The sequence below is a fragment of the Pongo abelii genome, chromosome 15 (assembly GCF_028885655.2).
Source record: "Pongo abelii isolate AG06213 chromosome 15, NHGRI_mPonAbe1-v2.0_pri, whole genome shotgun sequence".
In the NCBI taxonomy this organism is placed as follows: Eukaryota; Metazoa; Chordata; class Mammalia; order Primates; family Hominidae; genus Pongo; species Pongo abelii.
Window position 1 is genome coordinate 79,754,924 of NC_072000.2, and position 463,165 is coordinate 80,218,088.

Consider the following 463,165-nt stretch of genomic DNA (forward strand, 5'->3'; position numbering starts at 1 on the left):
TTATTGTGTATTTTATTGTATAATATTTTTATTGTGTAATTATAATATTTTTATTGTGTATTCTTCAGTGACAATCTACATAGTGAGGTTTGACCTGCAGACAAGCAAATGTAATCCTATGCTATTCAAACTGAGCTGCCTAAAGGGAACTGTTGCAAGATCAAATGTCAAATGGATTTTTTTTATTGTTACAATCTACCAATTGCTTAAAATTGTATTACATTTTGGTTTCTTCTTTTTCAAATTACAACGTTCTATATAGATTTTTACTGGAGTCACCTTTGTTTCATCTTGGTGACAAAATAACATAAACTTTTCCTACTATGATCATGTAGTGTTTTATCACCCATTTTTAAAATTTTTTGGGGAAAAAAGCAAATCAATCAAAAAGTTGCTATACTAGAACAGTGAGCCTCCATTCTATAATAGGTTCACCAGTTTTAAATACACACACACACACACACAGACACACACACTTACATATTTATTTGTAAGCCATTAGAAAATAACTTGTAGAGAACATGACCTATCAGTCTTAAGTACTTCAGTGTACATCTCCTAAAGACAAGGACGTAACCACAATGTCATTATCACACCTAAGGAATTTAACAATAATTTAATAATATCATCTAATATACTATCTGTATATAACTTGTAGATAACATGACACATCACTCTTAAATACTTCAGTGCGCATCTAAAATTAATTCATTCTGGCCAGGCACAGTGGCTCACACCTGTAATCCCAGCACTTTGGGAGGCTGAGGCTGGCGGGTCACTTGAGGTCAGGAGTTCAAGACCAGCCTGGCCAACATGGTGAAACCCTGTCTCTACTAAATATATAAAAATTAGCCAGGCGTGGTGGCAGGCACCTATAATCCCAGCTATTTCGGAGGCTGAGGCAGAAGAATCGCTTGAACCGGGAGGCGGAGGTTGCAGTGAGTCAAGATCTCACCACTACACTCCAGCCTGGGTGATAGAGCGAGACTCTGGCTCAGTAAATAAATAAATAAAAATAAAATTGATTAGTTCTGTTTCTAATAGAACTAATTGGCCACATTCAAGGGCTCAATACCCACATGTAGCTAGTGGCTATCATGTTGGATGGTGCAACTTGAGGCAGTACCCTAATGCCCACCTTCATTTCTGCTCCGTTTTCTACTCCAGTCTTGGCACTTGCACATTATTAGTTTTAGCCAAGGCTCTTTCCACCATGGTTTCTCTCTCACGATGGTTCTTTCATTTTCTCTTACCCAGAAATTATTCAGGCTGTCTCCTGGCCTGCTCACATTTCTCCCTCCCATTATTAAGCTTTGTTATGCATCTGTTCCTCTCTGCATGTCTCCTCTGTCATCTCAGTGGCACGTGAAGCACAAGGGCTTAGTAGTCTGTCTTGGATTAGAGATGTGAGAGGGTTTTAAGAGTAATCTTTAGATAATAACGGAATTAGAAAGCCCACCGGTGCATCTATTTTTTCAGCCCTTAACTTTTTTTTTTTTTTTGAGACAGAGTCTCTCTATTGTGCAGTGGCAGGATCTCAGCACACTGCAGCTTCTGCCTCCCAAGCTTGAGTGATCCTCCCACTTCAGCCTCCAGAGTAGCTGGGACTACAGGTGCACACCACCACTCCCAGCTAACTTTTTTTTCATTTCATTTCTTTTCTTTTCTTGTGTTTTCTTTTCTTTCTTTTTGGAGAGATAGGGTTTTGCCATGTTGCCCAGGCTGGTCTCAAACTCCTGAGCTCAAACAATCCACCTGCCTTTGCCTCCCAAAGTGCTGGGATTACAAGTATGAGCCACCATGCCCAGCCAGTCCTTAACTCCTTAATCCTACCATGTATCTACATGGATCCAAAAAAGCTATCCCAACCAGTAGAATGAGAGAGGAATAATAATCTTGTATCCTTCCAGATACATCCTTGAGGATAGTAGTGTGCATAGAGAGGCTGTTATATGCTTTATCCTGCCTACTTCCAGGGTGGCAATAAAAACAAAATGCCCCGTAAATCAATCCACAGCTATTTCAGTACCACAAGATTCTGTTTAGAAACACATTGCTCAGATATATTTCATTTACATGAATTCTATGTTCAAAAGGATGGCGGCTCACAGGGAAATCTCATCCTTTCATTCCTGAGTGGCAGTAAGTAAGGCTCCATGGGACTGGCCCCTTAGGTTGTCATTAAGATTCCCAAGGATGTTTATGTCTACCATGGGGGAGACTAGATTAAAGGAACGTTGGAAAGGCCACAAAGGGGAGAATGGACAATGTAGGAACATGTCCAAACATGGAAACCATATGGAGTTAAGACAAATCATGTTCTATTTGCTGAGGAACCAGATTGATTAAAGGCTTTCTTATGACATGAATTGGAAAATTTGACATATGTACACAGGAGGCTGATGGAGAAAAGGATGCTTAATCTTGCAAAAGTCTATCAATTTTATTGAGCTATACAAACCCCAATGTGTCCATACTACTGCCATTCCCCTCTAACAGCCACATTCTTAAAACTGCTTGGAGATATTCTAAAATCTGGTCTCCGGTAGGTATATAACAATTTACGGTCATTTCTATTATTACATTATATGTGTCTTAGTCCACTTTGTGCTGTTATAACAGAATACCTGATACTGGCTAGTTAATAATGAACAGAAATTTACTAGTATATAGTTCTGGAGGCTGGGAAGTCCAAGATCAAGGTGCTGGCATCTTTCCAGAACTTTCTTCCTGTGCCATCACATAGCAGAAGGCGAAAGGGCAAAAGTACAAGAGAGCAAACTTACTCTCTCAAACCCTTTTTATGATGGCATTAATCTATTTGTGAGGGCAGAGCCCTCATGACCTAAACACCTCCCATTAGGCCCCACTTACTGGCCCCAGTACTGTTGGATTGGGAATTAAGTTTCCAATACATGAATTCTGGGGCACACATTCAAACCATAGAAACTTGTTTGCTAGAGAAAACATGTATACTGTTTGTGTCATTGTTACCATTTTGATGTATAATCTGCCAATTAAATACATAGGTGTTTTCTTAATAAAAATATGAACATGCTAAATATATTGCTTTTTAACTTGCTTTTAAATTTAATATATTTATATTATTATTTAGTTATTATATATTGTATATCAATATATTAAATTTTAATTTTATATATTTATATCAATATATTAAATTATAATAATTTAATATATTGTGAACATCTTTGTACATTATTATTTTATCATTCTTTTGCAACATCATTTTTAGTTGCTGTATAGTTTTCTATTGTACTATTGTCTTTCTCTCTCTCTCTAGTCAGTCTCCTTTCATGTGCTAAACTGGATTTTTACTGATCGGCTAAAGAAGACACACTTCAGCCAGGCATGGTGGCTCATGCCTGTAATCCCAGCACTTTGGGAGGCCAAGGTGGGTGGATCTCTCGAGTCCATGAGTTCGAGACCAGCCTGGGCAACGTGGTGAAACCCCATCTCTACAAAAAGTTTTTAAAAAATTAGCCAGGTGTGGTGATGTGCACTTGCAGTTCCAGCTACTCAGGAGGCTGAGGTGGGAGGAACACGCAGAACTGAGTTGTGATCACGCCACTGCACTCCAGCCTGGGCAATAGAGCAAGACCTTGTCTCAAAAAATAAAAATAAAATAAAATAATATACGTTTCCAACTTTTTTTAGTCTTCTAGAAATATATCAGAATCTCTAGTCTGCTGATGCCCCTTACTTCCCTGATCAGTTTTATCCTGAGTCAACTCCTTACTGCACTTTTTTGCTGTCCTTTCAATGAGAATTGGAAAAGAGCGGGATATTTAGTGGTTTTCTCAGCCAGTCAACAATTCAATGTCAGGAGGCTTGCCTCTTTGTATATCAGTCTTTTTGTGTAATTATCTAATATTTTATTGCATATTGCTTTTTTCTTAAAATAGTAAAAACTAGAAAAGTGAAAGTGCTAATATTAATGATATGAAATGTAGATCTTTCAATCTTATAGCAACTGAGACAAAAAATGGGATTGATTGCATATGCTGAGAGCAGTAAGTTTTTACTCATTGGATGTAAGTCAGTTTTCTGGGTATTCCATTGTGAAAGGGAAAAGATAAAAATACATAAAGAATAGGATTGAAGTGCTAGGAACATATCAAGGATATGCCTAAAAACCCAAAATTTATTCAATAATTGAATAAACAAATAAATTATGGTACATTCATTCACTGGAATATCAACAGGAATCAGAAGGAATAAACTACGACTATACTCAGTAGAAAAAGGTACAGAGAAAACCAACAGAGCAAAGATAATCAATAAAATCAAAAGATGGTTCTTTTACAGTCAATTAAATCCATAAATAGAAAAATCTATAGAGACAGAGAGTAGATTAGTGGTTGCCTAGGGCTTGAGAGAATGGATAGATGAGATATTTGGGGGGTGATGGCTAAGGGGTGCAGGGTGTATTTTTGGAGCAGTGAAAACGTTTTAAAATTGATTGTTGTGATGAATGCGTAACTATGAATATGCTCAAGGCCATTATATTGTACACTTTAAATGGGTGAATTATATAGTATATGAATTATACTTTTATCTTTTAAATAAAGTAATTTAAAAATGAAGGCAAAATTGAGGCATTCTCAGATAAACAAAAGCTAAGAGAAATCATTACTAGAGCTGCCTTGTAAGAGACACTAAAAAGAGTCCTTCAGGCTGAAATGAAAGGACACTAGACAGTAACTTGAATCCACAAGAAGAAATGAGGAGCGCCAGTAAAGTTAACTACATGGGTAAATATACAAGACAATGTAAATGTATATTTTGTTTATAACTATTTTTATTTCCAATCTGACTTAAAAGATAACTGCAAAAAGTAATAACTATAAATATGTGTTGATGGACATATAGTAAATAAAGAAGTAATTTTATGATAATATTAGCACAAATGAAGAGGAGGAAAATGGAGTTATAAAGAAGCGAAGTTTTGTAATTATTAAAATTAATAATCTACAAACTTAAAATTAAAGTTTGTATTCACCTGAACTATATTATTCTAAGCTGTTAATTGTAATCCCCAGGGCATCCAGTAAAAAAAAAAAACTCAAAAAATGTGATAAAAGAAATGGCAAGTTAGTTAAAATAGTACACTAGAAAATATCTATGAGACACAAAAGCAGGCAGTAATGGAGGAATAAAGGCACAAAAAAGACATAAGACATGTAGAAAACAAGTAGCAAAATGGCTGATATAAATCTTACCCTATCAGTAATTATATTAAATATAAATAGATTAAACACTCCAATCAAAAAACAGAGACTGGCAGAAGGGATAAAAAAAATCCAACCAAATGCTGTTTATAAGAAACATATTTTAGATTCAAAGACATAAATAGGTTATATGTAAAAGGATGGAAAAAAACATAAATGATGCAAACAGTATTTAAAAGAAAGCTGAAGTAGCTATGTTAATATCAGACAAAAATCAACAAATGTTACTATGGCAAAGAAGGACACTTCACAATAATAAAAGGGTCAATCCATTAAGAAAACTTAACAATTATAAATATATATATGCAGCTAACAATACAGTCCTTAAAATAAATGAAGCAAAAACTCACAGAATTAAAGAGAGAAATAGACAATACAAGAATAATAGTTGAGGCCGGGTGCAGTGGCTCATGCCTGTAATCCTAGCACTTTGGGAAGCTGAGGTGCATGGATCACCTGAGGTCAGGCGCTCGAGATCAGCCTGGCCAACATGGCAAAACCCCATGCCTACTAAAAATACAAAAAACTAGCCTGGTCTGGTGGCAGGCACCTGTAATCCCAGCTACTCAGGAGGCTGAGGCAGAAGAATCCCTTGAACCTGGAGGGCAGAGGTTGCAGTGAGCCGAGATCGCACCACTTCACTCCAGCCTGGGCGAAAGAGTGAAACTCTATCTCAAAATAATAATAATAATAATAATAATAATAATAATAATAATAATAGTTGAAGACTCTAATACCCCACTTTCATTAATAGATGGAATGACAGAAGATCAACAAGGAAATAAAAAACTTGAACCTAAATCAGACATTAATAGAATATTCCACTCAACAACAGGAAAACACACATTCTTCTCAAGTGCATCATGAAATATTCTCCAGAAGAGACCATATGATAGTCTCAATAAAGTTATAAGGGCTGAAATCATACAAAGTATGTTCTCCAATCACAGTGGAATAAAATTAGAAATCAATAAGAGAAAATATGTGGGAAATTCAAAAGGATAGGGATATTTTAAAAGCACTCCTAAAGAACCAATAGGTCAAAGAAAAAATCACAATGGAAATTAGAAAATACTTTGAAATTAATGAAAACAAAACACAACATACCAAAACTTATGGGGTGAAGCCAAAGAATGGCTCAGAGGGAAATTAATCACTGCATACAAATATGTTAGAAAAGAAGAAACATCTCAAATCAATAACCTGATCTTCCACCTTAAGAAACTAGAAAAAGATCAAACTAACCCAAGGGAAGCAGAAAGAATGGAATAATAAAGATAAGAGCAGAAGTAAGTGAAATAGAGAATATAAAAGTAATAGAAAAAAATGAAATAAAAAGTTGGTCTTTGAAAAAATTAACAAGTATGAAAGACCTTTAGCTAGTCTGATGAGAGGTAGAAATAAGATTTGAATTACTAAAATAAAAAATAAAAGAAGGAAAATTACTGTTGACCTTACAGAAATAAAAAGAATTGTAAGTGAATACTATGAAAAGTTGTATGCAAATAAAGTGGATAATCTAGATAAGATAGACAAATTCCTAGAAAGACACAGCTACCAAAACTTAATCAAGAAGAAATAGAAAAATCTGAATAGACTGAAAATAAATAGACTGAATTAGTAATCAAAAAATTGTCACAAGGGAAAGCCTGGAAACAAATAGCTTCACTAGTGAAGTTTATCAAGTGTTTAAAGAAGAATTAACACCACTCCTTCTCAAACTCTTTCATAAAGTAGAAGTGGAGGGAACACTTTTCAATGTGTTCTATGCAGCCAGTATTACTCTGATACCAAAGCTAGGAAATAACACAAGAATACTACAGGCCAATGTCTCTTATGCATATAGATGCAAAATTCTGGACAAATTACTAGTAAATTGAATCCAACAACATATAAAAAGGAACATACATCATGATCAAGTGGGACTTAACTCAGAAAATAAGATCAATTCAACATATAAAAATCAATGTAAATATTGGTATTTACGTATCAATTTACATATTGATATTTACATATCAATATTACTATATTAATACAATAAAGGACAAAAATGACAGAATTATTTCAATATACACAGAAAGGCATTTGACAAAATCTAACTGCTTTTTATTAAAAACCACTTGAAAAACTATGAGTAGAAGGGAACTTTCTTAACAAAGAACATCTATGAAAAACCCACAACTAGCATTGTGCTTATTAGTGAAAGACTGATTAAAATCTTTCCCAGTAAGACCAAGAACAAGACGAGGATATCCTCTCATACACCACTTCTATTTAACATTGTACTAGAAGTCCCAGCCAGGAAAATCAGGCAAGAAAAAGAGAGAAAAGGCATCCATGTTGGAAAGAAAAAAGTAAAACTATCTCTATTTACAGATGAGATAATCTTGTATATAGAAAACCCTAAGAAATCCATCCCCCCCAAAAAATATATTTTTACATATTATTAGATCTATATGTATCTATTAGAGCTAATAACAAGTTCAACTAGGTTGTAAGATATAAGAGCAATATACAAAAACTAATTATATTTCTGTATACGGGCAATGAATAATACAAAAATGAAATTGAGAAAGCAATTCTATTTATAATCAAAACAATTTATATCAAAAAGAATAAAATATTTAGGATGAAATTTAACCAAAGAAGTGCAACCCTTATACATCAGAAATTGCAAAACAAAGAAGACTAAAAAAAGTGGGAAGATATCCCTTGTTCATTGATTGGAAAACTTAATATTGTTAAGAAGGCAATGTTTCCCAAATTGCTCTACAGAGTTGATGCAATCTGTATCATTTTCCAGCTGTCTTTTTGGCAGAAATTAGCAAGCTGATCTTATACAATTCATATAGAAATTCAAAGGTTCTGAGTAGCCTAAACAATCTTGAAAAAGAAGAACAAAGTCAAAGGACTCACACTTCACAATTTTAAAACTTACTACAAGACAGTGTGGAACCAGCATAGGTAGAGACACATATATCAATGGGAGAGATTTCAGAGCCTAAAAATAAACCTTCACATTTATGATCGATTGATTTTTGACAAGGGTGACAAAATTACTAATGAGGAAAGAATAGTCTTTTCAATAAATGGTGCGGGGACAACTGGATATCTACATGCAAAAGAATGAATTTTGACCCCTACCTCACACCATACAAAAATTAACTCAAAATAGATCAAAGACTTAAATGTAAAGTATAAAACTATAAAACTCTTAGAAGAAAGTCGATGTAAATCTTTGTAACCTTGGGTTAAGCAATGGCTCCTTAGATAAGCAACTAAAGAATAAAAATAGATAAGTTGGGCTTCATCAAAATTTAAAATGTTTTACAAATGATATTATCAAGAAAGTGGAAGACAACCACAGAAAATATTTGCAAATCATATACCTAACAAAGATCTAGTATCAAGAATATATAAACAACTCTTACAACAACATTTTTAAAAATCCATTTTTAAAATGTGCGAAGGATTTGAATAGACATTTCTCTATATATACTTGAATATATATTATGGGCAATAAGGATATGGAAAGAGTTTCAACATCATTAGTCATTAGGCAAATGCAAATCAAAACAACACTGAGATACAACTTCACAACCACTAGGTGATTATAATAAAAAAGATGAATCACAAGCATTAGTGAGAATGTGGAGAAACTGAAACCCTCAGATATTGCTGGTAGGAATGTAAAACAGGGCAACTGCTGTGGAAAACAGTCTGGTAGTTCCTCAACAGTTAAACATAGAGTGAAATATGACTTAAAAGAATTGAAAACATATATCCACATAAAAACTTGTACACAAACTTTGTAGTAGCCTCATTTGTAAGAGTCAAAATACAGAAACAAACCAGATATTCATCAACTGGTGACTGGACACAGTGCAGTATATCTATACAATGGAATATTATTGGGCCATTGAAAGGAATGGAGTACTGATACATGCTACAACACGATGAGCCTTAAAAGCATCATGTTAAATAAAAGAAGCCAGTCACAAAAGGCCACATATTACATTATTCTATTTATATAAAATAGCCAGAATGGGCAAATTCAGAGACAGAAAGTATATTACTGCTTTCCAAGAGCTGAGGGGGGAGAGGAATGGGGAATAATTGCAAACAGGAACAGAGGGGTTTTTTTAGGGTGATAAAAATATTCTGAAATTAGATAGTGGTAATGGTTTCACAACTCTGTGAAACTCTGTACACTGAATTGTGTACTTTAAAAAGTTAAATTTCATGGTTTGTGAATTGTATCTCAATTTTAAAATACACTAAAGAAGTATGAGCAAGTAGAGTGCATTCCAGGAATGCAAGGTTGGTTTAACATTCAAAAATCAGTTACTATAATTCATCATAATAATGGAATAAAGGAGAAAAACTATGAAATTATATCAATAGACTGAGAAAAGGCCTTTGTTATTTTGTTAAATGACAAAATTTAGCACATATTCAGGATAAAGGGTCCCAACACATTAGAAATAAAAGAATTTTCTTAACCTGACAAAAGAGCATCTACAAAAAAAACCTATAGCTTACATTATATTTAGTGATAAGAGACTGAATGCTTATCTCTTACAATCAGGAACAAGGCAAGGATGTGTATTCTCAAAACCTTTATTCAACATTAAACTCTACAAAAAGGCAAATGTGTCTGGGTGCAGTAGCTTATACCTATAATCCCAGCACTTTGGGAGGCCAAGGTGGGAGGGTCACTTGAGGCCAGGAGTTCAAGACCAGCCTGGGCAACACAGAGAGACTACATCTTTACAAACCATTATTTTAAAAATTAGCTGGGCATAGAGGCAGGCACCTGTAGTCCTAGCTACTCTGGAGGCTGAAGTAAGAGGATTGCTTGAGCCTGGGAGCTTGAGGCTGCGGTGAGCTATGATTCCACCACTGTGCTCCAGTGCCTGGGGAACACAGTGAGAACCTGTCACACACACCAAAAAAAGAGGCAGATAGGTTGGAAAGGAAAAAGTAAAACAGTCTTTATTCACAAACAACATAATCATCCAAGAAAATCCTAAGGAATCTACATAAAAGCAACTCAAACTAACAAATAAATATTGCAAGGTTGTAAGAAGTCCCTTCTAGGTATACACCCCCAAAAAGTGAAAGCATATGTCCCCCAAGAGACTTGACATGAATATTCAGTCACTTTATTCAGAACAATCAAAACCTGGAAACAATGCCGTTGTCCAGCAACAGGTGAACAGATAACAAATTGCCCCTGGAGGAAGCATCTTTGTTTGGGTCTTGTAGCTACAGAACCTTTACCCTGTGGAGCAGGAGACGGTGGAGACGCAGGTGTGGGAAAGGTAGGAGACACTAACCCTGGCCTGGAGATGTCCAGCTGAAGAACAGAGAACACTTGGTTGGGAGGTAGAGACTTGAGTTGCTCAGCAAAGTCGGAATAAAGGTAACAGGGCTGTGAGATTTGGGAGCAGTAACAGAGAAAGCCTCGGAAGGGAAGGGGTGGACAGGCACAGATGCCATGAGAAGGGTGACTTTCGAGGGAAAACTGTAGAGAGAGGATTTTTTGATTTTTTTTTTTTTTTTTGAGACAGAGTTTTGCTCTTGTTGTTCAGGCTGGAGTACAATGGCGCAGTCTCAGCTCACTGAAACCTCCGCCTCCTGGGTTCAAGTGATTCCCCTGCCTCAGCTTCCCTAGTAGCTGGAATTACAGGCGCCCGCCACCATGCCTGGCTAATTTTTGTATTTTTAGTAGAGACGGGGTTTCACCATGTTGGCCAGGCTGGGCTTGAACTCCTGACCTCAGGTGATCCACCCACCTCAGCCTCCCAAAGTGCTGGGATTACAAGCATGAGCCACGGTGCCTGTCCAGAAAAAGGATTTTTATAGAAAGTTGGTATGTGGTGTTATTCCTTTTTTCCCTTTTCTTTTTTTTTTTTTTGAAACAGGGTCTCTCTTGTTGCCCAGACAAGAGAGAGTGCAGCAGCATGATAACGGCTCACAGCAGCCTTGATCTCCCAGGCTCAAGCAATCCCCCCACCTCAATCTCCAGAGTAACTGGAACTACAGGTGTGCACCACCACACCCAGCTATTTTTAAAATTTTTTTAGAGGTGGTCTTGAACTCCTAAGCTCAAGTGATCCTCCTGACTCAGCCTCACAAAGTGCTGGGATCATAGGTGTGCACCACCCCACCCGGCCTTACTCTCTTTTTTCAATATTTCTACTGGATGAGACTCTATACTTGGATAAGCCCAGTTTTATATGGGTTACATAAAATAAATATAACGGCAGTAATAGCTAATAGGCACTATATGCTTACTAGGCACTAACCATTGCACTAAGCAATTTAAATACATTCAATGGTATGAGGTGGCACCATTATATAGATGAGGAAACTGAGGCACAGAGTTTTAAGTGATTGTCCAAGATCACATAGTTATGAAGCGACAGGGCCAGAACATGGGATTTCATATTGAAACCCAAAGCTAAGAAGCTGTTCTCCTGTTCCTGCTTTCTTCCTTGACCATGTCTCCCTCTGTATGCTGTCAGGGTTGGGTGAGTGAAGGAAGGATGCTGAAAAGTCAGTTGGTTCAGGCCCCACATTTTCAAAGCACTTAACTCCAGTGAGGCCATATATCCAGCCTGAGATGTTTAGCCAGGCCTGAGAGATGAGGAGATTCACTCCGCTTTTGAGTTACTTTCCATTTCTTGATGCTACCACCTCCAGAGACCCAGGAATTATATACTCATATAAATTCCATCATTTTCTGGTTGCAGTATAAGTACATTACTTTTAAAACATACCATGTTTTTTGTTAACCTTATTTTGATATATCTTCATTTTTAATCTGATGGGAAACTGAAAAATGGAGTGGCCTCTCTCTCAACTTTTGAGAGGCCTCACTCCCTTTCCTACTGTCTGAAAGGTGCAGGAAGAGGAGATCCTGCAGGAAGCAGCTCTGATGCCCACTCTGGCTGCTGCCAGTGGCTGGCTGGATGTGCTATCAGCACACAGGTTGAAGCAGGTCAACAACCTGGGGACCCAGAAGCTGCATGGTGCAAAGTGCATCTATCTGGAAATTTCCTGAGCTTCAAGGGGGTTTATAAGGCAGCCACCAGGCCCAGACTGACCTAGAGAACAGGAGCTTTGGATGCATGTTCTTTAACCCAGTGGTTCTCACCTGGGGCGATTTAGCATCTCCTCCCCGTAGGACATCTGGCAATTCTAGAGACATTTTTTTTATTTTCACAACTTGGGGTTCTACCAGCATCTAGTGGGTGGAGACCAGAGAAGCTGCTAAACATCTAACAATGCACAGGATGGCCCGACGCAACAAAGAATTATCCGCCCAAAATGTCAAGAGTGCCACAGTTGAGGAAACGTGTTCTAACCCTCTGGGCCTGGCCTTAATGAAGGGCAGCCACACCCCTCCTAAGACGCTTCCTCCAAGGCTGTAAAGCCGGAGAGGGCTGGACTGTAGGCCACTCCGCCGCGGGATTTCCCCTTCATCACCTGGCCACCCACTCTGGCCCCCTTACTGGAGGGCTCCGCCCTCAGGTAAATGTTTTCCCTACTTGTTTGGGAAACTTTGAGAAAAATCCCCTTTAGCCATCTTCTGAGCAGTGAAGATGTACCATGTGTGCTTTTTCCACCAAAAAAACATTAAAGCGGCTAGGGGATTTTTATTATTTTAGCTCAAATAACTAAATAGTGGCAGCCAACTCCTTTAAAGGCGACTGTCAGCCCTCAAAGGGGCGCTCAGATGGAACTCAGAAAAAATTTTAAAAAGAGTGAGTTTAGTATCAGTGGATCAGGGGAGTGGGGATAACCTGGGAATTCTGGTCTGGTGGGGCAGGCGACACAGATCGAAGGCCTCCCCCCACCCCCAGCCTCGAGCCCCCTCTGCGTGGGGCCCCTGGGGGCCTGGGGACATTTGCATGTACCCAGGAGATTCTCCTTTCTTCTTCCTGGGTTTCATCTTTAATAACTAGATGATGGGCTGTTGGGGAATGCAGGGCCAGCGCTCTAGGAAAGTGAAACTGCCTTGCAGAGGGAAAGCAACGCACTGTGGCCCCGAAAGACCCAGACCGCCAGCGGCCCCGGGCAGCCGCCGAGGGCACCGGCTCACACTTCCTGCCTCTCACAAGCTCTTGCTTGGCATGCATTGGTGACTTGAACTGGGGGGTTAACCCAAAAAGATCAAGTGCGAGCTCAAGGCGGATGATGAGAACAGATTCGGGGCTGGTTAACCTCAGAGAGCGGGAGTCCGTTGGTGCTAATGAGGCCAAGGGAGCCTGGCTCCTTTCTGCCCCCAGGCAGGTGAGAAAGAAAGAACGGAGACGAAAGAGGGCCCGCTGTGTCTACTCATTTTGGCCCGGAAGCCCAGCTCGACCCTGAGGCCACAAACTGCCCCCTACTGGAGAAATCGCTGCAGGATTTCTCCTCCATCAAATCGCTGTGTCAGAGCCAGTGGGGGGCTTTTAAAAGACGCCCACGCTCAGGCCCCCACCAGGCCACCTACATTGGAATATCTGAGGCTAAGTCCCAAGCTAGAATTTCCCATCTTCTTTCTGGCCTCGGGAGATTTTGCATCTCCTTCCAGGGAAGGAAGCCTGACTTCTGAAATGATTCTCACGAAGGAGAAGTGCTCCGTTCTGCAGTGAGCCTGACCAGGGGGGCCACACCACAGACTCCCAGGAGGCTTCTGCTCTGCGTGGTTCTTCTGCTCTCGTTTCCTTAACGATTAGGCCAGAGCATCTCTGCTCTTGTAAAATATCAGGCAATTAGATCTCGAAGTCTTTGAAGTGGGCAGATTCACCAGGCGTTGGACTGAAGTTTCTATTTGTCCTGGCACTGAGAATAGCAAAGGAACAGGGGGACTGAACTGGTAAGGATATAGCAGGTTTGTTGCACTTTTAAAAAATATGTTTTCAATTACCTTAAGAACCCATTTATGTGCAGTATATCCTGCTGCTGATTTTGAACAAGGATGATCCAATAGGCACTGGTATTAAAACGCTGAAATAGAGGTTGACAAGTAGCTGCTTCCCTAAATCCTTGGAGTTTCCTTCCTCCCTCCTTCCCCTCCTTTGGCACCAGCCCCCTTCCCACCTCCCCAAGATCCAGCAACTAAAAGGTTATTTGCTTGGCACAGCAGGGGGTAGGGGCTGTGCTGAATGGTGGGAACCCACGCTATATGGGTTGTCAGCTGTGTCACCCCTAATTAGACATCATTTCAATCTACTCATGAAAGCAGCTTGCTGCAGGACTCTGTGCTGGCCATATTTAATTAGAGCAGTATAAGTTTTTTTTGTTTGTTTGTTTTAAGTTAAAAACTCATATTGTGTTGCCCATGTACCAGAGACTAGTCTAAGAACTTTACAAACATTAACTCATTTGATCCTTATAACGACCCTATGATACTGGTGGTGTGATATCCTCCCGTTTTCTAGGTATGGAAAGAGGCATAGAGAGGTGAAGTACCTTGTTGATATCTTCTAGACCGGGCTGGCGGCAGGGTCTCTTGCTCTCAACCAGAGGAAGTAGAACCACGAAAGAATAAGGTAGGATTTTCTTCCTTCTGTCAAACTGAGATTCACAAAGTGGACTCTAGCATTCTTCCTCTCTGCCATTCCCTCCCATCAAATTTACACCTGGGGAAACAGTGGCCCAGAGAGGGAAGGAGACCTTCCTACAATCTCAGAGTCAATTGGGGGCAAAGCCAGGACCAGAATGCTGCCTCTCAACTCCCCCTCGACCTCATATCAGATTGCTTACATCCAGCTAAATGTCTCCTCAGAAATCAGTTGGGGAATATGGTGATTTTAAGTCCATAAATTCTTTATTTAATACTCCTCCCTCTAAGAGGTAGAGACTCATTAGCCTCCCCTCAAGTGTGGACTGGACTCAGTGCTCCCTTCTACTTTTTTTTTTTTTTTTTTAGGTCAACCTGTTGCCCAGGCTGGAGTGCAGTAGCTCAGTCTCAAATCACTGCATCCTCCGCCTCCTGGGCTTAAGTGATTCTTCCACCTCAGCTCTGCCCAGCTAATTTTTTGTAGAGACAAGGTCTCACCATGTTGCCCAGGCTGGTCTCAAATTCCTGGACTCAAGCAATCCTCCTGCCTCGGCCTCCCACAGTGCTAGAATTACAGGCATGAGCCATGCCACCTGGCCCCAAGAGTAGAACAAAGATGGAGGACTAGGTCATAAAAGGCACTGCAACTCCTCTCTTTCTTTCTCTCTCTCTCTTTCTTTATCTCTCTCTCTTGTTGTTCACTCTCCAGGAAGCCAGTTGCCATGTCATGGGGAGGACACTCAGGCAGCCCCGTGGGGAGACTCATGTGAGGAGGAACTGAGATGTCTTGCCAACAGCCATATGAGGGAGCCATCTTGGAAATCTTGGGACTTGGAATCTTCCAGTCCCAATCAAGTCTTCAGATGACCAGAGCCTCAGCTGATAACTTGGCTGCAGCCTCATGAGAGACCCTGAGCCAGAACCACTCAGCCAAGGTGTTCCTAGATTCCTGCCTCTCAAAAACTGTGTGAGATAATAGATGCTTATTGTTTAAAGTTGTTTAGGGTAATTCATTGTGTAGCAACAGATAACTGAAACAGGAGGCCCTGCATTTACTCTTTTTTTTTTTTTTTTGGAGACAGAGTCTTGCTGTGTCACCCAGGCTGGAGTGCAGTGGGGCGATCTCCACTCATTGCAACCTCCGCCTCCTGGTTCAAGCAATTCTCATGCCTTAGCTTCCCGGGTGGCTGGGACTACAGGAGTGTGCCACCATGCCCAGATAATTATTTTGTATTTTTAATAGAGACAGGGTTTCACCATGTTGGCCAGGCTGGTCTCAAACTCCTGACCTCAAGTGATCTGCCTGCCTTGGCCTCCCAAAGTGCTAGAATTACAGGCATGAGCCACCGCAGCCAGCCTACATTTACTCTTAAAATGCTATAAATGCACAGAGTGCTTTGAGGAGTCTTTTATCCCAATGTATTCCAACTATATTTCTTTTAAAAATTTAGGGCAATTCAGGCATTTTAATGCATGTGGCCCTCCCCCTCCTACATTCCCCCACCCTTCATTATTTCATACTGGAGTGGTCTTTTGAATTTTTTCCTGAACGTGTTTCTAGAAAGTTTATACCAAGTAAAACAGCTATATCCAAGTTCCTAGTAATTATTACAGCAATTACAAGGGTTCCAAGTCTAATAAAGTAATCTAAGGGCAGGAGGTTTGGAGGTATGGTTATTTCTTGGCATTCTTCTAATGACAGCCTGGAGCTGAGTAGCATCTTGGCAGTTGTCTACTCTGTTTGAATACGTTAGACTGCTCCTGACTCTGTCACTTGCTAACTGTGTGACCTTGGGCAAATGATCAAACTCTCTGTGCCTTAATTGCATATAAATTTTGGAATCTAATTATAATACCTGCTCTGTGGAATCCTGGGGAAGATTAAAATGAGAGGTGGTAGAGCATGGTGCTTATGAACATTGAACCAAATTGCCTGAGTTTGAGTCTTAGCTCCAGTGACTTTTCTAGCTGTATGATCTTGGGAATGTTACCTAATCTCCTTGTGCCTCAATATTCCACATACATAAAATGGGGTGAAGTGGGGAAATGGTGCTTACCTCCTATGACTGTCATGAGAATTAAATGGAGCCAATTCATATACTATTCCTGGTACACAGTAAGTAGCATATGGCAAGGATGCTAGGTATAGTTGTGCAGGTTGTTCGCTGTTCAAGGGCTCAGAACTGAGAGGTCAAGTGAGGGCTTGCCAGGCCATACACTTTGGTATGAGGTTGCCTACCTAGAGGTGGCGCTGTTTTCTAATTTGTACCAGGCCCTATATCAGCCAGCTGTCAGCATAAGGGTTTGTAGTATCCAGCAACCACTACCTTAGCACTATCTTTAGGCTTTAGGCTGATGTTCACTAAGCACATGCCAGTTTTATTATAACTGTTACTTGGTAGCTTCCTGGAGTTCTCCAGGATAACATCAGTGGGATGCCTATATCCCAAACCTTGCCATTACCATTCAGATACAATGCTGAAAATCAAATAAAAAATATTAGCAAGGTAAAAAGTTTAAAATCCCGCAGGACAATATTATATATTGCTTAGGCATACATACAGATTTGGTTCAAGTATAGAAAAATGCATAAGAATGATAAACCCCATATCTGGATTATGGGTTACCTGGGGTGGGGAGGAAGTGGAATTAGAAAGGGATGAAGGAAGCTTCGGCTCTATTCATAATTTATTTCTTCAGCTTAATGGTGGCTACATAGTGTTTATTATTTTTTAATCTTAAATATTTAAAAATAATGTATAATTAATACTATTAAATAAGACCCGTCTTTCTATGTAAAAACTAATTTTGCATTTCTCTCCTCATTAGTCTCTGTTAAATATTAAATCAGTACATTGATTGGGAATGACAGAATCAAGCAATCATTCATTCAACAAGTAAACACTTGTTGAATGATAGGATGTTCAAAGAGCTAAGAACTTCATCCATATGCTGTAATACTTAGAACGCTTGTAACATTTATAATAACCTGTTTGGTTATTTGACTACGTTTTCTTTTTTCTGTGAGAGCAGAGTCTCTGTCTTATTCATATTTAAGATTTCTGCTCCGTAATAGGTGATAAATAAATGTTAATTTAAACCGAATGAAACATAAATATGATTATTATTGTCCTGAAAGAGCTTTGAATACACTAGAATAATGCAGGTCATAAGTGCCATAAACGAAGAGCAAAGGGAATTCACTTACGCATTCATTCATTTGAAAACCATTTACTCGGCATCTGTTAGGCACTGAGCACATGACTATAAACAAGAGAAACACAGACTTTGGTTTTTACAGGGCCAACTTCTCACCACTTTCATCACTGTCTAACTGGCCTACGCTGCCAGCATCTTTTGTTTGGATGGTTGCAATAATCCAATACTGAAATCCTGACTCATCTCCCTGCTTCCACTTTGCTCCCCTATCGTAAAATCTCAACCGTGTCCAGAGAGATCCTCTAAAAACCTAAGTCAGATCATGTCACTCCTCTGCTCTGACACCTTCAATGGCTTCTCATCTGTAGGAGATTGCAGAAATTGCCATAATTATTTAAATTTTTCCTATCGAGAAGTGAAGTCTGTTTCTCAACTCATTGAGTCTGAGCTGGCCTTGTGACTTTCCTCGGCCAATAGAATGTGGCAGATTCTGAGTTCTGTGCTAGCTCTGAGCTTGGGTTCCATGGGGCTTCGAATGCTTCTGTTCCTACTCTTGGAATCCTGCCACTATCAAATAAACATACTCCGACCAGCCTGTTGGTGGATGAGAGACCATGTGGAGGAGAAATGCCCAAGGCGAGGCCAGGCCAGACCAGTCAATTATCAGCCAACCTACCAGCTGTCTGAGGACACATGACCGAGCCTAGCCGAGATCAGCCTAGCCCAGCCTATCCCCAAAGAACCTTTCAGATGACCCACAGACTCATGAGCTAAATAAATGGCTTGAGTCATTGAAGTTTCTGGTAGTTTTTTGGGCAGTGAACACTGATACACTATCTCATTTAGACAAAAAGTCAAGCTTCTTTTTACTAACTGTATCCCCAGTACTTAGTGCCTGGCACATGGTAGATGCACCATGAACATTTGTTGAATATATTAATAAAGGTGTAAATGGTTTTAACATTCTATTGAGGGAAACAGGAAAAAGATAAATCAGTAAACCAATAAAATAAGTATAAAATTGGGTAAGTACTATGGGAGAAATGAATAGTAGCTGAGGTAGAGGATAAGAATGAAGGTGGAAGGGGAAACCCTCCATGGGCTCACTGTGTCTTTCAAAATGAAAGCTAAAATCCTGATGGTGGCCTCTAAGGCCCTCCCTGACCGGGCCATTACCTCACTGACCTCATCGCCTGCCACTTTTGCTGCCTCTGATATCCAACTATCTGGCCCTTCTGCTGTTTTTCCAATACTCAAGCACACTTCCACCTCAGGTCCTGGAATGTCCTTCCCTGAGACACTCCCACCATTCACTCCCTCTCTTCCTTCGAATCTCTGCTCAGGTATCCCCTCTTTGGGCAAGGCCCTTCTGACCACCCAGAATTCCCTAACCTCCAACCCTGCTTTATTTTCCTCCATAGGAAAGGAATTTTGTCTTGCTTAGTTTAACCTTAGGGCAATATTGTCTTAGTCTAGAAATTCAGCTCATGGATACAAAAATCCTCTAGGAGCCGTAACTTCCTGTCCTAAAACTTAATAAGGCAAATGTTTGGCTTCAAGCCATACTGGGAATAAGGTAAGGCCTTTTGAAAAAGCCACGATGCCCAGGTGAGGGTTGAATTGATCACTGAGAACTCTACAAATGCACTCATGGCAAGGCTGGGAATACCCTACACTTACCCTCTCGGTCATTTACTTCAAAGTCTGCGGGGCATTCTAATCCATGTTGTCATTTGCTTTGTGCCATATTCCTAAGAGGTAGGCAGGGCAGGTTTTATCATCCTCTGTTTACAGATGAAGATAATGAAGGTCACTGAGCTCAAGTGAGCTACCCAGGGCCACACACATGTAAAGTGGTAGAACCAGAATTTAAATCTTGGTTGGTCTGACTCCAAGTGTAGTATTTGTTTCACTTTTTTTTTCTTTTTCTTTCTTTTTTATTTTTTTTTTAACTGTTTCTCCATTCTGGGTTCTGACCAGGTGACCTTGAATCATAAAGATTCAGGGCCTATCTTGAGCTGCTCAATATGGAAGGCATCTTTTCTCTAAAGAGTGTGAGCTCCCTGCCAAGCAGCACAGGCGCTTAATAGGCTTTCAGAGCAGCAATTCTAGAGCCTCCCTTGTGGCTTTCTGATCTCCCACAGCCCTTGTGTTTGATGGTCAGAAAAGGAAAGTACCCTTGGATCGTTTTATCTCCAGACCACCCCGAGGCTGGCTGGACTTAAGGGGTGAGTAAACACAAGATGGGTGAGCAGCTGCTTTCAGCTGAAAACCAGAAAGAAATCCCAGTCTCTTTGCTTTATTTTGGTTTAAAAATCAAGTCGTGTGACAATGGAAACATTTTCCTGGTTGTCCTCTCCTCTCTGCCCATGTTGACAGAAGACGGACTTGCTAATTCTGGCTGGGGTTTTTCCCTGCCTGGGCTGTTTTTCTCTTTTATCTTCATCAATTGAAGAGGGCTGCTGTGTCTTTCAAACTGTCGGAAGGTATCTGTATTTTTTTTTTCTTTCACATAATTCTTTAGGTCTTTTCCCAGATATGTATTTTTCTCTCTAACTTCTAACTTGTTGAAGTTTCCGCCCATGTGACTTCCAGCGTGAGTTACCAGAAACCACAAGAGAGAGAGAGAGAGCGTGCAAGCCCCAAAGCGAGCGACATGTCCCTTTGGGGAGCAGTCCCTCTGCACCCCAGAGTGAGGAGGACGCAGGGGTCAGAGGTGGCTACAGGGCAGGCAGAGGAGGCACCTGTAGGGGGTGGTGGGCTGGTGGCCCAGGAGAAGTCAGGAAGGGAGCCCAGCTGGTGACAAGAGAGCCCAGAGGTGCCTGGGGCTGAGTGTGAGAGCCCGGAAGATTTCAGCCATGCCTCACAGCTCCGACAGCAGTGACTCCAGCTTCAGCCGCTCTCCTCCCCCTGGCAAACAGGTAGAGTCCTCCTTTTCCTCTCTCCTACCTTCTGATTCTCCTGGGGGATGGAAAGAGAGCCAGGCTTCCTTGTCCTGCCCAGGGAGCTGAGGATGGAGGAAGTGGCTCGTGGCACGGGCACTCTGTTAGACTTAGGACATGGAATTGCTGTGCATATTGGCAGAGATCCTCATCCTTCCACCCTTTCTGTCAAAGCCCCTTTTTCTCTCCATTTTCCAAGGCTGCCTATCACCTCTGCCTCACTGGGGTTGCCACCCTAAAAAGCTTTCTAGGAAGCAAAGAGGAGGATGAACATCAAAGAACGCAGAAAAAATAGTCTACTGTTCTCCAAGGCTGTAGAAAAGTGAGAGGAGTTTTCAAGTGGGCTGCTGGCATGCACAGCTCAAATCCTAGATGTGTAGTTTCCCAGGAGACAGCCAATAGGGAAAGAGAGAAAAGGGGTCAGGAAAACGTTAAAAAAAAAAAAAAAAAAAAAAAAGAAGAAGAAGAAGAGGAAGAAGAAGGAGGAGGAGGAGGAGAAACCCAGGCTAGCATAGAAGGATCTCTCTAGTAGGGCACTGCCTCTGTTGCTAGCACAGCCAGCAAGGGGGGATGCTAGAGGTCCAGCCAATATCTCTTTGCCTGTGGCTTCTGGATAGGAGCAAGGAAATGAATGAGGAGGTGGCTCTAGAAATTTGTTGGAAGACATATGCTGGTAGCTCATCTTAGCTCTGGGGAAACCAGAGAGACTGAGATAGGGATTGTGGGAGCATTTGGAGTCTAGATTGTGACTTCCAAGTCCAAAGGTTTTAGCTTGAGGATTACCAAAAAAGGAGTGCCCTGCCCATCTCACAGCTTCTAGGGTTTTGTTCTGCACCACACTCTTGACATCCCTTGCTGTAGGAAGCCCTCTTCTTTCTCATCCGACATGTATCCATGGGTTAAAATTTTCTCAACCTTCATAGTTTAAAATCTGCATTCTTTCCTTAGCACAGATTTCCACAAGTGTTTTCAAAATGCTGCAGCCAAAATAAAAGTATATAAATATTGAACAGGGCATATATCCTAAGCCTCTAGTAACGGAGCAGCAGGCTGGGATGAGTCTGGGTGGAGACCTCTAGAAGGCACAGAATCCAGTCCGCTGCTCAACATGGTATCAGAGTGGCTCTGACTGCCTGGAAGTTTGTACTCTTCTTAGGAAGGAAATTACTCATGGCTTCCATGGTAACCTGGTGCCCCATCCCCCTTAGAGGAAGAGTACTTCCTTCCTATCTATGCCAATGACCTCCTACCACAATGGCCTGAAAGTATTGGACATGTTGGTGAGCCCAGTACTTAGTGATCCCAGAGCTTTGCCCTTGGATCTTTGCCCCTCTAGCCTGTGGGGGATGTGGAAGGGAACAGGGCATGAGTTGCCAAGACTCCTACACCTACGCTGCAGCATCTGGGGGAGAACTGGAGCTAACTTCTCTGCCCAGGCACAGGACATACCTGTCTCTGGGTGTAATTAGAGAACACCCAAAGATCCCCTTATCCTACCAAGCACCCGTCTACTACCCACCACAGCCAGATCACCTCCACCGTTAACGTTCTTTTTGGCATTGATGTGCCAGGCATTGTGCTGGGGCCATGGAGAATGTCACAGTGGCTGAGCACAATGGAGGGAAAGAGGAGGCAGATCTGGGATGCACCCTCAGCTCAGGAATGCAGCAGAAGACCACATGGGGTGCAGAGTAGCTAGCGCGGGGAGGGTCTTGGAAAGCCATTAGGCTCAGCACCAGAAGATATAGCACTCTCAGATGATCAGGAGTCCTTGGGCACACTCTTAGAGCCTCAGTTTCCTCACATATAAAATGGAAATGATGATATCAACTTCATAGCATTGGAGAATTAAACAAGAGCACCTCTGAAAGAACACTTGCACAGAGGTTGGCATATAGTAGGCACTCAACAAAGTCTGAAAAAAAGAAAACAGCTAAAAGAACAGCAAGAAGAGCCTAAAGGCCAAAAAGTGAGAGGGCGAGGGTGGAGCAGCCCCTACAGAGGAGAGGTGATAAAACACGCTTCATCGCCTTAACCATTTTTTTTTTTTTTTTTTTTTTGGCCAAATACAGGTCTATTGAGGCCTCAAGTTCTCTTGCCTTTTTCCTGTAGCTTTTGGTCAAAAAAGTCAGAGACCTGGGAATGTGTAACCAGGCATGGAGAAGAGCTCTTCTTCGGGTACATGCTTTTGGTAAATAGAGGGATGGAGGGTTCATGCAGAGACGAAGGCATGGAAGGATGGCTGGACGGATACCACACACCACCAGAGCCTGCTTTTGCTCAGAAGGGAAAAGCAGACCCGTGTAATCCTCCCCGTCTCTGCTTCCCAGGACTCATCTGATGATGTGAGAAGAGTTCAGAGGAGGGAGAAAAATCGTATTGCCGCCCAGAAGAGCCGACAGAGGCAGACACAGAAGGCCGACACCCTGCACCTGGTAAGTGTTCAGATCAGTCTTCATCCTCGTGAACTTTAGGCTTTGCCCTCCACCATCTGGGAACCCTTGGACCATAGCTTTGATTCTGCTTGCGTGGGGATCTGTATGTGGGGTGGGTTAGTGGAGGGTGAGGGCTGTGGGGTGAGGTAGGGAAGGGAAGCTCTCGTGGGAGTGCTTTAAGAAGGCTCTGTAGTCTGGGCGTGGTGGCTCACACCTGTAATCCTAGCATTTTGGGAGGCCAAGGCGGGTGGATCATCTGAGGTCAGGAGTTCAAGACCAGCCTGGCCTACATGGTGAAACCTTGTCTCTACTAAAAATACAAAAAATTAGCCAGGCGTGGTGGTGCATGCCTGTAGTCCCAGCTACTCGGGAGGCTGAGGCAGGAGAATCACTTGAACAGGCAGAGGTTGCAGTGAGCCGAGATCGCGCCATTGCATTCAAACCTGGGTGACAAGAGCAAAATTTCGTCTCAAAAAAAAAAAAAAAAAAAAAAAAAATAGAAGTCTCTGTAGCAGGCAATGGGCCAGGAGGCTGAACAGAGAAATGGGCCTTTCTACCCCAGGAGGGCTCAAGGGGTAGGTGAGTTGAGTGTGGGAAGCCTAGAGGCTGAGCTGAAGGCAGGACCACTTGCTCAGGGATGGGGCAGCCAGAGAGTGCGCCATCCTTCATGAGGCATTAAAAGGAGAAGGCAGAGCTGTACTGGGAAAGAATTTAGAAGGTGTCAAGTGCTTTGGGGACAGCCCATTATCTCGCAGTGCAAGGACTATACGTAGTCGCATCCCTTGGCAGAGACCCAAATGCCCCTGTATTTGACATAAGGAGGTTCACAGAGCGCTGCACCAGATTTCTCTTTTCAGAGCATTATTAAAGTCTTATTTTGAAATTTGTCTTTAATGGTATCCCAAAGGGTCTATGAAAGATGCAATTTCAAGTGCACTTATCTGGGATGATCACCAACCTAGTTGAGTTGCCTCTAGTCCCAAAGTTTTCTAGAGAAAGCTTTGACATCTGGCTTGAGTGGTCTAGGGGCCTTGAGCAGTGCTGAACTGCAGTTCCGCCAGTGGCCAAGGCCCTAGATGGTGTTTCTAGGTTCTGGCTGTGCCCCTCATAAAGTACTGCTTCCTCCTCATTGCTCATACCTTACCACCTTACCTCTCTTCACTCTGCCCCCAGTACAGTTCTTGTTCAACCAACTCTTCACTAGTTCCTTTCTCTCCATCCCCTCATCCCCTTCCCTAGCAACTCTACCTTCCTGCCCTTCCTCCAGAAACATTCCCTTACCTCTAATAGCCTAGCAATTCCTTTCCATGGAAAAAGTGCAGTTGGCACCAAAAATCAATAAGCTTGTATTTATTTGGAAGATTAGCATGATAATCAGCCAGTTAGAATGGCTGTGTTAACCGTATCAAGAATAAGTAAGTAAGATGTAGTTTTAGGGGAAATAATGCATCTTTTAGCTTTACAAGGAAACAGAGCAGACTGCACCAACAGCTCTGATTGGGTGCTTGGGTTTTATTTGAAATGTATTCAGCATACCCTCCATTGCACACTAACGTTAAATTCACAACTATTTGTTAACTTTTTGGAAAGAATGAATGAACAGAAAGTCTGTACTAACTGTGCTCAACAGTCTGAATGTCAAGTTGTTGGTGGTGCTGCTGCTTGTATGTTCTCCATGATTTCATTGTGTCCCCACATTCTGGTTTACCACCTTAAGCTTGAACATCTATGATCCTTACCTCTTTCTCTATCAGAGTCTGATTCTGATTCAGTATCCTCTAGAGCAAGCAAACAGACCAACAAAAATTTAAAAGGATAAAATCTTCCGTGTGTACAAGTAGACAATGTCCTCAGACTGGCAAACTGCTGTAAGCTTTATAAGTGTGTACCTGTTTTCTTAAGTGGAATGTAAGCATAGTTTGGCAGCTCAGCAGTCAGAACAGGGATTGAATCCCGGCCCTGCTGCCTACTATCTGTGTGACAGAGACGTTCTTGGCCTCCCTTGGGCTTGGTTTCCTTATCTAGAAAATGGAAAATGACAACAACTACCCTATACAGATCGTACATTTAAAGAGCCCAATACAATGCCTGTCATTCATAAATACTCAAAAATTTAAGTATAATAAGAGTAATAATAATTATTATAAGAAGCAAGATAATCACAAATTATACACACATTATATATATATATAAACATATATACATTTTATGTATATTTAATCACAGAAGCTCAGGGTTGAAAGGTTTCTTAAAGGCTAGAAAGTTTAGACATAAGTTTGATGCTTCAGACTTCTCTGCAACACCTCCAGCCAGTGGTTCCATTGTATGCCTGGTCACTTCTAGGGCTGGAGATCTTCCTTGCTCCTAATTTATGAACAGAAGAGTCTTCCCTATGTTAAGCTGCACCCCTGTCTCCCTGTAAATTCAACTCACTGGTCTGCATCCAACCTCTTGGGGACATATTAATGAGGGTGACACAGATGTCTCTTTGCTGCAGCAAGGCTTTCAACACTGACTCAGCTCTCTCCCTCTCCAAGACAAATGTCAGAGCCCAAAGAGCCAACTCATCTAATTATACAAGTCATGTGACATTAGGATAATCTCTAGAGCTTGAGGGTCCACAGAGCCCCAAGTCATGTAGTCAACATATCCATAGCCACACCCCAGCCTCAGTCTCTAGAATGTTCCAATCTTCCCCACATCTGAACACAGATTCCTCCTCCACTGCTTTCTTTTGAGCACCACAGCATCGTCTTTACTTTTTGCCCAATGAGTGGGTCACAGCAGAGTTGATGCAGCAAGCCTGCAGACTGCTGCCGCCAATGCAACTTATGTTTCTTGGCTTCAGGTAGAAGCTTTTGGCAGCAACGTGTTCAATCTGCCCCACATCAAATTAGCTGTGGTTTGACATCTTCCTTTCCTCCGAGATGACAATCACCCATCTTCTCCATCCATTATCCTCTTAATTATGTCTGAGATTCAGGTGAAAAGTCTTCTGGTTTACCACCAGTGTCAGGGCTCAGTGCGTGGTTTGCCCTTGACTCCTTTCCATGCTTGGCTCCACATGCTGGGGTTGTTCTCTGGCCCTCAGACATGGCCACAGGACTCGCCTACCAGTGCTTTACAGATGAGGGTTTGGGAGCTACTGAGAGTACCATATCAAAAAAGGACCACGTTCCTATTAGGGTTCTAGCCTCATATATACTGGGATATTTTCTTAGTTTCAACTGCTGTCACTATTATCAATCTTAAAATACTGAAACAATTATCTTGTTCCTCTAGTGAGAGTGTGGGATGCTTACTATTCGACATTTTCAGCATCTATCCTATAAATGGCTGGCACCAAGACATTGTACACTGATTGCTTTAAAAATTGACAGAGTAGGGAGAGAGCCTCTTTTTATGATTGTGTTCTAAATCCCTGGCCTTGACTATCTCTGACATAAAATGGATCAGGTGATTCCTTTCGTAATTGTGACATCACCAAACAATCTAATTCTGTTTTAATTCTCCTTTTGTTGAGCATCTCACACAAGCACCCTGCACACTTAGTTCCTTTTCTCCTGCAAACAACTGTAGGGTTCCTTGTATATAGTACAGATGTTGATTAAAAAAGAGAAAGGCATAACTTGACCAGTTAGTTTCTAAAAGATATCAATAGCTAATAAGTGGATCTAAGATAATCAGCAGAAAAATTATTTGAAATAATAAGAGAATGCAGTCAGCTTCTAAAATTAAAACAAAATGTAATAACATTCCTATATGCAAAACATAACCTATTAGGAAATTAATGGAAGGAAAGATCCTGTTTATAATACCAAAGACAACAATAAATGGAAGGAAGGAATAATTTAACAAAAATTATGAAGAGTATCCTAAATGATTTTTAAAAGATTCAGATAATTGGAAAGATATACCTTATGTAAAGTTAGCAATTTACCTTAAGTTAATTGATAAATTTAATGAGATCCCAATAAAAAACCCAATAGGGTTTTCTGGGATTTGGGCAAGAACTAGATTAGCTATTCTAAGTTTCCAGTGAAAAAAAATCATATGACAATTGCCAGGAAAATTCTAAAGAAGAAGTATAATGAAAAAAGATTAACTGACCAACATACTAAAGTGAAACACAAATACAGAAATCAAAACAATGTGGAAAAGACAGAACATCGAACAGGATAGAATACAGAAACAGATCCAAAAACAAATTCAGATTTTAAGACCCAAATACATATTTCAACTCCTAAGACACATGTATAAATACAAAATGGGCTGGGCACGGTGGTTCACGCCTGTAATCCCAGCACTTTGGGAGGCCGAGGTGGGCGGATCACTTGAAGTCAGGAGTTCGAGACCAGCCTGGCTAGCATGGTAAATGTTAAATTTTTTTTAAAAAGGAAGCTAAGGAAACTTGAAAAGACAAATAACCATTAAAAATTTATCTTGGAATGAAGAATTATTTTCTAAATAAAACATAAAACCCTGAAGCCATAAAGGAAAAGACTGATATACATTACTTTTATTCATAAAAAGTAAAAGTTTCTATATAGATCAAAATACTGTATGCAAAATCAAAGGCAAATGACAAACTGAGGAAAAATATCTGTAACACATATGACCAAAAAAGGTATGCTTACTTACTATATGAGAGAGCTCTTATGAATAGGAAATGATTAACAACCCAAAAGAAAAATGAACAATGGGCTGGGCACAGTGGCTCACGCCTTAATCCCAGCACTTTGGGAGGCCAAGGCGGGCGGATCACAAAGTCAGGAGACCGAGACCATCCTGGCTAACACGGTGAAACCCCATGTCTACTAAAAATACAAAAAGTTAGCTGGGCGTGGTGGCAGGGGCCTGTAGTCCCAGCTACTTGAGGGGCTGAAGCAGGAGAATGGCGTGAACCCCAGAGGCGAAGCTTGCAGTGAGCCAAGATCACGCCACTGCACTCCAGACTGGGAGAAAGAGCGAGACTCTGTCAAAAAAAAAAAAAAGTAGTAAAGAAAAATGAACAATGACTATGAATAGGCAATTTACAGAAAAGACAAATAAGTGGCAAATAAATGTGTGAAAAGATGGTAGATCTTATTTAGTTAGGAAAATGCCAATTAAAGCAGCAGTGAGGCTGGCAAAGATGAAACATGTTGTTGGTACACAATGTTGCCAAGGTAATGGAGAAGCAGGCACCATCACACACAGCTAGTAGTAGAGCCTGCATAACCCCAGTAGAGGGCAATTTGCCCACGTCCATCCAAATTATAGGTGCACATACCCTGCGACTCAGCAATTTGACATCCAGGAGTGTATTCACAAACAAATCCATACATCATTCAATTCTGTACATGTAAAGATAATCATTGCTGCATCGTTTCTTATAGGAAAGACTGAACATAAGCTAAAAAAAAATCCATCAATAAGGGATTCAATAATTTATTGTCCATTCTGTGGAATATTGTAGAGATGTTAAAATAATGAGTTACATCTGAATGTGCTAATCTGGAAGGATTATCATTTCTGTACTTTTAAGTTAAAAAGGTATAAATATAGTCCATAGTTTGCTACCATTAGTTTTTTAATTTAATGTTTTATTTATTTATTTATTTTTTATTTTTAGAGACAGGGTCTCGCTATGTTGCCCAGGCTGGTCTCGAACTCCTGAGCTCAAGTGATCTGCCCTGCCCGCCTTGGCCTCCCAAAGTGCTGGGATTACAGGCATGAGCCACAGCACCCAGCCCCTTCTGTGTTTTTAATAAAAAGAAAAAGGTACATATATGCAGAAGTATAAATGCAAATATTTTCAAATAGATTATAAAAAATTGTTAATGATATTTATTTCTGAAAAGTAGGACTAAAGATCTAAAGCAAGAGGGAGATACTTTGCATTCTTTATCTTTTATACAGTTTGGGATTTTTTATCACATGCTTTTATCTTTATAATATAGATACCAAATTCTCAACATTGATCATTACCACACATGCATTAGGAGGATTTCTTTTCTAATTTTGACATCAAGCATTGAATAATCTTCCATCATGACATGGAAGAGTATTCAATCTTGACGTTATCTTTTGAACATCATACATAAATATCTCAACCCTTGGGAGAACCAACTGTAGGCTGGGATTTGAGTGACTCTAAGGTCCACAGTACTATATGATAAAAGATGGCAAATCCGTTTCCTTTGTGTAGCCATCTTGGCTGGTTGGTCGTGGCTATCTGGTGCCATACAGCTGGAAGGATTTCAAGTCAAAGACCAGGATCAGTGGAAAAGAGAGCTGAGGTCAATTAAGAAACTTTATTCATGAAAAGGCTAAAATCAGTGGAGTTGCCGGGAGCAGTGGCAAATAGCAGTGTTAGCCCTGAGCCGAGCTGTTGACAAGTCATATCTGGCCTGGTGGATGGAGCTGAAAGCAAGTGAGAGTAACAGCCAAGTTTGAAAGCTTGAGATTTAGGTACTGTCTTAGATGGAAGTGGGCCAGGTGCTTGCCTGGGGCTGCCTCCTGAAGGAGTCTCACACCAGTTTAAGAAAAAAGAGAGGTTTACAGGTTCCAGGGATGTGCTTTGTCATATATGACAGAAAAGTCATGAGTATAAGTTATGCATTAAAGGAAGCTTTGAGCTAACACTGTGAGAAATACGGTATTTACAATTGGAGAAAAATCGAGTAATGGAGGAAAAGATGTTTGGGTAGCACTATTGTTCTTGGCCTTCTGAGGAGGCAGAGAAGGATGCTTACGGTCCTATTTCACTGCTGGAATTCTTTTGCTCTCTCTGGGAGACCATGCCATAATGTTTGTTGGCACAGATAAGTCACAGGTCAGGAATGTTCAGGCTAGTTCCACCCTTAGAAAGTTCAATGTAGAATCAGTGAACCATTTATGGAAAGAGATGCAACCCTTCTGTCTCCACTGCTATGAATTTCTTTTAAGAAAAAACCATGTTAATTGAACAAATGACTATGTATTAACCACTGTGCCTCAAGTGCTCTCCCTGCAGCATCTCATTTAATCTGCATAAAAGCTGTATTTTATAATTCCTTGCATTAAGTAACTTGATGGAGATGACACAGCTTGTGACTAGGTCTGTCTGACTTCAGAACCCATTTTCCTAACCATTAAGTTTTACTGCCTCTTTCTTCAAACTCTGATGAAGATGTATTCATCTTCCCTAACCTATATTTTCCTTGAATCTCTTAATGAATTAATTTTTTTGTTTTTTAAGCGACATTCTCCAAAATCTACACTATCCCCCATCATCAGGCCTGGTCAAGAAAGTAAAGACATGTTTACTTTCCATACAGTATATCAATTGTACAATTGATATAATATATGTCATATATATCATGATATCAATATATATAGATAGGTACTATATATAGATAGATACAATTGGTATATCAAATGATACGATATATCAATTGAAATCTTTTTTGAGAAGTCTGTGTAGCAATAAATGTTAACATCTTTCACAGGAATTACCTTTGACACAACAGAGTTTGAAGAAAAAATAATTTACAAAGATGCTTAGTTCATCATTATCTGTGAATAGTAAATACTTTATCAATGCTATAAAACTTGACAGGTGGCTTACAACAGAAGATGAAGCATATTATGATACATTCATACAATAAAAAAATTTATGCTGGTACTAAAAATGATTATGTAGATCTGTATTTATAAACATACAAAGATGTCAGTGATATAGCATTAGGTGAAAAAGGCAAATTACAAACAGCATGCAGAGTATAACCCTTTCACATAAAGTTTGTGGGTTTGGGGCACGGTTGCATGCATAAAGAGGTATCTGGAAGGATATTCTCCAAAATGCTAATAGCAGTTATGAGTGGTTGAGTTTGGGTAGTTCATCTTATTCTTGGTGCTTTTCTCTCTTTTTTATTATAATGAATGTGTGCCATTTTAAAAAGCAGAATCTTAAAAATTAGGCTATTTTCATTTGGGGAGGGAAAACACGTCAAGGCAATCCCCCACCCCAACTGCTCGTCTTATAGATGACGGGTCGGTGTGGCTACGTTTGGGAGGCATACTGGAAATTGGGAGTCCAGCTCCATGCTGGTCTTGATGCTGGAAAGAACGACTGTTTGGGAGGCCGAGGCGGGCGGATCATGAGGTCAGGAGATAGAGACCATCCTGGCCAACACGGTGAAACCCCGTCTCTACTAAAACCGCAAAAAATTAGCCAGGCATGATGGCGGGCGCCTGTAGTCCCAGCTACTCGGGAGGCTGAGGCAGGAGAATAGCATGAACCTGGGAGGCGGAGCTTGCAGTGAGCTGAGATCACACCATTGCACTCCAGCCTGGGCAACAGAGCGAGACTCTGTCTCAAAAAAAAAAAAAAAAAAAGAATGACTGTCTACATAGGATGATGGTCCTAGCTCACAAACTGACAGCTGCCTGTTCAGCAGACGTCTTGATGGAGCTATTCTCAGCAGCACCCAGACTTCCTTCTCTTGAGCAGAATGGGAGAGTCTCCCCAGAGTGTCCCTGCGCAAGCTTCTCAGAGGTTTTCTTAGTCTCCTCTGTTGAACTTAGTCTAGTCCCCTGCTTCCTGGGGGGGGTGTGTTGGCTCCACAAAACAAAGACCCCTTCAGATTGTGGGATATCTGTAGACGGTTCCACTATGGGTTCACATGATGGCTTGTGGGGGGAATAACAATCATAATAGTCATACTACCTTGTTGATAAAATTTCAGAATTAAGTGGGAACTCAGAGTTCTTCTAGGGTGACTTGCCATGTTTCCAATGAGGAAACTGATGACGCCCAAGAACCCAAACCTCTTGCCTTCCCACCAGTCTGTTTTTGTTTCATGCCACTTTGCTGAAAAGAGCTTTACTAGGCAGGTGTTTACATAAGGCCTATTGCAAAGGTGGGCCAAGAAGCAGGCCATTAACCAGAACACCTGAACTGCCTAGACACTCATCAGCTCCAGAACATACGGCTATACAACAAGAGACCAGAAAGAGAGTGAGTCCAAGCTTGACAGGGGCTGAAGTGTAAATGTTTCTTTGTTTAAAGAGATTTTAAAGTTGTAATCCAAAATTAGAAAGGGCAGTGACATATTGGGGAAAATATTTGCATCAAATTAAAGAAATGAAGGTTTAATATTTATGCCACAGAAAGAAACTCTTATAAAGCAAAACATCAGGACTCCAATAGACAAGTGGGCAGATGCAGTGAACAGAAAGCTTACATAATATTTTTCCTACCAAAATGAAAATACCCTAATTTCCTATTCTGATTATGAAAACGATACAGACTAAGGCAGGGTTTCTCAACCCCAGTGGAATTGACACTTCGAGTCCGATAATTCTTTGTTGTTGGGGATTGTCCTGTGCCTTGTAAAATGTAAAATTTACCCACAAGATGCCAGTAGAACAGCCCCTCACCCTGCTTAGTTTGACAACCAAAAATATTTCCAGAACTTGCTAAATGTCCCTGGAAAGGCAAAATCAGTCCTAGTTGAGAACGCTACACTAAGGAGACAGACACATGGAAAATTGTTCTTTCTCCTTGATACTTGACAACCTGTAACATTAACATGAAATTAAGAAGCCTTCATAAAGCTAATTGGCAACAAGTAAATTATTTAAAATTATAACACCTAAATGCCAGTGAGGTTGTAGTGAAATGGATAGAAGCATTCGCTAGTGGTGACATTATATATTTGACATGACCCTTTTTCAGTAATACCTCTCAGGACTGGGAAGATTGAATGCCTCCTTTGCCTCATTCATCTCATTCCTAGGAATTTCTCCAAGGAAATCATTGAACAGAGACAAAACCCAGTGTGCATCAAGATGTTCATCTCAGCATTATTTTTAATAGTGACAATTTGATAGCAACCAAGATGTCCAGCATTAGAAGACCACTTTAAGTAAATTGTGGATCATCAATTTGATGATGTAGTCATTAAAAATTATGTTGACTATGTAGATGTGACAAAGTTATGACAGAAAGCAAAATACAAATTGTATGTGTACTATGATTGAAATTTTGTAAAAATAAGTATGCATGTTTGTTCAAAAGGATGAGACAGCCAAGTGGGATGGTTCACGCCTGTTATCTCAACACATAGGGAGGCCAAGGCAGGAGGATGACTTGAGACCAAGCTGGGCAACGTAGTGAGATCCTGTCTCTACACAAAATAAAAATAAAAATAAAAATAATTAGCCAGGCATGGTAGCTTGCACCCAGCTACTCTGGAGGCTGAGGTGGGAAGATCGCTTGAGCCCAGGAGGTTGAGGCTTCGGTGAGTCCTGATTACATCACTGCACTCTGGACTGGGTGATAGAGTGAGACCCTGTGTCAGCAAAAAGGATGAGATCGCAATATGTGTAAATGAAAACAGCTGTATTAAGGGACTAGGATCATGGGTGTTTTTAACTTTTAAAAAATATCTTTAATGTAGTTATACTGTATTTTTTTATTTTTAAAGAAACAGAAGAAAATGGCCAAATAGAGAGCTGAAGGAACTCTGGAGGACATCAAGTACAAAGACAGAGAGGATATTACTGAGCCCGAATTTGGGGATCAGGTTTTGGTAGGAGACCTTATAATTTATACGCCAAACAGGAATACTTTGAGAGTGGAAGATGGAACTTGTAAATATTACACCAGGACAACAGGTGTCCCAGTAAATGTCTGGTCACCCTAGACAGGGAAACCAAGAAAGATGACATGGAGCTCTTATGAAAACTCAGAAGAAGTGATAAAGTTCAGAGTCAAGCAGAGGGGACTGTATTCCTATGACCAAAATGTGATTTCCTGCAACTGAGGACTCTGTAACTAAAATAGTGTACTCAGCTGGCATAAGAATATGTCTTATCATTAAGAGAGTAGGGTGACAGAGAAAATTATAAAAGCAAAGGCCATATTATCAGTACTAGAGCTGAGATCAGTGGAAGTGATTCATCTACTCAACAAATATTTATCAGCCAGGTACACTTCGTTCTAGGCACTGAGAATATTGCAGGGACAGGACAGACTGAGTCTCTGATTTCACGAACCTTACAGTCAGTTGGAAGTCAGGCTGGAAAACAAACAAATAAACACACTAATCACATGACATGTAAAGTGCTTCAAAGAAGATGAAATCATACAATGTGGAAAGTGTCTAAGGGACTGGATTGGGGCAGCGATCAGGGGAGGCCTTCCTGAGGCCCTGGCATTTGAGATCAAAGGTGAATCAAAGAGGAGACTGGAAAGATCTGGGGAGAGGGTGATCTCAGCCTAGAGAGCCTTGAGGCCAAGCTGCGAGGCCAGGCAAAGGTCAGAAAAGTGCCTAGTAAGGTGGAGACCAAGTTCAAGACCAGTGAGGGGGAACTCAGTAATAATGGCAATTGTGGGGCTGAGCACAGTGGCTCACACCTGTAATCCCAGCACTTTGGGAGGCCGAGTTGGTTGGATCATTTGAGGCCAGGAGTTCAAGACCAGTCTGAGCAACACAGCAAAACTCCATCTCTACAAAAAAAAATTTTTTTTAAATATCCAGACATGCACCTATGGTCCCACCTACTCGGGAGGCTGAGGCGGGAGGTTTGCTTAAGTCCAAGAGGTCGAGGTTGCAGTGAGTTGTGATAGCACCACTGCACTCCAGCCTAGGCAACAGGGCAAGATGTTGTCTTTAAAATAAAATAAAATAAAATAAAATAAAATAAAATAAAGGCAATTGTGCTGCTAGGAGCAGGAACTGGATGGGGCATGTGGTGGGGACCCAACTAATTCAAACCCTGCCTGGGGGAATTTCTCTGAACCTAAACTCTGATCATAAGTTGAGAAGCAATAGCACCTCACTGGGCCATTTGACAGTTTAATTGAGAGGGCAAATGTAAGAACAAAGCAATATTGTCATTTTTTGTTTTACACTGTTCCTTTGTTTAATGCAGAGAGCCTGGCCTTTTCCTAGAAATCAACCAGATATATTATCCTACATGAACACACACGTTCTTCTTTCTGGTTGCTTATAAACTCTTTAAGGATATCAATAGTTTCAGGGGCTTGGCCTTTCACAACTGGGCAAGTCTCCTTTGTTGGGTACGAAGGGGGAGAGGGTCAAATCTGAACTAGGGAAATGGCATGACAAAGTTCTTAAAGTGGTTGTAATTCTGCCACCCCCACCCTATTGGTTCAGTCTGGGGAATAAACAGAGGTTTGACCTAGGCCTTTTGAAAAAATGAATCTCTTGGATTCATTTGGAAGTATCCCAGATTTACAAAGTAGAAGCTGTTGAAGTGTTTGAGTGGTGTGTTAATCACTCTCTAGGAATTCTCATGGACATCACAGATTTACTCAGCTGACCCCTCTTCATAGGCACATCTCAGATTTTGGTAAATTATTCCAGATTATAAGTTGGCAGTCAAGCAACGTGATTTGATGAAACACTTACTCTATGGCAGGCACTGTCCTTGTCACTGAGAACAAAACAGTGAAGACAATAATAGCTCCTGCCCTCACAGAGCTCAACAATGTAAAGGTAAGGAAACGGTTCAAGTTATAATTAACGAAACATGAATAGATCCCTGAGCTCTTGCCTTTCCATTATATGAATGAACTGTGCTGGACTATTTAGAATTGTTTCCACCAATTTAAGAATATAATAGTAGTGTGCTTAAATGGACATTTTGTTTTAGAAATTTTTTTAACTAGAAATAGTCTCCCAACTCTTTAAATTTTTTAATATTATACTATAAATGATAAAATAAAATACATATTTAATAAAATGAAAATATGTAAAAATATGACACAAATTTAATAAAATCAAACACTATATACTTATGTTATATTTTTATTATTTTGAGATAAGCTTTCACTCTTTCCCCAGGCTGGAGTGCAGTGGTGCGATCATGGCTGACTGCAGCCTCCACCTCCCAGGCACAAATGATCCTCCCACCTTGGCCTCCCAAATAGCTGGGACTACAGGTGTGTGCCACCATGCCCGGCTAATTTTTAAATTTTTTGTAAAGATTGGGTATCACTATGTTGCCCAGGCTGGTCTCAAACTTCTAGGCTCAAATGACGCTCCTGCCAAAGAAACCTTCCAAAGTGCTAGGATTACAGCAACTGCACCTGGCCTTACGTTATTATTAAAAGGAATCCACTATGACCATGATTTGCTGCACATTCGGCTCTCTTAGGAAGCATTTTTAAAGTCTTGATGCCTGCAACCACTCCCGAACGATTAAATTGGAACCTCTGGGGGTCTGGCATCCAGGAATCCAGACTGTTTAAGGCTCTCCGGGTGCTGGCAGTGTGCACAGCCAGGGTTGAGAATCAGAAGCAGTACATTTGCAGCCTATCAGGTCTGTACCTGAATATGTGGAGTGAGTAGAATGTGTGGAGTGAGCAGAATGTGTGGCGTGAGTGTGGGGCAATTATGTGGGTAAGTACACAGATACTCTGTCACATACAGTGGCCTGATGGCTTAAAACAAAACAAACGGCCAGGTGCGGTGGCTCACGCCTGTAATCCCAGCACTTTGGGAGGCCGAGGCGGGTGGATCACGGGGTCAGGAGATCGAGACCATCCCGGCTAACATGGTGAAACCCCATCTCTACTAAAAATACAAAAAATTAGCCAGGCATGGTGGCGGGTGCCTGTAGTCCCAGCTACTCGGGAGGCTGAGGCAGGAGAATGGCATGAACCCGGGAGGCGGAGCTTGCAGTGAGCCAAGATCGCGCCAGTACACTCCAGCCTGGGCGACAGAGCGAGACTCGGTCTCAAAAAACAAACAAACAAACTATTCAAACCCTTACTTTGATGGCAGTTATTATTTGTTTTGTTGTTTGGTTTTGAACATTGATAATCTTGCTAGTGATAACCTTTGTAACTCGAAGCATCAGTATCAGCCAAGATTGCATGCATTCAGAGACAAGTGAGAGACCAGCCATCAAATAGAGGAAACAATAAATCATGGCCTACTTTTCTCATGTAACAAGAAGTTCAAAAGTGGACAGACCAGGCTAGAGCAAGGAAGAACCAAGCTCCTTCTCTCTAAGCAGCCATCCTCAGTATGAGGCTTTCATTCTCCAGGCTGTGAGATGGGTGCCAAGCCTCTCGGCATCAGTCTATGTTCAGAGAAGGAAGCCTTTGTCCTTATGAGCAGGCTGTGCCTTTTTGGTAGGAAGGGAAGCTCTGCCTCCACCTCCCTCCCACCCATCAGGTACTTCTGCTTACGTATCTTTGGTCAGAATTCTGTCACATGGCTACCCCTAGCTACAAGGTAAGGTAAGCTGGATTTTTTTTTTTTTTTTTTAGCAATTCTGTTCCCAGTCTTTCTAGAGGAAGGCAAGGGAGAAGGGGTTTGGGATGGATGCTGAATGAACCAACCTATAGTTTTTTCACATTTGAGGGCAATGAAATCATAGTCTTGAAAACCAAGGACCAGGCGATAGCCTTTTAACCCTGTGACTAGACAGATCCCTGAGGGCATGGCTGATGTGGCCAATCTTCTGTTAATGCAAAGGTGCTTATGGCCCTAGAGCTTCAGCTCTAAGACATGAAAGTGAAGGTTCCTCCAGAATCACACACGTGCATTATTCAGCGCAAAGATCTGTGGTTTGGTGATTCCTCTTCTCCTTTCATAAGGTGAGAGGCAGCAGTTGGGGTGAATTTCCCCAGGAATGGTGGGAGATGTGGGCCTAGATCCTCCCACTGCTTGGGAAGAGTCATACTTTTCAGTCGGAAGCCTGCTCCGGGAATGGCGGGCTCCACCCTCTGCATGTGACGTACAGGGGTTGGTAACTGATGGAGCCTGAACATATATCTGGGTGTGACGGATAAGCTTCGAACGCCACTTAAGTGTAGGTGGGAGCCAAAAGGTCACCCTGCCAATACATGATTACATGTCCTGTTGAGGAGAAAATACACAGGGACTATTTTCACCCTTCTGGAAATTGTGATTAGAAAATGCAAGAAGAAGGCCAAGACACTAAACTGGAGCTGGTAGGGAGGAAGCCTCAGCCCTGCTCAGAGTGCCTGGAGAGTCCCCACCAGGGCCCAGCTAGGAAATGCCAGCCTTGTCCTTGGACTTCGTCCCTAATGGCTCCTTGCGGGTGAGGGAACTGCCTGGGGATTCCCCATCGTTGAAGCGCTCTGTGAGTGACCCCCTCCTAAGCCCCTCCAGTAGGGGATTTCCCAGAATGTTCCCACGCCCCCAGGAAGCCTCTTCCTTAGCCACCCCCAAGCTGCTTGGGGTTCATGATAGAGGTAGGTGGCATCAAATGACCCCACAGGTGAGGGATTTGCCTGAGGTGGGAAAAGAGGGAAGATAAAATTGGAAAGCCAACCGGGCTGAGGAATTATCTCACAGGAGAGAACTGTCAAACAGTATAATGTTTAAACAGACTTTAAAGGCAAGAGAGGATGAAGGGCACAGACTCTGAAGCCAGAGTGCCTCAATTCAAGTACCGGTGCTGCAACTTCCAAGCTGTGTGACCTTGAGCCAGTGACTTAACTTCTCTGTTCCTCAGTTTTTCCTCTTCTGTAAAACGGAGATAATATTTTCTACCACACAAGTTTGTTGAAAATATCAAATGTAATGATAACCATAAAATACTTAAAAGAGTGATTGGCACACGGAAGTATTCAATAAATGTTAGTTATTGGCCTGGCAAGGATGGTTCACGCCTGAAATCCCAGAACTTTGGGAGGCTGAGGCAGGCGGATCACTTGAGGTCAGAAGTTCAAAACCAGCCTGGCCAACATGGTGAAACCCCATCTCTACTAGAAATACAAAAAGTTAGCCAAGTGTATTGGCGGGCACCTGTAACCCCAGCTACCCGGAAGGCTGAGGTGGAGAGAACTGCTTGAACCAGGGAGGCAGAGGTTGCGGTGAGCTGAGATTGCACCACTGCACTCCCAGTCTGGGCAACAGAGAAAGACTCTGTCTCAAAAATTAAATAAACAAATAAATGTTAGTTAAGTTAAGCTAGGCTATTTTTTAAAAAAATTTTGGTTTCTATCCACCTTTCTCGTATAAATTGAGCTAGGTTACACCTTAGACCTATTAAATCAGAATCAGGCATCAGGATTGCTAAAGCTCCCCAGGGGACCCCAGTGTGTGGATGAGGTTGAGAATCATTGTTTTGGTCCAGTCTTTCCATTTTAAAGTGAGGCAACTGGAGCTGAATAGGGAAATCGAGTCACTGAGGATTACCCAGCCAGGACCAGGGCCCAAGTTCCTATTCCCATTTACCGCTGATGGAGCTCACCGTGTCATGAGTTCAGGACCTGGCTCTGTGTCTGGAGGAAGGTCTGGCCTTGAGTCAGCCCTTGTCCAGAGTATCTGGCCAGGTGACCCTCTCTCCATGCAGCCCAGGAGGCAGACGGTCAGCTCTGTGATTGGAAGAATGTGAGCGACTCAGGGACCTTGTGTTGTGTTGTGTTGTGTTGTGTGTGGGTCACCAAAACCGAGACCCAGCTTTCTCCTGGGAGACCACAGGGTAGCCAAGGACTTGTTTTTTTTGTTTTGTTTTCTTTTGTTTTTTCTGAGACAGAGTCTTGCTCGGTTGCCCAGGCTGAACTGCAATGGTGCAATCTCGGCTCACTGCAACTTCTGCCTCCCAGGTTCAAGTGATGCTCCTGTCTCAGCCTTCGGAGTTGCTGGGACTACAGGCATGTGCCACCATGCCTGGCTAATTTTTGTATTTTTTGTAGAGACAGGGTTTCACCATGCTGGCCAGGCTGGTCTTGAATTCCTAACCTCAAGTGATCTGCCCACCTCAGCCTCCCAAAGTGCTGGGATTACAGGCGTGTACCACAGCACCTGGCCAACTTTCTCGTGTTCTCGGGAGACCTTTGCCCACTCAAGTCTCCAGTCTCTCGGGGGAAGCAGTCAGTGTGAGAGAAGGAACACAGGGCCCCGAGCCAAGCTCTGCTCTGCCCCTCCCTGGCGGGCAATGAGTCTTTGCATCAAACACTCAAAGTTTCTGAACTTCTGAGAAAACAAGTGTCTTGAGGTGAATCCTGTAGCACAGCTGTCACCAGCCTGTGGTCATTTTGGAGGGTATGTGGCGTAGGTTTGTACCAGGGTCTCAGTTGTCCTCATCTGTAGAGTGGGGATAATAACAGCTGACCTTCCCTGTCCCACACAGAGCATTATTGTGAGGAGTCTGATGGACCTGGATGAATTCTGAATAGGAGAAAGATGGGTACATGGATGCCCAAATGCAGGCTCACCCCCACCCCTCTCTGTAGCAGAAGACATGCATATGGGAGAAGCTGCATTTCCTCCCAGCCTCACTGTGCTCTTTGTGTCCAGCCCTCATTGTTAGGTGATGTCACTGTTGTGCCTCTGGATAAACAGCTGCTCTCATGCCACCTTTGCCAGTTGCCCCTTCAGCTGGGCGAGCCCTTTCCAGGGCATAACTGCCCCAAGGAGGGCCACAGGGGACTGGGCAATAGAGGGGACATGGAGGGACGAGGCCCCAGATCAGCCACTTCCTCCTGCAAGGGAAGTCAAACCCTTTCTCTCACAAGTGTCAGGCTGGCTGCACGGTCCCTGGGCTGGCAGGGCGGGTTTCTTGGGGGCCCTAGCAGGAAGCACTCTTGCTTCCCAAGGTAAAGACAAGTTTCTTATCACTGGTGGTGGTTTTCTGGTTAGAGGCGGCAGGCAGCGGTTACAAACTTTGCCTAGAGCTCTGGGATCTGCAAGCCAGGGAGGGGGAGGCAGACGAGAGAGCTAGAGTGAGCTCAGCAGAGCTTGCTTAGGGAGGAAGGACTCGCTGTCACTTCCCGAAAGCTGGGCCAGCCTCTAGGCGGGGAGAAGGTCAGAGCGGCCCTCCCTTCTGCCTTGGGGTTTGCCCAGGCTCTTCAGAGCACAGAATTTACAGTAAATGTTGTCACCAGTGGAAACTCTCAGAGGGGGCGAAGAAAAGGGCTAGAGGAAGGAGCCAGGACTCCCGGCCCCCAGTTCCCGTCTTACCAACACCCCCTAGTCTCATCGTGTTGCTTTATCTTACCTTTCGGTAAAGAGGGGATGCCCTCCTTCTGGGATGTGCCAGGAAATACCCAAATGGTAAAATGAATGAGCCAGCCACACCTTGCAGAAGGCAGGGCTGTGACTCCATCATCATGGTTCTTGGTAACTCCTCTGCCCCGTTTTAGAGGGGCTTCCTTTGTACTGACCTTGGCACACTTTCTAGCTCAGAGCCCCATTCAAGAAATGCCAGGCTGAGGCTGAGCATGCTTGTATCTGTCCTTCACAGATGATGGAACCTGGCTTGATGAGTAAGGCCATGGTTGGTATATGCTTCTCTGCCATTTAAAAAAGACCCCCCCCCCAGGATGTGGGGTTTAAGATGATTGACAGTATAACCGATTAACCTCATTAGCCTACAGCTCATGCCCCTGATGGATTCATTAGGGCAAATTTTATTTTATTATTTTATTTTATTTTTTGAGAGAGGACCTCGCTCCATCAGTGAGGCTGGAGTGCAGTGGCATGATCATGGCTCACTGCAGCCTCCAACCCCTGGTGCTCCGTAGCTAATTTTCTTTTATTTTTATTATTGTAGATACTGGGTCTCAATAATGTTGCACAGGCTGGTCTTAAACTCCTGGGCTCTCAGGAGGTAGAGGTTGCAGTGAGCTGAGATCACACCACTGCACTCCAGCCTGGGAGACAGAGCGAGACTGTCTCAAAAAAAAAACCAAAAAACCAAAAAACTGCTGGGCTCAAGCGATCCTCTCACCTCGGCCTCCCAAAGTGCTGGGCTTATAGGTGTGCGCCACTGCACCCAGCCTATTTAGGGCAAATTTTAAATGTCAAGTTATCTTACATCTGCTCACCACCCACCCTATTTTTGAGTTACCTTCTTCATTCCAGCAGATGATGTCATAAGTCTGTCAGTCAACAAACATCTGAGTTCATACTATGTGCCAAGCATTGAGCCAGGCATTAACAAATAGGCATTTAATAAGTGCTTGAATAATTAAAACAAATTTAAAATAATATTTAACTAGTGCTTTCCAACTTGCCTGATCATTAGAATGACCTGTGGCACTAGTTAAAAATCCAAATTTTGCTCCCTAGTAGTCTAGTGGCTAGGATTTAAAAAATAAAATTATTATTATTTTTTAAATTCAGATCTGCGGCCAGGCATGGTGGCTCACACCTGTAATCCCAGCACTTTGGGAGGCCGAGGTGGGCAGATCCCCTGAGGTCAGGAGTTCGAGACCAGCCTGGCCAACATGGTGAAACCCCGTCTCTACTAAAAATACAAAAACTAGCCAGGCATGGTGGTGCCTGCCTGTAATCCCAGCAACTCGGGAGGTTGAGGCAGGAGAATTGCTTGAACCTGGGAGGCAGAGGTTGCAGTGAGCCAAGATCACACTACTGCACTCCAGCCTGGATGACAGAGTGAGACTGTCTCAGAAAAAAAAAAAAAATTCAGATCTGCAGACTTCACTCCCCAAATCCCAAAACCACTGATTCACATTCCTAGATTTTAGGATGGGCCTGAAATTCTATTCTTAACAAGCTTCAAATTAATTCTCATGATATGGCAAGTTTGGGAAATACTGACCTAACCCAGATAGATTTAGAAAGGTAAGACCTGGTCTCCAAATGTCAGGTTGCCTTTTGAACTGAAATTTTTTTTTTTTTATTTGCATCTCCAGTGACATTTGCCTTTCCTCTGTGGTTACCAATGCTTAGCAGAGAAAGTCTGTTTAATTGAGTCGAATAACGTAAACCTTAAAATTATACCGGAATTGCGATCTCCTGGGATTTCTGAGGATGGGATTGCTTTTCAGTAAATGCTAATTACCAGATTGCAATTGTTGATTAATTAATGATGTGATCAGAAATCAGCACTTCTTAGCAGGCATTTTTCTGATTAGCATGTATTTGATGGTTCCCCCAAGCAACAGGGAAAAGAGTTTCCAGAAAAAAAGACAAGCTCACAGGCTTGGGACACCCCCAGAGTACTGTCAGAATGCTTTCTGGTAGGCCAGACAGGGTGGAACAGAACGTTGTAGCATACTTTGACCATTCAGTATTTATTTATTTTATTTTTATTTTTATTTTTATTTTTGAGATGGAGTCTTGCTTTGTCACCCAGGCTGGAGTGCAGTGGCATGATCTCAGCTCACTGCAGCCTCTGCCTCCCAGGTTCCAGCAATTCTCTTCCCTCAGCCTCCTGGGTAGCTGGGATTACAGGCGTGCACCACCACGCCCGGCTAATTTTTTTTTTTTTCTTTTGTATTTTTAGAGACAGGGTTTCACCATGTGGGCCAGGCTGGTCTCGAACTCCTGACTTCAGGTGATCCACCCACCTCCGCCTCCCAAAATGCTAGGATTACAGGCATGAGCCACTGCACCTGGCCCCATTTACTATTTATAAAGAGCCTGAGCATTCTAGAATCTGGGTGCAGTACACAAGTATCCAGTGACTTTATTTGTGAGACAAAATGCAGACACCGGGAGCTTTTGGAAAACACGTGGCATAACACAGTGGAAAAGAGTGAAACTGGTGTAAGACGTTCTCACAAACGACTTTCCATTTCCTTAGGCTCTGGCCTGCCAGCTGCTTTCCCTTGCTATATTCCCGCCACCTCCCACCTACACACCCTCACAGAGACCCCTACATGCATACACGCAGAGGAACACACTCACACACACCCCTCTATCAGGTTGAATCATGTGAAATTGCTTTTTTTTGGTGGGGAGAGATGGAGTCTTGCTGTGTTGCCCAGGCTGGAGTGCAGTGGCTCCATCTCGGCTCACTGCAACCTCTGCCTCCCTGGTTCAAGCAATTCTCCTGCTTCAGCCTCCTGAGTAGCTGGAATTACAGGCACATTGCCACACCCAGCTAATTTCTGTTTTTGTATTTTAGTAGAGACAGGGTTTCACCATGTTGCCCAGGCTGGTCTCAAACTCCCCAGCTCAGGCAATCCGCCCGCCTCGGCCTCCCGAAGGGCTAGGATTACAGGCGTGAGCCACCACGCCTGGCCTGAAATTGCTATTCTTATAGGTCACAACAGATAAATATCAGCAGCTTCACGTGGTTCAGCCTCATATCCATGTGTACACACGCACACCCACCCATGTGCTTACGTAAACGCGCCCATACACACCTACAAACATATATACACTTGTGCACACATTCACACGTGCAGGAAAATTCTCTGGTGCCCTTCTCCATGGCTGTGCTAGTGAACAACTAATCTGGCCCCTCCTGCGTCCCTCCGCACCCCACCCACCTTGCCACCTTCCCCGACACTAACCTCCGGTGCTGATCCCCACCCCTACAGGAGAGCGAAGACCTGGAGAAACAGAACGCGGCTCTACGCAAGGAGATCAAGCAGCTCACGGAGGAACTGAAGTACTTCACGTCGGTGCTGAACAGCCACGAGCCCCTGTGCTCGGTGCTGGCCGCCAGCACGCCCTCGCCCCCCGAGGTGGTGTACAGCGCCCATGCCTTCCACCAACCTCATGTCAGCTCCCCGCGCTTCCAGCCCTGAGCTTCCGATGCGGGGAGAGCAGAGCCTCGGGAGGGGCACACAGACTGTGGCAGAGCTGCGCCCATCCCGCAGAGGCCCCTGTCCACCTGGAGACCCGGAGACAGAGGCCTGGACAAGGAGTGAACACGGGAACTGTCACGACTGGAAGGGCGTGAGGCCTCCCAGCAGTGCCGCAGCGTTTCGGGGGGCGTGTGCTGGACCCCACCACTGTGGGTTGCAGGCCCAATGCAGAAGAGTATTAAGAAAGATGCTCAAGTCCCATGGCACAGAGCAAGGCGGGCAGGGAAGGGTTATTTTTCTAAATAAATGCTTTAAAAGAAACCAGTCTGACAAGGCAGTTTCTCTCTTTCACCCTGTCCCTTGACACTCTAAATTCTGCGATGTTGGGACCTTCTTTGTTTTTTGGACTCTAGTACCTTCAAAGAGCTCTAGGGACTCCACCAATAGCTCCTCTTTTCCATGGTTTGCTGATGCACTTGGGAAGCTTTCAATTCCTTCCTCTAGGTGTCTCCTTCTCCTCCTTGTCCTCCTCCTCCTCCTCCTCCTCCTCCTTTCTCCCCCTCCTCCTCCTCCTCCTTTCTCCCCCTCCTCCTCCTCCTTTCTCCCCCTCCTCCTCCTCCTCCTCTCTCCCCCTCCTCCTCCTCCTCCTCTGTCCCCCTCCTCCTCCTCCTCCTCCTCCTCTCTCCCCCTCCTCCTCCTTCTTGACAGAATTTCTCAGATCTTTGCTCAGGCTGGAGTGCAGTGGTACGATCTCTGCTCACGGCAACCTCCGACTCCCAGGTTCCAGAGACCCTCTTGCTTCAGCCTCCCTAGCAGCTGAGACTACAGGCACGCACCACTATGCCCAGCTATTTTTTTGTTTGTTTTTAGTAGAGACAAGGTTTCACCATGTTGGCCAGGCTGGTCTCAAACTCCTGACCTGAAGTGATTCACCCGCTTGGGCCTCCAAAGTGCTGGGATTACAGTCATGAGCCACCATGCCCAGCCTAGGTGTCTTCTGGATTGCCCTCCTATGCTCCTCTCACTGTGACCTCCCACCTTCCATTCTTCACTGCTTTCTAGACCATGAGCAGGTTGTCCCCTAGTCCGGGAGAAGACCCAGTGCAGGATGGCCTCACCTGGTGAGGTGGTAAGTCAGGTTGACCTTCTCATCTCCCACTCATGACTCCACTCACCTAGCCAACTGGCTCCATCCAGACAGCCAAGTCTCTGTGTGCTGCAACCAGGCCCTGTGCCAGGCTGCCCTTCACATGGAAGGCGGTGCCTTCCTAATGCTCTCAAGGGGCAACATGCAGCTTGGGTCCACAGGGACTTCTCTGCCAGTGGTCTAAGTGTCCTGCTGAAGACTCCACCTCTCTTAGAAGGCAGTGATACAGAGCACAGGACTTGTCCTGTCCCTGCAGGGCTCCGCAGGCTGCCATTTGAGCACTTTGAGGGCTCAGGGAACACAGGGTCATCTTCAGTTTGGCAGAGCCTGAAACCAGCATGCTCCAGCCCCCTGCTCTTCAGAGATCCCCAGGCTAAGTGCCCGCTGGCCTGCCTGACACAGCCTTACCCACACCACTGCCCACGAGCAAAGGCTGCAGCAGGGCCTGGCCACACACAACCCCTGCTGAGCCAGCTGGAGACAAAAGCAACAGAGATCATTGTGCCAGGCGCCCACCTGATTGAGCTCCTTCAGTAGCCACCCTCAGTCTCATCCATTTGTCCTTTAGAGGGACAGCCTCTGCCTGCTGCCTCCCCGGTGGCATCCCTCATGGGGTGACAGAAGGGAGGAGAAGTCCTGCTTCCCTGTGTCAGTGCCCCCTGAACCCGCTGGCCAACCACTCTGGCCGGTCTGAGGCCAACTTTTAACTCTAGACCTCGCCTGTGTGTGTCTCTCCTGCCCCTCTCAGATGATGCCAGTGTTGGGCTATTGTGATTATTAAATGCCATAGAAATTTGGAAGAGCTGCATCCCAGCAGGTGGTGGAGTTGCAGCCCCTTGGGAGGAGTCCAACCCAACAGCCTCTGATGGCACATTGCAATCTTTGGGGCTCTCACCAGAGAAGCTGGTGCCCATGGAAGCCTAGGGTGTGGACACTGGGCTGAGCCCCATAATTCAGAGCCTGGGAAGACAGCCCAGAAGACCTTCCCTGAGTGCTGGCATTTCTCCCAGCGCAGAATCTTGCATTGTAACCTTTGGTCTCCCAACAAAACGTGGCAAAACAGGCTCCCCTTTCAGTGCAGAGCCTCCATGTGGACTGGGCACATGTGTCATGAGGAGGAGCTTTCTCAATTTCCTTCGGAACCTGGGTGTTGGTAGCTAATGCTCTGCCTAGCTCTTTCCCACCCCTCTATTAATGAGAAGAGCAAAGAAGCCAATCTTCACTTCAGATGTTGCAGTCATAAAATATAATTCATTTTTCTTTCATAATTATTATTTTTTCTTTTTTTGAGACACGGTCTCACTCTGTCACCCAGGCTGGAGTGCAGTGGTGCAATCATGGCTCACTGCAGCCTTGACTGCCTAGACTCAAGCGATCCTCCCACCTCAGCTTCCCAAGGTGTTGGGATTACAGGCATGAGCCATTACACCCGGCCTTCTTTCACCATCTGAAGACATAGAACTTTGAGTCCAGCTTTCTTTGCCACTATCTCTGCCAGGGCCTGGCCTCTTGTGGGCAGGCTTTCTTCGAATCAGAGATTTTTCTCTCCACCCATGCTCTAGCACTGTGATTTTCCCCCAGAAACCCCCACAGAAGGCACATGACTTTTGCCGGCATCTTCTGAATGACATTCAGGGCCACAACTAGAAAAGCAGAGCTCACGTGCACGGTTCCCATCTCTCAGCAAGGACTTCTCTTCCCCTTTCATTCTCTACTTTCTACTGACCCCAGGCAGTTCCACTTCTCCTTTCTAGTCAGCCGGTAGAGGTAGCAGATAGCTGAGCCTGGGGCTGGTGCCAAGGCTGACCTCATGTCCATGCAGGGAAATTGGAGAGGCAGCCATGAATAGAAATTTGAACATCCGTAGCTTTAACCTTGGATGTTTCACCAATCAGGCTCTATCCCAGCCTTCTACCCATGACAGGGATGCCTCCCTCAGGTTGATGGGCTGCTTGACCCACACTCAAACGCCTTCTACCCAGGCAGGCACTGTGAAAGCATTGAACCCACTGGGTGTAGGGCAATTGGGAGTGGTGGAGAATGTGGCAAACTAAGGAGAGTGTGCAGCTGTCTGTCATTCAGTTCTCTCCCATGGTGCCATGTGGGAATTTAGGCCTGGGCTTGCCATGTCTTCCAGTTTGTCAAGAAAAGCCAAAATCAGAATTTCTACATGAAATCTCTCAATTCTTTTTTTCTTCCTTTCCCTTTCTTCCTCCCTCCCTCCCTCCTTTCTTCCCTTCCTCCCTCCCTCCCTTCTTTCTTTCTCTTTCTTTTCTTTCTTCCTTCCTTCCTTTTTTCCTTTCTTATTCCTTTCTTCCTTTCTTTCCTTTCTTTCTTTTTTTTTCTTTCTTTCTTTCTCTCTTTCTCTCTGCCTTTCTTCCTTTCTGTCTTTCTTTTCTGACAAGGTCTCGCTCTGTGGCCCAGGCTGGAGTGCAGAGCTGCTGTCATAGCTCACTGCAGCCTCGACCTCCTGGGCTCAAGCAATCCTTCCACCTCAGCCTCCCAAGTAGCTGGGACTACAGGTGCATGCCAACACACCCAGCTATTTTTTTATTTTTGTTTTTTCATTTTTTTGTAGCAAGGGGGTCTCATTATATTGCCCAGATTGATCTTGAACTCTTGGCCTCAAGCCATCCTCTCATTTCAGCCTCCCAAAATGTTGGGATTACAGGCATGAGCCACCACATCCAGCCCATGTGTCTAAATAAAATACTTAAAACGTTATAAATCAAGCTTACAAGCTGTTAACAAAACACATTCTTTTCTTCTTCCTTGACAAGGATACTTTCATCACCACCTAAAAGGCCAAGTTTGAACTCAGAATTCTTAGACACTTCAAAATTTTATATTAGCACAAGGGAGTGAGAAAGAAGCAGTACTCAGACTGCAGCTTGCCGCTTTCTTGCCCTCCCCTGGTTCTTCCTGTACCACAGCAGCTCCAGTTCATGCCAGCGGACATGCCAGCCTGGAAGACCAAATTACCCCCACAGGACCGATCATCCCTTGGGTCCAGAGATGCACATACCAGTGGTCTGGTCCACACTCGGGAAGAAGTATCCAGGGAAAAGGCTTCAGCTCCTGGAAGCCAGCCCACGGCCAGTTACTAAGGGGACTCTGGTGTCCTTGGAATGTTGGGCACAGTCTAAAGGGGGACACAGGGTTCTAGGTAGGTGTCTCCTTAGTTCTAAGGACTTTTTGCCCCAACAAAAGGAGCGTAGCAGGAGGAATGGCAGTGCTGGTCCCTATATTGTGGGGAGTTCAGAGCAGAGACGTCTTTTGTCCAGGTCTGAGTGTGGCACTGCAGAGACCTGCCCATTTGCAACTCTGATCTAGGTTAGCAATATCTCCTGGAAAAGCCCAGGCTACAGGAAGGCCCTGTGTAGCAAGAAATGGACACAAGACAGCGTCGTCAACATCTGTCACATTGAAATGCGGGTTCCCAGAGAATGTTAGTTTCCCCACCTGCCATCCTCTGCGTTTATCTCTTACTAGCAGTGTCATTCCCTGAGTGAGTGTCAGAGCAAATTACGAGAAAGCCAGATCTTCAGTCCTCAGGATGAGAAGTGTGGGTGGGGAGAGAAAGGGAGGCAAAGTCAACTCAAAGGTCACGAAGTTGCCGTCTGCTGGACCAAAACTTACCAGCAGTTTATTAATACCTCCAGCCGATGTTACAGTTGTGGCTTTACGGGGAAGGAGCTGCGACCACTTGATGCCCCACTTCTCTTGGGGACAGATAGACTATCTCTATTTCTCTTCCTTCTTCCCCACAGGTTCAGTGCTCCAAAGCTGCTTGGGAATTCTAAGCGGGAAAAAGGGCTAGTGAACTAAGATCAACACCAACGTAGTAAAGATTTAATACTCTTTTGTTTCTGCCAGAGGGGACTGTCATTTTAAGAGACACCTAGGAGCTCAAGGCTGTAGTGAGCTATGATTGTATCACTGCACTCCAACCTGGGCAACAAAGTGAGACACAAAACCCTGTCTCTAAAACAAAAAAGAGAGATGCCTAAGGAAAGTAACACTTGACCCAAAGGAAAGAGTTTTTGTGGTAGCATTTTAGGCTTTGTAGCAAGTGTGCAGGGGAGATATTTAATGGAATTCTTGCCATGGGAATGACATGTGACTGCATTGGTTTCATGTAGGTACCAGAGGAGTGGGAGATGGGGATGGGAGGGAAAGAGAGATGTAGCCCTTCTAAAACTCTTGTGGGTTTGTGGGTTTTTTTTTTTTTTTTGACTGAGTCCTGCTCTGTTGCCCAAGCTGGGGTGCAGTGGTGCGATCTTGGCTCACTGCAACCTCCACCTCCCAGATTCAAGCAATTCTCCTGTCTCAGCCTCCTGAGTTGCTGTGATTACAGGCACGCACCACCACGCCGGGATAATTTTTTGTTGTTGTTGTTGTTGTGGAGATGGGGTTTCACCATATTGGTTAGGCTGGCCTTGAAAAATCTTGTTTTTAACCACCTGATATGTGATTTAATTTAGTCACTTCCAAGAGGATAAAATAAAAACCTGATCCTCTCCCTCTCTCTCTCTCCCTCTCCCTCTCCCTCTCCCTCTCCCTCTCCCTCTCCCTCTCCCTCTCCCTCTCCCTCTCCCTCCCCCTCTCCCCTCCCCCTCCCCTCCCCCTCCCTCTCCCCCTCCCTCTCCCTCTCTCTCTCCCTCCTTCGGTCTCCCTCTCCTTTTTTCAGTCTCCCTCTGTTGCCGAAGCTGGACTGTACTGCGGTGATCTCGGCTCGCTGCAACCTCCCTGCCTCGGGCTCCTGTGATTCTCCTGCCTCGGCCTGCCGAGTGCCTGGGATTGCAGGCGCGTGCCGCCACGCCTGACTGGTTTTTGTATTTTTGGTGGAGACGGGGTTTCGCCGTGTTCACCGGGCTGGTCTCCAGCTCCTGGCCTCGAGTGATCTGCCCACCTCGGCCTCCCGAGGTGCTGGGATTGCAGACGGAGTCTCGCTCACTCCGTGCTCAATGTTGCTCAGGCTGGAGTGCAGTGGCGTGATCTCGGCTCGCTACAACCTCCACCTCCCAACCGCCTGCCTTGGCCTCCTAAAGTGCTAAGATTACAGCCTCTGCCCCACTGCCACCCCGTCTAGGAAGTGAGGAGCGTCTCTGCCTGGCCGCCCATCGTCTGGGATGTGAGGAGCCCCTCTGCCGGGCCGCCCCGTCTGGGAAGTGAGGAGCGCCTCTGCCCGGCCGCCATCCCGTATAGGAAGTGAGGAGCGTCTTTGCCCGGCCGCCCATCGTCTGGGATGTGAGGAGCGCCTCTGCCCGGCTGCCCCGTCTGGGAAGTGAGGAGCGCCTCTGCCTGGCTGCCACCCCGTCTGGGAGGAAGGGAGGAGCGCCTCTGCCGGGCCGCCCCGTCTGGGAGGTGAGGAGCGTCTCTGCCCGGCCGCCCCGTCTGGGAGGTGAGGAGCGCCTCTGCCCGGCCGCCCTGTCTGGGAAGTGAGGAGCGCCTCTGCCCGGCCGCCCTGTCTGGGAGGTGTACCCAACAGCTCCGAAGAGACAGCGACCATCGGGAGTCAGCCATAATGACGATGGCGGTTTTGTTGAAAAGTAGGGGGGGAAGTGTGGGAAAAAGAAAGGAGAGATCAGATGGTTGCTGTGTCTGTGTAGAAAGAGGTGGGCATAGGAGACTCCATTTTGTTCTGACTAGGAGAAATTCTTCTGCCTTGGGATGCTGTTGATCTATGGCCTTTCCCCCAGCCCCCTGCTCTCTGAAACATGTGCTGTGTCAACTCAGGGTTAAATGGATTAAGGGCTGTGCAAGATGTGCTTTGTTAAACAGATGCTTGAAGGCAGCATGCTCTTTAAGAGTCATCACCACTCCCTAATCTCAAGTACCCAGGGACACAAACACTGCAGAAGGCTGCAGGGACCTCTGCCTGGGAAAACCAGAGACCTTTGTTCATGTGTTTATCTCCTGACCTTCTCTCCACTATCATCCTATGACCCTCCCATATCCCCCTCTCCGAGAAACACCCAAGAATCATCAATAAATACTCAATTAAAAAAAAAAAAAGAAAGAAAACTAGTAAAGAGGAAAAGGTCCAATATTTGGAAAAACAGCAGGTTTAGAGGAAGTACATAGAATCTAAGAACAAATGATGTTTATTTTGTTAGACTCGCATGTAATTATTTTGTACTTCCCTGATTTTGCTTTATCTTTGTTAATGCTATAATTAAAAACACATTTGGGTTAAAAAAAAAAAGTATATAAAACAAACAAAAAAAATCTAACTCCTTCCTACACTACTGCCCCAGCCCACTTTGGTCTCACTGCTCAGAAGTAATAGCTATAAAGTGTTTTTAATTTCCTTCTACTAATTTAGGATATTAGTACTAGGAATAGTGATGATGACAATGACAATAATATGCCAGATGAATTTTAATGTTGACTAAAAATTGCCTATTCAAGAAATAAAACGTTATTGGATGTGTTTTACTCAGGAAAAACAAAAAAAACAAAAAAAAACAAAAAAAAAACCTGATCCTAGTTTGAACAATCTACTGGTAGGTAGAGATGAAGAGCCCCCTTTTAGAGGACTTCAATAGGAAAATTTGCACAAATACCTTTGCTACCTAGGAGGTTTCTTTGGCTTCCCCTGGAAGATTCCTATAGACAGATTGCTGAGTTTGTCATTGCACCTGGAAACCAAGGCTAGGAGGGGTAGCTGAGACTGATAATTGCCCTCCCAAAGCTATTCTTCCCTTTTTCCTTACTAGGGAACTCTTGTTTTGTCTAAGATGGCAATGTGCCTAGAGGAAAGATTACATTTCCCGGATTCCTTTGATGTTTGGGATGGCCATATGGCACAGTTCTGGCCAAAGAGATATGCAAGAATTTGCTAGGTAAGGCTTTTATGGGAAAGCTCTTCAAAAGGTGGGGCTGTCTCAGTTGGGACATGCCTTTCTCTCCTTTCTGTCTGGAAGGCAGATGTGATGTTAGAGGTGAAGCAACCACGTACACAAAGGAGGAAGAGATTCTGGGTCCCCAGTAATACTGCAGAAGTGTGAAGATGATAGAAGTTCCGGCTGGCCCACCTCTAGACTGCTTCTAAGTGAAAGTGGAAAAGAGTTTATTTGGTTACATCACCATGAATTGGGTTTTCTAAGTGCAGCTTAACTCAGTTCTGTCTAATGCAGGAGCCAATGGAACAACCAAATAAGGAATTTACACAATTCCCCTAGCTCAGTGGTTCCTAACTGGGGGTGATCCTCCCCATTCCCCAAGATATTTGACAATGTCTGGAGATATTTTTAGTTGTTACAGCTTGGGAGAGAAGTACAAGTAACATCTAGTGGGAAGAGGCCAGAAATGTTGTTGCTAAGCATGCTGTAATGCACAGGGCAGCCCCCAAAAAGAATAATCCAGCCCAAAACATCAGTAGTACAGAGGTGGAGCACCCCTGCAGCTGGCCCTAGTGCTTCTAGGGCACCAGCCCATCAGCCCACCAACCTACCCTGACACGCTTGTCCATCCCTCTCTCAGAAACAAACCCTGTGTATTGACCAGGCTGAAAAGGCCACGTCCTTCACCGTATCTGGCACTTTCCTCTCTCTAAGCCTTTGCTCATGCATCATTTCCTCTGCCTAGAATCTCCCTCTCATCTTTTCAGGTGGGGACCATGGCTCTTCATTTTTTTTTTTTTTTTTTTTTTTGAGATGGAGTCTTGCTCTTGTCACCCAGGCTGGAGTGCAGTGACGCAATCTCGGCTCTCAGCTCACTGCAACCTCCACCTCTGGGTTCAAGTAATTCTCCTGCCTCAGTCTCCTGAGTAGTTGGGACTACAAGCGTCTGCCACCACACCCAGCTTTGCTTTGTGTTGGGAACATTCAAAATCCTCTCTTCCAGCTATTTGAAAACATACAGTAAGTTATTGTTAACTGTAGTCACCCATCAGTGCTAAGACACTAGGACTTATTCCTCTCATTTAGCTGTAATTTGGTATTCTTTAACCATCCTCTCATTATTTTGCCCGCCTCTCTGCCCTGCCTTTCCAGCCTCTAGTAACCACTATTCCACACTCTCCTTCTACGAGATCAACTTCTTTAGCTTCTGCATATGAGTGAGAACATGTAGTGTTTATCTTTCTGTGTCTGGCTTATTTCACTTAACGTAATGTCCTCCAGGCTCATCTATATTGCTGCAAATTACAGGATTTCATTCTTTTTTATGGCTAAATAATATCGCATTGTGTATATGTACCACATTTTATCTGTTCATCTGTTGGTGGATGCTTGGGTTGATTCCATATAGTACTTTGCATTGTTGCTTTTTAACGTGCATAGAAGATAAGGAATACAGGAGTAAAAGAGTTTGGAGGCAAAAATTCAAACTGTGTTTTTCCTCTGCTCTCACACATCTCTGCAATCAACACAGATGACTTCTGTGACCAAATGTGGGGAGTTTTCCCCATACACCAAGCAAGCAATCAGTTCTGCAGCAGACACCAGCTGGGTATCCTCCAATTCAGTTCTGACACTGTCTGCCTGGAGATAGCATCAGCTTCTACAGGTTGAGAGCTCAATCCCACAAGACTCCAACCAACTTCAGATGCCAGTCGCAAGTCCAGGCATCCAGAACTTCTGGCCACTGGCTTCAAGTTAGGTTCCCACGACCCTCTCTTTGGATTGGACAAATGTGCTAGAGTGGCTCAAAGAACTCAGGGAAACACTTACATTTACTGGTTTATTATAAAGGATATTGCAAAGGATACAGATGAAATGCATAGGGTGAGGTACGGGGGAGGGGTGCCGAGCTTCCATTCCCTCCTTTGGTGTGTCATCCTCCAGGAATCTTCATGTGTTCAGCTATTCAGAAACTCCCCAAACCATGTCCTCTTGAGCCTTTTATGGAGACTTCATTGGAGAGCCATGATTGACAGTCATATAGAAATGCGACTGGGCAAAAAGGGTCCAATTACATGATCTAGTATTAGTCACATGATCTAATACTAACAGGCTAAGTGGAGAAACCCAGCAAGACCTGTCTGTGCAGATTCTTTTTGGCCTCTCTGTGTAGCATTCCTTCCTTCAGGGTATGCAGCAGGACTGCTTCTGAAATGAGGGTCTTATGACCACAATCAGAAAAGGGGAGGAAGATTAGAGTCCTGCTTTGCACTAGGGAAAGAAGGGCAGAGAAAAGTCAGAGGTAAATTTTGTTTTTTAAGGCCTGCCTCTGAGGACTAAAGTGCCCAACATTATTAAAAAAAAAAAAAAAGACTGTAACAAGGTGTTATATCACGGAGATAAATAAGACCTCTGTGTTATCCAAACCCAAGATTGGCTGTACTCTTCTTTTGCTTAAAAAAATATATATTTAAATTAATAAAGCTTGGCAAATATAGAGTATAGATACTGAAGTTTGGAGGCCTACAAGCATTCATGAAATTTCATCTTTTCATTTTCTCAATAAAGCATCTCTCTCAATCCATTTGTGTTGCTATAAGAAAATACCTGAGATTGGGCAATTTATACAAAAAAAAAGATTTATTTGGCTCTATGGTTCTGCTATCTGGAAAAAATCGGGCATCTGGTGAGGGCCTCAGGGTGCTTCCACTTGTGGTGGAGGTGAAGGGGAGCACATGTGTGCAGAGATCACACAGTGAGAGACGAAGCAAGAAAGAGCAAGATGGGAGGGGTTGGGCTCTTTTTAACAATCAACTCTTGTGGGAACTAATAGAGTGAGAACTCACTCAACCCCCACCCCAGGGAGAATATTAATCTATTCATGAGGGGTCTACCCCATGACCAAAACTCCTCCCATTAGCATCCCACCTCTGACTTTGGGATCAAATTTCAACGTGAGGTTTGGTAGGGTAAACATCCAAGCTATAGCAGCATCCATGTGTGGAAAGTTAAGAGCATCTTTTTTTTTTTTTGAGACATAGTCTTGTTCTGTCACCCAAGCTAGAGTGCATGGCTCACTGCAATCTCAATCTCCTGGGCTCAAGCAATCCTCCCACCTCAACCTCCTGAGTAGCTGGGACTACCAGTGAGTGCCACCATGCCCGGCTAATTTTGTGTGTGTGTGTGTGTGTGTGTGTGTGTGTGTGTGTATGTGTGTGTGTGTGTGTGTGTTTTAATAGAGACAGGGTTTCACCATGTTGCTCAGTCTTGTCTTGAACTCCTGGACTCAAGTGATCCACCTGCCTTGGCCTCCCAATGTGCTGGGATTATAGGTGTGAGTCACTGCACCCAGCCAAAAGCATCTTATCTTCTTTCTCTATCTTGTGGCATGTGAAGATACTGACACTAAACTTTGCCAATCATCTTGCAACTTGCAGCCATACACATAGGTACCCATTCCTAGGGATCAGCTCTTCATATCTGGGCCATGGGAGCAGTGAAATTAGATTGAGTCACATGAGCACCACGTCAATCCTCTCCACCCCAACCTCCATTAGCACATCTTCTCTAAGTGAAGTCAGCATTGTTCACATAAAATGTTATCCATTGACTACTGGTGCACAGTGTGATTGGGGTTTATGAGTTACTCAGGGTGATTATATGATGAAGACTCAATCCTTAGTGGGGGTGCTGGAGACCTTGCACCCTCTGTCCCCCAGCTCACTTCATATCACCCTCTTTTCCTCTGCACTGGCATCTGTCCATTCCCCAAATCTCTGCATGCTCCCTCCAGCCCAAGAGCCTTGCTCATTCTGCTCAGCCCTAACTGAAATGCTCTTACCCTTCTAGCTCATTTATTCCTACCTTTTTTCCAAATACCAGCTTGGGGAAATTTTGCTTGATTCCCAGGCTAGATCAGAACCGCAATTTCAAATAGTTTCATAGCACCTCTTGCCCTTCCTTTATACCCATTAACACAGACTGAAAATTTACATTTATCTATGTGGTTATTTGGTTAACATTTGTCTCTGTGACTGGACCATCCGTTCTATAATGTCAGGGATTGCCGCTGTTTTGCTCACCATTGTATTCTCAACCCCTTGCACAGTAGCAAAGAGCCTACCACAGAGTAGAAATTCAATAAATATTCATTGGCTGAATGAATAAATGGATGGATGGATGGAACATAGTGCCTGCCTTCTAGGAATATAAAATCCAAGCCAATTATTATTCTGACAATGGAATACAAGTGACAAAATAAATATTCAGTTAACATATAAAAAGAATCAATCAGATATTTTAAGAGCAGGAATCAAGGGAAGGGATGTATTCTTGTGAAGATGGTAGAGACTGGGGATAGAGTCCCAGGTGGGGCTGGAGGAGGCGAGGGCAGTGAACTGTGTCTCCTCAGTCACAGTGTTATCTAGCTTTTAGTCTGTGTCTAGCTGTCACCTATTAGACAGAGGGAAAGACCAGGATCAAAGTAAAAGCAAGCTGGTATCCTGCACAAGGCCCTGTAGAAATAGATTTGCCCCAGTCCACCCTCATAAGCCTATTTTCTATTACTCCAAGTCCTGCTTCCATGGTAATGGAAGCTGGTTGGCCTGCCTTACTGGTGGTTCATGCCTCTACACCCTACAAACATGAACACAACCTATGTGCTGCTGTAATTGAATACCACAGACTGAGTAATTTATAAAGAAATGAAATTTATTTCTCACAACTCTGGAGGCTGGCCAGTCCAAGAGCATGGCACCAGTATCTGGCCAGGGTCATCCCATGGCAGAAGGGTGGAAGGCAGAAGTGAGCACATGAGACAGAGAGGGAAGCAGACCAAACTCAACCTTTTTATCAGGAACCCACTCCTGCAACAACCAACTCATTCCTGTGATAATGGCATTAATCTATTCATGAGAGTGGAGCCCTCATGAGCTAATCACCTCTTAAAGGTCCTGCCTCTCAACACTGTTTCAATGGCAATTAAATTTCAGTATGAGTTTTTGAGGGCACATTCAAACCGAAGTGGCTCCAACCCCACATTTTCACTTGGCATTGCCCTAGTGGGGACTGTCTGAGGTGACTGTGCCCCTGAAGCAGATTTCTACTTGAGCTTCCAGGAGATCCATGACATCCTTTGAAATCTAAGCAGAGGAAGCCATGCTTCTATAGCCCTTGTATTTTGCATCCTTGCAGACTTAACACCAAATGTTTGCCATCAAGGCTTACCACCTATTCTTTCTGGAGCACCCAGGCTACTTGAGCCACAGCTGGAAGGGCTGAGAGGCACTGTGCTGAAATTCAGGGAGCAGAGACCTGAGGTGACTCTGAGCAGTGAGCCTCTGGAGGGAACCTCAGACCCATCCCTCTAAACCATTGTGTCCTCTTAGAGTTCTGGGCCTGTGATACGGAGGCAGATTTGAAGATCTCTAAAATGTCTTTGGGGTCACTCTTTCATTGTTTTGATGAATAGCTCCTGGCTCTTTTCTACCCATAATTAATATCCTTAGCAAACAGTGGCTTGGCCACACCCCTAGTGAACACACTTTCTCACTCTTTACATGGCCAGGCTGCAAATTTTCCAAATCTTTCTGCTTTGTTTCCATTTTAATTCTAAATTGTAACTTTAAGTTATTCATTTGTCTCCCATGTCACTATATGCTGTTAACAGTAGCCATGCAGCAGCCTAAATATTTTGCTGCTTAAATATCTCTTCTACCAGATATCCTAGTTCATTGCTTTTAAGTTCTACATTCCATGAAGCCCTTGGGCTGGGACCAATTCAGCCACAGTCTTTGCTATTTTATAACAAGGGTGGCCTTTACTCCAGTTTCCAATACCTTGTTTCTCATTTCCATCTGAGACCTCATCAGAATGGCCTTTAGAGTCCAGATTTCCACCAACAATCTAGTCATGAGCACTTAAGTAATCCATAAGAAGATTCTAACTTTCCACAGTTCTTGGATCTTCTTCTGAGTCCTCAACAGAATGTATCCTTAATGCCTCATTCTTGGCATTAAGGGTTTTTCTGGTCCATGGCAGGCTTTTTTCTAGTCTGCTCCTCCAAACTCTTCCAGCCTCTACTCAAAGCCGCTTTCAGGTATTTGTTGTAACAACGGCCCTAGCTCTCAGTACCAATTTTCTGTCTCAGTTCAATTCCTGCTACTATAACAATACCTGACACTGGGAATATATACATTAAATTTAGAGACAAGAGGGAATATACATACATGTATATAAGCATACATATGTACTCATATATATGTATATGAGCATACATATGCACTCATGTACTATGTACTGAGTATATATGTATATGAGTATGTATATGTACTCATATACATATATGTGTATGTGTATCTATATATGAGTATATATGTATGGGAATATATATGTATATATGTATAGGAATATACATATATATTCATATATGTATATTCATATATTCATATATACTCATATATATATTCCTATACTCACGTATACTCATGTTTATACATATATACTCAGTACATGTACTGAGTACATACACATATATGCTCATATACATATACATATATGAGTATATATGTATATTCCTATACTCATATCTATATGGAAGCTGGCTGGCCTGCCTTGCTGGTGGTTCATGCCTCCACACCCTACAAACACGAACACAACCTATGTGCTGCTATAACTGAATACCACAGACTGAGTAATTTATAAAGAAATTAAATTTATTTCTCACAACTCTGGAGGCTGGGAGGAATATGTATATTCCTGTATATATGTATATATGTGTATGTATATGAGTATATATGTATATGTACTCAGTACATGTACTGAGTATATATGTATATGAGTATGTATATGTATATGAGTATATATGTATATGAGTATACATATATATAATCTCCCTCTCTCTCTATATATAGATATAGATATAGATATAGATGTAGATATAAATATATATGGAGAGAGAGACAGAGTTTCACTTTGTCACCCAGCCTGGAGTGCAGTGGCATGATTATAGCTCACTGCAGCCTCGAACTCCTGGGCTCAAGGGATCCTCCTGCCTCAGCCTTCCAAGTAACTAGGTCTACAAGTGCATGCCACCACACTCAGCTAATTAATTTTTTTTTTTTTTAGAGATGAAGTTTCACTACATTGCCCAGGCTAGTGTTGAACTCCTAACCTCAAGTGATCCTCCGGCCTCAGCCTCCTGAGTTGCTGGGATTACAGGCGTGAATCACCATGCCCAGCTTGGGTAATTTATAAGGAAAAAAAATTATTTCTCATAGTTCTGGAGGCTGGGAAATCCAAGAGCATGGCACCAGCATCTGGCAAGCGTTGTCCCATGGCAGAAGGGTGGAAGGTGGAAGCAAGCACGTGAGACACAGAGGGAAGTGAGCCAAACTCGTCTTTTTTATTGGGAACCCACTCCTAAGATAAACCCGCTTCTGTGACAATGACATTAATTGAGGGACCCATTAATCCGTGAGGGCTCTGTCCTCATGACCGAATCTCTTCTTAAAGACCCCGCTTCTCAACTCTGTTACAATGGCAATTAAAATTCAACATGAGTTTTGGAGTAGACATTTAAACCACAGCAATCATTGAGAGAAGATGACAGAGACCAGATGTCTACTTACATCATGCCCAAAACCCCCAGTGTGACTCATGGTGGACAGTTTAATGGCTGTCCAGATAGGCCATTCACTAACCCATGAGTGAGGGCAGAGACTGTCTGTGCCTTGTTTACTGCTATATTCCTGGTGCCCAGCAGAGAAGATATGTATTATTTATAGGTTTGATAAATGAATTAATTAATCATAAATATAAATCATTCATTCATATATTCTCAAGCCTTGTCTACTTCAGGTTGAGAATTTTGAGTTTGGACTGTGACTAAAGTTACCTGTGGCTCCCTCAAAGGTTTGTGTCTCATTGTTTATCCCCGGGGGGTGGGGGAACAAGCCCATAAGAGCCCTAAATGCCCAGGAAGCAGGACTGACTGGGATGATCTGGTGGTCTCAGGAAGGTCACTGCACTACTATAATGGGGATCTAGTTCTGTCTGGGTCTAAAACCTGGGGCTGAAGGCAAGATGTCACTGAATTGTGACTTAGAGCTGAGATGCACCTGATTACAGTGACCCCCACACATTTTTTTTTTGCCACCCAGAATCCATTTCTTCTCCTTCTCCTTCTCCTCCTCCCCCTCCTCCTCCTCCTCCTCCTCCTCCTCTTTCTCCTTCTTTGAGATGGAGTCTCGCTCTTTCACCCAGGCTGGAGTGCAGTGGAGCAATCTCGGCTCACTGCAACCTCCACCTCCCGGGTTCAAGTGATTCTTCTGCCTCAGCCTCCTGAGTAGCTGGGATTACAGGCGCATGCCATCACGTCTGGCTAACTTTTATATTTTTAGTAGAGACGGGGTTTCACCATGTTGGCTAGGCTGGTCTTGAACTCCTGACTTCAAGTGATCCATCCGCCTAGGCCTTTCAAAGTGCTGGGATTATAAGCGTGAGCCACCGTGCCTCGGCTCTATTACTCCTTCTTCTGACAAAGCATCTGCGTTTCCTTTCTATGTGTAGAGCTGTCAATCAAGGTGTCTTCTCTGCCTTACCTGGCCAAGGTACAACCAAACACCCAGACTGGGCCAATCAGACTCCTAGGAATCTCGCCTTGGAGCAGAGCAAAGAAAAGACCCAGAAGATGTTTGGAGCCCCTCTACTCTAACTGTGAAGCCCTGGCCAGAGAGAGAATTCCTGTGGTGGAGAATTGTCCTAGCTCCTGCCTTGTTCTGGGCCTTGTTCTCTGGGCTTCTTTTGAATTCTGTGAGCCACATACATCCGTCCAATACATTCATTTACTGCTGATGTCAACCAGAGTAAGCTTCTATTGTGAAACCAAAAAAATGGTGACTCATTGTACCTGGGTTTCCCAGAGAGGGGGCGAGGGGGCAGGACACTGCATCCTAACTCTCAGGGGCTAACAGGAGTAGACTGCTTTCTGAGAGGGTTTGAGGATGTTCTGTGCTCCGCCAGAAACTGGGCATGCAGCCAGAACCACACCAGCCTCTGGATTGCCCAACCTGGATACTACCCATTACTGCTTCTGGAAGGAACCCCAGGCTCTAATTTGAAAATCATCACTGGGAGTTGCAACTCAGCCTCCAGGCTTCACTCCCCATCCTTTTCAGTCCATTCTATGTGGAGCTCAGCCCATCAGCTAAAGGGCAATATTCAAAATCCAGGCCAGGCACTGGCAGTCAGAATGGGGTCGGAGCTGGAGCAGGGTGAAGGCATGTGTCTGCGTTGTTGCATGGAGGGGCACCAGGGCAGGGGCTATCAATCAGCCAGATGGACATATTTTAATATTTCAACAGCCAGTTCAACTGCACTGGTGCGCACCATCTGGCTATCAGCTTAGCACCTACAGGACTGTGGGGGCCTTGGAGGGAGGGACTGTCCAGTGTGTCTTTGTAATTCTGCTCGCCTCTCCCTCTTCTTCCCCACCTGTCTCTGCCTTGCCAGGGGTTTGCACAGAGCAGATGGTTAACGTATATTTGTAAATAAAAATCCCAAGATAGAAGAAAGAAAATGAAGAGGAAGAGAATGAGTGCAAGGAGGGGAAGGAAGATTAAAAAGTTGGGTCTGTTCTACAAAAAAATCACACCATGGACCATTCCTCCTGCCTCCTCACTCCCCCACCCCAAAGTGTTCATCTACATATGCTCATTTAAAATAAGCCTTAGGGGCACCCTTGAAAGAAAAAAAAAGTGCAAAATAAGGGTGATGTATGAAAGAGTGAGGGGTCGCCTTGCTAGGGGCAGGGATGATAGTGGCTGCCATTTATGATCTCATTTTCTGTTCACTCTATTATTTTAGGAAAGATTATTATCCCCATTTTACAGATAAAGAAAGACTCCGAAGAGGCTAAATGGTTTGCCCAAGGTCACACAGCTAAACGTGGAGATGGGACTCAACCTCTCTTTGGCTGCTTGCAAAGTTGGAGCTATATATAGCCAGCGCAAGCGCACCTGGGGAACTCCCCAGATTCCCGGATTACAGCCAGGACCATCGGGACAGCCGTCCCGGGTTGGTGCTGCCACCTAGTGGCAGAGAATTGCAGAGCTCAACTTTCCTCCCTCTCCTCCGTCCTCCCTCCCTCCTGCATCCTCCTTTCCCAGCTTGAGAGAGTCCTGAACCATGTGAGATCTACCCCTGGCAGTCAACCATCACTTGTTTGGGCAGAAGCTTGAATACAGAGAACTGACCTCTAGATGCAAGTTGGCGCCTCATTCAGATTCCTCATTCTATCCCAGGGCATAGCTCTGAAGAGATGTTTGGGTGAGTGACCAGGAATGCAAATCTGCACAGATTTGGGCATCAACCTGGTTTCCAAACACAAGCTCTGCAGATATTTTGCTGTGAAGCTCCGGGTAGCCGTGAACAGGATGTTGACTACATCCTATTTTAGGGTGATAACTACGTTGTACCTGCACAGTCCCAATCACTGAATACCTGCTAGCTCCCCCCATAACATGTTAAACAGCAGCCTCTCATTTCCTTTTCGCCCTACCTTTTTTCCTTTTATTTTAGATTCAGGGGTACATGTGCAGACTTGTTACATAGGTAAATTGCATGTCACAGGGATTTGGTGTATAGATTATTTCATCACCCGGGTAATACACGTAGCACCTAATACCTGATAGGTAGTTTTTCAGTCTTCACCCTCCTCCCGCCCTCCACCCTCGAGTAGGCTCCAGTGTCTGTTGTCTTATCTTTGTGTCCTGAGCTCCCACTTACAAGTGAGAATATGCTGTATTTGTTTTTCCATTTCTGTGTTAGTTAGCTCAGGGTAATGGTCTCCAGCTCAATCCATGTTGCTGCAAAGGACATGATCTTGTTCCTTTTTATGGCAGCATAGTATTCCATGGTGTATATGTACCATATTTTCTTTATTCAGTCTATAGCTGATGGGAACTTAGATGGATTCCATCTCTTTGCTGTTGTGAATAGTGTCTAATTTCATTTGAAGCCCAAACACCAACACATGTTGCCCAAGCTCACTGAGCCAGGCCTTCAGCCCTGATCTTCAGACTCCAAGTGCAGTGCCCTTCCTATTCTGCTGCCCTGTGCTGTGCCCCGCTCCCCCGCAATTCAACTCACCCTGTGAAACCTTGTTTTTGTCAGCCTAGTCATCCAGACGTGATGACTCAAGGGTCGCTGTGGAACAGGCTGTCAAGGGAGGACCTGTGTCAGCATAGTGGCTTTCTTGACCTTTATGGCAGCAGGGAGTTACCTCAATCTAAAACGTGTGGCTGCCAAGTGGCTTCAGTCTCAACTGAAGCACGGACACGATCGATGGGCAGATAAGGAAAGCCATTCCCACTCCCTGAGCTTTCCACAACTCCTTCAGCATCTTCTCTCTTCTCCTAAGTCCAAGATCACCTGGAACATAGAAACCAGGGGTTAAAATTTTTCATTCAGACCTGGCTCTCAGAATCTTGTTGCAAATGGAGAATAAAGCGTCATCTCTAGAAGGCAAAGTGGTCTCACCAAATATGTGCCTCTCTGTGTCCACAATTAATCTAGTAACCTCTCTGTCTAGTCCTGCATAATTTGTGTCAGGAAATCCACTTTAGTTACCCATAGTGATGAAATAAACACAACAGTCAGCTCTGCACCTCGCACAGCGTATATAGTCAGGGCAGATACTAGGTGACAAGCTCGAAGTAGATTTTTAAACCTGAAATGTGTAGATTATCCACCTAAACCGTGATTTCTTTCATTTGGGGGTCATTGGGCTGCTTTGACGATCTGATGAAACTGTGGACTCCCCTGCCTCTCCCTTTATAAAACATGTTTCTTTTTTCTTTCTTTCTTTCTTTCTTTTTTTTTTTTTTTTTGAGACAGAGTTTCACTCTTGTTGCCCAGGCTGGAGCACAATGGCGTGATCTCAGCCCACTGCAACCTCCACCTCCTAGGTTCAAGTGATTCTCCTGCCTCAGCTTCCCAAGTAGCTGGGATTACAGGCATGCACCACCACGCCTGGCTAATTTAATTTGTATTTTTAGTAGAAACAGGGTTTCCCCGTGTTGGTTAGGCTGGTCTCAAACTCTTGACCTCAGGTGATCCACCCCCTTCAGCCTCCCAAAGTGCTGAGATTACAGGTGTCAGCCACCACGCCCAGCCAAAACACATGTGTATTAATCAGTTTGGATGATATGATTTCAGGGGTTTGCAGGATTCTGAAACCCATTCATAGACCCTTAGATAAAAACTCTTCATCAGTCAACACAGCAGTCATCCAAGACTCAAGAAACAGAGCTGCTGGTAGCAAGCATGGCCCAGGACATCGGCATTGGATTGGAGTGCAGAAGCTCCCGGGTCGCCACAGTGTGGTGAGCCAGGAGGGCCTCACACTCCCAGGAGAAAGCCTACTCCATGTGAGGCAGAATCTTTGACTCAGGGGCCGTTTCCATCTGTCCACTCTGACACAATGTGTCATCAATGGTGAGCAGGAAGGAGTGGAGATGAAGGATGCAAAGAGGTTCGGGAACTGGATGAAGATTTATGTTATGTACTTTACTTGATAACATTTTTTAAAAGGTTGAAAGCTTAATCGATTTTTTAAAATGATATACTCTAAAGATGTCCTTCTGATTATAGGTGCGGTTGCTCACACCTGTAATCCTAGCACTTTGGGAAGCCAAGGTGGGTGGATTGCTTGAGTTCAGGAATTGGAAACCAGCCTGGGCAACATAGTGAGACTCCATGTTTACAAGAAGAAAGTTAAAAAAATTCGCTGTATATGGTGCAGTCCTATAGTCCTAGCTACTCAGGAGGCTAAATTGGGAGGATCGCTTGAGCTCAGGAGTTCAAGGCTGCAGTGAGCTATGATGATACCACTGCACTCCAGCACAGGTGACAGAGCAAGACCCTGCCTCCTTAATAAATGCTTGAAACGCTTCAACAGCAAACAAATAAATAAAAATGTCTCTTTAATAAACGCTCTCATGCTAAAGTAGCCACGTGCCCTCTGAGGGCCAGCAAATGCAGGATTAGGCAAACCTGTGTGAGATGACTGGTGGCCAGGGAATATGATCCCCAGGACATATGAACCCTTCTGCCTGCTTTCCCAAAACAAATAACCTCTTTTATACCTTGACTGATGAGTGAAATCCTATTCTTAGAACTTTGTTCCTATGATGTAAGGTATTTATCACCCACCAGGTGCCTGCGAGTGCCTTGGTTTGGATTCTAAGTTGAAATGAGCCCTATTCCTTTGCAGCTGTTAGGAATCAGCTTGCCTCCCCTGATGCTTCTGTGGCACCTGCTGTCCATTCCATTTGCTTATTGATTCATTCATTCAACAAAATGTATTGAGCACTCACTTGTGTGAGACACTGCTAGGGAGTAACCAAGGGGGGAAGAAGAAAGCAGACTCAGCGCCTGCCCTCATGGAGCCTACAGTCTGCCCAGGGAAACAAACATCAAAGAACTAATTATTCTATTTTTATTTTTTAATTTATTGAAACAGAGTCTCACTCTGTCACCAGCCTGGAGTGCAGTGGTGCCATCTTGGCTTACTGCAACCTCCGTCTCTTGGGTTCAAGCAATTCTCCTGCCTCAGCCTCCTGAGTAGCTGGGATTACAGATGCGCACCACCATGCTCAGCTAATTTTTGTATTTTTAGTAAAGATGAGGTTTCACTATGTTAGCCAGGCTGGTCTTGAACTCCTGACCTCAAGTGATCCACCTGCCTCTGCCTCCCAAAGTGCTGGGATTACAGGTGTGAACCACTGCGCCCTGTCTAATTATCCTAATTAAATAATGACAATTGTGGTAAGTGCTATGCAAAAGAAGCATCAGGAGCACATACACCCAGAGCACGTGATTGATTTCAGGAAGGAAGTGACATTTCAACTGACCTTGAGGGAGGAGTAGAGTGAAGCAGATGAGGAAGGCAGGGAAGAGCATTCCAGGCAGACGGAAAGGCATGTGCCCGGGGTGGCCAGCATGAAGCATGGAGATTCTATCTCCTGGCCTGAGGAACCTAGTGAGGTCCCCAAGTAACTAGAAAGATGGTCCTACCTCTTCCTAACGTCACCACCTCCAAAAGTTCTGGTGCTGTGTCCTACTTCACAGAGGGATCCCCCATTTTTTCACAGCTGGTGACCCACTGCAATCATCTGGCACAGCCCTACCCGCCTACCTGCCAGCACCCCCAGGCCTTTCCTCCAGGCTTTGCCAGGAAACCACAACAGCCTCCTAACTGCCTCCTTGTCTACTCCACATAGCAGCCAGAGAGATTCCTTTATAGTGCAAGTCCACCACATCACTCCTCCGCTTAAAACTCCTTCAGGGCTTCTGGTTTCACTCAGTGTCCACATCCTCACCAGAGCCCACAAGACCCTACAAGATTTGACCTCCACTTACCTGTCTGAGCCCTCCTCCCACAAGCCCCCTGCTCTGTCTCTCTGCTCCAACCACACTGGCCTCCCCACTGTGTCTGGCCACACCAAGCACGTTCCTACCTCAGGGCCTTTGCACTTGCTGTTCCCTGTGCCTGGGACACTCTTGCCCCAGATATCCATTTCCTCCCTTCTGCTCAAATGTTCCTTCCCTAACCACTATCTCACTCTTCATTGTGCTACCTCACTTGATATTATGACACTTATTTATCCATAGACTGTCTTCTCCACAGGATTATAAACTTCAAGAGGCTCAGGACCTTGTCAAGATGTTCACCATTATTTCCCCTGTGCTTAGAGCAGCACTTTCACATAGGGCTAACAATACGTTTTTATTAACATTTATGTGTTTGTTTATTTTTGAGACAGGGGCTTGCTCTGTTGCTTAGGCTGGAGTGCAGTGGTGTGATCATGGCTCACTGCAGCCTCGACTTTCCAGGCTCAAGTGATCCTCCCATCTCAGCCTCCCAAGTAGCCAGGACCACAGGCATGCACCACCATGCCTGGCTAATTAACAATATGTTGAGTGAATCAATTAATGAATGGGTGTCACCACCCCCAACACCACCCCACCCCCACCCTGCCTCCTCCTCATCCCTCACTAACTTTAGCAAAGGGGATGGGAGGAAATGCATGATGTCAAGACCCCATAATTCTTTCTGTTGCCCCCAAACTTTCCCAACACATTGATCAGGAGCAGGTCTTCCTTCCTTCTTTCCCCTTCCTTCCTTCCTTCTCTCCTTTCTCTCTCTTTCTCTCTCTCTCTCTTTCTTCCTTTCTTTCTTCTTTCATTCTGCCTATCTTTTTCCTGCAGTGGGGAGCAGGCTTTTAATTGCCATGGGGATGGTGGGAACATGTCAGCTTCTAAAGGATGTGCATGTCTGGGACACAGAGGGAAACACCTCCTTGCTTGGTACTGGGGCCCAGGCACAGAGGTGACACTGAGTCCCAGCTTGTGTGTCACCAAGACTATGAAGAGATGGAAACAGGTTATGTAAGTACTTTTGTGTTTGTTGTGGTTATCTGATTCACAGGCAGAGCTGAGCCATACTAACAGATGACATTAGGTGACACACAGCCGTTGCCATCGCGTGAGCCCAGTGGCTGTTTTCTGTCTGGGGTTATACCCACTCCTCTAGCTCAGCATCACCACCCACAGGCTACCACCACTGCTTCTGCTGCATCTATAAACTGTACTGTTCTTTACTCAGCTTTTAAAATGGACTCGTTTTTATGACTTGAATACATGCATTTTAAAAGGAAACTAGGAGCTAAGGAAGACCAACAGACAGGTGTGACAAGCAGGACAAACCTGGCCCCCAAGAAAGGGCTGCGTGCAGAGGTCGAAGGCAGAGGCCTTAAGGGAGAGGAAGGCAGGAGCCGCCTGCTGGGTGAGGGAGTCCCGGTCCCAAGGGGCTGAGCAGAGGGAAGGAGGAAGGGGGAGTAGGTGAGGTCCTAGGACCCTGGGAATCTCATGAGACTTCCAGGCCTGGGGAGACTGGGAGTGGAGAGTGGGATGAGGGAGCTAATTGTGATGTGCTTTTGGTGCGTGTGGGGTTCAGGTGAGGTGAGGATGTGACTGAGACAGAGGGCAGAGCCTCAGGGCAGAGCCAGGGGAACCAGAGGAGGTGTGGGGGAACAAAAGTGGGATGCAGTTTAGGGAAGGAGTACTGAGGAGTTGGGTACAGCGAGAGCCACAGTGCAGAAGAGGTCCCTAAAGAGTGAAGCACAGCCAGACGCGGTGGCTCACGCCTGTAATCCCAGCACTTTGGGAGGGCGAGGCGGAAGGATCACGAGGTCAGGAGATCAAGACCATCCTGGCTAACACGGCGAAACCCCGTCCCTACTAAAAAAATACAAAAAATTAGCCGGGCATGGTGGCGGGCGCCTGTAGTACCAGCTACTCTGGAGGCTGAGGCAGGAGAATGGCGTGAACCTGGGAGGTGGAGCTTGCAGTGAGCCGAGATTGCGCCACGGCACTACTCCAGCCTGGGCGACAGAGCGAGACTCCGTCTCAAAAAAAAAAGAGTGAAGCACTTTGGAAGGCCGAGGCGGGAAGATCCCTTGAGCCCAGGAGTTCAAGACCAGCCTGAGGAACATAGTGACACCCCATCTCTACAAAAAATATTATAAAAATTAGCCTGGTGTGGTGACATGCTCCTATTGTCCCAGCTACTTAGGAGGCTGAGCTGGGAGGATTGCTTGAGCCTGAGAGGGGGAGGCTGCAGTGAGCCTGGATGGCTAACTACCAGCCTGGGCGACAGAGCAAGATTCTGTCTCAACAAGAGAAAAAAAAAAAGAGTGAAGGGGAGCAGGGCTGGGGGCAGGCCCATGACAAAGTGGAGACTCCGGTGGGTGAGGGTGTCAAGGAGGGACCGCACTGTGTGAGCCAGAAACGGGCTTGGAGGGAAAGGGAGTGAGGCAGGGAGTGGGTGCTGGTTGGGTGTCCCACCACCCCAGGCAGGGCTGGCTGGGGACTGGACAGTGAGTATGTTGGTCTCTGCTGGCAGCATCTCTGTCACCCACATGCCACCTGAAGTCATCTATGTATACACTCCTGCTCTAAAGCGAGGAACATCAGTCCACTTAGGACTTTGAAGGTCAGAAAGACAGAAACACATTATACTATCCTACTGGGGAGATAGAGTTCCTGGGAGCCTTGGTGACTAAGAAGCATGTTAAGGAATGAAAAAAAACTCAAGGAAGACCAGAAAGGTAAACTGTCATACAGAGATCTGTAAAAGCAAGAAATAACCGCGAAGACACAATGCTGGGTTTTGGATTTTAGAGTCATCTGCAGAATCACATCGATTATGGTGCACAAGAAATTGAATAGACACAGGAAGCCCTCGAAGGTGATGGTGCTCCCGAGTCACTACTCTGGCCAATGGGATGGGCCTTATTCAGATGGATGGGGCTTTCAAGCACTGAGAGGGTAGGGAGTTAGGTTCTCTGTTTCTAAAGGCACGTGGGGCAGGTGGAAGGCATTGATTGTTTATCTACCTGGTTAGTTGCCCCTCTCCTTCTGGGAACTGCCCCTCCTCCACTCCAATACGGATCCCCCTGGGGAGCTGCCCTGTTCTTATGTGGCCTTTGCCGCCACAGTCATGGTTGATGAGGCTGGGAATGGGCATCTGAGAGTTTGTATTTAAGACACAAAGGGCAGCTTCTCTCGGGCAGCTGAAGCTGTCATGAGGTGTAACGCCAGGGCTGCTGGTTGCCATGTTTTCTGACAAGTGGAGAAACTAGCCTTTAGGAAGAGAGAAAATGCAAGCTGGCCTGCAGGGAACATTGGAGAGGCCGAGCATCCTGAATGTGTTCCAGTCCTTGGTTCTCTCTGCTCTTCTGCTGCTTGACCGCCAACTCCTCTTGAGGTCTCTGAGAACCTCACCTCCCCCAGCCGCCGGTGTTCTTCAAACATACTATCTCTGAGCTTAGGCTGGTGAAAGTTCAGCATCTGTCATTTGCAATCAACTCAGCAGTGAAAATTAAAAAAAAAACCTGGGGGTACAGTCAGCACTTTCGGTTTTCTTATCTGAGACACTAGAACACACTTTCAGGGACTACTCGGGGCCCAGGGAGGCTGATGGCATCAGGGGGACTTCACACAACTACTGACTTAAGCTTAAAGGGAATCCCTAACTAGCTGGGTTTTATTTTGGAATTGTTTGTTTATTTCTAATTCTTCCGTTCACAGAATTCAGGGGAACCTGAGCCAAGTGTCCTGCCTGTAGCCTTGAGGAGGCACCATGCCAAGGAGTGATAGATGAGGTGAGGAATTCAGGACACCTTACTTACCGTAGAATTTGATGATTGGATTTTCATGGGAATTCACACTCTGAATTGGAAGTAGGTTCTCTGGCCTCTTGATCTTGCGGTGACAGAGGTCACCGTAGGGAAGGGGTGGAAGGAAGAATAAAGGGATGAGGAGGAAGAGAAGAGCAGGAGGCATGGGTACACAGTCACCTGTCCTTGACAGCCTCGCTTCCCTCTGTGGAAGATCTCGAGGTCGAAGCTGGGATTCTCCCTCCAGATGGCAGCTCCATCTGCCCAGCTGGTCGCATCTGAAACCCAGGCAGGGCATTCTCCTGACCCGCCTTCTCCATCCTCCTGCAATTCCAGTCTAGTCCACCCCCATCTACCCCTGCCCACTTCTCTCCACTGTCTTGCCATTGCCCTCGTTCAGTTCACAAATTCCATTCTCACCTGAGTGACCATAGCAGCCTCCTAAGAGGTCCATCCCCACCCAAACTGGATTTGCCACAAGCCCAGCTGGAGCAGTCTCTCCAGGAGACAAATCTGACAATGCCCTTCATCTGCTTAAAACCTCCCGGCCGGACACGGTGGCTCACGCCTGTAATTCCAGCACTTTGGGAGGCCGAGGCGGGTGGATCACGAGGTCAGGAGATCGAGGCCACGGTGAAACCCCATCTCTACTAAAAATACAAAAAAAAAAAAAATTAGCTGGGCGCGGTGGTGGGTGCCTGTAGTCCCAGCTACTCAGGAGGCTGAGGCAGGAGAATGGCGTGAACCCGGGAGGCGGAGCTTGCAGTGAGCCAAGATCGCGCCACTGCACTCCAGCCTGGGCAACAGAGCAAGACTCCGTCTCAAAAAAAAAAAAAACAAAAAACAAAAAACCTCCCAATGGCTCCCCTTTGCTCCCAGGATAAAGTTAACAAGCAAAAACAGAAAAGTCCTCAATAAGGCCCGCGCAATCTGGCTGCTGCCTCTGTCTCCAACCATGTTGGCTCTGCTTCTCACCCTTGCTCTGCTCCAGCCACATTGGCTTTGTGGCTTAAAAGGGCCCTGCTCCCACCTGGTTCAGGGCCTTGCACATTGTGTTCCCTCTTCCTGGAAAGCCCTTCCCCCCTCTTTCACCAAGTTAACTCTCACTTTTATTTTATTTTTATTTTTATTTTTTGAGATGGAGTCTCACTCTGTCACCCATGCTGGAGTGCAGTGGCACGCTCTTGGCTCACTGCAACCTCTTCCTCCCAGATTCAAGCAATCCTCCTGCCTCAGCCTCCCAAGTAGCTGGGAATACAGGCACCTGCCACCATACATGGCTAATTTTTTTTTGTATTTTTAGTAGAGACGGGGTTTCACCATGTTGGCCAGGCTGGTCTCGAACTCCCGGCCTCAGGTGATCCAGCCCCCTCGGCCTCCCAAAGTCCTGGGATTACAAGCATGAGCCATAAGTCTAACTTTTAAAAAAAATATTGCTTAAGATCCCACTCATCTGTTCCATCTTTATAAATTCTTACAAATAACCCTCATAGCACTTATAATTTTACTTATGTGTGTATGTAAGTGTTTGATTGATGTTTGTCCTCTCAAGGACATTGTAAGCTCCATGAAGGTAGGGAGGGACCACGTTTGTTTTGCTCACCCCCAGGATCCTCAGCACTTGCCACAGGGCCTAGCTAAGTCTTATCTATCCCTCAAGATCCCGACCTGACATCTCTCTGAGAAGCGCCCCCGTGACTCTAAGCTTTGGGAGTCCCGTGAACCAGCGTGGACCACATATTTATTGTACCACCTGGCAATGATCTGCTCACATAACTGTCTCACCACTACTTTGTGGATTCTTGGAGGGCAAGAACCTCATCTTTGTTGAATTTGTTTCCTTTACACCCAGCACAGTGCCTGGCCTACAGGAGATCAATGGTGGGTAAAAGAATGACTCTGTTAAGACAGTCCCCTGGGCCCAGGTATTATTATACCCTGTACATCAACGGGCTGGCTGAGATGACTTTGTGTGTCCTTTCTCTGTCATTGTGGCTCCAGCATTGCATAACCCTGCCCAGCCAGCACCCCTGTGCTTTGTCATGCCATGTGCCTTTAACTGTTGCCCTGGCAATCAACAAATCTTGCTGCTACCACCGTTTCTCTATTCCATTATGCAAAGGGAACCTCACACCTCTGGGCTTTCTATAGATTATGCAAAAAGAAAAGCCATGTTAATGTCTCCTTCCTCTTTGACTCATGTTTTTTAGTTAGGTCTTTCTCATATTTATGGGGCAACTTTTTTTTTTTGGTTTTCTAATTATTAAGAAGCATTTGAAATATAGACCAGGTATGAAGAATAACACAGTGGCCACCCATGATCACACCCAAGGACATGCAGCTGAGGATACAAAAGGTGACCCACGTACAGGGACCTTGTCTTTAGAGGAGGACTGATACCATCTGAGGCCTTTCCAGATGTACTCATGTACTTCCAGGGAACTGAAAAGTCTATTTCAAACCATGTGTCCCGGAGAGAGCCCAGCATCTACATGTCCAGCTAGGAGGCCTTTCTTCTAGACTCTCGTCTGAGAAAAATGGATCTTCTCTAAATCCTCAGCAGCCCCTGAGCGCATTCCCTTCTAGGACAGACTTGGAGACTCTGAGCTGGGAGGGCCCTGGAGGGGAAGAAATCTAGACTCCCCCATGGCACAGGAATGCCCTCCCAACTCTCCCACCCATGGGCTCTGTGAGGTGTGGCAGTGGGGCCCAGACACCACAGGGGACACATTCCAGAAAAGAGAAAGGAAGACACAATCAACCAAGGAGAACATGGGCATCCGGAACAAGCTGGACATGTTTTTATTTCTTGTGAGGCCACCTAGAAATAGGACTCATCTAGGAAATGCATCCAAAAAGTCAATGCAGTCAGGCCTTCATTTTCCTTCTGTGGGCCAGATGCGACACTAGAGGTTGGGATTTGAAGATGAATAGGCCATCATTTCTAAGCTTGAGGAGCGCACACTAAGTCGTTAACTTGAAGAAGTAAACAAACATTTATGAAACTGTGACAGGAGCCGCCACAAAGCTGCACATGCAGGGAACGAAAGAAACCTCTGAATCACACTTAGGGCATGGGGGAAGGCTTCCTGGAGGAGGGGACGCTTGCCCTGCATTGTGAAGCACACTTATGGGGAGCTGCAGGTGGCTCCGCCTGTCTGGAGCAAAAGGCGGGGAGTGGACAGTGGTGGGAGATGTGGCCAGAACAACATCACAAAGACCTTGTGTGCAGAGCTGAGGAGTTCTTGCCTCTCCTGGCAGATTCCTGGTTTCCTCAGTCTTAACCTCTTACCCTCTCTAGGTTTCCTTCCTTGTTTTGGTGGCCACTGGAGGGTTCAAGGCAAGGAGTGACCTGAAGAGAACTGGAAAATCCTGTGAGGCAACATCCGGCTAAACTGGAAGGAGTGAGAACAACGAGGAGGCAGCCGTGGGTTGGAGGTGAGAAGCCAGGAGAGGCTGCAGCAGGGTGGTGGCAGTGAGAAAGGACAGGAGGGAAGACTGTAAGGAAAGAAGCATCTGTGACACTGAGAGTGAGTGAAGGCGGATCTGGGGAATCCTTAGTCTTCAGGCTTGGCTCACTGGGAGCTAGTGGTGCGCTTCATCGACAGAGAGAGCTCCAGAGAAGTAGACCTTAGCACAGGACTTTGGATGATGGGACAGAAGTTGAGTTGTAAGTTGTAGGGATAAGACCCACAGAGTCTATAAGTATGAAAGATGTTAGAAGCAAAAAGAAGGCCAGGGAATGGTCAAACAAGACTAGGGTGTGGGGAATAGGTCCTCTGACCACACACACAATTTCTCTGAGGAGACGCCCTAATGGACTTTGGAGGACATAGCTTGGCTGAAGAGCCATCCCTGAGGTTCCAGGGTTGAAGTCTTGGGTGTCCATCATAGCACCAACAGTATAAACTCCAGGACAAGTTGACCACACTTTGAGACATCACCTATGGGCTCCAGTGAAGCAGCTGGAGCTCTGTTAAATTTGATTCCATTTTTTAATTTTAGGATTTTTTTTAAGTTCAAAAAAAATTAGTTGGCTGGGCACAGTGGTGCACGTCTATAATCCCAGCACTTTGGGAGGCTGAGGTAGGCAGGCAGATCACGAGGTCAGGAGATCAAGACCATCCTGGCTACCACGGTGAAACCCTGTCTCTACAACGAAATACAAAAAATTAGCCGGGCATGGTAGCACACGCCTGTAGTCTCAGCTACTCGAGAGGCTGAGGCAAGAGAATCGCTTGAACCTGGGAGGCGGAGGTTGCAATGAGCCGAGATCGCACCACTGCACTCCAGCCTGGGCAACAGAGCAAGACACCTTCTCAAAAAAAAAAAAAAAAAAAAGAAAAAAATTAGTTATACATAGTTCAAACAATAAAATAATCATGTATGAAACATATCAGTTGTGCACCCCCCTTTCCTGCGCTCCAGAGGCAAGTACTTCCAACTCTTCTCAATTCTTTTGGTACTAACCACCATAGCTGTAAGTGCCATGGGTTTACTGACACTTCCGGACTTTTTCCATGTTAGGCATTTACATGCCGTAGCCTTTTCTATATGGCAGACAAATATCGCATAATTGGAGTCTGGATTCCCTCCCCTCCGGGGTCTGCTCAGAGATTTTCCAAGTTTGTCCTTGAGGGGAATGTGCTCTAGGGAATGTGCTTCTGCCAAAACCCCAGGGAAGAAGACCAGCTCTCCTTGTTTTTAGTTTTTGGTTTTTGTTTCTGCTTTTGATAGAGACAGGGTCTAGCTATGTTCCCCAGCCTGGTCTCGAACTCCTGAGCTCAAGCAATCCACCAGCCTCAGCATCCCAAAGGGCTGGGATTACAGGTGTGAGCCACCATGCCCGGCCCCATTCTCCTTGTTTAACTGTTTTTCCCACCCTCATCTCAACCCTGCACAGGTGCCCGCTTCCCACTCCCCCATCCTGCTAACAGAGTTATATCATAGCTTTAGATACATCAACTTCCAGTGTTCAATTTATTAGGATTGTGTTCATGCTATGCAAATCAAATCACTTAGGGTATATCATGATTATTTTTTCCTTTTCCTCCATAGCTTTGTTTATTCCACTGGAGTTAATAATGCTTCATTTCCCTCATTTACTTAGTTATATTTATGGTACTTATCATTAGTCCAACCCCTAATCTTCCCCCTATTGTGTAAACCTCTCAATATTTTCAAACATGATTCTTTCAGTGTGACCTTCTTGAAGAACTCTTTCTTGGAGTCTTCGAAGCAGCTTCAACCTGAGTATGCTGCTTTCTTTTTTTTTTTTCTTTTTTTTGGGGGGACAAAGTCTCGCTCTTGTCCCCCCGGGTGGAGTGTGATGGCACGATCTCGGCTCACTGCAACCTCCGCCTCCCGGGTTCAAGTGATTCTCCTGCCTCAGCCCCGAGTAGCTGGGATTACAGGTGCCTGTCACCATGCCCGGCTAATTTTTGTATTTTTAGTAGAGATGGGGTTTCACCATGTTGGCCAGGCCGGTCTAGAACTCCTGACCTCAGGTGATCCACCCACCTCGGCCTCCCAAAGTGCTGGGATTACAGCACTCGGCCCGGCCGAGTACGCTGCTTTTTATGCCTGGTAGATAGCTGTCTACCCAGGAGTTTCCTTTAGCTGGGTGATTCCCATTGTTTGCCTCTCGTGGCAGATTCCCGGTTTCCCCAGCCTTAACCTCTTACCCTCTCTAGGTTTCCTTCCTTGTTTTGGTGGAGCACATCCTTCAGCAGCTTCCTGAGAGAGAAGATAAGGCAGTATCGTTTGTTGTTTCACTCTCTTCTCCAACTGATTTTTTGGTAGTTTGGATATAGCATTCTAGGTAAGAAATGGTTTTCCTTCAGAGGGCATTGTTCACTGACTTCAGTTTCTAGGCTTGAGGCAACTGTGTTGATATTTTGTACCTTTTTTTTTTTTTAACTTTTTCTGATTTTTTAAAATCTCTGAAATCCTGTTGGATCTCCTGCTGTTTGTCTCCAGTTTTGTAAAATTTCATGGTGATGTGCAGTACAACTCAATTCTACAGATACACATTGAGAGCATGTGTTACATAGTTCATCTCACTAAACACTCCAAGATATACAAAAATATCCACAAGTCCTGAGACAGCTAGAAATCTGAGGGAAGTGGGGGAGATAAGGCAAACAGAGTATTGATGAGCATGTAGTATTACACATATAAATTATGCATATAAGACTTGTAAGGGCAACATTTTCACAAATTCCAAGTGTTGGTATTTTTAAGAAAGAATAATGCAGGCTCCCAACCTGATTCATTCTGTTAGAAATTTGGCCTTCCCATGCACTCAACAAACTCCTTCCCTTTTAAATCTATAGCTCTGTTTGGCTAGTAGTAAGCTATAAATAAGAGGGTGATGTTTTGGCTTTGAATCCAGGAGTTGCTGATAGCCTCCAGTGGGCTGACTTAACTACCATTCTGCAGGAGGCCACACAAGCTTGAGTTCAATGCCAGAGGTTCGTTCCCTCAAGCTTCCTAAGGTGTCAGTTGGAATAGAGCCAGGAACCAGGAACCAGAGCCCCCTTTTAGGAAGCAATCCCTAAAATGTATTTCTCCTTACCCTTCAAAGTGTACCTATATGTACTGATAGATAGAACATCATAAAGATAGATATGCTACATAGTAAGCTGCTCAATACATGTTTTTTCAATGGGATGAATACAGAATATTTCTCTCTATGTAGTACCTACCTAATATTTATAGAGATGACCTCAACACCCTACCCCCCACATTAGGAATCAGCCAAGAGTCTTCCCTACCCTGGTAGCTCCCAGAATATCATTATTATTATTGAAAACAGTTTATGCATATTGGCTTGTTTAATTCTCACAGCAATTCTATGAGGCAGGTTTTTGTTTGTTTTGTTTTTTTGTTTTTGAGACAGAGTCTCGCTCTGTCTCTCAGGCTGGAATGCAGTAGTGCCATCTCAGCTCACTGCAGCCTCTGCCTCCCAGGTTCAAGTGATTCTCCTGCCTCAGCCTCCCAAGCAGCTGACATTACAGGCATGTGCCACCACACCTGGCTAATTTTTGTATTTTTAGTAGAGACGGGGTTTCACCATGTTGGCCAGGCTGGTCTTGAACTTCTGACCTCAAGTGATCCACCCATCTCGGCATCCCAAAGTGCTGAGATTACAAGTGTGAGCCACCGCGCCAGGCTGGAGGCAGGTATTTTTAATCCTTATTTGATAGACTCAGAAACTGAAGAATAGAGAGGTCAAGTGACTTGCTCTAGATCCCAAAGCTAAGAATGACAAAACAGAGCTTCAAGTCTAAGCAGACCCAACCCAGAGCTCACAACAGATCCAGCTCGTTCCACCACAAAAGCAATTCCAAATCTCACTTGAATCCCAGGTTAGACCCCTTGGACTCTCTCACCAAGCTGAAGGGCTGCCCCAGAAGAGCTCATGGGAAAGGCCACGTGGAAGGAGCACTCATTTTATTGCTGCTTGTTCTGATGCTATTTCGCTATAGGACGCTGAGTAACGCCCCCGCCTCTCCAGGCCTCAGTTTCCTTATCTGTAAAGTGAAGTTAAGAATATATTCTGAAGAGTTTTGGAAGAGGCCCATGATGACCGAGGGAAAAGAAGCAGTGAGAGGTCTCAGAAGGCCTTCTAAAAGAACAGAGTTCTGTGCTCCCTGGAGAATGATGGGAAACACAGGGGGAATAGTGACAACACGAGATGTTAAATTACTGTAGAAATTCTTAGATCTGAGTCTGAACTCCCTCTTCAAATATTTCATTATAATCCAAGACTCTATAGTTTCTACCAGAAAGTAGGTGTCTTCAAGCAGGGAGTGATCGTTTGAATCTAGTTCTCTCCTGGGAATCAGTGGTTCTAACTTGGCTGCACATTGGGATGACCAGCGGAGCTTGAGACATGCAGATGTTCAGGTGCACCCTCGGAGATCGCTATCTGGGGTGTTGCCCGAACACTTGGGATATTAAGTTTCTTCATATGATTCTAATGTGCGGACAAAATGGAGAGCCACTTCCCAGAGCTTCAAGTTATTCATCTTCTGGTCTGAAGTTTAACAAAGAAAAAAAATAAATAAAGAAGCAGTGATGCCCAGTAGCTCTCAAAATTTAATGTGCAAACAAATGAATCTCCTGGGCATCTTGTTAAAATGCAGCTTTCAATTCAGTGGGTCTAGGTTGGGCCTGGCAACCTTCTTGGTTGTTTTGTTGTTGTTGTTTTGTTTTTTAAGGCCTTAACACTGGAGGGGATTCTGGCCTTCTAAAAAGCTCCCACAGGTGCCCACGCTGCTATCCACAGACTGTGCTTGAATAGCTAGGCTACAGCTTGAATGATTACAGACTTGAACGAGAATTATGGCTCTTCTTACCAGCTGGGACCTTCAGGAAGAAGTTACTTCACTTCTCTGAGTCTCGGTTTTCTTACCTATAAAATGCAGGCCAGCAATAGTAACTTTATCACAGAATTCTTGTGATGCATAAATGAGCTAAAGGATTCAATTTGTTTAGCACTGTAAAGCAAATGTTGGCTTTTTGCTAGGATAGCCAGCACTCACGGAATGCTTACTACGTGGCAGGAATTTTCTAAGTGCATTCGTGTATTAATTCATTCAAGTCTCAGAACAACACGGTGAGGTAGTAGGCACTATTATTTCATCATTCCCATTTTACAGATCAAGAAACTGAAGCGCAGAGAGGTGGAATTCCTTGTTCTACAGCGACACCTCGTTGTAGCTAAGCTGGTGTTTGAACTCAGGGAGAATTTGGGCTCCTTACCAGGATCCCTCGCCAAGGATAGGATCAGTGCAAAGAGTCGAGGGTTTGCCCTTTGAAATGGGCTAGGACCGGCAGGTGGCAGACTAGGGCTGCTTGAGTTCAAAGACTGCTTCCAAGACCAAGCCGGGAGCCAGCTCTGTGCTAAGCGTTCCATCACACAACCGCGGACAGCTTCTTCAGCTTCTTCAAACTCCCCTTTCCCTCCCCTCCACCCTAGGGTCTTCGCCCAGAATCCATCAGGAAAAATAGCCCCACATAACAGGTTCAAATCTAACCTCCCTAAGACAAAACCACGTCCGTAGGGAAAGAAGCGAGTAAAGCGAGTTTTCTGCAGCTCCCCTTTAACCCAGGAGCGCAACCAGCCCGGGAAATCTACAAATCTCTCTTTAGTTCAGCAAAGGGCTGGGAGCTTAAGCCAAGGGGGAGAAAGTTGGGGAATCCCTCTTGAATTCCCCAGGACACTTAGGTGGCGCCGGGCTTTGGTGCACGCGCGCAGGGCATGCGGACAGGCACCGGGGACGCTCTATTTTGGGGATTACCTCGGAAAGGCGGATCTTCTTGCAGGGTCCGCTGATAGCGGGTGGCAAATGAATTTGAGGGGCAGTGCAAAGGGTGGGGGTTAACCGGGCGGTTTCCATGGCGCCCGGGGCGTGGGGGAGGAATGCATCCCGCAAGCTGTGGCGAAACAACTGCGCTGCCCGGAGGACCGGGCTCGAGAAGGCAAGAGGCACCGGGTGGGGGGTGGAGTGGTGGTGGGGGCGGGGGGGCGGAGGAAGCCAGCCAGGACGGGGGCGGGGCGGTCACGTGTGCCCGACGGGGCGAGGCCCCAAGCTGGCCCCGGAGAGGACTCTGAGGGCGAAGTGGCTGCGCAAGGAGAGAACTTTTCCTGCACAAGGAACGCCTCGTGGGGAGACCCAAGGCAGGAGCGGTCCGGAGCCGGCTGCGGCTTGTGCGGCCGGCCTTGGGCCAGCGATCGCCGCGGGTGGCAACAGAGAGCCCCAAGCAAAAGTGGGAGCAGGAGCTTGGGGGTGAGCACAGGAAGCCCCACTTGAGGCTTTTACGCAGCCTCGAGTCTCTGTTTCTTCTGGAATAGGCAAGTGTCCTTTACTCTAAGAGACCAGCGGAAGCCACTGTCCCTTAAGACTGCCGGAGTCCTCACCACTTCTCCAGGATTCCAGAGGAGACTGTGGCCATGGTGAATGAAGGTCCCAACAAGGAAGAGCGCGATGACACCCCTGCGCCGGAGTCCGCACTCCAAGCGGACCCCAGCGTCTCGGTCCATCCCAGCGTCTCGGTCCATCCCAGCGTCTCCATCAACCCCAGCGTCTCTGTCCACCCCAGCAGTTCGGCCCACCCCAGTGCCTTAGCCCAACCCAGTGGCTTGGCTCACCCCAGTAGCTCGGACCCCGAGGACCTCAGCGTGATCAAGGTGAGCAGGCGCCGTTGGGCCGTGGTCCTGGTGTTTAGCTGCTACTCCATGTGCAACGCCTTTCAGTGGATCCAGTACGGCTCCATCAATAACATCTTCATGCACTTCTACGGTGTCAGTGCCTTTGCCATTGACTGGCTGTCCATGTGCTACATGCTGACATACATCCCTCTGCTCCTGCCGGTGGCTTGGCTGCTGGAGAAGTTCGGCCTGCGCACCATTGCCCTCACCGGCTCGGCTCTCAACTGCCTGGGGGCCTGGGTGAAGCTGGGCAGCTTGAAGCCGCATCTCTTTCCGGTCACCGTGGTGGGCCAGCTGATCTGCTCTGTGGCCCAGGTTTTCATCCTGGGCATGCCCTCCCGCATCGCTTCCGTCTGGTTCGGGGCTAATGAGGTTTCAACAGCCTGCTCCGTGGCTGTCTTTGGCAATCAGGTAGGTAGAACAGTTTGTGAATGTTCCCAGGGGCGTGTGTTAGATTGCACCTAACTATTGGGTGTGGTAGGCTATAATTTGCTGATTGTCCGACAGTGTTTGTGACTCTGGGTGACAGTGACTGGGTGTGACAGGCAGTGATTGTGATGCTGTAAGAGAGGCAGGAAACAAAAGCAGGGGGACCTGCTCTTTCATCCACAGTTGCTCTTGCCCCAGCCAAAAGCATGCTTCTAGAACATACTATACCTTTGCTGTGTGGCTCTTGAATCTGTGTCAGCCCACCAACTTAGACCTGTAACTTCAGGAATGCTCTTCTCTGTCTGGCAGCAGCCCCTGGGCATCAGACTATTCTGGTGTCATCAGAACTTGGCAGTGTTTTCAGTTGGACCAACCAGCTTTCCTAGAGTGCAGTATCTGCTCTACTGCATAGAATTGCAAAGCCATGCCTGGTGGTGTTTGGCACTGTTTTTACCTTGTTTTATACACAGCTGAAGCCAGGACAGTGGGAAAAGTGCTTTGTGCCAAACTCCTTGCCTGGGATTTAGAGCCAAGTCCAGCAGGATGGAGTAGAAATCTCGCTCTGAGTTTCCAAGGCCTAGAAAGGGTAGTACATGTCTTAATCTTTTTCTCTTTCCTTCTTATTGGAAGGAGAAGCTCAAATTCTTTGCATCTCAATGTGGTTATGATCCAGAAATCTGGGCAGGATGTGAACCTGAATGCCGTCTCCAAATACTCGAAGCAAATATTTATGGGAATATTTAAAGCAAACGTCCTTTAGCCAGACCACTGCCTCCCAGTCTCGCATCTTTCCAAGCACGTACAGTCCTGGCTGTGTGTTTAACAAAGGATTGGTAATCCTGTCTCACACGTCCGTGTGAAGAGAGCACCAAACAGGCTTTGTGTGAGCAACAAGGCTGTTTATTTCACCTAGGTGCAGGAGGGCTGAGTCTGAAAAAGGAGTCAGCAAAGGGTGGTGGATTATCATTAGTTCTTATAGGTTTTGCGATAGGTGGTGGAGTTGGGAGCAATGTTTTTCGGACGGGGGTGGATCTCAAAGTACATTCTCAAGGATGGGGAGAATTACAAAGAACCTTCTTAAGGGTGGGGGAAATTACAAAGTACATTGATCAGTTAGGGTGGGGCACAAACAAATCACAATGGTGGAATGTCATCAGTTAAGGCTATTTTCACGTCTTCTGTGGATCTTCAGTTGCTTCAGGCAATCTGGATGTATACATGCAGGTCACAGGGGATATGATGGCTTAGCTTGGGCTCAGAGGCCTGACATTCCTGTCTTCTTATATTAATAAGAAAAGCAAAACAAAATAGTGAAGTGTTGGAGCAGCAAAAAATTTTGGGGGTGGTATGGAGAGATAATGGGAGATGTTTCTCAGGACTGCTTCGAGCGGGATTGGGGCAGCGTGGGAACCTACAGTGGGAGAGATTCAGCTGAAGAAAGGTTTTGGGGTAAGGGGTGATACTGTGGGGTTGTTAGAACAAACATTGGTCGTATAGAATGATTGGTGATGGCCTGGATGCGGTTTTGTATGAATTGAGAAACTAAATGGAAGACACAAGGTCTGAATGAGAGAAGGAGAAAAACAGGTATTAAAGGACTAAGAATTGGGAGGACCTAGGACATCTAATTAGAGAGTGTCCAAAGGGGTCCAAGGGGATTTAGCATAATTACTTGTTTGGTGAGTTTTTGGGCTTTATTGTTGACAGAGTCCTCTTTTTTAAGTTTGAAGCTGAGCTTGGTGAGGTGCATTTTTAAAAGACCGTTAGTCCATTCTACCTTTCCTGAAGATTGAGGACGGTAAGGGGTATGAAGGTTTTACTGAATACCAAGAGCCTGAGAAACTGCTTGGGTGATTCCACTAGTAAAGGCCGGTCCGTTATTGGACTATATAGAGGTAGGAAGGCCAAACCGAGGAATTATGTCTGACAGAAGGGAAGAAATGACCGCAGTGGCCTTCTCAGACCCTGTGAGAAAGGCCTCTACCCATCCAGTGAAAATGTCTACCCAGACCAAGAGGTATTTTAGTTTCCTGACTCGGGGCATGTGAGTAAAGTCAATGTGCCAATCCTGGGTGGGGGCAAATCCCCAAGCTTGATGTGTAGGGAAGGGAGGGGGCCTGAACAATCCCTGAGGAGTAGTAGAATAGCAGGTGGAACACTGAGAAGTGATTTCCTTGAGGATAGATTTCCATGATGGAAAGGAAATGAGAGGTTCTAAGAGGTGGGAACCTACATGGAAGAGGTTATGAAATGACAACAGAATAGAATGGGCCTGTGAGGCTGAAAGGAGATATTTTCCTTGGTCCAAGAACCATTTGCCTTGTGTGGGAAGAGATTGGTAGGTTGAAGTTTCAGTGGGAGAGTAAGTGGGAGTGACCAACGAGAAGGAGAAAAACTGGCCATGAGGGACAGAAGTTGTAATGCTAGCTGCTTCTTTAGCTACCTTATCAGCATAAGCATTGCCCTGAGTGATGGGATCTGATGCCTTTTGGTGGCCCTTGCAGTGTATGACTCCAGCTTCCTTTGGAAGTAAAGCGGCCTTGAGAAGAGTTTTTATTAAGGAGGCGTTAATGCTGGAGGACCCTTGCGTAGTGAGGAAACCTCTTTTAGTCCATATAACAGCATGGTGGTGTAGGATATGGAAGGCATATTTAGAGTCAGTATAAATATTGACGTGTAGTCCCTTTGCAAGAGTGAGGGCTCGAGTTAAGGCAATGAGTTTGGCTTGCTGAGAGGTAGTGGAGGGGGGCAGAAAGTATATGCATAAGGTGTGAGGAAGAAAATAGATTTTGGAAGTTATGAGAACTGTAGAGAGTGAGTTGAGCATAGTTTGTGATTTTGAGGGCCTCTAGAAGTATTAAGGTGGTGGCGGCCGCTGCCACACGGAGACATGATGGCCAGCCTAAAACAGTAAGGTCAAGTTGTTTGGACAGAAAGGCTACAGGGTGCGGTCCCGGCTCTTGTGTAAGAATTTTGACCTCACAGCCCTGTACTTTGGCTGTGTGTTATGAAAAGGGTTGGGATGAATTAGGGAGATCTTGTGTGGGGGCAGCTTCTAGGTCTGTTTTTAAGGAACGGAAAGAGGAGTGGCAAAAGGATTTAGGATCTATGGGGTCAGCTAGGTTTGCTTTTGTGAGGTTATATAATGGTTTAGTCAGGATGGTGAAACTAGGTATCCAAAGGCGGAAGTACCTAACCGTGCCTAGGAAGGAAAAGAAGTTGTTTTGTAGAAGGTGTTGGGGTTTGGGAGATTAGCTGGACACGATCAGCAGGGAGAGCATGTTGTTTTCATGAAGAATTATGCCGAGATAGGTAATGGATGAAGAAGAAATTTGAGCTTGATTGAAGTAATGGGGGCTGTCCCTGAAGCCTTGCAGCAGTACAGCCCAGGTAAGTTGCTGAGGCTGATGGGTGTCAGGGTCAGTCCAAGTGAAAGCAAAGAGAGGCTGGGAGGAAGGGTGCAAAGGAATAGTAAAGAAACCATGTTTGAGATCCAGAGCAGAATAATGGGTTACGGAGGGGTTGTGGAGGGAAGCATTGAGGATAGGAGAGTATATGGCTTTGGCACCATGGACTGGATAGACGAGACAATTTGGTTGATAAGGCACAGATCCTGAACCAACCTGTAAGGCTTGTCTGGTTTTTGGACAGGTAAAATGGGGGAATTATAAGGAGAGTTTATAGGCTTTAAATGGCCATGCTGTAACAAGTGAGTGATAACAGGCTTTAATCCTTTTAAAGCATGCTGTGGGATGGGATATTGGCGTTGAGTGGGTAAGAGTGATTAGGTTTTAATGGGATAGTAATGGGCGCGTGATCGGTTGCCAGGCAGAAAATAGAGGTATCCCATACTTGTGGGTTAAGGTGAGGGGATACGAGAGGAGGATGCGAAGGAGGCTTTGAACTGGGGAAAAGGTCAGGAATGAGGTGTGGCTGTAGCCTAGGAATAGTCAGGGAAGCAGATAATTTAGTTAAAATGCCTCGACCTAATAAGGGAACTGGGCAGGTGGGGATAACTAAAAAGGAGTGCATCAAAGAATGTTGTCCAAGTTGGCACCAGAGTTGGGGAGTTTTAAGAGGTTTAGAAGCCTGGCTGTCAATACCCACAACAGTTACGGAGGCAAGGGAAACAGGCCCTTGAAAAGAAGGTAATGTGGAGTTGGTAGCCTCTATATTGATTAAGAAGGGGACGGACTTACCCTCCACTGTAAGAGTTACCGGAAGCTCAGTGTCCGTGACGGTCCAGGGGGCTTCCGAGGCTATCGGGCAGCATCAGTCTTCAGCTGCTAAGCCGAGGAGATCTGGGAAGGAGTCGGCCAAGGAACGTTGGGTTTGGGCTCCAGGGGCTTTAGGAGCGGCGGCGATGTGAGTCGGACAGTCCGACCTCCACTGGGGGCCCGCACAGACTGCACGGCTTAGGAGGAATCCCAGGCTGCGGGCATTCTGAGGCCCAGTGGCCAGGTTTTGGCATTTGAAGCAAGGTCCACAAGGATGTTTTGAAGGTGCCCCTGGGAGCTGTGGCTTGGATGTTAGTTTTTGTATGCTGGAGACGTGGTTGTGGGCTGTCTTACAGCAGAGGCAAGTAGCTGTAACTCAGAAATGCGTTGCTGTCTGGCTACCTCCTCTCTATTACTGTACACCTTGAAGGCAAGGTTGATTAATTCCTGTTGTGGGGTTTGAGGGCCGGATTCCAATTTTTGAAGCTTTTTTCTAATAGCAGGAGCTGACTGGGTGATAAAATGCATATTAAGAATAAAGTGGCCTTCTGGCCCTAGGGCGGTAAAGCGTCTAAGGGTTGCTGCTAAGCAGGCCATGAACTGGGCTGGGTTTTCGTCTTTACCTTGGGTAGTTTCTTTAAGTTTGTCATAATTAACAGCTTTGTAAGCTGCCTTTTTAAGCCCTTCAACTAGGCAGGAAACCATGTAATCTCACCTAGCTATACCTGGGGAATCTGCCTGATAGTTCCATTGGGGATTTTCTCGGGAAACTGCTCTAATGCCTTCCTGGAGGTCTGGCTCATGAAGCCGGCCTTATCAGCATGAGATTGGGCTAGAGAAAAAACTCTTTCCCATTCATCTGGGGAGAGGGTAGAAGTTAAATTGTAGGACAGAGTTAGATATCGGAATTCCTGTATATATTTAGTGGGGTCTGACGAGAAAGAGCCTAAATGCTGGCTGATGTGGGAAAGGTCTGATAGGCACATGTACCCTGACTATGCCTTTAGCTCCAGCCACCTCTTTAAGAGGAAATTGTTGGGCAGGTGGGGGAGGGCTAGTCGCTGAACGAAACTGTAAGCCAGACCAGGTGTGAGGAGGGGAGGTGATAGAAAGATTACAGGGTGGGGGAGCAGAGGCTGAGGAAGAATTGGGGCCTGGCTCGGCCTGGCGAGGAGCAGCCTGGGGAGAAGGGGAGAGGTCAGATGAGTCTGTAGAAAAGGAGAATTCAAAGGACTCAGAGCTTGAGGTGGAGACTGAAGGAACAGACAGGAGAGAAAGAAGAAAGATGTGGGATGAGTTGCATGGGAGCAGAGACTAGGGAGGGACTAATGTGTAAAAGAATGCCTAGACGTCAGGCACCTCAGACCATTTGCCCATTTTTTGACAAAAATTATCTAGATCTTGTAGGATGGACAAATCGAAAGTGCCATTCTCTGGTCACTTGGAACTACTGTCGAGTTTGTATTGGGGCCAAGCGGTATTGCAGAAGAAAATAAGGCATTTAAGTTTTAGGTCACGTGTGAGTTGAAGAGGTTTTAAGTTATTGAGAACACAGGCTAAGGGAGAACGAGGAGGAATGGAGGGTGGAAGGTTGCCCATAGTGAAGGAGGCAAGTTTAAAGAGAAGGGTAGAGACACAGAGAAGGGGATGGGGAGCAGCCCTGGGCTGCAATGTGGGTGAGCAGCCAAAGCAGGCGTCCCCCCAATTGACTTGCCACCAAGGGAATGTGGGTGAATGACCAAGGCAGGCGTCCCCGCGGTGGTCAGACACCAATGGAGTGTGGGTGAATAATCAGGCAGGCGTCCCCGCAATGATTAAACACCAAGGGAAGGCTGCCTTCCTGAGTCCGTGACCAGCGCCAGAGTTTTGGGTCCACGGATAAAATGTGTCTCCTTTATCTCTACTAGAGAGGAAAAAGAACTGGAATTGGAAGGACAGGGAGATTTATGGGTAGCAAGAGAGGAAGATTGAAGGGTAGCGAGAGAGGCTGGAGAAGAGAGTGAAAAGACCGCTTACCCGATTGAAATTGGTGAGATGTTCCTTGGGCTGGTTGGTCTGAGGACCCGAGGTCGTAGGTGGATCTCTTCACGGAGTGAGGGTGAGGACAGCAGACTGGTCTCCTGAAGGAGTCCCTCTGACCTGGGTCTTTGGCACCAAATGTCTCATGCGTCCGTGTGAAGAGACCACCAAACAGGCTTTGTGTGAGCAACAAGGCTGTTTATTTCACCTGGGTACAGGTGGGCTGAGTCTGAAAAAGGAGTCAGCAAAGGGTGGTGGATTATCATTAGTTCTCACAGGTTTGGGGATAGGCGGTGGCATTAGGAGCAATGTTTTGCAGACAGTGGGTGGATCTCACAAAGTACATTCTCAAGGGTGGGGAGAATTACAAAGAACCTTCTTAAGGATGGGGGAGATTACAAAGTACATTGATCAGTTAGGGTGGGGCAGAAACAAATTACAATAGTGGAATGTCATCAGTTAAGGCTATTTTCACTTTTGTGGATCTTCAATTGCTTCAGACAATCTGGATGTATATGTGCAGGTCACAGAGGATATGATGGCTTAGCTTGGGCTCAGAGGCCTGACAAATCCCAGTTCTTCTCATTGGACTATTTTCTCCTATTAATTTCATTTAGAAAATGTAACCTTTAATTTAGAAATTTTTCATTTAAAACAGAAACTTTACAAAACTTCTCTAAAAGCAAATTTCTCTTCTGTTCATCTTTATTAGCAGGAAGGTAGTCACCTCACTTTGACCCTGACCACACAGATCACCATAACCCTTGTACTCCGGTAATTCTGACCTCTCTGTTCAAATGCTTCTTACGTACTCCACAGGAGCATTACCTTCTGCTTGCATTAAAATCCAACATTCTTCCTTTCGACAAGCATTTATCTAGTTTTTGCAAGACAGTGTGCTAGGGCTGCAAAGATAATCCTTGCCTTCGAAGAGATACTATACCAGGTTTTAAAAAATTGTGCCAGGAGCCAAGATTCACATTATATTAAAAAACAAACAAACACACAACAACTGAACAGATCATAGCATAGAGGATTTATTTTCAGCTAGAGGATTTATTTTCAGTTCTCCATGGGGTTTTTAGCATTTTCTTTACCTAATTGCTATGGGAAAGGCTGAAGAAGGTAGAGGAAGCTAATATCTATTAAACACCTACTATTATGCAAGGTACTTTTTCATCCATTATTTAACTTAATCCTTTCAGCAACTCTGTGAGGTAGGTGAAATTGTCCCCATTATTGCAGGAGAGGGAACTGAGATCCAGATAAATCTTGCAACTTTATCCAGAGTCCTATAACTACTGAGTAGTAAAAGAGAAATTTAAACCCAGTTCTACCTTCAAAGCCACTCTCAGTAGGCCAGTATTACTTGTGCATCAAGCATATATGTAAAAAAAAAAAAAGAAAAGGCAGATTCTGAGGATTTAATTTTTCCCCTGTCTCCAGGGTTATTGGTGATAGTTTCCAGCAGTTTTGTCTAGAGTTTGAGGGCCTAGCACTTGTCTTCTTTTTTGAAGTTGCTGCTAGAGGGCTGATTCTGCCTCTTCTAACCTAGCACAGTCATTGTATTGTCAAGAAGATGAGGGTGGAGTCTCTAGCAGGAAGAAACCAGTGAATCCAGAGCTGGGGAGAGGGAGGGAAGATGAGCCTAGAGAATACAACTGAGGCCCTTCCCTTTTCTTGGTATGCTCTGACCAGTTGCCCCCAGGTAGTAACAGCCTGGAATTTTTAGCAACACTTGTAGCATTGTTTCAAGGGGAAATGAGCTATGTGGGGTTTTAAGTGATATGCACACATTGTTATTGTGCAAGGGTCAAAAGAAAACCTTGTTTCCTTGGTGGTACTGGACGAGATAGATGCAGGATCTAAAAAAGATATTTGAGATCGGTCCTAACCCAGGTGAGAGTCCTATAGGATGGAGGTTGTGATGGGACTTCATCAGGACCTTTGGGTAGCTCATAGCACAGTGCAATGTAGAAATAGAATAGGAAAGAATCAGTTTGCTTTTAGAAGTGAATACAGTCACTTTACAGAACCAGTTCTATAGAAACCACAGCTGTCTGTCTAATATAGCACTGTCCAATAGAAATATAATGCAGACCACAAATGCAAGTCACATGTAACTAAATTTTCTAGTAGCCACATTAAAGATGTAAATTTTTTTTAAGTAAAAAGAAAAGGTGAAATTAGTTTTAGTAAATGCCTTAATTTGTTTTATGCTGCTGTCACAGAATACCACAGACTGGGTAATTTGTAATGAACAGAAATTTATTTAGCTTACAGTTTGAGAGGCTGGGCAGTCCAAGGCCAAGCGATCAGCATCTGGTGATGGCCTTCTTGCTGTGTCATAACATGGTGGATGGCATCTCATGTTCAAGAAAGAGTACAAGAGAGGGCCAAACTGACTTTTATGACAAACCCGCCCTCATTTTAATGACATTGATCCATTCATGAAGGTAGAGCCCTCATGACCTAATCACCTCTTAAAGGTCTTACGTCTCAGTAGTGTTACATTGGGAATTAGATTTCCAACACATGAACTTTTGTTGTTGTTATTGTTTTTGTTTTGAGACAGAGTCTCTTTCTATCCACCCAGGCTGGAGTTCACAGACAGGATCTTGGCTCACTGCAACCTCCGCTTCCCGATTCAAGCAATTCTGCCTCAGCCTCCAGAGTAGCTGGGATTACAGGCACCTGTCGCCATGCCCAGATAATTTTTGTATTTTTAGGAGAGATAGGGTTTCACCATGTTGGCCAGGATGGTCTTGAACTCCTGACCTCAAGTGATCCCCCCGCCTCAGCCTCCCAAAATGTTTGGATTACAGGCGTGAGCCACTGCACCTGGACCCCCCACACATGAACTTTAAGGGACACATTCATCGTATTCTCTCCATGGACCCCAGAATTTTATGTCCTTCTCATGGACAAAACACATTCATTCTATCCCTGAAAGTCTTAACTTGTTCTAGCATCAACTCAAATGCCCAAATTCTAGAGTCTCACCTAAATCACATATGAGGGAGACTCAAGGCACAGTTCATAATGAGACAAATTCCTCTCCATCTCTGAAGCTGTGAAATTAACAAGAACCAGCCTGGACAACATTTTTTTTTTTTAAAGAAGCTGTGCATGGTTGCACATGCCTGTAGTGCCAGCTACTTGGGAGGCTGAGGTACAAGAATCGCTTGAGCCCAGGAGGTTAAGACTGCAGTGAACCGTGAACATGCCACTGCACTCCAGCCTTGGTGACAGAGAGACAGACCCTGTTTCAAAAACACCCCCCCAAAACTAACAAGTTATATGCTTCCAAAATACAATGGTGGGACAGGGATAGGATAGACATTCACACATACCAAAAAGGAGAAATAGGCAAGAAGAAAAGGGTAACTGGTCCCAAAACTCAACAGGGAAAACAACATTAAGCCTTAAAGCTGGAGAACAATCTTCTTTGACTTTATGTCAAAGAAGGGCACACTGGAGAAGGGACTGGTCCCCCAAAGCCTCAGGCAGCCCTGCCCTTACAGCTTTGCTAGGCTCAGTCCACCCAGCAGCTCTCACAGTTGGAGTCTCTTGCCTGCAACTCTCTGAGGCCAGTGTTGCACACTGGTAGCTCTACAGTTCTGGGGTCTTGGTGATAGCCACACTTCCATGGCTCCACTAGGCATTACCCTTGTCGGGGCTCTCTGCAGTGGCTCTGCCCCTGACACAAGTCTCTGCCTGAGCCGCCAAGCTGTTCACGGCATTCTCTGAAATCTAGATGGAAGCCACCATGGCCCCATAGCTCTTGCATTATATGTGCCTGCAGATTAGCACCATGTGGATGCCACCAAAGTTTATAGTTTGTACTTTCTAGAGAAGCAGATCAAGCCACACCTGGGACCACTTGAGCCATGACTGGGGTAGCCAAGGAATGCTGTGCCAGAATGCAAGGAGCAGAGTTCCGAGGCAGCTCTGGACAGTGAATGCTGAGGTCCCATGGTGGCTATCTGGAAACCTTGCTGTCTTAGTCGATTTCGTGTTGCCATAATAATGCCTGAGACTGAATAACTAAGAAAAGAGATGTATTCAGCTCATGGTTCTGCAAAATGAAAAGTTCAAGGGCACGGCCCTGGCTTCTGGGAAGGGCTTCTGTGCTGTGTCCTAACATGCAGAGAAGGTTAAAGGGTAAGTGGATGCATGTGAAGAGGCATAACCTAGGGACATCCTAGCTTTATAACAACCCACTCTCTTAGGAACTAATCCATTCCCTTGAGAACAATCCAGTTTCATGAGGGTGACAACTCACTACTGTGAGATCAGCACCAAGCTGTTCATGGGGGATCTGCTCACATGACCCAAACACTTCCTACCAGGCACTACTGCCCAACACTGTTCTATTGAGAATCAAATTTCAACATGAGTTTTCATAGGTAGAGACTCAAATCATATCCAGACCATAGTATTCTGCTGTTAGCCCCCCAAAACTCATGTCCTTTCACAGACAAAATACAGTCATTCCATCTCTATAGTCCCAAGAGTCTTAACTTGCTGATATGGTTTGGGTCTGTGTCCCCACCAAATCTCATGTTGAATTGCAGTCCCCAGTATTGGAGGTGGGGCCTGGTGGGAGGTGATTGGCTCATGGGAGTAAAGTTCTCATGAATGGTTTAGCACTGTCTCCTTGGTGCTATTCTCATGACAGTGAGTTCTTATGAGATATAGTTGTTTAAAGAGTACAGGACCTCCTCCCTCTCTCTCTTGCTTCTACTCTGTCTGGGTGATGTGTGTGCTTCCCCTTTGCCTTCCGCCATGAGTGTAAGTTTCCTGAGGCCTCCCAGAACCCGAGCAGATGCCAGCATCATGCTTCCTATACAGCCTGCAGAACTGGGAGCAAATTAAACCTCTTTTCTTTATCAATTACCCAGTCTCCAATATTCCTTCATAGCAATGTGAGAATGGACTAATACACTTGTTTCAGCATCAACTCAAAAGTCCAAAGTCCAAAACTGCATCTGAAACTCAAGGCACATTCTTTCCAGGTACGAGCTTATAAACTCTAAAACAAGTTGTTTACTTCCAATATACAACGGTTGCACAGGCATTGGGTAAAATTACCATTCAAACATAGGGTCTTGCTCTTTCACCAAGGCTGGACTACTGTGGTGAGTTCTTGGCTCACTGCAATTTCTGCCACCTGGGCACAAGTGATCCTCCCACCTCAGCCTACCAAGTAGCTGGGACCACAGGCCATGCCACCACACCCAGCTAATTTTTGTGTTTTTTTGTAGAGACAGAGTTTCACCATGTTGCCCACAGCAGTCTCGAACTCCTGCACTCAAGTGATCCTACCACCTTGGCCTCTCAGACTGCCTGGATTACAGGCATGAGCCACACCAAGCCCTGGCCAGCAGACTTTAAATCTTAAACCTCCAGAATAATCTCCTTTGGATTGATGTTTTGCATCCTGGGCACACTGGTGCCAGGAATGGCTCCCCAATGCCTCAGGCAGCCCTTTCCCCATGGCTTTGCTGGACACAGCCCACATGGCTGTGCTCATAGGTTGGAATCAAATGCCTGAAGTTTAGCCAGGCTGAGGTCACATGCTGCCAGTGACTCTAACATTTTAGGGTCCTTGCAGTGGCCCTGCTCTTGTGGCTCCACTAGGCATTGTCCCAGTGAAGACTCTTTGCAGAAGAGTCCTCTGCTCTGGTCTCACATTTCTGCTGGGCATTGCCTTAGCAGAGGCTGTCTGTGGTGGCTTTGCCCCATGGCAGGTTTCTGCCTGGGTTCCCAGGCTCTCTTTTTTTCTTTATTCCTTTTTTTCTTTCTTTTTTTTTTTTTTTTTTTTTTCTTTTTTGACAAAGAGTCTCACTCTGTCACCCAGTCTGGAGTGCAGTGGTGTGATCACAGCTCACTGCAGCCTTGACCTCTGAGGCTCAATCAATCTTCCAGCCTCAGCCTCCCAAGTAGCTGGGACTATAGGCATGTACCACTGCACCTGGTTAATTTTGTTTTGTTTTTGTTTTTGTTTTGTAGAGATGAGGTCTTGCCATTTTGCCCAGGCTGCTCTTGAATTCCTGAACTCAAGTGATCCACCCACCTCAGCCTCCTAAAGAGTTGGGATTTCAGGCATGAGCCACTGTGCCTGGCCTGCTCCCAGGCTTTCTGATACATCATCTGAAATCTAGGTGGAAGCTGCCATGCCCACCACTCTTGAATTCCACATGCATGCACAATAGTACTATGTGGACATGGATGCCACCAAGACCCACAGCTTGCACTCTCCAGAGCAGTGGCCCAAGCTGTACCTGGGGCTATTGGGCCATGGCTGCTCTGGCCAGAGCAGCTAGGAGAAGCATCCTGAGGTGGCTCAGGGCAGTGGTATCCCACCATTCTGTCCTCCTAGGCCTCTGGGTCTGTGACAGGAGGAATGGCCTTAGACTTTTGAAATACTTTCAGGGCCTTTTTTCCATTGTTCTGTTAGTACCCGGCTCCCTTCTGTCAGAACTAATCTCTTTAGCAAAAGGTCCCTTGGCTGCACCCTTAGATTCCTCTTCTGAAAATGTTCTTTCATTCTCTACCACTTGGCCAGGCTGCAAATTTTCTAAATTTTAATGCTCTGCTTCTTACACATTTCACCTTTAGGTCACTCCTTTGCTGTGTGTAAGCTGTCAAAGTAACCACACTGTGTCTTGAGCATTTTGCTGCTTAGAAATTTCTTCTGCCTAGGCCGGGCATGGTGGCTCATGCCTGTAATCCCAGCACTTTGGGAGGCCGAGGTGGGCGGATCACCTGAGGTCAGGAGTTCGAGACTAGCCTGGCCAACATGGTGAAACCCCATCTTTAAAAAGAAAAAGAAAAGAAATTTCTCCTGCCAGATGCCCTAGGTTATCACTTTTAAGTTTGGTATTTTATAAAGCCCTAAGGCATGGACACGATGCAGCCAAGTTCTTTGCTATGGCATAACATGGGTGACCTTTGTTCTAGTTTCCAAATTAACACTACTCTCCTTCATCAGAATGGCCTTTACTGTCCATATTTCTATCAGCATTTTGGTCATAACCATCTAACCCATCTCTGAGAAGTTCCAAACGTTTCGTCATCTTTTTGTCTTTTTCTGAGCCCTCATCAAAATTACCCTTAATGCCCTGTTCACAGCAATTCAGGTGTTTTCTAGCCTATTTCTTCAAACTCCTCCAACCTCTGCCCATTACCCAGTTCCAAAGCTGCTTCTGCATTTTTAGGTATCTTTATGGCACAACCCCACTCCTTGGTACAAATTGTCTGTCTTAGATCATTTTGTGTTGTTATAACAGAATACCTGAAACTGGGTCATTTATAAAGAAAAGATTTATTTACCTCACTGTTCTATAGGCTGGGACATTCAAGGGCATGCCTGCAGCCTGCAGGGGGTTGTGGCTTTCATGCTACATTATAACATGACAGAGAAGGTCAAAGGGCAAGTGGACATGTGCAAAGAGGCAAACCCAAGGGATCTCTTGGCTTTAAAACAACCCACCATCATGGGAACTCACCCATTTCTACAGGAACTAATCTAGTCTTGCGAGAGTGAGAACCTGCTTCCATGAGATCAGCTCATGGGGGATCCTTCCTCATGATCCAAATGCCTCCCACTAAGCCTCACCTCCCAACACCACCCCACTGGGGATAAAATTTCAACATAAGTTTAAGAGGGGACAAACTCAGATTATATCCAAACCATAGCACTTGTCCTCAAGGCCCTAGCCTGTGCAGACAATCTCTGAAATGTCTTCAGGGCTTTTCTCCCATTGTCTTGATGAATAGGCCTGGTTGTCTTCTGTCTGTACTAAATTTTTAGCAAATGATTGGTTGGCCACACCCTTGGTTTTTCTCCTGCGGACACCTTTTCAGTCTACATGGCCAGCCTTCAGATTTCCCAAAGCTTTCTGCTCTGCTTTTTCATTACAAATTCCACCTTTTAGTTGTTTCTCTCCTCTCACGTTTTACTATATGTGCTTTAAAGTAGCAATACAGCTCCTTCAATATTTTGCTTAGAAATTTCTTTCACCAGATATCCTAGTTCATCACCCTTAAGTTCTGTCTTCCACAAATTTCTAAGACACTGACAGAATTCTGCCAAGTTCTTTGCAAGTAGATAACAAGAATGGCTTTTACTCCAGTTTCCAATACCTTGTTCCTCATTCCCATCTGACACCTCATCAGAATGGTCTTTACTGTCTATAACTGTCTATATTTCTACCAACATCCTGATTAGGACCACCTAAGTAATCCCTGAGAAGCTTTAGGCCCTTCTTAAAGTTCTTTCTTAATCTGAGCCCTCTCCAGAATTGCCCTTAATACTTTATTCATGGCAGACTTTTCTCTCCTGATCCTCCAAATTCTTCCACCTTCTACCCATTTCCAGTTCAAAAACCACTTCCACATTTTCAGGTATTTGTTATGGCATCAGACTACTTCATGGTATCAATTTTCTGTCTTAGTCAGTTTTATGCTACTATCACAGAATACCACAGACTGGGTAATTCGCATTGAACAGAAATTAATTTGGCTTATGGTTCTGGAGGCTGGGAAACCCATGATTGAGGGGCTGCATCTGGTGAGGGCCTTCTTGCTGCATCATAACATGGCAGGAGCGGTCACATGGGTGACAGAGAGAATGAGAGAGGACAAACTGACTTTTATAACAAACCCACCCTCATGATAATGAGTCCACTCCTGCAATAATCACATTATCACCTTTTTTTTTTTTTAAGAGACAAGGTCTCACTCTGTCACCAGCTTGGAGTACAGTAGCATGATCACAGCTCACCTCAGCCCCAACCTCCTGGGCTCGAGTGATCCCCTGCCTCAGGCTCCAGAGTAGCTGGGACTACAGGCACACACCACCACACCTGGCTAATTTTTTATTTTTTATAGAGATGGGGTTTTGCTATGTTGTCCAGGCTGGTCTTGAACTTCTGGGCTCAAGCATTCCTCCCACCTCAGCCTCCCAAACTGCTGAGTTTACAAGCATGAGCCACCATACCCAGCCACATTATCACCTCTTAAAGACTCTAGCTTTCAACACTGTTACACTGGGGATTAAGTCTTTAACACATGGATTCTGGGGGACACATTCAACCTGTAGTTATATGTACGATTATATTTTATTTAGCCCAATGTATCCAAAATGTTATTTCAATAAGTTGTCAATATAATAAAGTTAGTAATGTGCTATTTTACATTCATTACTAATTCTTTGGAAACTGATGTATATTTTATACTTATAGATGGCCACGTTTCCCAGTAAGCAATGGCCTCTAGGTTAACTAGTTGGATAAACATAACCAGTTGGATAGTCCAGGTCTAGAACAATGATAGTATTTCAGCAGTGGAAGTCAGATCCTAGCAGATAAAGAAAGGCTCTAGAAAGTGACTCCAGTCTTGAGGAGGTTGTGTTTGCTGGACAGGCTGATCATATGGTATCACCCAGAGAGGCTGAGAGTTTCTGAGGTTGACTTGGGAGTCACAGTCATAAAGTGTGTGGTCAGCCTAGTCTTGTTCCAAAGTCATGGCCACTTGGGTATGTTGCAGTCCAGGCTGTCATTTTGGATCTTGTAATGTCAGAGGTCTTTCAAGGTCTGAGGGAAGTTTGCGGAGGTGAAGGCAAACTCTTTTGTTCACGTCTATTGATTGTTATCGCTATTGACAGCAAACAGAGTGCTTGCTCACACAACTATCTACTTTTTGTTTGTTCGTTTTTGTTTTTTCACATGAAAGTTTTTAGTTTATTAATCTTCTAGTGAAAAATCCACAATGGCCACAGATAACACCATTGCAGCACCTTTACTCCTTCAGCTTTTTGCCAGCACCAACATTGGCCTTTGCAGTGCCCCTGACTTTCCTCATTCTGTTCTTGCATTCCTCTCATTGCTTTCTTGAGGTCTTTTTCTTCTCCTACAGGCCATGTCTTGCAAGTCTATGTTTGGGTTCATTTTTCTTTGCATAATCCAGGGAATCATAAATCATGCCAAAGCCAGTTGTCTTGCCACCACCAAAATGAGTTTTGAATCCAAATACAAAGATGACATCCAGTGTGGTCTTGTACATTTTGGCTAGTTTTTCCCAAATTTCTGTCTTAGGCACTGTTGCCTTCCCGGGGTGAAGGATATCAATGACTGTTTGTTTCCTCTGAAGTCGTCGGTTGATGATGAACTTTCTAGTGAGGATAGTTACCGTATCGTTGGTGATGGTGGTCTATCCTCAGACAGCCAGGGAGGAAAAGCATGACTGTTTACTTTCTAGCCTCCTATTGTTCATTAGAGGAGAGTAGACAAGGGCTGGGAGCAGAGAACAAGGCTAGTAGTGACTGAAGGTAGATGGGGTAGGTCTGAGACCACCCTCTGAAATGGTTATGGGGGCCAGCCAGGCCATATAAATGCTGAAGCAGGCCTAGTAAAAGTGACATTGGAGTGTGGTGAGGTCCCAGTGAACATGAGAGTTTGCATCCTTTCTAAAGGCAGCAGTTGCTTCAGGTCCCACCAATCATTGATATATACAAAGCATGACTCGGTGGTGTCAGATCTTCATTTTTTTTCCTTTGAAGAGAAATCAGAAATCTAGATTTTTATGTGAAATCTGTATTTTGTAATCATGATAAAATATAAATAATATTTACCATTTTAACCATTCATAAGTGTACAGTTCAGTGACATTAAATGCATTTGCAATGTTGTGTAACCCTTACCACTATTTATACCCAAAACTTTTTCATCATCGTCAATAAAAACTCTGTACTCATTAAGCAATAACTCCCTTTTCCCCCCGCCCACCCCCACATTCCCTGGTAACCTTTATTCTACTTTCTGGCCCTATGAATTTGCCTATTCTAGAATCCTCGTAAAAGTGGAATCATACTTGTCCTTCTGTATCTGGCTTATGAAATCTGTTTTTTAAATGCTGGTAACTAATTCATTTCATTTTTTAAAAATGTATTTTATGTCTTAAAACTGCATCAGATTAAATTGCCAGTTTGAAGGTCAGGCATGGTGGCATATGTCTGTAATCCCAGCACTTTGAGAGGCTGAGGCAGGAGGACTGCTTGAGCCCAGGAGTTTGAGACCAACCTGGGCAACATAGTGAGACCCTGTCTCCACAAAAACTACGAAATTAGCTGGGCATGGTAGAGCTCACCTGTAGTCCTAGCTACTCAGGAGGCTGAGGTGGGAGGATTGCTTGAGCCCAGGAGGTTGAGGCTGCAGTGGGCCATGATTGTGCCACTGCACTCCAATCTGAACTATAGAGCAAGACCCATCTCAAAAAAAAAAGAAGAAGAAGAAGAAGAAGCCAGTTTGAGACTTCTGGGAAAGGTTGCATGGAACTGAATTTCAGTTCTGCTCTCTCCTTCCTCGAAAAGCTCTCACCAAACATGTGGGCAGGTGGAAACAATGTCAGAGGCTGGTAACTCAACTCGGGGGATTAGCCCAGAACTTCCAAAAGTGGTTGGTGATTTGCCTAATCCGTGGGGCTAGATGAAAATACAGAGGTCTGCGGCCTCATACAGACTGTCTTAACCAAACTGTCTAGGAAAGGAGCCCAGCATTTTGTATTCCTTTTTTTTTTTTTGAGATAGAGTCTCACTTTGCCCCCCAGATTGGAGTGCAGTGGGGTGATCTCGGCTCACTGCAACCTCCACTTCCCAAGTTCAAGTCATTCTCATGCCTCAGCCTCCTGAGTAGCTGGGATTACAGGTGCCCACCACCACATCTGGCTAATTCTTCTATTTTTAGTAGAGATAGGGTTTCACCATGTTGGCCAGGCTGGTTTTGAACTCGTGACCTCAGGTGATCCGCCCATCTCAGCCTCCCAATGTGCTGGGATTGCAGGCGTGAGCCACCACGCCCAGCCAGCATTATATGTTTTCAACTGGCCTCCCAAATGAGGCTCGTGATCAGACATTTTTTGAAACCGCCAGGAGGAAAGAGCAGCATGCATGGGAAGAGACTGCCTGCTTGGAGCCATATTCTTGTCAGGGCTGATTTTTTTTTTTTCTTTTTCTTTCTTTGTAGAGATGAGGTCTCGCTTTGTTGCCTAAGCTGGTCTCGAACTCCTGGCCTCAAGTGATTCTCCCACCTCAGCCTCCCACAGTGCTGGCATTACAGGTGTGAGCCACTACACCCAGCTGGTCAGGGTTAATTTATGATATGTTTGCTGTATGTTGGGTTCAGTGGGAAGCAGTGGGAGCTTGGGCCACTCACCCTTCAGATTGAGGGTTAGAGGCTGGGCTGGGGCTCATGATTTTGATTCACCTAAGGTACTGAAAATGTCCTGAAAACCTTAGGGTTGGAGAGTTGAGGAGCCCTAATGGGATATGAGCTGAAACCATGCATATGCTCCACATCCTTTGGGTTCTTTGACATTCAATCCGATGCACTGGAAGAAGCTCAGATTGGCCTGGCCTGGCTTCTGCCTTGGCTTTTTATATTTTTTTCTCTATAACCTAATCTTGGAAGTGATTTTTCTTTTTTCTGTTTTTAGAGACAGAGTCTTGCTCTGTTGCTCAGGCTGGAATGCAGTGGCACAATCTCAGCTCACTGCAGCCTCGACCTCCTGGGCTTAAGCAATCCTTGCCTCAGCCTACAGAGTAGCTGGGACTACAGGTATGTGCCGCCGTGCCTGTCTAGTTATTTTATTTTTTGTAGAATCTGGGTCTCACTATTTTGCCCAGGCTGGTCTTGAACTCCTGGCCTCAAATAATCCTCCTGCCTCTGCCTCCCACAGGGCTGGGATTACAGGCATGAGCTATCACTCAGGGCATGCCTTGGCTTTGTTGCCTTGCCAGGCATTGTTACAGTTGCTTGTTAATTTCACGGAATTAAGTCTAAGTCTTCAGTTTCCAATTTCCAGACCTCTGCTCCCCGCCTTTTCCTATTTAACTTGTCTCTTGTTACCTCTCAGCCTTGGCTCTGCTCTGACCACTCTTGCTCCATACCATCTCCTTGGGATATACCCTTTGGGTCTAAGACTTAGGCAGTGGAGAGGAATGTCAGCAAGATGGTGGACTAGAAAGCCCCAAGCCCTCATTTTCCCACAGAAATGTTAAATAACCAACTAAGAAGTGGCTAAAATAACTTCTTCTGAGAAGCTTTGGAAGTCAAAGATCTATAGCAACCAAGCCCACCCAACCAAGAAAAAGACACATTCAAAGCCATAGGAAATTTCATGACTTTTTAATTTACCTTTGCCCCATTTCCTCCCCCATGCTGTGCCTCCAGTCCCCAGTTGTCCTCTGCAAACTGAATAGATGGAATTTGCAACATTTTAACCTGCTTTAACTCAACTTCATTTTTATACACTGACAATGTACAACACCTCCCTGCCAAAAAAAATTAAGAAACAATTCCATTTATAATAGGATTTAAAAAATAAAATACTTAGGAATAAACCAAGGATGTAAAAGTCAAGTATATTGGAAACTACAAAATGTTGCTGAAAGAAATTAAATAAGATGTAAATAAATGGAAAGACATCCTGTATTTATGGATTGGAAGACTTCATGTTAAGATGTCAAAACTATCTAAAGCAATATATAGATTTAATGTAATCCTGTCAAAATCCCAGTAATGGTTTTCATAGAAATAGAAAACTCCCTACCCTAAAATTCATATGGAATTTCAGGGAACTGTGAATAGCCACAACAATCTCGAAAAAGAAGAACAGCATCGGAGATCTCACACTTTCTGATGTCGGAACTTACTACAAAGCTACAGTAATGAAGACAATGTTGTATTTGGCATAAAGACAGGCATATAGACCAATGAAATAGAGAAGAGAGTCCAGATATAAACCCTTGTGTATATGGTCAAATGATTTTCAACAAGGGTGTCAAGACCATTCAATGAGGAAAAGACAGTCTTTTCAGTAAGGGGTGTTGGGAAAACTGGATAACCATATGAAATTAGACCCTTGCGTTGTCAGAGGCATTTGAACAAGAGCAACTCCATCTTGAATAGGGGCTGGGTAAAATGAGGCTGACACCTACTGGGCTGCATTCCCAGGCGGTTAGGCATTCTAAGTCACAGGATGAGATAGGAGGTTGGGGTATGGGTCACAAAGACCTTGCTTTGTGATAAAAGGATGCAGTAAAGAGGCCAGCCAAAACCCACCAAAGCCAAAATGGTGATGAAAGTGACCTCTGGTCATTCTCACTGCTCATTATATGCTAATTATAATGCATTAGCATGTTAAAAGACACTCCCACCAGCACCATGACAGTTTACAAATGCCATAAAAAATCAGGAAGTTACCCTATGTGGCCTAAAAAGGAAAGAAACCCTTAGTTCCTGGAATTGCCCGCCCCTTTCCCGGAAAACTCATGAATAATCCACATCTTGTTTAGCATATAATCAAGAAGTAACAATAAATATAAGCAGCTGAGTAGTCCATGCCACTGCTCTGCCTATGGAGTAGCCATTCTTTATTCCTTTACTTTCTTAATAAACTTGCTTTCACTTTATGGACTTCCCCCAAATTCTTTCTTGTGTAAGATCCAAGAAACCTCTATTGAGATCTGTATCAGAACCCCTTTCCAGTAACATCGTTATACCATATTCAAAAATTAACTCAAAAATGGATCAAAGACTTAAACATAAAAGCTGAAACCATAAGACTCTTAGAAGGAAACAGGGAAAATGCTTTATAATGTTAGTTCTGGCAAAGATTACTTGGGTCGGATATCAAAAGCAGAGGTACTAAAAGAAAATAAAAAATTAAACTACATCAATGTAAAACTTTAATGCATCAAAGGATGCTATTAACAGACTAAAAAAGTCACCCATATTTGGGAGAAAATATTTGCAAATCATATATCTGATAAGGAATTAATTTCTAGAATGTGTAAAGAACCCTTTACAACTCAACCGCAAAAAAAAAAACACCAAACAATCCAATTTAAAAATGAGCTAACAAACATACAAATGGTCAATTGCCAAGACCAGCTAGGTTGGGGAGACCCTAACCTAGCAGCGCTAGAGGAATTAAAGACACACACACAGAAATATAGAGGTGTGAAGTGGGAAATCAGGGGTCTCACAGCCTTCAGAGCTGAGAGCCCTGAACAAAGATTTACCCACGTATTTATTAATAGCAAACCAGTCATTAGCATTGCTTCTATAGATGTTAAATTAACTAAAAGTATCCCTTATGGGAAATGAAGGGATGGGCTGAATTAATTGCAGCAGGAACATGCCCTTAAGACACAGATCGCTCATGCTTTTGTTTGTGGCTTAAGAATGCCTTTAAGCGGTTTTCCGCCCTGGGCGGGCCAGGTGTTCCTTGCCCTCATTCCCGTAAATCCACAAGCTTCCACCTTGGGCATTAGGGCCATTATGGACATATCACAGTGCTGCAGAGATTTTGTTTATGGCCAGTTTTGGGGCCAGTTTATGGCCAGATATTGGGGGGCTTGCTCCCAACAGTCAATAGCACCTGAAAAGATGCTCAACATTAGGGAAATACAAATCAAAACCACTGTCAGATACCGCTCCACACCTATTTAGGATGGCTATTATTAAAAAAAAATAGTGTTGGTAAGGATATGAAGACATTTGAACTCTTTTGCATTGCTGGGAATGTAAAATGCAGCTGCTATGAAAACAACATGGAAGCACCTCAAAAAAATTAAAAATAAAATTACCATATGATCCAGCAATTCCACTTCTAGGTAAAAAATTGAAAGCAGGAACTTGAACAGTTATTTGTTTTTTTGTTTTTTTGTTTTTTGAGACGGAGTCTTGTTCTGTCGCCCAGGCTGGAGTGCAGTGGCGCGATCTCGGCTCACTGCAAGCTCCACCTCCTGGGTTCACGCCATTCTCCTGCCTCAGTCTCCCGAGTAGCTGGGACTACAGGCCCCCGCCACCACGCCTGGCTATTTTTTTTGTATTTTTTAGTAGAGACGGGGTTTCACCGTGTTAGCCAGGATGGTCTCTATCTCCTGACCTCGTGATCTGCCCACCTCGGCCTCCAAAGTGCTGGGATTACAGGCGTGAGCCACCGCGCCCAGCCTGAACAGATATTTGTATACTCATGTTTATAGCAGCATTATTCACAATAACTAAAACGTGGAAGCAACCCAAGTGTCTGTGCTTCCAGATGAATAAATAAAACGTAGTGTGTGTGTGTGTATGTATGTGTGTATATATATGTACAATGAAATATATACATATATGTTGTTATATACAATGAAATATATAAAAAACTTCTGGGCAACCAGCTGTGAATTGGGGGTTCCCATGACTCCTCTTCAGGTTTGATTTGCTATAACAGCTCACAGAACTCAGGAAAACATTTTACTCATATTTCCTAGTTTATTATACACTTTACTCACATTTTCTAGTTTATTATAAAGGATACAACTCAGGAACAGCCAAATGGAAGAGACACATAGGGCAGGAAATGGGGTTGGGGGTTGTGGAGCTTCCAAGCCCTATCCTGCCACCCTCTCAGTACCTGGATGTGCTCACCAACCAGAAGCTCTCTGAAATTCAACTGTTCAAGAGATTTTATCCAGCACAGTCTCTAGCCCCCTACCCTCCCCTACCCTCCCTGGAGTGGATAGGGGGATGGGGTTGTACATTTCCAAGTTCTAATCCATGATCTTTCTGGTTACCAGCCCCCTTCTGAGGCTACCTAGGAGTGCTACCTATGTTGCCTCATTAGCATAAACTCCCTGGAGGGGGTAGAGGGATGGGGTTGTACATTTCCAAGTTCTAATCCCTGGTCTTTCTGGTGACCAGTCCCCTCCTGAGGCTATCTAGGAGGGCTATCTATGTCACCTCATTAGCATAAACTCTGGTGTCTTGGAAAGGGGCCCCTTAGGAAATGATGAGATATTGCTATCACTCAGGAAATTCCAAGGATTTTTGTAGCTCTGTACCAAGAACAGAGGACAAAGACCAAATAATATTTTTATTATACCACAGTTACCTGGAGTAGAAACAGAAAGTAGAATGGTGATTGTCAGAATCTGAGGGAAGGAGAGAATGGGGAGTTACTGTTTAAGGGGTACAGAGTTTCAGATTGGGAAGATGAAAAAAGTTCTAGAAATGGATGGAGGTGATGTTTGCACAATAGTATGAATATACTTAACGCTGCTGAACTATACAGTTAAAAATTGCTTAAAAATCAACAATTGTGTGTATTTAACCACCACCAAGCAAACAAACAAAAGATACTCTGCTTTTGAGGTGTTCCCTTCTAGCTGGAACCCCTGCTCCCCTGCTGCCATCATCCACATCAGCCTTATGCTCTAAAGAATGCATTCCCAAGCCTGTGTACTTGCTGGGTTTGTTCTAACACTGGCCTTTGTTTTCTGGTGGTTTGTCTATTTCTCCTTCTTCCTTATCCCTTCTCTTGTCCATCTCCCCTCCATCTCCACATCTTCTTCCTACTAAATGGGGAAGTTCCCAGAGGGCCAGAACCTGGGCTGATGATAGGGACAGGAGGCAGAGAAATTCTAGGCAGAAAAGGGTGGGGTCCCTGGCCAGAGCCCCACCCTCAAGCCTGAAACCACAGCCCAAAGTGAGAACTTTACATCCGGTTTTCCTGCTGGAATGTTGCCTTTTCCAAAACCACCCCTGGCCAACCCCCATCCTATAGCCTTAAAACCCCTAGGCTCTACTGACAGAGAGCCGAAAAGGGGAGAAGCAGTAGCCAGACATCAGAGAGAAGCAGCGTTACTTTAGAGGGACGGCTGGACAGCAGGACTTCAGAGAAGAGTCTGGCCGGGGACAGCCAGACCTCAGGGGTGGAATACCTTCCCGCTCCATCTGCTTTCTAGCTCCCCTTCCCACTGAGAGCCACTTCTATCGGCAATAAAATCCTCTGCATTTGCTATCCTTCAATTCATTTGTGCTATCTGATTTTTTTCCTGGATGCCAGGCAAGAGCTCAGGTTACAGAAAGCTGTCACACTGGCTGTCTGCCCTCATGAAAAGGCAGAGGGTTTATTGAGCTGTTAAACACTTAAGCTAAAAGAGCGCAGTGTAACAAACACACTCTGGAGCTTCGGGGTCACAGATACTCCCCGCTTAGATGCTGCCACAGTACCCGCATGGAGTTTTTCTCCTGATGGTGCCCAAAAGCGATCACTCCAGCTCCTGTGCCCACTTGCCTGTGTGCTCCCACTCCCTCAAGGGGTTGAGAACTGAGGGCTAAGTGAGGCACCCCTGTCATGAAGCCCACAAAGGGGTCAAGGAAAATTTCCTGTTTCACTGACGCATCTGTCCTGTGTCTCAGAGCAAGGCCTTGGGCATAGCAGCTGCTTGCAGATGGATGGGCAAATTAACAGGTTTTCACTTCCTGAAAGAAATGAAGATGACCAGTCAGTTAACTGAGAGTTCAGGTGGTTGGAGGAGAAGATTCTCAAGCCTGGGTTGTCTTCTTGATGTGACTTATTCTTATTCCTTATGTGGAAAAAGCTACTGAATCCTTACTGTGTGCGCTGGACTGTGCCAGGCTGAGGGTATTGAGAATACTGTCGTCTACGGCCATACCACCCTGAACGCACCCGATCTTGTTTGATCTTGGAAGCTAAGCAGGGTCGGGCCTGGTTAGTACTTGGATGGGAGAATACTGCCGCTAGATCTGCTGTGTACCCTTTGACAAGTCTCATAACTTTCATAAGTTTGGGCTTCTTTGGTAAAATAGCATTCATACTGGCAACTGCAGAAGCTACAGGAAGGGATTCAATGAGACAATATGTGGACAGCATTTAGATAGTAGTTTCTCAGATAAGAAGTGCTAAATGAGGTCAGCTGTCATGGCACATGCCTGTAATCTCAGCACTTTGAGAGGCCAAGAGGGAGGATTGCTTACGCCTAAGAGTTCAAGATAGTAAGGCAACATAGTAAGATCAACATAGTAAGATAGTAAGGGCAACATAGTAAGATCCCTGTCTCTACTTAAAAAAAAAAAAAAGTACTAAATAAAGAACAGATGTTTTCAGTACCATCATCAGTAAAGGTAATCGCTTCTGTCTTCTGTTGGTTCTGGATCTAGAAAGAGAGGCCAATACTGAAGCCTCTCCTAATACTACCAGACATTGCCCCAGTGTGGGTGCAGCGTGGACAAGCAGGGCAGCTTCCTTAAGGCGAAAGTTGAGCTGATTCTTAATGGGTGAAGTGACCAGGAGTTGGTACATAGGGGAGGTTGGGCCATTCCAGGAAGTATCCTAGTAGTATCCTAATGGGGACTTGTGCCTCTTGGGAGGTACTTAAACTAAAAGCAATACAGGTGCAGGAAATTGGTGTAATATTCCGAGTGTGGTGATGAAGACTTTGGAGACTCTGGGGTGACACAGATACTCACTGGGTCAACCCCTATGCCTGTTCACGAGACTTTAGTCTCACAAACCTAAGACTGAAGGAAGCGGGTGGGGGTGGGGGGCCGGGGGGGCCCACGCTTATCAGGTGTTCACAGCTATTTTCCATCTCCTGGTTCTTGATCTTTTTCCAACAATGCTGTTAACAGGATGTCCTTCCCTTGACTTGAACTCCCCCCAGGCCTCAACATCAAACAGCCCTGTATGGATTGCAGGATGTAGGTTGGAGTGCTATCAAGGATGATTAAAACAACAACAACAACAACAACCACCACCACCACCATAGGGTTAAGGTGATATCTGGTGTTTCCTCTTCTTTCTTTCTTGACCTCCTGACTTCTACCTAGCACTATTCCCAAGTTAACCCAGTGGAATATCTCCCCTCCCTTCTACAGAGCTAAGGGCCTTTTTCTCTGGTGAGTCATTCATAGGTGCGAGGGCACACTGTAAGCTCTGGTGGCCCAGCCAGACACTTCTGCTTTCTGACTTGATTACAGGCATCTTTCCTTTTTCATGCTGTGCAAAAACTTGAGCTCAGCCTCTCACCCCAACACAATTCAAGACGCAGCCTTGTCCCAGCATGAGCACAGATAACAGCAGCACCATCTGTGTTTGTAGAAGCGTGAGATAGGAGGTGAGGATAGATCTTACTTCCTTCCCAACTTCTTTGGATTCAGCCGTGTGTCCGGAGCCTCAGGAGGGAGCAGTGTTTGCTTTGGCTCCCCTCCGATTGCTTCTCCAGAGAGGAGTTGAACACAAGTCTTTTTCAGTTCTGGGAGGCTGCTTTTGATTGCACAGCCCTGCCAGCTCCGGAAAAGAGGGACACAGAAGCTGGAGCAAGGTTGGGGGCTGGTTTTCTCCTTTTTTCTTCTTCTCTCCCCTGGAAATTCCTGATTTCTGCATACAATGACTGGGTTGACATGGCTAGGTCTCCTTTGGCGGCTCTAGAAGTAGCTGTCTGTATGCAAGTCTATTTGCTGTGTTCATCTACTGGAAAACATAGGAGGTGAGCAGGCATAAGGCATTCGTGGGCTTTTGTTTTGTTTTTTGAAACAGTGTCTCAGTCTGTCGCCCGGGCTGGGGTGCAGTGGCATGATCACGGCTCACTGTAGCCTCAACCTCCCTGGGCTCAGGTGATCCTCCCACCTCACCTCATCCTTTCGAGTAGCTGGAACTACAGGCTCATGCTACCATGCCTGGCCAATTTTTGTATTTTTTTGTAGAGATGGGGTTTTGCCACGTTGCCAGGGCTGGTCTTGAACTCCTGGGCTCAAGTGATCTGCCCTCCTTTGTCTCCCAAAGTGCTGGGATTACAGATGTGAGCCACCACCCTGGTGAGGCATCCATGTTAAAGCAGGGTTCATTCTCAAGGCTGTTCGTTTGGGGTAGTAGTTGCCTTTTGAGCAATCCAGGCCTCCTTAGACCTTTATCCTGGGCTTCCTGTTGGGTGCTGGACAGGTTTGTGGAGATACCCATTTGAGCACACCCAGGATTCATCCCTTCTCTGCTGAGAAGCTAGACAGGAACACATCTCTCTCCCACCATTCCTGCCTAGGATACGTAGGGGAAGCCAGCAGCTGTGAATTCTCTTGATTTCCTTCCTCAGAGTGGTGGAGATCAGTTGTTTCTAAAGTATGCTCCATGAGTCTAGCACCAGAACCACCTGGGTGTTCATTAAAAATGCAAATTCAGAGACTCACACCTATAATCCCAGCCTTTTGGGAGGCCAAGGCAGGAGGATTGCTCGAGTCCAGGAGTTGGAAACCAGCCTGGGCAACATGGAAAAACCCGTCTTTACAAAAAATTAGCCAGGCATGGTGGTGCATGCCTGTAGTACTAGCTACCCGGGAGGCTGAGGTGGGGGGATCACCTGAGCCCGGGAGGTGGAGGTTGCAGTGAGCCAAGATCATGCCACTTCACTCCAGCCTGAGGGACAGAGTGAGACCCTGTCTTAAGAAAAAAAAAAAAAATCAAATTCCTGGGCACCAGAGCAGACCCAAGGAATTAGCTCCTCTAGGTTGGGACCCAGGAATGTGTATTTTTGATTCTCCTTCTAGGGATTCTGATGCCCACTGAAGTTTGAAAACTCCTGGTATAGAAGCCATGGAAGCTGGACCCAGTAGCCAGGTTTGGGGCCTCCAGCAGGATACCTGTCCTCTTTGGGCCTCAGCTTTTTTTTTCTATAGCAAGAATGCCTGCCTCACAGGGTTGCCATGAAAGCTAATTGAGGCAATGTGTATGTGAAACAGCTCCTGGAACCAAGTAAGCCCTCTGTAAACATTTACTGAATCCACATCTATCTTTTCCCTCTCTACAAAACTCATGTTCTACAACATTCTAGTGTTAAAAAAGGTAAACGGAGGTGCAATTAAAAATTTTTTTAAGAGTTTATTTGAGCAAACAGTGATTCATGAATTGGCTGGCTCCAAACCAGAAGTGGTTCTGGATCATCCTGAGTCTCAGACCATGTCTTTTGGGGATATGATGCTGCTTGGTGCCTTTTTGAGACTCAGCAAGGTTCCATGGGAAGAGAGCAGGGCCGGGAATGGAACCTCAGAAGTCTCGATGTTGATGATTAGCTCTGTGACTTCAAGTTGCTTCAACTCAGTTACGAAGTAGAGAAGACAGTTTGGCCCTGACAGGACTCTGCTTCCTCGTCTGGACTTTGGGCATCCTGCTCTTGATCTCACTGGGTGGTTTTGAGGCTCTGGTAATATGTTGGATGTGTAGGTGCCTCGAAAATGGTGAAATATTTTGCCAGTGTTGACTTTTAGTGCCCTTTCTTGAACTAAAAAAAAAAAAGGGGGGCTGGGTGTGGTGGTTCACACCTGTAATCCTAGCACTTAGGGAGGTTGAGGTGGGAGAATCACTTGATGCCAGGAGTTTAAGGCCAGTCTTTGCAACATAGTGAGACTCCATCTTTACAAAAACAGTTAAAAAGTTGGTTGGGTGTGGTGGCACATGCCTGTAGTTCTAGCTACTTGGGAGCTAGAGAGGATCACTTGAGCCCAGGAGTTTGAGGTTACAGTGAGCAGTAATTGCACCACTGCACTCCAGCCTGGGAAACAGTGTGAGACCTCATCTAAAAAATTAAAAAATACTCTGGACTTGCCCTTTGACAGTAGAATAAAAAGGGCTTCTCTAGACACACATCGTGTCCTGCCTGGATTGGGGGCCATGCCCTCCATGTAGAGGGCTCAGCACTCCTGCCTTTACACTAGCTCATGGTTCAGGATAAGCTCCATCATCCTTACTGTAGGAGCCTCTCTCAGAGCTTCTGGGTTTCAAAGCATTCCTCTCATTGGCAAAGAAAGGAAGCTATACTTGCTGATTTGATCCTTTTGAGCTGAGCTCTTCGGCAGCTCCAGGAATCCTGTGGAGCATTCTGGTTCTTTTTCATTCCAGGAAACTGACCACTTGCTGCAGAAGGGCCTTTTGCCAAGGAGTGGCAAGATGCAATGTTTGAGTCTATATGTGCCTAGGATGGTTCCTCTCTTCAGTGTAGGAAAATGGCTGTGGTGGCATAGCACAGAACTGATTCGTCCCCACCCTCAGGAGATAGGCCTGGGAGTGAGAAGTTTTATCCTAAGGGCATGGTGGTCCTGGCCCTACCAAGTTTTGTTGCAGCCCCTCACAGTTAGCAAGTGGCACCAGGTTTTCTCGCAGCCCCTCACAGTTGGCAAGTGGCAGTGATCAATGGTAAAAAATGGGGATCGGTAGGGCTTGGACAGCCCTTGTGAAGGTGTTGGAACCCTTAGGAAGATGTTGCAGTTTCCCTTCGACAAGTTTCTCTCTCCAGAATTCTTCTATCTCTCCTTAGGGAGGAAGGTTCCTCATTGTTTTCCCTGGGTATGGCTGCCCCTGTATTCTCATGCTGCCCCACCAAAAGCCATGTCATTTATTAGTGTGCCCCCATCCTGGGCCAGACCTCTGTCCCTTGCAAATAACCCACACAGTCCCCTGGCTATCACATCTTTGTCTCTGTTCTACAACAAGTTCCTTGAATCCCGCTTGTCCTGAATTGCATCCCCTCCAGCCAGCTTCCCTATGTCTTTCCAGTTGACAGCAGGCAATGAGAGAAATGAAAGCCACTAAAGAAGGCTCTCCTCCCCTTGGCCTGTCATTTTTTTTTTTTTTAGACAATGCACCATAGCCTTTATTTTATTTATTGAACAAATATTATTGAGCATCTACTCTGTGCCAAACAACAAACATTTTCACAGCTGGGGATGCAGCAATGAATGGGAAGGGGAAGGTCCCTGTTGGCAACAGCCCTCTGTTCTTGTAGAGTTCACAATGAAGGGAAGAGAGATTAGACTATAAGCCAGTCACACCAGAGTGGCTAATGGTGCAAATGTCAGCCCAAGTAGGAGGGCAGGTGACTTCAGAGCAGGATATTAGGAGATGTTTTTAGCTAAGCAGGTCCCTGAGTAACTCCCTAAATAAGAGGGCCAGATCTAATGGTGCTGCAGTCTCTCTCTTTCTCTCTCTCAAGGCGTTATAGATATGAGTGACTAATAGTTTTTCTGGTGTAAGCTTTAGATTTCTTTTTCTTTCCAGCTGTCTGTCTGGGATCCTGAGGCAAGGTTAGTTAACTTATGAAGTTGGCTTCTTAGGAAAAAGCTACATGGGTCCCATCCTATCTATTTCTTGAAGTGCACGCTCCAGAGGAACTGGGTTTTGCCCATGGCAGTCCGTGAAGCAGCAACTCTTCCAGGGCCTGTCCATAAGTAATTGGCAGGGTTTTACCCCTGAAAAAATCAGAATAGGAGGGCTATTACCAGAAAGTCCATCCAGATTTAGAAGGAAACATGGGAGGATTAGAAACATTGGTTGTCGCGTGAGCATCCCTTTTAGGAATGCCAGCATGTTGCCTTGCAGACAAAGGAGAATTATTCTCCTTTGGCTGTTTTATCTGTCAAAGGTCAGGGAGTGGCACGTTTGAGTTGGGGGGATAGGTGGGGGGTTAGTGTTAAGGGAATGCAGAAGACCGTAGAATCCCTCTGTTGGCTGTTGATTGCTGGTGTCTGGGACAGAATTGGTGGGCATTCAGTGCCAAAGCATTTGAATGGCACTTTGCACATCGCCTACTTGAAATATGAAAACTCTGGAGTAAGATTTGCATGATGTGATCTGATGTGATCTCAGTTGGCTGGGTGGTTTGAAGGACACCCACTCATTTTTCCTCCTTCCTAGCCGAGTCATGGGACAGTTCTGCAACCACTGGCTTTCAGCACAGTCAGCTAGAGGGACATTAGTGTATTGAAGCAACAGTGATTTGTTCTCTCACTGAAAGAAAAGGCAGTGGATTCTTCACTTCTGCACCCAAAGTAGAACTAGGCTGGCCCTTTGTGGAGTTCACCATGAGGGCAACTTCAAGGGGGAACACCCAGCCCTTAAAAGGAGGAGTGTGTGTGCCAGGAAGCTCCTGAGTTCATGATGACGGAAAGCAAGCATAAATACTGGGCTTAGCTAAAAAAATAAAATAAGGTCTTTGTCAGTGTTCCTTTTTTTTTCTTTAATCAGAAAACTTTCCTTGTAAAACTCATTTTCTTCCCCTAAACTTAGCAACTTCTCTGTTTACAGCCTAGGGTATCTCTGCTCTTCAGCTAACTTGCACCCCCCACAAAGATGAGGAGGAAACCCAACACCAAGGCTGTAGGTCAAGGTATATTACATTATAAACTGGGTGAGAGTGAGCTCCTTGTGTTGCATCTTTCTCCTCCCTTCTGAGTAGGGTGCTCAGTATGCAGCAGGTGCTCAATAAATACTAAGTGTAGGTCTAAGGGTGAGAAGTTGATTGGTCTGCATTCGAATCCCCTCCATGCCTGATCTGGGGGCACCCCAAATGGGAGGTCTTCCCTGTTTGGGGGCTTCCTTAGGTCATTTCATCTGGCATCTACTTGCTTTGGGTGGTTAAACTCTTACAATGCAGCAAACTGCTACTGTGCCCAACTTGTTTACTGCAGAGCAGGCTGGAACGACTTGAGTGAGGTTTGAGCTGCACAGTTCTAAGAGTCATTTCTTCATTCAGAAAATATTTCCTGAGCGCTGTCTCTGTTCTTGTGATTGTGTCAGACGTGGTATGGGGAAGGGTCACACGAGCAAATGTGAGTCAATGTCCCTATCCTCAAGGTACTAACAGTCTAGTTTGGGAGACAACACACTACACAAAAAGAAACAAAACTAAGCGTGACATAAAAACAAGAAACCTGTAAAGTGTAACTGTGGCAAAGAAACCAAACTGTAGCTGGAGACACCTCTCACCCTTGCTTCCTCCAACAGCTACACATTTGGGGACATTTGAACTACAGAATGGAGCATATGAGACTGGAGGGAGTGTCGGGTGTTTGAGGGCAGTCACTTTTCTGTGGCATTCACCTTGTCCGTTGAGGGCTTTGGAATCAGATAGCCAAGGGTGTGAATCTCAGTTTTGCCAGGAGAAGCTGTTTTGACCTTGGGCAAATTATAGAGGCTTTCTCTTCTGTAAAAACCAAACCAGAGGCCAGGCGCGGTGGCTCATGCCTGTAATCCCAGCACTTTGGGAGGCCGAGGCAGGTGAATTGCTTGAGCCCAGGAGTTCGAGACCAGCCTGGGCAACATGGTGAAACCCCGTCTCTACTAAAAATACACAAAATTAGCCAGGTGTGGTGGTGCACGTCTGTGGTCGCAGCTACTTGGGAGGCTGAGGTGAGAGGATTGCTTGAGCCCGGGAAGTAGAGGCTTCAGTGAGCTGAGATCGCACTGCTGCACTAGCCTGGGCAACAGAGTGAGACCCTGTCTCACAAAAACAAAAAAACAACAAAAAAAAACCCACAAACAAAACCCAAACCAGAGATGATGGTGCCAACTTCAGGGGGTAGTTGTGAGGGCATAGATGAAATATCGTGTGAAAAAGCCTTTAGCATGCTGTCTAACACATAGCAGACACTCAGTACATATTCACCTCCTTCCTCCTGGTTTGCATAACATTTAAGACCAGCGCCTTTAACCTAATGGATAAGAGTACAGATTAGTACTGATGGCCAGAGCTTGAAGTTCAGCCTCATCGCTTACTGTTATGTGACCTTGGGCAAGCTACTTAAATGCCAATTTCCTTCACTTTGAAATAGAGATTAGGGGAGCACTCCTTCCATTTTATGGAGTGAAGTGTTGCCCCCCAAAAGAAAAAATTAACAATTAAAAAATAAAATGATTCAAAGAGTATATATATTTATAGAGTGCTTTGAGCACAGTGTATCAGCTCTCATCACTATTATTATCTTCCCCAGGGATCAATGATTGCAGGCTGTCCTAATTTCAGTAGCTGCTGCTTCCTGCATTTCCCTAACCTCTTTCCCCCAAAGAACTGAGGGAATCCAGGAGTCAGGGCAGTAAAAGCCACCAGCATAATCACAGCTTTCAGGACAAACCCTGTGACGGGGGTGGGAGCTCTAAGGAAATCTGGAGTTGGCCAGCTGTAACCCTACTCCCTAAGTTCTTAGAGATCTTAGCTTAGCCTTTAAATCCATAAACCGCCTTCATGAGTGATTTTCCACCAAATCAATGAGGTTGTTTTAATTGTCTTTGTCTCTGAAGGCCTGCCACCTCCTTGATCCCGAGTTGACCTTTTCAAAAGAAGCCTTGGATTTGGAGATTTCACAAATAACAGTCACATGAGCGGTCTTTGCCTGGACATTATCGGTTACCGTGGAGCTGCCTGGCATTCCTGGGTGCTGGGGGCTCATTCTCATGATTAAGCTCAAGCTCTGGGTTCTTAGTTTTGCAGTGTCTCGCAGCCCCAGCAGCCACCTTGGACTCTCCTTGCTTCTTTCTGGGGCATCCGCAGACTCAGTCCCAAGACCCCCTGCCGAACCTCGACCACATATCCCAAGGTAGCTTGCCTGGCAGAGTGCCTTCACTCTAGCCTGGTCTCTTCCACTTGAGGTCTTGGAGCCCTTGTTTATTCTCCATGTTGCTAGATCAGTTATTCACTAGCAGGTATAAGCAAACATCTAAATGATGCTGGCCAAGGGGTAGAGAGCAGTATTTATAGCAACAGAATTATGGACTGGAGTGTGCAGACTTGCCTAAATAGTACCAGATTTGTGGTGTTTCGATGCACACAGCACTGTGTGGGCATGGGCAATGAGTGTGGAAGTCACTTCCACATAATTCCCCAGGTGGACATGGTCCTGGGAGATGAAGCTTGTGTTAGTCCGTTTTGGATTGCTATAACGGAATATCTGAGGCTGGGTGATATATAAAGAAAAGAGGTTTAATTGGCTCACGGTTCTGCAGGCTGTACAGGAAGCATGGTGCCAGCATCTGCTTGACTTCTGGTGGGGCCTTAGGAAGCTTCCAATCATGGTGAAAGGCAATGATGGAGCTAGGGTGTCACATGGCAAGAGTAGGAGCAAGAGAGAGTGAGGGGGAAGATGCCACACAGATTTAAACAACCAGATCTTAGGAGAACTCATTATTGCAAGGAGAGCACCAAGGGAATAGCACTAAACCATTCATGAGAAATCTGCCGCCCTGACCCAATCACCTCCCACCAGGCCCCACCTCCAACACTGGAGATTACAATTCAACCTGAGACTTCTTTTTCTTTTTCTTTTTTCTTTTTTTGAGACGGAGTCTTGCTCTGTTGCCCAGGTTGGAGTGCAGTGGCACATCTTGGCTCACTGCAACCTCTGCCTCCCGGGTTCAAGCAATTCTCCTGCCTCAGCCTCTCAAGTAGCTGGGACTACAGGTGCACATCACCATGCCCAGCTAATTTTTGTATTTTTAGTAGAGGTAGGGTTTCACCAGGTTGCCCAGGCTGGTCTCAAACTCCTGACCTCAAGTGATCCACCCACCTTGGCCTCCCAAAGTGCTGGGATTATAGGCATGAGCCACCACACCCAGCCTCAACATGAGCTTTAGAGGGGACAACATCCAAACCTATCATGCCCCTTTACATAGTAACACTTTCTCACAAGTTGTCTGTGAAGCTGAAGTTTTCCTCAGCTGCCCTACTCTGTGAACTTAACTTCAGATTAATCTTTAGGCCATAAAATCATTGGTAGTGTGCATAGAGGTATGTAGATATACACATTCACCTAATCACTGTATCATGTAAAACATCCTTTCGCAAGGACAGCATCATACTGAATGCTTTAAAATTGCTCATTTGGGTTGATGGGCTTACAGTAATCCAATGTGTGGAAGTCTAGATTGAACCTCAATGTATCTTTTATGAGGCTCTTATTTTAAAAGGATCCTCAACCATGCTTTTTAAAGTAGCAAACTTCCTCTGAAACCTTGTCTAGACTTAAATTTCCAACCACATCTTTCCACAGTTCTGGGCTCACATGACAAATGTGCAGTGGCAATGGTGTTTCCTGACATGCCTGTTAACTGCAGCTCATTCTTTCAACAATCATGTATTGAGTAAGCACCAGACTAGCAAGTATTAGAAAAATGACTGACAACCCAAAGATTAGAGGAAGTTAGAGCAAGGCAATCACGCCTAGTGAGGATCGTCAAGGAAAGCTCTGTGAGAGAAGTCACATGGTGATGGGCTCTGAAAGATTAAAAAGGGGATAACTTGGGATAAAGGTATAGACGAGATGATGGGAAGGTTGGAATCATGACTTGTTCAATCTGGCTGGAATATAGGGGATTTATAGGGATACAGAAGAGAAGGGTCTGGAAAGGAAGGTTGAAACTAGCAAAGACGGCTGTATTAGTCTGTTTTCACGCTGTGATAAAGAACTGCTTGAGACTGGGTAATTTATAAAGAAAAGAGATTTAATTGACGCACTGTTCCAAATGGCTAGGGAGGCCTCAGGAAACTTACAGTCATGGTGGAAGGGGAAACAGGCACATCTTACATGGTGGTAGGCAAAAGAGCGAGAGAGAGAGCATCTGAAGGAGGAACTGTCAAACATTTCTCTAACCATCAGGTCTTGTGAGAACTCACTACCATGAGAATACCATGGGAGGAACTGCCCCCATGATCCAATCACCTCCCACCAGGCCCCTTCCTTGGCACGTGGGGATTACAATTAGAGATGAGATTTGGGTGGGGACACAGAGCCAAACCAAATAAATGGCTAAGAACAGTGGCTGAGGGGTTTGGACCTGCTTCCTTCCTCTGAGAGGGCTGACACCTTGAAGGTCTTTGAGCAGGGTTGGTGGGGTCAATGCAACGCCGAGGACCATGAATCTTAGTACATCGTGCAGGTCGGGCAGGGAAGAGATCACAGTTACCTGGGAGAAAGGCAGAAAGGGCCAAAGTGGGACAGGGCAGATTCAAAGAGGACTTTGCAGAAGGGTTTGGGAGGATCTGAGACAAAGTGCATATAAGAGGGCAGAGTCAAAGATGACTAAGATAATTGAGGAAGGACACGCAGATGGAGCCAGAGAAGGAAGTGAAGCAGAACTAGGGTAGGATGATGGTTTGTATGACTTCCCCAAATAAACCAAGTGCATCTTGGGAATCCCAGTGGCCTCTGCTGCCTGTCACCTCTGCTGTGTGAGTGTGTGGGAAAGAGCCAACCTTGCAGACAGGGAGTGAGCCTCAGCCTGATGAACTAGATGGTATTTTCTTCCTCTTGTGGATTAGGAAGCACATAGAGAGGTCAATTAACTTGCCAAGCTCTAGTAACTGGTAGGGCCAAGATTTGAATTGAGATCTTTCTGACCCCTGACCCTGAGGCCTTAACCACTATATTAGTATGATGATGTCTCTGAGGAATGTTGAAGCAGAAAGGAGAAGAAGTGGGAGAGACATTTAAAAAAAGCATAAGGCCGGCCGGGCACCGTGGCTCATGCCTATAATCCCAGCACTTTGGGAGACCAAGGCGGGCAGATCACGAAGTCAGGAGATTGAGACCATCCTGGCTAACACGTGAAACCCTGTCTCTACTAAAAATACAAAAAATAAAAATAAAAAATAAAAAAAATTAGCCGGGCGTGGTGGTGGGAACCTGTAATCCCCAGCTATTTGGGAAGCTGATGCATGAGAATGGCATGAACCCGGGAGGTGGAGCTTGCAGTGAGCCGAGATCACACCACTGCACTCCAGCCTGGGCGACAGAGTGAGACTCCATCTCAAAAAAAAAAAAAAAATTAGCATAAGGCCAGGTATGGTGGCTCATACTTGTAATCTCAATATTTTGGGAAGCTGAGATAGGAGGACCACTTGAGACCAGCCTAGGCAACATAGTGAGAGACCCCAATTCCACAAAAAATTGTAAAAAATCAGCCAGGCATGGTGTCATGATCCTGTAGTTCCAGCTACTTGGGAGGCTGAGGCGGGAGAATTGCTTGAACCCAGGAGGCGGAGGTTGCAGTGAGCTAAGACTGCGCCACTGCACTCCAGCCTGGCGACAGAGTGAGACTCCGTCTCAAAAAAAAATTTCTTTTTTTAAATTTAAAAAATAAAAATAGCATAGCATGGGCATGAGGCAAGCCCCAGATTAGGTCATAAAGAGACCAAAGATGATGGAAGCCTTCAGCCTCAGGGACTCTGGTGCAAAGAAAGCTGCTGGCTCAATAAAGGTATATATACATATATATTTTAATTGATACATGGAATTTTATATGTTTATGGAATATGGGACTTTTTTGACTCAGCACTAGGAAGATAGCTCCTGAGAGCCCTGAAATCTAAGGGAACATGTCCAGCCATACCCAGTGATTGTGCCCAAGGGAGAGGAATGAGCCAATTGGTTTGAGCAAATTGGGGCCCAGCCCTAGGGGTGAGGGTGGGCTTGCCTTTGTCTGAATAGCACGGCACATTGGGAGAGGAATGAGTTTCGGTAGGTGAGAACCTGTTTGTGGAGGTTGTTGTCTCCTAACAAGAGCAGGATCCACCTTGCCAGTAGCTTGGGTCAAGAGGATGAGGTGCCTGGGACCCAGCAAAAGGCTCAGATGGGGACTACTGGTTGTTTTCCTGTTCCATTTGGACTGAAGCCCTCACCACTGTGTGGACACAGAGCTCCTTGTCTTGCCTTTTGTGGGAGCTCTTGGATCCTCCCTGGATGGCCTGGCCATATTCTGGCCCCATGACTAGGAAGGATTTAGGAGGGCATCTGTGTGCTAGGGTTCTGATTCAATTGTGACTTAGGGCTTTGTGAATGGTGGGTGGGGACAGTGGATGGTGGAAAAGGATGGGAAACAGTGGTTCCGTGGATCTCAGAGCTGGCATAGCATGTGTGTTGTGTTGTGTAATGGGTTGGGTATGGAAATCTTACCCCGGATGCATCCTGATGATTTTCTGGTTTTATTCTTGCTCTGCCAAATGCATGAGCTAGAATCACAAGTGATGCATCATTCAAAGTATGGCTTCTCCCTGTCACCCAGGGCCCTCAGACTACATAGACATGTTTTTAACTGTGACATTTGCTCTGGAAATGCTCCTGATTACTGACATTGCAGTAGCATTTAGAGGTCATCTTTGAGTTTACAGAAAGGGCAAAAATAAAATAGAAAATGAAAATTAAATATCCCGGGCTGCCTCTCCATCCCTTCATTCATCACATTTTTTGTTAAATACCCTCTATTGGCATGAAGTAAACTATGGTTATAAAGCTTACCTAACTTTGGAACACTGTATGTTGAAAACTCCAGCTTTGCTACCTATAGCTGTGTGACCTTGAGCAAGTCAGTTAGCCTTCCTGCATCTCAGCTTCATCATCTATAAAATTGGGACGATGTTAGACCCCTCTTTCTGGGGTTGTTGTGAGGCTTGAGATACTCTACATAAAGCTCATATGTTTTACTATGATGAGTATTATCATGTGCCAGCCTCCAGAGATCAATGTGAGCCCTGTCCTCATGGAGCTTATAATCTGGTTGGGAAGACAGATGTTAATTCAATGATCATACAAATATAAAATTACCTATGCAGGAACCCGACCTCATGTAAGGGATTAGAGCAACCTTCCTGAGGAAGCAGGATTTGCACTCAGACCTGAAGGATATCTGCACTGACTAGCTGAAACAGGGCAGGGAGAGATTCTAGTCCAGGTAGAGGAGCTGGTGCAAACTCCCCGTGGTCACTTGAAAGACAGAAAGGAGCTCAGTGTAGCAAAGTCCTGAGGAACAAGTTGGTGACAAGGGTCAGACCATTAGACAGAGCCCATGTGCAGAAGCTTGTGGGCTGTGCTTAGGATTTTTACCTCTAATTTAAAGCAAGGAGAAGTCACTGCAGGGTGTTAAGCAGGAGAGGTACGTGATCTGATCATGTTTTCCAAAGATGGCTGGCTATCATGGAAAATAGCTAGGAGCAGAGCTGTATGGAAGCTATTAGGAGGCATGAGCCATACTTTTTCAGAGGCCAGTGTCTCCCCAACTCCCTTGATGAAGATGGGGATGCCTGCATATGAAAATACAGGTACTTAGGACCCACCTCAGACCTGAGGGATAACAACGGGGTTGGTACTGGTGACGTTTGTTATGGGACAAGTTTGGGAAATACTGCTATGGGATAGGTAAAAATGAAGAGAGCCTAATTTTTGAAAAGTAAGTTCCAGAAGAGCTAAGACTATGACTTGGTTTGACCATGAATTTTGTATTTTGCCCATGACTTTGTGTTTTGTTGAGAATGATAAAACTAGAACAAGTGCAGGGATGTAAGTCAACTCAAACCAGTTAGCAGTGACATTCATTCATTTGCCTTCCCAAGGTGGGTCTCCAGGAAAGGTGCCAAACGCTCCAGGTGCAGCTTTCTCCCACATTTTAAATTAATGTTTCACTGATTCAGGCCCCTCTCTGATTTGTATCCCAGAGGTTTCCTATCAAATGAATGACAACCCAAATGGGTGAAAATGTAGACTTCCATGTTGACTAGTATCACACCAACATTACATGGAAGGCAGCAAAGTGAGCCTAGGTTCTGACATCGGACAGAACTGGCTTAGGAGCCCAGCTCCTCTGCTAGCTGCCTGTGTGACCCTGGGCAGGATGCTGAGCAGCAAGGGGTTTTTTGTTTGTTTTTTTTTTTTGCTCTCTCTCTTTTTTGTTGTTACGAAGTTATTGGGGTTAGGCTGGGTGCAGTGGCTCACGCCTGTAATCCCAGCACTTTGGGAGGCCGAGGCGGGCAGATCACTTGAGGTCAGGAGTTTGAGACCAGCCTGGCCAACATGGTGAAACCCTGTCTCTACTAAAAATACAAAAATTAGCCAGGCATGGTGGTGGGTGCCTGTAATCCCAGTTACTTGGGAGGCTGAGGTAGGAGAATCACTTGAACCTGGGAAGCAGTGGAGATTGCAGTGAACTGAGATCATGCCACTGCACTCCAGCCTGGGTGACAGAGTGAGACCCCGTCTCAAAAAATAATAATAATTAATTAAAATAAATAAAGTTATTGGGGTTAAATTAAAAGATAAAGTGTATTACATATTCAGCACATAGTAGATGCTCAAGATACACTAGGGTATCCTACCCTCTCCTTGCTTTCCCATACACACTTTTTTTTCTTACCACTGTGAGTACAATGTAGAAAGAACCTGGACCTTAATAGAGAGATGTGTCATTCCTAGCTTTGTGTAGACAGGATTTTCCACCAATGTTCATCTGCTCATCCATCCATCCATCCATCCATCCATCATGACTATGGAACAGACTTATAAACTAGGAACTAGAAATAGACTCTCCCTAAACACTGCTCTTAAGAAGGAGGAAAAAAATATGTCTTGAAAAAACAAAAGAGGAAGCAGCTTACAGTCTAATCCTTATGTTTTGGTTTTCCACACTGGGCATAAATGTACCTCCATAGCCAATTTCCTCCTTGAGAAAGGTTACCATGAGACAGTGTTGCTGCCCAGCTGGGGTTACTGTAGGCCACTACTAGGGCCCACCCATCCACCCTGCTGCCTGGAGAAGGCTTAAAAGCTGGAGTTGGGGTGGAACAGCACTCACTCAAGCTTAGTGTATAGATGGAATGAACAGAGTCTGGCTGCCCCAGAGGAGTAGGGCATACAGTGTAGCACCAGCTGGGAGGATTTCTTTATTGGGGCAGAAGATTAATTGGGAATTAAGGTATCCTGTGTTGGGACCTCAGAGCTTTAATTTTCCTTTGGAAATGAAAGAGTCACAGAGCCTCAGATGATGTCTGTATCTTTCCTCACTCTTGCAAATGGGACCCTGGGAGACTCTACTTAACTTCCAGACCTCCAACTCCAAAGTGCTTAGAAGGCCATATATGAGCTGGAGTGGGCCGAGCTTCCCAGCTATGAAGAAGGTTGTATTTGCCCCTCTGCTTGTGGCTGGTTTCTACCTTCAATTAAAGTCTTGAAGATGAGCAGTAGGAAGCCTGACTCTGACAAACCAGTATGACCAAGGATCAGCTAAAGCTCTAAGGACACAAAAGAGGCCTCTGTTCTGCAGAAGCCTGCTTGCCTGGACCTTTCTCCAGGCTCTTAGCCTGGGATGCACTGGCCAGAGAAGACAGGAGATCTGCTTTCTCACCTCCACTCTGCTAGAACTCTGGGTGACCCTCAACAAGTCACAGAGCTCAATTAACCTCACTTGGCCTTTGTTTTCTCCTGTAATTATTGAGTTTGTAATTATAATAGAGGATTACAGACGAACTTTCAAACTGTAATGTTCTATCGTTTTAACCCATAAATATGGCCAGTTGTGTTGTCTGTTGTATTTTTGTTTTAACATTTTTCCTGCTAATAGATTATTAAGCTCCTTGAAAGCAGGAACTCTGTCTTATACCTCTTGGTATTTCCTAAAATATCTAGCAGAGTATGTTTTAAAGATGAATCTGATTAATTGCTTACATATTGGTATAAAGAACTCTACACAGAAACTATGAATGGTCACTTTTGTGAATATTCCGGAACTGAGAACCACTAGTAAACATCTTGAATGGCTATAATTGACAGATGGAAAAATGAATCAAGGGGGTCAGCAGATTGGCAGCTGATAGATGATGTCAAAGTGAGGAGCAAAAGTGAATTGTTTCTTTACCTGTAGCTCTTTCAAGTACAACAAAGGAAAAATGAGACCTCATGACAAAGGAATTACTTATCTTCCTTCACTCTTGGAATTTGAAGTTTGCCTGAGTTCACAAGCTATTTTCCCATTTCTGCCTCAATATTATGTGCAGCAGAAGGGCTTTTGGGAATTGTATCACAGCCAGTCAGTACTGAAGCCAAGCCTTTCTGACCTCGGAAACACCCAAGTCATGTTATCTGTCAGGTCACTGGAGTTTGGACTCCAACCCAGATAAGAAGTGGTTTAGCACTTTGGGAGGCCAAGGTGGGTGGATCACGAGGTCAAGAGATCAAGACCATCCTGGCCGACATGGTGAAACCCATCTCTACTAAAAATACAAAAATTAGCCAGGCATGTCGCACGCCTGTAGTCCCAGTTACTCAGGAGGCTGAGGCAGGAGAATTGCTTGAGCCCAGGAGGCGGAGGTTGCAGTGAGCCAAGATCGCGCCACTGCGCTCCAGCCAGGCGACACAGCAAGACTCCATTTAAAGAAAAAAAAGAAAGAAAGAAAAAAAAAAAGAAATGGTTTAATTTGTTGGGGGTGTGTGTGTGTTTATAGCCATTTTTTACGTGCCTGTCTCCTGTGTGTATAAATTTATGCAGTTATGTGTGACTTCACACTACAGATGCTTTAGAAGTTACTACGTTATTCACACAATAAACTGAAGCTTCCATGCTTGTAAATGTGGTAACAGCTTTAGCCTTCCAACTCTTACTGAATGCAAGTTCTTGGGCTTGCAGGGTATAGAATTTCTCCCCAGCTGGGCTCTCAGCTCTGGGTTAACAGATTCAGTGAAACTAAAAATTCGAGTAGCACAAGAAAATAATAATCAATGTTATTTTACTTTACTCCAGATATGGGAGTAGAGGAACCACTATTCATCAATTTGCAGCTAGAGAAGAGCCAGCCCGTACTGAGACCATCCACTACACATGCTTATAATAGTCATTGATAGTGAGGGTGGTCAGAAGGATGTATGAGCCAAAATGTCAGACAGAAGAAAGATTTCTCTGGTGTTTTGAGGTGAGAAATAATCCCTGCATGGGTGTTAGGAAGGATTGGAAGTTGGAAATTAAATTTCTTATTAGGAATCTCTTTACATTTGTGTTGTGACCTCTTGGCCATTGGTAACTGTGATTGGTTGTCTCTGTCTTCTATAGCTTGGAATTGCGATTGGGTTCTTGGTCCCTCCTGTTTTGGTACCCAACATCGAAGACCGGGACAAGCTTGCCTACCACATCAGCATCATGTTCTATATAATAGGAGGTGTGGCCACTCTCCTCCTCATCCTTGTCATCATTGGTAAGGTCATTAGTAAACAGATGGGGCAGCAAGGGGAAGGGGCAGGGAGATTCTGCTGACTTTGTTGGGACCCTTGTGAACATGCCCTGAAATACCATGGGTATTTACAGAAACTGGAGTCTGGGCTTCTTATAGTCTTCAAATATTTTAGCCTGGGCAGTCCGTCCCCACACAGTGCTAGCTGGTCCTATGCACTTTGTTAGTGGCTAAGGAAAGGTTTAATTGTCATTAACCAGTTCCCCAGTCCTACCTCATCGGAAGTAATGGGTAGACTGCTAGTCCGCTTGATGAAACACACGGAGCACTTAGGCCATCACAGGCACTGTACTGAGCATGCCTGATTTCATTTAGTTGTCAACAACCCTATCAGTGAGGTACCACTATCAGTCCTATTTAACAAAGAGAAAAATGAGACTTAAGGGAAGTTATATAAACTATTTGAGATTAGATAGCTAGTAAGTGGCAGAGATTGGATTCAAGTCTAAGCTTGTCTATGTCCCTATTTTAAATTTCTAAAAAAAAAAAAACTGAAATTGATCCATAAAGCTAATAATCTCATAGATTAACCTGACAGTACTTGGGGATCATAGTTCTTTAATGCCTTTTAAAAAAATTATAAGAGTAATATATGTTTATTATAGAAAGATCTAGAAAATACAAAAAAGCATAGAGAAAGGAATGACCATTAACTTGTCATTGTACAAGTTAATCCCAACCACGAACCTCAGATATCTACTGTTAATGTTTTATTTATTTATTTATTTATTTATTTATTTTTGGAGATGGAGTCTTGCTCTGTCACCCAGGTTGGAGTGCAGTGGCACAATCTCAGCTCACTGCAACCTCTGCCTCCTGGGTTCAAGCGATTCTCCTGCCTTAGTCTCTCAAGTAGCTGAGATTACAGGCGCCTGTCACCATGTCCGGTTAATTTTTGTATTTTTAGTAGAGGAGGGATTTCACCATGTTGGCCAGGCTGGTCTCGAGCTCCTGACCTCAAGTGATCTGCCCGCCTCAGCCTCCCGAAGTGCTGGGATTACAGGCATGAGCCACCACACCCAGCTACTACTGTTAATATTTTATATCCATGTACATTTAATGATTGAGGTATTTGGTAAGATAATTTTACATCCCTTTTTTTCAGCTGGGTGATATTATATGGGCTATGATAAATTTAGAACCAGCAAGACAGAGGTTTTTATTTTCAGTTAGTCACCTATCTAAAGGTTAACCAGCTTTCTTCCTAATACTTGAAAGTTCCACCTCACATGTTAAAGGTTTCATTCCTGCCTACTGACCACACCTCCAGAGTCAAGCAGTTCTATAATTGGGTACCTCATTCAACCGTTCTCATTGCGTTGTTCCCCGCCAAGAATCCAGGATGAGAAAGGCTGTCTAATGGATTTAAAAGCTGGCAGAATGTGTTAGACAGAGACCTTGGTGTTTCTGGTAAGATGAGAAGCAAGGGAGCTATGGATGAGAGCGCAGAAGAATGATACAGCCAGGGGCCTCTTAGCCAGACTTTGAGTTTCAAATTACATGTCCAGCTCCAAATTCTCAAGCAGATGAGGGCCTGGTCCTTTGCAGTTGAAAATCTGGAGGTAGGACATTTCTGTTTGGGCATTTTATTATCAAGCACAGATGGATCGTTGCTAATTGAGTAAAGACCTGAAAAATCTTATCTGAATTCTGATTTGTGGTTGCCAAATCCTTAAGCCAACACCTGCTGATGTAAAGATAAGCAAACTTTTTGCCTCGCATTCTTTCCCCTGATTGAAGGGAAGGTGAAGAGGCAAGATAATGGATGAGAGGCTCCCAACTATAATATCCAGGACTATTTCTAGAGAAGGAGGAAGCAGGACTCTGAAGTCTGCGCAAGGGCATTTGCTGGGTGGAGGGCCCCTTTGATCTGCCAGGAGAGTAAACTTCATTTCCATGGCTTCCTCTAAGTGACAACAATCTACTGACCTTTCAGGAGCATTCTTTTGGGATGTGGAGGAGGCCACAAGGTGCTTCTTTGGAAATTTTTCTCTTTCTTTTGATACAGAGTCTCACTCTGTAGCCCAGGCTGGAGTACAGTGGCGCAACCTTGGCGCACCGCAACCTCTGCCTCCCGGGTTCAAGTGATTCTCCTGCCTCAGCCTCCCAAGTAGCTGGGACTACAGGTGCATGCTACCACGCCTGGCTAATTTTTGTATTTTTAGTAGACACAGTGTTTTACCATGTCTATTTTTAGTAGACACGATGTTTCACCATGTTGGCCAGGCTAGTCTTGAACTCCTGACCTTAAGTGATCCACCTGCCTTGGCCTCCCAAAGTGCTGGGATTGCAGGCATGAGCCACCACTCCTGGCCACTTATTTGGATTTAACAGGGGAATCACTTTAGCCAAACAACTAATTAAACTGCTCTGCCCTCTAGAAAATGGACTGGCGATCAGTACAGCCAATGGAGAAGCATGTGTTAATCTTCTTGTTTCTATCAAGAGGCAGAGGTCTGATTCAGACTTTGAGAAACGAGGAATGGACCCTAGATTTTTTTTTTTTTTTTTTTTTGTCTGCAGAAAAAGACCCCTTTCACTTATTCAGGGAATATTTATCAGCTGCTGCATGCCGTGCTCTGTGCTAAGCATGGGCAACATAGTCCCTTTCCCCTTGGGAGGAGCTGTGGCGCTAAGCCATTAACTGGGCTCACCAATCCCAAAACTTTAGCTTTTGCTGCTTTTCCATCATGTGTTGCTAGTGTGTTTTTTCAGTTCTCTGTGGTATGTTATTTGCTGGTTATTATGAGTTTCCTTGATCTTTGAACACTTCCTGGGAGGACCAGTGATTTCAGACTTCCAGAGGTCATTAAAAAAATAATAATCAGGGCTGGGTGTGGTGGCTCATTCCTGTAATCCCAGCACTTTGGGAAGCAAAGGTGGGTGGATCACTTGAGGTCAGGAGTTCAAGACCAGCCTAGCCAAAATAGTGAAACCTCGTCTCTACTAAAAATACAAAAATTAGCCAGGCATTGGTGGTGTATGCCTGTGGTCCCAGCTACTCAGGAGGCTGAGGCACAAGAATCACTTGAACCCGGGAGGCGGAGGCTGCAGTGAGCGAAGATCACACCACTGCGCTCCAGCCTGGGCGACAGAGCGAGACTTTGTCTCAAAAAAAAAAAAACAAAAGAAAAGGAAAAAGTAATCAGGCCGGGTGCGGTGGCTCACGCCTGTAATCCCAGCACTTTGGGGGGCCGAGGCGTGCAAATTGCTTGAGCTCAGGAGTTTGAGACCAGCCTGGGCAACATGGTGAAAGCCCGTCTCTATGAAAAACACAAAAAATTAGCCAAGTGTGGTGGCATACGCCTGTAGTCCCAGCTACTCAGGAGGCTGAGATGGGAGAATTGCTTGAGCCCAGGAGGTGGAGGTTGTAGTGAGCCGAGATGGCGCCACTGCACTCCAGCCTGGGTAACAGAGTGAGACTCCATCTCAAAAAAAAAAAAGAAAAAAAGTGCCAAAGGACCATTCACTCAGCCCCAAACAATGAGAAGCAGCTTCAAGAGGGGGGCTGTTAAGGGTTTAATTGAAGAATTAATATTTCCTTTGGGAGTCTTAGCTCCTCTGAGATGATGGAGCAGCTTTCATGCATGTGGAACTAGCTCTTCTGGGGTGGGACCATGGGAATTTTCAGCCATCTCTGTTTTTTTCCTTTCAGTGTTCAAGGAGAAACCTAAATATCCCCCCAGCAGGGCCCAATCCCTGAGCTATGCCTTGACCTCTCCTGATGCCTCGTATTTAGGTTCCATCGCCCGGCTCTTCAAAAATCTCAACTTTGTGCTGCTTGTCATCACCTATGGTAAGGTGTCAATGTGTCTAGGAATGCATTCGAACTGGAAATGTTAGATGAGAGGCCTGATGTGTCTTCATATATTACTCTTTCTAAATCCCAAATGTGCATGTAAAGTTGTCGTCTAGGGTCAATCCAGAGGACTCAGCTATGCCCAAGGGCCTTTGCATGTGTTGTAAAGTCCACCTAGAAAATAATTTCTTCCCATGTCAGGTTATCTGACAAATGCCTGTTGGTCCTCCAAGTCTCATCTCAGTATCACTTTTGTAAAGCAGTAGTAGGTAACTTTCCCTCTCTTACCATGCTATTCCTTGTACATCTTAGCATCTGTCATTAAAAAAAAATTTTTTTTGCAAGTCTATTTCCCTCTTAGACTGAACTCTCTAAGAGTGTGAATTTATGTTTTTCATCTTTATAGTTCCTCAGCAGTGGCTGGCCTTGAGTGACTATTCCAGTAGTTACTGAATTAGTTAATTAATTAATGCATGCATGCGTATATGTGTCTTGCCACATGAGTCACTCCTCAACCAGTCCTCCCTCATCCTGTAATTGACTTCTATTTTATCTGAATGCACAACAACATCCCTCTTTCATTTCATTTGCTTGGCTCTTGGAAAGATAAATTGGAATCTTTATGCTAACGTGTTGGCTTTCTTTCCCAGCATGGTGTTTCTTTCCCAGCGTGGTGTTTTCTGTATCTTATTTCAAACCTGTAATAAGATTGTTGGATCGAACAAGGGCAAAGACAGAGCCTCATGGCATTCCACTAAAGAGTGTCCTCCAGATGAATGCCAGTCTATTAGTTAGTACCCTTAGTTCAAGCTGCTACATATCTACCCACCTTTATTGCTATTCAGCCTACATTTGGTCATTTAATCCACCAGTTAAAGTTTTATTAAAACTAAGAGTTAGCAAATCTGTGACATGTACAGTAACCATATGAAACAAAGAAATGAAATTGGTTTGACATGACTTATTCTTAGTGAATAACTAAGATAAATAACTAAGATAAATAGTTGGCCATGGCTTCATGTTGCCTGTAGACTCAAAAGCTATTGTTTTATAACAACAGTAGTGCTTACTATGTGCCAGGTGCTTTTCATATCTGATGTTATTTAACTTCCAGTACACCTGTGTGATGTTGGTACTAAAATTATCCCTATTTAATAGATGAGGAAACTAAACTCAAAGCGGCCAAATAACTAGCCCAAAGGTCACACAACTTTCAAGTGGCAGAGCCAGAGTTCAAATACAAGTTTGTCTAACTCCAAAGTCTCATTCTTTTTCTTTTTTTCTTTTTTTTGAGATAGAGTTTTCCTCTTTTTGTCCACGCTGGAGTGCAGTGGTGCGATCTGGGCTCACTGCAGCCTCCGCCTCCCTGGCTCAAGCAATTCTTCTGCCTCAGCCTTTTGAGTAGCTGGGATTACAGGCACGCGCAAACATGCCCAGCTAATTTTTGTATTTTTAGTAGAGCCGGGGTTTTGTCATGTTGGCCAGGCTGGTCTCAAACTCCTGGCCTCAGGTGATCTGCCCACCTTGGCCTCCCAAAGTGCTGGGATTACTGCACCCAGCCAAAATCTGCATTCTTAATGCCTGTTCTGTAATTGCTGATGTTCCTTCTTAGAATTGTGCCAGAGTTTCATTTCAGGCTCCTCAATACATTTTATCTCAACTAAAATGTTTATCTGCTGAGACACTAGATAAGAGGCGGCTTCATCCTGGTAGAGGGGCAATCCTGTTTTTCAGGCATACATAGAAATTAGGTGACCTTTCATCTGGAATAGCTGTAGATGACCAGGTTCATCTTCAAGATCTTTGTCCTCCATTCCTCATTTCCTCCAGTTTCTCAGTTCTCTGAGTATGTCTCCCCATTCATCCGCAAAATAAAGACAGAGTTTCCAATGCTTAGAGAAGTCCAACTAAGGAAGTTACAAGTTCCCCATCACTGGGAAATATTCGAGCATAGATGGGACTAACCACTTGGTGGGAATGTTGTAGGGGATCTCAGGCTAAAGATGGATAGTGAAACCAGATGACCTTTGGGGGCCCTTCTAGACTCAGGATTCCATGACTCTAAGAGCATTTACTTTCGCTAGAGTTGGACATTGTGAGTGCATTGACCTCTGACAACCATAAACCTTGTTGCATCTAACAAGAGGATATTTGAGGCCTACCTGGGATTCTAGGGCAGATGAGTGCTTCATAAAAATTTTTTTGGCTGAAAATGGTGACAGTGGTGATAACTGGGCAATGGTCCCATTCCAAAGGCTGTGGTCCTCAGTGCTGGAGGTTGTTGGTGTTAGGGCCAGGTCACTGACTCATGAGAACAAGAAATAGAGAGAAAATGTACCAGAAACATTGTTGCTCCCGGTCATCGAGGGGCTCAAGCCTAGGCCATGCTGTGGGGAGCAATACTGCTCCTCCCCCTTCCTCTCACATGGCTGGTTGCTTACATGGTCTTCAATCTGACAGAGTAGTTTTAATCCTGTACCTCTGGACACTTTTCCTTATCTATTTGATTAAATTATAACCTAGGAAATAAATAGGAAAGCACTTCTTGAATGGTGGAGTAAGGACCTTAGAAAATCCCCTCCTCTATAGAAACAAGAACAATGGCAAAAAATATCAAAATGAATTTTTTCAGAACTTTTAACAAATGGCTTGCAACAATCCAAGCAGCATTTATTCAAGAGAAATGGCTAAATATCTGTAAGAACAGTGGGCCTTGTGTTTTCGCTTGCCCTATTCCAATCCCCTTCTCCCAGGCTCTGCAGTAGCCTTGACTACTACAGCCTTGCAGCCATGGGGCTGTGACATCCAGCAGCCTCACAGCCATGGAGCTGTGAAAACCAACTGTCTCATAGCCATTGGAGGGAGCAAAATCGATTTGGAGCTCCATCCCTGAGAATTACTATTTGACCTACCTAGCAGGTCCCCGGAAAAGCCCTATTCATAGGACATGTTGTTATTTAACCTGACTTGGAGTTTGCTCATGGGAAAAGCCCTATTGCCAGGGCCTTTGTTGAAAATGATCAATGGCACTGCTTAACATTGTAGCTGCCTGCAGTGGGGATAACAGTTGGGGTGAACAAGAGGCTGGCTGAAAATGTTGAAAGGAAACTCTGGAGAATGTGATGTCCATGTGGGGTTCTTTGCCAAAAAGAAAATGATTCTTAGACTCAATCACAGATTTGAAAAAATTTTTGATGGAGGAATCATGTTAATTGCTTTACATGCATTATCTCATTTAATTTTTCAAAACAAACCCATGACATAAGCCCTTTGTTTCATTTTATACATGAGGAAACTGAGGCTCTAGAGTTTTAGCTTCTTGCCCGTAGGGCAAGAACTATAGGCATCTACTCCAACTGTTAATCTTCGCTTTCTTTTCCTACTGTGTTTGTTCCAAATTAAAACAAACAAAAACAAAAACAATTTTTTTTTTTAAAACAGAGTCTTACTCTGTCACCCAGGCTGGAGTGCAGTGGCATGATCTCAGCTCACTGCAATCTCTACCTTCCAGGTTTGAGCAATTCTCCTGCCTCAGCCTCCCGAGTAACTGGGATTACAGGTACCCGCCACCACACCCAGGGAATTTTTGTGTTTCTAGTAGAGACAGGGTTTCACCATGTTGACCAGGCTGGTCTTGAACTCCTGACCTCAGGTGATCTGCCCGCCTCAGCCTCACAACAAAAACAATTTTCTAAAATGCCCTCTATCAATTCAACTAGATGCTTTGAAATCCTCCAGAATTGCCCCAGTTCTCCTAATCCCCTTGCAGTTTCAGATTGGACTTTGAAGAACAAAATGGTTCATACTTTTTACATTGTACACGTAGTGTTCGTATTTAGCTCTGAATTATATGCATTTAAAGAGCATGTGGCTGGGAATTAAGCAGGCAACAGCATTTCACAGGCACATGTATTGGACATGGGTGGACATGTCTTGGGTTAAGAGCCTTGAGTGCTGGACTCAGAGTTGGCTCATAAGAAATGGGAGGTCTGAGTTTTGGCATCAGCTCTGCCAGATACTGAGTGTACCTCCTTCTTCCATCTGTGCTGCCCATCCTCCATCTCTTTAATACTCTCCACCCCCACTAGAAAACAGTAATGACACTTACTTCCCACTGGAGTGTTCTGAATGGAAGTGAAAGCTTTTAATGCAGTTGAGAATAAAGACATGGCATGCCTCCAGACTTCCAAGTCTGCCATTGCCAGACTGCAATGCTATTGCATTGGTAAACTTACTGATTTCCAGCGTTGCTTCTTTGGTCCAAACCAGATTTCACTAAGAGGAGGAGTAACTGTCCTGCAGCTGCTGGTATTGTATTTGTAGTGGCTTTTCAAGTGGTTCTCCCAGCTGATGAGTCAACTGCCCAGAACTGAGGTGCAGCAATAATTGAAGGCCTTGGAGGAAATCGAGGGTCCAAGTGTTGCTGGCTTTTCCCTAGACTTCTGGCTACACTCTTAGAGGTAGGGTTGAGAGATAAAATAAAGACCATCCACTTAATTTGAATTTCAGATAAACAACAAATACTTTTAATATAAATATGTCTTATGCAATATTTGTGGCATATTTATACTAAGAACTCTTATTTATTATAAATGTATTTATTTGCTATTTTTTTTCGAAATCTGGCAATTCAGTTTAGAGGGGGAGAGGTGCAGGGGTGGAGCTCGTGCTTGATGTTGCGGAAATATCATATCAGTAAGAAACTGCCAGTAAAACACCCTCCCTCTCTCCTTCAACTTTGGCAATGCGGGAAGACTCAGGGAACCAGAAATTCCACCTGTCTGCCAGTGTCTTTGGTGTGTTTCACAGTAGGGTAGGGTGGGATGGAGAAAGGAACCTTCCTCTGGCTACCTTCTCTTTGTGTCTCTGGGTCTTGCATTCACATGGCCTCCTCTAATGTCTTCTTATCAATGGCATAACAACTGCCCTGTTGAAAAGAATTGTTGAAAAGTCTTCTCTTCTAGAAAATGGCATACTCAAAAGGCATACTTTTTCCATAGTTATGCCCCAGCCTTGCTGCCAGCAAGATTATTCACGCTTCTGAATAAACTTCCAGTGCCTCTGGCATCTGAACTCAGAGCCTCAACTTGTGTATCCCAAGGTTCACCTTCCCTTGGGGCTCTCAGCACTTTATCATTATTCCACCTACATGGGCCTAGGGAGGGGGCTTCATGCCCCCTCTAAAATCCTGGCTGAGGAGTGGGCATAAAATCCTTTTCTGGATTCCCAGGAGCTTTGCTGAGGTCAAGCCGGCCCTTTAAAACAAGGACTAACGGGAAACACAGAATAACCAAAACCCAAAGATATGATCTGGGGTCAGTGCTTCCCAGACTTCCCTGAGGATAGGACCCCCTGGGGTGCTTGATTGAATGTGTGCATAGATTTCTGGAAATTCAGATTCAGAAAGTCTGGGTTGGGGCCTAGGAATCTGCCTTCTACCAGCATCCCAGAGAATTCTGACTTGCAGCAGAGTTGAGAACCTCTGAGGTAGCTGTGTGATGGGTCTTGAAGCCCCTTCCCATCCCAGCTGCCTCCATGTTAACCCCACCACCTGGGAGCCTGGGTCTGGTCCCTGATCCTTTGTACTTTGAAGGCCATGTATTCTCAAATTCCAGACATTTTAACAAGTGCATTGGGGTTTTATTGTTGTAGTTGCTAAAGATGCAGATTCCTGGGCCCCATTCCGAGAGATTCTGATTCAGTAGGTCTATGGTAGGGCCTCAAAATCTGCAGTTTTAAACTTTAAGGAATTCTAATGTCAGTAGTCACTGGAACACAGTTTGAATAAAATTGTTATTGGCTGGGCTTGATGGCTCACACCTGTAATCCCAGCACTTTGGGTGGCCAAAGTGGGAGGATCGTTTGAGGTCAGGAATTCAAGACCAGCCTGGTAAACATAGTGAGACCCCACCAAAATTTTTTACAAAGAAAAAAAATGTTTTTGACAAAGGCGAGAAAGAGACTCAGAATGATGACAGAGTCCTTTCTGCCTCTCTAAAGCCTGCCTCCTCAGTAAGTGGCACTACTCCCAGGTGACTGATTCCAGGAATGACCAGGCCTTTCAGGGAAGATCACATCTTCTCTTCCCTGGCCCAGCAGGCTCACCTTGCTGAGGATGATCAGACCTGAATAGAATGCAGTCATCTGTACTCCTGTAAGAGGTACTCACTCAGGAAGGAGCATGCATTTCATTCCCGCCCTTCTGTGTGGGATGCCCAACCCCTTTGTTTGGGCAGTAGAGTGGACTTACGCTGGTTAACCGTGTCTGGCAACCTTTGACAATATGGTGAGGGACATCTAGACCAAAGATGGATTCAGAAAACATACATAAGCTCCTGAATCCTCTAAGGTGGGGCTGCAGAAACAGTGGAACAGATTGGCAGCCTTCCAGGATGAACCCCTGCTCTTCCTTCCCTCCCGCCGCCCTTTAGCCCCAATTCAGTCTCCTGTCTGGCCTGGAGCAGGGATGGCTATTGTTTAACCACACTGCTCTAGGGAGCCAGTGCTTCCACCTGGAGCATGATCAGAATCACCTGGGAGGCTTGTTCAACTGCAGACTGCCGGGGGCCTCACTCCCAGAGTTTCTGCTGCAGTAGGTCTGGGATGGAACAGAGACCACACTTTGGAAACTATTTCGTTAAACCATTGAGCCCCAGAAAAACCACTCAGCTTCAGCAGTATGGGTCAACCTGTTCAGGACTCTGTTCCCCAGGCCTTTATCAGGACCAGTGAGCACTGGTGTATTTTTTTTGCTCCCAGTCCTTCTGGATAATTTCCTTTCTTTTTCTGTGGATTCTGCCCTCCTTGGCTCATCCCAGTTAGGAGAGCAGCTGTTCCCCTGAAGCTAAGCCTGAGTTGGAACATTCCTTGCCCTTTGCAGTGTCAGGCTAGGGCAGGCAAGAGGCTTAGAGAGGAGCGGGAGGAATGAATGGGAAGAGGGGAGGAGACTATTTTCTTTCTTCTCCTTCCCACACTCCGCCTCACTTGGCTTTTCAGGAATGTCTCCTTATGGGACCTCTTCACTTGGAAATGGACTTTCTAAGTGGCTGAGTATGTGCTATGAAGGTTAGATGGGAATGCTGCTTGAATGAGATGTTGCTGAGAGCCTCATGATCATTGCAATCATCAGCCTGTCAGTTGTAGTGACGTTTGGGGACATGTCTGGGTTTGTTGGCCCACTGTGGCTCTGTGCTGCTCAGGAGACTACATTGAGTCCAACCTTGTTGCATCCCTGGGGTGAACTGCTGGGAGAGGCTGGGACATGAGGAAATTGTTCATGATCTGAGCTGGGAAAATCTGATTCAATAATCAGCTTTGTGAGGATGTAAAGCAGAGTGATTAAGATCAAGAAATCTGGAGCCACAGGGCCTGAGTTCAAATCCAGCTCCATCACTTAATACCTGTGTGATTGCAAAGCAAATTATTTCCCGTTTTGCAAGATAATTTGACCTTGCTTAACTTTGTATCTTTTACCCCCTGGGAACCTGATAAAGGGAGTATGTCAACTACCTTTAGGCAACATTGCTTATGATAAAAATGTCCTCTGGTGATACAAATGGACAGAGAGACCTATTCATTCTTGTGGTAAGCCATTCTTTATGCTTCTCTGAGTACAATGACTCTTTTCACTGGCCTGTCACTTATGGGGCCCCTGGAAGCTACCCCTACGGAATTGTTACAAGTAATAGTGGCGCCTGTGAGCATTAAGCCAGGGTGGTTGCCATACCCACCTTCCCTTGCACCTTAGCCATCATCTGAAAGACAGTAGCTTCCGGAAGGCTATATGAACTGGGGTTCTATATAGATGGAATGGATATATATAGATGGATCTATATAGATGGAATGGGGTTCTAATCCAATGGAATGGATTGGTTCCATTGAAGAGGAATTCCTGAGGCTGCCCTGCCCACAAGCTATGTGTCCTGACTTACACCCTTCCAAGTAAATCTAATATGGAGTGTGCCGGTGGTAGTCTTGTGAGCCTCAATGTTTAGTTAAAGGTAGAAAGACCCCCGGTGGGCATTACGGAGTGGCTGTGCTTGTTATTTTAACTGTGTGTGCATCTTTATTATCTCTAAAATGGTGATGATAATACTACCTACTTTCCAGAGTTGTTATAAAGTGTCTAATCCATAGGTATGTGCAGCTGCCATTGTCATCATCATCATCACCATTGAAGGGAGGCCAGGAGGCCTTTTCTCCTTTGGGTCAGTTCCAGTCTCAGCTACTCACTTGCTGTATGGCTTTGGCCAAATGACCTTATTCGCTAAAGATACAGCCTTTCACAGCATATTCTAGGTGCTCCTTTGGTGAATGAATTGGTAAAGTAGGAGAGTCAACTGAATGCTCTTTAGGATCTCTTCTAGTTTCATGTAATAGATTTTGTGTGACATTGACTCAGCAAAGAAAGTTGGAGGAGGAATGGAGAAAGAGGAGAGAAATCACCTGCAGAGGGAGTGGTGTCAGAGGTCAGAGGTCTGGAGCAGCCTCAAGAAGGGGCAGGGTCATCAGGAGGGGGAGGGTGTCCAGGACTCCTACTGACCACCCCTTAGATCTACCCAACGCTTAAGAAAAATGTAGATGACTCTGCCCTGGGAGTAATACTCAACAGAGTCTATTTTCCAGGGCAAATTAAAGGGATCAGAGAGCAATAGGGTGTGGCTAATGGAAGGTTAAATGGTTACTTTTGGTTGTTTTGAAGTATTTCTTTGAGAAAACTGCAGAGTAGCCTCAGACCTGCCTGGAGTTTTCTTCTCTGAGGATACTGCTCAGAGTGGCAGTGAGATGAGGATTTCTGCCCACCCCCCAAATGCTGGGGGAGAAGTTAACAATGGCCCCAGAAGAAAGCTGACCCTAATGTTGTATTTCTCGCTCCCTCCTTCAGGTCTGAATGCTGGTGCTTTTTATGCCTTGTCCACTCTGCTGAATCGCATGGTGATCTGGCACTACCCGGTAAGGGAGTTCCCTAAGCATGTTGGGCCTCAAGATGATATAGTTTCTAAGTCTGTCTTGGCAGGACCTGGGATGACAGTTAAGTCTTCATTCCCCCCAGTTCTAGGTAGCGTGATATGGTGGTATGCTTATGGGATTTGGAGGGAGATGGCCCTAGATCTCAACCCTAGCTTTGGTGGTACTAAACTGTGTGATGGCTTGACCGTGTGACAAGCTAGTTAGTGTTTCTGAGATCTCATTTTTTTTTTTTTTTCTGCAAAAGAAGCATAATTACTTCTTGCAAGATTCTTTTTAGGATCAGAGAGTAAATAATGACACTTGTGTATGTATACATAATTATATATGATACATGTATTTATTATACAGCATAGTGCCTGGCAACACTGTTGGCAAATATATATATAAAATATTTCTGAATTTAAATGTTTCCAGAACCCACAAGGGCTGGGCTGGATGCTGGGAATGGAATACTGAGTGGCCTGGAGTCAGGAATACGGAGATCCAACCCTCTTTTGAAAGGACTAGGCTCTCACTCTTGCAGAAGTGATAGGCTATGTGGCTAAGTGTTCTAGTTTTGGAGTTCAAAGGCCTGAGTTCAGATCCAAGCTTTGAATTTAACATATGCCTTGTGACCTTGGGCTAGTAGGTTAATCTCATTGTGCCTGTTTCTTCATCTGCAAAATGGAGAAGACTGACTCCTAACCTTACGATGGGGAATGGCGAGGAGTAAATGAGATAATGATATAAAACCTTAGGCATGGTGCCTGGCTTATAGTAAGCACTCAAAAATATATAACGATTATCTTTCCATTCCTCTTGGCATTGATAGTTCAAAAAAACCTAAAAATAGAAATTTTAACATATATATTTTAAATTCCCCATCTGTGAAATGGAATTAATGACAGATAAGATAGAAGAGTTGCTGTGAGGTTTATGTTTTTTAAAAAATTTGCCTAAAAGTAGTTCTAAGAACAGATTTGGTTCATCCTTGTCACTCCAGCATCCAATATCATGCACACACAGTCAGGGTTATATTGTTGGGAGGAGTAGTTATTCTAGAATTTTCTCCTAGGCCATCTTCTTACAGGCCATCTTGTCCTGATACATCCTGAATATTGACTCTGATGGAGCCTGAGTTACCCGCCTTTGTTCCTTCACCCCATGGTGACTGTGCTCTGTCCCGGGTCTTGTCCCATCCCCGGGTGATCTTTGGGGCTATGGTTTCCCCAGGGGGAAGAAGTGAATGCTGGAAGAATTGGCCTGACGATCGTCATTGCAGGAATGCTTGGGGCTGTGATCTCAGGAATCTGGCTGGATAGGTCCAAAACCTACAAGTAAGTGACTCATCCTCTTGGACTGAGAATTGGGGACCTGTTTTTTGAAATGACATACTCATAAGCAATGTGACTCCAAGTCATTGTTTGGAGATCCTAGTGGCCAAGCACGTCATTCAAGTTTGACTTCTCTGAACCCAGTTTCCTCATTTATCAAATGAGGGAAGCTATACCCTTCTTAAGATCCCCACAGGATCTTAGAAAGATGAGAGCTACTGGACTTGAAGGCCTAGCATAGTCCTCTTCCCCATCCCCACTCTCTAAGTAGCTTTGTGAAAGCGGCAGAGGAGGGAGAAATGAAAATGAATGGGAAAAAAAATCTCAGCAGTGGAAAGTTTGTGGAAACCCCAAAGAGTGGAGATGAGGAGGAGGTGATTTCACTGCCCTGTTCTCATGGCACCTTGTGGACCCCATGGGGTTAACCAAGGTGCTCTGAGCTTTCTCCAGTTTGCAGTGTATATTATTTTGCAATTATTTATACCTTGTTGGTAAATATTGTAACGTACTTTGGATCTGAACGCCCAGTGCATTTCTAAGAGCCTGGAGCTATTTTAAAAGATTTTATCAGGCTGGGCGCAGTGACTCACATCTGTAATCCCAGCACTTTGGGAGGCCGAGGCAGGAGGATTGCTTGAGTCTAGGAGCTCAAAACCAGCCTGGGCAACATGGTGAAACCCCATCTCTACAAAAAATAGAAAAATTAGCTAGGCATAGTGGCACACACCTGAAGTCCCTGTTACCTGGGAGGCTGAGGTAGAAGGATCGCTTGACCCAGGAGGTGGAGGTTGCTGTGAACTGAGTTCACGCCACCGCACTCCAGCCTGGCTCAAGAAAAAAAAAGAAAAGAAAAAGTTTTATTGGTGTGCACATGGGTAAAAAAAATTAAAAGGTTTTAGTGAATGCCAGGCCACCACCCATCCCATGGATGCCAAATCAGCAGAAGAATCTGCATTTGTAGAAAGCAGCCTGGGTGCCTCCATTCAGCAGCTGGCCTTGGAGAAAATCCTCTGGCAAACAGCAGCCCAACATCCTTCCCTTGTGATTTTCCAGTGCTCCCCGTTCACTGGGTACTCAGTTAGCACTGGCTGGCAGGGAAGCTGCTGGGCTGTACTGTACTGGGGCAGAGCAGTGTCCCCGGCTGCTCTGTCAAGGCCTCCAAAGTTCCCAGTGTCTGCAGGCAACAGACAGTGGCAGACCTGTTCTCTGCCACACAAACCCGCTTCTGTGAGGCTCTGGTCAGACCAGGTCTCATTCTGGCTGCCCTAATCAAAGGCCAATTGAGACCATCCCTAGGGAGGTGGCGACGAGGAGCCTGGCTCGGCTTAATTACTGCTGGCAGGGCTTGGCCGCCATCTCATCGCTGCCATCTGTTAGTTGCTTGCTTCAGCCAGACACAAGAGCAGTGAGGACTGGTCATCCCCAAACCACTGAATAGTGGTGTCCCTTTTTCCAGGGCTTGCTCTGCAGCAGGAGGAGGGAGGGATTGGAATGCTGGCTGGGCTGGGACATGGGCAGCCAGATGATTCAGATGAATTAGAAAAGATAATGAGAGGACTGGGAAGGCCACTTTCGCAGCCCTCTTCAGAACCTAGATGTCACCAGTTCCTAGCGTCACGTGATGTCTAAATCCAGTGGTCAGCACAAGATATTTTTCTCCCTGTGCCACTACCCAGGCAGAGAAAAGGCAACTCCCAGTGGGACGAGAGCTCTGTGATCCCATGATTTTGGAGCCAGTCCTCGTCACGAGAGCTCTGTGATCCCATGATTTTGGAGCCAGTCCTCGTCACCCTAAGGCTCCCAGATTTGTCTAGTTTTGTTTGGAGGTTGGAAATTGGGTGGTGAGTCTGTTTATCTCGGACTGGGACTACAAATAGTTTTTCTAAACTGGTCAGTGGTTTAGGATGAAGCTATGGTTAAAGCTTCATCCTGGTGAGCTTGTGGGATCATCGGGCAAGACTGGCGTCCATGACGTTGCTTTCAGCAGAGTTGGTGAGAAGAGTGTGAGGGAGGAGCGTGAAGGGAGGAGGAAGCTCCTCTACCCTTAGCAACTGCTTTGAAGCACCAGGTGGGAGCAGCATCCTTTGGAGATTCTGATCTTGAGCTTTTCCAAAGATGCAACCGCATAGTGCATCGTTATTCCCGCATGCAGTAGCAGCCAAGGGACACTGGTTTCAAATCCAGCTCTGAGTTCACATCCCAGCTCTGCATTTATTCAGCTGGTGACTTTGGACAAGTAACTTGAGTGGCCTGAGCTTCAGTTTCTTCATTGGTAAAATGAGAAATCGTCAGTTATTTCTTACAGGATTTTTGTAAAGGTTGAATTGAAATAATAAATGCATATGAAGTGCTTCACAGAATCTGGCACTCAAGAGATGGAGGGTTTCATTTGACACAACCATAGTGTGCCGGTTGGTGCCTCCACCATGATTCTGGCTTCAGGGGTGATGTGTAAAGAAAAGCTTTAAAGATTTTGGCCAGGTACGGTGGCTCACGCCTGTAATCCCAGCACTTTGGGAGGCCAAGGCGGGCAGATTATGAGGTCAGGAGATCGAGACCATCCTGGCTAACACGGTGAAACCCTGTCTCTACTAAACAAACTACAAAAAACATTAGCCGGGCATGGTGGCGGGTGCCTGTAGTCCCAGCTCCTCGGGAGGCTGAGGCAGGAGAATGGCGAACCTGGGAGCAGAGCTTGCAGTGAGCCGAGATCGTGCCACTGCACTCCAGCCCGGGTGACAGAGCAAGACTCCATCTCAAAAAAAAAAAAAAAAGAAAGAAAGAAAGAAAAGAAAAGCTTTAAAGCTTTCATCATCTGAGTCCTGATGTTCATGGTAGGGGGGCAGAGGGATGTGCAGTGCCTGTGCCCTGCCTTAGGTAGTGCAGGGAAAAGAACGCAGGTCAAATTGCAGGAGTCAGGGCTGCAGCAGAGTCCTAGGTGTGCAACATGGGAAGAGAACTGCTGGAGGGGCACAGGAGGGGTGAGCCTGAAATAGAAACCAAGACTTGCTGATGGTACTCCTGAGGGGACCGACACAGGGAAATGTAACAGGGAGTGGGCGAAGATAGAGAAGGTTTCTCACATTGGCTTTGGAAGTCAAGCACTCAGTTCAGGCCGAGAGAATATTCTCTCTTAATTCCTGCTCTCTGGAGTGGAGTAGTTCAGACTCAACAGAAAAAGCTTTGCTGGGCCAGGCGCAGTGGCTCATGCCTCTAATTAGAACACTTTGGGAGGCTGAGGCGGGCAGATCACCTGAGGTCAGGAGTTCAAGACCAGCCTGGCCAACATGGCGAAACCCCATCTCTACTAGAAATACAAAAAATTAGCCAGGCATGGTGGCGCATGCCTGTAATCTCAGCTACTTGGGAGGCTGAGGCAGAAGAATCACTTGAACCCAGGAGGCGGAGGTTGCAGTGAGCTGAGATCACGCCACTGCACCCCAGCCTGTGTGACAAGAGCGAAACTCCATCTCAAAAAAAAGACAAAAGATAAAAAAGAAAAGAAAAAGCTTTGCTGGGTCTATTGGTCTGTTCAAGTAGGGACAGGAAGAACTTGTAGGTGACAGAGAGCATTGCCCAGCATTGTCATGGGTCTTGGGATAAAGCAGACAAGCAGAATTGGACAGCTTCTGGGGTAGTCCTGAACGTCGCCACCACCTCATCATGGCTGATGTTCATCCTGTTTTTTCTTTTTTCTGGTGAGGGATGGGAGAAGGAGAAAGGGCTTTGCCCTTCTTGTCTGTGGCTAGGACATGACAAGTCAAGGGGCAGCTTGATATTGTTGAGTGGGTTCTACAGAAAGGGAACAAAGATATCGTAAGATGGCTTCATACTTTACTAGTCTTACTCACCCTTTGTAGCATTGATCATGATATAATTAAATAATTTTTTTGTGTGATCATCGTCTGTCAGTGTCCATCACCCTCATGGAGAGAAAGTTCTATGAAAGAAAATGTCCAAGAACAAGGCCAGGCCTTGGCCTTGTAAGGCCTGTAATCCCAGCACTTTAGCAGGCCAAGGCAGGTGGAGCACTTGAGGTCAGGAGTTCGAGACCAGCCTGGCCAACATGGCAAAACACCATCTCTATGAAAAATACAAAAATTAGCCAGGCATGATGCGCACAACTGTCCCAGCTACTCAGCAGGCTGAGGCACAAGAATTGCTTGAGCCCAGGAGGTGGAGGTTTCAGCGAGCTGTGATCACGCCACTGCACTCCAGCCTGGGCAACAGAGCAAGACACTGTCTCTGAAAACAAAACAAAACAAAACTCCAAGAACATAGCAGAGGGCTTGACATGCAGCAGATACTTAATAGATGCTTGTGGAATAAATGAATGAATGAGCCTATTAAAGTCAGAAGTGTTTGATTCAATTTCTTTGCCTCTACTTGTAGAGAGACAACCCTGGTAGTCTATATCATGACACTGGTGGGCATGGTGGTGTACACATTTACCTTGAACCTGGGACACCTGTGGGTAGTGTTCATCACTGCTGGCACAATGGGGTAAGTTTCACCCTCTGGCTGATTTATTAGAAAACACCACGCCATGGCTCCCAGAGCTTCCAACATCCTAGAATGCAATATTGATGCCTTTGCTGCCTTCTCACTGACCTCAGGAGATATGGACATGGTGCCCAGGGGTCTTGGTAATACTTGTAGTACTTCCAAAGGCAGCCTGGGCTGTCTGTTCTTTTGAGATGGAATGAAGCATGAAGCACACCCTTTGTGACCTCTTGGAGGCTAGAACCTGTTTAGAGTCTTTTTCAGCTTTGCCTGGACAACATGGGATTATGGAAAGTACACAGGGCTTGGAACCAGAGACTGGGTCCTGGTCTCAGTTTTGCTGCCGCCTACCTGTTAGACCGTGGGCACAGCACTTAACCATTCTGAGCCTCAATTTCCTCATCTGTAAAGAAAGATAAGAGTGGCCTGCCTTGTCGAGTTGTTGGAAAGATTGAGAAAGATAATAGGTATGAAAGCATCAAGAAGCGTGGTGCAAATGTAAGAAATTAAAGTTGCCGGGTGCGGTGGCTTAATGCCTGTAATCCCAGCACTTTGGGAGGCCAAGGCAGGCAGATCACAAGGTCAGGAGTTTGAGACCAGCCTGGCCAATATGGTGATACCCCGTCTCTACTAAAAAACACAAGAATTAGCTAGGCACGGTGGCACACACCTGTAGTCCCAGCTACTTGGGAGGCTGAGGCAGGAGAATTGCTGGCACCTGAGAGGCGGAGGTTGCAGTGAGCCAAGATCGAGCCACTGCACTCCAGCCTGGGAGACAGAGTGAGACTCCGTCTCAAAAAAGAAAAAAAAAAGAGAAATTAAAGTTGGAATTTTCTAGACCTGTTGTATGAGAAAACATAGGAAACAATACCTCTTTCACAGGAGTCTTTGTTCAGCTCTGCTTCCCAGTTATAGGCAGTATATGAGAGAGATAGAGAGAGAGAGAGAGAGAGAGAGAGTGTGTGTGTGTGTGTGTGTGTGTGTGTATGTGCATGTGAAAGAGAGAAAGAGGGAGAGAGCTTGTGCTGGCACTCAGTCCTCAGCTGGCTCCTCTCTGGATGGAAATAAGGAGGACTCTAAGCTCCTCCTTCCAGGTCCCAGAGAGCCACGGAGATGCTGCTCAATATCCAGGAACTTCCCACTCCCAGCACAGGGCCTGTGTACCCAGGACATAGTCTGTCAGCTGAAGGTTGAACACACCAGGCATCCTTGCCCCTTCTGTAAATGCTGACTCTGGCTGTCACTGATGGCAAGATGGAGAAGCAGCAAGGGCTCCCAGAGGCCTGCTGAGCACAAGGTCTCCCTGTGAACTTCTTCCTGGCCTTCAGGGGTGCCTCTCTCCTTGGTATGACCACTTAGAGGATGCCCAGATCATTAGAGGGCCTAGTATGTCTTGGTGGCAAGAAACAAAACAGCAAAGGGAGTCCTAAGGGAGGAGGTGGGCTCCCCATCCTTCTTGTTCTGGAAGTTCTTCATCCTCTTGTTTCTCTGGTCTGGACTTCAGCTTCTTTATGACTGGCTATCTCCCGCTGGGATTTGAGTTTGCCGTGGAGCTCACATACCCAGAATCAGAAGGCATCTCCTCTGGCCTCCTCAACATATCTGCACAGGTAGAGCTCGTATTTCCTGTTTGTTTCCTGACTGGAAGGGCATTGCATCATGGCAGCTCAGTTCTTCCTCACGAGTTAGTTGACTGGGCCCTTGTTTCCTATCTTCTTTATGGCTTTCCAGGTATTTGGGATCATCTTTACCATCTCCCAGGGCCAGATTATTGACAACTATGGAACCAAGCCTGGGAACATCTTCCTGTGTGTGTTCCTTACTCTTGGAGCCGCCCTCACTGGTGAGTTGGAGCCTGAGGGCAAGATGAGGCTCAGGTTGGCAATTTGGGACCCTAGTGTCTCAATGGAGCAACAGATAGGGAGTACATACGTAGGGGGGCAGATGGAAGGGTTTGTTGGGGAATCTGTTTGGGAGGCAGCACATTGTTTTGGTAGAATGAGCATGGGTTTTGGAGCCAGAAGACTCATGTTGGAATCCCAGACTGTGACACTGACTTCCATAGCTATTGACCTTGGACAAGTGGACCAACCTCTGGGAACCTCAGTTTTTAATCTGTAAAATGAGGATTGTTGTGATGATTAGAGCAATGTGTGCAAAGTCCCTGATCCATAAGTGAAGGCCACTGTCATTGTTGGCTTCTGCCTGTCAGGGACGGCAGTGATCCTCGGGCTCTCTCAATTTGGCTGATGGTGCCCTCAGCCACCAGCTCTCTTGACTATCTGAAGTAAGTTTGGGATACCTGTGACCCTTAGGAAATGAAGGTTTCTTCTCTTGGATGAACGTGATAACTGTGTTTTTGTCTCTCTTCCTTCTCAATCTATCAACCTTAGCATTCATTAAGGCAGATCTCCGGAGACAGAAAGCAAACAAAGAAACTCCTGAGAATGTGAGTATGTGGGAGCTTTGTGGGGCTGAGATCAGGGTCCAAGGCTTTTGATGAGGATGTGGCAACATAGATAGGGCAGGGAGAACTCCCACAGGGACTGGTTTTGTCATAGCTGGGAGACCAGTTCATCACTTACACATGGTATCCTAAGACTTTCCTCAGTGGACGTTTTTGGCATTGCTTTCTTGCTACCCTTTCTTGGACTCTTCTCCCACTTCCTACCCTCTTCCTGGAGCCCCCGGCCTCATCCCCAGAGTGTGTCACTGTTGTCACAGTCTGCTGAACAGCACCCCTGACTGGATCTTGAGCCAAGTCCTGAGGCTCTGGCTCCACTGCTTTCAGCCTGGGTTCAGTGGCTGGGGAGGAAGGGGAAGCCTGGCTCCACCACTCTGTCATGGCAGTGGTGGCCCTAAGGCTGTGACTCTCCTGGAATGTGACAACTCCTTAGGCAGGGCCATGGGGACGGAGCCAAAGAGATGCCAGTAGGGCTCTGAAAGGACAAGTCAGGAAGCAGGAGCTGGCGAGGTAGGAGAGGAGAGGACCAGGAGTATGACCTAGAACAGAAAAGTGTTTTCCATCTGTTCTACCAGCCAGGAACCACTTTAAACAAAATGTTAGGTATCAAATCTGAGTGATGATTTGATAGGAAGGAATTTCAAATCTGAGAAAGAGTAAAGGTAAGATATTTCTTCAAAAATTAAAAAAACTTATAGAGGTAATACATGCTTTTTGTAGAATAAGTAAAAAATACAGAAAAGTGTACAAAATAAAAATCATACTGTAATTTCATCATTTAGAGATGAGATGCTTTTTTTTGCATTGATTGCTGCATGTCTGTATCCACTTATAATATATACATGGGTATATGAATGTGTGTATATAAATGCATATTTTTAAACAAAAATAAAACTGCTTTTTTCACTTATTGCAAGCACTTTATCGGGCAACTAGTCTCCTACAACATACTTTTTTTTTTTTTTTGAGACAGAGTCTTGCTCTGTCACCTAGGCTGGAGTGCAGTGGTGCAATCTCAGCTCACTGCAGCCTCTGCCTCCTGGGTTCAAGTGATTCTCATGCCTCAGTCTCCCAAGTAGCTGGGATTGCAGGTGCATGCCACTATGCCCAGCTAATGTTTGTATTTTTAGTAGAGACGGGGTTTCACCATGTTGGCCAGGCTGGTCTCAAACTCCTGACCTCAAATGACCCACCAGCCTTGGCCTTCCAAAGTGCTGGGATTACAGGAGTGAGCCACTGTACCCGGCCTACAACATACTTTTAATGCCTGCATAGTGTTCCTTTATATGGATAAGCCATGATTTATTTAGCAATTTTCCTGTCTGTGGACATTAAGGTTGTTTTGAACTGTTACAAATAATATTGTGATTAATATGTTGGAAGCCGAATCTTTGTGCATGTTCTCAAGTACCGTATTTCCTGGAGAAATGGATTAATGGTCATGCCCATTTCAAAGACTTTGGTATGTGTTGCTAAACCGTCCTCTAGAAAGGTACTTTGAGTACTAGCAATTTCTATTGCTAGGCAGTCATGTGAGTGTCAACACTGACTATTTTTCATTTTGAAAAATCTTCGCCAATTTTCTAAGGCAAGAGATATCTGTAAGGGATATTTTTAGTGTTTGAAGGATCTGTGTTGGCAGATAGATGATAATCTTTAGGTCTTTACTATTTGTCTTTTGCTATTACGTTCTAGAGTTGGCAGGCAGCAGCAGACAAGCATGTGGAAGAAGGAGCCTAGAACAGGAAATTCGCTGGGGAGACAGGGAAGGCCTTTCAGCAGGAATGACATTCTTTAGTTCTGTGTCAGGGCCATAGTATGGCCACCGTGGAGATGGATTTTTCACCCACACTGTGTACAAGGGGACATAATGATTTGGTACACTGGCCGGGCGCGGTGGCTCATGCCTGTAATCCCAGTACTTTGGGAGGCCAAGGTGGGCGGATCAGGAGTTTGAGACCAGCCTGGCCAACATGGTGAAATCCTATCTCTACTAAAAATACAAAAATTAGCCAGGCTGGTGTCGCAAGCTTGTAATCCCAGCTACTCGGGAGGTGGAGGTTGCAGTAAGCTGAGATCGTGCCACTGCACTCCAGCCTGGGTGACAGAGCAAGACTCCATCTCGAAAAAAAAAAAAAAAAGAGAGAGAGAGAAATGATTTGTTACACTTTGGTAAATATATGTACAGTGAGTCTGGGAAAAGGTGCCTAGTGAAAGGTTTCAGTTTGGAACGTGACGTATTATGTCAAGTGACATGAGATTTTGCTGTGTTGACTTTATAACCTGTGTTTATGTTGGCAGACATAGGCAAACAAAGAAAATAAAAATCACCTATAATCCTGCTTCCCAGAGATAACCTAGTAGCATTTCCAGTGTTGTAATCTATGGACATGCTTGTGTATATTTTGTTTTCTATCCTGCTTATTTACTTAGTATAGCTTGATAACATTTCTACACTATTACATTATACCACAACCTCATGTCTACTGTGTATTTCCATCTCACTCAATATTTCAGTTGTTCCACTATTTCATTATTCTTGCAGCCAGCTCTTTGTGCACATGGACCAGGTTTGTTAATCAAGGTTACAATTGTTGGCTCAGTCTCTTTTGAATGTGGGGTGCTGGAAATAGCGCTGAGTAGGAATAACAGCCTTAGGTTCCAACAAATGGTGCTCACCTGTCTTGTGTCCCTGGATAATTCACTATGTGTCTGTAGACCTCCCTGGCATCTGTAGCAGCATGGTATTATGGGGGGTCAAAGTCATGCTGGGACTGACACCAGCAAGGAAGCCAGGGCCATCACAGAGCAGCCCTCCTCTGGAGCCATGACATTACACACCCCATGACAGCCGGTGTAACTCGGAGACCTGCAGACAAATTCATTGTCAGAGTCAGGTGAAGACTGGGCACACAGCAGATCTGGCCAGACCTGCTCTTTCTAATCAGTGAGATGTATAGTTTAGGGAAAAAGAGATAGGACTTCTGGGACAGGGTAATGATTGACCTTGACTATGAACATCTTACTGGTTTGGGTTTCCATTTTTCTTCTAGCACGTAGACACTAGTTGCACTTCTGTCTCCACTAACTTGTTTCCCGTTTGTGATTGTGATTTAGAGGTGATGGCTTTGGAGGAGGCAGGCGTGGTGTGTGTGTGTGTGTGTGTGTCAGAGAGAGAGGGGAGACTAAGTGACTGAAATAGGCTGTTAGTTGCCTGAATGATGGCTCCTCATGGCTGAGGCTGACTTGATGCCAAGTGTTAGCAAGATTGAGAATGGGAAGGTTGGATTCTACAGCTGTCTCCATTGCCACAAACAGGCATTGAGACACTCCCTGGGGAAGAAAGCACCATTTGTCCACTTGAAATTGGCTTCTGTCTTAGCCCTGTGCATGTCCTCTAGGCCTTGAGTAGTGTTGGCTGTGTGGTGCTGCACCTGTGCCCAAGGCCTTCTTGTGAATCAGAAGAACCCTTGAGGTCACAGACAAAGTACTTCTTAAAACAGTAGACAAAGGCCCAGGTTGGCAGTATGTACGTAGGGGCCCCACAGGATAATTTCCAGGCCATGTTTACTTCCAAACTCACCTAAAAAGTGTGACTTAGAAGACTTTCCTGTAAATGAATCCTGTGCCATCCCTCCCCTAGAAAGCTAAAGCCATTGAGCTTACATATGCAATTATGCATGCTGCTTTGGCATCTACTGCATGTTCATTATGATAGTATTCCTCAGCTGGGTGCCGTGGGTCACGCCTGTAATCCCAGCACTTTGGGAGGCCAAGGTGAGTGGATCACCTGAGGTCAGGAGTTCGAGACCAGCCTGGCCAACATGGTGAAAACCTGTCTGTACTAAAAATACAAAAATTAGCTGGGCATGGTGGTGGGCACCTATAATCCCAGCTACTCGGGAGGCTGAGGCAGGAGAATCACTTGAACCTGGAGGCAGAAGTTGCAGTGAGCCGAGATCGCGCCATTGCACTCTAGCCTGGGCAGCAAAGTGAGACTCCATCTCAAAAAAAAAAAAAAAAAAAAAAAGTATTCCTCATCCTGGGGCTGCCTCCAAATGGGAGTTGTTGGAAATTCCGAGGGAATCACAGACCTGGCACTTTGGACAGTGATTTGATGGTTAGTTGAGGTGAGTTTTCAGAACGTGGAGGGAAAAGGGGCTTTGCTTCTGTTTCAGTCCTGAGAGTGAGCCTGGAAGAGTGGCACTCGGAGCTGGATCATTTGTGGTGGCCTTGGCATCATAGAAAGCTTGCCCTTTTTCCCTCTGATGACCTCATGATGTTGGGTGGTGTGTGTTTGTGGGTGCATTTATGGCAGGGGCTGGTTGCTTCTTTTCTTGTTCCCTTTCTTGGCTCTCTGGGATGCTGAGTGGCCCCTGGCTTTTGTATTCCCCACTGATTAGTCATGGCCAGGCAGCTGCTTCAGCCAGGGTGGAGTCCTGTGCCTTTACCCACAGCACTGCCTGTTTGCTTTGCTTTATAGAAACTCCAAGAGGAGGAGGAGGAGAGCAACACTAGCAAAGTGCCCACTGCTGTGTCAGAGGATCATCTCTGAGAGGAAGGTGGTGACAACTCAGGGAACATGAACACCCCACCTTTTCCTTCAGCACAGCTCTCACCGCCAGCACAAAGGGCTTCGCTAGAGATGTTTTTGGAGGGAATCAGTGGGACTATTTGTGGCGTGGATGGCCTATTCCTCCTAGAACCCACGTAAGAGCTTGGATGATTTAGTTGGAGAAAATTGCACCTATCACCAAATGCAAATTTGATTCCCACCTCCATCCCCTTTTAGGTTATGGGAGTTGGTGTTGGGACAGGCTGGCGGAGAGTCAATCCTAGCTTGGTCTCTTGCCTTCCCTCTTTTCCTCCATCCATCATGGACAATGCCTGCAAAATTTTCACAGGAAGAAAGCCTATTCAGGATATTAACTTGAAATTTCCAGTGTCCTAAGAGCCTCTCATGAAGCCCAGTTCTAAGAAGTGGCAAGCTGCTCTGCCGGGGTCATCTCCTGGGTCATCGGACTGACTGCTCAAGTTCTGCGGGAGAGGAAGCACCATTAGAACAACTCCATCGGAACAGCTCCACTGGGACTTGTGGGCCTAAATTTTCCTGGCCTAACGGGTCTGTCTCCAAACCCTCTTTCCTAAGAGCTGAGCAAACCAACCATCAATAAACTTGACAAAAGACTTTGTTGTGGCCATGACAGAGATACCTACTCGGGAGGGCTACCTACCTAGGTGTGATCGTGCTGGGGGCTACCTTCTGAGTATATTTGTGGAAGCCCATATTTGGGAACTCTGGTAGCTTGAGTTGGGAATGGGAAGGTTCTTTTTTACAGAAGTATTTCCCCAGGGACTTCTGTGTGTCAGTCACCTCTGATGCCTTTATCTTGATGTTGCATTGGGAATCTCAGCCATCAGCCCAAGTGCTTGTTTTATTCCAAGGCAGGGTAATCCCAGCCAACTTACTCTAACCTTTGCTGAAAACTAATCTTGATTCATTCCACTCTGACAAATCCAAAGCTGCTTCTGAGAGATAAGAGGGAAGGGGTAGAAGCAAAGGTGCCCCTTGAAATGGGAATTGAGTCTGTTAGAATTAAAAGCTTATCTCACCTCTGCTGGGGACAGCATTTGCACCACCAACCCCTCTCCTCACCTGCTTTGAGCGATAATCTCTATCAGATATTCTAAACTTAAAGGGATTCCCTTTAAACCAACTCAAGCTGACCTTTCCTATCTAGCCTGCTGTTTGGCTGTACTCATGGGCTTTGGTAATTTCTCCTATGCATTGGGCACCTGCAATCGTGACCACTGTGCTGTCTTGCTCCAGCCACTGCCCTGGCCTCAGTGTATCAGGGCAGCCTGTGCTGGCTGCAATACTGTGGTGCTTGGGCCACTGCCTGAGAGGAGCCAGGTTTGTGTGTGTCTGCCTGTGTGTGTGTGTTTGTACAGATTCAAGCAATGGATGCAAGGAACGTGCTGTATGTAATAGAAGAAAGAAGTCCACGTTTTCGGCAGTAGTGAGTCAGTGTGGAAGAGAGGTGAAGGTGTGCTTTACTTTTTGATAAAGAGAAAGATGTTTACTCATCAACCCTTCAAAAGGTATTAACAAAATGTTTACCAAACCTATTGCTTTATTTTAAAAACATAATTTGTGTTTTCTATTTGTAAGATCAGACGTTTCAAGGCAATAAAAACTTCTCGGAAAGTGGTCTGCCTTATCATTCGGTGGAGCAGAGATGGCTCTTAGAAGTCCCTGCGAGACTGTCACACATTCCTGAGGCTCCTGTCTCAGGTGTGGGGAAGGGCTGGGCTAGGGCGGGGGAATGTGAGGCTAGAGAAGTAGCAACTGTGGCCTTCCACAGGAGCATCTCACTGTTGCCAGCCCTTACCATCTGGGAGGGATATTTTTTAAAGACAAGGCTGTAAAGATTACTGTTTGCCTACATGGAGGGACTGCAACTCAATATCCAGCACATGACCCTGACCTCTTTCCATGCTGTGTACGCGCTGGAATGTGAGTGACTACTGATGAGAGAGTCCACTGTTGTTTCTGGCTCTGCCTCAAAGGGTGGTTGAAATGTTTGTTCTCTGATTACCTCAGCCATGCACCAGCTTGCCGTGGCTGGGGCCCATGGCTCAGTCCCAGCAGCTGCAGTCTTGCATTACCATTTTTCTTCCTAACTGTCCAACGTCCTGTTACTCATCCCTCCCCAGTTGTGATCACCTTGTGCATGTTACTTGAATATGCTGCTACTATCTGTGTTCTGTACATTCTTTCCATAGAGAGTTGTACCGTGCCTGTGGTATTCTAGCATCATATTTATTAGCAATTCTTAGCTGGGGAGGAACAATATTATGATTCTATTTTAAATGATCTAGGAAGGGACACAAGCCTGGGTTGTTAAGAAATCTAATATTCATAGTGTCTGCTAAATACTCTAACTATACATCTCTTTAGATCCTTTGGGACCCTGCCTTTACTAATTTGGAATCACTTTTTTTTTTTTTTTTTGAGATGGTGTCTTTTTCTGTCGCCAGGCTGGAGTGCAATGGCGCGATCTCGGCTCACCACAACCTCCGCCTTCCTGGTTCAAGCGATTCTCCTGTCTCAGCCTCCCAAGTAGCTGGGACTACAGGCACACGCCACCTCACCCAGCTAATTTGTGTACTTTTAGTAGAGACAGGGTTTCACCATGTTGGCCAGGATGGTCTCGATCTTTTGACCTCGTGATCTGCCCGCCTCGGCCTCCCAAAGTGCTGGGATTACAGGCGTGAGCCACCACACCCAGCCAGGGAATCACATTTCCATGACACATGCTCAGAGGACCTAAATCATCCAATGTTTTCATTCACTCCTTTCATAAGGTCTTCATGTGGATCTGTGTTCAAACATTAACTGTCATCACTGCTTTTTTACTGCCTCCTAACAATATAGCTGGCAAGTAAAGAAAAGATAGTTCTTACCATTGAGATATTTTTCTAGATACAGTGTTCTGGGCATATGAGGCCTGGAATTTCTGCAACCAGCTTTGGTACCATAAAAGAAGTCAGCTTGAGGATGCCAGCACACGTAGGTAGCGCTGAAAGAATTGTAAAGAAATGGAGCTGGAGTCTCGATCAAACCCTTCCTGAAGCGAATCTTGTAATTTTTCAGTTATATGAGCCAGCTATCTTTATTGTTTAAGCTAGTTTAAGGTAGGTTTTGTCCTTTTACCTGAAGAGACTTAACTGATAAGAGAATTCCCAATGTATTTAAGTGTAAACATCAAGCTTCTTATCACACCCTTATAAGCCCCTTGCCTCCTTTTCTGACCTTTTCTTTCACTTCCTAACTCTTCACCATGCTGTGATTACATAGTTCTTACTCCTTGAATAAGACTATTCTACCTTCCAGTTGCTGCTCCCTCCTAACGGCCTGCTCCATATCTTAAGACATTTAACTCCTGGGCATTCAAGTCTCAGCTCAAATCCCACCTCTTAGCCTGGACAACATAGTGAGACCCCATCTCTTCCCACCCCCCAAAATGTTAGCTGGGTGTGGTGGTACACACTTGTAGTCCCAGCTACTTGGGAAGCTGATGCAGGAGGATCACTTGAGCCCAGGAAGTTGAGGCTGCAGTGAGGTGTGATTGTGCCACTGCACTCCAGCCTGGGTGACAGAGTGAAACCCTGTCTCTAAAAAACAAAAAAAAATCCCATCTCCTCAGGGAGGACCTTCTGATGATCTAATTTATGTTCCCCACTGCTCACCTCACATTCCTTCATGACCAAAATACCTTGTGTTTGTTAGAGTTCTTATCCCTGTTTGAAGTTATTTATGTGTTTGTTAGAGTTCTTATCCCTATTTGAAGTTATTTATGTGTTGGCTTGTTGATTCTGTTACCTTGACTACAATATAAGGCCCACAGGGCAGGGGCATTGCCTGTGTCGTTCATTTCTCTTTCCCAAGTGTCTGGCATGGAGAAGTACTCAACAAATATTTGCTGAAATAGCAATGGCCTTTTGGATACACACACTGTGTATGACGGTCCAGCTGGAGGAGGCCTTCTGGGTAGGGTTTAAGAGCAACTGTCCATTCCAGTGCATTCTCCTCGGGGTTTAGTTGTCTTCTTCCCATGTCATGCAGTTGTTTCACCTATGCTGCCTAGTTCTATTTTTTTGTCTCTGCTCTCTCAAGAATCTGTTTCTTCTTTAGGAGGAAACAAGAAAGGGCACTTAGTGTTTAGTTGTGAACGCAGAATCTTGAAGGTGGGAAAAAAGATTTGACTTCAAGAATACAAGAGGAATGAGCAAATGACAATAAGGAGCTGGAGGCAGCCAGGCTGACCTCTGTCTTGAGCTGTCCCACTCACTATGGTGTATTCAATCAGGCATAAAGCTGTGATTCTCCTAGGGCTCAGAGAAGGCAGCCATGCTCTTGTCTTAGCAGAGGTCAAAGTACAAGGACTGATCAGAGCAGAGGGTTTTTCTATTTATTACAAAAGTTGTTACACAAATACAGCTGACCAGAAGGTCTAAAAACAGCCCAGACTCTTCCAACCCTCATGCATCTGTAGATAGAAGGAGAGCTGTGGTCTTGCTCACACACAGGGGAGCCCTTCTTAGAAGAACTGCCTGTCCCTTGGAAGGTTCAGAGTCTTGGGTCCAGCAGCAGAGAGGAGCCCAACCTGCGTGGACAACCCCTTGAGGCAGCCCTTGGTCACAGCTGCTCTGGGTGGGCAGCAGGTTTAAGTTTCATAGTTCACATGTTCCCACCACACAAGTCAAATCAAGGCATGAAAATAAAAGGGAAAAAGGGGAAGGCTGGAAAAGGGAGCCTGGAAGAGGTTGCAGGTAGGGGAAGGAGACACAGTGGGCTTCCGAGGAGCTGGCAATTTCTTGACTTGGATGGAGTTACATAGTATTCACTTTAAAATTATTCTTTAAATTGTACATACATGTTATATACTTTTCAGTATGCATATCTTTAAATTTTAAAAATTAAAAAAAAAAGAGGCTAAAAGTGAATAAAGGGGCGGATGATGGAACAGAAAAGAAGAAATTAAAGAGGAGAGACGACGAAGGAAGAAGATGGCCAAGGTGGAAGACGAGAAAGTCCTGGAGGTGGTAATGCTGGCCTCAGTTTCTCTTCTTCTGTCTGGATACTGGTTCTACTTCTAGGTACCGGAGCCCGACCAGCATACCCAGGATGGAGAAACCTTAAATACAGAGGAAAGACTAGTGACTAACATACATACGGCACCTTTCTTCTCTCTCTCTCCTGTGTCCACCCTCTGTACTAGCTCTAGAGCTGGGACAGCTCCTGTAGGAGGTCTAGGGTGGTTGGATGCTTACTTGCCACCATCAGGGGTGCCAGGACGCCAATCGTGGGAGCTGCAGTTCCATAGACAAACAACTCAGAGAGGAAATGCCCCAGGGCGAGGAGGAAGGTCCAGAGTGTGATGTGATAGAGCCTACAGGGAAGCAGACAGAAATGGGAACTAAACTTACTGTTTGTTCAGAACAGAGGAAAAGTATCAGACTTCATACAGACAAATAAGAACCCAGGATGTGATTAAGGTTTAAAAGAAAGGACACTTGTTCCTGAGGAAGAGCTGGTTATTTGATCACAACAATATTCTCATCTAGGGCAAAACTGAAGGTTTCAACTGCTAAACTTAGAGGAGAATGGTTTGGGCATCCAGAATGAATGTCCAAGTCTCAGCAAAGTGGTGAACTCAGCTGTAGCAAAGCAGAACCTGAATGATGACAATCGCAGGCAGTGTAGACAACTTTGGATCCAGCACGCTTACATATTCTATTTATCCAAATTGGTTGACTCTGCAGTCTAATCCCACCTAGCAGGCATCTGGCCACACACTTGTCGGTGTTTATACGATGGATGCCACAGAACGAAAGGCATCATGGTGAGTAAGGAGCAAGGACACCTCTGGGGCTTTTAGATGCTCTTGCAATATACGTTGGTCACTTTGTGTCTTAGCCTAGAAAAGTAGTCACATTGAGGAATGGTGACAACCTCATGGGAAGAGAACTTATTTTTCAGCTTTGACTACAAGGTAGAGAAGAGACAGGCTACTAGGTGACTGACCACTTTGTTTGCTGATATCTTTTTTTTAAGTATAAAATTTTTTAAAATTATGAAATACTTCAAACATACAAAAAATTTACTGAACACTATAATGAACACCAATGCAACCAACACTCTGCTCCCTCAGATCTTAACATCTTGACATTTTGTTTCAGACTCTTCTAATAAAAACTTACAGAGAAGAGTTAAATCATCCTGTGTATCCTTATCCTGCTCTAAGTCTGTTCTCCCTCATCCCCACAAGTAACTGGTATCTTACATTTGATTATTTGTATCTCTCCTGTGCATGTTTTTACACTTTTTTTTTTTAGACAGACTCTAGCTCTGTCTCTCAGGCTGGAGTGCAGTGGCACAATCTCAATTCACTGCAACCTCCGCCTCTTGGGTCAAGCGATTCTCCTGCCTCAGCCTCCTGGAGTAGCTGTGACTACAGGTGCACGCCACCACGCCCAACTAATTTTTGTATTTTTAGTAGAGATGGGGTTTTGCCATGTTGGACAGGCTGGTCTCGAACTCCTGATCTCAAGTGATCTGCCCACCTTGGCCTCCCAAAGTGCTGGGATTACAGGCGGAAGCCACCGTGCCTGGCCCATTGTGGAAACAATATGTATGTGTGTTGACTTTCAGTCTCTAGTTAGGGAGGGAATAGGATCAGAATGCACATCAGAAGTGTATGGATCAAAGTCCTAGGCTAGAAAGGGCTAGAAACAGGAGTCAGCGTTTGCAGCTGTCCTGTGTGAGGAGAGGGGAAAGTAAATGGTAACTGAGGTAAAGATAAGTCTGGATCAGGCCGGGCACAGTAGCTCAAGCCTGTAATCCCAGCACCTTGGGAGGCCAAGGTGGGCGGATCACAAGGTCAGGAGTTCGAGACCAGCCTGGCCAACATGGTGAGAACCTGTCTCTACTAAAAATACAAAAATTAGAGGGGCATGGTGGTGCGCACCTGTAATCCCAGCTACTGGGGAGGCTGAGGCAGGAGAATGGCTTGAACCCAGGAGGCGGAGGTGGAGGTTGCAGGGAGCTGAGATTGTGCCACTGCACTCCAGCTTGGGTGACAGAGCAAGACTCTGTCTCAAAAAAAAAAAAAAAAAAAAAAAAGAGATAAGTCTGGGTTGTCTTCGCTCACTTCAAAAGCACAACAAGCAAAAGATATATCCCTCATACTCATTAGCAATTCTTCACCGTGGTACAGGTCTTTAAAATGATTATTCAATCCTCCCTTCCTCTTAGTCACCCTGAGAGGTAGAACAGATATCTATTCTCATTTTATGGATGAAGAGGCCAAGGTGCAAGGAAGGTGAATAATGGACTTGCTACTGCAAAGCTAGTTACCAAAAGAACTGGGCCCAGAACTAAACACACTGCTTCCAAAAAAGTATGTGTCATTCTAGGACAAGTAAACTGCAGTTTCAAGTTTGAAAAAAAATTAAAAAAAAATAATAATAAGGTTGAAGAGATCAAACGGCTAATAGCCCTGCTTCAAATCTCACTTGAGTCAGTCTTTCTTTAAACTAACTGCATCTCTAATATTTAGATGTGCAAAATCAGGAATGAAAGTCATGACCTCCAGGGCTGCTAAGAAAAGACTTAATCAAGATCATGTAGATAAAAGCTCAGCATAATAAGAGGGGCTCAATAAATATTATCGCCTCCTGTTTTCCCCAGATGCCAAGAGCCTGGATAAGACAGAAAAACATTTTAATGTGAAGCTGGCATTCCGATAGCCTCCCTTGGTGACCTGAACCAACTGTTTCCACCTAGATTGTGATGATGACTGTCGCTGGGAAGAAAGCTTGAGCCCCCTCCAGTGGCCAGAGCTGGTTATGGCTTCTGATTGCCTGCAATTGTTCCACCCTGGTCTGTTTGAGTACCCAAGACAGGTAGAATTCAGGAGCCCTAGCTTCTCTTTCACCCTCACCTGCTGACGCTGCATACACATACAACAGTTTACTTGTGGGTTCCTCTTTTTTCATGGATTGTGATTTCTGTTCATTCCTGCTTCTTAAGGAGGAATGTGAGAAAGGTATGTGTGGGTGGCTACTCTAAAAAGAGCATACCACTCTACTTCTTTAGTAGAAGAAAAGCTGATTCTTTCATAAAGAAGTGGAGGGGCATGATGCAGGCCACTGGATAATGGCCTGCCAGTTTGCTATGTCAGTTCCAAAGAATTTTCAGACTTTAATGAAGACCTGTTAGGTCTATTATGTTTCCTAGGCTTGGAGGGGATGTAACCTATGAGTCTTTTATTATCCATATTCTAAGCTAATGCATTAAAATGATTAACAGTTCCCATTACTCAAGGTAACAGCTTTGCCTCGCATCTGATTTCCAACAAAAGGATGCTAAAGCTCTTCCTTCCCTTACATACGTCTTGTTGTGAATGTCAATGGCACAGAGGCAGCGAATCACTGATGAGAGCAGCGTCCAGATCCCAAAGGTCCGAGCTTGGAGGCCATTCACTGTGTAGCAGAAAAAAGCAAGAGTGTTCAGAAGGGGAGACTTGGGGTTCCTTCCAAACTCCTCCTATTTCACTGGTGGTTCGTGGGAGGTAGGGAGCTGGACCTGACCTCTCTGTGGCTGGGCAAGATGGAGGTCCTAGTGGCAACATGGGAACTAGAAGGAATAGAAGGAATTCCAGAATGAGAACTTCTCAGATTCTCTTCAAATGTCTACAGTTGGAAGGGAAGTTCCAAGAGTGGAAACCCACAAAGAGCCCAGTCAGGCAAATAACTCTTAGATATAGTAATTCACCCCTTTTGTCCTGGAAGCCTAGAGGGTCTGGATCAGGACAGGTTTTGGGGAATGTTGTAGAGACTGATCTGGAAATACAAGATGCCCAGGAGACCAGTAGACTTTCAAGGCTGATCCAGGAGAGAACTCAGAGATATTGGGGACCAATTTAGATGCCCACATATGGTCTTTAAGATATGTGAGTGCCTGGGTCTCTTCCTGCATCCAGATCTATGCTGTTGGATGAACCAATACCAGGCTGGTTTCCTGTGTGCATGGCAGTGGGACAAGGCACTGTTTTTTTGGTGTTTGCTGGGGGCACCCTGCTCTTGGTAGCTTTGTTCTGACATTGCTGTATTAAATATCTTGTCCTGAAAGTATGGGTCATATTCCACCATAACAGTGGTTCTTGACTCTGGGCATTTATTACAATCAACCGATGTAGTTTTATAAAATTACAAGGCCTGGGTACCAGACCAACTATATCATATTCTCTGGAGGAGGGCCCCAGGCATAAGTATTTTCTAGAAACTCCCTGCTTGGGTGATTTAAATGCAAAACCATTGAGCTAAGGCATCCAGTGGCTTGGGAATGCCAAAACAGTGAAAGCAAAGATACTTTCTTTGCTGGTCTACTACCTGCTGAGTAACATAAATTTTAAGGGACAAAATTGACAACTGAAAAGTCTACTAATGTTTACTTGGGCTTTAAGGATTTTTCCAGCCTTTGGAAAACCAGACAGCTCTCCCAAATTCACAATGCTGAAGACCATTAGATGGTAGTGAGAAAAAATTCCGCATGCCAACCAAATATCTAGCATTAGCCCTGGATAGCTACATTCTTTATAAACCAATTTGATAGCTTTTCTCATGAGAAGACTAAGGACTTTTCTCTAGTTAAGAGTACTCAACCAGCCCTAACCAGATTAGGTATGAGGTGAAATTCTGTGGGACACTTTAGAGCACTGCTACTTTCAGAAGAGTACCATGAAGTCCCCTAGATCACAAGGGAGATGGCAGCCTCAGCTTCCGTGCTGGCTGAACACACACACACACACACATAAAGTTCTGCTCAGCTATATGCCTTTAAGTCACATGACCTCTGGACCTCTTTGTCTCAACTTTAAACTCAAAGGTCTAGACCAGATGACCTCTAAAAACCTGTGAATCTATATAGGGTTCCATGACCACCTGAGGGCAGCATTTGAAGGTGAAAAGATGGAATTATTCTGCTCACTTTCCCAGGTTCTTTACTTTTATTATATTTGAGCTTTCTTAAAATGAGCCTTAGCCTACTTAATTTCATTTTATACTCAGACACTGCAGAAAAACGAGCTAGGTCAGAGCCTGAATCTGGGTTAGCTATAAATGTGACACAGAATTGTCATCTGCTGTGAAACAGTGCTGCAGCTTAAACTACCCCACACATCAGCGTGATGAAGTGCAAGCTGAAATGGACACTCTCAGTAGAGAGGCTCAGGAAGCCAGGAAAGGCTGCCATGGGCCTTCTTAAGTTTCATTTTGGGAGACCAACTTGAAGGGATTGTAAATATCTTCTCAGGGACTATGTCATGGAAGACCTTGAATTAATAACTCTCCATCTGTAACATGGAATATGAGTCATGTAAGCCCCACCTTGATTCTGAAGAGGGCTTTGAGACATATGTAAAGCTTCTTTATGGCTTTCTTGTCAGGCATCACAGAGTCACCAAGTAAGTCTATTTCCTCACTTGCCCTTATAACGGTTTTTTTTTTTTTTTTTTAATACATGAATTGCCCAGGGCAGTGTAAAATGAATGAAAAGTATTCAGAGAAGCTTGGGGGAAAAAGGGTCAGGTGCTCACCACAAAGTCTATTACTCCAGTAGCTGCCAAAGGCTAGCTAAGGCAGCATCAGAATCATCTGGGAAGTTTTTTAGCAACTGGATTCCTGAGCTCCACCCAGGTTCAATAAATAGGTTTGGTGAGGGAAATGGGTACCTGTGTTTGTTGAAGTTTCCTAGGTTATTCTGATGTACAGCCTGGTTTGGGAACCACAGCATAGGGCCAGTCCCATAAGTCCTATAAAGGATGCAGAAATTCTTTGATTTCTTACCAAGGTTTGGCTTGCCAGTGTAGAGCTTTTCATAGAGAAAAGTGTGGTCTCGGAAGCTCTGCAGCGTGTTCCCCATGGCTATGATGGACACCATAACCAGCCAACTTCTTAACACATTCAGGAAACGGCTCATGACTCCCCTCAAACGTGGGAGGACTTTTTGCCTTGGAAACAAAGGCAGAGGACATGAGACAACGAGGGCCAGTCTATGTTAACCATAAGCAGGAAGGGAGGAAGAATGAAGCAGGCCAAAAGGAGATATTCAGTCACACTAATAGTGGTGAATGAACAGTATACTTTGCAATAAGTGGCACAGTACTTATCCTTGTCTAAGCAATTTCTCCAAAATGTTACCCTAAATCAGAACTCCTTTTTCTGGGTTGGAATCAGTCCTCTATCTTTACTTCTATACCTTCACGTTTTCATGCTATTCCTTCGTAATGCAAATAGCTCAAAGGCGATTATAACTATACTCACAGACACCTGCCTGGCTATTGATGACGGATTCTTCCAAGCCTATGGAACTTTATAAATTTGAGTGGGACTTATGGTGTGAGGTCACTATTTACATCCCTAGGTTTTCTGGACTCTGGTTCTCAGGTATACCATGCTCCATAAACTGGAAGAACAATCTAAAAGTTAAAAATAAACTGCTGTGTGTCAACTCAAAATCCTAAGCCCACCACGGACTGAACAGAGCCCCTCTTGGCCTAGGGGACCCCAGAAAAATCCTAAAACTGAGCTCCCGGCCATGACGAGATGGGAGGTCTGACATGCCCTGTTATATTCCTTCTGTTTTCAGGTTTAGAGACAGACACTTACCAGCATTAAAGTTAAAATAGAGATCATAAGAATGACAGAACAGATTCTTTGTGCAATAAGATACCAAATTATAAACAAGACCTAAGGCCATGCCAGGCAAGGGTTAAGTCACACACTCCTACATTTAAAGAATAAAACTTATATTCTGCCACAAGGTTTTTTTTTCTCCAGCAGCTAGACGAACACTGGCCTTGAGATAAGCAATATTAAAACAATTACAGCTCATCCAGCTCACAGAGGCTGACTACCTGACCCCTGTTCACCAGTTGTAACTACAGCTTTGATTGGACAAGAGACTGATTTCAGTAATTTTCTCCAGATAAGACCACCAACTGTGGACTGCTCCTGGCCAGTTTAGCAAGATCACACACTTGAGTGTCTTGGTGTGCTGAAAAGACTTTTTGACGTATAGAGCCTAGGTGTGATAGACTTAAATGTTAGGTCTCCACTCCAAAGTGAACACGGGTCATATGTGGTTACACACGTTTGTTCAATATGCATGTGTCAGGACCACCTTCAGGAATATTCATAGCTCCTCCTGTAACCTGTTGAATGTGTATGTTTAGCTAACCTGTTCAGCATGAAGCTCTACCCCAAACCCTTCTCCTTCAAAGTAACTGTCTCTGGTCTTGGTGGGAGGCACTCTTCCCTGTTGGGTGGCTATAACCCTTTGCAAGAGATAAAGCCTCTTTTCCTTTTTTCCAAATTTATAAATTGTGCATGTTTAAGTCAATGTGTGACTTTAGGACTAGTAAGAAAATTATATAGCGAAGGAAACAGCAATCTTGGTGTTGGGTTGCAAGATAATAATAGGTTTCAGTCATTGAGCACCTACACCATGAACTGTGCCAAGCACCTAACATATATTACCATGTAATCTTTACAATGAGGTAAGCCGGCACTATTAATATTTCCATCTTACAGATGAGGGTTGGAACGGAGAGGTTAAACAAGTTTCTTAAGGTCACACAGCAAAGTTGGCAGAGCTGAGATAAGAATCATGGTCTGCTGGACTGCTGCAGTGCTACCTCACTGTTTGAGACTATTTTAATGAAGTTCCCATTTTTTGAGAAAGAAAAGCATACCATATCCACTTTTGTCTTCAAGTTGTATAGAAAATACAATTAGATTACATACTTTTTGGTTTTTAATTTATTATTTATTTATTTATTTTTTGAGACAGGGTCTTGCTCTGTCACACAGGCTGGAATGCAGTGGCATGGCCATGGCTCATTGCAGCCTCGAAATCAAAGGCTTAAGTGATCCTCCCACCTCAACCTCTCCACTTGGGCTCAACTGATCCACTCACCTTGGCCTCGCCTCCCAAATGCTGGGATTACAGGTGTGAGCTACAGCACCCAGCCTTTTTTTTTTTTTTTTAAGGCTTAGATCAACTCTTCTTGAGTAGTAATTTCAGTTAGTCTGATTTAAATAAAACCAAAATAGATAAATAATCTAATAATGGAATGACTTTATCCCATCCTCATTATTATTTTCTTGGTCCACGGTTTACCTGTTGTCAGGTTAACCTCTTGGGCCTGAAGTGGTAATAAACTAACAGGCTTTCTTTGTCACTTTGGCAATACAAGTTTCGGTATTGTTCTATGCTATCCAGTGAGATAGATATTAAAATCAGCAATGGCCCAAGACAGTGTGAAACACCGCCCCCCGCCCCCACTCCCCACCCCAAACTAGCAATAAAGAGATCTAGAGAAGGAAGGGTGAATTGATGAGCCCTTCAGGGAAAGCTGGATCACAAAGGTGGTCTCTGTCCAAGATCAGAGAGACTGAGGGTCTACTGGACATCACAGGCCATTATCACTTGGGCCAAGATCCACCTATCCTCTTTATTTTCTCACCCTCTCTCAAGAGGAGACTCCTCCGGGGTTTAGAAAAGCTGCATGGATGTACCTCTCCAGTTTTCTGCACAAGTATGCCTTCTATTTCACAGAAGTGTTATCTGTTAGAAATCCCAACAGATAGCTGATGAGGACAGAGCCTAAGCACTTCTGAATTGCTCTGCCAATTTCTCAACCTAATTTCCCTAAAGCTTAAGGGCCTCTTAGAGTGTATACAACATCTATTTCTAAATTTTGTCCTGGCCCTGGCCCAGCCCAGCCAAGCCCAGCGCAGCATAGGTGTGCTGTTAAAACTTAATCAGGAGAGAGGGATTCTTATCCTGGCCCTACCACTTAGTAGCTGTGTGACTCTAGGGTAAGTCATTTACACTTTTCAGTCTCGGTTTCCTCATCTGCAAAATGGAGATAGAAATAGCAACCCGAAGCGCTATTGTAAGAATTATATGAGAAAAAGTGAAGGCTCTTTGTACAGTGCTAGGCTCATAGTGGCTGCGCATTCGCTCATCCATTCCTCCGTTCCTTGAATTCACCAAGCCTTCTCCATCTTCCTAGCTCCCCCTTGTCATCGCCTCTCGAACCCTTTTCCCCCCAAAAGGTTGCCTTCCAGTTATCTTCCTTCCATCCCACCTCCATTTTTCCAGACTCTCCGGATACTCTCAATCAGAAGCAACACAGACACCTACATCCCTCTTCTCCCCCATATTCTCCTTACCTGGCGACCGGACCCCCAGCAAAGAAGTGGCAGCCGCAGCCGCCGCCGCAAACAAGCTCCCCCAGGACAGCTCCAGCCCGGAGTCCACCTGAGCCATTTGTCCCCGCCCCCTCCCTCAGCCCTGCTCCAGGATTGGGCCGTTTCCGTCAGTACTCTCTCTGATTGGCTGTCCCGGTTTCGCCCGAGCAGGAGATGGGGAGTGAACCCCTTTACTGCCAATCAGCGGTTGCCGCTGCCTAAGCCTCTCCCCAGGTACGCCGCTCACGCCGTAAGCCCTCCTGTTGGAGCTAGCGGAACTCAGGGTTTGGAGTCAACCTCGTAGGGGCGGAGAAAAAAACTGCGGAAAAAAAAAGAAGACTCCGTTCAGCTGAGGGCAGGGCTCTGCGCCCGCGCTGCGCGGCGGTGACGACATTCGCCCGCGTCCGCAGCTGAGCGTTATGAGCGCCTGCGCAGTGGCTCCGAGCGGGCGGTTGCTTGTTGGTTGTTGTAGTAACCAGGGAAGCAGCCGTCGGTGGCTGCCCTGAGCCTTGCTGGGGAAGGAAGAGGGAGGTAGGCGCAGAGTGCGGTCCACGCCTGCTCGCCCCGAACCATGGGAAGATGAGACAGGTAAACGCCTGCTCCCGCGCGCTTCCCTACCCTACGGAGGAGCGTTCCCGGGTCCGGGCTGGCGCCTGCCGCAGCGCTTCCCGCTCAAAGCCCGGGAGTAGCTGTTGGCTTCCGGGCGCGCCGCGTTGAATCGCGGCTGCGGGGTCGTCCCGTCCTTCCCTGGGGGAGCATCTGCGGACCTACGTGGGATTGGGGTGAGCTGGGGGTGGGGCTGAGAAGCAGATTCCTTTAGGGCGAGGAGTCTCCTTAGGCGAGTGTCTCTAATCGTCTTCCGATCGACCTGTTTCTCCCCGCTCTGCAGGCAGCCTAGGAAAGGTTGGCATCCCTTCCCGTTTGGAGGTTTTGTTTGTTTTAACTTAAAGGGCTTCCCAACATTTTGGGAAAGATCAAGAAATCCCGTTGAGAATCCCCTGAAGAAAGCCATTGAAGTTGTTAGACATTGCCCATTGCGCCGAAGATCTTTGATCATTATCGGGGTCGGTTTTTTTTTTTTTTTTGTCTTATTTACAGTCTCATCGTATTTATGAATGCATGGAAAAGTTAAGAAGGATTGACAGCAAGTAATTATCGCTGAGTAATTTGGGATTATGGTCATTTAAACGTGTTCCTTTTATTTGTAGTTCCTATATCTTCTTCTGACATACACAACGAACATGTGCTTTTTTACTTCGGAAAAAATATTTTAAGTTAGAAATGCAGTGTTGGAAATTTCCTAATTTTATCGTCTATTTGAGAGTCATACCAAAGTTTGTGATTTTTAGTCAGGAAGAATAATTTTTAAGAGTGGAAGGGCATTCCTCCCCTCCCCCACCTATTTATATGGACCTTTGATTCAAGAGAATATATTCATTTTTCGGTTCATTGTTGAATTTATTTTACTGGAAACATGATGGCATCTTGTCAGCGTGCTTGTCATAGAGTCTAAATGTTTGCAGGGTTTTTTTTTTGTTGTTTTTTTTTGAGACGGAGTTCACTCTTGTTGCCCAGGCTGGAGTGCAATGGCGCGATTTTGGCTCACCGCAACCTCCACCTCCCGGGTTCAAGCGATTCTCCTCCCTCAGCCTCCCGAGTAGCTGGGATTACAGGCATGAGCCAGCACAGCCGGCTAATTTTTTGTATTTTTTGTTTAAGTAAAGACGGGGTTTCTCCATGTTAGTCAGGCTGGTCTCGAACTCCCGACCTCAGGTGATCCGCCCGCCTTGGCCTCCCTAAGTACTGGGATTACAGGCGTGAGCCACCCTGCCTGGCCTGCAAGGGTCTTAAACCTCGAGTTTTTATTTATTTATTTTTAATCCAGGCCAGGTTTGTCTAGCAAGGAATATATGTTTTAGGGAATCAGTCACCTGCCTCAAACTGCCCTGAAAGTGAAGAGTCTATCCTTTTGGTGCATATTCGATTTAGTAAATAATGAGAAACTCAAACTTAGTAACAGCTCTTCAAATATATAGAGCACAGACTGTATGTTTGAAAAAAATCTTGATTTTTGTGGCATATTGAGGCACTCTTATGGAAAGTAAACTTCTAGAGGTTGAGCACTGTTTAGGAATATAGTCATTCTCATTACTTAGATTATCAGCAGTAACCAATAAATAGACAACTGCATTGTGTTTCAGGTCAATTGATCCGATCAAGTTGATTTCTTGCAGGAATCTGTGCCATCCAAATTGCTTGATCCAGTGAATCTGCTAGGAAAGGTCTCTGAGGCCCCCGTCTGCTGACTGCATGACAAACCCTAAAGGAAATGCCAATCGTGATGGCCCGGGACCTGGAGGAAACAGCATCATCCTCAGAGGATGAGGAGGTCATAAGTCAAGAGTAAGTAATAGCAAGCCTGCTTTTGACCTGTGCTTTATACTCTTTCAGTTATATACTCTTACATACTCTTTTACTATATACTCTTCTCTTTTCCTTATATACTCTTTTATCTAGTGTCATTCCTTGGGGATTATCTAACTCTGGTTTTAGCTTCTATCCATAATGTCATTTAAGGTCTTGTTACTCAGTCCCTATCAGCTATGAGAAATGAGATAAGGCTCTCTTTCTGGGCTCATAAGTGAACATCAGCTCTAGATGTTGTAAAATGCAAGTAGTAGCTCTTGGTGAACTCTTGCTCAGAGCTCCCAACAGAAGATTTTGAAATGTTTAAGTATTGAAGAAAAGCATGTCCAAACTCTACAACATTAGTTACGTTTGCTAATTTTCTCAAAAGCCTTTACAATGATAAAATGGTGGTAATATAGAGAGGTCAGGTAACTTACCATAGTAACTCTGAGGCAGGAAATTAGAGTTCTATAGCCTGTGCTGTGTCCATTGACCCACATTGCTTTCCTGAGTTTTTAGTTAAGAGTCCAATTTCATGATTACTGGATCATCACAATAAGAATGAATAATAGCCAGGCGTGTTGGCTTATGCCTGTAATCCCAGCACTTTGGGTAGCCGAGGTGAGTGGATCACCTGAGGTCAGGAGTTCAAGACCATCCTGGCCAACATGGTAAAACCCCATCTCTACTAAAAAAACAAAAATTAGCTGGGCGTGGTGGTGGGTATCTGTAATCTCAGCTACTCTGGAGGCTGAGGCAGAAGAATGGCTTGAACCTGGGAGGTGGAGGTTGCAGTGAGCTGAGATCGCACCATTGCACTCCAGCCTGGGCAACAAGAGCGAACCTCCATCTCAAAAAAAAAAAAAGAATGATAATGATAAATATAGCTACTACAGATGACGATAAAGGCTTTATCTCATCTATATCTTATATCTTTTTAAATCTGAAGGTGTTATTATTTTCACTTTTTTAAACTCAGTCTTATCAGGAAATTTCCTCAGTGACCCATAGAGAGTAAGTGATGCATTGAGATTTGGACTTAGCTTTTCTGGATTTTGATCACTTTGCTCTTTTGCCTCCTTTAATTATTACTTGACCCAGAGTAAAGAGAGAATCTGGTTTAAAGGTAAAATTCATTTTTAAGATTCTCCCTGAGTCCTTTTGGATATGTGTGTGCTGTGTAACCTGAAAAATAGAGATAATATCTCCCAGGCTATTTTGTAGGGGTCTGGTTAGACTCAAATAGAATAATGTATGTGAAATTACTTTGTAAGTGCTATACAAATGTAAGACATTATTCTTACTGGTTTTAATATTGAATTTATGGTGGGCTTCTTGTAAGATAGAAGATTACTTGTAATTTGAAAAAAATTGTTGAAGCATTAAGAAAGCTTTGAGGAAACGTTTCTTATCACTGTTAGGTCATAGAAACTAATAGAGATCTGAAAGTATATTTGGGTCATTCTTGTTCAGGATAATTAAATGGATAATTCCCTCTGGTTACTTTCCCTTCTGACTTTTTGCTTTCAGTGTGCTGCCTCTTACCCATTTCATAAAACTTTTAACTTCTGCTGCAGGTATCAGTCTTTCTCTTTTTAAAGGTTGTTCTTTTACTCCATTACTGTCTCTCTTATTAGTGGGTTTACAGATTGGTCCTGACAAATGTTAGATTGAACTATATGAAACTGCCATTTTGGTAGGTCAGAAACAGTCAAATACTGACGATTGCAGATAGTTTGACCTAATATTATAGTAGGTACTTAGTAAATTCTTGCTGACTGAATAACGAAATGAAGGAATAAATGAAGGCTTTGTACTTTACATTACCTTAGATCAGAGTTGTGAACTTTTTTATACCACGGATTCCTTACCAGAATAATATTTTTAAGGCTTAAAATAAAATACATATTATTACAAAGAGTACCAATTACATTCAAATGCAGTTATTAAAACACATTTTTTTTTTTTAAGTATTTATTGATCATTCTTGTTTCTCGGAGAGGGGGATATGGCAGGGTCATAGGATAATAGTGGAGAGAAGGTCAGCAGATAAACACATGAGCAAAGGTCTCTGGTTTTCCTAGGCAGAGGTCCCTGCAGCCTTCCAGCCTTCTGCAGTGTTTGTGTCCCTGGGTACTTGAGATTAGGGAGTGGTGATGACTCTTAAGGAGCATGCTGCCTTCAAGCATCTGTTTAACAAAGCACATCTTGCACCGCCCTTAATCCATTTAACCCTGAGTTGACACAGCACATGTTTCAGAGAGCACGGGGCTGGGGGCAAGGCCATAGATCAATAGCATCCCAAGGCAGAAGTATTTCTCCTAGTACAGAACAAAATGGAGTCTCCTATGCCTACTTCTTTCTACACAGACACAGTAACAATCTGATCTCTCTTTCTTTTCTCCACATTTCCCCCTTTTCTTTTCAACAAAACCGCCATTGTCAGCATGGCCCATTCTCGATGGTCGCTGTCTCTTCGGAGCTGTTGGGTACACCTCCCAGACAGGGCAGCTGGGCAGAGGCGCTCCTCACTTCCCAGATGGGGCGGCCGGGCAGAGGTGCTCCTCACATCCCAGACGGGGCGGCCGGGCAGAGGCGCTCCTCACATCCCAGATGATGGGCGGCCGGGCAGAGGCGCTCCTCACCTCCCAGACGGGGCAAAACACATTTGTAACATAGTAATATGTGCTGTTTTACTAATACATTAAATAATAAGATCATTTAAAATCTGGGAAAGTTAAATTTTGTTTTCTAAAGACAACAACATGAAGACTGTTTTTGTTTAGTTTGTGTGAGATCAGTACACTGGGAGGGTGGTCTTTGATTAACAATCATAGGTGGGGGGTACTGGGAAGCAGCATAGATGTCTGGGTCACCAGTGTGAGGTGTCATCATTTAGTGACTGAATGATTATTAGGAGGAGAGTTGCCCAATTGTTGTCCAACCTCATCACACTAGCATTTAGATAGAAAGACCATGATCACATGTGATCTAGGGGTGAGTCTTAAACTACTATAACTTAGAAGTAGTGACAAATGTAATACCTGTAATTGGCCAGGTGCAGTGGCTCACACCTGTAATCCCAGCACTTTGGGAGGCCGAGGTGGGCAGATCACTTGCAGTCAGGAGTTTGAGACCAGCCTGGCCAATATGGTGAAACCCTGTCTCTACTAAAATACAAAAATTAGCCGGGTGTGGTTGCGGGTAATCCCAGCTACTCGGGAGACAGATGCAGGAGAATCGCTTGAACCTGGAAGGCAGAGGTTGCAGTGAGCCAAGATTGTGCCACTGTGCTCCAGCCTGGGAGACAGAGTGAGACTCCGTCTCAAACAAAACAAAACAAAAAAAACTGCTGTAATTTTAGATAACGTCAAAGGCACAGATAATGCTAATATTACTATGGTTCGTTGCCTATATTCATAATTAAGAAATACTGAATTTCTAGCAAAAGTTAGTGAAAATAAAGGTATAATTTTCCCTCTGCTCCCATCCAAATTTATGGACCACTTCTTCCTTTCAGACTCCTACTGTTGATTTTTAACTGTTAATCTTGTTTCATCAGCTTATATCTTGTCTATCAGTCACTTATTTTTTACATTAGGAAGCTTAAATCAATCGTGTTCACACCTGAAGCAGCAGGCTTACATTTTAAAAGTTGATTTAGAAGTTTGAAGGCCATAAATCATCTGAAGATGTTGACTTGATCCAAAGATGTATATCCATGGACATCTGTTAGATCTGCTCAGATCCCTAGGCTGTGTTAAAGTATTAATTCATTGCAATCCTGGACTTCAGGACTAGAAACTGTCCAGGCAGTCTTGTTTTGCATGGTATTATTTCAAATAGAAAATGTAAAGAGGCTATTTTTCTGTATTTTGCTTGGGGATCCCAAATACAACTCTGTATGTAGATATAGAAACTTTCATATAAGAACGTGATGTAAGATTTCTTTGGTCACTGAAAAAATGTCAACTTTAATTGCTATTGTAAAAGGCTGGCTTTATATCAGTTTAAAAGATCATTAACAATCAGTTATAAAGTGGGTGCTATAGGAGTTCAGAGAAGGAGGTATCGTAATGGGCTGAAGGAGCTGGGGAAGGCTGCCTGAAGGTGGTGAGACTTCTGGTAGGCCTTGGAGAGTGGACTTAGATAAACAGAGAGAAGTGGGGAAGGCATTTCTAATAGGGGTAGTGGTATGAAGACAGCCTAGAAGCAAGAATGCAAAAGCTACTTACAGCTCCATCTTTGAGTTATGTAGGCTGGGTCCCAGGAGTGAATGATATCTATTTCTCATGAAATTATTCCCGGAAAACCAAAATGTTTTTAGGCTTTCAATAAAGTGAATCATAAAACTGATCTGCTTCGGTAATTCTTCAGATCCTTTGTTTTCATGCGTATAAAAGTGGATTTTAATATATACCAGTTTCTGATGTGAATGAGAATGTAAAGTCCCAAGTTTCAGTTTCCTAATCATTCTGAATTTTTTCCTTTTAGCACCACTTGGTGGGAATATGTTTTTCATGACAATTTCGCATATTCCTTAAGTGTTTTTTTTGACCTGTTTACTGTTTACTCTCTCTTTTAGCTGTTTACTCTCTCTTTTATCTTTCCATAGGTTGGAAGTGAAAAGATTTCTCTGTTAGAGACTTGGCTTTCTACAGATAGTACAGTTAGGGCCTGGGCTCTTCTCAGCTGTGTATCTGTTGATTGTGCTCCCCTTGTCAGGCATTTTTAAATTGGAGCAGCAATCCATTGTTTATAAATGCTAAGGCATAGTGGTGCCAGCTGGTAGCTAGTGCTAGATTGACAGAGAACTTTGGATAGTTTCCAGAGTTCCTGTCTGAGACTTTGTAGTTTAGGCTGCCTGTTTTTTTCTGTACTTGCTGATTTAGAAATATAGTGGAAAAATTAAGGTTGGAAGAGATCATAGGAATCACCTGGCTTCATGCCCACATTTTACAGGTGTTAAAGATGAAGAAGCAAGCAAGCCACAAAAAAATCCTTCCTGCTAAAAAACGTACCCTATTAGCACCATTTCTCACGAGTGGGTACTGTCACCAAGTCAAAGAACAAAAACAATAAGCATCCACATGCCATTTCTAGAAAACGGGGAATAAACTAGGTATGCTGTTCTTTGCTTTCTTCACTAGAAAGCAGTTGGCAGCTTGTCCCAAGTCTAAAGACTGCCTCACTCCTAAGATTGGGAGCCTTATAGACGGTGCATTCAGAGTGTGGATCGTTTTATTTTTTTTTATTATTATTATTATTTTTAATTGAGACGGAGTCTTGCTCTGTTGCCAGGCTGGAGTGGCACGATCTCGGCTCACTGCAACCTCCGCTTCCCCGGTTCAACTGATTCTCCTGCCTCAGCCTCCTGAGTAGCTGGGACTACAGGTGCGTGCCACCACACCCAGCTAATTTTTGTATTTTTAGTAGAGACGAGGTTTCACTATGTGGGCCAGGATGGTCTCGATCTCTTGACCTCGTGATCTGCCTGCCTCGGCCTCCCAAAGTGCTGGGATTACAGGCGTGAGCCACCGTGTCCGGCCCGAGTGTGGATCTTTTTAAAGTTGGATTGGGAGGGGCTGACTTGGCCCTGAGATTTGTAGTATGACCATTGTTAAGGGATGTGGTTATGTGAGGTTTTAAGAGTCGAGTGAATCTTGGCCAAGTGGATTGTATTGCATTTAAGAAATTATCAGTTTAAGTTCCCAAATAATTGAATTCAAGGTATCCAATATATAGAACTTTGCTGAAATGCAAACAATAGAAAGAATACAGATGTTGGGTTCAAATACCTCATCCCTTACTTAACCAGCTGTATGACCTTAGGCAGGTTACTTAACCTTTCTGAGACAGTTTTCCTTCAGTTCATAGTATGGGCAGGGGGATTAAGTGAGATATAAAAGCTCTTAGTTTAAATCCTGGCACATGGTAGGGGCTCAGTTCATTTAATTTTATTTCTCTTCCTACCTCCCTGCCCTAATAAGGGTGAAGATTTTCCTAATCTGTGAGTAAATATTCATCAGCCTAAAATTAAGTTGAGATTTCCTGAGGATAGGGAAAGAGAATAAAGTCAGAGGTCTTTTTCTCCCCTGTGGTTTTATACTGGAGGAAAATATATATTGTTCCATTTAGCATGGGCTTCCTTTAAAATACGTGATTTTAATTGGGATACTTGTATTAATTTAGAGTTTCTAGTTCAGAGTCTTAGGATGCATCATCAAATTGGCTTGAAAATGGACTATAGCGTGTAAAAGGAGTATGTAAATTATTGTGAACTCATCAATTAGGATTCTTTATGTGTGCAAAGGATTACAACATAATCCAAATGGTCCTAAGTAATAAAGAGAATATGTTCACTCATATTCAGGCATATCTTGATTCTGAAACTCCCACTTTATCTCTTCAGTCAACCTCCCGCTGACTTTCTCCTTCACCAACAGCTACAGGCTCTTCTTTCAAGGTCACAGAATGGTGGTTGCCCTTCCAGACTTCTCATTCTCATCTTATACCATCAAGTGGAAGGCAGGCTATCATCTGTAGCCATTATAGAAGAGAAAGAAACCATTGCTTTCTCACAGAGTCCAGAACATGTCTCCTTAAACTCATGGGCTCCAATTGGTTTATGTGCCTATCTCTGAACCACTAACTATACTGAATGATGAAATATCTTGATTGGCTGAAACCAATCAAGGCCCATCCCTGGACCAGGGATTGAGTTAATTTTAAACACACAGCTAAGAATGGGAGATGTGATTTCCCACAGGATATTTGGGATTTGTGTTCCAGAAGGAAGGGGAAACTTGCTAAGCAACAAACCATAGTAATCTGCATCAGCAGTTCAGGTTTTGAGCTGTAAATTAATGAAGGCTTTGTTGTTGTTATAGGGATCATCCATGCATCATGTGGACTGGAGGCTGCAGGAGAATTCCAGTTTTGGTATTCCATGCCGACGCTATTCTTACAAAGGACAACAATATTAGAGTAATTGGAGGTGGGTATAACCTCTCCCACAGAGGACGGAGCTGGGCATGGCCCAGACATCCTTGTCTTAAAGAAGTTGATATGACATATATATAGAGAAAGGGCCTTTGCCATGAGAAAAATCAATTGAGTTGTTATACTTCAAATATTATAATTTCTTAAATTGTTTTCTGCTTATGTTTTTCCTCTGATTTTTTTTCCAGAATATTGTGTACATGTTTTTTTTTTTTTTATTGTGGTAAAATACACCTAACAAAATTTACCATTTTAACCATTTTAGAGTGTACAAGTCATTGTTGTTTAGTACATTAACACTGTTGTGCAGCCATCACCACTGTTTAGTTCCAGAACATTTTCATCATCTCCAAAGTACAGCCAATACCCATTAAGCAGGTATCCCCAGCCCCCATACCACCAGTCCCTGGCAACCACTCACCTATTTTCTGTTTTTATAGATTCCCATATTCTGGATGTTTTATATAAATGGAATCATGTGATATGCGGCCTTTTTTGGCGGGCTTCTTTTCACTTAGCATAATGTTTTCGAGGTTCATCCATGTTGGAGTACATATCAGTCCTTCATTCCTTTTTATAGCTGAATAACATTCCATTGTATATGCTAATGAATGCATTCCAATGATACACCACATTTTGTTTATCTAGTCATCAGTTGATGTACATTTTTTTTTGTTTCCACCTTTTTTTTTTTAATTTTGTTTTTAAAATTTATTTATTTTTTAGATACAGGATCTCACTGTGTTGCCTATGTTGGTCTCAAACTCCTGGCCTTAAGCAATCCTGCCTTGGTTACATGCATAATCCACTGTGTCTGGCCTTTTTCCACCTTTTGTCTGTTGTGAATTGTGCTGCTATGAATGTTCATGGAAAAGTCGTTTGGACACTTATCTTCAGTTCTTTGGGGTATACCTAGGAATGGAATTGCTAGGCCATATGGTAATTCTGTGTTTAACTTATTCCGTGTCAAACTGTTTTCCATAGCAGCTGTACCGTTTTATATTCCTATCAACAATGTATAGGGGTTCCGGTTTCTCCACATCCTCACTAACATTTGTTATTTTCTGTTTCTTAGATTATAGCCATACCAGTGAATATGATGTGGTATCTGGCTGTGGTTTTGATTTGCATTTCCCTAATGAGTAATTTGAATATCTTTTTATGTACTTTTTGGCCATTTGTGTATTTTCTTTGGAGAAAGGCCTATTCAAGTCCTTTGTACATTTTAAAAATTGGGTTGTCTTTATTGTTGTTGAATTATAAGAGTTTTATATGTTATGGATATTAGACAAGATATATGATTTACAAATATTCTTACTCTGTGAATTGTCTTTCATTCTCTTTTTAGTGTTCTTTGATGAGCAAAAGTTTTTTGTTTTGATGACATCCAGTTTATCTAATTTTTCTTTTGTTGCTTATGTTCTTTGTGTCATATCTAAGAAACCATTGCCTAACCCAAGGTCATGATCCCTGTGCTTTTTTCTAAGAGTTTTATAGTTTAAGCTCTTATATTTAGGGCTCAATAGTCTTTGATCCATTTTGAGTTAAATTTTTCATATAGGGTTATGTAAGGGTTCACCTTCATTCTTTTGCGTTTGGATATCCAGTTGTCTCAGCAAAATTAGTTGAAGAGACTATTCTTTTCCCCACTGAATGGTCTTGGCACTATTGTTGAAAATCAGTAGACCATAGATGTATGGGTTTACTTATGGACTTTTAATATTTCATTGAACTATACATTTATCCTTATGCTAGTAACATACTCTTTTGATTACTGTACCTTTGTATTAAGTTTTGAAATTGCGGATTGTAAGTCCTCTAATATAGTTCTTTTTCAAGATCTATTCAGGGTCCCTTGCAATTCAGGGTCCCTACAATTCCGTATGAATGTTAGGATCAGCTTTTCCCCTTTCTTCAAAAATGGCTGTTGGGATGTTGATAGGGAGTGCATTGAATCTATAAATCACTTCTTAGAGTGTTGCCATCTTAATGATGTTAAGTCTTCTATGAACATGGGATGTCTTTCCAATTTTTTGGGCTTCTTTAATTTCTTTCATCACGGTTTTATAGTTTTCTGTGTACAAGTCTTGTACCCCCTTGGTTAAATTTATTCCTAAATATTTTATTCTTTTTGATGTTATTGTAAATAGAATTGCTTTCTCAATTTCATTTTTGGGTTATTCACTGCTAGTGTATAGAAATACACCTGAGTTCTGTATATTGATCTTGTGTCCTGAAACCTTGCTGCACTCATTTATTAGCTCTAATAGTTTTTGTGTTTAGGTTTGTCTGCATGTAATATGTTATCTGCAAATAGAGAGAATTTTAGTTCTTTCTGTCCAACCTGGATGCCTTTTATTTCTTTTTCTTCCCTAATTGTTCTGGCTAAAATTTCTAGTACAATGCTGAATAGAAAGAGGGTGTCTTTGTCTTGTTTTTGATCATAGGAAGAAAGCTTTCTGTTTTCTATCATTGTGTGTGATATTAGCTGTGGGTTTTCATAAATGTCCTTTGTCATGTTGAGAAAGTTTGCTTCTATTCCTAGTTTGTTGTGTGTTTTTGTCATGAAAAGGTGTTAGTCAAATGCTTTTTCCACATCAACTGAAATGATATTTCCCCCTTCAGCCTATTAATGTGGTACATTACATTGACTGACTTTTTGTATGTTGAACCTCCCTTATATTCCTGAGATGAATCCCACTTTGTCAGGGTGTAATTGCTAGTATTTTATTTTATTTTATTTTTTTGAGACGGAGTCTTGCTCTGTCACCCAGGCTGGAGTGCAGTGGCGCAATCTCAGCTCACTGCAATCTCCTCCTCCTGAGTTCAAGCAGTTCTCTGCCTCAGCCTCCCGAGTAGCTGGGATTATAGGTGTCTGCCACCATGCCTGGCTAATTTTTGTATTTTTAATAAAGATGGGGTTTCACCATGTTGGCAGGCTGGTTTTGAACTCCTGACCTCATGATCCACCTGCCTCGGCCTCCCAAAGTGCTGGGATTATAGGCATGAGCCACTACGCCCGGCCTAATTGCTAGTATTTTGTTGAACATTTTTTGTCTGTATTTATAAGGGATATTGATTTATAGTTTTCTTCTGATGCCTTTGTCTGGCTTTGGTATCAGGGTAATGCTGGCCTCATAGAATGGGTTCCCTTCAACCTCTGCTTGCCGTAGGTCTATTCATATTTTCTATTTCTTCTTGAGTCAGTTTTGGTAGTTTATGTGTTTCTAGGTATTTGTCCATTTTATTTAGCTTATCTAACTTGTTTGCATGCAATTGTTCATAGTATTCTTTTATAATCCTTTTAATTTCTGTAAGGTCTATAATAATGTCCCCACTTTCACTTCTGATTTTAGTTATTTCAGTCTTTTCTGTTTTTTCCTTAGTCTAGCTAGAGGTTTGTCAATTTCGTTGATCATTTTTTATTTTTTTTAGCAACAAAGTCTCACTCTGTCACCCATGCTGGAGTGCGGTGGTGTAATCCTAGCTCACTGCAGCCTCAAACTTCTGGGCTCAAGTGATCCTCCTGCCCCAGCCTCCTGAGTAGCTAGGTCTGTGGGTGTACACCACCATGGCTAGCTAATTAAAAAAAAAAAAAAAAAGCTTTTTGTAGAGATGGGGGTCTCACTATGTTTCCCAGGCTGGTCTTGAACTCCTGGCCTCAAGCAGTCCTCCCAGCTCAGTCTCCCAAAGTGTTGGGATTATAGGAATGAGAATTTGCACCTGGCTTTGTTGATAATTTTAAAGACTCAACTTTAAAAATCCAACTTTTGCTTTCTCTTGTTTTCTGCATTGTGTGTATTTTATCAAGTTCACTTATCTCTGCTCCTCTTGGATTTTAAGCAGTGCTCTGAGCCCTGGTGTTAGTCTGTAGCCATCTTCAAAGGTTATAACACTGTGGATCAGAACTGTCTTGTGGTATGGTGGAAAGAGTGTACACTTGGGTTCTCAGCCATTGGTTCAAATCCCAGCTTTGGTATTTCTTAGCTGTGAGTCTTGGGCAAGTGACTTAGACTTTCTTAACCAGTTTCATTATTAGTAAAATCTTAACCAGTTTCATTATTAGTAAAATCATTAGTAAAATGGAGAGAATATGCTATTGTGAGGATTACATCAGATCATTTAGTGTCTGACACATAGTAGGCGCTCAAAACTTGTGCTGCTTATTTTACTGATTGAATAAGATCTACTCTACTTGTAAATGACTTTTGTCTTGTCCCTTAATAAGTCAGGAGTTCAGAGGACTGTTAGCATTGCTTCTGGGATTTGAATCCTCCTTCCTCCCCAAGGATCCTTGTGTTCTAGTCCCCTCAGCAAGTTGCTAAGTTACCATTTAAAGGGAAGTGGTTCATTCATGTTCTCTGAAGCCTGAGTAACTGAAGACCCCTTGCTGAGAAACTCCCTCTAAATATGATTTGAGCCAAAATGTTAAAGGTGGATAAAAACAAATATTCCCCCCAAACATACTTCTTTTGGTCTGCTTGTCACATAAAGTAATCGATGTATTCTATGGCAATAGGCGGACCCTTCTTTTTTAGAATACCTAACATTTATTGGAAAATAATATCCATCAATGTCATCTATTTAAGCAATTGCTATTTTTTAGGATCCATAAATCTTTTTCTTTACACATTCCTGTGATAAAAGAAAAAGCCGCTAAACTTTTCTCAAATTCTGTGTTTTTGAGTTTTCTGTATCTTTCCCAGTTCCTTGTGGCTTAATAATTTTCTTCACCTTCCTTAATGAAAAGAACAATTTGAATGACTTTTGCTAGTTGCTGCCTCAGTTTTTTGTATTTTTTTTTTTTTCTGTATTGTTAAATACTCTCAGTCTGCAACTTTTTTTTTTCTTTTTGGCTCTCTTAAATAGCTGACACAGATCTGTTCAGATCATAAGCCTGTGGTTAAATCCCCCTGAGAAGTGTATCTGGGGCAATAGTTACCTTCTGTTGATCTCATCGTGTTAGATGCCAGCTTGGTTTTTTCTCTTTATGACATGTTTCATTGAATTCCCTATTAATATTTTTGGTACAATATGATTTCTTGTGTTGTATTTGTGAAATATTCCAGGAATGTGGCTTTTCTTCATTATAACCTTGTTTTTTCCCCAAATTGTATGTACTTTAAATGTGTAAATGAGATTGTATTTTAGAGACAACATAGGTATTTTCAGCTTAAAGTAAACTTCTAGAATGAAGCATTTTTCTGTAATTTGTCCCTGAATGTATTTATTTAGTAAGTTTGTATTTGTATATACTATAGCAATAGATGTATGATGCAAGCTATATATGTGATTTGAAATTTTCTAGTAGGAAATTATTTTTAAAAGTAAAAGGAAACAGGTAGGTGAAATTAATTTTAATAATATATTTTATTTAACCCAATATATTCCAGAATATTATCATTTCCACATTTACTCAATATAAAAACATTAATATTTTATATCTAGTATATATTTTAACATAACAGAGCATCTTAATTTGCTGCAAGATTTTCATTGGAAATATTAGGTCTATATTTAGATTTTATAACTTTTATAGTTGAAAAAGTAAATTCATATACTCAATTGTTTCTTCCCCTCCCCACAGGCAAATTGTTTAAAATAGGATTTCCAGTAACTGAATCAAGTATTCATTCTTAAATTTAAGTTAACTAAAGTTAAATAAGGACATTTCAAGTGCTTATTAGTCACACACATTCGACAGCACAGATAACCTAATCCTAATTCTAGGTAACCTAATTTTCTGATACTAGGGCACAGGTACACTATGTTGCCATGAAGGGAGTTATTTTTGTGTTCTACAAGTCAAAAATGTCAGCTTTGTCTTTATCCGATTTTCCATGCTATTTTTGTTTAAACCCTTTAAGGCGTTTCATTACTCTCTAGGTACTTCTCTGTGTTGACAGTTAGATTATTGGTTTGTTTTCATTTGCTCTGCTGTGGTCAGTCTTGGAACTTGATAGGGGTCCTAGCACTTCAAGTTGCCTCTAGGGGCACATGTGAGTGGTTGAAGAAGAGGAAATTCTGTGGTCTTTTCTATGGTGGAATTGATGTGATGCATGTTAAGAGGCTTAGAAATAGGATATTTGGCAATTTGCTAGTAGTCAAGGAGGACCATGCTCTGCCTCGTGTTTTTATACAGAAGAAAACATGGGATGAGATGGTACTTTCTTAGGCAGTTGGGCAGCTTCAGTTTACAGTTGCAGTCTTCCATTTGACTCTTGTCATGGGAGAGAAAGCCTAGGCATATTAGTCAGAGTTCTTGTTATGGGAGAGAAAGCCCAGGTACATATTAGTCAGGGTGTTCCGGAGAGATAGAACCAATAGGATACAAGGAGACAGGGAGGGGGAAGGGAGGAATGAATGTTGTTATAAGGTTATTGGTTTATGTAATTATGTAAGCTAAAAAGTCCCATTATCTACCATTTGCAAGTTGGAGACCCTGGGAAGTTGGTGGTCCAGTTTGAAAGCCTGTGAGCCAGAGAGCCAGTGGTATAGATTCCACTCTGAGTCTGAATTCCTGAGAATCAGGAGTGTCGAGGGCAGAGAAGATCCATGTCCCATCTCAACCAGTCAGGCAGAGAGAGAGCTCAACCAATCACCCTTTTGTTCTATTCTTGCCCTCAGTGGATTAGATGATTCCCACCCACATTTGGGAGGGTAATCTGCTTTATTCATTCCCTATATTTAAATGCTCATCTCTTCTGGAGACATCCTCACAGACACCTATAAATAACGTTTAACCTGGTATCTGGGCATCCTGTGGCCCAGTCAAGTTGACACATAAAAATAACCATCATTACCAGGTTTCTTAAGAGAAGCCCAGAAATCTGTATTTTTATATGAATTTTTCCAATTTTCAATGGCTTAGCAACTAATTTAGTTTTATTTTGAAGCATCATGAGTGACAGACCACATCTGCAGGCTAGGTCTGGTTCTTGGGTCACTAATTTATAACCTCTAGTCTAAAATATACTACCCACCAGCCTTATTGCACTTGCACACAGAGGGCTACCGGACACAGAGTATATATGAACTGAAAATCTCCAGCAGTGATGTTTGCGTTCTGTCATTCCACCCTTCTTTTTTTGCACTACTCTTTTGAAACATGTTCAGTGTATCTGAGTTGGGTTATAGTTAGGTGATATGGATTAGATGTGGCTTGTCACTGCTTACTACTTATGTATTGTAAGAATCAGATTTGCCACTGAGTGTGGTGGCAGTTGTATTTTTCTTTTATATTAGGAGGAGTAGGAGAAATAATATTGATAGCATTTTACTTTTTTTTTTTTTTCTGAAACAGGGTCTTGCTCTGTCACCCACACTGAAGTGCAGTGGCATGATTACAACTCACTACTACAGCCTTGACCTCCTGGGCTTAAGCAACTCTCTTGCCTCAGCCTCCTGAGTAGCTTGGACTAGAGACATGTACCACCATGTCTGGCTAATTTTTTAATTTTTGTAGAGACAGGGTCTCCTATGTTGCTCAGGCTGGACTCAAATTTCTGGCCTCAAGCAGCCCTCCCACCTCGGCCTTCCAAAGTGCTGGGATTACAGGCATGAGCCACCACACCTGGCCCATTTTAATTTTTTAATATGCTATATAAAATGTATAATTATGTACAGTGCATATACTAATGACTATTTTACTATGTTTTTTTACTATATAAAAATAATTTATACTGTGTAGAATAATTGTTTCATAGCTTTACATGTATTAACTGATTTAGTGCTTACAACTACTCCATGCAGTAACTGCTGTTATTATCAACTCCATTTTACGGTGAGGAAATTGATCATAACAATTTATTGAAGGCTACAGGGAGGAAGTGGTAGAATCAGGGTTTGAACCCTAGTTTGACTCTAGAGACATACTGATTCTCTTTCTCTCTCTCTTTTTTTTTTTTTTTGAGACAGGGTCTCACTCTGTCGCTCAGGCTGGAGTGCAGTGGCCTGATCATGACTCACTGCAGCCTCAACCTTTCAAGGCTCAGGTGATCCTCCTGCCTCAGCCTCCCAGGTAGCTGGGACTACAGGTGCACAGCACCATGCCCGGCTAAATTTTGTATTTTTAGTAGAGATGGGGTTTCACCATGTTTCCCAGGCTGGTTTCTCTCTCTCTCTTTTTTTAAGAGACAGGGTCTTGCTCTGACACCTGGGCTGGAGTGCAATGGTGTGATCATAGCTCACTGTAACTTTGAACTCTTGGGCTCAAGCAGTCCTCTTACCTCAGCCTCCTGAGTAGCTAAGACTACAGGCACCCACCCGTACACTTGGCTAATTTAAAAAAAAAAATTTTTTTTTTTTTTTGTTAGTGGCGAGGTCTCGCTATGTTGCCCTGGCTGATCTTGAACTGCTGGTCTCAAGCAGCCCTCCAGCTCCAGCCTCCCATCGTACTGGGATTACAGGCATGAGCCACCATGCCCAGACTTGTTATTATTTCCCCTTGTCTCTTATTTCCCCTGTAACTGTTCTCTATTTTCTCACACACCTTACTGATCACCTCCCCCGTGGCTGGGCAGTGAGGGGCAAGCACTGCAGAACATGCACAGAATTGGTTTCAGTCCTTATTTCTAGCAGTCACTGTGTAGCTGATGATGCTTTGACTTTTCATGTGCAAAAATGTTAGTGATCATGGTTATCATAATGAAAGGACCGGATATTTTTTCATTTTTGTACACATTTGATTTAGAAAAATTAAAAACCTTCAGACAAGTTACAAAAATAGTACAATGAACACATATAGTCTTTCCCTGGAATCACCAATTACTTACATTTTGCCATATTTGCTTCTCTCTTTCTGAACCATTTGAGAATTAGTAAAATATTGCATGCCCCAATACATTATTCAGCTTGTGACTCCTGAGAATAAGGGCATATTCTATATAAGCACAATAATCTGTCACTGGCAAGATTGTATTATCTAATCCATGGATCTAATCTATGCAGATTTCTCCATTGTTCCAATTTAGTCTTCTATAGTGGTTTTTTGTTTTTCTATTCAGGATCCAATCAAATATTACATTTTGTTGTCATATTTCTTTAGTCTACTGTACAGCCATTTCCTAGACTTTTTTTTTTTTGTCTTCCATGACATTGACATTTTTAAATATTCTAGACTGCTTGTTTTACAGATATCCTTAAATTTGATTGTTATCCATGTTTGATGGTTCCTACATGTTTAGATTCAGATTTTTAAAAATCTGCAGGAATATTGCTTAGTGAAACTGTACCCCAGTGTATAACATTTGGGAGTATGTGATGCCATTATTTTGCAGTATTGGTGATGGCAGTATTGGTGATGGCACATTTGATCATTTGGTTAAGACTGTGTTCACCAGATGGCTTCATTTTAAAGGTGCCTTTTCCCTTTGTTATAAGCATTCTCTGGTAAGATATTTTGAGATGTATGCGTGTCCTATTCCCTAATAGCCTCTCCCCATTGGTATCTACTGATTCTTGTTTGAATCACTTACTCTTATAGTTTTTGTAAAATGGTGATTTTTCATTTCTATCTTTCCTTCTACATTTATTAGCTGGATTCTCTGTAAATAATAGCTTTCTCTTGTGTGGTAGGCAGAATAATGGTCCCTTAAAGATGTCTACCTTATAATTTCCAGAATCTGTGAATACGTTATCTTACATGGCATAGGGTGAATTAAGATTTAGATGGAATTAAAGTTGCTAATCAACTGGCCTTAAGATGAGGAGATTATCCTGGACTATCCAAGTACGCCCAATGTAATCACAAGAGTTTTTTAAAGTGGGAGAAGGAAGTAGAAGAGGCCAGAGTGTTGTGATGTGAAAAAGACTACACCCAACCATGGTTGACTTCAAAGATAGAGGAAGGGGACCATAAGCCATAAGCCAAGGAATGGAAAAGGGAAGGAAACAAATCCTACTCAGAGCCCACAGAAAGGAACACAGCTCTGCCAATTCCTTGGTTTTAGCCTGGTGAGACCTGTGTTCGACTTCTGATGTACAGAGCTGTAAGACAATAAATTTGCCTTACAACAACAAATGTGTCATAATTTGTCACAGCAGCAAAAGAAAACCAATATTCCCTCTCAACTCCTTATCAGTGTGGATACCTGGATTCTTTTATAAGTACATTATAATCTATCTCTGTCACTATTCATTTTTATGTTCAAATTATCTTAAACTTGGCCCTCAAGAACCCTTTTAAGCTCTTAGCGACATGTCCTTAATCAGTTTTTGAGTATTTCCCTTTTTTGACATTGCAAGATATTCTAAGCCTATCTTGTCATTCCCACACATGATTCTGCAGTGTTTCTTATGATGATACTGCAAAGACAAAGTAATAGTGAGTGATCATTGGGATAACACTGTTACTTGGCTTTGAAAGTTTGCCCACAAGAATGAAAAGGACGAAGTGATTGACATTTTAAATGTTAATCCTCCTGTGTCTGCTTTGCATGGTGTTCCTGCCAGTGCTGAGTAAGGAGCAGCAGAGATTTATGAATATCTTCATATAAACTTGAAAAAGAAATTGTTGTCTTTGACTACAGAGGCTGAATATTGTTCTAGAGTCTGTCCATGAGTGTCTGCATCATTCAGAATTGTTCAATTCAGAAACTGTTCAATATGAAGTCCTCTAAAAAAAATTCTTCAGCAGAATTCTTAGCTAACTTTTTCAGTTAGTAGTGGTGCATAGAAAGAGATTGAATTCAGTGGTCCAGAGTAAATATATTGAAATCTCACATGGTTTCAGACTTTCCTCTCCCATAGTGGTCACAAGCACAAACGCTTACGTGGCCCTGGCAGGAAATGTGATTGAGTGAAGCTGGCTGGGTCCTGTGCTGAACTGAAGAGTATGACCTGTCCTGAATGGGGCAGTTGCAGTTCTCCAGCTGATTCTTGCCATTGGAGAGAAGAAAGCCCAGGTTTCCAGGTTTTTTAAGAGACATCTAGAAATCTAGAGTTTTATATGAATTCTTTCCATTTCAGAAGCTAAGCAATGAATTCAATTTTATTTTTAGAGCACCATGAGAAACAAACCAACCATGTCTACAGGCTGGATTTCATCCTTGGGCTACCAGTTTCTAACCTCTGGTCTAAGGTGTACTGGTAATCAGCATTATAGGATACAGAGGGCTATCTAGAGCAGGGATTTTTTTTTTTCTTTTTGAGATGAAGTCTTGCTCTTGTCCCCCAGGCTGGAGTGCAGTGGCATGATCCGCCTCACTGCAACATCCGCCTCCCGGGTTCAAGCGATCCTCCTGCCTCAGCCTCCCAAGTAGCTGGGATTACAGGTGCGTACCACCACACCCAACTAATTTTTTGTATTTTTAAGTAGAGATGGGGTTTCACCATGTTGGCCAGGCTGGTCTCGAATTCCTGACCTCAGGTGATCTGCCCACCTCGGCCTCCCAAAGTGCTGGGATTACAGGCGTGAGCCACCGCGCCCAGCCTAGAGCAGGGGTTTTTAACCTTTTTGGTACAATAGATCCCTTTGGCAGTCTGGAGAAGCCCATGGGCCTCTTCGCAGAAGAATGTTTTAAAATAGATTTTTTAAAAGTACGTAATTACAAAGGAAATACATTGTATTGAAATATAGTAATCAGAATATTTTTAAAGAAATTGTGACGTGCTTTTTTATTAGTGTATTAAATAACAATCTAGTAAAGGTCTATTAACTACTATAATTTTTAAATACTGTGAGAATAAGTGATATTTTGAGATATACTGTAAAATAATATTAAAATATCTGATGTCTGTTGGTGGCAGGGTCACAGATAATGTTAATACTGCCTGTTTTGTTACTTAAAATCCTAATTGAAGCCATTGTTAAATTTCAACTAGAAACTAGTGAAAAACAAGGTGTAATTTTTCCCCCATCTATGTCTAATGACCTCCAAAGAGTCTCATTTTAAGAACTCATGGTCCAAAATATGTTCAACTTATTTATAATCGTTTTAATGGTAGCATGTAATGTTATTGAGTATAATTAAGCCACCATGTTACAGTTTATTTTTGTTTTTACAGTTAACTTTCTAGTTACTGAACTTGATTCTGTTTTTCTTTAGAACGTTATCATTTGTCTTATAAGATTGTACGAACGGACAGTCGCCTAGTACGCAGCATTCTGACAGCCCATGGATTTCATGAAGTAAGTTTATTTTTAATACCTCACCTGATCTGCTCATAAGCTGAAAATCCTAGCCACCTAACTGACTTTACCAGTTAACAGGGTCAGCTCCAGGAAGTACATGGGACCAATGCTTAGTGATGGTCCACAACTCAGATTGAATTTTGGAGTGGCTTTACCAGTTTCTGCTTGCAATACATGGAAAACGTTTCCAGATGATTTTAGAAAAAAATTTTTTCTTGCTACGTTCTTGGGCTTGGGCTAGTTGCCCATAAGGAATTGTCTGACACCCAATTAAGGTTCTTTGATTGCAGGCAACCGAACGAACTTTGCTTAACTTGAAATGGCAGGTGGATCACAAGGTCAGGAGATCGAGACCATCCTGGCCAACATGGTGAAACCCCGTCTCTACTAAAAATACAAAAATTAGCCGGGTGTGGTGGTATGCAGTTGTAGTCCCAGCTACTCAGGAGCCTGAGGCAGGAGAATCGCTTGAACTTGGGAGGTGGAGGTTGTAGTGAGCCGAGATCGCGCCACTGCACTCCAGCCTGGGTGACAGAGTGAGACTCCGTCTCAACAAAAAAAAAACAAACCCAAACCCAAAAGGGATTTGTCAGAATGATGTGCAGAGGGGACTAGCAGAATCAGAGAAAAAGCTGAAAAGGCAGGCCTTTGGAAGGAGAGAGACCAGGACAGCCCCAAGGATATAGGAACAGGAATCTTCAGGATCATTTTCTCAAGGCACTGCCATGGGCATGGCTGGACTCCATTCATTGTCCTTTTGCCTTTCCTTGCTCAAAAATCACATTCTGGAGATAGAATGATTGGCCTAGCTTGGGTTTGGATCCACTCCTTGCAGGAGGGGATGGGTGGGTGATTGGCAGGTTCTTGTAAGCCATGGAGTAAGTCATTCTCCAAAGAAAGTTGGAAGATTGGAATGTAAACATCAAAAAGGACAGGCAAAAAGGCTGAACAGACACTTCCACTATAGACACTTCGTGACAACTGATAAAAGTCTGGTTCCTAGCTTGAGATTTGTAAGAGACATTTTGAGGAAGTTAGCTGGAGATTTGTAAGAGACATTTTGAGGAAGTTTTTTTTTTTTTAATTTTTTATTTTTAGAGATGGGGTCTCACTGAGTTACCCAGGCAGGAGAACAGTGGCATGATCATAGCTCACTGTAGCCTTGAACTCCTGGGCTCAAGTGATTCTCCTGCCTCAGCCTCCCAAGTAGTTGGTACTACAGGTGCATGGCACCACTCCTGGCTAATTAAAAAAAAATTTTTTTTGTAGAGATAGGGTCATAATATGTTGCTAGGCTAGTCTCAAACTCCTGAGCTCAAGTGCTCCTCCCGCCTCGGCCTCCCAAAGTGCTGAGATTACAGGCATGAGCCACCGCACTTGTCCGTAAGGGAAGTTCTGATACCAGTTTGTATCCTGTCTTGTTGCTCTTTTATTTCTGGCACTTAACATGGTGCCTCATTGTTGAATTAATGGACAAAAGAATTTTAATGGATGAATGAGTGAATTCTAAGTTGGTTTGCTACTATAAGGTTTATCTCTGATCACCACTTCATACTCAGTATCTGCAAGGATAAGGACAGCCTGAGAAAGAAATGCAAGAATATTAAGAGACATCATGGGCTTCTATAGAAGGGTTAATTTATTTTAGTTTCTGCATCTGGGATTTGCCCAACTCTCCCATTCTTTGAACTTGTTCTGTGATACACTGCTTTTGTCTCACTAGGCTCACGTACTAATTGGGCCACCCCCGTGAGTACACTATGGATGAAAAAATCACTGTGGCTTTTTCTGCCATTACTTTCCCTGCAGAAGGGGTATCTCTGATGTTTTTTTGCCTTCTTGTCTTTCTGTCTGCCCTCAGGTTCACCCAAGCAGCACTGACTATAACCTAATGTGGACAGGATCCCACCTGAAGCCCTTCTTACTGCGCACCCTCTCTGAAGCACAAAAAGTTAATCACTTTCCCAGGTAATGCTCTTTGTAGCTGCTTTGCTTCATTTAAAGGTACATGACATTGGGGCATGTAGCCAGCAGAGGTAATTAATATCCTTAAAGAAGAGGAAGATGAAAATGAAGAAGAAGAAGGACTTTTTTTTTGGAGATGAGTATCACTCTGTCACCCAGGCTGGAGTGCAGTGGCATGATCTTGGCTCACTGCAACCTCTGCCTCCTGAGTTCGAGCAATTCTCCTACCTCAGCCTCCCCAGTAGCTGGGAATATAAGCTTGCACCACCATGCCCGGCTAATTTTTGTATCTTTGGGAGAGATGAGGTTTCACCATGTTGGCCAGGCTGGTCTCAAACTCCTGACCTCAAGTGATCTACCTGCCTTGGCCTCCCAAAGTGCTGGGATTACAGGCATGAGCCACCACGCCCGGCCAGAAGAAGAAATTTTTCTGGTACAGAACAGCACTCTGCAAATCAAACTGTTGTGTTCATATCCCTTAGCATGAATGAACACTTTCTAAGGGCTATATAGACATGGATGGTTTTAAAGGAGATAGTTTCTGGTTCTCTTTCCTAAAATTGAGCTGCTTGGGAGTACCTCATGAGGATGGGTTTGCCTTTCTTACTTCCCCTTCACAGTTACTGTTTTTTCACTTTTATTAAACAATGGCTCACCTAGAATCTTAGTCTGGTATATTGTCCTTAGGTGTAGAAATTTTCAGGGTTCCAAAGAAAGGTAGAAAAAAATTGGTGTCTAATTGAATTCTAGTAATAGCATAACAAATCCTTGTTGCATGATGGTAGTTTCTATTTCTTTGTTTTTAAAATAATTGAAGGATGATATAATGTAGCTATTAGCTGATAGATCATTAAACATAATTTTAGTGACAGATCATTTTGTGATTTTTGATGTATAATTAGGAAGGAGTTCACAGAATTGAGTGTCATTGGTGTTTGGATGAATTGTATAATACAATACTTGCAATGATAATCAGTCATGTATATATAAACAGTTATAGCCTTATGATCACAGGCAATTAAAAATATTATATGTCAATTCCTATGTATAATTTTGCTGTAGAGAAGGTATGATATGATGTAAAAGACAAGTATTAAATATGTTAGGTTAACCCGTTGTTTGTGGGAAATGAAATGGAAGAATTAAAAACAAGAGTGGGGGATAGTGTCTGTGTGGCGGTCTGAGGGAGGCTTTTTTGGCATACTGGGAATGTTCTATACACAACCTGAGTGGTGGCTACAACAGGTGTGTTCACTTTGTAAAAAATTCATTACGTCCTGCTGTGTACTTTGTATACTTTTCTGTACATATGTTCACTTCATTAAAAAGCATATTTTAAAAAGTGAAAATTTTACTGACAGAGCTTTTCCTTTAATAACATTTTAAAAATGAGGTATTGAATCTTGATGTGGTTTAGGTTCCCTTCAATATACTTAAAAGTGTGGTGTTGCCTAGGTGCAGCGGCTCATGTCTGTGATCCCAGCACTTTGGGAGGCCAAGGCAGACAGATTGCTTGAGCCCCAGGAGTTGGAGACCACCCTGGGCAACATGGCAGAACCCTGGCTCTAAAAAAGACAAAAAATTTAGCTGGGCATGGTGGCATGTGCCTAGCAACTTGGGATGCTGAGGTGGGAGGATCACTTGAGTTTGGGGTGGTCGGGGCTTCAGTGAGCTATGATTGTGCCACTGCACTCCAGCCTGGGCAACACAGAGAGACTCTGTCTCAAAAAAAAAAAAAAAAAAAGGGTAGTGTTATAATTTTGTCTTAATGTAATATTTACCATTCATCAGATTCTTTGGAACAATTTAAATTTATGATGAAAAATCTTACATGCCAGCTTAAACATGCAAGAGGATATATAGTTTCCCCAAATTATTCCAGGATGTACCAAGCAAAGCAGTTTGAAAACCACTGATGTGGGGCATCTGTAGGAGAGTGCGTTCTTTTTCTTAGCTTCTGGTTCAGTGTTTGTAATTCCCTAATGATAAGAATTACCTAGGGTACTTTTGCAAAATATGCATTCTCAGGTCCCATTGCAGATTCATGGAAGTTACCATCTCTAGAGAAGGTGTATATTTAAGCACTTTCCTAGTTACCTTACCTTTCCAGGTAAATATGTACCTAGAAAGCTATATATTTAAAAAGCATTGAGGTAATTTGTAACAGGGAAGTTTGGAAATTACTGTTGTAGATTAAATCAGCAGTTAGTGTGGGTCCTGGACCATCTGTATCAGAATCTTCTGGGGTACTTGTTTAAAATGCAGAATCCTGGGCTTCATCCCAGAATTTTGAGAGGTGAGACCCAGGAACATGCATTTTTTTAGGAAGTTCTCTAGGTGATTCTTACATACACTAAAAATTGAGTACCTCTGCTCTGGATTTCAGAAGAGGGCCATAGATAAGAAAGAAATGTTTGTGATACCTAGATTTGACAAGGCAGTTTCTGAAATCATAGAAAGAAATTTGAACTGTGGAACAGGTTGAATAAGTTTTTAATGATTACCACAAAAGTTCTTAGTTGGTTTTGAAGGAGTGGAACAAATCATAGACCAGTGAGTCCAGTCGAGGCTAACCAAAGTGCCTTCTTGGAGTACTGTACACAAGAATGTACCCCTGATATAATAGTAATTATTACCCTGGTTTTAAGGTGCTAATTTCCTTGATTTTCTTTATAATTTTGCCTCTTCTATATCCATCTCTCAATGATGTAGTTAAGTTCTCAACGGGGTTCCTAACCTGGGTCTTTACTGTAATAGGATCATTATACTCTAAAATTAAGGCCTGTCTTGGGTCCCATCCGGGAGGGTCATTTCAGGCCCGTGGTGCTAGTGCTGATAAGAGTTCCACATAGTTACATGAGAGGTTGGGCAGTTATTGCTATGGCAATAGATTTATAAATATGGATTAGATAACCATGTGTTTGATTTTCCTGGACAGTCCTTTTTAAAAATATGCTAAATGCTTTTCCCCCTAAAACCAAATTATGATAACATCTCAGAAATTCTCATGTTTTAGTAGCTAATCTTTCTCAATTTACATTCTACTTAGAATTAGCTCAGAATTTTTTTTGCCATGCTGTGTTTCTCAGAAGGTCACATCTGTAGATACCTGTGGTATAAAAACTTCCAGAATGCTTTGGTTTGGGAGCTTGCTTTTAGTTGGAGTACTGGTGTTTGTTTCACTATCTGAGTAATCCAGATGATTTTATACTATTAGAGAATCATGATTCCATTAAAGTAAAACACACAGGGGTCCTAAAATATTTTATAATGATTTATAATAGTGAATAGCACAGACCCTGTTGAAGGTTTTGAAGCTAGAATTTCTTTCACAGGTTTGGTTTTTATAACCTGAAATTTTGGGTATATTTATCAACAGTCAAACTTTTTTTTTGTTGTTTACTTATATTTGAAATCTTTTTTAGAATAGATTTTTATACTTGTGAATCAATTTTTAAAAACCCATTTGAAATAAGGGTCATAGACCTAAAAATAAAACATAAACTGTAAAACTTATAGAAGAAAACATAGACAAGATCTTTGCAACCTTGTGTTAGACAAAGGATTCCTAGATGCAGCAATAGAAGCACAGTCATAAAAGGAAAAAATTGATAAATTTGACCTTTTTGGGTTTTTTTTTGGTGGGGGGACAGTTTCGCTCTGTCACCCAGTGTGGAGTACAGTGGCGCGATCTCAGTTCACTGCAACCTCCGCCTCCCGGGTTCAAGTGATTCTCCTGCCTCAGCCTCCCGAGTAGCTGGGACTACAGGCATGCACCACCACGCCCGGCTGATTTTTTTTATATTTTTAGTAGAGACGGGGTTTAATCATGTTGGTCAGGCTGGTCTCGAACTCCTGACTTCAAATGATCCACCTGCCTTGGCCTCCCAAAGTGCTGGGATTACAGGCGTGAGCCACCGTGCCCCGCCTAAATTTGACCTTTTAAAAATTAAAAATATCTGCTCTTTGAAAGACACTGTTAAGAAAATGAAAAAACAAGCTATGGACTGGAGAAAATATTTGCAAAACACATAACTGATAAAGAATTTGTGTCCAGAATATATAACAAACTCTTAAAACTCAATCATAAGGAAACAAACAACTTTATTTTTCAAAATGGGTAAAATATATGAATGGATGCCTCAGCAAAGAAGATACAGGGATGGCAAATAAAAGAGGCTCATGAAAAGATGCTCAATAGCATTAGTAATTAATGGAATACAAACTAAAACTATACAAAGTATCAATATACCCGTTAGAATGGCTAAAAACAAAAACCAGAAAACACCAAGTGTGGGCCAGGATGCATGGCAACTGGAACACTTCTGCTGGCGGGAATGCAGAGTGGCATAGCCACTCTGGATAACTGTGATCTTGTGAAATATGTAGTTAGTCTTCCTCATGTTTCCTGACATATAACTCCTTGGCTCCTTGGAATCTCCGGAGTGAGAAGTGTCCTTTTATATACTAATGACTTAACTGGTGCCTGGCAGTCCCTAGGTAGCTTCAGGATGGGGACTGGTTACAAGAAAAGACCAAGGCATGATTACAGGGTTATGACTTCCAGCCCACCCCTCAGCCTCCAGAAAGGGAAGAGGGACTGAAAGTTAAATTAGTCACCAGTGTCCAATCAATTATGCCTGTGTAATGAAGCTTCCATAAAAACCCCAAAGGACTGGGTTTGGAGAGCTCCTGGTTAACAGAACACATGGAGATTCTTGGCCAGTAGTGTGCCCGGAGAGTGCATAGAGGTTCTGCGCCTCGTTTCTCATACCTCGCCCTGTGCATCTCTTCCTCCATATCCTTTGTAATATCCTTTTTAATAAACCAGTAAACATAAGTGTTTCTCTGAGTTCTGTGAGCTGATCTAACAATTGAACCCAAGGAGGGAGTCATAGGGACCCCTATTTATAGCCAGGTGGTTAGAAGCACAGGTAAAACAACTTGGGGCTTGCTATTGACATTGGAAGTGGGAGGCAGTCTTGTGGGACTGAGCCTTCAACTTATGGGAACTGACACTATCTCCAGGTAGGCAGGGTCAAAACTGAGTTGAATTAGAGGATACCCACTGCAAGGTTGCTTGCTTTGTGTGTGGGGAAACCCCCCACACATTTGGTGTCTAAAGTGTTGCGTGATTATGTTGAATTGAGAGTAGAGAGTAGGAAAAACACTTTGGTTTTTCCTCAATATCTCAGAATATAGCAGGAGAAACGGAGCTTGTGTTTCCAGTATCCTCAGAATAACCATTTGGCAGTTTATTATAAAGTTTAACATATACTTATGTGGTGATTGTAAAATGTGTCCATAAATTCTTTGACATTGCTTTCAAAAGGTTGAGCTTAATTTTTCTGTTCTTAAGTGTTGACTGGATTTAGTGACTTGCCTCTAACTAGTGGAATATGACAGAAGTGACTGTCGCTTCTGAGACTAGATTGTAAAAGACATTAAAGCTTCTTGCTCACTTTCTTGGATCACTTGATCCGGGAGAAACCAGTTATCACGTCATGAAGGCACTTGGCCTTATGAAAAAGTTCATGTGGGGAGGAACTGAGGCCTCCTGCCAGCAGGCAGCCCCATATGAGTGATGAGCCATCTGGAAGTTGGGTTTTCCATCCTCTCTTGAGCCTGATGACTGCAGTGCTGGCCAGTATCTTGACTGTAACCTCATAAAGGACCTTGGGACAGAACCATCTAGCTCTCTCACTCCCACATTCCTGGCCCCAGAAACTATGAGGTCATAAATATATACTGTTATTTTAAGCTGCTGTGTTTTAGGGTAATTTGTTGTACAGCAATAAATAACTAAAACAACTTACTGAACAACCAAGCAGTCCCACTTCCAGAGAAATAAAAACTTACGTTTACAGTAAAACTTACAAAAACGTACATTCATATAAAAATCTATATGGAAATGCTTTATAGCAACTTTATTCATAATCTCCAAAAATTAAACAACCCAAATGCCTTCAACTGGTGAATGGATAACCGTGGTACACCTATACAGTAGATTACTACTGAGCAAGAAAAGAGACAGAATACTGATACATGCAACAATGATAAATTTCAAATGAGTTGTGCTCGGTGAAAGAAGCTAGTCTCAAAAGGATACACACTGTCTGATTCCACTTATTTGACTTTCTGGAAAAGGCAAAATTATAAGGACAGAAAACGAATGTTTTCCCAGGGGCTGGAGGTGATTGGGAGGGTCCACTACAGGGGGACTTGAGGTAACTTTTTGGGATGTTGAAACTGTTGTTTATCTTGATTGTGGTGGTGGTTACATAATTGTATGTGTTTGTCCAAACTCAGAATTACACATTAAAAAGGGCAAATTTTACTGTATGGAGATTTTATCTTAATGAAAAAAATCTGACCAAAAAACCCATTTGATAAAAATGATTAATAAGCCTTTTAGATTAACAGCGATATGTTTAGGATATAATACTATCTTCACTAACTGGTCTAGGACTGTGAACTGTAACTCTTTAGAATGTGATAACACAGGAAAATTCTGAGTCATAGTTTACTGAATGGAAATACTTTTTTGATTTTTTAGGTCTTATGAACTTACCCGGAAGGACCGACTGTACAAAAACATTATTCGAATGCAGCATACACATGGATTCAAGGCTTTTCACATCCTCCCCCAGACCTTCCTCCTGCCAGCTGAGTACGCGGAATTTTGTAGTAAGTGCTTGACAGAGAATGCCCCAGTCCCCAGCAACTGAACCTGGGGAATATTTACCCCAAAAGCCACCTTAAGGTGTCAACCAATCAGGGCTTTCCATATCCTGAGACAACTGTGACTCTTTAGTAAAACAGTTGCAGAGGAACTTTAAAAACTATTTTTATTCCGATATGCTCAGTAAACTTGTCAGTATCATTTATGTAAGGGCACATTGGCATCAGATAAGCATGCCCCTGTCTTATGTATTTTTTGCTTGAATGTCCCTTCTCTCCATTGATGACTTAGTGCCTATGTAAGGATTTTTTTTTTTTTTTTTTTTTTTTTTAAGAGACAGAGTCTCCATCTGTAGCCCAGAACCACAGTGGCACGATCACGGCTCACTGCACCCTCTGCTTCCTGGGCTCAAGTGATCCTTCCTCCTCAACCTGCCAAGTAGCTGGGAATACAGGCATGCACCACCAGGCTCAGCTAATTTTTTAACTTTTTGTAGAGATGAGATCTCGCTCTGTTGCCCAGGCTGGTCTTGAACACCTGGGCTCAAAGGATCCTCCACTCTTGGCTTCGCAAAATTCTGAGATGACAGGCATGATCCACCACACCCAGCCTGTAAGGATACTTTATATTCCTGCATATGAATTATACATGCTTCCTTTTCGGTATCCCTTTTTCCCTTGCCATTTAAGAACATTGTTTCAGCCTTGATTTCTTGTCTTGTGTAATTTATGTTCTTTGGGGGTAGAGATATCACATATCTTTGGATGTTAGGGTTTGGAGCTACAAGTTAGTCACATTCTCTCCCCTTTGAGTTCAGACTAATAAAAAAAAATACACATGGGAGCCAAATAGGCACCTAAGTGTCAGCTGTATGGCTGGTAAAGTGACACAGAAACACATGGCCTGGATCCAGATCTAAAATTTGCTTCTTATTTATTTTGCATCATTGTGAACTTACCCACCCATGCCAGGCAGAGGCACTGGGGTGATTTCAGGCTTTCCTCCACAGGGGCAGAGCCTGACTCAGTAGGCTTAATGCACAGAAGAGACATGAGTACAGATGAGATGTGAGGCAGGTCTCTTGTGAAAGTCCAAATTACGGTGGTAATAGCTAACACTTACTGAATGTTTACTTTCTAGTAGGCACCTCTACTCTGGTAGTATTTTAGATGAGGCAACTAAGGTACAGTTTGGTTAAGAAACTTTCCATGAGTTATGCAGCTTGCAAATGGTAGAGTTAGGGTTCAAACTGGCAGTTTGGCTTCAGAGGCCATGCTCTTCGTCTCTGTGCTTCATTGCTAATGGCACTGGGCAGCGTGCATGCAATGACCATTCCCCAGTAGCATCAGTGTGAGAGAAGTCACTTCTCCCATGAGGAACATCAGGTGAGACATACAGAGAGGACAGTTTTCCTCCCAAGAAGTCCAAGAAAGAGACTATGTCTGTTTTATGGATAGACGAAGTAGCATGGGGAGAAGAGAGAGTTATCTCTAAACTTCCTGACTTTTGATTCTTTTAACCTGTTAGGCTTGCCAGTCTCTCTGGGTCACCTAGTGGGTTGTTCATCTTTTGGCAAAGGAGACCAGCAGTTCGTCAGGAACGCCTGCTTCACCATTTATCTAATAGCGTTTGTTGCTCTAGCTGGGGCCATTGGTTGGCAATTCATTGTTTGCCCACAGATGGCTCTGCAGTGGGTCACATAGAGCACTAATTAAATGAATCAACTTCAGAGCTTCAGTGCACTCAAAGCTGCAAATTTGTAGTCGAGAAATTTTTTGCTATGTGACTTTAGCCAAGTTACTCCAACTTCTGTGTGCCTTAATGTCCACATCTATAAAATGGGAGTATTGCTAGTGCTGACCTTATAAAGTTGTCAAGATATTTAAGTAGGTTAGTATGTGGAAATCACTTGGGATAGTGTCTGACAGGGGTGGCTCGATAAATGTTTAATACTATTTCCTATTTCAGGCTACGTTTGTATTAGTAGTAGTTATGTTTAACTACTAACTATATTAATACTACTATGTTTTTACTATGTTTTACTATTTTACTTTTAGTATGTTTTGTTTAACTACTAACTAAAGTTGTAGTTATGTTATTAATAACTACTATTAATTAGTATTAGTTAAACAATACTAATTAATATTATTATGTTCTGGCCCTCCAGTGCTTAATTGAGTGTGGGCAATAGGAAATTTTTTTGGAAGGAAAGGGACACCATAAACAGACTGGCCTTTAGAAAAATAACTATGTGAAATGAGTCGGCTGAAGCAGAGAGAAGAAACTGGTGGTCTCTTTGAAGGTTACTGCAGTGATGTGGATAAAATGGATAGGTATGAGTAGAAAGAGTGCAAGAACAAACGTTACTGCCTGTGTATGGGGAGCAAGGCAGGGGTCAAAGAGGCATCCTAAGGTTTGAGTGTGAGAAGCTAGGAAGACCATTGGGTTTTTAACCAGGGAATGTAACCAGGAAGGCAAAGGAGGAGCTGTTAAAGGGGTAGAGGAATGTTACATTTTGGACAAGGTATGAATTTGGATGTCGATGGGGCATCCAGGTAGTGTGTTTTGCAGGCAGTTGTAAGAGCAGCTTTGAGTTCTGGCCAGAGATGTAGATTCTGGAAACTGCAGTATGGAGATGGGTGTGATTACTAAGGGAGAGAAAAAAAGAAGCAGCACCACAGAGAATCAGAGAGGAAAGGGAGATTGAAGAGGAACAAGGGAATGAGGTCTCAGAGGAGGCAGGAGAGGGTTAAATCAAGAACCCCAGTAGAAGGGTGAGCATTAGAAAGAGAAGTGGGCATGTGTCTCCTGAAAGAGGAGAAGGAAGAAGGCTAAGTTGATGACCCAGATAACATTTTAGATGGAGAGGAAAGCAGGTAAATAGGTTTATGTTACAAATTCCTAGCCTTCTTGGTGAACAGGTTGATGAGGTCTTATGCCAGGAGTGAGGGGCCTGGGGATGGGTGGATGTCTAAAAAGGCAGAAAGGGATTGGAATAGCCTCTGCAGGGCCTTTGAAAGAGAACTGATAAGGATTGGACATGAGGATTGCCTAAAAACACTAGAGACACCAGCCAAGGTGATCTCATGAATGTATAGCTTTTTGTTCTAATAAGCGAAAACCTATAAAGATATAGCCTAGAGACTAATCACTGTCTCCAGAGATGTGAAAGCCTGGGTACTCCCCAAAATGTTCTCAGTAATTTGAGTGTAGGGGTTGGAATACATGGCACACTGGTCTATCTAGGCTCCTGCCATCACTGCCAATTACAGTATTTAGTAGAATAGAATTAGAGGTCTGTGACCCTGAAGACCGTGACTAAGGATCTGTTGCTAACTCCAGCCATTCCCCTCAAGGGGACAGCTTTCTAAGCAGAAGGAAGAAAGAAGCAACAAAGAAGATGGGGTGGTACCAGTATCAGAAAAGCAAAACTTTCCCCAGAACTGGGCTCTGTGGCCATCTCTAGTTGTAAGGGAGACTGAGAAGTGATTCTAACATGTGAATTTTCATGTCCGCCAACTAATTACAGATGACTAGATTTCAAAGCAATGGGTAAATTTGTAGAATTACAATTTTAGAATTATAAGAGATCTTAGCAAATCAGGCTAAATTTTACAAATCTCATTTTAAGGATAAGACTAGGTGATTTAAGCAAATTACCTCTAGAGTCATATACTTGAAAAGCCAGAATGACAACTCAGATCTTTCTACTCCAGGTTCATTGCTGTTTCTGTTAGACCAAGCCTGCTGCCACTGTAGGAACTGGAAAGCACTTGAAAGAACTGGGGAGCCTGTTTAGTACATCTTCATCCTGAAGCAGAGGGTCCTGAGCGAGACTGCCCAGCCTTTGCCTCTGATTTTTCTTGCTTCCTACCCACACATTTAGAACCTGAAAAAGAGAACAATCCTTGTTCTGAAAATATCACAAATCAAGGAGAAAAGCCTAGCATGAAAGACAGTCTTTGATATTTAGAATTTCAAGAACATTTAGGATTTTAATCATAGTGAAGCACCAGAAGAAGCATTAACTTCTTTTTTTTTGAGACAGTCTTACTCTGTCGCCCAGGCTGGAGTGCAATGGCGCAATCTTGGCTCACTGCAACCTCTGCCTCCTGGGTTCAAGCAATTCTTCTGCCTCAACCTCCTGAGTAGCTGGGATTACAGATGTGCACCATGCCTCGCTAATTTTTGTGTTTTTAGTAGAGACGGGGTTTCACCATGTTGGCCAGGGTAGTCTCGAACTCCTGACCTCAGGTGATCCACCCACCTCAGCCTCCCAAAGTGCTGGGATTACAGGCATAAGCCACTGCGCCCAGCCAGATGTTGTGGGAAGTCAGGGACCCCGAACAGAGGGACTGGCTGAAGCCATGGCAGAGTAATGTAAATTGTGAAGATTTCATGGACGTTTATTAGTTCCCCAAATTAATACTTTTATAATTTCTTACGCCTATCTTTACTGCAATCTCTGAACATAAATTGTGAAGATTTTATGGACATTTATCACTTCCCTAATCAATACTCTTGTGATTTCCTATGCCTGTCTTTACTTTAATCTCTTAATCCCATCATCTTCATAAGCTGAGGACGTATGTTGCCTCAGGACCCTGTGATAATTGCGTTAACTGCACAAATTGTTTGTAAAGCATGTGTTTAAACAATATGAAATCTGGGCACCTTGAAAAAAAGAACAGGATAACAGTGATGTTCATGGAACAAGGGAGATAACCATTAGGTCTGAGTGCCTGAGAGCCAGGCGGAACAGAGCCATATTTCTCTTCTTACAAAAGTGAATAGGAGAAATATCACTGAATTCTTTTTCTCAACAAGGAACAGCCCTGAAAAAGAGAATGCATTCTTAGGGGGAGGTCTCTAGAATGGCCACTCTAGGAATGTCTGTCTTACATGGTTGCAGATAAGGGATGAAATAAGCCCTGGTCTCCCGTAGCGCTCCCAGGCCTATTAGGATGAGGAAATTTCCTGCCTAGTAAATTTTAGTCAGACTGGTTGTCTGCTCTCAAACCCTGTCTTCTGATAAGACGTTATCAGTGACAATGCGTGCCCAGTGGGACATGAAACTTCATTAGCAATTTTAATTTTGCCCGGTCCTGTGATCTCACCCTGCCCCCATTTGCCTTGTGATATTTTATTGCCTTGGGAAGCATGTGATCTCTGTGACCCACACCCTATTCGTACACTCCCTCCCCTTTAAAAATCACTAATAAAAACTTGCTGGTTTTGCGGCTCAGGGGGCATCATGGAACCTGCCAACATGTGATGTCTGCCCTGGACACCCAGCTTTAAAATTTCTCGCTTTTGTACTCTTTCCCTTTATTTCTCAGACCGGCCGACACTTAGGGAAATAGAAAAGAACCTATGTTGAAATATTGGTGGTGGTTCCCCCAATAGCCAGAAGCATTAACTTCTGATAAGCCTAGTTCACAAAGTAGAGGGCACTGTCTCCAGACAGCTTTGACCCCTTCCCTTCCCTGCCCTGCCCTGCCCTCCTCTCCCCTCCCCGACTTCCCTCCCCCACTTCCCTCCCATACCTTCCCCCCTTGCTACCTTTCCCCCTTCCCTCCCCTCTCCTTCCTTCCCTTCCCCTCTCCTCTCCTCCCCTCCCTCCCCAGGGTCTTGTTCTCTCACCCAGGCTGTGGTAATCATAGCTCACTGTAACCTCAAATTCCTAGGCTCAAGTAATCTGCCCACCTCAGCCTTAGAAGCAGCTAGGACTACAGCCACACACCACCATGCCTGGCTAATTTTTTTATTTTCCATAGAGACAGTCTCAGTATGTTGGCCAGCCTGGTCTCGAACTCCTGGCCTCAAGGGATCCTCCTTCCCCAGTCTCCCAAAGCGCTGGGATTACAGGTGTGAGTGAGCCTGTTAATAACTAGCCTGGTCGTTTTCTTAGACATTTCTGTAGAACTTTGTACTTCCTTTTTATAACTCTCATTGCCTGTAATTACTTGTTCAATGTCTGTTTTTTCGGCTAGTCTAATCTTCATGATGGAAAAGACTGTATTTTTTAATACTGTGCGCCCCACACCTAGCAAACTGATGGACACAGATTAGATACTTAGAGGTATTGAATGAGTGACATTTGGAAAGTTTTGTTATTTTTTGTTTTGTTTTAATATTAATAGCCTCTTGCTCAGGCATTCTGTTCAGTCTGCTCAGTATCTGGGGAAAATGGCAAAGTGAAAAAAATATATAAACTGAATACACATACATATATTCAGTGGCCTCACTTTATGGAAATTTACTTTTTTGTCATATATAACTATAAATATGTCTTCTATAGCAGGACTTATAAATTATGTTTTTTGAAAGGTAATATATTCCCATGGTACAAAAGAAATTCCAAAACAGTCATCAGTGAAAAGACTCTTTTCTCCTCTTGTTCCTCAGTCATCCCATTTTCCTCCCCAGAGATGATCAGTGTTACTAGTTTTTTACATACCCTCTAGAGATATTCTTTGCATTTACTAGCAAATAACGTGTGTGTATATGAACAGATGGGCGTATATAACATACATTGCCCTGCACTTTCTGTTTTTTTCATTTAACAGGCTATCTTCAAGATCGTTCCATATCAGTTCATTAATAATATTCTTGTTTTGTGTGTCTGCTTAATATTCCATTGTGTAGATTAGATGTTTGCAAACTATATCCCTTGAGTGAAATTGGTCTTCTGCCAGTTTTTGTGTGTCCCACAAGCTAAGGACCATTTTTAAATGGTTGGAAAGAAATCAAAAGAAGAATAAAATTTTGTGGCATGTAGAAATCATATGAAATTCAGTGTTCATACATAAAATTTTATGTAAACAGCCACACCCCTTTGCTTACATATTGTTTATGGCTACTTTCAAGCTACAATTGCAGAGTTAGGTAACTGCCACAGAAACTGCATGGCCTGCAAAGCCTAAAATATTTATTCTCTGGCTTTTTACAAAAATAGTTTGCCAACCCTTCATATAGATGTATTGTAGTGTATTTAATTAATATTTTGCTGTTATAACACAGCATTGAAAATCTTATATATGCAATATTTTACACATGTGTGAGTAGAACTAGAGGTTATAGTTCTAGAGGTAGAATTGCTCACAGAGTTTTAAATTCTGTGCGGCACATTAAATTTTTTCTAATTCTGTTAATTCTGCATCAAGGGAAAAGGCAGAGGAAGATGGGGGAGAGTGGACAAAAGATCTCTTTTTTTCCTCCTGCTGAAATGGTTTGTGGCATTGACAAAGTCAAGTTTGTGTGGGAGGCTTTGAAGAGACTGGCTCATGTCAGAGGGAGAGGAAAGAAAAGGAGACAAGTAGTTGCTGGCAAGTCATCTGGGAAAAGGAGCTGAGCCTAGAGAGCTCCTTCTGAAGGCCCAAATGCAGGGTGGAGGGAAGTGTGCAAAACTTCAGGACTCCAGTATCTGAAAGTCTTGTTCTGATACTGGAGCCCTAGAAAAGGACTTGCCTCTTAATAGGTCCAACCAGAAACTATAGGGAACTTTCTTAGGTTTATGGTGTTGTATTCTAGATAAACTGGGACTGATATCTTGGCGCACAGCAACCTAGGCAATTTGGAAAAAGGAAGTCTTTGTGACATCTGCTCAGAAACATTTGGATTTGCTTGATTTATTTCCCCACACTATTCCTTCCCTTTCTCTCTTCCTTCATTGAAGAAAAATACCAAAAACAAAAAATTCTCTCAATTTTTACCTTTCATCCCATCTCTGCTTTGAAACAGTACTGACTGCTGCCATCTGACATATTTCATCAAAAGTGGAAGAGGCACAGTTGGGACCAGTGCTCTCTCTCCAGTCTGGGATGTGAGAATCAGCAGCACTGAGAGCTCTAGCCTGCTTCTCTCCCCTGACTTCTGACACTCCCTAAGTGGAAGACAGAGCTGCTTTTCCTCAGACCACTTGCAAGCCTCTGGGAGGCTTAGTGTCAGTTGTCTGCTTTCTCTTTTCATGCTCCAAAGGGATTTAAAGTGTAAAGCTGAACCTGGGAAAGGAACAGGACAAATGGCACCTTTTAATCACTTGTAAATGATTGTCCTTCCCCTCCACTGGTACATTGCTTGATTTACAGTGAATTTTTTTTTTATAAGCTCGTGGAAATATTTAAGGAAAGTAGCTGTATTATAAGCACTAGATTTTGGCTTACATTGGACACTGTTTGCCTGAGGTCCTTTAGTTAACAGACATAAGCATTTCAAAGATTCATGATGATTCTTTGTGACAGTAATAGACTAACATCCAGATATTTGCCTTATTTTGTTTTCATCTTTTCATTCAAGAAAGAGGGGAGGCTGGGCATGGTGGCTTATGCCTGTAATTCTGGCGCTTTGGGAGGCTGAGGTGGGAGGATTGCTTGAGGTCAGGAGTTCAAGACCATTCTGGGCAACATAGAGAAACCCTGTCTCTACAAAAAGTTAAAAACAATTAGCTGGGCATGGTGGCCCATGCCTGTAGTCCCATCAACTCAGGAGGCTGAGGTGGGAGGACTGTTTGAGCACCAGAGATTGAGGCTGCAATAAGCTATGGAAGCACCACTGCACTCCAGCCTGGTCAACAGAGCAAAGACCCTGCCTTAAAAAAAAAAAAAAAAAAGAAAAGAAAAGAAAGAGGGGAAATGGTGGAAGAAATTACTATGGGAGTGATTTTGCTGTCCTCTTTTCTCCTCCCTCCTTCCCTCGCTCTATTTTTATTTTTAAGGCAAGTCCAAAAATACAGGTAATTTTAGTTACTGCCCAACACTTAGAAATTTGTAAGATTTTTGGGTTTCCTGAGTAGATAACCCTTTTTGAAAGTTGATATAATAAACTCAAGTTCATTCTTTTTCTTTGTTTCCTCTCTTTTTTATCTCCCAATATTTTGAGCAGATTCATATTCGAAGGACCGGGGACCTTGGATAGTAAAACCAGTGGCATCTTCTAGGGGGCGGGGCGTCTACCTGATCAACAATGTAAGTATGCAGCAGATGGCAAACCTCTTTCCTCACTTGTTCTTTCCTCCTTCACCCTTTGTATTGGTTACTAATATAGTTCCATTTCATTAAGAGCAAGTGTGCTCTTCTTAAATCTGCATTCAGAAGTGAGTTAAGGGTAGGTATAACTTGACTTGTTTGCCTTACTGGCAGGAATCTTCTGCACCAGCAGTTACTCCATGGCTAAAAAGACACTTGATCAGATTTTGGGGGAGGGCAACCTGTTGTTTCAGTAGAAAAGAGGTACCTTTTCTACTTTTAGCATATTGTGATGTTAATTCCTACATACCAAGTATTAATTGATAGCATATGTGTTTAGTGTCTGTTGTGAGCAGAACTGTGGGTTCTGTTCTCAAGGTTATCAAACAAGTGAACCTTAATTTGGTATGGCATCCTCGCTACTGCTACTGCTTCTCCTTTCTCCTCCTTCCTTCCTCTTTCCTTTCCTCTTTCTGCCCTTCTTCCTCTCATTTCTCCTGTTTTTTCAAAAGCTAGCAATATCTTGGTTCTTTGCAAAATTCTCATTAAAAGGTGTCTTAAATTGAATACATATACGTGGTAAATAAAATCCCTACTGGTCTCACTCCCTGGACTTGTAATAGTAGTTAGTAACTTTCGTTGATTTATATTTCTTTCATTGACATTACATTGTATTTGTTAATTCCCAGTTTGGCATTTATTGCATTTACATCATGTCCCACCCTCCCTTGCACATTTGTTTGATTAGTTTTTATGTTTATGTTTTAAACATTAATAACAGAGTCTCTTCAGTAACTATGATTCAGTTTCTTTATTTTATCTATAAGTTGAGTAAAACATTTAAACTCAGTGGAAACAAACTCTTGGACTCCTGAAGGGGGAAATGTTAGGATAGGTAGCTAGGCAGACATGAGCTGGGCATGAGAGGGCCCCCCGCTACCACCAAGGAGTGTCAGGTGATCATCAGGTGATGGTCAGGCAGTTGTTAAACTGGTCTCTCTAAAATAATAATTGGTAGCAGCAGATGCCAAGGAAAGGCAGGCTCCCAACAAATAGAAAACACCTGAAGCTGGTGATCAGCCATTTCCCAGTAAGATCTCAGGAGTTGGGCGAGTAGGCTCAACCGTGTCCCCTAAGAAGCAAAATGATGAAGTTTAACTGGTATATGACCTTCCTCTAGGAACACTCGACTGGTAAGGCAAAAACACTTCAAATGAGCAGGTGCACAGCTGCAGCCAACACACTGTGTATGAGGCCCCTCTCAAGTGCTGGCAGGCCGCTGCACATGCAGACAGCTTACCCCATGGAAAAATCAAGGGAGGAGAGATACAAAACCCTGGAAGCATGCCAACATATAAAACCCCAAGTCTAAGGTCAAACAGGCACTTGGATCTCTCAAGTTGTCTGCTTGGCCGTCTCCCATGTGTACTTTACTTCCTTTCATTTCTGCTCTAAAACTTTTCAACAAATGTTCACTCCTGCTCTAAAACTTGCCTTTGTCTCTCACTCTGCCTTATGCCCCTCAGACAATTCTTTCCTGCAAGGAGGCAATGAGTGAGTTGCTGCAGACCCACCCATATGGATTTGCTGCTGCTGGTGACAGACTTTGGGATTCTGAAATTTAACCAGGATTTAAGCCTGGACCTGTTTTTTATTCTTCCTCCTGGATATTTGGCAGGCACTTTCAGTCTGGAAACTGGTGTTTTTCTTTAAGGAAAGTTATCTTCTTATTTGTCTCCGCTGTTAGAACTCTTTTTTGAGGCATTCTGGATCTTTCCTTCATGTTAACTTTTCTCTCATTTTTAATTCTTTTCCCATCTTCTAGATCACAGGTTGAGGTTTATCCATTTTATTATTCATTCATCTACTATATTTTTATATTGGGTATCATAGGTTGATTTCCAGAAACTCATATTCTGATTTGCTTTATTTTTATTTACAAATAACAACCTTTTGTTGCATAATGGATGCAGTTTGCCTGCCTGTCCTTCTGAGGATACCAGTGGAAATTTTTGTAAAGTTCTCTTCTGTCCTTGAATTTTATTGGGATTGTCTTTTCCCCTGCTATTGGATTTTCTCAGTTTTGATGATCCTTACGTGTTGGACCATATTTATGAACAAAAGACTAGACTGAATGAAACTGGCAGCTGGTCTGGGTTTCTACTGTGGTTGTGTAGGACTGTTTTCCTAATATCTTCTCCCTGGAAGAGGCTGACTGTGAATTTTGTGTAAGGGCAAAACATGTCGACTCTCAGGCTTTACTTTAGGTGGACATGGTGAGAAGCACTCCCCTTCCACCCTGCCAAAATAGAGTGGGCCATATTGTGAATGTAGAGGAAGATTTTGGTGATTTCCCTCTTGGGCAGAGCTACCTTTCTTTTCCTTTTTGTGTGTACTGGGGATAAGGTAGCCTCAAGTTCTACTCTATCAGATTTCTGCACCCACACATCTCCTGGCTTCACTGTTCCAAATGCTGTTTGTTAATTATCTGATTCTAGTTCCTTGGCTGATCCCTGATCTTCATGTTTGTTGACTACAAGCTTGGAAATTTGCAGGAGCCTCCTTGGGAAGATCACTCTTATCTCTTTTGGACTTTTCTGGCTTCTTTTACTTTTTCCTAGCTTTGATATCATTTCATTCTTTTGAAAATATTCTTTCTGTCCTTCCACTGGAACTCTGGAAGGGCAGGGGTAGGTAGATATATTGTATGTGGGACCAGAACCCTATCTTAAATTCCCCACTTGTCTTTTCACATTGAGCTGTTTGCCATATGTGTAGAAACTAACTTTCTGAGGGATCTTTCACATTGGAAAGTCCTTAAATTCGGTCTGGACTCAAAACAGTACTGTAAACAATGATGGCCAGACCCTTCATGCCAAAGAAATATAGGATCTGGTTTTGATAGAGCAACTACTACAGCCCCAGGCATTGGCTGCAACTTCTGTTACCTGGCCTAGGCCACTCTGGAGGCCTTTTACCCTGAGTCTCCTGTGACATAAGGCCATGGTCATATGCCTTGGCTCTGTCTCCTCTTGTCTCTGCTCTGACGTTGGTGTTGAAGGCCCCTCTCCAACAGCTTTTCCTTCAGCTCTGTGCCAGGAGCTCCAGTGTTGTTTGAATCTCATAGACGGCACTAGTTTGGGTTTAGGTTTTAGTTGCCAAATGGAATTGCTATTGAAAGTCAGCTATGGTACAAGTTTGCTTTTTATTTTCTTAGATATGAGTCAAAAAGAATAGGATCTATTCCCAGTTCATCTGGGACTTTTTTCTTTTGGAATGCTCTTTTGCCCTAGTGATTTGTTATTTTAAAGCTAGCATCATAAAGGATAGAAAAGTTAAACTTTCCTTGGTGGAGCCGAGAACCCTGCACCCTAACTCTTCCCTGGATGCCGAATCTCAGCGGGGTGACATGTCTTTAGAGAATGTGTTTGGCAGGCTATGTAAGAGTCTTTTTCTCCCTCCCACCTCTCCCTGGGCTGAATCCCTTGAGACCCCCTGCATAGATCAAAGTACTTGGCAGGACCTTTTGCCTTCCCCCTCCCTCTTTGTGAAGCTTTGGAATGAGTCTGATTCTTTTTGCTATTTAGTAGAAGTGCCAGACAGAAGCCTGGGAAGATGCCAGGAGGCATGAGGGGAGCTGGCAACATGCGGACATAATGGGAAAATATGCCTGTTTTACCCTAAAACTGGAATTTTACCACCTTTTACCCAGACCTGCAAACCACGTTGTTAATACTCTTCTCTCTCCTTACACAAAAGGCATAACCATCCCCTCTTTTCCATGCCTGGAGCCTTTCCCATGGAATATGTGACCCATTAGCCAACTGGATGAAGTAACTCTTTCCAAGGCTGCTGCCTGCTTTCCTTTTAGATTTAAGCAGGAGGGTGAGGAGAGGGAATGCTGAGGCGGAGGGTCTGGGAGCAGAACTAATGTGAGTGAGTGAGGGATTTAGGCAGTGGGAATGGAGTTGGTGTGAGGGCCAAATGAAAATATCTTCCCCTCTCTTCCCACTGGAATGAGAGGGCCACTTACTAAAACTTCCCTATAGTAGTTATAACCTTTTGGAAACTCTCTGCAAATAGCAACTTTTACCATTATGAGAACGAGATAAAGGATAGCAAAAGCATCACTTTTATGTAACACTGAAAAGAGAAGTGTGGACCACAGATGGAAGCATCTTGGTTGGCTAACGTGGTCTCATAAGGATGTGCTCTTTAGAAATACAGCATAAAGGAACAAAGCTGTGTTTGCTCCACTCCTTCAGTAACCATGACTAAATGCCATATTTTCCCAATTTAGTATATTCAAATCAAGGAGGGGAAAGAATGGGTGTATTCTGATTAAGATATGAATTTGATTATGGAAGTCAAGTTTAGTCATTCTTGTCTCACACATGATCCATGGGAAATACAGTATTGATTCTCTGAGACTTTCACATGTTAGGAGAGTGTTAGGTCACTCTAGTCCCTCCTATATTTGTGAATATAATTCTGCACTCTCTTGTTTCTGTTTGTTTATATGTTTTTATCTTAGGTTCCCTTTGTTTTTCTCATTGCTCAACAAGTATTTCGGGAGTGCCTACTGTGTTGTCACTCCTTAAAAGCTTTTGAGAAATTCTCCTAATTATTATGTATCTCCTAATTTTCATAATAGTACCACTCAGTACTCTGAGTAGAATGGCATGCGGCAGGTAGTGATGAATGCTGTTGAGCTGTGGGACTTTGTAATTAGAACCACATATATTCTGTTAAGTTTGCAGTAATAATAACTAATGTTTATTGAGCCTACCACTGTCCTTTCTAAACATAATCTCACTTAATCCATATATGAACCCTATGAGGTAGTTATTATTTCCTTAGTAAGTGGTAGAGTCAAGGTTGTAACTCAGGTCCAGATGATTCCAGCATAGACACTCTTAACCACTATACCATTCTCCTTTACAATGACTTAACAGATAACGTGAGCTTTAACCTTAAGGTCCATTTAGAAAGATATGTTTCCAGCCAGGCGCAGTGGCTCATGCCTGTAATCCCAGCACTTTGGGAGGCCGAGGTGGGCCTATCACTTGAGGCCAGGAGCCTGGCCAACATGGTGAAACCCCGTCTCTACTAAAAATACAAAAATTAGCTGGGTATGGTGGTATGTGTCTGTAATCCCAACTACTGGGGAGGCTGAGGCAGGACAGTTGCTTGAACCTGGGAAGTGGAGGTTGCAGTGAGCTGCAATAACACCATTGGACTCCAGCCTGGGCGAAGAAATGAGATGCTGTCTTAGAAAAGAAAGATGTGTTTCCAACTTTCCCAACAATTCAGATTCCTACTTCAGCATTCTTTGGGAGGCAGTTTGAGCTTTGAATTGGAATAATTTGAAATGAGTTAACTGGGGACTGATGAAAGGAAACAGGCTTGAAGATATCAAAAAGTTTTTCTTAGTTGCTCTTCAGTCTGTAACGCTGTGCAAAGAAACTATACCCAGACCTTTCTTTTCTTCTGGGAGTCTACAGTTTAATTCCCAATGCGGATAGAAGTGAGGGATAAAGACAATAGAACACATAGTAAAGTTACCCAAATATTGTAAGGGTTTATGTTACGTGTAACTCAAAGGATAAATGTGTATGGTGAGCAAGGGAGGAGAGGAAATGGGCATGGGCATTAGATGTGTCATGGAATGATGACCACTATCAGCATATTCTCTGCTGTGGAGAAAAGATATTTATTGTAGCCTGTAGGTTCTACTTAGTAGGAAGAGAGCTGCAATTGTTTGATTTTACGTTTACAACATAGCCTGCAGCTGTACAGTGATTGCATCAATTCTCATTGAGCAGATTCAAAATGGAGATAGTACTTATGAGAAGCTGATCAAGAAATGTAAGGGAGTCAGGAAATGGTGTGGATGATGAAGTTCATTAGGGATGAATCAGTAATGATGTCATTGTGTTCCTATGATGCCTAGAGATGTGTTGTGAAAGCTGTGTTCTGACTGAGATAGCAGCAGTGGGAAATGAGAGAGGAATCTCATTCTGACTTCAGAGCTGCTCATAGTGGTTGTGTATAATGTTATAGGTCACAAATTGTCATATGAAAAACAGTAGTACTGAGGGTAGGAAATGCATTATTATAAAGACAAACTTTTGAATTTGGGGGACAATTAAATTTGAGAGCAGAATATTGGGAAGAGGTAAGAATAATGCCTAAAAGCGAAGCCTGTGAGGAAGACTCCCTGGATTCCGTTGCTGCTCTATTGTTTATTAGTTCCGTGACTTTGAGCAGGTCCCTAACCCACTCTGATTCTTTTTTAATCTGTAAAATGTGGATGGTGATATACCTGCCTCATGGGGTTGGGTGAGGATTAAATGAAATAATCCTGTGAACAGACTTAGAACAGCACTTGGCACATCCACGTGTTTAGTACATTTGTTAAATTTTGTTTCTGCAAATGTTGATGGTTAGTTCTGTTGCTTTTACTGTAGCTATTATCAACCTAATTCTTATCACTACCACTTCCCTTTTGGAGCCCTTTTGTCCTACATGGATTGTGGTGACTTCCAGCTTTATCTAATCACATGTGAAGGTTTTTTTTTTTTTTTTCTCCCTGATATTTTAATCTTGCTGTTTTCTTAATCTGGAATCCACAATAATTTCCTGCTTCCCACCATGCTAAATATAAACTCCCTTTGCCAGGGGTTCAAATCCTTTTGCCAGTGGGGTACCTCCCTCCTCATTGTTTAACCATGTCTTTCATAATTTCCCAATTCAGTCTTTTAGCCCCAGGTCTGTGAATCGGCCCACCCTCCTTTCTACTGGGCTTGGTGCATGCCATCTTCCCTTGATGGGCTCCTTTCTTCTCCACCATGTGCTTCCCAGCCTTCACCACTCATTTCTGCATGTACTCTTCTGGGACAAGTCTTCCCTGACTGGTCCCACCTGATTGGTCTGCACTTTAACTTTGTAACCTGGCATTTTGTATTTATAGAAATGCTGCTTTGTGTTCTTTTAAATTCTATATTTTGCTGTTCCTTTACCTAAATATTAAACTTTTCAGGGATAGGGATTTACTGAATCTTAAATCTGCCAGGCAGAGATTATATATGTTATGTTCATCATGGTATCCCCAGTGCCATGTGCAGTGTCCACAGTACTTTTCTATTTATTGTATAAACTGTTTTTCATTGAAGAAATCTTTTAAAGATCTTATTTACTCTTTGCATACAGTTGCTTAGCAAATACCCTTAAGTGAATCAATTAAACACCCTATCTCATTTTACAGAGGAAATGCTAGGATCCATTGTGGATCTGTAAATTCTCTAAACATGTTAATGAAAGCCTTCATTTGAGAATAGTAGCAGTATTTTTAAATTTCCATTATACTTTAGGGAGAAAGCAAGTTTTCATTTATTTTTAAAGTGGCTCTTATTTTCTTGGCATGTAACTATTTAATATCATGTATATACATCTTTAAGGCTATTAGGCTTATTTATTTATTTTTTATTTATTATGTGAGAGGTACTGTGTAAATTTATTTTTCCTGCATCGTAATTGGATGCCTATAGTGTTACAGAAGTGATATTATATGGCCAACTTAATATATGGGTACCTTGGAGGAAACTTTAACCAGAATTTTAGTTTTCCACCTTACCATTTCTTTAAAGGTTAAGAACTTTGCTCCCTTATTGTAAATTAGGATTCCTGTGTATTTCTACTCTTTCATTCTTTCTCTTTACTCAATAGCCAAACCAGATTTCCCTGGAAGAGAACATTCTGGTCTCCCGTTACATTAACAACCCCCTGCTCATAGATGGTGAGTTGTGATTAGGCCCTTGACCAAATTGGGCCAGATTTTTGCTAAACTTTTTAAGCTTTTCATAGCCTTCTCTAGTAAGTCTTTATTGTACTGTTGTGAAATTCTTGACATGTGTGGCTCCAGAAAGGCAGCAGATTCCTTACCTATCTCACGGGATTTATTTGAAGGTGAAATGAGACAATATAAGAGAAAGTGCTTTATAGGTTATATAGTAATATATGTATGAAAATTGTGCAGTAATTAATATATATGAAAATGACATACACGTATGCATTATATATACATTACAGTTATATTAATGTATATACATTACAGTTATATTAATGTATATACATTATACTGTTTTTATTATGTACTATATACATAATATGTATACGGTACAATTATATAGTATAATTATTAGTTATCCTCCAAAGTTAAGGTGTGTGAGCAGTGTGTGTTTCATGTGGAGAGGAGGAATGTTCTTTTTTTCATGTTTCTTGATTTCGTTGTTTATTCTGTAACAGGAAACAAATGAACTTAGTTTTTTTTTGTGAATACAAACTTTTTTTTTTTAGATTTCAAGTTTGACGTGCGCCTCTATGTGCTCGTGACTTCCTATGATCCTCTTGTCATCTATCTCTATGAAGAAGGATTGGCTAGGTAAGAAGCTGTTTGGGGGTGAAGGGGTTGGGTGGGTATATTAAGAGTTGACCCATTAACAAGTTTATTAAATCAGATCATGCTGTTTTCACTTGTCATTACTGCTTACAGATGCAATCCACCTCCTCAGCTGCTGTGCTCTATAACATCAAAGCCAGTATGCCTAAAAAGAACTTCAGAAATTAGGCTTATTTGTCTGTAGTCTCACTGCATGTCCACACATAAGGTGCATAAACATTTTCCCCAGCACTGATCCAGGATCATATGGTATTTTCCTGCAGTGACAATTGTTATGAAGCTCCTAGGATATTAAGATAATTTGCCATTGTTCTTCAGGATAGATGTAGAAAGAAAAATAAAATCCTGCCTTTATTTGCCTATTATATGCCAGGCATTTATTTTCATCCTTGCAACAACCTTTTAGTTGATGCATTTTTGCAGTTGAGGAAACAGATTTAGAGGTGGGAGAAGTGGAATGGGGATTTGACCTCATGGATCTGACTCCAGAGCTCAGGGCTCAGACAATTTCATGCCCTCTCGTATTTAGAAGGTATTAATTGAGGTTTTTTTTTTTTTTTTTTCCTTAACATGCAAGTTACTTTACAGTGGTTGTACATACATTGTTCTCTTTTTGTTAAGGTGCTTTTTTTTGTTTGTTTTTGAGATGGCGTGACCTCGGCTCACTGCAAGCTCCACCTCCTGGGTTCACGCCATTCTCCTGCCTCAGCCTTCTGAGTAGCTGGGACTACAGGTGCCCCCCACCATTCCTGGCTAATTTTTTGTATTTTTAGTAGAGATGAGGTTTCACCGTGTTAGCCAGGATGGTCTCGATCTCCTGACCTTGTGATCCGCCCGCCTCAGCCTCCCAAAGTGCTGGGACTACAGGTGTGAGCCACCACACCTGGCCTGTTGAGGTGCTTTCTAAGTTTTAAGGTAATGTGACTTATGAGATTAAGTTCAAGTTGTTATATTTTGAAGTTTTTTTTCCTATAGCCATAGAATTTTATAGGTAATTGTTCTCATAAACCCTTTAAATTGTTTAAAATAAGTATGTGACTACTATGCTGTGTTCTTCCCCCCAACAAAACTAAATTTTTGTATTAGCCAACTAGTTTGCCCTGAAGTTCTTTTTATGCATAGTGCCTTTGATACAGAGCAGGGGTGTCCAATCTTTTGGCTTCCCTGGGCCACATTGGAAGAAGAATTGTCTTGGGCCACACATAAAATATACTAGCAATAGCAGATGAGCTTAAAAAAAATTGCAAAAAACTCATAATATTTTAAGAAAGTTTATAAATTTGTGTTGGGCCACATTCAAAGCTGTCCTGGGCTGTATGCAGCCTGTGGGCCTCAGGTTGGACAAGCTTGTTATAAAGCATAGCAGTTCAGGAGGTGATTTGCATCTGTGAGTGGTCACGACAAGCTAAAAAAGCCTGGTCTGTGTATGTTTCTGTATTTTAGAAAATGCAATTGGAAGATGGGAAATACCATGGATAAAAGAAGGCTACCTATTTATGTACAGGTGCTTTGACAAATATTATTGTACTCTGACTATTATTTTAGAATGGTCTTTTAATGATTTTAGAGACTTAATTTTTTTCAAATGTATCCTATGACTTGAAATCAGTGAAAGCAGACTAACCAAACCTTCTCGCTGGTGGAGCTCTGTGTTCCATTCGCCTCTAGATGGCAGTGACAGCATTTATAAGTCCTGTCATATTCTTAACTGAGATTTTGAGTTTGAGCCCTGGGAACATTGGAGACTACCAAAACTCCCTAGTTCTGGCCTCTTCCTTGAAAATTGAGAAAGGAAAGAACTGAAACATCTCGCAGTTATTAGATAAAGGGCTGGACCAGGCATCTGAACATGAGCTGACTACTAGCTCTAATCAGGTTTTTATAGGAAAGAAATTGTCGATAATGTTTGTAGACACATGTGCTCTCATGCTTTGAAGTATCACTATACAAAATTAGGTATAAAAGCCTATTCCTGGCCAGGCGTGGTGGCTCACACCTGTAATCCTAGCACTTTGGGAGGCTGAGACAGGAGGATTGCCTGAGGCCAGGAGTTCAAGACCAGCTTGGTCAACATTGCGAGACCCCATCTCATTAAAAAAAAAAAAAAAGCAAAAAAAAAAAGCCTATTCCCTATATTATTTAGAACAAAATGATGGTAAAATACACTCCTGACTTCTCAGATATGCAAGGTGCTGAGGATTTTCAGCTTTATAATTTGAGACTTCTGAGCTTTCTCTCTTTCGTGTTATGAGTTTCATCATTCTCCTTCCTCTGCTCATCCTCACCTTAACTTCTCTCCTGTGTCAAGTTTTAGAACCTGATTATGTCCTGCCAAAATTGGACTTTGGGAATAGAGAAAAGAGATGGAGGTTGTGCTTCACTGTTTCTCAAGGACATCACACCAATATGTTTTGCTTAATATTCCAAAGATATTTTCACCTACAATATTAACAGCCCTCTCTATGGGTAAAGTTTGGCATAATTTTAAGACCTTCCTGGTTCAGAGCACAACATGAGAACAACAGTACCAATGTTTATTATAGAATTTACTACAAATATGCAAGTGCTTTGGCTACTGGTTGTGTATTGGAAGTCAGAATCTACTGAATTAAGTATAACCCTTTTGCTTCCAGCAGAAACAAAAAAATTTGTATACACACACACACACACACACACACACACATACACACAATGGATGTTTTTTCTCAGAATAATTAGAAAAACAGCTTTTAAAAAACTCAGACCAAGTAGAACCAGAAAGCCACATGAATTTTCAGGGCTTTGGTTGGGTTTACCTGAAAGTGTAGGTGAATATAAAAGCTTTATCAAAGCTTTACAAAAGCATGACCCATGGCAATATGATGCGCTGTTTGCGGGAGTCCTGTGAGGGCACATTGTTCCGTGCAGTAATTTCAATGTGCCTAAGTTCTTGTGTCTTCACTCATTATGTATCTTGACATTCACTTGCTTTGTTGTAACCCTCAGAGTCTGTTTAACTATGTCGATAGTCTGTAGCATCTCCAGATCTGCAGCTTTTAGTTATCTTGGGCCACATGTATTTTATGTAGACATAACTGAAGATAATCAGTTTGGGATAAGATTATTGGGTTACATTGAGGCTCAACAAGAAAAACCATAATCCTTCCTAAAGAGATGGAACAGGAGGCAAATACAATTCATTTCCTTCTTTAGAAATGAATTCCCTTACACTCTATCACTTCTGTTTTAGACCTCAAATTAATGCTAGGCGACAGAAAGATTAAGTTCATTTCATAAGACAGTTTTGTGATATGTTATTTTGTGTAAAATTTTTTACACAAGATTAAATTTGCGAAAACCCTAGTTTCTGTATAGATGAGTGTTTTCAGTTGTCCTTATTGTTTTATTAACAAAAGAAGTGGGAGAGCTCTCACTGTTTTCTTATGTGTGGGTATGGTATTCAAGAAGTGTTGCAATTGTCCCCCTGGTATTTGGGTGCAGCTTTTTGTGATTCTCACAGTAGCCCTCAAGAGGTCCCCTATGCTTTTGAATTTTACTTGCATGTTGCTGTTTTGCACCACCAGGGGACACTCAGTTTCCACAGAGGGGTGCTATGCTCTGCCAAAATGGTGCAGATTCTTTTTCCTGTCAGGGGTGGAATCCAAAAAGATTTTGTCCTGGATTTTACAGCTTTAGGTGGATCCAGTGTTGGGTTTAGATGAGTTGACAGAGCCTTTTCTGAGATGAAGCTAATAGCCAGATTTTCACTGAAACAGGCAAAATAAAAAGTTCAAAAAAATTAAAACAAAATGGAGTTGAAAACGAAATATGTTGCCAGAGACCCAAAGATAGGCAGCTCTAGCAACTTGGGGGGCATGCGAGTACCCATCCATGGAGCTGAGTTCCACCCATGCGGTGGAGGTGGGAAGAGAGGATTCTGGGAAGGTCCCGGTTGGAACAGCCTTTTTTCTGCCTCAGCTGTATTATTCAGTGGAAATTCAGAAAAGACCCCAAAACATTTGTAGTGCCTTTCCCTTTCTCCCCACCCCCAGTTCCTTCTTCAGTAGCCTTCCTTGCTAATTAACACTGGCTCCGCAGGGATATTTACCTTTTCTCTGCTGGATTCCTGTGGTTTTGAAAGAATTCAGGTACTTGCTAGTTGCCAAGGAATTCAGATTACCTCACAGGCTGCACGCTGTCCAGAATCTGCCACAGCAGCAAGTAGGGGGAAGAGACACCAACAAGGGGGAGAAAACCCTTTCCAGTGCTCATTGTCACCCTCCCTGGCAGGCCCTTGCTGTTTGTGAAGTTTGAGTCATTTCTGGCTCTAAAGACAAGGGATCAGGCTGGTAATCCCCTCCCAGACGGCTCTGTAGGGCGCTGCCTAGTCGCTGCAGTGCTTTGGCAGTCTCCCGGCTGCAGCTGGTTGACAGCAGATCAGAGAGCTCTTGGGCCTCTTGTTCTCTTCCATAAGATTTTTCTGGGTCAGGCCAGGATGAAACCCAGTGGCTCCTGGCAAGGCTGCCTGAGGTGCTGTCTCTTCATCGTCCAGGCCTCTCTGGCTCAAAATGCCTACACCTGTTGAAGGATAACTCGTGCCACAGCGAGGGGCTCCTCGAGGCTGGTCTTCTCTTTTCTTTGTACATTTGTAGTGAATGTTTGTCAGAAAATATAACTACCAAAGAGAATGTTAAGCTTCTACATCTAGAATGCCTGTGACTCTGACCATAAGAAGATATTGGTATCAAAAAAAAGTTTTTAAGAAAACAGCAGGACAGAAAAAAAAAAAAGAACATGTGGGGTCATATTCTTAGAAGAACAAACTAGTTTTTGAATAAGGGAAGGGAGTTTAAAAGATCCCACTAACTCTCTGCTTTCCTTCTTGTTTTGGTTCCATATTGGTAAAGATCTTGGAGCAACAACTCCAGTGCAGTTTCGGTTAATGTTTGCCAAGTCCCTACCATATGCCAAATATTGAAATCTTTTCTCCACACAGACATCCAGACTTTTAGACAAATTATTACCATTATCTTGATTCTCAGTGAGAAACATTAGAAAGCGAAAAGGAAATGTAACTTATGGTTTAAAAATTTATTGTCAAAATAAAGATATTGTCCAAAACAATTCGTATTTGTTTTCAGTGTGGTTAAAAAAGGGGGAGGGGACGGCAAATAGTTGTATATTCATCAATAGGCTGCAAAATAGTACCTACGGTTTCAAATTTAGCAAAGAAAGTAGGAACTCCCCCACCTTTTGTTAGCTTAAAGGTCAAGGCCTTAAAGGTCTGTCATGAGAACTTTCCTAAATCTTGATCTCATTAAGAGGAAGATTCAAGACTCCATCGTGTAAATTTTGGTCTACATTAGGATAAGTGTGGTCATGTAGTCATGTGCTTTATAACAATGGGCAAGGAAGGACCACATATACTATGGTAGTCCCATAAGATTGTAATGGAGCTGAAAAATTTCTGTTGCCTAGTGACATTGTAACATCATAACACAATGTATTACTTTTTCTATGTTTAGATACACAAATACTTACCATTGTGTTCCAGTTGCCTACAGTATTCAGTATAGTACAATGCTGTACAGGTTTGTAGCCTACAAGCAAGAGGCTGTACTATCTATCCTAGGTGTATAGTAGGCTATACCATCCAGGTTTGTGTAAGTACACTCTATGATGTTCACACAACGATGAAATTGGCCTATCAATGCATTTCTCAGAGCATATCCCCATTGTTAAGTGACGAATGGTTGTATGTGCAAACTTGGTACTGGGGTACCTAGTAAATAGTGCTCTTTTAGGTTATTGTTAGTAGAGAAATTGTGTTGAAACTTCAGACCTAGAGAAGATGAAATTTGATAATATGTGATGGTCTAAATCAAAGGTCACTAACATAAATGCTCACAAGTACATTCACTGAAGGAAGAGTGGAGACTGGAGAATGGATAGTACATGTCTCATCTAAAGGCATTTACCATTTAGTGCCAACAGCTGATACTGGTATTGCCAGATCTGGTTTGTTAAGTGAGGCTTGAACATGTAGATTTTTACTGTGAAACAAACCACTTTTTTACACTTTTAATTTTGAAACCATTTTGAACTTATAGAGTTGTCAGAGCTGTAAGAATTATATGAAAAATTGCCTTTTACCCTATGTCTAGAGATCTCATTCCAATTCTGCCAATTGTCCTAAGATTTTTTTTTTTTTTTTTAAATTACAAAAGGATCCAATCAAGGATCACATGTTGTGTTTAGCCGTTGGGTCTCTTTAGTCTCCTTCAGTCTGAAACAGTTCCTTAGTCTTTCTTTGACTTTCATGATCTCAGCATTTTTGAAGATTACAGGCCAATCATTTTGTGGATTGTCCCTCAATTTGGGCTTGTCTGATATTTTCTCATGAAGAGACCTAGGTAATGCATTTGGGGCCAGAATACCACAAAAGTGATACTAATTCTTGTCATTGCATTATATCTGATGGCACATGCTAGTCATTTAGTGGTGTTTGACCACTTGCTTTAGGTGACTATCTACTAGATTCTTCCACTGTAAAGTTATTTGGTCTTACCCTTTGTAATTAGTAAGTATTTTATAAGGAGATACTTTAAATCATGTAAAATTTCATTCTTCATCTCATTTCTCATTTTTAAGAAAAATCTATTGATTTTTCTTGCCTTAATGAATTATTGCTGTAATAGTTGCCAAATGATAATTTTCTAATTCCATCATAGCTTTTATTTTTTGGCATTTTTCTGTAAGAAAGAGCTTTATCTTCTCATTTATTTATTCATCTATTTATTTATACCAATGCAGACTCAAGCGTTCCTGTTTTATTTAATGGGTTATAATTCTTTACTATCATGATTTATTTTGATGCTCAAATTGTCCCAGATTTGGCCAGTGGGAGACTTCTCAAGCTGGCTTTGTGTCCTTTTGACATGTCTTTATCATTCTTTGAGCACAAGATGTTTCAGGCTCATCTTGTTCTTTCTCTATTCTAGCCCTGGAATCAACCATTTCTCCAAGGAGCACTGGTTGCTTTTTCATGGAGTATAGTATTTAGAAATCAATATCTGGGTGCTAGATATGCTCATTGTTTTGGGGCATTTCTGCTTTCAGATCCTGGCCATGAACAAAGTTAGGAAATTATGTATATATGTACATATACACATGTACATCTGTATTTCTATATCTGTCTCTAATGTATTGTTGAAAAATAGAAGTTTATACTAGTACCCACAATTCTAGTTCAAAACTACAGAGTTCCTTCTTGTTTTTTGCTTTTCATATTTTAAAATCTCTTCTCCAACAGCAGGAAATCTGGCTCCCAGTCTGTTTAACGTATTTATTTGCTCAATTCCTTTGTATGTGGCCAGTTTCCTGATCCCACTGGGCCACTGTCCCACTCAGATGCCGTTTTTATATGGATTTAGACTCTTATTTGGTGGCCTCCCTGCTTAGAAAACCTCCTTGTGCTTCTGGCTGACGACTTCCCATCCTACTCACCATCTTCCTTTTTTTTTTTTTTTTTTTGTTACTCACCATCTTCCTCATGTGGGCCCTGGCTACCACTGGGCTGCAAGAAGGAAGGTCTGATTTTTATATGTTGTTCAGGTAATTACAGTTTAAAAGAAAAAACAAAGTTTTTGTAGGTTAATCAGAACTTGACCAGTAGGTCACATTCAAGACTAATGTGACCTCTGGTCTAGACAATAAAAAAGAAAATAGTGATCAGATGATGATGATGGCTTATTTAATATGGATTTTAATGAGAGCTATAAGCTCTTACTGGGGTAGGAGGAAAGATGAGCACACACACCTTTTCTCTCCATAGTGTATGTTCCCCACTAGACTGAGGGAGATATGGAGTGGAGCACTTTCACCCTTCGGGGGAACTTTTCCTTTAAGCTTTTTTGTTTCACTTTAATTTTTGCTTCTTCTGCTTCATACACTCAGTTTAGAATTCTATGCTTTGATATTAGAAATCTTATCCTTGCTGGGGTTCAGAATAAAATGCTCCAGTGAAAAGGAAGATTAGGAAGAAGAAACATGTTTTTTTTTTTTTTTTTTTTAGATGTGCAGCCCTCTTGAAAAAAATAATATAGGAATGACAAATGTGTTGGTACCCGATTCCAGCTCACCACAGACTTTTGTCAGGCTTTTCATGTTGACCAAGTTAGATCAGGTACTTGTAGTAACTACAAGAGATGAAAAGCCTCTTTTTCTGAAGCGGAAGCTTTCCCCTCCTTCTAACTCATTGTTCTTTGAGGGGAGAGGATGACAGGAGGGATGTCACCTTGAGGTAATGTCTGGCTGAGGCAGGCAGCCAGCACGGGGCCCCTTTGCATCTCACAAGAATTCAGAGAATGACAGTCTGCGACTTGCTTGGACAATCTATCAGAGGAAGATTGGGATGCATAGGCAAGGGTTACTCACCAGGGCACTGGGGTGTGACATGGCTAGAAGTTAAGTGATAACTACTGGAAGTTGGAAGTTTCTAGAAAATCTGGGGTCCTTCTCAAGCACAGACATAATAATGCTCATCAAACTCTTGTCTTTTAGCCTAGTCATCATTTTCTCTTTGTCCACATCCTTTTTCCTAGCCTCATGTTTGTTTATTTTAGTTTTTTGGGTTTGGGTTTTTTTTTCTTTTCACTTTTCTTTCTTTGGCTCTTTTATATTTCTGGTACAGGGAATTAGGGAGTGGAGATAGTGGGTGGATGAGAAGAAACAGAGAAGAGGAAAATTTTTTAATGCTGACCTTTAATGTGGTGAAAATTCATGTTGACTTCATAGTCTGAGTAAGCATATGTAAATAATTTGTAAGTCATATGAAAATAAACTTGTGGCCTTCTTTTTTTTTTCCACACACTTGGATATGCCTCTTGGGAAAACCACTCTAGTGAAGGGTGATATGGTTACAGTGGTATGTAAACAGGGGTTGATATTTACCATAACCATTCGCCTTGAGTGTCCTTTTGTTGATACTGAGCATCCTTTTGTTGATATTGAGCATCACTGGAAAGTTCTCTCTTTCCCTGGTTACTTCCTTCAGAGGCACATATATTTTATACTTCGGTCTTCTTTTGACAACAGTCCGGGATATCAAATTGCTCCCCTGTTTTCAGTGGGCTCCATGTTTAATTCCTCTTTCTTTTGACTTCATTTCAAATTCAGGACTAAGTCTCTTGCACTGTGCCCATATTTATGCCATTTTGCTTTGTCTGCTGTTAATGCTGTCATTATCATTCTTTCTAAATGAGTATTATGGATCAGTTCTATTCTTTCTATGGATGTCAGCTCTAAGCCTATATATAGCTGTGCTGTCCTTTTTCCTTTTTGCTTAATTTTTTTTCATTGAATGCTATAGTACCAGGCACTGTGTGGGCACTCAGTAGGTGTTTCTGTTGCCTAGGCTGGAGTGTAGTGGTGCAATCACAGCTCACTGCAGCCTCTGTCTCCTGGGCTCAAGCAGTCTTCTCACCTTGGCCTCCCAAGTAGCTGGGACTACAGGTGCACACTACCACGCCTGCTTAATTTTTTAATTTTTTGTAGAGATAGGGTCTTGCAGTGTTGCCTAGGCTGGTCTCAAACTCCTGGGCTCAAGCAATCCTCCTGCCTCGGCCTCCCAAAGTGTTGAGATTAGAGGCATGAGCCACCATGCCCAGCCAGTTGTTATTTCTTGACCAGCTAATGCTGCATCTTTCACAGTATCCTACACACAATTTCCCAGGTTGTAAATAGCTGTATTTTCAATTTTCATTCTTCCTATTGGTGTAATGTTCTATATAAGAGAAGCAATGTCTTGTGATTAAGTCCATGGGTTTTGGAATTGGTGTGATCTTGAACAAGTTATTTAATAGACCACATTTAGTTTTCACATCTGTTTTTCAACTTGGATACAATATTATCTACTTCATAGGGTTGTTTTAAGGATTGAATTAAGTATGACATTATAAAACACTTAGAATGGGAGTTAGCACTTAGTAAGCACTTGGTATTTGTTAGGTAATGATATTACCCTCTTTATTATTATCTCATTGATCCTCAGTTCCAGCCTGTATTTCCTTGAAACTCTGTTCCTGGCATTTAACCTGTATCCCTTCCATCAGGTTTGCAACTGTGCGATATGATCAAGGAGCCAAGAACATTCGGAACCAGTTCATGCATCTGACAAACTACAGTGTCAACAAGAAAAGTGGAGATTACGTCAGGTACTGGCTGTGTCTGAGCCAGAAGTCAGAGGTGTCAGTCTCAGATGTGGGTGTTGTAGAGGTGGAAAGGTAACATGTGGCACTGGAGGACAACTTTACATTAATGTCCATCTACCATTTATGGAAATCTGTCAGTCATATAACAGTGTTGAGGCATATCTCCTGCTGCTTCTCCATTGCTTCCCCAGTTAACAGTGTCACCTTTCTCTACCAAAATGTGCCTTCACAAGTTTTTCTTCCTCACTGCCTTTCCTCACTTGACTTAGGAATGGGAATTTAATAGGCATATGGAACGTTTTAGAAGTTAAGAAATGAGGTCATTTCAGCACTTGGCAAACATATCAAAAGCTTAAAAAATGTCTGTACCCTTTGACCCCATGGTTCCATTTCTAGGAACTTAACCTTAAGAAATAAAAGATGTACACGCAGGATCAGTGATAAGAGTGTTCATTACTATATATTTGTAGGTGGAAAAAGCAGGTTATCAGATAGCACATGCAACTTACTTTCTTGCTTGAATATGAGATATCTAAAGCTGCTTATTTTTGCTGAGGGGGGAGGAAAAAAAGACCAGAAGTAATACCGAAGTGTTAATTTAGCTTAACTATAGTGGGTAGGATTGTGAGTGGGTGATTTTTATTTTCTTCTTTGTGCCATTATGTATTTTCTAAATTTTTCTAAAATAAATACTTGTATGATCAAGAAAAAGAAAAGGAAAAAATTAAAGAAAGAAAGAAATGAGGCCATCTCAGAAAAGGATTCAGTGGAAGGGAGTACTAGCCCAGCTGTGTGGAAATATTCTTTTTGCTCTGTTTTCTTTCATGCCGATAATTTTGCCAGAAAGTGGAAAAGTGGAAAAGAGACCCAAATAGTTACTTTCTACTCAGACTAAAAATAGGTTCCTAGCAGGTCCAAGGAAAGAAAGAAAGGAATCTGGAAGTGATAGAATAGTTGCTGAAGCTATATAGGTTTCGTCGAATATCCTGTGAGCAGCGTTTGCATTGACTGAAGAGATCATACCTCCACTGTGAAAGATGAGCAAAGGCACAATTGGTGGAGAGTGGGATGGTGGTAGGGAGTGAGGGGACAGCTGCAAAACACAGGTTCCAGATTGCAGGGCTCTTCCAAAGTTCGTGGGAGGCTGTGCCATTGGCCACTCCGCTGCCATAGCAATAGTATACCTCCTCACTCTTACTGTCACTCCAGTGCACTCTCCCTTCAGTGTTACCTCAAAAAATATCAGGAAAAGCTATATCTACTGCCAAAGAGGAGGGAACCTGCTTCAGATGCCAAAGCAATTCTGTGTGGGGTTATTTCATTAGCATGCTGCACCAGAATAACTCACTCACCCATCCCAACTCAGTTCTGGTCTGAAAATGGCATCAGAGGTTGTTTTGTGGACTCAGGGGACATTCACCTCAAAGGTTAATTGTCTGTTAACTTGTAACCATTCTTAAATTTGTTTGCCTTCTTTCACACATTGCTTTCACTCTTTCTTGATGCATAATTGTTTGGTTAAGAAAGAATTTGCCGCCTTCTTCCCCACCCTCTTGAAAAAGGCAAACTGTATGCATTTTCATTTCCATTGAAGAAATTGGTATGAAAAGATATATGACAAAAAGGACCAAGAAAAAGTAACTGGAAGTCAGCAAAGTGAATTTAAAAAAAAAAAAAAAAACTTTTTTAAAAAGACAAGAAGGCTGTTTGCAAAGAGTGTTGTTATTATAGCCAAGCATAGTTACATATGTGACTTTGATTTATTAATTTGTTTCAGTTGTGATGATCCAGAAGTGGAGGATTATGGAAACAAATGGAGCATGAGTGCTATGCTTAGGTACCTGAAGCAAGAAGGCAGAGATACAACCGGTGAGTACTGGGCCTTTTTCCTCCTTGACTTCTCTTCTTTGGATAACTTTATCATTGTCTCTTGCCAGGAATCATTCTCTGTTGCTTTGATAGTGTTGCTGAGACGGGATGATTGTCCTTGGTGTTACTTTTTCCTGCAGTTGACAAGCTGGGGAACAGGTTTTCCATTACCCTCAAAATCCCTTTTCTTGTTTCTGGTCTGAAAGGCATAACTTTTTCCTTTTAATCCTTAGTGAATTTACCCTTTTTGAGTGTTGAACTGCTGACTAAAATATGGTCAGCTTTTTATATAACAAATTGCCTGTCTCCATATTGGCCCCAAGTTTCGAGTTTTCTAAGTTAATCTCTCTCATTCATGTTGCTGAGCTGGAGAATGGGCACTGTTTGAGCACAGGGCTTCAAATCAAAATGGGCACAATTGCTGAGCCTTGAGCAAAATGGGAAACTGTATGCCAAAAGAGACTGTTTCAGTTCACAGGGGAAAGGGTCATAGGGGAAGTGTGAGAAGGGAAGTGAGGCTCCTATTCCATTATGTGTCTGTCTTTTGTCATAAGAGGCCACCTGAGGGTATCCCTTGTCACCTACATTCTTGACTGTATTGATCTGTTCACAGATATGCCTGCCTCCATAGCACCCATTCAGAAGTCTGCCATATAGAGGCTTTTTTGAATGAGCACACATGCTTTTATAGTTATACTGTTATCAGGAATCCAGTTCATAATCCATGTATTTTGATATTGAGTCTGAAATTTAAAAATTTTTGTTTGCAGCATTGATGGCCCATGTAGAAGACCTGATCATTAAGACTATCATCTCTGCTGAACTAGCTATTGCTACTGCCTGTAAAACCTTTGTTCCTCATCGCAGCAGTTGTTTTGGTAAGGAGACTCAAGAAGCTTAACATGTTTTGTGAAGAGGATCTTGGGAAGTTGGATGGGATTTTAGGGTAGAGAGGCTTAGTGATTCTATAGCAGTAAGAGGTATGTGATGGACTTTTCTTTCTAAGCTCATGTAGCATATGAAGAGCCTACTAAGAGGCCAATAGTGAGCTTGGTCAGAAGTCCCCTGAGGAGTAACTAGCTTTCTGTGTGGGAAGCAGGGATTGGAACGAACATGTTGGTCTTTCTGTCAGAGTGCAGTCAGAAAAAGTCTGCAACGGACTGTACAGGAATCCAACTCTAACAAATATATTCCAGAGCTCCTTGGCAGCCAGACTGGGAACAGTTCCAGGAAGCTCTGGCTGGTACCAGTGTGTGCTTTCTCCCATTTTCCGATGACTCCTCCTTTTTGTTTGGGTCTTCTTTCTAGTGTGTTCCTCCCCCTCCTCTCTTTCTCCCATTCCTCTTCCACTTTTCTTTTCTCTTTCTCTTCCTCTTCTCCTCCCCTTCCACTCCACCCCCAACTCCTTGACTGCACAGAGAAGGAATAAGCAGTTCACAACTACAGAATCAGGAAATGTTACCTACTGACCCACTAGCTATAATGGTAGCACTGAGGGTGCCTATGGACATTGCTTCCTATGTGGAAATGAACGGGTTTGTGATTGCCCATGTGAATGTGTTTAAAGTCACATAGGCTTTTGGCAGTGTTAGGCTTTGTTAGTAAAATACACTAGGGTCTTTGATGGGGAGGATGATTAAAGTGTGGTGTGGAGTAATACAGGTAGTAAGGATATGAGAGTCATGGCTTGGTTAGAAGGCAGGGTAACAGGGAAATAAAGAATATAGGTGTTAGAGCCTGACAGCCTTAGTTTGTAACCATGTATATCCCTATCTAGTTTTGTGGTTTTCAGCAAATTACTCTAATCCTGTTTCCTCAACTAGAAAATGGCAGTAATGGTGGTGTCTGCCTCCTGAGAATACCATGGGGATTAAATGAGATGATGCACGCAAAGCACTTGACACAATGTCTGGCCCTTACATTGTACTCAATAAAAATTATTTGTTATTTTTATAATTAGACATCATAATTCCTGATCTCTTTAACAGATTATCATAACAGGCTATATTTGAGGGGCAGTAAACAAAGGGAATTGTTGAGATTGAATAGAAGATGCTAGATAAATCAGGACCTAAAATTATATGGGAAAAGAAGAGATTGTAATATATATATATATATTTTTATTATTATTATTATACTTTAAGTTTTAGGGTACATGTACACCATGTGCAGGTTAGTTACATATGTATACATGTGCCATGCTGGTGTGCTGCACCCATTAACTCGTCATTTAGCATTAGGTATATCTCCTAATGCTATCCCTCCCTCTGATCATGTCTTCTGAAATCCTTAAATGGTTCCCTAGGCTTAAATTGTATAATAGAAACTTGATATGACCTGAAAGGCTTCTAAGGTAACTCAGGTAACTCTTCTAGAATTCCATTTCCCCTCATATACCTTATAATCCAGCTGTACTATACTATACTTCTAAGCACTCTGTGCTTTCGTGCCACTGTATGAGTTCTGCTGTTTGGCCTAAAAACTCTCCTTCTGTCTCTGCCTTGCATGCTCGCATTTCTTTTCTAAGATTTAGTTCTCCACATAGCCTCCTCCCTCATGCAGTTCTTTTTTTTTGAAATAAGGTCTTGCTCTGTTGCCCAGGGTGGAGTACAGTGGCATGATCACCGTTCACTGCAGCCTCCACCTCCTGGGCCCAAGTGATCCTCCCACCTTAGCCTCCCGAGTAGTTGGGACTATAGGCATGTGTCATCATGCCTGGCTAATTGTTTAAAAAACTTTTTGTAGAAATGTGACCTCACTATGCATTATGCTTTTCTGTGCTTGTTTGATCATTCTCTTTTCCTGTCACATCATGATGTTTTGTTTATACATACACTTCCTCAGCCGTGTCTGAGTTTATTTTCTTGAATTCATAATAGCTAGTGTGTCCTTCCCATTTCACCCTATTTCTGCCAAACCAGAGCTTTCAACATTTCTCTTGTCCCCTTTTTTAATTTTTTTTTTTAGTTTTGTATTAGAGACAGGGTCTCACTGTTGCCTAGGCTAGAGTGCAATGGCACAATCGTATTTAGCTCACTGCAGCCTTGAACTCATGGTCTCAAGTGATCCTCCTGCCTTGGCTTCCCCAAATACTGGGCTTACAGACATGAGCTACCAAACCTGGTCCTTTTCTCGCTTGCTACCTCTGCACCTGTTTTACCTTGTGTCTGAAATACCTTTCTTGTGTTACTTTACCTAAGAAATTACTGACATTTTTCAAGACAAAGTCAAGTGTCACTTCTTTGGTGATGTTTTTTTCTAATGCTCCCAGAGTTAGCCTGCTATACCCCCAGCACTCTGTTTGTAACTCTACAATAGTATCTGTATGTTTTCTGGTAGTCATGTGTGTATTTGTCTCCTGTAGCCGACTGGAAACTCCTTGAGGACAGTAAGAATATCTCCGTCAGTTTTGCCCCCACCATGCATGGCAGCACTTTTTTTAAAATTGAGACAGTATCTCACTATGTTGCCCAGTCTGGCCTTGAACTCCTGGGCTCAAAGGATCCATCTGCCTTAGCCTCCCGAGTAGCTAGGACTATAGGTGTGTGCTACCATACCCAGTTGCATGTCAGCATCTTTTGCTCTTAGAGAATGTTCAGGAAATGTTTCTTTGAATGAATGATTGGCACTTGCTTTAATTGCTTTTTGGTGGCCTGACAGACTTCCCAATGGATCTGGTTTGGTAATGGCCTAGAACTCTTAGAATTATTGCATACTGTTTGAAGATGGGGATGAGGGGTTGGGACTAGGAGCATAACTCCAACTTCCAAAACCTCATTAGATTTAAATAATAAATAAAGGTTTATTTTTCTACTCTACTTGGCTCTTATATGAGGGTAAATTTCTGATATCCCTTGCTGTAAAAATCTTTGTTCTAAATAGTTAATTATAAAACCTTTTCTGACTGTTTCCTTTTGTTTGTTTGTTTGTTTGTTTTATAACTTGATTGCCTTTTGGAAGCTCGGGAGCTTCATTATTGAACTTATTGGCAATAGAATGTTCGACGTGAAAGAAGCTGTGTCTTTCTCTGACTCAGTGAAATACCCCTTAAGTCCATTTCATCAGCCATGGGTCTCCTTTCTTCCTCCCTACTTGTGTTCAGTTTTAATAAACTGAGTGCATCTGGAGTTTTTTAAGTTGTTGACTATCTTCTTGGCTTTTGTGGTTCTAATTCCACTTCCTGTCAGCCCTGGGATTTTGTGTGCTTCATTAACCTCATCCCATCAGATATGATTTTGTATACGTGTGTATATTTGTATGAGTCTCTGCCTCCCACTGACTCCTAACTTCCCCTGGGGTTTAAGTTATAAGGAATAAGCTAGTTTTGTTTTTTTTTTTTTCCCATTTATTTTAGAGTAAACAGGAATTGAAAGCTTCCCAGAAGATTTTGGCTTAAACAGAGCATTGGTGCTTTTAGGGGAAACCAACAGACCAGACATGGGGTTCACTATATTCTTTTGGTGGTTGTTCCTGTCCTTCCATCTTATGGATCTCTGCCAGGGGCATTCCCTTACTATCTCAGTGTTTGTATCCTATGATTTCTTTCCCATCCTACCACCTGTAATGTTCAACTATGTTTCCAGGTATCTTCAATATCCCATCCTATTTATTTATACATTTAATTTTTCTTCAGTTCCTGCTGTGGGCAAGTCATAGGTTAGCCTTTCAGCAGTGTATTACCATCAAGTTTGTTCCTCTCAAACCAAATTTTATGTAGGATGAGATACAGATATAGATATATATATACCTCCATTGCACTATTAGTGTTTAAATGTAGACTTGAGAACCTATACAAACTACCTGAAACTTTGTCATTTAATGCTTTTTCCTAGATTTGCACATCTGGTAAGGACCTTAGAGAATAATTAGTTCAGATACAGAAATTGAAACCCTGAGAAATGAACTCTTGTTCCAGGTTCTAGAGTTAGTGAGTGAAATAACTCAGGTCAAAATGACTCAGCTTGTATCTATGGGGCTTCAGAAGATGGGTTTTGGCAATCAGATAATCTTGATCATAAGACTTTTGATTTATATAATTTTTTATGCCTCCCTCAATAAGACAGATTTTTTACAATCTAATTTTTACTGCCTTCCAAGATCGTGAAAATATGGTACCATGTGAAATAATATGCTTAAACAGCAATCTTTTAAATATGCTTAGGAAATTGGCATTATGAGATACAACTGGCTATGAGAATAGCTTTTTGACCAGTTGAAGAAAAACAGCCAAAAACAACAGGATGTTCACTGTTCTTTAAAGATGTTGCTGCTGACAGTGGTTTTATCTCTGTGTATTAGCATGGCTGAAGTCATGGGTTGTGACCCAGGCCTGGGATCATGGGGACAAGTTGTGGGGCCACTTGTAGAACTGATCAGCCTGGCCTTGTTCTGATCAGAGCCCAGTGACGTGTTTGCTCCACACCAACCATGCCCAGTACACCTCTGTGTTGATGATACCTGGTTTGGTTTTCTATTGCTACCATTCTTGACCATTTCACAGGGTAGCCTGAGGTTCTTATAGGGAGGATGTCCATAAATAATTGTTGGAGGAATGAAAGCAGGCAGTGTACATTCTTCAACAGTGTAAACTACTTGGCCACCCACAGAAAAATAATAAGAGTCATCAATCTCTTCACTTTTTGAGATAATCTCCTTTTTTGGTTTATCATATGCTCCTGTTTAGATGGGAAAGGAAGTTTACTACAGAAGAAACTTATGTAGGAAGTATCTACTGTTTATCAAGCAAACATTGGTTATTTCCTTTAATTTAGTTTCACTGGTTATTTCTTTTTAGTCTTCAACAATTTTGGTTGGTATTATCTGTGTTTTATAGACATGGAAAAAAGATTCAGAAAGGTTAAATAAGTTGTCCTAGGTCATGCAGCTAATAAATGGCAAAGCCAAATTTGGGAGCCAGGTCTCTCTGGCTCTTTCTCCACCCACATAAAGACATGTCCTTATGAGTCCGGCCACTTTTGGCATGCCCCATATCCTGGATTCTCCCTCTGCTCTCCCGTAACTAGATACTCAGGAAAAATGATATCATCCTTTCTAGCAGATCAGGCCTGAAAAGGACACTCCTTTTGCTCTAGTTAAGCATACCTAGTCCTAAATACTCCTTTCAAATCTACCTTTACATATGGTAACCAGATAGCATATTGATTTCTTGGACTAGTTAACCAATTGGCTGTGGGCATTTTCTTTTCATTTTCTTGTGGGTCTGCTTTTTTCCAAAATTATTCTTCTGGACCCCATATAAAGACTTCCTCTTTAGCTTTTTCAATTTGAATCCAAAGCCAAGGTAAAAAGAATTTCCTTCATACAATAGCATTTCAGTGACAGTGAGTTCTGGCTAATGTCAGCACTTTCCATTGCCTCAGGGACCACAGCTTCAGCTGGGACTTTATTTCTGGGGAGAGTTAGTGAATTGATCCAAAATTAGTGGTGTGACATGTTTAGTAATCTATTAGGCCTTGGATGGATTATTATTTTCTTGAGAAAATCTTCCCCCCCCCACCAAACTATCTTTTATCAGGTTTTTTCTTAATACAGCTTTAATATGTAAAGTTCTTCCTAAGAATCTCTCTTATTTTCTTTATGATTGGTGGCTTTATTATAAATATTTCAAGTCTTGTGATCAGGGTTATTTTGTAGGAAGTGGCTGCCAATTATTTTGTCTTTCTCAAAAACTATGCATTGTTTTTCACTTAAAATATATTTTTTTTCATTCAGTATTTCTGAATTATTTCCTATGTGCTAGTTATGGTGCAGGCTACTTGTAACACAACAATGAATGAAACATGGACCCTGCCCTCAAGTACTAGGGAGGAGCAGACATGAAATGATAAATGACATTACAAGTAGTATAAGTGACTCAGGTGCTCTAGGAATATACAAGATTTACTAGCTGTGCCTAGGGGATCCACAGAAAGCCATTTTTAACAGCAAGAATGTAGTATGCAACATACCGTGTCATGACAGGATGTGATATTTTTTGAAATGGTAAGAAGTATGACTAGATATAGCGTGCATAGAATGGGGGAATAGAGGATGGGGTTATGGAGGTGGATTTGGGCCAGAATATAAAGAATTGACAAGTTTAAATTCATCTTGTAGCTAACAGACAGCCACTGGAAGTTTTTGAGCAGGGGAGTGATAGGATTATTATTATTTTTCTTTAACTTTTATCATAATTTAATCCAAAGCTTAGGATGACAGAATTACAATAAAGGGAACACGGTACAATATTACTAGCAGTGACTGACTTAAAATCTTCTAGGAACCAAGCTGACATTAGTGTCTATTGTTGGACCAATTCACTGCCTATCTCTATGTGACTGTTAAGTTTGTTTTTTTAAGAAAAGTATAATTCTCATGGCCTTGAAGAATGGACTACAATTGGGAGAGGCAAGTGCTAGGGAAATGACTAAGGTGGTAAGAGGTGTGCAGTGATAATATATACTTACCATATAACCCAGCAGTCCCACTCATAGGTATTTTCCCAGAAGAACCAAAACCATATGTTTATATGAATATCTGTATACAAATATTTATAGCAGCTTTATTAATAATTGCCAAAAATTGGAAACAATCCAAATGTCCATCAACTGTTGAATGGGTAAATAAATTATGGTATGTCCATATAATGGAATACTACTCAGCTATAAAAAGGAATGAACTATATTGTTGGTATGTGTAACAACATAGATAAATCTCAAAAGCACAATGCTAAGTGAAAGAAGCCAGTTTCAAGAAACTACATATTACATTAATTTCATTTATTCGACTTTCTGGAAAAGGCAGGAAGCAGACAAAAATAAGATCAGTGGTTGCTGAGGGTGGGAGTGCGACTGGAGAGGGGCACAGGGGAATGTTTGTTAAAATTGTCCTATGTCTTGTGGTGGTGTTAGACAACTGCACATATTTGTCAAAACTCACCAAAATATATACTTTAAAAGGGTGAATTTATTGTATGTAAATTAGACTTTGATAAATCTGCCTGAAAACAAAAAGCAATGATAGATGGATGAACCTCAGAAACATGGTAGATGAAAGAAACCAGACTCAAAAGAGTATATACCATATGATTCCATTTATGTGAAATTCTAGAATAAGCAAAACTAATCTGTGGTGAAAGAAATAAGACTAGTCGTTGTCAGGGATGGGGGAAAGGGCAGGATACTTACTAGGAAGCAGCACAAGGGGTCCATTTGGGGTGATGGAAACATTCTATGTGGGCTGACAGGCATGTGGGTTACATGGATATGTCCAATTATCAAGACTTGTCAAGTTGTACACTTAGATCTATTTCATCGTATGTAAATTATACCTCAAAAGGGAATAGAGAAGATTAAAGAGGAAGAAACTGATTGGGCACAGTGGCTCACGCCTGTAATCCCAGCACTTTGGGAGGCCAAGGAGGGTGGATCACCTGAGGTCAGGAGTTCGAGACCAGCCTGGCCAACACGGTAAAACCCCATCTCTACTAAAAATACAAAAGTTAGCCAGGCATGGTGGCAGGTGCCTGTAATCCTAGCTACTTGGGAGGCTGAGGCAGGAGAATTGCTTGAACCTGGGAGGTGGAGATTGCAGCAAGCCAATATTGCACCATTGCACTCTAGCCTGGGAGACAAGACCAAAACTCCGTCTCAGAAAAAAAAAAAAAAAAGAGAAAAAGAAACTAAAGAGAAAGATTAAAGACAAGAAAGAGAGATAGAGATTTGGTGATATCTTATATTTGGGAGGTGGTAAGAGAGTGTTTCTAGTTTGGAGCCTGGTGGATGGGGTTACCATTCTCCAAGATGAAGAATAATAGCAAACCAAACAGTTTTGGGGAAAGAAAACAAGGGCTATTTTGTTGAGTGTTGAATACCTGTGGAATATCCTAGTGAAGATATCCAAAAGGCAATTTGAATTATGGATTTGGTGTCCAGGAGACATTTGGCTAAAGATGTGATTTGAATATTATCATCATCATCATCATATTAATTGTGGCCATGAGAGTACATGAGATTGCCTAAGGAGAAAACTAGAATTGAGAAGGAAGGAGACCTGAGACTGTCACCCTGAGCAAACCTCCCATTGAATATCTGGGTAGAAGAGAAGGAAGGAAAGGAGGAGTAGAAAGGGGAGAATCAGAAGAGAGCAGTGTCCTGGAACCCAAGGGAGAAGAAAGCTCCAATAAGTCAGGGGTGGTCATCAGTTTCAGATGTTTGGGCTTAGCAATAAGTTAGTCTTTGGTGATCATATTGAGAATAGTCAGTTATTAGAGAGGGAGCAGAAGCAAATTCTTAGGGCTGGGAATAAATAGGTATTAAGAAGTTCAGAGTGCTAAGTGTAGATTGCTTTTTCAAGGAACCATATTAAAGAGGTAGGAAGCTAAGTTTGCTTTGGTTTGGCTAGGGGCTGAAGGAAATATTTCTTACTAAGGAAAATTGTCCTGGGGAAATGTTCCATAAGGCATTCAATAGTCCTTTGAAAACACTTGCTCTTCTGTCATGATAAAAACAACACAGAAAGAGGAGCTCTCAGAACTGGAAAAGCCGAGCTAGCTTGCACCCATTCATGACAGGAAAGTTGGTGTATCTCATTGTGGATACTGAGTTTTTGAAATTCTCGTTACTGCGGCCAAAACACTCAATATTAAAAGATGAGGAAGTTGATTATGCTCAGCACAACCTACTCTTTACCTTTTAAAATCTTCAGTGTCCATAGAAAATACCAAATACCAATAGTAAGTTTAAAAGGTTCTTATAAGGACTCTAGTTGCCTGCCAAGGACCCAAATTATTTTTCTTAAGCTGAATTGATTGTGTTCAAAGAGGAAAACCTGGTACAGAAGTGATCTTTCCACCCCATTCCCCCCACCAATGCCAGCCTTTGAGGTGAGCTGGGTTTTGCACTATGTTATAGTGCTGTCACATACCAATATATATTTCTTCTCCAACTCTTAAATGATAGTAGGTCCAAGCCTGGTATGTGTACAGATGTAGTTAGATTAAAGGCTGGATTTTTTTAGTTTGGGCACCCTCTCCGTAGAGGTTGTTTAGCAGTAACAGGATTTATTCATCCAAATGAAAATTAATTTAGCTTTGTGAAGGATGTTTTTTCTCTCTAGGTCATTTTCCCCCCTCATATTTCCCAGAATATTGGTTCTCAGCCTGTCAACTGAGATTCTTGGAATTTGCCTCTGGTTTGGGGAAATGGTTAAGTAAACCTGTAGCTGCTTAATGCAAGATACTTAAATAGTGGGTTTCATTGATTGTTAATCTGATTTGAATTTGTCTTCATTTGTAGCTGATTCTGGAAACCTGATCAATATGTGCATCAATCATTATTTTCACCCTGTTCTTGTTACGTTTAATAATATTACCACTTTATGAAACAGTTGAATCCTGTGCTTCAGCTTTTAAACAATGAAGAGAATATTCTTTTTCTTCAATCAAATGTTGTGTTCTCTCTTGCTTATATAAAATGTTGATGTAGACTTGTAGATTTTGCAAGTACATTTTTCCTTTTAAATGCCTTATTTAGTGCTATATCACAAATGATTTTTTCCTCAGGTTAAAGGGGCGATATTCTAAAAGATTACTGAAGATTAGATCAGCTATTCAGAAGAATGTATTAGCTGTTAAAAGCTATGAATTCATTACGAAAAGAAGATAGATACATTTTAATGTATAGGCAATATATAAATTTTGTATAGTTACTTAAAGGTGATCCCATCTCAAACTCTTGTATAGTTTGTGATGATTTTTGCAAATTAAGTGGAATCCCATATAATTGCTATGGAAGCCAACTCATTCATGGAAACTTTTCCCTAGAGGATTTAGAATATGCATGTCTAACTGAGTTCATACTGCCATATATCTGTAAATAGCATCCAGATATTGCCAGTGATTAATAAAGAGGCTAAAGGAAACCAAATGATGCCAAAGAAATCTCAGAGAGAGAAATGATTTCCCCAAGTTCCACAGTGTAGAATCATGGGGACAACTAAGGTCTCTAGATTCCCATTCTAGGATTCTTTTTTTTTTCCCACCCAGGCTGGAGTGCAGTGGTGCGATCTCAGCTCATTTCAACCTCCACCTTCCGGTTTCAAGCGATTCTCCTGCCTCAGCCTCCTGAGTAGCTGGGATTACAGGTGCCCGCCACCACGCCCAGCTAATTTTTGTATTTTTAGTAGAGACGGGGTTTCACCATGTTGGCCAGGGTGGTCTCAAACTCCTGACCTCGTGATCTGCCCGCCTCGGCCTCCCACAGTGCTGGGATTACAGGCGTGAGCCACCACACCCGGCCTCATTCTAGGATTCTTAATACATCACGTAACTTCAGGCTTCCTGTGTTCTAGAAGAGAGTTTTGGGGGCCATCTTTTTAGAGTCTATTTTTTTGTTTTCTGAGAGTATTGAGAAACTTAAAAATCCTTCTTGAAGCAAGGAAATTTGTATCAGAATTAATTTCTGGAAAATACCTGGTTGTGTTCTGTGGGTGTGAGCTCTGGTCTGTGACCTCTGATCAAACAGTAAGGAAGGTAGTGTGGTAGTGTTTACTTCTAGAGAAAAAATATAAGCAGTTTTTTTGAGGGTCACAGGATGGGATGTTTAGGAGTGATGTTTTATATATATATAGATATAGCTATAAATATACACATATACATACACACACACACACACACACGCACACAAAGGACTGTACATTACCGTGATTTTTGTAGAGGAAGTCTCAGTAATAAGAAGGGTTTCAAAGTTAACCTCTCATCCGTGAACTTGTTAAATGAAACCAGGCATTCTGGGAAGAACACTTGCTTCTGGGTCTTGCTTTCTCTTTGCAACAGTTGGGAAGGTAGAGAAAGAGAATCAATACAGAATCCATAAACTTGATCTCTGGCTCCTACCCTTCTTAAATAATATTAGTAGTGCAAGATACCTTGTCACACCTGTGCTCTGCTACCACTGGCTTTCTCTTTTCTTGTCTGTCTTTCGGTTCATGTTGGGCTGGTGTGTTTTATTTTCTGTCTTCAAAGGGAAATTGAAACTGTAGGAGAGGGGAAGGAATAAATACATTTATATGTCTTCTTGACCTAGGTTGCAAAAGCAATATCTTGGTTTAAGAAAATGTGATGGAAGGATTCTAGAGAAATGCCTTCAGGAGATGTTTCTGTTTTCAAAGTTGTCAGGGAGGGATTGGGGAAGGGAAATTCAGAGCAGGCCTAAAGCAGTGTTGGTATTGGTTGTGCTTGTTTCATTCCTTCCCCCCACCCCCCCCTTTTTTTTTTTTTGCACCCATAAGCACAGCAGAATCGTGCTTGTTAACTATTCTAGAGTCAGGTCGCTTTCTGTGTAGGATTTAGGAACATCAATAGACACTGCATGATAAAAACAGTGGAATTTTGTAGCATTGTTTTCTTATTCCTAGAACTTGATTAATTTCTCTTGAACTTGAAAGATTCTTGAAAGATTCTCTGCTTCTACTTCCACTTGCTACTTGTACTCAGTGAGTGTCTAGGCCTGGGAGTTAATGAGATTGAGTCTTCTAGATCTTTGTGTGGTTGTGACGTGGAAAATGATCTAGTGTATTGTGTTGTGTTGTATTTCTAGAACTCTATGGCTTTGACGTGCTCATAGATTCTACTCTGAAGCCATGGTTGTTGGAAGTGAATCTCTCTCCTTCTTTGGCCTGGTAAGTCAGTTCCATCAACTACAAAAGGACAAATCTTCAAGTAGTACTTAAAGCACTTTTTTTTTTTTGATCATTTCTCTTGGCACTAGAAGACTGTTTTTTTCCTAGTTATTAGGTGGAGATAACCAGACTTTCTTAAATTAGCTGGTTTATGGCATAATATCAAAGTGCATATGACAACCATGGATCTCTGTCTTCCTAGTCAATTTACAATTATATGATTCCTGTTTATTAGGTTTCTAAGGGATGATTCTTGCATTCAGTTTTATCCCTGTAGTTTTTTTAATAGTAGGTCTTCTATTAAGGGTAAAGAAATACATAAGGTATTTCCTTCATTACCAAAAGTTTTACAGGTTCAAATCCACATATACTATAAAAGTATAAACCTGGATCTAGGGCCATGTGGATAATATGTGATCCTTTTACCCTGTCTCATGTTTAAAGTCATCCAAGTTTAAAGTCAAAAACTTCAAACAAGTTAAAAATCTTTTTTTTTTACTAACCTATTGTTTAGAAGAAGAAAAGAAACATATTTTTCAATACCAGGGAAGATTCTTATTATATTTGCAGCTACAGCCAGAAGTTCTGTTCGCTGTACACTTCTCTAAACTGAGAACTCTAGAGATTTATGCCAAAGACCACCCAGCTGCTGAGTTTTTAAGGATGAGAGATATTGGCAAAATGCCAAGGAATCAAATAAAGACAGATTGACTACTTTTGGAGTGGGAGTTTGGCTTAACCTCCATAGTAAGGTGTAGAGCTAGATATTACAGATGCTTCAGATGTTATGCAACTTTCGTCAAGTCAGCCTTTTGCAGGTTGCCCAGTAAAGTATATTATACTATACTTTAAAAGTTAGAAATCCCCAGAATGAGGCACTGAGTATAGCAGCCAGAGCAGTTTGGTTCATGGAGGAACACCTCAGCACTGAAGCCACCATGGCCGTCACTGCCGCAGGGAGGCCTCTTGCTTTTGGTCGATGTTGTTTTTGTTTTCTTGTGGGTTCCCGCCCATCTGGTGAGATTTTGGTATAACTTGTATTTATTTATTTATTTATTTATTTTGCCATATTTGCAAGCCTGCAAGCCTAAGAAATTTGTTTTAGAGCAGACAATAAAGACTTAAATAAGTACCAATGTGGCCAGAGTTGCTTCTCTTGCGTGTGAATGTGACTTGACTGTTGCAGCAGCAAAAAGTAATTTGAATGGTGGTGGGCACACTCATAAAAGAGCATACTGAAAATCTGAACCTCTAAAATCCACAGTCTTAATGAAGCGGTGTTCTTGACTTGTGCAAATTTTGAATTGCACAAGATCTTCTGGTGTAAAGAAAATTGCATGTTAGAGAATCAATAGATGGTGCTGCGTTTGCATTACAGAGGATGAATTTAACACCAGGATTTCATTTCTCATATTTTTGCCCAGGATTTTTCCCCCACCGCCCCCGTGGATTTTATGGGCTTTATGTGTTGCTCTTCATTGACATTTGGAAACTTTGCTATATTGGGACCCATTAGAGGGCGGCTGTTCTGTTAACCTACACACTTATCAATTGCTCTTTTCTTTCTCTGTTCTGTTAGTGATGCGCCTCTGGACCTAAAGATTAAAGCCAGTATGATTTCAGATATGTTCACTGTTGTAGGTGAGTAATAGTATTTTCTGAACTGGACTCACATAAAAATTAACCGGAGTGTCCATTTTGTCAGACTCCATAGGTTTTGCCAACTGGCAGTTCCTAAGCCATGCTGAATGGTTTGTACTAAAAAATTATATTTTCAGGGAAATGTTTATATGTTTCTACACCCCTTGGCTCCATCCTGTCCTGAGGCTGAACCACAACTAAGGCTGAGACCTGAGGCACAGGAATTAGGAGCTGAGGAAGAGAATTAGCAAAGATCTGGAGAAAGTATATTTTTCTCCAAGCTGGGAAAGTAAAACCCACTGAAGAAGCCTTGTTGCAAAGGAGACTGGCTATATTTCTGCTAGACAGTCTCTACTGGTCTCAACGTGATCCCTTCTGTAGTAGTTATAACCAAAGCAGCCCAAAGAAGAAATCTCATTTGAAGTAGATAAGCCAAAACTTTGAAGTGGAGATGGGCAGTCAGGTGGGTATTTTGTGGGCTTGTTGGTTTTTTTTTAGGTACTGTAAAAAGACATAATAAAATATATTTGAAATGAACTAGTGCCTGATGTACCAGCAAATGCTGTAAAACTTAGCTACTCTATTCTCCCTGGATGGGAATCTGCTTCTTTTTAGGAAGTAAGTGAAATTAGCTGAAGTCCAGTTTCCAAAGCCATAGATAATCTACAAAGCCCATTTTGAAAGTTGCCAATAGACCACCTTCTGCAGTTCCAGAAGTAGATCATGTAACAGGACAAGACTGTTCACTTGCTTTTGTAAAAATAACTTTATTTTCCAGTCATCATCCAGGTAGCCACTTTAAAGTAACTTGTTTTTATTAACAACTGTGTGTTTTAAAATGGTAATTTGCAGTTACTCTTAGGTTCTTCAAAAATCTACATCTCTTTCTCACTCAGAATCACATTTCAGCTACCCAACCAGCAAGGTTAATTCATCTGGATATTTCCCTTTTCTTCTCTCTAGTTATGGTGGTTCAGAGTTCAGAGTGTGTGTGTGGGAGAGTTGTGCATTATCCTCCTGAGGATAGATCTCTGTGATATTTATGACAGTGAAACTGAGTTTGTATATCTAAAGAAAAGGTGCAGCCAGACCTGCTAATTTCTTAGAAAATGGCAGGTTTTAATGTTGCCCATTCCCCATTCAGGATTTGTGTGCCAAGATCCTGCCCAGCGGGCATCAACTCGGCCAATTTATCCCACCTTTGAGTCTTCCAGGCGAAACCCTTTCCAGAAACCTCAGGTAAGCCAGTTCCACAGCAGGGAGCCTGAAGGAGGCTTACTGGGAAGTGGCGGCTGATGTAACTGAGGGAGCAGAAGCACTGTGGGTATGAGGTCACTTAGACCAGGAGAATTTGGGGATCACTCTAGACAGGAGGCAGTAATATTCAGCTGTGGCTAATAGCTTATGCTTTCAACATTTTCCAACAAACTTACTCCCTGTTTTTTGTTTTGTCTTTTCTCTTGGTTTCTTTTTTTCATTGTCTTCCTTTTTTCTGTTTTTAAAAATCACGTTTTTTCCGCCTCAGATTGATATGCTCAGAAACAAGGCACGGAAAAGGAGCCTATTAATTCTTAGTCATTACTGCATTCTTTCTGATCTTCAGACTAGCTTTGTAAAGAAGATGCTTTCTTGAAGTAGTATCTTCTCTACAAGTAATTCTCCTCAAAGGACCCTCCATGATCATGAGTTATTGATTGAGGCTAAATGAGATAAAAGCCCAAAGAAACTTATACTTGTCTAAAATATCATTTGATCAAGCATTGCTTCGGTCTTTGTGTACTGTGCATTTTTGTTTCGGTTAAACCAATCAGCTGATCCTTCTATTTACTCATTCCATCATCTCATCAGTCCCTGCCTGTTTTGACCCTGCTAATTTTCCACTTTTGTTTCTTGGCCTTTAACATTTCTTCTTATTTAAAAAAAAAAATCCACTTTGCTCTTCTCTTCCCATCTGGTTTGATGGCTTTGCCTGCTCAGACATTTTGGAAGTCTTTTCTTATTAAATCCATCGTGACCTTTACTTTTCATTTTAACATTTATTTACTTGTTCTATATTACATTGTTTTGCATTCATTGATTTGTTGCTTTTAAATTGTTCTGTACTCTCCTGCCAGATTGTAGGCTCTTTGAAGGCATAAGCAGTTTTTTCTTCCTACTCCCCATTTTCTTTTTCCTTTTCTTCTCTCCTTTTATCCCTGCCCCAACTCCACTTTAACCCTTTACTCCTCACTTTTTTCCTCCCTTCTTCCACTCTCATTCCTCCTCTTGTTCCTTTTGCTTGCTAGTCTCATTTGGAGTAGTGCTATTTTCTGTTTGCCAAACCCGTATACTATTATTTATTCAGGTAATTTTTTATTAGAACAGTGTTTTCAAATTCAAATGCCTAGAGGACCTGCAGGCAGGTAATATAAATGAGTAAATAGAGGCAGGCATAAAACAGCTAAGAGTGATATGACTGAGGTAAACTGGAGAGTGCATACCTCATCTGAAAGGGGTGGCTGTTTTACTAATGTGCTCTAGTTAATTACTGTCATGCATAAGTGTGGGCCAGGTGTTACGAGATCTTCCTATTGTCAAGAGAAATCAGAAATCTTACTTTTAAATATTGGCAGTCACTTCATTAGAAACAATACTTTGCAGGCCAAGCATAACATGTCTTTGAGCTGGATTCAGTCTATGCCTATCTATGACCCCGTGCTGTAGAATTATTCCCTAATTAATGTTGGGATGTGGAACAGGGTGTACTGTATTTTAAAGGCTATTATCTTGGATTAGATATAAAATCAGTTACCAGAGTTGTACTTGATCAGTGCATCATCACAGATCAAAGGGTTTTCTTTAATTTTTAATAAGAAAAAGTAGAGGATTAACCTAGTTGTACTAGAAAAACTTAATTTAGGCAGTCACATTCCTTTGCAAATTGTTTCCTGTAGTATCTGTGGCAAGAACCACAGGATTATGTATAAAGGATCATGAACATTTCTGTGCAGCTTTAACACAGTTTCTGCCAAGTTTCACTTCTAGAGGTAGCTGTATTGCCAGTCTTAGATGAATTGGTTCCTTTTCTTAGTTTGCCTGTCAATTTTATTGGCAACTCTTTGCAAACTCTAGAAAATCTGTTCAATGCTTGTTTTGCCAACTGGTAGGTAATGGCATGATTTCATCCATAAGCAGCCTACAGGACACTTATATAAAGGCTAAAGGAACTGTAGATTGGTCGTGTGTACTGTGTGAAACCAGTTTGTCAGGTGGACTAGTTGACTTCAGGATCTTCAGTATCTGGCCCTTAGTAGGATTGTGCCCTCAGTGGTGAGAAGTTGAAGCTGGAATATATATGGCATAGGAGAAAGCAGTGTGAAAGATAATAAATGTTCTAACCTTCCAACCACAAAGTGTAGGGCTCTTGCTTTTGGTTTCTGCTTGGAGATTATTTTTTCCTTTTTTGTATCATAGATCTAGGAGATGGAAAATGTAGGCATATTAGGAGAAGATAAGGGTTTATTCCATTTTTCTGTCTTTTATAGCGTCCAGTATCTGCACAGTTTCAGTCGTCAAAGGCCAAGCAGGTAAGTTCTAGATCTTTTGGAGACTTCATTCAAAGTTTATTTTCATTCTCCAAATGGGAAGTTTTTTAGCTTTAGTTTTTCATGGTACATATTTTTATGTACCTATTTTTTTGCGCAGTTTAATAACAAAATGAATGAAAATAAATGCATAGAAGTCTTTTTGGTTATAGAATATAAGAGTAGAGGATGCAGGAACTTAGGGATCCTCTTTTCCTGATAGTGATTATACTGAGATGGAGACAGTTGAATTTAAATGAGGAACAGGGGCCTAAAGGCATATCTATCACTTTGACCAAAATAATCCAGGAAGGAAATTTTCCAGTTCACAAATGAACTTCCTTTTTTTTTCAGACATCTTATGAAACATACTGTTGTCTATAGCTTAATATTGGAAATGTTTTCACATTGGGTGTAGGGTTGTATTTGAGTTCCTTAGCAGGTGACATTTCAAATATGTAGTGATTTGCAGTTTATAAATCTTAGAAGCTCTGCCACAGTAGTGTCTCAGATGCTACCTTTGAAATACAAACATCTTTCTTTCTGAATGATCAGCATTTGCTTTCTTACTGTTTTTGTTAGCAGTATTTGAGATTAACCATTGCTTTCTTCTGCACAGATTTAAAAAATTCTTTTCGAAGTAATAGGCTAGCAATGGGGGTCCTGTGCCTGCTATTTGATGCTGTGGTATGAGGGATATAGATATTCTCATATATAAACGTGTTACTGCAACTGTTGTTTAGCAAAAAGCTCCAGTATATTTATTTTGGCGTTTGTACTCTCTGATGCAATTTCTGGTAAGCTTGAATGCTTGACGTGTAACTTTTCTTAGCTACTGTTTCTGATAAAGTGATTTATATGGTTTATGTGAATCCAAGAAATGAAAAATAAGTTACTGGATGCCTTGTCTAATATTTAGTAACTGATTAATGTGGCTCTGTAGTATGAGTTTTGGTGCTTAGTTGGTGGAATTCAAAACTCTATAATATGTAGTATTTTATATTTAGTAAATACCTAAGTATGCTAGTTGCTCCCATGGCAGAAAACAAAACAAAATAATGCTGTTGACTTCAAAGAGCTTATATTCTAAATATACCTGAAACTAATGTACTGAAAGGAGTACGTTAGGAAAGGGGTACTCTTTCATAGCCTGTGGCATTTGACTCTAAAGAAGTGTCTTTGATATGTAATTCTAATTTATTTTTACTTATTTATTTGAGACAGCGTGTCACTCCATCACCCAGGCTGGAGTGCAGTGACGCGATCACAGCTCACTACAGCCTGGACTTCCTGGGCTCAGGTGATCCTCCCACCTCAGCCTCCTGATTAGCTGGGACTACAGGTGCACACCACCACGCCTGGCTAATTTTTTGTATTTTTGGTAGAGATGAGGGTTTTGACTTGTTATCCAGGTTGGTCTGGAACTCCTGAGCTCAAGCAATCTGCCCACCTCGGCCCTCCCAAAGTGCTGGGATTGCAGGCATGAGCCACCATGCCCGGCTTTTGATATGTAATTCTAATCTTAATTTCTCATTATCAATTTTAATTCCATTACATCTAGTTGCATCGCTTGAATTACCGTAGGTTGTAATAGGCTTGTTGGAGAGCAAGACCTCTCTTTAGTAGTAATGTATCTGAATACTTGCTTACGCGACATAAAGCCTTTCTGGCGTTGTTCAGCCAGCTTTAAACATGTTGAATTCTTTGACTTTTATTGTACTTTGCAATGTTCTATTTTGTCATTGTCTTTCTGTTAACGAAGCATTCTTAACTTCACAGTATTTTCATTGGAGCTAAGTAAAAAAAAAAATTTCTTTGTTCTGACCAGTTAGACTGTGTCAAGCTTTCTTTTTCTGTTGCTGTCAGATTGTGAATTCTCTTAGTCCTTTGCCCATTTTCTGCCTTTTCCTTTTTAAACCATTATCTCTACACTTCTCCTTTCTCTTTAATGTCTATGGTTCAAATTTTCCACTCACCAGAAATTGTATGGCATGGTACTGTGGAAAGAATATGGACTTTTACAGTCTGATAGACCTGGATTCAAATTTGAGCTCTGCCAAAAACTAGCAATTAGACCTTTGGGCAAGTTCTCTTACCTCTCTGAGGCTCAATTCCCACATCTGTCATATGGGGATAATAATATATACATGAAGTTATGGTGAGGAAGAAATGATAAAATAGAGGTAAAATATTCAGGATAAGTGCTAGACATGTAGTTTACACTAAGAAGATTTACTCCCCTTCACACTTTGAGTCTTTTGATTTTCCCATTGTCTAGATCTCTTGTTATTTTGATATTCACCTGTTTGTAGTCATGTTTTTCACATTTGCCATCATCCACAAATGCTATTTTGTTTTTCCTTCCAGACGTTAATGAAGATTCTAAATAATGCTTAGTTAATACCTATTCCAGAAATCACTTTCTAACTTGATTCACTGCTATTTATCTTACAGTTACACTGTTTTCGGTTTTTGTTGATGTGTTATATTCTGGCACTAACCCCCAACTGGAAATATAATTTAGAATAAAAATTTTGTGAAATTTTCTCAAATGCTTCTCTAAAATCCAAAGACATTTAATATATTGCTATAGTTCCCCTTTTAAAAATCTTGTCCTAAAAATCAAACTTTTAAAGCATGTTTTAAAATAAAGCATTCTCCGTACTATTCTTCATAAGCCCATTGTCCTCTAAATTATTAGGGATTTTTTCCTTTTAATATTTGTTCCATTATTTTACTAGGGATTCGAGTTAGGTTTACCAGGCAGTAACCACCAGGAGCATACTTCTTACATTTTTGAAGATTAGTACCTCATTTGATTTTTTTCTAATCTGGTACCTCCTCAGTTCTTCATGATTTTTCAAACATAATTATAAGTGGTTTGGGTAAGTTTTGTTTGTTTTTAAAGCCAATTTCCTTAATAACAAGATGCATGTCTCTCAGACCTGCTGGCTTACGTTTATTCCAAATTTCTAGATGCTGTTACACAAGCCTACTTACTTTCTCCCCTCCACCTGCCAATTTCAAAGGATACCCTGATTATCAGTATGTTTAAACCTTCTCTTAGAAGCCATTTCTTTTGTCCATTTCCACTCAGATTTATTGATAATGTGGTCTTTTCCATTTGTTTTCTTTCATTCCATAACATTCATTTTGCTTTTAAACTTGATTTTACCTTTTGTTTTTTAGATGGTAAAATGTATCACATATAAATTGAGCTATTTCTAGTTCCTTTGCTTTTAATGAAGAATTCCAAACTTTGTAAAACTGCGTTGGGAGATTTTTATTCTTTGCATGTGTTCTCTGTAAAGCAAATTTTATTTTTGCCCCTCAATTATGATATATTCTTAGGATATCTTGCCATTTTTCCCCATTCCACATTTTGTTAAGTTCTTCTCATCACTGGTACTTGCCAGCTTTTTTTAGCCTGAGAGTCATTTTCTGATTCAACATCTGTTTCTTACTGCTTTGATTGAGTAGAGACTGGTGGTTCCTTGTCTCATTAATTTCACATTTTCAGCCAGTTGTTCCTTAGCAGTGATGGTTAGATAAGTAAGGTTTCTTTTCTGGGAAGATTTCTGAATCATAAGTTGTACTATTGATAAATTTATCTTTGGTGCATGTTGCATGGCAGAAGTCTTAACTCAACAGTAATTTGACAGTTTATAATTTATCTGAGCACTGGATATCTAAATCATGTATCTTTTAGCCAGAGGCAATGGTTCTCCTCTCTAAGTTCAGAGGACCCTTATTTGCTTAGTACATTCAGTCAACTCATGGGAATATGTGGATTTATTATATCTACCACCCACAGAATGTAGTTGATGTGCCCAAAGGCAAAACTACAGAATGACTTGCATTTGGACTGTTTTGCCCTTGTTTTTGATAGTCTTGGTGGCCTTTCAAATCAGTCTGATTCCTTTTTTTTTTTTTTTAACCTTTGCTTTGTTTTTAATCTCCAAGTGTGTCTCCTTGACACTCATAAGCATTTATTTTCTTTTTTTCTGTCCATCTTATCCTTTCTTCCTTTCTTTCTCTACCTTTTCTTTCACCTGTGTCTATAACTCAGGTCACAGAATTATAGACCTTTCTCAGAGCTCTTAAATACCCTGACTAGAAGCACAGACCTGAATTCCTACATGCCTCTACCCGACCCCAGATGTTCACAAATAACGTACACAGTAGCTAGACCTAGAATTGTAGGCTGTAACAAAGGAGTGGTTGTGAATCTATATGGGAGACAACTCTTTGAAAGTGATTGGCAGAGAAGTTTTAAGAGTTTTGGGGTGCTAATTCATTGATTACAGAAACCACATTAGGTTAGTAGGAGAAGGTTGCCACATCATTATCTCAATTTCTAGAAGCCAGGAATATTAAAAAACCATTAAAAACAATACCCAGGAATTGGAAGTTCTCATTAGATGTCATTCAATAGTGATTTGACCCTTGTTCTTTTAAATACAGCCATGCATTCCTTAATCTGTTTAATAGTTAATAACTTTTTCTTTAAGTACTTTTAATTAACTTTTGATACAGCTTTTAGTGTATCAACCTTCTAAGTAACATTCTTTCTGTTCTTAAATGCTTAATAAAAATACCTATTTTTATTATATCATTTAAATGAATGCTTGTTTCTTACTCTCTCTTTACGTAATTTGAGATTTGAGGCCCTTAAATAGTGTCATGTAAGAAAGCTACTTAACTTTAGAGGACTAACTGCCAGTGGCTTTATTGTTTTGTTTTGTTTTTGAGACAGAGTTTTGCTCTTGTCACCCAGGCTGGAGTGCAATGGGGCAATCTTGGCTCAGTGCAACTTCCGCTTCCAGGGTCCAAGCGATTCTCTTGCCTCAGCCTCTCACGTAGCTGAGACCATGGGCATGTGCCACCATGCCCAGCTAATTTTGTATTTTGAGTAGAGACGAGGTTTCACCATGTTGGCCATGGTTGATCTCGAATTCCTGACCTCAGGTGATCCACCTGCCTTGGCCTCCCAAAGTGCTGGGATTACAGGTGTGAGCCACCACACCAGGCTTTGCCAGTGGCTTTATGATCAGAGACATGCTGTGATGTGTGAACTAGGTAAGTATTTTTTGGCAAACAATAAGTAGTGTGTGATCACGAGAAAAGTCATCAAACTATCCATTTAATATTTTTGGCTTTTTCCAAATTATACATTAAATAAGCGTTCACACTTTTTAAAGATTTATAAACAATGGTTGTATTATTTATATTTGTTTCCCTCCTAAATCTTTCAACTTTCCCCTATAAACCCTCTCATTTTAACATCTACTATTTAATGTATTCCCAGAGATTGAGGAAGTAAAAATATTTCCCAAAATCCTTCTGCAAAGTTTACTTCTAGCCATGATTGATGTCAGCACTTTCATGTATTTGTTTGTTCAACCAATATTTCTTGGTTGACTTCATGCCAAGTACAGTGTATTGTTCTGGATGTTGAAGATACCACAGTAAAAGCCCCTGCACTTCACATGTTGCTTACATCTGTTGATTTCATGGTTTTCTTGATACAGATATCCATCACAGAGTTGCCCATCAGAAAATTTAGCTTTTATAACTCCCGTGCTAGCTTTGGAGATTGGTTAGTTGGTGTCTCTTGTGTCCAAAGATAAAACCATCCATGGTTGGTTATTTGTGTACATGAATATATTAGTCTGTTCAGGCTGCCATAACAAAATGCCATAGGCTGGCTGGCATCTCTTCTTTTTTTTTTTTTTCTTTTTTGAGATGGAGTCTTGCTCTGTTGCCCAGGCTGGGGTGCAGTGGCATGATCTCAGCTCACTGCATGCTCTGCTTCCTGGGTTCATGCCATTCTCCTGCCTCAGCCTCCTGAGTAGCTGGGACTTCAGGTGCCTGCCACCACGCCCAGCTAATTTTTTGTATTTTTAGTAGAGACAGGGTTTCACCATGTTAGCCAGGATGCTCTCAATCTCCTGACCTTGTGATCTGCCCACCTTGGCCTCCCAAAGTGCTGGGATTATAGGCATGAGCCACCGCGCCCAGCCACCATCTCTTCTTATAAGGACGCTAATCTCATTACACCAGGGCCCCACTCTCATGACTTCATCTGACTTTAATTACCTTCCAAAAGCCCTGTCTCCAAATGCTGTCACATTGGAGGTTAGGACTTCAACATGAGAATTTTTGAGAGAAACCAACATTTAGTCTATAACAACGAGTGTTGCTAAAAAGGCCAAAAGTTAGTTACCAAAATGCCTTTGAATAGATATTCTACAAATAGAGAAAGACAAATAATACCTCGTGACAATGGGGCTGCTGCTCTCTGGTTGAAGTTACTTCTAAGAATCAAGGGGACAATTTGCACACGTGGGCAAATTCTTTCTTACGTTTTGTACTTGGCAGATTTGTCTTATTTTTGTCTGTCACTTCATCTATTTCAATAATAGTGTATTATGCTTTTATACTGACTTCCTTTTTTACCTTTCTATTTCTCCACTCGCATAAAATCAAAATCACTTAAAACTTATGTTTTCAGATGATCTCCCTCATCATCATGTAGAAGCTGAAATAGTCGAGATCCTCTTCTGGGATCAGTGATGAACAGGGCCCATTTGGCTGCCTTCTTGGAGTACCAGGGTAGTCATGCTTGTTCCAGGCCTCTTGAAGTCCAGCAACCACAGTGATAGCCTTTTGGCCACAGCTCTTTTCTGTGTTACTGATGACTCTCATCTCAGTATTTCCCCCTCAAATTGTAAAACATTTTACAGCCCAACTTTTTCATTTGTGATATAATAGATTGTTCCTTGGTTTTGTGTCTTATGTCTCAGTTCTCTTAATTCTTCATCTCCTGTGCTAAAAAGAATATACTCACTGAAATAAATACACATTTATTTTTCTATTGAGGGCATCTTCAGATTTTTCCATATCCTTGAAATATTGGATGTGCTCTAAAACCAAGGTTTGGGTTAAATACTAGCTTAGAAAGTCACATGGACCTCATTCTTTCTTTCTTCTCTTTTCTCTCTCAACCCATAGTGTTCTTTTACTATTCTGTTTTATCCTCTTGCCTTTGAGTTTATTAGCTTTCATCTGTTTTCCAGGGTTCCAGGCTGAGATTAATTACAGAAAGTGGGCTATGAATTTGAGTTTATATATCTTAGGAAAGATAATGATGTTGAGGGAATGAACAGAGGGTAATGAGGAATAATGAAAACTTAAAAAATTTTTTTTACTATTTTCATTTTCTTCTCCTTAGCGTTGCCGTCCACTCTCTGCCAGTGATGCGGAAATGAAAAACCTCGTGGGCTCAGCCCGGGAGAAAGGGCCAGGGAAGTTGGGTGGTTCTGTGCTTGGTCTGTCAATGGAGGAGGTAAAGATAAGTTCATTTTAGGCTTTTGTGAGTTAACACAGGATTTAGTGAAAATTAGTGAGTGATAATATTCATGACAAACTCATGTCTTATATTGAAAAGAGAAAGATTCAAGATGGGAGAAATGTTTTCTCAGGGAAGAACATTTTAAATGGAATTAATTTCTCCCTTCATGCTGCTTTCATATTCTTGGGTCATAACTATCTTCCTTTGTCCTATAGCCACATGGACTCCAGTTTTCAAAATAGGTACTAATTTTATCTTATTTTTCATCTAGATCAAAGTTTTACGTAGGGTGAAGGAGGAGAATGATCGGAGAGGTGGATTTATTCGCATATTTCCTACATCTGAGACATGGGAAATATATGGGTGAGGTGACTACCTTTTTTTTTTTTATTCTTTACCTGAGGTCCATAGAATTAGATTAATTGTGATACACTGTCATCGCTGCTCCCCCCAAGGATGCTTTTCTTATTTTGTTTGTTTATTTATAATATGATAAATATTATCCAACCCAAGAACTAGATTATTGACAGTAATTTAATATACCTGTGTATTATTTCTCCCTTTTAATCCTCTGCCTCCCTCCTAACTAGCTTCTTATCCCAGGGTTAGACACTGTCCTAAACTTTGTGTTTATCATTACCTTGATTTGAAAAAAAAAATTGTTTTATCTATATGTGTGTCTAAGCAATATATTGTTTTATTGAGATCTAGTTTACATGCAGTAAAATGCATCTATTTTAAATGTACAGTTTGAAGATGATTTTTGGCAACAGTAGGCACCAGTTTAACCACTCCTACTGCCACAATGAAGATATAAAATATTTCCATCACCCTCATAGCCCTCTTTATCTCCTTTTATATTCATTCCTCCACATGACCCCGGGCTTCAGACATTATGACCTGCCTTCTGTCATTACAGTTTTTCTACAGTTCCACATAAATGGAATCATACAGTATGTACTCTTTTGTATCTGGACTCTTTTGTTCAGCGTAGTGTTTTTCATATTCATATGTGTTGGTTTATGAAGAATAGTTCATTATTATTATTATTATTATTTACTATGTCACTGTTTGAATATACCAGAATTTGTTGAATATACCAGAATATACCACTCATCTTTTGTAGAACATTTGGGTTGTGTTCCGTTATGGTCTGTTTTGAAGAAAGCCACTGTGACCATTCATGTACAATTCCCAGCGCCTTTAAAATGTCTTTTTGTCATTTTCAGGCTTGCGTCTTTCTGATGAGAAGCATACAGCAATTATTGTCTTTGTTCTTCTATGCATAATGTCTTTTTTTCTCAGCTTGCTTTTAGGATTATCTCTTTATAACTGATTTCCTCTTTTCTTTCTTTCTTTCTTTTTTTTTTTTTTTTGGAGACAGAGTCTTACTTTGTTGCCCAGACTGGAATGCAGTGGCACAATCTTGGCTTACTGCAACCTCGGCTTACTGGGCTCCACTTCAAGCTATCCTGCCACCTCAGCCTGCCAGGTAGCTAGGACTACAGGTACATGCCAACGTGCATGACTCATTTTTGTATTTTTATGTAGAGATGGGGTCTCCCCATGTTGCCCAAGCTGGTCTTGAACTCCTGGGCTCAAGTGATCCATCTGCCTCGGCCTCCCAAAATGCTGAGATTATAGGCGTGAGACACCGTGCTTGGCCACAGCTGATTTTCAGCAGTTTGATTATGATGTGCCTTGGTGTCATTTTCTTCATGTTTTTTGTGCTCGGGATTCATTGAGCTTCTTCATCTATGGGCTTATAGTTTTATTCAAATTTGGAAAACTTTTGGCCTTTATTTGTTCAAATATTTTTTTCTAATTTTCTCCTTTCCTGTCTTCTTTTGGGACTCTGGTTACATGTTAACTTAGTTTATGTTTTACCACAAATCTGGCTGTGTTCATGTTTTTTCAGACTTTTTTTTCTTGCTTTCCTTAATTTGGGATGGTTTTGTATTTCTGTGTGTCTCTAAGGTCATTCATCATTTTGTCTGCAGTGCCTAATCCTCTATTAATTCTACCCAGTGAAATTTTCATTTCAGATATTTTATTTTTCATCAGTTTTTGTGTCTCCTTTTTTTCATTATGTTCATGATTTCCTTTACATTTTTGTTTACATGTTATAATATTTATAATAAATGTTTTAAAATATCTTTTTCTGTTATCAGTCATTTTGGGGTCTGTTTCTATTGACTGGTTTTCCTCATGTTTATGGGTCACATTTTTGTTTCTTCACATGTACAGTAATTTTTTTAATTGAATGCTAGACATTGCAGATGTTTATTGTTGAGTGTTTGGATTTTATTGCCTTCTTTAAACCCTTTTGAATTTTTTTTTCTTTTGGTCAGGCACTTAAGTTACTTGTAGATCAGCTTATCTTTTTCAGGCCTATTTTTAAGCATTGTTATGGTTTGTTTATAGTAGCTTTTTGTCTAGATCCAGGTTAGCTCCTCCACTAAAGAGTCTTTTGAGGTGTCTGTTAAATTACCCCCACGTTCAATGAGATCTTTTCATTCTGTCTGGTGGGAACTCAATTTGCAACCTCATGTGAGCTCTGGGAATTATTCAGCTTACACCTTACCTTCTCCTTAATTTGTTCTTTATCCTGATAGTTGCACTTTGCTCAGCCTTGTGGACTTTCACCCTATACCTAAGCAGATTTGTATTCACCCAAACATTCAACGGGTCCCTCATGATGATTTTTGGATATCTTCTTCTGCACAACTTCTTCTCCAGGACATTGCTCTGAAAATTCTAGCCACTCCCTAGAAATTAGATTTCTGTTATCTCTTTTCAGAGACAGTTGGGCTTTATTTGCATTTCCTCTCTTTCTGCGTAGTCTGGAAATTGCCTTTAGGCAGAAATGTAGGGCAATTGTACTTCGTGTATTTCCCTCTGTCAGAGATCACAGTCCTGTGCTGCCAGTTGTTTAATGTCTGAAAACAGTTATTTCAAATAACTTGTAAACTTTTCTAGCTGTTTATGGTAGGAGAGCGTGTCCTGTAACAGTTATCCTCTCATGTGTAGAAGCAGAATTCTATTGTTTTGTTTGAATCACTTTTAAACTTTTTCTTAAAAAAAAAAAAAGGCATGTTCTATGTATTCTTGCTTTTTTCATTCAGCATTTTGTAATTCAGGTTCATGTTACATATAGTTACAGTTCACTTTTTTCAATGCTTTTATATTTACTGTGTGTTTATATTGCTGTTAATTTTTCTGTTCTCCAGTTGTTGAGTATTTGACTTCTTTCTGGTCTTTTGCTGTTAAGGACAGCTGTGGTGCAAATATTCTTGTATGTGTCTGCTGAGCATGTATCTAGGAGTGGAATTACTGGGCCTTAAAATATGTGAGCCAGTAAATGGCTTGGCGCCACTCATTTCAGATCCATTGCTGAAGTTTTTGTATAGGCTTAGTGCCTTAAAACATGTGAATGTTAAGCTTTAAAAGGTAATGCTTTAGGAAAAAAGATAAAGCTAAATTGTTTTCCAAAGTGACTATGTAAACTATCAGCAGTGCATAAGAGAGTCTGTTGATCTGTATCTTCTCCAATTGCAGTACTGTCAGACTTCTTAATTTTTGTCAGTCTAGTGGGAGTAAAATATCTTATTTTGGTCTTGATTTGCATTTCTATGATTTCTAGTAAGGTTGACACTCTTTGTACTTGTTTATAGGCAACACACTTTCTTCCTGTGGTGACTGCATTTTGACCTAGTTGGGATGTTCGTGGTTCTAAGTATAGAGGTAGAACTTAGAGGAATAAAAGAAAAAGCCATTTTTTAAAATTTGCTTGCTTGTTTTGAAAACCTAGCTGTTCATAGAGAAATTGTCCTTTTATCTTTTAAAATATGCTATTCATGTAGTTATACCTTATGAAGACCTAGGAGTTCAACAGAAAAATATTACATGGGTTTTTTTGAAAATTATATATAATATGTATATCTTTTGAAATGTTTTTTAAAGAATTTGAATTTTTGCATTTCTTAGAAAGCATATCTTTTAAATTAATGAAAGGGGACCCTTTACTTTTGAGTATTTCAAGATATAAGACCTTACTTTGAGTATCTTTTTCTATGGAATCAATTACAAATAATCTTGAAGTCTCTTAAGGAAGTCCAACAATGATACCTTTCTTTACTAGGTTGGTTTTGAACTAGTTGAGAAATAAAACAAGGACTAAAATAGATAGAAACCAAAATACTGTATTTTTTACTGATAAAGTCTAGGTTGGGGGAATTGATTATAACTGTCTACAAGCAAATGCACTTCCTGTTGAGCTTCAGAATTGGACAGACTTATTCCTATTGTAAGCAAGGCTGGTCTGAGCCATGTATGGGGAGTGCTGACCCTATAGGAGCAGTAGAGGATATGTATTTCCTAAGTGGGGATTAGCTCCCAGGAGAAAAAAGAGAGGTGCTCAGTGCATCATTTTCTGTTTATTTTTCCTAAATTACCAATCACGTTGGTAAGTTACTCTAACTCTTTTGGTGCATTCTGAGAAAAGAGGCACAATTGATATTAATTGAACTGCCTTTACATAGAATGTGGGAGGTATGTTTATCTACTAACAAATATGCTATTTTATTTGTACATATGTATTATCAACAAATGTCTACACTATGCTTGGTTCTTTGGTGTATAAAATAAATATTAGGTGGGATCCCTGTCAGTTGAGAGTTAACAGTATGTTTATGGAAAATTACTTACACATATAATAAGAATAGCTTTATTACTTTATTCCTAATAATATGCTTAATCTTAAGAATAGCTCATATTTGTATAGCTTTTTGTAATTTTAATGTACTTCGTATACTTCATTGTCTCACTCACATTTTAATGACAGGGACGCTAAGGCTCAGTAAAACTATGTGACTTGTCCATAATTACAAAGTGAGACTTGGGTCAGATATTCTGATCTAGATCCTACTTTTTTCCTGCTGCATCATACAGCTTTCCTAGAACAAAAAGTTTGCTCTGTAGGCACAGTTTATGAAAGGTCCTTAGGCATACAGTAAAGACATGGTAGGGCATATCAGGGAAGGCTTTGTACAGCAGGGTGGACTTGACCTGCTTTTTGAAGGGTGTAGTATAGTAGAAAACTGCTTATCAGCAGACGATTATTAGCAGAGGATACCTTCCAAGAGCCCCTGTGGATGACTGAAACTGTGGACAGTACCAAACAGTTGACCCTTAAGCAACGTGGATTTGAAGTAAAATTATACATGGATTTTCTTCTACCTCTGCCACCCCGAGACAGCAACGAGATCTTCTTCCTCCTCCTTGTGGTTTTCTTAATACATTTTATTTTCTCTAGCTTACTTTATTGCAAGAATACAGTATGTAATACATATAACATGCAAAATATGTGTTAATCCACTTTTTGTGTTATTGATAAGGCTTCTGGTAAACAGTAGGCTATTAGTGATTAACTTTTTGGGGAAGCAAAAGTTATATGTGGATTTTTGACTCTGTGGCAGGGCCAGTGCCCCTAAACCCCACATTGTTCAAGGGTCAACTAGATATACTATGTTTTTTACTATATATGTACCCATGATAAAGTTAAATTTATTAATTAGGCACAGTAAGATATTAATAGTAACTAATAATAAAATAGAGCAGTTAAAACAATATTCTGTAATACAAGTTATGTGAATGTGGCCTCTCAAATATCTTATTGTTCTGTACTTACCCTTTCTTTTGTGATGATGTGAGATGGTACAGTGAGATGAGATGAAGTGAGGTGAACGCCATAGGCGTTGTGATGTGGTGTTAGGCTACTGTTGACCTTCTGTATTCCTGAATGTGTGTAACCATCCCTTATTTGCAGTAAATGGCTTGGTGTCACTCATTTCAGATCCCTTGCTGAAGTCTTTGTATGGGCTCAGTGCTTTCTGGTGTGACACACTGCTGTCGCTTGCTCATGTCTTCCACCCCAAAATGTAATGTCTTTTCCACCTGAGCACTTACCATGCACTGTGGCCATCACTTTTGCAATCTGAGGTGTGACAGCAAAACTAGCATGAATTTCTTTCTTCTTCTTCACGTTGTCATGGATAGAAAATTTGTTTTTATTTTAACAGCTCCAGCATATGATTTCTTTTTCCTGAAGTCAAGAACTTTTACCGTTTCACCGAAAGGAAGCACTTTACAGTTCTCTTTGGCATATGCAGATTGCCAGCCTCACTACTCTTGTCTTTTGGGGCCATTATTAAGTAAAATAAGGATTCTTTGAACACAAGCACTGCTAAGTGATTCATGGGCCTGGAGTGTCTACAGTGCAGAGACACTGGACAAAGGGATGATCCACATTCCTGGTGGGAAAGAGCAGAATGCATGAGATTTCATCATGCTCCTCAGGACAGTGCATAATTTAAAATTTATGAATTATCTCTGGAATTTTCCATGTAATATTTTCAGTCTTTCGTTTACTGTGGGTAACTGAAATATGAGGGAGGACTACTGTATAGATGTAGAGGAGATATGGGGAGAAGATAACCAGTCAGAGGCAAAAGATCAGTGGGAGGTGTGAGAGTGTTACTGGATCGGGAGGGGTCCCGATCCAGACCCCAGGAGAGGTTCTTGGATCTTATACAAGAAAGAATTCCGGTGAGTCCATAAGGTAAAGTGAAAGCAAGTTTATTAACAAAGTAAAGGAATAAAAGAATGTCTGCTCCATAGGCAGAGCAGCCCCGAGGGCCGCTGGTTGCCCCTTTTTATGGTTATTTCTTAATTGTATGCGAAACAAGGGGTGGATTATTCATGCCTCTCCTTTTTAGACCATATAGGGTAACTTCTTGACATTGCCATGGCATTTGTAAACTGTCGTGGTGCTGGTGGGAGTGTAGCAGTGAGGACAACCATTGTTCCTCTTGCTGCCATCTTGTTTTTGGTGGGTTTTAGCCAGCTTCTGTACTGCGACCTGTTTTATCAGCAAGGTCTTTATGACCTGTATCTTGTACAGACCTCCTGTCTCATCCTGTGACTTAGAATTCCTAACCATCTGGGAATGCAGCCCAGTAGGCCTCAGCCTTATTTTACCCAGCCCCTGTTCATGATGAAGTTGCTCTGGTTCAAATGCCTCTGACAAGAGGATTCTAAGGAGACTTGGCTGACCGTACTGCGGGATCCGTATATTGGGCAACTGTGTGGAGAAAGTGTGAATGAATTGATGTTACAGATGATCCAACTTTTGAAAGTTTGGAAGAGAAAGTATTTGCCTTTAGCAGTAGACATTGAGGAGCCACTGAAAGCTCTTAATTTGGGGAATAACATGATTGAAACAGTCTCTTATCTGCATTTTCAGGCCCTTTATGCGTCTCCTATTCCCAGTTTCATTTGACCTGTATATAAATTTTTGTTAATTTTTCTTTTATCTTTCAGTCTTATTTTCTGAATTTAGTATATTACCTATTATTAATCCAAGAAATGCTGGTTTTTCTTTCTGTTTTCTAAATTAAATCCTCTTTTTCCGTATTCTTTTTATTCTATTTGTTTCTATTCTAGTATCTTACAATTTAAATTTGAGCAACTGTCTTTTCCTATGCCACTTTACAAACAGTATATTTCTTTAAAAACAGTATATAAGTACCCCTGTTACTTCTGTGCTTGATTCATGGTTGTATTTCTACATTTTCCTCTTGAACTAGCTTAAGAAATAACCAGTTTCTTTCTTTGCCTTTCAGGTCCTACCTCGAGCACAAGACCTCAATGAACTATATGCTGGCAACACGCCTCTTCCAGGACAGGTAGAGATTTGCTAAACTTTAAATTTAGGACTAGATCACAAGATTAAAAGAAAGTACATGTCAAAGAAGGAAAGAGACCTTATAAAAGTCTTTATGTAAAATCTCTGCTAGAAAAAAAAGTCCTATAGAAAGCATGCTATCATGACTCATTTTTCCAGAATTTATCATGAACTGTCAGCACTTTATAACATTTCCAAAAGACAAAAATTTAACTATAAAGATCTTTGAGCAATTTTAACAGATGCCTTAAACTTTATTCTTCTTTAAGGAAGGCCTTTACTCAGTGCCATTATACTTTAGATGCAGTTTTAATAGACACGATTATCTGTTTTCCTAGACCAGAAGATACTAGAATTATCAGATTGGAAAAAGTGGAGGGGAGGTAATTTGTAAAATAAATACACTGAAACTTTTATAAGAAATGACAACTGATAATCTCAATACAAGGGAAAATAGAAGGAAATGATGGAAAACAGACATTGGAGTTTAAATAGCACAGCAATCAGGGCTGCTTAGTCCCACATACTTTTGTAGCCCCTGAAACATAACTGCATTGCAGTACAGTTCATTAATTGATTATCAAAATAAGGCACCCTAGTTATTTAGAGAAACCTACATTATTTTGAGGATGTATGTACTTTTTTGAAGGATTCTTAAAATGGATACCCATGTTTTAACCATCTGCAATTTCATGATCTAGTATCAGGAAATACATGGGATTTCCGATTTGTCTCTGTAAATTTGTGGTAATTACGATTGATTAAGTAATCACATTGTGTAGATTCTAAAGAAAGAGATCTTTGGATTTACCTAGAAGACAGAATCTCATTTCTTTATATATATAAAACCTGTGGGTTTTTCCTCACCTCTATGAAAACTTTTACAAGGTTTCTTTTATCTTTAGAGTTTAGATACTTTACCAGGATGTGTTCTGATACGTCATTTTTCATTATTTTGGTTATGCAGTGAGTGTGGCCTTTCAGTCTTTCAGCTGTGGGAATCATTTCCCTTATCCTTTCTTTTCTCTCCTTGTGGAATTCCTGTTAGATAAATTTTGGCTATAACCTCCATATTTCTTTACTGTTTTTAAACTTTTGGTTTTGCCTCTCAGCTTTAAATTCTTGGAGATTTCTTGGATTTTGTCTTCCAAAACTAAATTGATCTTCAACCATATCTATATTGTTATTTATTTCCCACACAGGATAGGGGTGTTTAATTTAGTTTTTTATTTTGGCAAGTGTGTTTTTAATATACAAGAACTATTTTTGCTTTTTGATTAGTTTTAGTATTTCATGGATGTAATGTCTTTTCAGATCTCTATTTTAGATTGTTTAATGTTCCTTTCTGTTTTTTGCATTATTTTAATTCTTCTGGATTAGTTGTATTTATTCATCTTATTCTTTCTAGTTTTAACTTTTATATAGCTGCAAATGTATGGTGATCTTTGTCCAGTCATATATTTAGAAGTAATGAACTGTTTGCTTAAGACAGGTAGTTTGCTTCACAGGTTATATAGGTCTGTTTCTGAACTGACATGGATACTGCGCTTGAGGCTGGATCTTTCTATACTTGAATTTCCCAGGAAGGGGAAGGAGGGCAGAGTAGGCATTCTGGGGACCACTGCATTAGCCAAAATGAGGAAGTATCTGCCTAGGAGTAGCAAAAAATAAACAATTTGAGGTATAATAATATATGTGCCTCTTTGTTAACATATTAAATAGTAAGACCTAGCAGCAGATCTAATACCTACCGTAATTTCAAAGAATGATAAATATTGACAGTATTTCCAAATAGTTGTAAGAATTCTAAAGTAATATGAAGAAAGATGCATTATTTCTTTTGGTAATGAAGTCACATTAATCCACTACTGTGGATAGTTTCCTACATTCATATGGAGGAAATGCTAAATTTCAATTAGAGGATGTAAGTTTTTTTCCATCCAAGTTTGTATATTCCCCGCATTCTTTCTTGAGGCCCCAGTTAACAGCTCCTGCTTATGAAGCATTCTAAAAACTTTGATTAAAAAAAACATAATTTGGCCAGGCGCGGTGGCTCACGCCTGTAATCCCAGCACTTTGGGAGGCTGAGGTGGGCAGATCACCTGAGGTTGGGAGTTTGAGACTAGCCTGACCCACATGGAGAAACCCCGTCTCTACTAAAAATACAAAATTAGCCGGGCTTGGTGGCGCATGCCTATAATCCCAGCTACTTGGGAAGGCTGAGGCAGGAGAATCGCTTGAACCTGGGAGGTGGAGGTTGCGGTGAGCCAAGATCGCGCCATTGCATTCCAGCCTGGGCAACAAGAGCAAAACTCTGTCTCAAAAAAAAAATAAATAAATAAAAATAATAATAATAATAATAATAATTTTCCCTGTTTAGCTAAGAAAAACCCTCATGATCTACCCATGCTTACCTTTTTAGCCTAATCGTCACTTTTTCCCACCAACTGATGGCCATTTCTACTTGCTCTTTTATACATCCTTATTCTTACAAAGTCCCCTTCTTTTGGAATGGCCTTCAATCCATCCCTAAATTCTTCTAGCTTTGTCCTTCCTCCTCTATCCTAGATTAGGAAGAGGTACTCCCAGCCCTTCTTTTATCCCTCAGTCTAATTTAGATTCCCAGATTGTATAATTGCCTGTTTACTAATTTGTGCTTTCCAGGTTGGCTCTTAAGAGTAGGTACTTTGTTATGTTCATCTTTGTCAGTATCAAGAACCTACCACATGGTAGGCACACACACGGAAACATGCATTGAAAAAAATGAGATTGTGTTTGTAGCAAGTCCTAGTATCTTCCAATAAATCTGTTCTCTCATCAGTCTGAATTGATGTTTTCCTTCTTGCAGATCCAATTAATTTTGTTATTGTTAGAACCACTTTCAAACTAATTCTCTACTCATTTCTTTTAGGTTAATTTTGACTACCTTCCTTACCTTCTTGACTCCTCCCCGACCTACCCACCCTGTTCCGGCAAACAGTATCTTACATACTGTCTTACACTATGGCAGTAGCTTTAACCCTGGCTTATGTCCTGGCCACCCCCCCCACCATCCCCCTACCCCCACCCAGAGTGAAGTATTGGTACTTACTAAAAGCTGCCCAGGTAATTACAATGTAAAGTCATGATTGCAGATTACTGGCGAAAATCATTATCTGGGTGAAAAACTTAAAATCATTTTGAGACTTTCTAATGATTACCTGACAATATCAGGACATTAACATGGCTAGAAAACATGGGAAAGGAAAGACAAAACATCTTGGTGAAGACTTACCTTTTCACTGGATTTTTCATTGCATATCATCTACATTGCATTTGTCTCTTTACAAAAAAAAAATCAAAACATGTTATGTGACTCTATATAATATTTTTGAAGTGACAAAATTTTAGAATGGAGAACATTAATGGGGCAGGGTTTAAGAGGTATGGGTAGTTATAAAAGGGCAACATAGGGGATCTTCATGGTGATAATAATCATTGAGTATCTTTTCTGTGGTGGGTACATGAACCTACACAGTCAATAAAAATGTACTGAATTAAATACACACATACATAAATGAGTACAAGTAAAACTGGGGACTTTTTTTTTTTTTTTTTTTTTGAGACAGTGTCTCACTCTGTTGCCCAGGCTGGAGTGCAGTGGCGCAATCTCAGCTCACTACAACCTCCTCCTTCTGGGTTCAAGCGATTCTCCTGCCTCAGCCTCCTGAGCAGCTGGGATTACGGGCTCACGACACCACACCCGGCTAATTTTTGTATTTTGTAGTAGAGACGGGGTTTCGCCATGTTGGCCAAGCTGATCTCGAACTCTTGGCCTCAAGTAATCCACCCACCTCGGCCTCCCAAAGTGCTAGAATTACAGGCGTGAGCCACTGCCCAGCCGGAAATTTTTTATGAGTGTTAAATGAAAGGAAATTGAATGAGAGTGTTTTAAAAGAAAAACAAAAGCCTATTTTAACATGAATAGCACTCAATTTCTGTGGTTAGAGCCCAGTCCTAGTTTAGAGACAATGGAGATTAGTAATATCTTTTTTCAACAGAGGTTTTTTTGTTATTGTTGTTTTGTTTTTTTGAGAGGAGTCTCGCTCTGTTGCCCAGGGTGGAGTGCAGTGGCATGATCTTGGCTCACTGCAACCTCCGCCTCCCAGGTTCAAGCAATTCTCCTGCCTCAGCCTCCCAAGTAGCTGGGATTACAGGTGCACGCCACCACGCCCGGCTGATTTTCTGTATTTTAGTAGAGACAGGGTTTCACCATGTTGCCCAGGCTGGTCTCGACCTCCTGAGCTCAGGCAATCCCCCTGCTTCGGACTCCCAAAGTGCTAAGATTACAGCTGTGAGCCAATGCGCCCGGCCTTTTAATAGAGTTTTTTTTTTAATTGTGGAAAATATATTTCTGATGAGCATCCCTTTTGAACCCCATGAGAATTGAGCTTTTGGTTTCTTTTCCTAAAACAGTTCAATGAAAGTAGAAAGAGCACTGCAGTTTGAGACCTAAGCCAGGGGCTCAGATGTAAGCCCTTTAAGCTCTGGCCATGGCAGATCAAAAAATTATTTTATCCTGCTCCTTTCTATAAATGGAGCTAATTAACACCTCCTTCACATGGTTGTTGTGATGAATAAGCAGTTTGCTGTGTAAATAGATAAGCAAATACAAATAATTGTTATAATTTTTCTCTATAATTTGTTTGTCCTCTCTCTTTTGTTTTTTATTGATGTCCCTCCAGCTCACAGCACTCTACTCTTTTATGAGAATGTTCTCAATTTATCTGTCTGCTTTTCCGCAAAGATGCCCTCCTTAGCCTAATTTCATGTTGAATTTCTGTATTAAAAATTTCTGGAGTGCATGTGTGTGTGAACTCAAGAGAGACTATCTGAATAGCATTCTCTAACCCGGTTGTCCTTTCTGCTTCTGTAGGGGAAACCCAAGAAGAAGCTTATTGACAGGAAGAACACGGTAATTGACTTTTAAAAGTTGAGAAATTCTTTCCATGTGCATAATGTGTGACCATGCACAGACTAAGCATAATACCTTATATAACCATTTTTAGTTTGGTTCAGCTTGAATAAGTAACATAAAAATTTTTTCTATTGAAAAAGTGTTTTGTGGCCACTTTTTACAAGCTAAGTTTGAGATTTACTTCACTATAACTACAGGTATACTATTCTAACTGAAGATGGTATTCTCGTTTAGCTGTGTGAGAGAGAGTATTAATGAGATTTTGAAACTACTGTCATGTTAGATTCAAGTAAAGAGTTTGTGTTTTGGCCTTGACATACCTGAGGCACACAGCTCTGTGCCTCATGGTACAGAAGAGAACCTGTTTCAAGTTTGCCACAGAACTGAAAGTATACAAAACACCTGTGGACTTTCATTTAGGCAGAGAGCCCTTTAAAGCATAAATCTAATTTTTCTTTAAAGAAGGAATACATTATGATTGCCATTTAGTTAAGGGAAAACTGAGATAAATCAAGTTTGTAGCTTGTTTCCAAATAGAAAGTCACACTTGGTGTATAAATTTTCTCCAGTTTTGAGTCAAGAAATATGCTTCCTATAACATACTGCTGTTAACTTGGAAATTGAGAAAAAAGAAAAAAATCTTAAACATTAAGAATATATGAAGAGCACTGAGTTCTGTTGTTCATTTTTTGGCACTCATTTTATATTGCCATCAATAGGGATTTTGGGCTCTGTAGAGGTGTAAGCAGATGCAAGCTGGCGTGTGATAGACCATATGCTGGAACATGAAACAAGTCCTAATATATTTAAAAGGATTAAAATGATACAGAGTATGTTCTTTGGCCCCAATAGAATTGAATATCAATAACAATAGAAAATCTTCACATATTTGGGAATTAAACATTTCTAAATAATCCATGGGTAAAAGAAGAAATCATGAGGAAAATTAGAAAATACTTTGAACTGAATGATACTAAAAATATGTCAAGATATGTATGCTACAGCTAAAGTAGTGCTTTGGGGGAAATTATAAGTTTAAATGCTTACCTTAGAAAACTGAGGACTGAGATCACTGTTCTAATGTTTGTTTTAAGAAACTGAAAAAAGTAGAGTAACTCCAAAGTAAGTGGAAGAAAGGAAAGGCAGAAATGAAATAAAAAACAAACAGTAAAGAACGTTAACAAAATCCAAGTGTGTTCATTGATAAGGTAGCATAATTGATAAACCCTTAGGTAGACTGATCTAGAATAAAGAGAAAGGACACTAATTACCAATATCATCAGATAGAAAAGAGAGGATTTCACTATAGATTCAACAGACACAAAGTGGATGCTAAGGTGTGGAAAAAGGATATTAAGGCAATATTATTAGCAACTTTATTACATTACTTTGACAACTTAGATGAAATGACAATTCTTTGTGGTGGTGGGAAAGTTGGGGGCAACACCCAAACTGATACCAGCTGAAGTAGAAATTTTGAAAAGCTCTGTATCTGTTGAGAAAATTGAAATTGTCATGAAAAACTTTCCTATAGAGAAAACTCCAGGCTCACTGGTTTCACTATTGAATTCTGTCAAGCATTTGAGGAATAATAACACCAATCTTATACAGATTCTTTTAAGAATATAGGAAGGGACACTTCCCAGTTCATCTTACGATGCCAGCATGACTATGATTCCAAAACCTGACAAAGACATTAAAATAGAAGAAGAAGAGAAAATTACAGGCTAATATCCTTCATGAACATAGACACAAAATTTCTTAATATTAGCAAATCTAATCTGCCAGTATAAAAAGGATAATACATATGACTAAGATTTTCCCCAGTATTGCAAGGTTGGCTTAACATTTGAAAATTAGTCATTGAAATTCACCATATTAATTACAGGGGAAAAACTAGATTATCATTTCATTAGATATCCCAAAAAAGCAACTGATGAAATTCAACACATATTTATGAGAAAACCTCAGCAAATCAGAAATAAAAGGAAACTTCTTTAGTTTGATAAAGGCCTTATATGAAAAACCTATTGGTATCATCATATTCAGTAAAATATTGAAGGCTTTTTCTGTATGATTTGTAATAGGGCAAGATGTCCACTCATACCACTTTTATTCACGTTGTACATTAGTATAGTAAAGCAAGGCAGGGAAAAAAGAAACAGATTGGAAAGGAGGAAGTAAAATGTCTATTTTTTGATGACATGATCATGTTAGTAGAAAATCCTAAGGCATCTATAACTACAAGAACACAGAAGTGAACTTCCCAAGGTCTTAGGATACAAGATTGATACACTAAAATCGATTGTATCTTAATGTACTAGTAGTAAATATTTGGAAAATGAAATTTTAAATTGTATTTACAACAGCATTTGAAAATATGAAATACTTAGGAATAAATTTAACAAAACATGTTCAATACCTATACAGTAAAAACTATTAAATATTACTGAAAGAAATTAAAGAAGACCTAAATAAATGGAGAGATATGCCGTATTTGTTGATTGGAAGAATTAATATAGTTAAAATAGCCATTTTCCTCAAATTGGTATAAAGATCCAGTGCAATCTCAATCATTATTCTGATGGATTTTTTCAAAGAAACAGACCAACATTTAAAAATTTATATTCAAATACAAAGGACTCAGAATATCCAAAGTAATCTTGAAAAAGACTTAACGTACTTGACCTAAATACTGTAATTCTACAGTATTCAAGATAGTGTCAAACTGATCACATTGAAACAGAATAGGAAGCCCAAAAATAGAGCCACATTTATATGGTCAAAGTAATCCAATGGTGAAAGGAAATTATTCTTTAAAAATGAGGATGGAACAACTGAATATCGTATTTTTTAAAATGAACCCCAACCGCTGTTTCCCATAGAAATTAGAGATGATTCATAGATATAAAAACTATTACTATAAAACTTATTGAAGAAAACATAATATCTTTGTGACTTTGGTCTTGGCAATGTTTTTAGACATGACACAGAGAGCAATAAAAAACTATGTTATATTTTCTCAAGATTAAAAAGTTCGTTATAAGATACTGTTAGTAAAATGATTTGGCAAGCCACTGACTGAGTGGAAATATGCATCAAACATATCTGTCAAAGGATTGATATCTAGGAACTGTCAAGAACTCCTACAATTCAATAATAAAAAGACCATCAACCCAATTACAAAAGGGTAAAATATTTGAACAGACACTTCAAAAGGAAGATATATGAGTAGCCAATATGCTTATGAAAATGTGCTTAACAACATTAGTTATCAGGGAGTTACAAATTAAAACCACGTTATACCACTGAACATCTAGCAGAATGACTGATATTATACTGACAATACTAAATGGCGGTAAGGATGTGGAACTAACAGAACTGTGATAAATTGTCGTTGACAGCGTAAACTGGTACAAGCACTTTAGGAAGAGACTGGCAGTTTGTTAGAAATATACGAATTTCACTTTGAGATCTACACAGAAGAAATAAACATAATCACAAAACGGCTTGTACAAATATGTTCATAGTAGCTTTATTCGTAATGCTGCAAAACAGGAAACAACCTAAGTGTCCAACAAGAGAGCAGATAACTGTGGGTTATTCAGACAGTGACCTACTGCTCAGAAATAAAATGGGATGAATACTGACACACACAAGAGTGAATCTCAAAAGCATGCTGAATGAAAGAAGCCTTATACAAAACAGTTCATACTGTATGGTTTCATCTTTATGAAATTCTAGAACAGGCAAAAGTAATACATGATGAAAAATTCACAACAGTGATTGCCTTTAGGACGTTAGAGAAGGATTGACTGGGTAGGAGTGGGAAGGGGCATGAGAACTTCTGAGGTGATAGTAATGTTAAGAGTTTAGGTTATATAGCTCTAGGCATTTGTCAGAACGCATTAAGTGGACATTTAATATTTGGATATGTCACTGTACGTAACTTTTAGCTTACCCAACACAGTTCTATAAAACAATTATTGAACTCTAGCTAGTAATGATATGCATGTTGAAATGTTTATGAGCAAAATGCACTGATGTCTCTAACTTTGAATTGCTTTAAAAATTAGATAGACTGATGGATGGATAGAAGGATGTATGATGGATATATACGTGACGAAACAAAATATAGTAAAATGTTAATTGTAGAAGCTAGGTGGTAGGTAGGTATATGGTTGTTCACTGTACAGTTCTTTAAACTTTTGTTTAAATATTTAAAAAAAAATGTTGGGGGCTCAGGCTGGGCACGGTGCCTCACACCTGTAATCCCAGCACTTTGGGAGGCTGAGGCGGGTGGATCACGAGGTCAGGAGATCGAGACCATCCTGGCTAATAGGGTGAAACCCCATCTCTACTAAAAATACAAAAAATTAGCCAGGCGTGGTGGCATATGCCTGTAGTCCCAGCTACCTGGGAGGCTGAGGCAGGAGAATTGCTTGAACCCAGGAGGCAGAGGTTGCAGTGAATCGAGATGGCGCCACTGCACTCAAGCCTGGGCGACAGAGCTAGACTCCATCTCAAAATAAATAAATAAATAAATAAATAAATAGTTGGAAAAAGTAAATGAAAAAGACGTAGCTAAAAGATATCCAACTAATTTTTAGGAAATTAAATTGTTTGTTAATTAACCAATATTTATGGCAAGTCAGCTGTGTGCTGGACAGTCTCATAAGCATCTAGGATACAGTGATACAAGACAAACATGGTCCTTGCCCTCATAGAACTATTATTCTGGCTTACCGGATTCATATTTTACCCAGCATTCCCTATCCTCTATCCCTTGTACTATTTAGGATTTATCTGTTTATCCAGGGTCTCTTAGTTCCTAGTTGTTATTTTAAAATATCTTTAGAGAAAGAGATTTGTAGTAGCTTCTCCATATCTGTGAGCTTTTAGCGTTCATGTTTTCAGAAGTTTATTTTTTGAGTTTTTGTTGAAAAAAAAGAAATCTTTTTTCCCTAAAGAATGGAGTTCTTGACAATGTAGACGGTATAATGTAGACAATATAAGCTCTTGTTTATGTTTTATATAATGAACAGTGGTTCATGAACATAAACACTGGGCTTTAACTTATTAGAGTGTTGAATTAACTTCCACTCATTTAATTAGGATGACCTCAAACATTAAATTGTCTCCAATCACATTAAGTTTTTAAGAGACATGTCTTTGGAGAGAGAGTTTGTGTGTTTATGAGATAACGATGTCGGTGTTAAGCTATGCCCATGTTTGTCCATACAGTTATCAAATTTGACCAAGTTTTTAAAAAAATACAAAATTGACCAAGTTAGCCAGACATTATTAAATAAGTGGTTTAAATGATTTTATCTTACCAGATTTGTTTTATTTTCTGTATTATTAAATTAGCTAAAAGTTTATTTCTATAGCTCTCTCTGTGTGTGTGTGTGTGTGTGTGTGTGTGTGTGTATGTACTCTTTGGAACTCTGATAAAATACATGGAAACTATTTTTAAAGTTCATTGATTTGCTTCCCATTTGTGCTCCCAGTGCCAGGACCTTCCTGTTTTTGGCTCTGTGTCCTACTCTGGAGAGAAGGCCTCCAAAAGACTTACCATCCATTCCATCCACCCAGAAATCCCTATCAGAAAGGTCCCAAATAGACCAAATGACACAGCCTTTTTATTGTACTCAGAGACTGAAAACTCCCAGAGGAGTAAGGATGATTTCTTGACCTCAAAGGGAACACACTTTGAGTTCTAGAGAGTTCAGAGCCAACCAATTAGATTTTGTGTTTGAGCGTAGAGAGTTGGCTACATGCTTTCAGTCACTGATACAGATACTGCTTTTCTGACCCGGTGACCCAGAGCCCTCTCTTTGGTGACTTGGTTATGGCTCCCTCTCTTGTATTTTGCTCAGTCCTTGTCTAGACTGGGCCTCATATCAGTCACTCCCTGATTTGTGATTTGTGTTACTTTAATGCCTAATGTAGCTGGTGCCAGCCCCCTTTCCACATCCCATTTCTCATTCTTGACCTGATGTATTTAGCCTTGTCCTATCTCTGCTGCCTTTCCTTGTCTGTGCCTCTGACTCTAACTCCTGACCTGTACTTAATACCTGTAAAGTCCCTGCCACCTTGCTCCACCTTCTCCTGTATATAATCAGGATCTTAAAGGAGGGTGGGTGCCTTGGCATTTCCTCATGTTGGGATGCTTGAGACTTGGTGAGTCCCTAGGGCTTGGTGACTTTTCACTAAGACACTTCTATGCGTCTCAGTCAACTCGGTGCTCCCTCGCATATTCACAAATCATCAGCCTTTGTTCCCCTCGTCTGAACCTCTGCTAAATCTGTATTGTTTAGATTTTATATACATTCAAAAGAATATTTATAAAATGCTGAGTAAGTTATAATGGGTAAAAATGAAACAAACACCATTTGCCACCACTCAACTTAAGAATTAAGATGTTGTCGTTTTTAAGGTATAAACTATTTTAAGGTATAAGGTGTTGGGTGGCACTTTATAATCCCTGCAGTAAAGTAATAATCAGTATCACTGAACACTTAAAGGTCTTAAACATTGTCTTTAGCCGCATATTTTTTTCAGAACATTTAATAAATTCAAATGGGTCACTAGTGAGGTTTTAATGTAGATTCTAGTGTTCCTCTTTATCTGTCAAACTTTTAGAATTCACTTGAGTTACCATGTCCCGTATGTCAGCATTATGGAATTCTGGGAAGCTTAGCCTTGGAATGAAGGAGAGAACTTTCTGAAGGCCGTAGCTACCATGTTGCTTTTCCCCTAGAATGACTGCTGATGGAGCGCCAGAATTGAAGATAGAGAGTCTGAATTCAAAGTCCAAGCTGCATGCTGCGCTTTACGAGAGGAAGCTCCTGTCTCTGGAGGTGCGAAAACGTAGACGACGGAGTAGCAGATTGAGGGCAATGAGGCCAAAATACCCAGGTACCTGCTGGTGAGCTTTCACCAAACTCCCTTATCTGGATCCTGCCAGACTGAGTTAACTAGCTGCTTACTCAGTATTTCATGGGTCAGAATCTTCCTGATCACATACACCTTTTTTGTATAGTTTTTTTCTCTGAAACTTAATTTCAACAAAGTCTTAAGTTTTTAAACCTTCCACTCTATAATATTTGTATTGAAGACTATCTGAAACACATACATTTTGGCCTTTGCTCTTATGTCAGCATCATACAAATACCTGATACTCTAGAAATAATATTAGCCTGAGTTTAATGGAATCCTGAGCATTACTGTTCAGATTTTTTATAATTAGGTAAGTTCAGTTCATTCTTTAACATTGCTGAATGGCATAAGTATTTTAGATAAAGTGGAATTTCATTCTCTCCCAGCTTCTACAATGTTGTAGGTCTGTTTATAATTGACTGATATACTGATTTCCTTTTTTTCTCTCCTTCCCTCCTGTGAACATCTGTATCAGGCAGTGTGTTAGTCACTGAGGTTTTGCTGGTAAATAAAAAAGATACGGTTTCTGTCCTCATAGAACTTACAAGGCGATAGAGAAGGATAATGAATAAACATAGGATAGAAAGATATTCCCCTGTTCTTTATACCTCCATGAAGGGTGCTTTTTAAAAAATCTCTAACACACTATAGAAATTACTAAGCCAAGGGTTTTTTGTTTTTTTATTTTTATTGTTTGCCTTAAGTTGTGAGAGAGTGATGATGAGAGTATGATGAAAAATGTATACTTTAATGAAGATTACTAATAGGTTTTAGAATATGTAACATTAGGCCAGGCATGGTGCCTCATGCCTGTAATCCCAGCACTTTAGGAGGCCAAGGTGGGAGGATCGCTTGAGCCCAGGAGTTCGAGACCAGCCCAGGCAATCTGGCAAAATCCTGTCTCTACAAAAAATACAAAAATTAGCTGGGTATGGTAACATGTGCCTATAGTCCCAGCTACTTGGAAGGCTAGGTGGGAGGACTACTTGACCCCAGGACGTCGAGCTGTAATGAGCCGAGATCCTGCCACTGCCCTCCAGCCTGGGCAACAGAGTGAGACCCTGTCTCAAAAAATGATAATAAATAAAAACAAAAATAAATAAAAGAATATATGAGATTAGAGAGTGACAGGTGGTTGCTATTAATTCTGTGCCTTGTTTGTGGTTTGGTTTAGAAATGGGCTTTTACTAAAAAGAGAAAAGGAAGGTATTGGGAGAGAGGAACATTTAATCCTTTTTTCAGCAACATTAGTGATTCTTCGCATTTAGTGATTACCCAACCAGCTGAAATGAATGTTAAAACTGAGACAGAGAGTGAAGAGGAGGAAGAAGTCGCATTAGACAATGAAGAGGAAGAACAGGAGGCTTCCCAGGAGGAGTCTGCAGGATTTCTTAGAGAAAATCAAGCCAAATATACACCCTCATTGACAGCTTTGGTAGAAAATACACCCAAAGAACATTCCATGAAAGTTCGTGAATGGAATAATAAAGGTGGACACTGCTGCAAACTTGAGACTCAGGAGTTGGAGCCTAAATTTAACCTGATGCAGATTCTTCAAGATAATGGCAATCTTAGGTATGTATCTTTTATAATTATATTAGTAAAACTGATAACAGCTAACTTGTACTGTGTACCAGGTACTATTTTAGTGGTTTTACAGTCATTTTTCATTTAATATTTACAGAAGTCCTATGAAATAATGACTGTGATTAGATACTGTTATTATTAAGGAAACTGAGCCTTAGAGAGGTTAGGTAACTTGTCTAAGGTAGAGCTGTGATACAAACCTGGGTCTCATTGGTTGGGCATTTGTGTCAGTCACTGAGTATAAGGTAACTGGGACAAGGAGCTCAAGCAGCTCATGGTTTAGTATCAGAGACAGAGAGCTCAGGCCATGGCCCCACTATGAACAAAGTGGTCTTAGGACACAGAAAAAGAATGATTGGTCTGGCTTGGGACGGCTAGAAAGGCATTATGGAGGAGGGAAAATTTGAATCAGGCCTTGACTGATGAGTAGGGTTTCAGGAGCTTTGGGAAGTGATGGTTAAGTGTGGGAGTGCTAGGTAGAGGCAATAAAGACATAGAGGTGGCCAAGCACAGTGTCTCACACCTATAATCGCAGCACTTTGGGAGGCCGAGGTGGTTGGATCACCTAAGGTCAGGAGTTCGAGACCAGCCTGACCAACATGGAGAAACCCTGTCTCTACTAAAAATACAAAATTAGCTGGGTGTGGTGGTGTATGCCTGTAATCCTAGCTACTCGGGAGGATGAGGCAGGAGAATTGCTTGAACCTGGGAAGTGGAGTTTGCAGTGAGCCAAGATTGTGCCATTGCACTCCAGCCTAGGCAACAAGAGTGAAACTCCATCTTAAAAAAAAAAAAAAAAAAAAAAGACATAGAGGTGTGATAATATAGTCATTCATTAAGTCCCTCAGTGAGTTTTTATTGAGCACCTGTCCTATGCCAAGAATTGTGCTAGGCCATATCACATTACTGTGGGGACCAAGATAGGCCTGGAGCTTACAGTCTAGTGGGGAAGAATGACAGTTAACAAAGAAACAAGGTCATTTCAGGTCATGAGAAATGCTTTCAGGACAATAAGATGGTGTAATGTTAGAATGTAATTGGGCAGAGTTACTTAATTGCAGTGATCTGGCATGAAGAGGTAACCTTTGAGGTAAGTCCTGAATGATGAGGAGTCAGTCGTGTGAATAGTAGGAGGCAGAATACTGCCAGCAGAATAGCAAGTACAAAGGCCCAGACATCGTAATGAGCTTGGTGTGTTTACAAAATACAGACTAGAGGAATTACATGGGGAGAAGAGCATGGTAAGAAATGAGACTAAAAAATTGGCTGCTGTTAGATTGTGAAGGGCCGTAAGAGGAGCCTAAGCTTTATTTTCTAGATGACTTTTAAGCAGATAAATGATACGGTGAGATCTTGTTTTAGAAAGTAAATCGTGCTTGCATTGTGGGATAGTGAAACTAAAGGTAGGGGGGTGAGTTAGGGACTGTTAGAATTGTCCAGAGCCAGGAAGATGAAGGCCTTGATCAGAGTAATGGCTTTAGGAGTGGAGAGAATGAGATGGACTTAGTAAAATTTACAAAGTAAAATTGATGAGACTGAGTTTTTCACATTTGGAAACTTGGTGGTGCCTTTGGTCAATATAAGGAACATAGGAGTTGGTTTCATGATGAGTTTGATTTAAGACGTAGTAAGGAAGAAGGGTTCTGGGCTAAAGTCCAATAGACAGGTGGACAGCTTTGTTGGTCAAGGTTGAACAGGATTGTATAGTTGATAGGTAAAGTCTTCAGAATGGATAAGATTGTTCACAAATTTATTTGGTTCAGCAAGGATAAAAAAAGAATTGAGCCCTGGGGAATACCACTGTTCAATGGGTAAGTCAGTAAAAAGGTCAAGATGTAGCAGTTCGAGCAATAGACATAAGATCAGGAAGGAGTAGTATGGTAAAAGCTGCAGAATGAGCATTTCAGGTCTGTAGAGCCTCAAACAGCCCTAGTTAGGATGAATAGTGAAAAGAGACTTCTGGATTTGTGACCTAGGGCCAACTGAGTAGGTGGAAGAGCAGTTGTGAGCGGAGAAAATAAGAAAGCAAGTGTGAACTAACTGTCTAAGGGTTTGGCAATGAAAGGAAGGTAAGAATGCATCAAGGAGACAGTCAGCTAAAAGAAACGGATTTTTTTTTCTTTTGAGAAGAGGTTCTGGAGCTTGTTTATAGACTAAGGGGAAGGATTTGAGGATAAGAGGATTAGAAATGCAGAAATGGACATATTGGTATAGAAGAGTCCTAAAGCAAGGTGGGAAGAGGCCAGAGGAGGGAATATCTCTTCCTATTAGTCAGAAAGAAAGTGCTATGGGATGAATGAAGTTGATAGAAGTTTAAGAGCAAGGAAGTTTAGCCGTTTATGCATGATAGTCTTTATTTCTAAAGTAGAGGCCAGTTCTTATACTGAAAGGCTGGAGGGTGACATTGGAGTAGCAGGGGATGGAGTAGCAGGGGATAGAGTTAAGGTTTGGAACAGTGTCATGGAGAATAAGAATAGTTCTGTCAGTGGAGAATACGCTAAACTCGGTCAGAAGACCTGAGCTCTGGCTGTTTTAGTGCTACCAACTGGCCGTGTGGTCATAGACAAGTCAAAGAGCTTCTCTAGGCCTCAGTTTCCTTTTCTGTCAATCCAAGGTATGGAGTTAGACAAGTGTTTTTTCAAACTTCTTCCTAGAGGGAAAAAAGATTTCACTGAATTGAAAATAGAGCATTTGAAAACCACTGGACTGTATTCTAAGGTCCTTTCCAGCAATAACATTCTGCTTAGTTGTTGTAGAAATAAATTATTTCTTCATGAATCTTGTGGCTGTCACTTTGAATGAGTAAACTGTTAAAACTGCAGGCTGCGTTAGTGTCAATCAGTGGTTTTCAGACTGTGTTCCCTAAAGCTGCTCATTGTTCAGTGAAGTGTCTCAGAGGCTACTTAGGGGTTTGGGGAAAGTCCACAGCCAGGGTTCAAAACTCTAAGGATCAAGTCATTTTTGCATATCTTATATACTGGGCATCTGCATAACCTTTTGTTTTTTAAAATAGGTTTCTTTGGTGTAAATCATTCTGGTTTTCATTCTTTCATCTTTTGGGGGGTTTGTTGCAAGTGACTAGCTGAACAATGTGTCCAATACCTTAGAGACAGTCTCAGAATTAACATTCATGACGTTTATAGAAATGGAAACCTCAATATTTGTTCATTTGCTTTGCAACAGTGATTCACAACAAAACAATGATTGAAGTCTCAACTTATGAGCAATAATCCCCTTATTTAAAAGATCTTCAAATTTTAGTGTAAAGGTATTAATCCGTGGAATTGGATATTCTGCTACTTTTGAAGGTGTCTGAAACATGCTATTTCTTGCTCATTATATTGTAGGTGAATTTATTGACCCAAACTGAGGATCTTTTAAATTTATTTTGACTTGAGAATAATTTGTTGTGGAGACAAAGCTTATAGGATTGATTCAGGGCAAAGTGGTATATGCTCTCTGGGTAAACAAGAGTATAAGTATTGTCTTTGAGGAACAGTTGAAAATGTACATTTATGGCCAGGCGTGGAGGCTCATGCCTGTAATCCCAGCACTTTGGGAGGCTGAGGTGGGTGGATCACCTGAGGTCAGGAGTTTGAGACCAACCTGATCAACATGGTGAAACTCCATTTCTATTAAAATACAAAAATTAGCTGGGCATAGTAGTGAGCACCTGTAATCTCAGCTACTTGGGAGGCTGAGGCAGGAGAGTCGCTTGAACCTGGGAGGCAGAGGTTGCAGTGAACCAAGATCACGCCACTGCACTCCAGCCTGGGTGACAAGAGCAAAACTCTGTCTCGAAAAAAAAAAAAAGAAAATATAAGTGTATTATTTCAAAACCATATTATGCTCCCGTAAAAACCATCCCTGCTAGTAACAAAGATCTAGCCTTATTCATAGTTCATGTTCTGAAGCTCTTATGTATTAAACTCTCAAAAGCAAATCTACTCCCCATCCTGACTCCCTTGCCCTCCAATTCTCCAACACACACATGGAAGCTAGACTGGAGCCCTCTTATGATTTGCAGCTTACTCTAGCCAAATCCTACCTCCTAACCTTGTGAAAACAGTCAGTAGAAAGCATTCAGTGATTGCATTTGTGAGGATTGTAAACAAAGTTTGTGTTGGGCCCTAATCTTCGCTGATACAATTTTGGCTACAGTATCAGAAGGCCGATCAGCTGAAGTAACCAAAATCTTGCCTGAAAGAAAACAGATCTGCCATGAATAGCAGCTGAGGTGAAAATCATCAGTGTCTCTCTGGTACTTCTGTCTTCCAAACTATAGCTTGATCAGATTTCCTATTTCCAGCCTAGGCCACCAGGCAGAAAATAGCTGGGTTCTTTAATGATGTTGCTGAGGTGCTTTTCACAAGACTTGAGGGTTTCTTTCGCCCACTGAACATCTGGGCTTGTCCTGCCTGGCCCATCAGTTCATCTGTGCCAAACTCTGTTGGACCTCCCTCATTTGCTCTGGGCTCCAGCCATTCCATCTTGTAGTTGAGAACAGTGTGGCCTTAAATTTGGTCTTAAGAGTCCCTTTATAGGTTTTATCTATTTCCTGCTTTGGACACTTTTATATACTAGAAATATTAATTGCCATTGCAAAATCCACACTTTTGCTTTTGCACTAACTGATAAGTTCTTACGGACTTCCAAATGTGAAAAACATTTTCTCATTAATACAGTGGTTTTTGTGAAGATTCAGTACTTCTCCTGTCTGTTCCCCCAAGAAAGTTGTTAAAAAGTTCAAAGAGGGTCAGGCACAGTGACTCAGGCCTGTATGTAATCCCAGCACTTGGGGAGGCCAAGGCAGGTGGATCACTTGAGGCCAGGAGTTCGAGACCAGCTTGGCCAACATGGTGAAACCCCGTCTCTACTAAAAATACAAAAATTAGCTGGGTGTGATGGTGTGCACCTGTAAGTCCAGCTACTTGGGTGGCTGAGGCACAAGAATCACGTGAATCCAGCAGGATGGAGGTTGCAGTGAGCTGAGATTCCACCACTACACTGCAGCCTGGGTGACGGAATGAGACCTTGTCTCAAAAAAAAAATTTCAAAGAGAAGGAGTAGGAAATCTAATTTTGAATTCTTGTTTCTTTCCCTTATGCTAATAATGAGAAAATAAATAGGATTCTCCATCTCTGATGCTTTTAATAGGAAATTTAAAAAGAAAAACCTTCATGTACTGCTTAGAAGGAATCCTTATTCACAGGCTGTAAGATGGGTTTCATATTTCTTAGCCATCATAATAGAAGGATCCTCAAAGGCCACTTTGAGAGAAGCAAGTACACATTTTGTAGGTTTACACTTCTGTCACATAACGATTGTTGTTTTGGATTTCTATAGCAAAGTGCAGGCCCGAATAGCATTCTCTGCCTATCTCCAGCATGTTCAAATTCGCCTGATGAAAGACAGTGGCGGTCAGACGTTCAGTGCCAGTTGGGCTGCCAAAGAGGATGAACAGATGGTAAGGCTTTTCTTACTGGAACCTTTTTACTTTCCCTTTTTCTTTCTTTCTGTTTTTGTTTTTTGTTTTTTTTCTATTAGGGTAAAGTGCAATGTATTTTTCTGGTGAAAGAATTATTACATAAGAAAGTTTTTAGATTTCTTATAAATCTATACTTACAAGATTTATATATACTTATTTCTTATACTTCAATGTGAAGCAAATCTTTGACCTGGAGCTATGTTCATTACACCATGTAGTGAAGGCATCAATGTGTTTCATTTTGAAATGGAAATTGATTTCTCATTGGATGTGAAGCCCTGTGCAAAGCCCTTTAAAAGAATAACAATTTACAGTCTTTTCTCAAGCAACTTCACGTTATTAACTCTGAGGTAGGCATTATCATCCCTATTTTACAGAAGAGCAAACAAAGACCTCGAGAAGCCAAGGTTCCACAGGTTATACGTGATGAAACCAGAACTTAAACTCAGATGTACTTTACTTGCTCCTCCATTGTTTTCATGCATTGCAAAGTGTTTATTTTCTGTCCTGAGGAGTCAAATTAGCTCTTTGAAAGTCATCACCTTATCATAGGCTCTGTCAGAATGCACCATCCTCCAAGTTGGTATTTTTTACTTTACTAGTTGTAACCTCGTAAGATTCTTAGATTGCTAGAATCAAACTTGTATAATCATTTTTACTGTATATCAGTCATTTGAACATTCCTGGGATTCAGTATTCTAGGACAGTTTTGTGTGTGTGAATCAGAATGATGGGGAGCTTTAAGCTGTTTGGTAAGGTCAGAGTTTATGGAAGAAGCCACACCCCTTCCATATTCTTTTTTTTTTTTTTTTTGAGACAGAGTCTCGCTCTGTCGCCCAGGCTGGAGTGCAGTGGTGCGATCTCAGCTCACTGCAACCTTCGCTTCCTGGGTTCAAGCTATTCTCCTGCCTCAGCCTGTAATCCTGTGATTACAGGCACCCATCACCAAGCCTGGCTAATTTTGTATTTTAAGTAGTGACGGGGTTTTTCCATGTTGGTCAAGCTGGTCTCAAGCTCCCGATCTCAGGTGATCCACCCTCCTTGGCCTCCCAAAGTGCTGGAATTACAGGCATGAGCCACCGCGCCTGGCCCCATATTCTTTTTAATAACAGGGATTTGTCACCTAAAGGAGAGGGGCCTTAAAGTCTGAGAAAGCTGCATTCTTTGTTCCACTCAGTGGTGACCTTACTGTAATTTTTAGTCCTCCACATACAAAAGGCAAGTCTTTATGCCAGGCTTATTGTAAAAACATGTTGGTTATCCCAGAAAACAACTTATGAATTTAAAGTAGCCAATGGAACCCAGAGATAAAACCTTGTGTGTTGTGAATAATCCTTCAACCATCAGTGGAAAATGTTAGCTCTGCTCTTTCCAAGTGGAAAATTGAAACTGCCTTTTTGAGAGTCAGTTTGTCTGCTCCACTCTGAAAAAAATAATGTTTTAATATAACAGCTTAAACCACCCTATAGTAAAAACAGCAGAGTAGAACTATGAAATTCAACCCTCTGGTTATGAGGCTGTTTCACTTATGCTGGAGTAAATTGGCACTAAAGGACAATGAACCAAAATCAAATTCAAGAAGAAAAAAAAATAGTTCAAAAAAGAATAACCACTGCAGATTCTGGCTCAGAATTCACACAGTATTTCTTTGGGGCTTTCTACAAGAATATTGAGGATCATCACTGCAAAACTTAATACCAGTTCTGTGAATTATTTCTTGAAAATATATCTAGGCTGGGTGCGGTGGCTCATGCCTGTAATCCCAGCACTTTGGGAGGCTGAGGCGGATGGATCAGTTAAGGTCAAGAGTTCGAAAGCAGCCTGGCCAACATGGGGAAACCCCATCTGTGGTAGTGCGCACCTGTAGTCCCAGCTACTTGGGAGGCTGAGGCAGGAGAATCACTTGAACCTGGCAGGCGGAGGTTGCAGCGAGCCGAGATCACACCACTGCACTTCAGCCTGGGTGACAGAGCAAGATTCCGTCTCAAAAAAAAAAAAAAATATATATATATATATATATATATAGAGAGAGAGAGAGAGAGAGAGAGAGAGGGAGAGAGAGTGCAAGCCCTACCCCATTCCCTGATGATTGTAGCAGTGGCCTTGCTTTTGAGGAAGGTAGGAAGGTAGATGTAGAGTTGGCCTCTCTGTTCCAGTTTAGGTTAGAGATTCCTTATCTCATAACTCACAGAAGGCACATCAACAGAACGTCCCCAGATTTATCATCTGAAGGCAGTTTTGTTGTGGTTTTTGGACAACAACATCTTTAAGGCTCTTGGCCTTATAAAATCTCTCTTTGAAGCATTTATGATTTCATCAGTAATCTGATTGGTATCTGTTCAGATTTCAAAATCCTTTGCCCCCATCTTCCGTGAGATGTATTCGTTCTTTCCCTTAATAACTTTCCACTGTGCCCTCCTTGACAACCCCCAAATCTAAAAGCTCCCTTATCCTTGGGGAAGAAAAAAAGCTATTACCTTTCAAACTACTGTGATAATTCTTTCTTTGCCTTAATCACGACACTTTTAAAGTCATTAGTTTCTACTCTTCACGTATATTTTTCATTACCCATGCATTTTCTTAATGTCTTCTTGTACTCTCTTTATTGAAACTGTTTTCCTGAAATTATCCCTCAGTGGTCAGATCCAAGGCCTTGTCTTTGTAATGGGCCTTTCCAGCTCCAGCCTCTTGGAAGCATTTGACATGGAACCCTTTCTTCAGTTGGCCTCCATGACACTATTTTCTCTTAATTTCCTTTTTTTTTGTTTTTTGAAATGGAATCTTGCTTTGTTGCCTAGGCTGGAGTGCAGTGGCATGATCTTGGTTCAGTGCAACCTCCACCTCCTGGGTTCTAGTGATTCTCATACCTCAGCCTCCCAAGTAGCGGACATTACAGGTGTGTGCCACCACGTCAGGCTAATTTTTGTATTTTTCGTAGAAATGCAGTTTTACCATGTTGGCCAGGCTGATCTCGAACTCCTGACCTCAAGTGATCTGCCCACCTCAGCTTCCCAAAGTGCTAGGATTGTAGATGTGAGCCACCATACCCAGCCTATTTTCTCCTGGTTTTCTGTGTTTCTGGTGTTTCTAACTTGTTTTTTTTTTTTCCTGATACTTCCTCATCTTTTCTATCTCTAAATATGAATATTTCTGTATTCTCTGTCTTCTCACCTTTGATACTTTCATCTGCTTCCCCAGTTTTAGTTCCTACTACCTGTCTTTGAATGCTACCTTCCCTAAATAGTACTATTTGTGTACGTACTGTGGTACTTTTACAACTACTACTTTATTACATAGTTATTTATATACATACTTGATTTAAATTTTCTGATTGCCAGCTTATTGAGGGAAGGGAATAAGTTTCTTTCGTTTTTGTTTTGTCTTTCTGTATGCTTCTTATACCTAACCTGTTTGCTCTGGGTCTTGTTTGTTGAAATGTGTAATATATGTCTTCTTACATCGCTGTTATATAATGCCTGCGTAACTTGTCTTCTGTTGCTTAGCACCATCCCTCCTTTTTTTTTCTCCCATGACTCTTTAATTTATAGGAGCTGGTCGTTCGTTTCCTCAAGCGAGCATCAAATAACCTCCAGCATTCACTGAGGATGGTATTACCCAGCCGACGACTGGCACTTCTGGAACGCAGAAGAATCCTGGCCCACCAGCTGGGTGACTTTATCATTGTATACAACAAGGTAAGTCTTTTATCTGTTAGTCTTGTGCTTTGGATTGCCATACACTGTCAGAAACAGGCTAGATAGAAGCCTCTGTCCAACTGGATGGAGACGCTCTTCTTCTGTTCTCTGGCATCACCATCCTTTGTGTATTACTGTTAGGGGAAGCAGGACCCCACACCTTAACCCAGATGGTCTGAAAAACTATTTATTACTTCTGAAGGCCCAGTGGCCATAGTTAATTCTTAATTCTTATCAAAAGGCATATTCCTTTTGAGCACTGAGATGAATCCTAGGCTGTGTGAGTCTGCACGGTTGTTAGTGCCTGTAGAAAGTGGCAAATTGACCATTTGAGAACAAATTTGAACTGTGGATTGAATGTGATGACATATTCTTTCTTGAACAAGTTATACTTTCATCTTTAAAACATTTTAAACATTACAGAATTTTACAGTCAAGCCCAAGAAATATACTATTTAATTAGAATATTTTGCAAAGCATTCTATATCCCAGGATATATATCATTTTGGGTGTTTGGGTTTGGGAGGTTTGGTCAGTTTGCAGAAGGAAAAGCTGATAGAAATGTAAATGGCTTTTCTAAAGTTGCATGGAATTGTTAGTAGAATATTAGTGCACCAAACTCATAGCCACAATTTACTCCAGATCTGTTGAGAATTTTGTTATGTCTTATATAAGTGAAGAATTTATTCAGTATGGAAGCTGGTATAAGAGTACCTTCCAAGATCTGTCTTTCCTCTCCTACTTGGAACAAAATACTGTGTCTCTGTTGTCATATTGTTAAAGCTACAAGGGTCATCATAGATATTACTAAGCTACTATAAAAAGCTCTTTAATCAATGGGCTGTGTAAGTAGAAAGTAAAAACATGATTAAAATTTACATTCATTCTGCAACTTTTACTTGGGAATTTCAAAATGTTTTACAAAATCATGGCCAAAAGTAATATATCAAATTTATAGGTGGCAAAAGTACATACAAGAATTAAATGTCTTTACTATAAGGACAGATTAACTCAAAGGCTATTGAAACTACATGATGAAGTGCATATTTATTAGGAGTCAGTTTTATCTTGTTTTTCTGTGGGGTTTGGGCACTGGGTAGGAAACAGAACAAATGGCTGAAAAGAAATCAAAGAAGAAAGTTGAGGAAGAAGAGGAAGATGGGGTGAATATGGAAAACTTTCAGGAGTTCATCAGACAAGCAAGGTAGTAGACATTCTTGATTGATAAAGCTGTCTTATTCTGTCTTCCGCAATGTTCATTGAGTACCCAGCATTCCTTTGTTTCTGATACATGGATGTGAATGAAATCACTCTTAAAGCCGGGCACAGTGGCACACCCCTTTAGTTCTAGTTACTTGGGAGCCTGAAGCAGGAGGATTGCTTGAGCCCAGGAATTAAAGGCCAGCTTGGGCAACATAGTGAGACCCTGTCTCTAAATGATGAAAAAAGAAATCATTCTCAGAAGGAGAAAAAATTGTATGGGCTTGGCCTCTCCATATCTTAGCCAATTATGTTGCTATTTTCATGGCTTCAGTTATCAAAACATTACTGCTGGGTAGCAGGGCTGTAGTTCTCGATAGCCTTCACAGTACATATCTCTTGAAGTCACATGAGAGCCCTTTGGAAAGTTGAAATTAGAGGCATCTCATATTTACTGGGTCTGAATTTGTCCCTGACCTATTCATGGGGTAGAAATGACCAAATTTTGCCTACATTGAATAGGCTGAGGAATTTGTAATTTCTCCACTCTGTGAGGGTTACACCTAATTTATATAAAATAGAACAAGTTCTTCATGCTTAGGGTTAGCCTTTAGAAGTGGAAAATCTCGATATTCATCTGTCTATCTTGATAAAAGTCAGCCAGGCCATTTTGTCCATTTATGTTGGCTTACAAAGGAAGAAATAACAAAGGCACTTAATTTTAAATCTTGTAAAACTTACACTGGAGGATTTTTTTCTAAATAGAGAGATGTGCAAAACCATTAAAATAAAATAGGATAAAAAAACAGTAAACCCCATTACTTAGGCTTCAACTGTCAAAGTCACAAATAGGGAGAAAATCAGTAGAAAATCTACCCTATGTTGATTTCTGAAGTTAAATGAGGTAGGGGTAGGGGCTTATCAATCACCAGCATAATATAATCTTTGTTTAATACCTTTTTCAGACCTCACTATCATGAGCTTTACAGCAAACAAATATATCATTTTGTAGGAGTCCATAATTGTATGGTGTTATTTGTTGACATTTTTGAGTCTTAAGTAATATGATTGATAAAAGAGGTATAGAAACAGCTTCTCTCATCAACGTTATAAAAACACAAAAGGATAAAAAAAAAAAAAAAAACAGATTGTGTCCAGAAAATAGCTCTACTTTTTAAAGCTAAAAGATAATTTTCAGGTTTATCCTTAGGATCTTCAAAATCCCTAAAATATATATTTTTAAAAACCCAGCCTTTAAAAGAACACTATTTCCCAAGCAAGTCTAACTGGATACTAAAAATGAATTATAACATATTGTTAACTAATTATATAGATTTGGAGATAAAATGCATTGGAACATAATTACTTCTGATTGGGGATTAGGTGTTGATTGTCGGGAAATAATGTGGTAACGTCAGTTCTTCTTTTATTAAATTTGGTTTGAGTACATGGATACTTTTCAGGGCTGGTAAATTCAAATACCTGCCGGAGTCAGACAGGAAAACATAAATTATGAAGTGGGCAAAGGATAAGACAGATATAAAGCAGCTTGTATTTTGACCAACCATAACCTTTGCCTTTCAGTATTCTGTGAAGGGCCAAATAAAACACACTGACAGGCAAAGGTTTGCAACCTCAGCTGTAGATCTTTGATAGTCACTTGAGAGACTTATCTTGTGGCATTTGGCTACTTTGAAGACTTTAGGGTTTACACTGAGATTCATAAAGGTGGTTTCTAGGTTCTGGTTAGAGTGTGTTTTCTGAAGATGGGATATAGGTTCTCTGTGATAATGCAGGCATACTTCACTTAATAGCCACTTTTCTAGAACGTAGCCAAGCTTCAAGAAAAAGAGAAGAAAAAGGTCATTGAGAGGCTGCTACAGATGTTAAAGTCCATGTGTGATATGTTCACTAGAAGAATCCACTAGCCTCTCATCTGTTTCCTTATACTTTCTATTTTGTGGCTGTTCATAAAGAGCATATAATTTCAGTAATTTGAAGTGATTTAGAGATGATCTCCTTTAGTCTCGTGCATTATATAGATGGTTAGGGAATTCTATGGTTATTGGTGGATTTCCTTATTTCTGACATAGGCAATGAAAATGACAAGTGGCCCTTTAAGTGAAAATACTTCAATTATCTAGAAGTGAGCTGAACAAACCGTAAAGGGCCAGATAATAAACATTTCAGACTCCGTGGGCTACATATGGGTGGTGGTGGTGGTGGTGGTGGTTCTTGTTATTGTTGTTTTGCATATTCTTTAAAAATACTTTTTAAAATTTTTGGCTGGGGGCCATAAAAACAAGTCGCTGGTCAGGTTTAGTACAGCCCACAGTGTGTAGTTGGTTGCTGCCTGTTCTAGAATGTGGCTGTCCAGTAGAACTTTTTGTGGGTGACTACTGAACACTTGAAGTGTGGCTAGTTTACGGAAAAGAATCTTTAATTTAATTTGAATTTAAATAGTCACATATGACTGACTAGTCGCTACCATATTAGACAGTGTAGATCTAGAAAATTCACTGCAGGATGAATAAAGCCTTAGGTTTTTAATTTTTTGATTGCTTTCATTTATATTTTATTTTAACCACCTATTAATAGGGAATTTTCAGCTTGTGCTTTTCATTTTTCCCTTTTCCAGCTTGCTCTGTTTTCATAATAAAATCTGGTGGAAAGATTTTCCAGAATAGCTTCCTGTCTGACCATACTTTTTCTCCTCATTTCAGTGAGGCTGAACTGGAGGAGGTGTTGACTTTTTATACCCAAAAGAACAAGTCTGCTAGTGTCTTCCTGGGGACTCACTCTAAAAGTTCTAAGAACAACAACAGTTATTCTGATAGTGGGGCAAAAGGTGGTAAGTATACTGGTTAATGAATGAAAAATAAGAACAAGTGAAGAAGTGAGAAATGCAAAGGAGAATGAGGAATAATGTGTTGGCTAAGCACTAATAGTCCCTAAGATAATGAGACTTTGCAGCATGGGGAGGGGGTGGAGAATGGGGGACAGTACTTTTTGTCCTAAAAGCAGAAGAAGGGCATGGTCTGATTTTTTTTCATGATAATTAACAGCAGAGAGCTTTTCAAGAAAAGCTAATAATAGCTGATATTTAGTGAACACTTATCTTTCTATCTGCTGGACATAGTCTTATTTTTTACTTCCCAAAACCATATAGAGTGGGCACTACTACAGAACCTCTTTACAGATGAGAAAAGAAGCTAAAAGAGACTGAGTAACTTGCCCAAGGTTATTCTTTATCGTGCAGGGACAAGGAATTTGATACATAGCCTGCCTGACTCAAAGTTTGTGCTCTTAATATACTCTTCTGTCTCTCTTAATGATTATTTCTGACTCTTGTCAAGTTTGTTACTTTCTCTAACTTAACATCATTGACATTTTGGGCAGGAGAATTCTTTGTTGTGTGGGGCTGTTCCATACCTGGTGGGAAGTCTAATATACTTGGTTCCAAGCCTGACATGCCATTAGTTTCCGTCAGCCATTGTGATAATCCAGAATGCCCCTACATGTTTCTAAAACTTCTTACTGCTGGGGAATTCCATGGTTGGGGATTTTGGAATTGAATATGGATGTGGCTGTCTAGCTCACGTCACCATGATAAAAAAAAAATAGCAGTGACATTCTGTTATAAACAAAGCTCTGTGCTTTAAATGTAAAATTAACTTAAAACCTAGATGGAAGCCTAAGAGATAGGTAATCAACATACTGATTTTGTCAGTGTGCTAAGTACTAGATTCAAAGATGGAGACTTCTTCCCTGCTCTTAAGTTATGATAATCTAATGTGGAAATAGCCAGGAAGATTGGTCATTTAAAATGTGGAATGAATTTTCCCAAAGAAACAGTGTTAATGTTTTAAAAACTGATTTGGTTCATAGGCCAATCCACATAAGCCTGTTTAACTCATGGTATGATTGAATTATTGTATTACTGGAAGTCCTGAATCCAGCCCTTTTCTTCGAGTTTTTCTAACTTCATTCACCTGTTCATTCATTCCTTCTATACTTTTTTTTACTTAGCACCCATTATGTGTTAGGCATTTTCGTGGTTGCTAGGGATACAATGACCAGGACTATCACAGTCTTTAACTTTATCAAGTTTATTGTCTGGTAGATAAAGTCGGGTGAGTGAATAGAAGAAGAAAGCTGGCAGAATCTCTGAAAAGCTCCTATAAGAGTTTTGGCTAAGGGAGACAAAGGAATTCTTGTAATAAGGTTGGAATAGAGAAAAGTGTGCTAATTTGGGGAGGTAGGGGCCTAGATGGACATTCATCTAGTAACTTCTCCCCTGGCAGCAATGTGGAAGCCCTAACAGCATGTAGTGGCTACATCTTTTATAATGATAGGTCATTCGAAATTCTAGGGTTTATGTTTTAAGGACTACCTTTACGTAAGATCCAAACCTGTGTAAACCTATTAAGGATAACTGGCCGGGGGAGGGGCAGTAGGAAGGCGTCAGTCAAGGAAACAACATTATGACATTTGATAGTATAGTATCTGGACTCATTTCAAACATGAACAAACAAGTGTGTGACAGTGTTACCACTGCTATTGGCGATGGAGGGGAGAAAATTCCTATGTCTTTATTCTTTCACTCTGAAAGATGATCTATAAAATGGCCTTCCTTAAGTTTTTGTATGATTCTAGCCCTTGACAAAGATTTTGGAATATTTTTATATATGATTAGCTCTGGCTATTCTGTTTCAAAATTCTGTAGTGGAGAAAAAATTAGTTATTAATGTCAAAATTGATTAGAGTGATACTATTATTGAATATACTGATCAACCTATCTCCAGTAAAACTGAGGAGTTTAGGCCAGGTGTGGTGGCTCACGCCTGTACTCCCAGCACTTTGGGAGGCTGAGGCAGGTGGATCACCTGAGGTCAGAAGTTCAAGACCAGCCTGGTCAACATGGTGAAAGCCCGTCTCTACTAAATATACAAAAATTAGCCAGGTGTGGTGGCGGGCACCTGTAATCCCAACTACTCAGGAGGCTGAGGCAGGAGAATCACTTGAACTGGGAGGCAGAGGTTGCAGTGAGCCGAGATCGCTCCATTGCGCTCCAGCCTAGGCAACAAGAGTGAAACTTCGTTCAAAAAAAAAAAACAAAAAACTGAGGAGTTTAAGATACAGAGCCATCATAGTATCCAGGTATTATGCCAAGAAATAGTGGGACCACTCTTGCTGTCTCCGGGTAGCTTCACTGCTCCATACATATTATAACTTCTTGGCTCCAGGGGCTACCACCAACCAACGTGATCTCTTAGAACCCTCAGTCTGAATTCCTGGCATAAGCATCTGACCGCCCTTATTATTTTTTTCCAGATAAGCCCTAGCTTGTTGGCTGTCCGTGGATGGCTGCCCTGGGTTTAGGTACCTTTCTCCGGTTCAGTTAACTGTAGCTGGGATTGGGAATAGCTGGGAATCATTTAATTGGTTGCCTACTCCATGGGCTGTGGGTGTCTCCATCTTTGGAAAAGTGTGATGAGACGTGCGATGTTTCCCAGCATTGATTAGCAGTTGTGTTATATTTTTGGAAATAAAATTATGTATAGAACAATGGACTTGCAATTGATTATAAGAGAGTCCAAGCTTAGTATTTCTTATTTCAGATCACCCTGAGACTATAATGGAAGAAGTGAAAATAAAGCCGCCTAAACAGCAACAGACAACAGAAATTCATTCTGATAAATTATCTCGTGAGTGATTTCAAACCTACCTAGATTTGCTGCTCTCTGATAATTCCCTAAAAGAAGGAAATAGTCATCAGATATTAAATATTTCTAAAGCATGCAACATTACCCCAAAGAAATATTTTTCTTTGTTTTTCCTTTTCCCTTAGAATTTTCTCTTATCTATTGATAAGCTATTTTCCTTCCGAAGACTTTTTCATTTTCTGTAGAGATTCTGAGTGCATTCGTTTCTCCTAGAAGGGTGAAAAGAAGGGGGAGAGGAATTAGCTGTTGCTAGTGGAGACTTCATCTTGATGTCCTAACATGTGTAAAACGTGCCTGCTCTGTTTCATAGTGGTAGTCCCAACTCCAGCTTTTAGAAAGGAATAAAAATAAATTCCTATTTCTGTTGCCAGGTTGTTTCTGGTAGGCAAAAATCATTAAGTTTATGATGAACACTCATTAAAGTCTGTATTTTTCATGATTTCTGTTTCATGCCAAGATTACTGTGATGTTTAGGTTTTAAAAACATTTATGTTTTATAGAGATTGTATGTTTGTTTTTCCTATAATGATGTCTTGTTTTGTTTTGTTTTTAATAGGATTTACCACTTCAGCAGAAAAAGAGGCAAAATTAGTTTATAGCAATTCCTCCTCTACTCCTTTCTCTGGTCCTACTGCTACTCTGCAGAAAATTCCCAACACCCATTTGTCATCTGTTACAACCTCTGACCTCTCTCCAGGGCCTGGCCACCATTCTTCTTTATCTCAAATTCCTTCAGCTATCCCCAGCATGCCTCACCAGCCAACAGTTTTACTGAACACAGTCTCTGCCAGTGCTTCTCCCTGCCTACATACTGGGACACAGAACATCCCAAACCCTGCTGGCCTGCCACGCTGTCGATCAGGAAGTCACACCATTGGCCCCTTTTCTTCCTTCCAAAGTGCTGCACACATCTATAGCCAGAAACTGTCTCGTCCCTCTTCAGCAAAGGCAGGTGAGTGAGAGAATGAAAGACAGTCCACAATGTGAGCTCCTCCCCAGCCCCAATAAAGAAAGAATGTCATCTCTTCCCTTTACCTTTTTTTGAATTTTGAAATGGAAATGGACACGCACTGCATTGTTCTGACGTGACTAAAGAAGACTTTTGCATTGCATCCAGTAGCATGCCTTCATTGATACAAAAGGAAACAGGACTTTTTTTAGGTACTGGAGATAAAGAGATGAATCTGACAAGGCTTCTGTTCACTAGGAGCCTACAGCCTAGTCAAGAGATTTCCTGTCACAGATAACCATAGACCTATGAGTGTGCTATATGCATTCTCTGTGCTTCAAATAGTTATTCCCAACATCAGACAAGTTAGTTTTTAGGCAAGAATTACCTGAATAAATAACCAAAGAATTCTTAGAATAGGATATATCATTTTAACTGAAATAGACCTATATTGTCAAGTTTGTCCTCCATTTTTTAATAACAGCTTTATTGAGATATAATTTACATTCTATCAAATTCACCCTTTTAAAGTGTACAATTCAGTAATGCAGTGGTTTTTTATATATATGTATATATTCACAGACTTGTGCAATCAACACCACTATCTAATTTTAGAACATTTTCATCATCTCCAAAAGAAACCCCATACCTGTTAGCAGCCACTGTCTGTTTCTTCCTCCCCCGAGCCCCTGGCAACCACTGATCTACTTCTCTGTTTTTACAGATTTGTCTATTCTGGACATTTTTATATAAGTAAAATCATATAATAGGTAGTCTTTTGTGAATGGCTGCTTTCTATTCTGGACATTTATAGAAGTAAAATCATAATAGGTGGCCTTTTGTGAATGGCTGCTTTCACTTAGCATAATGTTTTTCAGCTTCATCCATGTTGTAGTAGGAACTTCATTCCCTTTATGGCTGAATAATATTCCATTGTATGGATATACCACAATTTGTTTAGCCATTAGTCAGTTGATGGGCATTTGATTTGTTTATAATGTTTGGCCATTATGAATAATGCTGCTATGAACATTTGTTTGTAAGTTTTTGTGTGGACATATGTTTTTATTTCTCTTGAGTGTATAGCTAGCGTGGAACTGTTGGTTCATATGATAACTTTTCGTATTTCGTCTTTTTGAGGAACTTGTAAACTGTTTTCCAAAGTGGCTGTGCCCTTTTACTAACAGCAGTGTTTGAGGGTTCCAGTTTCTCCCGGTCCTTGCCAAAACTATGAGTTGTCTCTGTTTTTGATTTTCACATCCTAATGGGTATGAAATAGTATCTCTTTTTTGTGGTTATGATTTGCATTTCTCTAATGGCTAATGATGTTGAATATCTTTTCATTTGCTTATTGGGTATTTGTTTATCTTCTTTGGAGGAATGTCTATTTAAATTATTTGCGCTTTTTAAAATTCGTATGCTTCCCTTTTTATTGTTGAATGTAAATGTTCTTTATATATTCTAGATAAAAGCCCTTTGTCAGATAGGATTTATAAATATTTTTTCTCTCCTTGATGGTTATCTTCTCACTTTCTTGAAGCACAAAAGTTTTAGGTTTTAATGATGTCCAATTTATCTGTTTTTTTCTATTGTCACTTGTGCTTTTGGTGTCATATCTGGAATACTGTTGCCTAATCAAGTGTCACAGAGATTTCCTCCTTTTTTTTTTTTTTTTTTTTTTTTTTGAGACGGATTGTTGCTCTGCCACCAGGCTGGAGTGCAGTGGCACGATCTCGGCCCACTGCAACCTCCACCTCCAGGTTCAAGCGATTCTCTTGCCTCAGCCTCCTAAGTAGTTGGGACTACAGGCACATGCCACCATGCTCAGCTAATTTTTGTAGTTTTAGTAGAGGTGAAGTTTCACCATGTTGGCCAGGATGGTCTCAATCTCTTGACCTTGTGATCCGCCCACCTTGGCCTCCCCAAAGTGCTGGGATTACAGGCGTGAGCCACCGTGCCCGACCCCTCCTATGTTTTATAGTTTAGATTCTTACATTTAGGTCTTTTGTACATTTTGAGTTCATTGTTCTGTATGGTATGATGTAGGGGTCTAACTTCATTCTTCTGCATGTGGATATTCAGTTATATCAGCATCATTTGTGGAAAAGAGTATTGTTTCCCCATGGGATTGTCTTGGCACTCTTCTCAAAAATCAATTAATTATAAATGTAAAGGTTTATTTTTAAGGCCTCAGATTTATTCCATTGATCTATATGTCTGACCTTATGCCAATACCACATTGTCTTGATTGCTACAGCATTATAGTAAGTTTTGAAATCACCAAGGATGATTGTTCCAACTTCACTCTTCTTTTTCAAGATTGTTTAGGCTGTTCTGGATCCCTTGCATTTTCATATGAATTTTAGGATCAGCTTGTCAATTTCCTCAAGAAAAGGCAGATGGGATTTTGATAGGATTATTATCTGTGGATCAATTTGGGGACTATCTTAACATCAGTCAAGATTTAAACACTAGTAATAGCTATGTTAAGGTGAGTTACAGCTAAGACATGTTTTATAAATAGCCAGTCTATATTTCTTAATACCTGTTTTCAAATGAAATGGATATTTTAATATGCAGCTTGAGTTAGAGATATTAAATGGTCCACTTTAATAAGTCATAAATATGAATATATGCATGTGTATATATCTGCTCATTCTGGGTGATCATTGTTCTTGTGATTTAATTTTCTAAAATCAGTAATAATAATGATCAATAATGTTCTACTTTGAACTATTTTTCCCCATGTAAGAAATTCAGTAAGATGAATGTCTTCAGTGGCCTGTGTTATCATAAAAACTTTTTCAAAACCCTCCCTTTTGATCCTTTCCAAGAGAAGGATAGTGAACAAAAGAAGTTGGTGAGTTCATAAATATTTTCTGATATCTGTTGTGATTTCTTTTTTGACTCTTGGATCATTTATAAATATATTGTTTAATTTTCAGGTAGTTGGGATTCTTTATTTTTGTAATTGGTTTTTAGCTTATTTCCACTGTGGTCAGAGAACGTAATCTGAATGGATTAAATAGTAGTAGACGACAATATGTGGACAAAAATATATAATTGACAACAGCCTGTAATTGATTGGAGTTAAATTTTTCTGTGGTAATTGAATGGTTTTGGAATAGGAGTAAGATTTTATTTAACTATAGACTTTTTAAAGTTAAATATACAGCATCAAATTTCAAAGGTCATCACTAAAAGAATAAAAGTATAAATTCTAATGAGGAGAAGAAAAATGAATTGTGGATAAAAAACATGCAGAAACTTAGGTGTATGCAAGCAAGAAGCATAGAAAAAGCAAGATAAATAGAAATTTAAAGCATAGTAAATTGGCCGGGCAGAGTATTTCATGCCTGTAATCCCATCACTTTCGGAGGCCGAGTTAGGCAGATCGCTTGAGGTTAGGAGTTCAAGACCAGCCTGGCCAACATGGTAAAACCCAATCTCTACTAAAAATACAAAAATTAGCCAGGCATGGTGGCGCTGGCCTGTAGTCCCATCTACTCAGGAGGTTGAGGCAAGAGAATTGCTTGAACCCGGGAGGCAGAGGTTGAAGTGAGCCAAGATCACACCACTGCACTCCAGCCTGGGCACAGAGCAAGACTCCGTCTCAAACAACAAAACAAAACAAAAAACATGGTAAATCAAGTCCAAATATATCAAGAAGCAAATAAACTTAAATAGGTTAAACTTCACAGATTTTTAAAGTTTAAAAAAATCCAACTATGTGCTGTTTACCAGAGGCACACCTAAGTTTAAGGACACAGAATGTTTAAAAGTAAAAAACTGAAGAAAGAAATACCAGATAAGTACTAACCAGAAGAAAGTTGGTATGATTGCATTAATATATGCTGAAATAGGCTTGAAGATATAAAACTTTCTTACAGATAAAGAGTAACTACATAATGACAAAAGGTTCAGTTCAGTCAAAAGTTAAACAATTCTAAAAGTGTCTGCACCTCATAAAATAGCCTCCAAATATGTAACACAAAAATGGAAACAGCCACACGAAGAATGTTTAAATCCACTATCTTAGTGGGTGATTTCCATGTACTTCTATTAATTATTAATACACTAAACAGATTTTTAAAATGCAGAAAGGATAAAGAGGATTTGAACAAGGTCATAAGTTTATTTATTGATAATATATAGGACTGTGCACCCAATAATTAGTCAAAACGCCTCAAGCGTACATGATATAGTTATAAAAATCTGTCATATCCTACATCATAAACAAGAGAACAAATTGCAGAGACTTGGTATCACACAGCCACATTCTTTGTCCACATTGCAATTAAGTTGAAAGTCAGTAACAAAAAGATATAGAAGAAACCCCCATGTATTTCAAAATTTAAGAGTCAAAGAAGAAATCCTGATGGAAGTAAATTATTAAGTATTAGAACTGAATGATAATGAAAAAGCTGTATGTCCAAATAAGTAGAGAGCAGTGCAAGTCAGTATTTGAAGGGAAATTTACTGGCTTAAATAATTATAGTTGGTGTGCACCTGTAGTCCCAGCTCCCTGGGAGGCTGAGGCGGGAGGATTGCTTGAGTGCAGGAGTTCGAGACCAGTCTGGGCAACATAGCGAGATCCCATCTCTAAAAATAAATAAATAAATAAGTAAATAAGTAAATAAAAACATATTTGAAAAGAAGACAGGCTGGAAATTAATGTGCTAAATGTCTGGCTTTAGACATTATAGAAACAACAGTATCATAAATCTAAATAAAGGATAAAGAAATATAAAGATAAGAGCAATAATTATAGAATTCAAATATAAGGCACAGTAGAGGGTGGCAAAGCCAAAAGTGATTTTTTGAAAAGCCTAATAAAATGGACAAACCTCTGGTGACACCTATCAAGAAAAAAGAGAAGACATGGATAAATAACATAAGGAGTAGAAAAGCAGACATAGAAAATATAAATACACCCAAAATGACAAAAATAATGTAATCTTCTTAACTTTATTCCAATAAAATTGAAAGCTTACATAAAACAAGCCAAACTCATACAAACTATAACTTATGTAAAAATGACTCAAGAAGATGAAGAAAGTCTGAATAGTCCTATAAGTATTTTAAAAAGTGATACAGTAGTTGAAAGTCTTAAAGAAAACATAAGGCCTAGATTTATGGGTAAGTTCTAATCTTTCAAAAGGTAGATAATTAAAATATATTTTTAAAAAAACTCTTCTGGAGTGTGGAAAAAGAGAATTTTCCTCAACTTATTCTGTATGGCTAGTTTTATCTTAATAATAGAACCAGTTAAGGACAGTATTAAAAAGGAAAATTACAGACTGGCTTTATTTATTAACACAAATGCAAAAATTTGAATCAAAATAAAAGCCAATCAACTCTAGCAACATCTAAAAGAGATAGTACACCATGAGCAAGTTTATTCAAGGAATGTAAGAGGGGTTTAACATTAGTAAACCTATAAATATCATTTGCCATATAAATATAATAAAGAAAAAACCATATTCTTCATCATGGTACATGCAGAAAAAGAATTCGATAAAATTCTGCACTCATTCACGATGATAACTCTCAGCTCAGTAGGAAGAGAAGGCGATTCTCTTAAAAAAAGGGTATTTGCCAAAAACTTACAAGAGCTATCAGCCTAAATATGGAAATGTTGAAAGCATTCTCTTTAACATTAAGAATAAGTAAGGATGCCCACTAACATTCCTTCTGTCCAGTGTTTTACTGGAGATCAGAACCAACATAGTAAGATAAGAAAAAGAAATTATAAGCATAAGGATCATCCCTTCTTAGCCTTTTGGCTAAGATCAAGTATAAGCATAAGGATCAAAAAAGAGGAAACAAAACTGTGTAATTGCAGTTAATATATTGTCTACATAGAAAACAAAATAATTACAGATACATTTTAGAAATAGTTATTTTAGCATAAGATCAATATTTAAAAATTAATTGCTTTCAAAATTATTTGCCAGAAGTGATAGAAAACAATTTTTTGATTGTAGCAAAATATAAATAACATAAAATTTAACATTTGAACTATTTTAAGTTCAGTGGCATTCAGTACAGTCACACTGTTTTGCAGCCATCACCACCAATAAAAATGTTTTTAAAAATATCACTAATAATAGCATAAAAACTGTGTCACCTAGGAATATATTTAGAAAGAAAAGGAAGTTTTATAAGACTACATTGAAAGATATAGATATTAGACATTAACAAAAATTTAAATAAATGGATAAATATACCACGTACATGCATAGGAAGACTCAATATCATCAAAGTTTCCATTTTCATCACATTGATCTCTGTATTCAATATGGTTCCAATCAAAATCTCAACAAGTGTGTCATTGAATTTTTTAAACTTATTCTAAAATGATAATAGAAAGGCAAAGAGCCAAGAATAGTGAGAACCTACTGAAGAAGAAAAATAAGGTGGAGGAGCACCTTATTAATATAAAGTTCTGATACTTAAGACAGTGTGGTATTGGCAAATGTGTAGACAGATTGACCAGTGGAACAGAATAGAAAGTTAGAAACAATCACACAGGAAGATGGAAATTTCATGTATGACAGAGATGGCATTGTAGATCAGAGGAAAGGGAGAGATGTCTCAATAAATGCTTCTGGGGTAATTGATTATCCCCACAGAGAAAGATGAAATTAGATCCCTGCCTCACACCATGTATAAAATCAATTTCAGTTGTAAAACTTCCATAATGAAATAAAATAATAAAGGAGACCATCATTAAGAACTTGTGGTATGGAGCAAAAGTAAAAACAAAAGCACAAATCATGTAAGTCAATAAGAAAAAGATAGCCCAATAGAAAAATGATACCAGAAAAGAGGTAACATGTTCAACATCATTATTAATCAGGTACATGAAGACTACAATGGGAAGAATTAAGACACTTGACAATACTAAGTGTTGAAGAGGCTATGGATCAACAGGAATTTTCTTTCTTTCTTTTTTTCTTTTTTTTTCTAATTTGAGACAGGGTCTCACTCTGTCACCCAGGCTGGAGTTTAGTGGTGCAATCGTGGCTCACTGCAGACTTGACCTTCCAGGGCTTAAGCAATCCTCACACCTCAGCCTCCTGAGTAACTGGGACTACAGGCCCGTGTCCCCACACCCAGCTAATTTTTTGTAGAGAAGAGATCTCACTTTGCTGCCTAATCTGGTCTCGAACTTCTGTGCTGAAGTGGCCCTCCTGCCTCAGCCTCCCAAAGTGCTGGCATTACAGGTGTGAGCCACCATTCCCGGCCCAGGAACTTTTTTGTTTGTTGGAGTGTAAAAAAATACCATTTTGGGGCCGGGTGCGGTGGCTCACGCTTGTAATCCCAGCACTTTGGGAGGCCAAGGCAGACGGATCATGAGGTCAGGAGATCAAGACCATCCTGGCTAACACGGCAAAACCTGTCTCTACTAAAAAAAAAAAAAAAAAAAAAAAAAAAAAAAAAAAAGAAAAGAAAAGAAAAATTACCCGGGCGTGGTGGCAGGCAGCTGTAGTCCCAGCTACTCGGGAGGCTGAGGTGGGAGATTGGTGTGAACGCGGGAGGCGGAGCTTGCAGTGAGCCGAGATCGCGCTACTGCACTTCAGCCTGGGTGACAGAGCAAGACTCTGTCTTAGAAAAAAAAAAAATACCACTTTGGTATTACTACATAAACTTGAAAATTTACATACTTTGTGACCCAACAATTCCACTCTTGGGCATATACAAGAGGAGCTCTTCTACACGTGTGCCAGCAGATGTATGCAAGAGTGTTTATGGCTGCATTGTTTATAATGGCAATATGCTTGAAATAACCACAATACCCATTGATAGGGGAATAGAAAAATAAGTTGTGGTGTATTTACAAAATGGAATGCCAGACAGCAAGGAAAATGAATGACTTTCAGCTGTATTTATCTAGGAAGAGCAGTGTTGAATAACAGAGCAAGTCCCAGGAAATATCTATAGTAGGATACCATTTTTGTAGATCTCAAAAACGAGCAAAATTATCTGGTATTTTGTTTGTTATATGCATATACACACAAATATATTTGATAAAACTTTTTTTTTTAAAGAATGATTGATAAGGGGAGATTAGGAATGGAGAGGAACAACCACATAGGTTAGTACATATTGTTGATAATGTAATTCCTGGGTTGGGTAGTAAGTTCACAGGTGTTCATTACAATATGCTTATAACTACATATACAGCTATTATAAATATTTTGTATGTACTAAATAATATAGTAAACATGAAAAAGTTACAGATTCAGAAAATCAGTTGTATATGCAGAATGATCATTGTTATATTAGCATTAATTTTAAAAAGACAGGAAATAGGTTATATTATTTCTACTTTTCTGAGTTTAAAAATTTTTTCGAAGAGATGTGACTTTTACAATCAGGAAAAATGTGAATTTTTGTTTTATTTTATTTTTAGAGACAGGTTCTCTTTCTGTCACACAGGCTGGAGTGCAGTGGCATGATCATAGCTCACTGTAACCTTGAACTCCAGGACTTAAGCGATCCTCCTGCCTCAGCCTCCCAAGTAGCTGGGACTATAAGCATGAGCCACTGTGCTCAGCTGAATCTTGATTTTATATTAAATAATTTCTTTTTGCCAGAATTTCAATGCTTAAATAATAGAATGCTCTGATATTACAGTTGAAAGAAGAAAATTTAAATCTGAAAGGGAAATCAGTCATTTGAAAATATACACACACCAGGGCCTGTCATGGGGTGGGGGGATGGGGGAGGGATAGCATTAGGAGATATACCTAATGTAAATGATGAGTTAATGGGTGCAGCACACCAACATGGCACATGTATACATATGTAACAAACCTGCACATTGTGCACATGTACCCTAGAACTTAAAGTATAATAATAAAAAAAGAACATATTTTGACTAAAAATATTAAAAAAAAAGAAAATACAAGGTTATTGTTATTTTTCTGAGTATACTCGATTTTGCTTTTATCCCTGTTTCCCTTTTGAGCTTTCTAAGTATTATGGATGATTTGACAGTGGATGCCACAGACTGTTGACAAGTACAGTTACATAACGAGAAAAATAAATAAGAATTATAATGAGTTTCAAATATATATTTTTTATTCAGTAAGATTAGCAAATTCTAGGATTGGTATTCCCCACTACATATAATGAAAATTCTTCTTTGTGAAGCTTTCATTATAAGCAAAAACATATTAATAAATAATGCATGTGGCAGTTTGGTAATAGGAAGAGTTTCTAGGTTATGGTAACCATTTATTTTTGTGTTCATTTGAAGATAGTTTATTTCTCCTATATTATTAAAGATCCCTAGGGTTCAGTAAAGTATCTGTTGACCTGAGATTTCTGTCATTATCCTAATTTTTTTCAGGCCTTTTTTTCCTAAATGAGTGAAAACTTTTCTCCGTTTTAGCAGGATCGTGCTATCTAAACAAGCATCATTCAGGAATAGCCAAAACACAAAAAGAGGGAGAAGATGCTTCTTCATATAGCAAACGGTACAACCAAAGTATGGTTACAGCTGAACTTCAGCGGCTGGCTGAGAAGCAGGCAGCGAGACAGTATTCTCCATCCAGCCACATCAACCTCCTCACTCAACAGGTACGGATGGTCTGGGGTGCCCAAGATCTCTTTGGACCTGAGGATAGAATTAATGACAGGGTACTTTGTCTTTCCCTGTCTTTACTATTCCCATATACTGATGCCTCTTGAATGAGTATTATTAATAGTTAGTTTCAAGCTGAGGATCAAGTTTTTCTTCTTCAAATTTAAAGAAAATAACTTTCTGTTACAGGCATTGTGAAGTAAGTCTGTTACTGGATATGATGTACCTATTTCATGGATAAACAGACTTGAATGTTCATCTGTAAATATAATTTTAAAGGATCTTTAAAAATAAGTTCTTTTCTTTGGTAAAATTTTCCAGTGAGTTCTAGTCTTATAAATCTTTTTACCAGAATTTTATAACATTACCCTTTAAAAAATTTTTTTTCTGTATTGCCTTTTATTTCATGATCTCAGGATGTTTTATGGGTAACTGATTAATTTCATATTTTATTATACCCTTATCCAATATAATATCATTCTCCCCATTTTACAGATGGGGGAACCTGAGGCTGAAAGAAGTGATGTGATCAAGGTCATTCAACAAGCTGGGTGGATATAAATAAATAACAGCATATTGTCCTTATGCTATATAGATATTAACAATCTTGCAACACAGTGAAGGTAGATGGCACTTTCAAGAGCTTTATGAATTCTCTTTGTCCTTCTTGCTGGTTATCCCTATGGTGTTTAATTGAAGAAAAAGCCATATCTCTTATTCCTTAATGCTAAATGGCATCAAAGTCCTCCAAAGGAATTATCGTAATTTAACTCCACAGTTATATTTTGCTATGTTGCTGATGTGCCAAATTCCTTAATTGGTAGTAACTCTGTAGTGATAATCAAGTCTCCAAAAAAGTGAAGCTGAAAATTACTTTAAGTACATGCTAAAAGTAGGCAACACACTGCTCCCTGGTGGTACCCTACTTATCTGTATAAAATTTAGGACCAAAACTAAAGCTAAGCCTCTCATGGACTTAGTTTTACTTCAGCCTCATCCCAGCGTGTGAAGCAGTAAGTATTTTCTTTCTCAAATCCTTAGTTGTTTGAAGGGAGTAAATAAGAAGGCCTAATGTAAAATAGGAAGCAAAGAATATTACAAGAACAATGTTGATTCTTGGAGGGAGTTGGGTAGTTAGATTTTAGTGATAGAATGATGGGAAGAGGGAATAGGATACCAAGATACGATGGGAAGGAATTTTCAAATTAAGTAAGTGGCTATGAGACGGGAAAGGCCAGTGCTCTGCTACACTTTTATCATTGGGTCACTAACTAGATTATATGTTTCCAGTTTATAAATGGGCAGCTAGAAGCACCAAGACATTGAGATTTTGTGATTGTAGTAAAAAAAAAAAAATACCCAAAATAGCCAATATTAGTACTTACCTATTTCTAGCTCCTATCGTTCGCTAGACTGCAAAGCTTACAAAGTGAAAAGATCCTAATCCTGTAGGAATCCAAGGTGACTGTGTCCTGATTGGGAAGTCATCCCCCTTCAGTTCATTTTTTTCATCTATAAAGAACTTCAGTGCCAGTGAATTAAAAGTCCATTAGACTGTGGTTTGTAGGGATCTGAACTTGCCATTAGATGTCAGTGTTAACTTTTAGAGTCTTGGTAATAGGGTGGTCAGTACTGAGGGAGGTGCTGTAGGATGTAATAAGCAGGATGGAGTAGTGGAGAAAGAGCTGGATTAGCCATCCAGAGACTTGCCACTGACTCCTGTGTGATCTTGAGCAGTTCACTCCGTTGTTATTCTGACACTGACTCCTGTATGATCTTTGGCAGTTCATGCCACTGTTCTGTCACTGATTAGCTATGTGATCTTGGACAGTCCACTCTACTTTTCTGACACTGACTAGCTGTGTGATCTTGGGCAGTTCACTCCACGGTTCGCCTGCCACTGACTCCTGTGTGATATTGGGCAGTTCATTCCATTGTTCTGACACTGACTAGCTGTGTGATCTTAGACAGTTCACTCTACTCTTCTCCTGACGCTGACTAGCTGTGTGATCTTGGACAGTTCACTCCACTGTTCTCCTGCCAATGACTAGCTGTGTGATCTTGAGCAGTTCACTCAACTTCTCTTAACCTCAGGGTCTTCATTGATTGATGAGGAAAATACAACAGGGTCATGAGGATATTATGCAAAACCTCTAAATGCAATATATGTGGAAAATATTGTTATTTCAGCCATAAAAGGCTTTCAATAGTAAATGGATTCTAATTTGGTTAGAAACGAGTTTTTAGATAAAGTGTACTTTTTAGTAGTTTTTCAGAAATTATTGTGGGTACATAGTAGATATATATATATATGGGGTACATACGATTTTTTTTATTTCAGTAGGTTTTTTGGGGAACGGGTGGTGTTTGGTTACGTGGATAAGCTCTCTAGTGGTGATTTCCAAGATTTTGGTGCACCTGTCACCCAAGTAGTGTACACTGTACCCAATGTGCAGTCTTTTATTCCTCACCTTCCTCCTACCCTTCCCCCCAAGTCCCCAAAGTCCATTATATAATCCTTGTACCTTTGTGTCCTCATAGCTTAGATCCTACTTATAAGTGAGAACATATGATGTTTGGTTTTCCATTCCTGAGTTACTTCACTTAGAATAATGGTCTACAGCTCCCTCCAGGTTGCTGCGAATACCATTATTTTGTTCCTTTTTATGGATGAGTAGTATTCCATGGTGTATATATATACACACCACATTTTCTTTATCTACTCATTGATTGATAGACATTTGGGCTGGTTCCATATTTTTGCAATTGCAAATTGTGTTGCTATAAATATGCATGTGCAAGTATCTTTTTCATATAATGACTTCTTTTCCTCTGGGTAGATACCCAGTAGTGGGATTACTGGATCAAATGGTAAATCTACTTTTAGTTCTTTAAGGAATCTCCATAGTGTTTTCCATAATGGTTGTACTAGTTTACATTCCCACCAACAGTGTAAGTGTTCCCTTTTCACCTCTTCCATGCCAACATCTATTATTTTTTGACTTTTTAATTATAGCCATTCTTGCAGGAGTAAGGTAGTATTGCATTGTGGTTTTGATTTGCATTTCCCTGATAATTAGTGATGTTGAGCATTTTCTCATATGTTTGTTAGATATTTGTATATCTTCTTTTGAGAATTGTCTATTCATGTCCTTAGGCTTTTTGATGGGATTTTTTTTTTCTTGCTGATTTGTTTGAGTTCCTTGTAGATTCTGGCTATTAGTCCTTTGTTGGATGCATAGTTCGTGAAGATTTTCTCCCACTGTGTGGGTTGTCTGTTTACTTGGTGATTATTTCTTTTGCCTGCAGAAGCTTTTTAGTTTAATTAAATTCTATCTATTTATCTTTGTTTTTGTTGCATTTGCTTTTGGGGTCTTGGCCATGAAGTCTTTGCCTAAGCCAATGTCTAGAAGGGTTTTTCTGATGTTATCTTCTAGAATTTTTATGGTTTCAGGTCTTATATTTAAGTCTTTCATCTATCTTGAGTTGATTTTTGTGTAAGGTGAGCGATGAGGATCCAGTTTCATTCTTCTATATGTGGCTTGCCAGTTATCCCAGCACCATTTGTTGAATAGGGTGTCCTTTCCCCAGGTTATGTTTTTTGTTTGCTTTGTCAAAGATCAGTTGGCTGTTAAGTATTTGGCTTTATTTCTGGGTTTTCTATTCTGTTCTATTGGTCTATGTGCCTATTTTTATACCAGTACCATGCTGTTTTGGTAACTATATCCTTGTAGTATAGTTTGAGTTTGGGTAATATGATGCCTCTAGATTTGTTCTTTTTGCTTAGTCATGTTTTGGCTATGCAGGCTCTTTTTTGGTTCCATATGAATTTCAGGATTGTTTTTTGTAGTTCCATGAAGAATGATGATGGTACTAAATTGCACTGAATTTGTAGATTGCTTTTGGCAGTGTGGTCATTTTCACAATATTGATTCTACCCATCCGTGAGCATGGGATGTGTTTCCATTTGTTTGTGTCGTCTGTGATTTCTTTCAGCAGTGTTTTGTAGTTTTCCTTGTAGAGGTCTTTCACGTCCTTGGTTAGGTGTATCTGTAAGTATTTCATTTTATCTTTTGCAGCTGTTGTAAAAGGGGTTAAATTCTTGATTTGATTCTCAGCTTGGTGGCTGTTGGTGTATAGCAGTGCTACTGATTTGTGTACATTGATTTTGTATCCTGAAACTTTACTGAATTTATTTATTAGATCTAGGAGCTTTTTGGATGAACCTTTATGGTTTTCTAGGTATATGATCATATTGGCAAACAGCAACAGTTTGACTTCTCTTGAATGATTTGAATGCCCTTTATTTCTCTTGTCTGATTGCTTTGGCTAGGACTTCCAGAACTATGTTGAATAGAAGTGGTGAAATGGGCATTCTTGTCTTCTTCCAGTTTTCAAGGGGAATATATTCAACTTTTCCACATTTGGTATAATGTTGGTTGTGGGTTTGTCATAGGTGGCTTTTATTACCCTAAGGTATGTCCATTTTATGCTGATTTTGTTGAGGGTTTTAATCATGAAGAGATGATGGATTTTGTCAGATGCTTTTTCTGTGTCTGTTGAGATTACCATGTGATTTTTGTCTTTGATTCTGTTTATGTGGTAGATCACATTTATTGACTTGCGTATGTTAAACCATGCCTGCATCCCTGGTATGAAACCCACTTGATGATGGTGGATTATCTTTTTGATATGCTGTTGGATTAGGTTAGTGGCAGAAATTGCAATTACTTGTGTACCAACCTAGAATTTTGTTGGGGATTTTTGCATCTGTATTCATCAGAGATATTGGTCTGTAGTTTTCTTTTTTTGTTAATGTCCTTTCCTGGGTTTGGTATTAGGGTGTTACTGGCTTTATAGAATTATTTAGGGAGGATTCTCTTTTTCTCTGTCTTTTGGAATAGTTTCAATAAGATTCGTCTCAATTCTTCTTGAATGCCTGATGGAATTCAGCTGTGAATCCCTCTGGTCCTGGACTTTTTTTTATTGGCAATTTTTAAATTACCATTTCAATATTGCTGCTTACTGTTGTCTGTTCAGAGTTTTTATTTATTCCTGGTTTAATCTAGAAGGGTTGTATATTTCCAGGAATTTATCCATCTCCTCTAGGTTTTCTAGTTTGTGCACGTAAAGGTGTTCATAGTAGCCTTGAGTTATCATTTGTATTTCTGTGGTATTGGTTGTACTATCTCTTGTTTCCATTCTAATTGAGTTTATTTGGATCTTCTCTCTTCTTTTCTTGGTTAATCTTGCTAGTGGTCTATCAATTTTGTTAATTTTTTTTTTTTTTCAAAGAACCAGATTTTTGTTTCATTTATCTTTTGTATTGGGTTTTTTTGTTTGTTTCAATTTTATTTAGTTATGCTCTGATCTTTGTTATTTCTTTTCTTCTGCTAGGTTTCAGTTTGGTTTGTTCTTGTTTCTCTAGTTCTCTGAGATGTGACCTTAGATTGTCTATTTGAGTTCTTTCAGGCTTTTTGATGTAGGCATTTAAAGCTATGAACTTTCGTCTTAGCACCGCTTTTGCTGTATCCCAGAGATTTTGATAGGTTGTGTCACTGTTATCATTCAGCTCAAGGAATTTTTACATTTCCATATTGATTTCATTGTTGACCCAACGACCATTCAGGAGCAGATTATTTAATTTCCATGTACTTGCATGGTTTTGAGGATTCCTTTTGGAGTTGATTTCCAATTTTATTCCATTGTGGTCTGAGAGAATACTTGATATAATTTTGATTTTCTTAAATTTGTTGAGACTCGTTTTGTGGCCTATCTTGTGGTCTATCTTGGAGAATATTTCATGCGCTGATGAATAGAATGTGAATTCTGCAGTTGCTGGGTAGAATGTTCTGTAAATATCTGTTAACTCCATTTGTTCTAGGGTATGGTTTATGTCTGTTGTCTCTTTGTTGACTTTCTGTGTTGATGACCTGCCTAGTGCTGTCAGTGGGGTATTGAAGTTTCCCACTATTATTGTGTTGTTGTCTGTCTCATTTCTTAGGTCTAGTAGTAATTGTTTTATGAATTTGGGAGCTCCAGTGTTAGGCGCATATATATTTAGGATTGTGATATTTTCCTATTGGAGTAGTCCTTTTATCATTGTGTAATGTCCCTCTTTGTCTTTTTAAACTGTTATTGCTTTGAATCTTTAAAGTTTGCTTTGTCTGATGTAAGAATAGCTACTTCTGCTCACTTTTGGTGTCCATTTGCGTGGAATATCTTTTTTCACTCCCTTACCTTAAGTTTATGTGAGTTTATGTGTTAGGTGAGTTTCTTGAACTTATATGTTAGTTGAGTTTCTTGAAGACAGCCGATTTTGTATCTTTTAAGGGGAACATTTAGGCCATTTACATTCAACATTATTATTGAGATGTGAGGCACTGTTCTGTTCATCATGCTAGTTGTTGCCTGAATACCTGGTGACTTTTGCATTGTGTTATTGTTTTATAGGCCCTGTAGGATTTGTGCTTTATGGAGGTTCTATTTTGGTGTATTTCGAGATTTTGTTTCAAGATTTAGAACTTTCTTTAGCAGTTTGTATAGTGCTGGCTTGGTAGTGGCTAATTCTCTCAGCATTTGTTTGTCTGGAAAAGACTATCTTTCCTTCATTTATGAAGCTTCGTTTCACTGGATACAAGATTGTTGGCTGATAATTGTTTTGTTTAAGGAGGCTAAACATAGGACCCCACTCCCTTCTAGCTTTTAGGGTTTCTGCTGAGAAATCTGGTGTTAATCTAATAGGTTTTCCTTTATAGGTTACCTGATGCTTTTGCCTATAGCTCTTAAGAGTCTTTCCTTTGTCTTGACTTTAGATAACCTGATGACTGTGTGTCTAAGTGATTATCTTTTTGTGATGAATTTCCCAGGTGTTCTTTGAGCTTCTCCTGTTTGGATGTCTCGATCTTTGGCAAGGCCAGGGAAGTTCTCCTCGATTATTCCCCCAAATAAGTTTTCCAAACTTTTAGATTTCTCTTCTTCCTCGGGAACACCAGTTATTCTTAGGTTTGGTCGTTTAACATAATCCCAAACTTCTTGGAGGCTTTGTTCGTTTTTGGGGATGCCTTTTTCTTTGTCTTTGTCGGATTGGGTTAATCAAAAGCCTTGTCTTCAAGCTCTGAAGTTCTTTCTTCTACTTTTTTGATTCCATCGTTGAAACTTTCCAGTGTATTTTGCATCTCTTTAAGTGTGTCTTTTATTTCCAGGAGTTATGATTGTTTTTTATCGATGCTCTCTATTTCCCTGGAGATTTTTTGGTCCATGTCCTGTATTATTATTATTATTATTATTATTATTATTTTTTAGTTTCTTTAAATTGGTTTCCACCTTTCCCTGGTGCCTCCTTAAATAGCTAAATAATCGACCTTTTGAGTTCTTTTTCTGGCAATTTAGAAATTTCTTCTTTGGATCCATTGCTAGTGAGCTAGTGTGATCTTTTGGGAGTGTTAAAGAACCTTCCCTTGTCATATTACCAGAATTGTTTTTCCGGTTCCTTCTCACCTGGGTAGTCTGTATCAGAGGATCTGGGTTGAAGGGCTGCTGTTCAGATTCTTTTGTCCCACTGGTTGGTTCCTTGATGTGATGTTCTCCTTCTTCCCCTAGGGATGGGGCTTCTTGAGAGCCAAACTGCAGTGATTGTTACTGCCCTTCTGGGTCTAGCCCACCAGCAGAGCTGCTGGGCTCTGGGCTGGTACTGGCAAGTTTCTGTGAAGAGTCCTGTGATGTGATCCATCTTCAGGTCTCTCAGCCGTGGATACCAGCACCTGATCTGGTGGAGGTAGCAGGGGAGTGAGCTCTGTGGACTCTGTGAGGGTCCTTTGTTGTAGTTTTGTTCAGTGAGCTGGTTTTCTTGAGCGCTGGTTGTGCTAGTGGTTTTTTGGCCTCCAGCCAGGAGGTGGCGCTTTCAAGAGAGCATCAGCTGATACAAGCTTGCCCTAAGGTCGCCTGGGTAAGTATTTGAGTGTTTCAGGTGGTGGGCAGGGCCATAGAGCTCCCAAGATATTATGTCTTTTTTCTTCAGCTACCAGGATGGGTAGAGAAAGACCATCAGGCTGGGGCAGAGTTAGGCGTGCCCAAGCTCAGGGAGACTCGTTGGACAGGGCTTGCTGCTGTTGCTGTGGGGGATGGGGGTGTGGTTCTCAGGCCCATGGAGTTACGTTCCCAGAGGGGATTATGGCTGCCCCTGCTGCATCATACAGGTCACCAGGGAAGTAGGGGAAAGCCAGCAGTGGCAGACCTCACCCATTTCCCACGCAGCCAACAAGGCCAATCTCCTGGGGTGCATATTTTGATTTAGGCATATAGTGTGTGTTGATCATATCAGGGTAAAGGTGTCCATCACCTCAAGCATTTATCCTTTCTTTGTATTACAGACAATCCAGTTATACTCTTAGTTACTTTAAAATGTACGATAAATTATTGTTGACTGTAGTCACCCTGTTGTGCTATCAAATACTAGATCTTATTTATGCTAACTATATTTTTGTACCCATTAACCATCCCCACTTCCCCCCACCCTCCGTATTTTGTTGTTGCAAAGCTCAATTATAGGTTATTCAACCCTTTCCCTTCAGAGAAAGTGATTCCTTAATTTGGAATTTGGAAAATTCTGTCATTGATTATTCTTTTTCTGGTAAATAACTAATAACATGTTGTAATGGTTTAGTATAGATTCTGGTATATTTGTTTACTAAGTTTCCCTTTTTCTCTAGTTATGTTTAAAAAGAAAGTTGCTTTAGTTTCTTACTCACTGAGTCAAGTGATACAATGTCTGTAGCTTTCTAGAAAGAGGTGGATTTCCAGTCAGAAAGTGGTGAGAGTTCTGCTCTTCTCTCTGGAGTTAGGGCCTGAAAACTTAAACTTAGCTATTATCAGAAACAAGTTTGTGTCCAGTAATCACTTTAAATGTTTTTTGTTTCCTCTTGCCTGTTTTCATATTCTCGATTCCTATTTTCTGTTTATGCTTTCTTTTCTTTGTTTTCCCTTTTCTAATAGGTTTAATTAATATTTTTTCCCCTTTTAAAAATAAGATTTATTCTGGAAATGTTTATTCATTCTATTTTATTGTTTTCTAATTCGTTATTTTCTTGCCTTATCTTTACTAATTCCTTCTTTCTGCTTTCCTTAACTTTGTTCCACTATTTCAGTATTTCTCCCCACCTTGAGTTAGATGCTTCATTTATTTTCATTCACTCTTGGTATTTTTTTTCACTATATAAAAGCTATGAATTTTTCTCTGAGCATTGCTTTCATTATATTACATAAATTCTGATGTATGTTTAATTGGCTTTCTGGGCAAGGAGTTAAGAGATATTCTACTAAGCAAGCAAAGCTGAATTTAAATTACTTGTGCTATTTTGGAAGACGAGTATAGAATATTGAAGTTGTTGGGTATTTCTGAAAAATCATTATATTTGCCCTATAATTTCAACTGCTTAGCCTATTAAAACTTTTAGTGGCATTTCCTGCAAAACTTTTTATTTCATTGTGTTTGTGTGTGCATGTGTATATGTATGTATTTAAAAAACATTTTGCTAGGCTCTTAAGAGTCTTCCAGGCTTTGGTACTAAGCCATGGGGATGATATAACACATAGTCCTCAGCATGAAATAACTCACTCTCTTGTAATGGTAGCAGCTACATAAACAGATGATAATAATAACATGGACTATGCATGACAGAGACAGTCCGAGGGAATAACAACCACTAAAAGAGGCCCCGAACCCAGCTTGTGGGTGGGAGTGGGGAAAAAGCTGAACTAGCCTTCTTGGAAGAGATTATATCTAAACTGAATCTTAAAGGTAAGCAGGTAGATGGCAGAAGAAGGGGAGAAACAGTTTACAGAATAAAAACTCACTTGTGCATATGTAGGGAAACGAGTGACAGGCTAAGGATGTCACAGGATGGAGAGTCAGCAGGGACTAGCTAGGAATGAAGTTGGGCGAGAAGGCAAGGGTTGGTTCAGGGAGAGCTTTCATGCCGTGTGAAGGAACTTGTCCTTTGTCTCTTAGATGATGGAGATCCTCTGAGACACAATTGCTTTGCCTTTTAGCTGGATCACTCAGGTAGCTTGAAGAGGATGGATTTGGAGGATGAGGCAGTGCCACTCCTTTTTCCTCCATGCTCGCTGGTGAAGATAATGAGGAACAGTGAACTAGCTAAAGGTAAAGAAGCAAAGTATTCTGACAAGCCAAAAATTTGATGATAAAACATAGAAGGACTCAGAATTTACAATTAGAGGTTAGATTCTTAAGAAATCTGTATGGCAGAAACAGAAGCTCATATCCTGTGTAGTTACTAGTACTCCTGCTGTGATTTAACTTTGTTTATAGCCTAAAACACATAAAAATATCAAACTTTCCCTGCCACGTGAGCAGCTGCCACTTCAAAAAAATCTGTGCAAGCACGTGTATACTTGAAATATAAAGAGATAAATGTTCTCAACTACCACCATTCAACAAATAACTTACAAATCTGAGCAGAGAGCAGGTCAAATTTAATTCTTTCCCTTGGCCCAAGAGAGGCTGGTTATCTTTTGGAGATGAGATTTTTTGGAAATCTATGTGTATGTCCCTGAAAGCAGGGTTTTCTAGAAACATCTTGCACCTGGGCTGGAGGCAGGAGAAGTGTCGTGGTGGCCAATAGGGTACTGAGCTTCTGTGTGAAGTCTCACTATCTCTGCCTGACTCCATGCTGGAAGGGAGTGTAGTGCTCTGAAGAGATGTAGCCCTTTATGGTTATTGCCATTAGTGAACAGAAGAATGTGGTGAATTAGCCCAGCTTTGTGGTGAGAAGTGGGAGGCAATGAATCAGAAGGAGCACTGGCCCTCCCCATGCAGGCAAGTGTGAGATTGCAGGACCCAGCTATCATTAGGAGCAACTTCAGCTCTTCCAGCCTGGGAGTTTAATCAAAGGGATAACGGCAGACCACCCAGGCAGGGGCTCCAGTGTGAACGAATGTGCTATGTCAGTCTCTGCTCCCCAACCAGCCAGTGCCCGGGATGTGGCCGGGCCTCCTGGAAATGTGCTGACAGATACAGAGAGGGGAGGAGATACTTTTTGGTCTTCACATTTTTCATTTAGATGGAGAGTGGGAAAAAAAAAATCCATTCTATTTCTTTCATTTTTCTTGCTCCTTACCCTGAGACTTCCCTGCCTGGTCCTAGAGAAAGATAGATGCGGAAGTACATAAAGTTTGGTTCACGGCAGTTAAACTCTTTCACTCTCTCTGTACAAAGGAATTCTTTATCATTTCTTCTGCTTCCGCAGCTACCACCGTAAGGGTCCACAGTGGACCTTGAGTGAATCTCAATTTCAGAAACTCCAAATGAAGAGAGACGGAGCTAAATCTTTGAAATGGTTCCAAATGTTCTCTAGGATTGAGGCAGATGGCGCCCAGTTTATCACAAGCTTCAGCAATTGGCACTGGAAACTCTTTCTGCCTCCTTAGTTTATCTGGACATATTTGAACTTAGGTACATTTGTGCTCAGATTTTGTGGCCGTTTGTTAACCCTAGTTCCTTTAGTTTCATATTCTTTCTCAGTAGAAAAAGTTGTTCTTTGTACCATATACATTATTCTTTCCCATTTCTAGAAGCAGAAAAGGGTAAATAGAAAAAGGCATAAGCTCTTGAGTCAGCAAGACCTTGGACAAGTTGTGTAACCTCCCTGGGCCTTGATTTCCTCATCTGTAAAGTGGGGTAGTTTTGGTATCAAGACCCATTCTTCTCTTGGCTACTTGCGCCTCTCTGTTCTAGGACCTGGCTCCAGTTGATCTGATCTGATTTCCTAGCTTTTCTAGGTCTCGAGGCTTGAAGCTCTCATTTTCTTTAGTTCCTGGCCTACTGCATGGTCTCTTGTTTTAAAATAGCCTTTGTTTTACTCTGCCACCCCTTTAAACTCATCTTCCTTGTACTGCCAAACTTCTTTTAAAATAACACACCCTTGTTGGCTCTGGTCTCCCTTCTGCCCCTCCACCCCCACACACTTGCTCTTGCAGTCTGACTTCATCTCTTACATTTGTCCATCTCTCTCTCAAAGGCCACTCATGACCTCAGAATTGCCAACTTCAGTCACTATTTTTACTCTTCTTCCTTTAGCATGTGGCACTATTATCAACTGCTTCTTAGGTGAAAATTTCCCTTAGCTTTTCTAACGCTTCAGTAATTCCTCTGAGAAATCATTGCTTCCTCCCTGAAAACTAGATTCCGTTTTCAACATGTTTTTCAGAGCCACTGGCATATAGACCTTAGGTGTATAAAGTTGATCATAGCAGAGTGGCTCTGGTTGAAGAAGGTGGAGTGGCCCCTGGGCATCTGCTTCTCCCTAGTCTTTTGGGATCCTCTAGCATATCTCTGAATTCTAGGCTATAATCCTCAGAACTTCTTTTTCCTCTCCATACTTTCCCCTGGGATAAAGTTCCTTTTCCTGTGATTTCATCCTGGTACTTCTCTATGGATTTCTCCCAAATATATATCTTTAGTTTGAGCCTTTGCTGAGAGTCAGGTCCAAATTTCCACCTGTGAGACATTTCTACCTAACTATATTGCAGAACATTCAAAATACTTGATGTATTTTGAACATATTTTGAAAATACTCAGAAAAGTCTTAAACATATTTAAAACTTATTTGCCTCTTTTTGTTCTTCTCTATATTAGTGACATTGCAATTCTTGGAATTCTAGAATCCCAGGGAATTTAGGAATGGAGCCATTGGTTTATCAGTGCCTCTCTTCACTTCCTCATTCTGTGTCCAGGCAGTTGTCAAGATTCTACAGTGTCTCTGATACCTATCCTGTTTTTCACTTTTCCATCTACTGTCCTGCTTAAGGCCTTTATTATCTCCCGGATGGACAGCTGTAATTACCTTTTCACTGGTTTCTTGGCCAGTCTCTTCCTGTTCACCCTAGTCTTTGCTTTGCTGAAAGATTCTTTTTTTTTTTTTTTTTTTTTGAGATGGAGTCTCACTCTGTTGCCCAGACTGGAGTGCAGTGGCACAGGATCTCAGCTCACTACAATCTCTGCCTCCCAGGTTCAAGTGATTCTCCTGCCTTAGCCTCCCAAGTAGCTGGGATTACAGATGCCTGCCGCCATGCTGGGCTAATTTTTGTATTTTTAGTAGAGATGGGGTTTCACCATCTTGGCCAGAGTGGTTTCAAACTCCTGACCTCAAGTGATCTGTCCGCTTCAGCCTTTCAAAGTGCTGGGAATTCAGGTGTGAGCCACTGTGCCCGGCCATAATGGATTCTTTCCTAAATCACAAGTCTCATCATGGTACTCTTCTGCTTAAGAATCTCGAGGGCCTTCCTGTTGTCTATAATGGGAAGCCCAGGCTGTTAAATGTGATTCAAAGCCTTTATTTAGAATCTGGCTCCAGGCTACTTTTCCAGCCTGTCTCCCTCCTATCACACATGTTTTTGTGGGGCTCAACTAGAATTTCTGTTAGTCTCCATGCCTTATGCTATCGCCTCATGGAAAATGTTCCCCAGTTGCCATGTCTAATCTGAGCGTCTGTCCAGGCTCAGTGTAGATGCCACTTCACTCATATGCACACTCTTTCACTCACCACACTAGATATGTCAAGATAGCTGTCTCTTTTAACAGACAGTGAACTCCTTGAGGGCAGTGTCCTTTGCTGCCTCAGAACCTGACTCATTGGTAGTACTCAAAAAATGTGCTGATTTGACTGGACTACAAGGTAATTCATTGAGAATTGGATCATGTCCATTTTTTTCACCAGTTTTTTCCCAGCCTGCTAGGTATTAATAGTATGCACTCAATACGTATTTTTTGAATAAATAAGTAAATGAAGAACCCTCTGCTGCCTTAGCCAGAAGTCATCTTTCTATTCTGTGTGCTCCTTCAGTCCTTCATTACTTTTTATAACAGATCTATTATAATTATTTTGCATCTTTTCTTTCCTGTTTTGCACTAAACTACATGATGCAGTTCTTTCTAACTCATCACCTAGCGCAAGGCCTTTCACTTGGCAGTCATCACATGCTTGCTAAATTGAAAAGAATTTCTTTATTACATTTTGTAGGTTTTTATATTTTCTTTAAAAACGATTGATGGCTAGGTGCAGTGGCTCAGTCCTATAATCCCAGCACTTTGGGAGGCCAAAGTGGGTGGATCACTTGAGCTCGGGAGTTCTAGGCCAGTCTGGGGAACATGGCAAAACCCCAGCTCCACAAAAAAGACAAAAATTAGCCAGGTGCGGTGGCACGTGCCTGTAGTCCCAGCTACTCTGGAGGCTGAGGTGGGAGGATCGATTGAGCCCAAGAGCTGCAGTGCGCCATAACTGCACCACTGCACTCCAACCTCGGCTACAAAGTAAGACCCTGTGTCAAAATTTTTTCATTGATAACACCATACCTGCTCTTCATAATTAAGCAGTTGACATTAATCAGATGCTTACTTTGTACTAGGCACTGTGCCAAGGACTTTATATGCATTATCTCTTTAACCCTAATGAAGTGTAGGTACTTACTTTTTGCAGATTAAGATGAAGAAATAGAAGCTGGTAGGATAAGTGACTCTGCTAATGTCACACAGATGGCAAGTTACTGTGCTAAGACTCAAACTCAGCTCTATCTGACTCTGTGCTCTTTACCTCAGTGTTTTTCTGCCTCTTTCGGTGTGAATAAGGACTCAAACCTCTCATTAGACGAAAGTGACCGAACTTCACCCTGTGAGCATGTTGTTCCATGATGTTGCTACAGAGTTGTAGCCAAGCCTATACTTGTGCCTGCTCAGAGAAACAAGGAGTTGAACTTTCTGTTTTCTTGATTTGAAACGCTTCTCTAGTTCTTGAAGCAGCTTGCAAAACATGTGGCTCTGTTGAGAATTATCAGTTATTTGTTGGGCAAACTCCTCATCAGATTATTTTATAGTATAGTCAACTGATTCTTCGACCAAACAAAACTCAGCCTTGTTAATCACTAGAGATGCAATAAGAATAGATCTACTTATGATGGCAGCAGCAACTCCCCTGTCAACACACAAAATCTACATGTATAAATTGGAAACCCTACGAAGAGATTTGCCCATTTTGTCAGGTTTCCCAGGAATGTCTGGCAAATCTTGATCTGGAACTCTGTCTGGATTTTGGAACACTAAATGTCTATATATATATACGTATATTATGAAAATGGTGAAGCTCAACAGAAAGAGAAGATAAGCCAAGAGAATTTAGTGCTGAGGTATTGGAACTGCAGAGATTTCCTGCTTTTCCTGACCCCCTTTAAAATATAATTAACATTTAACCCTTCTGTCCTGGTGATAGGAGTGTGAATTTCTTGAGGTTTATTTTATCAGCATCCAGGAATCGAAGAAGGAATTGAATTGTGGCTAGTGATTTAATAAATGCTCGTGAAGTGCTTTTGGAGGACTGTTCAAAATGTAACTGTTTAAGATCTTTTCATTTTTCTGATTGAATATATTCTCTAATATTTCTCCATTGGTGAAAATCTTGTAATTGGTGCAGATCTGGCACTTTTGGTTTTCCTCTTCTTTCACCTTGAGTGAAACAGATCTTGGTCCACTGATATTTCCTATTCAAGGATTACCTTTTGCTCTAGCAAAACAGATGAAAACAGGTCAGGAGCGACTAGTCACAGCATTTTCCTGTTCCAGATCATTCAGAGCCCCATGGCTGCAGGAATCAAAGCTATGGCATGTTCAATTGATCCAGTCATATTCTTTTTTTCTTATTTTTAAAAATTTTTATATAGAGATGAGGTCTCTCTATGTTGCCCAGACTGGTCTTGAACTCCTGGGCTCAAGTGATCCTCCTGTCTTGGCCTCCCAAAGTGCTGGATTATAGGTGTGTGCCACCATGCCCAGCTGATCCAGTGAGATTTTGATATAGCTATACATATCAGGATATATATAAGGAATATATATATATATATATATATATTCTTTATATATGAACACCACAGAGAACATTATTTTCAGATGACATTGAGGTAGTTTTGAGGATAATATGAATGCACATTTAGACAAATTTATCCTTTTATCAGTTGAAGTGATTCTTAACCTTTTTGGATTCAGAAGTCTCTTGGAGAATCTAATTAAAGCTTTATTCCTCCTCCTGAAAAAATATACACTCAAACTTATAAATTTGCGTTAATTTCAAAGGGTTCAAATACCTTCACCCTCAATCAGGCTCTGTCTTGATGCCCCATGGACTTATGGTCTCTAAGTTAAGATCCCCTGAAAGTGTGTAGGTAGTACATAACCATTAATATCAATCATTTGGCTGAAACTCCAAATCTGTGAGTATCTTTGTTTTATACATTCTTTATACATTTCAGTGATAGCCCCACATTAGGCTGTAATCTCCATGAAGGCAAGGATTTGGGGGTTATTCATATATCACAGTGTTACATATTTTGGGGGGTACATATGATGTTTAGATACATCTATACAATATGTTATGATCAAGTCAGAGTAATTGGGATATCCATTGCTTCAAAGATTTATCTTTTCTTTGTGTTGGGAACATTAACAAGTCTTCCCTTGTGACTATTTTGAGATATACAATAAATTGTTAACTGCAATTTTCCTACTGTACTTTCGAATACTAGAACTTATTCATTTTATCTAACTGTATTTTTGTACTCATGAATCAATATCTCTTTTCCTTCCCCTTCCTTTTTCCCTTCTCAGCTCTGGTAACCATCATTCTATTCTCTATCTCCATGAAATCCACTCTTTTTAGTTCCCACATATGAGTGAGAACATGCAATTTTTGTGTTTCTGTTCTTCACTTATTACATTTAACATAATGACCTCCAGTTCCATCCATGTTCTGCAAATGACAGGATTTCATTCTTTTTATGGCTGAACTATATTCCTCTATGTATATATGTCACATTTTTTTTAATCCATTCATCTGTTGATGGACACTTAGGTTGATACCCAGCAGTGGGATTGCTAGGTCATATGGTTGTTGTATTTTTAGCTTTTTGAGGAACCTCTATACTGTTTTCCATAATGACTGTGCTACTTGACTGTTTTTTGTCATTGTTTTATCCTCAATGCTCAAAAGAATGCCAAGCCCAGAGTAGGTGCCTGATAAATATGTTTGAATTAGTGAAATAATCTTAGGAAACACCATTCCTAGACCTTCTCAGACAAGAATTATCTAAAATTTTTCTGGACCTGCTATAATGAGGAAATTGAGCTATGGCAAGATTATAAACTGCATTGGGAATGCTTTGCTACCAGTTACTCCCTGTGTTAAGCTCTTATTAACTAAATCATCTTCTCTCTCTCTCTCTCTCTGTTTTTCTTTTTGAGACAGGATCTTGCTCTGTCACCCAGGCTAGAGTGCCACACAGGCTGGAGTACAGTGGTGTGATTATGGCTCACTGCAACCTTGAATTCCCAGGCTCAAGTGATCCTCCTGCCTCAGCCTCCCAAGTAGCTAGGACTACAGGCATGCACCACCATGCCTAATTTTTTAAATTATATTTTGTAGAGATGGGGTCTCTTATGTTACCCAGGTTGGTCTTGAATTTTTGGCCTCAAGTGACCCTCCCGCCTCAGCCCCTCAAAGCACTGGGATTACACGCATAAGCCACTGTGCCTGACCCTAAATCTTTAATGCTTAATTTTCTTCTCCATTTCGGTAAATAAGATGCATGAAATTTGCAGACATCCTTAGTGAACCTGAGATTAGTTTGAGTCCATTGCAAATGGTTTTTTAGGCCTTTGCAGTTTAAGTGGCATGAAGAAACAAATATACACATTGTGTGCACAAGGCACAACATCTGTATGTCAAAGCTGTTATTTCATCCATTTAAGATCAAGCAAAAATCATCTCTAAAATTATTCAGGGCACAGCAAGAGTAACACATCTCTCAACTCTAGTCACTGATCATTTTATTTCCCTGAATTCTAAAGCAGTCCCTCCCTTGTGGCCCAGGCAAAAATAGGTGATTTAGGACTCCTAATTTCCTTGATAGCCTTGCAGAGACATTAACCACTTTTCTACTCAACTGGTGAAACTAGCTGCTAACTGGAGGTAGGGAGTGGGAGGGAGAAATAGAGGGGGTGGGGAAAGAGAGAGAATGAGAGAGAGAGAGAGTCTCTGTGTGTGTGTGTGTGTGTGTGTGTGTGTTTGGGAGTAGAAGGGTCTGCAACCAAGGTTCTCATGTAGCATGGCTCTGTCAGAACCTGTGAGCAGGCTTACTGTTGTCTACTAGATCAAGGACAGAATCATTAGTCTGACATTCAAGGGCCTCCCCAAGCTGTTTATCTGTCTGTCCCTATCTTCTATCATGCGATGCTTTTGCTGAATTAGACTACTTTCTCTTTCTCAGATGTTCTCCCTGCTTGTCTGACGATTTTTCTTTCCTCCTACCTATTATTTTAGGCCCCGCCCAGATGCCATTTTTTTAGTTTCTTTAGCTGTTCTTTTATGGCACTTACTGCATTCTGGAGGTCTTAAATACTGCTTTTTGTCTTACAATCTTGTCTGACCTAGTAATTATAAATTCCAACATGGCTTGAGGGCAGGGAAGGGCCACGTTTTTATCTGCACATGCGTTAGCACTTTCCTCAAGGCTTTGCCTGTGATAGGCAATACAGCACTTACTATCTTTGAGGTTTGGACTTCTCTTAAGCATTCGGGACTGCAGCATTTTTGAGAGCATGCAGCATTGAAATAGCTAGGCTTGTCTTCAAACCCTCTTCATATACCAAAAGGTTATGTATCTGGGTGGATGGTAGGTATATTCTAAGATTCAACAGGGAAGCTCCATCATAATTATAGTGCACTATATATATATAATATATATATATAATTCTATATATATATATATTCTATATATATATATATAAGAAGCACTTAATTATAGTGCTGGCAGCAGCACGACTTTTAACAAACAGCAGTAACAAGCAGTAACACTTGGGCGGGCCAGCCACCGGAAATTGGCCTCTTTCTCTGGGTTTCTCCTACCCCCTTTTCAATCCATCACCTGTATTTATTCCTGCTATAATTTAAACACCTGTCTAGATGGTATGCATGCAATGTGTCCCTACCCCACACATTCAGATATTTGCTCACCTGCCTTATTCGGAAGATTGGCTCTAAAATAAACAGTGATTTGGTACTAAAGGAAAAACGCACTGAGGTCATCGTGGCAATGGACATGAGGCAGAGAATGGGAGTGGAACATCTGGATAAGCTGTCCAGGAGAGTGGGAGCAGAGGAAGAGGAAAAGCAGGAGGGGGAGGAGGAGGAGGAGAGCAAGGGGTGAAACATCTGCCAAGCAGGCCCCAAAGCTTAGGTGGAGGTAGGATCTTGTGACCAGATTTCCCACAGGCAGTTACTCACTTAGCAGCAGCCAGCTAGAGGGAGGCAGGGGCAGAGACATGTGGAACAAGTTGACTGTTTTTAGGCTTAAATTTCTTGCTTTTTGTTTTTTTGTTTTTACCACTATTTCTCAGGGAAGCATAGCAAGTAATCTTGGGGTTTTCTGAAGTTTGTCCTAAGCTGTTTTGTCCACTTTTGCATTCTTGGCATATTTAATGATTACTCATTTTAATGTTTGAGCATCTGAACAACATTGAGAAATAGTAAAACCTTAAAGTTGCTAATGAAACTGTTTTCCCTTCTCATTCCCTTTTGTTGTTTTGTATCTTGTCTTCACCCCATCAAAGGCATTTCTGCTGTTTTTTGGAAAATCCCCTACCCCTGAGCTTTGTGGAGGAGAGGAAGCATTGAATGGTTCCTTTTGCCTGTTCTCTCCTTTCCTTAGCTACCATTCCTGGTAACAAGTGCTTCTCAAACTCTGCAATGCAAGTAAGTTTCCCGTGGATCTTGAAAATGCAAATTTTGGTTCAGTGCAGCTGGGGCTGGGGCTGGGGCTGGGCCAAGATTCTGCATTTTTAATATGCTCCCAGTAATGCAGGTGCTCTTGGTCCAGAGACAGAATTCTAAGTCATGAGGCTCAATGGTACAAGGCAGTGAGATAACACAGTGATTAAAACAACAAGATTGGGAGAATTTTCATCAGGCAGACCAGGAATTGAATCCAGGGGCTGACACATAACAATTATTTGTTCTTGAGCAAGTTATTTTATCTCTCAACCTCAGTTTCCCCATCTACCTGTCTTGAAGACTAAATAAGTTAATATACATAAAATATGCTTAGCGCGTTGCCTGGAACAAGGTGTGTGTGTGTGTGTGTGTGTGTGTGTGTGTGTGTGTGTGTGTGTGTTTGAGACAGGGTCTTGCTGTATTATCCAGTGTGTGTGTGTGTGTGTGTGTGTGTGTGTGTGTGTGTGTGTGTGTGTTTGAGACAGGGTCTTGCTGTATTATCCAGGCTGGAGTGCAGTGGTGTGATCTCGTGTGTGTGTGTGTGTGTGTGTGTGTGTTTGTGTGTGTTTGAGACAGGGTCTTGCTCTATTATCCAGGCTGGAGTGCAGTGGTGTGATCTCAGCTCACTGCATTCTCAACCTCCTGCGCTCAAGCAGTCCTTCCCACCTCAGCCTCCCTGGTAGCTGGAACTAGAAGCATGCACCACCACACTCAGCTAATTTTTATATTTTTAGTGGAGACGGGGTTTCACCATGTTGCCCAGACTGGTCTCAAACTCCTGGGCTCCAACGATCCACGTGCTTTGGCCTCCCAAAGTGCTGGTATTACAGGTGTGAGCCACCGTGCCTGGCCCAAACTGTTTTTTGAATTTAGCCATCATTAGTATTAATATAGTTTTGTTGTTATTATTACTGTTACTGTAGTGGATCTAAAAAGTAGCATATTAAAATTGATTATAGTAGAAAATTTTAAAGGTCCAAACACAGACTTATAAGCTTCTTATGTGTATATACTTGTGTTTTTCACTTAAAGATGTTGATTACCTTTATTAGTAGGGCATGTTCTTTGAGTCATGGTTTCAATTAAAAAAAAAAAATGCAGTAGGTTTTCAGCTATCTCCTGTCTGTTTTCCAGACCCCTTTGTGACCAATAACATGAATTCGTAGGTTGGCAAGCCTAGATTTAATAGCATAGACACTAGTTATTAGCCCAGAGAAGCCAACTGACCCAATGGCTATGACCTCCACTTTAATATCCTAATATAGGTTGAGTGTCCCTGATTTAAAAATCCAAAATCCAAGCTGCTCTAAAATTTGAAATTTTTTGAGCCACCTACATGATATTTCAGGTTTTCAGATTTGGGATGCTCAATTGGTATAATGCAAATATTCCAAAATACAAAAAAATCTGAAATGCAAAACACTTTTGGTCCCAAGTATTTCTGTTAAGGGACAGTTAACCTGTACTACTAACAAAAATGGTGAGCCAGTGATTGATTTTGTGAGTGGTGCTGTCTCTTCATGTACTGTAAGCCTGTTCTTTTAAAAAATTATTTAGCAATGAAATGTTGATCATCGTTGTATATCAGGCACCTGTAACTGCTCTTTATCACTTTCTCTTCATCTGATCAAAGCTGGTTTTGTTATGTTATTTGGAGAAATGTAGATGGATAGAGAAGTGGATGTAGCCTGGTGACGTCTGTAATCATCATCTTTCTGTCCTGTTAGGGAAGAAACCTTCGGGTATGAACCCTAATTGGCTTGTAGAGTTTATTAAGGTCTCATCCGATACTGGGAGATTTTCCCTGCCCTTAGGTCTTCTCTAGGCAGGGCAAGGCAGTTCTAAAGCCAGAATTGATGCTTAGATTCATTTTTGTTCAGTGACTCCTTCTTCCCATTCTGGAAAAAAGTGGGAAGCTGAAAAGAAAGACCAGAGGTTTTCTTACTTAATTTAATCTAGAGATAATTTGCTTGGTGCAAAATTTAGTCAGATGTAAATCTGTATACATAACATGTAGCCAGATCTGATTGAGAGTCTAGAGCTGTGCTGTGCAATAAGGTAACCACTAGCTACATCTGGCTTTTGACTTTTAAATTATATAAAGCTTAAAATCCAGTTCCTCAGTCATAGCAGGCATATTTCACATGCATAGTAGTCACATGTGGCTAGGGGTTACTGTATTGAACAGTGCACATTACAGAACATTTCCATTATCACAGATCATTCTAGAAGACAGAAAATGATTTATTTCACTTGTTTTTCCGATAGATCAGTGATGGCTACTTGGAGAAATGTGTAAAGAAGATTCTGAGACCATCTTCAAGTCAGCCCCGAGTTGCTTCATTATGGGTTAGCAATATGAGTCCTAGGAAGAGACTGCTGGGTGAGGGATGTGGGGGTGTTAGGTCTGGCATATGTGCTGAGTGTCTTCTAGACAAAAAATCCACAAGTCTAAGAATAGAATATTTAATCTAGAGGGGCAGGTTATTATCATTTGGTAGGAACAGATTTTTTGTTTTCTTTTAGCAGGAATCCTTTAGAGAGAAAGGTGAGAAGCTTTTAAAGTTTTCTCATTCCTTGTATAGTCTCTCATTTAAGTAGCAGTCACTTTTGCTGTTTCTCAAATTAAGAATGATACTTTGCTTTTGCATAAAACGGAATCACAGTGGCTGCCACTTCTTGGTTTATCCATCACATCAGGAATGGTTGTTATGTGAATAAACGTAACCCTCCAATAATCCAAAAGTAATTTCATGATCAAGTCACTTTTTACCTGCCAAGAAACAAAACTGGCCGAGGATGTTTTTTCTTTGTTACTTCTTTAATATCTTCTGATGAAAGATAACAAGTGGGAAGTAAAATCAAAGGGAAAGAAGGAAAAGCTGGTATAGTTTTGTCAATCTCTGTATAATCACTGTTTTAAGAACTTGAGGTCTGTATCTGATGATATTTTAAAAATCTCTAATAATTAAGGGTAACTAGGATTGTTTTCCTACTAGTTTCCAAACTAGAAAAGATTTTTAAAACTTGGAGTACCAGTTCTGCAACTTTTATGTGACTTTGAGCAAATTACTTATCATAACCTCTCTGAGCCTTAGTTTCTCCGCTTGTGAAATGGTATGGAACAGTATCTACCTCTGTGAATAATGGGTAAGGACTAAGTGAAATATAAAACCCAGAGTGCCTGACACCACTACTGTAAAGACTCATTAAACCATATTATTTGGGAAAAGTAGACCACATGCGCTGGAAGGCGAACACTCTCTGTTCTGTCTTGGCCCTGCCACTTACAGATGTGTGACTATTGTCTAGTTGTTTACCCTCTTTTGACTTTGGCTTCCCCTTTTGTAAAATGAGTAACAGTAGAACCTGTTACAAAGGGATTGCTCAGGGTTAAATGAGATAATGCACTTCAAGATCATGCAAGCACCCAGCACTTTGGGAGGCCAAGGCAGGTAGACCACTTGAGGTCAGGGGTTACCAGCCTGGCCAACATGGTGAAATCCTGTCTCTACTAAAAATACAAAAATTAGCCTGGTGGCAGATGCCTGTAATTCCAGCTACTTGGGAGGCTGAGGCAGGAGAATCACTTGAACTCAGGAGGTAGATGTTGCAGTGAGCCAAGATTTCGCCACTGTACTCCAACCGGGGTGACAGAGTGAGACTCTGTCTCAAAAAAAAAAAATAAATAAAGCCATAATGAAAGGTCATTGCACATAGTGAGTGTTCCGTAAGTGTTAACTGTTAAGATGCATATGATGATGTTTAAATTAGGGGCAGTCTTGCCAAAGGATAGGTTTACTAAATCTTTTATCTCCTCTCCTTTCCATTCACTAATCTCCAGACGATACCATTTATACTAAACATGGTAAAGTGTGCACATTGTTTATTTATTGATATTCCCCTATAAATTATTAAGCTTCCTTTATTAAGTTCTTGGCACAACTAAAGCAGTAATTGGAGAAGCTGTTAGTTATCATAAAGACCTTTCTCACTGTACTTTTTCTGTAAGTTTCAAGATCATGTCTAATATAAAAGGTCTGATGGTCAAATCAGGGCAGGAAAGCAGAGGAGTCAGTGTGGGGCAGGAGTGAGTTCAGGAGTACAGGGAGTCTGGTTCATTGTCTGAAGGCCTGACCTACATTGCCCCTAGGATATAGGAAGAAGGACAAGGCATTTCAGAGAAACTAGTGGCCAGAGAAGTTACTACCATAATTTGCTACTATATCTTCCCTTCTTCCCTGTCTTTTTTTTTTTTTTTTTTTGAGACAAGAGTCTCGCTCTGTCGCCAGGCTGGAGTGCAGTGGCGCTGTCTCAGCTCACTGCAGCCTCTGACTGCTGGGTTCAAGCAATTCTCCTGCCTCAGTCTCCTGAGTAGCTGGGACTACAGGCGCACACCACCATGCCCAGCTAATTTTTGTATTTTTAGTAGAGATGGGATTTCACCATGTTGGCCAGGATGGTCTCGATGTCTTGACCTCGTGATCCACCCGCCTTGGCCTCCCAAAGTGCTGGGATTACAGGTGTAAGCCACCACGCCCAGCCTCTTTCCTGCCTTTTAGTTAGCATATGCCCTTCTTCTCCCCCTTGTAGAAGCAGTAGGGGACAGAAATGATAAATCATGTATGGCCGGTGAGGCTTTCTTCCAAAGACTGGTTCACACTGGAGAGTGCAGCCTCCACAGACACTGGGAATTGCTCCTGACCTATGGAAAACAACTTTCTTTCCAAGAAAATTATTTTTAGTCCTTTGGTGTAAAGACACAGTCCTGAGCTTGTTTTCACTTATTGAATTCTATAACTAGGAATGAAACACTATACTCTTGCTAAAAATGACCTTTTTTCTTTCAGAATTTTTAGGAAAAAAAACATAATTCTCTCATTTGTAGTTTGAAAATTATTAGGCCCTTAGAACATTTTATAGCAAAACATTTGCCTTGGAATTTACATCTCCAGTCTGATGACTTTCACTACTGTTCTCTAGTGTCTCATGCTCAAAATCCTGCCTTCAGCTTTGTATCTTCTCTCTCTTCAACAGTCCCGGTATATCTTACTTTGAAATGCTTCTCACAACCATTCTTTCTTTTCTTTTCTTTTTTTTTTTTTTTTTTTTTGAGATGGAGTCTCGCTGTGTCGCCCAGGCTGGAGTGCAGTAGCGAGATCTTGGCTCACTGCAAGCTCCACCTCCTGGGTTCACACCATTCTCTTGCCTCAGCCTCCCGAGTAGCTGGGACTACAGGTGCCTGCCACCACACCCAGCTAATTTTTTTGTATTTTTAGTAGATACGGGGTTTCACCATGTTAGCCAGGATGGTCTCCATCTCCTGACCTTGTGATCCGCCTGCCTCAGCCTCCCAAAGTGTTGGGATTATAAGCATGAGCCACCGTACCTGGCCCCATTCTTTCTTTTCTGATTCCACTACCACTGCCTAGGTTTTAAATACATCTGTATTTGCCATAACAACTTTAAAATAATTTTTTATTATAAAAGGTAATACATGCTCAGTTTAGAAAATTTGGAGAATATAGATAAGGAAGAAAATAAGTTGTAATTCAGAAATAAATGCTACTTATAGTCTGGATTTTTATTTCTAGTCTTCAGGAATGTCTGTTCACTTGTGTTTGTGTGTGTATGTGTTTAAAGAAACTTGGATCTACTCTATACAGTTGCATATTGTGATTTTTGCTACCACGATTTTTTTTACTTGGGATATTAGCATGTTCCTATATCATTATTTTTCTTTTCTTTTCTTTTCTTTTTTTTTTTTTTTTTTCAAGATGGAGTCTCGCTCTGTCACCCAGGCTCGAGTGCAGTGGCGTGATCTCTTCTCACTGCAACCTCTGCCTCCCAGGTTCAAACAATTCTCTTGCCTCAGCCTCCCGAGTAGCTGGGACTACAGGTGCCTGCCACCACGCCTGGCTAATTTTTTTTTTTTTTTTGATTTCTAGTAGACATGTGGTTTCACCACGTTAGCCAGGCTGGTCTCAATCTCCTAACCTTGTAATCCACTCGCCTCAGCCTCCCAAAATGTTGGGGTTACAGGCATGAGCCACTGCGCCTGGCCTATTTTTCTTTTTCTTTCTTTTTTTTTTTTTTTTTTTATTTTTCAAAAAATGTTAATGCATACGTAATATTGTCTTACTTAGGGAAAAATTTATTTAACAATATTGTTAGCCATTTAGATCTCCTTTTTCAGTATTAAAAACAATGCTTGATTTTCAGTATTCACAGTATAGTGTAGTGAGTAAGAAAATGGGCTTTGGCAGTTGAAAAACTATGGTTTGAATTCTTGTTCTGCCATTTATTTCTAGGCCTCAATGCAATCATAGGCCTCGGTTTCCTTCTTGTAAAATGAGTATTATCATGGTACTTACCAACAGACTTGTGGCAATTTAAGTGAGATGTGTGCGACGTACTCATTTACACATAGCTTGGCACCTAGTGAGTTCTAATAAATATTGACTGCTATTATGATAGCCACCTGTCATTAATCATCTGCAATTGTTTTGTTGTATAGTTCCCAGAAGCTAGATTGTAGTATCAAAATATACAAATATTGTAATATATTTTAATAAGGTATTGCCAGTTGATTTCTAGGAAGATTCTACCAATTTATAGTCACACAAGTAGTGTAAGTACCTAATTTCACCCTTTGCCATTATTGGATACTATCTTTAAATATTGTATACCAAAGTGATATGCAAAAATGGTGTCTTGTAACTTGCATTTCTTTGTAATTTGCATGTCTTTCTTATAATTTACATTTACCAGTAGAAATGATGACTAGTTTTACATGTTTAATTGGCTAATTGTATTCCTTCTTTGTACATTATTTATTGAAGTCCATGACTATTTTTCTCCTGTCTTTTTTCTTTCTAAATCAGTGGGTTCTTTGTGTATTATAAGAATGTTATTTATAACTAAAATTTACTGAGCATTTAGAACATTCAAATGGGGTAACAAGGGCAGAAAGACTAGTTCACCTGGTTTCTTTGAACATTGTCTACTCAGTAGATTCTTGCTGTTTTTGTTATTCGTCTTTGTTTTTCATAGCACCCGGCACAGTCCAGTGCCCTGCACTTAGTAGGAGCAAAATAAATGCTTGTTAACTTACACTGACATTGACCACTCTCACTTCTGCTCTTTGTGCACAGGAGCCATTCCTTCCTGGGTGTCTGTCACAGCCACAGCTTCAGCTCAGAGGGGTCAGCATCTGTTGGCCTTGACTTGATTTTGCCTATATGTTGTTAATGATGCTTTTTAAAAACTCTGTAAAGTCAGGTTATTTCCCTTGCTTTATTTCTAGGTAACAAACCTGAATTTGGCAACTGGCATCGTAAACAGAAGCAGTGCTTCAACTCCCCCAACCCTCCGACCCATCATCAGTCCTAGTGGCCCGACATGGTCAACACAGTCAGACCCCCAAGCTCCCGAGAATCACTCCAGCCCTCCTGGAAGCAGGTATGTGAAGGGCCCTGCAACTAGCATTTGGGTTACTCAGGGATGGCCTGTGTCCCAAGCAAGCCATTCCCACCTTGAGTTCTGTATGGAGATAGCACTAAGGCATATGCCCTTTCTCCACCTGCCTCGATCCTCTGGCACCTGACTAAGAGAGCCTCATTTTATTTGTAAGACAGTTTTCAGGCATATCAAATGAAAAGGACATTTCTGAGATAGCTAAGAAAATCACCTTAGGGTAAAAGATCAAGAATTTACACTATGTTTAATCCTTGCTTATAGTCATCATTTTTATGTGCCAACTTTTTGCACTTTGTCCTTGTCTCTTTTTTTTTTTTAATACCTTATGTTGTTTATACTTTTTTTTATACTACATTGTGTTTCAGTAACTTTAGACTCTGTTCTTTTGAAGGACATATTTGTTTTTTATTTTTTTATCTAGTTTCATTTAACTGAACTCAAACAACCTCGCTGAACAATGCTTATTGGGAAGTGGGAAGGAAATTTCCTTTATGTAGTTGAGAGATGTGGCTAAAGATAAAATCCAAGTAGCTTCTGGCGATGATGTAAGCAGCTTCCAAATTAAAAAAGAAACCACTGTATTGAATTCTGGTCTTGCCGTGTGTTTTAATTACCCCGTATTAAAAAAAAAAAAAGCAATGGATTCCCAGCACATCTTGCTTTAGTGCCTATTAAATATGGATTAAATTGCATCAGTCCCTGAGTCAAATGAGCTAGAGAGAAATGTGACTGTTACAATGAAGTATTCTGACCAGCTGAGATATTGTTCCCTCCAACCAAAGAAGTTTTACCACAGGTGCCCGACCAAGCCCTCACACCCCATGCCAGTACTTCCAGCCTCTGCCTTTTAGTATGCTGCTTTGCCCTGAGATTCAGAGGGGCTACTGAAGACTTGGACATGGAGGAAATACCTAGTTGTTGGTAAAGTATCTATTGGTGTTAGAATTATTACTTAAGGAACTAATTTGGGAAGCAGAAGCTCTGCCCAGGAAGCAGCATAGATATAAGCACATTACATCATCCTGCGGTACGGTGTCTTTCATACCAGTGATCATTGTGGTCGGGGTGAAAAGAATCATGTTAACTGAGAATTATAAAGAACAAAAGACCAAGAGGCAGGACTTTTTAAGGCAGAGCATCCTCCCCACAGTTCTCTCCCCAGGAGAAGTCTGCTGTAAAACATCAGTCGTAAACAAGAAATTCTGTTTATACCATAGAGCTTTATTTTCCATAAAAAAATTTCCAGATATTCCATTTTCATTTTAAATTCAGAGCCTTGTTTTTATGGAAGACATTTTCACTGCAATTTTGGATATAATGTGTGTATGACAAGGCCACAGGCATTGCTCCTACTGTAAACAAAATGTTAAAACCACACATTTTGGAGAAACTGAGTTTTAGCACTTTTTGTACTTGTAGATGGAATGAGGAAAAACATTTTTAATAACAATTGTGGCTGGGTTTAGAGCTTTCTTTTGGTAGCGCCTGTTAGTAGTGAGGTGAAAGATGATGAGTTCTGTCAAGGATGTGCCAGGACCTAAGGTTCAGTACTGTGAGTGGCCTTCTCCCAGCCAGACTGCCCACAAGGCTGCGATAATGCTCATGGTGCATTACACGATTTACTTCTGACCCATTCCAGCCAAAAAGCAATCCCCACAAAGTCCCCTGGTCTTTTCCTTTTCTTTTTACCCACAGCAGCCCTCTCTTTACCTCCTCTTCAAACACAAGAGCCAGTTTTCAAGTCCCATTTCAGTTCAGGGTAGCCCTGGGACATTTTCCTCTACCCCCAGGTGACCTCTGGTTGCCAGCACTGCCTGGAGCCTGAGCTTGAGAGTCCCAGTTCCACATGGAATTCCCAGAGGCACCCACCCTAAAGGAGCCCTGAGTGAATTCTCAGAGGTCCTTCCAGACTTGGCTGTGATATAGGCCCCAGCCATACCTGCAGCATACAACCTGCACAGCTCAATGTCCTGGTTTCTATTTATACCTGGTAAGTCACTGTTTTGTGGATATTTAGTCTCTTGTTGTTCCTCCTTTAGTCGTAAGGATGACTAAGTTTAATGAATACAGGATTTGTAGCTTAGAGATCTGAGTTTTATTACTGGTTTTGACATTAAGTGACCCTAAGCTATTCATTTAATCTTTTTATTGGGTAAGCATACTTACATATGAAGTGGCCTGTTTTGAGAGCTTTTAGATTGCCTTTAAAGCACTTTGATCTCCCTGGAAGTAGGCGCTAGGTAAATAAAAGTTACTCTCAATAGTTTTTCTACAGTAGCAACAGTGGATTCCAGTTTAGTTCTGATAATTCACTAAACTAGGGGCTGCCCTGTAAACTGTAATAAAATGTAAAGAGAATCCCATTGCTAGCTGTACTTTTCATCTCTGCATGTCAGAGAATTCACTGACTTGGTAGCCACAGGAATGAAAACTGGTGACTCACAAGAACTCTGCAAATAGTGTTATTTTTCATTTCCCTATGGTGTTGCTATTGTTCCCAATTTTATGGATCACACAAGTTTTCATCAAACGACCTTGTTCTCCCGCTGTTTTGAAATCACCCCAAATGTAGCCTCAGGGTTGTCGTCTCCCATTGGGTCAGTGTAAGCTCAGCCCAGCGCCTCAAATCCCTTGGTTCCTTTGGTCTGTCTGGAGTCCTGTTCAGGCTTTGTTGTGGGAGAAGAAGGCAAAGAGCCCACGACTTGCCCAGACAGTCTGAGGCCTGGCCATGTAGCTTGCAGTTCCCTAGACACTCTGGAGTTGGACTTGGCCAGCCGTCCCTCTGTTGTTACTTTTCAGAGGTAATAAGTGAGATTAATTGCAGGCCATTCTCCAGAAGAGAAAGTAGTTAGAGCCAAATACAGTCACATGTTTAGAAGCCTGAGGTGTGCCTCCAAGCAAGGCCGACTTAGAATTATACAGTAGGGACTCCAGGATGCAGGTACCAAGTGTTTATGACCTCTCTCTTCCTTAAAGTGATGTTTTCAGTTTCTAGGTGCTGATACATGGGTGTGTTAACTTTTCTTTAGCCAATGAGAAAGATTAGATTTTTCAAGCTGCCTTTTAATTATCCATTTTTGGGTTACATGGGAAGTCATTAGGAGCTGAAAGTTGATGTGCAGAGCCATCTCATCATTACTGCCAGCCTTCCATGGAATTGGATTACATCAGGGAGAATTTTCTAGGTGTGGAGCACTCAGTGGGTTCTTAGTGCATTTTTCTTTGTGAGACATGGAAGGGTTACTGTAAAGTCTTGGCTGCTGCTTGGAATGACTTGGGAAGAACAGGGCCTCAGACAGCTTGGCAGGAACCTGAGGCCCTGTTTTTTTCCAGTCCGGCCCTTCCTTGTGGATCGAGCTGTCAGGGAATCCCACGAATGTCTGGCTCCTGCCCCTTTGTATGTTTTTCCAGCATTTGTCATTGAATTATTTTTATCCACCTCTGGCTTTTTCACACATGCATCCCGGGGATTTGTCTGTTCCTCGATATGAAAGATGGGGGAATTTGCAGAAAGAGCACAGCAGTGAGTTTGTTCCTACTTTTTTGTGATAGGACAAGACATTGTGGGCATGGGCTGCTCCACCTGGCCAGCTCCCACTCTCTAGAGAACATCTGTATGAACTTGAAATGCCACTGAGGAATGGGAAATCTTGGGAAATTGGAACGATTTTCGATGTCACCCTGTCCTTCTGCCCTCTTATTCAACAATAGATTATAAATAGCTTGGTATTCTGCTTTGCATAATTTTAAGGTACACATTTTTCAGAGATTCTGATTCTAGTTTAGTTAATAATACTTTCCTCCCTTCTTTTAGATTATTCTTAGGAATGTTGCTGGAGATTCAGGTCTCTAAATTCTCATCTTTTCATTCTCAGTCAGTCCTCAGAAATACTGAATTTGTTAATTTCCTTTAAAAATATGTCCTATGCATTTTCTATATGTCAGGCATTGTGTTAGTTGCTGGGGAGGAGCAGTAAATAAAACAGAATAGTTCCCGATCTCAAAATTTACTCTCTAGGGTATATCTTCCATGTTCTCAGCACAGTGTTGGGTGCTGGGTAGGGCCTAAAAGACTTTTGAAGACATAATGTTTGATCACTAAGAGGCTACTGTCTGGCAGGGAAAGGGAGTGTATACACATGAAACAATCAGAGCAGTGGCAGGCGGCATATGACAAAGATCTGAATTTTATGGCATAGACAATTAGAAGAAAGGGTGTCAAGAAGGGCATGTAAGGAGTCAGTCCTGTCCCGGATGAACCTTGAGGGTCGTATGCTCAGTGAAGCCAGCCAGCCACAAAAGGACAAATCCTGTATAAGTCCATTCATATGAAACATATAAAGTAGTCAAAATCATAGAAACAGAAAGTAGAAAGGTGGTTGCCAAGGGCTGGGGGAAGAGGGGAGGGGGAATTAGTGTTTAATGGGTATAGAGTTTCAGTTGTGAAAGATGAAAATGTTCTAGAAATCTGTTGCAGAATGATGTGAATGCACTTAACACTCCTGAACTATACATGTAAAAATGGTTAAGATGGTACATTTAAAATTATGTGTTTTGTTTTTTTTTTTTTAAACAAAGAAGAGTATGTAAGGATTTAAGAGAGCTCCATAGTTCCACAAAAATTACTTAGTGGCCAAATGGCAAGGTTTTGTTTTTATCCTCTGCCTTAACAGAGGGATATTATAAGGGAATTATTCTGAACATAGTCCTTTAAATACTTCTCTTTCTTGAAAAGCATGTTACCTTTATAGGAAATGGGCCCAGCAGTTTCTGTTAGGAAGATGGCATAGTATGGTGGGAAGAGAAGGGACTTTAGAGTCAGACAGACCTTGGTTTGCCATATTAAGTGTGTGGCCTTGGGCAAGTTGCTTAGCTTTTCTGAACCATAATTTCCCCATCTTTTTTTAAATGCACATAGTTCAACCCACCTCATTAAGTTGTTGTAAGATTAAACTGAGTTGTGTATGTGAAAGTGGCCAGCATGGTTTTTACTTTTTACTTTTTTGGTGTAGGTTTCTTGGTAACTCTCAGTTCCCTTTCCAGAAAAAAGAAAGAAAGAAAGAAAGAAAGAAACTTAAAATTGAACTTGCTTGGGATATGGTATTGCTCACCACTTAGTTTAGTACCTAGTTTACATCACTCTGGCCATGACCCCTGTGCAGTATGCTCCTGGGACTGGAGAACAGAAATCTGGCCTTTCTAGCCGAGGATGGGAAGGCATCAGAGTGGGGCCAGCAAGAGACTCTTCCTTTTTCTTTGACCCCTTGGTTGGAGGTCAGTTTCTTTCTACTCAGCAGGCCCTTTTTCTCTGCTGTCTCCTGAATGTTGAAATTTCCATTGCAGCTCAGTGTTCCAGCCAGTAAACACTCATATTTTCCATCTATCCTGGGGGTCGAGCTTTGGGAGAGCTTTTCTCTGGAGCACTTTGGAGCTTATAATTTTGTACTTTATCCTGTTATATAAACAATGCTTTCCAGCCAAAGAGCACAATCAAAGAGAAACTACTTTTTGGGGGGGACTAAAAGAAAATTCATATTCAGAGTTCTGTAGAAGTGATATTTCACTCCTTATGCCTCTTTCTTCTCTTTCATAAAATAAAGTTTACCTCACCTTTCTCCTGAGTCTTAACTCTCACTATTCCTTGCCCTGAGGAAAACGATTTCTCCAGTACATGTATGATAAAGGCCTGTACTTCCGTCTGAATTTTCTCTGCTACTTTTCTCACTCAGCCAGACACGTAACCTCTCAAGAGTTATACGCTGCATCAGTTCAAGCTCTGTGACAGATTCTACAGTTCCTCCTTCACCGAGAGAGCTGAGTGCTGTCAGTGTTTGTGCCAAGAGCAAAAGTGATTGGCTTCTGCCTAATAAAGGAATGTTGGGAAGCTTAGGAAATCTGTCAAAGATAGCTGACTGGACGTCATACCAGGGCCTAGGTAGCATAGGTTCGGGAACCTGGGGCCGAGTGTCAGGAGTGAAAAACATGGATCTTTCTTATCCGCAAGTCAGAATAAAGCATGGAATGCAGTGTTTGCAGTTTGCCAGTGTCAGTTTTTCTAGTTAAGTTTGCCTCTCTCACTCCACTCCGCACTGCTTTGAAGTATTAATGATAAACCATCTTCTATTTCCTTAGGATACACAAACACACACACACACACGAGTCTTTGTTAGTGGCAAAACCTATGTGAATATACTTAACACTCCTGAACTGTACACATAAAAATGGTTATGATGGTACATTTTAAATTATGTGTGTGTTTTTTTAACTACAACATTAAAAAAAAAAAAAGTATGTAAGGATTTAAAAGAGAACCCCATAGTTTCACAAAAATTATTTACTGGTCAAATAATTTTTTTATTTAACTGTTTAATCTTATTTAACTGTTTACTATTTTGTAACTATACAAAATGGATGATTATTTTGGTTTTAAGAGGCCTGGATATGACAAAGTTCCTTACACTAAGCTAAATGAGACTCCGTTTTTAGAATTAGGAAATTATAGGAGTTGCTTTATTTATAATTTAGTTTAATTCTCCTGGCATGGTTTTTCTATCAGCTTCTATCCCTTCAAGTTAACTGGTTTACCAGCTTTGGAAGAGCCTGGGAAGATCACAGGCATGATGAAACTCAGTCTTTCTTTCTGACTCATGTAGAAGAACATTGATGAACCATATTTAAAGCTTACCTAGTATTGACTCAACAAATTTAGAAGGAAAACCAGCCAGTTTTCCTGATCCTTTAACTAAAGATCTCATCCTACCCACCTGCCCTTCTCGCTACTAAAAGACTCTCAGCGTATTACCTACCCAGTACAGCTAAGAAATCAATGCTGTTTTTTAAAAGGTCTCAGGAGTTAAGATGCTAATAAGGAAAAACTCCCTGTATCTATGCTTTCATAAAATAAAACTATAGAACTATATATCTGCAAAGGAATAAAAGTCCTCTCTTTCCTGAAGCTGCTTTGTGGGACAAAGTTTTGGTATAGGCTCTTAGTAACTAAGTCTTAGTTCCCTTTTTTTGAAAGAGAGAAACAAAATTGTACTTGCTTGGTATATGGTATTTGCTACACTGGGACACAGTTTAGAGTCAACTGGCCATAACTCACATACAATAAAATACAGTATTATAGCAGGGAAAGCAGTAATATGTAATCACAATACTCAGGTTGTCATTATTTATTTATATTGTGAAGTAAGTACCCACTTATTAAAACTGTTATTATAAATCATTAAAATGCTCGTAAAGAAAGATAATTAGGAAAAGCCAAATTTTGAATGTTTATTTAAATATGGAGCCAACTGTTCTTTGGGTGATGTGTGCAAAGCTAGTGAGAGAGGCAGTGTATGAGAGGTCAGGGATTTGAAATGTGGCAACATATGGCAGTCCCAGGTGTTCATTATAAGTTACAAACTCGCCTCCTGCTTGGACCATTCGTATGCTTCAGGAGCAGTAAAGGGACAACTCATGGTTTTCATGAATTATCAAGCTAAGATTCATATTAATTTCACTTCAAAGCCAATAATCAATACCACATTTGGCTTGGTTCTTTTTTTTTTTTTTTTTTTTTGAGACAAGGTCTCACTCTGTGACCAGGCTGAAGCTCATTGGCATGATCACAGCTCACTGCAGCCTCTGCCTCCTCAGGCTCGAGTGATCCTCCCTCAGCCTCCCAAGTAGCTGGGACTACATTTGTGCACCACCATGCCTGGCTAATTTTTGTATTTTTTGTAGAGACGGCATTTCGCCATATTTCCCAGACTGGTCTTGAACTCCCAGGCTAAAGCAATCCACCCGCCTCAGTCTCCCAAAATGCTGGGATTACAGGTGTGAGCCACTGTGCCCGACCTGGCCTGGCTGATCTTAAAAATAAGTTTTACTATCTTTCTGTGATGAGAATGAAATATGGATGAATCTCAATGATGTGACTATAATTTAAAAGGATTTAGATGAGAAAAGCAGGCTTTCTGGCATAGTAGGTAAGGCAGCCATAAAGAGGTTAGTAAATTGGATATACTTAAAGGCTAGAGGAAATCAAATCACAATTGACCCCTGAATAACTCAGGTTTGAGCTGCTCGAATCTACTTATATGTGGCTTTTCTTCCATCATCTGCCACCCCTGAGACAGCAAGACAAACCCCTTCTCTTCCTCCTCCTCCTCGGCTTACTCAGCCTGAGGATGACAAGAATGAAGACCTTTATGCTGATTCACTTCTGCTTAATGAATGGTAAATATATTTCTCTTCCTTATGATTTTCTCAATAAATTTTTTATTCTCTAGCTCACTTTTTAGTAAGAATACAGTCCCATAATACATATATCATATACCATATGTGTTAATTACTGTTTATCCATAAGGCTTCCGGTCAACAATAGGCTATTAGTAGTTGAGTTTTTGAGGGGGGTCAGAAGTTGTACCTGAATTTTCGACTGTGCAGGGGTTGGCACCCCAACCCCTGTATTGTTCAAGGGTCAACTGTACATTCTTCTGAAACTGGGTTGCACCAAGTAAAACTAAGTAAATGAAAGACCCTGCCTATACTGTTGAATACTCTCAAATATCTTACTAGCTGCTTGAGCTCAGTACTGACATTTGAAATATAAGCTTCAAAAAGAGTTTTGTTACCTTCTTCAACAAATATTTAGTAAATTAAAATACGTGCAAAAGCAAGGGTGAAACTGGTAGTAAATAATGTTTCAGCTGGGAAATGATTTCATCTGACAGTTGTTACAGTAATGTTATCCTCAAAAAGTTAACATGTAAAATTACTGAATATCTCCTCAGTGTGAGAGGCTGGGCCCTGAAGGAGGTATTAGACAAATCCCTGTCCTCAAGAAAGAAAATTACTGATCATAAAATTTACTATTGCAAGTACTATAAAGCAATATGTGCTTAATTATTGAATAGGAAGATGAAAACCTTAAGTGGTGAGAGTTCTGAGGAGAAATTTATCACTCTGGCTGGAGAAGCTGGTGAAAACTTCATGGAAAAGAAAAGGTGTGAGTTGAACCTGGAAGGGTAGATGGGGCTTGGATAGGCCAACAGGCTGATATTCATCACTTAAGAGATAATTGCACATATATTTGGTGCTTGACACTATGTGAGAATCTGAGAGGATCAAAGAATTGTAATCCATACTCTTACTAATAGCCTATTGTTGACCAGAAGCCTTATGGATAAACAGTAATTAACACATATGATATATAATATATGTATTATATACTGTATTCTTACTAAAAAGTAAGCTAGAGAATAAAAAACTTATTGAGAAAATCATAAGGAAGAGAAATACATTTACTATGCATTAAGCAGAAGGGAATCATCATAAAGGTCTTCATTCTTGCCATCCTCAGGTTGAGTAATACTGTCCTATACATTTACTTTTTTTTTTTTTCATGTAACACGGAAAGTGAGTGATTTTAAAAGGGCATATGGGTTCAGATGAGTTCACAATTCAAAAAAGATACTAAAGACTTGGATGAAAAGATAAGGTTCTGCAGAGGAAGGGTTTAACGTAGGGTTTAAATTCAGTCCCAGATGTATAGGCTACGGATAGGTTAAGAAATAGAAAGGAACGAAAAAGAAGATAATGTGCAAGATATTTAAGGTATTTGCAGGGACAGTAAGTGGGAACCAGTCTGGCTCAGACAGAGTGTGTCAGAAATAATGTATTAGTCAAAACACTTGGAGTTCCAAGTGATAGAAACTGAAATCAAGCTGGCATATCTGTAAAGGAGATTTTTTAGTTCATATAAAAGCCTAGAAGTTGGTGTGGGGGAGTTAGGAAGTATCATTAATCATTCTACTTTCTTCCAAGTTCACAACTAAATGAGAAATAGTAGAAAAGTTAGAGAAATAGTGAGATACTGGCTGTATTGCTGATAAGGATAAATTGTTGGGAATATAGCATAATTAGGCTTCTACCTCTCAAATCTAAGTCTTTCTAATTTGTTTTCTGTATTCTAAATATTTCCTGTATTGACATTTTGGTCACTTGGATAATTAAAACAAATTTTTTCAAGAGAAGGAAAAGGATCACCACAATGTGAAAAACAAAAACAAAAAAAATTGTGGCCTGATTTCCAAAGTGAGCACCTGCATCTGGGTCCAGTCTACCTTACCACTTGTATTCTTCTTCATAAGTTCAGTGTCAGCCAACTCAACAGATCAAAAGTAAGCCTATTACTGTACAACATGGTGACTATAATTAATAACAATGTATTATATACTGAAAATCACTAAGAGAGTAGATTTTAACTCTTCTCAGCACATACAAAAATATGTAAGGTAAAGCATGTGTTAATTAGCTCAATTTAGCCATCCCACAATGTATAACATATTCCAAAACATCATGGTGTACACCATAAGTATATACAGTTTTTATTTTTTCATTAAAATAATTAATGAAACATGAACGATAATATTTTGGAACACAAATATATAAGCCTTGTATATTTTCCCATCACCACATCCTCACTTATGCCATTCTGTAGCACTTATTCTATTTGTTTACTGTTTACTTTCTATCACTCTTTCACTTAAGTGTATGTTGTCTTATTCATTATTATATCCCAGTGCCTTGGTTAACAGTAGGAATTTATTGATATACAAATGTTGAGTAAAAGCATGAGTGAATGGATATCCTGTTCTCGCACAGGGCTCAGTTTATTGCAGTCTTCCTGCAACCTTCCCCGATGTCCCAAGCAGATCTTATTAGGATTTCTCCTCCTTTTGCCCTTCATCTATTGGAATCATGCTCCTGAGAGATATAATTCAAAAGACCCTCTAAGTGTGTAATTTTAATTCCTAGAGAATGGATCTTTGTAGCTCTTTCTAGCACAGAGAACTGAACACTAAAGAGAAAAGCCCTAGCCTCTCTCCGTTGAGCTTAGAGACCCTGCTTCCGACCTTTCTCTCCTTCTCTCTTGTGCACATACACCACATACTTCCCAAGTCACTAGGCCCTGTTGCTTCTGTTTTGGATCTTACTCGGTTCTTTGTAGTTGTCCAAAGTAAAAAGTACTCTGTAAGCACAAGGCCCTCCCTAGTCTGGGGAGCAGAGGTAGGGTGTGGAAGAAAAGGAAATGGTAGAGAACCTTTCTTTTCTCATCCTTTTCCCTACCCTGCCCAGCCCACAGGAGTCATAGGAGCCACTTCTGGAAGGCACTTGAGAGTAGAAGGGCATCTGCCATCTTTGATAGCTTAGTGTAGGGTAGTGCTGTCTATACTCCTAGACTTTTCACATTGGTTGACTAATAAGTTGTAGTGTTTGCTGAGTTTGTGACTCTGTGATGCTCAGCTCATTTGGTGTTCCTTATAGTAGTCCTCTCTTCTCAACTGTCCTTCACTGGACAGACTTTCTGACATCTCCAACCTGAGTGGTTAGTGTAGGGGTGGGGGTTGGGCGGGGGGGATAAATAAAGTGAGGCCACCATCTCCTAGCTTCAGGATTGCAAGTTCTAATATCCTTTATATGTCTCTGCTATGACATTTACCATTCCTGCTTATATTATGGTTATTTATATGCTTGTCTTATGGCCTACATTAGATGGCAAGCTTTTTGAAGGCAGAGACCAAGTCTTACACATCTTTGTATCCTTACAGTGCCCTGCACAAAGTGCTCAGTGAATGTTTGGTGAATGAGTGACTAGACCAGTGTTGTCCAGTATGGTAGCCACGAGCCACATGTGTATATTTAAGTTTTAATTAAATAAAATGAAAATTTCAGTTTCTCAGTCATAAAAGCCACAAGTCGAAAGCTCAAAACGAGCTTACATGGCTCATGACTACCGTATTGGACAGCTCAGGACTGGATAGTTGACCCAGAAGATGTAATAAAGACTCAAACTTGGTCAGTGAAATAAAAAGTAAAAAGGAATGAGTTTCTAAGAAAGGTACATTGTTGATATCCTCTTAGGATCTTCTGTAGATCTTGAGCTTCTTTTGTTTAGATCTGGAGATTTACTACAGATGCTGTTCTTGAACTAATTTTTGGTCCTGGAAGGGGAATATTCTAATGCCTTGGGAATCTCACAAGATCAGAGCTTCAGTGTAACTAGTATTTAACCTATCAGAGCTAGGCCAACTGAGAGGAAGGGGTTTTTAAAGCAGATCCCAGCATTATCTTTTTATTTTCTGAGATGTGTCCATGGCTAGATGCTGGGGGAGTCTTGCTTCTCTACCCTCCCTCTACTGCCCACAGCCACCCCCACCCCTACCTGCCTGGCTGGAAGTTCTGACATGGCTTCTAGAGCTGCTCTAACTCTGGGGAACAGAGCCAAACATGCGGAAGTGGTTACGTGTACTAGCTCCCAGGGAAGCCGTGGCTAGCAGGGGGAGTGGGTGGGGTCCTGCCTGATGGCTTTTCAGAGACGCCAAATCTTTGAAGTTTTGTTTTAGCAGCTGCCAGGTATGCTGTTTCAGCACTTTGCAGACTCTCCCTGTGTTCCCATATCACATTTTTTCTTTACTGTGTGTGCATAGTATACACAATGGAGCTTGGCTGTTGGGAGGGCAAATATAAAATTGTGGAGTAAGAAACTAAACACAACCCTTTTGGCTTTTGGCTTTTGCTTTTTACTACGACTCTGATATGAAATAGCCATTTTAATGCCCTGTTTTCAGCTCTGTCCCTTTCTGATCACCTGCCAACGGAGGGGCAGAGTCCTCTTCTGTTTTGGGAACATAGTACAGTTTGAAAAACTGGAGGTCATACATTTCTGTAATAGATTGGGTTGTCACTCTTGAGGCTAGAACTTCTCCCTTTTTACAAAAGAACAGATGACACAAACCCCCACCCCCACAGCAAGTAACCCGGATACTGCTGGTCTCAGAGTAAACTTCTTGCTCGCCATTGGCTCCTTGGCATTGAGCACAATGTCAACAATAAATATTTGTTAAATGATTGCACTTGCAGCTGCTATGCTGGAGGAGAAGGGCTGGGGAGGTAGAATACACCTTTAAGGCCCAGCCTCTGTGCTTTCCCTGCCTTCTTGCTTAGTAATCCCTTTCTCCCATCCAGTCTACAGTCACCTGAAGCCTTTCCCAATTGCCCCCAAATTTGCTGCTTCCTCTGAACTCCACTCTTGGAGTTTAGTGTATGTTCTTTTGAGTAGTTAACTGTCTTTTCTTTCTTTCCTGAGATGTAAGCTACATTTTATTTCTGGACCAGGAATGGGAAGACCTAGGTGCCAGCCACAGGTCCACCTGACTTGGGGCAAATCATTTGACAAAACCAAAGCCTAATTTTGCTATGTGGAAAGTTATGCCTGGATTGTCATGGGAATTCGATGAGATCCCATATGTGAACATGCTTGTAAACTGTAAAGTATTATACATGATTGGGTCTTTTCACTACTACTAATACTCATCACTATAAAATAGTAATGTTTGTTTCTGCTGCCGATGTACAAAGACTAATCTCTCCCAGAGTTGAGGTAAATCACCAGTTTAGTCTCACGTTACTCAGTTAGTTTGGCACAGGTTTAAAGCATTAAATGGTCCATTCCAGGCACTGTCTGTCATCGCTTCTCTTTCAGTCTGCAAGCTCCTCCTTTTGGAGCTGTGGGGTGGTTGTTTTCTTTAGTCTCCCTTCTTCTATCAGGCCCAGGCTGAGCTCTCTCTTTTAACCACCTCTGTTCTTAGGGCAGCAGGCTTGTCCATCCAGTTCCCAGTTTCAGCGGGAATTGCTGTACTGGTGGGCCAGCCTCCTCAGCATGGCCACCTGCCTCCCGCAGCTCTGCCCATCAGGAACACCAGGTGCCTTCATCATTCTCCTCAGCCAAGCCCCATGCCCTTAATCAGCACCTCTCAGCCTCACTTCCTGTGTTCCTCTCCCTGTGCTTATTTTTCTGCCAGGCCATCCCCTAGCCTCCCTCTTTCATGTCATTGCATCCTGCGTTTTCTTTCTTTCTGAGTTCTGACCTTTCATCCAGAAAGGCTGTTTCATATTTCAAGACTCTGCTGTTTGGTACATCTTCACCCTCCTGTCACCCAGTCCCCAGCATCTGAAGGCAGCTCCTTCTCAGAGAAAAATAGGATAAATAAGTGCTGCCATATTTTGGGACTATCATATGGCCTGAGAAGCTCCCAATTTTTTTTATTTTAAAATATCTAAGATCTTCCATTTAAGTGTTATGACCTAATGTTTGAAAGCATGTAGTTAAGAGGCAGACCAATTTGGATTCCTTCTTTTTTTAGCCACTCACTAGCTATTTTGCCTAGGGCAAGTTCTTTGAACTTAATATTCTTATCTCTAAAATAGAGAATAAATGCCTACTTCCTAGGGATGTTCTCAGGAGCAAATGAAAACTAAATGGCATAAGAAAAGCACTTTTACTGTATATAATGCCTGCCATACAGTAAGTGCCCAGTAAGTGGGACTCTATTTAAACATTTCTATGTCATCTACCCTTACCCATACCCATACATTAGAAATGTTAAAAATGGAGACCCAGAGAAATGAAGTAGATTGTGCAAATTCTCATGCTTACCTAGTGATAAAGTAAGGAGTGGAATCCAGGGCTTCTAGTTCTCTGTCTGATAAATTTTCCATTTGATCTCTCTGACTCCTCAAAGGGTTATTTGTTTGAGTTTCCTTTCTTTAGGTGAAGCATGCTATTATCCCAGATAGAGGCATGTTCATTTATTCATGCATTTTTCATTCAACAGACATTACAAGACCATAATGTTACCAGGCTCTGAGTGTACAAAGACCAGTAATGATGAACTCACTGTCTCAATGATTAGTCCAGTAGGGAAGAAATCATCACTGTGAAGAATAAGTCACAGTACAAAAAACATGCTAGTAAAAGGCATGTGGGGCCTAGAGGAACAAGCTAAATCAGAGGAAAACCAGGATTGATTTTGCAGAGAGTGAATTATTGGTTTTTTACTAGATGAAAATGGCAGATTTGTGCAAAGGCAGGGGTAGAAGAGCATACCTGGAGTGCAGTGTTGTGGGAGCATCACATTCAAGTAGGGGAGTATGTGGTTGAGGATAAAGTGGGAAAGTTGAAAAGTTAAAGTGCTTGGTATGCCATGTTAAAGGGATTTTATCCCGTTGTCAGCCCTTTTAATCAGTGTCAAATGAAGAAATCAAGGGAGTTTTTAAAAAACATTTCTGCATCTTTATACCTATGTTTTCACGTCTTTCCCCTTCCCTTTCCCATTCTTATTTGGCAAACACTTTTTACCATTGTGGATCTAGCCCAGTTCTACCCCTTACTCTATATATTTTTTATTCCCTGCCATTCCAGGCAGTCTAAATACATACCTATGCCCAAAATTCGCAGACCGGACTTCCACCTGGGCAGTTCTTTAGCCTACTGCAAGAAGTCACCCACCATCATTTAAAAAGAACTTTTTTATTCTGTAGATGGATTAGGTCAGGACTTTTTCCTTTAACCAGAACCACAACTCAGCATGCTTACCATCATTAGAACTTGAGCTTTGGGCTGGGCACAGTGGCTCACACCTGTAATCCCAACACTTTAGGAAGCTGAGGCAGGAGAATCGCTTGAGCCCAGGAGTTTGAGACCAGCCTGGGCAGTATAGTGAGACCCTTATCTCTACAAAAAATTTCAAAAATTAGCCGGGCATGGTAGCATGTGCCTGTAGTTCCAGCTACTCAGGAACTGAGGTGGGAGGATTGCTTGAGCCCAGGAGGTTGAGGCTGCAGTGAGTCATGATTGTGTCACTTCACTCCAACCTGGGCAACAGAGTGAGACCCTGTCTCCAAAAAACAAAAACAAAAAAAACAAAAACAATTTGAGCTTTGACTTCCTCTAGTAAGGTACCCTAGCACTCAGCTGGCCAAAAACCTGCTATGGCAGCAGTTGTCATTCTTTGTGTGTTTGCAACACACTTCCACATACAAGAACTTTGATCAACACAGCTGAAGGGATCAAAAGACGCAAGACAATACTCAACCCAGTGAATTTCACCTGGTGGAATCAGTATTAAAGTAGAGCATTGTCTCCCAGTGTCCATTAGGTATCTATAGTTATACTCCTCATTCAGTCATCCTTCAGGACCATGTGGCTGTTTTGAGTATTGCTATTTATTTACTGCCCTCATTAGACTCTAATATACTCACAGGACAAAGTTTCTTCAGATTGTAGTAAACACACAATCTCTATTTGTCACCAGGTTGATGTTATGCTTCTCTTCTTGTGTATATTGCAAATGGACTCTGCTCTATACCATGTGACAGGAGCCAACCAGCTCAACATTTCATCTGACAAAGAGAACCATTATGTTGTATTAAAATATGTAGTTAAACCCACAGAAGGGAGAAAATATTTGCAAACTAACCATCTGATAGGAGATTAATAATCAGAATATGGAAGGAATTCAAACAACTCTGTAGGAAAAAAACTAATAATCCAATTAAAAATAGGCAGAAGACCTGAACAGACATTTCTCAAAAGAAGGCATACAAATGGCAAACAGGTATATGAAAAATACTCAGCATCATTGATCATCAGAGAAATGCAAATCAAAACTTCAGTGAGATACCATCTCACTCCAGTTAAAATGGCTTATATCCAAAAGACAAGTAATGATGCTGGTGAGGATGTGGAGCATAGTGAAGCCTCCTACACTGCTAGTTGGAATGTAACTAGTACTACCACTATGGAGAACAGTTTGGAGATTCCTCAAAAAACTAAAAATAGAGCTACCATACAACCCAGCAGTCCCACTCCTAGGTATCTTCCCAGAAGAAGGGAAAGCAGTATATTGAAGAGATATGTGCACTCTCATGTTTGTTGCTGCACTGTTCACAATAGCTAAGATTTGGAAGCAACCTAAGTGTTCATCATCAGATGAGTAGATGAAGAAAATGTGATACATATACATAGTTGAGTACTGTTCAGTCACAAAAGAAATGAGATCCTGTCATTTGCAACAACATGATGGAACTAGAGGTCATTATGTTAAGTGAGATAAGCCAGGCACAGAAAGACAAACTTTGCATGTTCTCACTTACTTGTGGGAGCCAAAAATCAAAATAATTGAACTCATGGAATTAGAGAGTAGAATGGTGGTTACCAGAGATTGAGAAGGGTAGTGGGGGTTAGGGGTGACAGGGGGAAGTGGGGATGGTTAATGGATACAAAAAAAAAATAGTTAGAATGAGTAAGACCTAGTATTTGCTAGCACACCAAGGTAACTGTAGTCAAAAATAATTTAATTATACATTTTTAAGTAACTAAAAGTGTGTAATTGGATTGTATGTAACACAAAGGATAAATGCTTGGGGTGATGGATAGATACTGCATTTACCCTGATGTGATTATTACACATTGCATGCCTTTATCAAAATATCTCATGTAACCCATAAGTATATACACCTGCTATGTATGCAAAAAAATTAAAAATAAAAATAAAATATATGTAATCAAATATATTTTACATACTGATCAAACTTCACACACTTGTGAAGTTTTCTCAGCACAGAAAAGTTGAAGCCTCTTTCCCAAGACTTTCATGAAGAGATGTGTTGTAATCCAGTGATAGACCATCATGAAAATATGCCCTAAATTGTGCTGTGTTAGGATAGCAGGCCACTATGACATGATAATGCTTTAAAGCTGATTTTTTTCTTTTTAAAATTTATCAGTGTAATTGCATTGGTTACCTATTGCAACAAAACAAATTACTCTAACATTTAGTGGCTTAAAATAATAAACATTTATTATTTCAGCTTCTGTAGGTTTCTGTAAGAATTGAGGAGCAGCTTAGCTGGGTGTTTCTGGCTCAAATTCTCTTATAACATTGCAGTTAAGATGTCAGCCAAGAGGGTTGCAGTTATCTGAAGGCTTACCTGGGGCTAGAGGATCCACTTCCATGATGTTTCACTCTCATATGCATAATGAGTTCATGCTGGCTGTCGGCAGGAGGCCTCAGTTTCTCACTACATGGACTTTTCCACATGGACTTCTCCACTGGCTGCTTACATGACCTCATGACATGGCAACTGGCTTCCCTCAGAATGAGTGATTCAACAGAGAGTAGGGTAGAAGCCACAATGTCTTTTATGACCTAGCCTTGGAAATCACATGTCATTTAAAAAATTATTATTTTAAAAATTGTGGTAAAACACGATATAAAATTTACCATCTTAACCATTTTTAACCATTTGAACTGTACACAGTTCAACAGCAGTAAGTACATTCGCATTGTGCAATCATCACCCCTATCCATCTCCATAATTCTTTTCATCTTGATGAACTGAAACTCTATACCCATTAAGCAATAACTCTACATTCTTCCCTCCCCCCAACGCCTGGACACTACTGTGGTATTTTCTATCTGTATGATTTTGACTACTGTAGGTACCTCTATTAGTAGAATCATAGAGTACTTATCTTTTTGTGACTGGCTTATTTCACTTAGCATAATATCCTCAGGGTTTATCTATGTTATAATGTGTCAGAATTTCCTTCCTTTTACAGGCTGAATAATATAAAATATTTCATTAAACATATATATATATATGTGTGTATATCTAGATATATATATGTGTGTGTATGGGAGTGTGTGTGTGTGTATATATGTATACACACCCATACACACACACTACATTTTGTTTACTCATCTATTGATAGACACTTGGTTTACTTCTGCTTTTTGGCTATTGTGAATAAACTGCTACAAACACGAGTGTACAAATATCTTTTCACCTCCCTGTTTTCAGTTCCTTTGGTATATGCCCAGAAGTTAAATTGCTGGATGGTATGTTAATTGTGTTTTTTAAAATTAATTATTCACTTTATTTTTCTTATATAAAAACACTACATGGTAGCCAGAGTTGGAGCCTGCATGCTTTGCACAGAGACTCTGGTGCAGGTCTTTACTAGATGGCCAGTGAATTCTCGATTGGGTGATTTGGTAAACACAATCTTTCCAGAAGAGGTCAGATAGCTCAAGATCTTGGAGGTGGCAGCCGGGCACGGTGGCTCATGCCTCTAATCCCAGCGCTTTGGGAGGCCAAGGTGGGCGGATCATGAGGTCAGGAGATCGAGACCATCCTGGCTAACACGGTGAAACCCCGTCTCTACTAAAAATACAAAAAAAAAAAAAAAAAAATTAGCTGTGCGCGGTGGTGGGCACCTGTAGTCCCAGCTACTCGGGAGGCTGAGGCAGGAGAATGACGTGAACCCCAGAGGCGGAGCTTGCAGTGAGCCGAGATCGTGCCACTGCACTCCATCCTGGGTGATGGAGCAAGACTCTGTCTCAAAAAAAAAACAAAAAAAACAAAAAGATCTTGGAGGTGGCATCAAAGGTAGCCTTGGCACAGTTGCTCAGAGGGTAGTGCAACCCCTGGCTAAGGTGTAGCAGTCATGAGTACCAGGTATAAGCAGCAGCTTTTTGAGTGCAGGACCTAAGATGTTGCCAGTGCCTTTGGGGGCGAGGGTGAGGCGCATCAGCACAGAGCCGCAGCAGCCAGTCACTTGCAGTGCAGAGTGTGGAGCTTGCTGATCTTGTTCCATCGGATCCTTGCTGCATGGAGATGATGGAGAGCAGGGTGATAACCCCACAGATGCTACTGTCTGCCTCCTTGGAGCAATTATCCAGATTGATGTAGCCATTGTAGTCCTTGATGGTAACAAATGCCTTGAACCTGGTCCACTGGCCAGTGTGGGTCTGCTTTTGCCACAAGCATAGTCTTCAAAACCTCATCTGTGAGAGGGTGTCCCCAGAAATGTCGATGATCTCAGATTCCTTGATGGGCAGGGAGAAGAGAGAGATCTGTTCCAGGGACTTGATTTTCATGTTCTTGTCCAGGCAGCCCAGCATGCGGATGATGACACACTCCTTGTACTTGGTCTTGCTTCTGTAAGCTCTGTGGTGTGGGCCCTGAGCAAACCTGCGATCTAGACCCTCCCATAGCACTGGTGTCATCTGCCATTTGAGATTTTGTCTTGGAGAAGAAGAGTAATTCTATTTTTAAGTTTTCAAGGAACCATCATACTGTTTTCCATAGCTGCAGCACCACTTCACATTCCCACCAGCAGTGCACAAGGGTCCCAATTTTGCCACATCCTCAAAACTTATTTTCTGTCTTTTTGATAGTAGCCATCTGTATTAGTTTGTTCTCATGCTGCTATGGAGAAGTACCCGAGACTGGGTGATTTATAAAGAAAAAAGGTTTCATTGACTCACAGTTTCACATGGCTGGGGAGGCTTCAGGAAACTTACAATCATGACAGAAGGCACCTCTTCACAGGGCAGCACGAGAGAGAATGAGTGCCAGCAGGGGAAATGCCAGATGCTTACAAAACCATCAGATCTCGTGAGAACTCACTATCACGAGAACAGCATGGGGGAAACCGTGCCCATTATTCAGTTACTTCCCACCGGTCCCTCCCACAACACATGAGGATTATGGGGATTATAATTCAAGATGAGATTTGGGCAGGGGCACAACCAAATCATATCACCATCCTAACGGGTGTGATCTTACTGTAGTTTTGATATGCATTTCCCTAATGATTAGTAATGTTGAGCATGTTTTTGATGCTTATTGGCTATTTGTATATCTTCTTTGGAGAAATCTCTGTTTAAGTTTTTTGGCAATTTATTAATCAGGTTGTTTTTGTTATTGTTGAGCTTTAGGAGTTCTCTATATATCCTGGCTATTAAACCCTCAACAGATATATGATTTGTCAATATTTTCTCCCATTCCATTGAATACCCTTTTACCCTGTTGACAATGAAACCCTTGATACACAAAATTTTTTAAGTTTGATGAAGTCTAATTTGTCTATTTTGTTGTTGTTGTTGTCTGTGCCTTTGGTGTCACATCCAAGAAATCATTGCCAAATCCAGTGTCATACAGCTTTTGCCACATGTGTTCTAAGAGTTGTAATAGTTTTAGCTTTTATACTTGTGTCTTTCAGACACAGTCATTTTTTATATATGTATACTTTAAGTTCTGGGATACATGTGCAGAACGTGCAGGTTTGTTATGTAGGTATACATGTGCTATGGTGGTTTGCTGCACCTATCAACCTGTCATCTAGGTTTTAAGCCTTGCATGCATTAGGTATTACTCCTAATGCTCTCCCTCCCCTTGCGCCCCACCCCCTGACAGGCCCCGGTGTGTGATGTTCCCCTCCCTGTGTTCTCATTGTTCAACTCCTACTTAGGAGTGAGAACATGCGGTGTTTGGTTTTCTGTTCCTCAGACACAGTCATTTTTCAACATTCTGTTGGTTTATACAGGCCAGCCCTATTCAGTGTGGGAGGGAACTACGCAAGGATGTTAGGAATACTAGGAGGTATGGGGATCGTTGGGGGCCATCTCAAAGGCTGGTTCCCACAATAATTCAGAACTATAGTTTTAAAAGTTAAGTCATTCTATAAGGTTTATAATGAAAATGGGAATCCTTTGCCTTTTCTCTTCCCACTGCTACCCAACCTTAATTTCCATGCCCTAGAAATAATTGCTTTCAACTTTCTTGTAACTGCTTTTTCTGTTATTTACCTTCTGTGTTAATTCATTCTTGCGTTGCTATAAAGAAATACCTGAGGCTGGGTAATTTATGAAGAAAAGAGGTTTTATTGGCTCACAGTTCTGTAGGCTATACAGGAAGTGTGGTGCCAGTATTTGCGTCTGGCAGGGGCCTCAGAAGCTTCCAATCATGGCACAAGGTGAAGGGGAGCAGGTATGTCACATGGCAAGAGCAGGGGCAAGAAACGGGAGATCCCAGACTCTTAAAACAACCAGATTTCATGTGAACGAACTGAGCAAGAGCTCACTCATCACCAAGGGGATGGTGCTAAGCCATGCCTGAGGGATCCACCCCCATCATCCAATCACCTCCCACCAGGCCCCACCACCAGCATTGGGAATCACATTTCAACATGAGATTTGGAGGGGACAAACAGCCAAACCATATCACCTTCATAGTTCTAAATTGTGTTTATTCTGCCATTTTTGGATTTTAGGTTTAGATATTATCTATTAACTTTCTGTCAGAAAAAGATTTTGCACTCTTACTCTACACCCTTCACACCCACACAAACACACATACCCACAGCATTCTTTCCTTCCCCCCATCCTTGCAGTATACTTAGAATACAGTTTTTGGTTAGATTCGTATTCACTGGCTTCATTACCATGACTGTGACTGGGAACTTTTGGGCCTCTTAGAGTCATTATTTCTTCTTTCCTATTTATTCCTTTCTTTGTCACCTGGTCTGACTTTCTGGGTGATTCCCTTGATAATTTTCCATATGATCTACTTCCCTAAATCTGACTTAGTACATGTTGTGAAGTTAAGAAAGGTTCTAATTTTTAAATTTCTTCCAGTTCAGGACAGTTTACATGGGGCTGTAAATCGGGGGATTGGGAAGGGATCTATATATTTACTTTTTTTTATTTTCTATAGACTGAAATATTTATGTCCATACTTAAAAAAAATAGTTGTACAAGTGGTACACACATGTAGCCACATGTTACAGTAGTCTAAAAAATACGCATATGGAAAGATTAGGTGGCAAATGAAATCTTCTCAGAGGTAGCTATACTTAAAAGGTTGGTTTGTATATTTTTTCATGTATTTTTCTGTGATGTTTTTCTATCCTAATATGTCTCCATGTTTTTCAGTCTGTTCATATAAACTGACTTAAATATTTTTAACCACTATGTCGTTTTTCAAAGTATGAATGTGCCATAATTTGTTTTTCCATCCCTCTATTAAGGAGCACTAAGCCGTATCCTGATGAGGCATCTGTAGGGAACTCCTTATACATAGATCTTTGTGCATGTGTGTATTTCTGTAGGATAAATTCCTAGAAGTGGAATTGTTGGATCAAATGTCCACTTTGAATTTTTACAGATACTGTCAAATTGGCATCCAAAAAGCCTATCCCAGTATATCCTCCAATCTGGAGTACAGAAACATGCCCTTTTTCCACACCCTTGCCAACATTACATACCATTGACCTTTCTGTCTATTCCTCTGGACTGTCGCTCTCCCACTTTTACTGATGATGAAATGAGGAGTGGACCCTATCTTCAGATATATTACTTCAAGGGTGTTTTGTTTGGGGCAGGAGTACAACTGAGAGGAGGCTGAGAATCAGGAGGGTGAAGGGTTCTCCGTGGGCTCTTTATTTTCTTAATGTTCCTTAAGACTAGAAGGAATCCCTGTGAGTCAAGTTCATCTTCCCTCCACGCTGCTTAGGTCTTTTCTCTCCTGGTTTTGTTTTTGATTGATTTTACCCAGGGAGCCTGATCCTCCCCCCTCCCTAAGTAATGAATAACCAGAAAAAGTTATAGAACCGAGCAAACTGAATGAAAAAAAGCTTAAGGAAAATATTAAAAAGGAAGAAAAGTGTTTGATGTACTTTTAATATAAAATGTGGAAAAAGTAGAAAATGGGTGGGGGTTGGGGAAAGGAGGGAGGAAAGAGATTATTCACGGTAATGGGAACCAAATGTTGGCTAGGAAAGCTGCAGTATTCTCACACTCTTCCTGTAAACCCAGCGGCTTTTCAAAGTGATAATAATCAAGGGATGACAGCACAGGACACGCCTTAACCCTTCCATACCTGGACACTTCCTTTGAGTCAACCTCAAAGGTGGTGTCCACTTTGAAGAAGTCCTGGTATATTTCAGTGCCCTTTTTGCCTCCATAGCAAAAAGAAGAAAGGTGGAGGCAAGTTTTGAACAGCAAAGCACCTGCTTGCTAAAACTCCTTTCAGTATGCCCAAATTTCTTTTCTATGGACAGAGAGCAGCCTGCCTGACCAGTCCAGGACCTTGCTGTCCTGAGAGGAACTTGAAAGGAGTTGAGAACCTCCTTGTGACAGATAGGATTCTCTCTCCATCAGTAATAATCCCATTTACTTGAAAACCCTCTAGTCTGAAGCCCTCCTAGATACCATTGTGGAAGTGCATGCACTTATTTGGAGGCTTAGACCTTTGTTTCTCTTGGAAGTCCACTCTTCCCACTGTGGAACTGAGATGTAAATATACTGTTCAGAGCTGAAGGGCTCCCTGACCTTATGACTTCCAGCTGGTCAAGAACACTCATATTCCTCTTGGCCTAACCATTCATCCAAGGAGGGAGAAGGAAAGGTGGGGGTTACTAAATGAAGTTCCTGGTTCAGCTGGATCTTCACATCCATCTAGATTTAAACTTTGTTGAGACACCTTTAAAAGTTCATCTTACACAAGAAGGAAATGAAATCTTATTTTTTGTGTCAACTATTTCCCATTTCAGAGGAGCAGCCACCACATGTAGGGCAATGGTAGCAATAAGGCAGGTAGCACTGCAGAGCAGGTGAGTGCTCAGATTCTGCAGTTAGCTATGCCTCAGTTGCCTCATATGTAACATGAGGCAAGGTTAAAGTGAGATAAAGCACAGAAGCATGTAGCGCAGTGCCTGGCACCTCCTCTTCTTTTTCTCATCATTGTCCTCATGTGGCATACAGCTAAAATGGAAGCATCTCCTTTGTTTGAAATGTTTTTAGAAGTCATCTTTGGGATGATTTTATAGTTTCTCATTTTATATTTATTTTATTTTATTTTATGTTATTTTATGTTATGTTATGTTATGTTTGTTATGTTTGTTATGTTATGTTATGTTATGTTATGTTATGTTATGTTATGTTATGTTATGTTATAAGATGGAGCCTCATTCTGTCACCCAGGCTGGAGCGCAGTGGCATGATCTCGGCTCACTGCAACCGTACCTCCCAGGTTCAGGAGATTCTCCTGCCTCAGCCTCCCAAGTAGCTGGGACTACCACTACTCCCCGCTAATTTTTGTATTTTTAGTAGAGATGAGGTTTCACCATATTGGCCAGGCCGGTCTCAAATTCTTGACCTCGTGATCCGCCCGCCTCAGCCTCCCAAAGTGCTGGGATTACAGATGTGAGCTACCTTGCCTGGCTTATTTTATATTTAAATCTGTGATCTAATCTGAGTTAATTTTTGTATGAGGTATGAGATTTAGGTTGAGGTTCATTCTTTGCCTATGTATGTTCAATTGCTCCAACTTCATTTGTTAATACACAAATGGTTTAGAAAGGTTATTGTTCCTCCATTGTATCGGTTTTGCAACTTTGTCAGAAATCAGTTGAGCATATTTGTGTGGATCTTTGGATGACTTTAGTATTTCTAAAACAAAGGTCTATAGCAATAATTGTTAGAAAATCTTTAGCAGGGGCTATTTTAAGTTATGATTTTCTGTTTCTCATTATAATTGTGGAGACCTCAAGACTTAGGTTCAAAAGCAGCTCTTTCCTTTATTCTGTATGTCCTTAGGCCTTAACCTAACCCTCAGTTTTCTCATGTGTAAGATGGGATAATACCTGTCTCAACAGGTTGCTATAAAGGCTAACAAAGATAAGGCATATAAAGAGCTCAGCTTGGAGTCTGGCATTTAGAAAGCCCTCACACTAATGATGGTAGTGGTGGTGAGACTTGGCTGTCCTCATTCTTGGTCACTCTAAGCCACACTCACTCATGGCCTTTCCATTACCTAAACCTTAATTTTTTTTAGCCTTTTCATTGCAGCTTCGTCATAAGTGCATGAATGATTCCAGTTAAAGCTGTTGTGCAGTGCTTTGCCTAAATGGAAGTTTTGACCAGTAACATTTCTATTTCTGAATATGTGAGAGATCTGCGTCTTACCAGCTTTCATTACAGCATCTCTCCACCCTCCACACTCCTGCCATTTAGCCACATTGGCTTTCCTATTGTTCCCTGTTCTTTTATATACTATTCCTAATGCCTGGAATGTCCTTTCCAGTTGGCAAGTTACTGGTCATCTTTTGAGATGCAGATAAATTGTCATTTCTACTTGGAAGGCTTCCTTGATTTTTCTCCATAGCCAGTTGTTCCCTTCTCTTGTTTTCTAAAGCTAGTGTCCTGTTCCCAGCACAGTGGCATACAGAGTTGGAGGAGTAGCAGGAGTTTTTTTTCTTAATTTAAAAAAGTGTACACCTATTTTTAAACTACATAAATATATCCATTATGTGTTGACATTAATACTAAATGATAAAGATGAATAGTATGATCACAATGTACTGGTCAAGACTGGAATGAGACATACCAAAGGACTCCTCATGGCTGTAGAATGGCCCTAGGGGTGACTTTTTTCCTTCTTCTTTGCACTTTTTAGTACTTACACATTTTGGTAGTCAGCATGTTTTTAATTTTTAAATTAACTTTTATATTGTTTGAAATGCCCTACAACTTGGTATTAGTTCAGAAGTATTTCTCCCTTATTTTGAAATAAGAATCTGTGCTGTAAGTTGTGAAAGAGAGGAACAGGAGAAGGAAAAGGGAGCTTAACCACATTTACTGAGCGCCTGGTTTATGCCAGATCCTGTGCTTTGTATGATTTGTGCTGAACACAGGGTTGTATTGTGGGTATTGTTATCCTCGTGTATAAATGATGAAATTGTCTTAGAGGTGATACCATTTGTCCATGGTCACACCTGAGGTAACTGATGGCCCAAGAATTTGAGTCCAGGTCTTTCTGATGTGAAAGCTCATGTTCTTTCCTCTACTTTAACTTTCCTACTTTTAGAGGGAGGAAAATCAGTACCAGTCTTTCCACAATGGCGTCCCAGACCAGCCTAGACCTGTTTTTTTGATGATAACATACAAAGGACAGATGGAAATATTTCTGAAAAGAAACTATCACTGGTGGATTATAAGAATCTTTCTGTGAACAAAAATGAAAAAAAATTAGGGGCTGGTGCGATAGAGTTCAGCATTACAAATATCTTTACCCTAGTCTATGCATTTGTATAGTGTTTTACTTTTGTCAAATGCCAATTCCATAGAGAAGCTTTGTGTGTGGGCAGAAAACATCAATAGCCTGAAGAGGCTAACTATCACTATATGACTTGTATAATATTTACAATTTAGACTAAATTTTGACTTGCTTTGTATGCTGACTCTCCTGAATAGAACTTATTTTTTTAAATAGATTTAAACCAACAGGTCAGGCAAGTAAGGATGGTTGTTTTACATGGTGGGGAATTACATAAGGGAAATCTTGTGACTTTAGGGGATAGAAATTGTGGATTTTTTGGTCCTGTTGGATTTTTACAATGGCGTAATCACACAGGTGTTGGTCAACACTTCTTGTAAATGTGATCTGTCATTTTAGCTATGGTTTAAAAAGCATATGGTTTAATAGTTACAGTATTTTAGAAGCAAACCATGATATCATGATAGCATGTAAAGAATTAAAAGTGATACTGGCCAGGCGTGGTGGCTCATGCCTGTAATCCCAGCACTTTGGGAGGCCAGGGCGGGCGGATCACCTGAGGTCGGGAGTTCGAGACCAGCCTGACCAACATGGAGAAACCCTGTCTCTACTAAAAATACAAAATTAGCCAGGCATGGTGGCGCATGCCCGTAATCCCAGCTACCAGGGAGGCTGAGGCAGGAGAATCACTTGAACCTGGGAGGCGGAGGTTGCAGTGAGCCAAGATCGCACCATTGCACTCCAGCTTGGGCAACAAGAGTGAAACTCCATCTCAGAAAAAAAAAGAAAAAAAGAATTACAAGAGATAATGAAAGAGTTCCCTGTTGGCCTCCAGGCCATTTATGGACTCGAAGTGTGAGGAATTAGTCCATAAGGCAGACATAGAGATGAATCATGCATTTCTTCCTTGGCAAGTGTAATGTCTGAATTTAGAGCTTTAGAGGCAAATAATTACATTGGATTAAGTTCCTAAAGTACAAGTTCTGTATTTCTTTTTTTTTGAGAGGGGCTCTTGCTCTGTCGCCCAGGCTGGAGTATAGTGGCACAATCTCAGCTCACTGCAACCTCTGCTTCCCGGGTTCAATTGATTCTCCTGCCTCAACCTCCCAAGTAGCTGGGATTACAGGTACCCACCACCACACCTGGCTAATTTTTGTGTTGTTAGTAGAGATGGGATTTCACCATGTTGGCCAGTCTGGTCTCGAACTCCTGACCTCAGGTGATCCACCCAACTCGGCCTTCCAAAGTTCTGGGATTACAGGCGTGAGCCACCGCATCCGGCTGTATTTCTTTTTTTATCACATTTAATACCAAAGCTGATTAGATTCTTTATACCAAGAGGGTCCGGTTTGCCATAGAGGAATATGGACTTTCTCTTGGTTTGTGAGAAATTTGGATTATGTCCCATTGAACCTCAAAAACTAGATCATAAATGAGAAATAATAGTAACTAATAATAATTAAATGCTTTATGTACCTTAACTTATGTACCTTAATTCATTTAATAACTAATGTTTACTGTGTACGCAACTGTTCTGAAAGCTTTACATGTATTAACTGATTTAGTGCTCACAGCTACTCTATCAGGTAAGTACTGTTATCATCCCCATTTTACAAATGAAGAAACTAAGCACAGAGAAATGAAATCACTTGCCCAAGATAACACAGTTGATGAAAGGCAGTCAGGATCCAAGCCCAAGCAATATGGTGGCAGAATTCATGCTCTTAACCACTCTGCCAGTGATTCTTTGTGTGTGTCACAATCACCTGACAGGCTTGTTAACATGCAGATTGCTGGGCCCAACTACAGATTTTCTAATTCCAGTAGGCCTGGAGTGAGGCTCCATTATTTTCATTTTTAACAAGTTCCAAAATGTGGCTGCTGCTGTTGCTGGTGGTCCGGTAAGAGAAAGGCTTAATTATAAGTATACATTTTCTTTTCTTCCCTTTGGTGCTGTTTTTTTTTTTTTAATCTCCTGTGATTTCTCTGGTATTTTCCCCATTTTATAAAAATATCTTTATAAAGAAAGAAAAAGTACAGGTGGAGAAGGTTTAAAAAAAAGGTGGAGTTTTGGAGTTGTCTCCTATTTCCCTTGGCCAACTGAAGGAAGGGGGCAGAGGCAGGTTACTGGAGCCAGAAAAACTGTAGGCCTCACTGTTCCAAGTTGCCTGATATTTTGCTTCCTGGGGAAAAGAGAAGTGAAGGGAGCCTAACTGATGTGATGGGGCAGGAATTCTAAATTTGTGACACTTTGCAAACTGTTTATGTGCACTAGGTTTGAACCCAGCTACAATTCAATGTAGAAGTTCTTGGAAACTGGCATGTCAGCTGCCCTAGACAATCTGCACATTAACTTCCACTCTAAAAACTTTTCCTGGCTTGCCTTTGCAGAGTGTGAAAGCTAGGTGATGGCGGTCCAGTTTTACAGTAAGGGCCAGCTGTGCTTATGTGTGCTGATGTTACTGTCACAAAGACGTTTCCCTCGATTTGATAAAAATCCTGCAGAGCCGGACTCAGTCTTCATTGTTGAATGAACTGGTGTCAGGGAGTTCTCCTTTGGCTTTCTTAAAGGTCATTCTTTGCTCACTTCTTTTTTAGTTCATAGCTAAATTTTTTTAGGCTTCGTGTGGTATGCTGGTTATGCCAAAATAAAGAACTGGATCAAAGACATTTCATGTTCATAAGGCTGAGGACCAATCTGTCTTTTCAGATCCAGACTCCTAATAGATAAAGGACCAGGGAGTCTCTATCTCCATAACCAGCTCACTGCTAGAATCCTAAGTTGCCTTCTACAACAGTGCTGTGAACTTAACCTTTTGAAAGGTTTGGTTTTTATATCCAGCTTTTTGCTCCATAAAGCTTGCTCCCAGGGTCTCTGCCAGATGTACCAAGAAATCCAGCTTTGTCCTTATTTCTTCCTCCTGGGGACCATTCCATTGATCATGGAGTGGTAGGGGTGTGGAAACAGCAGAAGTCTGGTTCACATTCTCTATCCATTGTCAGGTCCAGCTGGCTGGAATCTCATTGTACTTTTAAAGGGCAGACATATCAGCTTCTAGCTTTTTGACATGATACCTCAATGTATTCTTCCCAAATTTATGTAATTGTCACACAGTTATTTAATAAAATCAAAGTAAAGTTAGCCAAAACATCTCCCTCCCCAGCATCTTCCCATCATCACTTCTGCTGCTTTTTCCTTTTCTGTATCTCTGCTTATTGAGTGGCTAATCAGAAGTCTCTCCTCAAGAGCTTGTAATTCTGTGTTTCAAATTAGATATTTTATTTGGATCCTACCCATATTCTTAATCTTTTTCATTGAGTCAACCTTATTCTCTCTGTTGAATTTACTATATCCACAAAGAGCAGTTCTTATGATGGCTAATTTCTGATTTATGTTTCTGGTGCTTGTGATAGTGATTCAGTAGATGATTTGATGCACAAAGAAGGAGGTCGTATGCTGGGAAAAGAAGGAAGAGATAGAAATAAGTTAGATGCCGAATATATAAACTGGTAATTGAGATGTCAATTTTAGGCCAAAATCTAATAGATTAGCAAACCAATGAGTTGGCAGTCCTTAGAGAAGTAGAAGGGAATCATTTAAGCCCAGCACTGATTCATGAAAAAAGTAAGTTATGCTAGACTGACTTCATTTCCCTTCAAGGTAGAATTACTTTGGTAAGAGAACACCAGGGGACTACAAAGGAATTACTGTAACTAGGTTTCCCCAAGGCATAATGAAATCTTGTGAGCACAAAAGAGAAAGGTGAATGTGGTAATACTATCATTAAGAATATTTGGCGACTGGTCGGGTGTGGTGGCTCACACCTGTAATCCCAATACTGTGGGAGGCTGAGGCAGGTGGATTGCTTGAGCCAAGCAGGGAGTTCGAGACCACCCTGGGCAACAGGTTTGAGACCATCCTGTCTCTAACAAAAATACAAAAAATTAGCTGGGCATGGTAGTATGCACCTGTAGTCCCAGCTACTTGGGAAGCTGTGGTGGGAGGATTGCTTGAGCCCAGGAGGCGGAGGTTGCAGTAAACCGAGATCATACTACTACACTCTAGTCTGAGTGACAGGGTCTCAAAAAATAAAAATAAAAAAATTGGGGGCCGGGTGCGGTGGCTCATGCCTGTAATCTCAGCACTTTGGAAGGCCGAGGTGGGCGGATCACTTGAGGTCGGGAGTTCGAGACCAGCCTGACCAACATGGAGAAACCCTGTCTCTACTAAAAATACAAAATTATCCGGGCATGGTGCTACATGCCTGTAATCCCAGCTACTAGGGAAGCTGAGGCAGGAGAATCGCTTGAACCTGGGAGGCTGAGGTTGCGGTGAGCCAAGATCGCGCCATTGCACTCCAGCCTGGGCAACAAGAGTGAAACTCCGTCTCAAAAAAAAAAAAAAAAAAAAAAATTGGTGACTAAATGTGCAGCTGTACCCAAACAATAAATCAAAGTTTGAGAATTAAGTTTCTGGAACTCTGTCATTGACTCATAGTTCCCAGTGTTTATCAATGAATTTATTCATTCATATTTATTTAGGTGTCTAGTATATGCTAGGCACTTAGGTACCTAGAAGACACGTGAATTCTGTTTTAAGATAACATGAAGTAGGAATTCCGTGGAATAATGAATACCTGGGATGACAGGCAGGATTCACCGTGATTTAAACGGGCTAGAATAATGAATCTAATTCATGGAATTTAATAGGGAAAAACATAAAGCCTTTCACATGAGTTCAAAAATTCAAGTGTAAAGAAGACTTTAAGGGTTTAGGTTGACTTTAAATATAATAGAATTTAACAATAGAAGGACAGGTGCAGTGGCTCACGCCTGTAACCCCAGAACTTTGGGAGGCTGCGGCAGGAGGATCCCTTGAGTCCAGGAGTTCAAGACCAGCCTGGGCAACATAGTGAGACCTCATCTCTACAAGAAATAAAAAATTAGCCAGGTGTGTTAGCACACACCTGTAGTCCTAGCTACTCAGGAGGCGGAGGTGGCGGAGGGATTGCTTGAGCCTGGGAGTTAGAGGTTGCAGTGAGCCACGATTGTACCACTGTACTCAGCCTGAGTGAGAGTGAGACCCTGTCTCAAAAAAAAAAAAAAGTTAATGGAATAAGAACTGCCAAAACCACATATTATCTTGTGGGAAAATGTTCATAACTTATTATCAGATGAAAAAAGCAGGTTATAAAGCATAGAGTATGGACTCATTCTGTTTGTGCAAGGGAAATGCACACAGAGGAAGAATATACGTCAACATGCTGACAAAATGTAGCAGACGTCTTTGGTTGTTGGATCACGGATGAATTTCTCTATGCCTTTTTGTCTCTCAGGTTTTAGGCATTGAGAATATAATGCTTTGATTCTTAAAAAATTGCTTTGGTTTTGTTTCATTTTGAAAAGGTGAAAGGGTATATAGCCGCTGCTGGTAATTTAGCCTTGGGGGAGGGGAGGAAGATTTGGTAATCTTTCTCATTCCTCAGTGCTCACATCCAGTGCCTGAACCATTGCTTCTCTCTGGTAATCAGCATTATTAGTAAACCCCACTTCCCCACAGGAGCCACTCTGCCCAGAATTAGAGCATTCTGCAGCGGGATTGGTGTGGAGCAGCAGGCTTCCACCATAGGAAAGTCCCCTCCAGCAGGGGCCACCGTGCAGCCGCTCTCTCTGGCGGGTGAGACTGGCAAATGGACTTTACTCTCCTGCTCACACATCTGAGGATTCTGGCATCTTTTTTTTGGATCCAATAGTTTGGCTACCCTCATTTATCACCCAGGTGATCCCACATAGACACAAAACTTGGTAAAGGCATTGTAAATACTGCTTTGAAGTAGTATACTTCTTCTTTCTCAGAAGCAGTTCTTGTTGTTTAGTACCCTTATTGGTTCCCCTGTGCCCCAAAAGCTTGGGTTCACTTTCCATGGGAAGAATGTTAATAATAGCTAATGTTTACTGAACATTTATTATGCATGCCATGTGCTAAATGCTGTACATAGATTATCATTTAAGTTTTAGACCAACCCTATGAGAGATGGGATTAATTTTTATTCTCATTTTACAGCTAAGGAAACCAAGGCACAGAGAAGTTAAACATGTTGCTTCTAGTGGTAGAGCCAGGATCTGAACCTCGCAGGCTTGCGCCCGATCTCAGCCTTAGTCACTGCGTTGCTGCCTTCCCTTCTGCAGGTGGTCCTGTGCAGACCCGTGGTGTGGACCCAGAGTGCAAGGCCTCCTGAATTCTCACTATCTCAGTGCCTGCATTGGGTTTGATTCCTTCCCAGCACCCAAAACCTTTTATTTCTTTTTGTCTTCTTTCTTGGATTATTTCTTTAATCCTTTCCCAGGAGACTTTCGTCCTCTCAAATAAACACATTATTTAGAAGTTTTTAAGTCCTTTTACCCTGTTCTCAAGCAAGGAGATCAGCTTGCACTTACAATTTCGTTTAGTTACGTGCTTTTGACCTAGCATCAAAAGTTCACATAGCTTTTCCAGATTATTTCTGAGCTTTTCATTATCTCTAACACCATCCCTATTATACTTTAACTCTTCCCATAGAAGAACCATTTCTGTATAACTCCATAGGTTCAAAACAGGAAAAGCAGAAGAGAGTATACTCTTATCTCAAGGTGTAAACTCAAAGGTTAAAAAAAATTAATTTCTTTAGTATCGTCATTTTTAGAGATCACTTAAAAATCTTGTTCTAACACATAAATTCTCTAAGAATCAAAGCACTTGTCACCATGAGTGTGAACTCTTGGCAGGTCCGTCTAACTCACTTAAATAATGTTAAGCACAGATTTCATTTGGCTAGCTATCAGTGTTCCCAGTCAGCAGTTACTGGCAGTTATTAACAGTTATAGTTAATTTATAATTTACCTTTTACATGAAGATTTCTTAGTAGACTGTTTCAGTATGTATTAAGTTTATATCTAAGTGCAATTCAGCTTTTCTTTTTCACTAATGAGAGTAGTTATCAATCATTCATTGAACGCATTTCATAAACAGATTTATTCTTTACAGAGCCTCCACTGTGCAATTTCAGTGCTAAATTTAACTATTATGACCCTTGACTCTCTTCTAACTACATTTGACTTTTATTATCAATATATCATCAAGCTTACTTTCAGAGCCAACCATTGTTTCTGCCTTTCATCCATAGGACTCATTTACACCAAGACTGTCACTGTCCTTGCATTTCTCACTTCTTCAGACCTTCATGCCAGTTTACTGGGTCATTCAGACTAACATGATTTTCATCACTAATGTTAACATATAAGCTAGCTGCCCTTGATTCTGCCTAACATCTCCTGGGCTTTAAACCCCTGTGTTAATGTCACTTATTCCAGAGTCCTGCTATTCCTGACATTTTTTCACCTCCTCATTCTTCCTGTTGACTCACCTGACAAGTCACTGCTCTAGATCATGAGCTTTTAAAAAGCAGGAACTATGTGTTTTTCTTCTTGGTAGTCCGTAAGCACCTAGGAACAGTGTCCAATAAATGTGGATTGAATTGCACTGAAATGAAATAACTACTTAGGTATGTATCTTTACATATGATCCCAGTATTGCAAAGTACAAGAGAGAAAAAGTTATTTTATAGCTAAAATCAGGATATTATAAAAACAGGAAATAATAACAGGAGTTTTAATGAAAGATAAGTGAAAATGCTGTAACTTTTTGTTTGCATGTTTGTCTGTTTAAAATTGAGGTATAATTACGTAAACTAAAAAATCATCTATTTTGGCTGGACGCAGTGGCTTACGCCTGTAATCCCAGCACTTTGGGAGGCCGAGGTGGGCAGATCACTTGAGAACAGGAGTTCGAGGCCAGCCTGACCAACACAGTGAAACCCCATCTCTACTAAAAATACAAAAAGTAGCTGGGCGTGGTGGCACACGCTTGTAATCCCATCTGCTTGAGAGGCTGAGGCATGAGAACTGCTTGAACCCAGAGGTGGAGGTGGCATTGAGCGGAGACCATGCCACTGCCCTCCAGTCTGGGTGGCAGAGCAAGACTCCGTCTCAAAAAAAAAGAGAAAAAATATATATATATTTTAACTGTTCAATTTGATGAGTTTCAGCAATTTTATATATCTTTGTTAACCACCATGCAACACAGCATACAGAACATTTCCATCACACTTCAAAATTCCCTTGCGTCTTTTTCCAGTCAATACTGCCCCTCCCCACTAGTAATCATTCTTCTGACTCCTCTCACTGTAGATGTGCTGTGCCTGTTCATGAATGGAATCATACAATATTTGTTCTTTTGTGTTTGGCTTCTTTCATTCAATACAGTGTTTTTGAGATTCATCTGTTTTGTTGCTTATATTAGCAGTTCATTCGTTTTTATTGAGCAATACTCATTGTATGAATACACCACAATTTATTTCTCTAATGATAGGCATTAGGATTGGTTCCAGTTTTTGACTACTATGAATACAAATTCAATGAAAATTCTTAATGCAACTTTTTTTTAAGCCACATTTTTATTTCTTTTGGGTCAATACCTAGAAGTAGAATTGTCCTGTCGTGTAAATATATGTTTAACTTTATAAGAAACTGACCAGTAGTTTTCTGAAACGATTGTATCATTTTACACCCCCATCAGTAATGTGTGAAAGTTCTAGTTGCTCTTCATGCTCACTAACATCTGATATTGTTGTCCGTTTGATTTCAGTCATGTTAGTAGATGTAAGATATTAGTTGCATTTCCCTGATGAGTACTGATGTTGAGAACTTTTCATTTGCTTGTTAGCCGTTCACATATTTTCTTTTGTAAATTGACTGTTCCAATCTTTTATGTGTTCTTAAATCTCATTATTTTTATTATTTAAATCAACAATTACCAATAGGGCATTTTTATATTTTATCACTAGAAATCCTTTGTCACATATACATACCTATATTGCAGATATTTTTCCTCAAAGGCATGTCTTGCTTATTCATTTTCTTTTTGTTAGTGATGTCTTTTGATGAGCAGAAATGTCTTGATCATGGTAGTTTTGTAGTAGTCTTGAAATCAGGTGATGTAAGTTCTCTTTTTCAAGATTGTTTTGACTAATATAGATTCTTTGATTTTTCCATAATGTGGAAATCAACCTTTCCTGCCATCAGAGGTATGCTAGAAGAAAAAAAAAAAAAAAAAAAAAGAAAAGAAAAAAAAATCAACATGTCAGTTTCTTCAACAACAAAAACAAAGCCTGCTGGAATTTTTATTGTGATCACTTTGAATCTGTAGATTGATTAGGGGGTAGTTCCCAGTTCTGGCTATGTTTTTATCTGATCAACCTACTTGATAAAATATAAAATACAACTATTTAAAGGCACTGGAGGGTGAACAAAAGCTGATTGATACTGGAGATGAATCAACATTTGAAAGAAGGGAATTGCCAGGGGTGAGTTTTCTGGGTTTTTGTTTGTTTGTTTTCTGTTGTTGCGTTTTCACTTAAGGGCAAGTCATAGTTTGCACCACATGGAGCTGATAAAACTTGCCCCAAAATCTGCAGTCTAACTGGCTTGGTGAACTGGAAGATGGAGTTCAGGACAACCACATCTGCTGTAGAGGGAGAGGGGAACTCTAGAAATGAGACATCTCCAGAAAAGGGGAGCCTAAATTCTATGTAGAAAATTTTCCCAAATCTCTGACTGACCCCTGACTAATGCATATGCAAGACATACTTCAAAGCATGCAGGTAACACAAAAAGAACTGATCTGAGGGGCAGCCCACGGAGGAGAAGAAAGAATTGCAATATGAGTTTCTCCAGGTTAACCATCTACTTAAAACACATACACACACATTCTTTAGAGCGACGTAATACAATCCAGTCTCTACAACATGTCATTCACAATATCCAGGATACAATATGAAATTATTCAATGTAGGAAGAAATAGAAAAATATGACCTATCCTCAGAATAAAACATAATCAATGAAGATCAATCCTTAGAAGGCCCAGATGATAGAATTAACAGACACGGATTTTAAAGTGACTCTTAAAACTGTGCACAAGGACGTAAAGGAAAATATGCTTTAATGAATGAAAAATACAAAATATTGACCAGGTGTGGTGGCTCATGCCTGTAATCCCAGCACTTTGGGAGGCTGAGGCGGGCTGATCACCTGAGGTTGGGAGTTCAAGACCAGCCTGGCCAACATGGCAAAATCCCATCTCTACCAAACATACAAAAATTAGCCGAGCGTGGTGGCACATGCCTGTAATCCCAGCTACTTGGGAGGCTGAGGCAGGAGAATTGCTTAAACCCAGGAGGCAGAAGTTGCAGTAAGATGAGATCACGCCACTGCGCTCCAGCCTCTGAGGTACAAGAGTGAGACTCCATCTCAATAATAATATAATAAGAAAGACAGATTTCCAAATGGAAATTGTGAAACTGAGAAAAACAATATCTGAAATACAGAATAGACATTCTAACAATATTGAGTCTTCTAGTGAGTCAACATGGTATATCTTTGTACTTATGTAGGTTTTGTTTAATATCTTTAATTAATGTTTTATAAATTCAGTGTAGTGACCTTATGTATTTTCTATTAGATTTATTCTTAGGTATTTGATGTATTCCCATGATATTATAAGTTGTATTGCTTTTTTTTTTTTTTTTTTTTTTTTTTGAGACAGAGTCTCTCTCTGTTGCCCAGTCTGGAGTGCAGTGGCACAATCTCAGCTCACTGCAACCTCTGCCTCCCGGGTTCAAGTGATTCTCCTGCCTCAGAATCCCCAGTAGCTGGGACTACAGCACCCGCCACCACTCCTGGCTAATTTTTGTATTTTTAGTAGAGACATGGTTTCACCATATTGGTCAGGCTGGTCTCAAACTCCTAACTTTGTGATCTGCCCACCTCTGCCTCCCAAGTGCTGGGATTACAGGTGTGAGTCACCACGCCCAGCCGAGTTGTATTGCTTTTTAAAATTTCATTTTCCAATTGTGTATTTCTAGTATATAAAAATATGATTTCATTTTGTTTATGGACCATGATTACTGCAACTTTGCTACATTTATTTATTAGTTCTAGCAGTATCTCTGTAAAGTTTATAAGGTTTTCTATGTAAACAATCATCTGTCAATGAATAATATCTTTTTTTCTTGTCTTAAACTGGCTAGGTCATTCTTTACTGCTGTTGAATAGAAATGTTTTCTAGTTTACTAAGAGTGTCTGTCAGGAAATGGGTGTTGAATTTTGTCAAATGCATTTCATGTCTAACAGTATTAATATATGACTTTTCTTCATTCTCTTAATGTGGTGAATTATATGATTGACTTTTTTTCTAATGTTACCCTTGCATTCCTATGGTAAATACCACTTGGCCATGATATATTATCCTAGTGTATTTGATTGGTTGGTTGATTAGATAGATAGATAGATAGATAGATAGATAGATAGATAGATAGATAGATTTTATTAGCTAATATTGTGTTAAAGTTTTTTTTATGTATCTGTGTTCATCAGGCATATTGGTCTGAAAAGACCAAAAAAAAGTAATTTTTTTTTGTACTATGTCAGATTTCTGTATTAGAGATATGCTAACCTCATAAAATGAGTTGGGAAGTTTTTTTTTTTCTCTCCTCTTTTTTGGAAGAGTTTGTGAAAGGATGGAATTATTTCTTCTTGTTTGATAGAATTCTTTTTTTTTTTTTTTTTTTTTTTTTGTGGGGAGGGGGAGACAAGAGTCTCACTCTGTCACCCAGGCTGGAGTACAGTGGCACAATCTCCGCTCACTGTAACCTCCGCCTCCCAGGTTCAAGCGATTCTCCTGCCTCAGCCTCCTGAGTAGCTGGGATTACAGGCACCAGCCACCACTCCTGGCTATTTTGATATTTTTAGTAGAGATGGGATTTCAACATGATGACCAGACTGGTCTCGAACTCCTGAACTTAAGCGATCCACCCACCTCAACCTCCCAAAGTGCTAGGATTACAGGAGTGAGCCACCACGCCTGGCATAGAATTCGTTTTGAAGTCATCTGGGCTTAGAATTTTCCTTCTGTGTAAGAAAATATTAAGGTTTTTAAAAGGTTTGATTACAAATTAAATTTTTAAAATATGTATTGCAGCAGGTCTGTGATTCTCAAAGTGCTGTTATTGGACCTGGGGGCTGTGGAGAGGTTGGGAGGAGAGGGGATCCTCAGGACCCTTTGAGGAAGCCAATAGAGTCAAACATTTTCATAGTGATACTAAGACATTTCTACTTTTTTCACTGTGTTGACATTTGCACCAATGGTACAAAAACGATGGTGGGTTTTGTAAAACTGCTCGTGCCTTAGCACAGATCCAGGCAATGGCACCAAACTGTAATAGAAGTCACTGTGTTCTTGACCACCATAGCATTTTCACTTGAAAGAAATGCCAGTGCTGCTTAAGAGTATCCTTCATAAGCAGTAATAATTATTTTCTTAAACTCAACCCTGGAGTGTATATCTTTTTAATATTCTATCTGACAAAATGAGATGTACACATAAAGCAATTCGGCTGCTTAGTATGTAATAGTTGTCTCAAGGAAAGGCATTTGTGACCCTGAACTTGAAAGAGCATCTATCTGATAGACAAACTAGGGTTATTTGGATTTGGATATTTGGCAGTTGTTTCCTCAAAAGTAAACAGTGAGCCTATCACTTCAAAGAATACAACTGACAGTATTGGTTGTCAGTGATAAAATTACAGCTTTTCAGGAAAAGTTTGACTTTTGGAAAACTTGTATCCACCACTGTGAGTTTGACATCTTCCTAATACTTGAAGATTTAAATATCTGTACATTTCACAAAGTGCCATTGAAGTGAATAGACTTTCTTGTAAAGAAATAATTTCTCCCCAGAAAGCACCTCCTTCATGGCCTTACAGTGTTTCTCATCAGAAACACCATTGGCATTTTAAGCAGCACACATTTTCTTAATACAAGACTAGTCCTTTCATTTCTGGATATTTAACACCCCGACCTCCACCTATTAAAAGTCAGTGACACCTCCACCCCCATCCTTGTGACAATTGAAAGCACACTCACAGTTGCAAGCACCATCAAAAAGAGCAGGGGCATCCTTGTACATGGTAGCTTGTGTTTGGCTGGACTTGGGTGGAGGAGGCTGGGAAAATGGACCGTGGAATCACCCTCTGTACAAGTGTCACAGTCCTCTGCATATCTTTATGGAGAGTGCAACTTCTGTTGAGATTTTGCTTTACATTTTTCAGATTCCCTCCAAGTTCCCTAAAACCAGTATCCATTTGATGGAACAGATATTAAACCAGAGGAAAAGTATAGCTCTTCAATGTTTATTGGCTGGAGGTTGCAGGTATGCTGCAGGAAGGGCAGTTGTAGAGAAGAACGTTTCATCCTGCAGTGCCACAGTACAATATAGAAAGTAAGATAAAGTTCTAAATGGATAGGCTAATAAGAGAATGTAGTATTTAGACAAATTTGCAATATTGTTGCCTATCTGCTACATATGTAAAGGGGAAATACAGCGTAATTCACTTTGAATCAGATGTTAAGCACAGAGCCTTCCCACAGCTAATTCTCTTGGCTCTGTATACTCTGTTGTAGAAGTAAAGTAAATCAATTAGAAGATATTTACAGGGCCTGTGTACAACATTACATTTTAGCATTGAGCAGGAAAAACACTAAATTTTGGAGAGAATGATTGAACCTCAAAATTTTTGGTAGGAGTAGAAAACATTATTAGAAAAATAGAACTTGTTGAGGTTCAAGAGTGGGATGGAATTTTGCATTGAAATGGAAAGTATGAGATGCCTAGAAAGGAATATTTAGATATATAAACTTGGGCACCAGAAATCAAGGAAAGGCCAAGTTATGGTACACCTGGCCTCCGCTGTGTCGATCATTATAGCACTTGCATACTGCAAACCCCAAGGCTTGTTCTTTAAGTGTGAGATACCATGGACTGAGTAACACCCACTGTAACTCAAAGCAAGCAAGTTTCTCATGGCACTTATTACGTTACACAGCTGAGCATTTCTGCCTGCACCCAGTGTTGCACTGTAAAAATGCCTGCCTCTTTGCTAAAAGCCTCTACTTGCTTGAGAAACTTCCTTTTGTGATTTGTAGACTGGACTTATGTTACTGATGAGATTAAAAACAGATTTCATTATAAAAGTTTATGATGTTCCAGTCCGTTCAATATGTGTGCAGTTGGAGGAACACATCCTTTCTTATCCACAATTCCTTATTTGATCTTCTTTTGCCCACTGTCCTACCCTTTATATATCCACAGACCCCCCACCTCATATTCACATACCTGCAAACCTGTCCATGATCATCCCCACATAAAGGGGCCTGGTTTGGTTTCAGACTTTGATTTCTGATACACAAGAAGGCATTAAAGTGAATGTCTCCTGGGGATATTTGTTATTAAAACAGCTTTTAGCAAATGAACCAATCTAGCCAGTGAGATGAATTCTGATGTAAGCTTCATAGTTACATAAATCCTGTAAAATCTAATCACTGAGTCTAGATTGCTTTCTGTAGCTAGAAACTTCTGTAACCAGCAAAGCAGGAACGAAAGCAGAATCACTGTTGATGGGCTTTCTGAACTTTAGTCCAGTTGTAACTAATAGTTTCATTCTGGATTCAAAGCAGCACCTGCCCTAATTGGTGTGGAAATCTCAAGGTTAGCCAGCTAAAGCAGTTTCTTCTTTTTCACCTGTTTCTTTCCTTTGTATTCATTTGTTTACTGGATCAGCCCATTCCTGCCTTGAACCTAGATACCTTTCTTGGCGGCTCCCCCTTTCGTTCACAGCTCACTCCGTTCCTTTAGCTGAGCCAGTAAATTCAGTAGTTTTGGGTGTTTTATCTTCAGTAAGCTTTTTTCTCTTCCCTCACTAATGAGAAAAGAGATAATAGGTTCCTCAGGCTCCTCCTTCCCTAACGATGTCACCTTGTTTTACTGTCACTCAGCACGCTGCTTTGTGAATAATGTTAACATTTCACTAATGTATTGAAGTATTTATTTATATTTGATCAGTGCTCACCATATTTCTCCATACGTCTAGAAGTCTCTTGGGAAAGATCATGCCCTTTTAACTGTCTGATAACATGCACACTGAGGCACTTCAAGAAGGATCACTGAAGATCAAATGTCGCACTCAGAAAACTTAATAGATAAGCTCTGAGCTTTTTGGTGTGTTCTCCAAGAAGATTAGCAGATGGTATACAATTGAGCAACTGAACTGTGGGAGTCAAACTGTGGGAGGAGATGAGTAAGGGATGTGACATATCAGAGGTGAGATTATGGGATAGAAAGCCGAAAGAATACAGTTCACGGACTTACCCTTAATGAGAGATTTGGAAATCTCTCTAAGAGAGTTGGGAAACCAAAGCAGAGGCCTGAAAAGACCAGGTTGTGAGGGAGGGCACAGGCAACAGAGGAGCATGGACTTCAGAGCTTGGCAAACATTTCACTTTGCTCCCTCCTTCAGTGCTCTGTTGAGTCATCAGGACCCGGGCTATAAATAACCCTATGTGGCTTCTAGGTGAGGACTCTGGAAGGTCTGTGTAGCCTCACTCCAGGGTTGCTACACCTCTGTCATTGAAATGACTTCAATGACAAAGGAAAGAATAACACTGATTTAAATCACTGTGAATACTTCTCTCAATTTAGGCAGCCTTTCATTTTTCTAAGCCCCCTTAACCAGGGTTTGGAGCAAGGTTGTTCATTATGAAAGTCTTAAGTTTCTTCTATGTACAATTTTCTTGTCACTACCTAAAAAGGAAAAGAAACACAGTGTAATTAAAGATGGTCCCAAGAAGAATAACCAAAAGTGTTAAGGAGATGGAAAGACTGACAAATAAGACTGTTCTCAAAAGAAATGAGACAGCTTTAGGAGATATACCTAATGCTAAATGACGAGTTAATGGGTGCAGCACACCAGCATGGCACATGTATACATATGTAACTAACCTACACATTGTGCACATGTACCCTAAAACTTAAAGTATAATAATAATAAAAAAAGAAAAAAAGAGACCTTTAGAAAATCATACTAAAATATATTTAGCATAAAATTTACCATTTTAACCATTTTAAAGTGTACAATTCAGTGGCATTTAGTACATTTATACTGTTTTGCAACTATTAGCCACCATCTGTCTCCAGAACTTTGTCATTATGCCAAACTGAAGCTCTGTACTCACTGAAAAATGACTTCCTATTCCCTAATTCCGTAGCCCTCGATAATCACCATTCTAAAATGGTGTCTCTGTCTCTAAAATTTACCTATTCCAGGTACCTCACATAAGTGGCATCATATAATATTTGTTCTTTTGTGACTGACTTATTTCACTTAGCATAATATCTTCAAGGTTCTGTACATGTGCTGCAGCATATGTCAGAATTTCCTTTCTCTTTAAGCCTGAGTAATATTGTATGTAGATTCATCTGTTGATGGACATTTGGGTTGTTTTCACCTTTCGCCTATTTTGCACAATGCTGCTATGAACATTGGTGTACGGTTATTAGTTTTGATTTCAATTCTTTTCTGTATATGTCTACAAGAAAAATTGCTGGATCATTTGGTTATTTTGTGTTTCACTTTTTGAGGAACCCCTAAAGTGTTTTCCAGAGTAGCTGTACCATTTTACTTTCCCACCAGCATTGCACAAGGGTTCCAGTTTTTCCACATCCTCAGCAACCCTTGTTATCTTCCGGTATTTTGTTTTAATAATAGCCAGCCAAATGGGAATGAAGTAGTATAAATGGGGTCTTTTCTACTGGGAAAAGTGATCTGAGAGGGGAAATGTAGGAGGCTGTAGTTGTAAAGACTTCTGCTAGGAAGTACACAGACATGGTCACCAGAATCTAGAATTTGGAGCTGGGTGCAGTGGCTCACGCCTGCAATCCAAGCACTTTGGGAGGCTGAGGTGGGCAGATCGCTTGAGCCCAGGAGTTTGAGACCAGTCAGGGCAACATAGTGAAACCCCCGTCTCTACAAAAAAAAATATAAAAATTAGCCAGGCATGGTGGCACACACCTAGAATCCCAGCTTCTCAGGAGGCTGAGGTGGGAGGATCACCTGAGCATGGGGAAGTTGAGGCTACAGTGAGCTGTAATTGCACCACTGCACTCCATTCTGGGCTACAGATTGAGACCCTGTCTCTAAATAAATAAATAATTTGGGCAAGGAAGATAGTCAAAGTATTTAGCAAATACTATAACATAGCATAGGTACTGACTATTCAAAAAGGCCACCGGCCCTTCGCCTTCCTCAGATGTACAGATTGTCAGCCTCAGTGGGGACCCTATGAGGTAAATTTGGAATAATGAAAAAAAGTGTCTTCCCACACCATTTATGTTACCCAGTCATAGAGACATAAGCTCAAATATAAACAGCTTCTAAAAAATATTTAGATATGTAACTGATGCATGGTTGAGAGAAAACAAATTCTGTGTGATGAACCCTTTTCCTTTTGAAGTTGATGTTAGAGAATATGATCATGCATCTGTTCCTGCCTTAAGTTAGCCCCCCATCCTGCATTGGAAGCTCTCTGGACTCTTCTTGTAGGTCTTCTGGTAATCACAGGGGAATGAAATTGCTATTTCAGTTGTTTTACATCCATCTAATATTTATTGTACATTGACTATGTGCCAGGCCTTATGATACGTGCTAGGAAAAGAAGAGAGTGCAAAACAGACCCTGTCCTTGTCACCATGGAGCTACGGTTTAGTGGGAGAGTCAGATAATATCACACAAGTAGATTTGTAATTCCAAACTGTGCTTGGTTCCATATTGGAAAAATACCTGAGATATTTCTCTCCTTTCCTCTAGATTGTTCATACAACCACTCACTCTAAGAAACCTGCTTGCTTTTCTCTTCAGGAGCCTCCAGACAGGGGTATTTGCCTGGGAAGGAGAAGTAGAAAACAATGTGTACAGCAAGGCTACAGGGGTGGTCCCCCAGCACAAGTATCACCCCACAGCAGGCAGCTATCAGCTCCATTTTGCCCTGCAGCAACTTGAACAACAAAAACTTCAGTCCCGGCAGCTCCTGGACCAGAGTCGAGCCCGGCACCAGGTAATTCAAGATAAGTCTTTTCCATGTATTATATCTTCCTGCTGTTGGTAAAAAAAAAAAAAAAAAAAAAAAAGGTGAATGAATAAGAAATGTAGGATTAGTTTTCCAACCCCGTGCCATCCTGGCTTGGACAGCTCATGGGGAGTCTACTCTTGAGGAAAAACTGTTCTGGAGCCATAACACTGGCTTTGCTTGAAAGTGATGCTTAACCAGTGTTTGACATGTTTTTTTTTTTTCATTTGAATGCTTCTATACAAAAATCTCTATTGTGGTGTTTACCCTTTCTGTTGTATGATCTTAGTTTAGTAACCTCCCATAGGGTCTGATTCTAAGATACCTGAAAGCTTGCATTTTAAGCATCTTTATTTCTAAATGTTCTACTTTCTTGACTTGATATACTTGGCATACATGCGTGATATTACTCATTATCTAACAAGATTTTCAAGGAATAAATAAGTTGCAAGTTCTTCTGGTGGGAAATGGACATATGTTAGCATGCAGGTCATCTATAAATGATAGCTATTCATTCAACAAATGTTTACTGTGATTCTATTGTGTACTAGGCACTGTTTTAAACAGTGGGGCTGTAAGGTGACTGTACACACAAAAATCCTTGCTATTGTGCAACTTATGTGTAGGGAGATGTTGATTCGCTACTCACTGTCTATAAAATGCCAGAAACTCATGAGTGAGGGAGCTATATAAGTATATAGCACTAATATATTAGTATGGCCCCAATTGTAGAGAAAGGATGACCTCACCGAAAATTCAGGAGTTAAATTTTTCTTGGTGACTCAGGATCATCATTAGAGTAGTTACTATGTTCTACAGTGGGGTTATTGGAATGAATTAGTACTGATTCTATAAGCTTTTCTGACATTTGGTTATGTGAAGAAATGACTTTTTATCAGTTTGATCTCCTGATCATTTTTTTCTTATAAAAATGTAGTACATAGTGTGCATGAGTTTGTGCAAAATTATTTACTCAAAGACTAAAGCAACATTTCCCAAAGGTTTTTTCCTCTAAGTAAAACAATTATTATTATAGTCTGTCTTTTCAACTACCACCCATAATAAAATGTCATTTTATTATTTCAACATAGTTCATCACTTGATCATCTTTACCTGCAGTAGTATACTCTGTACATTATATTAATTCATCATAATTGAGAAATTGTAAGGGCCGGCATTTGCAAAGTAGTTCTTTAGACCATTTTTACTGGAGAAAAATAAACTTTCTTAATCTGGAAAGCATGGAATATAGCATCTCATTGTAATCACCACATCACTTTCTGTCATGTAAAATTTTCTTCATTTGGAAAATCTTGAGGTCTTGGGGACAGTAGACACATTTAAGCCAGTTTGCATTTTCACAATTCCAGATACAAATGTGTGTCTTAGTTGTTTTTTGGTTTTTTTTTTTTAAATCTGTGTTCTTAAATTTCTTAAAGCTTTTTAAACTTTAAACTCCCTGTTATTCAGAGTACTTGAGAATGCCAACTTAATCAGATACTGGATAGTGGAAGTATCACTGTATAGCCTGAAGATCAAAAAACTACTTCTCAGGTCCTTGGCTCATTACCTGGGCAACAAGAATAATTTGTGCACCAAACCCCCGCAACACGCCATTTACCTTCATAACAAACCTGAGCATGCACCCCTGAGCCTAAAATACAAGTCAGAAAAAAAAACTCTCTGGCTCTGATGAATCTAGACAGTTGGTACCTTTTAAACTATGCTTCAATACCTTGAAATGGAGGATGACTGGGGAAGGAGAGGCAGTTGTGTTGATTTTCACTTTTAGAAACTGCTTCATTTTTAAGTCCTTCTCATAGTTTTGATTAGCTTCCAGCAACTCACATTCCTTTGAAAATTCAAAGTACTGTACTACTATTCTTGTGTGGAATTTCTTTTCACTGAGGATTATACTGGTTTAGTTTCACTGAATTATGAAGTATATGGAAATTATGTTTTTTAGAATCTGTCAGAATATCTGTTTTAGCGAGGAGGCAGAACTCCCAAGAAGGGAGTTATCTCGTTCTCCTGGAGAGCAAACAGAAAATCATTCATCATAATTGTATATATGTGTATAACATTATTTCTTCTCCCCCACACCCCAAACCCGTTCTTCTAAACCACAGCTGATTTAGGTAAAAATGAGTAAGGGTGAAGTTTCTGGGACTATAGGAGAGAGCTAAAGTAACTAAATTCCATTAGCTTCAAGAGTTTATAATTAATAAAATAACAAATAAGATATTAAATATTCTAACAGGAAGAATGTGTAGAAACTTAGAGCACTTTATTTTAGAGGGTACTTAGAATCGTTCCACAGTGGAAGCAAAGCCCTACTAGATTTTATGCCTTTGTAGCTTAGCTGTGCTAGATCTCACCATTATAATTATCACTAAATTGTTGATTGAAGCATGGTTTATATTCTCAGTATTCCGTATTTCTGTCCTTGGGTTACCCTTTAGATAGCAATGGTACTTTTCTAATGAACTCCTTGCACTTGGATTCATTTTTCTAAAGTGTAGGGAGCCATTGGTATAACTAACAGAGTGTGGTTAACTGCCTGTTTGAAAGCAGTGGATAGAATTGGAATCTGATTTACCTAGCATTCATCCATAAAAGGGGCCTGTTTATGGAATGGGATGTTAAAGGAGGCCTTATATTTATCTTATATCATATTATATTATATTTATGAACAGCATCTTTCATATAGTAATCTCCTAATAATGTCTGGGAAGAGTTCATGCAGCCTTTCTCTCATTGTATACACAGGAAGTTCTCCATTCTTTTCGGCCTCCAATCAGAACACTTAGATATCCAACTTATTGAAGGTGTTAATTTCTGCTTAAACTCTGATTCAGGATATGAGTTTGGAAATGGACATCTCTCAGTTTTCATGGGGAATGAGCTTTGATCTTCATCTCAGTAGAGCATTGCACTCATAAATGTAGCAATTGTCATATACTTAATCCACCCCTGCAAAAGACTGATCCTGTGACATGGGAGTGAGAGGGCAAAGTCACCCAGAGCCAACGGCAGAAGTTTTCAGGAACAGAGATACAAGAAAGTTGGTGTGATCCAGTCCATATGACAGAGAGCATAATAAACAAAATAAGACAAAATGGAAACAATGAGCTTTTACACACTGATGGTAAAACCAGCAGTTTGAAAAACATTGTTTTAAGTCAGAGCAGAGGTCAGCAAACTTTTTCTGTAAATAGCCAGATAGTAAGTATTTTAGGCTTTGCAGGCCATAGCATCTCTGTTGCAACTACTCAGCTCTGCCATGGTAGAGTGAAAACAGCCATAAACAATATGTAAATGAATGAGTGTGGCGGTCTTTCAACAAAACTTTATGTACAAAAACAGACAATGGGCTGGATTTGGCCTGTAGGTCCTAGTGTGCAGACTCGTAGACTAGAGTAACAGAACCATTCGAAGGGCTTGTTAAAACAATTGTTCCTCCATCCCATTTCTGATTCATTAGGTTTGGAATAACCTAATGAATAGGCAGAATCCTCCCTTTTTGTTTTAATAATATAGCCACCACTTAAGCACTTACTGTGTTCCAAGCACTATTCCGGGTTCTCTATACACATTAACTCATTTAAAAATGAATTTCAGGGCCGGGCGTGGTGGCTTATGCCTGTAATCCTAGCACTTTGGGAGGCTGAGGCGGGTGGATCACAAGGTCAGGAGTTCGAGACCAGCCTGACCAATATGGTGAAACCCCATCTCTACTAAAAATACAAAAATTAGCCAGGCGTGGTGGCGTATGCCTATAATCGCAGCTACTCAGGAGGCTGAGGCAGGAGAATCACTTGAACCCGGGAGGCGGAGGTTGCGGTGAGCCAAGATCACGCCTCTGCACTGCAGCCTGAGTGACAGATTGAGACTCTGTCTCCAAAAAAAACAAAAAAAAGAATTTCAGGATGGTTGGGGGAAGTACAGAATCTCAAGAGTTAGGAATGATCAAACAAATCGGTTATATATTGATACAGCCCAATGCATGTCTTCTAATTCCGTCTTCCTTCTCCTGCTGTCTTCCTGCTTCTGAAGGAGAAAGCAAAAGAAAAGTTTTCTTTCAGCTGAGTCGGGGACTTTCTTGGGCAACAGTGACTACTGGTGACATCAGCATGAGTAGCTCTCCATGCTGGGGTCTGTGAGGAGGGCTGCACCGGCTGTGAGGCCCGACTGACCTGATTCTAATTGCAGACATTGAGCTGATGTTATTCTTGGCGCAGGACAGAGCGATTACTCAGTAGTTTCTGTTAAAGTGATCCTTTGTTAAACTTCTGCTCCCAACCCACTCCCTGCTTCCTTCCCTCCCACTCTCTTCTCTGCCTCATCCACAGTGAAAAAGAGCCCCAAAAGCAGAAAAATTAAGGACATTTTGATGGCCAACACAGAATTGCTGAAGTTTCCTTTAACAATAATGAGAGAAAGGAGAGATTTTAAATACATCTTAATTCTTCACTGGTTCCGGTTTCTTTCGAAACCCCTTCAATTTTTAGTAGACTTGATTTTCAACATTAGTAAATAACTCAAGGTAGGAGAAAACTGTGCGTCCTAAATTTCTGTCATCCTTCTGCCCCATCTGTTCTTTACTTCTCCCTTCCCACCATGTCCAAGTTTACTAAACTAATCTGGATTCAATAATCCTAGCAGAAACTAATGTTCCTATAACAGGCAGGACTGGCAGCAGCTCATTGTTCACATCAAGAGGTCTTTCAGTTTGCTGGTAACATCTTGAGTGCAGTGTGTAACAAGCTTTTTGCTAATGCTATGTGTGTATATACACAATCCCACAGGTGTGGAAAGGATTCCCATATAAACCGAACCATGTCTTGTTATTTTGCTCCTAAAAGTTCATTGCATGTGTCTAAAAAAATTCTGCCTCCTCCTGCAGGAATGAATTCTGTTTCGCCAAGCCTTCAGCTGCTGTGTGTTTGTGTTGTGGAGGAGGGGAGGGGAAAGAAAGAGAAATTCAGCAGGCACCCTGTCTTTTTCCAAGCAGCTGGCAATAACATGCTAGCTCCTCAGCGTGGCACAAATAGGCGAACAGTCTAGCCATGCAGGAGGTGTCTTGATACATCTTTATAATGGTGTATCAGAGAGGAAGGTTGGACTGGGGACATGAGAGGGGAGGAGTGTGTGTGTGTGTGTTTGTGTGTGTTTAAGTTCCGGAGCATATTGACTCCGGAACTTAATGTCATAACCTATTGCTTCTTTGTTTTTTTGTTTGGTTGGTTCTTTTGTTCTATTTTATTTTTCCACTTGACTTTTAGCAGGAACTCATACTTAGTATCTAGCTTTTAGTTATTATTGATTTTCCTAGGACCACTTGATTTAGTAGATTTTGCCAAGCCAAACTCTTTTATTCTTATTTAATGAAAATACATAGAAAATACATGAAATAATACTGCTTTCAGTTGTTTTGGAAATAGGCCACTCTAGACAGGCTTTGGAGTCAGATAACCCACAGCTTAAGTCTTGGCCCTGTCTAGTCCATGACTTAAGACAGGTTATTCAAACTTTTAGAACCTCATTTTCCTTATCTCTAATTTGAAGTTGATGATATATACCTGTGTATTATCATGATTGTAGTTCTCAGGATGTGATATTGATATTACCATATGTCAAGCACCAAAGTGGCCATTTTTTTGTATTATCTCAGTGGATCTTTACAGCTGCCCTCTTATTAGCCTCATTTCACAGATGAAAAAGCATAGTATCAGTTAGGTAACTTTCTCTGTGTCATATAAGTAATAAATGGTAGAACTGGGATTTGAACCCAGGTCTGTCAGCCTGCAGCATCCAAGCTCATGGCTATTATGCTGTATGCTGCCTCCTGCTGCTAATAAGGCATTCAATAAACAGCAACTGTAAGTACTATTACATAAATTTTAACTTGCAATTTATACATTCAACAAGTACTTTTTTTTTTTTTTTTTTTTTGCGATGGACTCTCACTCTGTGGCCCAGTCTGGAGTACAGTGGCGCAATCTCAGCTCACTGCAACGTCTGCCTCCCGGGTTCAAGCGATTCCCCTGCCTCAGCCTCCTGAGTAGCTGGGACTACAGGCGCACACCACCATGCCAGGCTGATTTTTGTATTTTTAGTAGAGATGGGGTTTTCACCATAGTGGCGAGGACGGTCTTGAACTCCTGACCTTGTGATCCACCCACCTTCGCCTCCCAAAGTGCTGGGATTACAGGCGTGAGCCACCATACCCAGCCAACAAGTACTTATTGACTCCTATGAAACTATGTTTGAAAAGTTATTATCAGGTCTCTTCAGCAGTCTCCTACTATTCATAAGCACCATCTCAAAAGAAAAGTTTTCTTGCACTTAGGCCTAGATGTCATCCCAATTACCTCAATTCTTAATGAAAGAAATATCTTAATAAGGTGTTCTTGGGCATAACAATCTTGGAAATGCCCATCCTTTACCCTCCCTTGTACTTTTATTAAGTAATAGGATTAGCACCTAACAACACATGCAGTATCCTGATGTTAGTTCTAGAGGTTTGGATAGTAGGAGCACTTGTATGGGTTGTTATTAATTCCTGTGTTATTAATAATACAGGAATGATTTCTGTAATTGTTATTTTGTCTTTTCAACACTGTTACTGGTAATACTATTTTAATTTTATTTCTATGATAGGTGTTTTTTAGAAGACTTCCAGGAAACCTGACAGGTGTCTACAAATGTGACTACCACAGATGACGTTTGTTTAATTCATATTATGCTTGCTTTTTTTTTTTTTTTTTTTTTTTTGAGATGGAGTCTTGCTCTGTCGCCCAGGCTGGAGTGCAGTGGCGCGATCTCGGCTCACTGCAAGCTCCGCCTCCCAGGTTCATGCAATTCTCCTGCCTCAGCCTCCCGAGTAGCTGGGACTACAGGCGCCCACCACCACGCCCAGCTAATTTTTTGTATTTTTAGTAGAGACAGGGTTTCACTGTGTTAGCCAAGATTGTCTCGATCTCCTGACCTTGTGATCTGCCCACCTCTGCCTCCCAAAGTGCTGGCATTACAGGCATGAGCCACCACGCCCGGCCTATGTTTGCTTCTTCAATATCATATAAGTCTGATCTTAGTGTATTATTACAATACAGACTTTCGTTCATTGTGTTAACTTATTACTGATAGTAACATAAGTCCCCTGGTTATCATCATGTTGCTTTCTAAGTTGCTGCTAGGGGAATATTCTTCTGGAATCTTACAGGAAAATGAACACACAGTAAATGCTTCCTGTGCACCAGATGTAGTCTTATCTCCATTCCACTGATGAGGAAATCCATGTTCAAAGAGTTTGGGTAACTTAGCCAAGATCACACAGCTGCCTAATTGTGGAGATAATATTTATACCAGGTCAGAGGACTTCCAAAGCCCCTTTCCACTCTACCGTCCTCCCCCACGACAGAATTGACTCTTCGTTTTCTTTTTAGTTTACATACTTATGAGTCAGAGAAGGCATTCCAGCATTATTGTTGCTGCACTGCTATATACTCTCATATACACAAATCTTTAAAAAAAAAAAAAAAAGGGTCAGTGTAACCAATTAAGATTCAGAACTCAGCTTGGTTGCTGCAGCTGTCTAGTGACCAGTTTTATTCTCTTCCCTCACTCTGTGGCCTGTGGTTTGTTTGTTTGTCTGTAGGTATATGAGGGACTCCCAGTAGTAACTTTGTGTGAGATGATGAAAGACTTCAATCCATCCATCTGAGATGGTGGCAGCCAGGGGAAAAATACTTAATGAATATATGACAGTAAGGTCTGTGGAAGATATGCACAGTAAACCAACCATGTGAGATCCTGGGCCAAACAAAACAAATTATACATTTGAAGACAGAGACAAGTTAGATGTTTATAACCTCAAAGTTGTAAAGGAAACTTAGAGATTGCCTTTGACTAATTATTTCATTTTAGTAATCAGGACACATAAGATACAGACACATTAGGAGAACGGGGCCCTGATATACAAATAATTTCTTATAAGTACTAACAAATAAAAGATAAAACACACAATTGAAAATGAAGCAGAACTATCTTTCTTTAGCCAGTTGAGCTTTCTATCTGGGGTCATGGCTGATCCTTTGATGTTATCTGTATGCATACTCACACTTTCACTTTAACAATAAGTAACAAACATTTGCTTACAGACAATAATTTTTTTCAGCCTTTCCTTCTCAAGAAAGAGAATGATCTTGGAGCAAGGTGAATGAAATTTGTCTTTATATACATATAGTGGAAACTGGACACATTGCTACATTTGCTTTAGAAAAGAGATATGATTTAAATAAATTTGCTTTAGATATGTTTGCTTTAAAAGGGAATCAGCATAACATAAATAAGAAAGACAGCATAGTATAGTGAGGTTCTTAAATCATACTCCATGGGTTTGAATCCCAGCTTACTACTCAGTACCTCTGCAATTATGAACAAATTTCTTAACATTTTTTGTGCCTTGGTTTCTTCTGTAAATGGTGATAATGAGGAGACACAGGTCATATGATTGGGAGGGATAAATGAGATAACATAAAGCACTTAAAGCAATGCCTGACCCATGATAAAAGGTCAATAAAAGGCCGGGTGTGTGGCTCACGCCTGTAATCCCAGCACTTTGGGAGGCTGAGATGGACGAATCACCTGAGGTTGGGAGTTTGAGACCAGCCTGACCACGGTGGAGAAACCCCGTCTCTACTAAAAATACAAAAAATTAGCTGTGCGTGGTTGCGTATGCCAGTAATCCCATCTACTCAGGAGGCTGAGGTAGGAGAATCACTTGAACCCAGGAGGCAGAGGTTGCAGTGAGCCAAGATCACGGCCATTACACTCCAGCCTGGGCAACAAGGGTGAAACTCCATCTCAAAAAAAAAAAAAAGTCAAAAGTTAGTTGCTCTTATAATTGTGTGTCACCCTTTTTTTCATTTAGGTAGAAAACATATAAATGTATCCTCTTAACAATTTTTATGTATACAGCACAGTATTGTTAACTATATGCATACTGTACCACAAATCTCCAGAACTGTTTTTTCTTTTTGAGACGGAGTCTCGTTCTGTCGCCCAGGCTGGAGTGCAGTGGCTCAATCTTGGCTCACTGCAACCTCTACCTCACGGGTTCACACCATTCTCCTGCCTCAGCCTCCCAAGTAGCTGGGACTACAGGCGCCTGCCATCTCGCCCGGTTAATTTTTTTTTGTTGTATTTTTAGTAGAGACAGGGTTTCACTGTGTTAGCCAGGATGGTCTCGATCTCCTGACCTCATGATCCGCCCGCCTCGGCCTCCCAAAGTGCTGGGATTACAGGCGTGAGCCACCGCGCCCGGCCCTCCAGAACTTTTTTATATTGCATGATTGAAACCGTACTCATTGAACAACTCCCTGTTTTCCTCTTTCCCATTCAGCCTCTGACAATCACCATTCTACTTTCTGTGAGTTTCATTACCTCATGTTAAGTGGAATGATTTTGTCATTAGATTCTTTTACTTAGCATAATGTCTTCAAGATTCATCCACGTTGTAGCGTATGACAGGATTCCCTTCTTTCCCTTCTTTATTTTTAAGGCTGAATAACATGTCATTGTGTGTGTATACACATATACATACCATGTTTTCTCTTTTTTTACTTTTTTATTTTTAGTTTTTGTGGGTACTACATACCACATTTTCTTTTTCCATTCATTCATTGATGGACATTTAGGTTCCTTTTACATCTTGGCTGTTGTGAATAATACATCAATGAACATGGATGTACAAATATCTCTTATGTATTATTTTTAACCGTAAATATACATGGCATTATGATTTCAACTTGGGGGTTTTACTTAAACCTCCCAGGCCAGAAACAGAAATTGATTAAAATGATATTAAAGAAAATGTCTTAGGAGAAGCCCAAGGCTCATTAAGTATTAATTAGCACATTTTTAAAACTAATAGTTACTTACTTGAACAATTAAATATGGTATGCAAATTAATTTGTTCATAATTATTAGAGCTATGAGAAGAAAGAATAAAAAGCATGATTAATACCATGATTAAATGGTTATTCTTTCTTTCTTTCTTTTTGAGACAGAATTTCACTCTGTCGCCCAGGCTGGAGTGCAGTGGCTCGATCTGGGGCTCACTGCAAGCTCTGCCTCCCAGTTTCACACCGTTCTCCTGCCTCAGCCTCCTGAGTAGCTGAGACTATAGGCATGCGTCACCACGCCCAGCTAATTTTTTGTATTATTTAGTAGAGGCGGGGTTTCAACGTGTTAGCCAGGATGGTCTCAATCTCCTGACCTCGTGATCCGCCCGCCTTGGCCTCCCAAAGTGCTGGGATTACAAGTGTGAGCCACCGCACCTGGCCTAAATGGTTATTCTTTAGAATAATATCTGTGTAGATTATTGACATGTTTGTCCAAAGGCATAAATATCTTACAAACATAAAAAGGACAAGAAACAGCGTTAGCATCAATTGTGAGCTAGCTTTTCATCGGGTGCAAGCTGTTTTCTCACAGTAATCAAAGGAATGATAAGTAAATTTAATCCTTTCAGACATAGTGATGAAATATAAATTGGTACAACCTTTCCTGAGAGCAATTTGGGAATATATGTTAAAAAGTTTTGAAACAGAAGAATAAAGAGATTTCTGATCTAGCTGTTCTACTTTGAGGAAATTATTTTAAGGAAATGATCCAGCATATGTGAAAAGGTATAGATAACATGATGTTTCTCACAACACTATTCTTAAAAAGCAAAATAAACTGGTAACAACCTGAATGTGTGTATATATGCGTGCGTGTGTGTGTGTGCGTGCACACATACATATGGTGTTTCAAAATGGAACTATAAGATTTTGGGGGTGCTTTTCTGTTTGTGACACAAAGAGAAAAAAAGAAAAGATACTGGGGGCCAATTTTTTTTTTTTTTTTTTGAGACGGAGTCTCACTCTGTCACCCAGGCTGGAGTGCAGTGGCGCGATCTTGGCTCACTGAAAGGTCCGCCTCCCAGGTTCACACCATTCTCCTGCCTCAGCCTCCTGAGTAACTGAGACTACAGGTGCCCGCCACAATGCCTGGCTAATTTTTTGTATTTTTAGTAGAGACGGGGTTTCACCGTTTTAGCCAGGATGGTCTCGATCTCCTGACCTCGTGATCCGCCTGCCTCGCCTCCCAAAATGCTGGGATTACAGGCTTGAGCCACTGCACCCGGCCTATTTTTTTTTTTTTTTAACTCAAAAATCTATTGTGGGCCGGGCGTGGTGGCTCACGCCTGTAATCCCTGCATTTTGGGAGGCTGAGGCGGACAGATCACGAGGTCAGGAGTTCGAGACCATCCTGGCCAACACAGTGAAACCCCATCTCTACTAAAAAAAATACAAAAATTAGCTGCGCGTGGTGGCTCGTGCCTGTAATCCCACCTACTTGGGAGGCTGAGGCAGAAGAATTGCTTGAACCAGGGAGTCGGAGGTTGCAGTGAGCCGAGATCGTGCCATTGCACTCCAGTCTGGCAACAGAGTGAGACTCCATCTCAAAAAAAAAAAAAAAAAAAGAACAAGAAAAATATGTTGTGAACATATTTACCTATTTCCATAGCTTCAAATATAGATGTATCTCAGTGTGTCAATTTATAGCATCGATGATTGGTTAAGTATAATAAACCATAGTAGAAAAAATGCCATTAAAAACAGCAATCTAGGTCTACCTTTATAGATAGGGAAAAATGCTCAGAATAGGTATTTGAATGAAATAAAAACAGGCTCCAAAACATCAGGTGTCATATGATTCTGTGTTTTGTCAGCACACAGAAATACATACATACACATAGAAAATAAGTTTGTATATACATAGAAAAACATCTAAATGTTAACATGTTATCTCTGAGAGCAGAATTATAAATCATTTTTAATGAACATTTATTAAAGAAATTTGTTTCAAAAAGAAAAACATCAGTCTGCCAACCTTTTTATGTATGTGTGTGTGATCAAACAGTGCTGGGCATTGAAGGAGATACGAAAGAAATGTAAAGCAAAGCAGAGTCTATGGTCATCTGAGCCTGAATTTGCATCAGAACGTCAACCATTGTCTGATTGGTTTTGCGGCTAGATGAAGGTGTGGCTGCTAATAAGGGAAGGTCACCCATGTGATGTCTTAGGGCAAGGTGGTTTCACTGGCTTTTGTGGTCATGAACTGCAGCCCTAGTCTTAGCCAGCTGTGTCATAGCTACACTATGCTGGTCAGGTCACACACTAGTCCAAGCTCAGTTTCGAGTATATTTGAATATCTACTTGTAAGTATCTTCATTGCTTCTTAAATGTTGGCAAGTACAGTTAATTTAGGGACTCTCTGAAGAATCACACTGATCTCAATTGGTTAGTGAATAATAGTTTCAAAATTTTTCTGTCCAGGTAAGCATCTGTCTTTGTATCCTTTAGAGTAGGTCATTTGAGGTAGTAAGAACCTCCTTTCCTACTCACTGAAGGAGGGGGAGCTTGGTAATTGGTTTTAGAAATGAGAGGATATGTCGGAAGGCTTCCAACATCTCTTTGACAGCTCCATGTCCTGTCTCAGGTATTTGTGTGCTTGGTCTCTCTATATGAAGAGGAGCAACTTCTGGATTGCTGTCCCATTCCTATTGAAGTCATGGTACTGCCCAGTGCTTTATAGCAGCACCAGAAAAGTTGTACTGTTTCTCTTGCTCAGCACCCAGTCTTGTCCCAGCTGACAAACATTGTGAATGGAAGACAGCCAAGAACTCCAAACAGTGTGAGACAAAGGCCTTTTGGAAGCTTACTTTTGCCAAAATAGAAACAGTTACTCTCACTCTCACCTTGGCCGCAAGGTTTTTACAGCATCACAGGGTTGCATAAAAGTCTGGATGTGTTCTTTGCTCTGAACAGTCTTGGCCTGATTGTAGGAAGGTGAGTGATTAGTAACTTACATGCTCAAGAAAATGTACCTTCTCAATAGTTTAGCTTCCAGAGAGAAACAGACAAGAAGTGTCTTTGCATATGTCATGGGAATTTTATCCAAATTGGGACACAATCAAATGTGGGGAGAATACTGCACAGAAATGTTTGCTTGTCTTAAATTAGAGTAAAAAGGTCACAAAGAGACATTAACCTACTCAAATAGAGAGTAGCATTTGCCTACTTTATCCCCCTTCATTCTCAAAAAATGAATTTACAGAATTATTTCACTACAAAGAGGCATCCACCTCTGCTCCATCACCAAGAAGCCTGAGTGAAGGCTAAAAGGGGTGTTTTTCTGGAAGGAATTAAAAAAAGAAAAAAGTCCTCCCAGAATTTAATCTCTAAACAGTATTATCTTTCTAGTAAGAGAGCCCAGATCTTGCTTCCCTGGAACCTTCCAAGTTGCAGTCTGTGTTCTGTCTATCAGAAATTCTTCCTTCCCACCCATGAGCACCCTTCTGTTGTGGGAGAAGGAGGGCCTTTCCAGTCTTTTGCCTGGGGCCAAGCCAACCCTCAGACTGTGGTTTTTCTCTAAGTCTTCTTGCTGTAGTATGGCTGTTTCCCACACCCAGCAAAGAAACAAGAGTCATATATATGCTGAGTGTATGTTGACTAGGTCTTGAGTGGAGGCCAGTGCTTACACAGCTCTCTCATTCCCAGGACACTGACTAATGATGGTGCAGCTCCTGTGCCTGTGTTGTTAATATTGCATATCGAAACCTCATGTTTCCTACAAATTATTAGAGAGAACTTCATCTAATTCTTCTGTCCTTTTATGAATGAATATCAGGACAGAACAATTCACATGATGGAGCAGTTCAGTTGGTGGGGCTGTAGGATCGGGGCCAGTACAGGACTCTCAGGGTGCCTGGAGAGGCTGATTTCTGCCGCTAGTTTACACACAACCATTTATATTTCTGCTTTTAACATTGCCTGAGTGTGTTCCTGGGTTTCTTCTTATCAGGTTTGATTGCTTTAATCCCATCCCACTTAGCCTTGGCTTTGGTGAAACACCTGGGGACTAGTCTACATTACTGACTCTTTGGAGTTTCAGATGGTATGCAATTATAATCATTTCATTATCCATTCAGTGTATTACAGTATAATCACCAAACCACAAGTCACAACCTAGAGGCCTTTTACTGTATTTGGAAAGAGTGTCTACCTTCTGAGATGTAGTACCTGTTTGTTGTATTGAGGCTTAGGCAAGCTTGAATCTGTGGTAGATTGAGAATTATTTCTAGTATCAGTTAAGATTCCGTTTGGCTGCTTGTAACAGAACCCTCTCTCCCACCAATAGTTTAATTAAGTTAGAAGGGTTTTTTTCCCACATAGTTAGAAATCTAGAGATAGGCTCTTGCAGACTTCATGGTGCCATCAGAAACCCATGCTCCTTCTGTCTTTATTCTCTGCAATCCTTAGCAAGTAACTTTCACCCTATGTCTGTCCACCTCTTGCTAGATATCCATGCTCTAGGTGGGAAGAAGAACAGGGAACATGAAAGGGCACAAGGTGTGCACCAGCCGAGTCTGCCCGTTCAAAGAGCTTTCCCAAAAACTGCACCCAGAAACTTCTGTTTCCATCTCATTGTCCAAAACATATATCATGTGTTATCCCTAGGTAAAAGAGAGATTTAGAAATGTGTTTTCTTTAGCTGGGCAAACATTATGACCCAAACAAAGTCAGAGTAGTAATATTAAGAAGAAAGGGAGAAGCGATTTTATCCAGGCAAGTGGCAGTCTCCTAGGCAGTAAGTTCTCCTAAATTTATTTTATTGTTTGAAGTGAAAACTAGTCTTATATAAAACATCAGTATCTAAGGTCCTACCACAAATTTTGCATTTAGGAAGGTGTGAAGTTATTTTTGTTTGAGATCTGCAGAAGGGCTAACATATTTTGTGGCCGAGTATGAGTTGGACACAAATAACACACTAGGCACTGTTTAAAGTCCAGAAAATGGTCCTCTTACAAGGTTACATCTGGATTTAAATACACATTTGCCTATTTTGTTGTGTAGAAATTTAGTTTTTGCTAAAAAAGGATGAATAGTTGGGATGGGGATTTTTTTTAATTTTTAATTTTTTCCATTTATTAAGCACCTACTAGTCACTGTAGGGGAAACTAAAATTAATCATATATAAATTCAGCCATTTCCAGTGTGAATCACCCAGAAGGGAGAAAAAGTACACACGTAAGTGGCTATAATACACGTAGAATGTACTGTGATGAGTCATACAAATACATTTTTCTAAGCATTCAGAAGAGGAAAAGATTATTTCTGCCAGAGAGAATTGGGTAAATATGATCTGGGGAGCCTAAACATATGTTTCTGTTTTAAGAATTTGCTTTCACAACTAGTGAGTGTCATAAGTCTGAAAAAATATGTTGAAGAAATGCATAAGCAACTACCATTCACAAAGGATTACTGATAGGTGGACTTCCCTGTCATCCCATCCTTTAGTTTCTCAGTAGAACTGAGGTAGGTGGAGGTTTGGGAAGGAATGGAACATTTGTTGAGTGCCTACTGTGTGCCTAGGTCTTTGCTTTATTTCAAGAAATCCTTATTGAATGCCTAGGCTAAGGTTACCTACATGATCTTCATTTGACCTCCAAAAATCCAATGAAGTAATTTTTTTTTAATTAAGCTCCTCATCTTGTAAAGGTGAAGTAATTTTAATTGCTTATGAGAAAGCTGAAGCTCTGAGAAGTTAACTTGAAAAGATCACCCACTTTGTAAGTGACAAGGCCTACATTTGAGCTGAGGTACATTTGACCGCAAGCCATGTCTTTTCCATTTACTCTGGGTCTCTCTGCCTTTCATTGATGACCTAATCTGCTTTTCTAGCCAGTGTTGAACAGTTAATTCCTTCTTTAGCCCAATCTAATAGGAATCCTGTACCCAGCTGGTTAAAACTTGGGCTTCACTTGGGTATCTTGATTTGTACTCACAGATAATGTATTACCTGCTTAAATGTTACTGGAACTAGACTTTTACCTTTTAAATAATTAGTTTATTTTTGTAATAAATAACTATACGCACACAGTATGAAATTCAAAAGATACAAATGATATGTAGTAAAAAGTTAGTCTCCCTTCTGCCTTGACCCCTAGCTAACCAATTCTTCTCCCTGAAGGCTACCAGTTTTTTGTGTATACTTCCAGAATTGTTCTGTGCAGATACTAGGGGAGAGAGAGAGTGTGTATATACATATATAGATATATATGGTGTGTATGTATTCTTTTTAAAAAAACAAAAACAGGAGCTCACTAAACTCACTGTTCTGAACCTGCTATTTTCACTCATTATTTCATTTGTAGTTACATGTTCCAGATTTTGGGGGAAAAATGATGAATTTGAAAATATAGTTGTCACCTTAGCAACATTTATTGAATAGATGTTCTTACCAATGGCAGTTCCCTTACAACATTAAATATATAATTTAATAAAGAATATTTTGATTTCCAAGAGCTCTTAACTAACAACATTTTTTTCCCCTCCTCTACTACTCACCCAGGGAATTTCTTTATGGATGGCTCAATGTAGAACTCTTCAGCCCTCATTCTGATTTTTGGTCTCTTCCCATCTTGAATGGGGCACTTCCCAAACACTCCTTACACCTAACCTCAATTATTAGGATGTAGTGGTGAAAATAGAAGCCTGGGGCAGCCTGTTCCTGTGTCCCTCTTTACTTCCAACTGAGTTTCTCACACAGATTTTTAAGGCCTTCAAATATGGAAACAACAGCTGCAAAGAAAGGGTTTGTTGTAGACCATGTCCCAGAAGCCTGCCTCCTGCTGGAAGCTTTGGTTCCTTGACCTGGGGAGGCTTGCTTTAGCAGGGTCAGGGCTCCTTGATTCTCTTGGACCATCCGGAAACCTCCCCATGTGTACATGCTCAACAGTGCTGCCCTCCTGGCTTTGCCCATGACCTTGCATCTGTCTTTGTTCCTCTTCTCCCCCGTTTTTTCGAGACAGGGTCTAGCTCTGTCACTGAGGCTGGAGTGCAGTGGTGCAGTCTTCACCCTTTGCAACCTTCACCTCCCTGGCTCAAAGGATTCTCCCACCTCAGCCTCTTGAGTCGCTGGGACTACAGGCGGGTGCCACCACGTCTAGCTAATTTTTGTGTTTTTTGTAGAGACAGGGTTTTGCCATGTTGCCCAGGCTAGTTTTGAACTCCTGAGCTCAGGTAATCCACATGTCTCAGCCTCCCAAAGTGCTAGGATTACAGGCATGAGCCACCGCACCTGACTTTGTCTTTGTTCCTCTTCTGTGGATCAGAGATGGAGAAAAATTGTAGCTCTTCAGTTTCTCCCTCAGGTGGTTTACACAGGTTGGGGACATCTCAGTCAGATTGGTCCGACTGAAAATGCTCAGACCCTTTACCTCTGAAATCTCTTTGTTCTTTGTCAAGCATCTCAGTCAAACACATTTACTCCACACAAGACCCCTGGATCCCCCTCTCATATCTGCTTAGCCTAGGACCTTTGACACATTTCCTGAAAATCAGACATTTTATGTCATGCATATAGAAGGGTTGGTTAACATTTTACTAAAGGTACCCAGTTCATCTTTTAAATCTGAAAAAATAAAATTCATAAAGGGCAAAAATAATACTAGCAAACTCTGTCTAGAAAATGAATATTTCCTAAGAGCATCTCATATTATTTCATCATGCCTCGCCACGAGTCCTTTACATGTTGTATGTACAAATGGAAATCAATTGCCAGAAATTTTTTTAATAAAAAATACTATGTATTTTGTCAATGATGTTATTTTTCTCTTAATATTATTTCTCATTTAAAGTTTTTACAATGCATGTTGAAAGCAGTATTAATAGTATTGAAAGATCAGTAACAAAATTGAGACACAAAAAGACTATTTCTAATGAGATAAATAAGTTTTAAGAACTTTTTAAGCGTCTACTTGAAGGAAGTATACTTTTACATCCTAATTATATATGTTGGCATTTGCGATGTTTAGATAGTGATTTTTAGGTCTTTATTTATAGGCTTACTCTCTGAGCAAAAATATCCTTGTGTCTATTGTATTCATAAAGCATTTGTATGGTAATTTTACTTTGAAAGTGCTTTCAAATGTAAAATCTTATGTTAATCTTTAGGTCAACAAAGTGGTTCTAGGCTAGAATTCTAAACTAGCCCTGACGATTATAACCAGGCCTGGCTCATGGTTCCTGTCGCAGCCTCAGCCTCATCTTTCTGTATTTGCTCACCATGCCTTAGCCACACTGACTCCTCCCCTTGCCTCCTGCCTGCAAACTTTCTAGAGGAGCTCAGAGTTTTGGAGTGGGCAGGAATCAAGTCAAGCTGCAAGACGGTTTTATTCTGTGCTCTATTTCTAGTACTTCACGCCTCGAAAGAGACATTCATTTAAAAAGTGTTGAATTTAACAATGATGGAAACTACAATGAGAGATCAAATGCTGTTCTAATTCACACATGTGGACCAACACTTAGTATCCCAGGTGCCCTGTTCCCAGCCCAGTGTACTTTCAACAAGACCATTTCAACAATCTGCTTCAAAATATTCCCCTTCTCTGAATTTAGAGCTGCACTGGCAACATTAGAGAAGTTTTTCCTTTAAAAAAAAAGTTACTTTAACAGTTGTCCTTTTCTTTTTGCCCCTTGACAGGATTACAGACTAGTTACATACAGTAAATGGGTTGTGAAGGTGATGTCCATCAATCATTTTTTTCCTTTTTTTTTTTTTGTAGGCAATCTTTGGCAGCCAGACACTACCTAACTCCAATTTATGGACAATGAATAATGGTGCAGGTTGTAGAATTTCCAGTGCCACAGCTAGTGGCCAGAAGCCAACCACTCTGCCACAAAAAGTGGTACCACCTCCAAGTTCTTGCGCCTCCCTGGTCCCCAAGCCCCCACCCAACCACAAACAAGTGCTCAGAAGGGCAACATCCCAGAGAGCTTCCAAGTAAGTTTTTTTCTGTTCAATTTCTACTGAGTTTTATCAATTCTAAGCTAATAGTACTCTTTATTTATTACTCTTCAAGACCGTACGTACTGAAATACTGGAAACAGGAACACCTGCTGGGAAATAAAGGCTAACCCTAGTTCTCAGCTTGGGCTACAAATTAGAATCGCCCAGGGAACTACTGAAACAAGCAGATGGCAGGGCTTTACCCTGTGGGAGGGACAGGCCCTGCAGAATCAGATCTTTTCAATTTCATATAAAATTCAACACCCTGCTTCCCCTTGGTTTATTCACTTTTAGGCATTTGAAAGGGGAGATATAGGATTGAGATTTCATCTAAGAGGATAATATAACTTCATTGACATTAGTCAGCAAGCTCTGTGTAGCAACAGTGTTTTTAATACCTTTTGTAGTCTACCTGTTTACACCAAAAAGACATTTCCTTTCCTGAATCAAATTTTTGTTAAGTCAAAATCCTTCACTGTATCTCCAGCCACTTTTTAGCCAGTGAACTAGAAATAGATTGGTGAAGAGCATTGGTTCTAGCAGCCCTTCTTCAGTTTAAACTTGGGGAACTTTTAGAGATGTCTGGAAGAGGCAGGCATTGTCTGCTGTGTTTTTGTGTAGCGGACATTTGTGTATTTCTCTTGCTGTCATTGAGGCTCCTCATTCATTTGTCCTTCGGAAGATCAATATTAGTTGTGAGAAGAATCCTAAAACATAGAAAAAGTCATTACTGTTTTTTCCTCCTTGGATGGTAAATCAAATTCTGGATTTAGATAGAAAACAATCCCTTGTGGCTGTTTTAATTATATTGCTGCCATTATTCATTTATCCAACAAATATTTATTCAGTGCCCACTAAGTACCAAGCGCTTTTCTGGGAAGAGCTGGCATTGTAATGACTGCAGAACTCTCTGGAGTAGTAGGAAAGGGCAGTAGGAAGGCTGCAGTTTGTGGTTGAATGCCAGTAGCAAAATAGGAAATGTGTGCCCTCTCACCCTGGAAATAGTGGAGTCAAATCCTTAGGTCTGCAGCCTCTGTAGCCAGACTGCCTGGATTCACATCCTCAGGCCACACTTTACTAATTTGATACCTTCTGCAAGTTACAAGTTACTGAATCTCCTAGCCTCAGCTTCCTCATATTTCCGTTTGTAAAAATAAAACAATAAGAGTATCTACCTCCTAGATCAGTTGTTAAATGTTAACAGAGTTAATATGTGTGAAGTACATAGAGTAAGGCCTGGCACAGGTAAGAACTCAGTAAGCCTTGGTCACCATCATATGCATTCTAAAACCACACTCTCCTTCACAGATTTGGAAAGCCCATAGTTAACTAGGAAAATTTTTGAGCCAAATGCGAATGTTGAATTTGCCAGTGTGCCCCTTGTGGATTCTCTGATTATTGCCAGTACTCTCAGAGGGCCGTTGGTGGCCTGTGTGGCTAGCTGGTGGAGAGGTGGGCCCAGGCAGCAGGGCTGGACATTTGAAGACGCTGCTTGCTACTGCCCTGAACTCACTGCTGGCAGGAGAACTCCGCAGCCTCCTGAGATGGAATTGCAGCTCTTTGGACAGACTTTGCTTTGCAGCATTTTTGTGGTTTCTTCTTTGTGACAGGCAAGAGTGTGGGAAAACCGGAAACAGCTCAGCATCAAAAATGCACAGGAGGGGGGAAAAAGCAGAGATTTCTTCAGAATTTAAGTAATATAATCCAGGTATCAAAAGGCATGCTGTGAGGCGTTGTTCCAGGAAATAGTTTCCAATTTGCCTTTAAAACTCTAGGACAAGTCTCTGAAGCTAAGTTAATACTAATAAAGACTTGAACATTCTCTCACTGACATGTGAAATGTACAGCGTTGTGAGGACCCCAGTGTTTTCAGATATTCTCCTGACTTTTAGGAAAAAAAATAGCATGGCTTATCATCTGAACAATGAAAAGTTCCTCCTATGAAGTATCCTGATAAAGTTTTAAAACAAACAAAAAAAAACTGGGCCGAGTGCGGTGGCTCAGGCCTGTAATCCCAGCACTTTGGGAGGCAGAGGTGGGCAGATCATGAGGTCAAGAGATCGAGACCATCCTGGCCAACATGGTGAAACCCTGTCTCTACTAAAAATACAAAAAAAATTAGCCAGGCGTTCTGGCAGGTGCCTGAGTAGTACCAGCTACTCGGGAGGCTGAGGCGGGAGAATGGCATGAACCTGGGAGGCAGAGCTTGCAGTGAGCTGAGATCACACCACTGCACTCCAGCCTGGGTGACAGAGCGAGACTCTGTCTCAAAAAAAATAATAATAATAAATAAATAAATAAATAAATAAATAATTAAAATTAAAAAAACTGGCCAGGTGCGGTGGCTCACGCCTGTAATCCCAGCACTTTGGGAGGCCGAGGCAGGCAGATCAAGAGGTCAGGAGATCAAGACCATCCTGACTAACACGGTGAAACCCCGTCTCTACTAAAAATACAAAAAAAATTAGCCGTGTGTGGTGGCAGGTGCCTGTAGTCCCAGCTCCTTGGGTGGCTGAGGCAGGAGAATAGCCTGAACCCAGGAGCAGAGCTTGTAGTGAGCCGAGATCGTGCCACTGCACTCCAGCCTGGGCGACAGAGCAAGATCAGAGAGTTCTCACATACCACTTGCCCAGTGTTTTTTCCATTGTTAACATCTGACATTGCCATGGTGCATTTGAGGAATGTACCATACTAGGAAACTCATTGGCACATTACTATGAACTAAACCCCATACTTTATTTGGATTGATGAAGTAATTTTTTTAATCTAGAGAAGCTTTTCATGGCTCTTGAAATCAGGATCCTGAGTATCAGTTGATATATTCTCACTGTTCTGTAGTAATTCTTGTTCCTAGCCAGCATAGCAAGTTACTCAACATCTCTGTGACTCAGTTTCCTATTTTAAAATGGGAATAGTAATAGTACCTGCCTTATAGGGTTATTAAGATAAATGAATTGATGAATGTCAAGCATAAATACGGTGCCTGGTATGTAATACATACTAAATCAGTGTTAGGTACTATTATGCATTTCAAGAAATTTTCATGTAAATTTTTTACTTTCTTCCTACAAAATGTGTTGCTTCATTTGCTTGGATTTACTGTGGCCTTTACCCTGGCTCAGTTCAGATTAATCAGGAACCCTCAGTTATGACTGGTGATACTGAGTCACACTCAGGAATGCCATAGTCGCCTCAAGAGACACAACTAATGAGAAGTTGTAATGAGCTTTTGACCATGCCAAGCCCTGTGTTTTTGGGTTGAACTTCAAACTTCTTCTAGCACAGAAGTTGGCATTAGACAAATATAGAAGCAATTTCCAAGAGCATCAAAGTTTCCACATCCTAGAGGGTCGAGTTTTGAGTTTAGAGAAGAATAGAACATTAAAGATGGAATGTCACTTGGATTTTGGTGCAAAGGGAGTTGAGAATCAGAACAGTGGGGTCCTGTTTCTTTATGATAATACTCAAGTTGCTTTCCCTCTAAAGGTTTCATTTTCCCATCTGTAAAACAAAACCCACTGTCCCTACTGAATAATTAACCAAAATGACTTGTTTTCTGTCTATTCCATTGAAAGCTTTTTTATGAGCACATTTGCTCTTTAATCCTGATGCTTTCAAGCCATTTTCCTCAGCCCCTCTTGTCCCAGCAGTTCTTTGTTGTAGTTCTCAAATTCATATACTTATATTTCATTTAGCTAAATCTCATTTGTCAGTTCTGTGAAGGGAATGATTTAAAATTTTTTTTTTACCATTTTCCTAGTGCCAATAATCTTTCTTGATTTTCTTCTCCAATGTTTGCAACACTTCATAATTTAGTACCCGCTTCAGATCCTCCTTTCAAAACTATTTGTGGTATTTCTTCCAAGCAGTCAGCTGAACTGAGGACGACAGCCTACAAACTACTACATGCATCTGAACTGTCTCTTGTAAATGAGCTTTTTTCAGAGCCAGAATCATACTCTCCAGGAAATATGGAGAAAGAAACCTGAGGAGATTGAAGTTTGCCAGGCACAAGGGCAAAACTCAAACTGAATGAATTTGAAAGGGTGGGGCCAAAGCTGTTGTAACCTGGGAGACTTCTCTGAAGAAAGAAAACTGTTTAAGAAACACAGACTGAACTGCAGTACTTTTCCTTAAATAGCTGAGATGACCCTCTTTACCCAGGTTTAGGTGATTCTCATCAGGGTGACCTGAGTGGAAGTTGGTGGTAACGACTGTTCTGTGTCAGCACCCAGGACAGTGGTGTCTGTTAAGGCTGCCAGGGATTAGCAGGGAGGAAAGCCATCAGGACTGGGTAGCCTGGTAGCACCAAATCCCAGTTAATGTTACCTGAACATTTGGAGGTCAGCCGTATGATGAAAGATGCTTAAGAGATTAATGTCAGAAGAATATGAAAATAAACATCGGCTTAAAAAATGTTATATCTTTTTAACATATGAGTCATTAAAGTGAGCAGATTTCAGGGCAAAGTAATTAGGACTTAATAATTGTCCAAAAGTTCTTGAGGTGAGCATAGAAGATACCATATTGTGTGTTAACCATGTTCTGCCAGCTTTTTATTATGTGCAGTTTCAAGAAACATAGTTGAATCTATAACATATTCATCCTTAATACAAGAGTCTCTACATTATGCATTTCCAAGGTAGGTAATTATAAAATGTTTGTGGTAGAAGATAAAGGGATGGAGGCGTAGTTGTGGGGATATGAGTACAACAAGGTACCCAGGTGTTCAGTGGCTGAGCTCAAACTGGAGCTCATATCACCCGCTGTGCTCACCTCAGACTCTTCCCCGTACATCACTGATTTCAAAGGTCCCTGCCAATCTATTCATCTATATCTGTCTGTACAGCAAATGGCAGATCAATTATCCTAAAATATTGCTTTTGAAGAAAATACAATGTATGCACTTAGGAACTCACTCCCCTCTTTTTCCATACCAGTTTTACCACTGAAATGACCAGGAAATACTCAAAATGAAATACTCAAAAGGAGGAAGAATTAATGCCACTCCTATTAGAGGTGCTGGGGGAATTTCTGTTGGATGTAGCACAGGAAGACTGGATTGAAGAACAACATGGAGGGCTTTTGTATAGTGTCTTCTGGGAGAGTGCAGTCTAGGAAATGAAAGGGAAACCTGGAATACTGCAGACAATAATACCCCCTGACTCTGAGGGGCAGGGCCTAAGGGTAGAAAGGACATGAGCACCAATCAGGAGCTCTGCCACTTAGACTCTCTGTCTTCTACTAATCCTCGTCATTTGGACCTCAGTGGTGGCATTAGGAGGTCTCTGGGGTTGCTTTTGGCGTGGACAGTGACATCAGTCAGAGGGATGGGTGCTACAACCACACCTAATCAAAAGTTGCATGATTGTGTGTGTCTCATTGGGGAGGAAAGCTACATGAGAGTCATGGAATGATGGGTCTTCCTTTGCTGATTCATATTGGCATAATTTAAATTAAAATCTGACTTCTCATGCCTGCCTCCTGGGATGTTAAAATGGTTGTTGAAATGGTAATATAACTGCTGGATATTTCCCATCCCTCACTTCCCTCCTCCTTCACCTGAGTATGAAAACCCTTTTTAAAAATATTTTGGCAGGAATTTATGCTAACCTCTGACAGAATCCATCCACATCAGTTTCTCCATGAATATAAGCCCTTGGCAAATTTAGACCTTCTTTAAGGATGAGCAAATACTGGAAAATCTTGGGGCCTGGCAATAGGTGGTATAGCTTAAAAGAAGACTTCAGTTGGGCACAGGGGCTCAGGCTCGGCACGGTGGCTCATGCCTGTAATCCCAGCGCTTTGGGAGGCCAAGGCGGGTGGGTCATGAGGTCAGGAGTTCGAGATCAGCCTGGCCAACAAGGTAAAAGCCCGTCTCTGCTAGAAATACAAAAAATTAGCTGGGCGTGGTGGCGGGTGCCTGTAATCCCAGCTACTCAGGAGGCCGATGCTGGAGAATCGCTTGAACCTGGGAGGCAGAGATTGCAGTGAGCCAAGATCACACCACTGCACTCCAGCCTGGGCAACAGAGAGAGACTGTCTCCAAAAAAAAAAGAAGGCTTCATGGAGAAGATTCAGAGGCTTCTAACCTCTGGAATGAGTTTAAGCAAGAAATAATAACATTTTAGAAAATACCTAATATGTATTCTTAACAAAATGTAAGAGTAGAGAGCATCTGTGTGGAGAACTAGACAAAGCTATCATATAGAAGGAGCAAGGGGCCTGCAGTCAGGGAGGATTGCACAGAGATGAGAACTACCTAAGTGAAAAATTGGGCTGAACACAGTGAATAGAAATTGGCCACTGCAGAAAATTGAATTCGCAAACTAAAAGACAAATGCCAAAAATTTGAGGAGGAAGTATACAAAGATAAAAATGATGACAGAAAAGACAGATTCAACCTAAAATAACAAATTCCAGAAAGAGAATAGAAATAATAGTATAGGCAAATAAGACCCAAGATAAGGACATAAAGGGATTAGTTAATAAGATTAAATCAATAGATACATAACTTTGTGCCCTACAGAGATCTTGTGGAATAGTTTTCTAAACTGGAACGTTTCAATTAAATTCTCAAAAAGTAGAAATTATACATGCCTCATTCTCAGACCACTTTACAATAAAATGAGATATTAAATATAAAGGCTGGGTGCAGTGGATCACGCCTGTAATCCCAGCACTTTGGAAGGCCGAGGAAGGTGGGGATCACTGGAGGTCAGGAGTTCTAGACCAACCGGGCCAACATGGCAAAACCCCGTCTCTACCAAAATATACAAAAATTAGCCAGGCGTGGTGGCATGGCTCCTGTGGTCCCAGCTACTCAGGAGGCTGAAGCATGAGAATCACTCGAGCCTGGGATGTGGAGGTTGCAGTGAGCCAAGATTGCGCCGCTGCACTCCAGCCTGGGCAACAGAGTGAGACTCTTAAAAAAAAAAAAGAAGGAAGGAAGGGAAGAAGCGAGGGAGGGAGGGAGGAAGGAAGTCAGGCAAAGATGTACTCAAAGGTAATCTGTCAAAGAAGGAAGGAAGGGAAGGAGGGAGGGAGTCAAAGATGTACTCAAAGGTAAATTCATAATCTTCATCATTTTCATTGCTAAAATACTGAAAGATGAAAAAGAAATTAACCAAGATACAAATGGTAAATTGGCTTCAATAGATAAACTGGCTTCAGGTGATTGCCCAGTGTTGTTTTGGAAAGACCTGTGAGGACGTCCCTGAGCTCAGCAAAAAAGAGTGCTTTGATAGGTTAGTAGCATCCGCCACACGTAGGGAAGATGCTGAGAGTGGTGAATAGGCCACATATTTGTCATAACTGAAGTAAGCTTTTATCACATGAAGTTAGAAAAGGAACCATAAAACAAAGCTAAGAAAAACAGATTTAAGGAAATTAAGAAGAAAAGTAATATAAAGTGAAAAGCAAGCAATAAAATTAGTTAAGTTCAAAACCTTATTTAGTTTGGGTCAGGGGAACCCAGAAGAAGAAAATAAACATACTTCTGCCAGAAGAATAAGAGAAGTAAACATAAGAAAAATACTTTAAAAGTAGATATAGAAGAGACTGAAAAATTAGGAGAACACTGCACACTATGTACAATTTTAAAAACTAGATGAAAGATAATATTTTGAAAAATTTCAAGTATAAATTGGTTCTTCTTGAAGAAAAAGAAGATTTAACTAGAACATAGAACAAGTGGAAATTTTCAAACTGTCTAAATTGGTTCTTCTTAAAGAAATATATAAGTAGGTCCAGGAACAATTTTTAAAAATCATCTCCAAAATAATTCTTCAAACCATTTTTCTGAAATCTTTTTTTTTGTTTTTGTTTTTGTTTTTTTGAGATGGAGTCTTGCCGTGTCACCCAGGCTGGAGTGCAGTGGCGCGATCTCAGCTCACTGCAGCCTCTGTCTCCCAGGTTCAAGCGATACCCCTGCCTCAGCCTCCAGAGCAGCTGGGACTACAGGCATGCACCACCACACCCAGCTAATTTTTTGTATTTTTAGTAGAGACGGGGTTTCACCGTGTTGGCCAGGATGGTCTGGATCTCCTGACCTCATGATCTGCCCACCTCAGCCTCCCAAAGTGCTGGGATTACAGGTGTGTGAGCCACTGCACCTGGCCCATTTTTTGAAATCTTTGGAGACTTCCAGGTGCCCACAAGATAAAGTTGAGAGTCCTGACTCTGACATTCAAGCCTTCTGCAATATGACCTCTCTCCTGTCTCCTGCCTTCTTCATACTCTATCACCACTTTGCACACAGACTGTTCCACACACATGCTTCCCATTCTTTGTTCCTACATATCCATGTCATCTCTGCAGAGTGCCCTTAGGCCTCTTGAACCTAAGTCCTGCCTTTAATTCAAGATTGGGTTTTAGTGTCTCACCTTGGTGCATCCTTCCCAGCTGCCCCTTCCTCACCTCCTCATCTGACTCTACCGTCTACCTCCTTGTTTTATTTTTCCTTTTTTCATATGTTCTGCTTTCTATAGCTCTCTCAAAGACAGATACCCTGTCTTCACCCTTTCATCACATATATATTGAATGTCTGTTTTGCTCAACATTGCCCTAGACACCAGTGATAACACCAGTGGACAAGACAGATAAGATCTCTGCTTACATGGTTGGTTTTTGAGAGAAGAGACAAACTCATTCCCAGCGCCTGAGATAGCTTATATTCATAAGTTCTCAGCAAATGGCAGTGGTGATGGTGGAGATGGAAGTGGTGGAGGAGATAGTGATGGCAGTGGTGGTGATGACATGGTATTCTGTGTCAAGTCATATACATCAAAGATCAGTAAATAACAATGATCTCATTATTTATGCCTTGTAGAGTAGTGTATGGGAGACAGAGTACAGTTGTTAATAGCCTGGAATTTGAAATGAGATTCGGATCCTGGTTCCTTGGCTTAATTAACTTTTCTAGAGATAGTTCTAAGCTTCTGTTTCATTATCTATAAAATATTACATATGTCTTGGAGTTGTTCATAGGGTTAAATGAGATAATGTGTTTCCCTGACATATATTGCATCCAATGTCTGCTGGTCAGCATAGTTGTATTCTGCAGCTGCTGTTGTTTCCTACTAAAAGAAATCACATTTGTGTTGTTGGTAGTTTGTTATTTATAAGTGTGATTTGGTTCCGCTGGTGAGCCTGTGGAAATTTAAACATATTCTGATTTCCTCAACGCTAATAACTCTAAAGACAATTGAAGGCAAAGGCTCAGTTTCAAACAAAAGAAAAAGTTAGATTTGGAGTTACTGACTTCCAGGCCAGTTGGCTCCCAAAGTTCACACTTTCACATCCATATCCCCCCTGTGCTGCAAATACATAGCTATGATGGATGAACATTTAAAGAAGAAAACCTACGGGACTTAGCTGTGCTTCAAAACAAGGCACATATCTCCTTGGCCCCAAAATGTACCAAAATAAACGAGAATCAATGAATGAAGCTGAAGCTACAGGCTTTCTGAAGCAGGCAGTGGCAAGCTCCTGTGGCATATTGGGACCTGAAAGTGCCCTACAAGAGGAGAACCTAAAGCCAGGCTCATTACTTGAAAATAATTGATTTTCAACCTGGGACAGTTTCCCCCACAGGAGACATTTGGCAATATCTGGAGACATTTATGCTTGTCGTAACTGGGGGAGTGTGACTGGCATCTAGTGGGTAGACTCTACGGATCCTGCTGAGCATCCTGAAAAGCACACAACAGTCCCCCACTACAAAGAATTATCCCGCCCAACATGTCAGTAGTGGCAAGGTTGAAAACCCTGCACTGAAGGATGCAGTGTGCTCTCCTAATGGGAGAGTAGTAAAAATGGCATGAACCGACTAACTGAGTCTATATCTTTATAAGAGACTAAGGGCCTTATAGAGTCAGGAAGGCAATGACATACCCTTCCAACTGTTCCTGTCTCAAAACTGCCTTTGGTTTCTAAATATCACTGAGGCAAGTGCCCCAAAATGCCACCATAATGCCTGGTTTGGGGCTGGTGTCAGGGGTCTGGGTGAAGGCAACTGTATAATCTTCAGACACGGAGGAATGAGCAAGCACAGAGACAAGGGCAGGGAATGATTCCCATTCAAAATAAGCCTGCAAACCAAAATTCCAAAACACATGAAAAAATCTAATTCTAAGAAAGATTGCCAGGAAAATCAAGAACTGGAACATGAATTCTTTACAGATAAATTAATACTTTAAAATAGTCAGACATGTTAGATCATGTGTCTAATAGGAGTATCTCATGGAACATGATATGTCACTCTGATAGCAGTATCACAAAAAAGACCTAAGGGATAATTGGACAAGCAACGCTTTTAGAAAATAACAGAATTTTCCAGAATTGAAGAAGACATGAGTCCTCAGCTAAAAAATTCATTCATGTACCAAAATAAATGTACCTCTAGACACATCATAGTAGCAAGAAACCAGAACATTAAGCGTAAAGAGAAGTCTAAATATTACCAGAGAGAAAATCTGCGTAAATGACAAAGGAACACAGAGTACCAGCATTCTTCTCCTCAGCAATAATGAGTGCTAGAAAACAGTAGCCAATTACTTCAAAGTGTTGATAATAAACTTTCAGTCTAGAATTTTATACATAGCTAAACTGGCATTCAAGAGTGAAGGCGGCTGGGCACAGTGGCTTACGCCTGTAATCCCAGCACTTTGGGAGACCGAGATGGGCGGATCACGAGGTCAGGAGATCGAGACCATCCTGGCTAACACTTTGAAACCCCATCTCTACTAAAAATACAAAAAATTAGCTGGGCGGCGTGGCGCATACCTGTAATCCCAGCCACTCAGGATGCTGAGGCAGGAGAATTGCTTGAACCTGGGAGGCATAGGTTGCAGTGAGCCAAGTTCGTGCCACTGCACTCCAGCCTGGGCAACAGAGCAAGACTCCATCTCAAAAAAAAATAAAAGAGTGAAGGCAAAATAAAAATAATTTGAGACATTCAAAGTCTAAGAGTATACCTGAAATTCAAACTAGGAAATAGTAAAGACTGTATAGAGATAGAAGTGAATCCAGAAGTATTAGGCAACAAGAAACAATGAAGTACAACAAATCCGTAAAATGTCAATAAATGTTAATGACTATAAAACAATTATTGGTCTTTAAGAAGATGAAAACCATTTAGAGATAACAAAGATAAGATACAGGGACCTAGAGTATTTATAATTGATAAGGGTCTGTGTCAACTTTGAGGTCAGGACAGAAATACTGAATGACTTTACACTTAGGAAAAAATAGCTAAATAATTAAGATGCAGGCTATAGTTTTCAAACCAATAGAGCAGGGAAAGGGAAATGTAGATACTTTATTAATTCAGTGAAAGATAGGAAAATTAGAAGCAAAGGAGGCTGGGCGCGGTGGCTCACGCCTGTAATCCTAGCACTTTGGGAGGCCGAGGCAGGTGGATCACCTGAGGTTAGGGGTTCGAAACCAGCCTGGCCAACATGGTGAATCCCCATCTCTACTAAAAATACAAAAATTAGCCGGGTGTTATGGCGCATGCCTGTAATCCCAGCTACTCGGGAGGCTGAGGCAGGAGAATCTCTTGAACCCAGGAGGCTGAGGTTGCAGTGAGCCGAGATCACACGCCACTGCACTTCAGCCTGGGCGACCGAGCAAGACTCTGTCTCAAAAAAAAGAAAAGCAAAAGAAAAGGATGATAAATAGAAAACAAAAACTAAGATAGTAGAAATGAGTCCAAATACACAAGTAACCAAAATAAATGTTGACAGATTAAACTCTTCCATTAAAAAAGAGATGATCAAATTGCATCTTTTTAAAAACTTGAGTTATTGGCTACATAAAAGAGACATACATGAAGTAAAATATCAACAAAAGGTAGACAATAAAAGGTTGGAAAAGAGCAATTATGAAATACTAATCAGAAGGAAAACTGGTATAGCAATATTAATGTCAGATAAAATATAGCAAAAATCACTAAGAGGAATAAAGAAAAGCACTTGTATGCACTTAACATCATAAACTTAAAAATATAGAAACCAAAAGCTAACAAAATTATAAGGAGAAACTTGCAAATCATTAATATTAGTGAGTAATTTATTTGAATGTACTTCTGTCAGTAACAAATAACTCAAAGATTACTGAGGACTTGAATATTTGAAATGCAGAATTAACATTTTGCTTTAATAAGTGAGTTTTCATCTTTTTGGACCAGCACGTAAAATAGAAAATACATTTTAGGGGCACATGTTCTCAGGACTTCCTCAGGGCTATGTCATGGGCGAAATGATCTAAAAAAAAAAAAAATATTTTATATGCAACCCAGCAAAAATACTTATCTATATGTATGTGTGTATGTGCAATTAAAATTTCACTAAATACTGTCTTCTATTTTTTAATGCTGATTGTAAGCCCTGAAATTCATTTTACAACCCAATTATGAATCACAGCTCACAGCCTGAAAAGCAGTTACAGCTATGCATGGACTCCTGCACTCAATGGTATTCGAGTATATGTGGAATGTTTATAAAAATTCAGCACATACTATGTCACAAATTAAGGCTCCATGCACTTCAAAATATCCATATCAAACGGTTCACACTCTTCAACCACAAAGCACTTAAGTTAGAAATAATAAAAAGAGGTTTTTTTAAAAAAGTTCCATGTGTTGGAAATTTAAAAAAAAATGGAGTACCTATTACTCATGCATTAAAGAAATAATCATAATGAAAATTATAAAATATTTTAAACTGTATGGCTCTAAAAGTACTACACATCAGATTTGTGGAATAACCAAAACGGCACTCAAAAATAAACTCTTAATACATTTATTTAAAAGACAAGAAGGATTAAAAATAAGTGAGTTAATTGTTTAATTTGAAAAGCTATGAAAGTACAACAGAGTAAACTAATTAACATATAGAAAGGAAAAAAATACACAGAAATCTCCTACAACAGTCGGGTGCATGGCAGAACATGAGAGAACAGTGCCTCAAACTGTATCTGGCATGTGGTAGGGGGTCATTAAATACTTGTTGAAGGAATGAATGAAATTGATGACAAGTAATAGGATGGCCTCTGGAAAGACTAATGAATAAAAAGAGAAAAGGGCCTACTCAGGAATGAAAAGGACTATAACCAGAAATACGGGGGAATAGATAATATGCAGTGTATTTATAAAATGGAGTCCTGAGTGCCTTTACTGCACAAAAGTTGACTTCACTAAATGTTTCATGATTTGGTTTTGGAACCTGACCCTAATTAATAATGTTCTAATTGTGATTTTCTAAGGATTAGCATTAACTTCTATTTCAGAATCATAATCCCTAGACTGAGAGATAAAAGGAAGAAGCAGCATATACCTGTATGTGTGTGGGTATGTTGAAAATTGTAGGCTACTTACTATGAGTAAATGTTTGGTAGGAAAAGTCAGGGTATGTATTTTTTGTTTTGTTTTATTTCTTTTTTCTTGGGAATTGAAAGAGGTTGGTTATCGCTGTATTTTATAAAAATGATCAGGTTTGGAGTGTTTGTTTTCAGGACCCTCACAGATGCAGCCATGTCTGTTTTGCCACAGCCCTGGTAAGATCAGCATTTGTAGCTCTGCTCTTCCTGTAAAATCTTGAGCATTTTCCTTTTGTGAGTCCTTCCTTCTACAGAAAGGTCATCTCTGATGTGGTGGCATGAGTCCAAGCTAACTTATACTAAACCATTGAAATAGAAAACTAGTACCCCTGTGTTGGGGATGTGGAAAGCCTTGAAAAGAACCCAAACAGAAATAATATAGCAGCAAACCACAGTCAACCTTGTGAAGTAATGAACAAAACAGACTTAAAGAAAGCATATCACTTTCAGAAAAGTTTCCACTGATCAAAATAATGGGCAAAAGAACAGAGGAAACCACAAATAAAGAAATGAAGATCCACGAAAAACATGTCAGAAACCTTACCAGCAAAAGGGATGGTGGGGCTATTGCTCATTATAACCCTCCTGGACTGGGTTTTATGTATAAATATATGTTATATAGTTATATAGGCTGGCTATATGGTGTGGTCTTGATGCCAGTGGAATTCCTAGCCAGCCAGTTGATTGGCTTATATTCCTTAAATAGAAACTTGTACTAGAAGAAATTTTTCAAAATAATTAATACAGGGCATAATATCCCTATAAGATGAAATACAGGCATTTCATCTTACAAGGATATTATTTGTTTTTAATGCATCATTGAGCAACTTCTTTGAAAGGCTCAGGAGAGCTGTTCCCTCAGAGTAGGAATAATGCTCATTTGAGGTGCTTTCTCAGACCTCAGAAAAATGGCAGAGGCAAGACGAGTAGGTAGATGTGAAGCAAGTGAGTCAAATTCAGGATTAGGAAGTGTACATGTAATATTTAAGGAAACTCTTTAGCTGCCAGCTGTGAACATGTCCCAAGGAAAGAGATTTTGCCTTCATAGAGAGAAGCATGTGACTATTCATTGAGTTCTTCAAATTCTTTGTTGCTACTATATGTGGTCACGTGTCTTATTATAGTTTTTAAGTGGCTAATCAGGCAGCGTGCTCTTAAGCAGTTTTTATTTTTATTATTGATTGATTGATTGATTGAGATGGGAGTTTCACTCTTGTCACCCAGGCTGGAGTGCAATGGCGCAATCTTGGCTCACTGCAACCTCTGCCTCCTGGGTTCAGGTGATTCTCCTGCCTCAGCCTCCCGAGTAGCTGGTTTTACAGGCATGAGCCGCCACACCTGGCTAGTTTTGTATTTTTAGTAGAGATGGGGTTTCACCATGTTGGCCAGGCTGGTCTCAAACTCCCGACCTCAGGTCTGCCTGCCTCAGCCTCTCAAAGTTCTAGGATTACAGGTGTGAGCCACCGCACCTGGCTTAAGCAGTTTTTAGTAATCACTGACAGTTTATCCTCAGAGAAGAACCTAAATAAGACCATTACCACAGCTGAGATTGTAGTAAGCTTCTTACTCTCAACCTTTAACTACATCAAGCAGCTTCCCATCTCCTAGACAGTTGTACCATTTCCAAGAAGAACAATTAAGGACTAGATATTCACTTCTATCACTCTTCTCATGTTTGAACTCTTAACTTTTGTGTAGTGTAAGGTTAATGGCACCTTTTTGTCCCATCTTTTCAGTATTTCTCACCGTCAAACTCTTGATACTTCTATAACTCCAGTTTTTCTAACTTCATCTTTAGCCACTTCTTTATATTCTGGTGTACTATGACCAGAGAACATCAGATAATGGAACTGTATCAAACACATATTTAACTTTATACATTCAGCTATTCAGAGAGAAATTGATTGTAATTTCAATAAAGTGGCTGATTCCAATTGATTTCACACTTAGGATAAGATGGGAGAAATATCACTCCAGTCAGTCAGTTGCAGTTCCCGTGGGACTTTCTTATAGCAAGAGCATCCCACTGCACTGTTATTCTCATGCTTAAAGATACATATTTTAGGCCAGGTGCAGTCGCTTATATCTATAGTCCCCGCACTTTGGGAGGCCAAGGCAGGCAGACCGTGTGAACCCAGGGGTTTGAGACCAGCCTGGGTGACATGGCAAAACTCTGTCTCCACAAAAAATACAAAAATTAGCCAGATGTGGTACCACACGCCTGTAGTCCCAGCTACTTGGGAGACTGAGATAGGAAGATCACCTGAGCCCAGGATGTTGAGGCTGCAGTGAGCTGTGATTGTGCCACTACACTCCAGCCTGGGTGACAGAGTAAGACCCTGTCTCAAAGAAGTAAAAATAAAAATACATAGTTTATACAACATGATCCCATAATACAAGCCTACTTTTCTAAATACAAACCTACTTCATTTGGTGCACAGTTGAACAAATCATTCTGACACTGGCAGAAAAATACATATTAGATTTATTAAGAGATAACCTGTCAATCTCAAATGTGGCGTCTCTTCCTAAGGGATCTTAAGAATAATTTTTACTATGAGATTTTTGTCTTATAGGTTGCCAGTTAATTACCTTGTAACTTTAATAGCAAATTGCTGTTAAATTTCAGGTTCAGAATGCCTATGGCCATTCTTCTGTAGTTTAGCACTAATATTTCAGACTGAAGTTGGAGTCAGTGAGTCATTCGATTTGATATTTCTGTATGTAGATAGACTTACAGTGAATGCAGAGAGTGTTAAGCAGTATTCCTAAGTAAAAATGACAATACTTCTACTAATAATAGTTTATGTATATTTAGTCCATAATATAACACCAGTCACTGCTTAGATGTGCTTTATATTCACCATCTTACGTAATCTTCAAAAGCTCTTAAGGTAGGTCTTGTTATCCAGGTGTTAAACCATAGTAACTGACTTAAAGACAACCAAGGGAACACATACATACCTCCCAACATAAATATTTCCTAAAACACATGTATTCCTAGGAAAGCAGCAAAGAATCATTGCAGGGGCAAGTGCAAGTTGACATGCAGGCTCTAGACAAGCTGAGTTTCAAAAGTTCTCATTTAGGGGAAGGTTGTCCAGAAGTTGGAATATATTTTCCCAAGGAAATGATGTTATCACAACAAAAGCATATTTACCCATAATGTGCCTAAAGTAGTAATAACAGACCTAAACCATTTTGTGCACCACCAGTGTTTCCATGGAAAAATTCACTCAAGAGTTTCCCCTTGGATTGCTGTGGACACATTTCTACATCACAGGGAGAATGGGGACTCTATGTTAGAAGCAGTAGAATCATTAGAAGTGTTCAAATTCTGAATCTGTGGTGGTCTCCAAGGCCTTTGATGGCAGTTGATGGGAGGGAAGAGGATGGAACAGTGAGTGAAACTGGGAACCAGGTACCATAGGGTTAGAGGATCTTGAGTAAGGAATAGGATAAAGCCTAAGAAGGTGAAGGGTGGGTTGGGGGTTCCAGAGAGGGAAAAATTTCAAGTGTTTTAAGGACCCAGAATTCATTGAGTCTAACCCCCCAGGGACTCTTCTCATCCCTCAGGCAGTTTTCTATTATTCACTACCAGTTTCTTCTACTGACCCAAAGATTTTGCCGGCTTCTTCCCTTTTTTTTTTTTTTTTTTTTTTTTTTAAACCACTAATACTTTGTGAAATTGAGACCAGCCCAGGGCTTTGCTCCACTCAGCTGCTCCTAAAGCAAGCACAGTGGCTCTAATGGTTTTTAACTCCTGTAAAGGAAAGAGCTTATCTTAGGCCCTCCAGAACTTTTTCACTTGGACATGGAAGAGCAAACGTCAGCTACAGATGCTTTGGGAGAGTTTTCGGGTCCCATAAGGGGCTGAAATAAAATGCATGAGGATTTCAGACGTGGCTGTCCAAGGCCGAGGCTGATGGGAAAAGGGAGAAGCTCTCTGCCCCTTTCTCTCCTGCCTCCGTGGCTCCCTTGTCCTCAAAATGAAAGTGGGAAGAAGGTAGGCCCCAAATTGCTTGCCAGAGGGGAGGGGCTATGAGACAGTCTGATCCTTGCGCCAATGCTGAGCTAGAATCTTCTCAAGCGGCATGTCTCTTTCAGGGTTGTAGGGACTGTGTGGGCACCTCAGACTCCACCTGACTCTCCAGGTGCACCTCATACCATTTTGCTCGTTACCTACTAGCCAGTGATGATATGAATCACCTGGGCACCTGGGGCACTGTCCCCAGGCCCACCTGGAAAGCTGTATGATTAACAAGTGACCCCAGGTCATTCCTGTCAAAGACATTCAGCAAACACTGCCTGACTGTCCCCACCCCTATCCTATCTCCTTAGCTGGTCTTTAAAGGTTCCTAGGACATTCCAAGCCCCTTTCTCCCTCAGAGTCATTATATATGCAATTTCCTCGTGAAACGCTCTTTCCTCTCCCTCCTCCTGGCTAATGCCTGCCTCGCCTAACTTCGTGACTCTCTTGAAATTATTTCCACAGAAAGACCATCCTTGACCACTGTCCTCATCCTCTAAGCCAGGTTCCCCTGCCTCGTTCTCATAACACTGTGTGCTTTTTCTCGTTAGCATTTAGCACACAGTTTGTGTTTTATGTACGTGCTTTAACGTATCTCCTCACTAGTACAGAACACAGGAAATGCTTAATAAATATTTCTTGTGTGAATGACTGACTGGAAAAATAGTGTCGGGAGAGAGATACTAAAGGTTGGGTTGGATGTTGCTCAACAAAAACAAAGAACTGAGCATGTGAAAGCTTTGATCGCTCAGGTACAACTTTTACACATCAACTAAAATCAAAGCAGATAGACCCAACAAAAATATTATAAATATGCAACAAAACTATTACAAATATTTCAAAAAAAATTTATAAATATTTGATGTGTGCAAAATGCAGCAGCAGTGAATAAGACCAAAACAATCTCTGTCATTATGGCGCTTACATTCTAGCAAGGGTGATGGATACTAAGCAACCAGTTACACAGTTTCATAATTATAATTTTGAAAAATGCAAAGAAAGAATTAGAGCTGCAAGAGCCTATAACAGGGAGGCTTGACTTGGGCTGTAGGGCATCAGACTAGTCCTAGGATTTCTGAGACATATGGCTAGGGAACCTCTGCCCAAAGAATCAAATATACTCTGTCATATCTCTTGTCAAAGTTGGCATGAGGGGAGATGCTGTGTACATTTCTCAGTCTTGGGATTATTGACACCATGGAGTAGATAATTCTTTGTTTGGGGCATTTTCCTGCGTGCTGTGGGATGCATAGCAGTATTCTTGGCCTCTGCCTGCTAGCTGCCAGTAGCACCCCACAGTTGTGATAACCACAGATGTTTTGACATTGCTGGATGTCCCTGGTTGGCTCAGGGGATGCATAATCTCTCCCTCCCACTTCCCCAGTTGAAAACCACTGTTCCACGTGAGACTTGCTCTTTTAAAAATGTGTTTTCATGTGATTTATGTAAGTCAATGCCAGAAACATAATTTTTTCCTTCAATAAACAACTATTTATTGAGTACCTGTTATGTGTCAGGCACTATTCTAGGCACTGGAGACGCAGCAATGATGAAGGCCCATGCTTTCTTGATGCTACATTTCAGTAGGGAGAAATTAACAATAAATCTCAAAATATATACTATTTCAGAATTGTGGAGGTTGGTCATAGAGTCTTCTCTGATAAGGTGACATTTGAACAAAGCCTTGAAGGAAGCGAGGGAGTGAGCCGCAGGAGAAGCAGCACCAAGAGCAAGAAGCGAAGCCATCAGAGGCCCTGCACCTGACCTCACCTTTCCGCATGCAGGTCTGACCAAGCTCCTTTGTGTTTCAGAGGGTCCTCCGCGGAAGGGCAGCTGAATGGACTCCAAAGCAGCCTTAACCCTGCAGCCTTTGTGCCCATCACCAGCTCTACAGGTTAGTGGGCACCAGCTCTTCTGCAACTGGATAGATGACAGGGAAGGTGTTGGGCTTGGCACATTCTCTCTTCTGCCTCCAAAGAGAGCCCCAGTTCAGAGAATGAAACATATAGCCTCTCAAAACATTGGCAAATGGGCTTTTTTGTTACATTCTTCTTTAAAATAGTCTTGGCAGCCTAAAATAGGCATTTTCTGGAACTAGCTTGGGGTAAATGAAACCTCACCATCTTGTAAAATGCTATCAGGTTTGCAGCATTTAATACAGATGTCCCGTATTGACTGGTATTTCACTGTTTATGTTGTATTTCCACATGTTGTATCTCTCACTTAATTCTCACACAGCCCTGTGAGTTTGATCTTATCCCCTCCACATGAGGAAACAGGCTCAGAAAGTTGAGGGCTTGTTGAAGCTTATGCGTGGATGCAGAGCTGGAGCTCAGGTCTTTGATCTATGTGTTGTGCTAATGCCACGGTCTGTGGACAGGTTGTTACTGACAGCCTGAAGCCTCTCAATGTAGGTGCATACAGATAAGTTAGGCGGTGTTGGTCCAGAGATAGTTTTCTATGAATAATAATTAATAAAAATGCACTGATAAGTCAGAAAATGGAAAGAAAAACACTTAGATTCAATTGAACAAATATTTATTATTGAGTACCTACTCTAGAGAAAATAACATGCTGGGCACTGAGATACACACAGGGTGAACAAGACAGTCTGCTCTCAGGGAACTTAAAGACTCAAGGAGATAGAAAAGTCAGCAGGGAATGTGCTGCAAAGTGGGTATTATTGCATGCCTAAGACACATAGAATAACAACAGACAACATTGACTGAGGATTTGCTATGTGTCAGGCACAGTTCTGAATGCTTTATGTGTAAAGCTCACTTGTTCACTGAACAGGCACATAATGTAGGAACTATATTCCCCGTTTATGGCTGAAGAAATAAAGGCACAGGCAGATTATAAAACTTGTCTAAAGTCTCACAACTAGTAAGCGGTGGGGCGTATTTGAACCTAAGCAGTCGAGCCCAGATCTCTAGGGACTGGGGACGGCTTCCTAGAGGAAAAACATCGAAGCTGACACTGGAATGTGGACGAGTCAGCCAGGAGAGGAAAGGCACAGGTGGAAGGAGTTCTAGGAAGAGGGAACAGTGCAAGCAGAGACCAGGGGGAAGTGAAAACGTGCTGTGTTCCACAGGCTTCCATGGATCAGTGTGGCTGCGGACTGGGGCATGAGCAGGGAGTGGAAAGAGAAAAGGTTGTGAGGTAGTAGGGCCATTTTATGAGCCATGTAGGGAACTTGGTCATTGCCCTGACAGCAATAAGGAGCCATCGAGGAGTTTTAAGCAGGAGGGGGCTGGGTGCTTAGGGGTCAGGGATTGACATAATACACCTTAAAATGATTACAAGATCTCTGAGAAGCTCAGGCCAGGTACAGTGGCTCATGCCTATAATCCCAATGCTTTGGAAGGACAAGGCAGGAGGATCTCTTGAGACTAGCCTGGGCAACAAAGTGAGACCCTATCTCTACAAAAAAAAAATGTTTTTAATTAGCCAGGTGTGGTGTGACATGCCGGTAGTCCTAGCTACTCAAGAGGCTGAGGTGGGAGGATCACTTGAGCCCAGGAATTCAAGGCTGCAGTGAGTTGTGATCCTGCCACTGTATTCCAGCCTCGGTGACAGGGCAAGACCCTACCTCTAATTTAAAAAAAAAAAAAAAAGCCAGTTACTTGACTACATCCTGGGGATAATTATATGTATCTCATAGGCTTATAGTGAGGATTAAATGAAGCAATATATAAGGAAGGCGCTATAACTACTGTAACTACACCCGGGCCACTCCTACCTCATACTCTTTACTCTTTCCACTCCCTGCTCATGCCCCAGTTCCCAGCCACACTGATCCATGGAAGTATGATAGGAGTATAAGGATTTGTTCTCCACTGAACATTTTAGAGCCTGAATTCAAGAAATATTTGATGGGTATCTACTCACCTCACTCCTCCAAAAAAAAAAGGAAAGAAAAAAAAGAATTACTAGAACATGGTAGTTACTATATTTTAAGGTTTAAGAAAGTAAACCTTCACCTGGGATTGTTATGGACTGTGAAGTAATGGCACAAGGGAATCATGGCCAAGTGTGAAGGATTTCTGTGAGATACCCTATTAGAACCCCTTTGGCTCTTCAAGTTTGCTTCTGCTGGAGAAATTCACAAACCCAAGGAGATCCCTGACTATACTTCATTTGCGTGTCTGATTGATAAATTAAGTGTTGAATTGAACTTTGCATGCACTCCAGCTGAGCCAGTTGGAAACTTGGGTGGTCAAGTGGGTCATACTTGCAGCATCTTCACCGTGAATTACTGTTTACTGACTCTTGGTAATGTTATTTAGAAGATTTTGTGGCACTCATACTGAACTTGGTGTCAGTATAAAACCACAGAGCAAGGAGAAGAAGTTGTATTTCTTCCTGGCTTCTCATAGTGACCTTTCCCTGCTAATTCTACTTTATGGTAACAAGCAGATCATTCTTCTTATGTTGTTTAGGTAGTTTATTACTTACTGCTTTTGTCACCAATAGGCTCTGGGCCTCTGAACTTTTCGAATTTGTTTCTACTCTGATTTTTCTGGTGTTCCTGATCCTTAGTTAAAGAAACACTGAGGTGCATGATATAGTAAGCTTCAGGCATTTTCCATACTTCCCAATGAACATTTTACCTTCACAGCATTAGTAACTAAATCTGTTACAGTTATTTGTACAACTAGTAACTGCCAGGCACACCAACATTTGAACTGCAAATCATTTGTTTTCTGTATTACAAGTAGATTTAAAGCAGTTCTATTCTAGGGGTTCAGAAGGATATCCTACAAAAAGGAGATTAGGTTGCTAGTAGCAACATTTTTCTGTAAACCCACAAGAAAGAAGAACAACTCTCATAATAAGTCTAAAAGTTTACACCTCTCCCTGAGACCTGGGAAGCGTGTGCGTATGTAGGAATCCCTAAACCATCTTTGAAAGGTATTTAGCCCATCTGGTACAGTTAATTCAATATGTTAAACATGATATTGAGTCCAAGACTATAGCAGAAGTCTGTTTTCTAGTTCCTTAACTCTTCCTGTAAGTCTTGCCAGCCAGGCTTTCAGCTGTGTGACTGTTTCTCTCGCAGTCTGAAAGAGATAGTGATTCGTTCCAGGGCACTGTTGAAAAACAACTCAGAGTCCTTTCCTATAGATGGTGGCTTAATGGCATTCTTGGTATTATGAACATTAAATGAGATAATGAATTGAAAGCTCCTAGCAGAGTGCCTGGAGTACTCCATGAATGTGGCTTTTCCTTGGCTTACCAAACTCAGGCTTTATATTCGTAGTTCGCTATGGAAGGGAAGGTTTAGAGTCAGCAAATTTGGAAACTTGAGAAGGAAGCTGGAGTGAGAGCTCTTGGCCCAAAGCCAAAGTCGTTGGCCTTCCTTCTTTATAACTGTGGTGTTCTTCTTGAGTTCTGAAGTGGTGATGGTAAACTAAAATAGCAGAGAGCAACAGATTAGATAACTGACATTTCTCTCATGCTGATTTGATAATGTAAACTACCATTACTGTAGGAGTCTGAAGCCGCAGCAGCTGCCCTCATCCCTGCCCCTTAGCTTCTGCCTAAGCCTTTCCTGTTCTGGAGCCCAACCTCTCCCTCCTTTTATTTTTAAGCTCTTAGTAGTCTGCAGTTGGTGGAAGGGACCTTACCACCTTCAGAAAATCAATGACGGATTTCATTTGCAAGCAGTGAGCAGTGTCCTTATTAAATGTTCATTGTTTCTGGCCCTAGTAAAATATACTATAGCTTTGTACTTTTTGGATGGGGATGGGGCAACAGCGTATCAGTGTGACTCTGACTGCCCACTTCACTGGGTCCCTGAGACAACAAGAGAAAGGAACATTATTATATAGTAAACCCTGTGGAGCCAAAACCCTAAGGATCTAGATGTCACTTTAACTTTCAAGCGAAATTACTTGCCTGGCAGCTCTCAACAGAATGACCTATTTTCATGATCAGATTCTTACTCTTTTCACCATGTGTTGGAGCTCCTGGGTGGATCTGGAGTATAATCGCATAAAACTAAATCCTATCCCCCTGATTGCTCCCCAGATTTTCTCGCCAGAGCCAGAGGGGTAAGAATTTGGGTTGATCACCTACTTTTACGCTGTTTGAAAGCAAAAGAGAGACTGTGAATTGGAATTTGACAGGAAGTGGGGTGGCAGTATCTGGGGGGACGGTGATCCCCTTAACCTAGTTTTAGATTTTACCTTGTGTCCTTTGGGCCAAAATCAAACGTAGTGTTAAGTAGGGATTCTTTTTTCCATTTTTCAGGATCTTTGGACACTCCCCAAGTTATTTTCGCCAAATCCAAACCCTTGCCCACACAATCTGAAGCCCTTGCTACAGTTATAGGACAGAGAAAATCAAAGTCGGTGAAGTCAGGGCCAATTTAAGGTAACGGTAAGAATAAGAACATATTTTTATCATTTTCGCTTGCTGACTTTATACTACAGCAAGAGACTTAGTGGCTACCAAAAGAAGTTCTAGCTTCTCAAAATGACAGTGAAGTTGGGGCTTTATAAACCAAAGCTTAGAAGGATGCTCCCAAACTGGGTCAAAGTTGAGCTCCAAATAGTTTGCTCCTATAATGGTCTACCAGTAGGTGGCGCTGTGGCAGTAAGAACTTTCTCTACTATTACTAGAGGCTTTTGTTTAAAAATACGAAGATTTTAAGACAGTTCAAATAAAGAATCTAAAACCATAATTGAGTTATCACAAAGTATAACATAATATATGGGAAAACATGGTATTTGAAGGTAAAGTTGCAGTAGTTGCAAAAGAGAATGGATATTTATTATTAAGGCTTTTAGACTAGAATTTATAAACTGGAGTTTCAGATTGTGGGAGGCAGGGAGGGAACAAATTTTTTTTCAAATTTTGGTGAGGTTGATGAATTGTGTTTTTGCTGAGTTACTTAAATAAACATATGCTATAATTAGCAGCAAAACAAACTGTAAACCTCATCCTCCATCCAACTAAAAAAAGCTCATACACTGAAGGCATGGTCTAACTTGATTTTGTGAAGCTGTTTCCACACTTCACCAGCACTGCCGTCAGTATTTTGTTCCCAGCCATGGCCTTCAAAATTTTCCAGAAAATTCTGCGAAACTTCAAGGCTTTGATAATTCCTTTCCTCTTTGTTCTGCCCTACACACTAATGCATTAACGGCACACCTGCCATGAGGCTAATACTCTTCTTACCTCTGGGGGAATATTTATAAACTTATTTGAGAAGCATTATTCATCAAAATACCCCAGGAGTGCAAAAGAGAGAGGAAAATTATTTACCCACCACAGGATTCATTTACATTGGATCAGCAAGCTTCAAATATCTTTCCCTAGCCCATCTAAACTCTTTCCAGAAAGGAATGAGAAGAGAGAAGGGAACACCAAATCCATGGCTTGGTCATCTACCAAAATGTACTGGAGAAACTGAAAACAACCAGAGTTCTATTGGTAATTCTTAGCCAATGGCCCTTTAATTCTGATACTAAGCAGCCTGTTCAATGATGAACAACTAATAAAATATAGAAGACTAAAGCAAGAAGGTCAATATTTCCCTTAGGAGACTGGCAGCCAGAAGAACAAATGTGACATCAAGCTCCAAACTAAACTGACGGCCTGCCAAGAAGTACTCATGTCCATCCGCTTCTAGGACTGTGATACTTGGACCTGCCACAGTTATAGTATCACTTTCCTTGAACCTCGTTCATTAGTATCCTTTACAATCCACCCTGAACATTACATGGCAAAATGGGACCATCAGCAAAAGAAGCCTTGAGAAAGATCCCATTTCTCAACATTTTGATCTCTGTTGCAGATACAGCCATGCTGAGCCTGAGCTGTGTATAAGCAAGGGATGACTGATGCTATGCTTTGTGATTAGCTGAGGCGATGAGACAGCATGTGTGTATGGACAAAGAGGACAGAGTGGGTCAGAGGGTCTCAGAAGTCCAGCTCCTATGATGCCACCGTCACTGCTGGGAAGCTGCAGAGTCAGGCCCACCAGCCTGGCATGTGGCCTATGGCAGTGGGCTGCATCTCTTCAGCAGAAGAATTAGGTTGTTTACAAAGTGAGGAGGCAGAACCCCACAGGCCTCAGCCCATCACCTGAAGCATGCTTTTTATTGCGAATGCAGTGTAGGTAGCAGAGGTCCCTTCAACCATAATCACAAATGAATGTCATCACCAGCCATGACAGTCCTAGAACCTCTTCATATGTGGGTTTAGAGAGGCAGTCAGGTTAGAGAATTTGAGTTGTGTTTGCATTACATGTTTTATAAAACAGAAAAACGTCAGTTGTCCTTATCAGAGTGGAGGGAGCTGTGCTAAAGGATATTAGGAGCAAAGCCTGTGTATGACCCCTGTATGCTGCCCAGGGCAAGTGTCATATTTAAATACCTACATTGTTCTTTGTTTTCTTAGATTCTGTATTTGTCTGTTCATCAGAGGGCTAATTATATTAACTATATTTTCTTATTTTCTGTATATATATATATATTTTTTTTAGACAGGGTCTTGCTCTGTTGCACAGGCTGGAGCGCAGTGGTGCGATCACGGCTCACTGCAGCCTCTGCCTCTTGGGATCAAGCGATCCTCCCACCTCAGCCTCCTGAGTAGCTGGGACTACGGGCATGTGCCACAATGCACAGCTAATTTTTCATATTTTTAGTAGAGATGGGGTTTTGCCATATTGCCCAGGCTGGTCTCGAACCACTGAGCTCAAGCAATCCACCTACCTTGGCCTCCCAAAGTGCTGGTATTACAGGCGTGAACCACCACACCTGGCCATTTTCTGTATTCTTAGTACCCTGGCATTTGGGATCCTTGCAGGCCCAGGGGAGAGAGCGCCTTTCACAGGGCTAGTTAATTCCTAAATGTAGTAACAACCTGTCCATGAGCACATCTTTTATATGCAAACCAACCAGTCCTGTGTATCTACTCCCAACCTCCTTATCAAACTTTCACACACCAACCCAAAATTTCCCCTGCCCTAAATCATCTCAGGGCCAGGTACCAGGCAACTAGATACCATCCCTATACCCCGAAGCCCCCTGGAATTATCCAAACTAGCCAATCCAGCCAATCCAAAGCTGTTTAATTGCCCTGCGTTGCCTTTCCTATGGAAGCCCCAGCAAAGGTTCTGACCTAGGCTTTTCCCCCCACTGCTGTCTTCTGCCTCCAGACTGACACTGGTGCATTCACTGTGACCCTGCTTAGTGTGCAGTGACCCCCTCTCTGGGAGCTGTCAGAATAAACAATACCTTCCTTCCAACCCTTGTTTTTGTTTTCCTACGGTGGCCACACCAACTTTACCATACCATATCCAACATGTACATTCTTAGAACAAACATTAAGAGGATAAATATCTTTAACTTGTAATACAAGGAACCAGGAAGAAACATGAATTAGGTTTATATCACCCAGTTCTAAGCAACTGGGCATAGCACTTCATCCATAGCCTGTATTACACAAGTGATGTTTTAACAGTATGTGTTTTGCTGGCATTGACCTGGCTGTAGCCACACAAGAAGGATGTGGATCCCTCTACATGGCAAAATCACCTGGCTGTCAGCCATTGAAGTGCATGCTTTCCTGTCCTGAGGCCTCTTGCATTTCATTTAGTAACTGTTTCTACATTCAGAAACAAAACCCAAGTATAGCTGAACAACCTGGTTGGAAGTGAGGAAGAAGACAGTCTGGCATTTAGTTTGGGGGAGAGACTAGGGATACTTCTAAGAATCTATCCAAAAGGGATTCATTGGCCTTGAAGAAAACCAGAGAACTCCATTTCTGAAATGGATTAAGAAATAGGCTACAGAGGAAGATAACATCTGAAAATTGATATTTTTCTCTTGCTAAACTGGCAAAATCCCAAGAGAGGAGTGAAGATTCTTCAGTTGTTAACAATTACTACTTTGTTATAAAGAGAGACACGGGAAGTGCAGTGGCCCCTTTCTCAAATTACACTTACATTACAGAAGCACACACACCTCTTGGAAAAAAATGCCTGGCAGCCAGCATTGTTAGAATTGTGCCTACTCCTGCATCTTGCTGCAGAGTTGTGTGGTCCTGTGTAATATCCATGCACTTTGGGTGGAAGACGATCTAGTCTATTCTAGCGGTCCTGAACTGGGCAAGTAACCAGCATAAGGCTGCCCTTCTTTTTGTCTTTATACGTATCACTCCAGGTTATCAATCTGTTCACTGCGGTTATCCATCCTGTGAACCCACACATCTTATACCCACATACCTTTGCTTTATTGTCCTCATATCCTCAGGGCATAATTGCTCCTGAAAGTTCTAAAGAAAGAAAATGACATGCTAAGCCACGCCTGTCTTTGGAAAAAGCAAGCTTTCCACACAGAAATATTTACACCTCTGCTTACCTGATCTGTAGAGTTTGAACGAGGTCCCAAAAAGTGTAGGTAGATAATGGCAGGGCTTGGAGAATGACGACTTGAAGTGTATTGCCCTGTTGGCATGGTTTGTATTGATTTTTATCCTTTATTCTTTCAAATTGTGATTATAAAGAAAAAGACTCAGATTCTCTTAAGTCTTCAAAATGAAGAGCATTACTAAAACTAAAACAGTAGTCTCTTACACTTCTTTGTTCTCGTCTTTTGAACATGCAGGTATTTCCAGTTTGCACCATAGGTGTCAAAGGGGTCCCTTTTCTTAAAACTTGAATGCAGGTTTTTTTGGTTGTTGGGGGGTGGGTGGTTGTTTTTGTTTTTGTTTTGAGTCGGAGTCTCGCTCTGTCACCCAGCCAGACCGGAGTGCAGTGGCGTGATCTCAGCTCACTGCAACTTCCGCCTCCCAGGTTCAAACAACTCTCAAGCCTTCGCCTCCCAAGTAGCTGGGATTACCGGCATGCGCCACCATGCATGGCTAATGTTTTTTTTTTATTTTTAGTAGAGACAGTGTTTCACCATGTTGGCCCGGCTGGCCTCGAACTCCTGACTTCAAGCGATTTGCCCACCTCGGCCTCCCAAAGTGCTAGGATTACAGGCATGAGCCACTGCGCCTGGTTTGGTTATGCAGTTAGTTGATACCAGAGAGGAGTAGCTTGAATGTGTGGACTTGCCTTCACTATAATAAAACATAGCCTCTATCCCCATGATAAAATGGGGAAAGAAGTTAGAAAACCAACCTGATTTTAAGATGATGAGGTGAAGAAAAAATCAGCTGCTTAGAAGTTGCTATATGTATTATTTAGTTGTTTGGTGTTGTTTAGAAGAATCACTCTTTTTTTTAATATCTAATGAACTGAAAAGTGAGAGTGAGGTATTTTCCTTCCACTTTTATTTATTTGTAATTTGTTTCCCAGGGAAATTAAGACTTGTGACAAGCCCAAATGAAGATATTTTGGAATTTGACAAGAGAGTTTTTTAACTTATGCCTGAGCTTCAAATTATATTAGGCAATGAATTATTGATAGTTTTTAATCAGATACTGGAATATGGAATTTTCAAAATCACAACTCAGAAAAATGACTGCTTACAGGCCTTCTGTTTTATATTTATTCATCCTTTTTAGTATTCTCCAAAATTAATCATCCTTGTGCATGTGTACATTTTTATTTATACTTCTCTTTATGCAGAGGATTTGAGTGTCCACAAGAGCCTTCTGATGATCGAGAGGAGAGAGACCCTCAGTTTACCTCTGGAAGGGAAGTTGTTGTACATGAGCACAGGGAGGAATCAGTCTCAAGAGCCAGACCTCATGAAAACCTGCAGCCTTGCTGAGAGAATCAGCAACTTTACTGGCTGAACAGCAGCTCGGGTTAGCCCATCCCCGTGGCCAGGTCATTTGCTGGCTCCTCGGCAGCCAGCTTCCATTGTTGTCTAGGTTGACAGCTCCGCCCTACTCATGATGTGACCTCTCTCTATGGGATTGTTTCTCTCTCTCTTTTTTTTTTTTACATTCAGTTTTCAGAAGACAGAATCAGAATACTTCCCATTCGTTCCTCCAGCAAAGTGCCCCTGATGGGCAGAGCTCTGTCTCCCAGGCCTTAACTGGCCTAAATAAAGTGAGTGGCAGCTGCCTTCCAGACAGATGCCAGCCTGGTACTAGGGTAGTATGATTGTGTGATACAAAGCTGCCAATGTATGCATGCCTGACCATTTTTTCAGATGTAGCTAGGCAGGTACAGCATAGCCTTTTCATGTCCAGCATATAGGGTCTTAAAATATAAAACCACATGCAATAAAATAACAAGATATAAAGGGAAAGTCAGGGCCAAAAAACAAGATAATTCCAATTTTTCAAATATCAGCCCAAATAAACTTATTGTCATTGAGGTGAAATTTGGTTCTAAGACTCCTAATAGGCAGGGCAAACAGGGAAACATGATAAATTGGAGTATACAGTTCTCACAATCAAAAAGGAAGAAATACTCCAGGGAAAGTCAAGATATTTCCTAGTATTGATTCTAAAGGAAGTATTTTACATACTTTATATAGAAGACACCTAATAAAGTAGTAGTCAACTGCTAATGAACTATTAAAAAATAGTCAATAGTAGCTTCTCAGTCAACAAGCCAATAGAGAGCTGTGTTTCATATGCCTACTCCTTCGCATGAACTATGCAAAGATAAAATATTATAGTACATGCCAATGAAGACAGTTTTGTGAGGGGACAAAAGGAATATAGTCTAAGTCTCTTTGTGGTCTTCGTAATCCAAGGGTAAGATAATGGTTATTTAGAGGATTGGGTGAATTGCATGTGTCTTAGGCAATCCTAAATATAACTTCTCTCAATTGATTGCTTGATAAGAACTAGTTGTGCTCTTAGGCAAGGATCCAGATACCTGGTCTTTTATCTTACTGTTTGAAGATACATCTATTAATATATGCTTGGGAAAGCAGGTGGCAGAGGTAACATCTTCTGAAAGCTTTGGCAGCTAAGCAGTATTTTCGCTCTATCGTGTGGCATGTTGATTGTCTGCTCCTTGACTCACATACACAGTTTCCTCTGCCTAGGCACCATCTCCCCACTTTTGCTCCCTGCCTCCCCAATATGCCTAATTCCTATTTGTCCTCAACCCCTTTTCTCCTGTCCAGCCCTACCCTATGTTAATCTGATTTAGATGCTTTTGACTCTGCTCTTTAAAACTCTGTGATTACCTCTGTCATGGCTTTTACAACACTCTAGGATCTTTTTGGTTACTTAACTATTCCCTCTACTAAGCTTGGAATTTCCTGGAATGCAAGGATCATCTCCAAGTGGACTCTGAAACTCTAGGGTCTAGCATAGTGCCCAGCCTGTAGTAGGGGCTTAAGAAATCCCGATTAAGACAAGAAAACAACAAAAAATAATGAGGTGACAAAATAAATAACCAAAAATAAAAAAGAAATTCTGATTGAATAGATGAATGAGTAAATTTTCATATTTCTGCCTTTTTTTATTCTTCTACTGACATTTGGAATACCTGCCCACATATGCAAATTCTTCCTATTCTTAGGCCAAGCTCAGTGGCTCACACCTGTAATCCCAGTACTTTGGGAGGCCGAGGTGGGCCGAGGTGGGCAGATCGCTGGAGGCCAGGAGTTCAAGACCAGCCTGCCCAACATAGCGAAACCCTGTCTCTACTAAAAATACAAAAATTAGCTGGGTGTGGTGGCACATGTCTTTAGCACCAGCTACTTGGGTGGCTGAGGTGGAAGAATTGCTTCAGTCCGGGGAGGCAGAGGTTGCAGTGAGCCGAGATTGTACCACTGCGCTCCAGCCTGGGCGACAGAGGAAGACTGTTTAAAAGGAAAAATATATATATATTTTATCCCCTAAGGGCCCAGTTAAGTTTTTTGTTTTGTTTCGTTTTTGTTTTTATTTGTGTTTTGAGATGAGTCTCGCTCTGTCACTTATTTATCTTGTCGTTTAAAAAATTCCTAGAGACCTACAGTTTATATCACAAAGTTTAACACTTCTTCAGATTTTGTCATCTTTTATCACTGCTTACTTTTTGGGTGAATTGTCTCTTCAATAAGACCATAAACTTTTTTAGGGCAGAATTATATCTGTATGTTTCTTCAATCCCTAGTAATACCCAAAATGTTTCATTACCTTGTATTGTAGACCCTAAAGAAAAGAACACATACATACATAAAACTTTTCTGAAAAATAGTCCATTTCCTTTGTTCTCCTGGATTTAAGTAAAATGCCTAAACTCAGAAGATAAAATCTTCCAATGAAGATTTCATAAAAAATGCATTTTATTATTAAACAGTCTTCAAAATCAGAAAAACCTTCCTTATAAATTACCTGGTATTTCTATCCCATTTCTTGCAACATTGTAAAACTACTTCCTGTAAAATAATGAATGATTGATCACTACTCTTTTTTTTTTTTTGAGACAGAGTCTTGCTCTGTCGCCCAGGCTGGAATGCAGTGGCCCAATCTTGGCTCACTGCAAGCTCCGCCTCCCTGGTTCACGCCATTCTCCTGCCTCGGCCTCCCAAGTAGCTGGGACTACAGGCGCCTGCCACCATGCCCAGCTAATTTTTTGTATTTTCAGTAGAGACGGGGTTTCACTGTGTTAGCCAGGATGGTCTCAATCTCCTGACCTCATGATCCGCCCACCTTGGCCTCCCAAAGTGCTGGGATTACAGGCGTGACCCACCGTGCTCGGCCGATCACTACTCTTTAGATAACAACATCTGCTACACGTTCCCAACCTTACTATAACTTGTTAATGGTAGACTTCAGTATGAAGATGTTCCATTTTAGACCACATTCAAGAATCTCATTATAAGGGAATAAAGTTAAAATGAGATTGAATTTATTTGGAAAACATTCGCTTTCAGCTTTTTTTTTTTTTTTTTTTTTTTCCTCTACATCACCTAACTAACTGGAATTGTTCATTGCATAGATCAGATTTCTCCTTTGAACACTGAACTGTCTTTTGTATTATCTTCTGAACTCACCATGAATTCTTTAGGTTCCTCCTAAGTTGTATAATACCTGAAACTGAACACCACACTCTAATCTGACAGGTGTTGAGTATTGTGTAAAATTTATCATCATGGTTCCGGAGTCATATGTTACACTTTAAATGTGCACAGTATTCCCAGAAACAAAACCAAAGTTGTCTCAACCCTTACTTGTTACCTTCCTTACTTCCTTTTGCTTCACAGGGCCATGCAGCATTACCACTGCTGTTGTCAGTAACAATACCTAAGTTTTGTAAGAATTCCAGAATGCGGGGTGGAAAGATCATAACTGTGAAGTTAGACTGACCTGTGTGGGCCCTGTCACTGCCCAGTTGGCAACTTTAGGCTAATCACTTAACCTCTTTCAGCCTCAGTTTCCTCATCTATACAATAAGCATAAAAATATCAATCTTGCAGGATTGGGATATGAAGATGATAGATTGCCTCAATAGCGACAGCAAAAATTCCTATATAAACATGGGCTTGAATAGACATTCAAAGAAGATATGCAAATGACTAATAGGCACATGAAAAGATGCTCAACATTGCTAATCATAAGAGAAATGCAAATCAGAACCCATGGTGAGATACCACCTCACACCTTTAGGATGGCTACTATTAAAAAAGCAAAAAATAAGTCGGACATGGTGGCTCCTGCCTGTAATCCTAGCACTTTGGGAGGCCAAGGCAAGAGGATCACTGGAGGCCAGAAGTTCAAGACCAACCTGGGCAACATAGTGAGACACCGTCTCTACAGACAATAAAAACAATTAGACAGGCATGGTTGCACACACCTGTAGTCCCAGCTTCTTGGGAGACAGAGGCAGGATTGCTTAAGCCCAGAAATTCAAGGCTGCAGTGAGATGATCGGGCCGCTGTACTCCAGCCTCGGTGACAGAGCAAGACTGTCTCAAGAAGCAGAGAGAGAGGGATGAGGGGAGGACAGAGGGAGGGGAAAGGAAAGAAGGGAAGGAAGGGAGGGAGGGAGGGAAGAAGGGAAGGGAGGATTAAAAACTAACAAGTACTGGGGAAGATGTGGAGAAATTGGAACCCCGGTGTACTGTTGGGAATGTAAGATGGTGCAGCTACTATGAAAAACACTATGGTGGTTCCTCAAACAATTAAACAGAATTACTGGCCAGGCGCAGTGGCTCACACCTGTAATTCCAGCACTTTGGGAGGCTGAGGCAAGAAGACTACTTGAGGCCAGGAGTTCAAGACCAGCCGGGGCAACATAAGGAAACCCTGGTTCTACAAAAAATAAAGTAGCCAGGCACAGTGGCACATGCCTATAGTTCTAACTACTTGGGAGACTGAGGTGGGAGGATCACTTGAGCTGGGAGGTTGAGGCTGCCATGATCCATGATCACACCAGGGCACTCCAGCCTGGGTGACAGAGCAAGACTCTGTCTCAAAAAGACAAACAAATTGAATTACCATATGATCCAGCAATTTCACTCTGTGTGCGTGTCCCCAAAAGAATTGAAAGCAGAGACAGAAACAGATATTTGTATCCTCCTAACAGCATTATTCACAGTAATCAAAAGACAGAAGCATCCCAAGTGTCTGTCAGCAGATGAATAAGTCAACAAAATGTGGTCTATGTATTCAGTGAGATACTATTCAGCCTTCAAAATAAAGGAAATTCTGCAATAAGCTACAGCATGGAAACTTCAGGACGTTATGCTAAGTGAAATGAGCCAATCACAAAAAGACAAGTACTATATGATTCCACTTATACAAGGTACCTAAAGTAGTCAGAATTGGAAAGGTAGAAAGTAGAATGGTGGTCAGCAGAGGGTGGGGAGAGAGGGGAATGGGACGTTTTTGTTTAATGGGCACAGAGTTGCAGTTTTGCAGGATGCAGAGTTCTGGAGCTGAATGATGGGATGGTCGTGCAGCGTGAATGCACTTAATGCCACTGAACTGTACACTTAAAATTGTTAGGATGGTAAAGTTTATGTTACATGTATTTTGCCACAATTTTTAAAGAAAGATTATAGATTGTGTGTGTATTATACCCCAGATTAGGTGTTTTTGTTTTCTCGATTTTACATTTGAGGAAATTAAGGCTGAGAGAAGTTAAGTAGCTTGTCCAAGCCACACGGTCAATGATGGAGCTGAAATTCACACCCAAGCAGTTTTTTTCCAGAAGCTGCTGAACTGCCTCTTCATCTGAAAACTCGGCTCGTCAAGGTGATTTTGTTTTATCAGCTTCCTTTCCTAATGGAGCTGAGCAGCTGGTGATCAGGCCCTGCGGCCTCCGCCTCCCTGCAGTGTCTGGTTGTTATCTCAAATGGCTGATTAGGGGGATGCCTGGCAGTAGGGGGGCATGTGTAGTTTAGGCTGGCTGTCTCTTTATCCAGCCATTTAACTTTCTCTTCTTTAGATGGAGCCAGACCTGGAAAGGGGAGGATAAGGAGCAAGGTGGGCCTTCTGCCTCTACTCCCCTGGGTGGGGGTGATGGTGACGGTGGTGGTGGTGGTGATCTGTGATCTTTCCCACATGCCCGAACCGCCTTCGAAGGGACAGCAGTTCTGGTTGGCAGAGGAAACATGGATGTAGATGAAGCTCTGCAGCAGAGGGTGGAGCTGAAGTGGGGAGGTAGGAGGTGGGGAAAAAACCGAGAGGGCTTGGGAATCACCCCTGGATTAGTTAAGAGAGCATTCCTTGCAGGTAACAGAAACTCCGAGAAATCAGTGGCAGCGTAAGTAAGGGATTTATTTTTCTCACGTGTCAAAAAGTCTGGAGACAGGAGGTCCAGGGCTAGTGCTGCTCTTCAGAGACATAACTGAGGAACCAGGCTGCTCTGTTTCTGCTCTACTAACTCTAATGCATTGGCTTTCATTTTGCTGGTCATAAGATGGTTTCTGTTCCTACTGGCATTGTATCCATGTTCCAGTGAGAAGAGGGGGAAGGGCAAAAGACAGATGCCAGCTCAATCTGTCCCCCTTTCAAAAACACTTTCTTGGAAGCCCAGAAGTTCTAACTACCATATCATTGGCTAGCACTGGCTCCCTTGCCTACTTCTCCTTAGCAACAGAGGTGTCTAGAGAGGTGGTCTTTTAGCTGGGCACATTGCCTTCCCAGTCAGATCTGGGCTCTTTTATTGAGGAAGAAGGGGGAATGGCTAATGATATACATCTACTGGTTTCAATCACAGCACATTTTCTTTCCAGAGACTCCACCCCTGCTGGAGGAAGTTCATCACACTTCTGCAGCCCCTCTACCACCAGCTTCTTGACTGCTATAAATAGATATGTTGTTCCTTGACCCAAATTTGCCCCAGTCCTGTCTACTAGTACATGGGGTTGGGGGTCCCTATTACATTTCGGTTACAGTAACACATGAGAGCCCTCATGTTTCTGGAAGTGTTTAAAAGGTCACCATAAATGAGGAAGATGGAAAAAATGAGCCATAGAGAAAAAAAGTACCCTATAAATATACTTATAAAAATTATAAATTTGCTCTAAGTACAATATAAAATTATGATATACCACATTCATTCACATAAATTATTTACTACTTGATTATCCTTCAGCTGAATAATGACTATGTATACTCTTAAATTATGGAGATTAATATTGTTATAACTTTAATTTTATTATGATAGTAAATTGTGTTCACGAATGTTGTCTTCCTAAGATTTGCTCACAGTACGGCTGCTTTAAACACTGAGACAAGTTATTAATGATTCCCGTTTCGTTTAAAGAAAAGCTTCTGGCCAGTCGCAGTGGCTCACACCTGTAATCCCAGCACTTTGGGAGGCTGAGGCAGGCGGATCACAAGGTCAGGAGTTCGAGACCATCCTGGCCAACATGGTGAAACCCCGTCTCTACTAAAAATACAAAAATTAGCTGGGCGCATTGGCACATGCCTGTAATCCCAGGTACTCGGGAGGCTGAGGCAGGAGAATCGCTTCAACCAGGGAGTCGGAGGTTGCAGTGAGCCGAGATCACGCCACTGCACTCCAGCCTGGCTCCAGAGCAAGACTGTCTCAAAAAAAAAAAAAAAAAGAAAGAAAAAGAAGAAAAAGAAAAGCTTCCTTGTGCTCAGGTCTTTGGTAAGATTCTCCAAAAAGAATAGGACAGGGGCCTGGTAACTTGAAACATCCAAAACAGAAGTTCACTCAGCAGTATGGAGTCATAATTTTTAAAAAGGATTTTAATCTAATAGTGAATATAAAGCTACAGTAACCAAAACAGTATGGATGGGATAGAATTAAATGTCCAGAAATAAACTCATATATAAAATGGCCAATTGATTATTCAGTGGACTAGTCTCTTCAACAACTATTCAGTGGTACCAAGACTATTCAGTGGAATAGTCTCTTCAACAACTGGCATTTGAACAGTTGGTTATCCACATGCAAAATAGTGAAGTTGGACCCCTGTTTCACATCTACACAAATATTAACCAAAAATTGATAAAATACCTACATGAAAGGGCTAAAACTATAAAATTCCTAGAAGAATACATAGGAATAAATCTTCATGTCCTTGGAGTAGGCCACAGTTTCTTAGCTGTGATACCAAAAAGCACAAGCAACAACAAAATTAGACAAGTTGGACTTCATCAGAATTTTAAAATTGTGTGCTTAACGGATACCACCAAGAAACGTGAAGGACAAGCCGGGTGCAGTGCCTCACACCTGTAGTCCCAGCATTTTGGGAGGCCGAGGCAGGCGGATCACCTGAGCTCAGGAGTTTGAGACCAGCCTGGGCAACATGGCAAAATCCCATCTCTACTAAAAATACAAAACTTAGCCAGGCATGGTGGCTCATGCCTGTAAGTCCCAGCTACTGGGAAGGCTGAGGTGGGAGGAATGCTTGAGCCCAGGAAGTGGAGGTTGCAGTGAGCTGAGATTGCGCCACTGCACTCCAGCCTGGGTGAGAGTGAGATCCTGTCTCAAAAACAACAACAACAACAACAACAACAAAATGAAATGTAAAAGACAGCCCACAGAGTGGCAGAAATTATTTGCAAATCATTTATATGGCAAGGGACTTGTAGCCAGAATATATACAGACCTCTTATAGCCCAACAATAAAAAGATAACCCAATTTTTTTTTTTAATTTAAGTTCTAGGGTACAAGTGCACAATGTGCAGGTTTGATACATAGGTATACATGTGCCATGTTGGTTTGCTGCACCCATCATATTTCTCCTAATGCTATTCCTCCCCCAGTCCCCCACCCCTCGACAGGCCCCAGTGTGTGATGTTCCCCTCGACCCCCATGTCCAAGTGTTCTCATTGTTCAGTTCCTACCTGTGAATGAGAACATGCGGTGTTTGGTTTTCTGCTTTGTGATAGTTTGCTGAGAATGATGATTTCTAGCTTCATCCATGTCCCTGCAAAGGACATGAACTCATCCTTTTTTATGGCTGCATAGTATTGCGTGGTGTAAATGTGCTGCATTTTCTTAATCCAGTTCTGTCATTGATGGACATTTGGGTTGGTTCCAAGTCTTTGCTATTGTGAATAGTGCTGCAATAAACATACAGGTGCATGTGTCTTTATAGTAGCATAATTTATAATCCTTTGGGTATATACCCAGTAATGGGATCGCTGGATCAAATGGTAATTCTAGTTCTAGATCCTTGAGGAATCACCACACTGTCTTCCATAATGGTTGAACTAATTTACACTCCTACCAACAGTGTAAAAGCATTCCTGTTTCTCCACATCCTCTCCAGCATCTGTTGTTTCCTGACTTTTTAATGGTTGCCATTCTAATTGACGTGAGATGGTATCTCGTTGTGGTTTTGATTTGCATTTCTCTGATGACCAGTGATGATGAGCATTTTTTCATGTGTGTGTTGGCTGCATAAATGTCTTCTTTTGAGAAGTGTCTGTTCATATCCTTTGCCCACTTTTTGATGGGGTTGTTTGTTTGTTCCTTGTAAATTTGTTTGAGTTCTTTGTAGATTCTGGATATTAGCCCTTTGTCAGATGGGTAGATTGCAAAAATTTTCTCCCATTCTGTAGGTTGCCTGTTCACTCTGATGATAGTTTCTTTTGCCATGCAGAAGCTCTTTAGTTTAATTAGATCCCATTTGTCTATTTTGACTTTTGTTGCCATTGCTTTTGGTGTTTTAATCATGAAGTCCTTGCCCATGTCTAGGTCCTGAATGGTATTGCTTAGGTTTTCTTCTAGGGTTTTATGGTTTTAGGTCTAACATTTAAGTCTTTAATCCATCTTGAATTAATTTTTGTATAAGATGTAAGGAAGGGATCCAGTTTCAGCTTTCTTCATATGGCTAGCCAGTTTTCCCAGCACCATTTATTAAAAAGGGAATCCTTTCCCCATTGCTTGTTTTTGTCAGGTTTATCAAAGATCAGATGGTTGTAGATGTGTTCTGTTATTTCTGAGGCTTCTGTTCTGTTCCATTGGTCTATATCTCTGTTTTGGTACCAGTACCATGCTGTTTTGGTTACTGTAGCCTTGTAGTATAGTTTGAAGTCAGGTAGCACGATGCCTCCTAAGCTTTGCTCTTTTTGCTTAGGATTGTCTTGGCAATGCGGGCTCTTTTTTGGTTCCATATGAACTTTAAAGTAGTTTTTTCCAATTCTGTGAAGAAAGTCATTGGTAGCTTGATGGGGATGGCATTGAATCTATAAATTACCTTGGGCAGTATGGCCATTTTCACTATATTGATTCTTCCTATCCATGAGCATGGAATGTTCTTCATTTGTTTGAGTCCTCTTTTATTTCGTTGAGCAGTAGTTTGTAGTTCTCCTTGAACAGGTCCTTCACATTCCTTGTGAGTTGCATTCCTAGGTATTTTATTCTCTTTGTAGCAATTGTGAATGGGAGTTCGCTCATGATTTGGCTCTCTGTTTGTTTGTTATTGGTGTATAGGAATGCTTGTGATTTTTGCACGTTGATTTTGTATCCTGAGACTTGGTGAAGTTGCTTATCTGCTTAAGGAGATTTTGGGCTGAGACGATGGGGTTTTCTAAATGTACAATCATGTCATCTGCAAACAGGGACAATTTGACTTCCTCTTTTCCTAATTGAATACCCTTTATTTCTTTCTCTTGCCTGATTGCCCTGGCCCGAACTTCCAACACTATGTTGTATAGGAGTGGTGAGAGAGGGCATCCTTGTCTTGTGCCAGTTTTCAAAGGGAATGCTTCCAGTTTTTGCCCATTCAGTATGATATTGGCTGTGGGTTTGTCAAAAATAGCTCTTATTATTTTGAGATACAGTCCATCAATACCTAGCTTATTGAGTGTTTTTAGCATGAAGGGCTGTTGAATTTTGTCAAAGGCCTTTTCTGCATCTATTGAGATAATCATGTGGTTTTTGTCTCTGGTTCTGTTTGTGTGATGGATTACGTTTATTGATTTGCGTATGTTGAACCAGCCTTGCATCCCAGGGATGAACACTTGATCATGGTGGATAAGCTTTTTGATGTGCTGCTGGATTCGGTTTGCCAATATTTTATCGAGGATTTTCACATCGATGTTCATCAGGGATATTTATCTAAAATTCTCTTTTTTTGTTGTGTCTCTGCGAGGCTTTGGTATCAGGATGATGCTGGCGTCATAAAATGAGTTAGGGAGGATTCCCTGTTTTTCTATTGACTGGAATAGTTTCAGAAGGAATGGCACCAGCTCCCCTTTGTACCTCTGGTAGAATTCGGCTGTGAGTCCGACAGGTCCTGGACTTTTTTTGGTTGGTAGGCTATTAATTATTGCCTCAATTTCAGAGCCTGTTATTGGTCTATTCAGAGATTCAACTTCTTCCTGGTTTAGTCTTGGGAGGGTGTATGTGTCCAGGAATTTATCCATTTCTTCTAGATTTTCTAGTTTATTTATCTGATGGTAGTTTGTATTTCTGTGGGATCGGTGGTGATATTCCCTTTATCATTTTTTATTGTGTCTATTTGATTCTTCTCTCTTTTCTTATTTATTAGTCTTGCTAGCAGTCTGTCAATTTTGTTGATCTTTTCAAAAAACCAGCTCCTGGATTCATTGGGTTTTTTTTGAAGAGTTTTTTGTGTCTCTATCTCTTTCAGTTCTGCTCTGATGTTAGTTATTTCTTGCTTTCTACTAGCTTTTGCATTTGTTTGCTTTTGCTTCTCTAGTTCTTTCAATTGTGATGTTAGGGTGTCAATTTTAGATCTTTCCTGCTTTCTCTTGTGGGCAATTTCCCTCTACACACTGCTTTAAATGTGTCCCAGAGATTCTGGTACATTGTGTCTTTGTTCTTGTTGGTTTCAAAGAACATCTTTATTTCTGCCTTCATTTTGTTATTTACCCAGTAGTCATTCAGGAGCAGGTTGTTCAGTTTCCATGTAGTTGTGTGGTTTTGAGTGAGTTTCTTCATCTTGAGTTCTAATTTGATTGCACTGTGATCCGAGAGACAGTTTGTTGTGATTTCTGTTCTTTTACATTTGCTGAGGAGTGCTTTACTTCCGATTATGTGGTCAATTTTAGAATAAGTGCGATGTGGTGCTGAGAAGAATGTATATTCTGTTGATATAGGATGGAGAGTACTATAGATGTCTATTAGGTCTGCTTGGTGCAGAGCTGAGTTCAAGTCCTAGATGTCCTTGTTAATTTTCTGTCTTGTTGATCTAATATTGACAGTGGGGTGTTAAAGTCTTCCACTATTATTGTGTGGGAGTCTAAGTCTCTTTGTAGGTCTCTAAGAACTTGCTTTATGAATCTGGGTGCTCCTGTATTGGGTGCATATATATTTAGGATAGTTAGCTCTTCTTGTTGAATTGATCCCTTTACCATTATGTAATGACCTTCTTTGAAGACTAGGATTGCAACCCCAGCTTTTTTTTTTTTTTTTTTTTTTTTTTTGCTTTCCATTTGCCTGGTAGATCTTCCTCCATCCCTTTGTTTTGAGCCTATGTGTGTCTCTGCACGTGAGATGGGTCTCCTTAATACAGCACACTGATGGGTCTTGACTCTTTATCCAATTTGCCAGTTCGTGTCTTTTAATTGGGGCATTTAGTCCATTTACATTTAAGGTTAATATTGTTATGTGTGAATTTAATCCTGTCATTATGATGTTAGCTGGTTATTTTACCTGTTTATTGATGCAGTTTCTTCATAGCATCAATGGTCTTTACAATTTGGCATGTTTTTGCAGTGGCTGGTACCAACAACCCAATTTTTTAAACAGGCAAAGGATTTGAATAGACATTTCTCCAAAAAAGATATACAAATGACCAATGAAAAGATGCATCATTAGTCATTAGAGAAATACAAATCAAAACCACAGTAAATGCCACATCACACCCACTAGGATGACTGTAATCAAAAGACAGGTAATAACAAGTGTAGGTGAGGATGTGGAGAAATTGGAATCCTCATACACTGCTGGTGGAAATGTAAAATGGCGCAGCTGGTTTAGAAAACAGTTTGGCAGTTCCTAAAACAGTTAAACATAGAGTTACCATATAACCTAACAGTTCCACTCCTAAATATACATTTAGGAGAAGTGAAAACATATGTCCACATAAATGTTTGTATACAAGGGTTCATAGCAACATTATTCATAATAGCCAAAGTGTGGAAACAACCTAAATGTTAGCCAGAAAATGAAGTGATAAACAAAATGAAGTGTATATATACAGATTGCCTAGGGACTGGGGCTGGCGGGGGCTGAGAAATGAGGAGTGACTGCTAATGGCATTGGGTTTCTTTTTGGAGTAATGAAAATGTTCTAAAATGAGATTGTGGTAATGGTTATCCCATTTTGTGTTTGTGTTTTTGTTTTAATTTTTGTGGGTACATAGTAGGTGTATGTGTTTATGGGGTACATGAGATGCTTTGATACAGGCATGCAGTGTGAAATAAGCACATCATGGAGAATGGGGTAGCCATCTTCTCAAGCATTTATTCTTTGAGTTACAAACAATCCAATTATACTATTTTATAACATACAATTAAGTTATTGTTAACTATAACCACCCTGTTGTGCTATCAAATAGTAGGTCATTCTATTTATTTTTTACCTATTAACCATCCCCCCATTTTGTGTATACAGTAAAAACCACCGAACTGTATACTTTATATGAGTGAATTTTATTAATATGTGAAATATATCACAATAAATCTGAACGAATTAATAGTTAATATTTAGAAAGTAAGAGGAAAAAAAAGCCCTTCAACATAAGCAAATTGTCTTCACATCTTAGATGGACAAATTGTTGATCAATACTTATTTAGCGTGTCCTGTTCATTCGTCCAACAAATAATTTGACTGCCTCCCGTGTGTGAAGTGTGCTCTAAGGTCTTAGGCAGAAAGATGTCTGGGCTCTGCTCTGCCCCTGCTGTTTTATCCTCCCAGGGAAGGGGGTGTGCCTAGGGGACAGCAGCTGTCCCTGGGCCTGGCCTCACTCTCTTTTTCCCTGTTTGGAAAGGTGTCAGGCTCCCGAGTATTTCTGTTGCTTTCGTCAGCACAGAGCAAGGAGGACCTTGACTATAGTTTCACAGCCTTAAGCTTCACCTCATGCTTCAAATCCACAATAGAGCAGCTGAGAATGGGGCTAGCTGTGCCACCAATTGCTTCTCTCCCGTTGTTAATCCCTTTAATTCTGCTGTTCCTAGGCACCCCTCCCTGACACCATCCTGTTGCCCACTTGTGATGTGATTGAACAAGTGGTTTGGACTTTGAAAGGTGATTCTTAGAGATACCTCAAGTGACCCAGCCCCTGGCTTGCTGGGATGCTCTTGGTGTTCATTTGCATGGAACACCAGAGATGGTCTGTAGGCAAACCCTTTCCAACCAAGCCCAACTCACAAAGGAGGTAACTGCCACTGACCCCCTCTGAGATCCTGGCCTAGCCGCCAGGGTCATTAGGGAAAGCAGCATTTCATTGCTTAGCAAAGATAGTGAGAAAGCTCCAGTTCTTTTTGGCTCATACAGAAGAGTTTATGTCCTGACACCTGAGTTATTAAATTATGGCACAGCTAGCTCTGTGATGAATGAATGACAAAAACATATATATATATATATATATATATATATATATATCTCACTGTATTTCTGCTTTACTCTGTCATTTCCTGGTCAAAATGTTATTTTATTTATAAAATTCATCCATTTCTTTCACAAACCTCAGCTTTTATGGCAAAACACACAGACACACACTGAGCCACTTTTCAGCCTATATGTACTCTTTTCAGAGAGCATTAGAATTAAACTAATTAGAATTCCTCCCTCCCTCCCCTGAGATTGATGTATTTCTCAGTATTCTACGATGCTTATTACACTAAAAAAATGACTACTTCCTAACGGCATGAGGACAGAGAAAGTGGCATGTGTGTTGGGGGTAAAAGGGCATATTCGAGCATTAACCTGCCTGGTGATCGCAGGGCACAAGGAAAGCCTCTTCTGTCCTGGGCTGTCCCCTTAGTTGTGATAGGAAGGGGAGTAGCAGGAAATGGAATCTGCCCTGGTCATGGGATTTTTTGAAAGAAACAAAGCATGATCTGATGAAGAGCAGGTTAATCCTGCTATTTCATTTCCCTTGCAGAAAGGGTGGGGGCAGGATTGTGATATGAAGTATTTAGTTTCACATCTGTTCCAGGAATTATCCTCGGCATAAATCCATTTTTCTTTTAAGCATCGTAAAGCATCCCAGGGAGCTCCTCCTCCTGCCCACCCTCCCCACCCCCACACTTTATTTCGTGGCCGCGGAGCAGCTGACAGACTTCCAGAGAGATCATCTTGTCATTGTACACAAGGAGGTAATCTCTGAGTCTTAGAAGTCAGAATTTCTGTGGATCAGTGGTATCAATTTTGTGTACTGCTTTCCATGAAGTGTTTAGAATAAAACTAATTAGCATAGCAGCAGCATAGTATAATGAACCTCTCAATTTAAAATTAGAACTGGTTCTCATCTCAGCTTTGCTACCATTTGTGTGAATTTGGGCAAGTCACCAAACCTCTTTAGTCTCAGGGTCCTCATGGTTTCCCAAAATATGTTCACAAAATACAAGTCCTCACAGTCAAATAAGTTTGACAAATGCTATTTACCCTATGCCACTTCTTAGAGTTGTAATATATTAACATATTAAAGACTCTGAAAAGTCTTTCAATAAAGATGCCTTTTTTTTTTTTTTGGCGGGGATAGAGTCTCACTCTGTCGCCCAGGCTGGAGTACGGTGGCACAATCTTGGCTCACTGCAACCTCCGCTTCTGGGGTTCAAGCAATTCTCTCTGCCTCAGCCTCCCAAGTAGCTGGGATTACAGGTGCCCACTACCACACCTGGCTAATTTTTGCATTTTTAGTAGAGACAGGGTTTCGCCATGTTGGCCAGGCTGGTCTTGAACTCCTGACCTCAGGTGATCTACCCACCTCGGCCTCCCAAAGTGCTGGGATTACAGGAGTGAGCCACTGTGCCCGGCCAAAGATACCTATTTTTAACTCAGCATTTCTTAAGTTTATCTGACCTGGAACCATTTTTCCTATAATGCTGATTAGTATCATCACTTTGAGAAAGGAGGTTCAAGCCCAAATTGCTGGTAATCTATATAATCTGTCACATGTCATGGTTACCAAACTCAGTTTAAAGTAACTTTTCAACCTTCAAATCTCATTATTGGGAAAAAGAAAAATAATTTTATATATGGCAAGGGGACTTCTAATTTAAAAAACTGAACGTAAGCACCAAAGCAATTAAGCAGACCAGTACAGACTTGTAACTAGAGTTGCGACAAAGTTTCTTTGACTTCTGTTTTCTATTCCCACCTTTCAGATGTTTGGTGTTCTCCTGTGGCCTTGCTTGTATGGTCTATTAATTATTCTTTGAATAACTAATTATGCTCAGCACAATACTAGATGCATGTAAAGAATAACAAATCCAAAGATCCTAACCTATAATGTAGAGAATGAACACATACAAGGTAAAACAGAATTTCAAATTGTAGAGTAAGGCAAAAGAATGATTACAAATTCATATGTTGACAGATACTAGCACAGGTTGAGTATACCTAATCTACAAATGCAAAATCTGAAATACTCAAAAATCCAAAACTGTTTGAGTGCTAACGTGACACTCAAAGGAAACGCACATTGGAGCATTTTGGATTTTGGATTTTCAGATTAGGGATGTTCAACCAGTAAGTATAATGCAAATATTCTAAAATCTGAAAAAAATCAAAATCTAAAACACTTCTATTCACAAGCATTTTGAATAAAGGATAATCAGCCTGTATATATTATTAATTAAATATCTACTGACGTTTCTTGCAGAGAACAAGAAATTCATGGAACAAGTGGATCAGGGGTCCAGTGGGAGATAAGTGAGGGGGAGAAATGCAAAAATAGAATTAGGCAAAGAAAGTACTTTTACGGTTCTGAGAGAAAGAAGCGATTTCACCTGGTATAAATATTGAGGCTAAGATTAAGTTCTAAGATCAACCGTAGCCAGACAATCCTAACATCATTTAAAAGTCTGGCTATGATAAATCTTTTGAGAAATCAGTAAGGGCAGTTTATTTAATCACTCAGCTTAGAGAAATATCATCCATATATTTAGAGTGTTGGTCTTTAACAACACTGAGTTTTTGGGAATGTTGGCTTTCCCTTTCTACCGTTCTAGCTGTTCCTTCTTCCGATAAAGCTCCCCATCCTTGCTTGCTTGTTAATTTTCATATTATTCTCTAAGATCCTGTCCTTGGTCTGCTCTCATAGTTTCAGCTGACCTCCATCTAGGACAATTCCAAACCTGTTCCTCCAGCCAAGACTGTCACATATGGCTTCAAAGATTGGTTGTGCCCAGCACAATTCTGGGGCACCATACACACCAAACATGAACATAAGTAGTACTTATCCTGCTCACACTTCTCTTTGGATTCATGTTCCCCAGCCACCTCTAGACATGTCTCCTGAAGGGATCACGGGCATCTCAGGTGTAACACATCCAGAACTGACCTCATCATCCTCTCAGACACACCCCTCCTCTGATCCCTCCTGTTCACCTTCATTAGAGGTAAAGCCAGAAACTGAGAGGTATGTGAGCTCCTCCCCTCAGTCCGCATATTTGATTATCATTATTATACTTTTCCCTTTAAATATCCCTCAGTTAACAACAAGTCCAATTTCATTCATATCCACTGCCTTAATTCAAACACATAACACTTTCTGTTTGAATTACTACAGTGTTTTCCAGACGGATCTCTTCATCCTAAGTTGTATCCTGCCTTTATCCTCCACACTGCTCTAAAAGTGATCTTTTAGAAACAATTATGACTATGATGCTTCCCCACTAAAAAGTCTTCAGAAGCTCCCTTTAAAGTGCAAACTCTGTAAGTGGATTGCCAAAGCCAGTCATGGTTTGCTCATTAAAGACTACTCCCTAGCCACTCCCTCAACACATAAGTTTAAATTCCAGTCATTCTAAACTACTTGCCTTGCTATCCCAAACTTCTTCACCATTGCACAAGATGTTTCCTCTTCCTAGAAATCCCATCCTTTACTATCAACTCCTATAGCACCCTTTGCCTTCCATTGTAATAGAATTTGCTAAAATGTATTATTTTATTTTACTTATTGGCCTCTACCACTAGATTATTAAGTCCCAAAAGGATTGGGGATTATGTCATTCACCTCTGTATCACCAGTGCTTTTCATAGTACTGGGCATATAGTAGGTATTCAATACATAAATATGGGATAAAAGATAAATTTCTATTGCTATTGTAAGGTTTAGCATTCACTGAATAAGTGGCTGTACAGTGGTAAGATCAGCTATGCAATATTCATATCTTGTAAATTATGGGTATTTTAATAACTACTTCTGTACTTCTTGTGTCCTTTGGACTTCTGAGAGGAAACAGAAACTCCATGCATCTTTGTAATCAACTTTTTTTCTGATATTCGGAAGCTATTCTACTTCATTCATCCAGAACTTTGGGGTTGGGAGGAACCAAAAAACAGGCCTAGAGTGGAGTACCTATCTTTAATAAGCTAAAGGTATTAACTTCACTATGCACTGATGTTAAAAAGATAAGGAGATTTTATATAAATCTTTTAGAATTGACTCAGTAGCAAACTAGGGTGTATATGTCCGTACTTATGAATTCACCATTTTCACAATGGAGTTTTTTGCCGTTTGCCTGTACTTCTCATTCATCCCAACACAGCCTCTATGGGGAAATAAAAAGTAAAATAGAATGTTAACAGGCCATTTTATTTTTTTTTATGTTTTAACCCATGACTTCAAGGAAGAAAGATGCAAACAAATACACAAGGTGAATGTGGTAGAAAAACGCCAGACTTAGTAGCTTCTATTCTCATTCCTGGCACTTAGTAGCTGTGCACTCTGAAGTGAGTTAGTGAACCTCTCTAGACTGTTTTGTCACTGTGAAATGGAAATATGTTCATTTAGAAATATTTTTAATGCCTGTGTGTGTGTGTCAGGTGCTTTGCTATGCACTCAAAATAATTGCCGTGTCTTCTTCATGAGGTTGATGTGAAAGCTGGATGAGATACTGCCTGTGAGAGCGTTGTTGGTGTTGTTTTTTGTTTATTACTATCAAGTGACACCTAGAACAGTCTCAGTCTTCAGTCAGCGAAGACTCGGTTACTTTGACAGAAAAGTACACTGATTCATTTGTAGCAAAGTTTGAAGCAAAGAAATATTTGACTTTAGCCCCAATTCACAGAAAAGTTCAAGTAGCCCCAATCTTCTTTGCCCAAGCATTCTAGTTAATACAGTTTTTTATTGATAGGTGAGGTTGTTATTGTATTATTGTCTACTGCCACATAACAAATTTTACCTGAAAACTTAACGGCTTAAAACAATAAATATTTGGCTGGGCACAGTGGCTCATGCCTATAATCCCAGCACTTGGGAGGCCAAGACGGGAAGATTGTTTGAGCCCAGGAGTTCCAGACCACCCTGGACAAGAGTGAGACCTCATCTCTACAAAAAAAAAAAAAAGTAAAAGATTAGCCAGGCCGGGTGTGGTTGCGTGTGCCTGTAGTCCCAGCTACTGGAGAGGCTGAGGCAGGAGGATTGCTTGAACCCTGGAGGTCAAGGCCGCGGTCAGCCGGATCATACTACTGCAGTCCATCCTGGCCGACAGATTGAGACCCTATCTCCAAAAGTAAACGCACAGTTGTTATCTCACAGTTCCCATGGATCAGACTTCTTAGGTTAACTGAGTGTCTCTGGCTCAAGGTCTCTTGAAGTTACAGTCAGGCTGTCAGCTGGGAGCAGTGGTCTCATTGGTAGAATAAACTGGTGGGATCTGCTTCCAAGTTGTGGTTGTTGGCAAGCTTCTTTCCACTTAAGCTTCTCTAAAGGCTGCTGTTATGGACTGAATTGTGTCCACCTCAAAATTCATATGTTGAAGCCCTAACCCCCAATACCTCAGAATGTGACTGTATGTAGAGATAGCTCTTTTAAAGAGGTGATAAAGTTAAAATGAGGCCATGCGGCAGGGCCCTGCTCCAGTGTGACTTCTTACAAGAGGAGGAAATATGGACACACAAGGAGACACCAGGTATTTGCACACATAGAGGAAAGACCATGCAAGGACACAGCAAGACTGTGGCCATCTGCAAGCCAAGGAAGGAACCAAACCAGCCAGCACCTCCACCTTGGGCTTTGAGCCTCCACAACTGTGAGAAAATGAGTTCCTGTTATTTCAGGCACTTAGTATGTGACATTTTGTTATGGCAGCCCGAGCAAGCGAATACAGCTGGCTTATCCCATAGTGGCTGGCCTCCCCTGAGCCAGAAAGCCATGAGAGCCTAAGAAAGCTCCCACGGCAGGAGCCACAATCTTTTTATAACTTAATCTTGGAAGTAACATCCCATACTTTCTGCAGTATTCTCTTTGTTAGAAGTGATTCCAGTGCACACCCAAGGGGAGGCGATTACATAAGGGTGTGCCTTCCAGGAGGAGGAGTCACAGAGGTCATTAAAAGGCTGCCTGCCATACTAGTTTGGGGTTGCTTTTAAATAAGTTAAAGTAAAGCATTAAGAGGTGGACAGATTGGCAGCTTTTACATGATACTGTAGATTCAGCCTCACCAAATACATGAGCACTCCGACTAACTTAATCTCTCATTCTGTGAACCTAAGATTGTTGTGATCTGTAAGATAAAAACTTTTGACATTTAAGACAAGGTTTTCTGGGGGATGAAGAACAGTTCAGTGGACTAGATTGAAGAGAAATGGTATTATCAATAAATGCTTAAGTCTAAGTTGAATATGGTGCTTCTCATCCAGGGTTGCATACCAAGAGGAGGTGAGGGGAAGGAAGGAGGGATAAAGTTTATCATTAGTTAAAAAGCACAGTCAAACTATAATGTAATCTTATGTATGGAAAGTGAAAACAAAATATGGCTTTCATAAACTGCAGAAGGTAAAACTGAAGACAATCTTGGCTGATGGAGAATAGGTCATAAAAAACTGAGAAAATGCTCTGATCATTCTCTCATTGTTAATGGACAAAAAGGGAGTAAACGAGACTGGGTTCCGGGTGGGCATGCAGTGCACCATAATATACCCAAAGAGATTTTAAGAACATCCGGTGAAGAGAAAGAAAATAGTTAAGGGGCTGCATGGATTAGTTTGGGAGATAAATATAAAATAGCAGTCATATTCTGGAACCTTTAAGAACTAATAGGAAGAACTTTACAGGAGAAGGATTGGGGACTGTTGAACCCAAGCTTTAGTTCAAAGGATCCAGAGGACATCTGCTTTGTGGTGATAGTGAGCTGACATCTGATTCCTCAGTAAGTACACTGAGTTCCCAGTAGCTTTAGCCTCTAAAATTAGTAGCATTGTCAGCTTGATTGTCTTGTGTTTGTCTAACAATCAGAGTCTATGTAGCAAAGCTGTCATTATTCCCAAACAAGGTCAAACTTCTTTTCACCAACAGCCCTCGTTGGTTTCTTGAATGATGCTAATACGAGGGGAAATTCTCCCTTTGCCTTTCAGAGAGCTCTAAGGAGCTGTCAATAGTAATAACATCTCCACATATTCAGCTGCAATAATTTAGCTCCTGCTTCATTGGAACTCTCTCTTGGGTGAGCCTTTAAGAGAGGAAGAAGCTGTTTCCTGTTATCTCCAGGTTGCACGATAACAAGATGACAGGCTGGTTCTAGGGCCCATTTCAGTTTTCCGTACAACAAGCTGTGAAACTAGAGAGTGAGATGGATGGTGGGAGGATCCCACAAGACCCACACTAAAAAGATGTGTTGGGATTTGGATTTTTCTATGATTATCTAAAGAGTTCTCTTGAAAGTAGATGTTTATGTTGATGTGGAACAATTTTTGAGAGATATTGTTAAGTAAAAGATGCCCCAAAAAAACCCAACCCACTGTAGATTATGCTCCCCTTCATATAAAAAGGGGAGGAGGAATATATGTTTGTATGTGCATAGACAGTCCTGAGAAGGGTGAGCCACACACCTATGCAAACCAGTAACAGGCGGCTGCCTGCCTCTGAGATGGAGGCCCAAGAGTCTAGGGTAGAAGAAATACTTTTAACTCCATAATATTTTGTATTGTTTTTTTTTTAATCATGCCTAGAATGACTTTTAAACCACACAATAGGAACAGTTTTTAAAAGAGAAAACCCTTGAAGAAATGACACTTAAGTTACTGCATATAGCCTTTAAATTCATGCTCTATTCTCTTAAATAGTAATTTGAGTTTTTTCTTCTTTTTGTCATTATAGTTTGAAAAATCATGGTAGGAATAGCAGTTATTTATTGAGCACCTGCTGTATCCCAGGTGCTGTAATTTTTACATAGTTTTTTTTTATTTAATCATCACAATGATCATATGAGAAATACTTACTGCCATGTTTTTACAGTGGAGACATATATTCCTTCTTTGGGTTTTCTTTATAAAATAGAGAGTTCCAAGATTAATTTTCTACGAAATGTCTATTACTTTGCTCCAGCAAAGATTAGAATGGCCCTTCTCCTGAGGGGTGCATCGGATCAGTTCTACCTTCGAGTTTTTCTCCTCTTTCTCTGGCTTGTCTTAAAGTGTAGTCAGATCTTTCTTGCTTTCCCTCCCTCTCTGCTTCACGTCTTTCCATCCATCTCTCTTCCTCGCTTTGTATTTCTCATCACAGCTTCATTGACTTCCCTATTTCTTGCATTATATGGCTTCTTCCATGTGGCAAGATCAGATGGAAGGGTGTGGTTTGAGCATCTTCCATCTTATTCTTCCCAGCAGTGACCACAGAGTGAGGGAAGCGTCTCTCTTTCTACTTTAATATATATGTAACTCCCAAAGAAGTACTGGGATCGGCTTGGCCTGGGTAATAAGACCACCTCTTGAAGTAATTGCTGTGGCCAAGGGGATTCAGGCTTTGGCCAGGCCTGGGATGATTTTTGCATCAACTTTTGTGATCAAGAGGATATGGAATTAACATTTGTAGCCTGGCAGTAATAGCTTGGTTGGAATAGAAGAAGTGGGGAGCAATTTCCCAAAGGAAGAGAAAGGGGCTGAAACCCTAAGCAGATGGGAAGTGTCACTAGGCAGACAAAAATAGTAAATTTCCCTACTTTCCACCCTTAGCTTCTTATACAAATGCAGAGTTAAATTATAAAACATCATGCAATAAGCACTTCATATAACACTGGAGCAGAATAAGTGATAGATCAATATCCATAATTATTTAACATCTTTAAAATTGTGGTGAAATATATGTAACATAAAATGTGCTGGTTTAACCATTTTTAAGTGTATGGCATTAAGTACATTTACTTTTTTTTTTTTTTTTTAAGTCAGAGTCTCGCCAGAGTCCAGTGCCAGGCTGGAGTGCAGTGGCACAATCTTCGGCTCACTGCAACCTCCAGCTCCCTGGTTCAAGCGATTCTCCTGCCTCAGCCTCCCGGCTAGCTGGGATTACAGGCACACACCACCACGTCCAGCTAATTTTTTTTTTTTTTTTTTTTTTTGTATTTTTGGTAGAGACGGGGTTTCACCATGTTGGCCAGGATGGTCTTGAACTCCTGACCTTGTGATCCACCCGCTGGCCTCCCAAAGTGCTGGGATTACAGGCGTGAGCCACCGCGCCCAGCCCATTTACGTTCTTATGTAATCATCACCACTGTTCACCTCCAGAATTTTTTTCTTCTTGCAGAAGTTCAGCTCTGTACCCATTAAACAATAACTCCTCATTCCCTTTTGCCCTCAGCCCCTGGAAACCACCATTCTACTTTTTGTCTCTATGAATTTGACTACTGTAGGTACCTCATATAAGTGGAATCATACAGTATTTGTCCTTTTGTGACTGGCTTATCTCACCTAGCATAGTGTTCTTCAGGTTCATCTGTGTTGTAACAAGCATCAGAATTCCCTTTTTTAAGGTTGAGTCATAATTTAATGTATGTATACACCACATTATCCATTCAGCCATCAATGGACACTTGAGTTGCTTCCACCTTTAAATATTGTGAATAATGCTGCTGTGAACATGGGTGTGCAAATATATGTTTGTCTCCCTGCTTTCATTTCTTTTGGGTATATACACAGAAGTGGAATTGCTGGATTGTATGATAATTCTGTTTTTAATTTTTTGAGGAACCACCATCCTGCTTTCTATAGTAGCTGTACCATTTTACACCCCCACCAACCATGCACAAGGGTTTCTATTTCTCCACATTCTCACTAACACTTGTTATTTTATGGTTATTTTAAATGTTTATTTTATGTTTTGATAGTAGCCATCCTAATGGGTGTGTTGTGGTTTTAAATTAAACATTGGTAACTGAGATAATACTAGTGCCATTTATAAAATTAGCATCATGGATGAGTGGGACAGACAATACTGTTAGAATTTTCAAAGTCAAGTTTCGATGATGACTGAATGTTAAACTCAGCTAGGTTTTTCTCAAAAGAGAGGGAGAAAGTCGGAGCCACAGGTAGAATTGAGCAATCATCTGCATGGAGATACTTGTTAAAACTGCAAGTGGATGCATTCTCCAAGGAAACGAGTTTAAGGATTAGCAGAAGGTTCAAAGGATGGAGGAAAAGGAGCCAGTGGGGGAGCCCATGGAGGCAGCCTTGAGAGACACCTGGGTATTTCAGAAACTTGGAGTCCCAGGATGGGAATGATCAGTGAGCTCAGATGCCAAGACAGATGACTTTATGTAAATTGCCTGTGAATAAAATTTTGTTAAATTGAATCATTTTACATGAATAATAACCTGTAGTGCCCTTTATAATTTTCAGAATGGTTTCATACGGATTTCCTTATTTGGCCCTTATAGCAATCCAGTGAGGTACACACGTTTTTATTCTCATATTACAGAGGAAGAAACTGAAGCACAGAGAGATTGCAGTTTTCCTGAGGTTACTGCTGGTAAATCTCAGTTTCCCAAGATGATCAGTTTTAGGGAGGCCGAAGGCACAGTAGTTCAGGGATGATTACAGCAGAGTCGGCATGAGTGTCTTCCCGTAATGCCCCAGAGGCTTGTCATCCCTAGCACATGAGATCTCTTTCAGTACCTCCTGGAAACAATATAGACTGGCCACTCTCAGCTTCCTGTGAACTAGTAAAGAGCTTGATTGCCTATACTCTAAAGCAGTGATTGTTAAACTGTGAGTCATGACCTAGTGGTGGGTCATCCAATCAGTTTAATGGGTCACAACCAGGCTCACAAGAGCTGGTGGAATGTGTCCCTTCCCAACTCTGCCTTCAGTAACTTTGTGTTGGTTATTTGAACTCAATAGTGGTGGAAATTGGCCAACAATACAAAGTTGGGGCTTTCATTTGTTTTACCATAGAGAGCCTGTTAAACATTTTCTAGCACACCACTGGTCACAATCATCATTCCCCCGCATACCCACCCCAGTGCAACAGAATGAAATAGAAGAATATCAGGCTCTATATACAGTAAAAGTAAGTGCAAGTATTATGGGAATTTTATTTAAGTCATTAAGATGGTTGTGCATTCAGTGACAATGTGAGATGTACTTTTTACTATGCATTGCAATCAGAAAAAAAGTTTGAAAGTCACTGTTGGTCACTGGTCTAGAGTCCTTTCATTTCATTTATTTATTTAGACAGCTTTACTCTGTCATTCAGGCTGGAGTGCAGTGGCATGATGACAGCTCACTGCAGCCTCATACTTCTGGGCTCAAGCAATCCTCCTGCCTCAGCCCCTGAGTGGCTGGAACCACAGGTGTGCACCACCACGTCCAGCTAATTATTTTATTTTATTTTTAGTAGAGATGAGTTTCTCTATGTTGCCCAGGCTGGTCTCAAACTCCTGGGTTCAAGCGATCCTCCTGCCTCAGCCTCCCAAGGTGCTGGGATTATAGGCATGAGCCACCATGCCCAGCTGCGCCATTTACTTCTTACCTTCTTTAGGTAACTGAAAGTGCTATTCTCCTAATCTTCAGATAGAGAACTGGTATCCAGCACCCTCTTTGATTCATTAATGCTGCATCTGCTACAGGAGGAATGAGGCTGAATTTTTATCAGACTGGAAGCTATTCTAGAAGAGACAAAATCCACCCCCACCATCAATCTGTCTTTTGAACTCAAAGCTATATAAAAATCCATTCTAATGCCCCATCAAAGATTTTCTCCAGTGAGCAGAAAACAAAAATCATTATCCTGAAATCCCAGAGGTTTGAGGCTTGTGAATAGCATAAATCAATTTATAGCTCGTAGCATTGTTTTACTCTACCAGTCTTCATTACCAGAGCTCCCTATAAAGAAATTAAATTTTTTTTTTTTTTCTTTTTTTGAGACGGAGTCTCGCTCTCGCCCAGGCTGGAGTGCAGTGGCATGATCTCAGCTCACTGCAAGCTCCGCCTCCCAGGTTCACACCATTGCCTGTCTCAGCCTCCTGAGTAGCTGGGACTACAAGCACCCGCTACCCTGCCCGGCTAATTTTTTGTATTTTTAGTAGAGACAGGGTTTCACCATGTTAGCCAGGATGGTCTCAATCTCCTGACCTCATGATCCGCCCACCTTGGCCTCCCAAAGTGCTGGGATTACAGGCATGAGCCACTGCGCCTGGCCGAAATTAAGTCTTTTCAAGAAAGTAAAGAAACTCTTCATAAAATAAGTCACTCTCCTTTTAATAATTCAGTCATTTATTTTATAAATAAAGGTTTTACATGTTTATATAAAAATACACCAGATATACTCAAGTAGGTTATGCTTCGAAACTAGCATGGTAGATACATCATAGAATTAGATCCCAAGAACTTGATTTTAGTCAGCCTTAAAATTTTTAAATTTTCATAAAAGGGTAGTTATTAAGTATTCTTATGCCAAAAAACCTCTGTCGAACATGTTAATCAGTCTTCCCTTAGGATACTTACTATCTAAATGTAGTTGGAAAAAGAAACACTTTTCACTGAATGACATTTGAAAGTCTTTCAGAGATTTATATCTCTCTATTCTGTGATAAAATGTTATCATGCCCATCTGATGGGTTTATTATAATAAAATGATCCAGAATAAGGGGAACATGGTTTTTTACAAGTTTGTGAGAGTTAAATATATCTTCAGAAATGAGTTACGTGCATTTTTCTTAGAATAATTAGGTTTGTTGTATTAATGACTATAATTCTTTATAGTAGAATTCCTTAAAATAGCATTTTATTAAAATTATTCAACACTCATTTGCGAGTAGAAAGGAAATCTTCCCCCATAGATGGACACTTGAGCTCTTGTTGGTTTTAGCATCTGAACTGAACCAGATGCCTGCATTACTCATGAGAAATTAGAAAGGATTTCTGGGAGGCCATGAGGGCTTGGTGGTGCTGCTGTAATCAGCGGCTCCCATGTCCCATGTGGCTGCATTGCAGAGTTCCTTGGGCTGTCTTTGCTCTGAACAAACCCCTTGCAGCTGTGCCCGGCGCCTTTGTGACACCCAGGCAGGGTTTCATGAAATGGATCTGATGCTCTTGTGCCTGTGTTATTCATTCCTACATACTGGAGCTATGCCCAGGAAGGTGAGGGGCAGCAGGTTGGCCCACACACCCCAGCTGTCTGTTTCTACTAATGTCACTCAGGATATAAATAAATTGATTCATTCACTTCCTTTCTTATCAAACCAGAATGTTGCCAGAAGATACTACCAGGGGTGCCCAGATCAGTTGGAAAGGCCTTAGGGACAAATCTTTAAGAGGTAAACGTCTTTGCATTTAGGTAATATTTTAAATTAAGTTTTTAATTTTATTTTTCTTATTCATTTCAGACCTTGGAGGGAGAAAAATAACTTTGGTTATCTGTTCATAACATTTGAGGTTTGGGCCTTCTTTATTTGTCCCATTTTCCAGATGGGAATTTTTTCTTTTTACTGTATTATTTTTTTCTTTTTTCTTTTTTTTTAGAGACAGGGTCTTGCTGTGTTGCCCAGGCTGGTCTTGAATCCTGAAGTCTTGGGCTCAAGTGATTCTCCCTCCTCAGCCTCCTAAGCTGGGATTATAGGTATGTATCACCACACCTGCCTGGCTTAGGGCCTTCTTTATTGGCAGGGAATTTGTGATGAACTTTTGTTTTTTTTTTTTTTTCTGAACTGGAAAAGCTATGAGTCATAGGATTTCATAAAAATGCAGTGGCTCACGCCTGTAATCCCAGCACTTTGGGAGCCGAGGCGGGCGGATCACAAGGTCAGGAGATCGAGACCATCCTGGCTAACATGGTGAAACCCATCTCTACTAAAAATACAAAAAAATTAGCCAGGTGTGGTGGTGGGCGCCTGTAGTCCCAGCTACTCGGGAGGCTGAGGCAGGAGAATGGCGTGAACCAGGGAGGCGGAGCTTGCAGTGAGCTGAGATCATGCCACTGCACTCCATCCTGGGCTACAGAGCAAGACTCCATCTCAAAAAAAAAAAAAAATGTGTATCCCTTAACTTTCAGACAGCTGATGGGTGGTAGAAGCACTGGCCTGGAAGTACAGATTGCCACTTACCACATCAGGTCTTTTGTTGTTTGTAGAAGCCTAGTTTGTATTGTTAGTTGGAAGTCTTCTGCCACCCATAGGGTATCAGCGCTATTGATCATCAGTCAATCAACTATTTACCAAGCAGCTCTCATGTAAATATTTATAAGGCAAAATGCTGGGTGCCCTGGGTCATGTGAAAATTTGTAAGATGTGGTCTCAGCACTTAAGAGTGTAGCAGTGAAAATAAGCAATATAGGCAAGACAAAGTCCCTCCCCATGTCCCTCCAAACAATAAAAGAAACAATGATTTAGATCATTTAGGAGAGTCTCTCCACCATTCCTCTCAGGTAACTTATGCTTCCAAATGAGCGTGAGATGTGAATCTGCTCTTGGCTTCAATGGTTCTTCATTCCTAGATGATTCTCATAGTGCAGTTTACCTTGGCAAATGTTGATTACAATGTCTAAAAATACTTGCATTCTCTATGGCCCTAAACACAAGCCAGTCACGTTAGTTGGGTGCTAACGAAAGAACAGAAGGATGGAAGTATAAGTGTGTTTGTTGGACTCCTTGATAGTTGCCGAACTGGCATGATGTATTTTACAGGTGCTTTAAGACTTTTTAGGGTAGTTCTGAATATATTTTATGTTTGTGTTGCTTGTTGACTTTAGGACTAACATAATAAGATGTAACTTCATTTATTTCATAAATGCCAAGTGAGTGTATAAAGACAGTATTGTCTGTAGACATTTGGCCATAAAAAGAATTTCCAGGCCAAGCCATTAAAGCAAAAATAAAGATGGGTTAGCTTCAGTGGCTGGTATTTCAAAGTCCCACAAAAAAAAGGGGGTGTGGAGGGTGTGGGGGAAGAGCCGGGCCGTAGTCGCGGTCATAGAGGCAGTGAGGGAAAAATGCAGTAACATTGTTGTTCTGTGTACCTCTCCTGCTCTTATGACCCCATCACTGGATCACCAGGCAGGAGTGAGGACTGAAGTGACTCTGTACCAGAATTATGGCAGGATGTAAGGGACAACAGGCAAATCTTAAGGTGAGGAGTCTAGTAGGAGACCCTTCTAGACTGGGACCCCAGAGTGCCAGCTATAGTCTCCATATGAAAGTCAACTAGAAATAAACTCCCTCTCATCCACCCTTCAGTCCCTCAGGCATTGAAAGAAAATTGCCTATCTGGAAACTTGGTGCTAAATGGAGTGGAGAAGGGGAATCTCCCCTGGTAATTTATAACCACAAGCTGGACTCCTTGTAAGCTTGGGCATGAATTCACATTCCGGAGGTAGCCTGAAAAACTTCAGACTGAGAGTTTAAGGTGGTCCTAAGGCACCTAGCAGAATCAAATGCATATTTTATCTGGAGGAATCCTCCTCCAACCCAAACCTCAAATAATTCCCACAGGTAAAGTTTTATGAGATCAGAGTTTAAAATCACAAAACAAATAAACGTGGCACCATGAGCAAAGCCAGCAAAATAATAGATAACAGTGTTAGACTAAGATATTGAAATTGCCAAATCGTGCAAAATAAATTTTCTCCTATGTTTAGAGAAATTAAAAGAGAGAGTAAACCAAGAGATTATGACCAAGCAGATTTGAAATAGAACTAAGTAGCTCTTTTGGAATTGGAAAATAATAATAATTAAAGTTTAAAAATCCGTGGATGGGCCTACATGCAGATTTGACCCAGTTCACTGAGGAGAGCTTTAATTAACTGAAAGATGTATTTAAAGAAATGATCTGGGCACTTGTCTTTCAAGTCACCTGCTTGGCCCTCTTCCAAGTGTGCTTTCCTTCCTGCTCTGAAGCTTTTTAATAAACTTTCCCTCCTGCTCTAAAACTTGCCTTGGTCTCTTCTTCTGCCTTATGCCCCTCAGTCACATTCTTTCTTCTGAGGAGGCAAGAGTTGAGGCTGCGGCAGACCTGTACAGATACAGATTCACTGCCGCTAACATATTTTGGTGCCATGTGACTTGGATACCTTCTGCCGGTAACATACTTTATTGTGTAACTCAAATACATTCCCTACTTGCCATCAAGCTTCAGATGATCCTCAGTGAGGGACACCAACCTCTCAATATTCAAGAGTCACCCTTCTACAAAGGACCCCTAGAGTGCCCATCAGTGGAACAAACAAAGGCACAATCTTGCCCCTGTCTCCCTTGGGCCTGGCTGGATCCCACTTTCACCAATCCACGGAGCCACCCTGCCTTGACAGCTAGCAACAGGCCAAAACCCACAGAGCAGCCAACTACCACCTGTCAGTGGAAAGCAGTTACAGAAGACTGACCTTCATGCATTTTCCCCAAAGAATTGGGATCTTGGACTCTTGAGTCAGGAAAGGTTACAGTAGGTAGTCAGGCATGAGCAGGGCAAGAGAGGGCTCTTGCCCCACCCCCTCCCACCGCAACCAGGAATGTCAGGTGACCATCAGGTGATGATCAGGCAGTTGTTAACTGTCTCTCTAAAATAATAATCAGTTGCAGCCAGCACCAGGGAAAGTCAGTCTCCTTATAGATAGGAAAAACCTGAAACTGGTGATTAGTAGCTTCCTGATAAGATCTCAGGAGTTGGGGGAGTGGGCTTGAGCATGTGCACTAAGAGGCAAAATGGCGGCCTTTAACTGGCATATGACCTCCTAGGGACATTCGGCTGGTAAGGGAAAGAACGCCTCAAGTGAGCATGCGTACAACTCCTGTAAACACACTGTGCATGCCCACCTCCCAAGTGCTAGCAGACCACTGCATCTACATATGTGGACAGCCCGCTCCAAGGGAAAAACCAGGGGAGAAGAGATGCAAGACGCCAGAAGTATGCCAGCATATAAAACCCCAAGTCAGAAGGTCAAACCTCATACTTGATCTCTCAAGCCACCTGCTTGGCCCTCTTCCAAGCTCTTTTGTTCCTGCTCTAAAGCGTTTATAGATATATAATATATATTACATGTATTATTTTATAACATATTTTTTATAATATATGTTATATATATATATATTTTTTTTTTTGAGATGGAGTCTCGCTCTGTCACCAGGCTGGAGTACAGTGGCACGATCTTGGCTCACTGCAACCTCCATCCACTAGGCTCAAGTGATTCTCCTGCCTCAGCCTCCTGAGTAGGTGGGACTACAGGCGCGTGCCACCATGCCCAGCTGATTTTTATATTTTTAGTAGAGACGGGGTTTCACCATGTTGGTCAGGATGATCTCGATCTCTTGACCTCATGATCTGCCCGCCTCAGCCTCCCAAAGTGCTGGAATTACAGACATGAGCCACTGCACCTGGCCTTCTAAAGTTTTTTAATAAACATTCCCTTCTGCCCAAAAAAATAATAATAAATTGAAAAATAAATGATTGGGGATGCAGCACAGAAAGAAAAAGAGGTGGAAAGCCATTTGAGAAGGCCTAATAAATATCTAATTGGAGCTCTGGAAAGAAAAAATGGAAAGGGACAATATTTGAAGAGATAATGGCTAAAAATTTTCCAGAACTAGTGAAAGATACACATATTGCAGTGAATCACAAGAAATCCACACCTAGACACATCATACTTTAGAGCACTAAGGTCAAAAGATGTTAAAGCAGCTGGAGGGAGTGGAAGGATTACCAGAGCAATTCCAGTCTGATTGACAGCTAACTTCTCAGCAGCAAAGATGGAAACAAAAATACAGTGTAATGTTGCCGTTGAGGAAAGGAAATAATTACCAAACCGTAAATGTATTCTAAGCAAAAATATCTTTCATGAATGAGGATGAAACACATTTTCCAACACATAACACCCAAAAGAGTTTGTCACTAGTAGACCTTTGCCAAGGAGTCTAAAGAATGTATTTCAGACAGAGGAAGGTATTATAATACCAGAAGAAAGGTCTGAAATGCAGGAGGAATTGGGGGCAACATAATGAGCAACAAAATGATGATAATGTTCTCGTGAAGTTAAAAAGAAAATGAAAATATCCAAACCATCATATCATGTAAATCAAGGAGAGCAGATGTTCAAAATTAAAGTCATTTAAGTTCATACTGTACAGTGAAAAGGTAAAGTTATTGATGAATTTTATATAGTTAACATATACAGTTGTTAACTATATAAACTTTGTATAGTTAACATATACAATTGTTAAATGAATAAAGTATTTAAAAAAATAGAAAACTTCCAAAGTAGCAGAGAGAAAGTGGAATGAGATAGAGAATAAATCCACAAGGAGGAAAAGAAAACATGGAAGAGGTAGAACAAATAGAAAGCACAGCTTAAAACAGTACGAACAAATAAAAGCATTGGCCCTTTCCAAAATGTGAGTTGACTCAATGTTCCAGTGAAAGTCAAAGACTGATTGATTCATGAATGCAACAAATATGGACCAAGCATCTTCTGTGTGTTCAGCACTATTCTAGGCACTAGGTACAAGCCGTGGGGCAGTGAGCAAAACAGCCAAAAATCCCCAATAGGAGGGACAAACAACAGACCAAATAAGTAACACAAACAGTACATGAGAATGTGGGAAATGTTCTAGAGAAAAAAAAAAAAAAAAACAGTGAAAGAAGGTAGAGAACGGGGAGGTTCGCTATTCTAAATAAAGTAGAGAAAGTGGCCTTTGCGGTGAGAACTGAAGAAGGGGGAATAAGCTGGCAGATATGGATGGAAGGGAACTCCAGGTGGAGGGAACAGCGGGAGCTCATGCCTGGAGGGAGGGATGTGGTTGCTGTGATTGGGAAATTCAAGTGGAGCTGTCGTGTTGCACGAGAGAGCAGAGGAGACTGAGAACAGGTGAGGCTGAGAGATGACAAGGGGCCGGATCATGCAGGGCCTGGGGGCCAAGGAGAGGACTTGCACTTGTCTTCTGAGTGTGGTGGTAGCCATCAAGGGGTTCTGAGCAGAGGATTTCACAGGATGGCTGTGGCTGCTATATCAGGCAGGGACAAGGTGGGAGCAGTGGAGGGAAGAGAAAATGGCCAACCAGAAATAGTTATATTGTCAGCCTGGATTTTTTAAAAATCCACTTTCAGGCTATTAAAACAAGAAAATCTTAAACATAGGCATATAGAAAGGATGAAAGAAAAAGGTTGGAAAAAGATACATTGGGGAAATACCAACCAAAAGAAAGCTGATGTAGCTATATTTATCAGACAAAATAGATTTTCAGGCAAAAAAGATAACAAGAAATAAAGAGGGTCACTACATTATGGCTAAAGGTTCATCAAGAAAGTGCTCAACCTTTTCTCATCGACTTTAGTATATTTAATGTTTTCTTCATGTAATAAATACATATTTATGAAAAGTACCTTGGGCAAAAAATTAACAGAACCATAAGAAAAATAGATAAATCTAGCTTTATATTGGAAGGTTTTAATGTAACTCAGTAATCGCTAGATTGAGCAGTCTGATAATAAGTAATGTTTCTGATAATAAGAAAATTTAAGAGGCTGTGCATAGTGGGTCACACCCATAAACCCAGCACTTTGGGAGGCTGAGGCAGGAGGATCACTTGAGCCCAGGAGTTTGAGACCAGCCTGGGCAACAAAGTGAGACCCTGTCTCTCCAAAAAAACCGAAAAATTAGCTGGGCGTGGTGGTGTGTGCCTGTGGTCCCAGCCACATGGGAGGCTGAGGCATGGGGATCACTTGAACCCAGGAGGTTTAGGCTGCAGTGAGCTGTGTTCGTGACACTGCACTCCAGCCTGGGCAACAGAGCAAGACCCTGTCTCAAAAAAAAAAAAAAAAAATCAAAATTTTAACTACATCATTAACAGGCTCGATCTCATAGGCATGTATAGAACATCACACTAAATCACTGCATAATGCACATTCTTTGCAATCTTCTATGGGGGAGTTGCAGAAACTATGTAGTAGGCCTTAAATCACATTTCAAACACTATGTTCCTTGACCACAACCAATAACAAAAAGATACTGGAAAAATCCTCATATTTTTGGAAATTAAGAAAGAGTTAACTAATTTAAAAATCATAATTGGCGGGGCACAGTGGTTCACACCTGTAATCCCTGCACTTTGGGAGGCCAAGGCGGGTGGATCGTCTGAGGTCAGGAGTTCGAGACCAGCCTGGCCAACATGCTGAAACCCTGTCTCTACTAAAAATACAAAAATTAGCCAGGCGTGGTAGCGGGCATCTGTAATCCTAGCTCCTCAGGAGGCTAAGGCAGGAGAATGGCTTGAACCTGAGAGGTGGAGGTTGCAGTGAGACAAGATCGTGTCATTGCACTGCAGCCTGGGTGACAAGAGTGAAACTCCATCTCAAACAAACAAACAAAAAAATCATAATTTTAAAATGTTGTTTAATATAAAAAACTTGAGAAATGTAGGTAAAGTAATACCTAAAGGAAAATTTATGCTTATAGTGAGGGAAGAGGAGGGGCTGAAAGTTAATGTGCCAAGTATCTGGTTTAAGAAGTTAAAAAAGAGAAAAACAAAATAAGTCGAAAGAAAGTAAAAACCAAAAATAATAATAATAATAAAGATCTAGAGGAAAATAAACATACAGTTGAGAGGAATGAGTTAGAGACATTATTATACATGCTTCGGAGATTAAACAGATTGTAGGAAGATATTGTGAATAACTTTATGATGATATGCTGATATATTTTTAAAACTTTGGTGAGATGAGTACAATTTTAATATTTAACTTACAAATATTTACTGAAGAAGAAATACAAAATCCAAATATTCCTTTAATTATTATGGAAACTGAAGCAAGAACAAAAATCTTCCCACAAATTAATTACCGGGCTTTTATGTTTTACTGGTGAGTCCTACCAAACATTCAAGGAACAAATATTTCAATCTACAAACTATTCCAGAGTATGAGAAAGGAGGGAACACTTTCCAACTCTATTATCTTAATATCAAAACCTGGCAAGGACAGTCCGCAGAAGAAGTTTTAAAATTACAAGACATTCTTAATTGTGGATAAAAATGCAAAAATTCAGGCCGGGGGCAGTGGCTCACGCCTGTAATCTCAGCACTTTGGGAGGCCGAGCCAGGCAGATCATTTGAGGTCAGGAGATCAAGACCAGCCTGGCCAACATGGTGAAACCCCATCTCTACTAAAAAATACAAAAATTAGCCCGTCATGGTGGTGGATGCCTGTAATCCCAGCTACTTGGGAGGCTGACGCAAGAGAAACGCTTGAACCTGGGAGGTGGAGTTTGCAGTGAGCCGAGATCATACCACTGTACTCCAGCCTGAGTGACAGAGTGAGACTGTCTCAAAAAAAAAAAAAAAAGGCAAAAATCCCCAAAAGAATGATAGCAACTTGAATCTAATAATGTTTAAAAAGAGAATGCATCATGACCAAGTTAGGTTTATCCCAGAGATTCAACAATTGTGTTTTTTTTGCTTTTTTTGTTTTGTTTTGTTTTGTTTTGTTTTGTTTTGTTTTTGAGACGGAGTCTCACTCTGTCACCCAGGCTGGAGTGCAGTGGTGTGATCTCAGCTTACTGCAACCTCCACCTCCCAGGTTCAAGCGATAATCCTGCCTCAGCCTCCCAAGTAGCTGGGACTACAGGTGCGTGCCACCACACCCGGCTAATTTTTTGTATTTTTAGTAGAGATGGGACTTCACTGTGTTAGCCAGGATGGTCTTGATCTCCTAACCTCATGATCTGCCCTCGTCGGCCTCCCAAATTGCTGGGATTACAGGCGTGAGCCACTGTGCCTGGCCAATAATTGTTTAATATTTAGAAATTGACGTTAGTTCAAGTGGAGCGAGCAAACCGAGTGGTTGTGTGGTCACATCTCAGAAACCGGTCGCACTAGCAGCATGCTTGGCCAACTGACTGAAGAGCAGATTTCAGAATTCAAAGAAGCTTTTTCACTATTTGAAAAAGATGGTGATGGAACTATAACAACCAAAGAATTGGGAACTGCAATGACGTCTTTTGGGCAGAATCCCACAGAAGCAGAGTTACAGGACATGATTAGTGAATTAGATGCCGATGGTAATAGCACAGTTGACTTCCGAGAATTTCTGACAATGACGGCAAGAAAAATAAAAGACACAGACAGTGAAGAAGAAATTAGAGATGCATTCAGTGTGTTTGAGCAGGATGGCCATGGTTCTATTAGTGCTGCAGAATTTCACCATCTGATGACAAACCTTGGAGAGAAGTTAACAGATGAAGAAGTTGATGAAATAATCAGGGAAGCAGATACTGATAGTGATGGTCAAGTAAACTATGAAGAGTTTATACAGATGATGACAGCAAAGCGAAGACCTTGTACAGAATATGTTAAATTTCTTGTACAAAATAGTTACTTGCCTTTTCTTTTAACTTATCTGTGAAAGGTTTCTCCCTACTGTCAAAAAAATATGCATGTATAGTAATTAGGACTTCATTCCTCCATGTTTTCTTCCCTTATCTTACTGTCATTGTCCTGAAACCTTATTTTAGAAAACTGATCAACTAATGTGTTGCACATGGCTTACTATAAATATATCTAAGCCCCTCTGCACATCTCAGCTTAGACGGAGTTGGTCAAATGAGGGAACATCTGGGTTATGCCTTTTCTCAAAGTCGTTTCCTTTAGGAACTGTCAGCGTGTTGTTGAAGTTTGGAGTTGTAACTCTACCTGAACTATGGACAGTCAACAATATGTACTTAAAAGTTGCACTGTTGCAAAAGGGGTGTATATCCCGGTACTCCTACAGTATTTTTTGGTATTGCTGGCCCTGTACCAGAGACATTTTCTTTTATTGTTACTTGCTTTTTAAACTTTGGTTAGCCACTTAAAGAAAATCTGCTTAGGGGACAATTTGCCTCAAATCCATTTGAAGTTGTATATTTGTTTTTCAATAAAACAATTTAAAAAGTAAAAATTGACTAAGGTAATTTATTCCAGTAACAGATTAAAGGGGGGAAATATGCTTCTTTTGATGGATACAGAATTAGCATTTGTATCTTCATGACTTTTTTAAAAGTTCCTAGTATAGAAGGGAATTTTCATTACCTAATAATAAAGTATCTCTACAAAATCCAGCAGTAAACATCATACTTTTAATTGAGATTCCTTGAAAGTATTCATTCGCTTAAGGTGAGGAGCAAGACAAGGGAGCCCGCCGTCACTTCTAGTCAATGTTGTAGTAGGAGGGACGTCCTCGCCAGTAAAGTAAACCAAGACAAGGAAATGACATAGGATCAGAAGGGAGGAGGCAGATCTGTCATTATTCTCAGATAACGTATCTGATTCTAAACCCAAAAAGAATGTTCAAATAGATTATTGGCTTTATCAGAGAATTTTCCAAAATCAATTACATTTCTGTATTTCTGCACAAACAGGTAGAGCATGTGATCACAGAAAAGATACGCTTTACAGAGCATTAAAGCCCATGCCTAGGAATAAATCTAACAAAAGATATGTAAGATCTCTGATTTAAAAAAATATATATATATATAAAACACACCTTATCGAGAGACACTTTAAGAAATTAATGGAGAGACCTACATGTTCGTGGATTAAAAGTTACAGTTTGTGGCCTGGCGCAGCGGCTCGCGCCTGTAATCCTAGCACTTTGGGAGGCCGAGGGGGATTGCCCAAGCTCCCAGGAGTTCAAGACCAGCCTGGGCAACCTGGCAAAATCCCGTCTCTACTAAAAATGCAAAAAATTAGCCGGGCATGGTGGTGCATGCCTATAGTCCCAGCTTACTTGGGAGACTGAGGCACGAGAATCGCTTGAACCCAGGAGGCAGAAGTTGCAGTGAGCTGAGATCACACCACTACACTCCAGCCTGAACAACAGAGCAAGACTCTGTCTCCAAAAAAAAAAAAACAGTTACAGTTTTCTAAAGATGTCAGTTCTTCCTAAAATTGATTTGTATGTTAGAGAGGGTATTAGTTGTTTATTTTTATTTTTTGAAATTTATATGAAAGAGAGAAGAACACTTATACTCCTATAAAGAATGGGGATGCCAGAAGGAGGCTGTGTGTGACTTGTCTTAACCAGATGACAAGAATTACCATCAAGCTAACATGCTTAAGAGAGTGTGATATTGACACAAAATAGAGAAACCTAAAACTGGTCTATATATAGGAAATAACTTAAGACCAAGAGGCATTGCAGTTAGAAGAGGAAAGGGTAGACTTCAATAATAACGTTAGGACAATCAGTTTTTGTGTAGGAAAAAATGGAATTAGATGTCTGCTTCGAACTGTACACAATTTTAGTTGGATTAAAGACTTAAATATGAAAAGCAAAAGTGTAAATCTTTAAGAATACATTAGAGGGCCAGATCATCATAGTCACAGTAAAAGGAAAGGGCTTGTAAAATCAAACCCAAAAAGTGCAAGCCATAAAGGTAAAAACTGATAAATTTGACCTGGTTAAAATTAAGAACTTCTAAGATGCCATGAAGATATTGGAGTTTTTTTTCCCTTTGTTTCTTATTCATCAGAGATAGATTCTGAAGATAATGTTATCTTGAGTTTGCTTTGAAAATACTCCAGGAAACAAATGTGAAGAGATGAAACAAATGGTAGGATGCCGATCATTATCAAAGCTAGATGATGAGAACATGGAAGTGTATTATACTATTTTATTTTTTATGTATGTTTGAAATTTTTTATTTTAAAAACCCTTGTCAGGGCCGGGTGCATTGGCTCACACCTGTAATCCCAGCACTTTGGGTGGCCAAGGAGGGAGGATCATTTGAGTCCAGGAGTTCCAAAGCAGCCTGGACAACACAGGGAGACCTTGTCTCTATAAAAATTTTAAAAATTAACCAAACCTGGGCACACGCCTGTGGTCCCAGCTACTCAGGAAACTGAGGTGAGAGGATCACTTGAGCTCAGGAGGTCGGGGCTGCAGTAAGCTATGATTATGCCACTGCACTCCAGCCTGGACAACAGAGTTAAGACCCTGTCTCAAAAAAAAAAAAAATTGTTTTTTGTTTTTAATCCATCCTGTTTTTCTGGTGACTGTCCTGGATTTTCTAATATTTTTTTAAAAACCTTATGTGGGCCAGGTGTGGTGGCTTGTGCCCATAAACCCAGCACTTTGGCACGCTGAGGCAGGAGGCTCACTTGAACCCAGGAGTTTTAGACCAGGCTGGGCAATATAGGGATATTCCATCTCTACAAAAAAAATAGAAAAAAAATTAGGCATGGTGGCACATGCTTGTGGTCCCAGGTACTTAGGAGGCTGAGGCAGGAGGATCATTTGAGCCCAGGAGGTTGGGGCTGCAAGTAAGCCGTGATCATGCCACTGCTCTCCAGCTTGGGTGACGGAGCAAAACACTGTCTCGAAAATAAATAAATAAATAACCTTTTCTGAAAAGATCACTTGTTAAGTACATGTCTAAATACAGTCTAATTTTTATCCTGAATAGCACTTATCTTAATAAATTACAAAACAATCTCTTTAAAAAAAATACCAGGCAGGACACAGTGGCTAACACCTGTAAAGTCAACACTTTGGGAGGCCAAGGTGGGAGGATTTCTTGAGCCCAGGAGTTCGAGACCAGCCTGAGCAACATGGCAAAACTCTGTCTCTACAAAAAATTTAAAAACTAGCCCAGGCATGGTGGTACATGCCTGTGGTCCCAGCTACTCAGGAGGCTGAGGTGGGCGGACTGCTTGAGCCCCTGAGGTTGAGGCTGTGGTGAGCCATGATTCTGCCTCTGCACTCCAGCCTCAGCGACAGAGCGAAACGCTGTCTCCAAAAACCATAGAATGAAGAGACAAGTCACAAACTGGGTGAAGATGTTTGTAATGCATAAAAACCAAAAAGTCAGTATCCACATATTTAAGCAAAGAACTTCTAAAATTGAATAAGCAGTCTCTTAGATATCACATCAAAAGCATAAGCAACAAAAGAAGAAAATAGACAAACTGGACATCCTCAAAAATTTAAAATTTCCTGCTTCAAAGGACACCATCAAGGAAGTAAAACAACCATCCATGAAATTGAGAAAATATTTACAAATCACATATATGACAAGGGACTTGTATCTAAAATACATACAGAGCGCTTACAATTCAATAATAAAAAAGACGACTCAAGTTTAAAGATGAGCAAAGGAACTGAGCAGATGTTTTGCCAAAGAAGATGTACCATGCCAAGAAGCATATAAAACGATCCTCAATATAATTAGCCACTGGGGAAATAAATCAAAACCACAGTAGTCAGCAGCCACCAGCTTGGAGGATCACTTGAGCCGAAGAGTTTGAGACCAGCCTGGACAACACAATGAGACCCCATCTGCACCAAAAAAAAGAAAAAGAAAAAACACAGCAGTGTATCACTTCATGCCCACCAGAATGGCTGTAATGGAAAAGAGACATTGGAACCTTCATGCACTGTTGGGAGGGATATAAAATGGCGTGACTGCTTTTGGAAACAGTTTGACAGTTCCTTAAACAGTTTACGTGAAGAGTTGCCATATGACCCAGCAATTAATTCCACCTCCGTATCTATACCCAAGAGAAATGAAAACATAGTTCAAATATTTGTACATCATTGTTTATAGAAGCATTATTAATAATAGCCAAGAGGTAGAAACAACCCAAATGTCCACAACTGATGAGTGGATAAATGAAATGTGGTCTATACACACAATGGAATATTATTCAGCCATAAAAAAGGAGTAGAGTAGTGATGCATGCTACAGCATAGATGACCCTTAAAAACATTATGCTAAGTGAAAGAAGCCAGTCCCAAAAGACCATTGCATGATTCCATTTATATGAAATGTCCAGAATAGGCAAATCTATAGAGACAGAAGGTAGACTAGACTAATGGTTGCCTATAGCTGAGGGATGAGAGACATAGGGGGTGGTGGCAAAGAAGTATGGGGTTTATTTTTGGGGTCATCAAAATGTTCTAAAATTGACTATGATGATGGACGCACAACTCTGAATATAATATACTAAAAGCTGTTGAGTTGTACCTGTTAAAGGAATGAATTATACGATATGTGAATTATATCTCAAAACTGTTTTTTAAAAAATCAATAACAATTCAATAGGAAAATAAGCAAAAGGCATATCCACACATTTCATATAAGAAGAAACATGTATGCACAATAGATACTTGAAAAGATGCTCAACCTCATTTCTAATCAGGAAAATGCTAATTAAGCCACAGTGGAATACCATTGAATACTCATGTGATTCACAGAAATTGTAAACTGAGGCAATACTGCTCCACATGTAGGGGTGTGGAGAAGTGAGGACGCTCATGCATTTCCAGAGGGAGTATAAATTGTGTAACCACTTTGTAAAATAAGATGGCATTAGAGAGTTGAAGATCCAAGTGTTTATGGCCCAGCAATTCCCCTCTTAAGTGTATACCCAAAGAAATTCTACCAGTAGTATACTGAGATTGCATGTGTAATCACAGGAGCACTACAAAATTCAAAGCCACATAAAATTCAACAATATATTATATAGGGGCATAAAGATCATAAACCTGTTTTTTTAAAAGCAAACAAGGGAAGGATAAACACAAAATTCAGGATGGTGAGAATGGGAAAGAATTGGGAGGGTCTAGCAGGGATGCAGGGTAATGGTAAAGTTCCTTTTCTTAAACTAGATGGTGAGCATATAGGTGTATATTGTTGGGATTGAGGGGTTGAGGAGAAGGCAAAGTATTATCTGACAATCTGACATTGAGGGAAAATTTAGAAAAACTCAAAAGCATACATGGAAGAATTTTTTCATGCACTTTAAAAATGCTAATAATACACTGTAGAAAAGATGGACATATTTAGCATTTTTTAATTTGAAAAGGAAAAGATAAAATGTTTTTGTCCAATTAAAAAAAAGGAAAGAGAACAACACAGAAAAGAAACAGCAGTAGAACTGGGAGTATTTTAGGAAGGTTTCCAACAAAAGTGGTTAAAATTAAGAGCTTGTGGCTGGGCGCGGTGGCTCACATGGCTGACACCTGTAATCCCAGCACTTTGAGAGGCTGAGGTGGGCAGATCACAAGGTCAGGAGATGGAGACCATCCTGGCTAACACGGTGAAACCCCATCTCCACTAAAAATACAAAAAATTTAGCCGGCCATGGTGGGTGGTGGGCGCCTGTAGTCCCAGCTACTCGGGAGGCTGAGGCAGGAAAATGGTGTGAACCCGGGAGGCGGAGCTTGCAGTGAGCCGAGATCGTGCCACTGCACTTCAGCCTGGGCGACAGAGCGAGACTCCATCCCAAAAAAAAAAAAAAAAAAAGAGCTTTGCACTTAGAGGTGAACTTCATTTATTTGGGGCACCACTTCTTTATTCTTCAGTGATGTTAGATAAACCAGACATTGCTGCCTGTAAGTAAAACCCCATGCTGTCATTTCATGGTTGCCTTTCTCTTTTTCAGATCCTGCTCACACTAAAATATGAACCACAGACACACAGAGAAACAACCTGTTCACCACTCCTGGGTGCGTGATTGAGGGTGAAGCATCCACCAGCACTTCAAGGGGTCCATAGTATTTTTTTTTGCTGCCTCAGAGTCCCCAGAGCCTTCGAGTAGAAGTGGCAGTAGCTGGTTGCCAGTCAGCCAATGCAGACTTTCACTGGGACAACAGGAAAGCAGATCTTCTGGGTTTTGATGGAACTTGGCAGTGGGGACGTTCAGCTGATGCATTATATACCCCGTCAGAGCACACTTGTGTCTTTTACCTTCCCTTTGCCCCATGCCCCCAAACTGCTTAGGTCTTCTCTGTCCCTTTACTGCTGCTGCACAGAGATGATATAAAAGAGGCTCTTTGGCTATTTGCATTTTGCTTCCTCTTCTTTTCCAGATTACAGTATGAAGCTTTATTTTCTTTGTACAAGCTGAAAATTCCAACATCATCATCCACCAAAGTTGTTTCTCCCTTTTTGGAGGATCTAGGGGGAAAGAGGAGCATTCATCACAAGTTTCCTAGAGAGAGGAGACAAATCGGTGTGCTGTTGACAACATGAGCCAGGGTAAAGGCACCCTTTGGAATTACTGATTTCAAAGATTAATAAAGTAATTCTATTTTTATTTTCTTTTTTTCCCCTTTACTAATTTCCCAACAATCAATATTCACAAACAGGACTGAAGTAGAACCAGTTTTTTATTTTACTTTGTGGCTGTGCAATTTTTTAAACTTCATTTTAGAAATGTGAGCTGTAAAGAGATGTTTTATTTTTACATTTCGTTTCAGCAGATGGTGGGTCCAGGCTATTCCCAAAGGCAGCTCCCGCACCTGGGGAGCGGGCCTGTGCAGATGTCTCCATTATCAGCCCTCGACAGGCAGGCTCACTCACAGCGTGGGCCTGCAGTGACTTTAGCCCTGTATCCAGTTGCATGTTGCATACCTCGCAGTTCACCCGGATGATGCAGCACAGCCCCAGTGCTCTCCCCTCAAGCCTCTGCCCTCTCGCTTCCTCCCTTTTCCTATGTCCTCTCTGTCTGGCTTCTGCTAGAGAAAAGGTTGAGAGTTGGATGGCAGAATCCACCGAAGGATTAACTTAGCTGCCCTAGGGAGTTATCAGGGGAGAACCCAGAGTCTGGGGCTTCTTCAACAGGGCCCTATGGACTCAGTGTTGAACTCCAAAAAGAAAATTGACACCTGGCTGAGCACGGTCGCTCACACCTGTAATCCCAGCAGTTTGGGAGGTCGAGGCGGGTGAATCACGAGGTCAGGAGTTCGAGACTAGCCTGGCAAAGATGGTGAAACCTCGTCTCTGCTAAAAATACAAAAATTAGCTGGGTGCAGTGGCAGGTGCCTGTAATCCCAGCTACTCTGGAGGCTGAGGCAGGAGAATTGCTTGAACCTGGGAGGCAGAGGTTGCAGTGAGCCGAGATCACGCCACTGCACTCCAGCCTGGGCTACAGAGCAAGACTCCATCTGAAAAAAAAAAGAAAGAGAAAATTGACACCTAAAAGGGCAGAAAAGGGACTTTATTGCCTTCTTAGTGAATGAAAACAAAGATTTGGGCACACGGACGCGTTTTGTTTGCTTGTGAAGGGTGAGGTCTATGGGTTTCAGGCGAGAAGTGAGAATGCATTCCAAATGTCCCCGGGACTGGAGAGTAGTTTCAGGACCACTTTAACTATTTGCTCAATTGGTTGTGAGTTGATTAGGGGACAAATTAGAATTCCTCCATAGTCCCCTGTTGAAGTGTAGAATTGGGAAATAAGGGGTTTGGGAGGACTCACCACGTGAATCTTGTGACAAGGGAAAAGAGTATGAGCCCAGTAAAAGACATTTTAGACTATAATGCTTGAAATTGCCCTAGGTAACCAATCAGAATGAAGTCTTCCAGCTAATTTCTTACTGCACTTACCATATGCTGATCAGGTGCTAAGACGCCAGATCTCTCCCTTCATGTGTCCAGGTGCTTTCAAGTCATTTTTACTGGGACTGGACTTCACTTGGCAATAAACCAGACAGATCCTATGAGCCCTCTTCCAACGGAGGTGATATTTCCAATGTCACTCTTTACCCTCCCCCAAAACAAGCGTCGACTTTTGAAGACAGACAGTGATTCAAGTTTCTGTAGCACCTGTGAGTGATGTGTAGAATGGGGGCGCTGACTCCAGACCCCTGTCCGTATTTGTGTCTGCTGCCTAACCTACAAGTAGAGCTCTGAAGAAAAAGACCATTTGGAATCGCACCATGTTCTGTTTTCTTTGGAATACTCCAGGAAATGTATCTGGCTGCCTTGGTTCATTAGGATGAACTGCAGGCTGACGTTTTAGCGATGTGCTATAAAGTTGGATAAAAGGGAGTTTCATCTGGGGCCAAAAAAATTACTTCCCTTTTCTATATTGAAGCCTCAGGTAAGGACGAGTGATGTCAGGTATAATGCACCACTTCTCAAAATGTGTTAATAGTTTTGAGGCAACCTGGACCCTACTGCAGTCCTAAAGGTACCTCTAGAGCTGCAGCCTGAAACTGTACATTTTTAATAAACCTTTGGGGGTTATCACGCCCAGTGAATTTGAGAATGGTCCTCAGGTGAATCGACTGACGCTGGGACAGCAGCAGCCCGTGTCTGATGTGCTGAGCTTACTGCATCCCTTCTCTGTGCCCTCGGGCTCCCTGGAGCAAGATGGAGTATAATCCCGCCAGCCAGGATTTTAGGACAGGGACATAGCCCTCTGAATGATGGTGGAAGTCAGTGGGTGCCACGTGGGATGAAGACTGAGAGACAAACCCTTAGAATTGGCTGGGCATGGACAAAGCAGGGGAAAAAAGTGCCGACCAAACTCACTTCAGTCTTGGAGAACTCCGCAAGGAACAAGGGACACACATACGTACACACACACACAGGCACGAACACATCAGACACATCCTTCAGCCTGCATACTTTAGCTTCAGATAGACTTTTCTTTTACCAGTGGCAAAGTGATCTCACTAGAGGAATGTGTTTCTCAGGAGCTGCTAGATGGCCCGTCGCTCTGTGCCCGCTCCCAGATCCTTGACAAGAGGGCCATAGTCTGAAAAGGGGTTCCTGGTTAGCTCTTTTAGGCTTAGCCTGAGAGCAGAATTAGCCTCATATTTTTAGGCCATTTGCCATACACATTTTCTCTCATTCTCAACTGATATGGGTGGGGGGAGATTTTTGAAAACAGTGATGTTGGTAATTTATAGTTAGTAAATCATGTTTCCATATGCAAGGATTCACACCAGGGGATCCTGCCCACAGGTATCTGGAGGTCAAATTCGTACGTGCTTTCTGCCAATCTGAGCCACTGCCTCTGTGTCTCTGAGAATAATATACTCT

The 463,165-nt window shown here is 41.4% G+C and overlaps 6 protein-coding genes and 2 long non-coding RNA genes across 66 annotated transcripts; 5 read left to right on the forward strand and 3 right to left on the reverse strand.

Annotated features, from left to right (window-relative positions):
- The first annotated feature begins 12,614 nt into the window (after positions 1-12,614).
- LOC129049790 (uncharacterized) lies at positions 12,615-16,363 on the forward strand. Its single transcript, XR_008513114.1, has 3 exons — positions 12,615-12,788; positions 14,684-14,794; positions 15,515-16,363. It is a non-coding gene; the product is annotated as an uncharacterized LOC129049790 (long non-coding RNA).
- A 3,948-nt stretch (positions 16,364-20,311) lies between these two features.
- On the forward strand, positions 20,312-45,143 carry BATF (basic leucine zipper ATF-like transcription factor). Its single transcript, XM_002824955.5, has 3 exons — positions 20,312-20,885; positions 23,237-23,341; positions 44,613-45,143. Exons 1-3 carry the CDS (start codon positions 20,823-20,825, stop codon positions 44,820-44,822), a joined length of 378 nt encoding a protein of 125 aa, XP_002825001.1. The 5' UTR covers positions 20,312-20,822; the 3' UTR covers positions 44,823-45,143.
- Positions 45,144-76,925: 31,782 nt separating this feature from the next.
- Positions 76,926-81,022, reverse strand: LOC129049792 (WAS/WASL-interacting protein family member 3-like). Its single transcript, XM_063715339.1, has 3 exons — positions 80,988-81,022; positions 80,368-80,849; positions 76,926-79,100 (listed from the first exon to the last, which is right to left on the reverse strand). Exons 1-3 carry the CDS (start codon positions 81,020-81,022, stop codon positions 79,021-79,023), a joined length of 597 nt encoding a protein of 198 aa, XP_063571409.1. The 3' UTR covers positions 76,926-79,020.
- On the forward strand, positions 80,631-151,855 carry FLVCR2 (FLVCR choline and putative heme transporter 2). 3 transcript variants are annotated; one of them, XR_008513115.2, is made up of 11 exons: positions 80,822-81,689; positions 124,421-124,562; positions 128,254-128,394; positions 137,282-137,349; positions 138,580-138,683; positions 143,073-143,183; positions 144,688-144,793; positions 144,915-145,026; positions 145,577-145,632; positions 150,131-150,357; positions 150,591-151,855. XR_008513115.2 is itself a non-coding variant. In XM_002824956.5 (10 exons), the coding sequence occupies exons 1-10, from the start codon at positions 81,021-81,023 to the stop codon at positions 150,200-150,202; spliced, it is 1,581 nt and encodes a 526-aa protein (XP_002825002.1). In that variant the 5' UTR covers positions 80,631-81,020; the 3' UTR covers positions 150,203-151,855. The 3 variants fall into 3 exon arrangements, 2 of the variants coding, with proteins under 2 accessions (XP_002825002.1, XP_024087096.1); XM_002824956.5 differs by having other exon boundaries at positions 80,631-81,689; positions 150,131-151,855; XM_024231328.3 differs by lacking the exon at positions 143,073-143,183 and having other exon boundaries at positions 150,131-151,855.
- Positions 151,856-154,600: 2,745 nt separating this feature from the next.
- On the reverse strand, positions 154,601-164,629 carry ERG28 (ergosterol biosynthesis 28 homolog). 2 transcript variants are annotated; one of them, NM_001135492.1, is given in 5 exon segments: positions 154,601-155,348; positions 155,485-155,603; positions 158,607-158,697; positions 161,062-161,225; positions 164,455-164,496. In NM_001135492.1, coding segments are annotated over 4 exon segments (423 nt in total). In that variant the 5' UTR covers positions 161,195-161,225; positions 164,455-164,496; the 3' UTR covers positions 154,601-155,268.
- Positions 164,630-164,640: 11 nt separating this feature from the next.
- On the forward strand, positions 164,641-460,433 carry TTLL5 (tubulin tyrosine ligase like 5). Of its 51 annotated transcripts, none has more exons than XM_063715226.1 (36): positions 164,641-164,706; positions 166,707-166,875; positions 173,772-173,878; positions 185,931-186,013; positions 187,878-187,984; positions 194,538-194,668; positions 203,547-203,629; positions 211,358-211,427; positions 211,988-212,072; positions 222,182-222,283; positions 224,058-224,149; positions 224,920-225,027; positions 236,746-236,827; positions 238,407-238,468; positions 239,613-239,707; positions 241,993-242,034; positions 249,266-249,379; positions 249,657-249,748; positions 257,068-257,130; positions 262,045-262,083; positions 268,850-269,007; positions 270,297-270,603; positions 275,962-276,082; positions 279,652-279,798; positions 280,899-281,002; positions 283,722-283,849; positions 286,605-286,706; positions 287,281-287,676; positions 297,077-297,264; positions 324,404-324,558; positions 369,160-369,355; positions 388,050-388,267; positions 407,495-407,577; positions 411,939-412,061; positions 459,780-459,843; positions 460,207-460,433. In XM_063715226.1, the coding sequence occupies exons 2-34, from the start codon at positions 166,802-166,804 to the stop codon at positions 412,058-412,060; spliced, it is 4,056 nt and encodes a 1,351-aa protein (XP_063571296.1). In that variant the 5' UTR covers positions 164,641-164,706; positions 166,707-166,801; the 3' UTR covers position 412,061; positions 459,780-459,843; positions 460,207-460,433.
- On the reverse strand, positions 292,132-343,649 carry LOC129049791 (uncharacterized). Of its 6 annotated transcripts, XR_008513118.2 has the most exons (5): positions 342,403-343,649; positions 340,672-340,812; positions 339,068-339,345; positions 324,212-324,334; positions 318,853-319,013 (listed from the first exon to the last, which is right to left on the reverse strand). It is a non-coding gene; the product is annotated as an uncharacterized LOC129049791 (long non-coding RNA). The 6 variants fall into 6 exon arrangements; XR_008513121.2 differs by lacking the exons at positions 318,853-319,013; positions 324,212-324,334; positions 339,068-339,345 and adding exons at positions 292,132-292,275; positions 295,143-295,284 and having other exon boundaries at positions 342,403-343,642; XR_008513120.2 differs by lacking the exons at positions 318,853-319,013; positions 324,212-324,334; positions 339,068-339,345 and adding exons at positions 292,132-292,275; positions 295,143-295,280 and having other exon boundaries at positions 342,403-343,641.
- On the forward strand, positions 452,968-455,247 carry LOC103892390 (calmodulin-1-like). The gene has a single exon (XM_063715643.1). It carries the CDS (start codon positions 453,238-453,240, stop codon positions 453,757-453,759), a length of 522 nt encoding a protein of 173 aa, XP_063571713.1. The 5' UTR covers positions 452,968-453,237; the 3' UTR covers positions 453,760-455,247.
- Positions 460,434-463,165: the final 2,732 nt, after the last annotated feature.

Excerpts from the sequence above, each read along its gene's own strand:
- BATF (XM_002824955.5), top strand. The coding sequence starts at position 20,823 with ATGCCTCACAGCTCCGACAGCAGTGACTCCAGCTTCAGCCGCTCTCCT. Across the intron at positions 20,886-23,236 it reads CTCCTCCCCCTGGCAAACAG|GACTCATCTGATGATGTGAG; the intron begins GTAGAGTCCTCC and ends TCTGCTTCCCAG. Across the intron at positions 23,342-44,612 it reads AGGCCGACACCCTGCACCTG|GAGAGCGAAGACCTGGAGAA; the intron begins GTAAGTGTTCAG and ends CCACCCCTACAG.
- FLVCR2 (XM_002824956.5), top strand. The coding sequence starts at position 81,021 with ATGGTGAATGAAGGTCCCAACAAGGAAGAGCGCGATGACACCCCTGCG. Across the intron at positions 81,690-124,420 it reads TGGCTGTCTTTGGCAATCAG|CTTGGAATTGCGATTGGGTT; the intron begins GTAGGTAGAACA and ends TGTCTTCTATAG. Across the intron at positions 124,563-128,253 it reads CCTCATCCTTGTCATCATTG|TGTTCAAGGAGAAACCTAAA; the intron begins GTAAGGTCATTA and ends TTTTCCTTTCAG.
- LOC129049792 (XM_063715339.1), bottom strand. The coding sequence starts at position 81,022 with ATGGCCACAGTCTCCTCTGGAATCCTGGAGAAGTG. Across the intron at positions 80,850-80,987 it reads TCTGGAATCCTGGAGAAGTG|CTCCTGCTCCCACTTTTGCT; the intron begins GTGAGGACTCCG and ends CTCACCCCCAAG. Across the intron at positions 79,101-80,367 it reads AGAAGATCCGCCTTTCCGAG|ACCAGAAGATGAATAACTTG; the intron begins GTAATCCCCAAA and ends GTTAAACTTCAG.
- ERG28 (XM_009249306.4), bottom strand. The coding sequence starts at position 164,551 with ATGGCTCAGGTGGACTCCGGGCTGGAGCTGTCCTGGGGGAGCTTGTTT. Across the intron at positions 158,698-164,454 it reads GCTGGGGGTCCGGTCGCCAG|TGAATGGCCTCCAAGCTCGG; the intron begins GTAAGGAGAATA and ends TCTGCTACACAG. Across the intron at positions 155,604-158,606 it reads ATTGACATTCACAACAAGAC|GCTCTATCACATCACACTCT; the intron begins GTATGTAAGGGA and ends GCTTCCCTGTAG.
- TTLL5 (XM_063715226.1), top strand. The coding sequence starts at position 166,802 with ATGCCAATCGTGATGGCCCGGGACCTGGAGGAAACAGCATCATCCTCA. Across the intron at positions 203,630-211,357 it reads GCGTCTACCTGATCAACAAT|CCAAACCAGATTTCCCTGGA; the intron begins GTAAGTATGCAG and ends TTTACTCAATAG. Across the intron at positions 286,707-287,280 it reads TCATTCTGATAAATTATCTC|GATTTACCACTTCAGCAGAA; the intron begins GTGAGTGATTTC and ends TGTTTTTAATAG.
- LOC103892390 (XM_063715643.1), top strand. The coding sequence starts at position 453,238 with ATGCTTGGCCAACTGACTGAAGAGCAGATTTCAGAATTCAAAGAAGCT.